This window comes from Panthera leo, chromosome F2 (assembly GCF_018350215.1).
Source record: "Panthera leo isolate Ple1 chromosome F2, P.leo_Ple1_pat1.1, whole genome shotgun sequence".
In the NCBI taxonomy this organism is placed as follows: domain Eukaryota; kingdom Metazoa; phylum Chordata; class Mammalia; order Carnivora; family Felidae; genus Panthera; species Panthera leo.
Window position 1 is genome coordinate 36746424 of NC_056695.1, and position 576716 is coordinate 37323139.

Sequence of the window (576716 nt, forward strand, 5' to 3'; positions counted from 1 at the left end):
GAAATTACACCAAACAGGGCCTACTAGTTTGTCCAGTGGGAAAGATTGATATACAAATGAAAGGGAACAATTAAGTAACTGGAATTAAAATAAAAACTTAAAAAAAAAAGAAAGGGAACAAGACAGGGTTTATACATGAGATGGGTGAGGGAAAGTAAGTATCACGGGATGGTTTGCAGATTTCTGGTTTATAACATTAGATGAGTAGCAGAGACTTTTAAATGAGAAGGAATAGTGAATAGTTTTACATTTCTGAAAGATGCTAAGTAACACAAGAACTGAAGAATTAACATTGATAGCAATTCCACTTCTGGGTATTTATCCATGAATACACAATTGAAAACAGTACTTCAAAAAGATATCTGCATCCCCACATTTATTTCAGCACTACGAACAATAACCAAGATATAGAAGCAACCTAGGCATCATCACTGATGGCTGACTGCCTAAAAAATATATACTAAAATATATATAAACACACACACAATGGAATATTATTCGGCCACAAAAAAGAAGGAAGTCTTGCAATTTGTGACAAGGATAGAGCTTGAGAACATTAGGCTAAGTGAAATAAGTCAGACAGAGAATGACAAAAACTGCATGATCTCATTTTTATGTGGAATCTAAAAACAAAAACTCATAAGAAGTTATCAGAAGTGGAGGGTGTGGGATGAGTAAAATGAAAAGGAGTCAAAAAAATTAACATTGACATTGAATTTTTCCAATTAGAAAGTCATTGGTGACCTTGACTTACACTCTTTTAGTGGACTAATTGGGCCAAAATGCAGAAGTAGTGTGGTCGAAAGCAAAATGGGAGTGGAAATAATGAATAAACTCTCAGAAAGAAGTCTCAAGAATCATACCCTAGGCCACATTTTCTCAAAGTGGACAAACAACATTTCCTCAACGTAGACACTACTGAAAGCAAATATGAGGTTCCTAAGATATTTTTTTTTTTACAAATAAAAGCATTCAGAACACATACACTAACTCTTCTACAACTGTGATGTCTCAATTTAGATATTAACTCTTCTAGAAAACCGGTGCTAAGACCTACAAGACTAAACCTTGCTAAACCTGCAAGACCGTTGGGAACCCCTCTCATGTATTCCTACCACACCCTGTGATTTACAGCAGTTTAATGCATACTATATTTCATTGAAATATCTTATATCTTTTGTCTCCTTCATAAAGACAATAATATTAATGGTTTCATAGTGTTGCTTAAAAAATAACACTTGGCCCATAGGAAGCACCACATAATGTCAGATGCCTGCTATTATCATTTCATCATGATTACTGGCTGAATGTCAACTACCCTGAAGGAGGGATAGTTTTATCCACGTTACCTAGAAGAAGTATGAGTTTTCAATAAATTTTTGTCAGTTGTTGATGAGCGGAGAAGCAAATTTACAAACTATCAATTAATAAATACTATAAAGATAAAGTTTGAAGTTGACTTTTGAGAGTATTTTCTCCTTTCTCAAAAGGAAAACCATTAGTGACATATAGGATTGCAAAGGACAATATTTCTCACTAGAACTATAAAAATCTCTAATGCTCCCAATATCTGTAGAAATTAGGCAAAGGTAGAAGTAGCCATTAAAACATTTAAATTTTTGCCACTAGAACTTACCTTATCATGAGAAAGCTTCTTTCACAGAGTGGAATTTCTAAAACACTTCAAAAAAAAAGTAGGTGGTTTTATGAATATCTTAAGACATAAACCTTCTGAAGAACAATTTAGCAATATTTATCGGAAGACTTAAAAATGCAGCAATTCCTTTCTAGAAACATCCTCAAACAGTAATAAGAACATGAATACATGTTTGTTTTTAAGGATAATTGTAACAACATGATTTGTAATAGTTAAAGACAGTAAACAGGGACACCTGGGTGGCTCAGTCGGTTAAGCATCCAACTTCAGCTCAGGCCGTGATCTCACGGTTCGTGAGGTTAAGCCCCGTGTCAGGGTCTGTGCTGACAGCTCAGAGCCTGGAGCCTGCTTCGGATTCTGTGTCTCCCTCTCTCTCCGCCCCTCCCCCACTTGTGCTCTGTCTCTCTCTCTCAAAAATAAATAAAAAATGTAAAAAAAAAAAAAAATTTAAAGACAGTAAAGAATCTAATGCCAATAATAAGATTAAATAAATTATTCCACATTTGTACTACGAAACACTGAGCAATTATTTAAATTGATATTTTTATGCCATGTTTATTATAATGAAAGATTTTCATGACATGATAGGCTACAAAACAATATGTAAAGAATAATGCCATTTTTGTTTTATCGAGAGTAGCAATAACAATAGGGAAAGACAAAGAGTATTAGTAAAATGGTAAGCCCAAAAGCTGATAATCTTTCTGGAGTACTTCTCTTTGTATTCTAGCCATCATCTGATCCTGTCCTTTCTATTTTTTAAATGTTATCTACACTTACCATTCTCTTCATCATTATTGTGATAATCTTCACTTAGAAATGGCGTTATTTTTCCTGTTTTTGCAGAAAAACTAATAACTGATGTCTCTGTCCCACTGGTACCCTTCTCAAGCCCACACTCCACAGGGAAGGTAAGAGAATGGTCTTTCTTAAATGCCAGTGTGAATAGCGCATGATGTTTTCAAGGCAAAGTCTATACTCTTTGGTGTCACATATTCAACAATTAAAACTATGATCCCGACCTACTTACCTCTGCAACTCATTTCACATGGTTGCTCTGTCCCTTTACCAGGTGAATTCAAACCAAATTGAACTATTGGCATGTTTCCAAAGTTAACCATGGTCACTTCTGTACGACCCAAAGCAAGATGCTTTATCCACCAGAAACAAGTTGTCTCCTTATCTAGTGGCTATTCATCCTTTGTAGATAAAATCATTGCTGTGTAAAATCTAACTGACTATAGGCTGTTTTGCTAATGAAGGCATTCATTTCAATGATAAACCATAGCTCCACATTCAGAAATGGATAAGGGGCATGGAGACTAAAACTTCAAGGGCTCTGCGTGCTTTTCCATGAAGCTAAACAAGAACCAAAATGAATCAAGCAAATAACCCTTTACTGAATGAACTCAACACATTTCTGATCCTTTGGGTAGGCAAAGAGAGTCCTTATTTGAGAAGGATATTGAGAGTCGATTGTTTTGTATAACATCAAATGTTGATTTGCACTTAGAACCGATAGGACTGGCCAGAAATTGGAGAAGGGAGTCTTGAGAGAAAAATGGAGGTGAGCACTATTGCAGAAGGCCAGAACCAATGGAGGAGACTGACCAGTGAGAAACTGCCAGGTCAGAGTGACCATAGTAGAGGTGGTTGTGTTCTACTTATATCCCCTCTGACAAGAAGATGCAGGTGCTCCCACCCCCACCCCCACCTCTGTGAGCATTGGCTGCTAACAGCTCACAGCGGCACCCTTCTTCTGAAAATCGCCTCTTAATTATGGTAGCACCAATACAGAAATGCCTGGGAAGATATACCCTCCTCTCAGAGATAGCCTGCAGCTGACTAGCACAGAGGTACAAAAAGACTGGTCCTTTGTCCTCAGCAAGGACAGTAGTGTAGTACCATTTTGGTTCTAGAGCTCACTATGGGGTCAGTTGAATCCATGTTTTTGCCTAGCTTTTCCCTTTGTCCTATGTCTTCTTTCCCTATGTCCCTTGCTTCTTTCCTGTACAAATTACACTGGAGCCTCTCCCTAATAAATCATTGCCCAGGAAACCTTGTCTCAGGCTCCACTCCTAAGGAACCCAGCCCAAAATAGCGGCCTATGACTTTTCAAGGCTAAGAATGTGAAATACCAAATTTTAAGATGTTTTTATTGCAGAGATGAAAACTCTTCCACTGACCTCATCTTATGAAGATTGTGCTACACACACATACCCATCAAAAGGCACCCTACAAAAATGCCTTCTATAAGTTTTCAGAGGAAATTGAAGATAAATGGCTGAGTTCCACATAGGGTTGGCACAAAACAGAAGGAAGAAAATAGCTACAGTGAAATAGTTCACTGGAGTTAGGAACTCAAAACCAACTAAAAGCACTGGGAATTCATGAAAATTATAGGGAGGGGAAGACTTCACCCAGAAAATGGGAATTGTAGCACATGCATATTGATACTTTCCCCCATATCCCTTAGGCTCACCTCAATTTATCTGCTGCTAGTTCCCAGCATCCTTGCAGCATATGGCTCTTTTAGTCTATCTGAGGGCTTTCTCTAGTACCGCAGAAGCTTGTTCCACCACACACAGGTGAAACCAAGAATTGCAAGGGAGATAAAGTTCCAAGAGGCAATACTCAACCAAAAAGGGGATGGATAAATACCCTGGCCTCCCTGGCCGAATAGGCGCTCCAAGAATCACCAATAGGACTAAGTCTCAGGTGTCCATACTAATTAACTCATTAACACATGCTCTATTGTTTTTTTTTCTCCCCATTCCTGTCTCATTTCTTCCACTCCGTCACTTGTGCTTCTCGGAATTACCTCCCTAATTTATTTAGGAGGTAATAATAAATTACTGTACCCAAATCCTTGTGTCAGTGTTTTGGGAGAAAATAAAATTTAGGTAGAAATCAAGCCAGTTTTATTTAAATGTGTATTTCCTTGAAGAATTAATTTAAATATCACTTCTCTAGGAAGATTTCTATAGCCTGCTCTCTTCAAAACCTGTGCTTCCTTATTACTCCATGAATAAGTCTAATACATTGGAATAATGTGTGTGTTCTCTCAAGGATTGTGAGTTCCTTGAAGTTCGGAACAGTGTTTTATATCCATCTATATCCTCAGTGCCAAAAGCAGTGCCATTAATTTTGATGACTGTTCCAGTTAGAATTATTTCTTCTGTTAATAACAACTTAAGCCATAAAAGGAGTAGGGGGAGGATTTATTGTATTAAATAAGTAAGGAGTCCAGGCGTAGATATTCAGGCTTATTTTCATTCAAGGCTCAACTGACAAATGATGGCACCAAAAGTCATTTTCTTTACTTCTTTGGAGATGCTACGTTGAAGTTGGCTCCATTTTCCACCTGATTTCACAAAGACTGCAACAGCAGTAGTTACTAATCTTCTAAGGTACATATCCAAAGAGAAAAACAAAGACTCTTTATCCTAGCACACCCAGAAGAAACATCATTGCATCTTACTGACACTCAGATCACACGACCATCCCTGGCCAATCACAATAGCCATAGGAATGCCATGTGTTAATTGGCTGAGATCTGTGTCGCTTACTTCATGGTTGAACTAGAGGAAGAGCCCCACATAACGCAAAGGACTGAAAAGGGATTGGAGATATTTCCTGGAGGAAAATCGGAAAGTTGTTAGCAGAAGAGAGGAAAATATATGCTAGAAAGCAAATAATAGATGTTTAACTGCAATAAAATAAAAAATGATGAATGGTATTATATTGCAATACCACAGAATTTCTCTGTGATTTCCGCAATTGTATATCATATTTGTATGTGTGTGTGTGTGCGTGTGTGTGTGTACATATATACATGTATATATATGCATATGTACATATCTATCACTTTACATAATAATATGTATAAAGTGGCAAACTAAAAGAATCATTTTAGTCTGGAAAGTTCTATCTTGCTTGATTAGAGCTTTCTTTGTTTCCTTACTCAGGCTCAGTGCTATCGTCTGCTTGAGTGGATAGGAACATTTGTTTTAATAAAAACTTGCTTAATACTTGGAACTATGACAACATATTTAAATTTATTTCTCGGACAAGACTGGGTGTAACCTCCAGGGAATAGATTTGCCCCATTAACTAGAGCTCTCATCGACTTCAAATATGGAGAGAGTTGATGTTCTGAGAATGAGTGTTAATAGGTGCTGAAAGAATGGGCACAATTTAATGTTTATAACAAATACAGGAGACTATAATGTGAAAATGTGTCCAGGGAAATCCAACACTTCCTCTGCGGTGTGTATTTTACCAGTTAGAGCATTAGAGAAATTAGTATTGTAGTTAAAGTGGAAAATAAAATCTCACCTTAGTTATAGTCCCCATTCTTTAGATTTCAAAATTAAATGAAAAATTCTTATTGGATAAAATAGTATTCAACTACACTATAATCTCATGAGATTCTTGTGGACATGGAGAGAAAATGGCAATTAAAAAAAAAACAAAAACACCGGGGATAATATACATTGGATTTGTTAAAGAAAGACTTACAAAAACAATCCTAAACAATAAAGAAATCCCTTTAAATAGCAAGAGGCCTAGTACAGTTTAGGCCATGTATTATTCTTATATTTTTCATATATATATTCTTTTCAGAAATGTATCCTAAAATACCCAAAAGTGAGAGTAATGAAAGAAAACTTAGCCTGTTTTATGAGTTTCACTCATGTCTCCTTTTTCTTCACCCCATAAGTGCTGGTAAGCCTTCCCACACATTCCTGGAGTGCAAAGCTGGGTCTGGCACTTTCTGATTCCATATGCTTCTATGCACTAAAAATCAGTAAGGATGAAGCTTTATCATCTTCCGCATAAATTAGGGGTGTGATTTGCCAATATGACTGGGCACTAGTCCAGCTGTCTTGAAAAATCAAGAAAAGGAAGTGAAGAAAGTTTTTTTTTTTTTTTTTCTATCTCAACCTGGGAAGGGAAGACACAAGTTCAAACTAAATGGAATCATTTAGTATTTCAGACCCAAAGTACTAAAGTATCTGTGACTTTATGGGAGAAGGAAGAGATCCTTGCTTAAGTTATGGCCACTGCTGGAGATCATTTGATGATATAGTCTATGCCTTGTCAAGGATATTGCCAAATTTTAAACCCAGGTTTCTTGGTCATTGAGCAGAGTAGGGTGCAGAAAGTGAAGGAGGAATGTTCAAGATACAGCATCATTCTCCCTTTGGTTTTTGTATTCCTTAAGCATTATGCCCAAATATATGCATATAAAACTTAGGTAACCTATCACATGAAGAGTCAAATATAGCTGTCATTGAGGACGAAGTCCTAGATATGGAGCACAGGAGAGCTCTAAACCAGGAGAACCCAGAGTTGCGGGCACAGAAAAAAAAAGCTAGTAGATTACTAAATATAAAACTGAGAAAAGCTGTTCTCATCGTCAATATTTTATTCATGGACCTAGGAATCCTAACTTTGGAAGAAACAACACCATATTATACCAGTGAATCAATCACTGACTCCGAGCATATACTATAGCCTACAGGACATAATTCCAGCTAGAAAGTGCTGTCACACAGCTGATTGTTCCAAAAAAAAAGCCATTTAACTCATCTATCAGGTCATCTGTGTTCCAGTGATGGGGAACATGATAAGATCAGTTAATTCCATAGGCATGAACCAATCTCATATTTTACTTCTTGTAAAATGAATTCCCATGTCAAAAGCAATGCTGTGTGAGTTACCTTGACAGTGAATAAAGGCAGTCTAAATATTCATGGATGGTAGATTTTGTAGAAGCATTTTGGGCAGGGGTATAAAGTGTATATTGAAAATATTCCAAAAAGAAAAAAAAAGAAAAAAAAAGAAAAAAAAAAGCACTGAGCTTTCCACAATGGAAGTGATCAAATGTAATCAGTTTTCCATAGGTAACTGATCCTCCTGAGGAATAATGCCATATTGGAGCTAAATGTTGGCCCCTGCTATCGGCAGGTAGGGCACTCAGCAACAGCTCTAACCATATTGGTTTCAGTGAGTAAAAATCCAGTTTGCTGAACCCATAATGATTTTATTAATGCATCTATTGGGCAAGAACAAGGTAATGGGTGAAAGAGGATGACTGACATTCACAGAACAAGTGATCTTAACCACCTGATTATTAAGATTCTCCTTTGTTAAGAGTACTCTTTACTGAGCATTCACTGGGGATACAAATATCTTCATACTCTGTGCCCACATGGAGACATTCATCCATATACCACTTATGCAGACCACCTCAAGACCAGTTTTCCAATCGTGTTCCCTCTAAACCAAACTATTAGTCATTTCAGATAGTGTCAGCATGTCATACAGGAATATATGTAATCCAGGACCAGAAATATTCTTCCTCACTATATTGGTCATAAGGAACCTCCCATTAAATAACCATAAGTGTGGGATGAGAAAAAAATTTAAAAGTGTAGAAGCAATAGACACTATGAGAATCTGTGTCACTTGTAAATGCAACTCGCTTATGCCTTTAGGACTTGCTCAAGCCTGATCTCATATAAACCACTACCACTTAATGGTGGAATAAAGCACCACGTACTCAAATTTATGGCTTAATAAGTCAGACAACACCTGACTTTTCTGATGGTCAGATCGGGTTACATGATAACTTGATAACCCATGACAGTAGTTCAGGCTCTTCTAGGACCCAGTAGCAAGCTAGAAGTTTCTCGAAAATAGAATTGTCATCTGAAAAGGGTGGCATGGCATATTCCAAAATCCTAAATGTTTGCACTGTGATTTACCTATAGGTCCTGATAAAAATTCCGTAAAACTTTTCTGTCTGCCACAGACATTTTAAGTACCATTAGCTCTGCCGGGTCATATGGTCCATGCACCTGAATCTTTCTCTGGCCCCCACTAAAAATTGCAACCTTTCCAGTTATTCAATAGTGAGATCTATGTTATCTATATAATCTAAAGAAGCTCTTGAGATAGAGACATTGAGCTTGTTTTTCCACAGAAGTTGCCAGACACAGCAACCTGTCCTTATCTTGGAATGACACATCTTAACACACCCCAGACCATTTTCCTGAGGTACGCTCCTTTAAAATTTTGTGGAAATACAATTACCCTCTGATACACATGTATCCTGCCAAGATGTCTAGAGCAGTTACTACTTTCTGTTCATCAGGTACAAGCATTGATGTAGTGGAGGAGTAGGATGTTTGATGAAATGCAGAGACAATCAGAGTCCCTACAGACTGGTTACGGCCGAGAGCTGGAAGGTTGCCATAGCCCTGGAAGTAGGATGGGGAAGGTGCATTGCTCGCCATGCCAAATGAAAATACACTGTTTTAGGGGGTCTTTAGTAACAGGTAGGAAGACAAAAACATGCACCAAATCAATAACTGTGTAATAGAGGATGTTTTGATCTGCTCCAGTGAAGAAACCGTATCTTAAACAGCTGCTGCAATTGATTTACCAGATGATTAATTAATTCTCTAACATCTGTCTTCTTCTGCACAGGCCAAATAGGAGAGGTGATTTGGGAATTTATTAGAAATGATCGTTTCTACAATCTTAAGTTTCTTATGGTGGCACTAGTCTTGAAACCCTTCCGAGAATGAGGTGTTGCCATTGGTTTACTATTTTTGTAGCTATAGGTTATTCTAGAGGCTTTCTCAAGTCAAGGAACCAATATAAGTATTCTGGCAATTTTTTAGTATGTCTATTCCAATTAGGCATTCTGTAACTGGGAAACAGCCACACCGTGTATTTGGGGATAACCCTGCATGAGACAAAAACAACCTAAACCTTATTAATATTCTGATCTCCAAAACTCTCCCATCTAATTGATGGGTCACAGTGGCATTTTGTGTCTCTAAGAATTATTAGCAGTTCAGAGCCAGTTTCAAGCAATACCTGAATTGTATGATGACTTTCCCTTTCTTAAGGCACCTGTCACCCTTAAAAAACGGCCAAAGATTCTTTTGGGGAAAGCTAGAGAAAGATATACTGGATGAGTTTATATGCAAACTATCCAGCTAGAGCCACACCTGCTTTATCTGACCTACGTACATCAGGAGGCAGTACTCCTCTGCCTTAATCATCCCAGGCTCAGATACCAGACAACTAGAACTCACCCTTAGAGTTTAGAGCCCACTGAAATTATTCCAGCTAGCCAGTCCTCAACTGTTTACATTGCACTGCTTTGCCTTTCCCACAGAAACCCCAATAAAGGCTCTGGCCTAAACCTATCACTAGCTTCTGCTTCCCAATCAAAACTTGGTGTTCCTCCTGTGGCTCTGTGTGGCAAGCTGCGACTCTTATTTCTGGGGGAACTGTGAGTAACATTAAGCTTTTAATGGCATTGACCTCTTTGCAACTTCACTCAGTCTCCTTCATAAATTAAGAGCTGGGCACAAAATACACTGTAAGTGTGAACTGGCACGGGAGTGGTAAATGATTCTTCATTCTGATGATCCAAGTCAAACTTCTATTCACCGGACATAGAGCTTTTCCATCAATTACAAATCAAGTAAGACTTGAATAATGTGCCCGTATATTGCAGTCTTGGGGATGCCGTGATCAACTAGCTAAAGACGATTGTCTCTGTGGTTGAAATCCTCTTCCTGATTACCTGATTACCACTTCAAATGTGCTACTCATAGTAATTCCACCTATATTGTCTCAGTTAAGTGCTATCACTTGGCCTCTGCCACCTTGACACCCCATCATCCCAGCGGAATTCAGAGATCCTGTTTTAATGGCACCACTTCTTACTGTCATTCTTGGCCTGCAGGGAAAAGCTACTGTAGAGATTTTTAAAGACAACGGTCCTCCTTTCATCAATGTACTTCTCAAAGCCTTCCTAAGAGAAATGTCTTCTAGACATATATAGGTAGGTGAGCCAGTCTTATGAGATAAATATAACCCCTCATTCAAATATCTATAAGCCTTTCCATAGTGTCCTCTATAGGATATCAAAAGAATTCTGGCAACTCAACTTCATTTTAGTCAACTAACCAAGCCCAAAGTTGGAACTACTTACCAGCCACACAAAGTACACTGAATGAGAATCTCTGCTTAGTGAACAAAACTCAATATATTCAAATTGACCCAACATTACATTCTCCCACCCTGATCCAATACCTTTTCAATCCACTTCCATACATATTCCCAGATTTCATTATATATGAATATAAATCGTATAAATTATTTTGGTGCGTATAGCAGTTCTTTTTCATATCATAATTTTCCTCTGATCCCCAGAAGCATGCCAGAATCTGAGTCTTGCCATGGATCTAGAAAGAAGGAAGCAGAAGTGGTGAGGTATCTTTAAGGAGGAGATCAGCATTATCTGGCAAATTAAGTTCCTCAAGCTAGGACAGTTAAGTTCTTCAGTCAAGGGGAGACTAATTTTCCCAGACTTGGGACAAAAGGTGCTTCTACTGGCAGATGAGGCTCAATAAAATGTAAAGATTCAAGTTCCTCTACATCGTCAAAACCAGCCCATGTATCTCCATCCCAATATTCATGGCCCTACTCCTTCCCAGTCAATGCATTAATTCTAATATAAGAAACCCTGAGAGATTAGATTTAATTGTAATTCAGCTACTCTGCACATTAGACTTTGATCGTCAGAAATTTTGTAGGAAATATGGATTTTTCTTAGAGCATTCGTAGAAGCTTTCTAATCCATTACCCAAACTTTGATTTGGGAATTTAAAACCCTGAGCTCATTTTCATTCTCCACGGTTTCTAACACACTTAGAACCAACCAGCCAACCATTATATTTATTTTTATTAGAAGTATTCTATAGCAGCAACTACTTGGTGACTCAAAGCCTTTTTTTCTATAGTCGTTTGATTATAAGTGAAACCACAGGTGATAATTTAGGAAACCATTTTACCACAACATGTCATGGACTGTAGGTGTCCCCTTTGCTATTGGCAGCAAGAACATTAATGTCTTTAAATCTAATAAGACCAGAGAATCAATTATAAATTATCATCTTTGGGGCGCCTGGGTGGTTCAGTCAGTGAAGCGTCCGACTTCGGCTCAGGTCATGATCTTGCAGTTTGTGAGTTCTAGTTCTGCAACGGGCTCTGTGCTGACAGCTCAGAGCCTATAGTCTGCTTCAGATTCTGTGTCTTCCTCTCTCTGCCCCTCCCCTGCTCATGCTCTGTCTCTCAAGAATAAATAAATGTTAAAAAAAATTAAAAAAAAATAATCATCTTTAATGGTCTGTTTTCTCAGAACCAATTCTGATACCAATAATTGTAGTAATCAGTATTCAATCATGAAAGTAGAACACATATGACTCATTTGGAATAAGAGATTTATTATAGGAATAAGATTCTATGCAATTGTTGAAACTGAGGACACAAGTTGCAGGATTAGAGAAAGAGACTTTTGGAAGCACTGATGGGAACAGACAAATTGGAGTTCTCTGAGAAATCCAGATCTGGTATATCCAGCTCCTAAAATGGGACCACAAGGATAGACGGTAGAAGAGAGAATGGAAGCCTTTTGATTTTGTATTTGTTGTCAGTCTGGAATCTCTATTGTTCAGGAATGGCATTTGTAATGGAGTTCTTAATATGTACAAGGGACTTGAGGTCACATTTGCAAAACTGTCATTATTAGTGACAATGAAGACCTCTAGCTCATAATGGCTCCTGCTTCCCTTCCACCTTCCAAATATCACAAAAATTTCTCTTTGGGCCAACTTTAACTTATAACCATATGGAAAAAGGAATTCTGGGAAATATAGTTTCAGCTTAGCCAAGTTGACAGTATAAAAATACCACAGCATATTTTCCATATTTAAATCCTATTAGACTTAAATCATGTGCCATTGGTATTAAATCATGGGCCTGTTGGCTTTTAAGTTACGTGCCAACTCTGACTAAAGAAAAATGGTATGGATTATGAGTTTTTTTGGTTGCAAGCCACAAATATTGGCTCTGGCTAACTTGTGCAAAAAGAGAAAAAAAAAACCTTATTGGAATAATATTACTGGGAAACTCACTATTTTAATGGGAATGCTAGAGAAGATGGTTTGAAATTTAAAAATATTTTTAAAAATAAAAAGAAAGCAGGAAAGCAGCAGGTAACTCTCTACTGCCTCATGTAGCTTTCTTGTCTGAGAGGAATGTACAGTTTTGCTTTTTTTTTTTTTTTTGGCATGGGGATGGGGGTTGTTGCTCTTGATTTTGTTTTCTTGTTTTTTAAATCCCAAATAGCTCTGTTCAAGATTCTAACTCCTTGGAAAGAATGTTTTTGTCTAATTAGGCTTAGATCACATGTTCACTTCTTGGTACTATTGAGAGTATAAGATCTGGCAAAAGTATCCTGCCACAGCCTTCAGGAAGCTCTTCATACTTCATAACTAAATTGTTTTATATAGTTTATGGTTTTACCCACCTTGTGCAAAATGGTGGCAAGGTAACTCCTCATAAGGAAATAGGACTGATGCTAAGAAGGAGGAATAGTTATGGATCAACCAAAAGCTTCTAATGAATACTTCCTAATAAGGGCTTCGAGGCAATGTGCAGAACGAGCAAAAAATTGCATATGATCTATCAGCACTGGCTTTCACAGTTGCAAGAAAGAATACTAATAGCAAGATGGCTGAACATTTTGCCAACAACCCTTGGTTTTGATACAGCCTCTTCAATTCACAAGACAGCTGAAAGAAGGTTATGATTACTGAATGGAGAATGTTCAAACACTTCCTCTGCCAGACTTTGAAGGCCTGTCATAATCTAGATCCAGGTTTATTTTCATTATTTCAATCTTACATTCCACCTGTGGCACATCAGCCCATGGTGGAGAAAGCGATCCTTCAGAGTTGGGCAAAACTGGATTTGAACACCATCTTCACTCTGTGACAGCTGTGTGGACTTTAATGTTTTCTTAAAATTTTTGGCATCCGGTGTCCTCAGCTATCCACTTGATAGTGTCAGTGACAGAATTAAGTGGAAAATCAAGCTAACAAACACAGCGTCAGAGTCAACATGGCGCTTAGTGCACAGGGAACATTCCATATACACTAACTCTTTCTGCCTTTGCTCCCATAGTACCCCTTTCTTAAAAATCTTCTGTTACTTTTACCTAATTGAATCATGCACTCAAAATACAGCTCAAATGTTATCCTTTTCTTGAAATTTTCCAAACAACATAAAGTTTTCAACCTCCATATAGCTTCTTATATGTTGTATAGTATTTATCTATAACTTATAGATAAACACCATATAACTTCACATATAAGTGCAACATTAGGCACTTCATTATCTCTTTATTTTTAAGTTGTTATTAATTAATTATTTTATGCATTATAGCATCTCCATGCTGGGTCATTATAATTATGAATATCCAAAACCTTCTTAACACTCAACATGTGAATGTTTTTCCTATTTGCTATTTACTATTTGCCAGGTTCTAGCTTGGAAATTGGTAGCACAAAAATAAATAAGGCACTATTGGTGCTTACTAGACACTCACAGCCTAATGGGGGAGATGACTAGGCAAATAGTCAAAATCAAGAAATATTCAAGCATCTACAAAAGAAGAAAAAAAAATTACTGTTGGAAAAACTGTAAATAATTTACTATGACTGGAAGGTAGAGTGAGAAAGGGAAACAGTAAGATAAGAGATTAGAGAGGCCAACCAAGGAGCCATCATAAAAGGCCTTCTATATCACCCAAAAGGTTAAGACTTTATCTTAAACTCAGTGAAGAAACACTGAGGAAATTCAGCCAGAAAGAGTTATAATACGTATCCACAAAAACAATAAGAAGAATAACCATAGTAATAGCAGTAACCAAATACTGAGCACCATTTAATGCAAGCACTGTACAAGATAGATAACTTATTTAATTCTCAAGACAATGCTCTGATGTAGGTATTATAGTCCCAATTTACCAATGAGGAAATTGAGGCTTAGAAAGGTTAAACAGCTTGCCCAAAGTTACAGTTAGTAAGTATTGGAACGGGTTATAAATCCATGTCTGTCTCATTCAAGAACCCACAATCTTAACCACAATGTTAAGATTTATGTTTTAGAAAGATCACTTTGGCAGCAGTGTAGAGAACTGATTGAAGGAGGCCAAACCTAGAGGCAAAGACTCCATTTATGACTACTGCACAAATACAGTTTTAAAAGGTTAAAACCCCATTTCCAGAGATAGTAGCACAGATAGAGAGAAAGAGATGAATTTAATAAATGTGAAGGAGATTTCACAGGCAAGAGTTAGTAACTGGCCAGATATGGGGATGAGAAAGAAAAATCAAAGGTAATAACCAAGTAACTGAGTTGATGTTATATCATCAATATACACTGTTTGGGATAGAGAAATTGAAAGATAATGAAATAAGTCTGAGGTGGGGCAAATGCAAGATGGCAAAAGTCAGTGTTGAGATTGTGGCACTTCGAGAAAATTCATATCCAAGTAGGTATCTAGGAAGAGATCTGACAGGCCTCAGGACATAAGTTGTGGACGCAGCCGTGGAGCTAGAAAAAAATGAACTCAAGGAGAATCTATAGAGTAAATAAGATAATGAAATGAAGATATAAAACATTTGAAACATTAATATTTGAATGTATTTTGGGTACAAGATGAAAGTTTAGCAAAAACTGAGAAGGAACTTCCACAGGATTATGAATACAACCAGAATAGTTTTTTAAAGTGGGAGTTGCAAATAATTTGAAAAGTTGTAAATAATGGCGAAAGCCACAGAAAATAACTTTTCAATTCTTCATGGAAGAGTTACAGGTGATTTTATATTATTCTTTATAAGTTACTTAAGTATATTTTTAAAAATACAAATTTTTCAATCGTAGAATGAAGCATTTCTCATAAAAGTTAGCAACAAGATCACTAGTGTTCATGCAAGAGAAGATTCATTGAAGTGCACTGAAGACACAAAGACACATGGCAATTGATGGAGGAAAGGAAGAGAACAAAAGCACAGTTATTTTTTAAACTAAATAGAAAGGAGAAAGAGAGAGACAGGGTAAGAGATGGTCAAGAGTATCTAAAATGTACAAAGAGTGAGTTTTGTGTTTAAGATGAGAAACACTTGAACATACTTATATTGTTAAAGAATAAAAGGCTGGCAGATAGAAAAAACAAAGCTGCATCGCTCTGCTTGCCAGCCAAGAGAGAGCAATCTCACTCAAGAAATGCATTCGAATGAGACTTCCCTAACTGAAAACAGAAGGTAGAAGGGGGAGTCGGTTCTGTATTAGGAGGAATTCTAAGAATGAGGAGAACATTGTCAAGCGTCCCTTGGATTTGGTCATGCTCTGTTATATTTAACGAAAATATGGGCATGATAGAAAGGCTCTATCAAGGTCAGAACCAAGTAGGGACACTCTCCCCCGAGCATGCTTGGAATTGGCAACTTTTCCTTTAACACTATGCTGAGGAGCCAGATTTACTAGATATGAAGAGGTAGAAGACAGCAGAAAAAGAAGCTGACTAACGGAGCCAGGTTCCTGGCCAGAAGCTTTTCAGTGGATTGGACAAGAAGTTGAGAAATTTTCCGTTTGATAGCCTCTATTCTCTCTGTGAAGTAAGAAATTAGACCCTTCATTGGAAGGAAGGAAAATGTAAAGATAATGTCTGATAAGATTAGGATAACAAATACATTCCAGTTTGCCTGGGAATTGCCTGGCTTTTGTACTAAAAATCAATGTCCTCGAACCCTCTAGTCTAGTCTTGGGTAAAGTAGGACACTGGTCATCCCAGATGAGATTGTCATCAGTTATAGTTGTTGAAGAGAATGAAGAAATAATTAGAAGATAAACTAATAATAAATAATGATAAATAATTAGAATCTAACTAAGGCTGGAGATCAATGATTTATAATCATTCCAATGCATTTAGTCCTGTGATTTAGCAATTTCCTGTGCTCAGGTCTGTTTCAATGCATCCCAAATGGTGGAATAGAAAGGCAAATATTTTCAAGAGCTTTAAACACCAAATATCCTTGTTGTTTCTAACTTCTGTACTTCCTGAAGACGAGGTAGGACGAGCTGGGGCACTTAGAGGGAATGAAAGTAGATTCAGAAATTCTGGTGTTCTGTCTTGCCTAAAGGGAAAGGTTCTCATGGGACTCTCTGATGCCATGCTGGCCCTAGAATTTCAATTTATGTTTTCCAAAATGATAAATCACTTATTTCTTCCTCCCATAGGAAGCAAAGCCAGATGAGACCAGTTTTAAAGACTCCAATACTATTGTGTTATTGCCAACGGAGTAGATAAAGAAAGAAAAATAAATCTTCCTCTGTCTTTAAATCAGAAGTAGAGAACAGAAGGACATTTTAGCAGAGAGGCCTAACACTTCAAGATATATGACTGCATCTCTGAGTCAAAACGGCTTGAGGTCATCAGGCATGGTTTTAAAACCTAGCTGTGTGTCTGAACCACCTATGGAGCTTCTTAAACAATTACAGGTGCCCAGGTGTACCTCAGACTTCCTGCAGAATCTCCGGGGGCTAGGCCTTGAAATCAATACTTGCAGCAGGCTTCCTTGGAGTGGTTCTGATAGACCACCAGCATCAGCGTCAAGAGATCTAGGGCAAGATCCAGAACAACATGCAACACTTGAAAGCTGCAATGGGAGCTCTATGAAAGTTTCTGTCCCTAGAGATGGCCCACTCATAAAAGAAAAATAAATTAGAACCATCCTCGAAACGCACTGGAAATAGATTTCTTTCTTCCCTAATCCTTTTTTTTTTTTTTTTTACAATGGGTTTCATTTTCTCATACATAACTGATCAACACTATTTTTAGTTTTGCTCTTTCAGTGGCAAGGAATGGAGACTAATTTAATCTGCCTCAAGAAGATGAGAGTTTATTTTAGGAATATATGTAGACTAGGCCTGGAACTAGACAACACTGAGGAACTAAATCTAAAGCAGCTCTAGGGACCAACTATATAAGATTGCTCTCTAGGGGCAGAGAGACAAAGAGCTATGTGACATAAAATGTACCTCCCTAGAAACAGAGCTTTTGAAACGGGTAGTTTTCATTAGAAGGGGATGTGGGTAGTGGGGTACAGTGTGCATTTCTAGCACAGATATCTATGCTGTTTTTGTAAAATATTTTTTTACAGTAGAAAACTGAATCATGTTTCCATCTATGTCTTTATAAATACTTGAAGACTGTGTTTGTTTTTATTTTTATTTTTTTCCTAAATGTGCGTCAGATTCACTTTATCCCACATGCATCACTCCTGCTGGGACAATGAGAGCTCTTTTTACAAAATCTTTAAAAATTTCCCATTCAAGAGACTATACTTAAGCAAATCAAACTTACTGGAACGTCTGAGGCATATGCCCAGGTAGATTGTAAAGTACTTGAAGTCAGATTCCTCCCCTACTTCCCCTAAACACATAACTATATGACTAGCACAGCCAGACCAGACAACCTCTTAGGATTTTAGAAATGATAAAGGAAAGCCATAGACACTAACCCACCCACTGTAATGGTGAAGGATGACTATAAAACAAGTCTTCTGTCTCCATAATGGCTTCCTACTCCAAATTACCCATAGAATGAAAATTGATTTGAGTAAGACTCCAAACTTATAGGGCTTCAAACTAATCATATAATAATTTTAGATTTGAGGGCAAAGAGATTTTAATAAAATATTATTTGATCCAAATTCTCTGAAATACAACTAAAAACATTGATTTGTTTGCCTTGTTAAATGGCTGAAAAATTACAAGCTCAAGTAATTTTGTACTATCTACAGATTAATATACAGATTAACTTTTTGGCTTATTCTTTAGGCAGTTCCCCTTACATTGTTATTGCTTGAATCTGTTTACTCCCATAGTTCTTTATCCTAATATCCTCTCAGAAAGCCAAAATATTCTGCCAAATTCAACCTAAAGTCATGTCTTCAACAAATTACTATTGGGCCTATGAATGAGGTAATAATGCTGAATATGGTCTGTGCTCTCCAGGTACTAGCTGTTGATTTGTTGGGAAAACAAACACATAAACAGGTAGCTACATTACAATGTGAAATGTACAATGCTGGGTATTGTAACAGCACTGTAGAGGGGACACTTGCCCCAACGTGCAGAGGTCAGAGAAAGCTTCCAGAGGTATGTGACATAGAACTGAATCACAAGACTTTTTTCTGCTCGGTCCCTAACCTGTGTTAACAGCCTTGTGTCTTTATCGCCATCAGCAAATCCTGGTAAATACATCTTGATTCCATAAATTTCTATAAACTACCATTATTTCTTACCTAGACTACTACAATAGCCTCCTGCCTATTTTTCCCAATTGCATTTTTTATTGCTACATATTTTTTTTCCACATGGCATCCAGAGTAATCAATAAAATCATGCTACATGTTTGTTGAATTCTTTCATGACTTCCCATCACATTTCAGATAGTAACCAAATGTCTTCCTGCAGCTGAAAATCTCATAGATTAATTGGGGCCTGCGTGTGTCTTTCCAGTCTTCTTTCCATTTTCCTTCCTCACTACCCTCCAGTCCCACTGACTTTCTTTCAGTCTCTCAAACAAAAGTTCTATATCCCTTCAGGGGATATGCCATTTGCCCTGTTTGAGACACTCTTTCTCCTCTCAGCCTCTTTTTTCCTCAGGCTACTTTTCAATTTTCAGGTCTGAAGGTAAATCCCTCCCCTTCAGAGATTTCTGATTATCTAAAGTAGACTTCCCTTGTATTCTGCCTCCAACCTTTGTTTATATCTTCATAGCACCTATTACCACTTGAAACAGTATATTCATAGCTTGTTTATTACTTGCTGTCTGTCTCCTCACCAGGTTGTAATTTGCTCCATAAAGGCACAGACCAAATCTATTTCATTCACCATTGTACTCCTAGAATATGGCATTAGAACTAGGCATTCATTAAGTTTTTGCTGCATGAGTGAATGAGTAAATTCATGCACTTTTGATTCAGCAAACCTTTGACCACTCACTATTTTTTAGTTGACTTCACTCATGCTCCCACCTCTCTCATGAATACCCTCCACCCAGGCACTGCTTCTGCCGATTGTTGGGGACCAATTCAGAATTCCACTTCCTTCATGAAATCTTCCCTAATTTCGCCAACACCACTCATCACTCTTTTCTATGAACTGTGCATAGGATTTCTGCTTCTTTTGTGCCTGTTTGCATCATAAATTTTTGTGTACTTGTCTATTTCTCTTACTAGATCATAAGTCCATTAAAGCCAGGAACAATGTCTCTGTCACTTTGAATCGACCATAGCACCAGTTTATCTTTACCAGCAGTGACAACTCTGTAATGGTGATAAGTAGGTCAACTAATAAAATAATTTTGGGATAAGTTAAAAAGAGAGACCTTTCTGGAAGTAGAATTTAAAGATGGAACTTAATATGGCTCCAGAATCATTTATTATAGGTCTTAGGTGAGCTTTTGTCACTTCTTATGTTTTGTATTCACTCTTAATATTGGTATCTCGATCACACTGTGTCCTTTTTCAGTGAAGCTGTCAAAACCCATCTGGCTGGTCAGCAAAATGTTGGTGCTGCTGTGACACCTTGTCAACAATGACACTCTCCATACCTGCCATATAAAAAATAAAATAAAATAAAATTAGTGTGTTATACAAAAAGGAGAATCGCGTCAAGAGTAATATGAAGGAGTTGTTACGAAGAAGACTTTCTGTAGTATCTGGGAACAGCCCAAGATAGACAATATTCTATAAATTCCTATGATCAGTTCCACATAATTTGTTTTCGCATAAACACTGAACTCAAACCCAGGTTTCGATAACTAGAGACGCTAAGAGATATTAGCTTTAGCTTTAAAAGAAACCTCAAAAAGGGATTTCAATTAAAGAGTAATATGGTATGTACACATTTTCAATATAATTCATCTACCACCTACCTTACATATTAAAATCCAATTTATACAATTTAGATTTCATGAAATAATAATGCTAGCCACAGTTATTTGTAGCACAATGAACATTGTTGAAAGTCTAAAACATGACAGTGACCTTTATATTAGTCTGTATTACTACCCAGAAAAGGCAATTTTATTTCATAGCCTATTGAATATAGGAGACATTTTCAGATACATCTAGTTTAAGTGGCAAAATTACAGAAAATTACACATACAGTATGATAGCTTTTTTCCTACTCTAAGGAAAGCACCTAAATGCCTTCAAATTCTGTAAAATCATTGCTCTTTTAGAATCAGTGGTTCCAAAATTATCAGACGCTGTCAAATTTTGCAACCATATGTGCTTAGTTTATGGTTAATATATCTTTATTGATGACCATTGATTTAACATAGATTATTAGGACTATTACGCTGGACCTAAGCAAACCTCAGACAATAACATCCAGCATCATTCTGTTGAGACGAGAGGGGAAAAGGACAGTAGGAAGTGAAGGAAAATACGCCCCATGAGATCATCAGCAAGGAATGCCTGGAGGAAGACCAGGCCTTAACCACTGTCAGTTCCTAGACACTTACGGGTCTTTCATCTCTAAATTTATCTAAAGTCTCTAATTTTATTAATGTATACTAGTTACATATGTTCCTTGATGGTTCTCTAGAATTGTGATTTGTATGTTTGACAGATAGCTCATAATTCTAATACTGAGAGTTTGAACAAATCTCCCTATCACTCCTTTTCACTTTTGTGATTGGATGAATGTTGGTCTTCTTTCTCATTCATCAGCATTTGACTTTTCAGACTGGAGTTCAATATTTCTATTCCATCATTTTTCAGAGTTTAGAAATCTCCTTAGTCATTTAAATTGCCCTTCCTGGGAGCTTTCTAGCTGTTTTAGGGTGTTACCATTCTTTTTAACTCTGTCAAAGCCAGGTCATCCCTGCTATTTGAGATCTAAGATTTTAATATCCCAGCATTTAAAGATTTACGCATTTTCTAACAGATGCAGAAATCAATGGGAAATCTCATGAGATCTTGGAAGCTATAAATTAGAAGTAACCCAAGGCTCACACTGTAGATAGCTAGGCAGCTAATATCTACCTGGTGGGCTAGTCTTATCTCAGTGTATCAGAACACCTGTCTATATAAAAAAGTCTTTTCTAACTTGTTGTATACCGTGCTATTTCCCATGTTAAAACTACTCCTTAACATGCTAAATTTACCTATCTAGGGAAGGAAGTATATTAGTACATTGTGATCTGATTTAAAAATAAACTATTCTTCAGTCCTGAGAGATTAGTGTGCCAAACAGGTAAAATTTAATGGAATAAGGGTGTCAAAAAGTGGCTGAGTTTAAAGAAATATATGCAAAAGTAGGCCTGGGTAGGGTTTCTCGGGAGCTAAAGTATAATTATGTGTAAGCATCCAGAAAACAGGTCCTCAGAGATAGGGACCTGAAAAGAGGGGTAAAGGTAATAGTAGCAGATGCAAGTAGGTTTAAAATTAGTCCCAAATAAAACATTGCAGTTATCTTAACTCAAATGGCACAGTCGTATAAGAGACAAATTGAGTCTATAATATAATGCACTAAGTAGCTGCATAAATATAAATAATTACTTTAATCTTGATTGTTAACCCTTACAAACTGATAACACATTAAAAAATACTGGCAAAGTAGATCTTCAGTTAAAAGACATAGAAATTCATTCTCTTTTTAAAGGTCATTCTTTATTTTTTAAAATTTACATCCAAATTAGTTAGCATCTAGTGCAACAATGATTTCAGGAGTAGATTCCTTAATGCCCCTTACCCATTTAGCCCATCCCCCCTCCCACAACCCCTCCAGTAACCCTCAGTTTGTTCTCCATATTTATGAGTCTCTTCTGTTTTGTCCCCCAAATGTCTATCAATGGATGAATGGATAAAGAAAATGTGGTATATATAATGGAGTATCACTCGGCAATCAAAAAGAATGAAATCTTGCCATTTGCAACGACGTGGATGGAACTGGAGGGTGTTGTGCTAAGTGAAATCAGTCAGAGACAGACAAAAATCATAGGACTTCACTCATATGAGGACTTTAAGAGACAAAACAGATGAACATAAGGGAAGGGAAACAAAAATAATATAGGATTCATTCTTAATAAAAAAAAAATTTGTGCAAATAATCAAACTCACTATTAAACAAAGATATACAAATTAAAATAAGAATAGAAGATATTTTTAACCAACAAAATGGCAAGAATTAGAAAACATTATCCTAAAGACAGTAGCAATACACCTGGTAGGAATATAAATCGGCACAAACTTTCTGGGAAATACTTTGACAATACGTATCAAGGTCCTCAATAATACCATAGTGTTTCAGAAATCTCTCCTTTGGAAATAATCAAAGATGCAATAAAGGACATATTACCAGCATTACTTGTAGCAAGAGAAACTAAGAAATAGATCGATATTATTATATAGATGCATAGAAGCATATCCACAGGGTTAGATAAATTAAGGTTGAAATATAAAAGAATATTATATAACTACTAGACATTGTTTTTAAAAATACATAACTATGGGGGGTACCTGGGTGACTCAGTCGGTTAAGCGTCCGACTTTGGCTCAGGTCATGATCTCATGGTTTGTGAGTTCAAGCCCTGAGTTGGGCTCTGTGCTGACAGCTCAGAGCCTGGAGCCTGCTTCACATTCTGTGTCTCCCTCTCTCTCTGCCCCTCCCCCACTCACACTCTGTCTCTCTCTCCTTCAAAACTAAATAAACATTTTTGTAAAAAATGTAATTATGGGGAAAATAGCTGTGAATCTTAAGAAGAAAAGTGTGGAAGAGAACATTAAATCTTATGTGAGATTTTCTCTGAATAATGGAATTGTACTTGATTTTTTACTTTCCCTATACTTTTCTGTATTTTCTACAGAATGATGTACTCCTTACCTATTCTGAGGGAAGGGAGAGTCACATTTGTAAAACAAATGAAACTCCAAAGGAGAACTTCTTAGGTCTTGCTAGTAATAGTAAAATGCTTCCAAGAAAGTAGAATCCAGATAGGAACTGAAGTCTGGACACATTAGGATAGTATCAATGCTAACTTTTCTCCATAGTCTGAAAGTAATTTGAAAGACAAGTGCTTGCATTATTACCTTACAATTTTTAATCTTGAAATTATGGATTCTAAAAGACAGTGTCCCTCTTACAGAACAAAAACTTAAAGACTATTAACCAGAATTGATCGAATATTAAATGCTTTACCTGTATTAATTTTTCTTCACAACCCTATTTCTGCAGATGAAGAAACTGAGTGCCAAAGAGACTAAAGGACACATGGTTGCCAGTAAATAATAAATAACACACAGTTGTCAAGCAACAGAGACAATATTGGAACCCAGGAAGCTAGACATCAGAGCAGATGCTTTTTTTTTTCAATTTTTTTATTTAAATTCATGTTATTTAACATGGGTAGTATATTGGTTACAGGAGTAGAACCCAGTGCAGAATGCATGCTTTATCCATTAAACTATTCCACCTCTCTGATGGTATTGTGCCTCTTAAAGTTTCTAATTGACTAAATCCATTAGTTGCAATGGGCAGTGATTTATTGCTGACCTACTTACTTCTCTGTGACTGTATTCACCAGGGCTACAGCTTATCTGGTTCCAGGCCCCTGAGACAATCATTTGTGCCCATATCATTTGCATGAGAAGTTTACAAGTGAAGGAGTGGGATGGGGGTGGTGTTAAAAGAGTGACCAAAAAAGAATACTTAATTTCATAAAATAGTTTTAGGTTATTGCACCAATCAGTTCTTTCATTGAGTTTGCAGACGTAGAAGGATGATTGGCTTCTGCAAAAGTCCATATAACACACCCAACACGAGATTGCTTTCCCCTTATCACTTGCTCTATGGGCAAGAGTCTAAAATTCAGGGTGTAACTAACATTTTAATGAAACACGTATTCCTTGTGTAGCTTCAATGTTATGGTTGGTTTAAAATTATTAAATTCTGAAACTGTCTGTTTTACTTTGTCTTCCAACTGGACAAAAAACTTTTTCCTATAACTAGGAATCTGCCATTTAATAGCTGTATAAAAATTCAGTTGTCAACAAATTCTCCATCAAAAGCTCTCCTCAACCATCCTATTGCACTTTTAAATAAATCAGAAAAGCATTCTACTTCAAATGAGAAGCAGATTGAATATGCAATAAATTCCTTCTTTTATGACAATTTTCCCTGGAGCTATGTTTATCAATACCACTGAGATGCTGCAAACTTTTGTTGTAAGATCAAAAAATAGAAGAGTTGATACAATGACCATAGAAAGCTTTGTTCTCCTTTGTTTGAACTTAACAGAGAGAATGTTGTCATATTTTAAAATTAAAATAAAGGAGATAGGACAACTGGCTAGTCAATTATTTAAGAAAAAATAATAAACCAAGTCTTTTCCTCAGGCCTTCAAAAAAGAAGAACAAGAAGAAGAAGAAGAAGAAGAAGAAGAAGAAGAAGAAGAAGAAGAAAAGAAGAAGAAAAAGAAAAAAAACAATCATATAAAACTTTAGCTGGATTACAGATATAAATTGAAAAAACAAAACCATAAATAATAGAGAAAACATGGTCACATTATTTTATAATCTGGAGACATGGAAGGCTGTCCCTAAATTCAATATAAACCAGAAGCTATAAAGGAAAAGACTGATATGTTTTATTGCAAACAAATAAAATTTTTTTATCAAAACAAAGTCAAAAACAAAGAAAAATGAGGGAAAATATCTTCCAGACCTGTGAACTACATTGAATTATGTCAATTTTTTAAGACCACTTAACAGTAGAGTGGAAAGAAGCAGGATAGGTGAAAGAGACTTCCACATTTTACCAAATAACCTTCTAAAACAGGATGTTTGCCACAAACATGTATTTTTCTTAAAATTCAAAAGTAAAGAAAGAGTGAAAGAGCTAAAAGAAGAGTGAAGGAAAAGAAAATTTTAAATATACCATATTTTCCGTACATATCAAAATTGCCATAGTCTAATATCTTCCACCATTGAATAACTAAAAGAGGCCACAATGATTTCCAGGTGCAAACACATCTGAATTCAATCAACCAGAATGACATTTTGGTACTCTTGACATTCAGAAGTCATATGCATGTTGCTTTTTAGAATTTTAAACCAAGTACCAACCATTTTTACTCCACCTGCTGGTCAGAGTATATGTCATAAAGATGCATTGGCATAAATTATTGCAATTAGGATTTATATTGATTAAATGAGCTTCTTTCAGTTTGTAAACTATACTTTTCCTTCATGACAATGTGTTTTGTTTTTCACTCTGCTAGAAATTGTTCTCATATCATACTTATCAGAGAAACAACGGGATTCTAAACTTTGTAATCAACATTGAAGAGGGCAACATACCTGCCAAGATCAAATTTCCCAGTGACCTCCAAAATTCATAGTCACAGATCATAGTCCAAGCTTTGTAAACAGTGTGTATCAGCTACAGTCCGTGTCATGAGGAAGAATAAAGAGATCAACTAGGTACAAAACTCTGGTTTTTTTGTTTTAATATTCTTTTCCTTGTCCACTTACTCTTTGTACGTGTCTTGCAAATGCACAGTATCGTGCTTTTTTTTTTTTAATGTCCATTTATTATTTTTGAGGGACAGAGAGAGAAAAAGTGAGAGAGAACACACACCCTCGCGAACAGGGGAGGGGCAGAGAGAGAGGGAGACAGAGGATCAAAGTAGGCTCCTTCCACCCTGACAGCAGGAAGCCCAATGCCAGACCCTAACTCTGGAAACAGGAGATCATGATGTGTCCTAAGCCGAAGTCAGTTGCTTAGCTGACTGAGCCACCCAGGTGCCTCCCCCCACAGTATTGGTTTTAAAAATAGCAAAAGAGGAACACATGGCTTTACAAATTTTTATAGTTCGTGAATTTATATTGACTCTTGCAAAAATACAAAAATCAATTTGTATTTTTGAAGCATAAGTAATGCATTATATTAATTTTTAATTTTTTGTTTACATTTATTTATTTTTGAGAGACAGAGCACTAGTGGGGGAGGGGCAGAGAGTCAGGGAGACAGAATCCGAAGCAGGCTCCAGGCTCTGAGCTGTCCGCACAGAGCCTGATGCTGGGCTTGAACTCACAAACCGTGAGATCATGACCTGAGCTGAAGTCAGATGCTTAACTGACTAAGCCACCCAAGCATCCCTATATTAATTTTTTAAATATGATTCTATGAAACCAATATTATCTTAATCCAGGATTAAATATGGAACAAGATTTATTTCCTCTAGGGTTAATTTTCAACTCTACTAAGAGACATTTCTTATTTTATTTTATTTTGTTTTGTTTTATTTTTTTTAATTTACATCCAAATTAGTTAGCATATAGTACAACAATGATTTCAGAGGTAGATTCTTTAATGTCTCGTACCCATTTAGCCCATTCCCCTCCCACAACCCCTCCAGTAATCCTCTGTTTGTCCTCCATATTTAGGAGTCTCTTATGGTTTGTCTCCCTCCCTGTTTTTATATTATTTTTGGTTCTCTTCCCTTGTGTTCATCTGTTCTGTGTCTTAAAGTCATCATATGAGTGAAGTCATATGCTAGAAACATTTCTTGAACAAGATACATATAAGATGAATTAAGGAAAAAAAGTCAGAAGATTGGTTTAGCCATGTACATGAAACAATCTTAAATGGCTAATTTTAATTTTTTTTTTCAACGTTTTTTATTTATTTTTGGGACAGAGAGAGACAGAGCATGAACGGGGGAGGGGCAGAGAGAGAGGGAGACACAGAATCGGAAACAGGCTCCAGGCTCCGAGCCATCAGCCCAGAGCCTGACGCGGGGCTCGAACTCACGGACCACGAGATCGTGACCTGGCTGAAGTCGGACGCTTAACCGACTGCGCCACCCAGGCGCCCCTTAAATGGCTAATTTTATAACACTGTTGCTGCATCATCAAATTCTGGTTATATTGAAACAAAATTCCAAGCTAAAGGGATTAAGTATTTAAAATGTATTCTAATGATGAGTATCCAGGATCTATAATTCTTTTCTTGAAAGAATGATAAAGATTGTCTTTTGGAAAAGCTCCTTATCACATTTTTTTAGAAACATCTGAATTCAATTTACATCTAAAGAGTAGACCTCTCTATTCAGTAGATCATATTATCAAAACAAATTTTCATCCATTGAAAGATATTGATATATTATTCCCACTAATACCCAAAAGGAAGGTAAAACTCTTCCTTTCCAACAAGAACATTTAGATTAAGAGCTGAAAAAACCCATCCACTAATATGGCAGCTGATCAAATGCATGATTTTTATTGGAATCTTTTCCCCACTCTGTTGGAAAGTGTCTAACATTGTAGCAGATATTTCCTTTGAACTCTTGCCCAGAACTGGATTCCTAATATATATATTAGCAATGTATATACATAGGCACCACTGACTTTCAGTATTTTTGCTCGAAGACTATACAACATGTTGAGAATTTTTTTTCTAAAAAAACTTCTTTACTTACACCAGGATGTGTTGCATCTTACTTGTAAAAGTGTTGACACCATACCAAAGCTACCAACGATGAAAATTCTCTGACCCTGGGGAAAGCAATCAGTCCGATCACATATTTGAACTGAGTAGTTAAACATGCCAAGGCTCTTCTGTCTGTTTATGCTTAGAGCCGCAAATTTAGAATAAGAAACTACCCAGCTTTGATTATTCAATAATAATTTATTAATAGTTGAAAATAATACCGGGAACCTTGGTACAGATGAATAGAACTAATTCCTCTCCTTGAGGAGCTCCTATTATACAATCCACCCTAGTCTCACCTTCCTTAGGTGTCCTGGTGTGGATCCATGAGGGGAAAGAGAGAAAGCTAGTTGGGGGATGCCTTCGTTCCTAGAGTTATCCTCAAATTTGATGTTTCTCTAGATTAATTCACCTCAGTTTTCCAAATTAATGCCTTTCAGTCTAAAAAGAGACATTCACCCTCCTTTCAAATTGTCCACATTAATCCCTTTAACTGAATAATGGCTAACTGTACCTGCAGGATACCCTCTCTAAAACAGAAAACATTTGATTCTCAGACTGAGGTAGGTTTGTGACAAGTACGTGTGAATTTGCTCTGAGAAGTTACTGGTGGTGGTTTTTCAAAGTGCAATCCTAGCAGTGTGTTGAAGGAAAAAAAAATCTTTTTTGTCGATGATTCAGAGGAGTTCTCAAACTACATGTTCCTATATTTTAGGTGAGAAGAAACCCACAATTTATTAATTATCAGGTGCTTATTATGGGTTATTTCACATAATCCTCAAAACAGTCTTATGTGTTGGTGTCTTTAGTCCAATTTTGCAGAAAATAGAAAGTTAAAGAGGCAAATAGCTTGCCTGAGGAATTCTAGGATTCAAACATAGGTCTGTATTGCTAAAAAGTATGTTTTACTGCTATTATATCACAAGGCCTGAACATGAAACAACAGGTATAAATGCATGTATCTTGAAACCATTTCCTTTAAGGTGATAAAGCACAGATAATGAAGACCACTCTGAACAAAAAAACCTCTGAGCTTATTTACTCACCAGACAAAGGACGAGAGTGCACACAGGAGTGAAGAAATTCTTTAAGTTGGTCATTTAAGGAGAACATATCATGGTGGATGAGGAATTCATGGACTCCTTGTTCAGTTAAGTTCATTGTTCAGTTATCCAGAACTCTGGATAAGACAGAATGAGTCCATAAATCTGTGTGCTGTTGGTTAAAAAATTTCTATTGCATGTGGTCAGGAAAAGGTCTTCAATAAGAAAAAAAGTTTCTGCAAATGGAGAACTCAGAGTTTATGGTCATTTACCAGCTTCAGGTGATTATAACCAGTTATGGTGAAAAGTAGTATTCAGGTTTTTGGTTGTTGTTTGTTTGATTTTTAAGGACGTTAAGGATTTTTTTAATATGTCCATGAGGGAATTAGCAAGGTGGCAAATCTGGTTCAAAGGAGAAACACTTGTATTTATAGCCACTAAAAGAAAGAAGGCTAGGATAAAATTGCTAAATTGTGTGCAAAACTGGTTAATGTCCTCTAGGGCAATACTGTGAACTTTATCTTGTAAACTCTTTTACATAAAAAGAAAATACATTTGCATATCTACTAGACAAAATTTATTTGCATCATTGTTTATTGTAGCATTTGCATCATTATGTTTTCTGTGAGTTAACAGCTAAATATATAGAAGGGTAAAACACCCCAATCAACAGTAAACAGTAAGTCAGACAAACCTACATTTTCCTGAAGAATTAGAAAATTCTTAGGTGGACATATAAGATAATGCCTCAGTAAAACATTGAAAAATATGTATTTATCTTTTTGTCTCTTTCCAAATTTGGGTATTTTTTCCTCAATACTCCTCCTTTGTATTAAAAAATGATCACCGATGAATTATTTTGATCACAGAAATGCTGAACGCATATGTTTTTGGCTTGTTGTCTGGATACAAGATTTACAATATTTGTTAACTTGTATAAGCCTCCTTATATTATGGCCAAGAAATGCTGAATTAAATGGTAACTAGCAACTACTAGAATCAGGCAATTATCTTCTATCTGGAGATTTTATAAGGAACCTAGGATGGTTTTCACAATGATCTCCACCATCCAGAGGTGTTTTGTTTTTTTTATTTGTTTGTTTATTTGTTTGTTTGTTTTTTGAGTAACTTAGCCTTTATAAAGCCGAAAACAAACAAACAAGCAAACAAAAACCTAAAGCAGTAGAGGATTACCTTACACCAATGGCAAGATATGGACCGGAAGGTTAAATGAGAAGGTATCAGGTTAGGATTTCAACATATGAATTTTAAGGGGACACAGTATTTAAACCATATCAGACCACCTGTTGAGTCACAAAACAGGTATCAGTACATTTGAAAGGATTAAAATCAAATAGAAGATATTATCTGATAACAAAAGAATTAATTTAGAAATGAAAAATAAATAAGTATTTGGAAATCACACCATACACTTATAAATAACTCATCAATAAAAGAAATCCCAAAGGAAATTAGAAAATATTTTAAACTGAGTGATAATGAAAACATAGCATATCAAAATTTGTGATACACAGTTAAATGAATGTTTACAGGAGTGATTAGGTTTAATATCTTATACAAAGAGTTAAGGTCGAAAATCAGTGACATAAGTTTCTACCTTAAGGAACTAGGAAAAGTAAAGTGAACCTGAGGTAAGCAGAAAAAAACCAAAAAACAGTAAAAATAGGAATGGATGTCGACTAGGTAAAAAACAATCTGAAAGAGATAACTGATAAAGAAAAATTTGTTATTTTAAAGGATTCATAAAAATTGGTAAATCCTGATTAAACTGACCCCAAAAAAAGAGTGATAATTTCCAGTCTCGGGAATAAAAAGAAGCTATCACTACAGATTTGATAGACATTAGAATAATATTGAGACAATACAGTGAACAACTTCATGCCAATAAACTCAACAAAAGAGATAGATGGAAAAATTCCTTTTCCCAAGAAACAACTTGATCAGAATATTGACAAGATAGGAAGTTAGAAAAATATGAGTACTATTCAATCTATTAATGAAATTGAATACATATTTCAAAACATTGCCACAAATGACTGAACTAGTGAATTCTATTAAATATGTACAGTGGAAGAAAACACTAATCAAACAGAAAACTCTTCCCAGAAATAGAGGAGAGTACTATCCACTAAATTTATGTTTAGAATAAAAAAAAAAAACCACTAATTAAACAGAAAACTCTTTCTAGAAGAAGAGAGCACTATCCACCAAGTTTATGAAATCAACATTGCCGTGTGTAAAAAAAAATCAAATAAGGTCATCACAAGGAAAGGAAAATATAGACCAATATCCCTCATGAACATAGGTGCAAAAAATCCTTAACAACATACTAATATATCTCAGAGATACTGCAAGTTTAGTTCTAAACCGCCACAATAGAACAAATATTGCAATAAAGCAAGTCAAATTAACTTTTTGGTTCCCCAGTGCATATAAAAGTTATGTTTACAGTATACTATAGTCTATTAAGCATTCAATAGCATTGTCTAAAAAAAGTGTACATACCTATTAAAAAATATTTTATTGCTAAAAAATGCTGACCATCATATGAGCTTTCAGCAAGTCATAATCTTTTTTGCTGGTGGAGGGTCTTGCCTCCAAGTTGATGGCTGCTGACTGATCAGAGTGCTAGTTGCTGATGGCTAGAGTGGGTGTGGCAATTTCTTTTTATTTTGTTTTTTTTTATTTTTGTCAATTTCTTAAAATAAGACAATAAAGTTTGCCACATAGATTGACTTTTCCTTTCATGAACGATTTCTCTGCAGCCTATCATGCTGTTTGATAGCATTTTACCCACAGTAGAACTTCTTTCAAAATTGGAGTCGATATTCTCAAACCTTGCCACTGCTTTATCAACTAAGCTTATGTAATATTTTAAATCCTTTGTTGTCATTTCAACAATCTTTGTAGCATGTTTACCGGAATAGTTTCCATCTTAAGAAACCACTTTCTTTGCTCATCCATAAGAAGCAACTCCTCATCTGTTCAAGTTTTATCATGAGATTGCAGGAATTCAATCACATCTTCAGGCTCCATTCCTCCTTCTAGCTTTCTTCCTATTTCCACCACATCTGCAGTTACTTCCTCCACTGAAGTGTTAGCCCTTCAAAGTCATCCATGAGGGTTGGAATCAACTTCTTCCAAATTCCTCTCCATGTTGATATTTGGATCTCTCCCCACAAATTACAAGTGTACTTAATGGCATTTAGAATGGTGAATCCTTTCCAGAAGGTTTTCAATTGACTTTGATTAGATCCATCAAAGGAATCACTATCAATGGCAGCTATAGCCTTATGAAAAGTTTGTTTCTTATATAATAAGACTTGAAAGTTGGAGTTACTCCTTGATCCATGGGCTACAAAATAGATGTGTTAGTAGGAGAAAAACAACATTAATCTCATTGCACTTCTCTATCAGAGCTCTCAGGTGGCCATATACAATGTCAATAGGCAGTAATGTTTTGAAAGATTTTTTTTTTCTCAGCAGCAGGTCTCAACAATGGAACTAAAATATTCAGCAAACCATATTGTAAACAGATATGCTGTCATCCAGGATTTGTTGTCCCATTTTTAGAGCACCAGCAGAGTTGATTTAGCATCGCTCTTGAAGGCTCTAGGATTTTTTGAATGGTAAGTGAGTACTGGCTTCAACTTAAAATCACAAGATCCATTAGCCCCTAACAACAGAGTCAGTGTGTCCTTTGAAGTTTTAAAGCCAGGCATTGACTTCTCTCTAATCCTAGATGGCATCTTCTTCCAATGTAAAGCTGTCTCATCTATATTAAGAATCTGTTGTTTAGTGCTAGTGTTGTTGTGTAGTGTTGCTTAATTGAATATTCATTAGCTATTATTATTAACTAAATTTTCTCAATAACTTGCTACAGCTTCTGCATCAGCATTTGCTGTTTCACCTTGTACGTTGATTTTATGGAGATGGCGTCCTTCCTTAAACCTCATGAACCAACCTCTGCTAGCCTCAAACTTCTCTTCCTCACCTCTTGCAGTCTTCAGAGAATTGAAAAGAGTTAGGGTCTTGCTCTAGATTAGGCTTTACTAAGGAAATGTTGCAGCTGGTTTGATCTTTTATCCAGACCACTAATACTTTGTTCATATCAGCAATAAGGCTGTTTTGCTTTTTTATCATTCATGTGTTCACTGGAATAGGACTTTTAATTTCTTTCAAGAACTTTTCCTTTGCATTCACCACTTTGCTATTTATCACAAAAGACCTAGCTTTTGGTTTACCCTGGCTTTTGACATGCCTTCTTCACTAAGCTTAATTTTCTTTAGCTTTTGATTTAAATTGAGAGATGTGTAACTCTTTCCTTCACTTGAAGACTTAAAGGGCACTCGTGGGATTATTAATTGTCCTAATACCATTATTGTTGTATCTCAGAATAGGGAGGCCCAAGGAGAGAAAGAGACGAAGGAATGGCTGGTCAGTAGAACACTCAGACACAACATATATGAATATAAGTTCTCTGTCCTATGTGAGCACAGTTCATGGCTCCCCAAAACAATTAACAATGTAACATCTAAGATTCCTGATTACAGATCACCATAACAAATATAACAATAATGAAAAGTGTTGAATTATTGCAAGAAGTACCAAAATGTGACATACAGACACAAAATGAGCAAATGTTGTTGGAAAAATAGCAGTGGTAGGCTTGCTCAGTGCAAGGTTGCCACAAACATTGAATTTATAATACATAGTATCTGAAAAACACAATAAAGTGCAATACACTAAGGTATGCCTATTATGCATACCAAATCCAGCAATATGTAAAAAAAACATCATGAGCAATTAAGCTTTATCCCAGGAATGCAAGTTTTAACATCTTATAATGAAGGAATATAATTTAGAATATTAAAAATAAAGTAATTAAAAATAATAACAAGAAAAGAAAAAACCAGATGATCACCACACTTTATAAAGCACTTTTAATATTCAATAGTCATAAAAGTGGAAAATCTTAGGAAACTATGAATAGAAGGAAATATTTCAGCTGATAAAAAGGACTATCTATGAAAAATATAGCTAACATAATAATTAATGGTTACAAATAGAAAGCTTTCCCCCAAGATCAATAACAAGACTGCATTATCTACTCCCACTTTGTACTGAATTTCCTAGTCAGCTCAAGAAAGAAATAAGGAGAGAGACAGAGACAGAGAAGAGAGAGAGAGAGAGAGAGAGAGGTAGCAAGAGGGAGAGAGGTTAGAATGAAAGAGAAAAAGTAAAATTTTCAGGGCACCTGGGTAGCTCAGTTGGTTGAGCATCCAACTTTGGCTCTGGCCATGGTCTCATGGGTTTATGAGTTCAAGTCCCACATTGGGCTCACTGCTGTCAATACAGAGCCCTCTTGGAATCCTCTGTCCCTCTCTCTCTGCCCCTCCCCTTCTTGCACTCTCTCTCTCTTAAAAATAAATAAACATTTTTAAAAAAAGAAAAAGTAAAAATTTGTATTTGTCAGTCAACATTAATTACACTCATAAAATGCCTAAGGAATCTATCAAAAAGATACTGGAACTAATAATAGAACATAGCAATGTCACAGGATAAAAGGACAATATTTAAAAAGTAATCACACTTCTATATATTAGTAATAAACAATCATTAAGTGTAATTTCAAAATACAATTTATGATAGTATCAAAACCATTAAATACTTAAGGAATAAATTTTTAAAATATAGAATGTACAAAATAGTGGTAAGAGAAATTTTACAAGACCTAAATAAATGAAAACATATATTGTACTCATCAACTGAAAGACTCAATATTATTAATATGTCCATTATCTACATTTAGATCTATATATTTGAAGTAATCTCAATACAAAAATAAATAAATAGTTCTAAATCTCATGAAACTGCAGAGGACCCAAAATAGTCAAATCAAGGGGTGCCTGGGTGGCTCAGTCGGTTGAGCGTCCGACTTCAGCTCAGGTCATAATCTTGCAGTCCATGAGTTCGAGCCCCGTGTCGGGCTCTGTGATGACAGCTCAGAGCCTGGAGCCTGTTTCAGATTCTGTGTCTCCCTCTTTCTCTCTCCTCCCCCGCTCATGCTCTGTCTCTCTCTTCTCAAAAAATAAATAAACATTAAAAAAAACTTTTAATAAAAAAAATAGTCAAATCAATTTTGAGGAAAAAAAAGAAGGAAAGAAAGAAAGAGAAAGGATGTATGCTACCTAATTCAAGACTTACAATAGTAATTAAATCAGTTTGTATTGGCATAATGATGGGCATGGAGATCAATGAAACAGAACAGAGTTCAGAAAAAGACCCACATGTATATATGTTAAATTGATTTTTAATTAAAGCTATTGAGTAAATTCAATGAAAAAGTATTTTAAATAAATGGTACTAGAACAACTGGATATTCTAACAGGGAAAGACAAAAATTCTTACCTTGCCCTCTGCCACCCACCATACACAAAAGTTTATTCAAAAGGACTCATAAACCTAAACATATAAAACTATCAAACTCCTGGAAGAAAATATGGAAGAAAATCTTAATGACCTTGGATTAGGCAAAGATTTCCCAAGACACAAAAACCACAAAACTTAAGAAAAATAATTGATGAGTTGAACTACAGCAAAACAAATACATTCCTAGCTTTGAAAGATATCAAAATGAAAAGACAAACTGGAAAAAGAGAAAAGATTCATGTATGTATATACGACAAAAGACCGTATCCAGAATATAAAATAATACAGATTGGAGCAAAATTAAATGATAGAGAATAGTAAAATAATAGAAAATATTAACAATGCTAATAATTGTTTTTTAAAGTTTATTTATTTATTTTGAGAAAGAGAGAGAGAGAGAGTAGGGGAAGGGCAGAGAGAAACAGAGAGAGAGAATCCCAAACATGTTGACAGTTCAGGGACCAGTGCAGAGCTTGATCTCATGAACCACAAGATCATGACCTGAGTTGAAATTAAGAGTCAGACGTTTAGCTGACTGAGCCACCCAGGTGCCCCAGGAGTTGGTTTTTCAAACATAGACAAAATTGACAAATATTTAGCTATACTAACTGCCAAGAAAAGAGAGAGGACTCAAATAAATAAAATTGTAAGCAAAAGAAGAGATGTTACAAATGATATCAAACAAGTAAAAAAATCATGAAAAATTATATGCCATCAAGTCAGACAACCTAAAGAAATGGATAAATTCTTAGAAATATACAACCTATCAAGATTGACCCATGAAGAAATAGAAATTCTGAACAGACCAATAATAACTAAGAAGATTGAATCAGGGGGTGCATGGGTGGCTCGGTTGGTTGAACTTCTGACTCTTGATTTCAGCTCAGGTCATGACCCCAGGGTAATGAGACCAAGCCCCATGTCAGGCTTCACACTGAGCATGGATCCTGCTTGATATTTCTCTCTCTCTCTCTCTCTCTCTCTCTCTCCCTCTCTCTCTCTCTCTCTCTTTCTCTCTCCTTCTGTACCTCTCCCCTGATCATGTTCTCTCTCTCTCTCTCTAAAAGAAAAAAATAAAGGGGCGCCTTGGTGGGTCAGTCAGTTAAGCATCCGACTTTGGCTCAGGTCATGATCTCAAGGTTCATGGGTTCGAGACTGACATCGGGCTCTGTGCTGACAGCTCAAAGCCTGGAGTCTGCTTTAGGTTCTGTGTCTCCCTCTCTCTCTGCCCCTCCCCTGCTCACACTGTGTCTCTCTATCTCTCTCTTAAAAATAAAGAAAGAAAAGAAGAAAAAAAATGAAATCAATAATCAAAAATCTCCCAACCAAGAAAAGTCACCACCAGATAGTTTTACTACTAAATTCCACCAAACATTTAAAGAAAACATAACAACAGCTCTTCTCAAACTCTTTCAAAAATTTGAAGAGGAGAGAACATTATGAAACTCATTTTATAAGGCGAACAACTGCCCTGATACCAAAGCCAGATAGGGACACCACAAGAAAAGAAAATTATAGATCAATATCCTTGATAAATATAGATGTAAAACTTTCCAACAAAATATAAGCAAACCAAATTCAACAGCACAATGAAAGGTTCACACACCATGATCAAGTGAGATTCATGTCTGCAATGGAGGATAGATCAACATATCCAAATGAAAAAATGTGATATCCAACATCACAGAATGAAAGATAAAGATCATATAATCATCTCTATAGATGAAGAAAAAACTTTTGACAAAATTCAGCATCCATTCATTGATAAAAACATCCAACAAACTGGATATAGACAGAACATACCTCAACCCTATAAAGACTATATATGGCAAGTCCACAATTAACATTAAATTCAGTGGTGAAAGTCTGAATATTTTTCCTCTAAAATCAGGAGAAAAAAACAACAATGATGCCTACTTTCACCACTGTTATTCAACATAGTACTAAAAGTTCTAGCTAGACAAGGAGGAGAAATAAAAGGCATCCAAATTGGAAAGAAGAAACTAAAACAGTTTGTGTTTGCAAATAAGATGATCTTATATACAAAAAACCCTAAAGACTCCATGAAAAAAAAGCTGTTAGAAATAATAAACAAGAGGTGCCTGAGTGGCTCAGTCAGTTAAGCCTCTGACTTCATCTCAGGTCATAATCTCATAGTTCATGGGTTTGAGCACCATGTTTGGCCCTGTGCTGACAGAGCCTGGAACCTGCTTCAGATTCTGTATCCCTTTCTCTCTCTGCCCCTCCCCTGCTTGTGCTCTGTCTCTCTCTGTCTCTCAAAAATAATTAAATGCTAAAAAAAATAAATAAATAATAAACAAATTCAGTAAAGTTGTGGGATACAAAATCACCATGCAAAAATCAGTTGTTTCTATACACTAATAATAAACTATCTGAAAAATAAAAAAAGAAGAGAATAATCCCATTCACAATAGCATTGAAAAGAATAAAATGCTAGAAATAGATTTAACTAAGGAGGTGAAAGACCTTTACACTGAAAAACTGTAAGACATTGATAGAAGAAATCGAAGAGGACACGGATAAATGGGATGATATTGTGTTCATGGGTCAAGAGAAATAACATTGTTAAAATGTCCATATACCCAAAGCCATCTAGAGATTCAATGCAATATGTATTAAAATTCTAGTGGAATTTTTCACAGAAATAGAATAAACTATACTAAAATTTGTATGGAATCACAAACAACCCAAACAGTCAAAGCAATCATGAGAAAGAAGAACAAAGATAGAGGCCTCACACTTCCTGACTTCAAAACTACACTACAAAAGTATAATGATCAACACAGTATGGCACTAACATCAAAATAGGTATGTAGACGAATAGACCAAAATCGAGAGCCTACATGCATACATGGTCATCTGATATTTGACAAGAGAGTCAACATACTCGATGAAGGAAAAGATAAATCTTCAATAAACGGTGCCGGTAAAATTGGATATTCACATGCAAAACAATGAAACTGCACCCCTATTTTAGACCACTCACAAAAATTAGCTCAAAACGGATTAAAGTCTTGAATGTAATACCTGAAACCATAAAAGTCCTAGAAGAAAACATAAGGAAAAAGCTCCCTAATATTTATCCTGGCAATTTGTTTGTATGACACCAAAGCACAAGCCATAAAATCAAAAATAAACAAGTTGGACTACATCAAACTGAAAACTTCTGCACAACAAAACAATCAACAAAATTAAAAGGCATCCTACAGAATGGGAGGAAATATGTGCGAATTATATATCTAATTAGGGGTTACTATAGAGAGAAATACTTGTAAATCATCTTTCTGGTAAGAGGTTAATACACATGGAACCCATACATCCAGATGGCCAACAGGTACATGAAAAGGTTTCCAACATCACTAATCATTAAGGAAATGTAAATCGAAACCACAAAAAGATATCACCTCACACTTGGGAGAATAGCTATGATAAAAAAGCTAAGAGATAACAATTGCTGGTGAGGATGTGGAGAAAAGGGAGTCCTTGCGCACTGTTGGTGGGAATGTAAATTGGTGCAGCCACTAGGGAAAACAGTATGGAGTTTCCTTAAAAAATTAAAATAGAACTATCATATGATCTAGCAATTCTACTTCTGGGAATATATTTGAAGGAAATAAAATCACTATCTCAAGGAAATGTATGCAGCTCCATGTTCATTGCAGTGTTCTTTTTTTTTTGTTTTGTTTTACAATAGCCAAAACATAGAAACAATCTAAGTATCCATAGGTGAATGGCTTAAGGGATAAAGAAAATGTGATATGGACTATTATTCAGCGATAAGAAAGAAGAAAAATCTGCCATTTGTAACAACATAAACGAATACTGAGGGCCTCATGTCAAGTGACATATGTCAGATATGAAAGAAAAATACTATATTATCTCATGTGGAATCTCAAAAAAAATTTAATTTAGTTTAGTTTAATTTTATTTAATTTAAAAAATAAAATAGTAACTTAACCCTGCTAAAGAGGCTCTATCTCTTTTTCCCTCATCTCATATCTATATATGTCACCAGATTATAAAGTGATTTCAAGATAAAAATATCAATTTAGGGTAAAAAATATCAAGACAAAACAAAAGATCAGCCTGAAAAGCTCTATGAGGTAAGTATATTTATAGTACTTAAAGAGATAAAGGAGGATTAAAAATTCTAACAAGAGAGTTCATTATGTTAAAAAAAGGCATATTTATAAAAAAGCATAACTTATAAAGGGACAAAATATAACATAGAAATAAAAAAATAATCTTTGGAAATGAAACTTTGTATTAAATAGCAGATTAGGGGCGCCTGGGTGGCTCAGTCAGTTAAGCGTCCGACTTCAGCTCAGGTCACGATCTCATGGTCCGTGAGTTCGAGCCCCGCGTCTGGGCCATCAGCCCAGAGCCTGGAGCCTGCTTCCGATTCTGTATCTCCCTCTCTCTCTGCTCCTCCCCCGTTCATGCTCTGTCTCTCTCTGTCTCAAAAATAAATAAACGTTAAAAAAATAAATAAAAAATAAATAAATAGCAGATTAGTCATATCTGAAGAGTAAATTAGTGAGGTAAAAGGGTATGAAAACAAGCAAGAATGCAAAACAGAAAGACAATTTAGAAAATAGGAAAGCGTTGTTAAAATGATGTGAAATATTCATCCAGAAGGAATTCCAAAAATAATATGAAGAATTGAAAAATGGTAAGATTGACTCCATTAATATCCCTAATTGTTTGCCACTCCCTGTACCATATTCTTTACATACGATTTTGCTGTTCCTCCCATAAAGAGGTTGAAAATATCTTCCTACCTTTCAATTCCGAGGTAAGCCATACGGTTTGACTTAGCCAATGGGTTGTTAGCAGATATAACATGAGCAAAGACTTGAGAAGTCCTTACACTTCCTGCTTATCTCCTGAGCTCTGTGAATGCCAAGAGAACATGCATGACCGGCATCCTGGAAGATGAACAATATGACACAGAGCCAAGTTACCAGCCATCCCAACTGAAGACAACCTAGATCAGGTGGCAAAGTGCAGATCCCAAGTATGGGAGTAAACCTAGCCAAGATAAACAAAGATGCCTAGATAATCCACAGCTGATCACATAAGCATGAGCAGCCTGACCAAATCAATCAACCTTAACCCAGATCAGATGAATCCCACAGCCCATCATTTAAATTAACGTTCATCGCTAATCAAAACACAAGTTTTGTCGATGTTTGTTATGCAACATTATTGTTACAACGGAGAATGCCTGTAAGAAGATAACCCATATTAAAAGAACGGTGAGAATTTTCCAGAACTGATGAGAATGCAGCACGTTAAAAAATGTGACATCTTGGTGAATTCAGGAATGGAAACGTTTAGTGGTCTCGATTTAGAGGAAGGATGCCCAAAGATGTCTCAAGAAGTGTGAACAAATTTTTAAAAACAGGACTACTCTTACTTCACTATAATTTAAAATATATTAATATCAGCCATGCAGTTCTTTGAGGTAGGAGAATAATACCATAAAATCAAATTGTCCCAGGTCTGATATGGCAAATGATTGACAGGCACCAACATCTCTACCTTTTCACCACATACTACTTTCCTAGGGCTGCTGTAACAAAGTATCATGAACAATGGACAGCAATTTATTGTCTCACAAATCTGGAGATTAGAAGTGTGAAATCAAGCTGTAGGCAAGCCTGTGCTCCCTCTGCAGTCTGTAGAGGAGAATGAATTTTCCCTTGCCTCTTCCAAGTTCTGGTAGCTTCCCAGCAATCCTTGACTTTCCTTAGCTTGCCAGCTGCACCTCTTCAATCTCTACCTCTGTTATCACATGGGTGTTTTCCCCCTGTGTCTCTTCTCTTCCTAGAAGGACACCAGTCATATTGGATTAGGGTCCACCCTAAACAAATGTGACCTCATTTTGACCAGACTATATTTGAAAAGACCATACTTTCAAGTAAGTTCACATTCACAGAATGAGGCTTTGGATTTCAATGAATCTTTTTGGGTGACACAACTTAAAACATAGCAAACTCTATTTCCAAAGCTCATAAAATGCATCCACGGTTCTTACGTTGCATGTGCATTCTAATGTGCTCAAAGATCATGTGAATATTCTAAGTGTCAATTACATGTACTTGAGAGTAGCGTATGCACGCTATTAGTACATGCTGGTTCTAAATTAAAATTAATGTACTGTCATTCACGACTATTAATCAATGAATATGAAATCATATTCTTTTGACTAAATTAGCTACAAGTATTCAAGATATATGAGATGAAGTATTTTTCAGAATGTGACGGAATTCTTGGGATAAGATTGTGAATAGAGGTGGACTGTAAGGCTTTACATTATTGGATTCTGAAGGATCATAATATTCTTTAAGATGCTTTCCAAAAGAAGAACTTTTTCAACTAAGAATCAACGTTTATTTTTACATTCCAACCAATTTGTGTGCGTAATAATCGAGATTATTATGAATAAGTTTTAATAAAATGTCTAGCAGAATTCCCACTGACTACATTTAATATATGTTAAATATTGCCTTTTCTGTTCTTGGAGTTAAGATATTTTTAATCTTTGTTTTTGTTATAGAGACAGAGTTTTAGATTGAATTCTGGTGGAAATGATTCATTCCTTTTTAGTCTTGATCTCTCATGTAAACTTTTATAATTATTTATATTCAACATACTTGGTGTTTTAAGCGCTCTGTTTTCTTTGGGAAAATAAATTTGTAGGAAGCTCAGAGTTCATATTCTCACTAATGACCACACATTTGTAATTAATCAGAAATAAAATTGTTAAAAATTTTGAAACAGAAATGTACACAAAAACCCAGAAACTTCCTCCATTGTATAAGATAGATGTTTGCTGTGGCAATGCCAATAGACATTCATCTGACAGGCACCAACCTCAACTATTTTAAACATACTTCCTAAAATGTTCCATGATAGTAAAGCTCCTTTCCAATGTGACATTATTAAAACATAGAGTTTAGAGAAATAAACCTCAGCATTTCTTCAAAGCCAATTTCCATGAGGTAGCTATTCCAAAGATATCATCAAGAACTCTGTTCTTAGGAGTGGAAATGCAGATGAACAACACAAACAGATTGGACAAGACTGGCAGATCTTGCTGCCACTCAGAGGTTTTGCTAGCTAAAGATGATTAATTAAATACAGAATTGTCTCGGTAAGCAATATGGTAAACATTAATACCATGGGCATCTAGAGAACATTGTCATTTCTTTAAAATTAGTGTACAATAGTCAATAGTCTCTAAATGGGTGACAAGTAATTAGCAGGATTTTAAGTGAACTGATCTCTATGTACCAGATGATCAGATAATTTGTTAAAGTATTACAGCATTCCAAGTAGGAAACAATAAAAATGAACGATGAACTTAATGCTTTGTGGGTCAAGCCAGGCCAAAGAATGCTTATTGCTAATAATTTCCTAGAGCACCAGAAAGTATTGCTGAATTTGCCACTCTTGAAAGCTAGTCAGCGCTTTGTTTTTGCGCAGCATTGGTTTCCTATTAGAGGCATCAGATAAGAGTTTACATTATGTTGAATGGTTTTGTGGCTGCCTGTGTTCCAAAATTCTATGTAGTTCTCATTCACCTGAATCGTTATTCATAGATTTATTGAAAGGACAGAATAGCTTTAAGAATGTCAAAGAGGAGGGTGATATCAATCTACAAAATAGACATTTTCCCAGGCACGGTTGCATGATATATTTTAATGTGGTTTATCTAATGTTTAGTACCAAGTCTTTTAATCAATGAATACCTATTGAATGCTTGTGATGAGTCAGTTCATTATGCTTGGTGCTGCAGATAAAATACAGAGTAAAATCCAGACACAGTTCCTACCTTTAGTGAACTTAAATTCAGGTGATGACATCATCAAATCTCAGAAAATGTACACGTGTGCAACTCTGAGAAACGCGAAGAAAGAGAGGTACATCGAGCTGAGAGCATGTTTAACAATAGGAGCTAGCTTTATCAGAGAAGACAAGGAAAGCTTCCCTGAAGAAATGATGACTGCACAGAGATTTAAAGGATATTAACCAGGAAACTAAGAAAGGAAGAGCTCCTAGGCAGATAGAATAGAAAAGGTCAGGAGAAAGCAGTTGTGACCAATGAACCAATGTCAGGAAGACCTACCTTCCTGGGGAAGTCTTGGAGGTAAGTCAGACACATGAGGATTGGTTAGCAAATAATAATAAAGGAGGCTCAGTACAATGAACTAAGAGATTCTATTTCATAGGTGACTCACAGATACAATCAAGGCCTCTGTGCCAAAACTAGAGGCATTCTGTACCATCTCACAAAAAGGATACAAAAAAGAATAACATGTTGCTTAGGAATTGAGAAATATTGAAAAATTAGTACATAAAGGCACAGACCTTTAAAAATAAAACAAAAATGTTTAAGTCATAAAAACAATCTAAACAGATGAATACCAGTGATGTTCTAGCTGTGGAAATTCATTATGATCTTCACAAACATGGCAAATCCTTCCACAATTGAGATACAGTCAAACCAGGAATAAACCATTGGATGAGTGGTATTGGATCAATCCATGGAACATAATAGAAAGTTCACAAAGAGATCCTAGTGTTTATAGAATGATCATGAGTGATAAAGTCAATATACATGCTTAAAAATTCCAGATATATTATAGATTAAATTCATGTATTCATATATTAATTCAAGATTTATTAGAGACCTACTGTGGCTTTTGTAGGAAGAAGGAATACAGTGATGAAAAGATTGACTAGGTCTCTGCCTCGTGGAACTCGGGTCCAGTGTGGGACAATAATTTGAGAAACAAGGAAATCTATAAAATCAGGTGCAGAGTTACTACAATAAAATAACCAGAAGAAGCCTTTCTGAGGAGACACCATCTGAGCTGAGTCCTGAATGAAGTGCATGTGAGAGCTCTGTGAGCGACTAGAGAAAACATTTTCACTAGGAAAAAAAGGAAGTACAAAGGTCTGAGGAGGTGTAAGCCTAGCATGATTGCAGATCAAAAGACAAAAGTGGTGGCTGGAGGGAAGAGGGAGCATGATCTGGGGAAAAGTTTGAGAGGAAGACAGGGGCCCAATCATGAGACACCTCCCAAGCAAAAGTTTGGATTTTATGCCAAACGAAAGGGGAAATCACTGGAAGGTTTTGAACTGTATTGTATATGATTTACATTTTGTAGATATAATACTGGAATGTCTATGGAGGACGGGCTTCAGAGATAAGAGTGCAAAGTGGGAGGTCAGTTGGGGGGTTCCAGAAGCAACGTGATAGCCAACCAGCCAAGAAAAGAAATGGTTTCAAAAATGAAGGAGTGATCAACTCTGTCAAATGCTTCTGATGGTTGGGGGGATAAAACTCTGATGGAGTAGGTACAAGAAAGTAAGTGTAAAACAATTAAACAAATATTTTTGGAAGAAATATAAGAAAATATATCCAGACACTACAATGAAAGATTGAAATAGTTCACAATGGAAGAATAAAAAACAAAACCTTTCAAAAGCAAAAGATACCACACATTTAGTCAAAACAAAAATAGATTGCAAAAATATTTTCAATAACATTAATACGTGTAATGTAAAAAGAGTTTTCACAATCAATGAGAAAAGGCAACCAATAGAAAAAAAACGGATAAATGTTATGAATTGGAAATTTATATTTGAGGTAAATCAAACATCTATGAAACAAATGAGAAGATTCTCATTCTTACTGATGGTGAAACAGCAATGAATATACAATGGTATGTTTTTGGTAGGAAACACAATTTTTGAAAATAATCTGATACTGTCTGATAGAATTTAAAATACACTTATCTTTGGCACAGTTATTCCAGATCTAGGAATTTACCCCATAGGGAAAGAATGCACACACACACACCAGGAAACAATCGAATGTGAATACTGATCAAGCGGGAAATAATCGGACCAACTTCAGTTCATATACCCACATAATATCCTACAGACTTTTAAAAAATGTTAGATTGATATCAAGGGACCTGGATTTCTACAATGTATTGCTTGGGGAAAGCAAGATGCAAAGGAGTTTGTATAACATGATTTATATACAACACGATTGTGGTACTGTCACCAAACTATTAATGATACTTCTCTCTGATGAGGTTTCTAGTGATTTTCACTTTTTTTATATTTAAGAGGAAAATTACTAAAACACATTCCAAGTATGATTTGTCACAAAAATTATAAACGCTAGTAGTAATTGACCTTAATTTCTATATTTATCTAATCGTGTATTTAGACAAAACAAGCATTGAATTTCAGATAGGTACCACTTACCATCTAACATTTATATTTAATCCTTTCTTATTTACAACATTCTCATATATGCTATTGAATTCTCACAATCTCTGACTAGCATCATTTCAGATAGAAGAAAAATTAGACTTGGGGAGGGCAAGCATTAAGTGATTTGTAGGGTCCAGATCATTTAATTCGTAAATTAATGCTTTCACATTAATTTCACATGTAAAATTAAACTTACTAGTATGGATTAGAAAGTAAAGTAAAGGCTTGTCATCTCAAGTCTTATCAAGTCTTAGACTTGAACTAAATGATTAGCAAGGCAAAAAAAAAAAAAATCCTCTTCTAGCAGATGCACAGGTAAAGTACCCCCTTGGTAAAGTGTTTTGGTTCAAAACAGTGATCTGTTTTCAGTTGGAACTCTAGTCCTCATATTGCAGTGTGGAGGAACTTTCCCCGAATAGTACTCTTGACCAATCCTTGCCTTTTACTCAGTTGTCCCTGGCAGATCAGGAATGACGTAACTGACTGGGGAGTCCTAGAAAAGAAAACAAACATATAGGTCTGGGCCACTCTGGGCTCTCCCTTGTCAGTGCTTGCTTGAAGAGAGGGAACACTCAAGTCTTAGTCTTGCAGGTAATGGTCCCTTTCTCCATGATGTCTGTCAAAGTTAGTGTAAAATACTGGAAGCCAAAGAATTAAGTCAGGTTCTCTAACCAACTCAGGAACAAAGCTGATGTTTTCTTTTTTCTTGCCCATCTTTTAATTGTATTCAAGTAAGGGGAAGGAAAAACAACAACAGAAAGTATTACAGATTGGTCCCCTTAAACTTGAGTATTTGATTATTTGGGCCAGGAAATTTGCTAATCATATATAAGCCCTGGTATGTGAAGAATAAAGTAACATCTGTGGAGACTGGCTGTTTTTGGCCAGGATGCATGGCTTTAGGCTATGGGCTTATTGCACAAGGCCATAAAAGTTTTCAAACATAGTTGTTTGTAACACACTGTATTACATTTCATAGTTGGTTTATACTTTGTGCATATTGCTTTTATCAGGTACATCTGGGAGAACACCTTCAGTCTTTGGCTTTGTAAGTATGGGCGATACAGGAATTTAATTTTGTTAGGTCAATTTGTCCAAAGGTGAGTAGCTGTTCTAAATAGGCAGGGCTCATGTTAACAGGGTCTTAAACATAGGAGTTCAGATTTCAATATGTATCCTCAGCTGTGGCAAAAAAAAAAAAAAAAAAAAAAAAAAAAAAAAAAATAGGGAAAGAAATTCTTCTAGCATTCAAGACTTTTAGTTATTAAGACACAAGAACATTTTGCTAAGTCTGCAAAGCAGGCCAGATTTTAAACTTCATAGGCAAATGATTTCTGCATATACTACATACACTAACAAGACTCTAGATTTAAATTTTAGTGGCAGCCATGAAAGGCCATGCCAAAAAGCCCATATTGCTGGATTTATATACTGAGCCTCTATCGTCATCACTCTGCCTTTTCCTGGGCCCAGAGTGTAAGAAATGGGATGAGCAAGGATACATCAATCACATTGTCATCCTGATCGTTGAGTGCCTCCTCTACAGTGAAGGCTTCTGGGGGCATCTAAACACATAGAGCCAACTCCTGAAGAAGCATCCACATACCTTTCCTTCACACGATTTGCCTCCAATCTTTCAATCTTGTTTCTCTCATGTTCTGACCAACAACCATCACTTCACCTCTGCCCAAGACTACTGCATGCATATCTTTACATCAGACAACTTACCCCTCCACACAAAGTTATTCAATTGTTCCTTCCACAGCTCTTCCCAATGGAAAGATTTCCCTTTGCCACTGTTCTCTAGGACTAAAAAGGAGGTTTTATTGTGACAGTAGTCTGCTTTTTCAGCTCATGTCAGAATACTGAGCAGACCTATGAAAGGGCTACACCTGAGTTTCTTCCTGCTGTAAGCTGGTCATAGGGAATGCTCATAAATAAATAGCTGTTGGCTGAAAGAGAGGCATTGACAGAGTTAGGTGACACATAGGACTAAGCCACTCGTTTATGCATCTGACACTAGTTCACATATCTGAATCACATACTCTGGATCTAGTCAGGCCCAACTCCAAATGATAAACCATGATGGATTGCTTTTGTGCCCACCTGACCTATGACCATAGTGGATCTGCCAGATCCCAGGTCATGATAGGCAACTCATTTTCACAGTAATTTAATACCCGATGGTCTGGTTCTCAGTTGCTACTGGCTCCCAACAGCATGGCAGAGATTGCTTTTCAACTAGATCACTATTTCTCTTCTGCATAAGGCATGGCCACGCTTTATAACTGACGGTAGGACCCTCTCAACCTCTGGGCTCCTCTCAAAACATCAATCAAAGTCACTGAATAAACGGATCAAAGAAGTATTCCTCAAAAATACAAAGAATGAAACAAACACGTTCATCTAATTTTTTCAGTGGTAAGAAGTACAACGTGAAATAATGTCATTCTCTTCAGAGAATTGTTTTAGTATGGCCCCAGATCGTTGGACCCTTAAAATCTTCACTAATTTTATCCATCTTTGAATCATTGTAGGGGGTGTTCCCCATCCTCTGGCACCCATGCGTTTTACCAAGGCATCGAAGAGAGGAAAATTAGTAGAGAAATTGAAGGGGTTTTTTTCAATATGGTAGCAAATTTAAACTTTTAAACAATTTCTTTATATGCTACCATTTGAACTTTCTGGATAGAGATCTTCTGGATATCCCAGCCTACACTGAGTTAGTAGTTGGGTAACCCTCTTAGCATGCCTTTTTTTTCTTCACATTATCTGGAATATTTACTAAAAGCTATCTAATTCCAAAATCTCTAATGTAAATATATGACTAGATTTCATTTTCGCTAAGGACCATCTGACAACTCATTTTGAGTTTGCTTCAGAATTTTCTCTCAACAGATGAGGAAACTGGAATATTTATCCTCACAGTCTTTTCTCTTACCTACTTAAAGTTTGACTCTTAGGACATTAAATCCCTCACTTACAGGCTGCCCTGTGCATGGGCTGCATAAATTTTTATAGCACTACAGAAAGCTCTAAGGCTGAGAGCACAGGAACACAGGACCTTAGAGTCAGCATATGTGTAAGATGGGACGGACATCAACAATGTCTACTTATCTTATGACTTCCACATTGTTTTTCTTCCAATTAAAAATAAAAGAAAATTCTATTTACACATAATTTGCCCAGTTATACCCATAATTGCACTAGGCTCAGTAGGCATCTGTTTGTCCATATCTTTTCCCCAGAATTGGTATCTCCTTTTTGATATCAAATTTCCTCACATAGCTCTAAAGGCATTTCGTCATATGCCTGGCAACTACTTTTTAGCATTCCTATCAACTATAGTCTTCTACCCAATGAGACATCATGTCCAACCACTCATAATTTTACTGATATGCTCAGAACCATGTGTCTTTATTCATAGTGCTCCCTAAGTCTGGAATAAAATTGAAATCCTTATCCTCCAACATCCAATTCCATCATGAAATCTGCCTGTACACTACCCCTGTAAGAATTAATTGTTCAGCATCTTCTCGTTAAGACATAATTCAATTTGCTTGCCTCTATTGAGGAGGCAAGTTTTTAGAAAATAACTTGTTTTTAGAAAACAAAATAGTCATTTTATTCTATTGTATATATTATGTCTGCCTCTCCACCAATTGGGTCGTTAGGTCCCTTTTTACATTTCCCCTCTCTGCGATATCTAGCGTGGTATACTGCAGATGAGAAGTACTCAACAAAGCATATATAAATATGTATTGAATGAATGAAAGGCAAATCATGTTTTCAATGGGGAAGTGAATAGAGCTGAGAGCTGTTGCCATTTGTCCTGCTGCAGGCACTCTTGGGTCTTTGTCTCTGTCATCAGATAGAGGGCAAGAGAATGAACAACAGTGATATGAGGAAAAGAAATGATGGCAATTGTCACAGGGGGTGCCACTAGTTTGCAAAAGCTAGTTTGTACTCAAATGCCAGAAGAAGCCATTGGGCCTGTTTAGGTTACGATATTTTCAACTTGCTAGCCCTATGGTTCTCATCATGCAAGACAGACTGACATCTTTTAGTAATCAGAGAGAATTGGTTTACTGAGGGACCAAATTTCCTAATCACGTGGTGAAAATTTGTCCAAATCTTTGTTTATAAAAGATGTCAAAAAGAATCAAACAGGAGGATAATAACAACCAAGTGGGGAAGCAGAAGACTACTTTGCAAGCTGAAAACTACAAAGGAAAGTGTGGTGGTAGTTTTCACCAGTTTCCCGTTTTCTCTTACTCAGTTAAAAACAAAAAAACTCAAAGAATCTAGGAACTGTATATTATATTTGAGGTACACAAAACATTTTGAAACACAAGAACTCATTAATTAACAGAAAAATTGAATTTCATCAATTTTTTTGAAATTCAATTTACTATAAACAATTAAATATGAAAATGCTCAGTACAAGGTAAGTGCTCAAAATATGTTAGTGTTTAGTTTTCTTTTTTTAAGTTTAGAAATATATTTAATCTAGTTAATAATATTGAGTTAGCAAAAGACTAGCTCTGTTAATATTTCCACTACTATGTAGATATAGATAGTTAAACACAGATCTAGATCCTCCATTCAGAATTCGCATATTTAGTGTAGGTAAAGTCATGACAGCAAACATTTACATCACAATTATCAGTTTGTTACATGTAATATCCAGCTTCCTTAGGGAACTAAAAGAAGCTAAGTCCATTATCCAAAATGTTACATCAGAAAAGAATCCAAGAGATACCACTAGATTTGAAAGAGTATATGTAGGCATCTTATTGTGGTAATATTGACAAGACTACAAAAAAAGGGACATAAAATACCCAGGTTCCAACCCATTTACATATATATATATATATATATATATATACACACACACACACATACACGTATATATATATATATATATACGTATATATATATACGTATATATATATATATACATACACACACATTATTTTAATTCTAGAATGGTCTCTTACACATGGAATTCACAGGTACCACAGAAACCACAGTTCATGAATTTCCAACGTTTCCCTAAGGGAGGTCATTTATTCATTTCTAAGAATCCCAACAAATTTTTTGACAAAAAGGAGAGGAGAGAGGAAAATATTTCTAATTATAGCAAATTAAGCTTGGAATCTGACATAGCAAAAATGACACAAAATGTTTACTCCAAATAACTTAAGTAGCTGTTTTTATCGGTTTTCTTCTTTCAAATGGAAATATAAAAGTAGGAAAAATATAGAAAATGGTCCATGATAGATTAAATCAAATGATCATCCTTGTTCTCTAACATTAAATGATTTACTGAGATCTGAAATTACCATTATGACTGAGATTTATGTAGGGAAGTCATTAGGCTTTAGGCTTATTTACTCAGTATTACAAAATTACTCTGTAGGTAAATTCTCATGATTCCACATATCTGCACAGTAAATCTCCCACATTTGATTAAGAAGCAAGTGTACAGAGCATAATTTGCCCAAGGGTCCTTCAGAGATGGACCTGCAATTAGAAACCAGTTCTCAGTATCACCTACCAGTCCCTAGCTCCTTCCACTCATCAAGATGATTCTGAAAAGAAATGGTCTTTATATATCAGAAGCATAGTTCTAAAACTTCAACGATGTTTTGTTTTTTTTAAATAATAAACCTACAAGAATACCTTTTGCATGCTCCTGATAAATAATGAAGACACATGAAGTCTAATTTTTAAAAATGATCATGAATATAGGGCACCTGGGTAGCTCAGTTGGTTAAGCGTCTGACTTCCACTCAGGTCACGATCTCAGATTGTGATTTTGAGCCCTGCAATGGGCTCTGTGCTGACAGCTCAGAGCCTGGAGCCTGCTTCAGATTCTATGTCTCCCTCTCTCTCTCTCTGCCCCTCCCCCATTCGCATTCTGTCTCTCTCTCTCAAAAATAATCATTAAAAATGATCATTAATAAAAATTTTGAAATTAAAACAAACAAAAAAACAAAAACACTTCCAACCAATCTCTTCAATGAATTTTGAGACACTGATTTCAAATTAAATAATTATTTACTCTAATTAACTGTGGGAATAGTAAATTACAATAACAAGACACAAGTGGTGACATTTTTCTTTGTTTCCTTCCCACTTCTACTATTAGTCCTCAGCCACCACCCCCTCACCGCCCCCCCCCACCCCCGTCCATCTTCTATCCTCATGACCACCACGGGCATCTTTTCATAACCTGGCCCTCTTCTTGACATTAACTATCCATAACTGCTCATGTATATTATCTAATAATGCTTCCTATTTAAATTTCACACAGGAGTCTAAAACAAACAAAAGTCATTAAGACCCAAATAAATCGGGGCGCCTGGTCTGACTTCGGCTCAGGTCATGATCTCACCGTCCTGGGTTTGAGCCCCGCGTCGGGCTCTGTGCTGACAGCTCAGAGCCTGGAGCCTGTTTCAGATTCTGTGTCTCCCTCTCTCTGTGACCCTCCCCCGTTCATGCTCTGTCTCTCTCTGTCTCAAAAATAAATACACGTTAAAAAAAAAAAATTAAAAAAAAAAAAAAAAAGACCCAAATAAATCAACCTGAAGTGGTGCCAGTCTAACATAGTGACAGTTTATGAGCATATTTCAGATGTAGGGTTCTATGAAATACCTCTTATTCATAAAAATGATAAGGTTATGTGTGGTATGAAAATGTGGCAGAATAGTCATTCTCACAATTTGTGATTTACCATGTAAAAACTGGTAATGCCTTGCGTTAAGTAAACTCATCCATTTAAATGGTAAATACTTCCTAAGTGTTAGCTATTAGCAATGACATTTGTTCACACCTAAAAGTCCTTCAAGATTCTGTTGGTTTACTTTTATTCTTTATTTGGAATTATAGTAGTGATTCCTGCTTTCTGTAAATATTCAAGGCAAAAAAGAAACATCTAAAGTGAAAAAGACTCTTCACTCCTTTTATCGTGTGGGATAATATCAAATTCATAGATTAGTAAAAGGAAAAAGAAAGAATTGAAATTGACATCTATATTGTGTGGCATCTTTTTATCCAAAAACAAGAAGCATTAAAGTATTTTCCATGCATTCCACACCTCAATGCAGTAGAATTATAAATAATATTTTTACAGACGTCTATACATTCCTTTTAAAAAATGTTCTTGCTTATTTTATGGTTTTTATTTAAGCAGTATATTTTCTTCTATTTCATTTGTTATATTTCCTTTCATTATATTTGCTAGCAGTATATTTTCTTCCATTTTTTTAAACAGTATATTTTCTTCCATTATATTTCCTAACAGATTTTTGTTTGTAAATGGGAAAACTGTGGTTAATTTTTATGTATATATATTATGTTTGTACCTGATCTTGTTTCTTAACTTTCTTATAGTGTGTAAAATGAATTTTAGTCAAACTTCTTGTGTGAATGCATATAATATTATCTCTTAGTAATATGCATGCTAAAGGCTTTGTATTTTTCTCTGAGGACAGATTTAGTCATATAACATAAACTATGATATTCAGTGTTTTCATTATCCTTATTTTCTAGGTATTTCAAATATTCTGTTTTGAATCTTTGTTCAGAAAAAAGTTGAGGGGCGCCTGGGTGGCTCAGTGGGTTAAACATCCAACTTCGGCTCAGGTCATGATCTTGCAGTCCGTGGGTTTGAGCCCCGCATCGGGCTCTGTGCTGACAGCTCAGAGCCTGGAGCCTGCTTCCGATTCTGTGTCTCCCTCTCTCTGACCCTCCCCCGTTCATGCTCTGTCTCTCTCTGTCTCAAAAATAAACATTAAAAAAATATATATGTTAAAAAAAAATGTTGAGAAGTTCATCATTTAGTTCTTTTTCTTCTTAACTTTTAGGTAATTGAAGTTTTAGGTTCCTATTTTTGATGTTTAATTTACTGCTACTTGTTTTAATGTTCATTTATTTTGAGACAGTGCAAGCAAATGCATGAGTGGGGGTGGGGCAGAGAGCGAGAATCCCAGGTAAGCTCCACCCACACTCAGTGCAGAACTTGACATGGGGCATGATCTCAGTAGTGTGAGATCACGACCTGTGCTGAAATCAAGAGTACGATGCCTACTCGTGCCCCGATTTATTTCTACTTCTATTCAATCATGGTCTATACCATTTTTACTACTGAAATTTACTGACATTATTTCGAGGCTTAATATTTGGTCAAATTTTGCAAATGTGGTTTCCAAGAAGTTTGCTCTCTGAATTGAGGATACAAATTTTGGTATGTTTACTAGAGCTACTTTATTTAGTACTCTATATTCTATATTCATAAGTATTTTTGACTACCCTTGCCATATTTTTGTATTTATTCCAAATTTCCTAAAGCTTTTGCTTTATGAATGTTATGCTATGCTGTGGGACATTAAGATTCATGACAGAGCTCTCTTGTGACCCCTCTTTACCCTGCTGAATATATTTTGTCTTGAAGTCAACCTTGTCTGATGTTTGTCTTTGTGTTCATCTGGTGTATTTTTGGCTTTCGTTTTCATTCAACCTTTACCTTACCTGACTTCCTGACTTTATTCACTTTACCACACTCTATCCTGCTTTATTCTTTTGAGCTCTAATTTCAATTAAACTATAGATCCATGAGGCTTGGTACAATATCTTTTTTTCACCACTGTGTCACCTCACAATTAACATAGTATCTGCTGCTTACTAATCACTGTTCAAGACTTTGGAGGCACTTTGTTTAGATGTAGCTCTGAATAAGCATACAGTTGAATTCCTTTTAATCCTATCTTAGAATCTTTCGAACTGATGAACATCCTCTTTTTTATTGATTGATATGATAGATATGTTTGATCAATATTTTGACACCTAATTTTATGTTGTTTTTCCTGTCTTTAACTGGCTCTTCATTTTCTAGCTTTTACTCACTGGTTTCTATTTTCTTGGAAAGTGTAAAGGAGAATTTTCCTTCTATTAGTTAATTTACAGCCTATATTAAATATTTCAGGGGCAATTTCTATGACTTTTAATAACATTTTGGTATCTATTTGTTGATTTATTAGTATTTGAAAGTAAATACCATGAAAGATAATGAAACTCATGCATTTGTATTTCTATTCACCTTTTATTCTTCTGCTTATTGTAACTCACATATATATTTTACATTTTCAGAGTACATTAATTTTATAATATATTCTAAATATGTCACATCCACAGTTGCTTACTTCTGTATTTAAATTGATTGATTCAATATAAGTATTCAATATATGACTACTTATCTTTTCACATTACTACACCTGATTTCTTGAGCTTTTTATGTTTCCCCCAAAATTTTTACTTGGAAAAATTTTAAACTTTTGGACAGATAAAATAATATACCAATAAATAGCCATATACTCTTTACTTAGATTCACAATTATGTCCCCACAATGATTTTAGTTATATATACTTCTTTTGTTAGCTATTTATTTCCATTATTTATTTATTTATCATTTATTTATTTTAAGGGTTTTTTTTGTTTGTTTTGTTTTTGCTTTTGATCTTTTTTGAGACAGAGAGAGAGCAGGGGAGGAGCAGAGAAAGAGAGAGACAGAAGATATGAAGCAGGCTCCATGCTGAGAGCAGAGAGCAGACACAAGGCTCAAACTCACCAATTGTGAGATCATGACCTGAGCCAAAGACAGACACTTAACCAATTGAGCCACCCAGACACCCCTATTTATTATTTATTTATTTATTTATTTATGACACAGTGATACTTAATCCTAAATAGTGTATCTCCTAAGAATAAAGAATCTCCAACATAGTTACAATGCTGTTATTCATAATATTTAATATCCAGTCCATATTCTAATTTCTTTAATTGCTTCAAAATAGACTTGATAGTTTCACCGTTGTTGTTCTAGGATACAATCCAGGATCATTATGTCCCTTAGTTCTCTTTTATTCTAAAGCAGAAACACAACTTGTTTTAGGAACATTGACTTTTTAAAGATTCATGCCAGTTTTAGGCAAAATATTCCAGGTTCTGAACATATCCAATTATTTCTTCTGAATATCATTTAAATTGTTCTCTTAATGGATATTAAGGAATGCATTTGTTGTGATGAGCACTGGGTATTATACGTAAGTAATGAATCACTAAATTCTATACCCAAAACCAATTTTGCCATATATGTTAACTAACTAGAATTTTAACTAAAAACTTGAAATCTGGGGCATCTAGGTGGCTCAGTCGGTTAAGCATCCTAATTCAGCTCAAATCATGAACTCACAGTTTGTGAGTTTGAGCCCCACATCAGGCTCTGTGCTGACACCTCAGAGCCTGGAGCCTGCTTCACATTTTGTGTCTCCTTCTCTCTGTGTTCCTCCCACACTCTCACTCTGTCTCTCTCTCTCTCAAAAATAAAGATTAAAAACAATTTTTTTAACTTGAAATCAAAATAAATAAATTGCTCTCCTATCCTCTGTATTCCAATAATTTATTTCTACAGAGTTGATTTGATTCAGATTAAAAATTTTTGATAAGAATATTTTATAAGTGATGTTTTGTTTTATATTACATCACATTAAGAAGCACATGATGTTACATTGCCCCATTATTTTCATCACTTGATAAGGTGAATTTAATCAAATAACTAAAGTTTTTTTCTTTTTCTAATAATTCATAGGGTCTTATGCATTTGAGAATGTGTCTGTTGCCATTTTATATGTGTATGTTTTAATTATAGGATATAAATATTTAAGTCATATCTTTTTTAATTCAGACTTTTGTGGACGTTGGTCTACTATTTTCTGGTTTTGTGACATTTCTGTGATTAGGTGGATGCTAGTCTGATTTTTGTCTCTAAAGGCAATCTGCTTTTAGTGCTTAGAGAAAATAGTAATGAATAATCAGAATTTAACTTGGTGTTTAGCAACTATTATGAATTTTTCTTGTGATTGCTGCCACTTTTGCTCTCCCTTTGAGTGTGAAGTTTTGGGGAAGGTTTTTTTTTCTTTCACATCGTTTAATACTATCTCTGTTTCATTTGCTATTTCTCTTATATAGTACTATTTTTTTTTTATTTGAATAGAGTTGAACTACAATGTTACATCAGTTTTAGTTGTCCAACATTGTGATTCAACTTTTTTATACATTATGCTATGTTCACCACAGATGTAACTACCCTGTGTCACCATACAACACTGTTACAATTTCACTGACTGTATTTTCTATGCCATGCTTTTGAGTCCAGGGACTTCTTCATTCCATAACTCAAAGCCCATATCTCCCACTATCCTTCTGGAATACTACTGAGTATATTACATAGTCTTCATCATTCATAGTAATCATTTTCTTATTGCTGGGAGGCAATTCTCCATGGATCTCTCATATTTCTGCATGTATTATAAGCAGAGTTATTAAGTTTCTTTTCGTTCCAGACTATTTTCAAGAATACTTACGTAGCAGAAAATGTTGGAAGATAAAGACAGTCTCCCTGCAGAAGAGAAGACAGATTTCGTTGATATCTAGTCCAATAAGGGTACTATTTCCTTCTGGAGCAAAGGTCAGGCAGATTTGGTTACTGCCTATTTTAAAAGATTAGGATTAGTTAAATTCAGCATTCCTCAAACGTGATGTAACCCAAAGCATTTGCAATATCCAACTGAGCTAATCTCAGGACTATGGGTTAAGGTCACACAAAAACAAAGTTTGTACTACTTACAAGGCTGTAAGTAGTTAAGTCGTTTGTCTCTGAACCAAAAATCTTGTGCTTTCTGCCAGCATCCACAAAAATATGATGGGCCAATTAACTTGCAAGAAGGGTAATATCTTGGACTTTTCATAGTTTTTGACTCATCCATCACTTTTATCTTTTTTTTCTCTTCCTCATGTTTTAAATAATTTTTATAACAGTTTTCTAAGACCCATTGTTTTTTAATCAGGTTACATAATCTCTGAGTTTCATTTTTCTTATCTGTAGGAGGACAATAATAATAATTTTGCTTCATAGTGTTATTATGAAGATTAACTTAGTTATGTGTCACTGAGAACAGTCATTGTTACATTGTAAGTATCCCAGAAATAATTACTGATTATTTTATGATATTCTCATTCGTATTTTCTACTTAAAACTTCATATCTAATAGTTTCATTTTTCTCTTCCATTTTTTTTTATTCTCAAGCAGTTTACTTTTCTTATCTGAATATGTCTTATTACTTGGTAATCTTATATCTGGTTTTGGAGTTATATGTGTTTTTCAATTTTGAATTATGTAGATGTTGTTGACTAACATTTCTTTGTGATGCTCAGGACTAGATATCCTGATATGTAGTCAGAAGTAGAGAGAGTATTCAAAGCAAAGAAGAAATGCTGAAGGTTTTATGGGGGAAAAAAAAAAGAATAAATGAAGATAACTGTATAAAGCATTCTTATAGGAGAGAAATGGAAAATAATGATGAAAAATATTATATTTGAGTTGACTGTGAGATGCCTTCAATCTAAAATGACAAATTTAACTTTAGGGGGAAAAAAAGTAACAATAAATAAATAAATAAATAAATAAACAAATAAAATGAAAAATTTAAACTTTGTCCTGTTAGCAATGGACATACTATGTGGGGTTTTTAAATGTTTATTGCAGAAACAATTAACTAATTAACATGGCATTAATGTATATTAGAACTTCCCAACCAGGATATAGCAGCATACTCTCGCCTTCAAGGCTTGTGTTTCGAAATAACTTTTCCAATCAGCCCTCAGAATGGATGGAACTTTCTGAGCCAGTTGCTGCCAAATGAGCAGCCTCCTCTGTTTATCTCAGGATGCTTTACAAATTTATTATTTTCTATATAAGCCAGGAAGTAAAAATAATTGGGAAGCACAGGTTTGAAGGATGGTCGGGGAAGGGATAGACTAAAGATAGGGGAAACAATGAATAAATAATAAAGAAATAATAAAGATGGGGGAAATAATACATAAATTAATATTTATGTGAATGATGATAAAGGGACAAACTGGTCACAGGCCTTCAGAATGAAGAGAAAAAAGCTAATTCTGAAAATGGATCAAAGTTGAGCTGAATTGAACTTGGTGATTGAATAAAAGAAAAGACGGAAAGCAGATTAAAATTGTACCATGGATTTCCTTCCTGGGTGATCAGTTGGATGATAATACCTACCAGCACGTCAGGTATTAGAACCAAGAATCCAAGAAGAATGATTAATCTAACTATGAGACATGCAAATAAAATAAAAGACGTGGCACTGTAAGGACTTGGAATGAAGAAAATCACAAAGATGGACACGAATATCTGCTATGTGTACATATTCCTTAGGTGAAAACAGGACTCTCTAAAGATATGTAAACCTAACAGCAATGACCAGATGGTCCTGTTCAAATGCAAGTTACCAATCTAAACCAAGTGAAGTACCAATGCAATTTGAAAGCGATTTATTAGCAATGCAAATGTCAAGCTAACTCTGATTTTCCCAAAAGCAGGATAAACAAAATAAATGAGCCATTAGGCGGCACAGGTGAGACACTCAGGCTTCAAGGACCCTGCTTTGATTGCTTTGAAAGGCAGAGAAAGGCAGCATAACAAGTTTCCACTTGAACAGAGTGTGTTTATTCAGCTTGATGCAAGTCAGAGGAAATAGCCCTAATAGTTTTGAATTGCTATAAAAGGTTGCATGCACTTGTCAAATTTATGCGTTTAGGCCATAAAAGCAAAAGAGTCTTACAGAGGCATTTTCTTAATTAAGCAATTTATGTATAAATTCACGGATAGAGAAGAAATGCAAGCTTCACATACATCACAGCATGTGCCCCAAATGACCTCTCTTCCATTTTTCAAGCATAAGATTTCCTTTTCAGTTTTCAACACTAGCTCAAAGATTTCTGCCTCAAGAGAAGCATCTCCTGAACACCTCTGCCCATCACTTCTGCCAGCTAATGACTTCTAGCAACTTGTACATACTTCAGTTGGAACAGTATTTTCTTTCATAATTATTTTTCTATCCCTCTCTCCCCCTATTCTGTGAGTCTGTGTTCTTGTTTTCAAAGGCAAACATTGTACACGATTTGTGTCATCAAACCTTCCACAGAGAGATTCTGTGTCTACTCACAACCAGAATCAAAATAGAAAAAAGATGATCCTTAATTCTTTAAAGTTCACTGAATTTTTATTGAGCTCATAATGGCTCTTATAAATTTGATAATAGAGTGCAGGATAAGTATGTTAAAGGAAAATTGTCCATAATGGATAAAATCATGACTCTCAAAAATATATAGTAAATACATATTAATTATTTTATTTAACTAATTATTAACAATGGAATCAGGTAGATACTACAACTGATTCAAAGCAAGTATACGGGGTAAAATTCCCCAGTAAAGAAATGTTGAAATGAATTTACAAATGGATGCAAAACTACCTTTTTCCCGTGGGAGGAGACAGGAGGAAAGTCAATTGAACCTCCACCAGACAGAATTTATTTGCATGTCTAAGAACAAGAATTATTTTGCATTGCTATCAGTTATCTACTATTTTCAGTGTTGTAAAATAGCTCAAAGGCAATGAAAGGCTCGGCTCACATAACTTAGAAAGTGTGCTCTAATCTAAACAATGCATAGTTTTCCACTAGAGACATTAGTCATCTTTTTTGCTTATTCTAAATTTCCTTACAATTAGAAGTATCATCTTAAAGATGGAGTGAGGAATCACATGTTCTTAGATTAGAGGATCAATCTTTGATCAAAAATTGGTTTCCTCAGTTTGTAAGAAAATATGCCTAACCTCCTCACAACACATTGAGTTCTATCATTAGCCTTTCCTTAACAACAACAACAACAACAAAATAGCATTAATTGAGAGCAGACTATTTTTCAGGGAGTGTGATGAATACTTTGCCTACAGAAGTCCTTCAATTCTTGTGTCAACCTGATGAAGTAAGAATGTTATTATTCTTATTTTATAGAAGAGGAAACTGAACATTAGCAAAGGCTCTACATTGCATAACCAGCATGTACCAGTCCTGAGTTCTAAGCAGAAAGCTCTAGATCTCTACTGTCCATTGTGGCATCTCATTGCCACATTGAACTATTGAAATTGAAATGTGGTTGGTCTGAACTAAGATGTGCTATAGATCTGAAACACACACTGGAATTTTAAGACTTAGTATCCAAAAAAGTTTTGAAAGATAATAGTTTGGCCATGTACAAGAAGAAATGTTTTCCCTCTACTTCTCTAGCTTTGATGGCTAACAACAAGCAGATTAATAGAAGAAAAGTATGGAAATTTATTAATTTTTAATATTACATGCCAAGAGGCAACAGGAAAAGAAAAAGTGACGACTCCAAAATGTGATGGGATTTGAGAGGTTCTATACCCTCTTAACAGGAAAAAAGGGAGGGGATGTAGGCAACTTAGGAGAGAGTCAATAATTTTTAGAAAAGGTGAATGAACTCTTACAGGAATAAATGGAAAACATAATAGCTGTGACAAGTTTGTGTGGGTGTGGTATCCAAATCCAGTTTCCTCCTCTGTGATAAGACCCAATCCTCCCAAGTTGAGATTTTTGCCAACTGAATTCCTTTTGGAGGACCTGTCTTTAGCAAACTTTTACCTGAATATGTTGTTTTTCAAATGTTGTCTTCTCACAGATACCATATGTTTTCACTCTTATGTGGATCCTGAGAAACTTAACAGAAACCCATGGGGGAGGGGAAGGAAAAAAAAAAAAAAAGAGGTTAGAGTGGGAGAGAGCCAAAGCATAAGAGACTCTTAAAAACTGAGAACAAACTGAGGGTTGATGGGGGGTGGGAGGGAGGGGAGGGTGGGTGATGGGTATTGAGGAGGGCACCTTTTGGGATGAGCACTGGGTGTTGTATGGAAACCAACTTGACAATAAATTTCATATATTGGGAAAAAAAAATGTTGTCTTCTCAGAATAATCAATAAAGCACAGCAGCATAGTTTAGGGTGGCATGTCCTGAAATTTTTCAGATAGATTGGATTAAATAAAGTATATTATTAACGTTACCACCTATTTCTTTTCATATTTTTTTAAGTTTATTTTTTTAGTTTTAGAGAGACAGAGACAGCAGAAGTGGGGGAGGGACAGAGAGAGAAAGAGAGAGAGAATTCCAAGCAGGCTCCACACCACCAGCACAGAGGCCTATGTGGGGCTCAAACTCAAGAAACTGTGAGATCATGACCTGAGCAGAAGCCAAGAGCTAGACACTCAACCAACTGAGTCACCCAAGTGCCCCATAATTTCATCTTTTTAAATACAGCTACTAGAAATTATATAATCACCTATGTAGCTCACATTATATCTTTATTGGACAGCACAATTCTAAAATCTGCATTCTTAGTAGCAGACTTGAACAACAGAGTTTTGTCAGCCTTAAATATAAAATAGTTTACTAGCAAAATGAATTTATTCAGGTAAACAGAGGAATTGCAGTTCAGGACATGCAAGCTATGATGAACCATAGGCAAGTCAGAAGAGAAAAGGAAAAGTTCAGCTTTGTTAGAAAGGAGGAAGTTGGGTGGGTTATTTTAAACAAAAGTTCATTGGAGAAAACAAGAGTTTCAGGTTGTGGCAGTTTTTTATTAACTACAACTGGTGGTTAGTGCATTGTTGCTGAGACAGGGAGGGATCTTTCTAAATGAAAAATGTATTCTCATATCAAAATAATTCTTATCTTCCTTCTTCCTGCTGGTTATGCAAGCTGCAACTGGTACTGTGGTACGTGCATGAAAGCTCACCTTGCAGGGTTTTCCAACTCCATTTTTTTTAAATTTTTTTTTTAACGTTTATTTATTTTTGAGACAGAGAGAGACAGAGCGTGAACAGGGGAGGGGCAGAGAGAGAGGGAGACACAGAATCTGAAACAAACTCCAGGCTCTGAGCTGTCAGCACAGAGCCCGATGCAGGGCTCGAACTCACAGACCGTGAGATCATGACCTGAGCCAAAGTCGGATGCTTAACTGACCGAGCCACCCAGGCGCCCCTCCAACTCCATTTTAAATGAAGTTTACTTTATGTATTTTCACAGTTGACAACAAAAATCATATAAGTTCCCTTTTTTGAGCAATTAGATGGGTTCTGGTTCAAGATGGCAATGTAAGAAGGTCCTGAACTTACATCCTCCCATGGACATAACAAAATCAATAGCTACATATGGAACAAATTCTTCTGGGGGGGGAAAAAAAAAACAAACACCTGACCTCAATCAGAGCAGAAAAATAGAAAAAGAAAAAAGAAAAGGAAAAAAGTGAAGATTGCTTAAGCGACTTATAGTACAACATTAATCAGACCAACATTTATACTTTCGGTGTCCCAGAAGGAAAAGAGAAAGAAAAAAAGACAGAAAAATTATTTGAAATAATGGAAGGTGGAAACCCATTTAACCTGGGGAATAAAACAGTCATCCACATTCAGGAAGTCCAGAATTCCAAATATAAACTAAAAATACCCATACCAAGACACCGTATAATTAAAATATCAAAATTTAAATACAAGGAGAGATCCTTAAAAGGAGCAAGAGAAAAAAAAAACCTTGTAACATACAAGGAAACCTCCTTAAGACAATCAGCAGATTTCACAGCAGAAACTTTGCAGGCCGGAAAGGAGTGACATAATACATTCAAAATCCTGAAAGAAAAAGCCTTCCAACCAAGAACACTCTATCCACCAAATACTCTATCAATAAGATTTGAAGGAGAAATAAAGACATTTGTGAACAAGCAAAAGCTAAAAAAGTTCATCAACTATAAACTGACCTTGTAAGAAATGTTAAAAGAACTTCTCTAAGCTGAAAACAAAATGGTGCTAATTAGGGGCAAGAAGACATATGAACGTATAAATCTCATCGGCAATGGTAAATATATATTAAAGATAGAGGATTGATCACTTGTAAAGGCAATATAAAGGTTAAAAGATAAGGCAGTAAAAAATAACTGTAACTACAATAGTTAAGAAACATGCAAGATAAAAAAATGTAAAATATGACACCAAAAACGTAAAATATGGTGGTGAGGGAAGAGTAAAAATGTAGCACTTTAGAATGCATTCAAACTTAAGTTGTTATGAACTTAAAATAGATTTATAAATAGACGCTGGTATAAGTGGTATAAATAAGCCTTATGGTAAGTACAAAGCAAAAATGCGTAACAGATATAATAAAGATAAAGAGAAAAGAATATAAGCATATCACTAGTGAAGGTCATCAAACCATAAAGAAAGAGAGCAGGAGAAGAAAGGAACAGAGAGGAAGTGTAAAACACCCTGATATCAATTAACAAAATGGCAATAAGAATATACCTATCAGTAATACTTTAAATGTAAATGCATTAAATTCCCTAATCAAAAGACATAGAGTGGTTGATAAAAACAAGACCCATCCATGTGCTGCCTGTAAGAGACTTACTTTAAATGGAAGGATACACACAGACTAAAAGTGAAAGGGTGGAAAAAGATATCCAATGCAAATGAAAATATAAAGAAAGCTGGAGTAGCTATACTTATATCAGACAAAGTAGTCTTTAAAACAAAGATTGTAGGGGCGCCTGGGTGGCTCAGTCGGTTAAGCGTCCGGCTTCGGCTCAGGTCATGATCTCGTGGTCTGTGGGTTCGAGCCCCGCGTCAGGCTCTGTGCTGACAGCTCAGAGCCTGGAGCCTGTTTCAGATTCTATGTCTCCCTCTTCCTCTGGCCCTCCCCTGCTCATGCTCTCTCTCTCTCTGTCTCAAAAATAAATAAATGTTAAAAAAATTTTTTTTAAATAAATAAATAAAACAAAGATTGTAATAAGAGACAGAGAGGGTTATTATATAATGATAAAGGGATCAATCCATCAAGAAGATATAATATTTATAAATACTTATGCACCTAACATATAGGCACCTAAATGTGTAAAGCAAATATTAACAGATCTAAATGGAGAAATTGACAATAATACAATAATGTGGAGAAATAATACAATAATAGTAAGGGATTTTAATACCCTATTTATATCAATAGACAGATCATCCAAACAGAAAATCAATAAGGATATATCAGCCTTAAATGACACATTAGACCATATGGGTTAAACAGATATATACAGAACCTTTGTCCAAAAGCAGCAGAATATACATTTTTCTCAAGTTTGCACGGAACATTCTTTAAGATAGATCACATGTTAGGTCAAGAAACAAATCTTAATAAATTTAAGAAGCTTAAAATCACATCAAGCATCTTTTCCAACCTTAATGGTATAAAACTAGAAATCAATTACAAGGAAAAAAATGGGGATTCCACAAATATACGGATATTAAACAACATGCTACTGGACAACTAAGTCAAAGAAGAAATTAAAAGAAAAATTTTAAAAATACCTTGAGAAAAATGGTAATGAAATACAATATATCAAAACTTATGGGATGCTGAAAAAAGCAGTTCTAAGATGGATACTTTTATTGATAAATGTCTATATCAAGAAACAAACAAGAAAATCTCAAATAAACAAATTAACTTTATACACAAAGAAAAAAAACTAAGCCCAAAGTTAATGGAAAGAAGGAAGTAAATGAAATAAAGACTAAAAGAACTACAGAAAAGATCAATGAAACTAAGAGTCACCACTTTAAAATGATAAAATTGAGAAACATTTAGCAAGACATGCCAAGAAAGAGGGACAACTCAAACAAATAAAATCAGAAATGAAAGATGCAACATTACAAACATTACCACAGAAATACAAAGCATCATAAGAGACTTCTATGAAGAAGTATACACCAATAAATTTGATAACCTCAAAGAAATGGATAATTTCCTAAAAACATATAAACTACCAAGACTGAATCATCCAGAAATAGAAAATATGAGCAGAAATATTCTACAAGTAAGGATATTAAATCAGTAATCAAAAACCTCTTAACAAAGAAAATTCCAGGACCAGATGGCTTCACTATTGAATTCTACCAAGCATTAAAAATAAATACCAATACTCCTCAAACTCTGCCCAAAAATAGAAGGAACACTTCCTAACTCATACCAGCATTACTCTGATACCAAAACCAAACAAGGAAATCACAAGATGAATACTGATAAATAACCCTGATGAACATAAATGCAAAAATTCTCAACAAAATATTAACAAACTGAATTAAATAATTCATTAAAAGGATCATATAGTATGATAAAGTGGAATTTATTTCAGGTTCAACATCCACAAATCAATCAACATGATATACAACATCAATAAAATGAAGAATAAAAATTATATGATCAAATCAACAAATTTGGCATAAGCACTTGACAAAGCTCAAAACCTATTTATGATAAAAACTTTCAACAAAATGGGTACAGAAAGAGTGTAACTCACATCATACACGCCATGTATGACAAGCTCATAGCTAACATTATACTCAATGTTAAAAGCTGAAAGCTTTCTTCTAAGATCAGGAATAAGACAAAGATATCTACTCTTGCCACTTTAGTTCCACATAGCATTGGAAGTCCTAGCCAGAACTATTACACACACAAACACAAACACACACACACACACACACACACACACACACACACAAATACAAGGCATTCATATTGGAAAGGAAAAGGTACCTCTATCACTATTTGAAGATGACATAATATTAAATATAGAAAACCTTGAAAACCTAACCAAAAAACTACTACAACTAATAAAGAAATTCAGAAAATTGCAGGATACAAAATCAACATGCAAAAATGAGTTACATTTCTTTACACTAATAATAAACTATGAGAAAAATTAAGAAAATAATCCCATTTACAACTGTATAACAAAGAATAAAATATATAGAAATAACTTTAATCAAGGAGGTGAAAAACCTATGCACTGAAAATCATTAATAAAAAAACTGAAGAAGACACAAATAAATAGAAAGATATTCTATACTCATGGATTAAAGAATTAATATTTTCAAAATGTCCATACTGCCTAAAGCAATCTATAGATTCAATACAAGCCCTTTCAAAATTCCAGTGACATTTTCCACAAAAATAGAACAAACCACCCTAAAATTTGCATGAAACCACAAAAGATTCCGAAAAGCCCAAGCAATCTTTAAAAAGAACAAAGATCTCTGATTCTCTACTATATTACAAAACTATATTAATCAAAACAGTATGACAATAGCACAAAAACAGATACAGAGATCAATCGAACAGAACAGAAAGCCTAGAAATTAACCCATGTATATATCATAAATTAATTTGCAACAAAGGAGCCAAGAATATACAATAGGAAAAAGACAGTCTCTTCAATCAATGGTGCTGGGAAAAGTGGACAGCCACACACAAAAGAATGAAACTTAACCAGTATCTTACATCGTACACAAAAATTAACTCAAAATAGATTAGACTTGAACATAAGAACTGAAATCATAAAACTCCTAGAAAACATAGTAAGTTTCTTGACATCAGTCTTAACAATGATTTTCATCAACAGCAAAGGCAACAAAAGCAAAAATAAACAACCACATCAAACTAAAAAATTGCACAGCAAAAGAAACACTCAACAAAATGAAAAGGCAACCTACATGTTTAGAGAAAATATTTGCAACTCGTATATCTGACAAAGGGTTACTATCTAAAATATATAAAGAACTCATACAACTGAATAGAAAAAAAAATTCAATTAAAAAAACAGGCAAAGTATCTGAATAAACATTTTTCCAAAGAAGATATACAGATGGTCAACAGGTACATGGAAAAGTGTACAACATTGCTAATCATCAGAGAAATGCAAATCAAAACCACGACGAGATATTACCTCATACATCTTAGAATGGCTAGTATCAAAAAGAGAAGTAACAAGAACTGAAAAGGATATAGAGAGAAGGGAATCCATGTGCATTGTTGGTGGGAATGCAAATTGGTGCAGCCACTATAGCAAACAGAATGGAGGTTCCTCAAAAATTTTTAAATGTAACTACCACATGATCGAGCAATTCCATTTCTGGATATTTATTCAAAGAATACAAAAAGACAAATTTGGAAATATATATATGCACCCCCATGTTCATTATAGCATTATTTACATAGCCAAGATATGGGGTGGCAGGTGTGTGGGGGGGAAACCTGTGTTCATCAATTGATGAATGGATAAAGCAAATGTAGTATATATTTACAATGGAATATTATTCAGCCCTAAATAGAAACCTTGCCATTTGCAACAACATGGATGGATCTTAAAGGCTTTATGCTAGGTGAAATAAGTCAGAGAGAGAAAAACAAATACTGTATGACCTCACTTATATGTAAAATCTAAAACAAGAAGCTCATAGACACAGAAAACAAATTGACAGATTGTTGGTTCCCAAATGTGGGAGATAAAGAGATGGGTGAAATGGGTGAAGAGAGTCAAAAAGTTTAAACTTCCAGTAATAAAATAAATAAGTCATGGGAATGTAATATACAGGAGGGTGACTAAAGTTAATAATACTATATGAAATGTTGGAAATTTGCTAAGAGAGTAAGTCTTAAAATCTCATCCTACACACACAATTTTTTTATAACTATGTATGATGACAGATGCTAACTGTGGTAATCATTTCAAAATACATACAAATAGCAAATCATTTTGTGGGGCGCCTGGGTGGCTCAGTCGGTTAAGCATCCGACTTCGTCTTAGGTCATGATCTCACAGTTCGTGGGTTCGAGCGCTGCATCAGTCTCTGTGATGACAGCTCAGACCCTGGACCCTGCTTCAGATTCTGTGTCTCCCTCTCTCTATGCCCCTTCCCCACTCATTCTCTCTCTCTCTCTCTCTCTCTGTCTCTCAAAAATGAATAAATGTTAAAAAAATTTTTTTAATTAAAAAAAATCATTTTGTTACCACCTAAAACTAATATAATGTTATATATCAATTATACCTTAATAAAAAAAAGTTCATTTATAAGCTTTTATTCCACTTACATCAATTTAATTCACTTGTTCTTAGAATTGTGTTTGAATGTAAATTTATTAAACAAGTTTATTAAGCAAAAATAGCCATTAAAATTTATTTTTTTTATAAATCAGGCAAGTTTTAAAATATTATAGAAGCAAAGAACCTAAAAAGTTAAACATATGGCTTTTCTCTTTTGCTTTTTTTTTTTTTTACTGCTTGGTATAATATACATTAAGCAATTTATTTTTTATTGTTCATCTCAGTTTATTCTTAGTTTCAATTTACAATTTTATTATCTTAAACATCTAGTAGAGATAATATAATCTTATTCAACTAGTAAATCTAACTAGAATAAATGTATGCTCATGTTACACTGAATGTTGATAACTCAGAAGACATATCCATTTTTATTAAGCCAACAATATTAAACTAATCTTACTTCTCAGAGATTTACCCACATCACTTGTGAATGTAAAAAAAAAATTGGGTTGGTTTCTATATTTCTAGGAATTTTAGAAATTAATTTAAATAAGTGGCTGTTTATCTCTAATCCAAAGTGAATAGAACCCCTTTAAAAGATTTTATAAAGTAATTTTTAAATTCTCTCTGGAGATAGAAAAATATTATATATACTTAACATATATGCATACATACACACATGCATTAACATATAAACAGATACAAACATGGGTGCCTGGGTGGCTCAGTCAGTTAAGCTCAGCGGGTTAAGCATCAGACTCTCGATCAAGAGTCAGTAAGGCATAGTAATATAAAAATCACTGATTTATCTCTACTTTATCTTGTTATCCAAATGGTGTCTCTGTCAGAAACGTGATGAGTTTACCTATTAAGTAAGGTATAAGTTCTTTTACCAATATTTGTGAAGACTTTTATGACTTTCTTTTGCCCTGATATATAATCTTTCAATGACGCCATAGACTACCTTTTAGGCTGAGGACACAACCAGTGACTGTCTGGATGTCTCCGAAGCCATCTGAGTGGATAAAATATTCAGTCTATTTCCAACCAAACTTTTGGCCTCAAAAATTTACTTCCCTTAAGAGTTCTTTAAGAGACCCTAATGGGGGGCCAGGACCTAAAATTCAAATGACAGAGGGGCTGGAACAGGAAGCGAAACATTCCAGCAGGGTACAAAAAGGGATGGAGGTAAGGGGTTTGAAGGCCATATTAAAGGGTTCAGGGGAACTGGAGGGAAGATCAAAGGCAGCAGTAAAAGGAAAAAGAAGGAATAGAGGTGATAAGAAGAAAGAGGTTTTAAAGGAGCCAGTTTGTGGTGATGACCTTGTTTCTGAAAGAGGTTACTTAAGTTCCAAATTATCTTTAGTAAAACCGTACCAGCAAGAAAGGAAGCAGAAAAAATTAGTTGCATATATAGTCGGTGGGGTCAAAAAGGAGATTCTCAGACGACTGAGAGGCTCCCATGTTCTTAACTAACGGTACCTTTATACTTACGAACAAAGAAACTTGGGATTTTTAACACAGCTTCTGTTCCTTGCTGTGGAACAGAGTCTCTTATAAACAGACGCCTAAGATTCTAAAGCAAATATTATAGACAGTTTCTTGCCTGAAACTCTAACCCAGCCTTTTACAAACAGAGAAACCTAGAAAGCTAACTCAGGCTCCATTCACCTGGGACTCAAACCCAGCTTCTAGAGTATACTCAGTATCTTAGGAACCAAAATTGTCCTTACCAGTTTCAATAGACATTTGTCCACAGCTATGGTTTAGGAGTTGGACCCACCAGTGGATCCCTAATTAATCAATCAAGAATGAAGACAGAGCCTTCAAACGTGCCCACTTAAGGTCCCGAGTGAATGATCCAGGAGTCCAATGATGAATGTGATCCTATCTGAATCATAGCACCAGAACTTCCAAAGACAAAAACAGAGGTAGACAGTTATGAGGTAAAAACAGATTTTACTGAAGAATAGTATGGAAGGGGAAAAGAAACCCCATAAGAGAACCAAGCTCAATTCTGAATACAGAAAGGGTAAGTGGGAATTTATGGCCAAGGAGCAGGGTTGGAGGCCAGTGGATGAAAAATTACCAAAGAGGAAAAGTTAGAGGTAAGGAGGATTCTGGAAGAACTGACCCTAACAGGATCAGGATTGCTGAAGACAGGCCAGGGTGATCAGACATCAATCAGCTGGGATATGGTGTAGGATGAGGAACCTGATCAGACATTGAGAGTGATCAAATAGCAGACAGCAATGGAGGGAGGGGGTCCTTGCTAGGCTGACTTAGCAGGGTTCTTGCTAGAACTGGATTTTATAAGGAAGTGCACAGATGAGCCTAGAAGTTTCTGGAGCCTGAGTGAAGTTTGTTCAAGCAAAGCATCTTGGTCAATGATATGATTAAAATGTTTATTCCTCAAAATATCTGTTACCATTATATTAGCCACATGTGATTAGCAGAAAATTTTCTGCTTAAATTATAAAATGTTTTAATAATTTCCCTCTCATACAAGAATAGACAATTTCACATTTACTCACCCTGAAATAGCAAGAGCATTATTAACACCAACGTGGGTAGCATGGGGTTTGACATATATTGTAGCAGGGAATAAAGTGTGTACCTGGGTAAGAAGGCCTGACTTCAAGTCCCAGCTCCATACTAACTAACAAGTAACTGCCTGAACTATGATTTCCTCGTCTATAAGAAGGAAAACATTTAACTTTGAGGTCTTTTTAGCCAAAAGAATTAATTAGTTCTGTAATCATTCTGGACCTTCACCTGTTACCTTCTGTAGCAAGACTTAGAACAGCTGTTCTCAAACTCGAGCATTAGCAGAATTACCTGGATGGTTGATAAGCTTCCTGTCACAGGGCCCCACCTCCAGAGTTCCTGATTCAGTAGATCTGGGGCAGAGCTAAGAATTTACATTGCTAATAGGTCCCTGGGGATGTTGGGGACCATACTTGGAGAACCAGTGTAATATGGCAACATCACAGAGCCGTTCATGTGCGGTGGTACCCCAGGGGCTTCAGGACAGAGTGAACTAAATCCTATTCAAGAGGTTAACTGAAAGTTAGGGATTTCTTAAAGCTTTTTATGGAGAGTGATTCTTTTCTATATGTTCCCATCCAGGAAGGAGAGAATTTAGACCAATAATGCCATGAACGATTATGTTTCCTGCTGGCATTTTGCCTTTCTTTTAAAGAATTATGCGTTCTAAATGGAAGTGTCAGATCAGGTTCTGAATTTTTTTATTGACTTGGTTTGAAACTCTATTGCACTTCACATGGGTGGTGGGCAAAGTCTCCATTTACACTATTACGAAACAGACACACCTAAACCCATGTTTCTATTAATGAGCTGATGTACAATATGTTACTTTCAAAGAAAGGTCAATGATAAAAGGAATAAATTTCCCCCCTTATTTGCTATTTAAAATTTTTATTTATTTTTATATTATCACAAAGTCTGCTTTGTGCCTTTCAGGGTAAAGTCAGCTTGTTCTAATTACATTTATAAAATAAAAGCTTCCTCTGTTCCCCTAATGTTTCAACTTTTATTGCTTCGCATCTGGCTATTTTTAGGGCCTAATATGCAACTTCATGGTTCTTTGAGAACACCAACTGACTGTGCAAATACGCACTGAAGCTGTGGGAATGTAGGTTGCCTTGTCCAGACAATGCTGACAGAAGCACTGTGCATAGGAGATGGCAAATACGATTTTTAAAATCATAACAATGGCAAATGCATTTACCTAGCTGGGAAAATAATGTGGATTGTTTTTGTTGTGGTTCTTTGTTAGGCTTCGTTTTCATAAGTTTATAGCTATTACTAAACGTGCTGTGGGCAAAAAATCTGCCTCAGTTTCTTTAAAAAAAAAAATTCAACCTAAAATTATCTATTAAAAATTTTGTATTTTTAGGTTAATTTCCTCTTAGGGACTCCAGTTAAACCTGATCTTTGTGAGAAATGAAATTAGGAGATATTCAGATCCTTTTTTTTCTTTTTTACCCATAAGTTATAAAGTGATTGTGATTATCCTTAAACTCACTTATTTGGAATTATCGGGAAAATGACAAAGTCAATTACCCAGATGGCATAATGTAGTTAAAGTACCCAATTGACAATGGATTTTGTTTTGTTCCTATTCTTTTTCTGAAGTTTGGTTTATGTGGATATATCTATGTCTCTGGTATGATTGATAGTTCAGCCATTTTAATACTTATTTTTAGGCTTTAGAGCTTTCATGATTATTGTCCCCTATCCTCGTCATTAATAATAGCCATCTGCACTTCTTTTCCTTTAATGAGTGGAGTGATTTTACTTTATCATCAGTATGTTCTGGGAATAGCACCGTTAATGCTATACTCAGACAAAAAAAGTGCCCGAGGTAATTATGGAACCCATCTGAAATTTCAAAATTAAAATATTTCCCCAAGCTTTGTAATATTCATTTCAGGCATAAGCTCACCACCATTTTTAACTAACAAATATCCAGTAAAGCACTTCTATCAAATCAATTCTTTTTTGAACCTGAAATGAATAAAATCAGTGAAAAAATTAAAGTCGGCTGTTCTAATGAATGGTGTTATTCTAACCAGTGCCCCAATTAGAGCTAAACTTTATTACTTTTTAAAATGTCTCTTACTTTTCCTCTTTTTTAAAAATTTAAAGTAAACCTGAAAGTAAAAAGAAAAACTGAGTCATAGTTGCTAATTAATAATACCTAGTATCAGGACTAATGTCTACACATTTTGGCTATGTCTGCACAGTCCTTTAAAGGTCACAGTTTCTTAAAAATCTGAATTCTCTAAAGGGTATATTTTTGTTCTATAGCACCAAATAATGATTTTGGCTCTGTACTTTCCATTGTCTTAAGTCTTTTCATTTATGTCTCTTAAGATCTATTTCTTTTTTTTTTATGTTTATTTATTTTTAAGAGAGAGAGAGACAGAGTGCAAGTGGTGGGAGGGGCAGACAGAGAGGGAGACACAGAATCAGAAGCAGGCTCCAGGCTCTGAGCTGTCAGCACAGAGCCCAATGTGGGGCTCCACCCCATGAACCATGAGATCATGAAAGCCAAGGTCGGACACTTAACTGACTGAGCCATCCAGGTGCCCCTTAACATCTGTTTCTACTCACAGCAACTCTGACACCAAATGTGTAGAAGTTTCCTTCCACGTCAACCAATTTTCCACCTCTGTGGAAACCAACTGGTTGTCTTACAATTCAATTCAATTCTGACACTACCTGGAGTTAAAGCATACACCACAGGTTAAGGGCTCAGTCCCCACAGGATGGTCCCCCAGTTCGTATGCTACTCATAAATTCTCATCACACTTCTGAGCAACTGCTTATAAACCAAGAATCCCCGTGACCTCCTTCTCAGGTTCCATACCTTGCAGAAAGGCTCACAGAACTCAAGGAAACAGTTTACTTACTATTACCAGTTTATTATAAAGGATACAACTCATGAACAGCCAGAAAGTGACGTACAGGGCAATGGGCCCAGAGCTTTTTCTGCCCTTCCCAGGGGTACCATCCCTTCAGCACCTCCATGTGCTCTCCAACCCAGCAGCTCTCCAAATCCTGTAGTTTAGGTTTCCTATGGAGCTTCCATTACATAGGAATGACTGAGTAAATCATTGGCCATTGGTAATTCCCTCAATCTTCACCCTCTCGCCACTCCCTCGAGGTCAGGTGGGTGGAGATTAAAGCTTTAACACTACTCACATGGTTGGCTGCTCTGCTAACCAGCCTCCGTCCTAAAGGTATCTAGAGGCCCACCAAGAGTCACCTTATTAACAAGAACTAGGTATGATTGAAATAGGCTCCTTATGAATAACAAAGGACACCTCTCTCACCCTATCAGTAAGGAAATTCCAAGGCTTTAGGAGCTCAGAGTCAAGAATTAGGAATGAAGACCAAATACATATTTCTTATTATGTCATACTATCAGTCATCATTAAACTTTACAATTAAGGCATGGATAGGTTACAAATTCCAAATTGCTAGTAGAAGACACCCAAATCTCAGAATTACATTTGAGGAGTAGCATAATGAGCCCTGTAAAGTCAAGTCTGATATGTTCATCCATTCTCTCTCATCAATCAAGAAGTTCTAATGTAACCAACTTGATGTCATATCACACCGTATTATCTCAAAGTTAGTCACATTCAACTAATCAAACATGTTTATTGTTTTTGTTTTTCATTATTATTGCTATGAATATCATCACTATTCCTCTTACTCAAGATGTCACACACAGTCAGTGCACGATGGGTACCAGACAAGAGTCTAGTTTCCATTTGATAATAGGCACTGCAGCCTTAAGTGAGACTCAGAAAAAAGAACTTGGAACAGTGCATCCAGATAATCTAGAAAGCTTTTAAAAATTGGCACTGCGTAATTCTAGTGTCTTATAGACAGAATCTATGCCTCTGATTATGATTAGAACTACAGCTCTTTCGTTACTCATTTTCAATGTTCCTATCTTCCATGATTATTTTCTATGATTCTGCTTTGATAGGTCTGGGATGCGGCCCAGAAATTTATAGCTTTGAAAGCTCATCAGGTGATTCTTCTGTGCAATCAATTTACAAACTCTTTAATCATATAGGTGGAAAGCTTAAAGCCCAGAAAGTGAAGGGACTTACCCTGTTAAGGTGCCTGAAATTTTACCATCACAATTTTCTACCTCAGAACTTTAAGACTTCTCAGTCTTCAATATTTAAATGGAAATATTTTCAAGGAAGTTTGTGTCAACCATATGACAGTAAGATCAAGGACCAAAACCCAGTATATATAATTAGGGAGAGTTGAGATTCCTAGGGAAACAAGGACACTGAGATTACATTCATTTTCACTTACACTATTGCACTGAAGAGTGCCAATGACCCAGGAATTAGGTAGAACAGGGGGTCTTTGCCCTGTTGTACAGGGATAATGGAACTGGAGCTCTGAAAGTTTCAGTGACTTTCCCCAAATTTATACAATGTTATGCCAGAGCTGTGGCCTAAATCCCAAGTCAGGACCCCATACTCCACATTCTCTCTGCCATTTGTTGCCGAGTGATTATCTAATTTCCACTTTTATTTCAGGATGACCCCTGTAGTGGGGAATAGGTGCATAAGGGAAATCATAGTTAAAGATTTTTTTTAAATAGTTCTATCAGTATCATGCACAAATCCTAACATACGATTAGCGATCAAAATTATTTTATATTTATAGTTGTCAAAATAACCCATAAATGTTTTCATCTTGTTACTTCCCACTTATTTTGCCATCTTTCCTTCAATCGAGTTTACTTAAAATTGTAATCCTGTTATTTGACAGCTTCACTTTCCATATCATAGATATGGATACATCAAGATCAATCTTTGTCCCACTGGTGTGTCATAATTTAGAAACGTAACAATAGGCTAAGCATAAGAATAAAGGAGTAAAAAGTTCTTTCTTGTATTTTGTTTTATTTTGTTTTGTTCTTCAGCAGAATATACCAAGATAGAATTTCTTTTTTTTTAATGTTTGTTTATTTTGAGAGAGAGAGAGAGAGAGAGAGAGAGAAAGAGCACGAGTGGGAGAGGGGCAGAGAGTTAGGGAGAGCCAGGATCCTGAGCAGGGTCTGAGCTGTCAGCACAGAGCCCAATGACAAAACGTGACATCATGACCTGAGCAGAAATCATGAATGAGACGCTTAACCGACTGAGCCACCTAGGCGCCCCTGAGGTAGAATTTCTGAAAGAGTTCATAGAACTTCTTAGCCAAAATCCTTAACCTGAAATTCAAGCCCTCCGCAATCTGACCTAGTTATCTTTTTTTTTTTCCCCCAAACTCCTTTCTCATTACTCTTCTCACATCTGCAACATTCCCCTAATGTTATGGAGAATGTGTGCCCCCGCCCACCCAAATTCATATATTCAAGCCCTACCCTTAATGTGATGGTATTAAGAGGTGGAGCTTTGGGAGAAAATTAGGATTAGATGAGGTCATAAGGGTGGGGCCTTCGTGATTTAGGTTAGTATCCTTGTAAGTCAGGAAAGCCTGTCTCCTGTCTCTACTCTCTTCCCTGTGAGGATGCAACCAGAAGTCATTGGTCTGCAACCAGTATAGGGCTCTCACCAGGACCTGACTGTGCTAGGACCCCAATCTTGGATTGCTAGCTTCCAAAACTCAGAAATAAATCTCTGTTATTTATAAAACACCTAGTCTATAGTATTCTGTGATAGCAACCTGAACTAAATCACTTCATCTGAGCAAGCCAGTGTCCCCATGTAGTTCCTGTTCTTTCTTACAAAAGTATTTTTTTGTACATTCTGTTTGCCCTCTCAATTTCTGGGGTAATCATATGCTACCTATTTCCCTTAATGGGAACAATTCTCTTCTTCATATGTGTTACACTTATCATTTCTACTCCAAACGGTAGTTTTTTCTGGTCATTGTCTCTCCTACAGGACAATGCTTTGCCCAGTTGTCAATTATTCCATACACAAATGATTGAATTGATGAATGGATTATTGACCAGATCTTTAAATTTAGGACTTAATTTCAACTGTTTTTATTTTTATTGAGCAACTTAGTACAATTCACATTTTCCATGCCCATTAAAAACAACAATAACAACAAAGCACTGCAAAAAATAAATCTATATGATTCCTAAATACATCATTTTAAGTCTATTTTTTGATGTGATTACTGTAAAAGTCATTGGTACCTACTTACAATTGAAGACTATTAAAAACAAAAAGGAGTAATTCTGTTCTCTCCTTGTATACTTTTGAGTCAATATTCCCAATTCCTTTTTCCCATACTCACATCCAAATTTATAAAGATAGAGTGATCAGGGCACCTGGGTGGCTCAGTCAGTTAAGCATCCGACTTCGGCTCTGGTCATGATCTCACAGTTCGTGAGTTCAAGCCCCGCATCGGGCTCTGTGCTGACAGCTCAGAGCCTGGAGCCTGCTTTGGATTCTGTGTTTCCCGCTCTCTCTGCTCCTGCCCTACTCACACTCTGTCTCTGTCTCTCAAAAAGTGAATAAATGTTTAAAAAAAATTTTTTTTTAAATAGAGTGATCCCTATAAAATAAATAATATTTTATTTAAGATAAGAAACTGCTGCCTTAAGAATTATTGAAATGCAATAATGATTTGTTAGGGTTTCATCTTAAAAGAATCACCCCAATTTAATTAAAAAAGAAATGTTGAAAAAGTAATTACTTATTCTAAATAACGTGAGAGGCATCTGGGTGGCTCAGTAGGTTAGGTGTCTGACTTCGGCTCAGGTCATGATCTCATGGTTTGTGGGTTCAAGCTCCGCATCAGGCTCTGTGCTGACAAACCGGAGCATGGAGCCTGCTTTGGATTCTGTGTACCGCCCCCCGGCCCCTCCCCCACTTGTGCTGTCTCTCTCTGTCTCTCAAAAATAAATGTTAAAAAAAATTTTTTTAAATAAACAAAAAATTAAAAATGTGAGGGGCACCTGGGTGGCTCAGTCGGTTAAGCATCTGACTTCAGCTCAGGTCATGATCTCGTGGTTCATGAGTACAAGTCCCATATCAGGCTCTGTGCTGACAGCTCAGAACCTGGATTCTGTGTCTCCCTCACTCTCTGTCCCTCCCCCGCTCACGCTGAGTCTCTCTCTCTCCCTCTCTCTCTCTCAAAAATAAATAAACATTAAAAAAAAAAGGAATAGAAAAAATGTGAAAGAAATTTCAAAAACTTCAAGCTGTTTGGGAGCATTTTCTCTGTGAGTTTTCTTAAAGTGCAGTTAAGGGAGATAAGTTTTTCTAAACTAAATATGACTTAATAAGTTTATGCTTCTGCTATTTAACAATTAATCTTAAAAGGGAATAAAATTATGAGGTTTATGGGTTTTGCCTAAATATCTTAATTATAGTTTTTCTTTTAACTATACTTCTAAGAAATTCCATGATAAAAGAGAATCTTAATTTTAAATGTAGAATACTAAAATAACAAGGTAATCAGGATATTAGATAATAGGTTGGGTCAAGAAAATGACATTAATTCATTTCTTAGACAAAGTGTTGTGACTTTACTCTTCAGAGTTGGTAAGGAGATTATTGTCCTGTATAGTGAGGATTCTTGCATACTTTTCAGTTAAATTCAGATTAACTGATGGAATGATGTGAGCATCTGGGCATACATTAGAACAAAACTCTTGATGGCTTTGAATGAAACTACAGTTATGTGACAGATTCTTCAGTAATATTAATACATAATGAAGGAAATGCAAACGGGCCTTAAATGCATAAAAAATGCCATTTTGTTTCTACATATTTATTCTAAAGAAATAACCACAAATGTGAACAATGATTTAGCAACTCAGCAATGTTTATAAACTCAGCAATAAACCCTGTTTACCACAGAGAAAAATTAGAAAGGGCCTGTTTCTAAGAAAGTGAAATCTTTAAATTATGGCTTATTTATACAATGGAAGAGTATGAAAAATGATGTAAAACAATGTAGTGGGGTAGAAAACTGTTGATATACTAATTTTATTTTTTAAATTTTATTTTAATGTTTATTCATGTTTGAGACAGAGAGAGAGAGAGAGACCACGAGCAGGGGAGGGGCAGAGAGGGAGGAGACACAGAATCTGAAGCAAACTCCAGGCTCTGAGCTGTCAGCACAGAGCCCAACGCAGAGCTGGAACTCAAGGACTGTGAGATCATGACCTGAGCCTAAGTTGGACTGACGCTTAACCAACTGAGCTACTCAGGGGTCCCGATATACTAATTGTAAAATCAGATCGTAAAATGTAACTTCATGATCAGATTTCAAATTAAATTAAATTAAGTAATACAATAAAAATAAAATAATTCTCTATTTGTTAGGTACGAACCAAACTGCCGTAACAAAGATACCCCAAAACACAATGACTTAAGCAAGATAAAGGCTTATTTTTCACTTATGTAACATCCATATGAACTAGGACATGCAGTCACCTGATCCCCATGAGGATCTTCAGGAATCCGATATTTCTTCAGTCTTGACAATTCATGAACCCTAGGGCACAGATTTTAATTTTTTTCTTTTGAAAATAGGGGTTCACAGATTTGATGAAAGGTTTGAACCCTCACCTCAGAAAAATGTGCATGTGTTTGCCTGTGTGCATGTGTGCGTGCACACACACACACACACACACACACACACACACACTTCTACGCTGTTTCAGGCTGTCTTCAGGAGTTCACAGATCTCTTACTAGTATCTGCATGGCTGAAGCTAGCTTATGAGCGAATTTATTTAATTCACACTGAAGGAAAGCTTGAAGGGCAGCTAGAAAATGTAGTCACTACTTGGGTAGCCATGTGCCCTCTTAAAATCTCAAAAGAGAGTGGTGGTCTATTTCTATAGGGAAACAAGGAAGAGGAGAATGGGTTCTGGGAATATTTAGCTGCCTCTGCCACAAATTGCATAAAAATACTAAATCTACATATCAGATACTAATACTATGTATATCTGGATGATGAAATAATGAGTTATTTTTAAATTTTCTCTTTCATTCATTGTATTCTTTCACATTCACTTTATGATATTGGACATTTCCATACTCTTCTGAATTCCTAAAGACATCCTTTGTAATCTAGTATGTGAAAATAATTGTAAATGATTCATATGTGCTGTTGAAAAGTATGTTTTCAATTTACAGGGTTCATATATATCTCTTACATTAAGTTTGATAATGAGTTCTTCAAATCTTCAGTTCCTATACTAATTTTTGCCTAATGAGAGAAGAATATAAAAATCTTCTAGTATAATTAGGAAACATTTAAATGTTTTCCTTGCAATGAAATAAATATTTGCTTTCTATATTTGAGACTGTGTTGTCTTTGCCCATAAAAGTATCATTTTATACTCCTGGTGAAACATTTCCTTCGTCATGTACTGACACCATTCCTGTTAATGGTTTTGCATTAAATTGTATTTTGTCTGATATTTATATTGGCACACCAGCTTTCTTTTGCTTAGTATTTCTCAGCAAATTTTTTTAATTTCCATATTCTTAACATTTCTGAATTATATTCCTTTATGGATATCTCCTGTGCATTGCATAATTTAATTTTCTCTCTTATGTAATCTAATTTCTGAATAATTTTACTTTTACCATCATTAATTTTTTGTCTTTTATTTACCATTTTTGCTTATATTTTCATCTTTTCTACGATCTGTTGGATTGAGTTTGCTGGGGCTTTTTTAAGTGTTCCAAGCCACCTTTATTTAGAAATTATGCACTCTATTTTTATTCTTTAAGTAGCTAACTTTAAATTTTTAACATGGATACTTAAAAAGATTTAACGTTAATCAATATCTCTATTCTCTTCCTGAATAATTGAAGGGCCAACTCTGATCTCTCATCCTAAACTACTTCTATATTATTGTAGTCTAATGATCAACCTAATATATGGCTGAAGTGAAAAAGGGAGTTTTCCCAGCTCAGTCTGCCATGTTGACATGAGATCTATTTTAGACCTTTTATCCCATAAATTTTTATACCTCCATATAACAAATAAGTAATAATAAATAATAAATAAATATTTTATATTTATAGTTATTTACATTTATTTAATAATTATTAAATTATTTATATTTATATTACTTTATATTTATAATTATTTAAAATAAATAATTTAAATTTTTATACCTCCATATAATAAATAAGTAATAAAAAGATTATTTTACAGGGTATTTCTAGAGAGGAGAGCCAATTAAGTGAAATATGATTCTGGAATTAAAATATATTTTACTGGAATAAAGAGAATATAAGGCAAATGACTAAATATCAAAAACAATATGAAAGTTCAAGTCATTTTTCCTAATTTAAGAAAAAAAAAAGCAACTTACGCAACTGATCAACAGCAAACAAGTTGAAGATACAAAAGTTGAGGATGTTTTTGCTGAGAGATACCGTCAAACTTCTCTTTCAGTTATGATCATTATTCCATCCTTATTTCATGATTTTCTTATAAGAAGTAGAACTTTTAAGCATGATTTGTAGATATCAATGTCTAAAGCTGTAAAACATGAAACATACTGAGCTTCAAAAATGAGGAAGGAATTAGAAACTCTGCACCCCTGTCTCACCTCTGCTGTATTTTCATCTAATATTTTAGGCATAAGTAAAGAGGTGAGTAATAAAGTGGCATTATCTGAGAGGTGCCAAAAGTTCTGCCTATTCCCAAATCTTCCTATTTAGCCTAAAAGTCTCTAAAAAACCACCAAAAGAGTCACCTTCAGGTTTCAATCATTTTGTTTCAAAAAAAAAAAAAAAAGATATATGCACAAGTCCAATATATACATTTGGTTGTATTAATACATAAAATACAACTCACGAATTATGTAAATGTTTTCTACTTATCTTCATTTGGTTTGAATCAATGTATCCCTTTTGTTGTTTTCTAAAATTCCTTATCAAAAACAACAGACCATGGGGTGCCTGGATGGCTCAGTCAGTTAAGCACGTGACTGACTCTTGATCTTGACACAGGTCATGAACTCTCAATTCATGAGATGGAACCCCACATCAGGCTCTGTGCTGACAGCATGGAGCCTGTTTGGGCTCTCTCTGCCCCTCCCCCATTCGTGCTCTGCTCTCTCGCTCTGTCTCTCTCAAAATAAATAAACTTAAAAAAAAAAAAACTCTTAAAAAAACAACAGATCAGCTAGAGTACACTATGATAGAAGTCAAGAATGAGTATACATCTGACAGGTAGGTATATTTATTAAAATCAAGAACCTAAAATACAATCTGTTTCTGGTAGTCTATGAACTGAGGTTACATAAATGGCATTTACCCTTGTTGAGTCTAGAATTCAAAATAAACTTCTAGAGGCGCCTGGGTGGCTCAGTCAATAAAGGTCAAGTGCTCAACTCTTAATTTCAGCTAGGTTATGATCCCAGGGTCCTGGGATGGACTCCTGCATAGGACTCCGTGCTGAGTCTGGAGCCTGCTTCAGACTATTTCTCTCTCTCTCCTTCTGCTCCTCTCCCTTGCTCCTTCTCTCTCTCTTTCAAATAAAAAAAAAAAATAAAAATAAAAAAAAACTAAAACCAAAACAAAATAAACTTCTAGATGTCTCAATGATAATGATGATGATGATAGCAGCACTGAGAGTCCTCCCTGTATAAGTGATTCACATAAACAACCTCTTTATATTTATCACATTCCTATGAGACAGGTAACTATTATAAGGTCATTTCACAGGTGAAGAAACTGAGACTATGAGAGTAATTAACTTGGTCAAGTTCCCATATTAAAATATGGTAGACCATATTTTGGGTCTACCTGCTTATTTAGGTCAGGCTGCTTATTTTCAAAGCTATGCATTTAACCATTAAACTAAGAGTATCTCCTGACTCTGCTATGTTTACACAGCATCTATACCTTCCCTTGTTCCACTCTTAAGAGGCCCCCAAGTGTCCATACCATTTCTTTGCTTTCCCTATGGCAAATCCATATGGCACAGCAAGACCTGCGAGGTACAATTCTCACATACACTGAAACATGGGTACAATGGGGAAACCTGCTTTAATTATTGCCAGCACCCTCTCAGGGACATTATTCAGTGAAAGGTAATGTTGAAATAAAAGTTGTCCCCAGGTATGAAACAGCCAATTTTGTAACAAGTGTAATCATGAACAGTCAGTGACTGTTCTTGGATGTTGTCCAGCACACGCACCATGAGAATGGCAATTCTTTGTCTATTGCTTATTTTAAATAGCAGCCAGTGAGGATTTGGATAGTGACAGGGTGTTTAGTGTTTTCTTCACATGTAGTAAGTAGAAAATGCCAGCACACTTTTTCACGATACCAATTTTATCGTCTTTAAAAGACTGAGATAGCCCTTGCTTATTGTTGAAATCATGTTTGAAAAGAATCTCCAGCACTCTCAGTTTAAAGAAAAAAAATGCCTGTTTGTTTGTTTTTGACTTCTTATGTTAAAAACATATTGCGTGAAAAGATATGATTTCATCATCTTCAGACAGACTGTCTTCTGCCTCTTTCCCAAGTGTGTTAGCAGAAATCAAAATGAACAATATTTAAAAGTAAAGTTATAAATATTTCTAATGGAGTGAAGAAAAACATCCAGAGAAGAGCTGCTTTCTAGAACTACAGTGACCTAGATTTAGGACCCACTGGGTTCTTAAACTCTGTTCCCACTGTTATATTTACCTTGACCGTCTATTAGTCTTTTAGTACAGTGATTACATAGCATATTTCCGAATAAAAGACCCATGTATACAAATAGTTGGATTTCTTTTACTTTCATAACCTATATTACACAGATGTTCAAAGAAAATTCTATCTTTAACTTCTCTTCAGAAAATGTTTTTACTTCTCTCCAGAAAATGTTTTTAAGGATTCAAAATAAAAGTAATGCCTCACTTGTAATCTTATATTGGAGACTGATGACACTATATCATCTTTTCTCTTATGGATAAAGGACAGGGTTTTTTCTCCTTTTAGCATTTAACAACGAACAAAGGCATAAAATAGCAATGGAGTGTTATAACTCTTTCACACAGCATTTTACTCTCATAATACATTTGTTAGATTGGTAAAGATTAAACAAATTTTTTTGTAAGCCTCATTTTAAGAAGGTGGCATTATCACATAAAATGCTTCAGTAAAATAGTGTCCTGTAGTTCAATGACTGTCATAATATTACAGAACCTTGTTAAAAAGTAGAGATAACCAGAAAGTATTTGCTAAGGGGAAAAGGTAACTGTCCAATTAAATAGTTGCTTTCATAGAAACAGAAACTTAAATAGTCAATCCGTCTCTTCTAATAAACTTCTTCCAGTCTTAGCAAAAAAGAGTTTGTTTGGTCAAGTTTTCTTCCTGTATTTGGAGAAATTAGAATATGTTCTGAGATTATGCTATAAAATATGGTGAAGAAAATAAGAGAATAAGTAAAACATCAACCAAAGTATAGCACATGACCTTGGGGTGCCTGGGTGGCTCAGTCGGTTAAGTGTATGACTTAGGCTCAGGTCACAATCTTGCAGTTCGTGGGTTGGAGCCCTGTGTCAGGCTCTGTGGGGACAGTGCAGAGCCTGCTTGGGCTTCTCTCTCTCTCTCTCTCTCTCTCGCTCGCTCCCTCTATGTCCCTCTCTCCTGCTCCTCCTGTGTATTGTCTGTCTTAAAAATAAATAAATGAGGGGCGCCTGGGTGGCGCAGTCGGTTAAGCGTCCGACTTCAGCCAGGTCACGATCTCGCGGTCCGTGAGTTCGAGCCCCGCGTCAGGCTCTGGGCTGATGGCTCGGAGCCTGGAGCCTGTTTCCGATTCTGTGTCTCCCTCTCTCTCTGCCCCTCCCCCGTTCATGCTCTGTCTCTCTCTGTCCCAAAAATGAAATAAAAAAAAAAAAAAAAAAAAAAAAAAAAAAATAAATAAATGAACTTAAAAAAATAAAAATAAAAAAATGAAGCCCAGCACATGATCTTAATCCAACATATCCATAGCCCTCTGCACACACAAGCATACCCCCTACTGCCCCACAATTGAATATGAATCTAAAACTCAACTAACAAATACATGCATGTCTCTGGGAGTGGACCTTTGGTAAATCATTATAAAAAAGCAAAGAAAGTAAATAAAATGTTAATTGTTAGTGATAACTCACAATTGTAACCAATGAAGGAATAAAATACCTGACACACTGATGACTACAAAAATCATGCACATGTATGGGAAACAGAGTTCAATGACTAGCGAGTATATTAGTGACTCATGATGCTGTGTACCTAGATTGTAGAAAGATGCAATGACTTTGAAATGATGCGAAATAATCAGCCTGCAACCCTTGTGATGTCTGTTTCTTTGCAAAAAATGTGTGAGAGTTCAGAAAAGTGTATTGATGTCCATTTAGCTCACCAATGACGCAATCCAGATGGTTACTAGGCAGTAAAATTATCTTCCCAAGAGACAGTTGCACAGATTGTCTTATCTGCTTCTGCAGTCTGAGTTATCTGTTCTCAAAAGTTCTCGAAGTATATTCTGGTTGAGAGGAAAGTTGCCAGCCTTTAAGGTAAAATCTGATGGAATAGTTCACGGGAGAAGATTTTTAAAGGACATTCATTCACTTAACATACACAAGAAATTGCATGTTTTCAGGAAATAGCAGTTGAATGCAAAATGTTAGGGAATCTTCAGAAGATATTGCATATAAGAAATGGCAGTGCTGACCCTTTAGGAATGTGTCTTCTTCTGTATTGTATGAAATGAAGTGTCTACTTTGCCATTCTTCAGTAATTTGATCATGAGACTGTATTGTAATACCCATGGAGATGAAACCTGAAGCTTACGTTTTTACTCTTGGCAATGACTCAGACACTAGAACTGAGAACGTTCTGACAAGATTTCCGAATGATGCCAAGCAATATCTCTATGTGACAGACCTCGATATAAATATATTTTTCTTTTAAATCACTCACAGACTTTTTAATTTAATTTTATATTTAGAAAAAGTAAGAAAGTCACCTCCTGAATGTTTAGTGGCAGAGTAGAAACAAGTGGTCGAGGTTCTGATCTTTCATAGGAAAAGAGTGCACAGCTTTGGAGTCAAAGTTAGGGTCTAATCACAGCTCTGTCATTTACCACGCATGTGATACTAGGCAAGTCTGTCAACTTTATTGAACTTGTTTTCTTATCAATGAAGTGGTAATAATACATGACTTATAGGACTGTTGTGAGGGTTCAATTAAATCACAGATATGTAGGGGCGCCTGGGTGGCTCAGTCGGTTAAGCTTCCGACTTTAGCTCAGGTCACGATCTCGCGGTGTGCGAGTTCGAGCCCCGCGTCGGGCTCTGGGCTGATGGCTCAGAGCCTGGAGCCTGTTTCCGATTCTGTGTCTCCCTCGCTCTCTGCCCCTCCCCCGTTCATGCTGTGCCTCTCTCTGTCTCAAAAATAAATAAACGTTAAAAAAAATTTTAATAAAAAAAATCACAGATATGTGATATGCATGGTATACTGTCTTGTACAAACTCCTCAGATGCATTCATAGTATAGAAAGAAAGTCTAATTGTCTTCAGTACAAATATAAGGTTATACCAAGACTATACCTGAAGTCCAACCAGATATAAAGGGAAAAATTGAGTATCAGGATTGCTCTTGTAAGGCTTGCTTGATGACAAATTATTGGTTTGACTTTGTGCCTTCATTGAACCGATTTTGACTGAGAAATCAACCAAAACAGTTCCTGAGAGCTATATATATTTTTTTAATTAATGTTTATTTACTTTGAGAGAGAGAGTGAGTGGAGGAGAGGCAGAGGGAGAGAAAGAGAGAGGATCCCAAACAAGCTCATGCTGCCAGCAAAGAGCCCAACGTTGGGCTTGAACTCAGGAACCGTTCAGATCAAGATCTGAGCCAAAACCAAGAGTCAGAGGCTTAACCAACTGAGCGGCCGAGAACTGTGTTAACACAGATTTCAGTTTTCTCTTTTCTAGGTTCATCTAATATACAAAGGTAAATAAGACCAAAACCCAATATGTATATTGAATGCTTAAAGTTTCTATTAGTTGTAGTATTTATTCAATGAGTAGTCAGAGACAAGGGCTACTCAGCAGATGCCAACAAGATAACTACCTTGTCTTTTCCAAATTGCACTATTATATTTTAGAGCCTCATCAAAGCCACATGGTCAGTGTTAAAAATTCCAACCATGGCAGGAAGTTAAGGAACAGGCTAGTTAAAAAGGTAGTTCTTACAGGAATAACACTCATTTGAAATTACACTCTAGTTTAAAAAATAAACTCTAAAATGCAGTACAAAACCTCACTATGATGGGCAAATTTTTGTGAGCCTGGAAGAATTTTTGAACACATGCTTTAAAAAAATGATTATGGTCACATCAGTTTAAATTAGACTGAGAAATAGAATACTCAGCTTTGTTCTTAGGAGGAGGCAGTCAGGCAAGAGAAGTACATTTTAGTTAAATGTCATATTCAGACAATACAATTAAAGTATCTGAAAATGAATAAACATCTTCTTGAGTTTCAGAAGAATTGGGCATAAAAACTTTTGCAGGATCCTGTTGCTAACTAAGATATCAGATTTCAAAATATGCATATTAAAATTAAATGGTTCTTTCAAAACAGTGAAAATAAAAAACCATTTGTATACAATCGAGACAGGTAATGATGCAAAAAATTGCTCCATAAATCAATCAGCTCTCTATACTTGTTTCATTAAAGGATAATATACTGGGATATCATTTCAGCAACATTGCCAAAGCTTTCCAGAATTTGATTTCAATCCAAAACTTTTAGCAGAACTCAGCACTTTAGAAACAAAGCAACAAAGGGAAAAGGAAAATCCAGTGCACGTGTACATTTCCATGATATTTAGTGTGTAACAGCATAGTTGCAGCATAGTGGTCAACCAGTCCCCCTAAAATACTAAAGAAACTTGAAGGCAAGCTGAAGGGTTCTGTTCAATCCTCCCATAACAATATTGTAAAGGCCTTAATATTTGTAAACAATCCATTAGTTTCATGTGCATTTATAGTTATGTAACTGCATCTTTCCACAAATTTTTGAAAGTCTGGAAGTAGACTGTGGGGGTTGGAGAGAGGCAATGTATTACTCAATCATCAAATACTTAACAATATGCCCAACAAACCATGAGGCTATTTGAGTGAAACAACTACATCCTTGTCTGTTGTTGCTTCTAATCAATTATCAGGATTCACTGACAAGATACATACACTTCATCGTGTTACTTTTTCAAAGAGTCACCTACATATACTGAATTTAACATACACAATGATGTAAAAACTTAAAGAACTAACAAATGTATCTGAAAAAATAAAGCCTCAAGAACAGTTGAGTGTCAGTATAGCATAAGCAAACACTCGGAATTAGAGAATACTTAAAATCTCAGATCTATCACTTACTAGAAATCAAGTTGAATCTCTGTATTTCTTCTGTTTCATCTATAAAATAAAGGGCATAACATTGAAATGGAATGTCCCTATGCCTTTATTTTAGGGTATGATCATTTCCCTAGAAAATTTAAGGTAATTAATGAAAATATTCAAAACTAATAAGAACCCAAGAAAAGCAACAACAACAAAATAAATGATTTTCCAATATTCCAGCATGACCTTTGAGAAAAATATAATTAAAAAATATTATGCCATTAAAAATTTTTTAATAAAATAAAAAAATACTATGCTGCAAATATTGAGTATCTAGGAATAAAGCCTATTAGAATTGTATAGGACAAAAATGAAATACATCATCAAAAATTTACTGAACAATATGAATATGAAAGGAGACTAGAAAAAATGGAAAGACCATGTCCCCGATGAAAAAAATTCAGTACTTCCTAAATTAAGTTTACAAAGTCAAGAATTTTAACAAAAACTCCAACGGAGTGTTTTGCATCTTGACAAGTTGATTTTAAGGCTCATGGGCAGAAAGAAAATGCAGAAGGAAACTGACCAAGACCACCTTAATTTCCCCTCAGCTTAGGCACGTTCCTTCCTGATTTGAAGACTTCCCCTCACTTAGATCATTTACTTTAGAAAATTTGAATTTTCTAAATTCAATTACTCTGCCATTCTGAGATATAAACAATTATGAATTGAATTAATTATGAATTCTTACTCTGCCATTCTGAGATATAAACAATTTCCTCCAAGCCTCTTGCCAGTTTCACATCCCAGGAATGTATTTGTCAAGAACCTGGAAACCATCCTTTTGAAACATAATCATCAAGTAAGGCAGTACCCTTTTATCCCAGTCTCTGAGGGGAGATAGAGCCGAATTTCCACTAAGCACCTAACAGCAGATACAGGTGGTCTGGTCACATTGACCAACCTCCCCCTCATATCCTGGAATACTTTTCTACCAGCTCACCCCAGCACTTAAAGGTGCTCCCATCTTTTGTGTCAGCACAATGGAGTTCAATCTCTCTCTCCCATTGCAACAGGTATGCCAGTCTCCTAATGGGGTCAAAACTTGGAATCCCCTGGAGAGGTTTTTAAACCACAGACTGCTGGGTCCTACCTTTGGTTTCTGAATCAGTAGGTCTAGCAGGGGCCAAGAATTTGCCTTTTTAAACTTGTTCCCAGATGCCACTGATGCTGCTATTTTGAAAACCAGATTTTGAGAAACGATTACCTAATTTTCACAACGCCACTGTGTTTATACAGTGGATCCTATTGTGTGTCAGATGAAATGTATTTTATAAATTATTGTAATGAGAAGGTACCATGGCTGCTTCCATGTTATTACCGCATGGCCAGGCAGACATTGGCAATCTTGGTGTTGCATTTCCAAAAATATCCGTGATCTTGGATTATTTTCTATTATGCTCTATATTAGTTTCTTAGGGCTGACAACCTAAAATACCATGAACTAAGTGGCTTAAAACAACAGATTTTTTTTCTCTCACATTTCTGAAGGCCAGGAGTACAAAATCAAGTTATTGGCAAATTTGATTCCTTCTGGAGACTGTGAGGGTGAATCCGTTTCATGTGTCTCTCTTAGTTTCTTGTGGCTTCCAGAAATATTTAGGGTTCCCTGGTTTGCAGATCAAACATCGCTCAAATTTCTGATAGCCTCTGCCATCATGTAGATGTTCTCTCTGTGTATTAACTAATCAAATCTGCAAAGACTTTGTTTCCAAGTTCTGAAGCTCTGGGTGGACGTGAATTTGAGGGGACACTATGCAATTCAGTACATGCTCTCACCTGGAGTTTCTTAACTGCTTTGTCGTCCATGATGGCAAGTGACAAAATATGGTCTCTGTTATTTTTTAGCCTTCAGAGTGGCTGGGAGCAGTGCAGGGCAGACGGAGTCCACATCCTCGGGCACTATATCAAACCTCAACTGAGTATTCCGTGTGCCATACAAACATGGTCATTTTCTATGTATGCCACGATAGGAAAAAGATTGGAAAGCGCTATAGCCAACTGAGCTAAATAAATACAAAGAAATGAAGGTAATAATGTTATACTCCTCTTTCACCACAATCAAATCAAATTATGCCAAGTCCTCCTAGGAAGTAAGAAATCCTGTAGGAAAGAATATTAGTCCTCTTGTACTCCCTTCGTGGAGAAAATTAAATGGTCCTACTCCAAAATGGTCTCATTGGAGTTTTATACTCCTTAACAACTTTGAGGTTCCATTATGTTATATTTCAATAACTGGCAATCTTACAGGAAACATTTTTTAAACTACTACTATGTGTCTGACTAAGGATGCAAAGATACTATATCAGCTGAAGGAGCTTAAAAATTCAGTGGGAGATGCAATTCAAAAGAGATAATTACAAAACAGTCTGTTAAATTCAGATACTGAGATCTACAAAAGGAGCTGCACCTTATAAAATGTGTCCACACAGATCTCATTTATTTCCCCAATGCCCTGTGAGATACACAGAGGAATTATTAAGCCCGCCTTAGAGATGAGGAAATTGAGACTCAGAGAGGTTAGGGAATCTATCCAGGGTCATATAGCTAAAGCAGGAACCCAGGTTTTAGCTCCTCCTCCATTGCTGTTCCACTAACACCACTTTATCCATCTCGCACAGAGGATTTAGGAAACCACAGCAGGGTTCTTTCCTTCTCTGTACAGACAGGGAGGGGAGGAGGGTAACCTCACCAGTGCAGAGAATCTTGCGCGCTGTTACCAAGGCTAAGCTTAAAAGCCATAAATTTATGACAGACATAAATATATAAAGAGCTAAGTTTCTAAGAACAGTAACTTGTCGACCTAGCAAGAATATAGTCCTCTTTTGCAGACGACTGACTCGAAAGTCATCCGAAGAAACCCTGTCTTATTACTGAGTACTCTCCATGGTCTTTTATTCGTCAGGTTCAGAAACAAAATGTTACCACTTCAGGAGTCCGCAGACAAGCCTTTTTGGAGCACCAGAGCCCCAGTCAAGATCGTAGTCCCAAGGTCCTCTGAGGGCAAGTGGTGAAGCCAGGCCACACAGGACTAAAGAAAAGACAGGGTCAACCACAGCACTGCAACACTTTCAGTCTCATTTCTCCTCAAAACTGGCTGCAGTTGTGTCAAATTCCCAGATAGTTCGCACACTTTCCATCCTCACACTCATGCAGAAACAAAAGCAAAAACAGAAACGCTTCTTTTAAATACGTTCCCTATGCAAGCAGAGCTCCTTCCCCACTAGTCCACAACCCCAAACAACTCTGCATTCAAAGTTTCCAAGGAGCAAATGAAGATTTCCCCGAGAGCTATAACTGCTAGACCTACAAAAGAGGTGTGTGTGCGTGTGTGTGTGTGTGTGTGCGCGCGTGTGTGTGTGTGTGTGTGTGTGTGTGTGTGTGTGTGTGTATGTCTGCCTTCCTAAACTCAAACCAGACATGGGAGATGAAGACAACATAAGGGAGATGTTTTCACTGCTATTAATAACATTTTCACTCTTTAATGTCAATAATGTATGATTTGATGCTTATATAAAAAATTCAAATAAAAACAGATACCTCAGGAATAAATCCAGAGCGTCGCTGTTCTGCATGCCCACAATCCCAAGTTCTCTCCCTGTCCAGTGGCCAGGCTTTGTGTTCAGCCTTTTGTTCAATTCCTATTGTATACATTTGCATACATATGTGTGTACTTATACATATGTATCTTTGGGGTTTTCTTTTTCATGAATAAATCATCTTTACAAGTTGCTCTGCAACTTGTGGTTTTCAATTTAACAATGTCTCCACAATTTTACTTGTGTCAGGGCATAGGGAGCAATCTCATTCTTTTGTAAAGACGGCTTGTTATTCCAGAGTATAAATGACTCATAATGTGTTTACTCACCGTGTTTACCCTGCAGTGCCACTGCAAAGTTTTTCCATGAAAATCCCACCATCTCTGGTGGACATCATTCCCGTTCTCTGCCTCGTGACTGGCCTTTAAATATATTACACACCAGTGCTTGATATTTGGAAAGCATCCCAGTAAAACAAGATGGAAGTTTATATTTCTTATTTTCAGTTTTGTATAGAGCTACAAATTTATAGACATGAAGTCTGTGACACCTGAAAAATCAGCCAATAGAAAATCCATATGTTTTAATACAATTGATTCCTATTTTCCATTAGAGTTGCATATATAGAGAAAAACCAATATAATGATCTCTTCTTGAAACAGCACTCATAAATTACCATTGATGGAAAGAGTTTTATTGCTAAAAAGATTACAGAGTATGTAATTTTAAACATTATAAACAATGCATTCTCCCTAGTGTTTAAGTTTTCACATTTTATAAAGTTCTTAAGCACTCCCTCAGAGCCAAAACAGTCTGATCGGGGATTTCTTTGAGAAATTGTTTCAGGATTATTTTTGTTTTCAAGCATCTGTCTTCAGAGGGAAATGGCCCTCCAGCCCCAGGAAACAGTCACCTCTTGAAATTACTATGCAAAATTCACTAAATAGGGATAAATTAATGATTCACAACCAAAACCCTAGATCACTCTCTTTCCAATCCACAGTTTACTTCTAAAATCTCATCCAGGGGCACCTCAGTAGCTCATTTGGTTAAGCGTCTGACTTCAACTCAGGGAGTTGGAGCCCTGGGTTGTCAGGCTCTGGGCCCACAGCTCAGAGCCTGGAGCCTGCTTTGGATTCTGTGTCTCCCTCTCTCTGCCCCTCCCCTGCTTGTGCTCTGGCGCTCTCTCTCTCTCTCTCTCTCTCAAAAATAAACATTACCAATTTTTTTAAATAATAAAAAAATAAATATCATCTAAACCAAAGAAAGGTAGTCCTCTTGCATTGAAGAAATCTTCAAAATTGTATCAGAAAAACAGGCTTTTTGAGATGAGAGAGGGGGTTGGTTGAGGATGTACTGCTTAACACTTAGGAAACAGAAACAATAGACCACAGGATCAGATGAACTGATCTGTCACTGGCCAGGAATAAATGGCCTTATCGCTCCACAGGGAATGAAAAAGTCACTGGAGATGGATCTTGTTTCACTGGCCCTACTCTAACTTTGCTAAGGATGATGCTGAAATAATAAATCTATACTTAAACTTTTGTTGCAGTCATATTAATGAGAATCTTAATACTCCTCTGTTGTCATCTTTCCAAGAAAGGCATGATCAAAACTGAAAAAAAAAAATGAATGTATACTATCTCCCTCCCTTCTTTCTTTCTTTTTAAATTTTTTTTTAAATTTTTATTTCTATTTTTGAGAGAGAGAGAGGCAGAGTGTGAGCAGAGGAGGGGCGGAGAAAGACAGACAGAATCTTAAGCAGGCTCCAGGCTCTGAGCTATCAGCACAGAACCTGACGCAGGGCTCGAACCCAGGAACCATAAGATTATGACCTAAGCCAGAGTCGGATGCTTAACCGACTGAGCCGCCCAGACACCCCTCCCCCTCTTCTTTCATTCCTTCCTCCCTTCCTCTCTCCATCCCTCCTTCCCTTCCCTTCTTTTCTTCCATCTTTCTATCCCTTCTGCCAGCCTTTCTTTTTCTCACCCTTGTTGGGCAGGGTTTCTCAACCTCAACACTACTGACATTTGAGGCCAGATCACGCTCTCCTGTGGGGTAATACCCTGTGCATCACAGGAAGTTTAGCAGCCACCCTGACCTCTACCCACTAGGCTCCAGCAGTACCCCCTCAGTTTGGACAACAGACATGTCTCCACATATGGTCAAATATACCAGGCAAAATCATCCCCTTTGGAAATCACTGTTGTAGTGTTTGTTAATTATGACATTTACTGCTGCAAATTCTTAACCCAACCTACTCTATCCACACACGTTGTCAGCCTAGGAACTGATGTTACTTCCCCCCATGCCAGGTAGTGTCACCTCACGCACTATTCTCAACATCCTGCTCACCCCAGGAACAGCAACATAACAGAACTATTACAGTAAAAGTAATTATCAGCTTCTGTTCTAAGTGCTTTAACATGTTTTAACATAATCCCTGTGTGATTCAGTTTCCTCACCTGTAAAAAGGAAATAGTAATAGTAATTACCTGCAGGATCCTGTAAGAACCAAACAAATTAATGTATGGAAAGCATTTAGTTGGGTCTGGCATTTAGTAAATGCTGCCTTAAGCATTAACGATCCTTACCTTTATTGTTATTGTTACCATCTTGCCAATTCAGTCTCACTACTGCCCTGGCAAATGGGGGAACTGGGATGTAAACACGAATCTACTAAACCCCCAAGCCTGGGCTCCTAAGCATTGACGCTGCCTTAAAAAGAGAAGCACTAAAAATAACGTACGAAGAGGTATATTTGTAATTTGTACTTTTCTAGGATCAAGATTTTAGGAGGCAAAGAAAAACAAGAGAAAGTAATTTTATGCTTTACTTTAACCCAGTGTATCAAAAGTATCATAATTTCAACATGCAGTCAATATAAAACATCAATGAAATAATTTACATATGTATTTTTGGTACCCAGTCCTCAAAATCCGGTGCTTACAGCTCATCTCAGTCTGAACTAGACACCTTGCAAGTGCTCAACAGCCGTATGTGGCAGGACTGTTATATTGGACGTACAGGGTCAGACTCAGGACAGATCAAGGAAACTATACATGTGAAGAGCCCCCTCCGCATCATGTGCCAGTCATGTGGTTGAATGTCTTGACATCCTCACTCAATGGGATCCTCTTTAGTGAAGTGCCTATAGCTCGCTAGCCATTGTATAGCACACACAATTGGAAGCGCTTGATGCTTATTGAACAGAAGCATGAATGCAAAAATGAATAAATGCATGAATTTAGGACAGAATGACATAACATAAAAACCAAATAGCAGGCTGCATATATATTTTTTTAACCTTAGAAAGCAGGCAAGTTGGGAAATTCAAAACCTCTATTGTAAGACTCATTTGGCTGCTGAGAGAAAAGTGTCAGAACTATAACAGATGCATCACTCAAGTCTCCTGCTGTCAATCTGATAAAATCCTGAATTTTTTCACATTAAAAATGCACATTAAATTTTTTTATGTATTCACATCCCGCCTGTAGAATTACATGATTGTATAAAATTCATTTTAAACTCTCTTGAGGATAGAATGTAAGTAAAATCTCTTCAAAAAATTTTACAGAAATACCACACAAGAATGGACGGTTGATAGGAATGCCAAAGTCTGAATTGTGGCTAAATAACAAAAGTAGGAACCTCAGGTAACATGCTTTTCAAAAGTGAGTAAATATTCTCAGTCATTTGAGCTATTTTGTTGAACACGATTCCTTATTCACTTTTTTCTTAAAATATGGAGCCCAAGCCAGGCATAATATTCCAGATCATTGAACAAGCACAGGATACAACGGAATTATTAACTCTTTTAATACATTTTGCAATTATAAATCTGTTCCCCATACTAAATTTTAAAACCTCTGCTAACTCACTTCTATGGGTCATTTTCTTTTTTTTTCCCAATATATGAAGTTTATTGTCAAATTGGTTTCCATACAACATCCAGTGCTCATCCCAAAAGGTGCCCTCCTCAATACCCATCACCCACCCTCCCCTCCCTCCCACCCCCCATCAACCCTCAGTTTGTTCTCAGTTTTTAAGAGTCTCTTATGCTTTGGTTCTCTGCCACTCTAACCTCTTTTTTTTTTCCTTCCCCTCCCCCATGGGTTTCTGTTAAGTTTCTCAGGATCTACATAAGAGTGAAACCATATGGTATCTGTCTTTCTCTATATGGCTTATTTCACTTAGCATCACACTCTCCAGTTCCATCCATGTTGCTACAAAGGGCCATATTTCATTCTTTCTCATTGCCACATAGTACTCCATTGTGTATATAAACCACAATTTCTTTATCCATTCATCAGTTGATGGACATTTAGGCTCTTTCCATCATTTGGCTATTGTTGAGAGTGCTGCTATAAACACTGGAGTACAAGTGTATGGGTCATTTTCATATACAGGCCCACAAATCAAACATTGCCCAACCTCTGCATAAACATATGTAAACGGAAATGCATACTACATAGATACATAGATGTAACACTAAATTTTAACAGTGTCACATGAGCTCCTATAACATGTAATCTTCTTCGATTTCAGTCATAGTTCCAGATTTTTAGGTCAAAATTCATTTTACTCTGATGTCTACCACATTAACTAACTTTTCTAGCTTTCTGGCAATCACAGATATGATCAGCACACCCATATCTTCATTCAAATATTTATGAAAATATTAAACAAGGCAAAATTGAGGAGGAAGTGCTGTGGGGTGGCACTAGGTGCAATAGTTCTCACATTTTGTGTGCAAAAGAATCACCCTGGGGAGCTTCTTTAAAATGCAGACATCTGGGCCTCTCCTTCAGTAATTCTGATTCAGTGGGTCTGGAGTAGGGCCTAGGAATATAAATTTTTAAAAAGCACCTGTGGAAATAAAGGAAGAACACCAAATGAGAGCAAGCAAAGGCTATTTATTCCGAGCTTGCTCTAGCAAGGGAGTTAGTCCCATCTCTTGCATGTGGCAGACAGGCAGCGAAGCAGAAAGCCTTTATTGGGGCGGGGGGGGGGGGGGGGGGGGGGGAGGGGGGGGGCGGGGATAGGAACGAAGGCTTCAGGTGCTATGGGCTGAATTTTTGTGTCTCCCTCCCAAATTCAAATGTTGAAATCCCGACTCCCAGTGTCATGATACTAGGAGGTAGGTCCTTTGGGAGGTAATTAGATCATGAGGATGGAGTGCTTATAAAAGAGACCCCAAAAGCTTTCTCACCCCTTCTGCCATGTGAAAACAGCAAGAAGGCTGCCTATGAACGGGCTCTCACCAGACACCAAGCTGTCAGAACCTTGATCCCAGCCTCCAAGATTGTGAGAAATAAATGCTTATTGCTTAAACCACCCTTTGTTATAGCAGCCCCAACACCTGAGAAATCAGATATGACCAGATTGAAGGCTGTCGGCATGGGAAAGCTGCAGGCAGGCAAAGGAGAAGGGGGCCATTCCATGTGACTTGTTAGAAGAACGTATTTGGCGTTCTCCCACTAACCCTAAATTGGAAACAGGGGTAAAAATGAGGACACTTGCGGTTATTAATCAAGTCCTGACACCTTGGGGCCAATTGTTATAGGGGTTATTTTTTGGCTTCCTGGGCTGTTAGATACAGATAATAATCTGACTTCCTGCACTAGTTACTCTTCCCAGTAGGTTGGCTTATTAAACTGGTTGCTACAATTTATAGGTCAGAGTTCTATTCTTATATATAGTGTGATCATTGTCTCTGATGCTCCAAGAAATTCTGATGCAGGAGGTTCTCACACACGGCATGCCAGATGTTTAAAGAGCTTATCTTTATCTCCCTGTTTGACTCTGGTTAAACCAGGCTCTCCACCAGTTGACATTTCCCCAACTGGCCCCAGTCCATACGGATATTAAGATAAAATGACCAGTTGGAATAATAACCACTTCTTTGTGTAGCCCTTCACAATTTACTATTTTTTACATTCTTCTTCACATTTAGTCTTCATATCACCTTCATTTATAAGGGGCATGATTTTATATTTCAAACTAGTGGAGCATGCGTTCTCAAATATTGCTAGCAACAATGAGAAATGGCCCAGTCACTTTGGTTGGCTTCCAGTTGGGAAAACTGTTTCAAAGTTTCTTATGAAGTTAATATTCATCGACCATATGACCTAGTAATGCTACTACTGGATATATACCCTACTACAATGAAAACTTATACTCATGCAAAAATCTGTATGTGAATATTTACAATAGCTTTATTCATTAACGCCCAAAACCAGAAACAACTCACATGTCTTTTAAAATGGGTGACTGGATAAATAAACTGTGTCACACCCAAGCAATGGAATACTACTCAGCATCGAAAAGAAATAAGCTATCGATTCAAGAAACAACATGGAAGAACCTTAAATGCATTTGCAAAATGAAAGGCTACATAGGGTCTGTTTCCATTTATATGACATTCTAGAAAAGGCAGAACTGTAAAGATGGAAAACATCAATGGCTTCTAGTGGCTTAGGAAGTATGAGGGAAAAGTAAATTACAAACAGGAAGCATAAGGAAATTTTGAAGATGGTAGAACTGCCCTTTAGGGAACAGTCATAGTGGATACATGACTCCATACATTGGTCAACCTTCATGGAACTGCATTGCACAAAGAGTAAATTTTACTCTTTGCCAATTTTAAAAACTCAGCCAAGATATTAGAGAAATCTAAAATAGAATGCAGCCTGTGACAAAAGAATTTAATTGTATGAATAATAGAAGTACACAGAAGGGAGTGGGTAAGAAAGGAGCTGACCTAAGTTTGCAAAACAGTGACTTGACTAAACACTATAAAGCTAAAGATAAAAGAACTATATACAAACACAGTACTCTAGGTGGTAAATTTGTTTCTCAGTGGGGTATGAGTTAGTAGTTCTGACACCACTACATATATATAGATATATATAGATATATATAGATATATATAGATATATCTATATATATGTGTGTGTGTGTGTGCGTGCATGCGATGACTCAAACAGATATGCAAATAAATTACAAATAATGGAAAAAATTCCTGGAGGCCCTACTCTTGAAAAAAAAGGCAAGGTTTATAACATAGATAAAATATAAAATTGTTTGGGTCCAGGACATGGTAAAAAAAATGTTTGTAGCATGAAATTTGAGTCCTAGAGAATAACACATTAATACAAGGGAACTGGGCATTTCTAAACATGATACAGAAAATACAGCCTGTATTTCTTTCTGCTTTTGGTTTAGAGCTTATCTATAGCAAGAGTGGTCAATGATAAGATAAAAAATATAATAAACCGTTGCAAGTATTTCAAAATAGTAGCAATAAGTAAAATCATCAATCAAAAAAATTGAAGGCTTTAAACCACCATGTAACATGATCCTATTACTACCTGTTATTGAAGTCAGCATAGTGATTACAAGAGATAACAAAATATATAAGTGCCAGATGATCAATGGTGATGGCTTTCCAAAGATTGTGTTTTGTGAAATGAAAATAAAAAACTGCTAACCTATGATCAGAATCAGTTTGCTCCTATGCTTTTCAATGGTATTGGAGTACATCAAATGAAGAATGCTGTATGGTAGGATCATTTTAAACATATCATAGGTGAGGAAGACCACTCCCCTCATTTAACCTCAGGTTTCAGAGATGGGATCTGCTTTCCATGACATTTATTTACGATGTACACTCTCTGGGGTACTGAGCACATTCACTGAATTTTGTGAGCCATCTAGTCCATTTTGAGTCACTCTGACGCTCATTCAATGACAAGATTGAAGCATGTTTCACCATTCCATGAGAATTTTGCTGTGTAAATACTATGGTCTTCATCAGAAAGGCAAAGAGTTCAGTAAGTAAAGCAGAAAACCTTAAGCGCAACTACCGTGAAATCGGAATTTTGAGTATCAGTCTTGCCACTTCCTTGTTGTAGACAAAGCTCTTACTCCGGGCCTGTTTCTTTGGCTGCCAGATCCTGATATTGATCCCGCCCCCGTTCTTTCCACGGCCTGTCAGGAGGTCCAAATGAGATTGTGCAAGCATCAGTGCTTTGTAACCTCATTACATTCATACATAGGAGAGTTGCCATGATGACCATAACTATTAACAAGAAAATTCTTGACATGAATGAAAATTGAAGAAAAACTCTTTATAATGACAGAAACATTACATAATGAGTGATTTTTACATTGATCAAATGATGTCGTTCTGAAAATCACCAATATGACCATTAAAATGTTCTTCCAATTATAGAATGTTCAATGATAAAGAAAAATACAAGAAAATTATAATGTAGTAACTCAAACAATTTATGAGTATCAAAAATTATGGGGGCGCCTGGGTGGCTCAGTCAGTTAAGAGTCCAACTCTTGATATAGATAGGCTCAGGTCATGATCGTAGGGTCGTGGGTTCAAGTCCCACGTTGAGCTCTGTGCAGAGTGTTGAGCCTGCTTAAAATTCTCTCTTTCCCTCTCTCTCTTCCCCTTTCCCCCCTCAAAAAAATTATGATTTCTTTATTTTGGAAATGGAAGTCATGATACTCCCCTTCTTTCCTTGCTTGACTTAACTAAGAAATAAATAAAGCATGCAAATTCATTCACACAAAGACATTGGAAATTTTCCTCCTGGGTGTACCTCTGTGATAAAAGGTTGTGAAAGCTGAATATAAAAGGAAAGAGTTATTGATGGTAGAATCCTGTCATCAGGGAAAGATTGACCTCTTTTCAATCACAGGAGATGGCAATTATCTGTTCTTACATAAAGCTAGATCTACTTTTGTCAAGTTAATGAAAGTAAATAAAACAAGGATTCTTTTGTTAATCCTGGAGATCAGATGATATAAAGAGAAAACCCTAGAAAGAAGATCAAGAGGCCTATTTCTAATCTCAGTTCTCCCCTGTTACTAGCTACACTGAACTTCAGATTTTTTCACCAATGTAGTAACATTACCCCACCTACTCCAAAGGGCGAGTGCAGAGAGAGACAGAAAATAAGAAAAAAAAAAAAATGTCAAATGAAACAAATGTGAGAGTGCTAAACAGTGGAGGTTATCAAGAGTGAGATTACAGTTTTCCATTTGGGAACTAATCGTACCACTCAGTAAACTCAGTGCTTAAAGTAAGAGTCTGCCCATAATCGAAAGATCAAAGTCTTAAAGACTAAATTCTTGGGAGTGGTGACGAATTTAACTTCTATCATTTCTTAAAAACATCAGTTCCTTTTTCGCAGGAGCACTGTGTCCCACCAGAGAGGCCGTTGTCCTTACCCAGGGGTCCACCTCTGCTCCTTAGTCTCAGCCTGACTGAGAAGAGGTGGAAATAAATTTGTGGAACTTTCTCTGTCAGCACCCTCTCAAGAAATTGAATGTTACGTCCATTGCCCTGGGACACTGTGGCAACTACCTGTACACTTTTCCATAGGTCCACTGCTGAAACAGGACTTAGAGACTTTATAGAGCCATGATCACTCTCAGCCTCAGTTTCCTCACCTGAAAAACGATATTATGCTAGATTATATCTTTGGTCCCTTTCTGCCCTAAAATTTCATGCTCATGTTCCGAATTGACAAGAAAGGAACCATGCTTACTTGGCTCCCAGTGGGAAACACTCCTGTCCCTGCAGAACACGGAGCCACTGTGCAAAGAGGCTTCTGAGTCTCCCAGGAGTGGACCCAGGATTTACGGGGCCTGAAAGTCATACATCTGGGGTGGGGGATTCTGCAAGCAGAAGAATACAATATTTTGAATATAAAATTAAATAAAGAAGACCTGTTTATTTACAATGAGAAAAGGAATTACAACAAAATTATAAATTTTAAAATGCTGACAAATAAACCGCAAAATCAAGACAGCATGTTTTTCTTAATTAACTGCTGATATACCTCATAGGACTTTTTCCTAGTTTTTCAGCTGTGTGCTCTTTCCTTCTTTGTATGATAGTGGTATTTACAATTCTTACATAAAGAGAATAAAATGATAATTTTGTTTTTCCTCTATCGTGGGCAATCCAAAGTTGTTTTTTATTATCGATGCTTAAGATGCATCAAACATGTGACTGCACACACACGTGTACTGTTTACACTACTGCTACCAGTGTGTGCCTGCAAATGCAAGGCTCCTGAGAACTTCTGTATGTCTCATTACTGTGAATGCTACAACATTTCTGTTGTGGTGAGGCACTGATAAGAACCAAATTCTCCACTTACAGCTTTGCCCACTGATGAATAAGTATTTCTGGAAGCTATTCTTGAATTAGCATAGCTAGCAATAACTTCACTATACATGAAAGTGGCTCCAAATCACATAAATACATAGCACCGACCCAAATTAAGTGTATCCTTAATTCAACTTTTCATTAATGAGTTCCAATGCCTATGGTCATTCCAACACCATGTGACAGGAGGAGTCATTTGTAGGGAAAGTAGCATTGGGAAGATGCAGAGGACCTCACAAATTATACCTGGAATGTCTAAATTTTGAAACTTTACAAGGAAAAAAAAATGTCCTCTCAGGGCTTTGGAAAGCACAAGATGAGAGCTGCTGAAGGTTATATGTCATTATATTTTCATGGAAAATCTTCCTCTGTCTCTCTCCAGGTGGCCTCAGCCTGCCCCTGTCAGCAGCAGCCTCGGTTGGAAGGAGGGAGACTCAGATTATTATCCAAAAGAGGACACCTGGGAAAGTCAAGAGAAGGAGCAAATTCTAGAGTATTTGGAATAGTTCCTAAAGATAAGATGGATGTAGTTTGAAAATAGTTACTGCCTCCATCTTGCATGAAGGACGGTAGGAAACTAGACAGCTGCTTTCCTAGGTATAAGAAGAGGAAATGACCAAGACTGGGTTAAAACTGGATTCTGCCAAAGGGGCCAGAGCATTTGTGTGCACCAGAGGCTGCACCAGAGGCTGCCAAATGTGAGATGGGGTAAGAGTGTTGGGAGCCACGACTGGTTAGTGATATCTGTAGGGCACTGAATTCCAAGGTGGTACCATTTTTTTATAATTTTTTTTAATATTTAATTATTTTTGAGAGGGAGAAAGGCAGAGTGCGAGCGGGGGAGGGGCATAGAGAGAAGGAGACACAGAATCTGAAGCAGACTTCAGGCTCTGAGTTGTCAGCACAGAGCTCGACGTGGGGCTCAAACCCACAAACCGTGAGATCATGACCTGAGCCGAAGTTGGACGCTTAACCAAGTGAGCCACCCAGGCGCCCCAAAGGTGGTACCATTTAATCCAGATATTCAACACCCCCGGCTGGATATGTCAATCCAAAGCAGAGAACATGAGCAAAATGATTGGAGATAGTATATAGAGATTCAAACTACATTCAAACTACTACTAGTATGTAGAGATTCATACTACACGTTATGAATATATACATGTACACACATACACACACACACACACACACACACACACACACACACACATAAAACTGTAGGCACGTAAGAACAAGTAGAGAATATAGCTCAGGTGGAAAACACTATGTCCAAGTCAGATACATGTGGGGAGAAACTAAAAAATACCATAATCAATGAAGGAGAGGCTTCCCTCCTTCCCTCTCTCCTGGTTTTCAGCAACTCAATGGTATGAGCAGGTAAAAGCAGGTAGTCACGTTCTGTTACGTAAGCCTAAGAAGGGTTATTTGCAACTCATAACCACAGCACTGCTAGAAGAATCTGGAAATTTTTCTGGTTTGCCTAGATAAAAAAAGATAAAACATGATCTCTGCCTTCCCAGTGTATATGTTTACATGGAAAACTATATTAGGTCACAGAACCTGACTTGGAGATTTGCTTGCAGCAATCTTACGGGGAGCGCTCTCAGGAACAGTACCAGTAATGAAATGAGAGTAGCAGAATTGGGCAGAGAGAAGTCAAACCATAGTGCAGTTTCAACAGAGCTGTTCAGGCTATTCCCCAGAATACGCTAGAGTGAGAATAAGTTTTCATAGTTGCCTTGAAGTGAGGACATGAGGTCTTTGTACCCCTCCAGTGGGCCAGTCATTGGATGGAGGTTTCCCTGGGGAGGGGTGTCACCTTGGGTGAAGCAGCTCCCTTCAGGTCCAGGGTGGTCCCCAGAGGGAGGCTCAGCTGTGAGTTCTTTGCAGCCAGCACTCCCCATAGCTAGTAGTATGAATGTCATCATCCTGAACAAGCAATCTGTCCAGCACATCAAAATGTACACTCCAGACGAAGTATGAAAAGAAACGAAAATAAGCTCGAAAACAGTAGTGTAAGATCTGGAATTTAGTCCTGGTTGATGAGTCAATTGCAAAATGAGTGGCGTGGACAGCAGAGAGCGAGCATCTTTCTGATCATTCTCCTCTGTTTGAGTATCTTCTCTGAGCTGAGATTACATGTCTCTCACAACTTATGTTAAAATGTAATGAGTGCCTTGAAAATTGTGAGGCATGGAGCTAAGACACCAATGACCACTGGGAGAAGAGAATAAAGATAGGTGTGCTGGGGTGGACCGTGCTGTGAGTGTTCTCATTGGAAAATCACAATGGAGGACCACAGTGTACAGGAGGGCATTTCAAGGGCAACAGCTACCCTCGAAAAAGACGGCAAACTGCAAGCCCTAGGGAGAGGGAGAGAGCTTTTTAAGTCGAATTTGCTATTTCTTCCTATTTTACTAGCCCCTGCTGCTCATGTCCTGTTTTGAATATTCTATTTCTGTTTAACTGCATTCTGTAATTCTGTCCCCCGACAGCAGCTGCTCGGCACTTGGCAAACTCTGTGGGCAATTCAAGGATTTGTTTACCTTTGCTCGGAAGCTCCATGACACTTGTTCTTACATTCCGATACAGGCAACAGAAGGAGAATAAATGCATAACATAGAGAACCAACTACCGTTACCTCAAAAATAGGCTGGCTCGATGTGTGTTTTCCCTTAACTGCAATTAAATATTTTTTATAATAGTGAATGCCAAATAAGTGCAATGGTCCAAGAGAAAATAGAGAAAACAAATGCTAACAGCCGCCATGTGGCAATCCCAGTTGTATTTGGATATAATCATTAACTTTGATTCTCAAGAATTTACAGGGAAAAATAATGTTATTCTCTCACATTACTCAGGAACCTTGCAAATGAACTCTCTGTCAAGTGATTTCAAGATTTGCACTTGAAAAATGTGGAAAAGGATTAGGAAGTTAGCAGGTTGGGATTGAGGGATATCTTTTGTTTTTCAAAACATACCTAGCCTGAGCTTTTAAAGAAAAGTGGCTAGCGCAGGATAGAAACCTTACAGTCAATAATCCATGGTTTTATAAGGATGGCATTTCCTTGGAGACCATGATTTTGAACGATATTATTTTTATTTTATGTACGTTAGCTGAATTCTTGAATCAATTTTCAATTTCCAGACACAGAGAACCACTTATTTAGAGTACTAAAACTTCTTTTCTCTTCTTCCTACCATAGTATCTTTTTATTTTTACAGACCCAACTAGATCTGCTAAGGCCCTGAATTCATACATACCTGTGGCTCGCTGTTTGACTTTACTGATCTTCATGAAATAAGGATCGCTTTCCACACTGTTTGCATTGGGTTTTTGTTGTTGTTGCTGTTGTTCCTGATTAAAAAAAAAAATATGACGAGCAGTACCTTAAGTGTTTCTTTCAATTTACTTTTATTATTCTGTTAAGTATTCCCTTCCTAGAGAGCCAGACGGACATTTTCAAAAGATTTTATCCACATGACCCAAAATTAGGTGATTTTGTTCAGTCTGGGAAATCCTGATTATACTATGGGTCATTTTATATTTCACTCCACTTGACATTTTTTTTGGGGGGGGGACGGAGCGCCTTTCTCTCAGAGTAGATGACAATGGCCACTCTGGTCCCATTAGGACTTTAAGCAGAGCGTATACACGGGCGCCTGGGTGGCTCAGTTGGTTAAGCGTCCAACTTCGGCTCAGGTCACGATCTCACAGTCCATGAGTTCGAGCCCCGCGTCGGGCTCTCTGCTGACAGCTCAGAGCCTGGAGCCTGTTTCCGATTCTGTGTCTCCCTCTCTCTCTGACCCTCCCCTGTTCATGCTCTGTCTCTCTGTGTCTCAAAAATAAATAAACATTAAAAAAAAAAAAAAGAGTGTATACACATAACAGTTACCCTAAGATTAAATAGGCACTTGTAATATAAAATTCCTCTGTCAATTATAACTTCCCCTTGTGGTTTGTGAATTATTTTATATGTTTGAAGTATGTCCCTATACCAAAGTCAGGCCTTACAAGTTCTTCCCACTTCCTCTTAAGTATGGAAATTAATCATTTGGGACTATAATTAAACATAAGATTCACAAGAAAGGAAATCTAGCACAGAGAGTTTCCTACAGACATGTTAGATAACACTTAATGGAGCATTTTATACCCTGTTAGGACTTTATGCCATGTAGTCTGTGTATAAAGTGGTTATTGAAATGGTTTTAATATTTTAAAAATTATATAATTCCTCATCTAAATAACAAAGTTGGGAGTGACACTATAAAACAGGCCATAGGCAAGTAATGTATGATACTTGTTACTCTTAGTCATTACATTAATATTAATAATACTTATAAGGAATTAAACTATTAATTTTTCATAAGACCTAAAAAAAGTCATATTATTGCAATAATTCAATCACAGAAAACACAAAGGGTGCAGGATTCCAGCTGAATGCAAATAGAATTTAAATATGTATGTTTCAGTTTAACCACATCAGTATTTGCTGTAGATGTGGCTTAGTTTTTATTCTAGCTACGTAAAAGAATTCAACCAACTTTCTTCTTTGCATACAAAGGAAATATTTTTTGCAATATGGTTTTCTGCTTACCTGAGCTACAGAAATTTCTCCTACCCTGGCCTTTCATCCATCTTTTGAAACATATTGGAGCCTGTCCTGAAGTGAATATCATTCTTATAGAACCAAGATTCTTGCTAACTGAGAAAAGACAACTTTTTTGTGCTTACTCTCACACAATCTGGAGCGTTTGTCATTAGAGAGAGCTGCTAGCCTTACCATAGACACCCCAGTCATACCCTCTTTCTTGTAGGGATTATAGTTGTGTTTGACGTAGCTTTTTCTGCCTGGAAGCAAATATAACTGAGTTATCATACCCCTAATTGTGAAAGGGAGGATTGAAACAGCAACACCAGAAGTCAGTTGATCTCAAAGGTAATTCTTCTCACTCGCCTCTGGATAACGCTGGGTGGTATTCACTCACTATTTCTTTGGTCTGTTTAAGTCATCTCCATGCTCCATTTACACATTCTCAGTGTAGGGTCTGCCTCCAGGAGTGTTGGGACATGCCAAGTGCCTACCTCCTAAGTCAGTAAAGAATTTCCTGACTATATTAGTCAGAACGGGCTAGGCTGAGCTCTGGTAAGAAATTAACCCTGAAATTTCAATGGCTGAACAATACAAAGATCTCACGAAGTCTGATGGCCTCCTGCAGTGACTCAGCGATCCAGCTATGTCTATCTCGTGGTTCTGCTTTCTCAACAATTGCAGAAGAAGGTGTCACCTAAAGATCATACAGTTGCTCATCCGTGTTGTGGCCCAGAAGTGACACAGGCGCTCGCACCCTCAACCTATTGGCCAGAACTAGTTGTACAGTGTTTCATCTGCAGCCAGGGTAGGTGGGCCAGGGTGGTTGAATTCTTGTTGTACTCACCTTTTTCCCAGTATAAAAGAAATTGTGGGGACATTTACACAGATCAATCTCTTCTGATCCTTTAAAAGAAGAGAGGACCAGGAATATAGGCCTTTCTTGAACTGATTCTTTAGTTTTGATATTTATGAAACAAGCGTAGCCATTAGCTTAATAAAATCTGAAACTTCAATTAGATATAAAATATTTTATAGGTCATTTTTAAAATACTTTTACATTTTACTTTTAAATTTACTTTTAAATTCCACTTAGAAATGCAAAGACTAATATTAGTGGAGAGACACTGATGTTGCAATGCCTCTTTAAATTTTTTAAAAATTTTTTAAATTTATTTATTTATTTGAGAAGGGTGTAGAGAGAGAGTATGAGCAGGGAGAGGGCATAGGGAGAGAGACAGAGAGAGAATCTCGAGCAGGCTCCACACTCAATGCAGAACCTGACACAGGGCTTGATCCCATGATCCTGGGATTATGACCTAAGACAAAATTGAGTCAGACGCTCAACCGACTGAGCCACCCAGGCACTCCTGAAACTTTTTCCTAGAGCCCTGGCTTCTCATCTTTGCACTGGTAACATGACTTTATCATTATTGATGATTAGTTTACCAGTTATTAACTTATTATTAATGTCTATGTTGTATCCACCCAGTCAAGCTGCGAATCAAGAAGGCCTCCTGCTCCTTTGTCTCATCCTTCATATGCAAGTAATCATCAAATTCTGTCAATTCTACCTCTTCAATATCCCTCACATCCATTCATTTCCTGGCTTTTCCATTGTCACAATATCTAATTTCACATTCCTACCATCTCTCCCCTGCATTTCTGTGAAAACCTCATAACTGGTTTTCCCGAATCTCATATTGTACACCTCCAATCCGCTTTCTGCCATTCACCTAGATTCTATAAATAAAGCATTGTATGTGTTTGTGTATTCAAATGTGGTCATATCATTGTTATCACTCACTAGATGAAGTCAAACACCCAGCCTTGCCATAGCAAGACATGATATGTCGTGCTGACCACTCCGGATTTATCACCACCAACCTCACCCGCTGCAGCTACTGAGATCAACTTGTTTTTTCTCTGGAACGCTCTTCTCTCATTATTGGAGAGTCACATGCATCTCCATATGACCTTATGGCTCCCAGTTCTGACATTTCTTTTTATTCTCCAGGACTTGATTTAGCAGTAATCTCTAAACATGGGTGAGGTTTTCTTCCTTCAAGCTTTCATGCCATGTGCTAGCCCCATCATAGCTCTTGTTGCACAAGATGGTAATTTTTCCCTTGATGCGGGTCTCTCCAACTATATTGGAATTGTTCAAATTAGAGTCCAAAGAGCACCTTTATCTGAATCATGTACAGAGCTTGTTAAAATTATAGATCCTAAGATGCCACTCTAGATCTACTGAAACAGAATGCATGGTATGAGGTCCAGGGCTCCATAATTAATTACCCAGATTATTCTGAGGCCTACCAGTGTTGAAGAACCATTACTGCAGGCTATAGGTCCTTTCGGAGACAGACTGCTTTGGTCATTTTCTCCACGTGCGTCTCTTTATGGCTAGCACAGTGCCTGGCATGGTAGGCAAGCAAGGATTTAATGCTAGAATTTAATATTAGTTGTATTCAAATGACCTGATGTTTTCATATTTATCACTAAACTCTTTTACTAAGTGTTTCTAATTTAATCATTGTTTTCTTTATGTTTCTATTGAAGTTTTATTTCTAATATTATTTAACATGTGTGAAATTTTAAAATAAGTTCTGATTTTTTTTCTTCCTAGAATTATTTTATATTTTCCTTAGCACAAAAAGGTGACTTCTAAACATATTTAGAATTTCCTTTCAAAAAGCTCCAATAAAGTTTCACTAAATGGGCTTCATAGGTAACCTGTCTCCAGATGGTTCAGCTATTCCTATGTGTATCTCTAAGATTCATTTATTGGATGAATATTAAAAAGCTCTTACCACATGTCAAGCACAGTGTTAGACACTGAGTATACATTGGTAAATGAGAGACATAGCCCTGCCCTTACAGAGCTTGCTTGTATTATTATTGGGATACAAGCAAACAAATACATGTGTTGATGGAGAAGTCATGTGTATGTTGGTGCAATACAAAATGTTAAGTTCTGGGAAAGAAATAAGTAGGGTGTTACACGGGGATAATGAGATGATGAGTGTGGGGACTTATTTAATGTCCAGTCCAGGCTTCTCTGGGGAAACAGGCAAAGCTAAAGGGTGAGTGGAATCATCTATGAGAGATGAATGCTCCAACACAGAAGGAACAGCAAATGCAGAGCCCCTAGGGCAGGAACTTGGGTGGTCAGGAGCCTGGAGGAAGCCTGAAATGTCTGGCTTAAATCAACAATAATTGCTGATGAGTTCTATGGGGAAAAGTGGGGCAAGGTGGAATTAGGGAGAAAGGAAGGCAAGTTCTGTCTTTAATATTTATGGCATCATTTACTGCTAGCAGAAAGCCTAGGAGAGAAACAAATTGGGAGTGGAGGAGGCCACAAGAGTTTGGTTTAGGAGATGCTAAGCTTCAGATGCCTCTGAGGCATGTAAGTAGAGATCTCAAGTAGGTAGTTGATTAATTCATATAATATTTAAACCACAGAGGAGGCTGACAATGGTATTAACTTTAGGAGCACTTCCATTTTCTTTATTATTATTTTCTTAGCTATCTGTGACCACTCTCACAATTCATGTAGAGATAACCTCTAACTTTACCTTTCTACCCTGCTGTGTCGTTCTGCTCTGAAGAAACTCAGAAGACAGAACAAATTTATTTAAATTCTAAAGTAATTTCATATTTGAACTGGAGTAAAATTATCATCTATATTTAACCCCAAGACATGTCTGTGAACAAAGTATGAATAAAAGAAATTGGCCTTAGAATTCAAGAAAATATATGCATTTATTCTCACTTTATTGTTGAATAATCCTAATGTCTCTTCTTGCTGTTTTACAGACTCTGAATTGACTATAAATTTGCAATGATAGCTGTTTTACATAGGAGAGAATAAATTAGTCACTGAGCTCAAAAAGCATTTACTGAGCAAAATCTTGATGGCAATAGATAATTTCTACTAAGGGGTTACCAAGGTATAGACACCACTGTTTTTACATATAATTTTTAGTTTGAATCTCATAAACAGTCCAAGAAGCAAGTACTATCATAGTCCCTATTTTACAAGTCAAACCGAGGCTATACAGCAATTACATATCTTTCCTTAAATCTCAGGAAGTAGCAGAGAGAGGACTCAATATCGTTCACCTGACACCAAAAGTTCTATTAAGAAATTTTCTATTAAAAACTATGAACCATATGAAAGAATATAGTGCATTTAAATGATTTATAATTCAGTCAAAGGAGGAGAAAGTGAGACAAGGGATGCAATTCGTTGAGTGACTACACCCACTCTGTCATGTCTAAGGCACAGAAGAAACCTTTCTTCCTGGTGAAACCACCTTCCTTTTCCCCTCTGCTCCACATACAAGCATATAAGTAGGGAGCTGTATTGAGCGGCCTCTAGAGCCCTATGGAGGCCATAGTTTACAGAGTTGAGGCTGGAATCCCAGGTGAGGCTGATTTCTAATCCCAGGCTGGACACAGATGGAAGAACCAAAGCAGACTGCTTTGGTGTCAAGAAATTGATGCCTATGAAACTTAGGGAAATGGAGTGTTCCATGTGTATGTGCTCAAGCCTCACTCATTCAGAGTCTTTGTTGGCATTTAGGAGTAAATTTCAGTTGATATGTGTTATTTTTACCTTGACTTCCTTCCTTCCTTTCATATATAAACATTATATATATATATATATATATATATATATATATATATATATATATATAGAGAGAGAGAGAGAGAGAGAGAGAGAGAGAGAGAAACCACGAATGGGGGAGAGGGGCAAAGGGAAAGAGAATCTTGAACAGGCTCCATGCTTGGAGTGGAGCCCTATGCAGGTCTCAATTTCACGATGCTGGGATTATGATCTGAGTCAAAATTAAGAGTTCAAACACTCAACCAACTGAGCCACTCAAGTTCCTTATTCTTCATTATCCTTAATACTTTTGATGTGTTAGGACTTTGAATACAGTTTATCCTTTTCTTCACAGAGATTATTTACTTTGAAAATATAATTGTGCCTTCTATGATGTGAAGCTCATAATTTGAGACTTCAATAAGCCAGAATTTAAATTTGCCAACTCTGCAAGATTCTTATACACTCAAAAACTACCTTCTTCTAAATGAACACTCTGTGCTAGGGGCGATTGTAGGTATTCTGTAGAGTTAAGAAATAGCTTATGGTTTAAACCCTGGCCTACTAAGCGCATAATTTTGAGCAAGTCACTCAACTTTTCTTTCTTTCTTTCTTTTTTCATCCAACCTTTCTGGGCCTCAGTTACCATAGATATAAAAGGAAAGTGATGGGGCACCTGAGCGGGACTCAGTTGGTTAAGCATCCTACTCTTGACTTCAACACAGGTCACAATCTCGCAGTCTGTGGGATCGAGCTCCACATCAGGCTCTGCGCTGATAACATGGAGCCTGCTTGGGATTCTCTCTCCTTCTCGCTCTCCCTTTCCCCTGCTTCTCTCTCACTCAAAATAAATAAATAAATAAATAAATAAATAAATAAATAAATAAAATAGATCAACTTTAAAATGAAAGTGATAATAAGATCATGGTAAGGTTCGAATGATATATACACTGGAATGCTTATACCAGATAATACTGACACACAGTAAGTACTCCAGATGCTAGATCCCGTTGCAATATATCCTTCTGCACTTTTCACAAAACCTTTTACCTGCAATTACTAACCTACTAGATATTCTCCTAATTCCTGGACTATATCCCCTCAATTTTCTCTATGCCACTGAAATACACAACATAATCCATAAAAAGAATATCTATTGTGTCATTTTACTAAGTCTTTGCATCTCATTTCGATGTCTCTCATTTTGATCCATTTTTTTATACATTTTATATTTTATAAAAAGTATCCACCTCTATTTCCCATGGTTTCTAGGTGATTCCAACTCTGCACTGCCAACAGCATTTTCAATATATCCCTTTTTCATTTTATCCTCATGAAAACGCTTCAAGATATGTTTTATTATCCCCATTTTACAAGGAAGGCAAATACATACCCAAGGCTGTGTATTAAAAGAGTCACCACCAGGATTCAGATCAAAACTATGCTGTTCCCCAAGTTACTCAGAAAAAATAAACTAGAAATATTAGTTATGTGTTAATTTAAGGGGTGCTTGCCTTGAGTGCAATGTGATCCTAAAAGAGAAGCCCAGAGAAGGTACAATTCTATATGGAAGGCTTCAATGGGAAAGTGAGGCCTGAGTTTGTCCTGAGGGAGAATTTTGATTAGAAAGCAGATTAACGGCAGCTTTGCCTAAGCAAGTACATAGAGCCTGAAAATAAAAAGTGGCAAATCCAGGATACCATGAAGAATACTTACTTGAACAAAAGTTGACTCTCGTGAAGTAGAAGGAGATATGGATAAGTAAAAAATGGGCCAAGATGCAGAGGGTTATAAAAACTAAGTGAAGAATTTTGAAATTAGTAAAATACAACTTTTCATTTTTGATAATTTTTAACATTTTGCCCCTCTACTAGTACCATGCTTATTCTGCTTGACTTCATTACAATTCTCTTGTATCCCTCAAATTTCAGCTGAAATGTTTTCTCCTCTAGGACGTCTTCTCCAGGGGAAGTGAAGCATCCTCCTCCCATAGATCTAAGCCAGAAGAGTGTAGCACTTCTCCCATTAATACAATGATTTCTCACCTATTTGTGTCCCCCACAGAATTGTGGAAGCACTGGAAGACAGGAAATGTGTTATATGTGTTCTTGGATCCCCAGCATTCCGTCCTAATGTCTAGCACACAGCAGGTATTTAATAGATTGTACTTCCAATGCATTGTGTATTACATGGTTTTGCTGAATCGCTGTAATCATACAAGAGTTTAATCCTGTGACCCTGATTCTCCAGTGTTAGCCTATCAAAATCAACAATGGGAAAAAATACTTCAGTTTAAATAGATTTGACAAACGAGGCAAATGTGATTTCATGCAAATCAAAAGTTATGAGGCAAAAATTTGTGAGCAATTTTTCTAATGAGGCTCATATTCATATGATTCAACAGGAGGTTTTAGAGAATTATTGTTAAACTAAACTGTTCATAACTTTTGGATTTCTTTTTCATAAGCATAGTCTAGAGCAATAATTTTAATTCACCATGGAAAAGTACACATATTTGTAATCTATAAATAAGAAGATTTTATAGCATTACAAGACCACAGTGTCCCGTATCTATTCCTTTTACCCTTTCTTGCTTAGCATACAATGTACCAAGAAAATCTAGCATTCTTTGTGGAGGAAAAAGAAAAAAGAGTAAATTTCCATTGCCTTATTTCTAACTCTGGCCTTAAGCAATGGAAGATTTTGAATGTGGCAAACAATTAAAAGTCTCCATTACATTAAATGAATTGGCCTAAATGAAATTTTATCTATCGTACCTGGTGAAATCATTGCATCGCCCTTCCTGAAGAATGATCCAGTTATTAAGAAGAGATTGAGTGTGGATTCAAGTTAAATTTTATATTAATATTAAAATATATTTCCCTTTAAAATTTTGTACATTTATTAAATCATTTTTATAGGGGAAAAAGAGGATAATTTAATTGATTTCCACCATTGCTCAATGAATACCACCAGCTGCAGGCAAAATCCATTAGAAGAACATCTCTACCAGAATGAAACACAAATCCAATGAACACTTATATGCAACATTTGGAAATTCAGGCTTCAGGCTGATGAAAGTGATTCAAATGACTGCCCCTCATTAAATGTTGAGAGCAAAACAGAGCTGATATGCCACTCTAAATGAGCAACTGTTTCAACTATTATAAAGGGTAGTATAGTGAGTGTCTTACACATTTCTTTTTTTTATAAATGAATTAACCTAAAAGTCAATGGCATAACTCAACTACGAATGCATAAATTACTATATACATAACATATATTCCCAAGTAGAAGACAAATAAAGAGAAGTCATGCTGCTAAAAATAGAACTAATAAATGCCATATTTTTGCTCACAGAATCACTCCCAAGTATAAGCAAATCTAAATTCATTTTTGTTGTATTAAAATGGCATACTATTTGAGAAAAAGATTGCTATTTTTAAATTGTATGCTTATTGCATTGGTGGAAGTTATTCAATACATCTCAAAGAATAACACTTTAATTCATTTTCCATTTTGAACATTTAACCAAAAAATCCTCTGTTATCTTTTAGATCATTTCAGGAATATTGAACTCAATTAGTCTGGGGAAAAAAGATGGATAAAAATTGGTTAGCTCATATATAAAGAGTAGTCAAAGAATCACTTAATGCCAGAGATAGATTATAGCATGGGTTTTTCAAATAATGTATTTTCGTGTCTGTCAACAAACAGAATTAGAAAAGAGAGTTTTTCCTAAAAGAACATGGGGAAGGAATGGAAGAGAAAGATGTAGGAGTGTTTTGACAGCTGTGACCACTAAAGGGAGTGGTAAGATGAATGAGAATGAAGAAAGGAGAGAAACACTCCAAAAAGGAAAAGGATCAAACAGAGTGCTCGGAAAGTTCACCCTTCACCTCCTGGGATTCTCCCACGCTATATATGGGATACAACCATACCATATCAAGGTTTAACAATTCTCTCCATCCTGGGGACTTTGCCCTTCCCATTTTTTACTAATATTCAATAGAGTAGTTCTTACCAGTGACCCCAGGTCTCCTTGCTCTGGCAACACATGCTCCTCTCTTGCCCCTTCCTACCTATGGGCAGTAATGCTCCCTCTGTGGTCAGTCCCTGATACTTCAGTAGAATTGATCATTCATTTAACCCCATCTACACCACAGTGATCTGCTCATTAACTTCTCCTTAGTTAAACCCACCAAGTGTGCCTTCTCTTAACTTTTAGGACCCTTATACAGCCCAGAAACAGTTCTATATTACACATCACATGCTTCTCCCACAGAAGTTCTCGGGCAGTCAGAGAATTGGTTGCTCTGGAAGGGTAGAGCTAGAAACAACAGGTCTATAAACATCATCTCACCTTCTACTGACCAGGATCCACATACCTGAGAAATTTGTCAGAATGATTGCAAGTAGCCCCAACACCTATCATATATGTGATTGACAAAGAAGAGGATATTGCTAATAAAATACAATGGGTTATCAGGGGGTATTTAAAATAAACAAATACAAATATTACTTACAATCTTCACCCCACAAAAATGTTAAAGAAATATTTCCTTTAAGGTCATTCTATGACAGTTCTATGTTTCTTTCTCACAATATTACAAACTATAGAAGTTTTCTTATTTGTTTTTGTTTATGTCTGTCTCCCTCACTTCACAGAAGCTACATGACAGCCCATGTCTGCATCTTTGTTGAGTCTTTCCAGTGTCAGAGCAGAGTACGTGGTACAGAGCAGTAGCCCCAAAAATAATGTTTATGAATGAGTTATTGAAAATAGGTTTTCCTAAATGCTTTTTAGTTTAAAATGTATTTGTTTTTGAAAGAGAGAGAGAGTGAGTGTGTGAGAGGCAGAGAAAGAGGGAGAGAGTAGGGGAGGGGTAGAGAAAGAGGGAGAGAAAGAGAATTCCAGACAGGCTCTGCACTGTCAATGCAGAGTCTGATGTGGAGCTCAATCCCATGAACTGTGAGTTTGTGACCTGAGCTGAAACCAAGCGTCAGAGGATTAACAGACTGGGTCACCCAGGCACCCCTTTTCTAGGTACTTAATAAGCCCTGTAATAAGAGCTCTCATGGAGCTCATAGCCAAGAGGAAAAACAAAAAGTAAACAACTACAATAGGGTGTGATAAATGTGAAGTACCAGGTAATAAATTAAGAAGAGAATTTCTTCTTAATAAATTAAGAAGAGAATCTCCAAAGAAGAGAAGTAACTTGCCTAGTTTCACATAGCTAGCAAGTAGAAAAGTTGAGATTTGAGCCTATATCTGTCATCTATGTCTCTATTCTGTTTTAAGGAAGCTCTGAGTATTCATTCATCAATTTATTCAGTTAATATTTATATAATGTTTGTTTTATACCATACACTGTTTGAGGCACTAGACATATTGCAATAACAAAAGAGAAAAAGCCTCTTCTTTCATTGAGTTGACATTCAAAGTTGCAAAGACAAACAACGAAAACAAATCAATAAGGTATATAATAAAATATCTGAGTCATTGTTTTTGGAAGAAAACTAAAGCAGAGTGAGGGGATAGAAATAGTCAGCAGGTTGCTATTTTAAGCTGAGTGGTCAAGGAAGACCAATCTGAAAGCTGGACAGTTGCATTATAGGGCACATTTGGGCATTTTCCTCCAGGCATTTGTAGCCCTTCCTGGGCACCAGCATGGCTCCCTGTTTCCATAGCAATTACCCTAGTCCTCGTTTTCTCACATTTGGTTCAACTGCAAGAGTTTTCTGATTTGTCTGTCTACCTCTTCTGTCCTCTGCTATCAGATTAATCTTGCTTATGAAACCAAACAGAGGCTACAGTTCAGCCTCCAATCTTATCCAGGCAGCTATGCCTAAGGGCCAACTCAATGCAGTGGCCTGTTTGAGGAAGGGATGTTTGACCAAAGCCTTGACTAAAATGAGAGACCAAGCCATGAGGACATGTGATGGGAAGAGCAATTAAAAGAAAAATTCCCCTAAAACGAGTGCATGTTTGGCCGGTTGCAGGTAGAACAAGAGCAGTGTTGGAGTAAGCAAGAGGAAAGTATGAGGAAAAGAGATTGGAGACATAGCCCTTGTAAGCCTAGTATGGACTTTAAATGTTATCCTAAGTGTAAGGGAAAGCCACTAGAGTAGGAAGGTATTAATTCGCTCTCTTAGCAGGAAAAAGGTTTCACATAAGGATAAGAAGGTAAGATTTGGCCTGAAGATAAGAGAATGAGTTGGAGTTGTCTCATGGCTAGAGTGTCCATGTAGAAGGAATCTGCAAGGTTGGACGGCATGATCAGAAATAAAATTGTTAGACTACCTAATCCTTGCTCCTGGAAAATCTCACAAACCAGCAGCATCAGCATTACCAGAGATGTTGTTAGCAGCGTAGAGTCTCTGGCTTTTCTCCAGATCCACTAAATTATAATTTGCATTTTAAATAAGATTAGGTAAATTATAAGCATGAAAAGGGATGGTGCATAAGAGGGAATAAATAATAAGTGGTCTGGTGTTGCAAGATTCCAGGGATTAGGCAAGAATGGGAATAGAGGCCCAAGGGGCTGGATAGTTAGGTTGGACCCAAGGGGGAGGGCTTTAAGTACCATGATTAAGAGTCTGGAACATTCTGACAAGTGAAAACATTTCCAGATCACCACAACATAATAACTGCCTCACAATGACTGGGTACAACCATCTGTGAAATTCAATACTTAAAAAAAAAATTAGAAAAATTCTTGTATTATTTCAAATAAAATCAAGTGGATTAAAAATATGGATAGAAACGTGTTGTTTTTCTTTAAACAGGGCCACATTAATGTCTAATTCAGATAAAAATTGTTATCTGGTTAAATACGGTTATTCACCCCATGTTAGTTTATATCCATCCCTCAGAAGCCCTGAAATATGCTGAACAAAATGAGAAACAAAATAGCCTTTGTAGATGTACATCAGTGAGTTGTTTATTCTTTTCCTTTCTCATGTTCCAGAGGGCAGGTTAAATTGCAAATGTGTTCTTTCTAGGAATGTAAATGTGATCAATTACAGGGCTTTTCCCCTCTCTGTTTTGGTACACAGGCTGTTCCACTTTCTCTTGCTTCTTCCTAAACATGATAAATAGGAATATTCAGAATTCACCACAACTGGAGAAGGGGTCAAAATAACAGAGAAATTGACAAATCCAAAAAAAATGACTTGAATGTTAATTTTACTGGAATAATGTTTTACAAGATGTTTTTTAGTTTTCATTGCTTCTTTTAATATTTTTCCTTCATTGTTATTTCAGCAAGCTTGAGCTTTAAGAAGCATCAGGATGGACAGATAGGCATAGTAGATGCCCAAGGGCCTGAGAGCTGCCCAGAGGGAAAGTATGAAATGAAGGGCACCGTAAAAACAGGGAGCTTCAGCCAGGCCTCGTAGACTTCAGAGATAGATGACATCAAGAACTTGGCAGAAATTCAGTGTGCAGGGACAGAAGTTCACTAAGGGAACAGAGTCGAAGGCGGAGAGGTAATTGGGAGCCGGATCAGGAAAGGCCTTACATACGTGATGAAGAGGCTGTGTTTACCTTGACCCCTGAGCCATATGTATCTCTTCTTCTACCCCCTCCATCCAAGTCATGATCAATCCTCATCGACAATAGCTTCCTAAATGACTATATCACTTTCATCTTTGCCCTATCCTAAGGCCCCCAATTTAATCCATTCTTCACAGGGTAGATAGAGGGTAAATCTTGTCACTCTCCTGCTAACAGTCCTTCACAGACTTCCCAGTGCACTACAAATGAAGTCTGAATTCCTTAGTACTTGGTCCAAAAATCTACACACTGGGGCTACCACTCTCCTTCTTGCTTATACAGTGGCCTCTGATTCCTCCAATGTGTCAAATTGTTTCCTATTTCAGAGCATTTGCATCAAAAATTCTCTCTGCTGACATGTCATCCTCTATTCCATCCCAAGATTTCTAGCTCCCCTCTGTCAACATAACATCTCCCCAAGAGAGACCTTTCTTGATTGTTCCATTTAAAGTAGCCATGTTCCATTTAAAGAAGCCACAGTCTAAATTTTCTATAATATCACCTTATTTGTTTCCTTCATGTGTTAACCCAATTCACACTCTTTATCTGTTTACCTGCTTGTTATCTTTCTCCCCGTGTTAGTTTTCTGTTGCTGCAGAACAAACTTAGCAACTACAAACAACACACAGTTGTTATCTCACAGTTTCTGTGAGTTAGTAGTCCAGGCAGGCTTAGCTCCATCCTCTGCTAGGCTGCAATTAAGCATGTCAGCCAGGACTGGGGTTACATCTGGAGGCTTGATTCGGTTTCACTTCTAAGTTCACTTATGCTGTTGGCAGAATTCATTTCCTTGTGACTGTAAGACTGAATGAAAGTCGCAACTTCTTGCTGTCGCCTAGAGATGATTCCTTGCCATGTGAGCCTCCTAACATGGCCCCTTCCATCTTCAAATTCAGCAAGGGAGGAAGTCTCTAAAATAAGTCTGCTAGCAATATGGAGTTTTTCATAACATGATCACAGCATAACCATCCTATCACCTTTTCATATTCCATTGGCTAGAAGCAAGTCACAGGTCCTACTTACACTCAAGTGGAGGTAATTATAAAAGGATGTGAACACCAGGAGGTGGGAATAATGGGTGCCATCTTCAAGTCTGTCTTCCATAGTCTGTCCTTTGGCCCCCAATGATTTATATCCATTCCACATGCAAAATACATTCATCTCCCTACCAAGGTTCCTATTATAGCATCCTATCATGGCATCCTAACATAATGTCAGTTCAAAGGCCAACATCTCCTCATCTAAATCAGGTCCAAGTGAGGATGACAATCCTAGGTATAATTCATGAAGTGCAGCTTCTGAGACACTATTTCTGTCCACCTATGGATCTGTGAAACTAAAAGGCAAGTTACTCCAATACTGCCTCCAACTGCCTCCAATACTGTCTCCAATACTCTCCAGTTAGAATCTTTATTCTGTGAATGTGGAGATTAAGCCAATCTTATTCTCTGCTGTATCTTCGAATGAGCTCTATACCTAACTCACTATAGATGTTTAATAAATACTGCTTAATAATGAATATATAATAGAAATCTCAGCAAGCACACAGATCCTGGTCCTGAGGTTTGATAAGAACCCAGACCCAGAGAATGAAGCTTGAATCTGAGAGTAAATTAGAACTAGAACTAGAGAGAGGGAGAGAGGAAGAGAGAAAGACAGACAGATAACAGGACTGGAATACATGATCAGAACAAGACCAGTAACAAAGTGGATGCCACTGAACCAGGTTCTTATGTTATTTCATTAATCCATTTAATAAGCATTTATATGGCTCTACTACAATGCTAAAAATGGTGGTATCAGAGATACGATAGAAAACAAGATACAGTCCCTGCCTTGAAATAATTTACCGTCTAGTGGGAGAGACTCGATACAAAATGATAAATGTTGAAATAAATAAACAGAAAGTTAATGAAATACATGGGAAGAATAACTACTTTTTCATGGAGGGATATCAGAGAATCATCTGAGGGGTAAATGACCTCTAAATGTAGTCTTGAAGGTTACATAAGAGTTACGTAACAGCTAACTCAACAATTGCTCCCTGGATTATGCAGGAAAGGGGGAAAAAATGATGTCCCAGGAAGAAAAGAAGAATGCATGTTAAAATCCCAGCAGTGAAAGAGAGTGTGGCACATTCAGGAAACTAAAAGAAGGGCTCTATAGTAAAATGAGGAAAAGTATCAAAAGGTAAGGCTAGGCATTTGATAAAAGGGGACCAGATCATGACATGAAATTTGTACTTTATTTTGACCACAGTGGAGAGACATTATAGTGTTTCAAATAAGAAGATTAAAAAAATCCAACTTATGCTTTAGAAAGCACTCTGAGTTCAGTGTAGATAACCAACTGGAATGGGAAAGACATAAAGACAGCGACTAGCTCGGAGAAAGCTGTTGCTGGAATGTAAGTATGACATGAAGGAGGCTGGAATGGTAGAGTCAAAAAACACAGAGGAAACAGGTGAGCCACACTGGGGGAGTAGATGGATAGAAGAAGTTAGCAATCATTTGCATGCTGAGGAGGGGAGTGAAACAGTAAGGATATGAGGATGAGTTCTAGGTACCTGTCTTTGAAAAGTGGGTAGAGAGTGATACCATTTGCTGAGGTAGCCAATAAAGCAAGAGAAGAGGTTGGGTGCTGGATAGGATGGGGCTAAGTCAAGCTGGAATATTTTAGTTTTGAGTTGTCTCTGGGAATTCCAAGTGGAGAGGACTGGAAGGCAGTTGGATATACCTGGCTCTAGAGCTCAAGAGAAAGACCTCATCCAAGCTTTCTGACATCCTTCTTCCTATCTCTCCAGGTGAGGGAAAAGATTAGCCACAAAGTCTAGGTACTAAGGAATGACTGTAATGGAAAAATGAGACATGCACGCTGCCTGTTACGTAATTCAGAGGGACTTAGAGACAAGAAATCCAGCAAATAGTTTCCTAAATATTTCTCCACATTATAGTAGGTAGCTCATCAGTTTAAGACTTCTACTCAAACATGGAAAATTGTGTTTATCTCTGCTCTCAATGGAAATAATATTAAAATATAAATACTGTTTTTAAAAAAAAAGTATAAATCTTAATGACAAAGAGAAAATGAGCAGGAATGAAAGTGAAAAAATGTCAACAAACGTTAACATGCAGAAAGGAAATAGTGGGGTGGCAGCTAACCTAGTGGGTAAAAGGAAATTGAAACCTAGGCCTTTACAGCTGGAGCCAATACTAAAAAGCAGGTTTTCCCCTACAGATTACTGGAGATTTGGAACTTGAGACACTAGGCATATTGACTGGCCATAGTGAGGGATGGAGCTGGAAATTAGTTGAAAAAAATCTGTATATGGAATAATCAGACATCCTTCTTCCTATTCCCTCAACCTCGTCCTGCACAGCCAAGTTAATGGCTCTTTGTAACTTTTCCAGAAAACCAGATGTTTAGTCTCTGAGAAACTGATCCTTAGGGACTCTGGAATGGAGGGACCAAGAACAATAGAATATGATAGTGCTGAAGTGAAAAAGGAGGATGAAGTGAAAACATACATTTCCAAATAGTAATTTCTTATAAACTTTCCAGCATTATTTCATTTTGAAGTAACACAGAGGTAATAATTCAATAAAAATTTAAATTTGCCTAATAAGAGACTACCAAATCATTCAGGAATCCTTCCTCTGGTAATGTTTTGTTTTACTTTTATTTATTTATTTGCTTATTTTTGAGAGAGAGAGAGAGAGAGAGAGAGAGAGACCAAGCACATGAGTATGAGCAGGGGAGGGCTGAGAGAGAAGGGGAGAGAGAATCCCAAGCAGGCTCCATGCCCACTGCAAGCCTGGAAGGGCTCAATCTCACTACCATGAGATCATGTCCTGAGCTGAAACCAAGAGTCAGATGCTTAACCGAATGAGCCACCCAGGTGCCCCAAGGTAATGTTTTACTTATTTATTTTTTTATGAAGGAAGAAATAGGCAAAACTATTCAGATCTTGAGACACCAACACACCTTAGGACAATGTTCTTCACTTTGCTTGTGATGTAAGGGAAAGAAAACAGGACATCAACTTTGGAATCAACATCTCTACAACGTGGTCTCCTGCCTGATTCTTCTAGGACTAGGAGTATCGGAAATAACAAAAATATCAGCAGAGACTTGAGTCCCTGGAAAATTTGAATGGATCTTCTCAAGTTCCTCATCCCTCCAGTAGAGGATTCTTCCAGTGAAAGGATGTGGGCAGTTCCTTAAATCTGAAGATGTTGGAAGATTAGTACAGAAGAAGAACCCAATCCTGCTCTTCCATAAGGGCTCCAATTATCTGCCCTCAGCTGTTAGAGTCCCTGCTGCATCACCTCTCCTGGGTTCCCTCCTGTAAGACATGGGGAGTGCTCCTGCATTGCCTAGTGATTCCAAAGCCTGCCATACCCCTATTTTCCCAACACTAACTGAGAGACTTGAAGTATGAGAAACACCTCTTTGTCTTTACCCTACTAGCTGGAATCTCTGGGTGGAACCTACTAACCTATCCAAATCCAATTGTTTCACCCCATTGTTTCTCCTCTCCTAACCCAAATCAGCAACACTGCAACAGTGAAATTCTTCTCTAGTATCATGAGACAGAGTTGAACATCTGCTGCTGGTTCTGTGACCCTGAACTATTCAACCACTATTCTTATACCTTCCTGCTCGACTTCAGAGACTTGAAAGAAAACCCTCATTTTTCATAATGGAGAATTCTAACTCCTGTCCTTGGATGAAGTCTTCTTTTCTTTTTGTTTAAATGCTTTTTTTTTGTTTGTCTTCTTTTTAATCACTTCCCAATTGTTTCTTCATCTCTCCACTTAGATTTTTCTATGGTCCCATTGTTTTCCTTTACCTCAACTGATCCTAGTGACAGTTCATTTTAGCTTCTTCCTTCTTCCTAATCACATGCTTCTGAAATTATATGTTCATGAAAACACACACACACACACACACACACACACACACGCAGAAGTGCTCATTCCCGGATGGCAGTTTCACTGTTACCATAGAGACATATCAGTTTCCTATCAAGTGAGGGAGATGAATCATGACTCATGAATATTTATTTCATTTTATATTTGATTATTCCATTTTTAACATCTGCAGCAAAAATGGATATTTTGTTTTCAATATCTTTTCAGTTCAACTTTTTTCTTTTAAAGATAGCACTTTATTCCCACTCAAAAAAAAAAATGCAGTGAAACTGTCTAATGCTATTTGGGCCATTATCATATGAGTTAGTTTCTAAATAAGTTGATAAAGGTTTAATGTGTATAAATTTTGATGTACCACAGAGTATTGTTTTACATTGTATATTTGTTAACCAATATGCTCACCTGCAGAATTATACAGTATTATTAAGGGCTCTTCTAATTAATCACAAGTGTGTGTGCCTGTTGCTTACATAATGTAATTCCTGTGACTTATGTTGATGAAGAATCTTAGAAAATATCACTAAATCAGAGTATCTGAGTAACATTCACCCAGTCTTGAGGGGATTCAGTTTATACATTCCTTTGCATTTCTGGATCATTTTTCAGTTTTCCAAGCACTTTCACATATGTGACAGGATATGAGCATTCAACCTGATTTATTATAGAAACGACTGTTTTGCTCATCTTTCTTTTCTTCCATGCACTTACTTCTCCACACTTCCTAAGAGTGTTTGAAGTTTGAGATTTCCTTGACTTCAAAGAAACGAGACTAGTTTTTTGTTTGATACTAATTCTAAGTCTGAGTTTAATGGACCATCAAAGTCTTTATGAAAGCAAATGAAAATAGGGGGTGTTGGTCAGGAGCAGGATTCATGTGATAAAATAGAGAGTCTAGTGAAGGAATTAGAGAGGAGGAACAGGTTACTTTGATGATCAGATGGGACTCTGGGAACCTGAGGAGAAAGAAATGCCTTGGCTCAAGGAAAAACAGTGAATGGACTCAGCTAAGGACCACAGTAAAGGTACTATTGAAGTGTAGACAGATTTATCAACAACTGACCATCAGGAAGGATAACTTTATAAGATACTTAGAACATCTCCAAACCCATATCCCAGAACATCCATAAACCCAAAGAGGGGTCCCTAGGACAAGTGGAAGAATGGTAGTGTGGAAATCCGTGGTCAGTACTTTGAGGGCTAACCTCAATAAGCTGCAGTCTTGTGTGCTGGGATGGATGTCCTAGGTTTGAAACACTGTGTTGATTATTTATTATCTCACCAAGCTTCACAAGAGTACAGTTAACTGGGTTGTGCAGGACTTTGATACCCACCTTTCTATAGATGAAGATAAAGTCACATGACAACATGGTTAGGAGCACAGACTTGGAGGTCAAGGAGATTTAGATTCTGAGTCTGACTTTTCCTCAGGAGCTGTGTGTCGAACACATCACATCTTATTTCTATAAGCCTCTCTTTCCCCATCTGAAATAAAATGAATAAATAGGAAAAGCAACTTTATAGGGTTTTTGGCATGATTAAGTGAGCCCATGAAAGTAAAGGTAACCCCGAGGCTGGATCACAATATGACCCAGTAAGTATGAACTATTACTACCATTAGGTAAAACACAAAGAGATCAAGTCATTTGCCCAAGGTACGATAGCTGGGTGATAACAGCATCAAGGATCCTTCCATTAACCCCTATTGTTTTTCAGCCATCAACAGAATATCTGGAAACCGGAAGCATCTCCTGGGAGCTGGAAGTTTCTCCTGGAAACTGGAAGCATCACTGGGGAGCATCCCCTAGGCTCCACCAACCTAACTGATGATAACTAGAGGGGACACTGGATTTCTTTCTTTTCTCACTCAGTCCCAATCAAGCAAGCAGACTTCTCAGTCATTTCTCCTGCTTCTAATCTGTCTTTCATCCGATAGATAGAGTAATGCCTACAAGAACTATAATTTCTTACCCTGGAAGTCAAGGCCCTTTGCTATCTGCCCATAAACATGTTCATCAGAAATTTAGTTAATAATGATGTCACCAGTGCAACAGGACTCCACTAGTCTCTGTACCTTGAGTTCTGCAGATTCATTTCTGCCTCCATGCCTTTACCTACATCATCTTCTCATGGCTAGGGTCATGTGTCTTTGTTTGCCTGAGACAGTCCCATTTTTTCCTGTTGTCCCCATGTAATTATTAATAGCACCCCTTAAACTCTTAAGAATGTCCTGCATTGGAAAATACATTACATATTCTCTCTATTATGGCCTCTTCAACATGAAAGCCCCTATTTGCTGTTCTCCTTCAACTGGATTCTGCCACTTCTGTATAAGTGAACTCAACTCTACTTCTGCATGGACTTCTCCTGACTATTCTTTATATAATTTTTTCACACTTAAATTTACTTATTGAAGATACATATTGGCTTGAATAACTGAAAAATCTAGGGAGTATAATTTTTTTTCAGGCATAGCCTAATCAACAGTTCCCAATAACTTTGCCAGAAGTTGGTCTTTGTCTCTTGGTTTTGCACTACTCTGAGTTGGCATCATTTGTGGGTCTCATGTGCTTGTCAACCAGTTAAAGTTTTGTCAAAAATAGAATGCATCTGTTTTTCAATAGTTCAAACAAAAGTCCTAGTCCTTTTGGATCACTTATTTTTCTTGAATAAATCATTATTATGTGATTTTTTTTTAATTGGCCAGGTTTGACATATATACCTAGCCCTGGAGAAAGGGGATTAAGGCGACACCTTCAGAAACACATAGACTCAGAACAAAGAAGAATTTGGTCCCCTAGAATAAAGTTTAGATGTTTATATCAAAATATAAAAACAGTAGAGAATTCTGGATTGCTGGTAGCAATGAAAACTTCATCATAATTTTTGGACCTGCTGGGACTCCAAAGCAAATAGATAGCAATATCAAAAACCCTTGGATGAGATAGTTACAAGAAAACCTAGTGACGAGATATCCCTTGTTGAAATACAAGTAGATGGAGACAAGCCATCAAAAGCCATAAGTCTAGCATATTAGTCTTGTACGAGGAACTCAAGGATAAACACAAGGATGTCTGAATGATGTGAGAACCGGAGAACCATAAAATAACCAATAGCTTTGGAATGCAACAAAGCATAATTTGAGAACAAAAGAAACTGAAAAGCTTTTCCCATTCTAGTAATGGCTTAGTGCAAGCAAAGTCTGAAGAAACTGATATAGTATAGCATATGTGAACCAGGCTTTCTTTTGTGGTAGGTCTAGTGGAGAAACTGCTAGGGGTAAAATCAGAAGTATAGGGGAGTCACAGTCTCATATAGCTTAATCTCAGAAATACTGCCCCAATACTTTTTCTATATTCTATTCATTGGAAGTAAGTCATTACTCCAGCTTCAAGGGATGGGGATTACAGAAGAGTGTGAATACTTAGACGTGGGTACCATGTCTGGGAGCCATTTTATTAACTGTTAACTACAGAATTCATTCTAAAATGTGACCAGAAAGATTTCATAAATGAACTCAGCATCATGTATGTCTTGTAACATGGATAGGTGTTCATCAGGCAGACTAATATTCAAAGGGCAATCTAGACAGAGACTACAGATAGCATAGGCAGAGATAAAACTCTTGAAAACATCTCTTCCCTTCTGGAAAAACCAGAACTACAGAGTAGAGAAACCAAGGAGTTTCTGAAATATGAGGCTGGAGATGTAGGGTGGTGTCAAACTATAGAAGGCCTGATGTATCACATTCTAAGTCTTATGCTTGGATGCAGTGAATTGCCAGTAGTTTCATGAAATTGATTAGCATCGTCAAGTGTATTTTCAGGATGGCCAACTTAACTCATTTTTCTAGCTTTGCTGCTTCCTTTTCCTATTTGCAAGAACATTTCCAAGAACATGGCCATACTGGAAGCACGTTTGGGTCAGGTTTGGGTCACACCTCCCCTCCAAGTTTGACATATTCCATGTTAAACCAGTCTGTTGTAAAAAAAGACAGATTCCCTAATTATAATGGCAAGGTCAAATGTGTTTACCTTTCATCAATAAGGAACTATTTCAGACTCAAATCATGAAATGACAACTAGTATCCATTGCATGATTCTTATATGATTCTTCAGAGTAAAATAATACTTGTAAAATATCATTTGCTATAAATAAAGATATTTCTACAATGATTTTTCAAAGGAACAGAAAATAAATCAGAGGAAAAGATTTTTTAGGACCACCGGCTATCTGAGAACAACAGATTGAGAATCCATGATATGTGCCATGTGCTTGGCACAATTGTGAAAGATAGAAACTCTCAATAGCAATTTACAGAGGAATCTCACTCGTAACATTCGCTTTATGTCAAGAATCTAAGCCTATGATAATACAGTTTAATATCTGACATTAATATTTTCTTCCCCAATACTCCCATAGCATTGTGCTTGTGACGGTGTTAAAACACTTATTACAGTCTACCTTATTAGAGTTGTTAATTAATATGCCTGCCTCTCCCACTAGATAATGAGCATTGGAGTAAAGAGATCTTATCTTATTTGACTTTGTATTTCTGTCTAAGCTCTATGCTTAATACAGAGAAGGCTCTCAGTGAATGGTGAGAACTTAGAGTGAATTTAAATAGAGACTCTTAAAATATAGATTATAAGAAGGTAATCCAAGGAGAATTGCTCTTGTTACCAATATGCTACCACATAATGAAACATTAGTTTTCAAACTTCAGTCAGCCAAACCACCTAAGAGAACAGAAGTAAAAATACTCAGTGATTATACATTTTGATGGTGAGGAAATTATCTTCAACAAATTCATTAATTATTCACTAACTTTATGTATTGATAAACTTAAATGCCCTATATCTGGCAGTGATGGAGCATCTATCCTTATATTAAAAATATAAGAATCAGGGGCACCCGGATGGCTCAGTTGGTGAAGCGTCCAACTCTTGAGGTTATGATCTCAAGGCTCGTGGGATCGAGCCCTGCATCAGGCTCTGCGCTGACGTCACGGAGTCTCCTTGGGATTCTCTCTCTCCCTTCTCTCTCTACCCCTTCCCTGCTCTCCTCTCTGTCTCTCTCAAAATAAATAAATAAACTTTAAAATTAAAAAAAAAGAATATAAGAATCACATTTCTGACTACAAATGAGTATTAATTAACACCTATTATTTGCTGAACACTATGCTACGTAATTATGATAAATTCTGATACCAACTACGCAGAGTTAGGCCTAACTTTATAGGTTGAGGGGACAGTCTTACACAATACTACCTTTGCTTCAGACACTAGCACAAGTTCAGAGCTCCCCAGATGGCAACAGAGATCCTCAGAGGTCTGACCAGATGGTTACAAATTCAGGTGTTTCCACTACACTCTCAGGTTCACTAATCTGCTAGAATAACTCATTGAACTGAGGAGAGCACTATGTTTAAAATTACAGTTTCACTGCAGTGAAAGGATAAAAACCAGAATCAGCCAAAGGGAGAGAAGCACAGGGAAAAGTCTGAATCCTAAATGCAAAGCTTCCATTGTCTTCTCTCCTTAGAGTCAGTACACATCACCCTCCAGGCACATCATTGTATGATAACACCAAAAGCACTATACTGTACAATAGAAAAAACAGAGAAGAAAAAACAGAGAAGGTGGTATTATTCTATACATAAGAAAATCCAAGTTTGGAGAATTTAGACAACTTTTCCAAGGCCATGTAGCTAATGAGTGGCAAAGCTGGGATTTGAAGTGATGTCTTCCTTTTTCCACCTCCTCTCACAAAATTGGCCTTATCTTCAACTGATTGTGCCTCAAGTTCAATATTTATTAATAACATTGTAACAATTTTCCAGTTCCTATATTACAGTGACATGATCATATTTTCAAGGGAAAAAAGTATTTTATATGCAAGATATATAGCATGCTCAGTAATTATCTTCAAAGTCAGAGGAGGCAAAGAAATGTTAAAGACAGAAGAAGACTTGGGTTCTAATTCTTGCCAGTTTCTAAATCTGTGACTTTAGTTAAAGCACTTATAATCTCTGGGCATCTGTTTATATCTATGAATGTTCTCCTATATCCCAAGATTATTATGAAATTCACATAATAGTCATTTTTAAAGCAGTGGTCACTTTTTTCTAATCCTTTATGTTCATTTATTTTTCTGTGACACTTAACACCTTGTAATATTTCATATGATTCAACAATATATGTTCAATAATTAAACCAGACTGCAAACTCTACAAATGGCAGAGAAGCAGTTTTTCAATGATATATCCCAAATTTATTGATTAGGTTATGGTGAGTAATAGAAACCCAAGTTTCTGAACACTTAAGGACACAGTAGAAACACTGCATAGACAGAACTTTCAGATCAATCATCCCACTAGGGAAAACTAGAAATACTAGAAAGAAAGAAAAAGAACTTTTAATAAATGCATTGTCATAAGGAAGATAAGAAAATACCAAAAAAAAATACTGGACCAAGAATCAAAAGACAAGTAAGATCAAAGATGTCACAGATTTTAGGCTCTGTACCCTCAAGGGCATCAGCTGATTGTAGAAGGTGCTGCAGAGTGGCAGGGAAACTGTGGACTACTTTTAACAAACTTGCGGTGCTACAGGCCAAGAATCACCAGGAGGGAGCAGGGAGAAGGCTGCTGGATCTCTGTAGCTTTGGACTGGATCCTCTGAGGCTACCCTTAGACCGTGGGTAAACTGCGAATAGACAGGTTCTTATAGGAATTGCAGCTCTCTGAATCCTGTCAATCCTGGAGATTTTTAAAGTAGAACGGGGATAGTTAGTGTCCCTGAGGCACTTAGTAAATGCAAACATAAATACTCTCTGGATGAAGATAACATTTACAAACAATTTTGCAAATACAATATTTATTATATAATCAAACATAACCAAATACCCAAGGGAACAAAATTGCATGAATGAAAATCAGCGGAAACAGGCAGTAGAAAGAGAAGAACAAAGACTACAACTATTGGATTCTCAGGAATAGAGGTAGAAAAAAAAAAAAAGAAGGTAGAGAATAGAAAGGGGAGGGCAGAGAGAAAAACAGTAATATAGCCTAAAATACATGTAACCGGAGTCCCAGAAAGAAAGGAGGGGGAAAAAAAGTGAAAAACAGTAGTACGTACTTGAAATAGAACATTCAAAAAAGTTCCTATAAATCCCAAGATCAAAGAAGTCCTATAAATCCCAAGCAGAATGAATGAAAAGAAATCTCCACTTAATTACATAAAAGTATAAATGCTGAAAATATAAGTTAAAAGATCTTAAAAGTAGCTAGGGTTGGGGAAAGAGGGTGATAAAGATATTACCCTCAAAGGAATAATAGTGAAACTTTCAATAAAAACAATAGAATCCAGAAGGCAATTGAATGATATTTATAAGTGAAAATGGCCAAAAATGCCTTCTCAACCTAGAAATCTATATCCATCAAAAATATTCTTCAGAATGAAAGTGAAATAAAGGCATATGAAGAAAAAACTGAGAAAATATTTCTCTAGTAAACCTGTATCAATAGAAATGTATTATACTAATGATGAAATGTTACAAACTTCCTGAGATCAAGAATATACAAAAATGCCTGATCTGACCACCTCCAACAAAGATTAGAAATGAAGGAAATACATCAATACTATTTGTCAATCATATGATTAAATGCAAACAAAATCCAAAAGATTCTATAAAATTATTAAAATTAATAAGCAAAGATACCAAGATTTCTAGATACAAGGTCAACAATATCAATTACATTCCTATATACCAGTAAAAAATAGTTAGAAAATAAACTTTTTTAAAAGAACCATTACCAATAGCATCAAAATTATCAAATACCTAGAAATCTAACAAAAATTTCAAAAGATGGGGCACCCGAGTGGCTCAGTAATTTAAGCATCCTACTTTGGCTCAGGTCATGATCTCGCGGTTCATGAGTTCCAGTCCCACGTCGGGCTCTGTGACAGCTCAGAACCTGGAGCCTGCTTCAGATACTGGGTCTCCCTCTTTCTCTGTCCATCCCTCACTTGTGTGCATGCTCTCTCTCTCTCTCTCTCTCTCTCTCAAAAATAAAAAAAAAAATAAACATTTAAAAAATGCAAAAGACTTCTATATAGAAGATTCTAAAATAATAATGGGATATTTAGGGATCCTTTAATTTTAAAGAAGGCCTAAATATATCAAACAATATACTATGTTTGTGAATTTTAAAACTCACAAAGATGTCAAATACCCCCAAATGTGTCAATAGATTTCATGAAATTCCAATCAGAATCTCAGTGTGTGTGCGTGTGCATAAAATAAGAACTATCATGACAATCTTAGAAAGAAGAACAAGGAGAGAAGATTTGTCTTACCAAATATCAGAAATTTTATTATAATCCTTTAATAAGATAATGTAATATGAGAATAAGAACAGACCAATAAGATCTGTTTGATCTGACCCCCCTATCTCAAACTGACCCCCCTATCTCAAACTGACCCCCCTATCTCAGGACATTTGGTTTACAATAAAGGTGATACTTCAGAGCAGTGGAAAAAATCTTTTCACTGTATGATGCTAGGACAAGGGGCTATCAGTACCCAATATAAATGAAACTTTACATCTACCTCACACTGATAACAATTTTTTTTTTAAAAATCAATTCCAGGTAGGTTGTAGGTTTATATATGAAAGAAAGAACAATAAAATTTATAGAAGGTAATATAGGAGAATGTCTTCATAATTTTGGGTAAGAAAACGCTTCTTAACCAGAATATAAAAGCATAGCCAGAAAGAGAAGGATGAATAATTTGGACTACATCAAGAGACACTACTAAAAAAGTAAAAAGACAAACTACTGAGTAGAAGAAAATTATTTCAGTACATACGTAACTTATAAAGGTTTGTATTAGAATATATGAAAAAACCTACACATTAATAAGAAAAAAAAGAGAACTCAATTTAAATATTAACCATCATTAATTACTTATTAACCATCAAAAATTAGCTCAACATTTTTAAAAGAGGATATCCAAATGGTCAGTCCAAATGGTCAGTAAGCATATGATAATGCCTTTAATATCATTAGTCACAGAGAAATACAAGTTAAAACCACAGAGAGATAATATGCTATACATGCACCAGAATGGCTAAAATTGAAAAATTGAAATACTAAGTATAGATCAAGATGGGGAACTTTAGAAAAACTCTCACATTGGTGGGATTATAAATTTGTACAAACACTTTGAAAAACAGTTCAGAATTTTCTTCTGCTAAGGGTCAAGTTACACATATCCCATGATTCAATAATTCCAGTCCTAAGTATACACCCAACAAAAATGACAACACATAAGCATCAGGAGATAGGCTCTGAGAATATTTATAGCAGCATTGTTTGTGATAGTCAAAAAGCTGCAAACAATTCAAACATCCATAAACATTAGAATGGATAAACAATGCTATACACATACAAAAAACTTACAACAATGCATATAAACTGCAAAAACACACACAACATGGATGAATCTCACATATGATTGAAAAAAGATGCAGACACAAACTCTAACTACTGTAGTAATCCATTTACATAAGTTTAAAACAAACAGGCAAAGCTAAAGTATGGATGAGAAGATTATAAAGAGCTGCTTGGAAAACAATTGTTATTAAAGTCAGGATAGTACACGCTTTGGAGAGAAGGGAGAGACTAGTGATCACAGGGGTACAACATGTGTTTCTGTGTCTTGGCATTGTTCTTTCCTTGCTTTGGCAATAGTTAGATGATGTTTTGTGATAAATCTTTGATCCATACTTTTTTTAATGTTTTTATTAATTTTTGAGAGAGACAGAGCACAAGCGGGGGAGGGGCAGAGAGAGAGGGAGACAAAGAATCAGAAGCAGGATCCAGGCTCTGAGCTGTCAGCACAGAGCCCCATGCAGAGCTCGAACTCATGAAGGGTGAGATCATGTCTTGAGCTGAAGTCAGATGCATAACCGACTGAGCCAGCCAGGTGCCCCAGATCCATACATTTTTTATTTTTCCCTTTTCTATATCTATAATTTCCCCATAAAGGAAGGTTTATAAAAATATGAAGAGAAGGGATACTTGCCAACTTCACAGTGGTAACTCCCTCTTTTAAGGGGGCGGGGCAAATAGCACAAGCAAGGGTGTATGAAGAAGATTCAAGTATATCTGTAACATTTTATTTCTTAAGAGGCATCTGAAGAAATAATGTCAAAATGTGAGCAGGTCAAGTCTCTTAAGTCTAGTAGATATGGTTCTCTGACCATTTATGTAGGTTTGAAATACTGGAAAATATTTGTTTTTAAAAGAATTTCACTACTTTTCACTCCATTTTGTCAACTGCAAAAGGGCAATTTTAGACCCATCTAACGGATCAGTTCAATGCATAGTGAGTTTGAAATAAATAATTACTCATTAACTGGTTTGTGATTTATTGCAATTGTTTTCCAATTGAGAAGACAAAATATTCTTTTTTTAATTTTTTTAACATTTATTTATTTTTGAGAGACAGAGAGAGGCAGAGGATGAGCAGGGGAAGGGGGAGAGAGAGAGAGATACAGAATCTGAAGCAGGCTCCAGGCTCTGAGCTGTTTGTAGCACAGAGCCCCGACGCGGCGCTAGAACTCACCAACTGTGAGACCACGACCTGAGCTGAAGTCGGAAGCTCAACCGACTGAGCCACCCAGGCACCCCGAGAAGACAAAATATTCTTAATTAGCCCTGTATCTATCCAACACTAGTGGCCTTACTTCTCCTCCCAAATAGGATCCACCCAAGCTGGCCTTGGCACTTTGTTGTTTTCTCTGTCCAAGTTGTTTCTCCTTAGGTTTTTGCAGGGCTGAGGATTTTTTTTTTTTTTAACGTTTATTTATTTTTGAGACAGAGAGAGACAGAGCGTGAACAGGGGAGGGGCAGAGAGAGAGGGAGACACAGAATCTGAATCAGGCTCCAGGCTCTGAGCTGTCAGCACAGAGCCTGATGCGGGGCTTGAACTCACGGATGGTGAGATCATGACCTGAGCTGAAGTCCGCCGCTTAACCGACCAAGCCACCCAGGCGCCCCAGGGCTGGGGATCTTTGATCAATCAGGTTTGAGTTTAAAGCTTCTTCTTTACAGCGACTTTTCTTTCTTTCTTTCTTTCTTTCTTTCTTTCTTTCTTTCTTTCTTTTTTTAGTGTGGTAGCCATCATTCTCTGATTGAATAGTCAATCATTATCATATCCCCTTTTTACTTTCTTTGGACATTAGTCACTGAAGTTAAATTTCTATTATTTTTTCACTGGTTTATTCCCTTATTCCCTTCATTAATCCACAAAGCCTAAGAGGTAGAATATTTGTTCATATCATTCACCATTGTGAGTGGCACGTAGAGTAACGCCTAACAAATAGTAGCATTAAATAAATAACTAGTTGGGGCGCCTGGGTGGCGCAGTCAGTTAAGCGTCTGACTTCAGCCAGGTCACGATCTCGCGGTCTGTGAGTTCGAGCCCCGCGTCAGGCTCTGGGCTGATGGCTCGGAGCCTGGAGCCTGTTTCCGATTCTGTGTCTCCCTCTCTCTCTGCCCCTCCCCCGTTCATGCTCTGTCTCTCTCTGTCCCAAAAATAAATAAAAAACGTTGAAAAAAAAATTAAAAAAAAAAAATAAATAAAATAAAATAAAATAAATAAATAAATAACTAGTTGTTGGATAAATGACTTGATTAAGGTAATCAGAATTTTGTTTATGCATATCATTTTATTGTCTATTTATCTACAGTTGATCCTTGAACAACATGGAGGTTAGGGGTGCCAACCCTCTGCAAAGTCAAAACTCCACGCATACTTTTGACTCCCTCAAAACTTAACTACTATGTTGACCAGAAGCCTTACTGATGTCAAATGACATCAAATAGTCAATGAACACATATTTTGTATGTTATATGTAATATATACTATAATCTTATAATCAAGTAAGTTAGAGAAAGAAAATGTTATTAAGAAAAGTCACAAGGAAGAGGGGTGCCTGGTGGCTCAGCCAGTTGAGCTTCCAATTTCGGTTTAGGTCATGATCACACAGCTCATGAGTTTGAGCCCCACGTCAGACTCTGTGCTGACTGCTCAGAGCCTGGAGCCTGCTTTGAATTCTGTGTCTCCCTCTTTCTCTGCCCTTCCCCTGCTCATGCTCTGTCTCTCTCTCAAAAATAAATAAACATTAAAAAAAATCACAAAGAAGAGAAAATACATTTATAATACCATACTATATTTATTTTTAAAAATCCACATATATTGGGGTGCCTAGGTGGCTCAGTCAATAAGCATGCAACTTCAGCTCAGGTCATGATCTCACGGTTTGTGAGTTTGAGCCCTGCATCAGGCTCTGTGCTGACAGCTCAGAGCCTGGATCCTGCTTCAGATTCTGTGTCTCCCTCTCTCTCTGCTCCTCCCCGCTTACACTCTGTGTCTCTCTCAAAAATAAATAAACATTAAAAAAAAATTTTTTTTAAATCCACATATAAGTGGACCCATGTAGTTCAAGCCTGTGTTGTTCAAGAGTCAACTGTATCTATCTATCTATCTATCTATCTATCTATCTATCATCCAACCATTCATCCATCCATCCATCCATCCATCCACATACAGACATACATACATATAATTGAGGAATTAAAGATGAACTTGGGAAATTTGGGAAATTTCTCAGGATAAATGAAATTTACTAACACAGTGCATGCTGCAAACTACTGTCATTTTATATTAACTACAAGCTAAAATTACATTGACTCACATTTCAGATAAGGTTTAAGAGAAACTTTTAAATGCTTTTTAGACTCAGGAAAGAAACAGTTAAAAATAGTACCATTTGGTACCTAGCTAATACATTCTTTGTACTCAAAAAGATAATGCCATCTATTGGGCAGAAAACATGAATAGACACTTCTCTAAAGAAGACATCCGGATGGCCAACAGGCACATGAAAAGATGTTCAACGTCGCTCCTTATCAGGGAAATACAAATCAAAACCACACTCAGATATCACCTCACGCCAGTCAGAGTGGCCAAAATGAACAAATCAGGAGACTATAGATGCTGGAGAGGATGTGAAGAAACGGGAACCCTCTTGCACTGTTGGTGGGAATGCAAATTGGTGCAGCCGCTCTGGAAAGCAGTGTGGAGGTTCCTCAAAAAATTAAAAATAGACCTACCCTATGACCCAGCAATAGCACTGCTAGGAATTTACCCAAGGGATACAGGAGTACTGGTGCATAGGGGCACTTGTACCCCAATGTTTATAGCAGCACTCTCAACAATAGCCAAATTATGGAAAGAGCCTAAATGTCCATCAACTGATGAATGGATAAAGAAATTGTGGTTTATATACACAATGGAATACTACGTGGCAATGAGAAAGAATGAAATATGGCCTTTTGTAGCAACGTGGATGGAAATGGAGAGTGTGATGCTAAGTGAAATAAGCCATACAGAGAAAGACAGATACCATATGTTTTCACTCTTATGTGGATCCTGAGAAACTTAACAGAAACCCATGGGGGAGGGGAAGAAAAAAAAAAAAAAAAAAGAGGTTAGAGTGGGAGAGAGCCAAAGCATAAGAGACTGTTAAAAACTGAGAACAAACTGAGGGTTGATGGGGGGTGGGAGGGAGGGGAGGGTGGGTGATGGGTATTGAGGAGGGCACCTTTTGGGATGAGCACTGGGTGTTGTATGGAAACCAATTTGACAATAAACTTCATATATTGAAAAAAAAAAAAAAAAGATAATGCCATCTATTAAAACCAGATTACAAAACATTGCAGAGGAAAACAGAACTTTAGATGGTCAAAGAAAGAAAACACATTTCCTACTGGAGTAAAGTCCTTACAAGTTATTTAAAAAAAAGTGTTATTGGTGGAAATTTTGAGAAAAAAAATCTATTTTACAAAACATCCACCAAGATTGATCATGAAGCAAAAATTTGTTTTGTAATAGTTGTAAATTCTGCATGCTAAAATTGTAGAATTTAGAATAACTCAATAACAAATCTGACTTTATTTTCTTAGACTATTGTAAGAAAATTACCTCAGTGATGAAGAGTTCATTTGTAAGAATCAGAAAGTTTCTAGGAAGGGAATGCCATTTTACATATTACAAAGCCTATATTTCATCTCTAAGATGACCAGAAAATTGCTGTTTTAAAATAAGGAAGCTACCTAGGCCATTACAGTATCTAACTGAACCAATAATAGTGATAAAATTAGTAAATTAATTGTTGGTTGATAGGCTAAGTTAAATTCAAAATAGCAATTAGCAATAACCAGGAAACATTTGTCTTGCTTAAATCACATATTTTTAAATATAATGAAGAAATCACTAAGTAAAAAAAGCTATAAAATTATAAACATAAAATTCACATAAAATTAATGTATATATAAATGTAAAAACACTATAAAGGGTGTATATAAAATCTTAGCATGGTGCCATAAAATACAAAAAAATAGATGTTTAAAGGGAAAAAAAATTACAAGGAAGATATATAACTGAGATAGTAAACCACAAGGATATCTTGAAAAAAATAAACATTTTATAAAATGACGAATAATTATCTTTTTAAAATTTTGTGGTCATTTTTTAAAGAATCGCTTTCTAGAGGCAGAAATACATGCTTTCCTTTTTCTTTTTGTTTTTCTTTGTGAACCTACAGTTCCTATTGTTAGATTTTTTTTTAAGTTACTTCTTTCAGGGGGTGAAAGCAGGGACCCCTCTGTTATTATTTAAGGAGGTCCTTTCGTATTTGGAGGAAGAAACTAGTTGTTTTCAACTAACAACTGTGATATCAGTTAATATAATGTGATAATAACCAATGTGCCCCAATTGTTTTCATTCAAATTAAAAGCTTGTGCAAAAGTGATTAGCTGACTAATTGTATTTGGTTACAAGTCAGGCCTCATTTTATTCATTTTATTTATTCACTGCATATAGTGGACCCACTTAGGTGCTGAGTGATAAGAATAATAAAATAAATAAGACAAGGTCCCTCCTTTCAAAGGAACCAAAATCTACTGGTAGAGTTTGACTTATGAGTAGATAATTATCATACAATGCAGAAAAATGAAAACTAGTAGAAATACCTTCAAAACAAAATGAAACAAAAAAGTTCCTTGGATTTCACTTAATTTTCCGATTACTGTCATGTGTCTTTGGACATTTCCCTATCCCAAAATCTCCTAAATGTTGTCTAAACTTTCTGCCAATTCTTCACCTCCCACTTGGTCCAGAACTCTAATTGCAGCTACCTCTTGCACCCATGTGACTCACATGTCTCCAATCCAATGGGCTTGGTTTCAGCTCTCATCTCACCGCCCTTCAGCAGTATTTCATACCTGGACTTACTCACAGACTTTAATCATTGTTTCCCCAGGTTTTTCTGGCTTTACCCTGTAGATCATTTCTTCTAACTCCTCTGTATTCTCATTCTCTGTCCTTTCTGTAAACGCCTTCTCCTCTCCAATCATTATATGTGGGTGTTCCTCGGGACTTTCCCTTAGCCTGGCTTCCTTTAAACTCCACTCTCTTCCTGAGTGATCTCATCCACTACCATGGCATCAATAGCATTAATATTCTAACCACTTTCAAATTTGTATCAACAGCCCAGACCTCAGTTCTGAGAGTTAGATACATTTGTGCAACTTACTTCTAAACACCTCAAAGTTTCTTCCATGGGATATCCATAACTGAAATCACAATGTTTCCTCCAGGAAAATTGTGTCTCCTTCCTTATTTTCTCTTCATAACATTGCACAACATCCATCCAGTTGCTAATGAAAGACACCTGATAGCCACCCTTATTGCTCTCCCTACACTCCCAACAACTCATATCAAGTCCATCACCAAGTTCTATCTGTTCCAGAATCAAAATATCTACTAAGGTAATTTATTTTTCTGCATCACCACTGCCACCACTTTAGTCCAAGCATCCATGATTTCTTTCTTGGACTTCATTAATAACTTTAAACTTATCTCCATACCACAAACTCTTCAATAAATTCCTCTCACTGCATTCAGGGTAATCATTTTTAAAACAGTTCTACCTATATTACTTTGGTGCTGAAACCCCATCAGTGTCTTTCTGTGGCTGCGGAGATACGAAAAGGAACTGGGTTTAGAGATACTTCTGAAGCACAATAAATAGGATTTGACATACGGAATGGAGAAGAGAGAGGAGTCTAAGATGTTTCCCAATTTAGCTTGAGATATGGGGGAATAATATTTTAAAAGATCAAGTTTATAGGGCAAAGAAGAGAATATGGTTTTAATACCAGACCTACCAAACTTAAGAGAACCTATAGGAAATTCAGGTGGGTATCAATATCCATGGAGAAGGTGGCAGCTAGACACAGATTGAGTTGTGGAAGCCATAGACATGAATCCAACAGTCAGGAAATGTTTGTGCAGTAAGAAATAAGAACTAAGAATAAAATCTTGAGGAAAACTAACATTTCAGGGGAAAGGGTGACAGAGGATGAAAAGTAAGTAAAGGAGACAGAATAAGGGGGGAAAGGAAACAGGAAAATTATTTAAGTATTCAAATAAGGAAATAATGTATGTTGCATCTTATACACTGAGCTCAGTTCTAAATTGTGTCTTTTGGAAAAAAAATGAAATGTGGCAGAAAAATGCCTAGTAATTTGGTGTGATCATTCCTTTACTGATTGAACTTTGTGTTCTGAGACCTCAGGTGAACAAGGTTGAGTTAATGTTGCTTCTTATTTTATTATACAATACCATTGACCCAGATAAGGCCCTGTCTTAATTACTTATTTTATCACTTTTTAGCCTCCATACCCACCATTCTAGTAGATAGCCATTCTATTGTGTATAATGCATATCTTTCTCTTCTTTGTGTTCTTATAAAACAATCTTTGATTAATGGGAAAATATTTTTAATTAAATAAGTGATATTCCATGATACATTTGGTTCTGATCCTTCCTTTTCACAAGCTTGGTATTAGATCCACTCATTGCTATGTGTACTGCTAATTCACTACTCCTATTTGCTGCACGGTAACTCATGAGGTACAACCACCACATTTTAACCTCTCTACATTCACTATGATGGACACTCAGATTGCTTCCAATTACTAACAACAACAGCAATGCTGCAATAACATTTCCATTTACATATGTCTCTTTGTGGACTTATTAAATAATTTATTCAGGTTATATATCCATGAGTAGATTGATCAAAAAAAATTTTTTGATTGGTCATTTTGATTGGTCAGAATGCACGCATATACTTAATTTGGGTTACTATTGCCATCTTGGTCTCTGAATGGTGGCTGCCCCAGTTCACACTACCTCCAACGGGACATAAGAGTTCTTGTATCCTCACATATTGATCAAGAGTTGGCACATCAACCTTTGTTAATTACTGCCAGGATAATAGGTGAAGAGTTATATTTTACTTCAATTTGCATTTCTGACCATTCATGATTTGGGGCGTCTCTTCAGATATTAATTTTTTTAGTTTCCTTTTGTATAAATTGCCCATTCATATCTTGTATCCATTTTTTTCTATCTTTTTTTCTTATTGATTTGAGTGCCTTGGATATTCTCGATATTAGTGCCTTGTCAGTTTTAGACTGTGCGTGGTCTTCCATATCATCATACATCTGATATATCTGCCCATGACATCTCTATTTAGTTTCCTAGAGTTGCTATAACAAAGCACCACAAACTAGATGACTTAAAACAACAGAAATTTATTCTCTCACAGTTTTTAGGTTTAGAAGTCTGAACTCAAGGTGCAATCAAGGTCTGAAAGTTCTAAGGGAAGACTTCTTTTCCTCTTCCAGTTCCTGGTGGCACCTGATGTGCCTTGGTTTGTGGCAGCGTCACTCCAACCTCTGCCTTCATCTTCACGTGGTATTCCTGCCTCTGTGTGTGTCTATGCACCTGTGTGCTCACATGGTTCCTTAATCTATTTAGGCTGAATAAACAGCAGACGCCTATTTCTCACAGTTCTAGAAAAGGCAAGTTCGAGATCAGGGTGTCAGATGACTTCTCCTCTCATGTGTCAAACTTCTCACGGAAACCTCATATGGTAGAAATGGCCAACTATCTTTCTGGAGATTCTTTTATCAAAGTATTAATGCCATTAATGAGGCTCTCCTCATGACCTAAGCACCTCCCAGAGGCCCCGCCTCCTAATTCCATAACACATAATTCCACACACACATTTCAACATGTCAAATTTTCAGGGATAAAAACATTCAAACCGTAGCATATTCAGACATAGCACAGGAATACAAACACTCAGACCATAACATATGGAACCAGTTATTGGATTTAGGGCCCATCTTAATCCAGCATGATGTCCTCATGACTCAACAAATTACTTCTGCTAAGACTATATTTCCAAATAAGTCACATTCTGTGGTCCTGGGTGGACATGAATTTTGGAGGGACACTATTCAACACCATACAATACCTTTCTTTAAATAAATTTTAAAAATGTTTTAAGATTTTATTTTTACAATCTCTACACACAACATGGAGCTTGAACTTACAACCTGGAGATCAAAAGTTGCATGCTCTACTGACTGAGCCAGCCAGGTCCCCCAAATAAATGAAATTTTTGTCTAATGTTCAGCATAGCAATTTAGTTAATAATACTGCACTATATACTTGAGAGTTGCTCAAAGAGTAGATGTTAAATATTCTTACCACAAAAAAGAAATGGTAATTATGTGAGGTGATAGAGACATTAACTAACACTACTGTGGTAATCATTTCATGGTATACAAGTATATCAAATCAACTTGTATAAACTTATACAATGTTATGTGTCAATTCTTTTTTCAAATAAATGTGTGGAAAAATAAAAAATATTGGTATTGAAATATAGATAAAATTTTTTATAGAATAACATTGTTCTTCTGAGGGAGGACTTCAAACAAAATATTCATTAGATAAGATAGTTAAAGCAAGATTTTATATATACCTGTGAGAGAAATACAACTATTGACTGACTTCCCAGAACTTATCTGGGATTCATGTAGCTTGAGAGAAACTAACTGTACCTTTAGCTTGACCTTGATTAAGTTTATTCCCATGGTCACAGTAATTGATTTAGGCCTAGACACATGACTCAACGGAGAGAGAGATTTGCTGAGGATGTCTGGGAAAGAGACTTCTTTACTGTTCTAAAAGAACTCCCAGAAGAGATTCTGTCTTCTAGTTAGAAGTGACCAAGGGGACTTGAAGCCTGTGGAGCTGCTTTCTACCATGGAGGAAGTTAGCCTAAGGATGAAACTAATGACAAAGTCGGAAAAGATCCTGAGAAACTGTAGATAAACTGAAATTGTTTCCTAAGCTTTGGACTTTCAGTTATGTGGTGTAAGTTTTTCTAAGTGAATAAGCAGGCTTAGAGTTCTACTATTCTCCAGCTTTATGGCATTAGACAAGTTATTTAATTTCTCTAAGCTTCCCTTTCCTCAACTGTAAAATGAGATATCCATAGTATCTAATTCCTAGAGTTTTGTGAAAATTAAATAAGACAATTGATGTAAGTTACTTGGTCCAGAATTAACCATTTATAAGTGTGAGGTAATTGTGAAATACTATGTTATTATCATCCTGATTTTTGTTCCTATCACTGACATTGTTATTATCAGATTAAGTAGCAAACCTAGGATGAACTCTCATACCTTCTGTCTTGCTTTATGCTTCTTCTTAAGCAAAGTAAAACCAAATTATTTGTTGGTCCTATAACCACTGCATTAATGTCTCCAGTATACTAGTTCATAGTTATTTATTTATTTTGCAGAGAATCCTATCAGATGCAATGCACTAGGCTAAGCACCATAGACACAGCTGTGAACACAAAGATGATTTCTAATTGTCAAGGAATTTATAGGAGGCTAGGAAAACTGGACTAAGATACCATCCACTGCTGATGAGTCAGCTATCCATGAACAAGGCATTTTTTACTAGATAATCAAGTGAATCAGGATTTCCATATTCAGAAACCATTGTTATAAAGCAATTAGTTTGGAAACTACAAGAACAAGAACAACAAAAACAAAACAAAGGAAAACAATTCTAGAAATTCTAGCCGTCTAAAGCAATTGTGTCTTGAGGAGATGATGAAAGATATCTATCATAGATCGGAAGTATGGGGCAGGGTCAAAAAAAAAAATGTCCTTTCCATCTGAATTCATTCCAATTCTCTTGAATAATAGGTCTCTTTATGATTGTTATTAAGAAACTGTTGCAAAAAGGCCTTCATAACCTTAACTTATTAATATTGCTCAACATAAAAAAAAGCATTCCACCTAAAAATGGAAATCCAAAAAATATAAGCACAACTTTTTCTTACCAACCTTGGTAAATGAGGCATATCGTAGCAGAATTCTAAAACAGGTTGATTATTTTCATGACTTAAAGGTAAAGCCCATTGTTTACTGCTCATGCATGTATTTTCCCAGGCAGACAGTGGAAGTATTTTATCACAGAGGATAAACATATCAGAGGTGTAATGCTAGGGGGAAAGCTGTTCAAAAACATGTGGGGGGAAAAGTAAGCTGAGATAGAAATATTTTCTTTCTTTATGAGAAGATAGCAAGGAATAAAACAAGCAGGCAAACGAAGGAAGAAAAAAGGGAAAGTAAAACACAACTACATACCCTGAGGAGCAAGAGACAGAAAATCTATGTAGCCAATAAATAACTCTCTTGTCAGAGAATCTATACGCTGTCCAAAGAGGCCCATTCGGGAAGTGCCGGCAAAGATAGGGAAGGCTCAATCACACCAGTTATTGAAAAGGAGAAGGCAAAAAGAAACCAATAAAAGAGACAGGAAGCATGCACCTGACTCTTCTGTGAAAATGATTACAAATTGAATCTACTGGTTTCTATGTTTCCAGGGAGTTTTTTATTTTCTGGGCTTGAGATAGGTGAAAAAGGAAGGGCCTTTCCCTTTCCTCCTAGAATTCTAACTCCCTTTCACTGTGAACAGAAATCACACCAAAATACCTCTCAGAGCCACCATCCAACCACCTTCATTTCTGTCCAGTCTTGTGTTTTTCCTTTCCTGACCTATTTCTCCCTGTTGAGAAAGATTGGAAAGAAAATTGGAAGAGAAGAAGTACTGAGATGGGAAACAGAGAAGACTGTATCAGAAGAGAGATGTGGAGAGGCAAGAGTGGGGTGCATGTCTTCCACACTGTGCCCCACCCAGCCTCTAACTCCCCATCACAGAAGTTACCACATTTGGTTTACTTGTCCGTGTTCCCTCTAAAGGCAAAGATCATTCTGTGCAGTTGTCCACTTTCTCCTAAGTCTTGAGTAGGGGAATATCCATTATTTTACAGCAGGAACTTTTTTAATTGTAATTTTAAATCCTACTTAAGAGCCAAGTATCCCAGATGATCTGTGTTAATTGACTATGGCAGAGCTCAGATCCAGTGGAAAGAGTCTCAAGCCAAGTAAAACCTTGTCCTCTCATCTAACTATCCAGTGCTCCAGCATCTGAGAGCCAGGTAATCACTAGGTCATGTCTTATCCAGGGCCTACTGAGTTACATTAAATTCATGGTTGATGTAAAATCATCATTGATGTCACATAGGAGCCAGGCCCTGAAAACTTAACAACAAAGTAGAATGAACCAGGCAGTATTGTATATTCAAATTATCTAATGGTTCAACTTAAGGGCTAAATTCTGCAAAACAAATAATTGATGGATATGAATGCATATGGTAAATTCAAGTGCAAGTGCATTGTACATAGAAAATGAGTGCATCCTAAGGGAAGAAGGCAGAAGTTATTGGATATGACTTGGATTCAAAAGATAATTACCATGTAAGGAGATGAGTCATTTGGGGGTGGTTTTGGGGGGGAGTCTTTTCTGCTTTTTTTTTATACTGTAAGGTGTTTAAAAGAAAGCTTCTGGATGTTGTTTGTAATACTAGAGGATTAAAAAAAGAAACAAGAGTAAGTTTTTTGTTGTCGTTGCTTTTTTATTTTAGAGAGAGGGAGAGAGTGCCCACGAGCAGGAGGAGGAGGGGCAGAGGGAGAGAGAGAATAATCTTAAGCAGGCTCCATGCTCAGTGCAGAGCTGGAAATGGGGCTCAATCCCACGACCCTGGGATCATGAACTGCACCACAATCAAGAGTCAGACACTTAACTGAGCAACTCAGGCACCCAACGAATAGCTTTAATTAAGTAAATTACATTCATGTTTCTTATAGAATATTAACCTTCTTAAGGTATTGGTAGAAATTATGAATCTGAATACATGTAAATATTTTAAATCAGTAGGAGATAAGGTATTGTTCATAGATTATTTAATTATCTCTTTAAAATCTAACCTCTTTCAAATTAAAAATTTTTAATTTAATCTCCTTAAAATTTCCCCTATTCTTAAAATATTCTAATTTATTTGAAAACTTTATCATCTAAAGTATAATATTTATTCAATTCTGGATAAAAATGGAATTTATATTAAGGTATTTTTTATTATACCAGAAACTCATATTCATAAAAGAAATTGAAGAGAAGGCAGATAACGAAAAGAAATTTTAATCACCTATAATCTTACCACTCAGAAAGACATTATTAATACTTTGAAATATATACTCTAGTCTCTATTTTAGAGAGACTATTTGTGCACATTTTATTAAAAAGTAAATCTTAGAGGTGCCTGGGTAGCTCAGTCAGTTAAGCATCCAACTTCAGTTAAGGTCATGATCTTGTGATTCGTGAGTTCAAGCCCTGCGTCAGGCTCTGTACTGACAGCATAGAGCCTAGAGCCCATTTTGAGTTCTGTGTCTCCCTCTGTCTTTGCCCTCCCCTGCTCATGCCTTCATTCTCTTTCTCTCTCTTTCTCTCTCAAATAAATAAACATTTAAAAAAAATTTTTAAAGGAAATCTTATTATATATCTGCCTCTTGCCTATTTCCTTTAACAATTTATCATAAGTTTCAAAAGACATATACTTAAGACCAGGAAAATTTTTAGAATTTTATCTTAGAACTTATCTATACAAAGTTCACTTTCAAATTTAATGTATTACTTATTGGATTTTTTAAGTGGTTCTATTTTTCTCCTTTTCACTTTACTCCATGATACGTGAATATGAGGAGCCAAATAATTTTTAACAGTTATGAAGTCAAAAGGAATCTGAGAATCCTCTTACAATGGAACCAGGTGTGGTGCAGAGTCTGTACCAACCACAAGCACCAAATCAAAAGATAGTCCCAGATGACAGAGATCACTATACATGAGTTCATGTTCTGGCTTTGTTAGGGAACATCGTTGTCCTCTTGGGAAAGCCACTCAGCACTTCAAGATGTACAGATGAGATATTAAATGTTAAATGACCTCTGAAACTGCCATGAGTCTACTCAGAAGGCAGGTATAGGATATTCCAGAAATGGGAATACTGATAAGTTTAAATATGCAGAGATGATGCTGTCATCCTCAAATTCCATTGGCCTTGGTCTGAAGACTGTTTCCATTCTATAGGTTTCTAGAAGGTTTGAGTCTATAATGAAATCTATGCACAAAATGGCAAACAATTTTGGGCAATGTTCTAAAACCTACTCTTTAAAAAAGAAAGAAAGGAAAGAAAAGGAAAGAAAGAAAAGAAAAGGAAAGAAAAGAAAAGAAGAGAAAAAGAAAAAAGCTCCTTTGGAGAATCTATTTTGTTCACTAAAATAAAACCAATAAAAAAATAAAACCAACCTATTTCCATATAAATGACTTTTCCTTTTTAAATATATCTGTCACACTGTAAATAGAAGCCATTTTATAAATATAAGCAAACACCAGTGATATATACCCATATTTTTAGCTTTTAATGAGAAGTACAAACACAAATTGCTCAAAAATGACATGTGAGGGACACCTGGGTGGCTCAATTGGTTAAGCATCCAACCCTTGATTTTGGCTCAGGTTGTGATCTTGGGGTCATGAGATCGAGTCCCATGTCAGGCTCCATGCTGAGCATGGATGCTGCTTGGGATTTCCGCTCTCTCTGCCCCTCCCCTGACCACTCTCTCTCTCTCTCTCTCAAAATAAATAAATAAACATTTAAAAAAAATACATGTAAATAATCATCACAAGTTATCACCAAAAAATTACAAACATTCACTTCACTGCCTGGAATCTGACTAAACAGGTTTTTGCTATATAGTGTATCAGTAGATGCTAAAAAAACACAAAAAATATTTTATTTTGCATCAATTATAAATTGATGATCTCAGCTAGCTATCAGCACTGTCCAATAAAACATTCAGTAACGATGGAAATATTCAATATCGAAGGTGTCCAATATGGCAGCCCCTATTAAAACGTGGCTAATGCAAATGAGGAATTGATTTTTTTTATTTTAATGAATTTTAATTAATTTAATTTTGAGTAGCCATATGCCCATATATGGCTAATGGCTACCATACTGGACAGCAAGATATAGACCATATTTGGGACAGAAAATTTAGTTAAGTTCTATATCTCTAAAGTTAAATTTTTAAAAAATATTTAATGAACATTGATGATATTTTCCTTCTGCAAGACAACATAAAATAATTCAGCAAACTTTACAATTTAAATTATTTGAAAAAATCTCCATAAAGAAAAATTATTAAAATAATAATTAGGTTTAGCCCTAGCAAAGCAGATCTTCATAAATCATACATTAAAAATAGAAATATGTAAAATTCTACCTTTATTCTAAAGCTCTTTTTAAAAACAGTGAAATCATGGTTTATCTGAAGAAATGTTAGTAACTTAAAGTATATTTTTTTACAGCTTCAGAGCATTTAATTAAGTATAAGTTACTTTCCTCCCCACCCCCCAAGTGTTAGTATCTAAATATTAACATAAAGTATGAGAAATGTTCAGGCAAGGTAATGGGGTTATTAACGCCTCTTATTCATAATAGCATATATTACTTAAATAAGTGGAATTAAGTGTATAACTTGAGTTAAAATAACAATTAAGAGATATAATTAGCATTTAAACTTTTTTAAAGTTAAAATTCCATGAGTTTAAAGCAATTATAAACCATATTTTTCATATATCTTTTAAAAGTACGGTTAATTAAAATATTTCTTGACTCTCGAGTTTTTAACTCACATAAAATATATGTGTTGATGTGCATAAGGAAGTGTACAATGTACCTCACCACACAGAGCAAGATGGAAAAATATCAAAATCTCCAAGAAAATAAACCATGGAAATTAGTGTGTATTTAACAGTGAATTAATTAGAGGAAAACTAACAGTGTTTTGCTCTCATTCTCCCAGCTCACCTCCATGGGCATCTTAGAAAGAGAAAGCCAGTATTCAAAGGGCCCTCTGAAACGAGAAAAGGGAGGTGGTTTGGATGGGTGAAGAATAGGAGATGGGATTTGGAGCACACCACAGAAGCTAGAAACATAGTGGAGGTGGTTTTTCCTGGTACTAGGGTTAAGTGAAAACCTTTGGAGATTTTAAGAACTGAAAAGATTTAAATGGCCCTACCCACCTATCCATGTTATTCAAAATAAAACAACATGGTAGAACACAAACTTTACAAGTCTACTGAGATTGTATTTCTTAATTGCAAAACCCTAAATAAGTTCACCAAGGTTAGACTTATGCTCATATTTTTGTGCTCCTGTTTTGACAGATCCCTAAAGGAAACGTTCCGATGCCTTATACCTGATGACTTACTTAGACCTGGAAACACATGCAAATACCAGCTCCCAGAAAAGGATGTCCAAAATGCAATTGTACCTCTGATAGAATAATCTATGATTATTTGGTGCCAAGATTTGGTGCCAATCACAAAATTATGTGGTGATGGAAGATATAAATATTAAAAAAGAAAGGTCCTAGCGCCCAAGCTTGGCACAGAATGCTGTCCATTTTCAAGATTTCAAGAAGGCTTGAAAGTCCATCAGAGGTAAACTAGACACCAGCTCACAACCCCAGTTATTTCTATCTACCTAAGACCCAGTGATTCTTAATTTGAGTCAGGGAGAGTGAAGGGAGTCCCAACAATTATTATGATTCAATCTCCTGCTAAGACAAGGAATGGGAGAGAAGCTTAAAAGAAAGATGCACTTGATTTAGGGAAGTAAAGGAATATATTTCTTAAATCCAGAAGTTGGAGGATCCTACTTCCTGATCTGACATTGAGGCTTACTCTGTCTTCTATAAGAATGTCATCACATTAGTCTTAGAGCAAGTCTTTCAATGAAGATATTGATCAATGTATTTGGGACAGGACTATAGACAAGTAGTATGACTCTTATGCTTATTTGGTAATAAATGCCTAAATGTGTAACAAAAATTAATCTGAGATTACTTCTCAGATTAAACTGAGATTACTGAGATGATCATGTAATGTAAAGTTTCAGGGTGTAAATGCATACCCTACTTTGGCATATAAACAATAGATACTAGGATATTCACCAAAATGAGCCTCAAATTCACTGAATGAAGAAATTGGCTTGGGTGGCTTGCAACATATTATCTTACCTATAATTTTAATGTTTATTAGTATATTGCACTTACTTTTATTTTGAAAAGAAACAAGAGGAAATGCATGGAAGTCAGTAAAGCAATAGACACTTGCCATCCCATCTTTCTAAATATTTATTTCATGGGGGAAAAAACAAAAATAAAAATAATTCAAATCAATTTGAACACTATTACAGAAAACTTAGGGAAGTGAACCATCAAAGTCCACTGTAATAGAGGGAAGACTGGCCACCCTACTGAGGTGTTATTGGCTAGTCTTAAATATTTTAAGAGAAAGGATAGAAAGAGTGTGCTTTAATGTTTAATGGCTAAATGCTTGTCAGATACAGTAAGAGAGAACAAGAAGAAGTGAAGATAATCATGCTAAAAATCCCAAAGATAAGTAGTTGGGAAAATGATAATTCTTCTTTTTGATCCCTCATCAGCTGACTCATTGCCTAGGGGAGTTTTGTAATGTTGATCTCCTGAGAGACAGCCACCCACTGAGAATATATAAATTAGTAATGAGCAAAGAATCAGCAGATGGAAAGAAATCACAGAAAAGGAAGTAAGGACTTTCACTGCACAAATTACAAAACATAGGGGAAGATATTTTCCCAAGAGAAAGCAAAAGTTGGATTGGCTTGGTTAATCAGAATTTACACTCGAGGAATGGATATTGTTATACTAACAAAAAATGAAATTAGAATACTTAGTGTCATTCCTGATAATATTGGGTCACACTTAAGGCATCCTAGAGGTCTGGTTAAATTAAGGAAAGCCTCATGGCTTTGCTATGTGTTTGCAGCCTAGTAATAGTTGCTCTGTAGTCAAAATATCCACCTTAATGGCAAAGAAATAAGCATTCTAGAAACAAAAGACATATTTAATTGGTTGGCCATGACTGAGTTTATCAAGAGATACAAAACTCCATCAGAATTACTAAAAGTACTAAAAGGACCTCACTAATTAATACATTATGGAATAAAAATATGCTATCACAATCACTGTACACCCTACAATTGGTAGAAGTATGTTCATAGATAACTAGCTTCACTTGAGCCATTCACCAACTAGGTAGACTTTAGCCATTAGCAATAAACTAACTAGAGGAGAGTTGTAGAGAATTATGAGAGAGTGAAAGGTCCCAAAGGATAAAGTTGATGGGCAGTAAAATGAAGCATTTTTGGAATATAATCATGAAACCAACCCTAAACTCCAAAATTAACCCACCAGGGGAAAACAAGTGGGAAACAGTTTTGAAATATAGTTCCCCAACACAAAATAAATAAAGCTGAAGCTGGCTTGAAAAAACCCTACCTGAGAATCCCACAGCTCCTTAACACAGAGGTGACAAAGTATTCTAAAATACATATCCCAGATAAAATCTCTTAAGACACACACATATAGGAACTTGAGTAATCAATTTATCAAATGAAATTAATATCTAAAGCATGTTCGTATCAAATAGGTAACTTAAAAATATTTTAAACTACTAATTCCTATTCCAGCCATGACAGGACATTTAGCATTGGGCTTATTCTTTCACCTTAAACAATTATACATACATGAATCAACCATTTAAAATAATCAAGCAACAGTCATCTCAGGTCTGTGATCCTTGGGAGAAAGGGCACATATACATGAGTTCCAAACTGCAGCATAGAAAAGTAGCCTGAACAAAAAAGCAGTGTTCTTGCTGGGTATGGGAAATAAAGATCAGAGCTAAGGGCTGCTGAGACAATGGAAACTTTCAGGATAAGATACTAGAGAAGAGTATGCCATACAGAGAAGTATCTCCAGACATCTGCAGGGATGTCCATTTGAGTCTTTGGATCAATACTCACCTGCATACGTTCAAGACCACAAGACTGCAAGACTACATGAGGCTTGGTGGAGAATTGTTACTACGACAGTAAGGTGAATGAAGGAAAGACTCAGTGATCACCTAATATTGAGAGACACTGAAGTTTTTATTAACTATAATAATATTATTTAGTAAGTGGCTTCACCAAACTCAATGTACATGCAGTTGAGACCCCAGAAAGACAATACATTAAAAGTAGAATTTGTTTTGGTTGCAGGTTAAAGACTCCTGTAAACCTTTCCAAACAGGCTCAACAAGATAAAATTTATCAGACAGGAAATTGCTGCCAGAAAAAAACTCAACACTCTGATAAAGATAAAAAAAAAAGTAGGTTCTCACCAACGGAGTATTCACAATGTCCAGAATAAAACCAAAATTACTAGGCAATCAAAGAAACGGTAATATGACATATAATCAACAGAAAATGTCTATGAAAAAACAACTAAAAATGAATAAATACTGAAATTAACAAATACTATGGCATTAGAAATATATTAAAGGATTTAAAGGAAAATATAGACTTAATAAATAAATGAATAGAAAATCTCAGGAAATAAAAATTTATGAAAAACCCAATGAAAATTCTGTATTTGAAAATTCCAATACCTTAAATGAAAAAAAAATATTACTGGATCTACTTAATAACAGTTTGGACACTACAGAAGAAGAAACAGACTACCAGAACCTATCCATACACACAAATACAGAGAAAGAGACAGAGAGACAGAGAGAAAAGACTGGAAAGTAAAATAGAGTCTCACTTAAAAAAAAAAAACTCATTGACATCTGGGACAATATCAAGGAGGATAGCATACATATATATAATTGTGGTCTCAAAAACAGATGTGAGAAAATGGAGAAAAAACATTTGAAGAACTAATCTTTGAAAATTTTCCAAGTTTAATGAAAACTGTGTAAATGCACAAACCCAAGAAGCTCAATAAAACACAAGCAAAATAAACACAAATAGAACCACACAAAGGTCTATCACAATCACATTGCTGAAAACCAGTGATGAGGAAAGAAGCTTAAAAACAGCCAAAGAGAGGAAAAATTATAGTACATAGAGAGGAAAAATGATGAGTTACCTTTTCCTTCTCATCTGAAACAGGACATAATAAGTCAATGGAATGACAAATTTAAAGTGCTGAAAGAAAATAAATGTCAACATAGATGTCTATATCTAGCAAAAATATTTTTCAAAAATTAAGGTAAAATAAAGACTTTTTCAGACAAACAAAAATAGAGTGAATTTGTTCCCAGCAGACCTGCACGTCAAGAAATGCTAAGGGAAATTCTTTAGGTAGAAGGAAAATAACACCAAATGAAAAATCAGATCTATACAAAAAAACAAAAAGCACTAGAAATTCTAACTATGTAGGTAAATACAAAACTTTTTTTATTTATAAACTTTCTTAATTGATAGTTCATTGTTTAGATCAAAGCTAATAACAGTGTGTTTGGGGAGTTATGGCATTGTAGAAGTAAAATATATGGCAGCAATAGCAAAATGAATATTAAAAAAAAATCGGAAATTGTGGCAGCATAATTATAAAAATGTAGTTTTCATTCTCTAATCCCCAAAAGGATTGTGAAAATGATGAGCTATCACCCCATGATTAGCTTCTGTTATAGGGCAAATGATATTTTTAAGTGTAATTAAGGTTACTAACCATTCACCTTAAATAAAAAGATTAACTGTGTGGGCCAATGTTAATTACACAAGCCCTTTAAAAGTAGACAGTTTTCTCAAATTTTCGCAGAAGAGGAAGTCAAAGACATTTGAACACAAGAAGTATTAGGTTTACCGTTGCTGGCTACAGAATGGTAGTGGTCAGATGGGAAGGAATGTGGAAGGTCTTGGAAAATGAAAAGTGACCCTCGGAGGACAGCAAGTAAGAAAACAGGGACCACATTGGCACAATAGCACAGGACTGATTTTTGCCAGAAACCTAAATGAGCTTCACAGCCAATCCTTTCCCAAAACTTCCAGATAAAAGCTCATCCAGGCCAATTCCTTGATTTCAGCTCTGTGATAACTTAGCATAGACCCCAGGCAAACTCCCTTGGACTTCTGACCTACAGAACTGTGTGCTAATGAATACGTGTTATTTTAAGCCATTAAGTCCATGGTAATTTGTTAAGCAGTAATTGAAAACCAGTAGAGTATGCTTTGTAAAGTTCTTTTATCATACAGAAAATGATGCAAGATTATTCAAAGATAACATTATTTGTTTTAAGTTAAATGTGCATCTTGTGAGCCCCACAACAATCACACACACATGCACAAAACAGATATAGTTCAGAATCTAATACTTGGGATAAAATAAAATACTATCTTCTATGAATTCAAAAGAATATTTTGAGCATTCTTGGATGGGAGCAATCACTGTGTATCACTCGTTTTAGGGCAAAGGACAGCGCCTGGCATATAGTGGGCAGTCTTTAAACATCTATGGAATGAATGAATAAATGAATGCATAAATGAATATTCAAGTCCATGAGTTAAGTAACAAAGATCCACCGGTGTGGTTCTAGAACCAAAAATACCTGAATGAAGGCATCTTTTTGCCTATGAGCAATATGAAGAATAATCAGAAGGGAAATCACCACTTGAACAGAGAAACCAGTGAAGGCTTAGGCTTTCATTATTTATACCCAACCTGGTTCTAAAATGGATTTAAATTCCTTGACAACAGTTAAAAGACTGCACCAATAATAAAGATAGAAAATCAAGTACATTAAATATAAATGTTGAAGGATCCATTATAAATAAATGGAAACATACAAACACTCCCTGCTTTTAGAGACAGGACATATAGGTTCTGGGCTTAACACTGTTCATACTGGTTTTTTGTCATCATGCTACACACAGTGGGAAAAACGTCTGTATACTTGCAAAAGTTGCAAATCTAATTATAATATGCAAGGTCAAATAGCAACCCAGAAATAGAAACTGAGATTTGAAGAAAGTGCTTATATCTCCAACTAGTGCATAGTGCATGAGGTGAAGCAGCTTTTTAGCAGAATCAGCTAGAGGTTTATAAACTCCACATTGCTCATGTCCTACACGTGTAAGCAAACTTTCCACACAACATAATCTCTAATAAATGGTAAAGTGAAGGGTGAAGGCAAAGGAACAGAGGTATCGTAAGTGCCTGTTTTGGATAGGAGAGGACCTCTCTAAAGACCTTATCAAAGAGTAGCACGTATATTCTGTTCCCTTTGGGAGAATTCCTGGCACAGGGATACAGTTTGCAAGAATGTAGACTAATATACTTGGGGTCTTGGCAGTGCTCTGGTTTATTCTGGATGCTACTGCCTGCGATGTTTCAATTACTCTGTAATCCAAATCCTAGACCTGCACTTTCACATAATTGTGAAAACGGTTGTGGCTGTTCATATGTCCACATATTTCAGATAAGAATCTAAACTGTCTCAAGTTAACATTATTAAAGCATGCAGTCTTTCCCTTCCCCCCCATTTCACATAAGTGTACCTTTCCACAGACCTACTGGAAAATGCAAGGTATGCGTGGCTCTCTGCATTTATGCAAGCTTGGTCTACCTCTGAACTAATGAATCTAGATCACTAATTAACAGCCAGGTGCAGGGTGTTTTACTAAAAAACAAAGTGACTTGATTAAATGCAAGCTTTTGAACCACATACAATAGAAGTGCATCTTCTTTAAATTAGTGGTTCTAAAGCACCTTTCTCTGAGGATATCCTACTGGGGAAATGAGCACAATCTTTAACCAGACCTTACATAATTCACACTAATTAAACAAGTAGTTCATGGGTTTGAACCCATGACATCGAGTTAGAAATTATGTAATTTAAAAGCTGCATTCACTTCTTCTTGTAACTAGAAACAAAGGAGAGGCTACTTAGCAGTCAGTAGACACAAACTGATATTTGTGGTCCCTTTAATATTTAACTAGTGGCTTCACTTTTTAAGAGGTTACTTACCAAATATGAAAAAAGGAAATAAATTTAGAGATACCACCAAACTTCATTTGGCTGGAAACATAAGGCTTCTATAGTACACCTGAAACTAATATAATGCTGTACGTTAACTAAACTCGAATTAAAATAAAAACTTTAAAAAAAGAATCATGGGGCACCTGGGTGGCTCAGTCGGTTAAGCGTTGGACTTCGGCTCAGGTCACGATCTCACGGTCCGTGGGTTCGAGCCCCGCGTCAGGCTCTGGGCTGACGGCTCAGAGCCTGGAGCCTGCTTCTGATTCTGTGTCTCCCTCTCTCTCTGACCCTCCCCCGTTCATGCTCTGTCTCTCTCTGTCTCAAAAATAAGTAAACGTTAAAAAAAAAATTAAAAATAAATAAATAAATAAATAATCATATAGTAACTAATATACACAGTAAGTTAATCCTCAGTTATGTGCTAAGTATTGTGTAATATACCAAGGATACAAAGATGAAAAAGACGTGATTCCTTCTCTCCCAAGTTAGTCTAAAGAGACAGAACAATGAACAATCAGTAAGTTCAGGAACTGCGTTAGTTGCTCCAAGACGTGGCAGTGATCAATGATTTCATAAAGTATAAAACACATGAGCTGGAGCCTGAAATATAATTTAAATTACCTACTTTACAGGCAAAGGAAACTCAGTGAGCAAAGGCAGAATGATGTGAAAATGAGTCCGGTCTGGAAAAGCAGAAAGGATTGGGTAAGTACGGAGAGAAAGAGAAAAACTGCCTGTTGAGGAGGTTGACTCAGTGAATAGACAGAATATAGAAGACCTTGCTAAGGACTTGAGACATTTTCCTGAGGGCAAATGGGAAATCATGGAAGAGTTTTAGACAGTTAAACTAACATGACCAGAATTAAGTCTTAGAACACCATCACAGGAGTGTGGAGGCAGGACTGAGGAGTGAGAGACTATAGGACCAAAAAATGAAACGAAATTAAAAGGCCAATTAAAAGATTTATTACTATAGGTTGGATAAGAGCTGATAGGGGCCTAAAAATAAATGTATAGCTGTGAAGACAAAAGGGGAAACTTAAATTATGTTCCATAAATAACATTTCTAAGATTTTTATACTTACTGCGATTAAATTGCAAATTCCTAAATGCATGGTTTCTATCACATAATCATTAAAAAGACATTATTAACACAAATGGGCTTCACATTAAATAACAATTATATTTATGTATAATGCTTTGGGATGAGATTATTAAATATTTAAGAGTATTAAATTTGATAACTTTCTCACAAACATTTGTTTTTCCCTTATTAGCGAATTCCAACTCTAGTGGAACATTCAAACTCATACTACCCATCTTTGAGTCACTGAACTGATACAACATTTGCTACCACGCTAGTGAACAAAGGAAATAGTAAAGTAGTATCTACACAGTGGATAGTAAGAGGCTACTCACTACTTCCCTGTTCAGTATTCATGCTGGGGGGCTCACGCTGATATGGTTTACGCTTACCAAGGCGCTTCTCATACATCATTTAATTGAATCATCCTAACAACCCTCAGAAGTAGACAATGTTACAGGTTTGTTTTTTTTTTTTTTAATTTTTTTTAACGTTTATTTATTCTTGAGACAGAGAGCCTGATGCGGGGCTCAAACTCACGGACTGTGAGATCATGACCTGAGCTGAAGTCGGAGGCTTAACCGACCAAGCCACCCAGGCGCCCCAACAATGTTACAGGTTTTTTTTTAAATGTTTCTTTATTTTGAGAAAGACAGAGCAAGAGCACACGTGAGCAGGGGAGGGGCAGAAAGAGAGGGAGAGACAGAATCCCAAGCAGGCTTGGCTCTGTCAGCACAGAGCCTGTCACAGGGCTCCATCTCACCAACCACGAGATCACGACCTGAGTCGAAATCAAGAGTAGGATGCTTCACCAACTGAGCCACCCAGCCACTCCAATATTACGGTTTTGTTTTTTTTTAATGGACGCTCAGAAATTATGTAACTTCCTCAAAGTCACACAGCTAATAAGTACTGGGACTCAACCCCAGATCACGTTATTGCAGTAAAGACAGCCAACTCTCACTGAGTTCTCATTGGATGTTAAACATTGTATTAAGTACCTTAGTGATAATATGTTATTACCCACGAAACCCCTCTGAGGTAAATGCTAACACACTTATTCCCACTTTATGAATAAAGGGAAAGAAAAGAAAGGAGTTTGTATAAATTGCCTCTGCTCACCAAACCAGCAATCAGCAACACCAGGTTCCAAACCCAGGCCCTTGAACTAAAGGGGCCACACCCTTCACCACTAAGCTGGCCCAACCACAACCACCTGCATTTGCTCCTATCTAAAGAAAAGCGATTACTCAGTAAACTAAACCCAGACATAATGTTGAATTATCCCCCCAGATCTGTAGCTAAACTGTAGGTTCATATATTCCTTTCTCAATACTTATAAACTAACACACTCCAAGCATTATCTGTAAGGCTTTTCTGGAAGGCTACCATAGCTTGACTTTTTTCCAGAAAAGAAAATCTGACAGTCATTAAAATGAGCTACTCTAAGCTTCTCTTGCTCCTGACTAGTTAATACATAAAATAACTTACAGTCTATACTCAGTAGTTTCCACAACAATCGTTTTACACATATCAGGTAATTGTGATCTTATGCTGACTACTTTCTGCAAAGAGGTTGAAACTAAAACATAGGTGCTTATCAGAATCAAACACTTAACACACTGAAGTGGAATGTGACAAGGTTTTCAAAACACAGATATTAATGGTTTTCTCTAAGAAATGTTCAACTTACCAGGGCATCAAAACTCATAAAGAATATTACCTCCAAAGCCTAACAGTTTAGTAACTTCTCTCTCTTTAATTGTAAGATTTTGTAAAATGCCTAGAGGCAGGAGGAACACAGAGCGTGTCCTATTTCCCTGCTTTCCTGCATCCTTCTTTTCCTATGGCTAGAGCAATAAGCAAGTTTCTTCTCATTTTGTATATCTCTATTTATACATTTATCTCAAGACAGTTATACAAATGCCAGAAATGTCACAGATAGATGTAGGGACGGAACAAGGGCCTTGTGAATGTGAGAGAATTATAAATAACTCTGCCTGCTTGGACCCTATTGTGGAATGGAAGAAGGTCCTCCAGATGGAGCCCCTCTCAAGTGGGTACTGACTTTGGCTGATACTTCTGCTTTTGTGCAACCTCTGCAAATCATTAATCTTTTGCCAACAGTTCTATGGACAGAGGGAACCATGGCCATCGCTTCCTAAAAAAAGATGAGCAATCTGGAGAATGAAAGAAAAGAGTGAGGAATAATGAATTCCTTGGAGGATGTTCTGCCACCATGTTCTAAAGGCAAACTCCAACTCTTTCCGGTTTGTTGTGTCTTCTATGAAGAACAGATATTTCTTTGGATCAGAACATCAGATAATGCACATGAAGACCTGGGCACAGGGCAAATCCTCAATACAGGGTAGGAAGAGGAGGAAGAAGAAAAATAAGATAGAATTATTGCTATACTTTTTTTAGATTCTAGTAGGAAGAGGAGAAAAGGATTTTGGATGCTCATTTCTGATTGAGCATGCTATATAAGACTAACATAATGCTTTTCCATGTGAAAACGTAAGAATTCAAGTTTGTCACTTTTCAAGATGCAAAAGATAATGGAAGAACTACACACTGACATCGAGACATCTTATTTTAAGTCAGATAAACTGCTAAGTTTTTCAAATCATAAATATTACAAAGTTAAAATAAAAATTCAAGAGTAGGGCACCTGGGTGGCTCAGTGGGTTAAGTGTCCAACTTTGGCTCAGACCATGATCTCACAGTTCATGAGTTTGAGCCCTGCGTTGGGCTCTGTGCTGACAGCTCAGAGCCTGGAACCTGCTTCAGATTCTATGTCTGTCTCTCTGTTCCTCCTCCACTCTCTGCCCCTTTCTCCACCAGAAAAACGCAGATTTTTAAAGAATACCAAAAGAGCATAGAAAGAGGAAAATACTTCATTTAAATCTCACTAGTGGCATGACGAAAAGAAAATATATGAAAGTGAAGATTTATTTCTTATAAAATAGGGTGAGAAACCCAAGAGTTGTATGGAAAACTTGGCTGAATTATGAAAGAAATGTTTTAAAAAGAGAAAGTAGGTAGCTCTTGGTGATTTAGTGAAACGTCCTCAAAATCCAAGGTTACAGGAAGGATGGAAGACTAATCAAAAAGGATTATTGTGAAAAACAATGGCAAGTGTGTTAAATGATGAGTTTTCAGAAGATGCTTCACCCTGGAAATTTAACATCCTTTAAAGCTTCTCTTTCTGACTCACTGGTCGTAGTTTTTAATAAAGTCTGGGAGAAAGGGTAGATGAGTAATGTTATGAGTCAGAGGTTATTTTTAAGAAAGGTGATATTAGATTTTAAAATCTTGGCGACCTTTAACATTTTATAATGCCTGCTTTTCTAAATTATTCTGAGAAAGTTACCAAGGTTTACAGAAAAGTTGGCTGCTTCATATCCAGTGTGAACTATTAAGAAGCAAAATTTGGCAAAAGGTTCGGTTGTCTTAAGAGCAGTGGCAAAGCACTAAAACGCTTAATGCTACTTGGGTATTATTTTACTAAGTTTAGTTCATAAAACTAATTTTCTCAGTGAAAGAGTTGCTTCTTAAAAGTGCTGCAGACTTTTGGCACGTGCTATCAACCATATTAAATGGTAACTTCCAGACCTTTTTCTCTAAGATTTAGGTCAGGTGCTTTGCTTTAGATAAATCAAGATTTTGTTTCATAATAGCTTTGACAATTGTGATTACATATATATATATATAATATTTATATTTATATATATGCAAATGAGATACCAGTCTAAGCTTAGCAGTAAATTCTTTTTTTGTTAATAATAGATATTGATCATGTCACTTGGGAGAGAGTTCAGTTGTTACGATTTTATATTTTTAATATCTTCCTGTCAAAATCTGACAGATTTTTAAAAGTTTGTAATGATAGCTTAATACAACGGGCTAAACCTGGGATGCTCGCGTATAGATTTTAGCTGTTTGAGACTTCAGGTTGCTCCCTTATGGTGGAATCTGGTCAATTAAAGCTCATTTATCTAATGGTAAATTGTTCTCCTTACTATATACCTAATGGAAGTTCTTGACCAAATTGAAATCACTTCCAATCTTCATCCTTCATTTTATATGATTCCCGACAAGATGGAACTTTAAGAAACAGATTTGCAGTTTATATCCTTATAGACATTCATACACAGAGCTGCCCACAAATATAACCACACACAGAACATATCTATTTGCAAAAGAGACACTGTTGATTTGAAAAATGACAGAGGAATGCTGCCCAAGACCAAGAAAAACTGTGTTAGAATTTCATATCAATTCAGGTCTTAAAAATGATAAAGTTAATTCCAAAATAAAATTTGGTGAGTTGCAAAGCAAACTGTGTATCACTATATTTTTAATTCCATGAAAACTTTAAGAAATAATTTCTTTGTTTTATAACACACCATCTGTTAACTCAATGAAAGCAAAGTTTTAGAAATATTGTAAACTTGCTTTAGAATTTATTTTTTGAAGCAAATGAGAGAAAATTAATTTTGTTACATTTTCCACTCCGAATCTAGCTTTCTTACACCCCAGTGCAAATCCTTCCAAACTTTTCTACATGGGACATATCAAAAGTAATCAGTTTCTTGATTACTGTTGTGCATGGATGCACACCATCCATGCAAAAGCAACAAAGACTGTGAACTGAGAAAGTCTCCTTGTCGTAGAAACCCTGGCACAGTTAGAATCTTGAGTCGGTAAAGAAGTGGCAATCAATGTGACATAACTTGCGGGGGGGGGGGGGGGCACAAGGGCTTCTCAAAAATACACATTCCAATGTCAGACATTCATTCATCTTAATATAATTTCTTGAGATTGGGAAGGATCTTCCATTCTCTTTGCAAGAGAATCCATTAAAATTAAAATACATTTGAAAGGAAAAGAACTGATATTTATAGTTGGCATAATATATGCACTATTAGATGTGCTTTACATAAATTGCTTTAGTTGTTATACAGTTAAGCCTATGCCTTAATTACTAGCTAACTTATGCATAAGGTTTAACAGCAAAGCTCCTGATGAACTAGCTCCAGAGAGTATTCACTGGGGCAGCGGCGGGGTGGAGGGGGGGGGCAGAAAAATCTAAGAAGGAAAAAAGGGTTCAACCCCAGCACTTAGACTAAACTTAGGCCTGTAATTCTTACCACAGGCAGAGGAGAATGATGGTGACTTTATGATAAATATACCACTTCTTCATTTATGAGTTCATTCCTTTATCACAAAATACTCTGCTATGACATGTGAAAAATATACAAGCGTATCAAACAACCAGGGAGAGGAATACAGAGGATATTTGGAAGGTACAAAATCTGATACCTTTCCATAAGCAATAAACTTTTCCTCGACAGGATTACTTGGCAGGGAGGGAGAGGGTGGGCAGTGCACAAATGTTATTTTGAAATAATGAATAAGATTTCTCTAAGCTTTCAAATACACGGTATTTGTAATTAACCTAAATGTTTCCTAGTAAATGATCTCCCTTAAAAGGCCTTGGAAATTAATGTTCATCAACATAGCAAAGCACTAGCTCAGATAATATGGCAACCATTCTACTTGTACGTGAAAAAGCTATTTCTCCAGTTCTTAAAACTGTAGCTTCTCTTCCATCAGGGAGTGTCCTCTGAAGGCCGGTCACATTGTTCATTTGCTTGGCCATGCTTTTGTGAAAATGCTCAGATGAACTTTCATCCTGTCGAAAATATAAAGTCTCTGATTCCGAATCCCAAGTAATATGTAATGTACCAATCCGGATATGAAATTTCATTCTGCATTGTATATAATTTAGCTTTGCATTTAGAAGGTATTATCTATTACGTCATTCATTATCCTGGATATAAAGCCCCACGTGAGAAATTTACTTTAGAATCTTAAACTGAAGGGAAAGTCTCCCCAAAAGAACTGAAATATCTCCTCTTTTCCAATAATGGAGGTCATTTCTCTTTTTGCTCCATTTGCCAGGAACCTCAGAAGCAAATCTGAAGTGCAATCACAAAAAGATCACTCTAACCTGATAGTCACACTTCTCAGTTTCTAGTTTTCTATCAGCTTAATTTTCTGTATCAATCTCTACTTTGTGGGCCAAGGAAGAAGCATAAATGTATTTTATTAATTAAAATAAAGAATAATATACTATACATACCACCAAAGTCATAAAGTTTCAAAATATGTAATAATTGCCCATCACTCTTGAAATAAATGATTAATATATTAACTTATTTGTCAAGCCATATTAAGCGGACTTAAACACCCCATTTTTAAATTAAAGTATAATTGACATACAATATCCTATTAGTTTTCAGGTGTATGTAATAGTGATTTAATATTTTTATACATTGTGAAATAATCCCCATGATAGGTCTAGTTACCATAAATCACCTTACAAAGTTACTACAATATTACTGACTATATTTCCTCTGATGTACATAACATTCCTATGACTGATTTATTTTGTAACTGGAACTTTGTACCTCTTAATCACCTTCACTGTGGTGCCTGCCGCCTCAACCCCTCCCTGCTCTGGTAACCAACAGTTTGTTTCTTGTACCTATGAATCTGTTTCCATTTTGTTGGTTTGCTTTGTTTTTTAGATTCCACATGTAAGTGAAATCATATGGTATTTGTCTGACTTATTATACTTAGCATAATACTCTCTGGGTCCATCCATGTTGTTGCAAATGGCAAGATTTCATTCTTTTTCGTGGTGGAGTAATATTACACTGTGTGTATGTACCACGTCTTCTTTATCCATTCATCTGCCAATAGACACGTTGCTTCCATATCTTGATTATTGTCAATAATGCTGCAATAAATATTGGGGTGCATATATCTCTTTGGAATGGTATTTTTGTTTTCTTTGGATAAATAGCCAGAAGTGGAATTGCTGTATTTTATGCTAGTTCTATTTCTAATTTTTTGATGAATGTCCATACTGTTTTCCACAGCGACTGTACCAATTTATTTTCACAGCAGCAGTGCATGAGAGGGTTCCCTTGCCTCCACATCCTTGTCACCACTTGTTATTTTTGTCTTTTTGAGAATAGCTAATCTGACAGGTCGGAGGTAATATCTCATTGTGATTTTGATTTGCATTTCCCTAATAATTATGATGTTGAACCCCTTGTCATGTGTCTATTGGCATCTGTATGCCTTCTTTGGAGAAATATCTATTCAGGTCCTCTGCCCATTTAAACACTTCATTTTATTTATATTTAAGTTTATTTAAGTAGAAACCTGAGGATGTGAAAGAGAGTCTCATTCAATCTTAATTTCACTGTTAATGTTTTACCATCATTTTAGACTTTAGAAAATATCTGATCTGCTCCACTAGTAATGTAGAAAGCCAGTATCATTATTATAAATCACTATGCTAGGCGATTTTGTATTAGGGAGGAAAAAAGAGCTTAAACAGAGAAAAAGAATAATTCCATTAACAAACAAAAAACTGCACGAGAGTGAAAAAGCTGACCCGTGTACCTTTCTGAAAAAATTGGAAGCACTAGACACAAGTTCGTATTTCTTAGATATAAAAGTTCATTAATTATGCCCAATAAGGGCTTTTTTAAGGAATAAGCAATAAGTGTAGCAGTAAACTGAATAGTATCTCTATTAACGTAAGATATTTATATTTTTGCTTTGTCTTTCCTTCATTATGAATTACAACAATATAATAATAATGCAGGAAATAATAAATGCAAACAGATTGAATCAGCTATTCTAATGATATGATACTTGCTTTTTAGGGAAAATACGTATGGTTGCAATTTTTGCTGCTAGAATAGTGAAAAGAAAATAGATTGGCAGAAACTAAATAACTTACATGTTCACTTTAGTCACCCTGCCCCCCTCTTTAAACCAAGCTTTCTGAAAAGAAGACATAAAAGAGAAGTGAAGGAAGTGATCTGAGGAAATATAGCCTCCTTTACATTTTATCATTGACACTCAGCTGTAACAATCACTTAACAACTTGGCTTTTCCTTGCAGCTACTTACTTAGGAACACGGCCTCCTGTGTATTGTTAGTCATCTTAGAGCCACTCCTAAGTGGCTCTCCTAAAAGCTCTTGCATTTATCCACTGTCTATTCAAAAATGTTGAAGATAGGGGCACCTGTGGTTTAGTCGGTTAAACGTCCAACTCCAGCTCAGGTCATGATCTCACACAGTTCGTGAGTTCAAGCCCCACGTTGGGCCCTGTGCTGACAGCTCGGAGACTAGAGCCTGCTTTGGATTCTTTGTCTCCCTCTCTCTCTGCCCCTTCCCCGCACTCAATCTCTCTCTAAAAAATAAAAATAAATAAACATTAATTTTTTTTTAAATATTGAAGACAAGCTCTCCAAGAGATCAAGACGACCCTGACCAGATTATATCTTTGTCTAGCTTCATTGTCAAGTTTAGGCCATTTTTGAGCTTTCCTGATGTCCTTTACTCTGGCCACTTAACTCTGACCTTGCTTGGGTTCATGCTTCATGGGTCTCTTCTGCCTCCTGGTGAATGGGAGTGGCTTATTACTCTATACCTCTTCTCAATAAGCATCAATAACAATAATGACTAATATTTATGGGGCATAAGTACTTTACATGCATATTCAGTCAACAAAATTAATTGTTTACTATGTCCCAAACTATACTCTCTGCTAAACACTGAAAAAAATTGATTTAATCCAGAAAAAAATCTGTTTCCAATAATTAAGGAATATGTGAATACAAACAGATAGAGACACTCTGAAAGAAAGGGTCAATTTTTAAAAAGAATCCATCAAAAGATTTCACCTAACTAGAGAAATAAGAAGATTTAGCCAAGGAAGTGATGCCCAAGCTGAAACATGAAAAATTAGGAGAATTCATTAGGTACTGAGGACAGAAGACACTGCAGATGGGCAAACAGTATAAGCAGAGAGCCTATTATGACAGATTTAGAGGAAATGGTAGAAGCAGAATGGCATGGATCATTTGAAAAACTAAAGAAAATGGGAATAGCAGGAATAGAGAAGGCTGAATCTAAAAAGACAGGTGATTTGAAGGGGCACATGCACCCCAATGTTTGTAGCAGCACTATCAATAATAGCCAAAGTATGGAAAGAGCCCAAATGTCCATCAATGGATGAATGGCTAAAGAAGATGTGGTATATATATATACAATGGAGTATTACTCAGCAATCAAAAAAGAATGAAATCTTGCCATTTGCAACTACATGGATGGAACTACAGGGTATTATGCTAAGCGAAATTAGTCAGGGAAAGACAAATATCATATGACTTCACTCATATGAGGACTTTAAGATACAAAACAGATGAACATAAGGAAAAGGAAGCAAAAATAATATAAAAACAGGGAGGGGGACAAAACATAAGAGACTTAAATATGGAGAACAAACACAGAGGGTTTTTGGAGGGGTTGTGGGAGGGGGCATGGGCTCAATGGGTAAGGGGCATTAGGAAATCTACTCCTGAGGGGCGCCTGGGTGGCTCAGTCGGTTGAGTGTCCAACTTCAGCTCAGGTCATGATCTCATGGTCTGTGAGTTCAAGCCCCACATTGGGTCTGTACTGACAGCTCAGAGCCTGGAGGCAGCTTTGGATTCTGTGTCACCCTCTCTCTCTGCCCCTTCCCCACTCACTGTCTGTCTCTCTCTATCTCTCTCTCTTTAAAAATGAATAAATGTTTAAAAAGAAAGGAAATCTACTCCTGAAAATCATTGTTGCACTATATGCTAATTTGGATGTAAATTTAAAAAATTAATTAAATTAAATGGTAAAAAATATTAACTATGCAAACCTATCAATATATCACAAAATATAAATAAATAAGTAAATAAATACATAAATAAATAAAGACAGATGAGTACTTAATGAAGGAAGGCCTGGTGGGTGATGTTAAGGATTTATCCTTAGAGTAGCAAAACCACTGCAAGTTTCGGGGCACCTGGGTGGCTCAGTTGGTTAAATGTACAACTTTGGCTCAGGTCATGATCTCATAGTTTGTGAGTTCAAGCCCCACGTCAGGCTCTGGGCTGACAGCTCGGAGACTGGAGCCTGTTTCAGAGTCTATGTCTCCGTCTCTCTCTCTCTCTCTCTCTCTGCCCCTACCCCGCTCATGCTCTGTCCCTTTCTCTCTCAAAAATAAATAAACATTAAAAAATAAATTAAAAAAATAAAACCACTGCAAGTTTTTAAGTAACAGTGATACAATTATATTTGAACTTTGAAATGATAACCCTCCCAGGATTACAGCTGCAGGCTTGGATTGGAGGTACACAAAGACGGATAAAGAGAGAACAATTAGTATGCTGCAATAATCCAGGCAGGAGATGGTGGTATTTTAACCTAATAATAGCTCATTTTAACAGATTTCATGTGCCAGACATATCTCATTTAATCCTAACATCAACCCTATGTATTAGAGACTATAATGATCTTTACAGACATGAAAAGTGAACTTTAGAGTTGACTTGCCAAAATCACATAGATAGTATGCAAGATGAGTAGGACTTAAGCCCAGGCGGTGAGCAATCTAGCAATAAAACTCATGCTTATATCTGGTGTTCTACATAGATGCCAAGAAATGATAGCAGTACAGTTGAAAAGAAGTGCACAGATTTAAGAGATACCTAGAAATTGAAGCCCCAAGATACCATGATGGACAGTTATGGAGAGTGAGGGGGTGACACTGGGTAAAATAAAAAGGAGATACCAAAGATGAAATCCAGAAATCTGATTTACACAGGTGGATGGATGATGGGGCCATTCACTGAAATAGAGAACACCGAAAGTGGACCAGATTAATTTGCCGGACACTAAAGTGGTAAGAACGGATTTGAATTAGTTCTATTACAATAGGGAAAAGAGTCCAACATAAACTCAGCTCCACTTCAATTTCTACAGAGGTGACTAAGAGTTTCAAGGGGAGAATAAGGGAAAAGGGAGCCAGGTAAGTGATGGCACAGTATAGTTAGGGAAGTGAATAAGTACAAAAGTGGGAGGGGGATGTGAAATAATAAGAAATATAGATATCAGTCTCGGCCCCCAGTTTCTGACAAAGGTCCCCTGAAACTCTTGTAAATTTCTAAGTGATAAGAGCATAGGAGCATCTTTTATTCTAATGAGGTGACTCTGAGTGGGCTCCTGAATGAAGGCTGGTCACCAGCAAGATCAAGCCATAATTAGAAGCTTGGAATTTTCAGCCCTAGCCCCCTCACCCCCCTCCATAGAGAGGGGAAAGGGACTAGAAATAGAATTAATAATTAATCATGTCTACATGAGGAAGCCTCCATTAAAATCCCAATTGTATGGGATTTGCAGAATTTCCAGGTTGCTAAACAGATGCGTGATCCAGGAGAATGATATAACCCAATTCTATGGAACAGAAGCTCCTGTGCTCACATCCCAGACATCTGGCTGTATCTTTTTGTATTTGTCTGTATCTTTTATCATATCGTTTAACAAAACAGTAAACATAAGTGTTTCCCTGAGCTCTGTGAGTGGCTCTAACACATAATTGAATCTGAAGGGAAGGAGGTCATGGGGAACCTCCAATTTATAGCCAAGTCAGACAGAAGCTGTGGATAACCCAGGGACCTACTACTTTTGATTGGAATCTGAAATGAGGAGCAGTCTTGTGGGACTGATCCCTTAACCTGTGGGATCCAATGCTATCTGTAGGTAGATAGTGTCAGAATTGAGTTAAATTTTAAGATACCCAGCTGATGTTACAGACAATTGCTTGACGTAGGAAAACCCACACATATTTGGTGATCAGAAATGTCAGAAGTGTTGTGAGTGTGATAGTATAGGAGAAACATGGGAGAAAGACAGGTTTTTTCATAAAACAAAGGATCGGTCCATGTGAAACCCATCTGGGTTTGTTAGCTGGCACTAATCAGAGTTAGTCCCACCCCCCAACACTCCCCCCCCCCCCCGCCCACCACCAACAAAGTCTGAGAAAAGGGACCCTATCTTCAGGTATTGGCTGGAACAAACAGTAAATTCCTTTCACAGCCTTGACTTTTCTCAAGAATGCACTTTAAGGGGGTATAGGGTCATTCTACGGATAAGACCTTGAACTATTAGAAACCATGTTAGTGTTTTGTTCACTTCTTTTTGGACCAAGGTTGAAGCCTAGTGGAGAAGAAGGCTCAGAGAAGCCTGGCTAGAGATTAATCAAGGAGAGAATCTTTGTCAGGAGTGTTGAGAGGACTATGAGTTGAATACTGAAAATGTTGAATATGAGGACATTGTGAGACACCCAAATAGAAATACCAAATAGGGGGTTTAATAGTCTGGAGAACAGCAGAAGATCTTGTCTGGAGATGTAAATCTGTAAACTATCAGCATATGGAAGACAATGAGTCACATTATACCTGAACTTACTAGGATGCATTATTTTTCCCATGCTTATGAAACTCACTCTATGGGCCCATTCTTTCACATTCCTATGAGAAAGACTCAGGCAGATCCCATAGCTTTTCTGTCAGAAATGAATAATAAAATGTTACTTACAAGTTTTAAGAAACAAATCCAATATAATCTTCAAAACGCCAAAATCTCTAACCCAGGCCTGCCAGAGCAAAGGATATGGCTGATTTTTTTTTCCTCAGCCCATTTCCTCTCTGTCTAGTGACTGTTGTTTTGATTTCTCCTAGTGAGAACCCAGAGGATTAGTGAGAAAAGAGCACACAGTTGAAGTAGCTGACATAGTTGGAATGTGACATCTGTACCTGCAATGGAAATCCATATGTCTTATTGATTACTCAATAACTCCACTTAAAAGTCTAGTAGACATTTCACACTTAATGTCTAATATCAAAGTTGATTTACCCCCACCCACAAAACCTGATCTTCCCAGAGTCTTCCCATATAAGCAAATGGCAACTCTTTTCTGTCAGTTGTCTGGACCCAATATCTTAGAGCCCTCCTTTTCTCTCCCAATCCATTTCAAACCATTAGCATATCCTGTCACTGTCTTTAAAATACAACTAAATCTCATTATTTACAGTAGTTATGTTCCATAAAGTCGCTGCAAGCATCAAATTAGCCAACACTAAATCATTGCTCCTAGGGGAATTACAGGATTATGTTCCTGCGTGCATTTTGGTCACGTTTTCATCAACCAATCATCAACCATTTTCATCAATCAATATATAACCTTGCTTTATGTGTGTTTCTGTTTAAATATGTATTTAATATATATCATTGATTCATTAACATAGACCTTAACATTAATATAGTTCCAGCAGCACTATAAGTCATGCCTGAACAAACCTTACCTAACACATGTATTTTCTCTATAAGGCACATCACAGCCTTCTCCTGCTTAGAAACACTAGGCAGGACTTCAGCACTATGCTTGGGATGATTTTTAAACAGCAAAATCACCAACAAAGGCACAAAATGCAAAAGATGTGGCACTAAATATACCATGAAAAGGACACTTGTTTATGAGAAGGCATAGTGTCATCTTATTGGGACTCAGCTGGTAACATGCACACCAGGCAACTCAAGTCAAATCTGTGCCTATGCATGTCTGTGAATGACCACAAAATAAAGCACTCTGAGTATTGATTTGGGGGGTTACTAATCAATCTTTGTCAGAAGGCAAAATTGCAAACTTAGAATCTGTGAAAAATGAACATTAATTATATACCCAAAATCTGACCGCTTCTCACAACCATCACCACCACCACCCCTGCCCATACCACCATTATCTCTTCATTTGCACTAAACTCCTCACCTGCCTCGCAGGACCTACCCTTTCTCCCAACAGTCTAGCATCCACATGCCTTTTAAAACTCAAATCAAGATCATGTCACCCTGTGCCCCAAACCTTCTCGTACCTTCCAATCTCTTCAGACATGAAATCCAAAGTCCTAGTCATTGCTACCCAAGGTGCTGAATAATCTTAGTCCCTTCAATTTTAGTGGCCTCATCCCTCATTACGTTCTCACCTCCCTGAACTGCATTCTGGATGAGCATGTTCCCACTTGGGAGCCTTTAAATAAAGGCTTGTTTTCTACTTGTGAGGCTTTTTCTATGACTAGCCTTCTAACTTCTTTGAGATTTCTGTTCAAATATCTCCTTATCAGAAATAGGGTTTCCTCAGCTACCCCTATAATAGTACCTCCATTACTTTCTATTTCCCATACCCGCTTTATTTTTCTTGAGTGTACTTACTGCCACCTGACATATATATATTTTTATTCTTGTTCTCTTCTCTTTTTTCGCTGCTGTCTTCCCAGCACCTGGAACATCTTGTACAATATAAGTACACAATAAATATTTATCAAAGGAATGAAGAGTCACTGACTTTCTCACATGGGACACCTTTAGAGATTCTGTTGTAATCTATCTCCTGGTTGGGACTGCCACTCTTCTTCTGTCTTCCGAACCTTGTGCTTAAGCCTCTGATTGGCAGAATCTAGCTGGCACCCTACTGGCGAGGGAGAAAGTAGTTTCCAGGCTTTGTCCTGCTATAGTACAAGCAACATTTAGAATGTCATAAATGGAACTGAGAATCAGTAACCATACCAGGTAGATTCTACTCTTTGGATATTCAATGTTCACTCCCAGTCTTTGGCCCATTGTTACCTTCCAAACAATAATAATATCACAGATGCACTTCCAACTAACATAAATACAACTATTCCTGTACTAACAAAGGCACACTCAACTTTTCTCCCAAAAAAGGAAGATAAAAAGTCCCATGAATTATTGTATTGATGTCTGAATAATGTTCATTTATTTTTTAGCTCAGGAACAATCCCTCTTTCATAAATGATTTGTAATGTAAGTAATGAATAAAATGTGAATCACAACCACTACAAACAACATGAAACAGTAGGGAAAGGGGGAAGAGAAAAACAATATATTCAAGTATATACACAGCAAAGCAGGGATAAAGATATATGCATAGTTATTATAGCCCTTGATTCTGAAACTGGTCACAAAGGCATAATCAGTCAACTTCACTCTACTACATGCCGTTTGCCTTTGTCCTCATCCAGCACCTAAACCAGTGATTGGAAGACAGTTCTCCATGGATCTCTTAAGTTTCTGCTTATCTTGTAAGCAGAACTGTCATTTCAAGGACAGTTGCATAGCAACTAGTCTTTGAAGGACAACATAATATCTTCTTTCCAAGCGAAGAGTAAGTTTATTTATTCTCCAGGATAATAAAGAAAGTGTCTCCCACTGGGGCCAAGGTCAGGCAGGCTTACCATCCATTATAAAGGACTGAGTTTCCCAAGCTCAGAGTTCTTCTCTATGATGCCACCCATGTATGTATATAACATTTTACAAGTGATCACTAAGGGTAATAGTTGGAGGAACTAATCCTACTTGCACCACTTTGTTCCAGGACCTAGCTTAAAGAAAAATTCACATGCATTTGTTGTAGCTCAGAGTATATATAATATCATGTAGAACATGACCTCAGCTTCATAAAGTGCTTTGATCTAACCAGCACTCTGATTAAGCCTTTAATAGATACATTTCACCATTTTGTCTTCAGTAGATTATTCCACCATTTTATTAGGCCAGCTGTTTCTGGATGATGGAATACATGGAAATAATAATGAATCCATAGGCATGAGCCTCTTCATCACTTCGTTTGCTGTTCTTTAGTCAGCAGCAATATTGTATGGAAAAGCAAGGTGGTGAACAAAACATTAGATGATGATGATGATGATGATGATGGTAAAATTTGTGTATGGGAAAGACAAATCCATATCTAAAGTAAATGTCTATGGCCACCAGGGAGTAGTATCATATGGAAGGCTCAGTATTGCTCTTTGCTGTTGGCAGGCTGATCACTCAATAGTGGTGGCAGTAAGATTAGGTTTGGTGACAGAGAGTCTACATTGCTGAGTACTTGCATAGCCTACATCCCTGACCTGTGGCCATTTTTTACAGACAATTATTGAATAAGCACGGGGTTGGCCAGAGAGAAAAGCTAAATGATGTCTATAAACTGTCTCTTCTTATCCATCTGACTATTGACTGCCCTCTGTACAGTAAATCCCTATGATCACAAGACACAAAATCCATACTCTGTGGCCATTGTGAAGGGGTTCATCCTCACGTACTTCTTCCCTGGCTTCTCTAGTCAATAATTCTTCAATTGTATTCCTTTGAAGACCCTGATCATTTGGCCAAAATTTTAGTTACTAGGAATGACATAATATATATCTATACCTCAGGCCATCTTTTCCTCTGGCTGAAGTGAAAATTCAGATGAATGTTTGAACTTCTGCCTTCTAGGAGAATTTTCTTTACACATTGTCTTTTAAGGTCATCTTGAATGGGGCTAGAATATAGCATTATTCACACCAATAATGTCATAGGTTTGAAGGAAAAGTGGTGATGCCATAAGACACAGTGTCACTTGGGTCTGAGCCACATGTTCAAGCAACTTAACTTATATCTTAGCTTTTGCTGAAGTTCAGTGTCATTGATGATACAATGCAGCTGTGTAGGCCTGAACATATGACTCAATAGATTAGATAATATCCATTTCACAATTAGATAATATCCAGGTGCTCCAAACCTCTGGCAGCCTTCACTACCATTCTCTTACCTGAGGTTCCCTACCTGTACTCCTATCTATCACAGGTATTTCAAGTACTAGTGGATCTGTTATGCCATAAGGCCCAAGTGGTAGATGCATGTATTTCCTTCACTGGCTGCTGAGCCTTCTTTTGCTTTGGGCACAAATCAAAGCTGGAAGCCTTACTGGTTACGAGAAATAGACTGGAGCAGCATTTTCAAATATATTCCAATGTATTATATGTTGACCTATATCCAAAGATTCTAAGTGCTTAATTCTAAGACTTTTTCTAATCTCTTCTATGCCAGAAGTACTGTATATTCTCATCAGAGCAATCTAGATAAATCTTTGGCTGTAGGAGGCACTACTGCTTTACCTCCTGTGAAAGTAAAGAGCTTGAAATCTTATTTTCAATCTTTTGAGAAATTACAGAATACTACTAAAATTTCAAGCAGAATACACACAGGATAAAATGGTATAGTTTACTTCCTGTTTCTCTCTGAGGCATTCTAAGATTAATTTGTATTGAAGATGACAACTGAGTCATCTGTTTGCTGTCCTTAAATTAGAAATGACAAGAAATCTTGGGTACCTTAGAGCATCAGTAAGTTGAGTGTCCAACTTTTTTTTTAAATTAAAAAAAAAAAAATTTAACACTTATTTATTTTGAGAGAGAAAGACAGAGGTGAGAGGGGGAGGGGCAGAGAGAGAGGGAGACACAGAATCTGAAGCAGGCTCCAGGCTCTGAGCTGTCAGCACAGAGTCTGATGTGGGACTTGAACTCATGAACCATGAGATCATGACCTGAGCCAAAGTCGGACATGTAATTGACTGAGCCACCCAGGTTCCCCTTGAGTGTTCAACTTTTTATCTCAGCTCAGGTCTTGATCCCAGGGTTGTGAGTCCAGGATCTGCGATGGGCTCCACCCTACAAGGAGAAGAGAAGAGAAGAGAAGAGAACAAGGGAGAGGGGAGGGGAGGGGAGGGCGAGGGGAGGGGAAAAGGGAGGGGAGGGGAGGGGGGAGGGAAGTGGAAGGGACAAGGGAGAGGAGAGGGGAGGGGAGGGGAGGAGAAGGGAAGTGAAGGGGAGGGAGGGGAGGGGAGGGGAGGGATGGGAAGGGAAGGGAAGGGAGAAAAGAAAGAAAGGAAAAGAAAAGAAAAGAAAAGAAAAGAAAAGAAAAGAAAAGAAGTCCTAATGCAGAAACCGTTTTGAGATAATCACATCTTGATTATAAGTACTTAAGTTTTCATATGCCTGTAGGATTCATCAAAGGTTCCAGAGAATACTTCAATGCCTGAAGTTTATTATTCTGGAACTAACATGATTCTGGGATAACTGGTTCAAGATGATTAATGAGCCAATTAATGAGCCAATTAAGTAATACCATGGCACTATAACTTTTATTCCACCAGGAAAATTCATTTGAATTCTCCTATATAACATCCTCATCTTGGAAATTCATACTTAATGTCCTTCCTGAAGAAAGCTGAAGACTATCCATACTACATAGTCTTAGGTTGTTAAATAAATCATTGAATTCATTCCTTAGCTCTTGCCTTTGACTCAAAAAAGACAATAGGTCATCATCACTAGGTAAAATATCCAAAAACAAATCATCCTATAATTACACCAGTGATATGGAATGAGGCATTGGTGATGTCCAGTGGTTTTCAGGAAAATGTCAACAATTAGAAGAAGCTTTCTGAGAAGTGACACTGAAATACGACATCTTCCTCTGTATATCAGAAAATTGAGGTCTTTTTTTTTTTTAAGGATATCTGCAGGCAGTGGTTATTTTCATCCTAACCTATTACCTACTGATTACGTAGTAATGAATACTGATCAGCTTAGTAAGCAGAGAAAGAATTTTCTAAATTAAATCACTCTGACTAGCTGAATCATATTTTGGGTGGGACATCAATCACAATTTGACCTTCTCCAACAGTGCTGTTTATAGACTATAGCCAACTCTCAAATAAGCATGTAAAATAACTCATTCTTAAATTGTCTCATATCAGTGAAGTATGAGCAATGTGTTTCTGCAGAGAGGGTAAATTTTAAAGAACTAATGATGGATTATTGAGTTATAGTATCTATCTTTACAAATGAGAAAGATAACTCACAAATGTCTTTGCCATGAAGATAAATGCTGTGGTAGCTCATTTCATATAGATTATTGAACCTAATATTCCATTCCATTCTTCATTCTTTAAAATTCATTTCCATTGAAAAATATTCCATTTATGCACCAAGACAACAATAACCATTATACACAAGAGGAAAGCACATTAATGAAGCACATCTAAATTGGAAAGAAAAATACACTGAAGCCACTCCAAATGCTTTGCCTTCCTATATATGAAACTGGCATGACTTAAATTAACAAAGAAGTCAGTCATCACGGAGCTAATGTTCTCATCCCTACAACATTGAAAGTAATGAAATTATATTTGTAAGCACTTGTTTTCCTCATGAATTTCCATAGGTTTATTTCAAATAGATTAAGTGGTCTAAAACATAAAGCATAGTTTTTGGCTACTACATTGAAAAGAACATAAGAAAGAAGAAATTTCTGAGTAGCTTCCACAACCAACGTTGTATACAATAAGATTTTGAAGTCAGAATTATTTTGCAATGTGTTTTAAAGTAGTTACTACAAATAAACATTAATTCAAAAGAGGTACTCCTCCAAACAGTGCACTCCGTTCAGCTTTCGATAAGGGTCTCATATTCATTATTATCTGCTTTTTTGTATGAATCTAATGTCTGAGAGAAAGTCATCATCATTTTTAGTGTCTAAGTTGTTAAGATAAAACATTTTAAGATAAAAAGATATATCTTAGAACAATATCCTAAGACTTCATTCCATTATTTATAACATGAAACCACTATATCTTAAGAAAGTCTCATCAAAGTTCCTTAAGATCTTAAGAGTATTTGGTAACTCAGTCCTCCTGGGGAGAGCACCTAAGACGAGCTTCCTCATACTTAAACACACCCTCCAGTCTATAAAATATAATGTTATAGCAATGTTCCAAATGTGTCAGAAACTGAAATAGGCCCCCAAATTTATGTTTAATCAGAAATCATATTACAGTAGGTAGCCAATTGAAGCATTACATAAATGTAATAGCAAGTGAGATATGTTCCCAAAATGCCCTCACTCAAATCCAAGAAATAGTATAACTTGGTCGAATAGAAAGATTCCTGGATTACATTATCCCACTTGTAAGTGCTTTAAAATCTTTCTAAAATGTATTGGTAAACAACTGTCTCACCTCAATAAGTTCACTTTCCTAACAAAATGGATAATTAAGGTCCTGTAACATCTACAGAATATGATTATATATATATATATATATATATATATATATATATATATATATATACATATACATATCAGTTCTTGCTAAAAAATAATTGTAGATGCAGATACAGAGTTAAAGACTGAACCAAATGCCTACTACACAGCAAATGTTGAAAGTCTTTTAAAAATAATTTCACCGATCTGAATGTATTTTTTCTTCTACTTGCCTACCTCCAAAAATAAATGCATTAGATTGAGGAGTTGGGGAAGGGACTCTGTGATTGAACAATTCCTCTATGAAAGCCATAGTACCTGGAGTGTTACATTATTTCACTTTATCTTCATGAGAACCCTTAGTGACAGGAATCATTGTTCCAACTTTACAAAAATGGAAAGGAAGGTTTAGAAAATTTAGTTAACTTGCCCAGGTCCACAGGCAATAAATGGGAGAAGCAGTTCTGTTTCCCAGACTTGTTATTTCTAGTACATCATGTTGCTTCAAAATCTAGCTAGCTGGATGCTAGTTATCAGAAAGTTTTCAGAAATATGAAAATATTATTTGCAACTGAACATCTGTAGGTTGTTTCAATAATTTCATTCATTTTCAAATATCATTTATTGAGTGACTCCTACTAACTAACTTTGGATCAGGTACCATGCTAGGCACAATTAACAGTGGGTAATCTCTGCTCTATGGAATTTATAATTTAGATTGAGTGAAAAATAGAAAAGTAGAAAGACAAAATAATCACATACTATAAGAACGGCTGGCAAGCAAACAGAAAAGTAGACAAAATAGAAAATAACAATGGGACACCTATATTTTACAGAGTGGTCAGGAATTAGCCAGGGAGTAAGGGTTCCCCAACAATACTGGATACCAGCAACATAGGCTGATGGGAAAAGTAAGGGACAGTTGAGACTCAAATAGGCAAAATAAAAAACAGATGAGCAACCCACTTGCTATTCAAGACAGTGAGAAGGGAAATCTTTATACCTGGAGTAAGAAAAATCCAGAAAAAAATTTGTCTTAAGGGAAATTGAAAGAGATGAGGATCTAAAACCCCAAAAAGAGACATGCTCGAGATTAAGCAGAGTCATTACATGGGTTGCTGTCAAGGTATAACTTTAATCCTAAAGAGAAACTGAGTTCAAGTGCAGTAACCATGCAAAAACTATAGAGGTTGGATCCAATGTGGGCAGTCAGAAAAAGAAGGGGTACATAGCTCAATATACACAAGATTCTAGGATTGGCTGTTAGTGAAATAGCCTTAGGAGAGGGAGGGCATGTCAGAACTCTGTAATTAAGACCAAGTTGGTCTATGTCTGATTGAAAATATAAAACTTTTTAGGAGGCAGCCGAGGCCACTCATGTAACCAGGCTCCACTCTCAGAGTTAGATTTGGTTAGTCCAGAGTGGGGCCCCAGCAATAGCAGTTTTTCAATAAACTTCTTACTTTGAGATAATAGAAGATCTACAAGCCATTGTAAGAGACAGGATCCTGTGTACATTTTACTCAGGTTCCCTCAATAAGAATATGTTGCAAAACAAAAGCACAATATTATGACCAGGGCGCTAAGGTTGATGCAGTCAACCTTACAGAACATTGCCAACGCCTCAAGATACAAAATTTTCCCATCATGTCGCCCATTTATAGCCACACGCACTTCCCTTTCACTCTCACCTCATCCTTAATCCTCCACAACTCAGGTATTCGTAATTTGGAACTTTTTTCATTTCACAGTGTTACATAAAAAGAATCCTAAATACGCCACTGGTAGGGGTTTGCAATTGTTCACTCAGCATAATTCTCCAGCAATTCTTTTAAGTTGATGCTTGTATCAGTAATTTGCTCTTTTTTATTGCTGAACCGTATTCCATGGTATAGATATACCACAGTTTATTTAACCATGCATCCATGAAAGGATACCTGGGTTGTTTCCTGATTTGGGGTATCATGAATAGAATTGCTATAACCATTTATGTGCAAGTTGTTATGTGAACTTGGGATAAATGCTCGAGGGTACAACTGCCGGGTCCAGGGCAGTGACATGTTTAATTTTTTAAGGAACTGCCAAACTATTTTCCACAGTGACTGCACCATCTCGCATTCCCTCCAGCAGTGCGTTTCTCCACAACCTGTCCAGCATTTGGGGAGTAGGGAGACAATACCCACTGATACTTACTCGTATGCTACACATACATTCCAGGGGAGGGTTTCTTAACGCTAAGAAATCTATTTTCATTTGTCATCACTGAAATCTGCACATGCAGTCACGTTAATTTTACTGCTTTAGAATAATCTAATAAAATTAGAATAATAAATAAGCCAAATGTGGTTTACAATTTACTATCAGCAATCTGTCATTCCTTAATCATCCTGCCATTTTGTAGAAATGAATAGTTTGAAAAAATACATTAAGCCTGTCACTTTTTTCTACCTTAGGACTTCTTATGAGGCCTAAAGCAACAAACAAACCTCTTAAGTACATGACATATATCAGTGTCATGTCTAAATCTGGCACAAAGATTTTAAGGTCGTAAAGGGTAGAAGCCAGAAAAAAAAGATTATTGTTTAAAAGCGGCAAAGTTTCTATCTCATCAGGGAAAATACTTCTGTTTTCCTTTGAGAAACACTTTCTTCATCCTGAGAAAACCACCTAATAGGCTCCCAAGTTTCTCAGAGTAAAAAGCAAGTACCTGCCCATTTGTTCAGAGGAACAAGTAAAACAGCCAATCTGAAAGCAGATGTTTCACACAGGGAATCTGAGTGTTCTGTCTGACCATATAAATTGTATCGAGTGGAAGTTCTAACCCTTGAACCTGCAGCTTTTGTTGCTTTTAGTGGGAAGAGTGAGAACGTTTCTGAATGGATTGAGTGAACAGAAGAATATCTTTCTCTCTGCACCTTGGAATACTGAAGTATTTCCAGGATGGGAGAGGAAAAAGTGGGGGCTGGGAAGTGTGGGGATTTCTGTACTGGTCGTTGAGGTCTGACAACAGCAGAAGGCGATCTGTTTAGGAAATGCTTGTAAGTGAACGTAAAGCTAACAGAAAAATTTCAAAAGTTAGCTATGGTCACAGCTTCTTAATGGAGAATTAAGGAAAGCTCCTGTTTCAAGACTGTGCACACGGTGACGTGTCTGAGTGGCTCAGCCAGTTAAGGAGCCAACTCTTGATTTCAGCTCAGGTAACCACCTCAGGCTTCAGGAGTTCCAGTCCTGCTTTGGGCTCTGTGCTGAGCGTGGGATGGAGCCTGCTTAAGATTTTCTCTCTCTCCCTCTGTCCCCCACCCCCACCCCCTCTCTCCAAAAAATGAAAATAAACAAAACAAATAAGATTGTGAGCAAGGTAAAGAAGAGGAACTGCCCCTTCGTGCTTGGTAGCAGTCATGAGCCAGGAGGCATCACTTATGTGGTCAGGCATAGCAGCTCACTGAAGACGCCGAATTTGCCTCTCAGCACATGGAACGCAGTGTATGGGAAACCTCTCAGAGAGAACTAAGGGACAAAATGAGGAGTGCCAAATTCCCGGCTACTCCTGGAGGTCCACTCTGAGGTTACCTGCACTTGTAACGAGCTCTCAGATGATTTCAGTGCAATCTGCATTGGAGCCCCATTTCACTGGAGGTCAAAAGGCTGTGGTTCTGATGCTTCAGGCTGCTAAGAATCTCCTACGTGCTTGCTAAAAGGTAAGTCCCAGGGTTCCAGTCCAGAGGGCGTGGAGTCCCGTTTTAATTAGCTCTCAGATAATGCTGATGCAAGCTGTCCAAGACAACACTTTAAGAAACACCACCCAGGGGCGTCTGGGTGGCTCAGTGGGTTAAGCGTCCAACTTCGGCTCAGGTCAAGATCTCACGGTTGGTGGGTTGGAGCCCCGCGTGGAGCTCTGTGCTGACAGCTCAGAGCCTGAAGCCTGCTTCAGATTCTGTGTCTCCTTCTCTCTCTCTGCCCCTCCCCTGCTCACACTGTCTCTGAAAGAAAGAAAGAAAGAAAGAAAGAAAGAAAGAAAGAAAGAAAGAAAGAAAGAAAGAAAGAAAGAAAGAAACATCGCCTAAAAAGTTAAAGCACTTTTATCAGGTATGTGACACCTCCATAAAAAGAAAAAAGCAAAGTAGTTTTTACATAAAGTAAGACAATACATTTTAGCTCTTTAATTTACATCTTTCAAGAGCTATTAGAGCATTGAGGACCCTGGGCCTCATTTTGGAATAATTATCTTTGGTGTGGGCTCTAGAAGCAATGAGCTTAACAAATTCTTCTTAAATATCAATAAATCATGTTATTGTTTTATATTTTAAAATCAACAATTTTATTTCATTCATTTAAAAATGTGTGTTGAATGTCTACTATGCATGAGAAATAAGGCATTATATAAAACACAAAGTTAATTTACATGAACGAACTTGTTTCAGGTACTTTACCATCCGTGGGCTTTTAGAATGGGTGAATTACACATATCTATTGGATATTCTAATATAGGAAGAATGTTTATCTGATTCCACAGAGTTCAGAAATAAATATTTTCTTGGAGCCCTTGTCGGGCTCTGTGCTGACAGCTCAGAGCCTGGAACCTGCTTCAGATTCTGTGTCTCTCTCTCTCTCTGCCCCTCCCCCACTCATTCTCTCTCTCTTTCTCTCTCTCCATCTGTCTTTCTCTTTCAAAAACAAATAAACATTAAAAAAAATTTTAAAGAAAGATTTTCTTAAGTAATAATTATGCACATAATTTCTTCTCTTGTCTACTGCAATTGAATTTTAAGTTCTTTATACATTTCTATAAATCTTTCCTATTTGTTATTTTATTGACTGCCTAATTACTTTCAGATTTTATAATTTGTAGTTTATATTGGATTTTTTTATTCAATAACATTGCATAATGCTCAAAAGTTATGCAGTTTATTGTCATTTTTATTTACTTAGCCAAAAAAATTTTAAGGAGGAAAAAAAACACACTTGTTAGATGGGGATATTTGATTCTCTGTTATAATATATGAAAGTTCTGAGTAATAAGAGCTAGTTTTCAAAACTTAATTCCAAAATGTCAACACATAGGGAGAATTTTAGAGGCTTTCAGTCCATCTCTTATTACAGCAGTACCAGAATTTCAAGGAACAATTAGCTTTTCATCTTAGAGTTCACAATTACAATCAATATTATAAAAACATTTCTGAAATATGCTTCTTTGTTTTGACTTCAAGTAAGATATTTATTTATGAGCTTTTATAGGATTTGGTAAGTTCTCAACTGTTAATACTGGATTAACATTTAAAAGGAACATTTAAATTTTTTAAATAGTTCACAAAATTGTTTAATATATGCTCTAAGGATTTATTTCTTTTCACTTTAATTTCTCTATAAACTGCAAAATTCCGTCTACATTATGACAGTAATTACTGATCAGATTATAGGAGTCATGTTGAATTGCAAGGGAAAGGGGTCACAATTAAAGCTAAAATTTAATATATGAACAGTCATGGGGGCGCCTGGGTGGCTCAGTCGGTTAAGCGTCCGACTTCAGCTCAGGTCACCATCTCGCTGTCCTTGAGTTCGAGCCCCGCCTCGGGCTCTGGGCTGATGGCCCAGAGCCTGGAGCCTGCTTCCGGTTCTGTGTCTCCCTCTCTCTCTGCCCCTCCCCCGTTCATGCTCTGTCTCTCTCTGTCTCAAAAATAAATAAATGTTAAAAAAAAAATTTTTAAAAAAATATATGAACAGTCATGGCAGAGCTACAGAAAAAGATAAGGTAAGTCATTCAGTCAAACTGTTGCTGAAGGAGAGAAAAGGTAATAAAAGAGCACAGAGTTTAGGGCATGAGAAGTAACCTGTTAGCAAAATGGTTAAGAGTCATGTTGATACAAACTTCCAGGAAGCTTTTCCAAGAATCATTGATCTTTCCAAGCATCTTCACCTGTTATACCACTAAAAGTGTTATCAGAAATTCTTAGCTTTATTTTTGGAGTTCTCTAAATTTTGTGTTTGCTTTGATTTCATCAGACTCAATGAAATATAAGAAAAAATGGGTACGTGTAATTTATAAGCAACAGTTTATTATGATTTCATCTCTTTATTATATTAAAAGTCTGACAGTGATGCTCTACATTCAATGCCTGGCGCATCATTGTTTCTAAAACTTTAGTAGAAACCCAACAGTTCTACAAAATTCTAAATACAAGTCAAAACATTAACTATGTAAGAGTGTTGTGTTTCATGTTTTGTGTCATTTCTCTCAAATGTTCTTGCTGGATTTTGGTTTCACTCAGGCAGTAAAAACTACGGTGATGAGTCAAAACAGAAATAAAATCACATGGTAAATGATAGATAAAACCCATACCACATGGGTTCAAAATATAAAACTATGAAAATATGGGCTGTCTGAGTAGAGAAAAAATCATGTTCAAAAAACTTAGAAGTTCTTTTTCGAAGTGCTTGAGGTCAAGTATAATTCAATATAACAAAGATCTTTGTATCTCAATACTCTTAGTAAAATGCATTCTCCTCCTCAAAAGATAAACTACGGGATGAATAAATAAGACACAAGTTATTGTCTTTAGGTCGTAGATCAGTCACACAGGTCTCATCTTCATTTCTGCCTAAAAACAGTAGTGTCATCAGCCCTCTTTTTTACACCTTCCACAACATTTCCCCCCTGACATTTCCATGTCCTAACTCTTCTGGACCCTCCCTCTCTATTTCACTGCCTTCAGCACGAGACAGACATTGCTAGTGTTAGGGCTAGTGCCAGCAACAGATTGACCCTCTATTCTCCCCTTCTTTTCTAACATTGTTTTATATGGGAGGTACATGTGCGAGGTTCAAAGTGCCTACTTCTTGTCTCTGTGGCTGGTGGGGAATGTCTGACTCAGTTCTGGCCAATGAGCTATTAAGCTGAAGTCAGTTGAGTGGGTCTTACAAAAACTGTTGTTTAGATCAAGCGCTGAAACCACTTTTTGCCTTTCATTCTCTCCCTTATCTTCTTAACATGGAACTCGAATGTAGGGCCAGTGCCTAGAGGTAGAATGGCCATCTTTCGAACATAAGAACCAAAGCCTCACGCCAAGGATTGCAGAGAAAGAAGTAAATGGGGCCCAGAAAGTTGATGGTTGCTTTAAACAGCTATAAGAGTTCTGGACTGCCTGCCTCTGGACTTCATGCCACATCAGAAAAATAAAACTGCTATTTGCTTTAATCACTATACACAGGTTTCTTTCATGTGGAATCAAATGTAACACTAACCAATACAACCAAATAAATGATTCCTCTTCTCACACTAACGTGTTTGTAAATATTTACACTGATTTTTTTTATCTTATATCAATAAACATTTTTAAAAAGAAGGAAAAAACAAACATACAGCCAAAAAAGTTAAATATACACAAATTGTTCAAGGATTTTGTTTTGTTGATTTTGTTGTTTGTTGGTTTTTATTTTGGGTTTTTTTTTTGTCCTTGGCCAAACAATGTTTAATATTACATGCAATAAAAACAAATCTTGGTTATGATGCTTTTTAAAAAATAGTTGCTAATTCTTTGACACTTTTCCCCCAAAGGTAGGATCTATGTCCCTTTCCTTTAGAATAGGAGTAGACTTGCTTATAACCAACAAAATTCAGCAAAAATGACTGTGTGTGATTTCCAAAGTTATATCAGCAAGGGCAATGCAGCCTCAACATCATGTGCCTGGACATTTATATTTAGATCCCTGAACCACTCTCTAAGATATCCAACTGCTCTAAGGACACCATAGTATCTCCAAGGATACCAATGGAGAGGTGTTCTTTTAGAGGCCTAATCTTCAAATTCTTCCAGTTTCTAAGCCAAATGTAGGAATTAGTAGGACTTCAGCCCCAACAATGATTGAGTCCTTCTTGGCCTCTGAGTCTTTTCAGTAGAAACCAGACATCATGGAACAGAGACGTGTTCATTTTCGAAACTATTCTCGTACAGACCTGTCCAAACTACTGACCTACAGAATTTGTTAGCAAAATAAAATAGTTGCTTTATGCTTTAAGTTTTGGGGTTATTTGTTCTGTGACAATAGCGGCCACAACACTGGAGAAAGCTGTTCCCCCACATTTAGGCATATGTAAAAAGAGAAGTTTTTCAAAATGGACACAATGATACATGATAATGACAGAAACGATATCCAAGAGGATTGCAGTGATCATGCAAGCAATATTTTACATTTATATTGTGCTTTTGAGACAATGGCATTCAAGACCCATTACAAACTTAACTCCCTAACAACAAGATGCATAGAAACTTGTCTTGGTGTACTGAAATTCACAAGAAAGAGAGTGAATTCAAACAATCAGAAATAAAAATCTAAAATTATCATATAACACTGAACTTTCAAAACTCATTCAAACTTTTAGTTTGGTAAACAGTACTCTTTTCCAGGGTACCTGATGCTTATATTCCTCTTATCTCCTCCCAATATAAAAACAGCAGCAGCATTATAACCATGATCACCTTTATCTCAATCCCTCAACACAAGTGCTGGTCCAGATGATGAAATGCCATAGATTTCTATATACTGTAATCCATTTCTTTCATTTTCCATATTTAATGACATTTTATTTCATTTTTTCCCTTTTCATATTGTAAACTTAGCAAAGGCAAAGCCAACGTTATGAAAACTTGATCTATCACTAATATTCTTACACTTAGCTAGACTATAGTGACCCATATTGAAAATATAATTTTATTGTTTGAACCAGTTTCATTCTTCTTATTGAAAGGTTAAGGCATCCTGTCTAAAAATCTTATTCTCTGAAAGATTTTCCTTTGCATTTTATTTTTATAACAACAGCAGCATGTCTACAAGATGCTTGCAAATGACTTTGTGTATTTTGGTCTATAATTATTTTTCTCTTCTTCATAGTCTGTCCAAAGAGGCATGCAGATATAGATGGGGTGATGAAAACAAAATGTCATGGAAACCAGACTCACTGACAGTCAGCCAAGAGTTTCCCTTTAAATACTTCTCCGGAAACAGTGTTGAAAATTATGAACTTTTTCTTAAGTCCTGACATTGTCTTCCTCAAAAGAATCCACTTAGGTCTTTCCAAGTGTTTTGTTTACTGTCATATAGACAGACAGTCTATATCCTTCCTGAGGCCTAAATTGCTCAGATTACTGTCAGAAATCACTCAATCTAGTACTTTGTTTGGATATACCTGTCCTAGTGACTCTAACCTCCACAAGCTTTGTACTAAAAAATAGAAATGGGATTCTCTGCTTTGTGCTAACCGTTAAAAGGTATGAATTTCTAAAATCTGAATACAGGATTTTAAAGTTATTAGGTAATAGTAACAAAATTAGAAGAAAATCTGGCAAACTTATTTATGTTAGCTACAAGTATGGTAGGGCTTCGTGGGCTTTGTTTTGTTTTCAGGTTTCTACCATAGCAGTTTATAGGTTTGTGAAGCCACACAAATAGGGCCAGGCTCCATGTGTTAGATCATCGTTTGAGGTTTCAGATTTCATATTAATGGTACAGGTTTAACCATATCTGTTTATTTCTTAATACACTTCAATAATTGGTTAGTCCCTACCTACACTGTACTTTCTTATGCATTTTAAAGCTTTCTAACATCTTTGAGTTTGTCTTCTCCATATACCAGGAGGGACTTCTGAAATATTTCTTCAAAGAAAATTTATTTTTCACAAACATAATTTATGTGGAACTGATTCTATTTGAGTTAAATGGGATTTTTATCCCATGGTTTATATCTAAATTGATATCCAAAATATCAAATGTCTTGTGCTTTGCAATGTTATTGTTGGCTTTCCATTAAGTTCATCTGTTGGCATGACTCTTGAATGTAGAAAACATAACAAAGTATATTGTTATATTTCATGAGTTGATATTTTCAGAAAGTAAATGCTAAGTAATTAGGGAGTGGACACACATTTGGAAGATTGTTCAATTTTCTAACAGATTTGTTTTAACAGTTGTGGTAGTCAGGACTCTTGAGATCCGAGTGCTATGTAATGGAAACATGTGTTTATTAAGTTTCTGTTGAGTGTCTTCCAGTGCTTTATAAGGAAAGGTGTGCTGCTTTAATTGAGACAGTGCCTAAAACAACACAATAACATTCTCTTACAATAAATGCCTTGACTGCCAAATATAATTAAAGAATTTACAGATTCTGCCAAGAAAATCTAATCAGAAACCTAACACTAGCAAGTGCATGCATTATTAGAAAAGTAAAATGGTGGTCACTACTAAAGCCTGGATTTGTAAACTTTTTCAGGTATTCTACTCAAGTTCTTAATTCACTCACCCCCATTTACCAGGGGTGGTAAATTCCACATTTTTATTCATGCAACTTGTTCCTATATATTGTAAAGCTAGTTGCATTGAATTATAGTCTATATGTATATAGTATGTGTTTGTTCCAATAAGATCTGAAGTTATGAAGGGCAGGGACAATTCTTTTTTCATCCCTGTATTCATCAACTAACAGAGTGTCTGAAAAGGAGAAGGCACAAATATATGGAAATGGAATGGAATGGGGTGAGGTGGATTAAAATCTGACACTGAGAGGCATGATAAGGTAGCCTGTATGGAAATGTATTATGTCATGACCATTGGTGTCCCCAAGACACATGCTAGAAAGAGTTTCTTAATACTTCACCTCCACCAAAAATTACAAAAAATAGGTACGTTGAGGGATAATTGAAAACACTATTGTTTCTAGCACCATTTTGTATTGTTTGAACATTTAAATTTTGCAAATATAATCAGCAATGTGAAAAGGACAACATTGACTACTTTCCAGAGTAGCACTACTTGCTTCCACACTGTTATTCAGAGATGTGTTTTTATTTTTTTTTAATTTTTTTTAATGTTTATTTATTTTTGAGACTGAGAGAGACAGAGCACGAATGGGGGAGGGGCAGAGAGAGAGAGAGACACAGAATCGGAAGCAGGCTCCAGGCTCCGAGCCATCAGCCCAGAGCCCGACGCGGGGCTCGAACTCACGGACCGTGAGATTGTGACCTGAGCTGAAGTCGGACGCTTAACCGACTGAGCCACCCAGGCGCCCCAGAGATTTGTTTTTAAAGATGTATTGTGGATAAGCTTGATTATCATAGTGAAAATAATGTATATGTGGAGTTAATCGGCTTAAAAATTTGCTTTCTGAGTAAACTAAATTAGGTATCTGCAATTGTTACAGTAAAGGCCTGCCAATGAGATTCTGTCAATGGACATTTCAGAACTTGAAAGCATACCCCAAATACAAATGCAGGCCATGACATAAAGTCAATGGGATCCTACCCACGGGTCAGCAGAATTTAGAAAATATAGGTTTCAGGTGAACTCAGACCTACGTGTCCCTCCCAGGCTGCCGAGAGAGGCACAAGTGCTCTGCCGACACATTCAAGGATGTGGCTGAAATTTTACCAGTTATTATGTTATTCAATTCATTCCATTAAAATGAAATCTAGGCAGGGGCGCCTGGGTGGCTCAGTCGGTTGGGCATCTGACTTCAGCTCAGGTCATGATCTTGTGGTCCATGGGTTTGAGCCCCACATCGGGCTCTGTGCTGACAGTTCAGAGCCTGGAGCCTGCTTCAGATTCTGTGTCTCCTTCTCTCTCTGCCCCTCCCCCACTTGTGTTCTATCTCTCTCTCTCAAAAATAAGTAAGCATTAAAAAAATTAACAAATAAAATGAAACATAGGCAATGTGACAACAGTTCATGTTACCTAATATTAATTTTTGACAAGAAAACAGTTAATGGATGAGCGTTTCCAGACTTCTTTTCTTGCTTATTCAACTAGAAGGGAAAAAAAAAAAGATTTCTGGACTGACCCATTTGATCACTTTTTTTCTCTACCCCTTTTCTCCTGAGATCCACTCTCTCTGGCTTCGATTGCAAAACTGGATAGAAGCAAGGAGGGGCAGAAGGAGACTAGATTTAAGAGTTCGGGGTGGGGGGGAATTTCTCAGAGAATGTGGGATGTGAGGCATGGCAGCTTTCGTACACAAGGGAAATAAGGAGAAAAGAATGGCTTTTCTTTTTTAGTGTTACTACCATCTGCTTGCTCTTTCTCACCCCGGCCCTTTCACACTTTTTGAAAATCAAGTGCAGAACTCCAAGTTTAGAGGACGTTGGAGCCCACCTTTCAAGGATTACATGGCATAACAATAAAGCCCCGAGGGTTTACATATTCAGGATTCGGCAAGATTCATCAGGATACAGCACAAACTGCCAGACTTCAGAAGAGGCAGCGTTACATAATGAAAAGAAACCCATGATATAGGGTCAGGAAGACTTAAGTTTGATACCTGGCCCTCCTACATACCACTAAATAATACTGAGCGTGTTGCTCTCCTCCTCTGGTAATTATACTGAGCAGGCAGGCCTGTAGACATGTACCTACTCTGGTGCTTGCTGTAAATACATGTTCATTCTAACTGTGAAGCATCAACTATCAATAAAAATACCCTCCTACTATTTTCTCACTGAATCTTTTGTCAAGTACTGAAAACAACGTGTTCTTCAGGAGTATCATTAATACTACACTGCAAAGCACTTGCAGCTTATAAAGCACTTTTCACAAATCTTTTCCTATAACCCCTACCACAGCTCTGTTAGGTAGGCTACGGTACTAATAACCCTAACATATGGACAAACTGAGGCACAAAGGAGTAAAGGAGTTTGTACAAAGCCAGCCAGCCAGCAAATGATAGAATTAAGGCCTGAATCCAGATCATCTGGACCTAATTTCCATGCTATTTCAGCTGTATCTCCATTGTTGCAAGAAGGCTACATCATGCAAAATGCAATAAAGATGAAGCAAAGTTCCTCGATCTCCAGCATGGGAATCCGCATCTAATATATTCATATCAATGAAGAACTCCACTTAATTGTTGACACAGTCACTGTCGTATTCCCTAGGCAGAAAGGTAATGTCATTCCATCTGTACAGAGAAAATAAGCAACTTCACAGGACAGGAGTTTTTACTTGAAGGAAGTAAGTATCAGTGACTTCATTACTACCTCTGTGCCTAACCCAAGCCCCTCTACCTCTTCTCTGCCTGGATCAATCATTTCATCCAGGAAGCTTTTCCTCATTCTTAGCCACACTCCAAACTGAGTTAGAGGACCCTTCTCTGTCTCCTCACAGCATTTTTTTTTGGGGGGACACCTCCCTCATAGGCTTTAGATGTACCAGAATGAAAGCCCAACGATGATATTTTGGGTCTTCTGCACTATTCTGTTCCTATCATTAGAATAGTACCAGGCATTTAAAAAAAAAAAAAAAAGGCGTTCAATGAGTATATGTACAATAAATGAATGGTGCCTTTCAGTACTTTCGAATCATTCAGTGTCTAGGTCATGAGCGTACATGTGCCTTGAGAATAGAGGTTCTCCCGTATCTGTACACTCAAGATGTACAGATGCCTGGGATTGATTCTGGCACACACAAACATTTCATATGGATTTGCTAAATAATATGTACTCAGCACCAGATACTAAGTCCTTCAAGGCTATTCAGTCATATTTCTGGTCATACTCTAGGAAGACGGTGCTATTATCCTGCTCATTTCACAAATGAGGAAACCCAGGCACAGAACACCTTTAAGTAATTGCGTAAAGTCGCACAGCCCGGAAGTGACAGGGCCAGAACTACGATCTCAGAGTTCTGGCTTCGGAGTCCATGATCTTAACCACCACACTCTATTAAATAAATAGAATGAACTAACCAACAAAATAAAGATACTACAATGATACATTCAGTAAGAGAGGACTGTAGTTATGCCATAAACACAGATGAGGATATGATTAACTTGGCTTGGGGATGGTGGAAGCCTTCATGTGACAGCTAACATTTGGGTTCATCATTGAAGGATGAAGTTCACCAGGAAGCAAAAGTAAGTATTTAGTGCTATGCTACACATCATGTATTACAAACAACATATTATCTATTTGAAATCTAGAGCTTTAACCGTGTTTTTCTTCAGCATCGATACTAACTTCACTCACCATTTTTTAGTTCCTTGGGCATTTCTACCATGAAGCATACCTCACATTTTTTTCTATTTTCTTTGATCAAGACAATCTTTTGGGACATGCAGGCCTATATCTTTATGAAGTAGATGATTTTTGCTGATGCTCATGAAATGAACTGGAACAGAGCTGAAAAATATGAAGCGATTTTTCTTCTCCATTGCATAAGATTTGCTTTGGCTTTCAACTCAGAGGAGCTTGACAGCGAAAACTGATCACTCCAAGAACCACCAATCTATCTTACAAGGTTCACGTCTGGTTTTGCCAAACTTCCGTTTGAGACCACATCCAGACCTCGACCGAGTCCGGAGAAGGGAATAACAGGGAAGGGGTGATAGGAAATGTGGCCTCACTTGTCCAGAGAGTGTGACAGGAAAATGGGAGTCATAGGGCTGATGTGGAGATGAGCTAATGCCACCATGGCAACATGAGGTATCAAGTTCCCCAAAACGATCCTACCGGAGATTAGATAGGCTAGAGCTGATTCTGCCCCGGCATCCTTTTGGCACGTTACGGCAAACAAGGCCAGCTTGCAAGTGCACAGCTGCCAAGCTTGCAAAAGAGCCAAGAAACGAATGTGAAAAACATCTGCGAGCATGTCACTCAAAAAAGACCCCGAGAGAACTTAACTCTAAATGTGCGGAAGTCGGGACTAAGTGGACAAGTACGTTTTGTGGTTTTACCCAGTTTCCGAATTGTGTGAGGAGGAAATAAAGTGCACGGCTTCAGATCTCGGGAACGCTAGTTCCTTTCCGCTCCAGAGGTCACTGTGCTGAATATTTCTGACAAAGAAATTTCAAACCAAATCTCCATGAAACAAAGCTACTACATCTCAGCTTGATCTCCTAAAAGAGACATTTTATCCCTTATTGTACGACAGAGCATCAGTCTATAATCTCTTAGAGTGGAGTAAGATCACACATTTATCCCCTAACTACCTGCAGAAACAGTAAATAAAACACAGGCGCAGGTCGGGCTGACTCACAATTCTGCAAGCACAGGTGAGGGAAAGGAATTACCCGCAGAGCTGCGGAAGACACCCGGGGCTCTGCGAGACGTCATTAGTACAGTTCATTGGGAAGGACAGGAAACAGCCTTGGAAAACTTACAATGTCCAACTAGTTAAAATGATGCAATGCATTGCAAAAACATGAAGTAAACGTCAGCACTCTGTCTTCCCGCTGTTGGATATTACTCTATTTGGTAAAATATGATAATGCTCAAAAAAAAAAAAAAAAAAACAGTTCAATTAAATAAGCAAAGCAGACTCTTCTCAGACTCTCAGGACTTTCAAAAGAAGCCCTGATCAGAGCAAGTTATACCTTTTGGATTCATATATATTTAGCGTCAGACATTGTAGTTTTCATTCCTCAAATGCTCCAGGCCCAAACGGAGCTCCTAAGAACTCACAATAAACTTCTTAAAAGATCAGACACATACGAACTTTGAGTTTTGATTCCACAAGAATATAAATGACGATAGACAGATAGATAGATAGACAGATGGATAGATAAACTCATACAAACAAGTGGCAAATATTACTGAGAACCCAATGGAAAATAAAACAAAACTCCATCACCCTGAAGGAGATACAACATTAAGATTTTTTAAACAGACACATGGCAGGACTCTGGATGAATTTCACACTTTTCAAGTTTTTCATTTTATTGTTCTACATAATATAATTTACTGTCTTAGGTACTGTGGTCAACAGCCTATATGGTATAGACACCTAAACAGAAAAAAACTAAACCAAGAACAAAGTATCAACTTGCTCAGTTCAGGAATTTCACTAATATTCCAGTTACTCAACATGAAATTATTATAATAGAAAATAATATCAGTGTCTTCAGTGAGGTCTATATTTGATATTTAAATGCAATTTTTTGTTCTTTAAAGCATTTTTATCAGTTTATCTTTATTTGTATTTCAATAACCCAAGAATGAAATGTGAATGTCAGGTAAAAAGTTTCCTCGCTATGAACTAAAACTGTTCTAAAAAAATAAAATTTATTTTAGAAATTAAATAACACATATAGCATTACCAATGAAATAAAATATTTAATGGTTCAAAAAAATCTTAATGTGATTTAAGGGAGTTTCAGATTCTATAGTCTAAATTTTTTTAATTTTTTTTATGTTTATTGATTTTTGAGACAGAAACAGAGCATGAGTCGGGGAGGGGCAGAGAAAGAGGGAGACACAGAATCCAAAGCCCGTCCCAGGCTCTGAGCTGTCAGCACAGAGCCCAACGCAGAGCTCGAACCCACCAACCATGAGATCATGACCTGAGCCGAAGTCAGATGCCCAACCACCTGAGCCACCCAGGCACCCCTTGAATTCCATAGTCTAAAAGCTTCACCCAATTGCTAAAATTAAAGGGCTTACCAAACACGTATAGAAGAAATCCGAAATGATTATTATTTTCATTCTTTTTACTTTCCTATAATTTCATAAATATTTAAACTAAAGAAGAATATATAATTTTAGTAAAAGTAATCTGGTACTTCATTCTCCACTCTGAATTCTTTGGGTTCAGATCAGAACTTGCCCTCAAGGAGAAAATAAAATCCAACACATATGATTATATACAAAATCAAAAGTATCACAAGCATATAGAAGGAATGCCAAAATCAGCTCTGGCAGAACACTACTTAGAAGAAGACAGCACTGTGTAATAGGTAGAGGTTGAGGCTGAGAATAAGTAAATTTGGCTTCTCTTTAGATTTTGTGAGTAGCCAGATATGACAACTCAGAAAATGAATTAACATCCCTAAATCTTGGGTTTTTTCTCTGCAGATGGGTATAAAAATATTTGTTCTGTCTACCTAATAGGATTGTTGTCATGTGAACCAAATGAAATAAGTCAAAAGATTTCCAAAATACAGTATTACCCAATTTAAATAAAGAAAAGAACACAGGTGCCAGGGTGGCTCAGTTGGTAAAACGTCTGACTTTGACCTAGGTCATGATCTTGCCCTTCCCGAGTTCAAGTTCCACGTTAGGCTCTGTGCTGACAGCTCAGAGCCTGGAGCCTGTTTCAGATTTGGTCTCTCTCTCTCTCTCTCTCTCTCTCAATCTCTCTCTTTCTCTCTCTCAAAAATAAACATTAAAGAAAATTTTTTTAAAAAAAGAAAAGAACAATAACCTCCCCAACCCACACATACATCCTCCTCCTGAAAACATTACCTGAAGTCTTCAGTGCCAGGCTCATCACCAGTTGACAAGGAAAATATATTGATTTTTTTTTCACATTCACCTACAGAAATCAGGAGCTACACACTCACTTATAAAGTTTATGCATTTATATTCGTGATACATGTTGAAAGCTCTTCACTAATTAGACCAGAATAATTAGAGAATTCAATTCATTCGCAATTCTAGACTGCTGGTTTTTAAAAACTTTGAGATTTTCAGCTCTCTGTACTCAACATTTTTAGTGAAAGAATTTTGCTGATTTACTGTATGCAATCATGACTAAGAGTGAACCTGCTTGTTTTATTATTTTGTTCTCTTCCTCATTCTATGTGCTTATCAGTCACTCTCACACCTCATTACCTGGAAAGATGTGTCTGAGAATACACAACAAAGCATCTCTCAGAGGTGCCTGACTTCAGCAAGCCGCAAGTCACTGTTTTCTCTGTTTCAAATGGAAATCAGTGTCACATTAAGAAGGCTGGACAACACTGTCAGTTGTCATCAGTCTTTCACCGGCAACATTCAAAACCAAATTAGAATTTGTCCTTGCCCGGCTAGTCTTCCTTGTATTTTAGAAAAATTGTTTAAGGGAATGATGCTGAAGTTTGGGACTTGTTTTTCACAGAAATTTTTATTTTAAAACACTGGGTCACAGTAGGCTATGCTTTTGCAGAAGTGGCTGCTAGTAAACTAGGCTAATTGTCACAGTTTTAACCATGCCAAAGACTTTTATTTCTTGAATCCTTAGAACCTTTGATCCCAAATATCATTTGGATAGACTAGAGATCCTTAAAGGCACAAACCATACTTTATTCAACCTTGTATCCCCAATATCTAGCCCAGTGCTTGTCACATAAGCAGGCATTCTTGTATAATCAGAAAAGAGGTCCTTGATATTAATTACTAAGGTGACCTACTTCTAAATCATCAAAGCTTCTGGAATATTCTGCTTACTCAGATTCGAACTAACATATTTCAAGAACTGGGTTCCCCACTGTTAATCAACTCTCACTAAAACTAAATAGCTACTGTGTATTTAATTCCATTTTTTTTAAGTTGGTCTGAATAAGGCTGAAATTTCTAGATAATGTGTATCCTGGGGATGAATATATAAATTGGCTGTATTGTATCATTAGTCTTTGAGAAATTTTGAGAAAATATGGACCTATCTTTAACAGATGGAAATTTCCTGAAGAGGATATCTACATATTTTTCAAGTACCAATGCTCTTTCCTTGGGGGAAAGCCTTCTATTCACATTTAGTTGGTGATTCATTACTTAACTGACATCAGTAACTGCTGGGGTTTTTTTTTTCTTTACTTATTTACAAGAATCTTTTGGCCTCCATCTTGATTTTTTAAATGGTTATTAACTTTAAAAGTGGCTCTTTCATTAATAGAAAATAATGCAGAAGTGGAAAGTGGAAGTGGCCCCTGTTGGCTGGGTAACATGAAATAAAGGGAGTCTGAGGTCATGGCCAGTGTGCGAGATTTTCTGCGATGTAGGAGATACTCAGCATTACCACCACCTCCCCAAATCCGTTTCCTCACACAGTTCCAGGACAGTGTTGTAATAACACGCCCAGTTCCAGTTTTGATGTTTGCCTGGTGACAGCTTTTGAGCCACACCTCTCCCCTTTCCTCTTCCTCCCTACATCTGGGCAAGCTGATAATAAAGCACAATCACACCCTCCTTTGATGCTGGCAGGAAGTGCAAACCATGCAAGCTCCAGCCTGTCTATGTGCAGTAATCATACCAACCCCACTTCCTAACTACAATACGAACCTTCCGGCCTCCTTTCCCTGCTCTCTCCAGCCATTTTTGAACCCCCTTGGTAGCCTCCCCAGAGAGTCTCATGTTGTGAGTAATAAACCTTTTCACACTTTCTTACATGCATGGCTATTATCAGTCTTGATATCTGAACCAAATTTGGGGTGGAGAATCCATCCCATTTTTTCAAGGTGAACCAGAAAGTAGAAAGGGAATGAGATGTCACATGGAGATGGGTGAAAGGAGGATGTATTTTTTCATACATTGTGCATATTTTACAACTTTGTTGAATAATTTGCTGTTGGTTATGCCAACTTTACCAGCCTACCTCAGGTTTTGCAGGTCTTTTTCCTCTTCCAAGGAATCACATGGCTCCCAATTTGTCTCAGCTATCATGCTTTGCATGAGACCTGGCAGGAATGGAGCCCACAGACTTATCTAGAAGAAAAGCCAGCTATGGGTTTATGGAATTTAGCAACAGCGAGCCGCTCCAAAACCTAAAGGTGAAATGTGTTCACTGAAGAATCTCTAGAGATGATTGTCAGAAAGTAAAACCAAGATGAGAACCAACCAACGTATATATTTCTGGCATGCAGTCCCCTTGCGCGTGTTTGCCTGAGTTGTTTGAGCACTGGGTTGCTACTCAAATTGGTTTTAATAGCCATGAAACTCACAAGGAGAGCCTGTCTCTACAAGTCTTTAAAGCTGCTAAACAACTCTTGATGTTTTTAAGTTGTATACCATTTCGCCTAACAGGACTACAGAAATCAACGACTCCCCTCTTACGGTGAATGTTGTACTACTAATTACACTAGTATCACAAACCAATGACTCAAATTTTCATTTGATGTCTTCGCGTAAATATTTCCAGAACGTATCTGCTTATTAGCTTTTCCTGAGACCTCTTCTGACCCTTCTTAACTACATCTCCATCTTCTAATCCAAGGTCAGTGGTTCCTTTTCTCTGAGTGAACGGTGTGTCCAACTCACTCTCGTTTTCTTCCCATTCACTTCCAAGATAAGGAGAAGACACTAGAAATGGCAAGGTATTTTTTATAAGTTTCGAATCTACTGAAAGAGAAGTTATGGGAGAACAGGGCAGAGAAGAAATATTTTGCTTGCTTCAGGCTGAAATCAACTTGTAAGGTACTAGACAAAAATATAAAGTAGACAGCAGTGACCTCATAACTACAAGTTTCCCGCTGAGGTATTAGGTACATCTCTAGCTTTGTCCTTCGCTCTTGAAGATAATGTTGCCATTAGTATTGCCTTCTGATTCCTAGTTGAGCACTATGACCCTCAGTCTGGGACATAGAAACTTCTGAACCAGCAAAGACATGAGTGGTATCATTTAAGCTCCGTCTTGGTGAGGGGAGTAGACAAGATGACAGAAAATAAGCAGAACACTGACAATCAATATTGGTACTCAAATGTTTTAGAAACAATAATATAACACAAATAAATAAGAACGTGCCCCAATCCACACGCAGATTCCTCGCCTGTATGTTCTTTGTTATAGACGCACAAACACAAAGTCATATTCAGTCATATTCGTCCTTTTACTCATGTGCATTTACATGCCACATGTGATAGGCCAAGCAAGATTCAGAAACAGAGCTCCCACAGCTGCTTCGACTGAGGTTTACGAACACACGTGTACATTCAGGCCCACGGCACCCCCACGGACACTCACACAAACATGCCACGACTGTGCCACTGCTGGTATTCAGAATCCCTCAGCCGTATGCAAGGTCCACTCTGTCATAGGCGCTGATCTGCCATGTAAGTGTGTAATGTGACCAATTTTTCCCTGAAGTGTTTTGGCTCTTTTTCACTGATGAACAGTTAAGTTCCCATAGAAAGTTATTTTGACAATCCTATCGATGAAAGATTCACAAGAAAAATTAAAATAAAAACTGAAGCGCACTTCAAATTGCTGAGTGCAAAATATTGAATCATCTTTTACTACCATGAAATTTCCAAGTTACTGTTTAGTCCTCTTGTAGTACTCTTCTAAAAGTTGAATTTTCTGGAGTACTTTTTAGAACAGAGGAGTCATTTGAATGGTAGTATTTTCCCCTCTGCAGAGGATTATGGTCTGCATAAAAGTGCTTTGAAAGCTAGAAATATTTCTACGCTAATTAAAGTATATAAACACTTCAGGCTAAGTGTAGGCATGTGAAGTTGCTATTCAATTTTAGGAACCAAGTACCTTAAAGAAGAAATAAACACTGTGGTATTAAATAGTGTATCATTGAAAAAGCAGGAGAAAAAGGTCAACATGTAATAGAATATATGTTGGGAATTCAGGAAAAGCCCACACTTGCAGAAGTAAAGATCTTCAAGTATAATAACTAAGACTATTGACGCTGTTAGCTATGACATAACAGAGTGTTTATCCAAAGGTCCTTTGTAAGGTTCATTCTAGGTTTTGCTTTGTGTTTAGAAATGGAATTTCATATATGTTAATTATACTATTCCCCTGCTGTTTTTAGCACAAATGCAAATTCATAAGGCTTGATGTCCCTTCAAAGCAATTGAGATTTCAACCTTCAGTTCACCTACTGATGTGTCTGTGTCTCTTGAAGGAGGACGAAATTAACCTCAAAATCCAAGACACAAATATTAATTTCATATGCTATTCAACACCTACATGAGAGTTCATCTGATTATAAATTATATTCAGAAGGCTCCCTCTTGCATATTTTCAGATTAAGTCCCTGTTATAAACATGTCAAAGTTCATGGTTGGTAAAGTGCTACATCTCAGTACAGTGAGTGGACCATAAAACTGCCATTAGACACAAATTGCTTTGCACCAAAAAGTGCAAGAGCTGGGTCTAAAGCAGAGGTCCTACTCAGTCAGCAGCATCTTATAGACATCAAGGGCAAAGAGACCAAGACGTCAGGTAACCGTTACAAAGTCAGGTAGTTTTCCGTTTTGTGATCTACCAAGACAGAACATCCAGTTGGTAATAATTATTTTGTTTTTAACAAATAATAATATTACCTCTTCCAGAATGGCTTACTTATCATCCATTCTCTTCTTTCAGTTAAGAAGATAGAAAGCCAAAGTTTATGTTTCCCAGACTCCCTTGCAAACCTCTGTTTCTCCTGTTTTTACTCAATTGCTTGCAATTGTTTTCACATTTACCACAGCCATCATGTATTATATTTTGTTATCTCAGATTTAAGCTTCCCAAACATATTCTGGGACTCCAGCCTCCTGCACATCAGTACAGACTCTACTTACTTTGAAACTGATGGTTTTGTGTTTATCAGGACAAATGTTACTTAAAGGAAATTATACGGGTGTCAACATGGAATGATCTGGGAGTTACCAGGATCACTCCAAGTGCACAAAGATATGTTTCCCATCCAGATGTTATAGCATCTGACATTTCACTACTAGAGATTCATTCCTTTGAATTGTGTTCCTTACCATCTGTTTTCAGTGTTAGTAACATCACACTAATTCAGACTGAAGAGTCAAAGGGTTTTGTTCCAGCAAGGACTTCATTGCTATAGACGCTTTAGCGAAGATTTTTCTTCATTATTTGTAGCAATACCATCAACCATTTATTGATTGCCTAATGCATACTAAAGTACTAAACATTTCATAGTTCTATTATGTAATCTATACAACAACCCTATAAAACAGGTGTTGTTATGGTCATATTTTATAGATGACAGGAATTTTAGAAGAGTAAAGAGCACTAGCTTTGAGGAGAGAGAGACACGGTAAAAATCTCAAATTCATCCCTTACTAGCAATGTGTCCCTGGAAAATTTACAGCCCCTTCCCCTGTAAAAACAATGGCAATGGTATTTTTCTCCCAAGCTTGCTATAAAGAGTAAATAAATGCCTAGCACTGAGTGGGTCTGAAATACAGAGGCTATATAAAGATACATGAGAAAACAATGATCAGAGGTCAAGAAAGCTGCCCTAGTTACCACTTAACAAGATCACCACAGCCTGGATGACCTCCATTACAATATGGCAGTCTTTGCGGAGAGTATGCATGTCTGTACCTCCAGGTCCTTCTTCCAAAACAATGTGCATAAATATAAAACTGGAAGGCAATAGTCACTTCAGTGATCGCAGCAACAAACGCACTGCAAAATGAACTGGCCTCCCTCAGAATGGGCTGTCCTTTCCTCACCTGGATTGTTAAGGTCAGCTGTGGATTCAACAATGGCAGCCTTCATGTCTCTTCCCTGGTTTCATGTGGTTGGGTCAGCCAGTCAGTCTAGAATAGGCACTGACTCCAGTCTATTAGGAGCTGTGTGAGTCAGTGCCAATGCCAAGGCTGAGTCACGTCAGATAAGTGCTGATGCAGCCTTCAGACACTGGAGATAGCAATTAAAAATGACCTTTGTTGGTGAGTTAAGTACCTCCACACTGCCAGCTCCATACCTTCAAATTAGTAGCAGGAGAGGAGGTACTGTGTGGTTCATGAGGAGAAAATGTAACTGTTGAGAAACATACGGTTATACAGGTGAGGAGAAGAAACAGAGAGAAAAGATTCTTACTCATGCTGTAATTGGTACTAGACACATACCTTCCATTTTGCTTTTCAGTATGTTCAGCTTAGCACTACAGACAGCTGTTTATTTCAAATATGAACTTCTTAAGGGCTCATAAAAAGAGCTCCTTTCTCTCTTATTGACATACTTTTTTCTCATTTAGCCATTTATATTGCCCTTTGTTCTAGTCTATTGTGTCCGGTATTTTGTTAGAATTACTAAAATAACCAAACGTAAATTCTAAGAAAAATATTGTTGTTGTTTTTTTTTCCTACTCGCTCCTATTACCTCCTTTAGGGACACAAGAGAAAGTCTGCCTCTTCATTACCAATTGCAGATTATTTTAGCAAGATCTTTTTCCTTATAACAGTAAGAATATAACTCCCTAATGTTATTCCTTGGGCCTGAACAAGTCTGATAACTCAGCTTCCAAAGTAAAAAAAAGGAAGTAGAAATCATCAACCAGCTTTCTCTTTACTGAACGTTCTGTTTTTTTGAAGAAGAAAACCTTTTCCTTTGGTAGAAAATGCCAGTTGGTTCTGACAAACACTTGTGAAACTTCTGTCTTCTTGAAAATAGCAAATATCTAAAAATTCACAAAAATGTTCACAGATTATAAGAAATTAGTTGGAATAGGTGTGCTCTTAAAGGCCAAGCTTCCTGAGCCCCAGTTCTGCTTTTGCAGCTGTCTTTCCCGCCTCATCGTGTGGAAGTCCTGCCAAAACCTTGTGTTCAACTTGCTTAAAACTGAAATCTCCACCCCACCCTCCAAACTTCCTCTCACAGAAAAGGGCATCCCCAGCTCGCCTTACAGATGTCTGCAGATCCTCCCCCCCACCCCCCAACCACTCACACCCAATTCATCACCAAGTGCCAGCAGCTCTTCCTGTCATTAATGGCTCGTACCTCTGCCTCCTCCCTTCCATCCACACTGCTTGGCCCTCACCGTCCTCAAATGACCTAACACAGGTACCTCGTCAGTGGCCTTCTTGCCTCCTCTAATATCCTTCACACCAATCACAGCAGAGTTTTCCCAGATACAGAATCGTCTGCAGCTGCCTACAGAATGTAGTTGGGGCATAGCCTGGCACCCACTTGCTTCCCAGGTCTCACTCATTCTGACATCCTCACACAGCGGGGCAACACCGGAAAACTCACTGTTGCCCAAACACGCGTCACACTTCCTAAACTCTCCTCCTGTGCTGACAGTGCTCCCATTTTCTGGAAAGCCTAACCCATCCACCTCCACTGCTTAGAGTACCCCCTCCTTCTCCATGTACTTCCTGACTTTTTCAAAGAAATATCACTCTTTCTCTTCTTAGTGCCCAGGTAAACACTGTATTTCTTCACAGCAGCCAGAAGCATCTTTTTTACAAAACAAATCAAATAATATCACCTTCCTGCTTAAATCTTTTGGAGTTTCCACCAAACTCGAAAGAATATATTAGACACTCCTAACCAAATGCACAAGGCCCTGCATTTTCTGGCTCCTGTCTGTATCTCCTGATCACATGCTACTCTGTCATCCTCCTGGCTCTCTGGGTTCTTGCCACCCAGTTTCATTTTTATTCTTCAAGATTCCAAGCTCACCTCCACCTCATCATCTTTGCACTTGCCATGCCTCTGCCTGGATGATTCTTCCCACACATCTTCCCATGACTGACCTCTTCAGGCCCTCAGAAGCACTGTTCATCGACAGTAGCCCATGTCGACTCAGTAGCACAAACCTCTGCATTTTTTTTCCAGCACATTGCTGTCAATAGCTAGACTTATCTTACCTGTATATATTTACTTTGTGTTCATGCCTGTCTCCTTCCAACGAAACGTAAGCCCCTTGAGGACAGATTGCTTATTCTTTTGTTTACCACTGAATCCTCAGCACCTAATACAGAGCCAGACCCATTCAATAATGTTTATTAAAAGAACTAAACGAGGGGCTCCTGGATGGCTCAGTCAGTTGAGTGTCCCACTTTGGCTCAGGTCATGATTTCATTGTTCATGATTTCAAGCCCTGCGTCAAGATCTGTGCTGACAGCTCAGAGCCTGGAGCCTGCTTCGGATTCTGTGTCTCCCTCTCTCTCTGCCCCCTCCTCAGTCACATTCTGTCTTTCTCTCTCTCTCAAAAACAAATAAACATTAAAAAAAATTTTTTTAAGAACTAAATGAAAAACATGGCACTTTATCATGTATTATCTTGTATTTGTCATTATTCATCTTTTTCCCAAGATTCTAACCTTCTTGAGACAAGAAACTACATATTGATTATATTTACATTCCTTCACAGCATCTAGAGAATCTGATTGTTATAATAGGTATTCAATACCATTTTCTTATTGGAATTGAGTTGAGGAACTTTATCCTTCACTGAACTATCCTATTTCCCCAATTGTAAAGAGCTGTGGATCCAAGAAAACTTGGCTCAGCCTCAGCTCTGCCATGTAAAGGCTGTGTGATTATTGTCAAGTTGCTTAACTTCTCTGGATCTCTGATTGCTCATATAGAATCTAGAGATTATAAAAATGCCTCTGCCCAATTCACCAGGTGCTTGTGAGGATGGAATTAAATTACATGTGTGCTTTTGTCTCTGATTAAACTACAAACTGTTCAAGGACAGAAGCCAAAATTGCTACTTCTTTGCCTCTTCTATATAGAATAGCCTTCTACTGCATGCACATAGATCAACCAATAATAGTTCTTTATGGAGCACCTACTGTGACAGACACTGTGTTAGGTACCTTTCATATAACACTTCATTTAATCTAATCCTTAAAACTACCATGTGACATTAAATATTGGTATCTCTATACAGAGAGAAGAAAAATTGATACCTACAGAGATTAAGCAGTTTGCATAAGGCCGTACTTAGTCAATGTCAATGCTGGGATTTGATAGTAAGCCTGTGTGAACAACTAATTACAGGTGCTAATAGTTAGTTAGCATTTTTTTAAACTATCCGAGATCTATTCTTTTCCTGAGAATTCCCCAACTACCTTCATAAATTCATATCTGCTAGAAGCCCAGCAAATCCCTGGAGGCTTTTTTCATTCATTCTGCCCACTCATCATTCTGAAACAGCAGAGGAGCAAGTACATGGCCTGAACTTGGCCATGTTCTCAGGGGCACTGAGCCTTGGTCATGGTGAGAGTGGACGGAGGAACGAAGGGGAGTTCATTCCAAGCATCGACAGTTTCTGTGCAACTGTCCTCCGGTCCCCTACCGTGAACAACTTCTGGGGCTGCTTCTCTTCTGCTTCAAGTCTGGTTCTCCGGTCCTGCCCTTAATATAGAGAGTTCCCTAATAATCCTTTCAACACATTGTCTTGTCCTTAAATTTGCCAGATTCGGCTGCTAGCATACACAGAACCCCAACTGATATGCGCAAAACAAGAATAATGGGAATCATAACGAATTCTCAAAAAAAGTTATAATGAATAAATAACAAGTATGCTAATGAATAAATATCCCTAATCATATGGCAGCATGTGAAGTGTTAGATAATACACTAAGTAGCACATTTAAAAAATCACCAAAAACAAATGCCACAAGATACTGTATGATTAATTGCCAAATTAATAACCCAGTCTATAAATTCTGAAAGAGATCAGAGAAAGAACACAGCAAGCTTGCATGATCCAGGAAGCCTTCATAGTTAAATAAATACTTGATGAATGAAATCTGGATATTATTTCCTAAGGCAAACCTGAGAACACTAATGAATGCAATTCTCTTCTCAGAGACACAAAGAGTGGGTTGTTGAAATGACTCAGCACATAGTCATTTGAACTACCTACCATTCTTCAGAGCTACGAAATTCAACAAAGGCCTGTTACAGGAAAAAGAGTCCTCTGCCATACTGCTCTTAAGGGCTTTCAGGAAACAAACTTTATCAAGCTCCAAACCTACAAGAAGCGACCAGTGTCCCAGCCAGTGAAGTGCTAGAAATACAGAGAAGATTAAAATTCAGACATCCAGATGTGCACCATCTAAGTGAGGAATAGAAACACAGAATATTATGAAAATAATGTGCCGTTGCACATAGAGAACTGCCCAACGATTGAGGAAGTTCTCAAAAGGGCCATTTTCTCCAATGGGGGAGGCAAACAGGAAAGACTTTTAGAAAGAGCTGTCTTGCTGGGTCTTAAAGAGTGGGTAGAACTGACAAAAGAAGAGGCAGGAAAAGAAACAAATTCTAGGAAGAGAAACAAAAATAAGCAAAAACACAGAAATAAGAAGACCAAGTTTCTCACACCAAGTGTGAGGCAGGCATCATCGAGTGGGGAACACGGGCTAGGTCATAGAGGTTCTGGCATGTGATGACACTATACATACAAGAATAGAAAACCCTAATTGACCAGACCTGAGACTCAGGCCTGCACCTTTGGAAGCTGGAGAGGAGTCAATGTCACGCAAGTTACATGCACTGGAGGTGAAATGGAGTGACATCCTGGAGGATTATGGGAAGTTATTTCCAGAAGAGAAAAGAGATGCTTGGTGGGAAATAGCTGATAATACCTATTACTCTATTCTGCTGAAGAAAAGACTAAAAGGGCTTCACTGTAATATACTAGACCAAAGAATTCAAAAATAATTACACTTATTACTTATGAGTCATAATTTAAACTTCACAATGTGTAGGAATCTAAATAAATCTACTAGACTGTAACACCATCAGGGCAAAGACACTGTCTGCTAACCACCATGCTTAGTGCTCAACTAAGTCTGTTTAACAAATAAATGAAAAAAGAGATATAATGCCATATTTCCTGTTCACTATCAATTGTATAAGGTTGATATTTTAATTTCCATTTCATATAGATACATTACTTAAGTAATTAATAACATTTTTGATGAGAAAATACATACTCAGAGGATTACAAATATGTAATCAGTTATTCTTCTTAATATTGAATAAGAATAAATGATTCAAAATCTAGAAGACAGAATGTGGATTGTATTTACAAAAGAACTTCTTGGCTTTTAGCTTTATAATAATTAGAACTACTTGTCCAGAAAGTCCACAAATCTCCTACCACAAAGATGTTTTAGGCAGAGTAAGATACAGATTTAAATGAAAACCGCTTTCCTCAAAGCAAGGAGATGGACACGTTGAGCGTCAACAAATGAGTCTATAATTTCTCTTGTAATGATGCAGTTTCCTAGGGGAGAAAAAGTAGCCAGCTGAATGGGCTGGTTTCTTTTGCTATAGTGACACCTACTGTTATAGACAATACTTCGTTTTTAAGAAAAAAACATTTGGAAAATATATTTAAGCTCTAATAAAAAAAGGCTGTTAATATGAATACTATATTTTAGTGATTTAAATTGTGAGTTATAATATTTATTAAAGCTAAAAGAAAATGTATACAATTTATGTACTTTTGAAATATATATGAAATATTTATCTAATACTGTTAACTTACTGGTTTAATAAAATGGTCATTACCAGCTCTATATACATATATACACATACACATATTCATATTACGTATGTATATGTAAAGGCACTTTAAAGAATAATTCCAGGGGCACCTGGGTGGCTCAGTCGTTGGAGCATCTGACTTCGGCTCAGGTCATGATCTCACTGTCCGTGAGTTCGAGCCCCGCGTCGGGCTCTGTGCTGACAGCTCAGAGCCTGGAGCCTGTTTCAGATTCTATGTCTCCCGCTCTCTGACCCTCCCCCGTTCATTCTCTGTCTCTCTCTCTCTGTCAATAATAAATAAACATTAAAAAAAATTTAAAAAAAGAATAATTCCAATAATTTTAATACTAAGCCTAAAAATCTTTAGACATTTTTGTCAACTTAGTTATAAGCCTATGCCTTTCAAATGGAGTATCAAAATAACAGTGTGTTTAAGGTGTTCAAAATAATCCTACAATGCCCATTTGAATAGTATTAAAGGCAATCTATGTGATCATTTATGTTCACTTCATTTAATAAACACCTAATTCTAAATGTTTTTTTTTTTTTTTCTCTCTCTCTTTTAAGGACTAGAAAGGCCCCAATTGGATACTGGACCCATTTTACAGGATCTAAGAAACTTGCTTTTAAAATCACTTAAGATGTAAGTTGCTTCTCTATTTCCATAGCTTTCTGGAAATGGAATGTTGAAATGTTCCTCACATTGAAAACATCAATATCTTTAAGAACTCCTTGTGTTTTCATTTTGGCGGAATGAATATAATAATCAACTAAAGTTGTCTAGGTTTGGAGTGAGCTAACATTATTAGCTAGACTTTATTGAGTACTTACTCTGTGACCAGGTCATGCTAACAGCTTTATAAGTTTGTAAGTTATTATCTTGCTTAATGCTCACAATAACCTGGAGAGTTCTACATTCTCCATATTGTAAACAAGGAAACTGAAGCAGAGATATCAAGTAATTTCCCCACGGTAGATCATCTAGTAAGTGGCTGTTGAAACTATTAAACACAGGGCAGTCAGAGTCCAGAGTCCAGAGCCCAACCTAGGATCCCCTATATATATTTTGACACATGAAAAATAGCATGCAATTTAAAGGGAAGAAGGGGAAAATTCAGGAAAACTAAAGCCATGTGTAAGGGAAAAGTCCTCAGCACAGCTAGGCTCCCCCTCTGCAAATCTATCTATGCTCTCCTTCTGCAATCTTTGCTCAAATACTCCCAGCAAGATAAAATCAAGTGGGGAAAATACTCGGCATAAAATAATCAATGCCATATGCCTGATCAACTCCATAGCACAATTTTTACTTGCATAAAGACATGCTTTTTGGAAAGCATACACAGTTACAATAGTCAAATAATTCAGAAACAAATAATTCAGAAACAAAGGGTAGGAAGCAAAAAACCAATTTGTCATGATGATCATTGGAGCAATACCACCAAGTGTAAATATCTTCGCATCAGTTAAGAGTGGGACGTAAAGATCAAAAAACTCAAATATTGTTAGAACTAAAATGAAAAAGAGCTTCAGAGTTAGCAATCTTTCCCAGCACCTCAGGAACGAAATATCATAAAAAGAGGCAAGGACACTTCCTGAGATGCCAGGCTTCACAACTATCAAAATTCTTATTCATTTGAAGGAATTTCCCTAATATGCATTTATAGAGATATCAGTGAATACATATGATGATGAGACCTATACAGATATGGATATCTATATCTGAGCTTAGCCTTCCTGCCTGGTCTTCCATAGTATCACAAAACCATAATAACAAGTAGAAAAATCTGTCAATATGCATATTTTGAAGAGAAACTAGGCAGGCATTGAGAAGGACAGAAAGAAATGCAAGAATGCGGGAGCAAATGCAAGCAAGTTGGCAGATACAGTCTACATGTAAAAAGTAATTAACAGTATCAGACGGAAGAATTTCACAATTTAAAAATGGAATTTGGGGAAGGAATGACAACTCCTAACTTGGATTGTTACAGAGTATGTTACAGAGTTACAAAATAGATAAGGAATATGAACTAGATTTTTTTTTATTGGTAGTATTTAGAAAGATGAAGAACAGAAAACATTCTGGACAAGGGGGAAGAGTCAAGTGTAGAACACAAGGTGAAGTCAAGAGTGCTTAATATACGTTCAGCGACAGTGCTTGGATTCATTTGCCTGCATAGTGGGGATCCTAGAAAGGCTGCAAGATTAGTGTCAGAAATGGGAGATTCATAAGTACCATGAAGTGTGCTGAATGGCAAGCTAAAGGATTGGTACTTTACTCTGTTTGGTGATTAGATTTTGAAAGATTTTGATCATAAAGACAGCACTATGCAAACAATATTTTAGGAATAACATCCATAGAAATGTAAAAAGTAGGCTAGGAATAATAGAAAAAGATGGGACCAGCTGAAGTTTGCTGCATTAGGTTCAGGTATGAGATTGTAAGAGTGTGAATTAGACTGGTCGTACCAAAGGCAGTAAGAAAAAACATACATGTGAGTTGCCAAGATTCAATTTAAAGGACCTGGCAAATAGCAAGGATCCTGGTGTTTGACTTTCATGTGGATGCAGGCTACAGAGAGCAAGAAGAAAACAAAATAGAATAATGACTCTGATAGATCAGCTATCCTGCAGCCTCAAGCTTTCAGAACGGCACCCAATCAGGTAGGGGGTAAGTACCTCTAGAAGAGGAAAAGAGAATAACAGCAAAATTGTTAAGAATAGACGAGCTGAAAATTACACAGAATGTGCAGCGATTGGTCAATTTGTTATATAGAATGAAAGGATACTTTCTAAATAGTTCGTAATGACTACAAGAGCCAAGCCATTTTGTGCAAAATCCAAGCCGTCTGGACCAAGCAACAGAAAAAGATATAGGAGAGAAAAGAAATAAGAAAAATAAGCAAGTGGCAAGCAGCCAAGGAGACAAGCAAAAGAAGTGGCAATGGAGAATAGAGGCATTGGAAGTGACAAACAGCTGTCACCTTGACGAAAGAGAAAAATAGGGTTAACAGTGGAGATAGAGGTGTTAGTACAGCTCTGGAGTCTAGCATGAGTACAAAATTAAATGTTCATCATTTACTAACCACTACAAGTGACTGTTTCCAGGAATAAAAATTAAGAACCCTGTAGTCACCACTCCAGTTTCACTTTATGAAGGCAACAGATAGAATGCTAGATATTTGATATCTGGGAAGGAAGGGTAGAGAGAAATTAAGGGAAAATAGAACACAAGCCATATGAATAATCTCCCAAGACCCTTGCTGTCTGTTTTATGGAAATGTTCTTCCCTGGGATCTCCCCATAGCTCACAACTTCCCTTCATTCAGTCAGTGCACAAATGTCCCCTCCCTGTGCTCACTAGCTAAATTAACCACTCAGTGATTAACCAATTAATTACTCTTTAACTCCCCAATATGCTTGGCTTCTTATAGAACCCACTGCTCTCTGATATTGTGCTCTTACTTTTGACTATTTTATTTTCTGCCCAACCTAAGATGTAAGCTCCATATATCATCTTTGTTGCTCATCACTGTGTTCTACAGCTTTGAAAAGCACTTAAATATTTGTTGAATAAATGGATAACCATATCTTCACACTGAGGTCCTAATTCACACAAATGTCAGTTGAAATTCTGACTCTGCCATCTACAGGTTTGCAGTGGGCGTGTGCTTTCTTTCATCTCAGCATATTTTGGAGAGCCTCTCCTTGTAGTTTCAGTCCAACTGGCTCAGGAGTCTAGCCCCACCTTCTAGCTCCAACGGGGCACCTAATATAGGATGAGTTACTTGCAGGACTCAGTCATCCTGGCAACAATGATTAGTTCATGGATTGGCATGGAATCCAAATTAGGTCAATTCAGACTCATCCCCAGGGCATTTTCTGGAGCTATCCAATCCACATATTCTCCAGGATCTCTTATAGGTAGAACATAAGCTTGGAACAACCAGCAATCATTTTTGTTACTGCCTGGGAAGTAGCTGCCAAAAAATAAAAATCCACAAAGAAGGGAAAGCTGAGAGAGTTGAAAAAAAAAAGAGACAAATGTCTGATGACATAGCTTGAACCGTTGAATCCAAAGATGCCTAACATTTAACCTTTTCAACTTTCCAGGAACATAAGACAGTCAAAACTCTTCTTAAAGCTAATTTGAATTCCATTTCTCTCACTCGCAATGCAAAGAGTCCTGACTAGCGAAACTGTGAGAATTTGGGTGAGTCTCATATCAGTTATTTGCCAAGCAGTGATATTAACACCTACTGGATGTTCAGAAAATCAGTAATAGTTTAAATTATAAAAAACAAATAGTAATAACAACAAAGTAGATGCTCGATCAATGGGACAAGAGGCTCATGAATTGTTTATAGAAGACATAGCAGGAGTAACAGCAGCAGAGCTCAGTTAGTAAGACATAATTGCTAGTATTCAAAACAAGCAATGGAAAAACATTTTCATGTCAGATCTGCGCATAAGAAAGAGGACCGATGTGAGCTAAATTTAGCCATCAGCACTAGACAGGTATCTAAAACAAGCATCACACCAGAAGGAAGAAGACAGGTCATAGACAGATATGGACAAGAGGAAAAAAACAAGAAGGTTAAGACTATCCATCAGGTCAGCAAATTAGAGTCACTGGGTTGATGGGAAGTAACAGAGAAGTCAGGTTATAAACGCTAGAGACAAAAAGAAAAAGGTGTTGAGACACAGGTGACTGAGGGACAATCGAGATAATTTTGCAACTATTTGCACTGATCCTCTCACAGGGGGGATTCACTGGGCTGATTTACTGGACCAATGACATGTCTTTGAAACATCAGAAACTTTGATATATTTTACCGAGTTAATTTACCCAATTAATCAATCAAAGCTAGGTATAGACAACCTCTTGAAATATGAATTCCTTTCTTTCTCAAGCTACGGACCAAGGTTTAAGAAGTTAAAAAGTTCTCTGAAAGAGAAAACAACTATTTGTAAATAACTTGAGAAGAGCTAGCCCTGGAACCAGCTAACAAATCCTCACACTGTACAGTCCTCCCCATTATCCGACATCAAAGGGGCAGCTGGTCACACTATTTGTCACCTTTTAATCAACTAAATATTGTTGAGCATTACTGTACCATGCAATGATGTGAGCAACTCTCAGTGAGAAGATGAATGTATTTCCCTATCATGTGTTCAAAGTTAATTAAAAAATAAATATAGATGTATACATGAGCAAATGCAATTAATTTATGGACAAGTCTTTTCTGACGAGTAATTTGGCACTTTGAAGTAAGACACATCAGAGAGAAAGACTCAGACAACGTTAAAGCCAAAGAATTATGGTTCCCCAGTGTATCCAGATTGAAATCAAAACCTCACTCATCTTTTATAATACAGCCCAATGTCCCTTCCTCTAGGAGACCTTTCTGACACCTTCCCTTGGAAGAGCTGATCTCCTTCTCAACCTTATATTGTCCATATGCCTAGTCTGGCATTCTCCACAATGAAGTACTTCCTTGCTTACTTTTGTTTTCCTATCGACCTGCATTACCCCAATCCCACAATTGTGACCTTCTTGAAAACACATTCTTGCAATCCTAGAATCTAATACAAAGCCTGGCACCAGGCAGGTGAGCAATGAGAGAATGGTCACTGAATGAATGAGCACAACCTAATTTGAAGTGTTCCACACTGCTATTCAGATGAATCTATTTTGGCAAACCTTACCATTATTTGGACAGCTGCCAGTGAATCGAGTTTACCTAGATTTGGAAAAGAATGAAAGTGATTTGATTGTTCTAGCATTTGCTCATCTTGAAATTTCTCATAACTTAGAAAATACTATCATCCAGGAGCTTCCAAAGATATTTTCTTCTTGTTACTTACACAGTGAGAGCTAATTCATGGATGAATGAAAAACATTTTTTGTGTTATCATCTTTTCATATGTTTAGTGAAAGTTAATTTCAGAACGAAATGCTTAGCTGAAGATAGCAAAGCTGTTCTACTGCCATAATATTGACGAACTCACCCCGAGGAAGTAGGGTTATTGTCTGTTCATATTTTTAGCATTTTCCTGTTCCCCATTGTTACTTCATTGATTCAACTAATGGACCAGAGTGTTTTTCAAAAGATGAAATGCTATTAAGCAGAATTCTGAGGAAAGTTGATTCATTTGAAGGAATAACAAGAATTCTAAGCTCATTACAATATTAAAGATATTGCAGTTTCTGTCATATTGCTTATACTGGAATTCTAGTCAGAGTCAAATGTTATGGAAAACTTAGGGGGAAGTATGACCTAAGGTCAGTAATGCAGAACTGTTAATAAAGACTAATGAGGGGTTCAGAGCACAGACTAGTGGAGCTGGCGTGCCTGAGCTCGAATCCACCACTTAGAGGTGTGCGACTTGAACAGGTTACTTTATCTCTCTAAATAGATTCATTATTTGTAAAATGAGAAGAACAACAATAACAGCCATGTCCAGATCAAATTCGATAATCCATGTGAAATAGAGCATTCGGTACATTTGTAGCTAATACTGTTATTGTTATTACTCTATGAGCATGAAGCCATTTTAGGCTTGCAGGTTAATCAAGTCATTCTAAAGCATCCTGATGTTCATGTTGAAATGATAAGAGCTATCCCTCCTTCACGTCCGTCAATCCACTCCCGGCTAATAAAGTAGATGTGTGGTTCCCAATTCAGTAAATACTACATAATATAGAATTGAATAATATTAACAGATGAAAGAACACAGGCATATACGTGGAGGAGGAAAAGAAAAAGAACTTTGGGCAGAATGTGAGAGAATCATTTGACAGAAGGGTCTTCAGCTCGGATCAGACATGCTGTGTTGAGCGAGTACTACCTCCGAACCTTTCCCGGGCCCTTAGCTTCTTCCAAGAGTCACGTGTGTGTGTGAGTGTGTGTGAGTGTGGGTGTGAGTGTGTGTGTGTGCATGCACGTGTGCACACACATTTGCATTTGCATTTAATACCTTTATCTTTTTTCATAAAGGAGCCATGAAATGCACTGATATAGGACCCCTAGATAACAGTCGTCAGATTTAGCAAATAAAAACTGGACAGCAAACATAACACTAGATAATTTTGTCGTGGAAGGATACCCAGGTTGGTATACTGGGTGGGAGTGGTACTCACTAAGTATTATGGGTGGCCCTGCCCCAGAACCAGTGGTGAAAGGGAGAGTGAACTTTGTGAAAATACCCGATTAAATGAGGCTTTCCAAGAAGAGGTCAGCAAAAGCGAGGGACAGAAACACTATAACAGCCTCGGTTGAAAACGTGTTGTACAGAGGTTCTCCAACGTTATTTCTTGCTTTGTGGGCCATGGCATATCACAGAACTTTAAGATTTAAGTTCTTGGCACATAATAGGCCTCAAAAAATACATTTTTATTCAATAAGTAGAAGCAAAAATGTCATCAGGTTTTACAATGAATTCTTTTCTCAAAGTAAATGGCAATATACCTTTGTGTTCAATTGGTACTGAAAATTCAGCAGTTCTTAAGGAAAGGACCCTAAAATTCACTTCCTGCTTCCATATGTTCATATGAAGCTTTTAAAAACAATTCCCCTATCTATATCGAAGCTTCTTTGTGCCCCTGCTATTATATGACTAGAATCTTTCAAAACCATTTTCCCCAGCCCTTCAATATTCTAAGTGTCTGTGCAGAAGTCGAACTTATGCATTTGGAGTTGAGATTAAATTCCCCGAATGCTTTTGGCATTGCTCAGTGCTGTCATCCCCCTCACTGCTCACCACCAATGCCACTGGATAAAAGGGGGGCAGGGAGGTAAAAAAAAATATATTGCAGCAACTGAATGATATGTGGGACGTAGAGCTGTAATAGTGACAGAGCTTGACACACAGTCTCACTCGATATGACAGAGCATGTGATGCACCTGGAATTGGGCCCCATGTAGTGACTCACAGTTTCCATTTTCTGAGGTTTATAGAATTCTGTATTATGTTTGACAGCTCTGTTTCACACCAATGGCCCATTCCATAATGCTAACGAGGTACAAAGATGAGAAAATGTCTCTCTCTCTCTCTCTCTCTCTCTCTCTCTCTCTCTCTCTCTCACACACACACACACACACACACACACACACACACACACAAAGAAGCAAAAAGTGTATGCAAGATACAAGCTCATAAAACCTAATTTCCTATGGGAAATTACCATTTTCATATTGTTATGACATTTTCAGGGTCCTGAGACTGCAAAATCCGGCTCTTGCCCACATATATACTAAGAAGCTCATTCAGGGTATATAGATTATGGTGGGGGGCAGGGGGGGGAGTGAGGCAGGGTGCTGCTGAACCTGTCCATCCCCCCCACCCAGTACATTTTCCTACTCCTTGCCATATTCATTGTCACAACACACACCTGCTCTTAAAAACCCAGGAAGGTCACATTCATGGAAGAGATTTTTTTCCCCAGTCTGGTTAAAACACAAGGTGAGGTTCTAGCAACAGTGAGACAGGTAACATTCCACCTGGCCCTGGGCAATATCCATAATGTTGAGGACTTCAATACTCATGCTATTCTGCATATAAAAATGAGAATCTAGCTCACTTTCCAATGGCTTGTCTCTCCCCACTGTGGTTCTTACTTCCTCTCTGGTCCCCCCACCTACCCGAGTTACATTATTTCGGGGATGGTCTCCTGTCATCTCCTAGGTCCTAGAGTGCAGAACGTACCAGCCTCCTAGTACCACGTTGTCTTCCCAGACGGAACATTCCCAAGGACACGTAACAAGGTAACCGGATCAAAATCTCTTAGCCTACTCCACTCTGCCTCTGCCTTCTCTTCCTTTTCCAACTTTCTTCCTGCTGCAGCCAAATCTACGTTGTCTTCCTGGGTCCCCCTGCTTCCCTGGCTTCCCAATTCACAGCTGGTCTCCTTTTTCATGTGCAGCCATTTGTCAGACTGATTAATTATCTGGTAGCTGCTCCTCTGACTGGGCCTCTGGGTCTTGTCTTGTGAGCTGCTCCCAGAGGTAGCCCTGGGGACAGTTTTCTGTCATTTCCTGGGTCTCACCCTCTTGATTCCGGTCCCAGAGCATTGGAGGTAGACACCTGTTCTCAATTCCCTAACAATAACAACTAGTAATTAGAAAGCACTTCATAAGGAGGCAATGTATCATGTTGGACATGGTGCAGGCTTTGAAGTCAATCAAGGGCTTGAGATCCTGACTCGTGCCCTGATTAGCTACATAATCTCGGCAAATTTACTGAACATTTCCAACCCTCAGTTTCTGCACGTGAAAATTGGATTACCAGTGCTGTGCCTATAAGGAGAGCAGTAAAGTGAAGACTCGTAGAGTATGTCGTGGAATTATGCCCTGCAAACTGGATTTTCTGATAAGCAAATACATTTCATTTTATACCTTAACTATCTTTCATCTTCCTTCCTGAACAAATGAAGGGTTTCCAAGTTATGACTGTCCATCCACTCATCCTCCATGCTTTATTTTGCACTCCGATGAACTTCTTTTTTGCAAGGTTGTTGAAGTACACGGGGTTCAACTCCGTGGGAAAATGTACTTTTTGACGTATCATTGCCCAATGGGAATATTTGTGCTCATGAAATGCATTGGCCTCCTGGGTTTCTGTCTCATGCTATTGTTTAAAAATCTACATACAAATGAAAGGTTATTCATTATTAACAGGCAAAGATATTTTATTTAAAAGAGGCAGACTTGGGGTGCCTGGGTGGGTCAGTCGGTTGGGCGTCTGACTTCAGCTCAGGTCACGATCTCAGGGACCATGAGTTCGAGCCCCGCGTCGGGCTCTGGGCTGATGGCTCAGAGCCTGGAGCCTGCTTCTGGTTCTGTGTCTCCCTCTCTCTCTGCCCCTCCCCCGTTCATGCTCTGTCTCTCTGTCTCAAAAATAAATAAACGTTAAAAAAAAATTTTTTAAAGAGGCAGACTGGGTTGTTGCCTATGTGTTTATGTGATCTTCTGAGGTCACCAAATTCTAATACGTTATGGCCACTTGCTCTCTCATACTCTACCCGCATCCCCATCGGTGCCACTAAAGGGGCACAGAGGTAAAGTCATTTGGTACGTCATGCTTCCACAGAAATCCAGGCCAAAAAGTGCATCAACCATAGTATGTAATAATGATACAGTGATTGGTCACAGTGTTCAGCTGCCAAAAAATCACCTGCCTTTAGTCCTTTCAAATGCTTAAGAGAATCCCATGTGTCTGGGCCCGGGCCACTTGTCAACCAGTAACAAATGATACATCAAGAATAGAGACCGTGTGGCCAGCAACCACATACCACAGTCCCTGGTGAGAAGTCATTCCCAGAAACACTTCTTAGAAAGTAAGATTCGGAAAATGGAAGTAATCCAAAATATATTGCCGTTGTTACTTATTGATGTTAATACCTGTAACAACCATATTTGTTGTGCTATAAATGTTTATTTTTCATAAAGGAAATTCCATTAGCATTCTGTCTCAACCATGGGTATTTGAAAGCTTCCTTGATAAAGCTATAAAAATTAGGGCAACAGTAATGACAATGTCTACTACTGAGCACATAACATGTACCAGATACCCTTTAATTTAATCCTACAGCAACTCTGCTAGGTAAGAATTCTTATAACGTCCATTTCTTACCACTAAAAAAACTGTTTCTAATGCATTTTTACTTAGTTTATTTAGTTGCTCTTCTTATAACCTTTTTTCTTATAAATAAGGAATTTGAGACAGAAGATATGTACTTGGTCTTCACAGGTACTGCTAAAACCAAACTCAATTGCAGGTTTTAATTATAGAATACAACTACTGATCAAAACACGAATACCATTTTGGTCATTTAGTTAGCCAATTTATGCTCCATACCCAAACCAAGGGTCAAATCTGAAATACATTCAGCCGTCACATAGATAAAGAAACGAGGTTCTACTGTTAAAATGAGAGGTAGTGGAGGGTCTGTGGCAGAACTGGAGAGTACGGATTCCCTGTGAAGACATTCGCGTTCAACGTTTGTGTAATGTTGCTACATAACTACTTGGAGGGGCAGCCTCAGTACATAGACAATGTGCTTAAGACACTCAATTTCCTGACTGATTTTGAGAAAACATCAGCCATTGGGGGTTGCCTAGGTGGCTCAGTCAGTTAAGTTTCCTACTTTGGCTCAGGTCATGATCTTACCGTTCGTAGGTCCGAGCCCTGCATCCAGCTCTGTGCCGACAGCTCAGAGCCTGGAGCCTGTTTCAGATTCTGTGTCTCCTTCTCTCTCTTCCCCTCCCCTGCTCACACTCTGTCTTCTCTCTCTCTCTCTCTCTCTCTCTCTCTCTCTGTCTCTTTCTCAAAAATAAATAAACATTAAAAGAAAAAAAGAAAACATCAGCCATGGAGTATTTTCAGAACATCCTGTGCTGTGTATAAATACTGGCTGTATGACCACTGGAAATAAAGCAGATAATGAAAACAAAAGAGAGTGAAATGTTAGCTTTCAAGGCAGAGAAAGTGAGAAAAGAATATCAGTATGATTAGAAATGACTGCGATAGTTTAATTAATAGAAAAGTCACTAGTAAGCAACAAAAATGAAGAATAACTTAATGAGGGATAAAGGTTGGTATAATAATAATAATAAACATCCCCTCATTTGAGAACAATTACAATAATATAAGTCGTTCAGCACATTTACCAACTACCAGAAAAGAGCTTCTTGGTGGCAGGGGGTGGAGAGGCCAGGTTGTGAGGAAGGAACTAACATATATGAAGTGCTTGCTATGTGCCATGCTTTTGCTAGGGGTTTCATCCATTCTAAGAATATCATTAAAAAGACAAAAGAGGGGGCGCCTGGGTGGCTCGGTCGGTTGAGCGTCCGACTTCGGCTCAGGTCACCATCTCACGGTCCGTGAGTTGAGCCCCGCGTCGGGCTCTGGGCTGATGGCTCAGAGCCTGGAGCCTGCTTCCGATTCTGTGTCTCCCTCTCTCTCTGCCCCTCCCCCGTTCATGCTCTGTCTCTCTCTGTCTCAAAAATAAATAAATGTTAAAAAAAAAAAAGACAAAAGAATCCTAACAAGCATGTATAAAATCCCGCAGCCAAAATCATTTTTAAAAATTTGTGATAGATACAATTATAATAACAAAAATATCATTAATCCATTTGTTACCTCCTATAATATCAGAGCACATCATTAAAGGAAAATTCAGGAAAACTTGCTACAGAATTTTGGATACAAAAATGTTGTTAATATGTTGTTACAAAAATACTCCATAAACCGGCAGTAGCATGTAATTTATGAAATTAAGAAATAGTTGCCTATTTCACAGCTGCCTTTCAATGTGAAAATATTAAGGCTTCAACTTTTTTCAGGTGTTACCTAATAGCAGACCTGACCAATATCTACATCTTACATATCTATACATAAATGACACATTTTCTTTTTATAACAATAGAAGTCAACAGAGGTCCTGGCATGAGTCCTAAATTCAATGGCTATTGGTATCAGGATCATAAAAAACAAACTAAGTTTGGGGATTTGCCAAACTAAAGAAAATTGTAGGAGGTTTCTTGGATGTTCACCACAACAAAGAGTGAGGGGTATCCAAAACAGATTGCTGGGGAAGGAACCCAGTGTCAGCTGGTAAAAATTTAGATTGTTCATTGTCAAAAGAGAAAGATGGACAAAGTATAAAGAAGAATGTTATTACAGGAAAATAGATCATGAGAAATAATCTTCAAAGAGACGCTCTCTTTTTAATTATTAAATTTTACTAGGCAAAAGAGACTTTACAACAAACCCTAATCTAACAGGTGCAAGGAACTGAACCAGATTTTTTAAAAATTGTCAATACTGTTCTATAATTGTGTATTTCAAAACAATGCTATAAACTTGACTGGCAATTTAATTAGCAACTTGAGGTTAGATGCCAATAGCAAAGTTGTAAATTTTAAAAAAAGCATCCTTACAGAAAGCAAAGCCCTCCTTCCTTCTTTTTCCCACACAGAAATAATATATTTTCATTTGAACTAAATAAATCAAAGCAAGTCAAACATAGTCTTGAATCTCAGCTTTAGCACTTTCAAGCTACATGACTGTAGACCTAAACCCTGTGCATCCCAGATTCCTCTTTAATAAAATGGAGACAGTGACAGTTCTCTTAAGAAGTCCCACAACCTAATAGAAAAAACAAAACTGCCTATCACAATGCCTGTCTGAGAGGCATCAGTCTACAAATCTATGTGTGCATTCATTCATGTAATAGATATTTCTTGAGACCCACTGTGGGTCAGACCATATTCCTGATGCTGGGAATGTAGAGGTGAACAATTCATGCATAATATAATTTCAGGTAATGGTAAGTGCTTGAAAAAATAAAGCAAGGTAATGGAATAAAGAATGGAGTGAAGAGAATGGCAGAGAGCAGAATTAGATGGAATGGTGAGGGAAGGTTTTTCTGAGGAGGTGATATTTGAGATGAGATCTGAATTAGGTAAAGGAGAGAGTCCTGCAAAGTCCAAGGGGAGAAAATTTGGCAGAGGGAAGACCAAAAGTTTAATCTTTTAATTCTGGAATGAATTTGGCAAAAATGAAAGGAAAGTTTGTGTGACAGAAACAGTGAATGAGAGGAGAGCAAATGGAAATGAGACTGTTGGGATAGCCACTGGCCAGGTTACAAAAGATCTGCTAAGGGGTCATATTCTAAGAATGATGTGAAGCCCATTAGATGGCTGTAAGCAGCAAAGTTACAAAGTTTGGGGAGCAGTGCTCCCTGAATCACAATTTTATCAATCGCTAACCCTAACTACCTGGTGCATGTGTTTGAAATCTGTGAACGACGGCCCGAGTTTAGAAACGGCACCATTTACTGACATCGTTGTTCAGTAAATCAGTCATTTGTAAGTGTGTTATACTTACATATACTGCATAAGCTAGATGATTCATTAAATCAGACATTCATACTAAAGAATACCGCCTTTAATGTATGTAAATAATAATCGCCATAAAGTGGAAACAGTACAAACAAAACATCTAAAGAAAGAAAATTTCTGAAATTCATAAGCAGGTAACCATGGTCCTTCATCCCTTCTTTCAACTACTACTATTTCTCTCCTACCTGCTGAGAATCCATTAAATGACTGATGTGAAAAAATTCAAAGGAGATCTGAGACAACACTAACAAAACACATGTACAATAGACTTCCTTAGTTTAAAAAAAATGGCTGTTTGTCCCTTCAAAAATATATCTTTACTACCTGAGGAGAAGCAAAATGAAAGAAAGATGTCATGCTGTATAATGTGGAATTCTTAAATGTTTAAAATAAATGAATTAATCTTGATACACTTGATTTATTTAACTAAAGAAAGAGAACCTTAAGACCTTAATAACATGCATCAATGGGTAGGAAACTAACCACAAATTACCTAATTTGGTGGATTTGAAAGTATGGAAATAAAGGCAGTTTTCAAATCAAAGCTATTATATTAACACATCATCATACAATAAAAACGTGAAAAAGTTGATCTCCTTCCCACCCCAGAATGTACCAGAAACACTTGTCCAAAGCAACACACACTTAGAAGTATTGCCAAAATGTGCCTCCATCATTGCTCATTAGCAAGGAGCTCTTGAATGTCTGAATGGGAATCACAACTCCCGTTGGGAAACCAACAACCTCTGCGGAAGCTGGGTAACAGTCAAGGGATGTAAAAGGTGAAGCTGATAGGGTTTCAGGAAACATTGGTCACTTGGCACTTGGACGGCACCACTTTGCAGCAGCATCACATGCAGATCAGAGTAGAAAACACTTGCCCATTCAGATGTGAGTAAATTCTTCGTGGCTTCATGTGACCCCATTCTCCAACCTACAGGACGGGGCTCTGAATTCGTGTAACTAGTCCTGGAATTTACCTAGCTGCAGATATAACTTTTTGAAAACTATATTCTAGGAAAGTGATGGCAAACTATGCCAATATCTGTATTTCAACAATGTGGGGAAATTAAGGATAAAGACCTTTCAGACCGGGAACTAAAGATCTGGGTCTATAAGGAGGTCAACTTTCTTCATGGCTACCTAATAGCCATGAAGAAACTTGAGGCTGCCGGTTATGTAAGACTGATGGCAGCAGCAGCAGCAGCAGCATAATGGGTAACATTTATTGAACATTCAATTAGCCGTATGCACTGTCCTCAACCCTTCACATGTACTGTCTCACTTAATGATCACAATGCCTCTCTGGAATGGTGTTAAACAAAAGCTTATGGTGGATGGATATGTATTGGTGAAAATGCATCATCCATGCATTGTATGTAATATCCTAGGAAAGTACTAAAATCTATTTGCAACATATCTCATCATTCATTGGAATTAATTATAATGCTGGCTTAATATCACCTATAAGATATATTTTATTATTTATCCATCCCTAGTAGGAGTTTCGCTTTTTAAAAAATCACATGTACATCATTAGAAATGAAGGACTTCATGCACGGTCCATTAATACCCAGTCACACACATGGTGATTAGTTCATTAATCTCAATAAGCTCAGAGTAGAAAAGGCCAAAGATGCCAGCCCCAATCATGTTCTTTTATTCATACATTCACTCATTCATTCAGCAAGTATCATCAGAACTGTACTGTTAAAAATAGGAAGAGCATATCTGACTTTGCTGTTATTATAAGCTTAGTGGGGAAACATAATTACCCACTGATCAAGCATAGCACTTTGAATTACCTTGAAGGTGCTTGGGGGAAAAGTAATCCCTCTGTTAGACAATCAGGCAGTAACATAAATTGCAAAACATAACTGTTATTGGTTAGTAGGTGTTTGGCAAAATAGCATTTTCCTTGGCCAGCTCTAAGCATGTAGTATACAGAGGACAAATAATTAAATTGGTTTTTTTTTTTTTAAATTTTGTACTTAAACATGTGTGAAACACCTGGAGACATTTAAGAACACTTTTTTGAGGGTGGCTTTCCACTCATTTAAAGATAGCGACTCTGAGAATGAATGATACTTTATTAGACCTAACTAAAAATATTCATTCTTTACCACATCCTGGCAGTAGCAGTAGGAACAAGGGATGTTTTATGGGTGAGCGTGGTAGTTGCCCTACATGATACCAGCCTCGAAATGCCCATTTATCGTCTCAGCCCAAATGATTCCTTTAACTATCGTAAAAGTAGCACCTGCTATTATTTGTCCTAAAGTGACCTCCTCCAAGCGTTAAGATTTGCAAAAATCAGTATTCTAAAATGCGGTGTGCTTACTTGTATGCAAAGCACGGATATTTCGTGTGTCAGTTTGTATCCAATTTGGAGTCTATCCCGTGAGTGTATAGACAGCAGTCATATTTCCCCCAAGTCATCACTTTTTTATCAGTCCACATGTGGAAACAACCCTAACCTTGATTGATTTGGCTCTTCCCTGAGAGTTTCTTGTACAGTATTTCTTTTTAAAGTGGCAGCTACTCTACACAAGACTTTCCAAATGCACACAGTTCTGGTTTTTACTTAAGCTAGAGTAATGTTTGAAGAACTTTAGAAAAGCTACAGACAGGGCCTAAATAAATAATTAAGGTTATTTACTACCACGGTAGTAAGTGTTCCCATCCTGTAATTCTAAAATATTCAAAACACAGCGGATCTTTATAAGAAGATAACTCTTCACTATATTGTAAACCCCTGCGGGGTGGGGGGGGGGGGGAAGCCCTCCTTTTTTTTTCACTTTCAGAAAAAAAAAAACAGATTCTCAATACATTTTTATCAAGTTAAATTTGATTAATTACGTTATTTTGAAATATTTCAAAATAAAGAATCCAAAAGGTTCATTTTAACCTAAAATGCCAACTGTATCAGCAGCAAAGTTCCATATCTGACATTTTACTTGATCTCTAAGACCCCCTCATTTTTCAAAAACAAATGGTGGATGAATAAAATTTCTAATAGTTAAGGAACAAGAAAGAAAGGAGGTCAACAGACTGGATATTATACCACAGCATAATCACTGCTGTGACCTCTCCCAATAGTCACCTCTCCCCTTTCATCCTTAGCTGGCTATGAAATTGTCTACTTGTGGCCCATAAAAAGAGCAAGGTAACTGAAAATATGTCAATGGAACTGACCTTTTATAAAGGAAAGACTTCTCACAAAATGGAAAACACAACTCATTTGATGAAATAATTAAGGAAAAACTAATGGAATTTTGGATACAAATGAAAGCTAAGAGATTCTAAAAGTAACACTGGATTAATGAAAACTACTGTGACCTTCTCTCAAAATACATCCATACTACAGAGAAGCAATTAAAAGAGCTCACAAAATGTAGGCTGCATAGCTACTGCCACAGAATGCAAGTCTGAGGAATTTACAGGGTAATAATAAAAATCTCTAATAAGTTGCTGCACTTCAAGTGCAAAGGCAAAAAGACGGTCAATGGGGTTAATCACTAGACTGCAAAGTTTAAAATATTTGCTAAAATGAAAACTAATTAAACACATAAAGCTTTGGTAAAGGCAATCCTGAAAGTACAGGAGCTCGTGTAGAATATAAATTCTGTCTGCCTCACTTCTCCTCCTTTGGAAACTAGGGTACCCACCACAAGGTATGCCAGGGCAGTAAGAAGAACAAGAATGATCTCAGGAAAGACGTGGCAACTCTTCTGTCAGTGATATTATATCGTGATATAGTGTCATGATACCTACGTGATGCTCATATACTGTTCCCTTTTCAATTTGTGATGTGGGGAACAGAAAAACTGCACATTGGTTTATTCAGTCAGTGATGAGAGAAATGATCTTCAACCCCACAAGCTTTACTAACGCATACAAGGGTTATGAGAATATGTTGCTACTCTATATGTCTCATGCAAATAAGAGAATTTGGTGCAGGAGCTCAATGTTTGGACTATTGTGCCTGAATAAATCTGCAGAGAAGAGCTTTCTACCAACTTTTTCTGTGGGTAAGAAAGGATATTTGTCCTCCTTTGTGGATTCAAGTGAAGTGTCTTAATGGGACTCCTGGCAATTCCCATCTCCTTTGGGGGCTATGGTCTAAATGGGATAAAGTTAGGGCAAAAAGTACTAGGCTTGGAAGCTCTAATTCCCACTAGGAATCCTCCTTAGGGTAGAGCAAAGGCCCTCACATAAAATTCCCAATACTCTGCTAAAAACGGGGATAAGTAGAGAGATCTATTGGAGATGGTGCCCAGAGGCTACAAGAATAGCAGGGACTAGGAAAGCAACTCCTGATTTCCAGGAACTCAACTGTCTAAGTGTTGAGCAAAATGTGGAGGGAAGATGATCATTTAGCTAAAACCTAAAAATGAAATGGAAGCAAAGCTATTGCAGCTAAGCAACCTATTCTTTTGAAAATGTAATATTATTTCATTACATTCAGATAATATGCATTCACTATTACAAAATACAGCTTAGCAACAGAAAGAAACATAAAATATGACTAATGTTCTTGTCATCTAGAAATAAGTACTAGTAACAAGTTAAAATATTATACTCTAGGTGTTTTTATACATCTAAAACCCCTTTTGTTTTTGTAAAATGGGATCAGACCATAGATACTATTTTATAACTTCTTTTCCTCCACATGGAACACTTTTCATACCAAGAAATATTCCTTTAAAAGGCTGCATAATATGTCAATTTATGTGTATAGATGAATTTGTTAATTTCAACATTTCCCAAAGTATCTTATGTGAAACCACTAGTTCCACAAGATATAGTTTAAGTGTATTAAGGGGACTATAGCATACTGCATCTCCTAAACATGCAATCATGAAACACTTTTTTTAGAGATCTCTCTGGATTAATGTTCCTGAGAACACATTTTAGGAAACACTCTCTAGAGTGAATTCAAGCACTGATCTGAGTCAATACAAAGAACATCAAGCCCTGTTGCTAGGGAAGGGAACCGTCAAGAGAAGGAAAGATGAGGTTCAGAAGCTCTTGCCTCAGTGTGGAGTAGTAGAGGCCATGATCTATCTCTAACCTGGCCAAAGAAGTCCCTAAAACTCATGGTTCTCCGGAGGAGATAACAGATAAGAACTTGAGGCCAAAGAACTTGCAAGTAAGGAAAAGTAATTTTGTCTAATTTTTCCTCTATTCAAATAATCCTCAGAAGCCCAATGGCAATGTCTTCGGCCACAGTCGGTTGTCAAGTCAGGAGAATAAAGCCCTAACTACCTGTCTTTGGAGAAAGAACCAACAGCTAACTTCTTTCTCAGGTCTCAGAAGGTGGCAGGAAAGAATATGTGACTCAGATTTAGGATCCCAACACTTCTCTCCTTTTTTTTGGAGATGACTATAATGTAGTGTCAACCAACAGAAGACAGCAACAATGTGTATAGGAAAATGGTAGGCCCACAATGGGATCTCAACCCAAAATAACCCTTCTTGTAAGCAAAATCCCACACAGAAGGCAAAGCCCTTGAATTGGAGAGGATTTTGATCTCTGCCTGTAGTTGTGATCTGAAATGAAAAGGAAATGGAATCCATTCTGAAAGCCAGAGCTTCAGAACCATGAAGCTAAGAAGAAAGCTGCAGATCTTGTTGGCAACATTTCATGTGGAGCAAGCAGAAATTGGCCTGGGTAATAATTCAGTTCTGGGACCAGGGAAGGCTGGCCTTGTAGTAGGGAGAGTTTGAGTGTAAAGGCTTTTGGTTTGGTTCACATCAGGCATTTTTCAGATATAGAGATTTCTTACCTTAGCCTTCCCACCCACCCTCCTATGTGTTCTCTGCTGCAGCCAAAGACAAGAGACTAGCATATAGATTTTAGAGAAAACAAATCTTAGACAAAGGTGCGGAAAAAGATATTGATATTCAAGTAGCATAGATTATCCAAGATCCATGAGAAGCAGAAGCTTTGAAAAGGTAAGATTTCAGAGAAGAGTCCATGACAGAAAGGATTTCTGTGGACCCTTGACTAACTTCCACAGTAAAACAATATGAACGTTTGAATCCTAAGAGAACCTTAAAAATATAGATGAAATTCATGGTCATCACAACCATGAGGTGTTATTCTCATCCAAACAAAAGCTGTAAGTTTTCACGTCTTCATTGAATTCAGAATCAGGGTATCAGAAATTTGTGATGAAAGGATGAATAGAAAGCCAAATCTAGTAACTCCACATAAATGATTTAAGCAGAAAAAAGTAATAACTACTAATAGCTAACATGTATTGACTATTTTCTATGTGTGAGGCACTATTGTAATTGCTTTAAGGTGGGAACTATTGTTATTCCCATTTGTAGGTGAGGAAACTGATGCATAGAGAGGTTTAGCAAACTGTTCTCTGTTATACCAGTACCAACCAGTAAATTGGAGGCTCCAACCCAGATTGCCTGGCTCCACAACTGAAAGAAGAGGGACTTTTAAAAGACCTGCACATTGGGAATACCACCTCTACAAGTTTCCACTTTGTCAGAAGATGGAAGTGTTTTGACAGCCTCTCTATGAGAAAAGAGACAGTCTGCACAAGTAGTCCACACTTTCCCCCTCATTCCCAGGTACAGTGGCCATCCTATGAACCATGGTGCTAAGAGGCGGCCATATCTGAAAGCAGAGTGACAAAATGGAAGAAGTTCTCACTTCTTCATGGAGTACTCCTATGGAGGATCTTCCCCTCATACTGGGTCATTTCCTTGTGGTGGCTACCACTAGGGTGACCAACCCATCTTGATTTGTTCAGGACTTTCCCGATTTCAGCACTGAAAGCCCTGGACAGGTCAAGAGGGTTAGTCACCCTAAATCATATAAAGTCATTATGACAAGAGACATCTACATTTTCCTCTCTCTTCCCAAATCAAGATGGGGCTCAAAGAAAAGTAGACAAATCCAGAAAAAGGATGTCTTTAGTGATCTCTTCTAATTCACAGGATAGGACACCAGAACCATCTCAAAGGGGGTCACACAGGAAATAGCCAGCAACAGTAAATGCTGGCTGGGGTCACATAGGTATTCCATAGGTTCAAGTGTCTAAGAACCAGGAAGGCTAAGTTGAAGATCTTACTGCAGTCCAGAAGAATCTAGTCAGATGAATGTTTTCTGGATAACAAACAGGGTTGAAAGTTTTGCATGTAAACCTGCCATTCCAATGTTTACCTGAGAAGGGTATTTAGCCAGTACACAAATGGAGGGTCCAAGGGCAATTCAGTAGTCTGTTTATTTAAAACACAGTAACTAAATTAATTCCTCACCATTTCAAGAATGAGTAATCAGAGGCACCTGGGTGGCTCCATCAGTTAGGTATCCAACTCTTGATTTCCGGTCTGGTCTTGATCTCAGGTTCATGAGATCAAGCCCCACATCAGGCTCCATGATGACAGCATGGGGCCTACTTGGGATTTTTTCTCTCCTCTCTCTTTGCCCTCCCTAGCTTGCACACACACACACACACACACACACACACACTCTCTCTCTCTCTCTCTCTCTCTCTCAAAATAAATAAAAAGACATTTTTTTAGAAAAAGAATGAGTAATCAGAAACCACAGGAAAAACATGCTACAAAACATGGGGAAAATAACATTATACCAAGGATACAGAAATCTGAGGAGGCAACCACACTGGGAATATTTGAAAAGTCACTGAATTATATACTTTACATTGTTAAAATGTAATGTATGCAAATTTTATCTCAATAAAGCTATTTTTAAAAAAGAAATCTTAGGATGCAAATAGATGTGGCCTCTAAAAACCAATGAAAACTTTAAAAAGTAAAAAGACTGACATGTGACGATAATAGAAGGATTTAAAAATGCCAAAAGATATAAGGAGAGAACGAAAACTAATAAACTGGGTGTTCATTTCTTGGAGTCAGAAAACAAACCACTAAGGAATGCTAAGGAAAACGAGATAGTGGGAATAGTAAAGAGAAAAGCCACAATCATTCAATTAGAAAACAAATACAAGAGTCTATAAATAAAGCTAAGCTTCTGATTATTGATGATTTCCTCTGTTACTATATTACACCCAAAAAAGCTAAATCTATTTTCATAAATTTAGATTAGCAATATATTTGTGATGGTCTGATTTAAAGGACTGGCTATGTCACAGAACAGAATTTCATGTGGTGTGTGAGTGGGGTCACAGAAGTACTACAAAAACACGGGCAGGGATTCTTAACAGCAGCAGAAATGACATCCTACAACAAATCTGTGTGACTGCCATTTGAGTCCACATAGTGGACACTAAAAAACAACAGTGGTTCTGGGCACCTGGGTGGCTCAGTCAGTTAAGCATCCGACTTCGGCTCAGGTCATGAACTTGCAGTCTGTGAGTTTGAGCCTGGTGTCGTTGGGCTCTGTGCTGACAGCTGGGAGCCTGGAGCCTGCTTTGGATTCTCTCTCTCTCTCTCTCTCTCTCTCTCTCTCCCTCCCTCCCTCCCTCCCTCCCCTGCTCACACTCTTTCTCTCAAAAATAAATAAATGTTAAAAAAAAAAAAAAACCTACAACAGTGGTTCCAAAATATATAAATCCAAATAGAAAACAATGAGCACCAACCCTCTAGGCAGTAAGCAGTGATCTGCAATTAAGTTGCTTCTCCTGTGGGGAACTCCAAGTAACATGCTCTCCAGTATCAGGAATAACTCACCAGTGCCCCAGACATTAGAACTAAAAAATGTGGTATATAAAAATCTTTGTTTCAAAGCTAGAAATTTTACAGATCTGAATAACTAGAATTATAAAAAATTGTTGTGACACTCACGCTATCTTTTTTAATTAAATTCTATTTAATTCTGGCCTAAATGGGTCTCACACGTAGCATCAGGTAACAAAGTCAGTTGATAAAATAAATTCCAGAGCTGATTATTTTAAAAACAAATAAACATATACAAAACTAAACACAAAGAGGGCCAAAAATAAGAATTAGTAAGAAGATACAACAAAGAAATGTGAAAGAGTTATATCATTTTTAAAGCACAAGGTATGGATGTGAATTTAATAATTTTAAAGATCTAGAACTTTAGCAGGAATCAGAATCACTTACAGAACTTATTAAAACCAAGATTTCTGACTCAGTAGGTCTAGGGTGGTACACAAAACAGGCTCATTTCTAACAAGTTCCCAGGTGACTGAGATGCTACTGGTCCGGAAACTATAATCACTGATTTTTGTAAAGTAGAGATATTCCTGGAAAAATATGAATAACTGAATGACTCAGGAAGTTGAAAACCTGAAAAATCAAAAAGTTATTGAGAAATTACTTTTTTAAATGGCACTTAAGCTAGAGAATTTGCCTGTTGTGTTCTTTAAAATTATTAAGGAACATGATCCCCTTGTCAGAGCAACCATTTCTGTGCATCAGAAAATATGGAAATCTATCCAATTCATTTGGGAGTTAGTATAACTCTGAAAACCAAACCTGAAAAGGCACAAAAAGAAGAAAAAAGCAGTTGTTTTACCATTATGTCATTGTGGAACCTCATTCACATGAAATCCTACATGGGAGGCCAATTCATAAAGCCAGTAAAAGCAGAAATGCTTTCTATAAAGAGACTGCTCAGCCCTAACACAGTGGCCACATAGAGGTCACTGTTTTAGTCTAAACACGAATGTAATATAAACTTCAAAATCCTAAGTAAAATAATTGTAAGCTGATAAATAAAACAAACAACCAGATAAGTATTATCCCATAAATGCAGGCATGCTTTAATAATAGGAAAATCTATCAATATAAATCAAATTAATTACTTCAGTAAGAAAAAATGGTTAAAACAACTATTTCCATTAAAAGTGCTTTTATAAGCTAGAAGTAGAACAGAACCTATTAATGATGATTAAGAATATCAAGTTCAGGGGCCCCTGAGTGGTTCAGCTGGTTAAGCATCAAACCTTGGTTCAGATCATGATCTCGTGGTTTGTGAGTTCAAGTCCCGCATGAGGTTCTGCACTAACAGTGCAGAGACTTCTTGGGACTCTCTCTCTCTGCCTCTCCCCTCACTTGTCTTCTCTCTCTCTCTCAAAATAAGTAAATAAACTTAAAACAAAAAAGAATATCAAGTTCAAACCAACACCAACATCCATTATAGAGATGCTATGGATATTTGACTACTTTTTCAAGACCTTAAGACTCTTATAAGACTTCCAAACTTGCATAAAAAACTGTTCTGGGGCACTGGGGTGGCTCAGCCAGTTGAGCATCTGACTCTTGATTTCGGCTCAGGTCATGATCCCAGGGTCATGGGATCCAGCCCGCATCAGACTCTGTGCCGAGCATGGGGCCTGCCTAAGATATTTTCTCTCTCTCTCTCTCTCTCTCTCTCTCTCTCTCTCCTTCTGCCCCTCTCCCCCTTTCATGCTCTCTAAAATAAAAAAAGAAAAGAAACTGTTCTAGACTGGAAACTCTAGTTTTACAGGTTGGGGGGCCCTCACTGGAATTTGCAAAGTTTGTAAGACCTCTCATCACATGAAACCAAACTTGTTTCTCGTTGTGTCTAATAAGCATTGTGATATTCTATGCAGTGTATCCCAAAGCTGAATGGCCACATACAATATTCTTTTTGATGAACAACTTATGGAGCACTTTGGGTAAATCCTATGATTTTTTTTAAGTAGACAGGTGGCAGATACAATTTTCGCATTTTATCCCAAAGACTGATTGCCTCTGTAGGAGCTCTCTGTGGCAGCCCTATAATCTAGCAGCACCGGCAAAGCTGTGGGTAGCAACAGAGAGCAGTGAAATACCCTGAAGGTTGTGTTTTCATATTACTTCTTGGGATGCTGTACATGTTGTCATATTTGAAATATTTTGGCATTTTCTTGACATTCCAGATACTGACTAAAAGCTTTGCAGACATCTGGGAAGTTCTGTCTCTATCTTCTTGAAAAGATTTCCAAGTAATTCTTTGGGACCTGTCTTATACTTCATGTGACGTTATTTTTAAGTAAATATGATGTGCATATCATTTCATTTTGACAGCTCTGAGAAGCTGTGAGGTATACTATGGAAGTAATGCAAACAATTGCATATCTACTAAGAATTATTTTCCAAACAATAACAAAGATTAAACGATGCATATGTTGGTCCATAACCATTTGTCAGCTCTGTAGGGAAGTAGCACTCCTAAATTTTTCTAGCGCACACACACGTAAGATGAAAATTACTTCCCAGATGTTTTGCCCGTCCTCCTGACCCTGGACAGAAATTACCCATTGTGTCTACCCAGGGTATCCAGTACACTTTGCGTTCTCTTCTCATAAGTTATACATTATTGTCTACTTCAATCATGCCTCCTGATACTCTATTCCCTCTTCTAATTTTTATCATGGAAAAGAAATACCTTAATATTAAACTTCCTCCTTAGTGAAATTGGAATGCAGTAAATAATTTCTAATTCCCTTTTGGAATCTAAACAGATTTTCCCCACCATATTTGTTGACCATTCCAGACACTTTCACACTGTAGCTCAATCATTTTCTCCTTTTTCCCTTCTTTTTTTTTTTTTTTTTTCTTGTCAGGGTTATATTAAGGCAAATTTCCCAATATGTAAATCTCTCCTTGAAAGATTTGAAAGAAAGTAGAAGACTTAGGAAAGAAGTAACATTTAGTAATGAAAAAAAAATGGCACCACATTAGTCTAAAATGTCTAGCTCATTTTCCAAGCATGACTACTAAGAAGTATATTAACCACTAGAGAAATCTTTTATTTATGTGTTAAATATTTCTTTGTATGTCTACAATGGCCTAATATATAAACGGTTTTGGTTTGTTTGTTTTTTTTTACAGGGGAGGGGGTGTTTGTTTTTGTTTCAGAAAATGTATTCAGGCAAAAATCAATTATATTAATTATCTCAATAGTCTTAGAATGAAGCTAATCATTCTCTCTTAGTATCTTAGGATAAAGAGCAAATAACTTCAGACAAAAAGGACTGACTAACCAAGCAACAGTGTGCTTAGTAATGTGAAAGATACAAATAAAATAGAAAATGTATTACCTGCTCCCAAAAAGCTTACCATCTACCTGAAAAGGGAATACTTAGAAGACTTAGAAAGCAGACACAATATGAGGACAAAGTTCTGAGGCCATAATTCATGTGGATTTGCCACAGAACAGTATCCTATTTTAAGATAAAGCAAATTTAGGTAGAAGCTTTACTTTTTACATTGACTTCCCAAAGGATATACTAAAGAATTAGTAGGTTCCATTTTCAGACTACCTCAGAAGGGCAAATGTAGCCCTAGACTGGACTTAGAACATCTTCCCTTTCTCCAGAGACGTGGCATATAGCCATATAGGTTGTGCACTGCACAACTCCAAAATGTAGCACTTACATGAAGTTTGATGCAAAGAGTGACCTGAGGGATCATGCAATGGGCCATTCTTAACTCTACTGTCAAACATATCAGAATTCATGCTCCGCACATCTATCGCCTCTTATCTTCTGCTATCTTGACGAAGAACACAAAGTTTTTTAAAAATCTTGATTTAAATTTCCCTTGTGCCCTTCTTTTCCTGTGGCCTGTTGTCTGGCTCTGTTTTATGTCACCACTATCCACATGCACACACACACACACACACATATATGTACTTCATTTTATACTGAGTCAGGGAATATGTCTCTTTATCACACCTGCCCTTGGATTTCATTATGATACTGCTTTCATACATTTTTAAGTAAATTTTTGTCCGTAGGTTCTCTCTCTAAGACTGACTCCATTTTTGTTGATTCATCTATTCAGCTAAAATGTATTGAGTATTTACTTAATATTTACTACTATCATCTATTGAGTGGGTATGTTTACATATATATATATGTGCATTTTCATAAATATGTGCGTGCCGCACATAATTCTGCGGCAGACATTTGGCCGCCTCCCCCGAACGGTACCTCTTCATTCTTCTTCCTTTCTATTAGAATCAAGCTTCGGTTCAGAAGGAAGCCCTGGCCTTTAGTCTAGATGACAGGTTCTGAACAATGAGATAGAAGAGGAAGTCTGATGGGGGAAGGAAGGCCTCTGGGGAATACTTTCCTCTCTCATATTGGGCCAGGCATGGAGGGAGTTTCTTGCCTCTGACATGATGCCTGGAGCTGCTGAAGCTACCTTGCCATCATAAAAACAAAACCACGTAAATCACTGAGACATTGATTCAGAGCCACACACTAAGCCACAAAACCCATGTCAGAAACCCCACTTTCCTAATATGTAAGGGAGAAAGAAAGTCCTGTTACTTAACACATGACTGGTAAAGCAGTTTCTTAAAGCCTAAAAGTATTCCTAACTGATACAGCTTTTCTCTGGGTGAAATAAAATCTCACATTTGTTAAACAATTTCAGGTTCCAGCGAGCATGAGGAAGAGGACTTTGGAAGACTACGGACTTCCCCTGGGGCGTGATGTCACAGCGCATAAGTACTGTGTCTTTTAGGACTTCTTTAAGGTCATTTATCTTACTACTGCATCTGCCTGTTCTCTGCATTTATCTAGTGAGCCCAGGTTTTAAACAGTCTAGCATGGAGAACTCTCAGAAAAAATGGCAACTCTCTGCAAACAACAATGTGAAAAAGACAAAGTGACAAAGCAAAGTTCTGCAAACAGTGAGTACTGGCCACATACTCAAGATCACCATTATCTGTCTGTGCACAGCTCATATGGGGAGAACTACCCATTGTTTTTCACTCTCTTCAGTCGCATCTGAACAGGAGCGGCTGATCACAAGGAACAGCATCGTTCCCAAGCACAAAGAACTCACACGGTGCTCATTCTGAAATGTTCAAAAAACAAGGTGAATGCATATCGGAGAATTTACTGAATACTGGCTTCTAAGCCAGATGATGTGCAGCTCCTCCCAGAGCTGCGTTCCAGCTTGCTGCTATTTTAAACAAAAATTTAAATGTGGATAAAATATGTCACAGCAGAAGCTGTAAAGCTGTAATAAATCACTCAGAAAGCACAATTCATAAAAATTTGCTTACATGAGCATTATGTTAGTAATTTAGCTGTGGATCTTCTTGACAGGTAGACACTCCTGGGTGCATGATTCTAAGAAGAAAAATAAAGACTTACTCTGGTACTAACCAAGTGTGCTCAGAATTTAACAGAACAGCAAGATGCACGGGCAGCACAGTTACCACAAGGGAACCAACTACAATGATGCCTATTAAGATAAATTATCTGAATCGTGAGCCATGAGAACAATGGCTCTCATTGAACAGACTCTACCATGTCTTAGCACAAATTAGTAGAAAAAAATTCTTGCTGCCTATACAGTGTATACTTTATCTATGCAAAACTCTAAGATCGTGAAATAAGAGTCTGAAAAAGCATAAACTCAAGACCTGGTTCTTCTATTTACTGTTGTATGTCATTGTGAGACTGGGTTCACCACTCTGAGCTTCCATTTCCTCATTTGATATCCTGCAGCGTTTAATCATAATTTGTAATTATCTATCTGTGCTTTTGTCCATCTTCCTCAGTAGAGTATAAGCTGCAAAGAGAAGGATGATGCCTATCCCGGGTCTTTACAGTATCCTTATTGCCTAGCATAGCGCCCGGCCTATTACTCATACTCAATAAATATACTGAATAATTAAATAAAACTTGGTGCACCTGGGTGGCTCAGTTGGTTAAGCATCTGACTTTGGCTCAGGTCACGATCTTGCGGTTTGTGGGTTCGAGCCCCGCATCCTGCTCTGTGCTGATGGCTCAGAGCCTGGAGCCTGCTTCGGGTTCTGTGTCTCCCCCTCTCTCTGCCCCTCCCATGCTCATGCTGTGTCTCTCTGTCTCTCGATAGTGAATAAACGTTAAAAAAAATGTTTTTAATAAGTAAATAAATAAAACCTTATAAGTACAACCAAATTCATTCAATTGTTCTAAGAACTACATGAAATACTGTGCTTCCAGCTGTTTTGTAAACTTTCAAGTTACCCCGAACTTACAGAAGGTAAGGCTATGCTACACATAACTAGTACTGCTGAATCACTTAAACTCTTGATGCCACAGATGGACCTTCTAGAATGGAGATAGCCTAACTCATCCTGATAGGAGAAGAAAATAAAATAATGTGTGGTGGACTGAATAACGTCCCCCAAAGTCTCAATCTCTGGAATCTGTAAATTTAAACTTATATGACAAAAGCGACTTTACAGATGTTATCAAGTTAAGAATCTTGAAATAGAGAACTTATCCTAATTACCTGGGTGGGCTCAATGTAATCACAAAGGTCCTTCTAAGAGGGACATAAGAAGACTCAGACTTAGCAGAGAAGGTGACATGATGATAGAAGCAGAGGCTGGAGTGACATACTTTGAAGAGAGAGGAAGGGGTCATAAGCCAAAGAACAGAGGCAGCCACTGGAAACCTAAAAAAGACAAGGAACTGGATTCTCCCACTCAGAGCCTCCAGAAGGAACCAGCCTTGTAACCCCTTGACTTTATCCTAGTGAAACTAATTTTGGACTTCTGGCCTTCAGAACTGTAAGACAGTAAATCTGTATCATTTCAAGTCACTAAGTTCTAGTAAGTTATTTAAAAGAGAAATAAGAAACTAACAGAAGTATGTTACATTGGTTTTAGTTGTGAATCAGTACATAAGAATAAGGATCAGTATAATGGGATCCTTGCGTTCAAAGGAGCAGTGCACCAGCCACTAAGTGATATAATTTTAAAAGAATTAACTGCTTAGGCCTTTGATGTTGTTAGAAGATTACTGCTAGGATAGTTATTAACCCCCACCTCTCTGACAAAGACATTTTGGAATTATAATTAAGGCCTCCATATGTTGTAGTATGTGTTTTTTGTACATGGCCTCATTTAATTCTTGCAACATCCCTATGTGGTTGGTATCACTGTCCCCATTTTATGTAAAGGAAAACTGTAGTTCAGAGGGATCAAGTAACTTGCCCAAGGTGAAACACATGTCTAGCTGGAGACCAGTTATTTTGGTGGCAACTTGGCTTTGGAATCAGAAGCACTTCTATAGATCAAGCTGAGTGCAGTAAGGAAAAATTGCTTCCTCCTGCTTCCTGCTATATCATTGGTTGCCTAGGGACTTTTCACACACTCTCTCTCTATAGTACCTATACAGAACAATAGAACAAAATGAAATTGGACTTCTGCCTAGAATTGCAGAGTCTCACTCTAAAAATGTCAAAGATTGCAGATTTCTCTATCGGCATTAACTTCCCAGACATTTAATTAGATAGAGAGCCCTTATTCTGTTCCATAGATAAGCTTTAAAGCAGGAATAAAATTACCAGCAAGTAGATTCTTTTTTTTTTTTTTTTTTCACTTTACTACGGATAGTCTGGGTTGGACATTTGAAATATTTTATCCTTTTCTTGGTCTCTCCCCTTTTGTACATATGGAAATATGGAGCTAACTTGCAGCTGATCTGTGACATCTCTATGCTTATCTCCAGGCACCCCTGCCAGCAGAGATCTGATAAGGGTGACCAAGATAGGGCTGAAATATACTAGCTGGTAATTTGTAATGTGCTCTTTAAATTATGAACGTCCCTTGGAAGCACCCTGTACCAGTTTGCCTACTGGTCTATTGAAAATTTACAGATCGATATTGTACACGTCGCTCATCTGCTTACACAACCTCATTTGGGCTATGTGGCCTGTGGGATATGAAAGATCCCTCAGTAAACTTAAGTCTTGGCTTCACAGATCTTGGTGGACTGTGATCCAGAGACTGTGTGTGTCCTGAAAGAGGACCCTGAAAGTTGCACCTGAGTGTCTCAAATCTCCCTGATCTTCGCCTGTGCCATCTTTCTCCTTTTACAGTTTTGTGTCCTTTGTCTTTTTTAAAAGTTTATGAAAGTATACGTGGTGGAGTCTTGTGAGTCCTTGCAACTACATGACCCTATGTAATTGCTGCAGTATATATTCTGGTCCACTATAACAGAGCCCAGAAAACCAATGGATTTTGTCACTTTTAAGAAAGTGAGAGTGAACAGTATATTTCAAGTGCCCAGGGTTTAAAATCTGCCACCCGGTTCTAGGACTTCAAGGGCATTTTCCTTTAACTTATTGGTTCTTTCTCAAACATTTAGTGTGGACTCACTATGTGCAAACACATATCAACAATCCACGGGTACGTGAACTCACCCCTTGTCTCTACAAATCTCTTCTCTAAACAAAACACACACACCATTTAAAGTCCAGTGTCATTTGATTAACCTCAAGAACATTTGAATCCAACCCCAGAAACAAACGGTAGACTATATCTAACCTCGTGAGTTTTATTCTATGCCCCAGAAGTAGATCTATTAAGTTTAGAAACTTCAAGCTCTCGGGGTGCCTGGGTGGCTCAGTTGGTTAAACGTCTGACTTCAGCTCAGGTCACGATCTCACACTCTGTGAGTTCGAGCTCTGCATCAGGCCCTGTGCTGACAGCTCAGAGTCTGGAGCCCGCTTCAGATTCTGTGTCTGCCCCTCCCCTGCTTATGCTCTATCTGTCTCAAAATAAAATTTTAGGAATTTCAAGCTCTCTCCTTTTATATTCAGTGTCTAAACATTTTTTAATGTATATGATTGTTCAATGAGAGCCAAGCCTCATTATTTCCTATGAATTATATTCTCTGAAAATGTGTTTCCTTTCAACTAAATTAAACAGCAGTAGCTAATTAGTAACATCCTAAGATGAGGACCAAATTTTGCTCACATGCGAACAGTAACTTTCTATCTTACCGATCTTTAAAATGTGAATACTACCAATATTTGGGGCACCAAGTAATAACACATCCTGTCACCAAGGATAATTTTGTTGACTTAGTGGCGTGGTGAAACAAACTATCAGGGCAGTGGATCCTGTAGGCTGCTCTCAGTCAGGATACAGATATTTCTATTTACTGGGGCCGATCCATACATCTGTTCTCTTCTCGCCCTTCACATCATGCTCTTTTGTTGTCAGGTCATTGCACACGTTTTTTTCTCTACCTAGAATGCATGTCCTTTCCCTTTATCCCCCTTGTCATCCTTCCAAATTACTTGGCCAACATCTTCTTATACTTTAGATCTCAGTATAAGTATGTTTCCTCCAGAATGTCTTCTTGACTCCTTAGACAAGATTAAAGGCCTCTGTCCGATACATTCCAATAGCTCCCTCCACTTCCCCTTTCATTCTATTATCACTTTCTTGTAATTAGCTGTGTAATCCTCTGACATCACCTCATAAATTGTAAGCCCCATCAAGTTCACACTGTTGAAGATTAACACCTAGGATAATGCTGGAAACATGGCCTTAAATATGTTGACTCATAATCTCTCCAAGGTTTCCCCTTCCTCTATTCATGGGGGTTATATTCACTTATCAGTGTGAGCCTGTTTTAGTAGCAGTGCTATGGAAAACATGAAGCTATCAGATTGCACACATGTGCATTTATATGCATAGGTGCTATTAGAAAGGCAATCCAAAGAACTTTCTCTTTTGACAAGTCATAGTGTGTGAGCCCGGCCAAAACTGTAAAGTCTGAAGACCCTCTAGCCCCCAACTTTTATCACTCACTATCCCCAAACCAGTGCTGACATACCTTCATTTTACTCCTCAGCAAAGCATTTCCTTCTGTTCGGTGTCCATCCCCCCCAAAAAAACAAGTGTATCATCATTTCCATGCTACAAAACCTGAATTATTTATATATTAGTAACTCAATTGGTCACACATATTTGGACTCATTTGATTATTTTGTTTGGAGATTTAAAAAATAATTTCTCAAGGGAGCTCACCCTTTATCATAAAACCACACAAGGTCAAAATCTGGCCCATGAAGATAATACTTCATAATGACAACTACTTTAGGCTGCTTTAGTAATAGTTAGCTTTGACTGAGTGCTCACTATATGCCAGGTTCTACCGTAAACATTCCATAGGAATTTTCTCATTTAATCCCCATAACAAACCTATGAGATAGGTACAATTTCTGTCCTCACTTTAAATATTAGAAAATTGAGATGCAAGAAGAATTAAGGAATTCAGCTAAGATCACCCCATTGACTAAGATCACCCCATTAGTAGAGTGCAGATCTGGGGCTCAAACCAAGGCAATCCAACCCACAGTCAGTTTGTTTACCATTAATACTTCTCAAAAATAAGAAAAGTCAAAGTTTAGAACTTCTGCCTAACCAAATTAGTTTTATCGGTTTTACTATAAGTTTTACCTCTGGTGGTTGGTTATCTTATGAAAATATATAAATTTTTATGATTTTCCATGGCATATTTCCCTATAAGAATATGTTTCAACCACAAACAATTCATGACACAGTTGGCAACACTTTGTCTAGAACTACAGCTCTCACTTACATATGAATTTATTAGTATAAGCATGATGCCACAAACACTAAAACTGAATCATCGCTTGGATCCTTTTTAAAAAAAAAAAAGCTTTATGGAATTTTTAAGAGAGTACACGTTTCTACTGCAGCAACATTTGTTCACCTATGAATGTCTGAAAGTGTTTAATGAGTAATTTAACCAAGACAAATTTTTCCACGTTTTTAACAGATGTAGTAAATAGTAAGTGAAACCTGTGCATCATGCCAAATACTTTTTATATTATGAAATAGAATTAGCAACTCCACATAGAAAATGTGTAATATGGTGAGTCACGTAAAGAATGTATGAATCTTAACTGTGAAAGGGAATGGGTGAAATAGGTGATGGGGATTGAAGAGTAGATGATGAGCACTGAGTAATGTATGGAATTATTGAATCACTATGCTGTACACCTGAAACTAATATAACACTGTATGTTAACTATACTGGAATTAAAATTAAAAAATGTAATAAAAAAAAGAATGTATGAACCTTAAATGTTCAGCCACAAAACTCATTTTGCTTGTCTTACATATTGCCATGAATGTCCTCTGCAGTCAGTTGAGGAGAGCCCCAGGAAGAGGGACTCTTCAAAAATATGAACCATATGCCCCCATGAGAGAGGCAGCATTCAGCTGCCTGCCATACAAAAGCTCTCGATGGCCAGTAGATGACAGCTAGGGAAACAAAGGCACTAACAGAGGGGGACAGAAATCCTAGACAATTAAGAAAGGGATATTTGTCCTTTCCCTTTTATTAACCCAACACCAGCAGAGTCAGGCCTTGAAAAAGGGAGGGGAAGAAGTATCCCAGAATCAGACCCTTTACCATACACACACACACACACACACACACACACACACACACACACATATGCAACTTCACCTGGATATCACCTAATTATCCTTTAGGACTCAGCTCAGCTCTCTTATCACTCTCTAGAAAACTACCTGTCCTGACCCCATCCCACTCCCAATACACCTCCCAGCCCCCTCACACCTTCCTCCTTAAACTCCATGATAGGTGTCCTTCTCCAAGTCTCCCAGAGCATGCCTCTAGGGTAACACTCAGCAGCACCCTCTACACTAAATGCTGTCCTTTTCTCTTACCTCCATCCCCCTTTAGACTAAAAATTCTTGGGGAGCAGAGACCATATCTTCATATTTACAATCTCTGATGCCTATTATGGTGCCTGGAATTTAGTAGATGCTTACTTATTGAATGAATGAATGAATGATGACTGTTAAAGCAAGTGTAGTTTAGGACATTTTTATCCTGAGGTTTATCATCCTCTACATAAGCATCATGGCAATCTCCCTGCAATTTATGCCAGGGTCCCTTCTCTTTTTATTCTCTCTGCAAGCAATCTTGTCCATCCCCCCATGGCTTCAATTGTGACATTCATGAATCTGCATGTGTGTGAATTCTAAATCTGTATTACTATTTTTCATCCGAACTCCCAATGGACATTTTCAACTGTACTGAACATTGCCACTTGGATGATAATTCTAAAATCCCTCATTACCTCTCTCTCAACTTCTCCCTCCCCCTCCCTTCAGCTGAGATCATCATTCATCTGTGACTTCATGTTAGAGACCTTGACCCTCTTGTCTCCCTCTGGCACCATTCTTGTCTAGTCAGGCACCAACTCTTGTCAGTTTCACCTTTTAAATCTTCCTAACTTTCTTCAGCTCAGCCATAACTCCTTCCGTTCAGACCCTCAGTCTCTTACATGAACTATGCTGAAAGCTTCTGAGATAATTCTCCTAACTTTAATTAAACCATCTTGTATTCCATGGAAAATCCTATAGACTCCACCAAAAGTCTGCTGGAACTGATACATGAATTCAGCAAAGTTGCAGGATACAAAATCAATGTACAGAAATCAGTTGCATTCTTATACACTAATAATGACGCAACAGAAAGACAAATAAAGAAACTGATCCCATTCACAATTGCACCAAGAAGCATAAAATACCTAGGAATAAATCTAACCAAAGATGTAAAAGATCTGTATGCTGAAAACTATAGAAAGCTTATGAAGGAAATTGAAGAAGATATAAAGAAATGGAAAGACATTCCCTGCTCATGGATTGGAAGAATAAATATTGTCAAAATGTCAACACTGCCCAAAGCTATCTACACATTCGATGCAATCCCAATCAAAATGGCACCAGCATTCTTCTCGAAACTAGAACAAGCAATCCTAAAATTCATATGGAACCACAAAAGGCCCCGAATAGCCAAAGTAATTTTGAAGAAGAAGACCAAAGCAGGAGGCATCACAATCCCAGACTTTAGTCTCTACTACAAAGCTGTAATCAGCAAGACAGCATGGTATTGGCACAAAAACAGACACATAAGCCAATGGATTAGAATAGAAACCCCAGAACTAGACCCACAAACGTATGGCCAACTAATCCTTGACAAAGCAGGAAAGAACATCCAATGGAAGAAAGACAGTCTCTTTAACAAATAGTGCTGGGAGAATTGGACAGCAACATGCAGAAGGTTGAAACTAGACCACTTTCTCACACCATTCACAAAAATAAACTCAAAATGGATAAAGGACCTGAATGTGAGACAGGAAACCATCAAAACCCTAGAGGAGAAAGCAGGAAAAGACCTCTCTGACCTCGGCCATAGCAATTTCTTACTTGACACATCCCCAAAGGCAAGGGAATTAAAAGCAAAATTGAACTACTGGGACCTTATGAAGATAAAAAGCTTCTGCACAGCAAAGAAAACAACCAACAAAACTAAAAGGCAACCAACGGAATGGGAAGAGATATTTGCAAATGACATATCGGACAAAGGGCTAGTATCCAAAATCTATAAAGAGCTCACCAAACTCCACACCGAAAAACAAATAACCCAGTGAAGAAATGGACAGAAAACATGAATAGACACTTCTCTAAAGAAGACATCCGGATGGCCAACAGGCACATGAAAAGATGCTCAACGTCGCTCCTCATCAGGGAAATACAAATCAAATCCACACTCAGATATCACCTCACGCCAGTCAGAGTGGCCAAAATGAACAAATCAGGAGACTATAGATGCTAGAGAGGATATGGAGAAATGGGAACCCTCTTGCACTGTTGGTGGGAATGCAAATTGGTGCAGCCACTCTGGAAAACAGTGTGGAGGTTCCTCAAAAAATTAAAAATAGACCTACCCTATGACCCAGCAATAGCACTGCTAGGAATTTACCCAAGAGATACAGGAGTACTGATGCATAGGGGCACTTGTACCCCAATGTTTATAGCAGCACTCTCAACAATAGCCAAATGATGGAAAGAGCCTAAATGTCCATCAACTGATGAATGGATAAAGAAATTGTGGTTTATATACACAATGGAGTACTACGTGGCAATGAGAAAGAATGAAATATGGCCCTTTGTAACAACGTGGATGGAACTGGAGAGTGTGATGCTAAGTGAAATAAGCCATACAGAGAAAGACAGATACCATATGTTTTCACTCTTATGTGGATCCTGAGAAACTTAACAGAAACCCATGGGGGAGGGGAAGGAAAAAAAAAAGAAGTTAGAGTGGGAGAGAGCCAAAGCATAAGAGACTGTTAAAAACTGAGAACAAACTGAGGTTTGATGGGGGGTGGGAGGGAGGGGAGGGTGGGTGATGGGTATTGAGGAGGGCACCTTTTGGGATGAGCACTGGATGTTGTATGGAAACCAATCTGACAATAAATTTCATATATTAAAATAATTTAACAAAAATAAATAAATAAACCATCTTGTAATTCCTTTTCATCACAGGGACACATCCCTGTTTGAGTAAGTCAAATCTCATTCTAACATTGTGGATACAATGGTGAGTCAGACAAAGCCTCTCCCTCTGTGTTAGCTGAAGTAAAAACTAAGCTTTTTGGAATCATATACCAGCCCCTTGATCTGACAACCATCCATCTTCTAGCCCTAGCTCCTCCCATCCTGCTCACATCCTATGCTTCTCACTTATGCATGCAAGCATTTTATTCTTTCTCAAAATATTTTCCCTTGGGACATGCTGTTTCCTTTGCCTGAGATTTTCATGTATAACCAGCCCGTTCCACGACCTGATAAATGTCTGCTCATTCTTCCAGATAGAATTCAGATGTCATCTCTTTGGTGAAGCTTTTCTCATCGGCCATCGTTTCTTTTCCACGTGGTCATGGCACTCTATACCTGCCTCTAGTCAGGTTGGTCATGCTGTACTACACACATGTTCATATCTGTCTTAGCCTATTTGATAGTGAACTCTTCCAGAGGAGACTTCTTTATCTTTACATCTGAGCAGAATCCAGCACCCTGTTTGTTATACAACAGACCATAATACTTATATGTGGTGTTGAACAAATAACCAGAAGAGTAAAGCAAGTACATATTCTATCTTTCTTAATCCTAACTCAGAAATAAGAATAAACATTCAGAAACAAGAAATCAGAAACATTGGGTCTCTTGATTCTTTAGCTTGAAATTTCTGTAGTTTTTACCTTAAGTGAATGGCACAACTTAATTTTAACAATTTAATGTTTTTTAAAGGCTTAAGTCTCTTTAAGAAACAGACTCTTTTTTAATGTTTATTTTATTTATTTTGAAAGAGAGAGCATGAGTAGGGGGAGGGACAAAGAGAGGGAGAAAAAGAATCCCAAGTAGGCTCTGTGCTGATGGCCCATGAAGGGCTCAAACTCAGGAACCACAAGATCATGACCTGAGCTAAAGTCAAGAGTCAGATGCTTAACCGACGAAGCCACCTAGGCGCCCCACGAAACAGACTCTTTTTTAAATTTTTTTTAAGTTTATTTATTTATTTTGAGAGAGAGAAACAGAGACAGAGAGAGCGTGCACAAGCTGGGGAGGGGCAGAGAGAAGGAAAGACAGAATCCCAAGCAGGCTCCATGCTGCCAGCATAGAGCCTGATGCAGGGCTCGAACTCACAAACTGTGAGACAATGACCTGAGCCAAGATCAAGAGTCAGACGTTTAACCAAATATGCCACCCAGGCACCCCAAAATGGAGTCTTAACTATAGAGAACAACGGATGGTTACCAGAGGGGAGGTGAGGGGGAGGTGGGTGAAATAGGTGATGGGGATTAAGGAGTGCATTTGTTGTGATGAGCACTGAATGTTGTATGAAAGTGTGGAATTCCTATATTATACACCTGAAAGTAATATAACACTGTATATTAACTAACTGGAATATAAATAAAAACTTTGAAAAGCTAAAATAAAAAGGCTCATTTTACCAACTGAATAAGTAAATGTACATTTCTTTATATAGTGCACCATAAAGCAACAAATTGAAAATGAAAGACCAGAAGTATCTTTCAAAATGGTGAAGGCCAGTATAATGACATATGTACTGCCTTACTTTACCCCTCCTCTGCCCTAGCAAGCTGGAAGCAGTCGGACATGGCATTTTTCTTCTCTGAGACTCAGATTCATCATCTGTAAACTGACCAGAACAGACCCCGGCCTCTTCCAGTCTGATAATCAATGACACTGTAATACTCCATAGAATTGCCAGAAATGCCACCAATGCATAAAAATGAATACAAAAGCTACAGACCAGAGGAACTCACAAAGGGGCATCCTCGACTAAAGCAAACATGACTTCACAGAAGCAAGAAGACTAAGGTACGGTAATTTGAATTATGCCAAGGGATTCTGGCTGAAATGCCAACAAATACATGCAATTATTTTAAGTGTGCACAGGAGAAAAGAGACAAAATGAGATTGCTGAAGCTTTAAAACGTCTTAAGGAATGTGAATCTCACAGGGCTCAATCAAATGACACAGAAAGGCAAAAGCATTTAATGGCTTAGAGGCAAGGGTTTAAAAGGGCCTACTTATATCATGACATCTCCTCATTCCTTTTCAATTTGATAAAATAGATAATCACAAAATGTTCCAGTTATGTATAGTCTCCAGACTTGCTTAAAGTAATGCATTTTTTTTTTTTTTTTTTTTGGAGCCGAAGCCTGGCTCTTTTTCTTCACTAATATCTATGAAAGTAGTGAGGGAGAGAAGAAAATCAGAGGTAGAGTACCACCTATGAACCTATCAATTACCAATCTGAGGAATTAGTTGCACATCTAAATATTTCTAGGCCAGATGTTCTTAGCCACAGAGGTACATCATTTTGTTTGAGTTTCCCCCCTTCATCTCCCAAATGTCATGCTCTGTGCCCCCCACAGCTGCTGTATTTTGCCACTCTGTTGGTTTCTAAGCTGCTCTGCATGTGACTGGCTGTGATATGAGAAGAGGGAGAACAGATAAAAGATGAAGAGAGCGTCAGAGCAGAGCAAAACAGCTGCCAGAGGAAGGATGTGTCACTGCAAGGTACGTAAAAGCAGACACTGGAGACAGAAAATTTTTGGAAGGGACTTCTGCGAAAATGAAGATTAGAAACACGTGGAAGGTCAACAGACAGGGGAATTGGGCACAAATCTGCAAATCCATTTTCACAAGTTCTGTGTTCTGCTCATCCTTTTAAAGAAAGGTAATTTCATTCCACTTTAGTCAGAAGGGAATGATTACTTAAAAGCATCAAAGCCATGTCAAGGAACAGTTTGCTCTATTTTTTTTTTAACGTTTATTTATTTTTGAGACAGAGAGAGAGCATGAACGGGGGAGGGTCACAGAGAGACGGAGACACAGAATCTGAAACAGGCTCCAGGCTCTGAGCTGTCAGCACAGAGCCGGACGCGGGGCTCGAACCCACGGACCGTGATATCATGACTTGAGCCGAAGTCGGACGCTTAACCGACTGAGCCACCCAGGCGCCCCAGTTTGCTCTATTTTAAAGGACTCCTTTTTTTCAGCCTTAGAGACATAAAATCAACAAATTACAATATATTTAAATAATACAATTAAAGATTTGATATACTTTTATACGTTGGAAAAGAATTCCCAGCATTGAGTTGACTAACACATTCATCACCCATTTTGCTTTGCCTTTTTTGTTTGTTTGGGGTTTTTTTGTTCGGGGTTTTTATTTTTGTTACTGAGTTGTATGAGTTCCATATGTTTTAGGCTTTAATCCATTATTGGATGGTTTGTGAATATTTTCTCCCATTCTGTGGGCTACCTTTTCATTTTGTTAATTGTTTCCTCTGCAGAGCAGAAGATTTTAAGTTTGATGTAACCCCTCCTGTTCATTTTGCTTTTGTTGCCTTTTAGTGTCAAATCCAAAAAAAAAAAAAAAATTATTTCCAAGATCAATGTCAAGAAACTTACTCCCTATGATTGCTTATAGGAGTTTACAGTTTCAGGTCATATGTTCAGTCTCTGATCCATTTTGAATTGAATGTTTTGTATGGTGTAACATGGGGGTTTATTTTCATTCTTTTCTTTGTAAATATCCACTTCTGCCAACATTTATTGAAGAGATTGCCCTTTCCCCATTGTATTATTTTTGGCTGCTTTGTAAAAAATTTATTTTATGCCTGAGTTTATTTATCAGTCCTCTGTTTTGTTCCATTGATCAATGTGTCTGTTTTATGCCAGTACCACACTGTTTTGATTATTATAACTCCGTGATATAATTTGAAATCAGAGCGTGATGCCTCCAACTTTGTTCTTCTTTCTCAATATTGCTTCAGGTTCTTTTGTGATGCCATAAGAATTTCAGGATTGCTTTTAAATTTCTGTTTAAAATGTCATTGGAATTTCATAGAGGTTACATCAAAACTACATCTTTTTATATTGTCTATACATTAAAAAATTATTGTAATAACTGCTATTTTTAATGCTTCATTTCTTTTCATCTTTATACTGGTGTTATAAGTGATTTACCAACCATTATTACAATAGGAGAATATTCTGAATTTAACTATATATTTACTTTTACCTATGAATTTCATATTTTCATATGTTTTCAATGTTATTAATTAATACCCTTTCATTTAAGCTTAAGAAATGTTCTATAAAATTTCTTATAAGACTGGTCTACTTGTGATGAGCTCCTTCAGATTTTGTTTGTCTGGAAAACTATCTCCCCTAATTCTGCCAGATGGAATGTTCTTGGTTGGCAATTTTTTTTCAGCACTGTGAATATATCATCTCACTCCTTTCTGGCCTGCAAAATTTCTGCTGAAATATCCACTGATAGTCTTGTAAGGGGTTCCTTTGTATGTAACAAGTTTTTCTCTTACTGCTTTGAAATTTTCCTCCTTGTCTTTAATTTTTGACAGTGTAATTATAATGTGTCTCAGTGTGGGTCTCCTTAGTTCATCATATTTGGTAATCTTCAGGTTTCTTGGATCTGGATATCTGTTTCTTTCTCCAGGTTAGGGGAATTTTCAGCCATCATTCCTTTGACTAAGATTTCTGCCCCTTTTCTCTTTTTTTCCTTTCTGCAACCCCTATAATGTGTATATTGTTCTGTTTAATGATGTCTTCCCTTATGTCCCTTAAGCTAACTTCACACTTGTCCTTTCTTATTTTCTCCTCTTCTTAAAAAATTTCATGCCCTATCTTCAAGTTCATTGATCTCTTCTTTCATGTGATCTAGTCTGCTATTGAATGCTTTTATTGAATTTTTCAGTGCAGTTACTATATTGTTCAATTCCATGATTCTTCTTTGGTAATTTTAAAATATTTTATCTCTTGTTGAAAATTTCAGTTTGTTCATGCACTGCTTTCCTAACCTGGATGAGCATCTTTAGGACCATTAAATTTAACTTTTTACTGGGTAAATAACTTACCTTGAATTCTTGAAGATCAATTTCTAGAGATTTATCTTGATTTCGACCCTATTTCCCTGTTTCTTAATTTTCCTTGACTCTCTGTGTTGCTTTCTGCACATTAGATTAACCAGTCTTGAAAGAGTGATAGAGTGGTCTCATGTAGGAAATGAACCTAGTTAGCCCCAGCTCTTGGTTGCCACTTAAACTTCTGTGATTGTCTAAGTCACAACTTTGTTCTTAGTGGTTGCCAGTGGTTGATGATATGCAAAGACCCATCAGGGTCTCAAAGGATACGATCATAGTCAGGGCCCTAGGTGCAGACTGATTAAAAACCAGACACCCAAGCAGCACCTGGAAAAGTATGTAGTTAAGCCTACTGGGAGAAAGAAACTGGAAGACGGGCATTTGTGCCTGTACTGAGCCTGAGGATATATAACCACAGGGGATGCTCCTGCGTTTGTTTAAAAAGTGTTTCTTTGCTACAATTTTGTGGGACTCATGAATGCAAGCCCAGTTGGCTATCAGAGCCAGGCAATCTGGGGCTTATCCCTTCTTTGGCAACTGCAAAATAAGGGGTGGCACTAGATGTGTACAAGCTCCTGTCAGAGAGATGCTGGTGACCTGATTTTCACTTTGGAATAAGGCAAAAAGAGAAGGTGGGGAAAACAGCCACTAGCTCCTCTGAGTTCAGTGGAGGATCACAGGTAGATGTGAGTTAGAAGACAGACCCTCAGTCATCAGCCTATAGAGTATGTAATCAAACCCCTTCCAGGGAAAGATGGAGGTGCACATTTTTGCCTGATCCCCCTGTACTGAGCCCCAGGGTAGGCGGGGGGGGGGGGGGGGGGGGGAGGGCTAGGGAGGGGCAGTAGCTGTGGCAAGTGCTCATGCAACCATTAAGAACTGCTTCTTTGTTATCGTCCTGTGGATCTTGGAAATTCAAGCCCCATTGGCTTTCAGAATTGGGGATTTGTGGGGGTTGGCCTTAAAAATTGGAGTGCTAGATGAGTGGCTCAAACCTGTCACTCTTCAGGCATAAACTGGCACCTTGGGGGTTCCACACCTATTGTATGTCTCTGTGCTGGGGGTGATGTTTATGATTAGAGTGTGTCTCAGTCTCCCATTTTGATGTGTATATTTTCTCTTTCACCCAATGTGTAGGAGTCACGCAACTATTTCCTGGATTTCTCTCAAAAGGAATCACTCCTTATGTAGCTGCACATTTGGTGTGTCTGTGAAAGGAAGGAAGGTCATGAGCCTTCTAGGTCACTATCTTGTTCCTTCATAAAGGAAATTTTTAATGTCTTTAATAAAATATATAAAGTTCAATTAATAAAATTAAGCTAAATCAAGAACCAAAATAGTGTATAAATAATGTGCTTTACTTGGTTAAAAGGGCTTTAAAAAGTATTTGGCCCCCTCTGCTTCCTTTGGGACTTTATGCAGGCAAAATTCTTATTCTTAAAAGGTAGCAATACAGAATAAAATGAAAATAGTTGATTGAGATGATGAAGTTATTCATACCTAATATTTTCAGAGCAAATAAGAATAATATTAACAATATAAGCAAAATTTTAAGAGGATGGACACTTTCAGAAAACAAACCTATCTAACCGAATTCTGCCCCTTTTTCTCATTCAACTCCTTCTATGTGTTTTTGAAATATATAATATTGATTTTTTAAAGGTCTTCAGAGACCACTTTATCCAAAATAAATATCAACTTCCTGTAACATATTTGAGATAATGGTTCAAGCAATAGAAGATAATATGTATATTTTCAATATATACATTTACCCTGTTTACTACTACATATATTTGCCCGCTCTATATATTAACCCCACTTGGTTAGAATCTCATTTCCCAAGCATATCTAGTATGTAGTATGCCTGTGTGGGCCATCGTGTCCATGGGGTCTCTGGAGGACCACCTTGTACTTTCTCTTAACCTCAGTCATGAGCCTATTATTTAAGTTCATGGGAACCCTCATTCTATTGTCTCTCTGCTCGACACCCTAGTCCTCAACTAGAGATTAGAATCTTACCTGGAGTTGCCTCTCGCTTGCCTAGCATCCTGATGGCTGCATCCTGCTTCTGTGTCCAAGGTGTTTGCCATGAATAAATCATGAATAATCCTGCCAGACTTTATACCAGAACCTCACCCTGCCAAATACTGCTGCACAGCACCTCCTACCCAATGAGCTCCCTGGCTACATTGACAGTTTCACGGATGTTGGCCTATACTCTCTGGTCTTATACTCTTTTTTTTAATTTTTTTAATGTTTGTTTATTTCTCAAAGAGAGAGACAGACAGAGTGTGAGCAGGGGAGGGGCAAAGAGAAGGAGACACAGAATCCGAAGCAGGCTCCAGGCTCTGAGCTATCAGCAGAGTCCGACATGGGGCTCAAACTCACAAACTGTGAGATCGTGACCTGAGGTGAAGTCAGATGCTTAACCAACTGAACCATCAAGCTGTCCCATTGTTGTCTTATACTCTTATAACCAAGTAAATTTCTGAGATTTATCCAATCTTAGCTCTGTCCCTACCTTGACCACTGAAAGCTTCCTCTTATCCAAGATTATCCCCAATAGGAGAGACTTGTACTTTAATTAAAAATTAAACTTATGCTTTCAATGGCCCCTGTCCCACGCTGTTACTCATCTTTCTTCTGGATTCATGATTTCAATTTTCCTCTGAATGAAAGGGAGCTCGTTTATAAAAATGTGCACAAGCATCTCTAGGTGATGGTTGTACAGAGGAAAAGAAGCATTCTGAATCCTGATCCAAATGTTCTTGAGACAATTGGACAGTGAGTTCACTGGGACAATCTCAAGGCCATCCAAGGAACCACTCTAGCCTCTCCCGTGTAAGTGATCCCCAGGTAGAGCAGCTTGCCCAGCCCAGCCCACTAGGGCAATTTATTCATACAGCTGGACTTAGGCTGCACAATCACCTCTCTCTTAAAACTACTGGTTGCTGCCAGTACCTGCTAATGTGACAGACCAGTTCAACCTGTGTTCATACCTAAACTAACCCAACCAACAGAGACTCACTTTCTCTACCGCTTCAAGGTTCAGATGAAGCACTCATCATGGGGCATGTAATCTGACTTTTCTCATGGCTGCTCACAGGGGTTGGCTAGCACAATCCATAAGGGCAGAGTAGTTAAATGCCCTGAAGAAAATACATTAATCAATGAGACACAGGAGATGACAAGGAGATCTAAGATAAATTCATTCCCCTTCTTCTTTTTTCAATTCCAATGGACTTTTCTAAGACACAGTGATTCTAGATAACCTCTCTGGAAATGTCCTATAAGTACACAACTGCCAGTGTTATATATAATGCTTCTAAAGCCTTGCGAATACTGTAAGGAAAGGGTTTTTTTTAATTGTCTTATCTATGTATCTGAGCTCTTAAAACTTTCTTATAGCTAAAACATTAGAACTTATCTGTAGGATTACAGAGAGATAATCCTGCCTTAAGTAGTGTGAAACAAAAACAAACAAAACCAGACAACTGATAATACACTTGATATTAAAATCTATTTTTTTCCCCATTTCTTTCTCTTTTCTCTTGCTGCCCATGCTAGGCCTTTATTTTATGAGCTCCTGTTTCTTGCATTTAGTAAAAAATAATTCAATTCTAAACAGTGAATTTAGACAGCATTTTTTCTTAGATTAAAAGTCATATACTTTTTTTTTAAATCTGCTTATTCATGAAAATATATTGGAAACCATTCTGCTGAGCTTCTATTTTCTCTGATGTTTTCGGTCAGTATTCTTTCATCATAAAACAGAAAACTTAGCAAAATTAACTAACATTTAAAAATTTACTGATGCATATTTAAAGCCAATAAACTGCTTTGTTAATAACAAACAATAACAACAACATGAGATGTAATCAGCTCAGGAACACACTGCCTTGTATTTGCTCTCCTTTCTCCACTGCCTCACTTCCCTTCATTCTTGCTGTCCTGGGATTGCAGGCCCAAATAAAGCATGTGTAAATTTGTTCTCCTATCTTCTTTCTAGGGAACTTGGACTAAGACATAGCATATTCATATCAGTTAATAATCCTGACTCTTGCCTCACCTCCAGAGAAGAGCAGAGTCATATACGGAGGCTGGAGAGGTCTTAGTACTTTTTAGCTTGTGGTTAGAAATCTCTCTGGTAGGGATGGGCAGTTCATTATTACCTCTCCACCATCTGCCTGTCTCTCCCTCTTTCTTTCTCTCTTCCTATCTGCCTTACCCCCCTCTTGGTTCTCTCTCCCTCTCTTTCCCCCCTTTCTCTTTCTCCTGCCCTTCCTTCCTCCCTCCCTCTTTCTCCTGTCCACCCCCTTCATGTTCTCTCTCCCAATCCAAGAAAGGATCTTAATAGAGTCAGATAAGAGGTGACATGAAGAAACTTTTTGAATTTAACCAATGCATGTGAATGACTGGGGTAAAGAGCTAAATAGGGAATAAGAGGAAATAAAAATATTTTCATTGACATCTAACAAAGAAAATTTAAATTTAAATTCTGGGCGATTTTCAATGAAATTCATTTCAATATTCCTATTAGTTTCAAAAGTGTGGAGAGCATAACTTTGAGGAAAATTTTCCCAAAAAACTGTTCTAAATATGTGTGAGATCTGCCCTAAATTTTGGCATTTGATTTTAAAGCACAAAGTGTTCTTGTGAAGAAGATAAGAAAATAGACCATGACCTTCTTAATAAATGTACTATATATTTTTTAATTCTAGGTTATTCTTTTCCCAGAAATTTAAACTCTCCCTTATCTCTTAATTCAGTATTCATCATGGGCTTAGAAATCCCGTTGACTAATACAAAGAGTGAACTGGGCTTCACATTTATAAGTGGACTGCTTGGTAAATTTATTCTCCTGGGTTTAAAATAACCACTAAGTAGAAAATTGTACCAGCACTATCAATGCAACAGAAGTAGGCTGATAAATTAGGAATGGAGGAGAAGAATTAATTGCTATTGGACATGAAAGGAGAATTTTAGTTCATAAACATTTGTGCTGTAATCTCCTCTAAACTTTAATTAAACTCTCTTGAGGTTTATAATCTTAAAATACATTTATTTTAAATTTACCCACTTGCCAGAAAGATTTATTCAAGCTGTCAGTGTTCTACTTTAAAGCATTTCATTTTGAAGTGACTGATTCCAATCATCATCCCTCTGATGCGGTAAAGTCTTTTAAAGCCGACTCAGGAAACTTCTGCTTTATAGAAGAAAGAAATAAGAAAAGAAAAGAAAAGAAAAGAGGAGAGGAGAGGAGAGGAGAGGAGAGGAGAGGAGAGGAGAGGAGAGGAGAAGAGAAGAGAAGAGAAGAGAAGAGAAGAGAAGAGAAGAGAAGGAAAGAAAAGAAAGAGGGAGGGAGGGATGGAAGAAAAGGAAGGAAGGAAGGAAGGAAGGAAGGAAGGAAGGAAGGAAGGAAGGAAGACTCTTCAACTACAGGTGTGAGTGTAAATTGGTACAACCATTTGTATAACAATTAAGCACTGTTTGGGAAAGTTGAATGTGCACATGCTCTACAATCCAGTAAGTCCACTCCTAAAAGGCACAGAACAACTCTTATGCATGTGCAACTGGTGACCTTAACAGGAAACTTCACAGCATCATTGTTCATGGTAACAAAAAAATGGAAAAACTCAAAAATCCATGAAGAATACACAACTTGGAATATATTCAAATCAAGAATATCATATATAGAAAAATGTGTGCCTATATATGATATATATAGATATATACATGTATCAGTGCAAATAACTATAGCCATACATAAATATCTAAGGATGTTAAAAAATTATAATATTGAATGAAAAAAAGGATCGCATTTATAAAATTCAAAAAAGAGACAACATAAATAAATCTACCTGGTAAAAGAGTAAAGAACCATAAAGTAATGATTAGCAAAAAATTTAGGAGAGAGATAAGTTCTATAATAGGAGGGAAAGGAAAATTTTCAAAGAGAAGCACTTAGGGGACTTATAAGTCACTAGGTAAGTACCATTTCTTAACCTGGTGGTGGATATGTGAATATTTATTTTATTATCATTATCAAATTGTGTCTATGTGTATTCCCTTACATTTGCATATATATTCTGGAAAAAAAGTTTTAATTATAATGAAAGGTATTGTTAGCAAAATGATGGTATAGGAATTTCTAATTCACACCCCTCCCAGAACTATCAGTTTGAATAACTATCCATGAAGAAAAATACCTTCACAAAAGCTAGTTTCCAAGTGACAGATTACAGCACTTGGGCAAAGCACAGAAATAAGAAAAAAATGTATTGAGGAGGTTAGGAAAGATAGATTCATACTACCCCATCACTTTTCCCCCAACCCAGGCAGCCCAGCACAGAGAGAGACACTTTCCCCATAGGAGAAGGACCCACCCAACACCAGACAAACTCCTGTGGTTCTAGACGGCCCCTACCAGACTCCTGTGAACCAGATACACAGCTCACACCAGCACCTGCTGGATTCCAAGCCATGACCTTAGGCTCCCAGAGACTTCCACAAATCCAAGCTCTGGGCACATCCCAGAGTTGGCAGATCCCATGTACCCAAATGGCATTTGTGGCTCCAGGCTCCTAATCAGCCCTTGTAACCCCAGACTGCAGGCAGGTACCTGAGATCCCAAGCTCCCAACTGTGCCCAGCTCCTGGCCTACTACCATGGACTCACACTTTCTCTCCACCCCAGTACCAAGCCAACCCCTAATGACTTTAGGTCCAGACTATCTTCTGTGGATCCAAGCTTCCAGCCTGCCCCAGCACCAGGCCAGCCCACGCAGCCCCAGCCTCAAGGCCAGCTCTCATGACTCAGTCTCCAGGCCCACCCAAGCACCAGACTGGCCCCTATAGATTCAATCTCCATGTGAGGCCCCAGGTTACGAGCCCATATCTATGACCCCAGGCTATAGGCTTACCCTAGTACCAAGCCAATTTCCATGGTCTCAGACTCTAGTCCAGATCCTCTAGAACCAGGCTCTCAGTCTGTCTGAGTATGAGTTTGGCCCCCATAAACCTAGATGTCGAGCCCACACCAGCAGTCCCCAGCACTTGGTTGACCTCTGTGGACCAGGATCCAGGTCCACCTATGCAGACCCAGGTCCCAGGTGCCTAAAACTAACACAATTCCAATGACTGGCCCTCAAGAAATAAAGATGTATGAACTGTCTGAAAAAGAATTCAGAATAATATTTTTGAAGAAATCCAATGAACTAAAAGGGAACAAGTAGACAACTAATTGAAATCAGGGAAACAATGCATGAACTAAAGGAGAAGCTTAGCAGAAAAATAGATACCATGAGAAAAAACAAACCTAGAATTGAAGAAAATAATGACTGAAGTGAACAATTCAATAGAGAGCTTCAATATCAGACTCAGTCAAGCAAGGAAAGAGTCAACTTTAAGACAGGTCATTTGAAGTCATCCAGTCAGAGGATCATAAAGGAAAAAGAATGAAAAAGTGTGAAGAACTCCTACATGAATTATGGAATACCAAGAGATATAACCTCTGCATTATTGGAGCCCAAGAAGAAAGAAATAAAGGGAAAAAAAGAATCTTTAAAGTAATAAAAGAGAACTCTCCAAATCTGGGGAGATAACTGGATATCTGACTTTATGAAGCTAATAGGCCACACTAAAATTTCAACCCAAAATAATCTTCACCCATACACATTATGATAAAACCATCTAAAATCAAAGACAATAAGAGAATTTTAAAAGCAGAAAGAGAGAGGCACCTGGGTGGCTCAATCAGTTAAGCAACCAACTCTAGATTTTGACTCAGGTCATGATCTTATGAGTCAAGAGTTTAAGGCCCACATCAGCCTCTATGCTGACAGGGCAGAGCCTACTTGGGATTCTCTCTCTCCCCCTCTCTTTATGCCCCCTCCCACTCATGTGCTCTATCAAAATAAATTAAAAAAAAATAAAAATAAGCATTAAAAATTTTAAAAAGAAACAAAGAAAAAAATAGTCACATAGAAGGAAACCCCGATAAGGCTATCAGATTTCTCAGTAGAAACCTTGCAGACCAGAAAGCTGGCATGATATATTCAAAGTGCTGAAAGAATAATACTGCCAATCAAGAATATTTACCCAGCAAAGTTGTCTTTCAGAAATGAAGAAGAGATAAAGACTCTCCCAAACAAAACTGAGGGAGGTCACCATTACTATACATATCCCTTATAAGAAATGCTAAAAAAGAGTTTTAAAGCTAAAATAAAACTAATTAATAACATAAAAACATATGAAAATATCAAACAAACTAGTACAGGGAATTATATAGTCAAAGTTAGAATACTCTAATACTATATTAAGGTGGTGCGTTAATATCTTAACACCAGTATAAAAGTTAAAAGACAAAAATTTGAAAATAACTATGGCTACAATAACTTGTTAAAAATATACAATATAAAAACAGGTGAATTATAATATCAAAAACAAAATTATGGGGAGAGAGGAGTAAAAGGAAAGAATTATCATATACAAAGTTAAGTTGATAATCAGCTTAAAATAGACGTGTGTGTGTGTGTATGTGTGTGTATAATGTTTTATGTAAGTATTATGGTAAGTACAAAGTGAACCTAGAGTAGACACAAAAGATAAACAGAAGGGAATCAAAGAATACTACTATGGAAAATCATCAATTCACACAGAAAGATGGCAAAAGAAGAAAGGTACAAGGGAACTACAAAAGAAAAACAAAAACACAATTAGTAAGATGGCATTAGTAAGTCCTTACCTATCAATAATTACTTCAAATGTAAATGGATTAAATACTCCAATCAAAATACATGCATACAGTAATTAATAGATTACAAAGTAAGATTCAACTATATGCTGCCTATAAGAGACTCGCTTCAGTTTTAAAGATATAAATAGGCTCAAATTAAAGTAATGGAAAAAGATATTCCATGTAAATGGAAACAAAAAGAAGCAGAGATAGCTATTCTTATATTAGACAAATTAAACTTTAACCAAAAAACTGTAACAGTAGAGAGAAGGTCATTATATAAGATAAAGGGGCCAATTAATCAAAATACACAATAATTGTAGAAATCTATGTACCCAGGGGTGCCTGGGTGTCTCAGTCGGTTAAGTGACCGACTTTGGCTCAGGTCATGATCTCACAGTTCATGGGTTCAAGCCCTGCATCAGGCTCTGTGCTGACAGCTCAGAGGCTGGAGCCTGCTTCAGATTCTGTGACTCTCTCTCTCTCTCTCTCTCTGCCTTTCCCCCACTCACTCTCTGTCTCTCTCTGTCTCTCAAAAAATAAACAAATGTAAAAAAAAAAGAATCAATTACAAGAAAATGAAATGGGTGTACTCTTACATAGGAACTCTTTGTGTATACTTAAATTGTGTACTTGATGCTACTACAAAATGAATGTTAACTATAGATTCATTTGTAAAAATTAAAACACCTAACTCTTCATTAATAAAAAAATTGATAAATCATGAAACAAGTTCATACTATTGAATATAATAAAGTCATAGAAAGAATGATACAAATTTCTATTAGTGTTTCTAAAACTATGATCCAATGATCATCTTGATCAGAATCACCAGAGTTTTTGGTTAACAGATTACTGAGCCACACGCCAGACCTACTGAATCCATGGGACTTAGAATTTTAATTAGAACCTCAGCTCATTCTTATTTATGAAAGCTTGAAAATAGCTACTATATATTCCAAGAGGGACAGCTCCCTAAATAAAATTGTTAGAAGAAAAAGCAAGATATGGAATAATATATGGAACATAAGCCTGCGTTTATAAAGACAAAACTGTAGAGTTGTGTGTATATTTGTGTGTACTTGTGTGTGTAGCTGTGCATATGCTTGTGTATATTAATATGTGTATGCATGAATATAAACAAGTGATATGAAAACGTCCAGAAAGCAATATAGCAAACGTTAATAAGTCAGTACAGAGCCTGATGTGGGGCTCGAACCCACAAACCGTGAGACCATGACCTGAGCTGAAGTCAGATGCTCAACCGACTGAGCCACCCAGGCACCCCTCATTTGATAACTTTAAAAGAAGAAAAGCACGCGACTCAAATATAATTGCAGACCAATGAGAAATGTAGAAGATTAGTGTCTTGCCATGAAGGATAGGACAAACTCCAAAGCAAATAATACCAACTTTTTACCAAATGCATATTAAGCTTTTCTGGTCATCAAAGAGCACCACTCAGATCTCCTATTATTGTCCATTTTTGACCCATGGTACCAACAAACTGTGCTCTGAATCCTCCACTGCACGGCCACCATGAACACCATACCTCCCACAGGCTGTTCCCAGCTAAAGAATCAGTGCCTCCAGGGTCCTAAAGCAGACCCATTTCCATGAAATATGATTTACACAGCCACTTGGGCTTGAAAAGTGACCATAAACCGTGCCAAAACTTTCTCAGGACTTCATTGCCGTCTAGGACTCTTCTTACTGAAACTTCCTGTCATCAGCCCTTTATAGGGATTAGACCTGCGGTGTGGTCTGAGAGCTCTCCCACCTCCACTGACTCTTTCCCCAACTTCCATCACAGGGATTTTAGCCCAATAAATAACTTGCAGTCCTAATCTTTCTTTGGTATCTGGTTCTTAGAGAACCCAAATTAACAAACTATCTGAGTCAAAAGCCTGAACTCTTAATAAGCACATTGTACTACCTGCCAAGTAAAATCTGTAACTTTACAGAGTATTTCCCTACTTTTTAACAGATTATCAGCCTGTCAAATGAACAAACATTTTCCAACACTGTCCCCAGACAAACCCATTACCTCCTCTAGGATGAGGTAATGAACACCACCACTTGACTTTCCAACACCCTGAGTGAAGATTTGCCCAGAACCTCAAGAAGACCAGCCCAATTGACCCTTTCTTCATTCCTTCATTCATTCAGTCAAAATGTATTGAGTACTTACTATATGAGAATTACAGTCCCAGGCCCTGAGTAGGAGGTGCAGACTAGGTCTCTGCTCAAATGTAATTTATAATCTGGAGGAGAAAAAACAGACGTAAAAAATAAACACAAACATATCATTAAAAATTACAAAAAGTAGGGGCACTTGGGTGGCTCAGTCAATTGAGCGTCTGACTTCGGCTCAGGTCATGATTTTGCAGTCTGTGAGTTCAAGCCCCACATTGGGCTTGCTGCTGTCAGCACAGAGCCCACTTCAGATCTTCTCTTTTCCTCTCTTTGCCCCTCTCCCATTTGTACTCTCCCCAAAATTAACAAATATTAAAAAATAATTATAAAAGCCCTATGAAGGAGAAGAAACAGAGTCTCAGGAGAGTATAAAAGAAGCAATTTTAAGATCAGAAGGTGAAAGGCTTTCTAGAGACTATGATGTATAAGCTGAGACAAAGGACGAAAATGAGCCTGTTACATGAAGTTTGGGAAAGCAGTTCCAGCAGAGGGAAAGCCCAGGAAGGCCTGCAATGAAGAGCTTTGTGATGGAGACAACACAGGTGAGAGGCTTGAAAATAGTTACCTGTGGTTAGAGAGGTAAGCAAAGGTCAGATTGTTCAGGGCCTTGGGTGCCATGGTAAGGATTTAAGATTTTATGACGTCACTGAAAGGTGTTAAACAGGAGCTGAGGAGGGGGAATAATAAAAAAAGGCTAAGAAGAATATGGTCCCATTTCAATTCTTAAAAGACGACCTTGTCAGGCTTTTAGAAACTGGCTTAGCAGAGCACACAGCAACAAGAGAAATGAGGTGAGCCGCCAAAAGTGGGTACAAAGGTAAAGGTGGAAGGGGTCAAGCAAGAGCAGCATATAATGCATAAAAAAATTGTGCAAATTGTCCCACATGTGAGACGTCCCAAGAGATCCAGCATTTGGATACTTGCCATGCATTCAGAAGACGTTAACAACCACTAGTGGAAATAGAGAGCAGTAACCATCCAAGAGAAGACCGCAGCCACAGTTAGTTAAGTAAGGAGAACATTTTTCTTTCCCTCTCTTTCCTTACCACTCGAACGCACTGAGTGCTAGGGCACTAGAGCCTAAAATAGGTAGGAAAAAAGGCATATAGCAGTGGCTCCCAGAATCAGCATCGCCTGGGATCTTATTGAAAATTATTCTCAAATCCTTCCACAGACCTACTGAATCAGAAACTCTGGAGTTAGGGCTCATTGATTTGTGTTTTTAACTAGCACCCCAGGTGATTCTGCTGCATGCTAACGTTTGAGAACCACCACCGTAGAGCTGGGCCGAACACAGAAATCTTAAACTGTACTGGAATGAGCTTTTAATAACTGTAAGTGATCTGAAAGTTATGGGATCTGCCTGAGATGTTATTAAATGATAGGAAAGGGAGATTGGAAAGAATACATTTGAAAGTAGTGGCTTGAGAAAAATGAAACTATTCTAATTTTATCCCAATGATTGATTGAAAGTTACATATTTCTTCTTTTAGGTGCATTGACAAGAATTGCATTTAGGATTTTATATTTGCAAATACCTATTACTTGAACAAGAGTGGAATGATATTTTGTTTTTAATATGAAATCTGATCATAAGCTAGGCAAATGTCTTCCCACCAAAATTGTGTACTCAAAACAGCATGGTCTTCCAAAATGAGAAAGCAGAGGTTACCTAATACTACCCAATTCAGTTCCTCTTCACAACACCCTACACAACATCAAACAGATTTCCTTAAAATAATATAAGCAGTTTACTCTGAAGAGATATGGATTGGTGTGAGAGCATCTGGTCAATTGTTTACATATGCTATTTCTCTACTTCTGAATTTACTGCTTTAATTGCATCTGCTAATAGTTATTGAGTGCCCAGTATATTCCAGATGCTGCCAGGTGAGAAAATGCCTTAGGTAAATTTGCTTCTAGAATTGTCAACTGAATGTAGTTTCCTTACATTTGTCAAAATGTTTTATCCGTAGTAAATCATGAAGACCTACAAGTCATGAACTGTATACATTTATCCTTTGCATATCAAAGCCAGCAGATGTAAAAACAAAACAAGAAAAACAGTCTCCTTGATAAAAATTACAGAAATTATTTAAACAATTACCAAAAAATCTTCTTAGCAATTATTTCCGATATACCTACTATGCATATTTTCTGAGCACAGAGGAGGAAAGACGCTGTCCCATGGCCACTCTGTAACTCTGCCTCAACACTGTTGAACCGGTGACTGCTGTCTTTGTGTGTTTCAGGTAATATTAACAGTGTTCTCTTTATAAAGATACCAGGGGCACCTGGGTGGCTCAGTTGGTTGAGCGTCTGACTTTGGCTCAGGTCATGATCTCATGGTTGATGAGTTCAAGCCCCGCGTCGGGCTCTGTGCTGACACCTCAGAGCCTGGAGCCTGCTTCAGATTCTGTGTCTCCCTCTTTCTCTGCCTCTCCCCACTCATGCTCTGTCTCTCTCTGTCTCAAAAGTAAATAAACATTAAAAAATTTAAAAAAAAGAATTAAAAGATACCAAATGCCACACTAAGCACCTCACTCATAATCTTCACAACAAATCTTCCAGGTGGGAATGATTATACCCACTTCACAAATGGAAAAACCAGAGTTCAGAAAGATTAGTAAACCACCAAGGTCATACCAAACGGTGTATCTAAGACTATCTTATTTCAGAGACCAGGCTCGTAAAGACTACAGGTTACTATCTGAAACATCCTTTTGAATGCACAATTTAGAGGAATGAGGGGTCATAGGCTACCATTATGCCTAAGAGGGTCCACATTATCCCTATCATGAGGGAGAATCAGTGCCATTTAAAGAAGCTACTGAGGGGGGAGCATGGGTGGCTCAGTCAGTTGAGTGACCGACTCTTGATACTGTGTTATGTCGTGACCTCAGTCATGAGATCAAGCCCCAAATCAGGCTCCACACTCAGTGCAGAGTCTGCTTGGGATTCTCTCCCTCTTTCTCTGTTCCTCTCCAACTCACATGTGCGTGAACTCACTCGCTCTTTGAAAATAAATAAACATTTGAAAACATTTAAAGAGCTACTGAGGGTGAGCAGGGAAGTGGCAACTAGCAGAGAGTGAAAGCACCACATTTCTTCACTTAGCCACATAAACCTGCAAAGACATCTCCCACTGATGGTTTATGATTGCCCAGCCTCTAGCCTGAGGATGGCTGAAAAAGATAAATGACTTATCTTGCTCCCAGGGGCTACTACCACTCTTTTGGTTAGATCAGCTTTTTGCAAAGGTAATTTTTGAAAAATACAGGACTCACAAAATATACCAACAGGGGGGAAAACCAATTCCTAGGTGATCTTAGCAGGTTTAGCAAAGCCACAGAGGCACAGAAATAGGAGAGAATGGGAAAAAACATACTGAAGTCTTAAAAATGCATATAACAGAAACAAACAAGCAAAACCAGTATTTAGGTTTTGTAACCTAAATTCTTAGGAAGATGGATGAATAACAGTGCACTAAAAATAACCCAAATAAGAATCGCAAAACACATCTGCATGATTCCAAGTTCCTGGAGCTACAAAAAAAAACAAATGTAATTGGATTGTGTTAAGAAAGCTCTTTCACTTAAATTTACTTTTCAAACAGATGTGTTGCTTCAGATGTGAAGCTATCCTATCCAACCTTCACTCTGCTTCAGCGCCAGCTCCTAGTAAGAGTCAAAGGGATTTGGTTCCATCTGTATGTCACAACAGTGACATCCAGTGGCTAGTTCACTGAAGTGCATTTTCACGGAAAAATTATACAACCTCCTTTATAAAAGTGATGAAAATTTTGACACTCAATGTTTTCAGATGCATCTCTAGTATGCACCTTCATAAGGTATGAAAGGGTAGAGTGAAGAATTGTTCTCTTTAAGCACTTACATTCTGTGTTCATGATGAACACTTGTATGAAACTAGAGAAACTCACTACATAAACTGAGTCTGGAAATAAGGCCATATCTGGAAGGCATCTTTTAAGTCATCTTTTAAGTAAAAACATAGAATTCCTAATAACTCACTTTTATACTACCATTTATTAAGGCAGAGGGAAATGTTTGACTAATCATTTCTTTTTTTAGGGTTTTTTTTTTCCTTCAACCCACAGTTTCTACTATATGTGGTTCTGAACTCTAGATTCTACACAGTAGCATAGTGTTTTTCTTTAAGATGAAAAAATAGGGGCACCTGGGTGGCTCAGTCGGTTAAGCGGCCGACTTCGGCTCAGGTCGTGATCTCACGGTCCGTGAGTTCCAGCCCCGCGTCGGGCTCTGTGCTGACAGCTCAGAGCCTGGAGCCTGTTTCAGATTCTGTGTCTCCCTCTCTCTCTGCCCCTCCCCTGTTCATGCTCTGTCTCTCTCTGTCTCAAAAATAAATAAGCATTAAAAAAAAATTAAGATGAAAAAATAGAAACATTTAGCAAAGTGTTTCAGTTAAAGAATTAGTACAGTTTTCTGGAGAAGACACAATCCCAGAATACAGCGGCACAATGGAAGAATCTACTGTGTGGTTTCTTGCATTGTGCATATTTTTTTAGTTGGCAGGTGTACAGATTCAGGAAGAGATTTGACTACACAATGTGTTTTGTGTTTTCATTATTTATTTTGTTTTGTTTTTGTTTTGTTTACTGTGTGAAGAGCTAAAGTTCAGACCTGCAAGAAAGAACCAAGCTTATGTGTCGGCCAAACTGCAATGTGTGTGTGTGTGTGTGTGTATGTGTGTGTGTGTGTGTGTGTGTGTGTGTGTGTGTGTGTGTGTGATGTTGTAGAAGGCCATATCACTATCCTGGCCCATTTCTGAAGCATTAGTATAGAAGAAACACTAATCAGATAAGTGTGGTCCCAGTAAAGTGTGTCTCATCTCAGTCATAAGTACATGTAACATAATCATCACTAATGGCATCTTTCCAATGCTAATTAAATCAAGACCTTGCAGAACATCTGATACTGTGAGAAGGGGATGAATAAAGGGAAACTACAAACACACACACACACACACACATATCTTGGATGAATGTATACTCCCAATGTTATCTGCCTCTGTGTTCTCTGGCCTTCCGATCACCCCTTTTTGTTTAGAAGTTGGCGCAAACCTCCCATGCCACATAGGTGAGGAAATATGCTGTCCCTCATCTCCCTTCCCCCTACTCATACTCCAAATGATCCTGTAGGGCTTACGTTTATCTTACTCACCTCCTGTTATCATATCCCTGTCTCTGCTGAATTCTCTCTGTGTCTGCTTCACTCTCAGTGAATTCTCAGCTCTGCTTCACTCTCAATCCAGCTAGACTGAAAAGTAAGCGGCTTAAAAGCAGGAACCCTTTCGAAAAGTCCTGCTCCTTTTCCTATATCAGGACTGGGTGCAGGGTAGTCACAATATCCTCTCATTTTTTTATTCAAGCAAGTCAGCAATGCTTTCATCCGTTCTCTCCTTCCAGACCCTGCCCCTAAGCCCCATCTTGTCATGTCCAAGGGACATAATTATGTCACCAGAATATTCTACCACTTGTATATGATGTGCTTAAAACACATCTGGATAGAGTGGACTGATCTACCAGAAACTAAGCCTGACCTCTTCAACACAAGAAGCCAAAACACCCTCTGTGTAGTTAGGAAAAGAAAGTGACCCTGGGGCAGATCTGAAGCACCCATTTCTGAAAACAAGCCACCTCATCTCTGCACAACAATCCGAGATCTCAGCATAGGTCAGACCAGGCTTGAGACCCAGGGGGTCCTTGGGAGGGAAGCAGTGGTGTGCCGGTCAAGTATAACAAGAGGCTCTCTGAGCTTGAAGGCAGATGTTGGCTTTTTCATTTCTATTAATGAGTAAGATGAATAGAGATGAATGGTGGAACTTAACTCGTTTGATGATGATGGGAGCAACTACTTTGCTAACAAAGAGAATAGTTTTCAAACACTAAAAAATGATTTTGTGTGCTTGTCTCAAGGCAAAGAGGATAGACACAACCTACTTTTCAGTTTAATCCACATTATTAACATTTTCTCCATCATTTAAGTGTAGACCAAAGGTCAGCAAATTGCAGCCTGCAGGTGAAACCCAGCCTGCCAGGCATTTTTGTGGACAAAGTTTTATTGGAATTTAGCCATGCTCCTTGTTCAAGTATTGCTCATGACTGCTCGTAAGCTACAGTGGCAGCATCAGGCAGTTGGGACAAAAGCCATATGGTCTGCAAAGCCTAAAATATTTACTATGTGTCTCTTTACAGAAAAAGTTGGCCAACCCATTCCTTACTCTCTCCCTTTCTGGCGCCCTCTTTCCTTGATCTTAGGTATCAGCATCCTCCTCTGGCTGATCAAAGACCCTGCTGCTCCCAGTGACAACCGACCCCTTCCATTGCTTCTCTGACCTCCTTTTCACCCATGCAATGTTCATTTTCATCTATTTTAACTAAAAGTTGAGGAATGGGTTATATAATTTTTTTTTTAATTTTTTTTTAACGTTTATTTATTTTTGAGACAGAGAGAGACACAGCATGAACGGGGTAGGGGCAGAGAGAGAGGGAGACACAGAATCGGAAGCAGGCTCCAGGCTCTGAGCCATCAGCCCAGAGCCCGACGCGGGGCTCGAACTCTCAGACCGCGAGATCGTGACCTGAGCTGAAGTCGGACGCTTAACCGACTGAGCCACCCAGGCGCCCCATATATAATTATTTTATAATAAGTTTTGACTGTGTATTAGATGCAATCCTACTTTTAAAAAAGGAGCTTGTAGCTTGTTAAAGAAATCTTACTGAAATAACACCTGAAGAACATCAATATGTTCACAGCACCACCAAACAATGTGCCTGCCTTCTCAGCTTCTATCACAGACTCTCCAAGGAACAATAATGGAGTAGACAGCAAGCCAGAGCCATCTACACCTCTGGGACCTAGTTCTGAAAGGCAGTCACTTTTTATCAATTCTCTGTGAAAAGAGTGAGACTAGGTCTGGCCTTAAGTGCTATTTTAAAATTGTTTTTAATGTTTATTTATTTTTGAGGGAGAGAGAGTCAGGGTGACAAGCGGTGGCAAGGGGAGAGGGAGACACAGAATCCCAAGCAGGCTCCAGGCTCTGAGCTGTCAGCACAGAGCCCGATGTGGGGCTCGAACTCACAAACTGAGATCATGACCTGAGCCGAAGTCGGACGCTCAACCGACTGAGCCACCCAGGCTCCCCCTTAAGTGCTATTTTAAATTAAATTTGGTTCCTGTATCTTTTTTTTTTAACTTTTTTAAGTTTATTTTTGAGAGACAGAGGGTGAGTGGCAGGGAGGGGCAGAAAGAGAGAGAGAGACACAGAATCTGAGGCAGGCTCCAGGTTCTGAGCTGTCAGCACAGAGCCTAATGCGGGGCTCAAACTCATGAACCACAACATTATGACCTGAGCTGAAGTTGGCCGCTTAACCAACTGAGCCACCCAGGCACCCCATCTTTACTCCCTTTTCTAAGGTTTTCTCCTACCTCTCTCATTTCTGGGTAAAGATTCTATAGGAATATTCAGATGTTATACCTTTTTTTTTTTTTTTTTTTTTTTTTTTTTTTTGAGAGAAAGAGAGAGAGAGAGCAAGGGGAAGAAGAAGGGAGAGAATCTTAAGCAGGCTCCCCGTGGATCCCATGGCAAGGCTCAATCTCACGATAGTGAGATCATGTATGACCTGAGTAGAAATCAAGAATTGGACTCAACCTACTGAGCCACCCAGGCACCCTAGATATTATGCCCTTTGTGTTTATATTTTATATGAAGCAAAATTATCAAACCTTTGATAAATGTCTTTCTCTCAAATTTCCATAACTTGATAGCTGCATTTAGAAGTGTAAGTTATATGTCTGCTTTTTCTTATAATTATTTGCATTTTTAAAAGGACCTTGTTTATTTTATATCATTTAAAAAATATAAATAACAGGGGCGCCTGGGTGGCTTGGTCGGTTAAGCGTCCAACTTCGGCTCAGGTCATGATCTCACGGTCGGTGAGTTCGAGCCCCGCGTCGGGCTCTGTGCTGACAGCTCAGAGCCTGAAGCCTGTTTCGGATTCTGTGTCTCCCTCTCTCTCTGCTCCTGCCCTGTTAATGCTCTGTCTCTCTCTGTCTCAAAAAAATAAATAAACGTTAAAAAAATTTTTTTTTAAATATATATAAATAACAAAAAGAAAATTGAAAACCTACCAGTCAGAGATAGTCATCACGAAATGTGAGGGGTATGCCTATAGTCTTCTCTCTACACAGACACACACATGCATACCCATCATTATTTACTATTTTAGACACTGCTGTTTTCACTGAGCTTTTATATAGCGAAGATCTTTCAATATCACTGAACACTCTTCTACAACATCATTTGTATTGGCTATTTAGTGTTTCAATGTATAGCTAGACAATGATGAATTTTCGAAAATAGTTTTATACACAGTATTTCATGTTTAAAAATATTTTAAACACTGCAACAAATGCCTTAGGAACCTATCCAGTAACTATTTCCTTGAGGAAAACCCTTTCTGAGTCAAGGATTAGATCTCTTTTGATACCAATTGACTTTTGATATAGATTATTAAATTGCCTTTCCAAAATATGGTATTGTGATAATAGTAATGATCCCTGAAGTGGAATTATGGGTGGTTTAAATTTCCTTTTTTATTACTTATCAATTTTTCCATATTTTCCATAATGAACTAATTGAGATACCCAGGAGCAACTCTCATAATAGACAGACACATAGGTACATAAACAGATATACCAAATTGTGTATTTATAGGTATAAGATGGTTTTTAGTTATAAAATATAAAACAAGTTTTAAATGTAAAGTGCCTCTTTCGTGGTATTCAGCCATTTAAAAGCAAATGGTCTATGTTGTATATATGCTTAAAAGTGTTAGAATAGAACAGAATCTGTGTCTTTAATGTGTCCATTAGTATCTCTCTCTAAAACATAAATGAGATCATTTTCCTTTCTACCAATAAATACAAGAGTATGTTTAATGAGTATACTCTCAAGTGTTTCATGACTTATTTCATTACCAGGAGTAACAACCTACTTCTGCCATCTTCCTAATGACAATTTTCATTATAGAGATAAGGAAAGGCATTACATTTAGAAACTCAGCATCTCAGGTATAACTCCTAGATGAATATTTCCATCAGTTCCTCTTATTTTCCTGTTCAACATTAATCAGCTCTTTCCCTGTAAATATGCTATGTTTCATTTAGAGATAATGTTTAAAGTTAATCAACTGCCTACATTGTTGTTTCACTTTCAGGAACCATTTAGGTATGCATTAGGGAAACACAAATATTAAAGCTGTAAATGTGTTTCTTAATGAATTTACAGTAACATTTCATTAATTTAAAGCCCTTTCATACAAAGAAGTGCAGCAATAGAAAAACCTCTTCATTCTATTAAAGTAATCTGTGAAAGTGATTGTGCCCAGAAGGAGGTTTTCCGAGCACAGTTTGAGGAGGAAGGTAAGGAAGATCACCTTGAGTGGGCTTCAGATATTTCATTGCAGTTCCTCAACCTACACGGAATGGTTCCAGTTTGCCAGTTCTCAGCAAATATCCAGACCTTTCCTTTCACAGATAATTCAAAGCAGCATAATTGAATTTCCTACTTACTGGTAGTTTCTGTCCTCAACCTGCCTTTAAACCTGTCTAACCGTTCCTATTTATCAAGTCAGTGTGGTTTGGATGTGACACAATGGACCTCAGAATGATTCTTCAAGGAGTTCTTACAGTAGGAAACTGAAATTCTTAAGAATGGGTTGTAAAGGATCAGCATGCTCCCTGCATTATTCATGCAACAAATATTTGCCAAATCATTACCGAGTGCTAGGCACCAGGCTAAGTAATGCTCCCCCTGTTCCTTGTAGATTGTATTTCCTATATTACTTTGTTTGTTCCAACATTACTATGATCTTTTAAATGTCCATTTGAATCATCCTTTGAACAAGCTGGCTTCTGAGTTCCTTAATTTGGTTTTTCTAAAGCAGATCCTAAAATAAGGACTTGGCTGTAGGTAATTTTTTAGAGAGGTGATTCCCAGAAGTAACAGTGAGGGAGCAAGAAGGGGTGTATGCTACTGTATTAGTTACCAGAATACACAAGAGCTACTCAATCCTTCTGAGGAACCATGTTAAACTGAACTGCCTTCCAAAGAAGGGAAGCTGGGGCTCCATCAACTCCTGATCCCAACTGGTTTAGATTTGTCGCCAGAAGTATACACTCCTCCACAATTCCAGACTACCCTTCCCTGCACTTAGAGAGCTCTCAAAGGAAACCCCTGAGGCAGAAAAGCAGAGGCGAGATAGGTGCTCAAGGCAGGAAGGCAAAAACAAACAGGAACCGTTTGCCACAACTGCTGATGAAATCCAAGCTAGACCAAGGGGATGTGACCCAGGGCATGAAAATGTCACTGCAACTTCTTCTTTTTCAGTAACCTTGTTCTCTACCCATTTCAGATAGTCACTTGCATAGTCAACCCCTGGCCTTGTAGTTACCTCTTCCCGACTTGCACTTTTAAAAAATCCCTTCCCCAATCATGGCTTTTGTCTTTCAAACTTACTATCTCTAGTACTCTTGTTTAAATAATTCTTACTCCCTTTTACATCCTACAGTCCATTAATCCTACCACCTTTCTACTGGCCACCACCCTCCTTGTGTCCTCACTTCTTTTCACAGTCTAAATACACCGCCCATCTTTATAATCATTCCCTTGTACGTATTCTCAACTCTTTTGCCTCTCTTCCACCTTCTCATTCTCTTGTAGCAAAACTCTAATCCTGGGTAAGTTCATCTCTCCATCTACTTTGTGCCTGCATCCTGTAGCTGGATGAATCCAGAGAAAACCTGACTGTTCTCATTTGAAAGGGATAGTCGTTCTGCAGAAGTAGCCCTCTTGATGCTGCCCAACAATCAAACCCTATTTCCCTGGTTCCTTCACACATGCATCCTAGATGGTTGTTTCATTTCTCACTTCTATTCTCACTTCAGTCCTCCAAGTTCCTCTTTATCTTCATTTGCAGTTCATAATCTTGCTTCCTGTACCTCTGAGAAAATAGAAGTAGAAAACAGAAGTAACTTGTTTTGAATTCCCATAAGCTCCATCGCCACATCTATCCATCTCATCGTACATGTGTCCATACACTCTGAATTATTCTATTAATACAAACTGTCTGTACCCCTATCCAAGGCCAATGCTTCAACGCATTCACTAGATCCCATCAACTTTCTCTTGCTCAAGGATATTGCTACTAGAAACATTCCCTCTTTTTCCTATATCATAGATGTTTCTCTCTCTGATGAATCCTTCCCACAAGCATAAAAACATGTTAAGATTGCACCATCTTAAGTTATCATCACCACCATCATCATCATCATCATCATCATCATCATCATCATCTTCATTACCTTACTACTTCATTACCTATACTTAGTACCTCATTACCTACACTCCATTACACTCCTTTACTTTACAGCAAAAAGTAAAAAATTAGTTTACAGCAAAACTAATTTGGAGTTGCCTCTTCATCATCTCTGACTATGCCCATTCTTTTTTTGAACCAAACCAATGCAGTCCCAGTCAATATTCTCTTGTTCAAGGCAAAATATGAATTGCCTTCATATTTGACTGCTATATTCAATAAGAAACAGTCATTCCTCATATTTTTTGACACATCAACAGCATTTGACACAGATGATCATTCACTTCTTTGTGAAATCCCTTTATCATTTGGCTTCCAAGACATTTCGAATACTCCATTTTCCTTACTGGCTACTCCTTCTGAGTCATTTTTGCTACTTCCTACCCATCTTCCTGGTTTCTAAACATTGCAGTACCACAGTGCTCAATCTTTGAGCTTCATATATATCATCCATTTTCATAGCCTTAAATTCCATCTATATACACATGAGTTACACATGTGTCTCTAACCCAGACCTCTCTTAAAAAATTTTTAATTAGCTATTTTGAGGTATAACCTACACTCAATAAAATTATACAATTTATGAGTTTTGACAAATGAATACAGTCACATAACCACCACCAAAAGCAAGATGTGGAACATTTCTTTCATCCAGAATGTTCTCTCCTGCTCTTTTGCAGTAAAAACCTCCCCCCACACCCTGCCTCAGCTTCTGGCAACCACCAGTCTGCTTCCTGTCTTTAGAGTTTTATCTTTTCTAGAACTTCATATCAAGGGAATTATCCATTATGTGATATTTTGAGAATGGCCTTTCACTTAACAAAAAATTTTTGACACCCATTCCCATTATTACATGAATCATTGGTTCTTTCCTGTTTACTGCTATGTAGAATTCCTTGCATGCATACACAACAATCTGTTTATTCATTCCCACTTGAGGGAAATTTGAGTTCAAATAAAGCTACCAAAAATTGGCACATGTGGATATTTCATTGTGATTTTATTTTGCATTTCTTTCATAACCAATAATGTTGAACATCATACATAAGCTATCATACATATGATATCATACATATCATACATACATATGTACATTTAGCATTCATACAACTTATTTGTGGAAGTGTCTACAAATCTGTCACCCATTTTTGTTGTCATATATTTATCTTATTATTATTAAGTTGTAAGAGTTCTATTATGGACGCAAGTTCTTCATCAGATCTACGTTTTGCCAATATTTTCTTTCCATCTGTACCTTGCCTTTTCCTCTTCTTAACAGAGTATGTTGAAGCGCAAAAATTTTACATTTCAATTCATTCTTATTTTACCACCTTTTTTAAAAAAAATGTATGGTTTATACATTTTGTATCCTAAAATGTATTTGCCTAAACTAAGGTTATAAAGATATTTGCCTATGTTTTCTTCTATAAGTCATATGGTTTTAGCTCATATTTAGGTGTATAATCCACTTAAAGTTAATTTTTTAGAGAATGTGTGCTAAGGGTCAAGGTTCATGTGGTTATCCAGTTGTTCCAACACCACTTATGGCAACAACTATCCTTTCCCCATTGAATTAACTTGAAAACTTTGTTGAAAGTAAATTGGCTACACATGTATGTATCTATTTTGGGATTGTCTTTTTATTTCCACTTTCCTATATGTCTATTCTCATGCCAATACCATGGTATTTGATTACTGCAAAACTTTAGAGTAAGACTAGAAATCAGATAATATATACGTTCTCAAATTTTGTTCTTTTTCAAAAATTGTTTTGGCTACTTTAGCACTTTTAATTTGCCTATAGATTCTTGAGTCAATTTATAAATTTTTACCAAATAATAAAAGGTGCTAGGATTGGACAGATTACATTGAATCTATAGATAATGTAGGGACACTTGACATTTTAACAATAATTAGTCTTTCAATCTGTGAATCTGGAATATGTCCCCATCTTTGAGATTTTCTTTACTTTCTTTCAATAAATTTTATATTTTTAAGTGTATAATTCTTGCACATATTTTATAAAACTTAAATATTTCATATTTTAAAACTATTGAATACTTTAATGCCATTAAAATGTATTATTATATTAAATTCAAATCCCAATTGTTGGTTGCGAATATATAGAAATACAATTAATTTATTGAATATTGACTTTGTATCCTGCTACTTTGCTATTTATATATTAGTTCCAGTAGCTTCTTTTTCTCCCCAGTATCTTCTTTGTAGATTCGCTAATTATTGTTTTCAATGTAGATGATCATGTCATATGCAAATAAAAGCAGCTTCCTTTCCAATTTGTGTGTCTTTTGCTGCTTTTTCTTATAATATTGCACTAGCTAGAAATCACAATGAAAATAGAAAAGAAATGGTGAGAGTGGGCATCCTTGCCTTGTTGCCAGTCTTCAGGAGAAAGTATACAGTATGATACTAGATGTAAGGATTTTGTAGATGCCCTTTATCAGATTGAAGAAGTCCTCTTCTATTTCCAGTTTGTAGAGTTTTTATCATGACTGGGTGTTGAATTTTGAGGAAAAAAATGCTTTTACTGCATCGATTGAGGTGGTTATGAATTTTATCTTCTTTATTTTCTGTTAATTGGTGAATTATATTTATTTTTGAATGTTAAACTAAAACTGGATTCCTGAGATGAACTTTCATTGGTCACAATGTATTATCCTGGGGCACCTGGGCAGCTCAGTTGAGTGTCCAACTTCAGCTCAGGTCATGATCTCATGGTTTGTGGGTTCAAGACCTGCATCAGGCTCTGTGCTGACAGCTCAGAGCTGGAGCCTGCTTCAGATTCTGTATCTCCCTCTTTCTCTGCCCCTCCCCTACTTGCATTCTCTCTCTCTCTCTCTCTTTCTCAAAAAAAATGAATGAAAAATTTTTAAAATGTATTTCCCTACGCAAATTACAGCCACAATGAAGTATTACCTCATGCCTGTTGAAATGGCCAATATCAAAAAGACAAAAGATAAATTCTGGCATAGATGTGGAGAAAAGGTAATCCTTGTGCACTGTTGGTAGGATTATAAATTGGTACAGCCCCTAAGGAAAACCATGTGGAGGATCCTTAAAAAATTAAAAATAGAACTACCATTGATTCAGCAATTCCACCTCTGGGAATCTATCCAAATAACGAAAACACTAACTTGAAAACATATCTGAACTTCCACGTTCATAGCAGCATTATTTACAATAGCTGAGGCATGGTTACCAGAGGCAGGGAGTGGAGGGAAAAGCAATCGAAGGAAAGTAGTCAAAAGGATTAAGCTTCTAGATATAAGATAAATAAGTAGTAGGGATGTCCAACATGAGCATTATCATGAATACTATTGTATGATATTTAGGAAACTTGTTAAGAGAGTAAATCCTAAGACTTCTTATCACAAGGAGGAATTTCTTCCCCTTTATTATTTTCTTCTTTCTTTTTTTTATATTGTACCTATATAAAGGTGAAGGTATATGGATATAAAGGTACCTATATCTATTGTGAAGATAGATGTTAGCTGAACCTATTGTGGTAATAATTTCATAATATATGTACATCAAACCATCATGTTGTGTGCCTTGAACTTATACAATGATGTATGTAAGTTATTTCTCAGCAAAAGTGGGACAAAAGATGTATTATCTTTTTTTATATATGGTGGACTATATTTGCTAAAGTTTCACTTAAAGAACTTTTCACTGATGCTCTTGAGTTTACAGTATGTTACTCTAACTACAGTTGAGTTAATCAGCTTCCAAGATGTTCTCCAATGATCTCTGTATTCTAATGTTCAAGCCCTAATATAGTCTACTCCCACACTGAGTAGAGATGACCTGTGTAAACAATAAAACTGACAGTGTGTGATTTCTTAAGCTAGGTAAAAAAGATATTGCAGCTCCCAACTTTTTTTTTCTTTTTTTTTTTTTTAATCACTCATTGAGGAAGCCAGCTGCCGCCCTGAGGACACTCAATATCCCTAAGGAGAGTTCACACAGAAAGTAACTGAGGACTCTGGCCAAGACCCAGCACCAACTTTCCAGTCACATGAGTGGGCCATCTTGGAAGCAAATTCTCCATTCCCAGTAAAGTGTTCAGATGACAGAAACCCCTTTTAATCTTAACTGCAGCCTCATGAGATATCTTGAGTCAGAGCCAACCAGCTAAGCCCATCCTAAAGCACAAAACTATGTGAGATAACAAATGTTCACAGCTGTTTTAAGTTGCTAAACTTGGGATAATTTGTTATTCAGGAATAGGTAACTAATACAACGATCTACCTTCAAATGATAAGTCATTTCATGCACATTATGAGGAACTTTCAACCCAATATTTCTATTTCATCATCCTGTCCTTTGAGCTATTTTATCATATACTTTATTTCTACATATGTTTTAAACCCAAAAATACATTATTTCTCTTTCACTTTAAGCAGTCCATTATCTTTTTAAAAGACTTAAAAACTCAGAACATAAAGCATTTTATATTTACCATATACTTACCATTTCTAGTACTTTCCATTCCTTAATAAAGATCCAAATTTCCATCGGGTATTTTTCTTCTGCCTGAATAAGTTCCTTCAGCATTTCTTACAATACAGATCTGTTGACACTAATTTTGTTCACATATGTTTGTCTGAAAAGTGTTTATTTCACTTGCCTTTGTGAAAAATCAGAAAGCTGGCTGTAGAATTCTAGATTGACTTTTTTTCTTTTAATACTGAGGATTGCCGGGTGCCTGGGTGGCTCAGTCGGTTAAGGGTCCAACTTCAGTTCAGGTCATGATCTCACAGTCTGTGGGTTTGAGCCCCATGTCGGGCTCTGTGCTGATAGCTCCGAGCCTGGAGCCTGCTTCTGTTTCTGTTTCTCCTTCTTTCTCTGCCCTTCCCCCACTCACATTCAGTTTCTCTCTCAGAAATAAACATTAAAAAAAAAAATTTTTTTTAAATACTGAGGATTGTCTTCTGTGTTGCATAGTTTCTGACAAAAAGTTCCTGATGTGAATATGTCTTTTTTATTCTGGCTACTATTAGGATCTTCTCTTTATCATTGCTTCCTAAAATTTGATTATAACGTGCCTTGGTGTGGTTTTCTTTATAATTTTCCTCCTTGGAATTTGTTGAGTTTCTTGGATCTGTGCACTCAGAGTTTTCATCAGCTTTGGAAAAAATTTGGCCATTTTCCTTTAAATATTTTCTACCCTCTCCCTACCTTGCTTCTAGGATTTCAATTCTAAATATGCATCATCTCCTGACATTGTACCTCAGGTCATTCATGCTCTGTTCACTTTTCTTTCAACCCTTTTCCTCTCTGTACGTCATTTCTATAGTTTCTATTGGTCTGTTCTTTTCTTTTGCAGTTTCTACTCAGTTTATCTAGCCCATTTATTCTTCCTTTTGGGTATCTATTTTTTTTTATCTCCTGATGTTTGATTTGGGTCTTTTTTATATTATCCGTTTCTCTTTTCATCACATTCTGCTTCTCCCTACTCTTGTGCTAATATGAAGTAAATTTATAATAACCAATTTTAGTTATTCTATCACCTCTGTAATTTCTAGTTGTATTTATTGACATTTTTCTTGTGATTATAGGTCATGTTTCTGCCTTTGTGAATTTCTAGTAATTTTTACTGAACAGTGGACATTGAGACCTTACATAAATAGGTGCCATATTTTGTTGGGTTCCTTTTAATAGTGTTGGGCTTTCTTCTGGCACACAGTTAAGTAGCTTTGAATCAGTCTGACTCTTTTGAGGCTTATTTTTAAACTTCGTGAGGGAGACTCAGAACATCCTTTAGCCTAGTGCTAATTTAGCCTCACTACTCCTTAACTACTAAGGTACCCTTCTGAGGATTCTCTCCAATGCCCCACACAACACAAGGTCTTTCCTCTCTGACTGGTGAAAATGATCCCACTGAAAATCATCCCAGTCTCATGTGAGCTTTAGGAATTATTTGGCTTATTGTTTTGCAGTGGTCCTTCCCCCTGCCTGGGGTAGTTGCCTCTCTCACATGCATTTATCAGTACTCAGACTAAGGTCAAGAGGCCTCTGAAAATTTCTGAATCAATCTTTCTCTCTCCCTCTTCCTCTCTCTTTGTCTCACTGTTTCTCTTCCTCCCTCCCCCCACCAAAAAAGATTCTAACCACCTTAGCCTCTCTGAACTCCTATCTCTATTTCCTCCATTCCGTGAGACCAACAGGCTTTGTTTGAGTTTTCCCTCCCCCCACTGAAAACTGAAAACTGCTTCCAGATGGCAAGCCAAAATAGGGCAATAAGGTTCACCTTGTTTGTTTTTCCTTCTCTCAGGATCCCCAGTGCCTGTTATCCAATGTTTTGAAAACATCATTTTCCAACTTTCTAGTTCTTAAAGGTAGGAGAATAATTCAGTCCTTGTTAATCTATCATGGCCAGAAGAAGTAGTTTTCTCCTGAAGACTTTATTTAAATATCAAACCACTGGTTGGACACCTCTATTTGTAAATCTAATAGGTATATCAAATTTAACATGTACAAAGTTTAACTCTGATCTCCTGTGCATGCCCCACATCATGTCCCTCTTTCAATATTCCCTGTCTTCAAAAATATATCCAGATTCTTATCCTACCACAACCATCTGATTTCACTCTAGTTTGCCATCACTCTTTGCCTAAATTATTATACTAGTACCTGCATGAAGCAGGCTTTACTGCATAAAAAATATCCTTCCAAATCTCAGTGGCTTCCAACATAATTTACTTCTTGCTCATAAATCTACAAGTCTGCTGTGACTTTCCTGTGCTTGGCTGAGCTTTGCTGGGTCATCTTGTCTTGGCTCTAGGCTGCTGGTCAAGTTCCTATCTGCTCCATGTCTCTCATTCTGGTGCCCAGGCTAAAGGAACACCTGCTACTTGGGCTACACTTTTGACAAAGCACAACAGGGCTGAAGAAAACCAGCTGTGTCTTTTAAAGCCTCATCTCTAGATTGGCATACGGTAACTTTTCACTCACATTTCATTGGCTAAATCAAGTTCAATGAGCAAATCCAGTTTTAGTGGGTGGGTAAAATTTACTCTACCTAATGTAGAGGATAGGAATGTGAATATTTGTTGAATTGGTCTACGGCAGCCTCTTAGTTGGTCTTCCTGTTCTTTCTCGGGCTGTTTTCAGTCTGTTCTTAACATAAGATTCAGAGTGATCTTTTTAAAACATTCCAGGTCCCTTCTTTCCTAAAAACCCATCAATAGCTACACATTTCAGAGTCCACACAATGGCCTATAATGTCTTGATCAGTCGAGCACCCAGTCACCTTCTGATTTCATTTTCTACCATTGCCTCCTCACTTTCTCAGTCCCTGTAACATAGGCCTCCTTGCTAACCTGGAATACTGGCATATTCCTTTCTCACATCATCTCACACCTGTTAGGATGGTCATCATCAAAACAACAAGAGATAATAAATGGTGCTAAGAATGTGAAGAAAAGGGAAGCCTTCTACACTGTCGGTGGAAATGTAAATTGGCACAGACATTATGGAAAACAGTAGGGAGGTTCCTCGTAAAATTAAAAATTGAACTGCCACATGATCCAGCAATTCCTCTTCTGGATGTTTATCTGAAGAAAACAAAAACACTGATTCAAAAAAATACCTGCACCTTTATGTTCATAGTGGCATTATTTATAATAGCCAAGACATGGGAAAAACCTGTGTCCATCCATAGATGAATGGATAAAGAAGTAGTGATGTGTGTGTGTGTGTGTGTGTGTAAAAATATTATTCAGCCACAAGAAACAAGGAAATCCTGCCACTTGTAACAACATGGATGAAGCTTGAAGGCATTATGGGGGTTTTTTTTGACTTTTTTTTTAATAAATTTTTGTTTAACGTTTATTTATTTTTGAGACAGAGAATGAACAGGGGAGGGGCAGAGAGAGAGGGAGACAAAGAATCGGAAGCAGGCTCCAGGCTCCAAGCCATCAGCCCAGAGCCCGACGCAGGGCTCGAACTCACGGACTGGACCGTGAGGTCGTGATCTGAGTCGAAGTCGGACGCTTAACCGACTGAGCCACCCAGGCGCCCCTAAAGGCATTATGTTAGTGAAGTTAAGTCAGGCAGAGAAAGAAAAATACTGTATTATCTCCATTGGAGAAAGGGGAGGGTCAAGGTACAAACTCCCAGTTAAAGGACAAATACTAGGGATGTAATTAATATACAATATGATGTAATTAATATACAATGTATTAATATACAATTGCTGAATGATATACAGGAAAGTTTTAAGACAGTAAATCCTAAGAACTCTCATTACAAGAAAATTTTTTTCTTTTATTTTTTCCTCTCTCTATTGTATCTATATGAGATGATGGGTGCTAACTAAACTATTACTACAATTATTTCACAATATATGTAGATTGAGCCATCATGCTATATACCTTAAATTTATATAGTGATGTACCTCAATTATTTCTCAATAAAACTGGAAAGATGATTTGCCTCTCAGAGCCTTTGCGCTTATATTGCCCTCTATCTAAAACATTATTCCCCCAGATGTCTCACATGCCTCTCATCTTTACTCAAATATAACCCTCTTGGTGAGCCTTCCCGGAATGCCTTATTTATCATTTCAAAGCATTCAATGCTCCCTAGCCATCATTTCTGCATTATTTTTCTCCATAGGACTTATTATACTTTACGTTGTTTATTACCTGTCTCTGCCCACTAAAATGTGAACTCCAGGAAGGTAGGTCATTTTTATATGTTTTATTCATTTCTGTATCCTCTGGAATAGTGCCTTATACATAATAGGCACTCAATAAATATGGGATGAATTAACAGTAAGCTAGCATGAGTAACAATGTTCTATTATTATAAATTGTCTTAATAGGGAGAACCAGTCATTCTACCAGGAAAAGTTTGATGTTCAATCTGCATCTATCCTTTGAATTCAGAGACCACATCTAGACTGATGAAGGAGTTCAGGAATCCCAGGGTAGCATTTTAAAAAATAACAACAACAACAAAACTTTAAGGAGTTTTTAATTATAAAGAATATCTTTGAGGAGCTTATTGCAAATTTAAAACTTGTACAAACAGGAATTATACAATCTAGGAACCTCTAGAAAAAGTACACATTAGGGCATTTGATGATTTAGAGGAGGTCAACCCCTATTCATTTTGGGTATATATATATATATATTCAATATATATGATAATTCAATATATATGATAAACTGACTTTTCATCAATTTTAATATGCCTCTCTCCTATGCATATGGAATATAAAAGATGCATATTAAAATTGAAGAAAACTCAGTTTTATGGTCTCTGAAGGGAGTCTATAGAAAGTAAACTTTGAGGACCAATGAAATAAGGTATACAAAAAATGCTTTGCAAAGTTTAAAGGAAATTAAGTTTTAAAAATGCAAAATACAGTTTTTCATGTTTATTACGATACAAAAAGTAAGTCAGGGCGTTGGGTTTACCATGGCACCTGTGCTGTCAGGACAGTAAAAGTTTCGATGCCCACCAAGAGGACACATAGACTACTTTGGCCACTGCCGTAGAGGGCACTGATAGGAATGGAGGCATGGAGAAGGGAAAGGAAGAGAAGGGAGCTAAGGTACATAGTTAATTAGGGATAGAAAAATGCTGCATGTCTCTAAGCTAGTGCTCCTCCAACTTTAGTGGGCAAAGGAACCACCAGTTCTTGCTACAAACCCAGATTCCCCCTCCAGTGACACCAGTCATGTTGAGTATGGGCTGGGGTCCAGCAAACTGCATTGAACAGGCACCACAGGCAGTTGTGGTGGTGAGGCGGGGGTATCAGGCTTCAGAAAGCACTGCTTTCAGGCTCAATTCACCCTCTCCCGTGCTCCTGTTTCCCACCTTCATTTTAGATGTGTTCTTAATAATGGCCAGAAGGTGGCATGCATAACACCTAACTCCAGAAATGTAGAACCAAATATTCTCACAAGAATTGAAGAGTTACGTCATCCAGAATACACGCCTCTGTTCCCAATGGAGACAACACAAGAAGACAAATGTTTACAAATAGGAGCAGCAGAAAGGCAGTACTTTACTGACAATTATTATCTCCACTTGACCACTAACACCACATGAGATAACACACATTCTGAGAATCTTTTTCATTTTGAAATTGTAGCGTGTAACTCTTGGAGCACCTGGGTGTCTCAGTCAGTTAAGCATCCAACTCTGGGATTTCAGCTCAGGTCATGATATCACAGTTCTTGAGACTGAGCCCCGCATAGGGCTCCATACTGACAGCACAGAGCCTGCTTGGGGTTTCTCTCTCTCTCCTCTCTCTCCTCTCTCTCTCTCTCTCTCTCTGCTTCTCCCCTGCTTGTGCTCTCTCTCTCTCTCTCTCAAAATAAATAAATAAACATTTTTTTTTTAATAAATTGTCGTGTGTAAAAGTATTGGCTTACAGATTATTCTGGATTTTTTAAAAAGATGCCTGTTGTTTGATTGGTTGCTTGCTTTCAGCCTAAATGTCTGTCAACTGACAAATGGATAAAGAAAATGTGGTTTATACACACAATGGCATACTAGTTGGCAATGAGAAAGAATGAAATCATGCCATTTGCAGCAACGTGGATGGAACTGGAAGATATGCTGAGTGAAATAAGTCAGTCAGAGAAAGACAGATATCCTATGTTTTCATTCATACGTGGATCTTGAGGAACCCAAGAGAAGACGATGGGGGAAGGGAAGGGGAAAAAAAAAAGTTGCAAAGAGAAGGAGGGAGGCAAACCATAAGAGACTCTTAAGTACAGAAAACAGTCTGAGGGTTGATGGAGGGGTGAGGCAGAGGGAAAAATGGGTGATGGGCATTGAGGAGGGCACTTGTTGGAATGAGCACTGGGTATTGTATGCAAGCGATGAACCACAGGAATCTATCCCCAAAAACCAAGAGCACACTTTACACACTGTATGTTGGCCAATTTGACAATAAATTATATTAAATATATATGTATAAATATAATGTATAAATTATATATGTACATATATGTATAGATGTATATGTATACATATATGTATAGATGTATAAATTGTATATGTATACATATATGTATATATGTGTATATACATATATATAAATTCAATATGTTAAAAAATAAAATTTAAAAAATTTCTTAATTTTAAAAAATTTAAAAAAATTAAAATAAAGGAGCTAGATTTGCTAACAACTATATAAGGCTAAAAAATAAATAAATAAATAAATAAATCCTAAATAAATAAATAAATAAATAATAACATAAAATACTGTAACCTACTCAGTTTTCCCTTTGAAAATGGCAGTAATAAACTCTCAAGGCATTTTATTTCAGCAGTTCCCATAATGTAATCTTTACTAGGCTCCTCCCTTCGTAGCAGATAAGCCTCCCAGTTCAAAGCTGTGAAGAAGTGGTTTTTCAATCATCAGAGAACTTCCTCCTAAGTCTGCCAAAGACAGAAGGGACAGCATCCTGAGAAGACCAAAATAAAGAGACCATCCCAAATTGTTCTCTTCTTCCCCGTAGTCTCTGGGGATTGGGGTGGTGAGGTGGGGGTGTGGGGTGATAATGGGTTCTGTGTGTTCTAAAGAGCAAGGCACATACCAGCAGTTACTTGTATCTCATTATATTGTAATTCTCTGTTGTTAGCCCTGAACCTCTGGTAAACATTGTTGGGGGCAACAGAGCGGGCTCAGCTAGCTGTGGTATATTCCCAAAGGGGTGAGTGTCTTTAGCTAGGCCTGGGTGCCAAAGGTGGCAGGCGGCAACATCTTCCCTGAGGGCAAGGGTGGTGCTGGCAATGATGATTAGTGAGATCGTCAAGAGACAGAGGATTTAAGGCCTGGACACCTGGTCCCATAGTCCCTTCCCCCACAGTTGATTGTTTAAATCAGGTGAAAGGTTATTTTGTGTGGAACAACAAAAAAAAAAAAATTATTCTTTAACTAGGTGTCCAAATATTCCAACTTTTGACACAAGCTGCTTTGTAAACGCTGATTGCAGTGACTTTCTTCATAATACATAATTAAAATAAGATGCATCAAAATCTTTTCCTTTTCTTTACAATCCCAAATATGGGCTTTCTTTTGAGAGGAAAACTCTATTTTCCTTGTGGAAAATTAAGGAGTTCCTGTAAGAAATTGGAATGACATACCAGAAGGGATATCCTTAAAGGGGGATTAAAGAGGAAGTTCTTCACAAACCTAGACTGCAAGATGGATTATAATGTAGCCAGTGTTACAATTGCAGTCATACATCAAAGACTAAATGTATATTCTTTAGCTTGTCAAAACTGAGCGGAAGTAGAGCCAGGGACACAATGGAAGCCAAATGAAACTTGCCAGCATGACTGACTGGTTTGCTTACTTGGAGCCCATTGAAATGTAGACTAAAAATACTTTCTCTTTCCTTCCCAGACTCCTTCCTTCCCCAAAACCCTCCTTCCAATTCTGCCTTCATTTTGTCACTTTCTACTCTTGCTCCTGTCCAATTGTGCCACCTCACCTCTTTGAAACTTACATTTTTGTCTTTAATTTCTTATTCCAACTCATTTCTTGTATGTCTTTCATGCTTTTCCTTTATCCTGATACCCTCTCTTCACTAAGTTTTTTTTCCTACTTCCATAAAGATTACTCTAAAGCTGTCTAAAACAATAAAGTAAATATTGTCTTACTTATTGTTGATGTTTTGTGGAAATTACATATGTATCTTTACAAGGACAAGATCTTTATTTGTTTGTGGTAAAATGCATCCAGTGCTATATGCACTAGGTACTCATTGAGAAGATCAGGGAGAGCAATTTTACTTAGACCACATTATCTCCTGAGACCCTTCAAATATTCTATCTTGTGCCACTATACCTATGGTGCATATGGGTTAACAGCATTGGCAGTACCTGGGAGCTTCTTAGATCTGCAGGGTTTCAAGCCCCACCCATTCTTGTTGAATCAGAAGATTCCCAGGTGATTCACATATGCAATAAGGTTCGAGAAGCACTATGTTAGAGAACATACAGAAACCTTCGAGGCTTCTTTTCTGCCAGATGATTGTAAATGTCCAGAATTTCATAATTAAATCCTACTAGCTTAGTATAACAGAGCACAGAACTAAAGGCTATCTTGGTGGCTTCAAAGACTTAATGTCATATAATATACATGACATTACAATCCAAGACGATGACTCAGACACAAAGGAGAGTAAAACATGTTAAATGCTTAGTACTATTGCAGTAGGGGATCATGAATAATCAGATGTTGTTCTCAATAAAAGGTACCCGTTTTATAGCCCTGTACAAGTGTGCATAAACAACATACATATTTCCCTAGTCTTTATTTGGATGTCTGACTAGTTAGAGAAGTTAGACATGTATAACCAGCTTAGTCATAACAATCATGTTCAGAAAACAGTCTCTAGACTTCCACCTAATTCCTCCTCTACGAAAGACCTCCCGTGAGCTGGTAGGAGTCCAAATTCTTGTGGTGCCTTTGTGAATCACTTTGCTTGATTCATATATGTATCTTCATGTAATGGCTTTTAATAATAAGGGATATTTGGAGATGAAAAGATTAGAGTAACCGAGCCCATTCCGTTGGTAGGTTGCCATTTTTTATAAGGATTTACTTTACTGGTATACCATGTTTTCATTACTGGTTTTTTTGTATTCTTTTTGGCTTAGATTCTGAGTCCTGTATTCATGAAAAATCAAATGAAGTCCTTCAGCTATGATGCTTTGTAATTAGGAAGCACAGTGTGAATGCTTGTTATCATTCTCCAGTCACACACCTGCCTAGTGGGTAAAGGGTAGAATTCAGTCCATAATTTGGTGATCCAGGCTTTATTGTCAAGTAAGTTGACTGAAAGATTATAGTTTTGATTGACTAGAAAACTACTCTGCTCTTTTTGAAATAACTATTCAAAAAATTATTCAAAAATTATGGGAAACACATAGGGTGTTAAAAATGCAGAATTTGCATCAACCTTTAAGAAATTTTGTAAATGGGGGACCTGGGGGCTGAGTCAGTTAAGTGGCTGACATCAGCCCAGGTCATGATCTCACAGTTCATGGATGCAAGCCCACATTGGGCTCCCTGCTGACAGCTCAGAGACTGGAGCCTGCTTCAGATTCTGTGTCTTCCTCTTTCTCTGCCCCTATCCCTCTCATGCTCTGTCTCTCAAAAACAAACAAAAGTTGGGGCGCCTGGGTGGCTCAGTCAGTTAAGCGTCCGACTTCAGCTCAGGTCACGATCTCGCGGTCCGTGGGTTCGAGCCCCACATCGGGCTCTGGGCTGATGGCTCGGAGCCTGGAGCCTGCTTCCGATTCTGTGCCTCCCTCTCTCTCTGCCCCTCCCCCATTCATGCTCTGTCTCTGTCTCAAAAATAAATAAAGGCTAAAAAAAAAAAGTTTTAAAAAACAAACAAAAGTTAAAAAAAAATTTTTTTTAAAGAAAAAATTTCATAAAGAACCAATGGCACCTGGGTGGCTCGTTCGGTTAAGCATCTGACTCTTGATTTTGGCTCAGGTCATAATCTCAGGGTTCATGAGATTGAGCCCCATGTCAGGATCTGTGGTGACAGCACAGGCCCCTCTTGGGATTCTCTCTCTGCCCCTCCCCTAATTGCACACCCATGCGTGCGCTCTCTCTCTCTCTCTCTCTCTCTCAAAATAAATAAATAAACATTTTTTTTTTTTTTTAAAGAAATGTTGTGGGGCACCTGAGTGGCTCAGTCGGTTAAGCGTCTGGCTTCGGCTCAGGTCATGATCTCACGGTTTGTGAGTTTGAGCCCTGCGTTGGGCTCTGTGCTGACAGCTCAGAGCCTGGAGCCTGCTTCATATTCTGTGTCTCCCTCTCTCTCTGCCCCTCCCCCACTCATGCTCTGTCTCTGTGTCTCTCAAAAATAAATAAACATTAAAAAATTTTTTCTAAGAAAAATAGAAATTTTGTAAAGAAACAGAAGTATGATTCTCTTTACAAGGAAACATAGGAGCTTCCTTACTCACTAATAATTTGACCCTCTGTGATAGGCATTGGAGAGAGGACCTGTAAGGGGTAAGCCAGCACCAAAATTCCAATATATAACTCCTTTCAAATCCAGAGAGGGAAAGAATTGAGGCAACATCTTTTTACCATCGTTCTGTCTTTGAGAGTGAGAAAAGCAATTACAGAACATGAGGTATTAGAGACATGACATGAGGCCTTCTTGGAGAGGTTTAAGACATCTCTACCTCAAAAGAAGAACAATCTAATTCAGGAGATGCCAGGACACCATTCCAAGAAATAAGGACTCTCAATCAGTGCACATTGCAGGAGAGAGAGCTAAAAGGTTCTCAGCAGCCCCACCAAAAGCAGTTTTCCTGCAGGCACAGACCATAAAGGCATGAACTTTAAGGATATTAGTGTTTATTAATCTTGCTATTTCTGGTATCTTATTTGGCAAATAACGCATACTTAACGAATAAGGAAAAGACTCAAGACATTAAGACCTAAGATCACAGTAGATGCAAGTAAATTAAAAAGTTAAAAATTTTTAAAAGATGAAAGTGAAAGAAAATAGTACTGCTTTACAACAAAATAGCAGATGTATTTAGTAAGGATACCTAAAGGGTACACACAATCATTTGTTTTATCTTGTCCTACTTTATTCTTCCATGTTTATGCCTAGCAAATATTTTAAACAGTTAAATACACATACTATGTATGTTTCATGTTCAGAGAAAAATATATTGATATTGATTGGGTAATTACTGATATTAACGTAAAATGCTACCAATGGCTATCTTGTAGGAGGTAGAAGGATTGATACTTTGAGAATTGGGGAGGGCTTTGGTTTATTCACATCTGTTGAATTTGTATGTACAAATATGACTTTTTATTGGAAGGAAACCTCCACTCCCTAGCTTCATGTATTTAAGTAAATACACTATACTACAATTCCTTGCATCTCTCCCTCTCTGGCAGGCTCCTTCCTAAGTATTATCAGATAGGTGAATTAGAACAAGACAGTGAGACAGTTCTCGGGCCCTTTCTCAATCTTTTCAGAGCTGGTCTGTCAACCAGAAGCATGTATTTCTTTATTGTCTCTGCTGCCTGTGGCACCCTGCTTTACACCCATTCCCCCACAAACAGAAGAAAAAAACATATGGGAGAGCAAGGATTTTGCCTGTTTTATTCACCACTGTGTCTCCAGCATCTAGAACACCATCAGCACTCACAGAGTGCACACTAAATAAATACTTTTTTGACTAGGTCAGCAAATTCCTCTACTCTTTACTATGCGGTGAATTGCCTGCCCTGTGAGAGAGGCTGGCAACTGTCCAGCAGTGCTGAAGACGAGCCCACTCACCGAATTCAGAGATGAACTTGAAAAGTCTGCTACGGCTGCACCAAGCCTTGTGTTTGTGTTCGATCCCTTGCTGCTTAGCGGGACAGTTGCCATGTGATACCTACCTGCTGACCACTGAGCTCAACTCTTACTTGACTCCAAGTTCAAGAGGAGAGGAAAGATATTGTTTGGTAGGTATACTCAAATCACAATACTTTTATCATGAAAACTTTTGCTTTGAAAAGCTATATAGCTTTTGCTTTGAAAAGCTATTAGGGAGCTATATTACTTTTTAAAAGCAATGTCAACTACACTGTGTGCTTCTACAACTCTCTAACATGCATGAGTAAAGAGCCTGTGTCCAATAAGCAAATATACACGTCACTAAATGCACTGTGGAAAGGGGGCCCATGAGGAATGAGAGCTCCACCCCTTCTCGCTTACCCCTCCAGGCTCTCAGAGTATCCGTGGTCCAATAAAACATCCTGACCCTGAGACGGCAGGTGTGAAAGGATACTGGGTTAACGGAAAGGAACACTAAGCTCCACCTAAAAGGCCAACATACTTTTTTGCTTTTTCTGTGTTCTCACAAAGCCAATGACTCTCCAGCATATTTCAGAGGATCAGAGACCTCCACATGTATCTTTGTAAGGCCACTTGCCCAATCTGGAACTACCCACTAAGGACCAATGGGGCAGAGTTGAGCTTCTCTAGGCTTTTTACAAATGCCTCCTAGACTGGGTTGCAGAAGTCTGGGGTCAGCTGCTGTAAATACATGCTTACCAATTAATAACCAGCTCTACACAATGCCTTGCAAAACTACAGCTGCTAAGTGGCCACACATACACATATTTATTTGTTTAGGCCACTGCTGACCTCGAAGATTGTTCATACACTTAAAAAGACAGAGAGGGTAGGGCACAAACACTTTTGAGGATGTTTTGGAAGTTTCTTACAAAACTAAACATACTCTTACCATATGATCCAGCAATCGAGCTCCTTGATATTTACCCAAAGGAGCTGAAACGTTTTATCTACACAAAAATCTGCACATGGATTCTTATAGCAGTTTTACTCACAATTTCCAACATTTGAAAGCAATCAAGATGTTCTTCAGTAGGTGAATGGATAAAAAAACAAAAAACAAAAACAAAAAACTGCGGTATATCCAGGCAATAGAATATTATTCAGCTAAAAGGAAATGAACTATAAAGCCATGAAAAGACATGGAGGAAACTGTAATTCATATTATTAAGTAAAAGAAGGTAATCTAAAATTACATATTATAGGATTCCAACTGTATTATTTCTGGAAAAGGTAAAACTATGGAGACAGTAAAAGATCAGTGGTTACCATGGTGGGGATCATGGGTGGGAGTAAGAAGAACAGATGACTTTTTTGTAATGTTTATTTATATTTGAGAGAGAGAGAGAGAGTGCTCAAGCAGGGGAGGGACAGAGAGAGAGAGAGAGAGAGAGAGAGAGAGAGAGAGAGAGAGAGAGAGATGGAGACAGAAACTGAAACAGGCTCCAGGTTCCAAGCTGTCAGCACAGAGCCCGATGTGGGGCTCGAATTCATGAGCCACATAGCACAGAGCAGCGAAACTATTTAGAGCAGTGAAACTATTCTGCAGGATACCATAAACAGTGGATATATGCCATAATATATTTGTCCAAACCTATAGAATGTACACCACCAAGAATGAACTTCAATATGGATTCTGCGTGATTATGTACATTTATCAGTTGTAATGAATGTACCACTCTGGTGAGGGATACTGATAATGGGTGAGATTATGCATGTGTTGGGGCAGAGATATATGGGAAATCTCTGTACCTTTCCCTTAATTTTGCTATGAACCTGCAATTGCTCTAAAAATTAAGTCAAGAAATGAAGGAAGGAAGGAAGAAATGAAGGAAGGAAGGAAGGAAGGAAGGAAGGAAGGAAGGAAGGAAGGAAGGTCGGTCATATTCTTCAAGAAAATAATAAGTGAAAGAGAGGTACATTCCTGTCAGGGAATTATTGGCACTATTTTCCCTTCTACTTAGTGTTCTAAGGCAGCAGGGCCATATATTGCAAAAAACATTCAAACCAACAGAAATGTCAAGACGAGAGAACGGATGTGCTGAAATAGGGCAGGGGTGCTAAATATACCTCCTTCCTTTCCCTGCTGGTTCAAGACACTTCTGTCTTCTTGCCAGATCTTAGCACGCAGGTTGGATTCATACCCTTCCCAAATCTTAAAGCCTAGAAATACATCTTCCAACAAAATCTTAACTCGCGACAAAATAACTACAGTCAAGCAAGTTGGAAGTGGCATAGAATGCATTTCAAGTTGGATATTGGCTGAACATTAAAATCAATAGTTTAAAGGCCCAGAATAATTTTTATCAGTTAAGACTTGGCTATAACTTGAGAGTCATTCATTAACTTATTAAATTCTTAACATTTCAGAGACTATAAAAGCAATACAGCCTGGCTATATATTTCAATTAACATTCAGAGCACTTACCACCACATAGGGTCAAAACATTTTTAAGAGATTGATAAAATGCCTGTGTTGCCTGCTAGAGCAGAGGAGGAAACAAAGCAAGGGGGGAAAAAAGACAAAAACAAAACTGCAAAACAAAACCAGAACTCCAATCACTTGCTATGCTTCTAGATAACAGACCTCCCTCAAGATTCTTGTAGAATTCTTAGTTGATCTGAGTCCCTTGATACATGGTGCCCCTACAGAAAAGGTTTAAGTGAGACATCTGTTCATTCTATATATGCCACTGAATGCCTTCCACATATTCTCTCTTGAGACTCAGAGAACAAGTCACAGAGTCTCCCTCAGGGACAAGACTGCCAACTAGGCCAACTTCCTGAGGAGACGTTTATTTTTAACTTGATGGAAACATTGTAAAGGGAGACTTATTTTGTTGTTTTTTATTTGTTTGTTTTGAGGAGACACCTAAGATAGCAAGAAATTGCCTTAGAATTCAAAGTCAAGGCTAGACTTTGTCAGATAGAACAGGAATCTGCCCAGTTCTCTGCTTACTGGCTGTCTAGCATGGGGAAGTAAGATTAACTCAACACTATTTAGTAAGGCATTGTTCTACGTGTTTTGCTTGGATTAACCCACCTAACCCTCAAAAAGATCTCATGAGATGGGACCCTATAAGATGAAGTAACAGAAAGAATAAGTAACATGCTTAAGATCAGGATCACAGAGGTGACAAAATAAAGAGTGGAGATTAAACCCAGGTAGCCCTGTGGCTAGAGACTATACTCTCAACCACTTCATTGGTGGTTTTTAAAATTTTTAAATATAGCCTACTACAAGAAATATTTTTACTATAACCCACAGAAAGTAAGAAATATGTTCTATAATACAAGCCAGTACTTGCACATACATATGTGTGTATTAGATATATAAATATATATATAACCATTCTTTTATGAAAACCATTTTCATATTTTATGAAACCATTCTTACTCTTACTTCATGTGATGCATTGATATTTTCTACTGTATTTTATTTTTTAGAGCTGCTGATCACTCACCACCAAACCAATTTCAGGATCCACTGCATGTCATAACCTGAAGTTTGAAAAACAAGGCACTACCTTTTTTTTTTTACCACCATATGTGTGCAGAACATTTAGCACAAGGCCTAGTACATACTGTATGCTCGACACATGGTAGTAATTTTTATTTAACTTGTAAGCTAGCTGTAATCCTAGGAGGCAGAGACACTGAGGGGAAAACCATGACTGGGCTTCAGTGAGTATCTATCCTTGGCAGTGAGATAGGGAATTTCCCCAGTATTTTTAACTTGCTCTGTAATGGAAGTCCACATTGGCAAGAGAGCTGACTGGTGGCCAACCCTGGGTTTCCTCTTCTCCACTAGAAAGGGTAATTTACATTTTGCTATGCCTTTCTGCTGGAACCCGCAGTAAACCTAAGTCACTGATCTATGTTTACATCCAGCACTATTCTGGACGCTAGGGGCTGCACAAAATTGGTCTTCGTAAAGGAGTCTAGCTGAGAAGATGCATTCACTTCCTACTGATGCTTTATAAATTACCACGTAGTGGCTGAAAGCAACACAATTTGATAACCTTCCAGTTCTAGAGGTCAGAAATCTGAACTGGGTCTCACCCTGCTGAAAACAAGGTGTTGACAGGGCTATTCGTCTCTGGAGTCTCTAGGGGAGAATCTATTTCCATACATTTTCTAGCTCCTTTTTAGAGGCTATTTATATTCCTTGGCTCCTAGCCCCTGGCCCCCTACACCACCTTAAAGCCTGCAATAGCAGGCTGAAACTTCACATCAAACCACTCTGACTTTGACAATGGCTTGTTATCTCATCTCCTTCTCTGAGTCTTCTGCCTTCTTCTACCTTTTAAGGACCCTACCGATTGATTACATTGGATCCACCTAAATAATCCAGAATAATCTCTCTATTGCCATGCAAGGTAAATTTCAGAGGTTCTGGAGATTAGGATGTGGACATTTGGAGGAGTAGGAGGGGCAACTACTGCCTCACTTGGGAGACAAACTACCTACAGCAAGATATAACAACAACATAATGACACATAATGTTTATTGAGCATTTACTAGGCATTGTGCTGAGTGATTGACTTGTCTTGGCTCATTTCCTTGTAGAGAAACCTGAGACTCCAGGAGATAATGCAAATTGACTCAATTCGTACAGGTAATGTCAAACTCTGACTGACTTCAAACACCATGCTATTAACCCCTTCCCTACATATAACTAAATATTAAATATGTATATGTTTAGTGGTTAGCAACCTCTCCCCATCATGAACTCTTTTTACTCTTTTCCCCCCCAGGGACCTTATTTTGGAAGATTTTGTATATTAAATGTTTTCTTCATTAATCAAAGACAATTGATGTTACTTGTAACATCTGATAGCTCTGAGCTAATCTCTTTGCCTCTTTTTGGATTCATATAGTTCCAGACAAAATAATGCAACACAGTATTTGTTTAATATGTTTTGGCATCATTTTGGAATACTGAAGATGGGAACTCAAATAACCCTCTTTGTAGATGCCTAGGAGTTCAGAGAAGAAGGAAATCAATGGGGATGAAGAGCTGCCAGAAGAAATGGGGTCTGACTTAAGTCTCCAAGAAGCAGAAATTTCACAGACAGAGAATGGAGAATATGAATGATACCTAGGAAATGGGGAAAAGTCCATGTAAAGATGAGATGTAGGCAGCTTGTTAGGGCGAACTGGAAAAAGAGACTAAAGGAGAATGTATAAAGCACCGATGCTTTGAAAGACATGTAAATAAGGAAAAATTTAACCAGGCAGGAAAATGCAGAGGCTGAAAAGCTTCTGAGCAGTAGCAATTCCTGGGCTTAGAGAGGTTAATCGGTTAGAACAAAGAACAAGAAAGAAGGAATTAAGAAACTGGCAATTGTATTTTAATTTACCTTTCAGGAGGGATATTGGATGGCTGGAAGGCATGGAAGGGGGTGGGGACTAAGTTTTCATATATCCCCTTTTGATTCTTCTAAATTTGTATATAATACACAAGTATTAGCTAGCAAAACACACACACATACATGTACACACACATACAGTATGTGTATAATCTATATCTGAAATGTATTGATATGGGTATATAAGAGCATCTTTACAGACTCAAAGTGCCATACAGTAAAACCAGGCTTCTACTCTCAGTACACTAAAGAGCTCAGGATAAACCACTTGTCATTCTGCCCCTCCCCGCCCCTGAGTAAAACTACTTCAGCAATTTTCTCATTGGCTTAACAAATTGCTCCTTTTTTGTTTTTGTTTTTGTTCTTGTTTTTTAGGGGTTTTTTTGTTTGTTTACCAACCTCATTCTAAGCACCAACTCAAGGTTGGGCTAGTGCCCAGGTATTTTGCATTACTTTTACATGTTTGCCCAACATGCATGAGAACCTACTTCAGAACTGACTCAGAAATCTCACAGGATCATGTCATTTACCCCCACGATCCATGATCAGTAATAGAGTCATAAGGTCTACACATTCTGACCTGCCTCAAAGATAGTGCCTGCCAGCTGGCCTCATGCTCACACCTTAGGCTCCACTTCATCAACAGTGGATTGGCATCAATACTTGTCTATTAAATTACTATGCAATTTAGGGGTACCTGGATGGCTCGCTCAGTCGGTTAAGGGTCCTAGTTCAGCTCAGGTCATGATCTCACGGCTTGTGGGTTTGAGCCCCACATCAGGCTCTGTGCTGACAGCTGAGAGCCTGGAGCCTGCTTTGGATTGTGTCTCTGAAAGGGCGGGCCTACGCAGGCCGACTCCATCTTGTTCTGTGTCCTTCACCTTGACCACACCTCCTCCCCTTGAGTAACCCCCCCCCCTCACCTGCCTAACAGGACTCGGACCCTTCCCCAGCCAATCGGCTGAGGCCATAGCCATTACCTCACCAACTGCCCCTAGGCCCCAATAAAACCTTTGTCCTTTTGAAACTCGCTCTCTCTCCCCGGTATCTCACCGCTGCGTCGGTGCAGGTAGGGGATTGAGCTCGAGCTAGCTCGAATAAAGGCTCTTTTGCTTTTACATCGGACTCGGCTCCCTGGCGGTATTTGGGGATCACGAATTCTGGGCATAACATCTCCCTCCCTCTCTGCCCCTTCCCTGCTCGCGCTCTTGTCTCTATCTCTCTCAAAAATAAAAATAAACATTAAATAACTAAATTACTATGCAATTGAAAGGAATTTTTTTATCGCATAGATCAACAGGTACCCTACTGTGATCTTGTTTTAAAGAGCTAATGAAATAACTCCACCACTGTTTTTGTGGGAAGATATCGAACCTTTGCACTTTATGAATAACCCATGCTTTCTTGGAGTATTGGAAGGCTCAATAGTCAAAGCAAGCACCCTATGATGCTGAGGCAGCCAACCTGCCGCATTAGTGCTACAAGCAGTAATGAAGGCATCTGAAGGCTTTGGAACACTTTAAATGTTTGGGGACTTAGGCAAAGAGTTGCATTAGAAAACAATTCCTTAATCAGGTTGTGACTTACCTGCACTCAAAGCCATTGTATTAATCTCTTGCTAAGAGCTTAGATATTACACAGGAGATTGTATAAACAAAAGACTTACAGCAGGCATAGGAGAGGTAATAAACCAAAATTGACTGGCACAGCTAGATCCCAAAGCCAGTTGGGTTACCCTCTGCACATTTTACCAACTTCCATCTGTAAGAGTACATGCTTTATTGTGTGAATGAAAGTGTTACATCAATTACCTAATCCCCCTGCCTTATGTTAGTCAGTGCAGAAACCTTTATTGAGGTCCCCACAGAAGAGAAATTTTAGAAACTATGTTAACAGGAAAAGACACAAGGGTGAATAATTGCTAAGGCTCTAAGAACTGTTGTCTCTTCTCTTGGAACTCCTTGGAGGCCGGAAATACTGTGTTTTTCTATATGTGCCTAGCACAGCGCTTGCCTTCAAATGACACTAAACTAGAATAAAGAAAATCTTAAAGCAGAGGCATGATTCAAAACTAAAGTAAATGTGTCACAATTCAGGAAGCACTTCCACATCTCTTACCTCATTCACTCCTCTCCTAACCCTTATGAATGAGGACAGCAAGTTCAGTAAGGACAGGCAATGTGGATACTAAAATAGAGACTGAGCTTGAAATTGAGCACAATACTATTAACATGTTTTTATATGTGTGATTAAGGTCACACACACATTATACGGAATTAGAGCCCGTGACCATCCACCCATATATATAGATATTACAAACTCATATTATGGAACTCAACTCTTAAAACATTTTATTGTCCCAGAGTATAGTAGAGTACCGACTTGACTCACTATGGTTTTTGCTCCCTTGCATCCTGCAGGCCTATGAGTGGTCCTGAAAGGCATGGTTTTCACTCTTGAACTTTGTAGTCCTCTCTTAATGTACAAAAAGTTTCTGGGAACAGCTTTTCTCCTATCTATAATACCAAAAAATGGTTCCTTCCTTTGAACTGCACCTTCAGATCACCTCTTGACATGTTTTCCCAATCATTTATACTCCACAAAATAATAGTGATTCAATTTGTCATTCATTACCTATCTAGCAACCTCCATGTTTTAGCTTGAATATTACTGAATTTCCTGAAGTATTTCTTTTTTTTTTAAGTTTTTAAATGTTTATTTATTTTTGAGAGAGAGAGACAGAGACAGAGAATGAGCAGGGGAGGGGCAGAGAAAGAGGGAGACACAGAATCCCAAGCAGGCTCCAGGCCTAAATCTGCTGGGAGGAATAAGCTTAAGTCAATATCTAATTATGCTTAAAGTAAAGTATCTTCCATCCAATGTTTTCAGCTGTACATGGTTTATTTTTTAATAGTTAATAAAATTTTAATTTTCTAAGTAGTTGACAGAAAATACTACTGCACTGGATACAGTCTAGAGTTTAGATAATTATTGGAATACTGGCTGCAAAGATTTTTTTTAAATCTGGTACTTTTTTCATAACTTTACCTCTGCCAACTACAAGGATTTTTAAATGTGAACTTATAACTTTGAATAGACAAAAGCCTGAAATGAGCACATCAGATAATTCTGCATGCTTTTAACCAAAGAATTGCAGCCTTTGACTGGCTATAACAACATCTTTCCACAGCTTAAAGTGATAGTAGGTGAGTTATTATCACGTTCATTCATTGTCCTAAGCACTGGTAAACAAAACAGACATGGCCCTTGTCTTCACAGAGCTCACATTTGAAACAAGAGCACGACCATATACTATACTTGTGGTGAGCACAGAATAATGTATAAAGAAGTGGAATCACTATGTTGTACATCCAAAACTAATGTAACATGGTGTGTCAACTATACGCAAATAAAAAAAAATTATTTTAAAAAAGAGCATGGCTACATAGGTTTCAAATCACTTTTCAATTTTTCACAAACCAGGCTTAATAGTCATCTTACAAAGTTGCTAATTCCCACTTAAACTAAAACTGGCTAGGTTCTAAACGCTTCATTTTGAAAAGGGAAACAAATATTTATTGGATACGACCTTATACACATAATCCTGATTTGATTCTTATAACACCTTTAAGAAAGGTTCATTGAAATCACATGTTGCCAGAGAGGTCCTGCACACTGGTCAATGAGGAAGAAGAATTTTAACTCAAAGCCATCGGATTCCAAAAGCCCTTCTTTTTCCTGCTAAAATGAATCAGTTAATGTCAATTATATCCCAAGTCAGAGTTGTTATTATAACGAGAAAGATTTTTTTTAATTTTTTTAACTTTTAATGTTTATTTATTTTTGAGACAGACAGAGACAGAATGTGAGTGAGTTGGGGCAGAGAGAGGGAGCCACAGAATCTGAAGCAGGCTCCAGGCTCCGAGCTGTCAGCCTCGGAGCTGAACTCACGAGCTACGAGATCATGACCTGAGCCGAAGTCAGATGCTCAACCGACTGAGTCACCCAGGCGCCCCGAGAAAGATTTTTAAAGGATAAAAATGGTGACCATAAAGACTTCAGTCATCAGCTTTGTAGGAAACGATGTAGGGAGCCTATTTATCTCTTGGTGTCCCTTATCATACACCAAAGATCCATTCACATCATCGACAATCAATAAATGTTGGATTAAATTGTTAATACGTAAAAAGAAGCAAATTATACTCAATAGAATTGGTTCCATAAATTTTACGTTATTCCTAACAGTAAGCTATTATTAAAGAGATACACCGACATCTTTATAATTGTTAGACTGAACTGTTTTAAAAGATATTCTTGCTCACATATAAAATAACTCTTCATATAATAGTGTGTTGAGCTTTACCAAATCATTCACACTCCATCTCTCAGTAGTCTAGTACCACTTTGTGAGAGCAGTTGAATAGATTCAGGATACAGCAATATAATTTTCTTGATTCAGATCCAGGCTGTGCCACTTAAGTAATTAACATCTCTGTACCTCAGTTTCCACATCTTTAAAATGAGAATAACAACGGCATCTAATGCTCACAATGCTGTATTAAATGAGTTATTATATATAAATTATTTGGAAAAGTTCCTGACACATAGCAAACATTAAATAAGTGTTCTGTTACGGCTATTGTTCTTGTTTTAGAAATTTGGCACCTGATGTCTACATCCCCATAATCCACAAAGGACTTGAAAGATGAGATTGTGGGGATCATGGCCAAAGTCTCTTCTTCAGGACTTCTGGGCTCTAAAATAGCACCAACACCATAGACAAGACACTAGAGAAGTCACAGGAGTCAGCTCTCTGACTGAAATGCAGATAGTGAGGACTGCTGGCTGGATATAACTGCTGTATGAACTTATCAAGGTTCTCTGGCCAAAGACCACCACGACCACATCTGCAGTTCTAGGAAGTTGGGTATATTGACTCACTGCAAGGAGAAAGAAATGTGTATCATGGGGAACCATAGGACATCTCAGTAAAAAGATGTTAGAAAAAAACATTATAGAATTTGGCCTTGTGTTAGGTGATTTGTTGGGGTAGGGGGGTGGGGTATTCAGGAAAACAGTCATCTTCCCCACCTTGGATGCTGTCTGCAAGTGGGGGCTATTGTCTGATTGAGTATCTCAATAATTCTTATCCATGAGAGGAATGAAGTTGAGCTAAAGTAATTAGTAAAAAAAGCAGTGGTCACTCATTATTAACCAGGAAAAGAGGATGTTTACTCTCTTTTGTGGTTTGGACGATGTTCTTATGTCTGTTTAGACATAATCATGAAGTGGTCCTATGTTGGTCTTGCTCCACTGAGTCACAAAGCAGTGTTGTCTGAGGTTGATCTTTAGTGAAAGTGCTTATACTCAACACGAGAACTTTACAGGTTCACTGTGAGTGCCAGGCCAGCTCCCAGTAATAGGGGCTGCCTTTCTCTTTCTCAAAAGAGAGGAGAATGTTTTGCTTGAAGGGCAGGGCTGGCCAGGAAAAGAACAACTATTACTGTTATTATTTACACGTATTGACAGGTTTGTAGTTTATAAAGTCCTTTTATATTCATTGTATAACTTGAGCCTCTCAGAACAATCCTGGGAGATAAGTAGAACCCGGGCCCCCATGCTGCACAACTCCAGGGGGCCCATTCATAATATATTCCATTGACTGGTACCTCTCCAATGTGAAGTGTCCCCTAGAGTTGTGTAATATGAATACATCTGCCCTATTCCTTTTTGCAATTATGAAGACTGAGTCAGAGAAACTTCTTGAGTGTTCTCTATTTCCCAATAAACCCTAGAGTTCTCTCTGGCAACCTGTTCAGCTGCTGTTATTAGATCCTTGATTCAGTCATAGTTTCCATTTCCTCACAATTTCTTCAGCCTGCTCTGTTACAACCTAGACTACACTGGCTACTAAATAAGAAAAGTTCTGCCTTCTGCCCTCTTCCTCTACAACTTTGTGCCTGCCTAAAACAGGATGCTAGAAAGTTTACTGAACTTACAACCAACCTCTTTCACAGTCACTTCCTAGAGGGGGAAAAAAAAAGTGTGTGTGTGTGTTGCCTAAAGAGTTAATATATCATAGTATACGTTGCTTACAATATCAGAATGGCAGATGGAAAACATGATTTTGAGTTCTGAAGAAATTTTAAAAAGCAGAATATCCTGTTAAATTCAGGGGCTGAAATTTTTGAATGCAAACTGAACTGCTAAAAACATATCTTTCCACAGTTCTGAAAACCAGACAAGGAAAATGTCAAAGGAAAATGGAATTTCCCATGAAATGTCCATTTATAGTGAATTTTTGTCCAGCATTGTATTTCTGCAGCTGGGAATTTCCCTCTTGCTATTAAAGTTCTCTCCTGAGACATCATATAAAGTGAAACTGAAAATAGAATACTCTACTGACATATCAAGCAGTTCTCGGAAAGACTACGGGCTCTGATTCAGATTTGTTGAGGAAATCCTGTCACAGTAACTCGCAAGCCCTGTGACTCTGGGCAGTTCATCTAACCTCTCTTTCATTAAGTTACCATGCATGCTTCTCTCCTCTATGACCTGAGAGTACCCTGGACTTCCCTATGAGAACATTTATCACACCCTATGTTCAGGTTTCTGTCCCACTTAGAACACTAGAAGCATCTAGAGGGTAGGGACCATATGTACTTTTTTACCCTTGTACTTCCAGGACCTAACGTTATGGCACATAAAATATTTGTAAAATGTATTTGTTGCCTTAGGGGAAATGAACTGGAGACCTGGAGAATCAGGAAGGTTTACTTTTCTTTTACATACCTCTTTATAAATTTTGAATATTTTACCATACCGACTTGGTACAAGTATTTATTTTTAATGAAAAATAATATTTACATGAAAAGAAAAAAGGGAGAAAATGTTTCTTGCCAACAAATCGTTGGTAAAGGAATAGTAGCCAGTCAGTACTGTTCAGTTGCCTTTCTTGTTTAAGCATGGGATCAAAGTTGGTGATTTTAGGCAAATTATTTCCTCTATATTCTTCTACATAATAAACCATATGTATAATTTGAGGACTAAAATGTAAATTTACGTGGATGTAATTTTTATTTTATTATGAAAAAGTGACAGACCAGCCAGTTCTATCTTAAATCCAGAACATTCCAGTTTGAGGTTAGGTGCAGGAGGACAGTGAGGGGAAAGATGAATTGCACCTTTTGCCTAGTGCTCCAGTCAGCTAATCAGAGCCTTGAAAATATAGTATGACTTTTCCTTCTTTGCCACGGTTCCTTGTGTGTTTGGCTTCTATCAGGACACCTTACGGAACAAGATAGCTGAGGCATGATATAGCTACTCTTGAGTCTCTTTTCCAAATATTATGAAATAGCACCAAAATCCCTAACTCCACCCACTAGCAATTTGCACTTTTTAGTAACCAATTTTCCCTGCATGGAATACTTCCAAAGATTTCCATCGCTGATCATCTTACTCTGAATGACCACAATAAACCCTTTAGTCTTTCTAAAGGGCTTCTGTTTCTTTAGCCATACATATAAGATCATGCTGATGTCAAAAGATTTGAGTCAGAATTTATACACTAATTGAATATTTTCTGCCAAGTCATGCTTTATATTTTCACTTTTAAAAACATAACGATAAAATAAAATGAAGTCTTAACAACATGATCTGTTTCAGTGAGCAAATAAAACAAGCAATTTTCCCAGGCTATAATCTAAAATGTAAAAGATACTTTCTGTATAGCATGATCTAGAGGTTTGTGGGTTTGAGCCCTGCATTGGACTCTGAGCTGGTAGTGCAGAGCCTGCTCTGGATTTTTCTCTCTCTCCATCTCTGCCCCTTCTCCACTTCCACACTCTCTCCTCCCCTCTCTTAAAATAAATAAACTTAAAATAAGATATTTTCTATATAGTAATTTATCTGGTTAATTAATAAAGAGAGGTCTCTAGTAGTCACCTCTAGATTCTGAACTTGTTTTGTTCTGGTCTACGTTTTTGTTGAATTAAAAACACAGAAGGGGGGGCGCCTGGGTGACTCAGTCGGTTAAGCGTCCGACTTCAGCTCAGGTCACGATCTCAGGGTCCGTGAGTTCGAGCCCCGCGTCGGGCTCTGGGCTGATGGCTCAGAGCCTGGAGCCTGCTTCTGATTCTGTGCCTCCCTCTCTCTCTGCCCCTCCCCCATTCATGCTCTGTCTCTCTCTGTCTCATAAATAAATAAATAAATAAATAAATAAATAAATAAATAAACGTTAAAAAAAATAAAAAATAAATAAAAACACAGAAGGGAATGAACATAGCATCTACTGAAGATATGCCATATACTAACCATTTTGTATACATTATCATACTTCATATTTAAAAAATTTGTTACAGCAATAATTTCACAAAGGGAGAGAATAAGGCTTAAAGAATTTAAACAGGCTACCCAAAGTTACACAGTTCATAAATAAAGAAGCAGAGAACTGAGTCAGATATGTATAATTCCAAACATCACGTTTCCTGGAAAAGATTGCCAATATGGCAAAGTACACATTTAAGAGAATCATGGAAGAGTAGAAGAACTGACCTACAAAGATATGATAAAATATGATTAAATTCAAAAATTGAACATGGGTCTACAAATGAGCTATTACTATACACTTATTAGATAGCCAAAATAAAAAAAATAGAGAAAATACAAAATTCTGGTAAGGATGAAGAAAAATGGAGTCTCTCCTATAGCGCTGGTGTGAATGTTAAATGGCATAGTCACTTGAAAAGGAGTGTGGCAGTTTCTTTAAAAAAACTCAGAAATAAAAATGTATATCCAAACAAGAACCAGTACGTAATTATTCATAGCAGCTTTATTTGTAATAGCTAAAACCTGGAAAAGTGAAAATGTCCTTCAATAGGTGAATGGTTAAAGAACTTTGGTATACCTGTACCATGGAATACTGTTCAGCAATAAAAAATAATCAACTACTGATACAAGAAAAAGTTGGATGGATCTCAAGGGCATTATGCTTAGTGAACAAAGCCAGTCTCAAAATATCACATACATATCAATAACATAACATTTGTGAAATGACAAAATTATATATATGGAAAGCAGATTAGTGGTTACCAGGCTTTAAGGATGGAAGTGTACGGGGAAAGGGAGGTGGGGGGTGGGGGTGGGGGAGGGAGATCTTGTGGTAATGGAATAGTTCTGTATTTTGACTGAGGTGGTGGTACAGGAATCCATGCATGTGATAAAATGACACAGAGCAACATACACACATTGGATGAATGTTAAATTTCTGGGTTTGATATTACATTGTAATTATGTAAGATGTAATCATTGGGGGAAACTGGGTGAAGGATACTGGGGCCACTCTGTATCATCTTTGCCACTCCCTATGGATCTATTTTTATCCCAAATCAAAAAAAAAAGTCTTTAAAAATTGTACCTGTTAGTGTCCTGGGGCTGCCATAACAAAGGACCATAAACTTGGTGGCCCAGACCACAGAAATGTTGTCTCACAGTTCTGGAGGCTAGAAGTCAATATGTTAACAGAGCTGGTTCCTTCTGAGGACTATGAGAAAGAATTTGTTCCAAGACTGTCTTCCTTTGGCATTCCTTGGCTTATATATAGCTTTCTTCCTGGGTCTTCACAATATCTTCACTTTATATATGTCTGTCTGTGTCAAAATTTCCCTGCTTATAAGGGGTCATATTGGATTAGAGCCCATCCTAATGACCTCATCTTAACTGATCAGCTGCAAAGATACTATTTCCAAGTATGGTTACATTCACAGCTACTGGGGGCTAAGACTTCTACATCTTTTGGGGGAATACAATTCAACCCCTAACTCTGTGGTTAAAAGAATCAACTGCACAAATGCAGGAGAGAAAACCTGGCCTAAAGGCAGTTTATATCAAAAAGCAAGCAAAGAAACAAGTTAACAAACAAAACTCTCCAGTTTTAGTTGACCACAGGTCCAACCTAAATTAATAGTTTAATAAGACTGCTTTTAAAAAATAAATATTGTTTTTCATTGGACTAATAGATTCAGATCAGACAGGCATAGCCACATGCCCCTCTCACCTATGAAACTTCATATGAAATTTTCTAATCTATATGGATTTTGGAGAATACTGATGAAGTGAAGGAGGTTCATAGGAAAACCACCATGAGTCTGAAAACCAAACTGAGGTAAATGAGATACATTAAGATGCCAAAAACTAAAGATGACAAAACTGTTTTCCAAGTATTCATTTTTTTTAAATCCCTCATATCACCTTAAAAAGTGGTATCCCTTGGGGTGCCTGGGTAGCTCAGTCAGTTAAACCACCAACTTCAGCCCAGGTCATGATCTCATGGTTCTTGAGTTCAAGTTCTGCATCGGGCTCCTTGCTGACAGCTCAGAGCATGGAGCCTGCTTAGGATTCTGTGTCTCCCTCTCTCTCTGCCCCTCCCCAGCCCACGCTCTGTTCCCTCTCTCTCTCTCTCTCTCTCTCAAAAATGAAAACAAACAACAAAAAACATTAAAAAAAAAAAGTGGCATCCCATTTGTGTTTGTTTAATGAATGACAAAACTCAAATTGTCTAGGTAGAAGAATTAGGGTTATTCAATACAGCATAAGCAGCTAATATGAAGACCAGAACTTCGTAAAACTCAATGTTAGAGAATTTTAATAATAGAAACTTACAACTAACGAAAACATCTTGTTCAAAATGTAGTTTATTCCCTACTGCCAGGAAACGCTCAAAAGAAGCCAGACAACTCTTTCCTAGGTGTTGTTTAGAAAGGAGATTGTACTAGTTCAGTGTCTTCCAACTTTTTTCTTTTTTTAAACTTTTCAGCACTTTCACAGAAAGTCATGTTAACTTAACTTTTTAGGAATTTCTAAAAACCATTTCACTTTTCTCTGACTGCTAAATGATAAAGATGCAAGTTTAGATTGAAAAAAGTTTGAGAAAACTATTATCTATATTAACTATACTTATAGGTTGACTTTAATGTTCTTTATTAATAATTCTAGTGTGAGAAATGCTTACTTTTTTCCAATTGAGATGAAAATTTTGTTTAACTTAGCTTAATTACCAGAAAAAGCATCATCTTCAACAATTTTAAAATTACATGTTCAATTTTAGGACTGAGCACAATTAGAATGCTAAATGAGAAACATGATTATGCTCATTAACTGCAAAAACGTGTATTTTTCTGACTTCATAATTACAGACTCCATGTCATTACAGAGTTTATCAGGTTTGTTTTTGAGATTTTTGGGGGGGAAGATATACTAAACGTGCCCTAAATGTCAGATTTCCCATGCAAAACTTACTAGGTGCTTTCAGACTGAAAAAAATAGAAAAAAATTATATATGAGATGTTTGAAATTCTTGGATTTAAGTGGTTTATTTTTCAATTTTCCATCTTTTTTCTAATTAAAGAGATATTAGGGATTTAAACTGCTATTTCCTAAAATAGCACTTGCAGTATGAATAACCTTAATTCTCAGTTAATGGCAAAACAATTCTTAATGTGATTTTACAGAATTTTGAACAGATGAATTCAACAGACAGATGTGATACTTGTCTTCTCATCTAATTTGCGTAATTTTTTTTCACTTAGTTGATGTAATTCAGCATCAGTATTCTTTAAGTTTTCTGTCTTTAGCCAATTAATTATGGAAATTAATTTAACAATATATATGACTAAGAATACATTTTTAAACCGCATGATGGTGAACACTATCATGAAAGCTAAAGGTGTGTGGTCATGACAAATAAATTGAACCCAAATATTTAGAAGTTTTGCAAGAAAAAGAATCTTAGCATTTAAGATTAAGCACTGAACTCCAGCAATCAACAGGCCAACATTGTAGCATCTATCTCAAAAGAAAATGAAAGCAACTGCGTGGAGGAACAGCACTCTTATTGTTTGTAGGAAAAAAATTGGTACAACCTCAGTGAAGAGAAATTCAACAGAAACCAAAATTACACATAGGCTTAACTCTTTGGTCCAGCAATTCAGCTTCTAGGAATTACATATGTAGATATTTATGAATGATATTTGTGAAGATTATTTATTGCAGCATTATTTGTAATAGCAAATATGTGGGAACAATCTGAGTATTTGTGAAGATTATTTATTGCAGCATTATTTGGAATAGCAAATATGTGGAAACAATCTGAGTATCCACCAATGGGGAATAAATTATGGTATAGACACTAACCATTAAAAACAAAGGATAAGGAAACATCTTATGTGTTTGCATGGAAAGATATCCAAGATAAATTGTTAAGTAAAAAACAAGCAAGGTGAACATAGTGTGAAACTAATTACATAAAGTGAGAGACATAATACATATCCACATATATAGTTATTTTATGTTGAAACCTATTAACTTTTTGTTGAAGGATAACGATATACAAAAAAGTGCATGTTCAGTGTAACCCCAAAGAATGTTCATAAAGTGAACACACCCATGTAACTGGCACCTAGAGTCCACGTCCTAGATCCAGAAACAGAACACTACAACCAACCCAGAAGCCTCATTATGCCCCTTCTAGTCACTACCCTTCTCCCTACGAGAGTAGGAGTAGTGATCAGTATCCTGATTTCTAAAAGCACAGATTAGTTTTATTTTTATACTTAACAGAAATGGACTCATACAATCTATTTTGTTTTTTTCATCCAACATTGTATTTGTGTGATTAACTTGTATATCGTTCAATCTCATTGCTGTTTAGTGTTCCACTGCATAAATATGCCGCAATTTATTTACCAATCTACTGTTTATGCGTATTTAGGTAATTTCCAGTGTGCGCTGTTATAGATAGCAATTCTATGAACACTAGCATTTGTGTGTCCACATAACTAGAAGAGGAACCGCTGAGTCATAGAATCTGCACAGCTGCAATTTTAACAGAAACTGCTCTACAGTTTGCAAAACTGGTTGTACCACTGACACTCGCACTAGCAGTATACGAGTTCCAACTGCTATAAATCTCCACCCACATTTGGTATATTCTATCTTTTTGATTTTAGCTAGTATTTGTATAGCGGTATCACACTGCGGTTTTAACTTATAGTTCCCTGATGACTAACAGTGTTGAAAGTGCCTCGACTCCTTCATTTGCTATTTGCTATTAAGATACTCTCTTTTGTGAGCTGTCTGGGTCTTCTGTCCAGTTTTCCATGGGATTATGTTTTATACTGTTAAATGTTGAACCACATGATTACTTTTTAAAATTTTTTTTAATGTTTATTTATTTTTGAGACAGAGGGAGACAGAGTGCGAGTGGGGGAGGGGCAGAGAGAGAGGGAGACAGAGTCCAAAGCAGGCTCCAGGCTCTGAGCTGTCAGCACAGAGCCCGACGCAGGGCTCGAACCCACGAACCTTGAGATCATGACCCGAGCCAAAGTCGGACGCTTAACCAACAGGCACATTCCAGGCGCCCCTATGTTACCTACTTTTTAAGCAATGTAACTAAAATATAAATTTTATAGTGTTCTATGCTTCATACTCTCCCCTTCTTGGACATTTGTAAACTACTAGCATTGCAAAAGCTCTGAAGTCTTATTCTTTTCACCATCACTGAACAGTCTGTAGAAATGTTTTTGTATAATTTTTATTTCTCAACAAATTGCTGCCTTTTCACTTGGAGTTTTGTAAGTTCTTTTTCCAATTTTATCACATATTTCATTTATCAAACATCTATAATATAATTTCCCCAAAACTCAAAATTAGATAATCTGTAAGTTCAATTTTTTTAACTAGAGTCTTTCTCTTGGAGTATGTCATCTCCCGCTCCAACAAAAAATGATTGCTAATTCTGCCATATCCTGGGCTTACCTTCCTTTTCTCTTGATCCTCTTTTCCAGATCCCATGTCTTTCTCTTTGATTTAGTCCCATGTTTTGTTGGAGCACATCCTCCAGTAGCTTTCTTTATTAAAAAAAAAAAAAAAAAAAAAAGTCGATGGAAGGAAAGGAAACATTTGTATCCTTGTATATGTGGAAACATTTTTTTATTCTGCCTTTATACTTGATAGTTCGGCTGACTATAGAATTGTAGGTTGGAAGTTACTGTCTTTCAGACTTTGAAGAAATTTCACTTCACTGTGTTTTAACATTAGTGTTACTGCTGAAAAATTTAATGTCATTCTAATCCCCATCACTTTATTCTTGTTTCTTCTTTTTGAAAACCTATAGAATCTTCTATTTATTCTCAGGGTTTTGACCTTGTTAATAACGTGCTTACATGTAGGCTTTTTTTTTTTTTTTCATTCACTGTGGGTACTTGGTGGCCCTTTCCATTTGGAGACCCCTGTCCTTTGATCCTGCCAAAATTTCTCGAATTATTATTTTGATCATGTCTTCCCTTCCTATTTTGTGTTCTCTTTTTCTGGAATTCTTAGTTTGTTAACTGACTGGAAAAAAATGAATGAATGAATGAATGAATGAATGAACGGGAAAAGGTTTCTGAGCACTTTTTGTAGAAAAAAGCACAAAGCATCAGACCATATCTTTAAAGCTAAGCATTTTATTTTAAATGACCGAAATTTTAAAACACGGTGTTTTCAGGGCATGTGGGTGCCTCAGTCTGTTAAGCATCGGACTCTTGTTGATTTCAGCTCAGGTCATGATTTCAAGGTGGTGAGATAGAGTGCCCGGTCCAGGGAGCCTGCTTAGGGTTCTGTCTCTCTCTCCCCCTCTCCCTCTGTCCCTTTCCAGCCTGACCTCTCTCAAGAATCAAAAACAAACAAACAAAAAACAACAACAAAAACACCGTGTTTCATTACAACTTCCCAGTATTGTAGTAACATTGCTACTCTCATCTCAGGCAACACAAAAATACAGGAAACACTGGTTCTCTACAGGCAGAAATCCCCTATCAAGTCAGGTATTCCTTATTACTGTGGCCTTAGAATTCATTAAAAATGACTAGTATGGGACGCCTGGGTGGCTCAGTCGGTTGAATGTCCCACTTCGGCTCAGGTCATCATCTCGGGGTCCATGAGTTCGAGCCCCGCATAGGGAGGGCCCTGTGCTGACAGCTCAGAGCCTGGAGCCTGCTTCGGATTCTAGGTCTCCTTCTCTCTCTGCCCCTCCCCCACTCATGCTCTGTCTCTGTCAAAAATAAATTAAAAAAAATAAAAATAAAAAAAATGACTAATATGGGGCCACCTAGGGGCCTCAGTCCGTACAGCATGGGGACTCTTGATTTCTGCTCAGGTCATGATCCCAGGGTCATGCGATTAGGTCCTGAGTGGGCTTCGTGCTGAGGGAGGAGCCTGCTTAGGATTCTCTCTTTCTCTCTCCTCCCCCTCTCCCCCTCCCACCTTCCCCTACTTGCTCTCTCTCCAGAAAAATAAAAATAATAATAAAAATAAAGAAGTAAAATGCCTAGTATGGACTTGGTATTGTATATAATATTTGCACTCACACTCTACAAGAGCGTCATCCCAGTAGAAAAGGTGTTTCGTTCTAAGGTAAAAAAAGAAAAGATTTCTGGTTGCTTTGGGTTGACATTCAACGTTAATTGCGTTCCTCCCAGATGTGTGAGAAGGAAATTTTTGCAGTCTTACCTGGAATCAGAGGGATTGACTCTTCTCCGTTATTTTTCACCCTCTATGTAGTTATGGACAGCAAAAGAGAGAAAAGTAGGTCCCTGGCGGAAGAGCACGCAACAGGAGCTCAGCCCGCGATTTGTTGACCGAGTTCAACCGTGACAAGCTCTCTCACCCACCTGTCCCTCCTGACGCACCTGGAAGCAACACTGGAAGCGAGGGTAGGCAGGTGCATTTACACCCCCACGGGGTTCTCCCCACTCACTGAGGGGCGCCGGGCGGTCACCGCCACGCCTCCTCCCCACCCAAAGCGTTTCCTGTGCAGGCGCGGGGCGAGGAACCCAGGGCCCTCCGACCCACACCCTGCCGCCTGGGGGTGAGAAGAAAAGCTCGTAGAAACGAGATAGAAGGGGCCAGATGGCCGAGGCTAGATCCTCTCCTTGCATTCTTTTGGCTTCTGTAATCTCGTTTGCCTCCTGTGTCCACCACCTGGCCGGAGCACCGGTGATAAGGCTCCCTCCCCTTTTTCTCGGGTCTCTCAACCCCCTACCATCCCAGCCATAAAAGGAGGCCGATGCCAAGGTTCGGGGGCTCAGCCTTTGGAGGTGACTCCGCTGGGAGGGCACACCAGTGGCCAACACACAGTTTTTTGTTGTTGTTGTTGTTGTTGTTTTTCTGATTCCCCGAGTGCGCCTGGCTTGTTTGTCTCTTCCCGGCACCGAGTATTTGCTGCAACATATGGGGTCGGGCCACTCCCCCAAGACGCCATCTCAGAGGAGATTCCTCCCCGGTTTGAGAGCCCACAGACCCACCGGATGGCAGGCTACTAAAAGGAACTTTTTGCCCTCAGAGAAAACTTTTCCAAACCTGGGAGCTGGGGGAAAAGAAGACAAATAGCCTCTCCGGCTCCCTTCCCCACCCCAACCCCCCGCCCGCGCCCCTGCGGGTGTCGCCCAGAGCGGCTGGGATCCCGGGGCCCGGGGTGGGGAGGGGGGAGCGCCCTCACCCCGCCTCAGTGTCCGCCGCTGACGTCGCCCGAGAAGTTCGGGGAGGGAGGAGCTCGGACCGCCGGGGCTCGGGCGGCTGGCGCGCCTAGGAGGGCCAGGTGGGGCGAGGAAGCTCCTCCTCGACGCGTCGCCGCAGCCCAACTTGACCCCGGCCCCCGGGAAAGTCCGCTCGGGCTCCAAAGAGCAGCGGCTGGCGTGGGCCGCGCGGGCGATGGGCTGCCTCGTGACCTAGTCCCCGGCGGCTGGCAGGGCCCGGCCGCTCCAGCTCGGGCACGGGGGGCGGGTCCCGGCGCCCGAGCGCGGCCGAGGAGCCCCGGAAGCCTCCGAAGCGGCGGGCACACCCAGAGCCGGCCGGCGGCCCGAGCGCCCGCGCCGCGCGCGACCATGAGCCGGGAGGCCATCTGCAGCGCCCTGCCCACCATTCCCTACCACAAGCTCGCCGACCTGCGCTACCTGAGCCGCGGCGCGTCGGGCACCGTGTCGTCCGCCCGCCACGCAGACTGGCGCGTCCAGGTGGCCGTGAAGCACCTGCACATCCACACCCCGGTGCTCGACAGGTAGGGCGCCCGCGCGCAGCCCCGAACCCCGGGCTCTGGAGCCCACACGGCGGTGACACTTGGGGTCGGCCCCACCCCTTCGTCGCCTCTGGGCAGTCCTTCGAGGCTTGGGGCCCCGCGTGGTGGGGAGAACTGTGCTGTGTGGAGGAGCTGCAGCCGTCGCATTCCTCTGCTGCTCACCTCTTCCCTCCACCGCCCTCTCCTTCCCTCTTACTCTGGGCTTCGTTCCTCCCCACACCAAAGTCTGTTCGGCGTGGGTTTGCTCTTGTTCTTGTTTTGTTTGCGGTTTACTACGTGTGGTCGTGAAAGTTTAGGTACCAAACTCGACTTGGCTTAGTTTCTCTTCTGACTCCGGCAGGGAGGCCTGTCCCCAGGGGGTGTGGATTATTTGGCTAACAGCAAACCGAATCAGAAGACTATTACATGGCCAGAAATTTTGAATGCCTCTCACATCCTGGAACCATTTACATGCACTGTCTAGGTTTCAGAGGGGAAGGCTAGCATTAGTTTCTATTAACAGGAAAACATTTCAACCCTATACCATTGACCTGTGAGCGAAGGGACTGGTCAGTAGGGTCTAGTCGTTAGTCTTGTGTACTTTCCCTTCCAGTAGGGATATAACTGAGTCCCGCATTCAGTGAGTTAACATCCATGATTGCAACATTCGCCTCACCTCCCGTGTATCTAATGTCAGAATTCATCATGCTAGATGCCTGATTGGTCCGAGGTTGTTAGTATCCAGTGTCAGATAAATTCCTCAGTTTCAGCTCTGCCAAAGTTACTGTACTTTCATCTGCCTGTGGCTTTTCTTTGCTGTGTTGCTATCAGGCTTGGATGGGCCACTCTCACAGTAGATTCGAGACTGTTCCCGCCTTTTGTATATCCTAAACCAGGTCTAGTGATTAATAAGATGTGGTGTCTGTTTCACCGGGGCCTGAGTTCTGTGGGGCAAGTGCTGGGCACACGTGGGTACGTACATGTAGTGGACTTTGAAGAGTGGTTGTTGGTTACAAGGGGTGAATGGAGTTTAGAATCAGCCATGTAGATTACGGATATCTGGCCCTAGTGGACCCTTGTGGTATTTTAAAGCAAAGTGATGTGATCTTCCCATCTTGGATGCAGCTGCTCAGGATTTTCGTTTATCCAAGTTTTGTGCTATTTGAGAGCAAAGGAATGAAGAGGGGGGTTCCCTTTCTATTCTTTTTAACAATTTTCATAACCTAAAATTCTTCAGTAGGAAATTCTGTTGTCAAAGAAGCCATAAGGACCAGTTAAACCCTCTGGCATTACTGCATCACGTTCTTTCTCACACTTGTTGCCTATGATGTTAACATTAGCAGTATTTATGTAATCTGAGCATAGGGCTGGGCTATGCAGTTGACTCACAGGGTGTCCATTTCCTCACTTACAAAGTGGGAATAATAAATACATGTACATCTCGAGCTCTTGTGTGGAAAACGTTTGCATTGTTCTCTGAGACCACCTGGAAGAAAAAAGTTTATTTGCAGTTACGTGTTCTCATTTTAATGATCGGTGGTGAGTCATTCTCCCAAGCCTGACTTCTGCTCAATGAGTGGGCCTTCCCCAACAATCTCCTAACTCCGTATGTGTAGATGAGTCTGATTGGTTGTTCAAACATCCTGTGTGGATGACATAACTGTTTTGTGATTCAAATTTTGATCTGGGTAATATTGGTGATGTACCTATAAAAGCTGTATTTTTATTTTACATTTTTGTTTTTTTTTTTAATAAAAACCTACTTTTGACCTTTTTTCTGTTTTGCCACTCACTCAATCTTCCTGAAATCTGACTTCAAAAACTTGATTCTTTCTTTTCTCTGATCAAACACCAGAATGGAAAGAACACAGGCTTTGGAGTCCTACAATTGTGATTCAAATCTGATTTCAACTCTGCCACTTAATGTTGGCCTATTAGAAAATTATTTATCTGAGCCTCAGTGCCCTCATATGTAAGGTGGTGATATAAAACCAGGTTTAGAGGGTTGGTCTTTAGATGATAGTCCATAAACAGTGGCTGACACATAATAGGATGACAGTAGAAGGAAGAATGCCTGATACTCTTAATGGGAGAATGAACAAGTGTATTAAGTATCACTGAGACTTCCCCAGCATGCTCGTGCTCCTTCGCGTGCATGTTCTCTCTCTCTCTCTCTCTCTCTCTCTCGTTTTTTTTTTTTTTTCAATGTATCCAAAAATCTTTAAGTCCATCCTCTGTCTCCCTGTAAGAGTGCTGAACAATATGTTGTTTTTGTTGATCTACATCTCTTGAGGCAAACACAGAACTGTTTAACTTTAGGGAAGATAAGTTTAATTAGGATAAGCTTCATAAACTGATATAACTGGTTGCCTTACCGTTGGGGTCTTAAGAAGGGGGCTGAAGGAGTTGGGGGCTGAAGAACAGGGAGAAGTAAAAAAGTTTTTTACTTTATGATAACTTGTAACTCTTGAATTTTAAAATATGTAAGTATATTACCAAAGTTTTGCTTTATTTTGCTTTTTGTTTTTAAAGCAAGCCTTGTAGTCTGGTCTGGAATGTCTGTTGTTTTCTTATTTCAACAGCCATTCATCCAGGGCTTGGGTGGTTTAAGCACTAACTAATCATCATTGCTTACTTAATAAGCTTCTCCTGGAGATGTTTTTATTATTGCTGCTACAAACATACATCCATCCAGGGTAAAAACGGTGATATCTCCAATTCCTTTGCCTTTTTTTTCTTTCTTCTTCTTTTTTTTTTTTTTTTTTTTTTTAATATATCCACCTTAGTCAGTCACCACAACCTGGGCATTCTATTCAGCTAGTGTTTTTCTTCCCATTTTCACTGTGATCTGTATAGTTTCAGACTCTCACTGCTGCACATCTTCATTAGTATTATAATAATCTAATATTATAGAATAGTAGAATATTCTGCCCCTTTGTGCTGATCCTATATCTTTTTGCCAATTTAATCATCCTAAAAGTTTGTTCTGATGATGCCATTACCCTGCTCGAAAACCTGCAGTCATGATTTGGTGACTACCAAATAAAGTGTAAACACCCTCACCTGGCTTTAGGCTCTGAGATGAGGCTGTAGCCTACCCTATTCACCTTCATTCCTTTTACATGCTCTGTTACATATCCTGATTCATATGAAACAATTTGCCATTTTCCAAACACAATCTTCACTGCAACTCCCTTGAGTACGTTTGATACATATCTATTACATATCTACCAGGTGCCAGGCCCTGTTTCAGGTCCTGGGGACACACAGGTGAAAAAAAAAAAGTCCCTCCCCTCTTGGAGACCACATCCATCTTGACTGCCCATTTACCAGTAGTCGATAGTCTATCCATCCTTAAAGTACAGTTGAAATCCCTCTCTAAAGACTGACAACTCCTCTAGCCCTCAGTTTACTCTTTTTCCGAGTTTCCTATAGTTATTTATTTGCTTCTTATTTGTTTTTGGCAGCACTTACCACATTCTACTTTATATGTCAAGTATGTATTCTCTTTTATATGCTTTCCTTTTTTTAAGTTTGAGGAATAATTGACAAATGTAATTATATATATTTAAAGTATACAACATGATTTGATGAACATATACATAACATATACATATTACCAAGATCAAGATAATTAACATATCCAAAGAAGACCTACACATGGCCAATAGGTATATATGAAAAGGTATTCAACATCACTAATCATCAGGGAAATGCAAACCAAAACCACAATGAGTATTTGTTTCTCTTAAAAGATTTCTGGGCAGCTTGAGGACACAGACCATGTTTATCTTTATATTCTCCATAATGCTGAGCATAGTCCTTTATTCATAATAAATGTTCAATACTTATTTATTTGTTTTGTGAATGAATAGGCAAACCAACCTGAGATCCAGAGTTACCCAGGGATCTGTTACAAGCATTTACTTGTTCTAAGTGTTCTTTTCCTGAATTCCATTGTATAATTTCTAAGTATTTTTGACCTTTATGCAACTATTATCATCTAGTCATTTAAATCTACATCTAGTCATTTAAATTATATTGTTTGAATATCTGGAAAAAATTTACATGGTATGCAACCATAAAATTTAACATAGTACTGTAATACAACATAAACTTTAATTCAAACAGCAATCATGCTAATATAGACATTATAAACTTACTAAAATATTGTGTCCTTTCCCTTTCCTAGGAAAGTATAATAATAATAACCTGTGTATAGCACATTTTTTCTATCACTGGCTTAGAGAAGTTATTCTGATTTGTAAACAGACCTGTGAAATATATAGGACAGGTGTTATCCCTTCTTTAAATATAAAGAAAGGGACAGAGAAGTTGCATAATTTACATGAGGTCAATTAATGAAAAAAATCTAGGCTTAATTAATACTATAGATATGATTATTGTGTATTTTTCATTACCATGAAATAATTATGCATTTTCTTTCTTTAGTGAAAGAAATGATGTTTTAAGAGAAGCTGAAATTTTACACAAAGCTAGATTTAGTTACATCCTTCCAATTTTGGGAATTTGCAATGAGCCTGAATTTTTGGGAATAGTTACGGAATACATGCCAAATGGATCATTAAATGAACTCCTACATAGGGTAAGTATTGTGTATTTTCAGTAGCTATAATTCTGTTATTCAAGTGATCTAGTGTTTTGGCTTTACATATGATCAGATTATTTAGAGATATATAGATGAATCAAAGTAAGAATAATGGAAAACAATTACAGTAGTAAAGTTACACAATTTAAGTCTTCTTTTGTTTTGTTAAAAATACCATAGAGTCAGGTCATGCATTCTATGGGACCTAGATTATTTTGCTTAGGTTACTGAGTTTGAGGTTTAAACTGAATTCCAGTATCCACATGTGTATATACAGAGAAAGGAGTAGGAGAGAGAAGAGATAAACCCTGCACACTATATAATACCCTGTTAGGTAAGCCAGATTTTATTTTATGTTAAAAACAATTTAAGATTCAGATTAAGTATTAATAATACCAGCCCATTAAGTTCTGAATAGGCCAAATAAATCTGTCTCTGAGTACCAAATATATTAGTTTTTCCAATAATAGACAATGGCACGTGCCATTTACCTTTCTATCAAGGTACCAGTTACTCAGGCTTTGATTGCAAATCCCATCAGTGAGCCAACTAGACGGGCAAATCCTACCAGTAAGCAAATTTGGATCCTTAATCTCAAACTATGTGTATTCATCTATTATTGTTTGCTTGATCTTATATTATTAATATTATCTGCGTGAAGCCTGCTTAACATTGTCTCTCTCTCCCTCTGGCCCTCTCCCCCACTGGCACCCCCCCTCTCTCTCTAAGGGGAAAAAAATACACATATATATACATGTATATACATATGTATGTACATATATGTATGTATATGTGCGTATATGTGTGTATATATATATTCTGATATTTTCTTCCCACACCCCAGTACCCATTAGATACTCTGGTACCCAAATTTGGAACCCATTAGAAATTATAGAGCCTCCTTCAGTGGACTGCCAACTCCTAGAAGGAATCAGAACATATAGAGTGAGTGCTCTTCTATTTCCATCTCCATGATCAAAACCCTCCATATGATACCATTCTGCACAGAGGCCTCGTTACTCCTTTGAACTACATAATTTTCAGAAAAAAATGACCTTTTATAGATTAAAAGATTCAGTTACTCACCAAGATGGGGGTCTGTGTATACCAAAGGAAGTAATGTTTTATGTCTCTTTTGGTTTCCTGTGTTGTACCATTAGGGTGGGATTTACCTTGAAAGTATTCTTCCCGCAACCTCAAAAAAGATTGTTGAAAAAAATCAAAGTGCAATGTAAAACCGAGTATTTTGAGACTGTCAATGAGTGGATTAACATGTGATGTCTAATCAATGAGCTATAAGCTTACCCATTTGTAGAAAAAATTCTCAAGAACAGATTTGAGCTTTTAGTAAAAGCATACTTGTTCGTGTCATTTAAAATGTATTCAGTAGCTTGGTGCCTGATGATTCATTGTCAGATCTTCCCAAATTACCAAATTTTTCTGAGTTTATTCATTTTCCTTGGAAGCTACCCTAACTTTTATGTTCTAAAGTTCAGATTAATATCACTTGTAAGTACAAGGAAATATAAAAGATTCTATTTTAAATATGTCTGTATTATATATGCTTAGAAATGGAGATGATCTTTGTCTCTTTCACAAAAGCAAAATGTCCAAAGGCTAATTTTTCGTTAGAATACAAAAATTATGTAAGAAGCATGAGATATTAATGTATAGTAAATATAATATGGTCCTAATTTTAGTTGATGTAATGATAATTATAGTAAAGTATGATTTCATAACAATAGGAAAGTTAATATATAAATTTTGTATTAGTAGTTTGTTAGGTACTAGAAGCAAATTTTTTTTGTGTGTGTTTGTGTGGGTACATGTAGGTTACTTGATGTAAACCATAGAATGAAGAGATAGGTGTGGGTATATGTGTTCAGGTATTACACAGAAAAAAATTGAAACTGTGTTAAATGAAGAAAGAAGAGCCTATACCAAGTAGTTATATTACTGACATAAACCAAAAGGAAATATCAGTATTATAAAGCCATTTTCTCTAAAAACTGAGGGAAATAAGATATAAGAATATTAAATAATAATTGATAGCATGATACAATGAAATAAAAATAAGTATATGTTTTGACCTGAGTTTATGCTGTATTTCCACACGGAATATTTAATTTTCTAAGTGGAAATGTAATGAATGTGGTCACTTATTTTGGTTTTATTTTCATATATATGAAGAAAATGGAATATCCTGTTGTTGCTTGGCCACTGAGATTTCGCATTCTGCATGAAATTGCACTGGGTGTAAATTACCTGCACAATATGAATCCTCCTCTACTTCATCATGACTTGAAGACTCAAAATATCTTATTGGATAATGAATTTCATGTTAAGGTAATTTGGAAAAAAGTTTATCTGCATCCTTGAGTTTAATAGTGTTGAAGACTTTTTAGGATTTTTTTCACCCTACCTAGCCGATTTAATATCTCACTTTTCCATAGCCCGCAATTCTTTTCTTCAGTGCCCCTTCTTCCTGTTGCAGTGGCTTAGTTCTTTCTAGACTCCAGAGGTGATAGAATTGTGGTACGAAATACAAAGTCATTATGTCCTTAATTGAAATTGTCATGTAAACCTTTTTTTTTCTTTTGATTTTGAAGTTCTTACAGATTCATGTATGTAGTTCTATGTCACTTTATCACATGTGTGACCGCCATAACAATCAAGATACAGCACTGTTCTGTCACCACAAAGCTATCATTCCTGCTACCCCTTTATATTCATACTCACCCTCTTCTACTATCCCTAACCACGGACAACCACTAATCTGTCTTCCATCTCTATGATTTTGTCATTTTGAGAATGCTGTATAAATGCAATCATGCAGTATTTGGCTTTGTTTACTTAGCATAACACATTTGAGATCCATCCAAGTTGTTGCTTATATCAGTAATTGGTTCTTTTTTATTGATGAATGGTATTTCATAGTAGGGGTATACCAAAGTTGTTCAACCATTTACCTATTGAAAGATACTTGCATTGTTTCCAGTCATTGGAAATTACAATAAAACTCCTATGAACAATCCTGTGCAACTTTTTGAATGAACATAAGTTTTCATTCTTCTAGATAAATGCCCAAGAGTGCGACGGCTGGGGGGTTTGTTTAGTTTTTTAGGAAACTACCAAACTGTTTTCCAGAATGACCATACATCCTACCAGCAATGTATGATTGACTCAGGTTTTCCACATTCTCACCAGCATTTGGTATTGTCACAGTTTTTTATTTTAGCATTGTAATAGGTATACCGTGATAACTTATCATAGTTTTAATTTGCACTTTTCTGATGGTTAGTGATATTGAACACTTTCTCATTTGCTTATTTGCTCTCTCTATATCCTTTTCAGTGAACTGTCTCTTCATGTCTTAAGCTGTTTTCTATTTGAATTTTTTGGCTTTTTACTATTGGGTTTTGAGAGTTCTTTAGATTTTTTAGAGAGAAGTCCTTCATCAGATATGTAGTGTGAAAATATTTTCTCCCAGTTGATGGTTTGTTCTTTTCATCTTTTGAAAAGGGTCTTTCTCAAAGGAAGTTTTAATTTTGATGAAGTCCAGTTTATCAATTTTTCCCCTTTATGACAATGCTTTTCTGTCATATCTAAGTAGCCTTCATCAAGCCATAGGTATTGAAGGTTTTTTTCTATGTTACCTTCTAAAAGTTTTAGAGTTCTATGCTTTATATTTAAATCTAGGATCTAGTTTGAATTTTTTGTATAAAGCATGAGATTTAGGTGCCTAAAGGCACCACATGTAGTGATTCCATAGTTTACATCTAACTGATGACACCAAATAAAAAGTAGTTGCTAAGTAGCTAATACTAAAAGTAACTTGCTTTGTTTTTATGTTATTTTGCTATACCTCTTACAATAATATATATAATTGAAGATCATTGTAAATATCAAAAATGTTCAAAGAAAAAAGTAACAGGGAAGTTGGAACCATAGAAAATTAATACAAAAAGTGTGAGAAAAGTTAAAGGAAAAACTAAACCTCTGTTAAATGCACTTCCTCTCCCTAGAATAAAATGGGAGCGGAAAGGAAACAGAAGCTAGGTGCTGCCTCAGTACTACTAAAAAAAAAAAAGAAACTAATCTGTCACAACAGTTATAAAACCATGCGGGTAGAAGTGCTTTAATGGTCAGCTAGTCCCCTGAATCCTCACTGCGATAGTCCCTTGTCTCCCAAGGCAAATATCCTATAACAGGGAGTCTTAATATCCATCCTTAAATGACTGTGACATTTTCTTATATGATCTATCAAAACACCTTCCGTTTGTTTCCGTCCATTGGTCCTGGTTTTACTCTTTGTGATAACCTGAGTAAGTCCAATTCTACTTCTGCGTGACAGCCCTTTCAATGTTTGAAGATGACTTTAATCCCCCTGCCACTCACATACACTTGTGTTTTGTTCTCCTTTCTAAACACCCTTAGTTCTTTCAACCAATTTCCTTATTACATGGATTTTAATCACAGGTGCTGTCTAGATGCTTCTGTGGGTAAATCTCAATTTTTATCCTCACAAAGAAAATACTCCTGATGTGACCTGATGAATGTACTTTTCGATGGAAGTGTCATTTCCCAGGTCCCTAAATAGCATTAACAACAAGTCCTGAGAGGTTCTTTTTTTTTTTTTTTTTCAGGTATTGTTGCTTAAGCCATATCACATACTTTGCAGAATACTTTTGAACATCATCACATTTTGTCTTGTTAGATTTGATTGATTACTTCAGCCTCTTAAGATCTATTTCAGTTTTACTTTTCTAGTCCAGGCGTTTTAATTTTATTTCCCAGATTGGTGTCACCCTCAGATTTAATTAGCTAGTTTTTGTGTCTTTAATGATTATGTATTAACCAGTATACAACCCAGATCAGAGCTGCACAACATGCTGCTAGGACTCACGCTCTAGGTCACTATCAATCTTTAATTAGTACTTTTGGAGAATAATCATTAATTTTGTTTGGAATACTTCTAAGAGAGCTGTAATACAGCCCATATTTCTCCATTTTGTACTTAAGAATATTATCAGAGTCCTTAGTGGACTGCTTTCCCAGGTATCCTCCTGGCTTATTCCCTTACCTTCTTCACAGTGGCTTTCCCTGACAACTCACCCAATTTCTCTATGTCTTTGTACCTTGATTTATGCTCCTTCATATTATTTTCACCACCTGTCATAATATTTTTGTTAATGTATTTATTGACTGTCTCCCCCAATTAGAATAGAAACTCCAGTAAGACTGAAATTTAGTCTATTTTATTAACTGCCACCTGCTCAGTACATGCCATATTGAAGTATTAACTACGTATTTGTTGAATAAACAAACGAATGAATTCTAGATCTGCTCTGTATACCAGATAGGCCTGATAACTTAATAGTCAAACATGTTACTTTGAATAACAAAGTGTTTTGTAATATACAACTGTTTTAACATTTATGCTTTGACAGTCGTACTACTGTCAAAAAAGGAAATGAAATTGGTCATTGTTTTATTCAGTAAATGTTTATGGAGCAACAGTAGTATGGCAAGCATTGTGCCAAGCACTTGGGATATATCAGATTAGATTTGAAATTGACCACCAGTCAATATAATTTGTTTTTCATGACTTCTTGCTGGATCTTCCATTAATTACTCATAACATACCCCTTTTATTAAATTTTCTAAATTTTTTTAAACAAGGAGTAAGCACAGTCTCTACCAGTATGTAGATTTGCAAAATCAACATTTTCTTTCCTTTTTATTTTTTTAATTTTTTTTTAAATTTTATTTTTTATTTTTTAAAATTTATATCCAAATTAGTTAGCATATAGTGAAACAATGATTTCAGGAGTAGATTCCTTAATGCCCCTTACCCATTTAACCCATCCCGCATCCCACAACCCCTCCAACAACCCTCACTTTATTCTCCATATTTATGAGTCTCTTCTGTTTTGTCCCCCTCCCTGTTTTTATATTATTTTTGTTTCCCCTCCCGTGTGTTCATCTGTTTTGTCTCTTAAAGTCCTCCTATGAGTGAAGTCCTAAGATTTTTGTCTTTCTCTTACTAATTTCACTTAGCCTAATACCTTCCAGTTCCATCCACGGCGTTGCAAATGGCAAGATTTCATTCTTTTTGATTGCTGAGTATTTCTTTCCTTTTTAAAAGTCAGAATGACATTTAGTTTTCTCATATACTATCCATTCTGTCCCACAAAGAGCACTAATAGCACCATGGAGGTATTTGCAAGTACCGTAAAACCTTGGTTTGTGAGTAACTTGTCCTGCGAGTGTTCCACAAGATGAGCTAACATTTCTAATAAATTTTAACTTGATAAACGAACAGTGTCTTGCAATGTGATTAATACATTACATTGAACGTTGCATGATCACAGCTTAGCCAATGGTTCTTGAAATTTGCTTTGATATACAAGTGCTTTGGGTTATAAGTATGTTTCCAGAATGAATTATGCTTGCGAACCAAAGTTTTGCTATTCTCAATAACCTGAAATATATATATAATAATCTGAGATTTGCCCTTCTTGACCTTTTCAACATCCTTGAACTTGAGTTTCTTCATCTCAGTCTGGAAACTAAATAGAGAAAACAGAAGCAAAGTACTAGGTAATGATTCCTACTTTCTTCTTTTCACTGATCAATAGGGTATCCTTTCTTGGTCTTTCTTTGATATGAATAGAATTTAAAATAGTTTGACTTTGTTTAGTTTGTAATTTTTATTAATTTTAGTACATAGAGAGCTGTGACCTTTCTAATACTATTCTTATAAATTAGTAGCATTCTTTTACATGTATCCTGTATGTCTCTATTTTTTACTTTATAAATGTCCCTTAAAAGTCACAGTTCGGGGGTGCCTCGGTGTGTCAGTTGGTTGAGCATCCGACCCTTGGTTTTGGCCAGGTCACAATCCCAGGGTGGTGGGATCAAGTCCCACATCAAGCTTTGTGCTGAGAGTGGAGCCTGCTTGATATTCTGTCTCTTTCCCTCACTCCCTCCCTCTCTCTCTGCCCCTCTCCACCGCTGGCTCACTCTCATGCTCGCTCGCTCGCTCTCTCTATCCCTCTCCCTCTCAAATAAAAAAAAAAAATTCAAAGTTCATCACTGACTCATAAAAAAGTAAGTTATTTAACCTACCTATCATCTTGGAAAGGCATTTAAATGAAGTATGTATCTTTAAAAATACTCAATAAAATTAAATGGATGTTTACACCTTGCTACCATTTTCTGAAGTAAGTTTTTTCACTGGAATGCTGGCCAGAAGCATAATAGCTGAAAGAAAAATATTTACTACTGATTTAGATCAACTGAGACTTTTCTACTTTAAAAAGAGTACATTAAATTTGGTTATCTGTCAGGTGTTCATTAGTGTACCATATATACAAATGAACCAGTGATAGGCTTCTTTGAAATGAAAATATTTATATGTACCATACTTGCTTTCTCTGCTCTTCTGTCAGTCTTATGTAGAAAACAGAATACTTCAGGATTAATCTTCAAAACATTTTGCTGATGATGATTTTATAGTTTTATAGATATGAATAGTATATGTAAATGAAAGTAGCTATTCTAGTAGGGTGGTAGGATTGTGGATGATTTTTATAGTAGTGTGTTTTAATTTCCTCTAATTTTTAAAATAATCTTCTTATTTAAAAAGAAAGCCTTTAGCTTTAAAATGCATGTTAAAATCTTGCATAGTATGGGAAAGTTCTTATTCTCTGTCTTCATGGCTGAATGATTGATTCAAGACCTTCAAGAAATCATTCCTTCCCTCACATTGTTCACTTTTTTCCTGTTGAAGATCCAGATTTATTGCATCATGCCTTTTGTAATGGTATTGTTTGTAATAGAGAAAGGGGAGAAGTATAGCTCCATGTGAAAACCAAACTAAATCAGCTCAGAGAGAGAATTCTGATTTAGGTTTTTAGGTCAGGTTTGAAAAGAGGAAGATGAAAATCTTAGGTGAAAAAGCACATGAGGAGGCAAGCTCAGGAATACATTTTCTCTAATGCTGTGTTCAAACCAACATTTAACCCAGGAGTTTGCAAATTATGGTTCAGGTATAAGGTGAGACAACATCTCAGATTTTTTTTTTTTAGAATTTTTCACTTGTGGCACAAAAATAAACTCTACTTATAGTAATGCTTATTACTCTAGCAAATGTGCAACTGGAGTGCTGTTTTTGCTCTTAGAAGGTAGGTGGGAAGAGCAGATTGTATTGAATAAGAGCAACCTATATACAAAACACTAATATTAACACATACGGATCACTTATTGTGTGCCAGATATTGTTCTGAGGGCTTTGCTTAGAATAAGGCATTTAATTTTCTCAAACCAGTGATATGGTGTTGTTGTCCCCACTGCACATATGTGCAGATGGGTCATCTGAGGCAGAGAAATTTAAAAACTTGCTCGAGTTCACACATAGTTAATTAAGTGGTAGTATTGGAATCTAAATCTAAATAACCTAGGCTCCAGAACCCGTGTTCTTAGCCACATGGTATATTGCCTTTCACGGTCAATCCAGCGTAGCTCTTCATGTAATGGCACCATATTTTCTCTGGGTCTTTTCTACTTTTTTTTTTTCCTTAGACTTACCCTTTTACTTTAATAATGTACGGAAAAATTCATATAGTCTACCCCCTCCCTTTTTAGAGTGGAGCCATAATTTTTTTTTTAATAATGAATTTAAACACTGAACAAATTGTTTCTTCTATTAAAACTAGTAAAAATGGAAGAGTTAAGTAATTGAAACACAAATGATGTGCTGGATAGAGCTCATTTCCCTCTGTTGATCCTAAATTATGCAGTGTGAAGGTCTAAGTAATTCAAATTAAATGTTTTTAGAGTCCTATACCCTTTTGTCCATAAAATACTATTTCTGTTATTTTGTCTTCCATTTAAAAAAAATTTTTTTTAACGTTTATTCATCTTTGAGAGACAGAGACAGAGCATGAGCGGGGAAGGGGCAGAGAGAGGGAGACACAGAATCCGAAGCAGGATTCAGGCTCTGAGCTGTCAGCACAGAGCCCGACGTGTGGGGCTCGAACTCACAAACTGAGATCATGACCTGAGCTGAAGTCGGATGCTCGACCTACTGAGCCACCTAGGTGCCCCTTTTGTCTTCCATTTTTAAAAAAAAATAAGGAACCTTTTAAATAGAGAGTTATAAGGTGTTGTAGAATATCTGCATAAAATTTACAAGTGAAGCAAAACTTTAAAGGATATATCAAAAGCACAGAATGTCACCCATAATTCTTCAAGCAGTCCTTGTCATGGACATAAATATGCTTTATATGTAAATAGACTCTTGCCAACAGATGTGATTCTTTTAGCAGTAAGCATAAATCATATAATAATGACCTATACTATATCGAAATTTTACTTCACAATTGAAGCTTACTATTTTTAGGGCATTATAAATAAGAACATATAAATCTGAGTTGCAAACAATACCCAGTTGCAATCATATTAGATACCAGTAGTTTAGCAGTTCTTTGGGGTGTGGGTGAATTTTGAAAGCACATGCTATAAAACTACTTGTCTTAAAAAGTAGTGTTTGGTGTATATGCTCATTCAGAATTTAAGGCACAAAATATTCCTGCTTAATTTTTCAAAACTCATTCTCCATTTTAAAATCTGTGATATTATGCTGAACTTCAAGTCAGTATCTATTGCTTCTAGAGTTATTGGGCTCAGCACTCTAGAATTAATAAAGAAACTGATAGAATATATAGAAATAAAATATTAATATAGAACATTTCCTCTAGTCTCATATCTAAATACAATGAATATAGACAAAGAGAGTCAATTCTTGTTTTTTTAAAGGAAAAAATTTTAAATTCAGTTATTTACTCTTTTCCCTTACAGATTGCAGATTTTGGTTTATCAAAATGGCGTATGATGTCCCTCTCACAATCACGAAGTAGTAAATCTTCACCAGAAGGAGGGACAATTATCTATATGCCACCTGAGAACTATGAACCTGGACAAAAATCAAGGGCCAGTGTCAAGCATGATATATATAGGTATAATTTGTTACTTTTGCTCAGAGTTAACTTTGTATAAAAATAAGATTAACTAGAATTTCAAAGCTACATTTTAAAATGTGATTTTTACTCTTCTCTCATAAGTGTGGCAAAAATAGAGACCACAGTGATTAATATTTTTCAAATAAAAGATTCCTTCCTTGAAGCTACTTTTACATCCTTGAAAAAAATTTAAGGCACATTTTTTGTCCTGTCAATTTATAATATAGTACTCAAAGGTTTTTTTTTTTTTTGTTTGTTTGTTTTTTTTTTAATCATATCTGACATTGATGGAGGAGGGAAGGAAACAGTGTGGCCAACACTTAACACTACAAAAGGAGATAGTATTTAGACCAAAAAAAGTCAATAGAGTAGGGCTACATAAAACCATCTTTTTTATTGCTGTTTATTTTGTGTGAATAATAGAATCATGTAATTAGAGGTCTTTAAAGAATCATCCACAACAAATTATCCTTTAACTTCAAATTTTTATTATAGTAATTTGCTAATTTTTCAAATTGGATTAATTCCCTTTCAAAGAAACCTGTATATAAATATTCCTGGTCTTGGTTGTATATGGTAGTTCTTTATACAGTATTTCACTACCTTGTCCCTTTCAAAAATGATCTCTCCGTAGTCAGCTTTTAAAATCAGTGCTATTTTAGTTTATTATGCATAGTTAGTTTATAATGTACTGTATGTATATTTTTATCTTTAACAGCTATGCAGTTATCACATGGGAAGTCTTATCCAGAAAACAGCCTTTTGAAGGTAAGTGTACTTTTTTTATTTTTTATTTTTTTAAATTTTTTTTTAACATTTATTTATTTTTGTGACAGAGAGAGACCGAGCATGAACGGGGGAGGGTCAGAGAGAGGGAGACACAGAATCTGAAACAGGCTCCAGGCTCTGAGCTGTCAGCACAGAGCCCAACGTGGGGCTCGAACTCACGGACCGCGAGATCATGACCTGAGCCGAAGTCAGCCGCTTAACTGACTGAGCCACCCAGGCGCCCCTGTACTTTTTTTAAATCTTTAAAAAAAAATTTTTTTTTTAATGTTTGTTTTTGAGAGAGAGAGAGACAGGGAGACAGGGTGTGAGTGGGGAAGGGGCAGAGAGAAGGAGACACAGAACTCGAAGCAGGCTCCAGGCTTTGAGCTGTCAGCCCAGAGCCTAACATGGGGCTTGAACTCACAAACTGCAAGATCATGACCTGAGCCAAAGTCAGATGCTTAACCGACTGAGCTACCCAGGTTCCCCTCACTTCCTTGTTCTAGATGACATCATGTTGCTAGGCCACATTCAGAACTATCTAAATAAAGCCCATCTTATTTTGAATCTGCCTACCATTCATTTTGTGGAAACATACTATAAAAGCATAATAGTTTATCAATTCTGAATCCACTGTATATTGGAAACTATACTGGATTAAGGGTCAGAAAAAGGTAGATTATAATTCTTGTTCTGATAGTAATTAGCTGTGTGATCACGCCACTAAATCTCGAGTCCTCTTTATTTTTCATTTGCAAAATGAAATTTTTGAATATTTATTTTTGATTCAGTCCAGTTCTAAAATTCTTTATTTGAAAATTTAATTCATGCTTCTTCTGTAATAACCAGCAATCATTAAAGAATAATTTCAAAGTTTTCTGATAATATTGTCCATTTCTTTATTCTGATTCTTCCATTCTGTTCGTAAGGGTCGGTTTGATGTGTAACAACCTCAGAATCTCAGTAGCTTACTAAATAAACGTATATTTCTCATTCACATATGATGTGAGTGGCCATCCTTAGCTATACTAGGTTCTCCTCAGTTCTACTTGTGCTCTGCTGTATTCACGTTCCATTGGCCAAATCAGATACATGACCAAGCTTAAAATTAATGAGCTGAGGTGAAGCTATAAACTCCACCACAGGAGGCAGACAAATCTCAATGACTGGAATATATATTTGTACATATATACTTCTTTAACAGAAAGGGGCGGGGGGGTAATGCATTATTCCCAACAGTTTAAGTTTCCCTCATATTTAAGTAATCTATTAGATCATAATATATTTCTAATAAATGAAATATATTTGTTTTGACAGAAGTCACCAATCCTTTGCAGATCATGTATAGTGTGTCACAAGGACATCGACCTGACACTAATGAAGAAAATTTACCATTGGATATACCTCATCGAGCACTCATGATCTCTCTAATAGAAAGTGGATGGGCACAAAATCCAGATGAAAGACCATCTTTCCTAAGTGAGTGTACAGTTTTAATTTGGACATTTGGAATTAGAAAAATAGTGACTATACTATGAATAAAATATTCCTTGAAAAATTACACAAGTTAGATGGCAAACTTACAGGTTTTGTTTTTTTTTTTAATTCACGTGCTGTTTTTATTTTATGAGATGAGATTAGAGAGATAAGGAGAAGCTGTTGGGCTACCACCAAAAGGTTATAAATCTATTCCAAGTACAATAGAATAGCATTAATATGTGCATTGTATGGAAATGACATGATCTAATTTAAGTTTTGAAGAGAGCACTCTTGTTGCTGTGTGGAAAATTGACTGAAGAAGGGCAGGAGTGGATGCAAAGAGACCAGCTAAGAGACTGTCAAGAGTTTACTAATTAAGGTGGTAATCCTAGATAGAAAAATTAGATAGAATTATGATTTATTTCAGAGGTAGAATGGATCATCATCTAAATGTAAACATAGAAAATTTTTATGACCTTATGGTGAGCAAAGAACTCTCTGTATGACATCAAAAACAAGATACATGAAAAAAAGGATAATTGGACTTGGAAAAAATTGAAAATTTTTGCACTTCAAGAGATGTGATTAAGATAAAGTGAAAAATAAGCCACAGACTAGGACTATAAAAGCAATGAAATATATTTTTTACTCGCAATTTGTGTTCACTGCTTATCATTACTATATTTAAAAAATCAAAAGTTGCTTGTAATGGATTCACATTTATTTCCCAGAGCTATCTGGGAGGGTCTATATCTCCCTTGTCCCCAGTGCCACTTCCAAATACTCATTTCTTTTCCATTCTCTAGAACTTATACCTCCTATGAAGATCATACCATTAGGCAATACTTACTTTTCTGTAGACTTCCTGGCTTTTCTTTATTGTTCTTTGAAGACTTTGACTTTTGGCTTAATGATTTCTCTACCCTGCATTGATCAGTACTTAAAGGAGCCCTCTGCAGATCACAGAGCTGTCTCTCTGTGTTACCTCTCCCCTCTCTGGTACTGTCCTCTGAACTCTATCTGCCTTGGTCTACCCAGACTCTCAGCCCCCTCTCCTCAATTAACTTTCCACTCAGTTGAGAAGTGAGGTCCCACCTTACTTCCCCTATAAGCTGCAGCTGGGAACTCTCTCTAGGCAGCAAGCCTGGGCAGTCCTAGGGCTCACCTTATTTGTTTCCCACCTCAGAGATCTCTGTCCTTTGTTGCCCAGTATCTAGTGTATTGAAAACCACTGTTTCGTGTATTTTGTTTGGTTTTTTTTGGTCATTTTAGGCAGGATGGTAAATCCTACCCTATTGCTCCAGAAGTGGAAGTTATTGGTTTCTATTTAAATTAGTGGCCAAAACTACACACTAAACACTACTTAGCAATTCTATTATGCTTCTCAAATACATCTCTAGTATTCCATTCTCAGAGATCAACTGTTCTTAAGGTGTGGTACAAGGACCCCTGGGGTGGTTGGTTCCTGAGACTTTCACAAGGATTCACAAAATCAAAACTGTTTTCAGAATAAGAAATACTAAGATATTAATTTCCCTTTTTATTCTCATTCTCTCATGAGTACACGGTGGATTTTTTCAGAGGCTAAATCAGTTATGATGGTTTCACTGCTCCGGCAATTAATGGAATGTGTTCTCATACACTCCGATGTTTTAAAATTTTCTCAGTTATAATTTCTAATATAGTAAGTATCAATAGATATGACCCACATATACAAAAACTGGGATACTCAATAATTTTAAAGAGTCCTGAGACCTAAAAGTTTGAGATTTGCTGTCTTAATCAGTGATTATATTGTATTACTGTCGGAGACACACAAGTCCCATTTTTTTATGTTTCCAAAGGGAAGATGAAATTCCATTTCAATCCCCAAAAAAGCAAAGTATAGGGAGAATATTTTCTAGCTTCTATGTGTCCCTCAGCAGTCTTCCTCAGACTTTATCTTATTTGTTAATTTTGGAGAAAAACTGAGCATGCTTACCTGGTCCCTTCTCAGTTTTTTTCCTTCTTTTAGAAGTCAGCCTATCTAAAGGATATATACATTTTCTGCTCCCCCATGTGGAAGTAGATGTAGACTCTGGCTGAGTAAAGCTGTGAATTCTTTCCAAGCCCTTTGGCTACAGATCTAAAGTTAATTTCTCTATTAATCTTTATTGGTCATAAAGGTGATACTTTAATCATCATTTATCATTTTTTTGTGTGGCTTTTCTTGGTAGATTCTGAGCTTAGGAAAAGAAGACAGGGTTAATACCTTAGCCTCCCTTCTTTAAAAAAAATTTTTTTTTTTTATTTTAGAGAGAGAGAGAGTGCAAGTGGAGAGAGGGACGAGGGAGAGAGAATCTTAAACAGGCTCCACAGTCAGCATGGAGCCCTATGCAGGGTTCCATCCCACGACCCTGGGATCACGACCTGAGCTGAATCAAGAGTGGGACGCTCAATCAACTGAGCTAAGCAGGTGCCCCATAGCATCCCTTCTTAAACCTCCTTCGTCCCATGCTCCATCTTCCCTTTAACAGATCACCTGTTCTCACACTGCACTAAGAAATAGAAACCGTAAGAGAGTACTACCTCACAGTTCCACTACCATATCCACAAACTTGGTTGTCCTTGTATCCATCTTTCCTGCCTTATCTCTTTTCCATTGGAAAAAAGTGTCCATATATATACTTAACACAAATGTAAACGTATCACTTGTGCTCTGGATGCAATTCCCAAGCCCTCTTCAGCTTCTCGTCCTCATATTCTGTCTCTGTTCTTGAGTGTCCATCTCAGCCTATCTAGTGGGTCATTCAGCTGTCATACAGATATATTCCATTATTATCTCCTATCTTTATACAGGAAAAAAAATCTTAACCCCATATCATCTTTCAGTGTCACCTCATTTTTCTGCCCCCATTGAAATCTAAACACCTTGTAGGAATTACCCGTACTTGTTTTCCCTGCTTCTTTCCGTCTAATTCAGTTTTTGACAAACTTACATCAGTCTTCTGTTTTCATATCTCCACGAAAGCTACACTGTTGGAGTTACCAAGGATGGTAATGTTAGAAAATCCTGCTTATCTTACTTGGCTTCTCACCAGATTAGACATTCCCTCCTTGAAACTTTCTTTCTGGTTGCTTCAAGACAGAAGAAGCTACACTCTCAGCATCCTCTCTTTCTCAATCTTTTTCACTTCCTCTACTCAATTTCTAACTGTTGGAATGCTTCAGAGCTCTAACATGGATCCTTTACTACCTATTTACTATCTATACTCTCCCGTTACATCATCCGTTAGTGATGCTCAGTTTTATATCCGGAGCCCTGGCCTCTCCCTTTGGCAACAAGTTTATATGTTGTTGTTGTTGCTGTTGTTGTTGTTGTTGCAGTAGTAGTAGTGGTAGTGATTATGATTGTTTCTATTTCTTGGCTATTATGAATAATGCTGCTGTGGCTGCTCATATGCAAGTCTTTGTGTGAACATGTTTTCATTTCTCTTATATTGGTACCTATGAGTTGAGTTGCTGAGTTGCATGGTAAATTTATCTTTCATTTTTCAGAAACTCCCAAATGTTTTCCAAAACGGTTGCATCATGTTATATTCCCATTTTTGAATTGGTTTATTTGCCTTATTATTGTCAGAGCTCTTTATATATTCTGAGTATAAGTCTTAGCCAGATCCATGATATGCAAAAAATATTCTCCCAGTCTGGGGCTTGTCTTTTCATTTTTCTTAATAGCAGCTTTTTGAAGTGCAAAAGTTTTCAGTTTTTTTGAAGTGCATTTAAAATTCTTTATGGACCCTGTTTTTAATGTCATATCTAAAAATTATTTACCTAACCAAAGGTCATGAAGATTTTCTCCTGTATTTACATTTAAGTGCACGATACGGTTCAAGTTAATTCTATGTATGGCATGAGGTAAGAGTCTAAATTATTTATCTTTTTTCATGTGAATATCCTGCTGTCCTAGCACCACTTGTTGAAAAGATGATCCTTTTCCCATTGAATTGCCTCAGCAACTTGGTCAAAAAGCAATTGACCGTAACTATAAAGGTTTATTTTTAGACTCTCAAGTGTATTCCATGATCTATATTTCTATCTATATGCATATGTAAAGGCTCTTAACAGAGTTGAGTGTCATCAGTTTGGGGAAAAATTGACCTAGGGCCTTATCAGGTAAATATTAGCATTTATATTTTTCAATTTAATGATTAGATCTGAACTCAAATAATTTTTTTTTTCTCATGTAGAATGTTTAATAGAACTTGAACCAGTTCTGAGGACATTTGAAGAGATAACTTTTCTTGAAGCTGTTATTCAACTAAAGAAAACAAAGGTAAATTGCTAAATGAAATAATGGAAATTGAACTTTAAATAATCATATATAACTCATGGAGATTTTCAGCTTAAATTCCGTTTTTATGTATCTACTTTTCACAAATACAGGCTACAGTATTAGGGCGATAGAGTTTACCAGAGACTATGAATACTGTTTTCTCTGTCACCAAAGAGCTTTTCCATTTCATTCAAATGGCCAATTCTAGATTTCAGAGACATTTCTAGAACTCCCATATATCAAATGTAAATTTAAGACGTGTAATGAATACCAGTTATGTACAATGAATGCCCTAAGTCACTAGAGTTTTTTTAACCTATATTTCTTCCCTACTGTTGTAATATATACAGAGTAAAGAAGTCTGGGTTCTTTCACTTCTTTTTATTCAATGTTCTTGGGCTTTTTTTAGATTTATAAAAAGTTAAGCTATAGAATTGTATTAATTGAGACTAAAATGTGTATTTTTTATTGCTTTGTTTTGGTTTGTTTTCCCACTCAAACACTCCATGTTACATAAATCAAAGTAACCGTTGCTAAGAATTACTTAGAACAATTGTCTTATTGACTCATTCTGGCTTTTGTAGATCAGAACAATTGAAGAGCCCTATTACTGAAACGTTTTCTTAATATTATAGATTTGAGGGATGTCTGGGTGGCTCCAAGAGTTGGTTGAGTATCCAACTCTTGATTTCATCTCAGGTCATGATCTCATGGCTCATGGGTTCGAGCCCCACATTGGGCTCTGTGCTAATGCGTGGAGCCTGCTTAAGATTCTCTGTCTCTCTCTCTCTCTCTCTCTCTCTCAAAAATAAATAAACATTTTTTAAAATTTATCAAAATGTATTAAAAAGTAACCATACAGTACTTTAGGGACAAAGTAAGCATAGATGAGCTCAGCAAGTGCTGAGTTTCATTAAATTGCATTTGAGATATAATAATAAAAATAATCAGCTATTAACCAAAGTCTTAAGTTGTGAACAAGCATAGTCTACAATTTATGTATCACTACATGACCTTGATTGCTTCTTGCAATTTGCTGTATCTTTGACATAACCTTGATTTAAAAGGGAAATGTGTGAAGAAAACGACTACCTTTAACCAAACTGAAAATTGAAGATAGCAGTATTAGTGCCTCTTTTTAAGGCACTAAAGAACTGTGTTTTAATTCTTTTGATAGCTTTTCACTGACCTTCCTACTTCTCAGTAGGTACAATCTTTTTTAGCACATTCCAGTGTCTCCACTTCTTAGTAGCTACAGACTTCTGTAATGCTTATTTTTGCTTTATCTTTTCAGTTCTCTTTGTCTCCTTCCAGCTTTTTCTTCTTCTGCCAAGCAAAGGTGAATAGAGGAATTGGTTCTCTTGGTTGTAAAGTGGAAGAGAACCGTATCAGTTTTTTTTTTTTTCTTGTCCCCAAACTACTTAAATACTATGACCTATATTCAAAATGGTTAATTTTGGGATGTGGCTCAGTCAGTTAAGTGTCCAACTCTTGGTTTCAGCTCAGGTCTGGATCTCTGTTTGTGAGTTTGAGCCCTACGTCCAACTCTGCATGGTAGCGTGGAGCCTGCTTGGGATATATTCATTCATATTCTCTCTCTCCCTCTCTCTCTCCCTCTCTCTCTCCCTCTCTCTCTCCCTCTCTCTCTCCCTCTCTCTCTCCCTCTCTCTCTCCCTCTCTCTCTCTCCCTCTCTCTCTCCCTCTCTCTCTCCCTCTCTCTCTCCCTCTCTCTCTCCCTCTCTCTCTCCCTCTCTCTCTCCCTCTCTCTCTCCCTCTCTCTCTCCCTCTCTCTCTCCCTCTCTCTCTCCCTCTCTCTCTCCCTCTCTCTCTCTCTCCCTCTCTCTCTCCCTCTCTCCCCCGCCCCCACTCACACTGTCTCTTTCTCTAAATAAATAAATTTTTAAAAATTAAATAAACCTTAAATTTTAGAAGAAATTTTGTTTTTTTAAATAAAATAGTTTAAAGTACATATTTTCAAATACCTGTATACCCTTTGATGATAGCATTGCTAAATTACTAAAACAGCATTACTTTCTTTGGTGTTTTTAAATAGCTATGTTGTTTTCACTCAAAATTTTTTTAAAAAGAAATTCTGTATCAATTCTGTGAAACTAGTAGGGAAAGAATATCATTTCTATTTGATGGATGAGGTAACTGAGGTATAGAAAAGTTACATAATACCCTACGCAGCTGGTTAATGGCAGGGCCAACAATAGAATACAAATTTAATAAGATTTTTCATCAAGAAACTTCTGAAAACAAAGACCACCAGTTAAGGTGACTCGTTTGAGGTTCCTTCATTTTTTTCATTTCTTTGAACCAGGTCCCGTAATTTATGTTTTCACAGATAGCCTTTCTTATAAATTAAATAATAACAACCGAACCAAAAGGAGTTTCTCCTTAATATTCCATTTCATTTCCTTCTAGGGATTGATTTACTAGTTCATAAATAACTTGAATTATCATAACTGGTTAGTTATGAAAAATAATGTTACTAATTCAAGGATATTGCATTATCAAAAATGTTTCAGTAAGTTTAAAATCACAGAAAAGCCTTGTATAACAGAGACAGACCCAAAGAATAACTCTAAAGGTTCACGTAAAAATGTATTTAACAAATGTTCATTGGACTACTTTGTGCAAAGTGCTATGGTAGGTAGATTATATATACAGATGAATAGTTGCTTTTCTTCTAAAATTCCTTACCTGGTAATGGAGAAGACCGTAATAAGTATGAATAATGGAGGGCTGGGAGCAGTTGGCATTATGTTGGTTTGGAGAAAAAAAAGCATACTGATAGGTTTGTTTTTTAAATCACTCACTAGTGATGGCAGTTAATCCAAGATTGCTTTATAGCGATGGGAATAAATCACTAAATGAGTTTAATAGAGAGGTATAGCATGTATGTAACCCATCTGCTTAATAGCTAGTAGCATTTATTGAAGGCTAACTAAGTAATCTTAGGGCTTTTTTGTTTATAATCCTCCTTACAGTATTCCTGAAAAATAGGTATTCTTATCTCCAGTTTGCAGATAAGTAAACTGAGATTAAGTCTCACACCTAAAATCCAATGGTTAGGTATCCTGAGATTCTAAACCAGACCTGATTGGCTACGTAGCCCCATCATTCCATTAGTACCCTCTGCATCCTTTACTTACTCCAGCCCTCAGTTTCTTATCTGTAAAATAATACTGTACTTACAAGCACAGTGCTTAAAATATAGTAAATGCTTAAGAATTATGGATAGATACATACACATACATAAATTGAAATTTATTAAGTACCTAGTTTGTATCACTTTATATTCATTACCTCACTTAATCTCTAAAACGATCCTGCATGTAGGTATTAGTCAATCTTTAAAGATAAATGTGCTCAAGGTAACCAATTAATATAAGGCAGGATTCAGTTTGTTTCTCTATAAAGTTATTGCTCCTATACTACACTGTCTCTACATTTAGATCATATATCCTCAAATGATGTAACTTTACTTTCCATTTGTTTTGTATAAACATAAATTATGTTAAGTAGATTGTATTTTATTCATAAAGCTTCCTAATCACTTCCAACTAAAGTACATGTATGCATTCATTCCAGTTACAGAGTACTTTGAGCACTATTCACTTATGCGACAAGAAGGAAATGGTGTCATCTCTGAACATACCTGTAACTCATGAGCCACAAGAGGTAAAATTATGTCGATAAACTCAAAATTTGAGAAGAATATGAAAAATCATTAAGTCTTGGGGTGCCTGGGTGGCTCATTCGGTTAAGCCTCTGACTTTGGCTCAGGTCATGATCTCACGGTTCATGGGTTCGAGCCCTGCGTTGGGCTCTGTGCTGACAGCTCAGAGCCTGGAGCCTGCTTCACATTCTGTATCTCCCTTTCCCTCTGCCCCTCCCATGCTCACACTCTTATCTCTCTCTCTCTCAAAAATAAACCTTTAAAAAAAATTTAAATTAAAAAACAAGTCATCAGTCTTAATTCCTTCCTTAATATGTGGGAAGCTAAAGCTAGGGAGAGTTTAGGATTTATTAGGTAGCCCATGGCAATCTCCGGTTTGAAATCCAGTGCTCCTAATTCTCATGCCATGTTCATCTCATTGAATCATACATAGTCCTTGCTTTTCTGTTTGCCATTAACTTTCATCCTGTCATTGTTTCATACAATGAGCAGTATTCCTGTGTGGTATATAGACAAATCATTGATTATAGTTTTACCATTATATTTATCCAAATGTAAACTATCCAATGTACACCCTTATCCTTACCTCCTACGGTGATTACTGGAAGGAAAATGCCATTTGCATGACCATCTAAATGGAAAGATTTCTTCAGTAGCATTCATTCATATTTCAAGTTAATAATTTCTCCTAAGAATATGTAAAGCTTATTTTATATATGTGTTTCTTTAATTTTGTAAGGTATAAATTGTAATAGTTTTGTTCTTTTTTATAGTAAACCAAAAGCAACAACTGTTTAGAAATTAAAACCGTATAACTTTTAAAATGATTTTCTATTAATCTAAATCATTTATCCTCTGTTTACTTTAGGAATCGTGTGGATCCTCTCAGCTCCATAAAACTAGTGGTTCTACTGGAGCCTCAAAGTCCCTGTCAGCGTCTCAAGACAGTGATTTTTTACCTAGTATGTAAGCTTTTCAATCAGTATTGCTGGCAAAGTTTCCTTTTTTTTTTTTTTTTTTTTTTTTAAGATCGTATCATTGGTAAGCAGTCATGGTTTATATGGAACATGTCTTTCATTTGCAGTCGTGACTCATTTTTTTTTAAGTGTCAGAATCTAAAGATATGAAAATAGTACTGGGATGTTCTACAAATACATTAAAATATTGAAGGCATTGTGTTAGACTCTAAAAAACATATCTTCTAAGGGAAGAGTAATATTTCTAAATAACCATAGTAAAGAGATAGAAAGTGATTTGGATGTAGAGCTGTGGTAATACACTGGAAAAGTAACAGTTTTTACAAAGTATTTCACAACAACCTTGTGAGGGAGATATTCCTCATTTTACAGATTTTTAAGATCAAGACTTCCTGGATCACATAGTTAGTAGCTGGCAAACCCAAGACTCGAAGCCAGGTCTTTTGATAAATATTTTCATGTCACTCCACTACACCATGTTGTCATCATGAAGAAATTGTTTCTGACTGAAGGTTGGACCTATAGTTATAAAGATGGGCCTTCCAGGCAAAAGGAACAACATAGAGGCACAGAAGCAAGAAAACACAAAGAACAGTGAGTAGTTGGGTTTAGCTGGTGAAGAGGATATGAATTAATAAAGATAAAAGATCAGTAGGGTAGAGTCATACCATCACAATTTCTAACACTAGGCTAAACTATTTGGGCTTTTTCTCTTGGGTGGGAAGCAACTATTGCAAATTTTTGAGCAAGGGTGTGACTTGATAAAAAAACTTTTTGCTCTAGGAAGACTCATCCTGTCTAGAATATGTGGAATATTTTGGAAGGAAAAGGAGAATGGAAGTGGGGAAACCAATCAGTTAGACTTTTGGCCTGTTACTGCAGTACACGAGAGATTATGAGACCTCAGAGTGGAAGAAGGAAGAAATAGTGAAAGGGATGTTATGGAGAGCACACTGAGGGGCTTTATAGCTCTTCACTTGTGGGAAGAAAGAATTTATAGATCTCCACTTGTAGGAAGGAAGACAAAAGAACTGAACAAGTTATCAAGCCTGGTGACTGGGAGAACATTGGTGCTATTAACAGAAATAGTTGAAACGGATTTTAGAGTTAGATGTGTAATTTTTTAGTGTTTTGTTTTTAATTTGAGGTGCTTAGCAGCACACATGAGGGTGATGTCCAGTGGGCTGTTGAAAATTTAAGGCTCAATGAAGACAGAAAATTTAATTACATAGATTTGGGAAGAGAGGTGACAGTTGAGGCCCTGAGATTGAACAGGATCACCAGAGAAGGGTGTAGAAAAACACACATCATAAATAGATTTAGAGGACACATTTAACGTGCTGAAGGAGAAAGAAGACACAGAAGAAGAAATGTGGGATTATGTGAAGAAGTAAAATTCCATAATTTATAATTTACATAAACACAAAAGTATGGTAAAAAACTTTCATAAACCCTTTTTGTTCTAAAATGTATTTACTTGTGGATTAGATTTATGAACCAGCTTTAATTCCAATGAAAATGTAAAGACATTGAATACTATACTCCGTATGATCCAGATGTTGATATTTTAGCTAATAAGAATAGCTAAGGACTATTCCGCCCCTAACGAAGATACTGTGTTTTGTAGGAAAAACTCAAGACTTCTCTACGCTGTATCACTATCCAGTAAATCACAGTTGTGATAGTCACATTTCTGTAGCTCAAAAGGTGACCTGTTGTGATCACAGGACCGCCCCATGCTCTTTAGCGGTAATAAATCCACTCTCAGCTGAGGGAAATTCAGGTAAGTATACAACACTTTGTAAATGATGCCGTTTACTTCACAGCTATATGTTCAGTAGATTTGCCATACAGGAAGTTTTGTCTTTATTTCTTCAACATGATAAATATGTACCTTCTTAAGAAAGAAAGCACTTCCAATCCTGGAAGCTGTGAGTGCCGACATGTAATAATAGGCCCACATGGTATTCCATGAACACCTATCTAGTGAGGGACTGCCAGGAGGAGGTGTGACTTAATATGTTACTAAAGGTAGAGTTATTTTTGTTTTTTTAAAAATATGCAGGTATCTTTTATATTAAATATATAGATAGTTATAGAAATATAGATATCTGCAACAGAGTGGGGCTTGCTCCTATGGATCTATAGCATATAAAAAGGCTTTTTCTGGGAAGGGAACTGAAGGGAAAAGAAGAGAGAACCCAAATATCTGTATGTTTCCTGAAAATTAACAGCATCCCCCAAAGTACTTGTATTTCATATTAGCCTAATCACAGTAAAATTGGGTTTTATTCCTTACTGTTTCTTTTTTCATCCAATTTTTTTCATAGCTGTCTATCTGTCCTCAACTCATTTGTCATCCCTTGCTCTCCTACAGAGCGATTACAGCCTGGCGTAGCCCAACAGTGGATCCAGAGCAAAAGGGAAGACATTGTGAGCCAGATGACAGAAGCCTGCCTTAACCAGTCGCTGGATGCTCTTCTGTCCAGGGACTTGATCATGAAGGAGGACTATGAACTCATTAGTACCAAACCTACAAGAACCTCAAGGGTCAGACAGTTACTGGACACCACTGACATTCAAGGAGAAGAATTTGCCAGAGTTATAGTACAAAAGTTGAAAGATAACAAGCAAATGGGTCTTCAGCCTTACCCGGAAATACTTGTGGTTTCTCTATCACAATCTTTAAATTTATGTCAAAATAAAAGCTTGTAAGTGACTCTCTTTCAAGAAGAAGAGTTATTCTATGAGAGTATTTTATATTTCTGTTGCCTTTATCATATTGTTTTTACAAAATCCACATGAGTATTAGAAGCTTTAATGGAGTTTCTTCCTCAGGTAAATATTAGTCTTCTCCTGTGACATTACAGTTTTTTGGTTTTTTTTAATTAATATAGTAGAAAGTTTGCATTTTGCTAGATAGTTCAGTTTGTCTCTTTGGTTAATTGAAATTAGTTTTCAAATATAATGTCATTCTTGTACATAACAATGTCTTACGGTATCATGCATTTCTCATGGAAGCCATTTTCATATTCACTTTCTTTTGGATTATTTATTACTTGTCTCAGATACAGTTTGGCTTTTTGAAATGTAACCTTTAAATTAGAGATAGTGCAGCATTTCTCATGCGTAGTCCCAGGTTCAAATCCTCTCCAAAAAAGTTGTTCATTAAACTTTATTATCCAGATTACATTTTTAAATCTTATTCATTGGAATCTCTTTAAAAAAATATTTCGAAGGTAAAATACAAAATATATGAAGAAAAAATGTATCTTTCAACATGTTGCCACCCTCATTTCTAACCACAACCAGCAACCAAGGTAACCAAAGTTAACATAATGTGTATCCTTCTTTACCCTTCTTCCTACTCCTATGTAAAGTATATGCTCATTTGGGAAAGGGTCTTTCATTAGTATTATCATTTTAATACATTATACGGCACTAATTTTTGCACTTAATAGTACCTCATGTGTAGCCTTCCAGATCATACATAAATCTAACTCATCCTTTTTAATTGCTGCATAATATCAAGGCTGCATCTTTATCTTATTAATCTGTTCACCAGATTTAGCCAAAACAATAAAGATAGAGCATGAGTTATTTTTATGTTTAACAGCTTATGTCACTAAATGAAAACTTACAAGGAATAATCTCTCTTCTGAAAATGTTTATTACCAACGTCAGCAAAAAGTGTGATGCAGGATAAATTCAAAAGTACAGACTTTCAAGAGGTATCAGACCCACAGTATTATAAAAAAGAATAAGAGTCAAAATGATCAGAAGGTCCTCATAGGGCTATGTGCCATCAATGAGCCCACTTCAGATCCTCTGTCCGTCCCCCCCTCTCTCTCTCTGCCCCTCCCTTCCTCCCTCTCTTTCCCTGTTAACATCTTTTTTAAATGACCAGAAGGTATTGGGGCAATTAAATATTTTATTAAGATTATACAATGAGTGTTGTAATCTCCATTTGGAGCTTGACACTAACTGGTGGTGCCTCATTACTGCATCTCTGAGAAATACGGAAATTACTAGGGAAAGATGGAAACCAATTAAGTATATGAGTTATCTATTCTACCTCCTATTTTTAAATGTTAGGATAAGGATTTAATTTGGGAAATAAGTTGAGCAAATGAGATTGTTTTAGGTAGTACATAGATACAGCACCAAATAACATTTGAGTCATATGGTACAGAAGTTCTTTCAGTTCTTCCTTGAGCCTTCTAATTAAGTAAAGGACAATGTCACAGTTGTGCTGTCATGTCTTAATCCACCTTGTTAAGAAAAAGAATAGGCTTCAGGCTCAGAACTTCAGAAACAGTATTTAGCAAGAATTTTACAGTTTTTTTAAAAATTGTATTTTATTTGAAAATGATCCACATATCACAAGTGGTACTAATTGTGTATGTATAATATATAAAGTTTCATTTTATAATCAAGACAATCCAAAATACTGAATTATAGGTAGAATGTGAGTGTACCAGCTATCATTGAAGTGTAGTAGAAGGATGATAGTAAGATTCAGTCACTTAAGGAAGGGCCCTAATAATCTATAATTATCTCTTTTTTAACTAGATAGTACTAGATAATCTGAAAGTGGCATTCCTTGCAGTGTATTTTTTTTTTGTACTTTGGTTTTTGTTTTTTTTTTAATGTTTGTTTATTTTTGAGAGAGACATTCCTTTGTACTTTTTTTTAATTTAATTTTTTTATTTTTTAAAGTTTACATCCAAATTAGCATATAGTGCAACAATGATTTCAGGAGTAGATTCCTTAATGCCCCTTACCCATTTAGCCCGTCCCCCCTCCCACAGCCCCTCCAGCAACCCTCAGTTTATTCTCCACGTTTATGAGTCTCTTCTGTTTTGTCCCCTTCCCTGTTTTTATATTATTTTTGTTTCCCTTATGTTCATCTGTTTTAAAACAGTCTTACCCACAAATGTAGTCCACAGAACAGCTGCATTCACATCACCTGGAACTTGTGAGAAAGGCAAATTCACGGCCCTTATCTCAGACCTGGACTAATCTCAGGTAGTAAGGTTCAGAAATCTATGTCAATAAACCATCCAGACCATTATGTGTGTGCTAAAGTTCAAGACCCTTTGTTTTTAGGAAACAAAATAGAACTATGCATAAAATAATTCCCCTTTAGTTCACAGATCAGTTTTCCTTGTGTCTGCCACACTTGTCTTCAGGAGGTATAGTCTCAGAACTGAGGTGTGATTAGGAAATTTAACTTTTGGTTTTTTTTACATCCACTTGAATTCCCAAAACAATATTAGACATGTTTTGCATGTTGGAAAGATTGCTTAAATATGATAATCAGATCAGTTGATTGAATCTATCACTCAGCTCTTTAAAGAAGTACTTTAGAAGGGATCAGACACTTGAATTACGACAGCAGAAGAGCAGAGCTGATGTGGGGAAAGACAAGAAGCAAGACTGGATGCGTTGAAAGTTACACTAGAGAAACTGGCATCACGGTGAAAAGACCGGGGAGTGGCAGCGGAGGTACCCAGCAGTGGCAGCTGGTTTTTATCTCCCTTCTGTCGGTAATCCTCTGTTCACCCTCCCCCACCCCAACTCAATTTCCTAATTTATGATGAAAAACTATGACCAATTGGGAGAACAGGAGAATCAGTAATCTTGCGTGTGTAGCCATCCTCAAAACCTCTCACTGGTTTCAGAAATGTGTTTTTTCTCTATACTCTCATCTCTCAAGCCCAGTTCCCAAACAACCTCCTGCTTTTCCTCCCCTTCCCTGGACTTTTTTTTTTTTTGTTTTTTCAAAGTCACACACCCAGATTTCTTTTAGAAACAAAATTCTTTGATCTGTCCCTTCTCACCCTTTTCCTGGAAAATTATGCTGCCTTTAATCTTGTTACCAATTTCACTCTTAATCTTTTAAAATTTGATGTCCTAGGATTAATGAATGTCTAGGTTGAAAGGAACAATTATGCAAGGTTATGCCTCAAATTCCTCAAATACTTTAGATAGATAAGTATCTCATGATCAGAAACTTGTATTGATGAGGGGGGGAAACATTTACCTATTCAGGCAATATGCTTCATCTCCAGACAGGTCACTTCTTTCCTACAGTGATTTAAAAATCTATTTCCCTATTGTTTATATCTATTGGTCATGGTTCCAAACATTGGGATAGTATATAGAGTACATCTATTCCCTTACCCATATGGCAACTCTTTATATATTTCCAGGTAACTTCTGTTCCTGATGGCTTTTTTTGTACTTTAAAATAATCCCTTCCTTCAATGGCTATTTAAGAGCTATGATCTGTATTTCTTTTAACATATGGTACCCACAACTGCATCTGTTACTTCTAATCCATTTAGGTCTTACCAGCACAGTTGGGATATCTCCTCCCTTGTAATTAATGTATTAAAAGCCCATTTTTTAACACTCACATGATGCTGATTTGATATTTAACTATGAGCTAAAAATCCTCTGTCTTTTGTAACTATGCTGTTTTGCCACCTTCTTTTCTGTACTCAAAGTTGAGTTGGGTTTGGGGCCCATATATAAGGCTATGCCTTTATCCCTCTTCATTTTTCTAAATTCATTCCTAGTTCCACCCACTCAGTATAGTTTTGGTTCCTAAATCTGGAATCTCCCAGCTTGTCATCCACAAATTTGACAAAGTTGCTGTTTGTAATTTCCTCCAAGTTACTAATTAAAATGTTGAATGGTACTGGGCCAAGGAAGAGTCTGCAGAATGCCACAGGCTTCCTCCCTTAACTTGACAGAGCTCAACTAATCATCACTATTTAGGTACAACTATGCACCTACTCACTAATGAATATAATGGAAATATTCTTAAAGTGTTACATATTATCATAAAAGACTATGTAATCTACACGTTTAACCAAAATAATATCTATTTCCAGGTCAGTTTTTAGAGCATATTTTTTCATCTAAAATGTGTGTTTCAATGTAAGCATACTTTTGTTGGGTGTTTGGGGGATAAGTACATTAAATATTAAAAAGGAACTTGTCTCCTGTCCTTACATAGAAACAATATGGTATTGTTCAGGCTCTGCTTATGAAATCTAGGTGCAAGGCACTGTGCCCACCAAAATCTCATGATTTAAGTAGACCAGCTGTATAAAGAATCCCCAAATTCAACATCTGAAGAAAATAAAAACCAAAGACTAACGAGAAGACAACCTTAAAATAGGTATAAGTAATACCCCTAGAGAGATTTGAGTGGGAATATCTTTAAAAGTAGAAGTTGCTACGACGTAGACACAAAATAAAATCTAGAAAAATTTCAAGCTATAATCTTCAAAATAGTAACCCAGCAACTGTTTCTTCTTGAAAAACGTCCCACTTCTCACTCCCACTTCTCATTCCTAGGGAGTTTGTTGTGGTAGAAAACGGAGAGCTCTGAGAGATTTCCCCTAGGGAAGAGGAGGAGTCTGCCAGGTGAAGATGAGAGTGAGTGAGGCCAGTGTTATTGGAGGTGGTGACTGAGGACAAGGGAGCTGTGAGCTGAAGCCAAAATAGTAGGCAGAGGCCAGAATCACACAGGACTTTGGGGAAGAGTTTGGGTGTCATGATATGTGTAATGGAAGCCACTAGATAAATTCAAGCAGAGAAATGATATGATGTCTTGTGGTTGATATGTTTGAAGATTACTAAAGATGACTGGAGAGGGGCTAGAGTAGGGAGAGCCATTTAAGAGACTGTTCAGTAGATGATGCCTTGACTACAGTGGATAGAAATGGCCTGATTTCAAAATTGAACTGCTGGAATTTAATACATTTTTTTAAATTACTGTAAAGAAATGCCCTGTCATTCAATGCCAGACTTCACCTTTCTGAAATAGAAATGTATCATGTCACACCTGTTTAATCTTCAAGGGTCCCCCAAACATCCACAGGAGAGAGGCCAATCTCCTGATGGCAAGAAACCATTTAAGTTATCAGCTATGTAGCTTTTCAGGCTCTGCTTCTAGCATCACCCTCTCTATGCCCTAAACTTCAGCTACACCAGACTACTTTTTTGTTTGCATTTTTGTTTTGTCATTGCCTTGCGTGTGCTGTGAACTTTACCTGGAATACCACTTACTCTTCCTCTCATGCACCCCATGGACACTGAGTCATCATTCCCAACCATAAGGACACTCTCATAAAATCCCAGACAGGTTAGTTCCTGCTTCCTTCATGAGCTCATTGCAGCCCAAGTGATTTTTTCATTGAGTTCTGACTTTTTGCAGCAGACTGAGAGCCCTGAGGGCAAGGACTAGGCTTTGTTATTTGTGTTCCTAGAACTATGCCTCCTGAGTTCTTTAACTGCTTTTCAAAATGAATAAATGGGTGGATCATGCTGAAAATTGACTCATAGTGTATTCCCTCAGTGACACCATTTCAAAACTTTCTCCTGGATATCCTTCAACCATTCTTTACGTTATTATGGTTTGAGTCAAAAGTTGTTTTTGTCATTCTCTTGTGTCATCTCATGAATAGCATCATTTTTTTTTTTCTTTTCACCAACCCACAGGAATGTTCCAGCACAAAATGGCTGGTCATTTTCCTTTGTGCTGTGGTAAACATGTCACACTCAGTAATGGAGAACCAGCAGAAGGCAAGCAAGACAAGGACCAGGAAGAAAAAGTCCAAATTAAGCATAATATTGTACTAACTGGCATCTGTCTCATAGTGGGATATATGAGGCTCGGGCACACTTGTATCACCCACAGAGGTTCTTAGGCTTTTCCTGAATGTTTGAGCTATTACTAGACTTTTTTCACTGTTTGGGGCTTCATATTATGGAAAGCGCCACCCAGTAGTCAAGGACAAGCTATGCATACATCTTGGAAGCATTTTGTGGATTTACTGTCTTCATCTGACTTTCGTCATCTTTACTCATTGAGCCAATAGGATAGACAGCCCATAAAGACAATCACATTTATGAAATTTGTTATCACACCTCTTTGGACAAATTGTGAGTCGCTTATGAGGAAGGGAAATGGATCGTGACTGCCTGCATATGTAAGTATATTACTTTTCCCTTCAGACTCATAAAATCTTATTCTAATCAGGGAGACTTCGTAGGCTATTTTAAAGCCCTGCCAACCTAATACTTCAAATTTAGCTGACGACTAGTCTATTTGTGGAAAATAGTCATTTGTATTTCTGATAATACTAGATTTTTTAACTTGGGGCCTTCATCTCCCTGAAAGTTACATTCATTTATTTCATATTGATTTTACAAATGTTATGAAAAATAACTGGTAACTCCAGGTTCATCACCCACTAACAGTTCATGAACCTGGACTGATAGTTTAATTCTGTTCCCTTCTATTCAGTTATGAACCTTCTACACATTAGAAACTGTGGGGACATAGAAATAGGGTCTTCCACAATTAGCATATATATCCTAGTGAGAGCATAAGACACATAAAAAACAGCATAAGCAAAAATGACATTCCATCAGAAAAGTATAAACAAGTGCTGTAAAATTTCAAAAGTGAGGGAGCTCATATTTGCACTGGGGGTCAGGAGAAGTTTCTTAAAGAAGGTCACTATCAAGATAGACTTTGCAACACTGGATTTTGGCAAACACAAGGGCGTGTACAGTAGACGATGCCATCTGTAGAAAAGAGCCAAGCAAAGGTCTGAGGACAGGCAAACAAGAGAGGTCTTCTGTGGGAATGTCCTCCCTAAGGGGTGCAACAGGTGAACTCCACTTTTCCCACATATGCAGAAAAGAAGCCTGGTGAGATGCAGGGAGGCGCTGCGACCAAGTTCTACTTCAGGATCATTTTCCGAACTCATCAAGCCACTCTCACCATGGGTTGTAGATAGATAGGAAAATAAAAGTAGATAAAGTTTGAAAACTACCGTGTAAACGGAAAGTGTAGGATTTTTGTTTTTTTAAACAATGGACTTTTATCCTGTGGAGAGTCCTTCCTGAACCCTGATTCTTGTGAGGGCCCATGCCTCAGATGTGAGCAGCACGTTGTATTTCACTCACTACACTCATTCTTTCTACAGGAACCATAGCATTTACTAACTGCATGAATGTGAAGTAGGAAAGCTGAGTGAAGGATATCTTCATGTACGCGAAGATCTTGATGTCCATCTTAATTATATCGATGAATGGCTATTTTGTTTTTAAAGGTAAGACCAAAAGCTGGGCATATGTAATTAAATAAACAAACAAAAAACACCTATGAAGTAGTTAAACGAATACAAACTACTGTATTACATGAAATTAACCTACAATATAGTTCTCAGAGACTAAGCTAGACTGTTGAGGAGGCTCCAGGTTACGTTATGCAGTTTCACATGTAGCCACTATGAAATGTTCCAGCCCTGAGAAAAGTAAATTTATCTAGCTTTTCAGTTCTCGATAGCTTTTCATCATAATTGTCTCATTTAATCATCAAAGCCAACCTGTGTTACCTGATGGCCATTTTAGGAAATCCAAATATTGTTTATTCACAAAAGACATCTTAATAGTTTTGTTTTTCTTTTTTTAATTTTGACTACAGGGTCTGAATTTGGGATAGGCAAAATCAAAAATATTGTTAAGAAGACCAAATGTAAGTCATAAATACTTAAGAATAGGAAATATTCACAGGCAACATTGTCAAAATACACAGCAACAAACAACAATGGTTATTAGAAACAATATTTTTAGAAATAATTTTTTTAAAGTAAGGAATCTTTGACAACATGATTTGAGAGAATGTCAAAAAGCGCTAACAGTTGTGTGGGATCAAAAGGAATTTTTACTATTTCAGGCATAAAATAACTTAGTCATTTTACAGAAAAGAAAAAAAAGACCCAAGTTCTGATTGTAATCCTTTATCCTTTTGTTCATTCATATAAAAATTTGCAGTAAAAGATTTAACAATGCACTTTTATATGTTTGTATTTAGCTATATTCAGGTATATAAATATATGAATATTTATATTCATTGATTTCATTGATTATATTGATACATATAAATCTTTAAAATATTAACTTATTAATATATCAAATAAAATAATGTATATATCTTTTCCTATGTATATAAGTATGTATTTTTCAAAATGGTAATTATATGTATGCCATAATAAAGTTACCATTTTGAAAAACTATAATAATTTTCTTAATAAGAAAACATAAATCTATATTTTAAAGCAACCTAGGAGTAAATAAGGTGAGTTTTGTTCCCATTTTATGGATCAGGAAGTGAGACTTGGGAAGACGAAGTGATTTCCCAAGGTTACCCAGGGAAGACACTCATGAAACCTCTCATTTGACAAATGCTGACTCTGGCCCGGGCATAGTGCTAAGCTTTAGCTAATCAAAGATCAATAGGCACATCCCTGTCCTTGAGGAGCCACATCCCATCTTGAGTGCAAGTCTTCAAAATCTTAGATATGTAGGAAAATTTTTAAAATGCTATAACAGACTATGGAAAAGGTACTCTAATATCAAGTCAGGAAACTTAGATTCCAATTTAACTCTAGCAGCACAGAGCCACTTGAGAAAAGTACTGAAATATACCAGCTTGCAATTTTCAGAGCCATTAAACGAGTGGCTCTCAGGTGAAATTCCTAAGGTCCTGCCAGTACCAAAAATTCAATGAACATTAAGAATTGCTACTTACAGGTCTAAAGTCAACATTCACATCATTGTGTGATGAATATAACTTTTCTTATGAGCTTGCTATTTTTGTAAAGTACCTACTTTTTAAAAACCTTCTGGTAATAGCATTGGTTTTATTTACTACTAATGTACTTGTAAGCCATGCATATTAGTGCCATCCAAAGAAGCTCCAATACCTCAAAGTAAGTCAAAACCTTCACAAAATTATTTTTCAACAAGCATATATTTGAATGCTTAGAGAGGAAAAAAATGAAAAAGAAGCATTCTTGCCTTTAAAGAGATCAGACTCGGGATAAAAGCAGAAAACCAAAACCAGAGCAATTATCCAAAATGTACAAAGCATGGAGCCTGATGCAGGGCTTGATCTCACAGCCCTGAGATCATGACCTGAGCCAAAATCAAGGTTGGAGGCTCAACTGACTGAGCCACTGAGGTGCCCCTCAACATACTTTTTAAAGGATATGACTGCGTTCATATATGTAGCACTGTATTGGACATAGCACACTATAGCAGAGAGTGAACTTTATTATTTTATTCACGTAGGTATATATGTGTGTATTTTATTATGTTTGTGTGTAAGACCCCTGATACAGAGCTCACAAGGCTAAAATCTAGGTGTAGGCAAAGCTGCATTCCTTTTTAGACTCTAGGAGTGAATCCATTTCCTGGCTCATATAGGTTATTGCCAGAATTCTGTTCCTTGCAGTTGTAAGTCTGAGGTCCCCATTTTATGCCATTGTCTTCTGAGAGTTGTTCCCAGCTTCTAAGGGCTGCCTACACTTCTTGGCTCATGGTCCACTTCCATGTTCAAAGCCAACAAGGACAAGGAGAACCTCTCTGTAAATTTCAGCCTCTCCTGCCCCTCTTCCAAATGATACAAGGTGATCTCATCAAGTCTGACTGGCACCCTTAATTCCATCTGTAACCTTAATTTCCTTTTGCCACCTATGCAGCATATTCACAGGCATGACACTGGGTTTAGACTGAGGGGGACAAAATCTTTCTTCCACACTGTTAATGCCTCAGCATATCTTCCTTTGTCACCTAGCAAAAGTTTAAGGGAAGATATTTTCTCTGATGGGAAGCTATAAATATGCTTGTAGGAAAGAGAATATAATTGACGTTTTTAAAACAGATCATACCAGATTATTTATTTCAGGATGACAGTTTCTTAATGAATTAAAGAGAAAGTGAGAGAAAAGATGTCTTGGAGAAAGTGCTCTAAACTGTGAGGAGAGTCATCACCTTTGCCCACAGGAAAATCTTCCATTTGGATGCAATGCTTATATTCTTGGGTTCTTTTCAAATGTTCAAACAGTAAAATGTCCTTTTCTTTTTCTTCTTTGGACTCTACCAGTGTCCGTTTCTGTATCCATGCCCGTTGTGACCGTCCTTTATTTGCTGACCAATGTGGCTTACAATGTCATCTTACATATGCCTTCTTTCCCGAAGCTGTTGCTATGGTAAGTTTGAAATGATCCACTGCTCCTTGCCTCCATTGAGAATTTTTTCATAAGAGGAAAATATGGGCAATTTGTACCTCTCTGTGTTAGATTGGTTGTTGGAAAAAAATGAGGAAAATAATAACATGGGAGCACTGTGAGAATTAAATGAGCTAATACATGCATGTCTTACCACAAAGTGTGGCACAGGAATAAAGGTTCACTGTCTTCTATTCTTGTTGTTGCACTAACTCCAGATCAGGATGAGACACCCATTAATGTCACAATTATCCACTAAGGACCACATTATGCATACCAGGCAGCATCAGGAGGGGTGGTTCTGTTTCCCTGTGGAAACTTAGAATGGACCCACAAAAACAGGCATAGGATTTCCTCATCAAATCTGCTTACAGCCAAGGTAGTCACCAGAGTTGAAATGAATTTTCCAGCCATGTTTACATTACTGTATTGGTGACCTGTGTGGTTTTCAAAGGGCCTGAGTTAAATCATCTACTTTCCTGCCCAAAGACTAAGACTGCATTTATAACAAATTCATATGAGGCGATTGGTTGATAAGACTTGTGTGAGGAATTGATTGTGTCCACAATATCCTAATATACAGTCTTGTTTAGCTATTTTTCTTTTCTAACCTTTTATTTCCACCTTTGGAAAAACTCCAGATTATATACCCCTAGATCTGATTCCCAAACTGCCACATTTTTATAAATAGATATTCTAATTTCCTATGAAATCAAGAAAAAAAGAAGGAAGAAAAATATTGGGAGGCTTCACATGAGAGTAGTGTTGGCCTAGTATGAACTTATAATTCAGTGTTAGTTAGTTGAGGGGAACTCAACCTAGAGACATAGTTGCAAACATGTGTGATATAGGTATTATTTATCTTTTACATTTTAATTGACTGACTTACAGTTCATTGATACTTCTCGACACAAACCATAGGGATCATCAGTCTCTTAATTAGTATTGAGTCCATTTCATTCCAAATTTCTGTATCCTGAGGTTAGTGCTAAAAATAAACCAGATTCCCAATATTGAGTTTTCTTTTCACTAATAACTTTCTTTTCTTATTCCCTCCCTGCCCCCAGACATTTGGTAATAAGGTCCAAAGCCATGTTCAGGGACTAATTCCTATTACAGTGGCCATTGCTTGTGTCAGTGAACTGAACTCAATCAGTCATTACAGCATCCAGGTAAGAAAATCAAATGTGCTGTAGGTTATTTGTGTTTTCAAAGCTCAGCTAAGGGAAATCAATCACTGCTTATGTTTAATGTCACTAATGAACAACAGCCAAGCATTTTGATCACCTCTTGGTCTTGCTTTTACCATCAACCTATTTCAGGGACTTCAAATGCTAAACTAGAGATTCTGTTTGGTCATGTTTGTCTTTTTCACCAGTCAGTGCATAAATGCAGCCCATTTTAAATAGACTCTAAAAAAGAGTCAATCTTTTCCGGGATGTGGGAAAGCAGGGTTTGCATGAAAACTGTTTAGTAACATCACATACTGCAAATAGTTGTTTGTCAGGGATAATTGCAAAGCAAAGTACAAATGTGGAAATGTGCTGAGTGCATGAATCCAAAGGGAGAAGAGCCAACTGATGAACACAGCAAAACAGGCTGTGAAAAATCAATGCTAATACACACCCGCTCACCTAGTGTACTTAAAATCAGATCCCTCGGTTGGCCACCTTAGCCCTACAGCTGGCTAGCATCATGATGGGCCATCAGAAAACTGCTCAACAAAGCAATTGTAAAGAGAGGAGAGATTACAGTATAGGTGTGCTGGAAGGAGATTTGGGGAAGATGTTTCTAGTTTGGGATGGGGTGTAGTAAAGATGGAGCAGTTCCCACCTATTTTTATTGAAATGATAATAACAAATCAGTTTTGCTAATCTTGTTTCATTTGTGTTAACAAACCTGCGAAATTGTTGCTAAAGATAGTATCATTATGAGTTGAGTAAACCAGCTCATTCAACGTGACCTAACGGATTTATCCAAGGTCATATCAGTAAACAGCAGAGCTGGGGACTCACATCTTCTGACTCCAGTCCCTACGGCTTTTCCACCTCACCATGCCTCCCCTTGCTATTAATGGCTGAGTTCTGCTTCCATCCAGTGAAAGACAGGATTTGGCTCCCATTTTCATTTTCTCTCGGTTGTGTTATTTAGTGGTTGCACAAAACCTCAGTGGCAGCACTTAGTCCTATCTGCTCTTTTCTCATCCTTTTCCTTACTCGTAATAAGCAACTAAACAAAATGAGAAGTACAAGGGGATTTCCAGTTCTACTATCTGGTTCCTGTGTGGCCTTTGATTTTTCTGGAGTAATCAGAAAAAAAAAAAGTACCTCATTATGTGTGCCATCTGAATTTCTTTCTTTTTCTTGCCCTAAATATTTACAATAGAAATGCCAATTGCTATGTTTGCAGAGCATCTAACTGATGGCAGCCAAAGCCTCTCATTCTTCACACCCAGTTTTCAGGCTCCTTTATGTGGGCCCAAAGGAAGGGCACCTTCCCTTTGGTTTAAGCATGATCCCTGTGGAATGATTCACACTGGTCCCTGCTCTTCTCTCCAAAGTAAGTGAATCCAATGTACATCTTACAGAAACTGTTATTATCAAGAATTCCTCACTTGTCCCACTCATTTTCTATATACATTTACTGGAGAATATTCAGCTCTCCGCCCAGCTATAAAATAAGGAATGCAAGGGCCTATGTCTTGCTGAGTCCCGAGGGAGAACAGCATCTTAAAGCGTCTTATTCTATGAGGGAACTAAGACCCTGGGCCAAAGACTGAGCAGGGGTAAACAAGATGTAGATTCTAAAGATAGGAAGGCTCCCAGGAAGAGTAAGTAATGCTTTCGCTGAGTTGTCATGCATTGGAAATTTCCCTGTAGTCAGGGAAACAGGAAAAAAAGGGATAGTCAAAAAAGAGAGATTCTATTGGAGAAGATATTGAACATAAAACGGATAATTTGTACTTAGTTGTTCAGTGTTTCCTATGTGCTAGATAGTAGATGTCATCGCCAGATGGGTAAGTGATTGACCTGGGACAAGACATACAGCAGCCAGATGATCTTTTAGCACATCATTCCATTCTCCTATTCGAGAACCTCCAAAGGGAGGTTCTCCTTACAAACAAAGTAAAAATCCAAATTCCTTAGCGTGACCCACAGTGCCCAATATGATCAGCCCTGAGAATTTCTTCAAGCTCATCTCCTGCCACATCGACTACACTCCAGTCCCTCTGGCTTTCTTTCTATTTTACAGGACAAACCTTTGCTTCTCCTGGGCATTTGCATTTATTGTTTCCTGGCCCCCTTATCCCTCAGCTTTCAGGTCTTAGTTCAAAGGCTTTGAGAAGTCTTTCATTAGCACTCTAAGATAGAAGCCATCTATCCCCAACCCACCACATGACTATCTTTGTCCAATCTCCCTATCTTACATATAACCTCATAGTACTGATTAAACCGAAAATGACTATTTGCTTTGTATTATCTGCTTTCTCCAACAATACTGTAAGCTCTGTGGAAACAAAGATCTTAATCTGTCTCTTAGACACTGCTCTGTTCTCAGTATCTAGAGAACTTGGCAATCATCTGTTGGATAAAGGAATGAATCACTGTCACGAGGATGAGTAAGCTGATGAGTGTTCATAATCAGGAGAAATGAGATTATTTTAAAGAGATTTCCTGGGTAGGGTTTTCTAGAGTAGAAAACTTAAAGGCTGAGTTGATAAGACATAAATAATAATCCATGAGGAACTATGTTATAAAAGGTTCTTAAGAAAGGATCTTAATATAGCAAGCATTACTATATTCATTGTGAATATATTCATTGTGAAATCCTGGAAATATAAACCAATGAACTCAAATATCATCCATATAACACTAGAAATACATTCATTACGTTGGTAGAGCATGGTAGCCATGATGAATCTTCTGGTGGAAGACATCTTTCAACTCTCATCATTCCTTCTGCTACTGGTTCTATGCCAGGCTCTCCATTATAGTATTAATGAATGTAAGGAAAACACAGTCTGAAAGACCAAGGCCAATCAGAATGAGCAACATATACACTATCTGGAAATGTCTTACTACATTTCTTGATAATTTTTTAACTAGTATAACGCATTATTTATATAGTTTATTTTTAAATTTTTTATTATTTATTTATTTTTTTAACGTTTATTTACTTTTGAGAAGCAAAGAGAGGCCATCAACAGGGTAGGGGCAGAGAGAGACGGACACAGAATCTGAAGTAGGCTCCAAGCTCTGAGCTGTCAGCACAGAACCCTATGCAGGCCTGGAACCCAAAAACCATGAGATCATGACCTGAGCCGAGGTCAGATGCTTAACCGGCTGAGTCACCCAGGTGCCCTATTTCTTGTTAAAATTTTTAAATAAAATAACTTATGAGAAGCATAGACAACTTTTTTTTTCTAATATATGAAATTTATTGTCAAATTCATAGACAACTTTTGAAGACACCGTTCTTTACTCAACATGGATATAGCTAGGAATTTATTCTAAAGATAAAATTTAACAGAAATAAAAGCATATGTGTGACAATGTCAACTATATCTTTATTTGCAAGAGCAAAAACAAACCAGAGAAAATATCGATCAACTTGGTGGGGAATTATATGAATAATAAAAATAATAGCCATATAAATGATAGAAATACTTACATGACAAAATATTTAAGTGAAAATAACATAATATAAGATAGCATTAGTAGTATGATATGTTGGGTCAAACACAGATTTTTGAATATGACATCCATATTTATACATCCAAATTACAGGTAGTTACTTATGACCCATATGACTTGGGTATCTCCATTAACCTTACTAAGCTACTGTTTTCTCATTTATAAACTAAGAAATACCAGGCCACCTGGGTGTCTCAGCGGGTTAAGTGTCTGACTTCAGCTCAGGTCATGATCTCATAGTTCATGGGTTCGAGCTCCATGTTGGGCTCTGTGCTGACAGCTCAGAACCTGAATCCTGCTTCAGAATCTGTGTCTCCCTCTCTCTCTCCCTTCCCCTGCTCATGCTCTAACTCTGTCTCTCAAAAATGAATAAATGTTTAAAAAAATTTTTTTTAATAAATAAATAAATAAACTAAGAAATACCAATAGAGCAATTCTATTTCACAGGGACAATTTTTTGTTAACTAAAATTCATTTATAAAAATTTTATTGAAATGCCTCATTAAAAATATTCATGTGAAAGCCATGGACTCTGAAAAATTGTGAAATATACATTACATTGTAGACTTAACTTTTATATCTCAACACCAAAATAATTAACAGAACCTGCGACTGTGTTATGGGGTGCTTTGCAAGCCTAACTATTCAAACTTCCTGATGAATAATACATAAAAATTAAGAACTAAGACTAAGCAATATGAAATAAAGTACTAATAACAGAGCAAAGTTATAGCTTTCATTTGTTTTCTTGAACTGTTTTCTCATTTACTGTCATAAGCCATTTTTTCTTCAGAAGAGCGTATAATGAAACCTCATTCAGGTATAAGTAAGAGATGTTGAACTGTTAATAGAGATGAAAGAAGGAGATAATAAATCACAAAGAAGAGGAAAAGAAAGCAAAAAGAGTGAAAGAACATTGCTAAAGAGCACAGATGCAATGGGTTGGAGCAGTAAATCTGGGTATAATTTTCACAGATGGCTGTGATTCCCAACAATGGTATAGGATATCTATGAACAGCATTTAATTTTACTTGGTAGTTTCATTTCAATTCAGCAATTCTAAATCTATAAAATTTACAAAAGTTGAGATAATATGGCGTGCTATGTCTGGCTCATGATTTACACTGAAGGCTGTGACACAAAATATATCACCGCACTTACACTGTCCCTGCGTTTTAGGGGTAAGGCTCTGGCAATATCATATTTAACCACAAAAACTAGCTAGCTTATTGGTTTCTATAACATTAGCAGCACTTGACGAATATTATAAATACTAGCAGCCGTTTTTATCACCTCTTTTGTAAGTTTATTGGGAGATTTATACTCTTACCTAAAGATGTTTTTGTTTATAATTGGTATTACGAATTTGAAATATTGCAGTAATACATCCCAAACTATTTCAATCCAGATAAGAGGTTAATATGCTTTTTAAATGTAAGGCACAGATGAAATGATTTTAGCTTCCCATTGTCTTCATGCTTTTTATGACCAAATGAAGTTTGGGCTAAAGATTTCAGTATTAGGGGGTTACCATAGGCAGTCAAGAGTCATGTATTCACATGACTCAGTTTTCCTGGGTTTAGGGTCATCTTAAATGTCACTCCAGTTCTGAATTTGTCACGGTGTTAGCAAAACTAAAATACCTCTTGACCCACTGCTTTTGTTTCTACCATGAGGTGAAATAGAACAGGGGAGACAATATGGAAGCAGTTGTAGGCACTCTACATGGGGAAAATAGAGCTGGTGCAGCAGAGCAAGTGCTCAAGAGAATAAACCAACTGGTAGTTCCTAATTTACGTACTCATTTATTTTTGTTTCCTTTTATCCTAGCTAAGACTCTTCTTTCCTGTAGTGTATTGCTTGTGTACCCTCTCTATGAGATAGAGTCAACTCCTCAATTGGAATTGCAATGTATCTGGAATTCCTGCATATTTCTTAAGAGTATATTTATCAGCAAAGATGACCTTCAAATTTACAAAGACTATGGTAAGAAAACAAACTCAACTTTGTTTCCATTGCACTCTGTGACTTGCAATGCCAACCATGTAAATGGAATAAAAGCTTGTATGTGTAAAATGCAAGGACTTCCCTCTTTCACTCCACTCCAAAACACACTCACACCTACGTATCTGTGAGCATTCAGCAGTGTCTGGCACAAGCCAGGCACTTAAAAAATATTACTCTCCCCTTCCTTTGTATAGAACTGTATACATCACCAAAAATTGGCTTAGCGAATTAATGGCTAAAGCAAAAAGCAGGGAGATAACTCAACTGTTAGAAATGTGAGCTTTGGTATCAAAACTGGTTTTGAATTCTGATTTCACCGTGTAGCAGTTCTCTGTCCTTAAGAAAACTACTCAAACTCCGATTCTCAGTTTCTTCAAACACAAAGTAAGGATAATACCACTAGGCCACAGGATGGTTGTTAAAAGTAATAAGCTATTGCATACAAAGCACTTAACACAGTACCTAGCACATAGTATTTTCTCAATTATAAAAACAAAACATTTTAAATTAAAAAAAATAGTGCATACTTACTAATCATTACAGAAATGGAAAACAGAATGCCAATGACACATTAGGATGGCCACTATATTAAAAAAAATAGAAAATAACAAGTTTTGGCAAATATGTAGAACCTAGTAGGGAAGGTTCTCAAAAAACTAAATGTTAGAATTGCCATATGATCCAGCAATCACACCTGCGGGTATATATCTAAAAGAACTTAAAGCAGGATCCCCAAAAAATATTTATACACCCATGTTCATTGCAGCATTATTCACAATAGCCAAGAGGTGGAAGGAGCCAAATGTCCAGTGATAGGTGAATAAAGAAAATGTAGTAAATATAAATAATCAAATACTATTCAGCCTTTAGAAATTAGGAAATTCTATTACATGCCACAACATGGATGAACCTTGAGGACACCACGCTAAGTGAAATAAGCCAGTCACAAATATGAGATGTCTAGGATGGTCAAAATTATGGAAGCAGAAAGTAGGAGGGTAGTTGCCAGGGACTGGGGTGGAAGGAGAGTAAAATGAGGAGTTATTCAATGGATATAGGGTGTCAGCTTTGGGAGAGAAGACCTCTAGAGATCTGTTACAATGTAAATATAGTAAAGGTACTATACACTTGAGAATGGTTAAGAATTTTACATCATGTATTTTTGCAATTAATTGTTTTAAAAAATAGGATCCCTAAAAAAAAGAGCATGTCTGTAAGGATGTGCTTTCCAGTGCTTCTCCAGTGCCAGAATAGAAAAATGGGAAGGAGAAAGGAGAAACATAGTTGAAGAAAGAAAAGAATGACTTTCAGTACTATATATATGTTTGTGGCGTTCCTTCAGATTAGAGGGAGAGGAAAGGATATGTAACACTAGAAAAGGCTGATCGGAAGCAGCCTTTTCCCCTCAGTTTTGGGAATACTCAAAAGAGGACAGTGGAAATAACCCATCGTGAGTAAGCAAGTGTCTGTCAGTGTATTTGTATAAATGCTTTGCCTCAGAATTGGAAATGAGAAGTGTTGTGAGGAAGGACACACAACTTTGAAAAGGAGGGAAGGAAGCAAGCATTGCAGAAAAAGCCTGTAGTGTGGTGTAAGGATGATGAGTGTGACTCTTCTTTCCACCACTTGCTTCTCCTCCCTGGGAATGACCTTATTCATTACTAGAAATGGGGATGATCATGTTTTCCTAAGAAGTATTGTGAGAATTAACTCAGGATATTGTGCCTGAAACATTCTTTTTTTTTTTCTTTCTTTTTTTTTTTTATCCCATGAAACAATATACATTTTGCTTGTGTTTATTACAGGTAATCAAACCCTGGTTAACAACCAGAACAGGGAGGGGCACCTGGGTGGCTTAGTAGGTTAAGCATCCTGTTTCATCTCAGGTCAGTTAAGCATCGGACTTCGGCTCAGGTCATGATCTCACGGTTGGTAGGTTTGAGCCCTGTGTTTGGCTCTGTGCTGACAGCTTAGAGCCTTGAACCTGCTTCGGATTCTTTGTCTTCCTCTTCTCTCTGTCCCTCCCCCCACTCTCACTCTGTCTGTCTGTCTGTCTCTCTGTTTCTCTCTCAAAAATAAATAAACATTAACAAACAGAACAGGGAAAAGCAATAAGTAATTCCACAGGCTTATTCACAGGGCTAATCATTTATTATTTTTATATCTCCTATTAGTCGTGTTTATAGATGTCAATACTGATTCAGTAGGGGCGTGTGGGATAATTCTTATATTCAAACTGAAAATGTGACAGCTGGCTCCTGTGCATTGCAAGCTCTTATTAAAACAAGGATGCATACCTAATTTTAAGACTATACACTAATGATCTTAGGAAGTTCATTAACAGAAAATTACTAAGTAGCATTACAATCATAAAGTAAACAAGTTAACGAAAGTAAAGCTCTACACTAAAGTAGTTATCGCTTATTTAGAAGCTCAGTTTCATGTCACAGTGCGCGGGGTATTTTTGCCAATGTTGCCTGAATATAAACAATAATAACATTGTTCCATGGTTTCCACTTCACTGATCTACTCTTGATTTGTATCAACCGTGAACCTTTCCACATAGGTACCTCTTTGAACTTGCTCTCAACATATCCTGTTTCTGTGCAAACAGTAGGAAGAGAAAAACTTGCATGTGTATGTGAGAAGAAAGGGAAAGATGAAGAAATAAAAGGCTATCAGGAAAAGTAGAAATTTCTATGAAAATCTCCAGCACATTTTTTAAAAAACATTCTAAACAATCTTCCTGAAACATCCAACCTGAGTGTTAGCTGTTATGCAACAAATACTTTAAGATGAGGAATTTCAGGGGCACCTGGGTGGCTCAGTCAGTTGTGCATCCGACTTCAGCTTAGGTCATGATCTCATGGTTCATGGGTTCAAGCCCCAGGTCAGGCTCTGTGCTGACAGCTCAGAGCCTGGAGCCTGCTTCGGATTCTATGCCTCCCTCTCTCTTGGCCCTCCCCTGCTCGCACTCTGTCTCTCTCTCTCTCAAAAGTAAATAAACTTTAAGAAAAAGATGAGGAACTTGAACATTTAAACAGAAACAAATGACATATGCTTTGTCACATTTCCTTACTTCTCTAAGTAAACCGAGAGTATGTCATCGTCTTCAGTTAGGTTCAACATCCAAGGTGTTCTGGTTTAGAGGAATGAGCACTAGAATTAGAGTCTGAATTCTAGGCCTATCTTTGTCCAGTGATGTGACCATGGGCACTTTAACCTTAATTCACTGGCTTTACTCTTCAAAGTTGCCTAAAATTTCTACCATTAAAGATTAGGAAATACTGCATTTTACAAGAATTCATAAGTCTGAATTTATCCTCTAGAAATAAAAAAAAAAGCCTGCTTTGGACTCTCATATGAAGACATCATATGAGATGATGCCTTGGCTTGTCCAAGTGGATCAGGAAGACAGAGAAAGCCCCACTGGGAGGTGTGGAAACAAAGAACAGATACAGTCGTTTGAGGCTGAGTGTCTCTATGAAAGGAGAAATATGGTGGGTTATCCTGTGTCCTTATGCTCACCTCTTTTACTCCAGGCCATGGCTGACTGAGATCTGGAAGTGACATAGACTAAAGAGAGGTTGTTAAACGACGGCAGGAGAACAGTTGCTCAAAGGTGTCACCAGGAAGCAAGGAGAGAGACATTTCCCTGGTACTTTTCAGTGATGTTCAGGAGTGAGGATTATATCTGAGATTACATTAGAAAAAGAGAAGGTCGGGAGGAGCCAAGATGGTGGAACAGCATGGAATTGTATTTTTTGCATCTTGCATCCATGAAATACAGCCAGATCAACACTAAACCTTCCTGCTCACCTAGAAAACTGATCTGAGGATTAACACGGCAATCTGCACAACATGAACCAAAGAACTCAGCAGGTACATGGCATGGAGAGGTGAACTGGGGGAAAGAGAAGCCCTGCAGGGCAGGGAGCTGTTTTTGCTTGTGGACAGAGGATGGAGGGGGGAGTTGGGGGTGGAGAATACAGGAAAAACACCCCCCCCCAAAAGCAGCTGGAGAGAAAGTGGTAAAGCAGAAACAGGCACAGGGACTGAACTAAAAAGGGAGAAAGGAGAGGGTTTAAATTCCATTAAGACACTATAAACGGGGGAGCACAGAGTCTGAAACAGCGCAGCTCAAACCTGGTGGTGCTCTGGTGAGAAGGGCGAATCCTCAGGAGCAAAGTGAAGTCCGGAGGTCTTTGGGCCACACGGGGAGAGCCAGTTCCCCTGCTGGGAGGACACCTGGTAGAGGCTGTGTGGCTCTCCCACAGGCAAAGGCCCCAGTGGACCCGGGAAAACAACCACATTCGCTGGTGCTGGAACAAGGTCCTAAAGGGTGAAACCTAGTGCCAGATGTGTGTTGTGATTTTCCATAATCCCTGAAACACTGCTGCTACATGATCACTTGAACTTTTTCTGGGGTTGACTGGAACCCAGCCGCAGTCTCTGGGCATCGGCAGCAGCACAGTCCTGCGAACATTCCTGGGTACAGCCAGCACCCAGGCATTGCTCGGTGAGACCCTCCGGCAGAGGGGCAGAACAGGTCAAAGCCACAGTCCCTCAGAAGTAAGGGGTCGGGAAAAACAGCCGCATCTGAGATAAAACTCAGGAGGGAGATGCTGCCTGGGGCTGGATCACAGACAGTGTGAAAGCAGGAAGTGGATGGAAGCCAGAGACAAAGGACAGGTGCGTGATTGCTAATTGGGGAAAACAGAGCTCTGATACTAGAGACTGGGTAGCTGGGTGACACCATTTTCACCACTCCCATGCATGCGCATATGCACATACGAGCGCCACAACAATCCACCCCATTAAGCTAAGCAGTGCCATCTAGTGGAGAATGGAGCCATTACACTAAGCCCCGCCCAACTGGACCAACTTCGCTCTTCAGGAACACAAGTCTCTGCCTGCTGAGTTTACGGACTATAAAGTACTTCATAGTTTGACTTCTAGGGGAAAACAAAGTAATTTCAATCATATTTCAGTCTGTTCGCTGGTCCATCTATTCAATTTTCTTTTTTTTTTCTCTTTTCCGTTTTTCTTGAATACAGAAAGAAAGTATTTATTTTTATTTTCAACTTTTATTAAAATATTTTAAAAATTTCTTTCAACTATATTTTTTTACTTTTTTGTAAATTTTTCAAATTCTATTTGACTTCCATAATTTCATTTTATTCTATTTCAGTGTACTCGTACTCATTTTTTCAAATTTTCAAATGGTTTCCTTTTTTTCCCCCCTGTTTTCTCTAATCTATCAAGCCCCTTTCAACACCCAGACCAAAACACACCTAAGACCTAACATCATTTATTTGATCTGTGTGTGTATGTTTTTTAAAATTTTTTAATTTTAATTTTTTTAATTTTAATTGTTTTAAATTTTTTTACCTCATTAATTCCTTTTCTTCCTTCAAAATGACAAAACGAAGGAGTTCACCTCGAAAGAAAGAGTAGGAAGAAACAACAGCCAGGGACTTAACCAACACAGATACAAGTAAGATGTCTGAACCAGATTTAGAATCACGATAATAGAACACTAGCTGGAGTCAGAAACAGATTAGAATCCCTCTCTGGGGGCGCCTGGGTGGCGCAGTCGGTTAAGCGTCCGACTTCAGCCAGGTCACGATCTCACGGTCCGTGAGTTCGAGCCCCGCGTCAGGCTCTGGGCTGATGGCTCGGAGCCTGGAGCCTGTTTCCGATTCTGTGTCTCCCTCTCTCTCTGCCCCTCCCCCGTTCATGCTCTGTCTCTCTCTGTCCCAAAAATAAATAAAAAACGTTGAAAAAAAAAAATTAAAAAAAAAAAAAAAAAAAAAGAATCCCTCTCTGTAGAGAAAAAAGAAGTAAAAGCTAGGCCGGATGAAATTTAAAAAATGCTATAACTGAGCTGCAATTTCGAATGGATGCCACAGTGGCAAAGATGGATGAGACACAGCAGCAAATCAGTGATATAGAGGACAAACTTATGGAGAAAAATGAAGCAGAAAAAAAGAGGGAGACTAAGGCAAAAGAGTACAATTTAAGAATTAGAGAAATCAGTGATTCATTAAAAAGGAACAACATCAGATTCATAGGGGTCCCAGAAGATGAAGAGAGAGCAAAAGGGGTAGAAGTGTTACATGAACAAATCATAGCAGAAAACTTTCCTAACCTGGGGAAAGACACAGACATCAAAATCCAGGAAGTAGAGAGGACTCCCATAAAAATTCAACAGAAACCGACCATCAACAAGGCATATCACAAAATACTCAGGCAAGGAGAGAATCATGAAAGCAGCAAGGGAAAAAAAGTCCTTAACCTACAAGGGAAGACAGATCAGGTTTCAGCAGATCTATCCACAGAAACTTGACAGGCCAGAAAGGAGTGGCAGGATATATTCAATGTGCTGAATTAGAAAAATACGCAGACAAGAATTCTTTATCCAGCAAGGCTGTCATTCAAAATAGAAGGAGAGATTAAAAGTTTCCCAAACAAACAAAAATTAAAGGAGTTCATAACCACTAAGCCAGCTCTGTAAGAAATTTTAAGGGGGACGCTCTGAGGGGAGAAAAGAATACATACATACATACATACATACATACATACATACATACATACGTACATACATAAGTACCAAAAGCAACAAAGACTAGAAAGGACCAGAGAACACCACCAGAAACTCCAACTCTACAAGCAACATAATGGCAATAAATTTATATCTTTCAGTACTCACTCTAAATGTCAATGGACTAAATGCTCCTATCAAAAGACAAAGGGTAACAGAATGGGTAAGAAAACAAGATCCATCTATATGCTGTTTACAAGAGACCCACTTTAGACCTAAAGACACCTTCAGGTTGAAAGTAAGAGGATGGAGAACCATCTATCATGCTAATTGTCGACAAAAGAAAGCTGGAGTAGCCATACTTACATCGGACAATCTAGACTTTAAAATAAAGACTGTAACAATGGATGAAGAAGGGCATTATGTCATAATTAAGGGGTTTATCCACCAAGAAGACCTAACAATTGTAAACATTTATGCTCCAAATGTGGAGCAAAAAAATATATAAATCAATGAATCACAAACATAAAAAAACTCATTGATAATAATACCATAATAGTAGGGACTTCCACACCCCCACTTACAACAATGGACAGATCATCTAATCAGAAAATCAACAAGGAAACAGTGGCTTTGAATGACATGCTGGACCAGATGGACTTCACAGATATATTCAGAACATTTCAACCTAAAGCAGCGGAATATATGTTCTTCTTCAGTGCGCATGAAACATTCTCCAGAATAGACCACATACTGGGACACAAATCAGCCCTCAACAAGTACAAAAAGATCGAGATCAGACCGTACATATTTTCAGACCACAACGGTATGAAACTTGAAATCAACCACATGAAAAAATTTAGAAAGGTAACAAATACTTGGAGACTAAAGAACATCCTACTAAAGAATGAATGGGCTAACCAAGAAGCTAAAGAGGAAATTAAAAAGTACACGGACGCCAATGAAAATGAAAACACCACAGCCCAAAACCTCTGGGACACAGCAAAGGCGGTCATCAGAGGGAAGTATATAGGAATCCAGGCCTTCCTAAAGAAGGAAGAAAGGTCTGAGATACACAACCTAACCTTACACCTCAAAGAGCTGGAAAAAGAGCATCAAATAAAACCCAAAACCAGCAGAAAACAGGAAATAATAAAGATTAGAGCAGAAATTAATGCTATCGAAACCAAAAAACAAAAACAAACAAACAAACAAAAAAAAACAGGAGAACAGATCAATGAAACCAGAAGCTGGTTCTTTGAAACAATTAACAAAATAGATAAACCACTAGTCAGTTTGATCAAAAAGAAAAAGGAAAGGACCCAAATAAATAAAATCAAGAGTGAAGAGGAGAGATCACAACCAACACAGCAGAAATAAAAACAATAATAGAATATTATGAGCAATTTTACACCAATAAAATGGGTATTCTGGAAGAAATGGACAAATTCCCAGAAATATATAAACTACCAAAACTGAAACAGGAAGAAATAGAAATTTTTAACAGACTCATAACCAGTAAAAAATTGAATTAGTAATCAAAAATGTCCCAAAAATCAAGAGTCCAGGGCCAGATGGCTCTCCACGGGAATTCTACCAAACATTTAAGAAGAGTTAGCACCTATTCTCTTGAAGCTATTCCAAAAAATAGAAATGGAAGGAAAACTTCCAAACTCTTTCTATGAAGCCAGCATTACCATGAGTCCAAAACCAGACAAAGACCCCACTAAAAAGGAGAAATATAGACAATTTCTCTGATGAACATGGATGCAAAAATCCTCAACAAGACATTAGCCAACCGGATCCAACAATACATTAAAAAAATTATTCATCACAACCAAGTGGCATTTATACCTGGGATGCAGGGCTGGTTCAATATCTACAAAAAAATCAATATGATTCATCACATCAATAAAAGAAAGGACAAGAACCACATGATCCTCTCAATAGATGTAGAGAAAGCATTTGACAAAATATAGCATCCTTTCTTGATAAAAACCCTCAAGAAAGTAGGGATAGAAGGATCATACCTCCAGATCATAAAAGCCATATATGAAAGACCCAATGCTAATATCATTCTCAATGGGGAAAAACTGAGAGCTTTCTCCCTAAGGTCATAAACAAGACAGGGATGTCCACTTTTGCCACTGTTATTCAACATAGCTTGGAGGTCTTAGCCTCAGCAAACAGACAACACAAAGAAATAAAAGGCATCCAAATCGGCCAGGAGGAGGTCAGACTTTCACTCTTTGCAGATAACATGATACTCTATATAGAATACCCAAAAGATTCCACCAAAAAACTGCTAGAACTTACTCATGAATTCAGCAAAGTTGCAGGATATAAAATCAATGCACAGAAATCGGTTGCATTCCTATACACCAACAATGAAGCAACAGAAAGAGAAATCAAGGAATTGATCCAATTTACAATTTAACCAAAACCCATAAAACACCTAGGAATAAATCTAACCAAAAAGGTGAAAAATCTATACACTGAAAACTATAGAAAGCTTATGAAAGAAATTGAAGAAGACAAAAAAAATGGAAAAATATTCCATGCTTCCTGATTGGAAGAACAAATATTGTTAAAATGTCAATACTACCCAAAGCAATATACATATTCAATGCAATCCCTATCAAAATAACACCAACATTCTTCACAGAGCTAGAACAAACAATCCTAAAATTTGTATGGAACCATAAAAGACCCCGAATAGCCAAAGCAATCTTGAAAAAGAAAACCATAGCAGGAGGCATCACAATCCCGAACTTCAAGCTTTATTACAAAGTTGTTATCATCAAGACAGTATGGTACTGGCACAGAAACAGACATTCAGATCAGTGGAAGTGAATAGAGAACCCAGAAATGGACCCACAAACATATAGCCAACTAATCTTTGACAAAGCAGGAAAGAATATCCAGTGGAATAAAGACACTCTTTTCAGCAAGTGGTGGTGGGAAAACTGGACAGCAACATGCAGAAAAATGAACTTGGACCACTTTCTTACACCATACACAAAAATAAACTCAAAATGGATGAAAGACCTAAATGTAAGACAGGAAACCATCAGAATCCTCGAGGAGAAAGCAGGCAAAACCTCTTTGATCTTGGCCACAGCAACTTCTTACTTAAGACATCTCCAGAGGCAAGGGAAACAAAAGCAAAAATGAACTACTGGGACCTCATCAGAATAAAAAGCTTCTGCACAGCGAAGGAAACAACATCAGCAAAACTAAAAGGCAACTGAGAGAATGAGAGAAGATATTTGCAAATGACATATCTGATAAAGGGTTAGTGTCCAAAATCTATAAAGAAATTATCAAACTCAACACCCAGAAAAACCCAAATAATCCAGGGAAGAAATGGGCAAAAGACATGAATAAACACTTCTCCAAACAAGACATCCAGATGGTTAGCCAACACATGAAAAAAATGCTCAACATCACTCATCATCAGGGAAATATAAATCAAAACCACAATGAGATACTACCTCACACCTGTCAGAATGGCTAACATTAACAACTCAGGCAACAACAGATGTTGGCAAGGATACGGAGAAAGAGGATCACTTTTGCATTGTTGGCGGGCATGCAAGCTGGTGCAGCCACTCTGGAAAACAGTACAGAGGGTCCTCAAAAAATTAAAAATAGAACTACCCTACAACCCGGTAACTGCACTACTAGGTATTTATCCAAGGGATACAGGAGTGTTGTTTCAAAGGCACACATGCACCCCAATGTTTATAGCAGCACTATTAACAATAGCCAAAGTATGGAAAGAGCCCAAATGTCCATCGATGGATGAATGGATAAAGAAGATGTGGTGTATATATATATATACACAATGGAGTATTACTCAGCAATCAAAAAGAATGAAATCTTGCCATTTGCAACTACAAGGATGGAACTAGAGGATATTATACTAAGCGAATTTAGTCAGAGAAAGACAAATATCATATGACTTCACTCATATGAGGACTTTAAGACACAGAACAGATGAACACAAAGGAAGGGAAGCAAAAATAATATAAAAACAGGGAGGGGAACAAGACATAAGAGACTCTTAAATATGAAGAAAAAACAGAGGGTTACTGGAGAGGTTGTGGGAAGGGGGATGGGCTAAATGGGTAAGGGGCATTAAGGAATCTCCCCCTGAAATCTTTGTGCACTATATGCTAACTTGGATGTAAATTTTAAAAATTAAATTAAATTAAAAAGAAAAAAAAGGTCAAATATGGAAGCATGGAAAACATAAAAATTATGTTTTTATTCAAGTAACACGTGCACATTGTGGAAAAGTCAAAAGGTGTAGATAATCACAAAATAAGCTCGCTACCAATAAGCACAAAAATAAGTACTGTTGACATTTTCCTGCATATCATTCTAGGCTTCTTACGTATAATCTATACATAAATATATGCCTGTTAAAAATAGGCAGAATCAAAAGTGCCATCAAATTTTAGGGTTAGTATAAATTGCATTCTGTTGACAAGAGGTTTTTTTTCACCATGTACAGAAGTGCCCTTTAAATTTGGGAACTTCTGTATCACTCAGATGTGTACTTTAGCAGTTGTAAAAAGTATCAGATTCTACTCTCTGTGGGCTGCCTGTGCTAGACAAGGCTTAAATTGTGATTTTAAAAAATTTTTATTTTAATCTATTTTATTTTGAGAGAGACAGAGAGAGAGAGAGAGAGAGAGAGCACACAAGCAGGGGAGGGGCAAATAGAGAGAGAGAGAAAGAGAGAGGGAGAATTCCAAGCAGGCTTCATGCTATCAGCACAGATCCCGATGCAGGCCTCAATCCCATGACTGTGAGATCATGACCTGAGTTGAAATCAAGAGTTGGATGCTTAACTGACTGAGTCACCCAAGCACCCCTTAAATTATGATTTTTAAAATCAAGGTTATGTAATTTCTTGTAAATCATTGTGAAAGGGTCAAGAACTCAGGATAGCCATTCCTCTAATTTCCATTTAAAATCTATTATTTTCATGTTAGTAGAATTATTAAGTTGTTACCAAGCAAAACTATATTTAAAACAAAATTTTAAACTATGTATAGGTATATATTCATATGCACCTATGTATTTAACATATTTAATCCTGGTTAAAAATAAAAGTTTATTTGTATTTAATCCTGGTTAGAGATAAAACTTTAAAATGCTGTGAGTTTTTTCTTAGGTGTAATTGACATCTAACATTATACTAGTTCAGGTATACAGCACAATGATTCAATATTTGTATACACTGAAATAATAATGAGAAGGATGTATAAATGCTCTCAAAAAAATGGGCTCCCTGTCTTGGCACAAATGTTCTCTTTTCTATAAGGCTTTACCCATCTTTTTAAATTTTACCAGACCTCCTCTCTTTGCCAAAATAGTAATCTCCTTTACCCTCTTCCCTGCTGTTTCTCCACAGCAAATACCACTGGACAGCATACAACATAATTACTTCCTTGTGTTCACTGCCTCCCTCTCCTCACTGCAGAGTAAGTCTCTTTCAGTTTTGTTCATTGATGTGTCTCAAGTACCTAGAACAGTGTGTGGCCCGTAATAAATACTCAAAAATATTTGCTGAATTAATGGAAGTGGGAAAGGAAAGGATGTACTACCAGGGATTGATGCAGGTTTTGTGAGACCTCACACTTGTAAAATTGGGGAGGGTTCTCTTTAAGAAAAAAAATGTTTTAATATCTTATTTCTGCAAATTTTACAAAAACATATTATGACTATGTGAACACATCTGTAGCCTGTAAACTTAACTTGAAAGTTAAGTTTATTAGTTCCGTGGTAATAAAAACTAGAATTTTGAGGATTACCCATTTCATGCTTTAGATATTGATAGATTTAGATTTAGAGATTTTTGTCAAAGGATAGTAACAATATTGCTCTGTGAAAGAAACAAGTTACAAATGGGGTGTATATTATGACACCATTTGGTACAAAATGAATGGAAGAATATAGAAAGTATATCTGTGGGTGATGGGATTACAGGTGTGATTTCTTCCATTTGCTTGTCTATATTTTCTAAATTAAATAAATGAATATGGATTACTTTCATCATGAGGGAAAAAGTTATTATTTTTCATTATAAAAGCAGATTCAATGATAATTAGAAGGGTGTGTTCTAATTCCTTTTAAAGTATTGATGTAGGGTTCCCTAAATTATTTATGCTACTTCTCCTCTTCCTGATGAAAACATAACATACCTTTTTTAAAGAACTGGTCAAGATCTGAGAACGCTTCTTGGCCATAGCTATAACCACTACCTGCCCAACCCCACCCCCCAACTGACACACATCTTTGTTCCTGTCCCCCATCCCCACAATCACTCTAAAAAGTTAAGCACACTAGCTAAGTGGCCCATGAAAGGTACACAATAAAATTCATTTCCAATGAAATTTAAAGAGTTAATATATATATGGATATTAGAACTGCCCTTTATATCAATAACAACATGGACATACAGACTTGGCAGGGAGATAATGGTCTACTCTTTGCACACATTCAGGTAGTTCTTAGCATTTCCAATGAGAGTTCCTAATTTTATCTACAAATGGTTATTATTATTCTGAATTGTATTAACTAATTTGATGTAGCCAAAAATGTTTTTGAATGCAATTAGAAATAGGTTTAAGCAGATTTTATTTTTAATTTATTTTTTCAAGTTCATTTATTTATTTTGAGAGAGATGTGAGTGGGGGAGTGGCAGAGAGAGAGGAAGAGAGAGAATCTCAAGCAGGCTCCATACTCAGCATAGAACCCATCAAGGGACTCATCCCAAGACGCTAGGATCATGACCTGAGCGGAATTCAAGAGTTAGTCGCTTAACTGACTGAGCCCCCCAGGTGCCCTATTTTTACCGGATTTTAAATGGATTAGTAAAAGCACTAGGACATTTCTGCCATTTGTTAAGAAGCCAGTTTTATTTTCAAATTGTGAGGAGCTATCTCAGCACATTTTTAACCTACCACGCTTCTGGTTCCTTTTCTTTTCTTTCCAATTCCAACTTTCATTGGGAATAACCTAAAAGTAAACTGTTTTGCACATGGCAAAAATAATGTTCTGAGTTAAGTTCCATAAAAAAAAAACAAACAAAAAACACCATTTTGGATGCTGCAAGCTTTTGCCTTTTCAAAAGGATTCAAGTTCTAATGGACAAAAGGGAGTAGAACTAGCAAAGGAGGCTGAGAAGGACTAGAAAGGTAAGAGGAAACTCAAGAGAACATTGGACTAATTAATCCAAGGCAAGGGTTTCAAAGAGAGGAAGAAGGGGTTATAAAACAGAGCCAGGGAAAGAGAGTACTTACTGCATATTCCCAACACCTTCCTCTGTGCCTAAAAATAGCCAGTTCCTACCTGGCTAGTAACTTCCTCCTTCCTTTCAAAGAATTGTTATGAGAGGCACCGGGGTGGCCCAGTCTGACTTGGCTCAGGTCATGTTCTCAGGGCTTTTGAGTTTGAGCCCCGCATTGGGCTCTGTGCTGACAGCTCAGAGCCTGGAGCTGCTTAGGATTCTGTGTCTCCCTCTTGCTCTCTGCCCCTGCCCCACTCGTGCTCTTTCTCTCACTCTCTCCAAAATAAATAAACATTAAAAAACAAACAAAGAATTCTTATGAGAATAGCGAAGAAACTGAAGTACAAAACGCAAACATGAAGGAGCTTTGCAATCAGTAAAATGCTGTGTACATGACTAGTCAGGTGAATAGTCTGCTGGTCTAGGTGATTCAGACATGTCCCCTTTATGGGAAAGAGCTATTGCAACACAGGTCAGAGGTGATGGATGGAATCTAGTGCCTCAGCAGGGGAGCTGTTACATAGGAGATATTCGACCAGCAAGGTCTTCAGAATTTGCTGTTCATGCCGCCTGTATTTCATCACCAACGGTTCACTATTTATTCTCTGATCTTTAGTTTCTCTTCTATCTTAATGCCCCTGAGCTACTAACATTGTGCATGGAGTTCTTTCAAACACTCAGACTTTAAAAGGACAGGTACATGGGGCCCCTGGGTGTCGGTTGGGCAGCCGACTTTGCCTCAGGTCATGATCTCGCAGTCCTGTCCGTGAGTTTGAGCCCTGCGTCGGGCTCTGTGCTGACAGCTCAGAGCCTGGAGCCTGCTTTGGATTCTGTTTCTCCCCACCTCCCCCCACTCATCCTCTGTCTCACTCTCTCAAAAATAAATAAATGTTAAAAAAAAATTAAAAAAAAAAAAAAAGGACAGGTACAAAAAACAGTAGTGGTATAAAATCCAAAGCAACTTTAGAGTTGTGGTCAGCCCTCTATGAATAATGACAGGAATGCTGAAGCTTTAAATGAGGTTAGACTTGAGGGAAAAAAAAAGGAAAAAGGCCAGAGATAATAAAGACAAAAGGGGTTCCTTATCCTTATTGATGAGGTCCTGTTTAACACTTAAAAAAAAAAAAGTAGAATACATAACTTCCATCTGACTTTCTTCTTTCCTATCAAGAAAAAGATAATCAATGAAAAGTTCCCAACACTTGAAAAGATAAACCAAACACACTTAACAAGGAGCTGAAGTCCATTTGATAGGTGAAGAATGATACGATCATTTAGCTATTTTCAGTGTTCAAGTGAAATACTTTCCGGAGCACTAAAAGGAGTGAGTTGTCAGTGTCGGCAAAGGACTACCGTCAGTAATCTTTGAAAATTGCAAAGAATGGTTGAGATGCAAGAGAACCAGATACAGAGATGCCCTAATTTAAGAACAGAGAAAAAAATGCTCTCTTCTTAGAGAGAATTGCCCCATATGCGGGGCAAGGTTGCTGTGATCCCTGTTAGAACTTTCTAACCCTAGGTTATCACAGAAGGTGGGGGGGGGGGGGGGGCAGTGATGGCTTCCCACCAAAGCTGGCTGACTAAACACACACATTTACCTCTCTTCCCAAATCCCAAAGGAATGTCAGAAGAGTAGCATTAAAGCAAAATAAATCTAAATAAGTTTTAGAAAATTCAGAAGGGGGTTACTAATAGTCAACCTGAACAGTGAGAAATTTCTGGAATATATAGATGCTGAAATGAAACAGAGCTAGTAACCCACAAATCCAGACCATGAAAGAAAACTTTAAAAATACGAGTTTTCCCTTAAAGACCTGAATGTGAGACCTGAAATCATAAAAAATCCTAAAAGAGAGCACAAGCAGTAATTTCTGACATTGACCATAGCAACATTTTTCTAGACATGTCTCCAGGGGCAAGGGAACTAAAAGCAAAAATGAATTATTGGGACTACATCAAAATAAAAACTTCTGCACAGCGAAGGAAACAATCAACAAAACTAAAAGGCAACCTACTAAATGAAAGAAGATATTTACAAATGATATATCTGATAAAGGGTTAGTATCCAAAATCTATAAAGAGCTCAAAACCCAAATATGTATATAATTCAAACCCAAAAAACAAGTAATTCGATTAAAAAATGGGCAGAAGACATGAACAAACCTTCAAAGAGATATATAGGTGACCAAAAGACACATGAAAAGATGCTCAATATCACTCACTATCAGGGAAATGCATATCAAAACTGCAATGTGATATCACCTCACACCTGTCAGAATGGCTAAAATCAAAAACAGAAGAAAACAAGTGTTGGCAAGGATATAGAGAAAAAGGAACACTCATGCACTCTTGGTGGGAATGCAAATTGGTGCAGTCACTGTGGAACACTCTGGAGGTTCCTCAAAAAGTTAAAAATAGAACTACCCTAAGATCCAGTAATCACACTGCTCAGTTATTTACTCAAAAAATACAAAAACACCAGTTCAGAGGGAGACATGCACGCCTATGTTTATTGCAACATTATTTACAATAGCCAGAACACGGAAGCAGCCCAAGTGTCTGTCAATAGATGAATGGATACAGAGGAAGTGGTACATATATACAACAGAATACTATTTGTCAGTGAATAAGATTGAAATCTTGCCATTTGCAAAAACATGGATGGAGCTGGAGAGCATAATGCTAAGCAAAATAAGTCAGTCAGAATAAGATACATATTATATGATTTTACTCTATGTGGAATTTAAGAAACAAAACAAATGAGCAAAAGGGAAAAAAAAAGGGGAGAAAGTCAAAGAAACAGACTCTTAACTCTAGAGAACAAATGGATGGATACCAGAGTGGGGTGGGTCGGGTGACATGGTGATGGGGCTAGAAAAGCACACTTACCATGATGGGCACTGAGTAATTTATAGAATTGTTGAGTCATTATTTTGTACATCCGAAACTAATATGACACCATATGTTAACTATACTGGAAATAAAATTAAAACCTTAATTTAAAAATTACAAGTTTTCCCAGCAGAATTCTGCAAAGGCCTTGCCATCAAAATCAGAAGTCGGCTGGAGGAAGTGAGCCGTGGCCAGGCGGGAAGCTAACTTGTGAAGCCAAGCCGGTCCCTGTGCTGTCTAACGCTGATGCTGACACATGGCCCAGGCTGCATACGGTCACTTTTCAAGTAAGATTCTCTCAAAAAAGGATCTCACGTTCTCTCTGGTGCAGAGAATTAGGACCTTGTCACAGGCAAAGGAGAGCCGCATGTCTTCAACATAGACCATACTCACATCTTAAAGGAAAGCCCACCACCACTGGAGTCAGAGCTGATTTAATCTAAACGTGAGCTTCTAGGGATGCCTAGGTGGCTCAGTTGAGAGCCTGACTTCAGCTTGGGTCATGATCTCACTGTGGGTTTGTGGGTTCGAGCCACCGTGCTTGGAGCTTGCTTAGGATTCTGTGTCTCCTTCTCTCTTTGCCCCTCCCCTGCTCATGCACTCGCTCTTTCTCTCTCTCTCTCAAAAATAAACATTAAAAATAAATTAAAACAAAACAAATAAACTTGAGCTTCTAGCCAAGCAAACAAGAATTCTTACTGTCTCCAGCCACCAATAATGTTCAAATTAAGATCTCACTTACAAATATGGCCAAACAACCAAGAATAATCAAACAACAAAGAAGCTGGCAAGGAAAGCACTGAACCCAATAAGCAGAAATAACCCCTGAGAAAACACAATATAGGCCAGAGAATAAAATGCTAAAATAGTCATGTTTGGTATTTTCAGAAAGATTCTAGAGAGTTCTGAGTCTATAATAAAAGGAAGTACAGAGAGTTACTAAACATTTAGGAAGGTGCTTAAGATTATTCAAACATTCAAAATAAGAAAATGAGGAGAAAAGAGGAAGCAGCGATCACTCTGAGGCAGCATGACCTTATGAACACAAGTGCTGGCTCAATTTCTTCATTTCCTTCTTTGCGAAGTCATCAGACTGGTAGATCGGGGAATGCCAGGGGCATGGGGTGTCTGTCTGGAATCTAGCAGGCCATTAAATTGTTTCATGATAGGGGCGCATGGGTGGTTCAGTCGGCTGAGCGTCCGACTTCAGCTCAGGTCATGATCTCTCGGTCTGTGAGTTCGAGCCCCACGTCGGGCTCTGTGCTGACAGCTCAGAGCCTGGAGCCTGCCTCCGATTCTCTGTCTCCCTCTCTCTCTGCCCCTCCCCCACTCATGCTCTGTCTCTCTCTCTCTCTCTCTCTGTCAAAAATAAATAAACATTAAAAAAGATTAAATTGTTTCATGATACAATACCCTGACAACAAATTATGTCCTACCAGTGACTGATAAAACAAGCTGATAGAACTTTATAACACCTATTTTTTTTTAATTTTTTTTATGTTTATTTATTTTTGAGAGAGAGAGAGACAGAACACAAGCGAGGGAGGGGCAGAGAGAGAGGAAGACAGATTCCAAAGCAGGCTCCAGGCTCTGAGCTGTCAGCACAGGCCCAACACAGGGCTCAAACCCACAAACCGTGAGATCATGACCTGAGCCGAAGTCAGACACTTAACCGACCAAGCCACCCAGGTACCGCTCACCTATTTTTAAATCTCTCATTGATCTGTATTTTTCTCCAGATAGTAAACTTCTTAAGATAAGAAACCATTTCTCTTGGGGCACCTGGGTGGCTCAGTCAGGTGCCAACTTCAACTCAGGTCATGATCTCACATTTCATGGTTCAAGCCCCATGTCAGGCTCTGTGCTGACAGCTGGGAGCCTGGAGCCTGCTTTGGATTCTGTGTCTCCCTCTCTCTCTGCCTCTCCCTGCTCACCTTCTGTCTCTCTCTCTCTCTCAAAAATAAATAAACATTAAAAAAAAAAGAAACCATTTTTCTTTATTACGTTCAGCCTATCTCCATTGTCGAAGAGATATTTAGCAAATGACAGATTCTCAATAAATGTTTATTGATTGATAATTAAATTTAATATTAATTATCACAAAGCCTCAGCTTAAAAGTATGTATGAGGAGAAAGGGGAAGAGCTAGTTTCTCCGATCATTTGGAAACAAAGTAGGGCTTTTAGCTGATTGCTTACTTAATGTTGTCACCATTGTGGCATGGCTGACAAGAGAAGCATAAATAAAAGGCTATAGTAATGAACAAATAGTGAGGAACAGAAGAGTTGTGGCAGATTGTAGTTTGCAAAGATGACCACAACAATATCTCTCACCCTACATGTATTTACAATGTGACTTTGACTTTTGACACTCCACCCATTGAATGCTACGGATTATGTTCCCTCCCCTTGAATCTTAGCGTGTTCTTTACTATGGCAGAAATGCCACCATAGTATTCTGAGCTTAGTCTTAAAAGACAATATAGCTTCTGGGGGCACCTGGATGGCTCAGTTGGTCGAACGTCCAACTTTGGCTCCGGTCACGATCTCATGGTCCATGAGTTCGAGCCTCACGTCAGGCTCTGTGCTGACAGCTTGAAGCCTGAAACCTGCTTCAGATTCTGTCTCTCTCTGCCTCTCCCTGCTTGTGTTCTGTCTCCTCTCTCAAAAATAAACATTTAAAAAAATTTAAAGACAATACAGCTTCTGCTTTGTTCTCTTGGGACATTTGCTCATAAAACCCAAGAGCTGGACAGCTCCAGCTGAGGTCTGAACTGCCAGACATGAGTGAATAAGCTTTCAGATGATTCTAGCCTTAGGCATCAAGTAATTTCAGCCTTCCTATCTTCCCAGCTGAGGTCTCATACATTGTAAAGAAGAGAAAAGCCATCTGTTTAAGAAAAACTCAATTTTCCTCCTTTTGTGTAGGGTAAACCCCAGTTATTTCTTATGATGTTTCTTTTCTGTATCTCTCTTCAAAGACAGAGAATGCTTCTCTTCTGGGTCACCAAATACATGTAGGTTTTTCCTCACGCCAAGCAATTATCTGTGACTGGATGTGTTCACCAACCTGGAAGGTCCCTGAACATCCCACTATTGGGATTTTATGGAGGTTTCCTCATGTAGGCATGATCAATTATAAATTCCATTTTTAGACCCTTTCCCTTCTTGGAAGGTGGGGGATAGGGCTGAAAATTCCAAGCTTTTAATAATGGCTTGGACTTTCTTGTGACCAGCCCCTATTCAGGAGCCCACCCAGAACCACCTCATTAGAGCAAGAGATGCTACTTATGTTCTTATCACTTAGGGATTTACAACATTTTAGAAGTTCTGTCAGGGACTGGGGCAAAGACAACCATAAGAATAAGAGATACTCCTAGTATTGTTATTACAAAAGAAATTATAAGGGCTTTAGGAGCTGTGTGTGTGTGTGTGTGTGTGTGTGTGTGTGTGTGTGTGTGTATAGGTGTCCTCATTGTTCCGTTCTTAGTTCCCTTGGTTTTAACTTCTGATGATGTCCAGAATTCTATCTTCAGCTCTGGTCTCTATCTTGAGCTCCAGACTTATATATTTGAATAGTTACCTGCTCTCTTCAATTGGACATCCCATAGGCACCCCAAACTGCTAGTGACTGATGCTAATACCTACACATCCAATCCAGAACCAGCAACCTAGAAATCAGTTGGAGATTTCTCTCTCGCTCCTCACCTCCCACCACTGAACAACCCCTGCCTCCACAGCCAGAGAGGCCACTGAGCCTGCCTCCTGTTATCTGAATCAATCCCTTTTTCTCCAATTCATCACCATTCCCTGGTTCATGTCATCATCACTGCCTTCTTGGGTTCCTTGATCTTCCTTCCTGCCACCACATGACCTCAAATTTATACTAGGCGATGCTGTTATGTTGTTTCATAATATACAAATATGATTATGTTACCATCTTGCTGCAAATCCTTCACTTCCGAATAAAGCCAAAGATTCTTGTCATTGCCATATAAATGGTGGGGAGGTACAGAACAACATACACAGTATGATGTCACTTCTATATCTCTATCCTTGTACTCATATGTTTATATACATAGAGAAAGATACTGGATGTTCAGTGAAATGTCATAGTTGTAATCTCAGAGTGAGAGAGAGTAGTGCAGGTGGTTTTTAGTTTCTTCTTTGTACTTTTATGAATTGTTATCATATATATATATATATATATATATATACATATAAGAATCCTTTTCAAAAAATAAACACATCTCACTTTTACAGAAACAATAAAATGTTTAAAATATTAAATAAAGAGACTCTTCATTATCTGGCCTTCACTTATTCAGCTTTCTCATTTCTCTTCTCTCTTCTAGTCCTTCCCTTGGCCCCTGCTTCATACTATGTTGATTCCTTCTGTTCACTCAGCAAACCATGGTCTTTCAAGCATTCATACATCCGATTTCCTCTGCCCAGAGGCACTTTCCTCCCTCTTTGCCTGTCTGATATCTACTCATTTATCAGGCTCAGGTCAGATATTGACTCTTACAGGAGGCTTTTCCTAACCAATGCCTTCACCAAGCTCCTGTGTTGACTTCTACTAACACTTACCACACTGCCTCGTATTATCTTTGGCCTCCATCTTTGTAATGAGTGAATCCAACCCCTGGTATCCACAGATCCCTTACGAGGATGACACAATGAAATTGTTCCATACAATGTTTCCCAAGGAAATCAGTGAAGCACTGTTTAGGGAGATAAGAGCTGAAGGGCGAAGGTTTTGGTATTGCACTCGCTGGGTTCAAATTTCCAGTTTTGCCATTTGCCAGCTATGGAAGTCTAGACAAGTTACTTAACTTGCACCTTAACTGTACCTTAGTCGCCATATCTATAAAGTGAAAATAATGCTAACCACATCATTGGGTTGTGAAGATTAAGTAATGTCAAGTGTAAAAAAGTTTCACGTAGGGTAAGAATTTAATAATAATAATAATAATAATAATAATTATTATTATTATTAATATTATTTGCTCTTCCCCTTTGACCTATAATCTCCCTGAGAGCAAGGCTGTGTTCTTTATAACTGTATCTCCGGAATCTTGAATGTAATAGGTGTTTCATGGTTTGACAAATAGCTATATGAGCTCATATATTCTTGAATGTTCTGAGAAATGTTTTCCCTTTATTTAATAATTACTTCATGACTATTTTCTCCCTGGAATCAATCCTCCCCTAAGAGCAGCACGACAGAGTCTGCAATACTGGAAAACCCTCATATCTTTCCAGAGCTTGTACGATGCCCAGATAACCACACCCGGCTTTGAGAACGGCTGATTGTGCATTTCCCTGTCTTTCCTCCAGAAGGTCCTTTGCTTCCACCGTTTCTGATGTGTGTTATATTTTTCTGAATTTGAACATGTCTCTCTTCCTTCCTATGTCTTTCCTCCTCTGCCCATACTCTGCATCTTTGATGAGAGATGTTGAATAATAGCAAAAAAGAGTCACACAGGAAGGTGTGGAGACATCCAATCCAGCCTTGGGTTTCTGAGATAAGACCTGCCTTAGATCATTCAAAGGGAATCAGTGATTCACATAGAGTCCCAATGAAAGGATTCCATTCAGGGACCCATTGGGACCTTCAGAAGTTAAATATGCTTCTCCAGTTCTCAATCCTGGTCACTTAAAGCCCATTTGAAAAATAATTTTATTGAATTTGTAGGAAAGATGAAATGAGATGATAGATGTGGAAGCTCTTTTGAAAAGTTAAAATGCGAGACACTGGGGCAGTTAAGTGTCAGACTTTGGTTCAAGTCACAATCACGGTTTGTGAGTTTGAGCCCACCTCAGGCTCTCTGCTGTCAGCTCGAAGCCTGCTTTGGATCCTCTGTCCCACTCTCTCTCTGCCCCTCTCTTGCTCACGTTCTCTAAGTAAACATAAGGAAAAAAAAATTTAAGTTAAAATGCATAGATGATCATGTGAAATTCTGAGGATAAATTATCCTGTTTGTGTCTTCAGGTAATCAAACTTGGCAATTTTAACCAATATTAATTTGAAATGCCAAATGTTTCTAAATTAAACACAAGAAAATCTACAAATAAGTTTTTTTGTGTGTCATATTCTTAGAAGTATCAGGGCCTATTAATTTTGACAAAATCAGAAACTTGGGAAATATTTTGATGGTAACCAGGCAACCTCTGGTGAGTAGTAAGCTTGGCATCCTTTCCCACAATAGGAGTCACCATGAAAGTGAGAGAGCTGGATTCTTTCCGCTCTCCACTCAGAGGCAAGTCTGTAAGTGTGGTCTTCCTGAGACACCCCAATATCACACAAGTGCATCACAATATTTTCAAGTTAGCTGCTGAGAGATGCATATAGTGTACTTTATACTCCAGAGTAACTTTCCTGAGCTAATGTCTACTGAGGAAACGGTGTTTTAGCTAATCTGTAAGGATAGTGACAGAGAAGATTGAGGTACAGGCCAGTCCAGAAGGAAGAAAGGAAGGAAGGAAGGAAGGAAGGAGAGAGGGAGGGAAGAAAGAAGGAAGGGTTAAAGAAGAGATAAGGGTATGTCTGAGGACAGTGAATAAACCAGTTTGGCAGCAGTAAAGAATCTGTATTCAAAATAGTGGAGTGTTCTTGGGGCACCTGGCTGGCTCAGTCGGTTGAGGGTCAAACTTCAGCTCGGGTTGTGATCTCACGGTTCGTGGGTTCGAGCCCCACATCAGGCTCTCTGCTGTCTGTATACAGCCGGCTTTGGATCCTCTGACCCTCTCTCACTCTGCCCCTCCCCTACCCGTTCTCTCCTTCTCTCTTTGTATCTCTGTCTCAAACATAAACAAACATTAAAAAAAAGAGTGGAGTGTTTGTTTATAAAAGGGAGTCTCGGAAAGATGGTTGAGAGATTTTAGCCACGTGCAAAAGAATTTAGACTCCATGGAGTCAATAGGATCAGGTAGGAAAAAAATTCGGTTTTTGTCTTGTTACTGAGGACACTCTCACAAACCTCTTTCTTGAAACAGAAAAAGTACTGTTTGGGAAAGCCTGCTGCTGAGAGACCTATGTAAAATAACCAGCTCAGGAATTGGCCTCTGCCTTCTTCATCAGACAGCGTATCACCTTGCTGGGGTTTTGTTACATGCGAGGGGCTTATTTAGTCTTGCGAAGTAGGTACTGTTATTATTTATCTTCATTTTTCAGACAAAGTGTACCAACTCGCCCCAGATCATGCAGCCAGCAAGGGTCACAGCCAGGACATGAACCCAGCAGTGTGACTCTGGATCCCTAGCTCCTGTCACTGCTGACTCTTCCTTCAGGCCTCGTAAGTAGGGCAAGATGGGGCTTTTCAAATGTCATTCTGGTGCTAAGATGGGGGAAGATAGGAGGGGAACAGCAAGTGTCCAATAGATGTTTCTGTTCTAGTAACTATTTTAGGTTGCAATTTTCTTATATTGAATCATGAACACAAGATTTGAGAATAGATGATACGTAAGATGAGTGGTTTGGGTGTAGAAAATCAAAACTCACAACCAGTACCATGTTGGCCTCTTTGGACTTTTGAAAACACATTAAAAAGGGGCGCCTGGGTGGCTCAGTAGGTTAAGCATTTGACTTCGGCTCGGGTCATGATCTCACAGCTGGTGGGTTTGAGCCCAGTGTAGGGCTCTGTGCTTCAGATCCTCTATCCCCCTCCCTCTCTGCCCCTGCAAGGCTTGTGCTCTTTCTCTCTCTCAAAAATGAAAAGGGGCGCCTGGGTGGCTCAGTTGGTTGAGTGTCCGACTTCAGCTCAGGTCATGATCTCGCGGTCCGTGAGTTCAAGCCCCGCATAGGGCCCTGTGCTGACAGCTCAGAGCCTGGAGCCTGCTTCAGGTTCTGTGTCTCCCTCTCTCTCTGCCCCTCCCCCACTCATGCTCTGTCTCTCTCACTCTCAAAAAATGAATAAATGTTAAAAAAAATTTTTGAAAAAAAAATGAATGAACATTAAAAAAAAAATTTTTTTAACACATTCAAAAGGCATAAATAAGCAAATAGTCTCTCCTTTGCTGTCCTGCCCCTGCTCCCTTCGGTATATTCAATAAACTTTTATCTCCTTTGTTCTGCCTTGGGTGAATTCTTTCACCACCCATGCCACTGGCCTCCACCCAATCCGGTTGCCCCACATTTGGTGGCCCGTACATGGAGGCTTTGCCAGCCTGGGGCTCTTCTCAGGTTCTCTGGGATTTTCTCGGGACTTTCCCTCAGTGCACCGACTCTAGTAGTCCTTGGGGAACTGATGACCTCTAGGGGAGGTTACTCCTTGGTGAGGACCTTAAGCCCCAAAAGGAGCCAGTAGGACCCTTCTTGCCCCAAATGGTGAGGGATTTCCCCTCTTGCCCTTCAAAGGGATCCTTCTCTCCCTCTCCTTTCTCTTCTCAGCCCTTTGGTGGTTTAGCTAGTACTCCTCAGACAACTGAAGGTCTCTGGCCAGGATGACTCCTTCATGTGATCTAAAGGTCCGAAGGCCAACAGGTTGGATTGCCTGCACCTGTGAAGGGAAGGACCCCTTTTCTCTCCACTCCCACTCTGTCTATGGATCACCTGGGGCAAATCTGCACATGCCACAGGCTCACTTGGGACCCTTTCCTAATGCTAGCTGACTCTCAGCTACCTCGATTCTTTCAGGCCCCTCCTTTTCCTTTGTTCCTGTGCATCCAGCTGCCATCTTGATCTGCAGGCAAAACATGTTCCTATGTGTCTGAGTGAATCCAACAATTCCATATCCGAATGGTGGTTCAACAAGGATCCCAGCCCATACCATCAGATGGTCCCCTCACCCCTAAATCCCACAGACCTGGCCACCAAGGAATTTCACTCAAGATGCCTATCATCACATTAATACAATATCATGCTCTGGTCTAAAACTGCACAAACCCCCTGATGGACTGACCAGTTTAGGTAGGAACAGGGTGCCCCCTCCCTTTCCAGCATGAAGCAGTTACAGAAGATGATTAGACAGATTTACCTCTGTCTAAATGCCAAAGACTTGTCATTATTGATATGTGTGTGGGGGGCGGGGAGATGTAGAGACCGCTTTTAGGCAACAGGCCTGAGCAATGCAAACGCGAGTAAGGTAAAAGCACCCACAGCCACCATAGCCACCACAGCCACCACCACCGGCCTGAATACAAACAGGCTCATTAGGCAGCCCTCCTCAAAATAACCATGGGCCCTAAATGACCAATGGGCTACTTACCACCAGGCACAGCTACCAAAAAGGGAAATTCCGTGTGTTCTCATACCTCCTCACTTCCCCCTTAACTGTAGCCCCTCTTCACCACTGCATCTGGGCAGACAGTTTCTCCTTTGCTGTCCTGCTCACTGCTCCCTTGCAGTGTTTTCAATCAATTATATATCTTTTTAAAGAAAAGGCATGAACATAGCCCTAATGGTTCATCAATAAAACATGCTTACAGGATCTCTGTTTTTCCTATAGTGGTAGCAGTTATTCCCTCCATATCCAGGGAGTAACCCACATCTTACTCTCAACATGCAAATGAAGGAGACCCCTATTTGTTGGACATCAAGGAGAGTATATTGAAATAGAACTGGTGTGTGTGTGTGTGTGTGTTTGTGTGTGTGTGTGTGTTGTTGTTGTTGTTGTTGTTGTTGATGTTGTTGCAGGGAGAAGGGGTGTCTTATACGAACACAGTATTCTGGAATATTCTCTTATTTACCCTATGCTATAATCACACAAAACGTTTTTAGTTGTAATTTCCATTTTTAGTGATGTTTTCAAATTATAGTTTATTAAATGTTTCTTCACAAAATTCTGACTCAAGAAATAACGTTGCATGGGAGCACCGGGGGGGCTCAGTTGGTTACACATCTGACTCTTGATTTCAAATCAGGTCAGGATCTCACTGTTCCTGAGATCCAGCCCCGCATTAGGCTCTGTGCTGACAGTGTGGAGCCTGCTTGGGATTCTCTCTTTCGCTCCCATTCTCTCTGCCCCTCTCCTGCTCGCACACACTATCTCTCCCTCAAAATAAGTAAATAAACATTTAAAAAAGGCAATATGTTGTATAAAATTAAGCAGAATGGAAAGTAACTAAATTTAATGGAATTAAAAATAATTGACTCATACTGTGAAATATGTACAATATCCAAGTTCTTAAATGCCGGCTGTATCGTGACACTAGAGGGAGCTCGGCATTTAATTTGTATTCTGAGTCCAGCACCCTAGCAGTCACATCACGAGGCAGCTTGCATCCTGTTGGGCTGTGTGTAAAAGGGCTTCCAAACAAACCAATGTCGTTATTTTTCCTAGTAAAGAAAAGTGATTGAAAGTATTAGCTCTCCTGCTTTTCATGGTATTTGGAGCAAGGAGAAATGCCTGTGTCTCTGTGGCACCACTGTCAAAATAACACATACACTTCTTTGAATGCCCCCTCTGAAGTGACTCATGCTCTTTGCAACCATCCAAAAAGGAATGGATGAGTGAAGACTGGAACACAATGCATGAAGTGTGCTGCAGCCTACTGTCTCAGGACGAGGGTCTAGAATGGTCAGTAACAAGATGTGAGCCTCCATGAAGCTCCACCTTGAAATCCCCAGTATTATAATGTATCAACTGCTCATAAATACACCTCTTGTGATAGATGCATTTTTTAAAAAACAAGGGAGACCTCAATTTTGTCACCACTGTTCATGGCCAAAGCCACTGAACTTTGGACTCAAGCTGTTTAAAAAAAAAAAGAGATTAGATGAGACTTTTAGAAGACAGTAAACATTCACCAAGTCCTGCAGCTGAGGGCTTTTGAACAAAAATAAAAGATAATTCTGGGTCTCAGAGAAATAATTGGATGAGACTCGTAAAAAAGAATGAAAAGGATAAAGGGGCACCTGGGTGGCTCAGTCGCTTAAGTGTCAGACTTCGGCTCAGGTCATGATTTCACGGTGTGTGAGTTTGAGTCTCACATCAGGCTCCAGACTAGTGGTGTAGGGCCTGCTTTGGATTTTCTCTCTCCCCCCGCCCCTCTCTGCCCCCTCCCCACCTGCTCCCTCGCTTTCTCTCTCTCTCAAAATAAATACATAAACTTAAAAACAAAAAAACGAAAAGTATATTAACATCACATGTCTTTTTTCACAAGCCTGATTTGTAATGAGGAATTAAAACATAATGAAAACAAGGGTTCCAGTGTCCCTTTCTGCTTTCCAAGCGGGAGCCAGTAAATAAGAGCCTTAAGTTTCTCAGGACATGGTTATTTGCATGTCCTGGGGGAAAAGCTAAAGTTCATAAAGTCACAGACCCTTCAGTTTGGAAGGAACTCAGAAGCCATTGTCTATCTCTTACCCACACGGGAAACGTCCTGCGGCCTCTAGTCTGCGCGGTGCTCAGGTGCACGGAGGAGATTCCCACCGCCTGCTAAGGCAGCTTCGTCTCCTATCGGATAGCTCCAATTCTGCAAAAGAATCTATCTTCAGAACTTCATCTTTCTGCTATATAACATTGTACTTTTAGTCTCATTCTGCCCTTTGGCTGAAAGTCAAAAGTCTTTTTTCTTGGTTCTCAGGAAAGGCATTGTGGACATTTTGTCCTTCCTCCTTTCCCAGTCCCACCCCCTCCCCCAACCAAAGCTTCTCATAGCCAGCCAAGAGAGCACCCGCTCTTTTGCAACACTTTTAATTAAAATACACTTTTCTCATTCTTCCCTTGGGATAAAACTTTGTAGAGAAATTAGAAAATTCAGACTTCCCAAACAAAGAAAAATGACATTACTGCTCATAATTTATTTTTCTATGTCATTGTATACCTCTTTGTTAAATATGTTTGCAAAAATAGAGGATCATCCGTTTTGTTCAAAAACGTTTTGTTTTTATGTAACCAACCAATAAGTCATCTATAGCAACATTTTTAAAGTTGAATAGTACTCCACTGTGTTCTTGTAGCATATTTATTTAAATAATCCACTATTATTGGATATTGAGGCAGTCTTGCATTTTGGCTATTAGAAAACCCACTAAAAATTCTTGCAGATGCATTTGTGGCAAGACACTTGTGTTATTTTCTTATGTTTGAGTTTCTTAGTATTTTGGAAGTTAGGATCTTTTCATCTTTTTACTTTTTTTTTTTTTTTTTAACGTTTATTTATTTTTGAGACAGAGAGAGACAGAGCATGAACAGGGGAGGGGCAGAGAGAGAGGGAGAAACAGAATCCGAAACAGGCTCCAGGCTCTGAGCTGTCAGCACAGAGCCCGACTCGGGGCTCGAACTCACGGACCGTGAGATCATGACCTGAGCCGAAGTCGGACGCTTAACCCACCGAGCCACCCAGGCGCCCCTCTTTTCATCTTTTTAAAAGGGACTTGTTTCAAAAGTAAAATATGTTTACTTCCTCAATAACTTCTTATGAAACATTGTCCAAGTCTATCATCACCTTTGCCAATCTTAAAATTGAGAAATTTACATTAAATTTAAATTAAAATTTTAAAAAATTGAGAAATTTATTTCTGTCTGAACACTTTTTCTCAAAAGCCGTCCCCTTCCCCCAACATCATTTTTCTAAGTTTTCTGAGCCCCCGGTCTAGGTTAGGTCTCTGTTATAATGTCTCATTGTACTTTTTACTTGTCCTTCCTAGTACTTTTCATGATTGTAATTACATGGTTCACTGTATGATGGTTTGTTTAACTCTGTTGGCCTGTTAAAAGCACAAGGACAGAAATCCAGTCTGCTATTTCCGCACAGTGTCTCCAGTGACTCACACAGTACCTAGCAAAAACAGGTCCTCGAAACCCTTCTTGAATAAATGGAGTCACAAATTTTCAGTGACTGGGTTAACAAAGTTCACCATCTCAGGTAGACAAGAAATGTGATTTAATATTCTGTCTTCTGAGTCCTTACTCTACAGGGCTGGCAGAAGACTTAACCCCGGTCATATTGACAGGTTTCTACATCTTGCCCACCTCACACCCTACTGATCCATAGACACTGGGTCCACACAGGGCAAAGGAATTGAGAGAGGAACTGCTTGTTGGTCCACATGTTACCTGTCCACTGTTCTTTCTGCATGGCCTCGCTAGGTCTAAGGCTCTTTCCAGCTTATGTGACATGTCTGGGACATGTGAACCTTCTCAGAAGGCTGCCTGCACAACGGTCTGCACCCCCAAATCAATTTCTCAAACAAAATGTGTATAAGGATCACTTGAGGGCTGTTGTTAAAATGCAGATCCCAATCCCCAAAATCCCAGCAGGTCTGGGGTGGAGCATAGGAATCTGTCCTTTTTAACAAGAGCCACCCACCCAAAGTGACATATCACCTTGGTAGATCACAAGTTGAGACACATTAATAAAGGATTTTTTAAAAACTACTTGTAGATAGGGGTGCCTGGGTGGCTCAGTCGGCTGAGCGTCTGACTTCAGCTCAGGTCATGATCTCACAGTCTGTGAGTTCAAGCCCCTTTGCTGACAGCTCAGAGCCTGCAGCCTGTTTCAGATTCTGTGTCTCCCTCTGTTGGGGGTATAGCTCAGGGGTAGAGCATTTGACTGCAGATTCTGTGTCTCCCTCTCTCTCTGACCTCCCCCATTCATGCTCTGTCTCTCTCTGTCACAAAAATAAATAAATGTTAAAAAAAAATACTTGTAGATATATCATTTCATCCCCTCAGTTATATTTTAAAGTAAGGAGGACTCGTATTGTCTTCATCTTATAGATCAGGAAACTGAGTGTTTAAAACATGACAGGGGCACCCCAGATCTTTTCTACAGGCTGGCCCTTTAACTATCAGAGAGATTGAGTTTATTTTATACAGAAAACACATAGATGTTTATGCACTAAACTGTATATACCTTGAGGACAGCAAGTCTTATCCATTTTCCTATTTCTAGTACTTAGCAAAGCACAATAAATATTTAATGAAAGAACTAATTTTTGAATATCTAATATTTCAAACAAAGCATCCTTTGAAACATTTTTAGTTTTTCTCAATCAACAAAAGTTCCAGAAAAAAAAAAAACAACACAAAAACAAAAAACCCTTCAAGCTACAGTTTTCACAAAATATAAACCTTTCTTTGTTTCTTAATAGCTGAGTTAAAAGTAACTTTCTCACAGTTGGGGAAAGATCGTGAGGTCACACACTGCCACCTGGAATGGAATGGCCACTTGTTGCTTGTTCATGGAAATGATGAGGCCAACAATCCTTTGTTTCTGGTATAATCAGACTCTGAATTTCGTCCAGGCCTCTAGGTCCAGGCTGCCCATGCTGGCTGCCTCGCTTCCAGATAACCGACCTCGCTTCTGCTGACTCATAAAGACAACTCCCAGAGTCACACAGGGCCCCTATTCAGATGGAACCAGTTTCTTAACCTTTTTGTGTGTGTGTGTGTGTGTGTGGGAAGGGGAGACATAAAACCCTTTGAAATAAAAGGGACTCCTTTGAATCTTGCAAACAGTGTCAATGGACACCTTAAACAAGATTTTTGAACCATTTTGCAAAACCAAATATTTTCTGATTACTCATAAAATATTTTCTGCTGGAAATAATTTGCGTAAGGGTATGGCTCTAAGTGGTTTATCTAGTAAACTGAGAGACAGCAAAGTGATTTTGATGCTTATTATGACCCCCAACATAGTTTATTCAGCAGCAGCTTGTTCAAGGCTATTTTTTTCATTCTACAGTGGAATGTTTGGGGAAAGCTTGTATTTCCCTCAAAGGTAAACACAGAAATCATATGGAAGGAAATTTGGTCTGGAAGTTTGTATAGTGACAGTACTTAATGCGATGAAAACTGCTCAATATAATTCTGTTTTCACTGACAGCGGAGCTTGGCAATATATCACAAATTAAAACTTGAGGTGTAATGTGTAAAATGTTAATTATCAAGGGGTTACAGTCTCTTCTCACACATTTAAAGGTAACAATACATATCAAAGTATGAAATAAGAAGAGCCTCTCTCCAGCTACTCCTAGAGTCAAGACGATGCCCTGACCAGTGTTTTTGACTTTACAGTATCTGCAACTACAAATAGCATAGACTGTCCGCAAGCACTTTCTTGGCAAAACCAGTTTGGAAACTTTTATCTTACCGGTAAGACATGTTTCTCTTTTGTAATACAGCACCCTGTGATGATTCACAAGGACAGGAAGAATTGTGCCCTGTATGAAATTTCTAGGTCAGAGGTGGAATAACATAGGAATATCAACTAATGAGACTATAAAGATAAGATGTTTTACCAAGCTGTTGTTGAGTCCGATGGTAGTGATCCAACAAAAGGACTGCTGTTTTCTCTGATAAATATTTTCATTTTATCCATTTTACAATCAGGGAAACCAAGTTTTGGGGAATTTAAATAACTTCCCCTAACCAGCAGTGAGAAAACAAAGTCTGCCATATGACTCCATATCCCAATACCACACTAACCCCAACACGCTTTCTTTAACTGAAACGTATGTGAAAAATACTATGGTTTAGCTAATTCGGGTACTCTGGGAAGCAACATTAGTGTGAGTAATACAGAGTGAGAATAAAAGACAAATTTTCTTAAGCTTTGGAATAAGTTTCTATACCTATGTCTGGACATGGGTGTTGTTAATATTCTGAGATTTGATAAAACGGTCTTGTTCTCCAAAGCCAGGATAGATAATTTGCTATCTTGATTTTGAAACAAACATCATACCTCCTTCCCTTTCAACGACTTTTGGATTGGAATTCCAGAAAATGTAGTTACAGGGATAAAAGAACAGATTTAGAGGCACGTGAGTGGCTCAGTAGCTAAGCGTCCAACTCTTGATTTCAGCTCAGGTCATGATCTCACAGTCGTGAGATTGTGCCCTGTGTGGGGTTCTGCACTGAGTGTGGAGCCTATTTGGGATTCTCTCTCTCCCTCTCTCTTTCTCCGCCCCTTGCCTGCTAATGCTCTTTCTCTCTCTCTCAAAATAAGTATATATTAAAAAAAAAAAAAAAAAAGATTTAAAACCAGGATTATCTGAAATACCTGGTCGCTTTTTTTGTAACATATAACTTAGGGGTATAAACAGGAAAGGTGATCATGTTAACAGGTGATCAGATTAAAACTGACTATTAAAACTGCCCAGATGAAAGTACCATAGGAGAGTTAAAGGCATGATTTATTTGGTATAAGTCTGTATTGTTCATGCATTCCTGACTAGAGGACGAGGCAGGTGATATTTCAGCAACAACATACCTTGCTATTTCGAGATCACCGAGGAGACAGAAAAATGCTTGCAACTAAAACGCAGCTGAACTAATTAATTTGCAATGGTGCTTTCACACTGAAATGTTATATCCTGAGTTTCTAAAAGAATTACTTTGTTGTCAGCTAAAGATTTTGGAAAGGAACACACATATTAAACATTCTGATAAATATTTTCCTTTACAGGGTTTTTAAATCACTAAAATGCCTGCAGCTGTGGTAACAAGGAAAGTCTAAACAGCAAGAACTGTTTTATGTAATATGGGGTTGTGATTTTCATTAAATAATAATAAAACATTAAATAATATTAAACCAACTATAAAAGTAGTGTATATTTTTGGAAAATTTAAAAAGAAATTTTAGGGGCACCCGGATGGCTTAGTCAGTTAAGCATCCAACTTCAGCTCAGGTCATAATCTCGCAGTTCGTGAGTTCAATCTCCATGTCAGGGTCTGTGCTGACAGCTCAGAGCCTGGAGCCTGCTTCAGATTCTGTGTCTCCTTCTCTCTCTGCCCCATCCCCCACTTGCACTCTGTCTGTCTCTGTCTCTCAAAAATAAATAAACATTAAAAAAATTCTTTTAAAGATGTTTAAAAAAAGAAATTTTAAAAAGAAAATTTTAAAGTTCAATATACTGAAAAGTAAACAGCAAAGACAAATCTCAAACCATCTAAGAATAGAAATAATGATAATACTTTTTAAAGTTTTTATTTGAATACTAACGTTTTAATGTATTTTCTTCCTATCATTTTTCTAAACATTTTTATAAACATTTGGGGCATTTTAAAAACATATGTAATTGAAATGCACTCTGCGTGAATTTATCATATCTTATTTAACTATCACTTTGTAGTCAGAGAATATTTTAATTTTTATGATTATAAATAACATTGTTGTGAACATCATTTTTCTTTTTTTTTAAACATTTTTAACATTTATTTGTTTTTGAGAGAGAGAGAGTGATTGGGGGAGGAGCAGAGAGAGGGAGACAGAGAATGTGAAGTAGGCTCTGCACTCAGAGTGCAGATGTGGGGCTCGAACTCACGAACCATGAGATCATGACCTGAGCTGAAATCAAGAGTTGGACGCTTAACCAACTGAGCCACCCAGGTGCCCTGTGAACATCTTTGAATACAGACTTTTCTGCATTTATTGTTATTTATGCGAGATAGAGTCCTAGCAAAAGAATTGTTGTTAGCAATTGGATCAAAAGATATAATTAGTTAATTTCACTTAATATATAATCAAATATAACTTTGTTCACCATTGCAAATAATATTTTATTGGCTCTATGACGCATTTTAATATCTCTGAAATCAGAAGGCAACATAAAATCCACGGTGTCAACATCATGGTTTTCCAAGCCCGGACCTGGCTGTCATTTCCTGTGTATGTGTGAATGTAGTAGTTATACCTGGTGGCGACAGCTGGAGCCCTGTGACCCTCCCCAACTCAGTCAACAAACCTGGTTGAGACCATCTGAAGAAGAAATGAGCCCTGGTTATTCTCCAAACACTTTCTCTTGACACCCTCTCCCGGGTGAGGAAAGCACATGTCTCAAAACTTAGAAAACAGTTTTTAGCCCCTTCGAGCTCACTTTGAAGGAAGGTCATTAACATCTCACCCTTGATAGCACAGAGGACAAAATTATGCAGAAAAACATGTACACAAACAACTCCAAGTGCAAGAGTGACACAGAAGAGTTGAATTCTAAATTTAAAGAAATTGGCTTATATTTTTCTTTTCTATACATGACCTACAATTATAAATAATACAATTTCGTGCCTAAAAACATCTAAACTCGTTAAGTATAAAATCAATGTTATACATGAAAGAAATCATTGGATCATTGTGTATGGCAGGCTTTATTTCTTTCCTTGTGATAAAACAAAGTTGTATCTTAAGATACATCTTCACTGTACCAGGACACTTGAATTGCCAAATTAGTTTTCATAGGTGTTATATCAATTTACAAGCCAGCAGTTTATTATGGTGGGAAAATAGCTTAAAAGTTTTAAGTTCTATTAAATATAGAATACATTAGAATATAATTAGAGTAATGCAGCATATAAAAAAATTATGAAAGGCTACTTAAAAGATAAATTTTCACACATTTTTCACCTTGTGTGAAACAATAAATAATTGGTGATGATAATGCACTTATTGCTGTAGCAGCAATTTTAAAATATAATATTATTAAGGTAATATTAAACATTAAATGTTTAAATGTGAAACTATTCTTCTTTTCAGAAAAAAAAATTAAAGGAAAACTTACAACAGATTTACCTTCAACTCCTTCACAACTAATATATGTTAGTTTTCCTAAAATGTGTCTCTTTATTTTATTTTTTAAAATTTTTAATGTTTATATTTGAGAGAGAGAGAGAGAGAGAGAGAGATTGCATGACCAGGGGAGGGGCAGAGAAAGACAGAGACGGAATCTAAAGCAGGCTCCAGGCTCTGAGCTATCAGCACAGAGCCCGACGCAGGACTCAAACCCACAAACCGTGATTTCATGACCTGAGCTGAAGTCGGATGCTCAACCGACTGAGCCACCCAGGCGCCCCTTAAAACTGTGTATCTTTAAGTGTCAGAACAATAAGAGTTGGGTTCAAATCAAGATGAAACAGTATCTGGAAGTTCAGGAGACCAAGATAATAAAAATGCACAACAAAATAATTTCCCTTATTGAGCATCTACAGAACCAGGCCAACTACATGCACCACAGCAAATAGGAATTTCATGCAGTAGGTATTATTATCCCTAGTAAACAGAGAAAGAAACTGAGCCTCAGGCCAGGTGTTTAGTGTGACTGGTGGTCAGTGACAGTGAGAACTATTTTGAAGCCCATGATTTGTACCATTGTTTTCTCAATATATAATAAAGTATTAAGTCTTCTCTAAAGCCAAGCAAAGTTCCAATCACTGCCTTCATAGGCATAAGATCTAAACAAAATATTTGCAACATGCAAGACACATGATTTATATCCTTTATAAACAAATTACTCCCATAGACAATGTAATTAAAAAAAAAAAAAAAAAAAAAAAAGATAGTTACAGATAGGACCAATGCAGGGCAAGAACTTTCTCCATTATCCTCTTAGCATCGCAAGCTGGGCCTAAGAATTTTATTGGTATAAGACAGATTAACAGGAGAAAAGGATACAAATTCATGTAATTTTTTTGTGTGTATATGGGAGCCTTCACAAGGGATTGAAGACCCAGAGAAATAACCAGAGCAAGGAGTTTTGATATCCCTTAGACAAAGCAACAACATACCTGTAAAGAATTGACAAGACAAAGGAATGTAGGGTAGGGATAGTAAATGGTGAGGAATTAACCAGGAAGATAAGGATTCATTTAACAAGGTTTGTTTGTACAGATTTCTTGGCTCCAGATTCCCCATCTATGATAAAAAGAATGTCTTCCTTCCTTCTGGTAAAGGGAGGGTACTTTTCACATGGGAGTTTTATCTCCTGCTTTCAGGGGGGAAAAGGCGGGTCAGAGCATCCTTCTTGTACCTCCTGTTTCTAAGATGTCTTGAATTTAAAATATTCAGTATGCCAAAGTGGCAAATTCTGGGGTGAGAGATTCTGTTCTCCTTTACCAGGCAAGTCTAGGAACATAAATGCAAATGTCTAATAAACATAGTTTAAAATACTTAACCTTACTAATAAATGGGGATGTGAAAATTAAGGTAAGATATCAATTTTCCTTATCAGGCAAAAATTCAAAATATCACAGTGGAGAAAAGGATACTCTCATATACTATTTTTAGGAGTGTAAAATAGTACCTATCAAAAAAAAAGTCAAAATACACATATCTTTTGCCTCAGTAAGTGCATTTCTTATTATCCCTTAAGCAGAAACATTCACATAAAATGGGCAAGGATATCTGTTCAAGACTATTCTTAGTAGCATTTTTGAAATTATTAAGAATTAGAATAAATTTATTATTTTTTATTTTTTTAATGTTTATTTATTTTTGAGAGAGAGAGAGAAAGACAGAGTGTGAGCAAGTGAGGGGCAGAGAAGGAGAGAAAGATATAGAATCCGAAGCAGGCTCCAGGCTCTGAGAGCCTGACACAGGGCTCGAACCCACAAGCTGAGAGATTATGACCTGAGCTGAAGTAGGACACTCAACTGACAGAGCCACCCAGGCGCCCCAAGAATTAGAATAAATTTAAAGTTAATCAGTGGAGGACCGGTTTAAAAAGCTGTGGTACATTCTTTCACTAGAATAAAATTCAGACTTAAAATAATGAAGCAAGTGTATAAGCAGTTGAAAGGTACACGTGATATGTCACTGAATAAAAAAGCAAGTTTCAGAATAATATGTTAGTCATGATACAATTTGGTTAAAAATAGATATGTATATCTTCATTTGCATAAAGAAAGGTGTAATAGGATAAAAATTGAAAAAAATGGTTACATCTAAGGAAAGAGGGCTGTAGGAAAAAGTAGATAAGGAAGAAACATTACATTTTGTAAGATTTGATAATTTTTCATTACTTCCAACTTTTTAAATGAAAATATGTTGTAAGTCAAAAGACAGAAACATTTTAAGAAGTGAGAGCAACACATTCCTCAAGCAGTGTTGCCTGGATAGACTTGAGAAAATCTCAAAGGGAAAGTCAAACTCAAGCAGAGCTGGAAACCACTCAGTCCAATTGTTTCTCGAATTGCTTCCAACCCTAAAAACTGAAAAGTGCAACATTTTGTTTGCTTGATTTGTTTTTCATTTGAATTATTAAAGCGCAATTTACGGGGCACCTGGGTGGCTCAGTTGGTTAAGTGTCCCACTTTGGCTCAGGTCATGATCTCACGGTTCCTGAGTTCAAGCCCCGCATCGGGCTCTGTGCTGACAGTTCAGAGCCTAGAGCTTGCTTCAGACTCTCTCTCTCTCTGCCCCTCCCCTGCTCACCCTCTGTCTCTGTTTGTCTGTCTCTCTCTCTCAAAAATAAATAAAATTAAAAATATATATATAAAAAAAATAAGACTGCTAAAGGGGAGATTGTTCATCTGTATTAAAAAAATAATAAAACAAAACAAAAAAACACTTTTCATTATAGAAATTTCCAAACACACCCCAAAATAAAATGATATAATGAATCCTCATTATCCAGCTTCAACAATTACTAATATTTTGCCAATTTTATTTCATTTATTCCCCCCGATTCTTTTTTTTTTTTTTTGGCTAGCATATGATGGCAAATCTCAGACATCATATTATCTTATCAAAATCATACATATATATAGTGGATAACGGTAGATAGTATGACAGCTCTTTTTTATTTTTTAATTTAATTTTTTTAAGTAGGTTCCACACCCAGCATGGAGCCCAACATGGGGCCCAAACCCGCCAACAACTCTGAGATCAAGACCTGAGCTGATATCAAGACATCGACACTTAACTGACTGAGCTACCCAGGTGCCCCTGACAGCTCTATTTTTAAATGTCAATATTTACAAAATACCAGAAAGTCTTATATTTTCTTATTCTGAGATATTTCAACATATCTGAAATTGGATAAAAAAATAAATTGGACATTTATTTCTTTCCCCTTTTAAATGAATTCGCTCTAAAAAAAAAAAACCAATACCTTTTTTTTTTATGTTTATTTTTGAGAGAGAAGGAGAGCACAAGTGGGAGAGGGGCAAAGAGAGGGGGACACAGGATCTGAAGCAGGTTTGGCACTGAGAGTAGATAGCCTGATGCAGGGCTCAAACTCACAAATCTCAAGATCATGACCTGAGCTGAAGTCAGATGCTTAACCAACTGAGCCACTCAGGCACCCCTAAAACCCAGTAACTTTTAAAATATGTATTTTATTTTGGACATAGCATAGATTATAGCTAGAGAAAAATATAATATTTTGCCTTATGGCATCATTATAGGTCTGTTTTCCCTTCAATTCCAACATGCAAAAATTCTGTAGCTTTTTTATAATTGTGGTGTGAACTCATTAGACAGCAAACCTGCCTAAAAAGATGTGAGGTTATTTATAGTCCTTATTCATTTCACTTAGTGTGAATATTTATTTTGTTGTGAACATATTAATGTGTTTGATTATAGGGTGATTCCTCAGACCCTGGTAAGATTATTATGTGCATGATGAAAGGCATATGTTTAAAAAAGAGTTGAAAACACATATGAACCCAAGTGTTTCATATAAGGGATGGGTATTTTATTTTATTTAGCTGCAGAAAACTTACATTCTGTATTTTTAATCCACTTATTACATTACTGACTGCATCTCATGGTCTCTCTGCACAACATATTCATATGGCTGAGGCCCATAGAAGCAGAGAAAACTATGTTTATAATTAAAAATACCGAGACCTTTAAATAGAACTCAGCTAACACATGACAAGTTTTTTCCTTTAGAATTAAACTTGTTTTTTTCCAGAATAGAATCAAATGCTAAAAGCTTGCATGTATTATTAGAGCCATTTATGTTACTTCCCAAACTCACCCTGATTTCATATCATTACACTCCCCAAGGTCCACAGTCCCTGCCCCAAATAGAATAAATGGGATGGTTATAGATAAGTAAACAATGAAGTATATTTTGTCTTTTAGGAAAAAAAAAAAAAAAGGACCAGTTCTACAGGAATTTTCCAAAATAGAAACAGTATGTCTTCCTCACATTTTGACTTTTGACCTTTGGAAGTGTTTTATTTTTACAATTTGAAAAAAAGCCTCCATTGTCCAGTGTAATCTCAGTCCACAAGAACCAACACTATAGTGAACATCAAAAATAGTCACAGCAGTGGGGCACCTGGGTGGCTCAGTTGGTTAAGCGTCGGGCTTTGGCTCAGGTCAAGATCTCACGGTACGTGAGTTTGAGTCCCGCGTCGGGCTCTGTGCTGACAGCTCAGAGCCTGGATACAGTGTAGGATTCTGTGTCTGTGTCTCCCTCTCCCTATGCCCCTCCCCCACTCACACTCCGTGTCTCTGTTTCTCTCAAAAAATAAACATTAAATTTTTTTAAAAAAATATAGTCCCAGCAGTAAGCGTGTGAATCATAGAAGAATCATTTGAAATTTGTTTACGAATTAGTATAACACTAAAAATAACAAAAATTAAAGAATAATTGTTTATGCCAAAATATCGGACTTAGGCTTTTTCTTCAATGTTCAAAGATCAACTCCTTAATAAGGCCTTATTATCCAAATAATCCAAATTATCCAATAATCCAAAGATCAGGCCTTGATAAGAATTATACACATTAATAGAGTTTTGTTTATGAAACTACCTAAAAAATAGGTAAGCTCTTCATCAGAATGTTAATCAAAAGTTTTCAATTCTAAGATCAATTTAAACTATAAGTCTTTAAGGTTTTATCTTTTCCTTTGGCTGGCAGGGGGTCTGGTCATTATTTATGACAATTAATTTCCTCTCTCAGAATTGTTACAATAACTGAAAAGGCGTTTGATCAGAAAGAAAGAAAGATCATCTTCCTCTCTTTTTTGTCTAGTCTAATATTCTGGTGTAAACATGTATTCTTTAATTTTTGAACAATTTTTAAGTGAGTCTTCTGTGATTCACGTGCTTACTGCTGTGATTTTGCTTTTGCTTGGGTGAGTTACCCACAGTCAAGAGCAGAAGTTGTATCTATCCTGCTTCTAGTTCTCCTTCCCAGTGTACCTCCCCCCCCCCCCATTTCCTCATAACTGAATCATCTTTCCCCATCATTGGGCTCCAACCTGTGGCACAGCAGAACATAGTAAGGGCAGGGTCCACGGCAGTCCGAGGCGCCAGGACAGATGCAGTAGCAGCCAGCCACCTATCTGAAAAGAACCAGGAGATGGAGACTACAGCATAGGGATATAGTCAATAATATTGTAATAATGCTGTACAGTGACGGGTGGTAGGGACACATAACGTGGTGAGCATTTTGTAATGTATATACTTGTCAAGCCATGTTGTATACCTGACACTAATATTGTATGTCAGCTATACTTCAATTAAAACAAAAATTAAAAGTAAATAAAATAAGACCGGGAAAAGAAGAACATGAACAGCAGTAAGCCAACCAGCGGAAGTATAACCACGCTCTGCGTGACTGCTGCGGCACCGCGGGTCACCTCACTTGCGATTCACCTTCAGTAGATGAAAGCTGTAAGGGGTATCGAGCCCAGGTCCCACCTCCCCAGTGTCATCTGGAAACAGACACTCTGAGGCCAGCTGTGTGGAGTCAGATCAGGAGTTCCATGGGAGTAAAAGGAACTACCATACAATGTTATCTTTAAGGGGAGATCTCACAACTGCTAGAGCTTTGTGCTTAAAACAATGAAAAACAATACCTTATAGTGTTATTTACACATTCGCATGTGCTATATCATTTTTCACTCTCAAACAACTAGGGTGGGTAAATCAAGGAAAGGAAAACAGAGAAATTGAGAAATGCAATGATGTATTCAAGCATTCACGTCCAGATGGGCATAGATCTGATATTCTCAGAGAACAGTCGTTGACGGTGTGGGTTGGAGATCCAGGCTTGGAAGGCTGGAATCCTGACTTCAACATATCTGAGCTGTGTGGTCTCGTGTAAATGATTTAACCTCCCCATGTTGTCCGCGGGGATTTTCACAGGGCTGTGTTCTGGAATAGCTGTCAGGCTCTGTAGGTGTTCACTCTTATTCACCTCCCATGTAGTAGCATTTTCTAATCTCTTGATATGTTCTTAAGTAAAAGGAAAAGTCAACATTTTTGCTTCTGGTTGATATTGCTTATCTGAACTTTGAACCAATAGCCAGTGACATTCTAAACTAGGGGAATAACCTGGGAGAAACAGCTGTCCTAGAAAGGCATTACATGTAGAGGGTTAAAAAGTAATGACTCACCAGTGATAACCTGTCAGAAGCCCAAACCCACCTTCTCTCAGAATGTAGATGAGCAGCCTGGGAACTTGGAGCTGTTCAGGCCTTGCTTGCCTCTAAGCAGTTATCAACCTGCCCTTCTTTAACTACCTTTTACACTCCTCCCCATTGCCTAGATGTAACTCAAGAATTAGGTCTTCCTCTGCTTCATTTATGTGTAATGACTAACAGGCAAACATTCCTCGTTATAATGTAATCAGAAATAAAATATATTTTGTAGTGAAAAAATTTCCTTGGTATTTTTATGAGGTTTAAATGGATTGATACGTAAAATGTTCTTAGAAGTGCCTGACAAATACTCTGTATTAGTTATGATGTTTCCCTCTTCCTTAATTCTCACCCATTGACCCTTAGGATCATGTCAGTCACACATTCTGCATTTGCTTTCACCAAATTAACACAATATCTAAAGGGCCACAGTCCAAAGATGTGGCTCCATTGGTCTCACTTCCACATTATCCCAAGCCTCATTACATTCATCTGAGGGGGGTGCCTGGGTGGCTCAGTTGGTTAAGTGACTGACTCCGCATTTCCACTCAGGTCACAATCTCTGAGTTCATGGGTTCGAGCCCCACGTGCTCCGTTGGCAATGCGGAGCCTGCTTGGAATTCTCTTTCACTCCCTCTCTGTCTGCCCCTCCCCTGCTCTTTCATGCTCGCTCTCTCTCTCTCAATAAATAAATAAATAAATAAATAAATAAATAAATAAACAAACGTTCTTAAAAAGTTTACCTGAGGAAGAAGTCTTGGAGAGAATCTTAGCTCTGCACTCTCTGGGCCTTGGATGTGGGACATTGGAATTATTTGGAAGTGGCTATAGGTTCGCGGTATGAACCCAGAGTTTGTCCTAATGGTAGAGAGCTCGTCCAATTTCTGTGAGGAATGAAGGAGACAGCTGTGGGCTGTGGGAACGAGGGTTGTGAGCCTCTTCCTCACCCTCAGTTCCCAGCCCACCAAGCGCTCTGCGCCCCTATTACCAGCTACGTCTCTAACTTTTCATTAAGATTGTAATGTTGCTGACCTAGCCTAGCTAGCCAGTAAGCTCTGTCTTATTTACATAGTTACGAGGTTGGTTTTTCCTAAAATATAAGGGACATATGATTCTTAAGTTATTTTCCTTTACAATTTTATCCAGCTGGTGTTTCTGAGTCTACATTTTCAGATCAAATTAGTTTTTCTTAAAATATCCTCTGTAGAAAGTACAACATTGCATCTTCAGCTTCTTTCATTCAAGATTGTTTGATTCCAGATAAAGACCTTGTTTTTCTGGTAAAGAATTACTTACCTTGAAAGAACTTCCCTCTTAAAGCAGTGACCAGTCTGATGCCTAATACAATCTGTGAGCATGCGGCATCCATTGGAATACAGCATGGTTTGCTTTCCACTCTTTCTTTGGAAGAACTCCCTGTCAGCCCATGGTCATATTTGGCAAGGAGGAAGAGAACTGTGATAGCTGGGGCCACAGTGACCTAGCTGTCTGCAGACAACTGGATTTGATACAAAAAGACATCAACAATCTGAGCCAACCCAAACTTACATTGCACTGGGGGATAAACACACACACGTACATACACACACAAAGGTTCAGAATGGAATTTGCCTGGTTTAGATGATTAAGTAAGTCCCATGTTTTATGCCCAAATATTCAACAAGAGGGAATACTGTTAAATATGTTAGGTATAAAATATAGGGTATACTATTAGGAAACTATTAAAATATTATCTTCAAAAACTATTTAATGAAAGCAGGATTTTAAAAGTATGTGTGTATGTATATATATATATATATATATATATATATATATATATATATATAATGAATTTATATGAATATATGTATGTATATTACAGAATGGAATGTGCAAATATATTAACAGTGGTTACATTTAGTGGTATGATTCTTATAATTCTCATTCTTCTCTTTATAGAAATGTATACACTTTTCTTAACTTTATGTAATAATCAGGTATTATTTCTAAAGTAGAAATTCAAATATATATTCTTAAAGGAAGGAGGTTTTTAATTTTAACATGTTTGAAAAGTATTTAGATATAAGTGCTTTTAAAGCACCCAGATATTTGATAAACCCCAAAACGCCTATTCCTAATAACATTAGTTTTTTAAAAATTACTAAATTGCATGTATCTGAAATATCCCATTTTCCCTTTAATATCTGTCCAGTCTTTGGGTATAATAAAAATTTATACTTTTATAAATTTATTCATTGTATAAATATATCATTCATTTAGCTTAAACATTTATTTGTTGCTTGATTACTGATTTACTCAGATATAGCTATCAGCCTAAGTAAGTACTTTAAGTAAAATACCAGTGACCTTGGAAATCTTCTCTCCCAGGAATCTCAAAACGTGAGCTCTGTGTTTACAACTTAAATCCATGCCTTATCTTTAACAAGGATCAACTTTAGCTCAGCATTCCTCAAAGTGACTAATGTTGAATCCTACTTGCTTTTCACTAATAATGTTTTGCAGGAGGTGGTAGAAATTAAATGAACAGCTTTCACAATTAGAGTACTTAAAATATCTCACTACCTCTTATTTTATACTGTGTCCCTGCTTCCCCGGGTACTGACTCTGGCACTTTGCCAAAGGACCAGAAAAAGCATAGAGTGATTGACAATAACGAAGATACAGAGGCTTAGAATTGGAAAGAACATTAGACACCAGATGGTTGAAGTTCTGTCCAACAGATTCCTTTGCACAACATGCTGAAGGCTGGTTGTCCAGCCTCTGCCTGAATAACACCTCAGGAAGCAGGAGGCTTCGTTCTTCCTGAGGCAGCACATTGAATGCTGACCAGTGCTAATTTCTACACCTATGTTTATTTTTATCACTACTGCTTCTGCTACTGCTCTTACTACTGCTAATTCCATTGCATTTGCACAGACCTTTCACATGTATTATCTCATATCACCTTTACAAAAATCCTTTGAAGTAGAGATATGACAAATTATTATCCCCATGTTATACATTAGGAGAAAGAATTTTGAGAGTTTAGGTAACTTGTCTAGATCACATCGTTAGCAAATGCCAGCCCACAGCTGAGTTAAAAACCCATCTTTTCCTTCTACATGAATCATTTTGCTCTTTGTTGGAAAGTTTTCCTGTTCTGAGCCAAAATTTTCTTCCTTGTAATTCTCCCCTACATTAATACAAATCACCCTCCCCACCACTAAGAACTCCATTAATGTTTCAAATCCAACTCCTTCAACTTTGATATAGACTATTAGAAGGAAATTAATGAACCAAATTCCCCCAGAGGTTAAGAAGAGACAGGCAACATACTACGATGTGTCTGTTTGGATTGGTATCTAGTTCAGCTACGAGAGAGAGAGAAATTCAAAATAACTGGCTTAACTTCCCTTCCATGAAATGTGGAGCAAAGTCATCAAGGGTTGATAGTATGACTTCACAAACTATTGCACATCTTTATTGCCCCAGGGAAAACCAAGAGGAATGAATTGAGTAGAACCTTATATAGAGAAACTCTATATAAAGAACCTGTACTCAGAATCTAAATAAGCAGATAAAAAGATGCTCAACAGTGTTAATCATTCATGAAAAGCCAATTACAACCAAAATGAGATGCTCCTTTCCATACTGCCAGAATATCTAAAATTAAAATGACTGACAATACCAAGTGTTGTTGAGGATATTAAGCAACTGAAACTGTCATGCATTGCTGATGAGGATGGAAAGTAATACAGCCTCTTTGGGAAACAGTTCTGCATTTTCTTCTAAAGGTAAGGATATGCTACCATTTGACTCAGCTATCCCACTCCTGGGTATTCCCCAGAATGAAACGAAAACACATCTACACGGATGTTTACAGCAGTTTTATTTTTAAATTCTTGTCCATGATAACCCCAAATGGGAAATAACTCCAATTATCCATCAACTGATAAATAGTTGTGTAGTTTATATAATGGAATACCATACATGGAATACCACTCAGTAATTTTTTTTTTTTTGAAAAAAGGACATTCCAGGGAAAGAATAAAGCTGACACAAAGGCTCAAGACAAGAACTATCTTGGAGTATTGCCATAACTGCTAGGATTTGGATGTCACTGGAAAGTTAAGTGGAAGGAGTTAACCAGCAGTTAAAATAGACCTCATACCCTGCATTCTCTGCAAAGGCTTAAGGTTGATATTTTTGGTGAAGGGATAATTTCTGCAATTTGTTTTGGTCAGGATATGGAAAACAGGCAGGTATTGAGATCAAATAAATAGAAAAGAAAATGTTTATTCAACAGAACATGAACTGACTTATTGTCAAGGAATCCTAACCTGTGTAGGTAGGCTAGGGAGTCAAAGACAGGGAAGAGAGCAGTGGCACCCAGTGGAATTTTCTGGAGTGTGTGGTTTAAATATGGAGGATAGGTGAGATCCACAAGTATATTTCTATGTCATTTCTGTGTGGTTGCGTTAAATGTATAGTTTCTCTTTCAATGTTCAGGTTAACATGGTTAACACATTATGAAAATCGGAGAAGTGGTAACTATATCAACACTATCAGAAATACGATACTTTTTCAAGTAACCAAAAGTAACCAAAAGTAACTTTTTCAAGTAACCTCTATCTATAGAGGAAAAAAAGAACATAATATTTTCTTCTGTCAAGAGAGTAAATAAAGCTTTAACTCTATTTTATTTCAGGTTTTGGCTCTAAAATATACCTTTAGAAGATGAAGCCAAGAAGTGTAACACATCGGTGAATTGCATAGGGTTTGGGGCATTCCTCAACATAAGAAAGTAAAAAGCTTTGTTGAACAAAACCCACCAGGATGGGTTGATGGTAGGAGAGCCCCAGATAGAAATACAAAGCAGGAAGAAAACCTGGGTTATGGTCACTAGGGAAAAGTTGGAACTGAACTAGTGGAGGAGGTAGAAAAGGCAGTTGCCAGAGTTGCAATAAAGCCAAGTTGTCGTAATGGAGGCTTGTTGCCAACTGCTTTCTTTGCACCAGGTTTCTCCTTGCCTGAGTGCTCTGCCTGGGCCTGTAAGTCTTCAGAGGGTAACCAATGATCATGTTGGAAGGAAGGGATGGATGTCTGTTCATGTCTGAAGGCGTGAATAACAAAGAAGGGACTGAAGAAGAGTGTAATGAATCCGCTCCAGTAGCCTCTTCTCTGGGAGCTCGTGGCCCACTTGGCCTCATTTGATTTGTAGCTGTGCCATGAATATCGAAACTCAGTACACGTGTGGACTCTGCCTGATGGGTTCAGCTCACCTACCTTGTGACTCAGTTCTGGTAACTAGATTTTTGTTGTAGGCCAAAAACCTACTGCCCATTTTGACTTAATGCAGATTGAAAAACAGGCCTGCTTTGTTCACATGTGTCAGTGTTGTTTTCTGTTAGTTTTCTCGGTCTTCGGTCTATTCAGAACTTTCTTGGCTTTTGCTAGTCCCGCTCTCATAGAATGGTGTCCTGACTCTAAGCAATGAGCAATTAGGTGTGAATTCTACTGCCAAAGAAGTTTTTCTGGCTGTAATTACATGTCAAATAGCAATAAAGTATTATTAAGCATTGGGCACATCAGTAGTAAATTCAAGTTTAAAGTACCAGTTTGATTCTCTGAAAGAAATAAAATAACTATTTTACGTTACCCTAGGAATGATGAACATCCAGAAACCATACAGTACTAGACAAAATTCAGTCAATATTTCAAGGGGAAAATTATTTACTACCTTTGTACCTAGGATACAAGTAAATGTGAGTATAATAATAGGGAAATCGTTAATAAACTCAAGTGGAACTCACAAGGAGCAGGAAGACTTGCATATATTAAAGATATTCATAACCATAGGTCAGCGTATTCAGAATGAGTTGATATTGGAAGGACCTCTTCCTCCTAACACGAACACATGGATCACCCCAAACAATGGAAATTGTGTATGTACTATCAAGCTAGAAATTGACAGGAAATTCTCCAGATTGTAGAAATAAAGAAATGGAAAACATGGGGCAGTGATTAGAGAGTAGGAGCAGAAGCCAAAATAGCTTACACTTCAGAGTAACACATGTACTGGTTTGATAAGGATAGGCTTGCTTTGCACCTGCTGCTTCAGAGTAGTTAGAACAATGTCCCCTTCCAATTTTCTAAGTGCCCTGATCTGGATGCTAAGTCATAAGGTCCTCCCAGCTAATGGACATGTTGAAACCAGATATGATGCTTGAGAGCAGGGTGCTGGGATTCTGAGAAACATAATGAAATATGTCCTAGCCAAAAGACTTACCTATAAACTTCCTGCCTATGAGCAGGAGTCATAAGGAGCTGATCTTTTCATGAAATGGAAAAACTTCAGCCACTGATCCTGCTTAGGAAATTGCAAGGAAATGGGGCGCCTGGGCAGCTTGGTCATTTAAGCGTCCGACTTCGGCTCAGGTCATGATCTCGCACTTTGTGAGTTTGAGCCCTGCATCGGCTTCTGGGCTGACATGTCAGAGCCTGGAGCCTGCTTTAGATTCTGTGTCTCCCTCTCTGCTCCTCCCCCACTCGCACTCTATCTCCCTCTCTCAAAAATAAATAAACATTAGAAACATTTTTTTAAAAAAAAGAAACTGCAAGGAAGCTGGGTGGAAAAGAAGTCACCCACAGGAACCTATCTCAGCCTGTGGGTAGCTCGAGTCAAACTTCATTCTCTCTGCTTGGCTCGAATGATCCTCAGCTGAGATATTTCCATTAAAACTGGTCTAGATTTGGCCCAGTCTAAGCAGAAGCAAATGTGCAACTAGGCTGTGGTATCTACATCCTGAGACCCCAGCATAAGCTCCCAAGCTGGCTCCTGCTGGAGATGAATTTATAGCTAGAGATCATATTCTTCTTGAGGAAATCAATCACTGGAGAAGGTGCTAGCAGACACAACAAATAGAAGAATTTGCACACCAAGGACTAGAAAAAAGGTCACAATCTAGTCTGAAAGATACTTTGACGTGTTTATAAAGAAGGAAAGAATATAAATCACAATGAAAGAACAAGACAGTACGTTAAATAAGAGCAGACAGATTTGTAAATAAGCCAAACAGAATCTTTCTGCAAATAAAATATATATTCATAAGAAAAACAGTACTGAGTAGATAGATTTCAAATTTCTTTATTTAATTAATTTCTGTAATGCTCCGGTATCTTTTGTTAACTCTGGAGATCAAACCTTGCAAATGCAGTATTTTTAAACAGGAAAGAAAATTGATCCTCCCACCCTCCCTGGAACTGCATGTGGAAGCTAGATTTGTTTTACATGCTTCTACAGAAATTGATTCCAAATTCTGATTCTGGGCTCCGGGTGCCGCATTAAATTTCTAGCATACTTTGCTTGAGTCTTTATTGACTTCTATTATTGTTCCTAAAAATAAAACACAAATAAGCACAGTCCTTGGCCACCTTCCAAAAGCACAACCCTATCAAACATTCTAGTTATAGAAATGGAACAGGCAATTAGTCGATAAAAGAATAATTTAACTATGTTATGACTGGTACATACTCTAAAACAAAACTTAAGAAATAACTATATGTTCACATTTATGGGCAAAGCAATTATTTCTGGGATTTATAATAACCTGTTTTAAGATTGAGAGCAAGGACAAATACATAGTTATTTTAGTAATGCTATCTGATGATATCCCTGTTACATAAATAAAGGGTATTTGTCTTATTTTAAAATAATTTTTAAGTCGTAAGTGCTTTAAAATGCCAGGCTTGCAATTCCTCCTCTTTTATCACTGAAACATATCAAGAAGAGATTATATAATGTTGGCTATTCAACTTTTCTTTCCAAGTAATCTATCTTGATGTATTTCACTTTACAGCTCTTTCTTTCAAATCTATAGGGCATAAATGCAAAATAGCATTGGATGTTCAAAAGGAGTGAGAATCTTCAACCAAGTCACTGTTAATTGTTAAGTAACTCGAAAGAGTCTAAGATCCACACATGCAAAAGAACTGCTATATCATATAACTACACATACAAGAGTCATACGTACATAAGACTCTCTTATTAACCGAGAAGGCCAAATAGTCTCAGAAAATGAGAGAATAAAGTTAGGAGCAAAATAACAAAAATCCATTTTAAAGTAAAAAAGCAATGTCAGTGCCCTTATGAAATTATCCTATTGGGGGCATAAATTGAAACGCTAAAGCCTCTGGAGAGAAATGTCAGAAATGGGTCCCTTTCCAAAAATAACTTTGCCAAGCTCTTAGAATTTCCTCTAACTTAATGAGCAAACAATCACTGAAGATGATGAGTAGGTAGAGAGGATATCTATAATTATATTTATTCTAATCCTTTTTTATGGATAAAACTGATTAAGGGGAGGTAAATATACTTTGCAAGATGTTGATTGGATAAGTTTATATCAACAAAATATCAATATTTAAATCAAGTAAATAACTGATCTATTAAAAAAACTACAACAATCTATTTTCCTGCAGTCAATATTCTTCATAACCTTACTAATAAGTCTCAGCTACTATCATCATCCAGATCGAATCTCCTTCTGGCACTAAAATGACTCTTAGTGGAAACAAAGTCTGAAACTACTATATCGATGTAAATTAATGAATTGAGTTAATTAAATTGCCCAGATTTAATATTATTCTGAGATATTAAAAAGCCTCATTCAATGAAGGAAATTAAGTTTTTACTGTATTCTTATAAATCTGAGAGACTGAATATGCAAACAGACGATGATCAAACCATATATAAAAATAGAACTTTGGGGGTGCCTGGGTGGCTCAGTCAAATAAACTTCTGACTTTGCTCAGGTCATGATCTCACAGTTTGTGAGTTTGAGTCTGGAGCCTGCTTCAGATTCTGTATCTCCCTCTCTCTCTGCCCCTCTCCCGCTTGTTCTCTCTCGCTCTCACTCTCTCTCTCCCTCTCCCAAAAATAAATAAACATTTCAAAAAGATAGAACTTTGACCCACAACCTGCAGCAACTTGCTCCGGGAATCCAGCCCCCTATCGATAATTAATAGCCCAGGAAGCCAGCCTGTTTTGTCATACTTACAGGGAGCTAGATTGCTATCTTTCGTGACAATCCAGGAAGTTATGGAAAGTTACAAAATAACTTCTGTAATAATTGGCTCCAAATGTCCGGGACTTGCTAAATAACTGCAAGCTCCCCTATTTTTTGTTCTTGCTTCTGACTTAGTAGCAAGCATAGAAAGCCAAATATGTACCCCTAACCAGTCACATGGATGTCTGGCTTCTAGGTAGCCTGCCTAGAAGTTCCCCTTGCCATCGGTCTCCAACCAGAGGGGCCTGTCTGAAAACTCCCCTCTTTTCCACTGAAAGCCTTCCCACTCATCTGCCTGCCTTTGAGTTTCTTCCAAAATACAAATGACGGTGGCCAACTCTTCTCTACAGAAAGCTCAGAATAAATAGCCTTTGCTTTTCTCATCTGATTAGTCTTCATTTATTTCCACAAACCCATGCAACAGAAAGTATTGCTAAGATTAATATTTCATAAAAAGTTAATAACTAACAATTATTGAGGCCTTCTCAAGAACCATGTACCATATTAAATGTTTTGCATGGGTTATCTATTTTCACAGTAAATATAATGACTTCTGAAATTGGCACCATTACTATATTCATTTTACAGAAAAAGGGACCTGAGGCTGAAAGGTGTTTAATAACTTGTTTGATACATAGGTAATGAGTAGCTAAGCAAGGATTAAAATAAGGACAATCCAATTCTACGGAAGATAACTGTTAACCAACCACTCTACAGTTATATATAAATTTTATATAAATTCATCTTGTAATATGGCAATAGGTGCATATTTTAACTGCTTTTATAAGAAAATGGAAGACAACACAAACTTTACATTGTGTTTCAGTCTCACAAGTGGTAATAAAATATTTTATGATGGAAGAGGAAGAAAACTTGGAATTTCATTTATACCAATCTCCTTTTGTAGATTATGTAAGTGAGGCTAAGAGAGGTGAAGGTAACTTGCCCAATAGAATATACCTAGTTAACGGCCAAGACTAAAGCCCAGGTTTTCTGACTCCCAGCCCAGATATCCAGCATGCTCCACTGGGAGACAGAACATTTGTGGATAGATTTACAACTCCACAAAGACTTTACGTAACAGCGTAAGGCTAGCACGTTCCAAACACATCTTATTATAACATGGCTGAACACATATCTTTTATAGAGATAATGAGCTAAATGATATTTAAGAGCCCACTGAAGCCCAGCAAATATTTATTGAGTGCTAACTATGTGATAGGTACTGTTCTAGACACTCAAGTTTCATTCGTGAAAATGGAAAAGACCCTATCTTATTGGTTCACATTTGAGGGGGAGGGAACAAACATTAGACACTCGATCCATTTAGCAGGAGTATTATATATTAGAAGGTAATAAGTGCTATGATAAAAAGAAGAGTAAGGTGAGATTGAGAGTACCGACTTGGGACAAGGAGAGCAGGTTATAATTTTAAACGAGGTGTTCAGAGTCAGCCTTATTGAGAAGGCGATATTTGAGTAGACTTCGAGGAGGTGAGGGAGTTACACGTGTGATATGGTAGGAAGAGTGTTCTAGCAAGAGCGAAGGAACAGTCCATGCAAAATCCTAAGGAGAGATTGCTTTGGTATGTTTGGAAAGAACAGCATGGCGGGGGGGGGGGGGGGGGGGGGGGGGGCAGCGAGGGGGGGGGCGGGGAGACACTGAGAATAAAAGGTCAGATTAGAACTGTAAACTGCTATGTGTGTGTAGGGGGCTTTTGACCAATAAGTTAACTTTATTAATGAAATATAAGCCATTCATTTTCTATTTACACTATAACGATGTATTATGGGATCAAAGAAGTGAGTGTAGTTCTCCCTCAGACTCACTATAGCATGAATATCAGGATGAAAAGTGGTTTGAGGCTCTAATTTGTTTTGTCAGTTCGACCAGTTATGCAAACACTGTTGTGAATTGCATGTTAATGACTTGAATCAGGTGCCTGGAGTCCCTTGGCCAAGGACTTTTCATTTCATCAGTAGTACTTCATACTACCTGGGCATTGTTTTTTAAATGCTTCCAGGTGATTCTTTTTACTTTTTATTTTTCCGCTTCCAGGTGATTCTAATATGCAGCCATGCTTGAGAAGTGCTACTCTGGTATATGTGAAAAAGAGAAGGCTTTTCTTACTCTTGCTCCCAGGTAGTCTGCCCAATACCTCATCATGTTTGCTCCATGCTCATGTCAGTTTGGGACTCCAAAACCACAGATCGCCTCCACAGAAATTGTGGGACCTCTCCCAGTCCCCAAACTGGTAGAGAAAGGTAAGACAGGCTTATTTGTCCTCTGCTGTCCCATCCCCAGGTTCCCCACAGCACCAACAAATAAGACTGGATGTGGGGGTCAGATGACTGAAAAGTTTATGGTAGAACATGACAAGGTAAGAGGAAGGGTTTTAAAGAGAGGGGAGGAACAACATGGTTGGAATCAATTGCCTAATAATTTTTTTAAGAATAAGGCTAATGTTCTATTTTAAACTTTGGCATTGTTGTGATAGAAAATATACGGTGTCTCCAAATCTTCTGTTTCATTTGTGTGCCTGGCACATTTTTGGTACACAATACATATCTGTTATATGAATGAATGGATCAGGTCAGGTGGGTTGAACACAAAGCAATGAGCCCCAAACCCATCCTTGCCCAATTCCCCCAATCTTTTTTTTTTAATTTTTTTTTACATTTATTTATTTATTTTTAAGAGACAGAGCACAAGCGGGGGATGGGCAGAGAGAGGAGGAGACACAGAATCCGAAGCAGGCTCCAGGCTCTGAGCTGTCAGCACAGAGCCCGATGCGGGGCTCGAACTCACAAACCGTGAGATCATGACCTGAGTCGAAGTCAGACGCTCAACCAACTGAGCCACCCAGGCGCCCCCCAATTCCCCCAATCTTGTTCCCCAGAGGCAATCACATTTACCTCATTGGTACCCTCTTCTCTCTAAATATTATTACCTATAATAATTATTTATTAAAATAATATTTATTAATAATATTATTAATTAGCAGCTTATGCTGCTCATTCTGAATTTACCAGTTTAGATTTTGCATGCTCACTTCCTGCCCGGAGAGGTAAGAATTTAGTAAATTAACCACCTCAGATTTTCCCTACCTGCAACTCCTAATAAATTATATGGCTATCATTAGCTTTCCCATGAATTACATTTATGATGTTAAATAATTATTGTATTTTATTTTCAAGTTTATTTATTTATCTTGAGATGGAGAGAAAGAGCGAGTCAGGGAGGGGGAGAGAGGGAGAGAAGAGAATCCCAGGCAGGCTCTGTGCTGTCAGCACAGAGCCCATGAACCATGGCATCATGACCTGAGTCGAAGTCTGAAGCTTAACTGACTGAGCTGCCCAGGTGCCCCAATAATAATTTTAAAAAGATATTTCTTGTTTCAATTATAAGCAGTATCTCTTTACTTTGTCAAATAAGAATATTGTATTCCATACTTTTCACCTCTCTTGGTCTCTTTACATTGTCATGATTAACATTTAAAATACATTTTATAACCATTGTTTTGAGATTCTTGCTTCGTCTACAGGTGAAGTGTAAATCTGAATACCCGTAAACAATGTTTACATCTACATTAGCATTGTCCACTTATCCACTGCCCTGGTGAGTTGCATTCCATGACTAGACTATACCTGTTTTTTGTATACTTTTGGTCATACACCCGCTTGACTTCTAATTGCCTTTTTACTTTTATCTCAAATTGTCTGCTTTCATGGCATCATTGGAACAGGTTCTTCCAACATTTCCAGGATACTGTCACATCTAAGGACTCTTTTCTTTCTGTAGGCAGTTCTCTTGCAGCCCTGAGGTCTTCCTTCAATTTGGATGGGGGGCTCTCAGGCCTGCTGCACAGTTGTCATCGTGGGACTTGCCTTCATTGCTTTTGTGAATTAGTTCTATTGTTCGTACATCCAACCTGCTCCAATTTCTTGGATAATTCCCTTGTTTTGCCAGCCCACATTCTCAAGAAGCATCCTTAAAAAAAAGAGTATTTGGGAGAGAAAGCTTTCTTGGTTTATGTTTACCTTTTTTTTTCATTCTGCCCCCATATTGTATTGATAGTTTGGCTTGGTTTGGAATTCCAAGTTCACAATCATTTTCCTATGGAACTTTCAGGCTTGTTCATCCCAACATCCAGTTCTGTTGATGGAAAGCTAGCCTATTGCTAGCCTGATTCTCATTCCTTTATGGAGGATCTGTATTTGCGCTCTGGAAGCTTTTAAGATCTTTTTATTCTTGCTATCCTTAAATTTTAAGATATGCCTCCATGCAGACTTTTTCCTTTTCAGGACTTAATAGGTCTTACACATTGCAGATTCATGTCTCCCTTTCGTTCTGAACATTTTTTTCTTGTAAGTTTCATCTAACCATCCTCTCTGCTCTCACTCTCTGGATCTTCTGATGTTGAAACCTTGATTAATTCTGTATGACTTACCTTTTAGGTCATGCTTTCTGTCTCTGGCTACCGCTCTCTATTCTCTACTTTTCTCCTTTTCTTCAATCTTGGAGAAATGCAAATAGAGTCTATTCAGTTGACCTTACAGGCAATGACTGACAAATGAGTTGTAACTCATGTTAATGCCTTCCATTTAAAGGCTTATCCAACGTCAGCCCCGCTGGTTTACTGGATGAGTGTTAACTTATGATGCTGTGTGTTTATCCCTACTACAAACCAATATCTGTCCTCAGTGCTGTGGTATATAACCGCGAACAGAAAAACTAAGTTCCTTTGTGGTAGAGGGAGACAGACAACAGGTAAAGTGTTGCAATGTCAGGTATAGTTCTGGAATCAGCAGCTGTAGGCAAAGCAGCCAATTTGGCAGACAACATCTTGGTCACAGACAGGAGGCAGCTCCCTTGATGGCTTACCTTTCATTGTGACTTCAGGTATTTTTCTCAGAGTTGTACCTATGTTTCTTTAGTCTACTTATGATTCTGTAACATGTTAATATCCTGTAAGAAATTCGTTTTTTTTTTTCCTTAGAGTGAATTCTAGGAGTTCTGTCCCCTGCAACAGAACCTGACTGCTACAATATTTACAAAAATAAATTGCATTTTTAGCAAGCAGCCTTTTTGGTATTTTTCCCTCTGTCCTAAGTTCAAACTGCAGGAACAAACTTCAACTTAAGTATCCAGCACCAGCTTCTGTCTCCAGTCTTCTGTAGAGTCAGGAAAACCCTCCTACGATTTGCCATCGAAATAGAGAAGTGAATTAATAAGAATTGCAAACTAACAGCTAAACAGAGGTGTTCACTGTACCAAAAAGTACTGAAGGCTTGAGGATAAGAAATCTGAAAAGTGTCTGAGCTTCCCAGAGCTTCAATAAAGGAAGAAGTGTTTTTTTCTAGAATGTTTTCTAAAATGCATTAAAACTGAGTATCGGGGCACCAGGGTGGCTCAGTCAGTTGAGTGGCCGATTGTGGCTCAGGTCATGATGTCACAGTCTGGGAGTTCGAACCCTGCATCGGGCTGTTTGTCAGCATAGAGCCCACTTTGGATCCTTTGTCTCCCTCTCTCTCTGCCCCTCCCCTGCTCACACTTTCTCTCTTAAAAATAAATAAAACGTTAAAAAAAAAAACCCGAGCATTACACTGCCAAACTACTGCATGAGATGGTCCATTGACAGATATACCTAATTTATGAAATGCAATGGTTTATTTTGAATAGTTTACATTAATTTTTTTTTTTGTTTGCTTCTAGAAAATGCAAAAGCATACTGTCTTAGTGAGCCTGGGCTGCCTTAACAAAATGCCAGAGACTGAGTGACTTAAACAACAGACATTTATTTTCTCACAGTTCTGGAAACTGGGGAGTCTGGAATCAAGGTGCCTGCCAGTGCGGTTCCTAATGAGAACTCTTCCCGGCTTACCACCCTCTGCTGTCAGAAAAAGGGAGCTCCTCTTTTTATAAGGTACCAGCCTTTCTGGATTAGAGTCCCACACTTATGACCTCATATAGCCTTAATTAACTCTTCACAGGCCCTAATATCACAAATAGTCACACTAGAGGGTTAGGGCTTCAACATATGAGTTTGGCAAGAGGCACAATTCAATCCATACTTTCTGGATTTCTGCTTTAGAAAATGTAAAAATAATTTACACTATTATTATGGGTAACAAGGAAAACTAACATTTATTCAGCGACTAACATGAGCCAGGCACTGTGGTGAGTGCTTTATAAGTATTTTCTTATTTCATCCTTATAACCAATGAAATTAAGTTCATAACAGATTAAGAATCAAAGCCCAGAGATGCTAAGTAACTTGTCCACGATCAACAACAGAAGACTCCAACAGACAGTCCTTTTAGCCACTGTTTTATAATTAAATGTATGAAATACTGGTACACTATATACCAGTAAGAAGAGTCGTTCAGGAAGGATTCTACCACCACATAACACTAGGAACCCACTGGGTACCATGGAGTGACAAGGTTACTGGTGTGGTATAGACTCCACCCTCAACCTGCTAGTGTGGACACTGAAAGGTTGGCTGAGGTGCTGCCCTGCAGGTGAGGGAGCGTTGGATTACATACTAATTTACATTCTCCCCAGCTGTATCTGAGTCTGTTGCCCCACAACGTCACCTGCAATTTATATCTATTTTTTTAATACAAAACCTGGGCTTTCCATTTAAATAAGACCTCACCTACAGTTCAGAATAAAAATACAAACACTCTGACATGCCCCATTTGCCGTAAGAAAAATCCTCTGTGTAGTCATTGTGACAGGATTTCATCACAAGCCGTTATCAAGTGCAAACCACGATAGCAAGTTCACAAGGTTTAAATACAAACCAGAGTCAGCCTAAAATCTGAGGTGCCCGCTCGGCTCTTTGATCTGAAATACTACAAGAAAACTCCTAAAAACAAAGCCATAAGGGAAAAATTACGGAAAATAATTATAAACATTCTTGTAGTTTTAAATATTTCAATTCTCTGGGTTGGCATAAATTTTAGGCATCTAGGCCCTTTAAAAGGATAATGTTATGAATATTAACAGAAAAGTAACTTCATGCTTCACTCTTCGAAACATTAAAACGAACTGGACGTGTCAAATTTCCAGTAACTTAAAAAGAAAAATTTTTTATAGTCCTGGAGGCAGGCTGAGTCCTACAACTTTCTCTTAAGCTTCACAAAATCTAAAATACCTAAGTGTAAGTTCGTTCAATGACAACATTCAGCAACACTTGTGAACTTAAAAAAAAACACAACTATTTAAAGACAAATGATGTATCCCACATTTTAATCGCAGAAATACTTGGGCTTTTTTTTTTTTTTTTTTTGAAGTAGAGCTAGAGACACGTGTGTGTAACAGTACATGCAATTAACCACTTCTAGGAGTTTTTCCCGCCTATATTTTTTGACAACATCGAATAGGGACAGGCGGTACTTTTCTAACTCTTCTTGCATCACCTTCACCTGGAGGGACTCACGATACACCTTCCTGCCATTTCCCTCTCCCGGAAACGGGCTCAGAGTGTCTTGGGCGGGGCTAAGCACTGGTATTTTTAACCAGCGATGCAGGTGATTCTCACACTCTTGCAGACGGGTGAGCCGGTCGAGGCTCTCCCGTTCCAGAAGCCAGACTTGCACAGTCAGAACAGCGGGGGTTGGAACCCGGGCACCTGTGGTTCAGGGTATTTTCAGCCCCACTCTCCACCCCTGGCGATGGTGATGGAGGAACGGGAGCCAGAAGCGCGCAGAAGCTCCCAGCCTTAGTGAGGAAAGGCGCTAAGGTGGGTGTCCTGGGTGGGAAGGTCGGCCTTTCCGGGCCTCCTGGGTGGGAGTCCCGCGCGGACCTCCTGGGGGCGAGCCCGCCTGGCTCGGGCCGCGGAAGCCGCGCTGTACGGCGGCTGTCTGTCCCCCGAGCCGTTCCGCTGCCCGGGTTAGCAGCTCTCTGGTCCCCTCACCACCACCCCCTCTCCCTCCCTCCCTCTCCCCCCGCCTCCCCACGCGCATCCGCCGAGCCCTGCCAATCCCTCCCGGCGCGGAGAGGGCGCACGCGGAGGGCCGCGGGGCGCAGGCCGAGGCCCGGCCCCCGCCCGCCGCCGCAGCCGTCCCGCTTGGCGCGCGGCCCTCGGTCCCCGGCCCGCGCAGCCGCCGCTCGCTCAGGCCCGGCCCCTCGCCCCGGCCGCGGCTCCGCCAATCGCCGGCCTCGCCCGCCGCCGCCGCACCTGCGAGGAGGAGCCCGCGCGCCTCCGCCGCAGCCGTCGCTGCGTCCCCGCCCCGCCCCCACCACGGCGCCCCCAGATCATCCGCCGCCGGCGTCTGGCTCCCCTCGGGCGAGGAGCGGAAGCCGCTATCCCGAGGCGGAGTTCGGGGCGCCGGAGCCCGGCCGGCTGCTCAGCCGCAGCTTCCGGGCAGCGCCGGCGACGCGCGGGGCGCTGGCGCCCCGCGGACCCCGCGACCCCGGGCGAGTGGGCGGGCGCCCCGGACGGGCAGCCCAGCCGGCGCAGGCGGCGGTGGCGGCGGCCGCGGTGGTCGCGCTCAGACGCCCCGTGCGCCGCGCTCCATGCCGGTGTGGTGCTGCCGCTGCTCTCTGGCCGGTCATTTCAGGTGACTTCTCTGCCAGGGAGGGGAGGGGACGGGAGCGGGCGGAGCGCTTCCCGGCCTGGATGCTGCGACCGAGATGGGCTGAGGCCGGGCGGGGTCGGGACGGGTCCGGGATGGGGGGCGAGCGCCTGGTCTGCAGCGGCCTCCCGCCTCGGCCGCAGCTGCCTCCTGGTTCCTGCCTGGTCGGGGTTCCCGCCTCGGCCGCCTGTGCTTGGGGGCTCCGGGGGACTGTCCTCTGTTGTCCCCTTTTCCTTTCGCTGGACTGTGCCAGTCATGGGACTTCGAAACCGGCTAGGCCCGGAGTGAGTCGGTTACCGCGACCTGAGACTTCTAAGTGGTGCAAAGTTTTAAGGAAGTATTGGCGAAGGTTCCTCCCTACCCCACCTTTACTATATATGTATACATATATACCTATACCTATATCTATGTGTTTATTTTAAATGCGATAAGTTACGGTGTTGAAGGGAGGTAGGGAACTCTTAACTGGAATGATCTAGTAGATGCTAACTTTGTTCTAAGATGTTTGTCCTTGTGAGCCATATATTGTGGAAATTTGAAATAGGTGGCCATTCCAGACTCACATTATGGCAAAGTTTGTAGGGATGATCAGGTTAATGCATTTTAAAATAAAAGTGAGTATATTATGTGTTCTAGATCTAGCACACTTGGCCAGTGCTTAAGTCAGTTGTGGAAAGACCAAAGACGCTTGGAACTGGTTTTAACCCTGTGGTGAAGAAATGTTAGACTTAGCAAAGAGTAGTAAAGCACCTTACTTTGGCGTCTATGAATGTGCTAGAATAATGCAGTATAAATTTTTTCTAGTAAAATATGAAACTCAGATCAAGGGTTTTTTTGTTTTTTTACGTTTATTGTGGGGGGAGGGGGAGAACGAGCAGGGGAGGGGCAGAAAGGGAGAGGGAGACACAGAATCTGAAGCAGGCTCCCGGCTCAGCCCTGTTGGCACAGGGCCTGATGTGGGGCTGGAACTCACAAGCTGTGACATCATGACCTGAGCCGAAGTTGGACATTTAACTGACTGAGCCACCCAGGCATCTCTCAGATCAAGAGTTTTAAAATTGGAGTTCATGGGTAGAACTCACATGGTCATGAACTTGTATGTAAAGAAAGGTACAACTGATACATTGGCTAAAAACTTCAATCAAAATTTCATGTCCTTCAACTATGAATATAAGCAACAAGCAGCATAGTATTTGTGACCTTGTCACCAATAGAATGCACATTTTCACTTCATAGTGGTAGATTTCTAGGAACACTGTATACTTATTTCCTCAAAATTACAGTACTTACACATCACTAAACTTGTTTTTTAATACAATAGAGAAGTGCAAATGTGTCACAAACTTTTTGTAACTGTATTTTAATGTAATTGGTTTCCTTGTAAATTCTATGTATCTCTTATGTGTTTAATATATTATTCAAAGAAGAGGTTCAGAGGCTTCACCAAATTGTAAATGAGTGTAAGGCACAGGGAAGGTTCAGGACTCCTTTAATAGAGAGCAACAGTCCAGGATTGCCCAGCCTCTCAGTCAATGAGTTCTGTAGGGATTTCTAAGTTCTGGCTATTTAAAAAACATTGTTTTATTTAATAAACTGCTGAATTTTGGGTTCTAGGCAAATTAGTTTGTTGACTGCTTGACAGACATTGTTTTGACAGTATCAGATCCACTTTGGAGAGTTTCGAAAACCCGTTCCTCTAGTGAAAACTTGTTAAACTGAAGCCCCTGAGAAGTTAAACATGCCTTGCAGAAAAGTACTGTCCAAAAGTCTTTTGACCGCTTTTGGTACAGTTGAACTCTAAAGACACAGGTTGGGATTTGTATCCATTTAACCCTAGGTTGTGGATACCATACGCTTACCTCTTTGTACAGAAATTTGGAGGATTTGTCTTTCCCAAAAACAAAGTACTTGATATGTTTTGATTTTGAGGGTTAAAGGAAAGAAAGACTTGCTAGCCAAAAGGTGAAAATTATGATTAGTAAATAATATACCCATTGTAAAAACAAAACAAAACTGTATTGTATCTCATTTAAAAAAATAAAACATCTAAGATGGCTTCTTTAGGAAGGTGTTATAATTTACTCATGCTATTTTTTTTTTTGAGTGATTTTATTAGGAACCTACGTTTTAAACAGGTGATAACTTCTGTATTTTGGATCTTACACAATATCTGAAAGGAACAGGTATTCTGAGAACTGTCCACTGACTTCTCAACCATCTAACTGTTCCATGCTTACCATTTTGGAAGATGAACAGTGTGGTGAACATTTGTAACTTTAGAGCCTTTTTTTCCCATATAGTAGTATAAATTTGGTAACAGTTTAGGATAATGTTTCCAAAGACTGTAAACACTCTGGTAATATTGCTAGATGTGAGAAAAGTCTTTTCGCTACCCAAATTTTATGCCTGTGCCATCCTCTTAAATTTGTTTTGAGACTGGACTGTAATATTTCAAAAATAAAAGATGGAAGGTCTCCAAGATCATATTTATCAAATAGTCTTTTTTTATTTGTATTGAGGACTAAGAGCATGGGGGTGGGGGACAGAGAGAAAGCAGGGGAGGGGCAGAGAGAGAAGGAGAGAGAGAATTCCAAGCAGGCTTTGTACTGCCAGCACAGAGCCAGATGCGGGGCTTGAACTTAACAATCGTGAGATCATGACCTGATTCTTAACCAACTGAGCCACCCAGGGGCCCCTCAAATAATTTTTTAACTTGATACCTAATAGTAGGACAACTATTTTTGCATGTGTGTAAAATGTTTTTACACTATATTCTATATTGTAATTTTGTATTTTCTAATTTAGTGTTCCAAATGAAGGAAAAGGAGATTTTTTTATTAGAAAAAATACTTGTTTTAAATACAACATTCATCAAATTGGATATCTCAGGTAGAAACTGAAAATGTTGATAGACCTGTGATACACTATGCATATATTATAAAACTAAATTGTAGCTGAATTTTTTTAGCAAGAATACTTACCAGTAGGCCTTTGTTTTATCATTGCTTTATCTAAAACCAGTGAACCATACTTTTGGTTTTTGTTTCTCTTAATTCAGTTTTTTCTCTCTGTTAATCTGTATCAATCAAATACCATGCAAGTTTATTGCAAATAGTTTATGCCAGTAGTATAGATAATACACATATACATACAGTTTATACTAATGACCAGTAGGAAATCAGAACAAATTACTTACACTGTACACAGGATTTAGATAAGCTAGAATGCTGGCTCTCGTTCATGTATTAGAGTATTGGAACAGACCGGTTAAATTGTTTGAGGTCCACACACAAAACCTATTAGACCTAATAAATTAATTAAGCAACATTGGAGAATACAAGATCAACATACAAAAATCAGTCATTTTTCTATACTCCCTAGTGATGAACAGTCTGACAATGAAATTAAGAAAAAATTCCATTTACACTAGCATCAAAAAGAATGAAATACTTACGAATAAGTTGTAAGACTTGAATAGTGAAAACTACATGACATCATTGAGAAGAACTATAAAGGAATCCCATATTCATGGATTGAAAAGCTTAGTATTCTTAATTAAGATGGCAGTATTCCTCAAACTGGTCTATAAATTTAGTGCAACCCTATCAAAATCCTGGCTGCCTTTTTTTTTTTTTCCAGAAAGATAAGCAGATACTAAAATTCATAGGGAATTACAAGAAACTCAGAAGAGCCAAGACAACTTGAAGAAAGTTGGAGAATTACTGCTTCCTAATTTCAGAACTTAATATAGAGAAACAGTAAGCAAGACAGTATGGTGTTTGCATAAAGATATAGATCAGTGGAATAGAATTAAGAGTTCAGAAATCCATACATTTATGGTTGGTTGGTTGGTTTTCCATGGGATCACAAGATGAAGGGGAAATTCCAGTCTCCTCAACAGATGGTTTCAGGACAAATGGATATCCACAAGCAAAAGATGTCTTACCTGACACCTCATGTGTATAAAAATTTAATTCAGAATGGATGAAAGACCTAAACATAAGAACTAGAAATCTAAAACTTACAGAAAATAGTAGTCCGTCTTGGTGATCTTGAATTAGGCACACAGTGGTTCCTTGGACACCAAAAGCACAGCAGCAAAAGAAGAAGTAAATTGGACTTGATCAGAAATTGAAACTTCTGTGATTCATAAGAAAACAAAGAAAGTGAAAGACCATCCACAGAATGGGAGAATATACTTGCAAATCATCTATTTGAAAAGAGACATGTGCTCTACACATGTAAAGGATTTTTAAAGTTGAACTGTAGGGGTGCCTGGGTGCTCAGTCGGTTAAGCATCTGCCTTCGGCTCAGGTCTTGATCTTCTGGCCCATGAGTTCAAGCCCTGCATCGGACTCTGTGCTGACAGCGTGGAGCCTACTTGGGATTGTCTCTCTCCTTTCTCTGCCCCTACCCTGCTTGTGCTGTCTCTCAAAATAAATAAGCTTTAAAGCAATTTAAAAAAAGAAAAATCTCAATAACAAAAAGCCCAGTTTGAAAGCGGGCAAAAAATGGAAGATTTCTACAAAGAAGGTGATACAAATGGCCAATAAGTAAATTGAAAAGATGCTTAACATTATTAGTCACTAGGGAATGCGTTAGGGAAATGCAAGTCAAAACTGCAACGAGATGTCTCTTCACACCAATGAGGATAGCTAAAAAAAAAAAAAAAAAAAAAAAGTGTCGGTGAGCGTGTGGAAAAGCTGGAACCCTCTTACATTGCTGGTGTGGTTGTAAAATGATACAGCCACTTTAGGAAACAGTTTGGCAGTTCCTTAAAATGTTACAGAGTTTATGATCTAGCCATTGCATGTACTCCTAAGAGAAATGAAAACATTTGTCCACACAAAAATTTATATGTGAATGTTCACAGCATTATTTGCATAGCCAAAAAGTGGAAACAACTCAAATGTTTATTAACTAGTGAATGGACAAAATATATTCTATCCATACAGTGGAATGTTACTTAGATGTGAAAAGGGGTGGAGTACCAACACATCCTACACCGTGGGTGAACCTTGAAAACATGCTAAGTGGAAGAAGCCAGACACAAAAGGCTACATAATGTATGAGAGGTTCCATTTGTATGAACTTTCCACAATAGGCAAATCCAACAAGACAGAAAGTAGATTAATGGTTGCCAGTAGCTAGGGGGAGGGAAGAATGGGGACTGAGTTTTAATGGGTGCAGTAGTTTACTACTAACTAGTTTACTATTATTAACTCGGTTTATCACTTTTAGGGTGATGAAATTCTAGAATTAGTGATTGCAAAAATTTGTCTAGATTGGTGATTGCAAAAATTTGTGATTATACTAATAACCCTGAATTGTACACTTTAAAGTTTATTTAGAGAGAGAGAGCAAGAGAGGGGCAGAGGGAGAGGGAGAGAGAATTCCAAGGAGGCTCTTTGCTATCAGCACAGAGCCCAACATGGGGCTTGATCTCCTGAACTGGGAGATCGTGACCTGAGCAGAAATCGAGAGTTGGACGCTGACATGACTGGGCCACCAGGCGCCCTTGAATTGTACTCTTTAAAAGGAAATGTTGAAGGTTTGAAGGAGACCTCTCCTTAACAAAAAGAGTGATTATCTTTTTTTTTTATTTCCCAGATTATATATATGGGAACAACGTTTGAGATAGGGAAATCTGGAAGAGACTGAAGGTGAGGTGTTCATCTTCAGACAAAGAATTGTGGCCTTTACAGCCTCCACAATGATATTAATCAGGCCCGGGTATCCAAAAGGACTTTGGTCAGAAGCATCCGAAGTGAGCTAGGGAACCTGCCCTTGGCACGCTTTTTGGAGAAATATCAGAAACAGGCATGAATATAATGCACTGATGTTGAGTTCTGTTAACAAGAAGTGGAAGCAGGCCAGACAGCTAGTATACCTGGATCTGATCAGAGAAGTAGTTGGAATGATCTGAAAGGGTAATTTGAATATAAGACACTTCTTCCAGGAGCAGTCTTCACTTTGAGGAAGAGGGTATCTATTCTGGCCCAAAGAGCCACGTATCCTTAGGGGAGTCCAGATATTTGGGGTGGAGGTTATACCTTCAGGAAGGCTGTCGGTGTATTCTGGAGAAGCCCACTCTATCCTGGTGCAGACTGGGACCTTGGGAGGCTATAGGGAAGCAGGAATTTTGGTTTTTGCCTCATCCTCTCCATTTATCGTTGTCCTCCAGGATCTGTGAGGCCTATGAAATAACTGACCCATCTCATGTTTATCATTTTGGAAATGGTAATAAGCGTACTCACCCATAGTTGGTGCTCAGTTTAATATTTCCAGATAGTGGCCTTTTACGGACTATATGAAGATGAAAAATAATTTGGGGATTCTATTCTGAAATAATCACTAGTATGATGCAAAACATTTACTGTGTTTGGAGGATATTCCATTTATTGCAAGAGCGTGTCAGAATGTTGAAATTAGTTTCAGGATGCCTGGGTGGCTCCATCAGTTGAGTGTCCGACTTCAGCTCAGGTCATCATCTCATGATTCAGGAGTTCAAGCCCCACGTCGGGCTCTGTGCTGACAGCTCAGAGCCTGGAGCCTGCTTCGGATTCTGTCTCCCTCTCTCTCTGCCCCTCCTCCCACTCATGCTCTGTCTCTCTCTCTCAAAAATAAATATTAAAAAAAATTTTTTAATTAGTTTCTAGGGAGGTAACTGGGGAATAAGGTAGATTAGAAATGAGCATTAATACCTTTCTGTATTTTGGGGTGCCTGGGTGGCTCAGTTGGTTGAATGTCCAACCTCAGCTCAGGTCATGATCTCACGGTTCCATGTTAAGCTCTGACAGCTCAGAGCCAGGACCCTGCTTCAGATTGTCTCCCTCTCTCTGCCCCTCCTCTACTTGCACACATGTTCTCTCTCTCTCTCTCTCTCTCTCTCTCTCTCTCTCTCTCGCTTTCTTTCTCTCTGACTCTCAGAAATAAACATTAAAAAAAAAAGTGAGCTCTTTCTATATTTTTTTTAAATTGTTTTTTAACGTTTTATTTATTTTGGAGACAGGGAGAGACAGAGCATGAACAGGGGAGGGTCAGAGAGAGGGAGACACAGAATCCGAAACAGGCTCCAGGCTCTGAGCTATCAGCACAGAGCCCGACGTGGGGCTCGAACTCACAGACCGTGAGATCATGACCTGAGCCGAAGTCGGCTGCTTAACCGACTGAGCCACCCAGGCGCCCCTCTATATTTCAATATTTAAGAATTAATAAGATGTATAAACCTGTCTTTTACCAAAATGCAGTTTATAATGTATAAAAACAGTAACTTTTCCTTAAAATATTTTATGTGACTTCCCAATATACCACCTCTAGTGCACTTGTCTTTTTATTAACTAGAAAAAAGTAAGAGAGAAGCTGGCCATTCCTAGGAAATCCCAGAGAATTATAAAAATCCCCAATACAGTGCTGTCTCTTCTGTCTTTGAAGATGGCGTCTTATTTAGAACTTGTCTAGGACTTGGCCTGCTGGTAACGGAGACCTTAGCGGCCATTTAGGATTTCTGACTTTAACAATGGTACAGGTTGACATGCAAGCTAATCTACTAATTTGAAAGCATTCCTTTCAGAAAGGACTTCCTTTTCTCCTTTTATGGGACTTGAATATTTTATGGCTAAATCTGAAGAAAGACTTTTATAAAGGCTATATTGACTATATCTCTTGTTTTGTTTTTGTTCCGTGTTTGTGTGTTTGTTTTTAAAGAAACTATAGTGACACTGAAACCGAAGGAGAGATTTTTAATTCCTTAGTGCAATATTTTGGTGATAATTTGGGGCAAAAAGTTAAAGCTATGCCATTAGTTGAAGAAACTTCTTTACTGGAAGATTCATCAGTGACTTTGCCTGTGGTAGTAATAGGTAAGTTACTAAATTTTGTCTCTTAAAATTATGGTCCTTACTGCTACTCTCTACTCATAGTTACATGGCACAAGTTCTTTGGATTGTCCTGAAAAATACTCTTAGGTTTTTTGATATGTTTAACCAATAACCAAATCTTTGGAGAGAGTAATGGGTTTATCTGATACTAGATTCTGTGTTAGAATGTAACAGTCTTTTGTTGAAAGACTGATATCACTGTATTATGTTATAATACAATCAACTGAGTTAATTTTGATAGCGTAACGGCAATGATGATAACCAGTATTATTAGAGCTCTATACAGAGCATTCTGTGTGCATTGTTGGATTATGCCTTACAACCTTAGAGCCCTCTGTTGTAGGGTGGATACAGTCAGGGCAACTCAGAAGTTGAGTAACTTATGCAAGTAGTAACCAGTTCTCAGTAATGAACGTTACAGTATTCTGCAGTAATGTTTATAATGACCTTAACCAATAGCTAGTGTTCTATATCCTTTGTACCACCTCAACAGATAGTCATATAAGATACTAAAAATTAAGCTATTAATAAGATCTAATTACTTCAAAACTACAGAAATCTTTATGGTAAAGTTTAACTGCATGTGTTTAACTACCTGTCACGTATATCTTGCATCTAATATTCAGACTTACCTGGTCAGACAAGTACTACAAGTACTGCTGCAGGAAAGCATTATGGGGCATAACGTACCTTGATGTCCCATAGTTTCTTTAGTTTCTTTAGTTTCTTTGATAGCCCCTTTCCAAAGTTAACAGGAAGGGGAGAAAAGTCCTGTCCTCTGACTGGCATATGGGGGATGCGGGGAAGGAAGGAAGGAAGGAAAGGAGGAAAGCAAGATTGTTCTATCCTAGGTTTCTCTCTCGGGGAGATGGGAGAGATGACGGTGTCTTTAGTGGCTTGCATCCAGGGTATCTTAGAGACCATACCTCATGTTCCATTTTCTCACTTTCATCCAATCCTGAGCCCAGGATTTTCCTTCGCAAATGTATCGGCATGAGTAAAGAAACCCTATTTTTGTTTCAGCTGGGCTGTGGGAGCATCAGAAAAGGAAAAAGTACCGTGATCTGTGCCTGTCCACCTCACTCCCCCCAATACCATCTACTCGTGTTTTGCCTCAGCTAGCCAATGAGTAGCTTAACCTAACACTGTAGGACTGTTCCCTCCGCCGGAGCACAGAGCAAGAGCTCGTTTCCTTAACATACGGGTTTTCTGTTGCTGTCAAATTCCCACAAACGCTAGTGGCTTTAAATGATGTAAATTTATTATCTTCCTGTTCTGTAGGTCAGAAGTCCAACACTGGTTTCACTGGGCTAAAATCAGGATGTCTGCAGAACCACATTCCTTTCTGGAGTCTCTAGGGTAGAATGTTTCCTTGCCTTTTCCAGTCTCTAGAGGTTACTCTAATTTCTTGGCTCCTGGACCTCTTCTCCATCATCTAAGCCAGCAGTGTTGGTTCTCTCTTCATCTTCCATCATCACCTTTCCCCCCTCACCAGAGCTGGGAGAGAGTCTCTGTTTTTAAGGACCTGTATAATTAGATGGGGCCCACCTTTGTGAACCAGGATATTCTCCCCATCTCAAGATCCTTCATTTAGTCACATCTGCAAAGTTACCTTTTGCTGTATAAGGTAACAATCTCAGGTTCTTGGGGTTAGGATGGAGACATCTTTGGGAGTGAGGAAGCATTCTACCTACATATTTATTTCTCTCTGAACTGCCTGTGTGCATTTATTGCCAATGTCTGTTGAGTGTTTTTTCTGTTTGATTTAAGGAACTTCGCTCTTTGCCTCAGATCCTAATTCCCGCTATTTTGCGTTTATTTAATATTTATTTTAATTAATAGATTTTATTTTTTAGAGCAGTTTAGGTCTACATGAAAATTGAGTACAAAGTACAGAGAGTTCTTTTATATTCCCCTTCTGCTACCTCCAGTTTCTCCTATTATCAGTATCTTTTTATTGGTGTGGTGTATTTGTTATCACTGATGAAACTGTTTATATAGGTTACTATTAACTAAAATCTGTAGTTTACATTAGGGTTCCCTCTTTATGTTGTACAGTTCTGTAGGTTTGCTGAGTGTATAATGTCACGTAATCTCATGTATCCACAGTTATAGTATCTTACAGAATAGTTTCACTGCCCTAAAAGTCTTCTGTGGTCCACCTGTTTGTCTTTTTCCTCAACCCCCGACCCCTGGTAACCACTGATCTTTTACTCTGTGTGTTGTTTTGATTTATCTAGAATATCATATCCATGGAATTACACAGTATGGAGCCTTTTCAGACTGGCATCTCTCACTTAACAGTATACATGAAAGTTTCCTCCAGGTCTTTTTTGTGGCCGGATAGCTCATTTCTTTTTTGTCACTGAATACGATTCCATTGTATGGATGCTTCAGTTTACTTATGCACTTATTGAAGGACATCTTGGTTGCTGCCTGTTTTTTACAATTATGAGTAAAGCTGCTGTAAACATGGATGTGCAGGTTTTTGCACAGCCATTAGGTTTTCAGCTCGCTTGGGTAAATACCTAAGTGCTCATTGGATCATATCATAAGACTATGTTTAGCTTTTTAAGAAACTGTCAAACTGTCTTCCCAAGTGGCTGTATCATTTTGCATTCCTAACAACTGTGAATGAGAGTTCCCATTTCTTTAAGTCCTTGTCAGCATTTGGTATGGTCTATGTTTGGGATTTTAGCCATTCTGATAGGTGGGTAGTGGTACCTCATTGTTTTAATTTGCAGTGCTGTGATCATACGTGATGAGTGTTTTTTCATATGCTTATTTGTCATCTGTTTATCTTTGATGTCAAAGATAATTTGTTCAGATCTTTTGTGTACTTTTTAATGGATTGGGTTATTTACTTTCTTAAGGTTGAGACTCAGTAGTTCTTGGAACAAGTTAGAAACAAGTACATTATCAAACAAGTTTTGCAAATATATTCTCCCAGTCTGTGACTTATCTTTTCATTCCCTTAAGAATGTCTTTTCCAGAGTTGAAATTTTAAATTTTAATGAAGTCCTGTTTATCAGTTTTTTCTTTCATGGATCCTGCTTTTGATGTTATATTTAAAAACTTACTACCAAACCCAGGGTCACCTAGATTTTTCCTGTTTTGTCTTCTAATTTTATGCTTTATTTATATTTAGGCCTCTGATCTATTTTGAGTTAATTTTGGTAAACGATGATATAAGGTTACTATCTAGATTCAGATTTTTGCATGTGGATGTTCAGTTGTTATGGTACCATTTGTTGAAAAGACTATCCTTTCTCCATTGGATTGCCTTTGTTCCTTTGTCAAAAATAAGTTGACTATATTTGCGAGGATCTAACTCTGCTCTGTCCTTTTCCATTGATTTGCTCCTCTTTCAAAATTTCCAGTTTTGTTGACCATAGTTTTATGGTAAGACTTGAGTTTGGATGGTGTTGGTCTTGACTTTCTTCTTCAATATTGTGTTTGCTATTCTGGGTCTTTCACCTTTCCATTTAAACTTTAAAGTTTTTTATTATTTTTAATGTTTATTTTCGAAAGAGACACAGAGTGCGAGCAGGGGAGGGGCAGAGAGAGGGAGACACAGAATCCAAAGGAGGCTCTAGGCTTTGAGCCGTCAGCACAGATCCTGAAGTGGGGCTTGAACTCATGAACTGTGAAATCATGAGCTGAGCTGAAGTCAGATGCTCAACTGACTGAGCCACCCAGGCGCTCCTCCATGTAAACTTTAGAATTAGTTTGTCAATATTCACAAAGTAACTTTCTGGGATTTTTATTTGGATTGCATTGAATCTGTAGATCAAGTTGAGAAGAGCTAACATCTTAAAAGTATTGAATCTTCTTATTCGTGAACATCTATTTAGATCATCTTCAGGCTCTTTCATCAGAGTTTTGTGGTTTTCCTTGTATGCATCTTCTATATATATACTTACCTTAAATATATATAGATTTATACCCAAGTATTTGTGCATGTGCGTGCATGCGCGCACACATGCACAAATTAAATGGTGTTGTGTACTTATTCTAAAATGCCACTTGTTTATTGCTGGTATATAAGAAAGAAATGACTTTTGTGTATTAACCTTGTATCTTGCAATCTTGATGTTCTAGGAGTTTTTTGGTCAGTTCTTTGGGATTTTCTACATAGATAATCAAGGCATTTGTGAACAAAGACAATTCTATTTCTTTCCAGTCTGTCTTTCCTTTTCTTATTACATTAACTAAGACCTCTGTCATGGTGTGTGTTGAGTAGGAATGATGAGAAGAAATATCCTTGTCTTGTTCTTGATCTTAGAGGGAAGGCATCTAGTTTTTCACCATTGAGTATGCTGTTAGCTGTAGATTTACTGTACTCTTTATGAAGTTGGAGAAGTATCCTCCTTCTGAGTTTGCTGAGGTTTTTTTATTTTTATTATGAATAGATGTTGGATATTATTAAATGCTTTTTCTGTATCTTTTATTTGTATTGATATTATCATATGATACTACTTCCTTAGTTTTGTCTCTTTGATTTGATTAAAGGAAATTAACTCTGCCTCAGGTCTTAACTTCTAGTATTTCTTGTTTGATTTTCATTTTTATAAGTCACATGGTTTCATTTCTTTTCTGTCTTTTGAGTTTTGTGTCCTACTTAAAGGCTTCAGCATTATAAGTAGAAGAATTAGCCTATATTGTCTAATACTCTTATGAGTTTACTTTTCATATTTACATCTTGGAGTTTATTTTATTTGGGGCAAAACATTAGAGATGGAAGAGGATTTCCTTCCTGATAGCTGGCAGTTAGCATAGTTGGATTAAATTTTTGGTAGTTGGAGATAATAGAGAAGTGGAAACCCGGACTAAAGGAACTACAGAAATGGATGCAGTTCACCAGGGTTCAACAAAAAATCCAGTTTAGTTTTAGTTTAAGCAAATAAAAATATAGGAAGATGGTATTAGGAGATCAGTCTGGTCTGATTGAGACCAGAATATGGTGAGCACTGGATAGCTAAAAGCAAGCAGTGAAGGCCTTCCAAATGGAGGGGGGCAGCATGATGAGGATTGTGTGTTATCAAAATTCATCTGAATGTAGAATGTGAAAGGATTTTGGAATAGAAGTGTGCTCAAGTCTCTTGAGGAGAATCAAGAGACTTTTATCTTCTGAGATTATAAGAATTGACACTAACAAAGACAGCTGAATGGATATAGTGATTAAATAGATTTGGAATCAGAACCTGATTAATTTAGGAGTTTGTTAGCACCAGACTTTGAGAGGGGTTGATATTTAAAGGAAAGGGCACCTGAATGAAGGAACTCATGAATATGCTTTTGAACACATGATGCACCTGTCTCCACCTTTTTTTTTGTTTGTTTGTTTTTTGGTAATAGGAAATGGACCCTCAGGAATCTGCCTTTCTTACATGTTATCGGGCTACAGACCATATTTATCATCAGAAGCAATACATCCAAATGCAATCTTACATAGTAAATTAGAAGAAGGAAGACATCTTTCCATTGTTGATCAGGTATTTATTTCTTACATGTTAGTGCTTTTGCCTTTTTTTTAATACTCAAGGTTAGTTTTGTACTTTTATAAGCATTGTATTTTTTGTTTATTAAAAAAGTTCTTTTTTAATGTTTATCTTTGAGAGAGACAGAGACAGAGTACGAGGAGGGAAGGGGCAGAGAGAGAGGGAGACACAGAAAATGAAGCAGGCTCCAGGCTCTGAGCTATCAGCACAGAGCCCAACACTGGGCTCAAACTCCCAAACTGTGAGATCATGACCTGAGCCAAAGTCGGATGCTTAGCCAACTGAGCCACCCAGGTGCCCATAAGTATTGTATTAACTTAATTGAAAATTCTTTCTTCTAGACAACATTTTCTAGCATTTTTATTTTCGATTTGTAAATATAGTCTGCCAAGTTACTTCTGTTTATTTTCCTTTGATTAAAGCAGAATTTCCCAAATTATTTCCTGGTGGGAGTTTTAGTAGGTGCCCTATGTTCAAATAAGTTTGGGAAGTGCTGCTTTTTGTTACTGGAATGTTACAGTAAATTTTCAGTAAAAGGATCTGATTAGCTTTGTTTGAAATCCTGTCTTCTATTCATTTGACCAAAGCATCTATGAAGATCTCAAGGTGTGTTTTGGAGCAACACTCTCTAGGAAGTGCTGGATTTGAGTAATGGCTTTCATTCACTGTTAAAATAGCTGGGGTGTTTTAGTTTTAGTTTTCTGGTTTTTCCTTCAAACTCTGTCTGCCTTTTTTCTTTTTTAAAAAATTCATCCAGGACTTACAATACCTGTCTGAGGGCCTTGAGGGCCGATCGTCCAATCCAGTGGCAGTCCTTTTTGACACACTTCTTCATCCAGATGCTGACTTTGGGTACGATTATCCATCCGTTTTGCATTGGAAATTAGAACAACATCATTACATCCCTCACCTAGTTCTCGGTAAAGGTCCACCTGGTGGAGCTTGGCATGTGAGTATGTTTTGCTTAGCATTTTAGTCCGTGTGAGTTATTATATGTCATCTTGAGAAGGCTGTTTGAATTCTGAAATATTACAACATGAAGTACAGTGTTTACCACGTTTGTATCTGAGAGTTTTAATGCTGTTCAATACAATATGGGTTACGAGAAGGTAAGCCAAATTTGATTACTGATAGTCTTAGCATAGACTTCTCTATACTGTTTTACAAGAATTCAGTAGAAAATACTACAGCAGTGGTTTGCACAGTAAAAAGTTTTAAATTCATTTTAGACTTTACAAAATCTCACACAGCGTCTCATCCCAGTGAAGTTGTATTATTGGGCTGCTATAATGATATAACATAGACTGAGTGGCTTAAGCAACAGATAGGGTTTTCCATTACCTCAAGTTTTACTGTCACCTTCAATAACTACATATGTGACACAGAAGCAACACCCTAAGCTCTTAGTCTCTTATCTCTTCATTCTTAACGATCTCTTCCATTCCTCCTTAGACACAAACTCCTGGGGTTCCACTGTAACTCCTCAGTGAAAATCTAAATTCTCAAATATCTTTGTGACCACACCTCTTGATGCTTCCAGCTCCATTACCCAGTTCATACTGTACCCAGTTTTCAGAGCATTTGAAACTCTGGTCTTAACCTCCTTACCTACCCCAGCTTAGGTTCTATAGTCCCTTGATTTTAGCCATTCTCCTTAATTCCCTTGCCTCATTGTCCTTCTGCTACACAGGCTTGGCAGTAAAAGCAATTCATGTAACTGTCAATTTTATCTTTTCCTATACTTGTGCTATTAAATATTGCCAGAAAAAAAGTTGTACAACTGTGAAAAGTATCCTCCAACCTCATTTGGGTCCTGAACACTGTTTGGTAATCCTTTGATATTTACTTATTAAATGTTCTTCTCAAACTTCTATTGCTTTTTTAACTTTCCTATTTAGAAATATTCTTAATTCCTATGTGATGGATTCTATTTTCTAATTTTGTACTCACACCTACAAACTTATCTCCATTCATGCTGCTTCCTTGTTTCTTTTCCCTGTTAGAGTGGAAATGGTATCATTTCTATCTGAGGCTTATGTTCCGACTGTATCCTGTATCCCTGTCTTCTCCAGAGACGTTGTATCTTGAGTTTCTCTGCTGGCTTCTGTTCATCAGTATATGAATATACTAAAATTATTATCCTTTATTGAAAAGTTTTTAGGGGCGCCTGAGTGGCTTAGTTAAGGATCCGACTTTGGCTCAGGTCATGATCTCACAGTTCATGAGTTCAAGTCCTGTTTCAGGCTCTGTGCTGACAGCTCAGAGCCTGGAGCCTGCTTTGGATTCTGTGTCTCCCCCTGTCTGTCTGTCTGTCTGTCTGTCTGTCTGTCTGTCTGTCTCTGCCCTCCCCCCACTCATGTGCTGATTCTCTCTCTCAAAAATAAATAAACATAAAAAAAAAAACAAAGTTTTTATGTGGAGCGCCTGGGTGGCTCAGTTGGTTGAGTGTCTGATTCTTGATTTCTGCTCAGGTCATGATCCCAGGGTCATAGGATTGAGCCCCATGTCAGACTCTGTGCTGAGTGTGTAGCCTGCTTGAGATTCTCTCTCCACCGCCCTCTGCCTCTCTTGCCTGCTTATGGCCCCCACCTCTCTCTCTCTCTCTGTCTCAAAAATAATAATAACGATAATAAAGTTTTTATGTGCCAGCTTATCTGTATCCTTTGCTTTAGAGCCAACTTCTTGAAATAGTTACCTATCCTTTATTTCTCTGCCTTTGCCTCCTATTCCTTAGCTCACTTGACTGTAGCTTCTGTCACTGCCTTTTCTCCTGGAGCTTGTTTTTGAAGGTCAGTAACTTCCTTTTTGCTCAGTCTGAGTCTCAGAATGTATCCCTCCTGACCTCTGCAACATTTGGTAGTGTTGATATCCCTCTTAGATTCTCTGAACCTTTCATCTCCTCGTTTTTCTTCCTGTTTCGTCACTCTTTTTCAGTTACCTTATGTACTGTTCTGTAAACTCTGTCCCAGGCCAAGGTCATCTCTTTATATTCTTCATTCTCCCTGGCTTTCCTCATATAACTCCACTGTCTTGCACTGAGTGATTCCTGAATCAAGAACCCTAGCCCAGATTGTTTTCTCTTGTATATTCACCTCGTTACCTTCCCCTGATTATTCCTTGGTGTTCTCAAACTCAACATGCCTAAATAGTCATTTTTATTATCAGGTTTCTTAAATTCCTTATGGAATAGCACTGTAATGTAGTTACTCAAGCAAGAAACCTTTCTTGATTATTCTTTCCTCAACTCCCACTCCAAATCAATTATCCTATCTTTTCCATATTTTTCATAAACATATGGTAAGTCCGTCTACCCTACTTTTCCCCATTGTAATTATAATTTTGCTCTATTGGCCATCGTCATCTTTGACCCATATTATTGGAAAGGCTTCCTACTTTGGCTGGGGGGGGGTCCAGGTTCACCATCAGACTCTAGATTCACTAGGATTGACAGGATTCCTTAAAGGTCTTGTGCTCATGGTTATAGTTTATTATAGTGAAAGGATACAGATTAGAATCCTTAAAGGGGAAAAGTTCATAGGATGAAGTCCAGGAGAAAACAAGCTCCAGTTTCTAAATGTTCATTTTTACTGGAGTTTTACTGGGGATGCACTTAATTCTCCCAACAATGATTGGTGACAACGTATGCAAAGAGTTGCCAATCAGGGATGCAGGGATGTTCACCCACACCTTGGTGTCCACGATTTTCTGGGAGCCAGTCATGTAGAAAAGCAGTGGCCACATGACTGATCTCAGTAACTGATTGCCTTGCCTCTCAGAGCAAACATTGGTGTTTACCATAAATCTTGTTGTTAGGATAAACTACAGTTATACTGGTACAGCATGGCCCAAGTCCTCTGGCCTACAAAAAAAAATCACTCATTATGTAGAATAGTCAAAGCACTCAGTGTTGCTTTCATAGGAGGCAGCCAAAAGCCAGTCCTAAAGACAGACCTGAGTAATGTGTACAGTTCAAGCAGCCCAAACCTGTTAATACTTTCCTGCATAAGGCTGACCTTCTTTTAATTCCTTGAAGGCACTCCTGTTCTTTCTCTTTATAAACTGTCACATGATGTCTTTATCCAATCTAGAATATTCTCCCTTCCTTTTTAAAAGATATTTAAAAAAAATTTTTTTTTTAATGTTTATTTGAGAAAGAGACCGAGTGTGAGCAGGGGCGGGCAGAGCGAGAGAGAGAGAGAGAGAGAGAGAGAGAGAGAGAGAGAGACACAATCTGAAACAGGCTCCAGGCTCTGAGCTGCCAGCACAGAGCCTGATCCGGGGCTCAAACCCACAGACCGCAAGATCATGACTTGAGCTGAAGTTGGCTGCCTAACTGACTGAGCCACCCAGGCGAGCCCCTAAAAGATATTTATTTTTGAGAGAGAGTGAGAGTGGGCATGAGTGGGGGAGGGGCAGAGAGAGAGGGACAGGAAGAATTCCAAGCAGCCTCCGTGTACTCTCAGTGTAGAGCCTAATGTGGGGCTCAGTCCAGGAACTGTGAGATCATGACTGAGCCGAAATCAAGTGGGATGCTCAGTGGACTGAGCCACCCAGGAACATCCTCCTCCCTTTTTAATATTACACTCCTCACAGCCCATTTGTGTCCTTTAAGAAACAAGCTTCTGTTTCTTCTCTTTCTATATGCTCCTGTCAGGTTTGCATCTCTTAATATACCAAGTGTCCCTGACAGCAGGCATTCATGGCATTTAGATCACATAAGGGAAAACAAGGCAGATAATGAGAAAAGAGATCAGGGACTAGGGCTCTCAATTAACCGGAAGAACTGGTACAGGGGGAATAAAGTTGAGATTATTGACAGAAAGTGGACTCTTAGTGCCCTAAGGGTTTTGAGTTCCAGATAAGACAATTATGGCTCCAGATAATTTCTGTATACAATAAATTCTTGTTTCCCTTCTGATGTTTTCCGTCTTCTTGGTTGTGATCATAGTATCAGGCCCAGCCTGCCTCAGAGCGGTGACCACTTGCTGCCTTCTCTCCTGGTGGTGACCTCTACACACTGTCATAGATAATGGGCTTCACATGGCCCAGCATATAGTAAGTGCCTGGAAATGTTAGTAATAATAAGTACCATTCCCAGTACCGGATTGTTCAGAAAACAGGACAAGAAAAGTTAAGAAAAAGCCATAGCCTAAAAGAAATGGTTGAGAGAGATCATTGGGGTCATTGGGACAGGCGCTGTTGGCCCTTGGGCTTGTTGCTTTGAAGTGAGCAAAGCAGACGGAAGTGGGACAAGGGAGCTTGAAGGGCTCACTTCCTTAAAGGCAGCATTAGCCTCAGCTGTGAGTCTGTTCTTAATCAGGTAACCACTGCTTATTTCCTTAGTTTTAGAGAGGCTGCTGTATCCAAGCCAGCTTGGACTTCACAATTATAATTGATGGAGGGGGGAAGGCTGTTTCACTGCCCAGTTTTTAGAAATCTGTTAGGGGCGCCTGGGTGCTACGTCAGTTAGGCATCTGACTCTTGGTTTTGGCTGAGGTCATAATCTCGTGGTTTGTGGGTTTGAGCCCCACATCGGGCTTTGTGCTGACAGAATGGAGCCTGCTTGGGATTCTGCCTCTGTTCCACTCGTTCTCTGCCTGTCTCTCAATACATAAATAAATAAATAAATAAAATGAAGAAAAATCTGTTAAAATGGGTAGACATCTAAAGTGTTAGAAATTAACTTTTTTCCTCTTGTTTAAAAAGTGAAATTACAGGGGCGCCTGGGTGGCGCAGTCGGTTGAGCGTCCGACTTCAGCCAGGTCACAATCTCGCGGTCCGTGAGTTTGAGCCCCGCGTCAGGCTCTGGGCTGATGGCTCGGAGCCTGGAGCCTGTTTCCGATTCTGTGTCTCCCTCTCTCTCTGCCCCTCCCCCATTCATGCTCTGTCTCTCTCTCTCTGTCCCAAAAATAAATAAAAAACGTTGAAAAAAAAAATTTAAAAAAGTGAAATTACAGATTTCCTCTAACATATTCTGTATCTGAATTATATTATTTTATAGGCCGAAGCTGTCAACATTGTATAGGCATCTGGCAATATGATAAACTTGTTTTATAAACGTATAACTTTATGAAAGAAGGAATATAAATACTACAGAATGATAAAAGTATTTTTAATTTACACAACTACTTCTTTCAGCTCTCCTTATCCACATTCTTAATGATAGTGAATGAAGATGGCTTTGGTTTTTTTACAAATCCATGTTACTGCTTAAATGTGTTTGTGCACTTTTTATTCAAATAGAATATGGAAGGTTCCATGTTGACAATCAGCTTTGGAAATTGGATGGAGCTACCTGGACTTAAATTTAAAGACTGGGTATCCAGCAAACGAAGGTAAATATCGAGCTGTTAGAATCCTTTGATGTACAGTGGGAAAGTCCATTGGCAGTTTCCAAAATATTTGTGATCCTGTCTTGGAATAGTATAAATTCATGTGTCTTTCAAATAAAACCTCTTCATAGCCAGTCATCATGAGCTAGTTTCCATTTAGAGACTAAGCACACACAGGTAAAGGCTTGTCTACAGATTGGGTTTCTTTGACTTCTGTTAGTTATGGATTTATCCCACTCTCCTGTTAAACCACTCTGTTTAGTTTCTCATCGACCCACAAATCCTTTCTACGCTTATTATCAGTGGATATACACGTTTGTGTATGGATAGCTCACGTATACGTACTTACAGTGTTTGGCTTTCAGAGTAGATGAGTGTGTGTGCTTAATAATTCAGAATGATGGAATAAGCCAGAATCTGTGATGTGATTGGCTACACTGTTGGCTACTATAGAGGTAAATATTTAATAAGAAATATGAAAATAGAAGGAACTGAGAAGAAATCTCTCCTTGGAATAATATAATTTTATTTGGGAGGAAAAAACCCAAAATTTAAGAAGAGAAATAATATGAAAAACCTTATATTCAAGGATAGTAGTATTAAATTAGATAATATAGAGAAACCTAATTTGCTCACAGAAACAAAGTAAAGCAGGAAGTTACTTAACCTTTGCAGGGTTGTAAACATTGAGTGCTTGACTTTTTGTTAGATAGAAACCATATTAATCCATGGAAATTATCCTTAATTTGAGAAGATTTAAGGAGAACAAATTCAGACCAGCATGGGCCATAGAGATTAAACCTTTCAAATATTCCTGTTGGGATTTTTTTTTAAGTTTTATTTGTTTAATCTCAGCATTCAACATGGGGCTCAAACTCACGACCCGAAGATCAAGAGTCACACATTCTGACTGAACCAGCCCTGCTTTTGGGTTTTTTTTTTTTAAAGGAGTTTTATATTGGTTTGAAACGAAAAGTAGCAAAATCAAGCAAGTTGTACAATTTGATTTTCATAAGCAAGCAAGTGAAATTGCTCAACATTCTTCCTTTTGTGATAGGGGTAAAAAAGGGAAGCCTTGGGGCACCTGGGTGACTCAGTTAAGCGTCCAACTTCTGCTCAGGTCAAGATCTCAAGGTTTGTGAGTTTGTCCGCCGTCAGCGCAGAGCCTGCTTTGGATGCTCTGCCTCCCTCTCTCTGCCCCTCCCCCACTTGCACACACTTTCTCTCTTCATCTCTCAGAAATAAAAACATTAAAAAACTGGGGGGGGGGGGGAAGCTTTATGAGTATATGCCAAAAGTATTCATTCTTTTACATTGGGCACATTGTATATCGAAGCAATATGTGAAGAATCTTGTAATTAAATACTGGCTTTGGGTCTGCTGTCCCGCACCTTTTCCTGCCCCTCCCCCACGCACGTGCCTGCACACCCACTTACATGTGCTAGCTCTCAAAAAAAAAAAAAAAAAAAAAACTTTTATGAACTTCTAGTTACAATTTGTAATGAATTATGTGAAATGATTTGGTATGTTTTTACTGCTACTTATTCTCTAACTGGGGCCCAGTGAGGGTTACTAATGCCTATTGCTTTAACGTTCAAGTGGAAAATGAATATGCTGTTTTTGAATAAAAGTACATAAGTGTATTTATAGACCTCTGTTAATAGGAAAACACAGAATTGTTTTATCTACTTAGATATAAGATGATTTTATTCAGAAGACCGATAAGAATTCTTTTCAGTCATTAGGAGAAAATAGCAACTTAGAAAAAATCATGTCAGAATCCTATTATCTTTAAGAATCATGTATTGTAGTTAGACCTGCAGTGTAATATCAATGTTATAATCTAAGTCATTCTATTATAGTGTGTAGACTGAATAGTATATAGACTGGATTATTTATAGTTGTGAGATAGATTGTAGTCTGAATTTCCACATTTTAATTCATTTAAAAAATTCATTGGTAAAGGTGGCTAATCTGAACAGATTCTATGCAAAGCCCTGGGGAAACATGCATTAAAATACAGTCTCTACCCTGGGGGGACTGACTGATAAAACTAATTCTTTAGTTAAAAATGTTTAACTTTGTTAAAGAAGGCTTTCTCTGTTAAAGGCTAATTTATACTTAAGATAGGCAAAATTAAAAAGATCTATATCATAGCTTACTAGATGGAAAAGGAATAATCATGGAAACTATCAAAGTACTATCTTCATAGCATATTTTTCCTTTTTTAGGAACCTAAAAGGGGATCGTGTTATGCCAGAGGAAATAGCTCGTTACTATAAACATTATGTAAAGGTCATGGGTCTGCAGAAGAATTTCAGAGAGAATACTTATATCACCTCTGTATCAAGACTCTACAGAGATCAAGGTGAGGGTGATGGACAAGACAGAAATATTTCAACGCAGCATTTACAGATAGAGAAGTCAAAACTTATCAAGAGAAATTGGGAGATCAGAGGTTATCAGCGAGTAGCGGATGGTTCCCACGTTCCCTTCTGTCTCTTTGCTGAGAACGTAGCTCTGGCAACTGGAACGCTGGATTCTCCTGCCCATCTGGAAATTGAAGGAGAAGATCTTCCTTTTGTGTTCCATTCAATGCCTGAATTTGGAGCTGCTATAGGCAAAGGAAAGTTGCGTGGCAAAGCGGACCCAGTGTTAATTGTGGGTTCCGGGCTTACTGCAGCTGACGCAGTACTGTGTGCGTACAACAATAATATTCCTGTGATTCATGCATTTCGCAGACGAGTAACTGATCCAAGCTTAATTTTCAAACAGCTTCCCAAAAAGCTTTATCCAGAATACCATAAAGTCTATCATATGATGTGTACTCAGTCATATTCTGTAGACTCCACTCTTCTTTCTGCTTATACCAGTTTTCCTGAGCACCATGTGCTTTCCTTTAAGCCGGACATGAAATGCATTCTTCAAAGCATCTCTGGATTGAAGAAAATATTTAAGCTGTCTGCAGCAGTAGTACTGATAGGTTCTCATCCCAGTCTGTCTTTTCTGAAGGAGCAAGGGTGTTACCTGGGCCACAACTCAAGCCAGCCCATCACATGTAAGACTAATCCTGTGGAAATAGATGCATATACCTACGAATGTGTTAAAGAAGCCAACCTTTTTGCATTGGGTCCTTTGGTTGGAGACAATTTTGTTCGATTTTTAAAGGGAGGGGCATTGGGTGTTACACGCTGTTTAGCTACGAGGCAGAAGAAAAAACATTTATTTGTGGAAAGAGGAGGAGGAGATGGGATAGCTTAAAGTGAGTTTACAAGTAATTTATATGGACAGTTTACCATTAAAGGTTTTTTAATAGTGGTTTTGCAGTGTACTGGCTTGAAGTTTCTGGACTTGAATGAACTGAAGAGAGCCTCAAGCTATCTGTAGTAACTATTTTTTACAGTTACAAGAACTTGGCATCCTGATTTATATAGTATCAAAGGTATCACTGTCAGACCAATAGAAACACTGCCAATTTGGTATACTTTAAGCGCTTAACAAAAACGTTCTTTTCTTCCAAGACTTATTTTTGGTGATCGTTTGTGGTTATGTTTGATTCCAAAATCTGACAGCCTTGAATAATGGATAAAACCATACAGTCCCATTAAACCAGAAATTGTCTTCACTGTATATTCGAGCAGCAAGGTGACCTAAGGGTGGTCTAAAGACGAACATTAGCTTCATTTGTAGCTTGGTAGAAGTGTGGACTTTCAGGCCCCACAACAGATTACTGAAATCAGAAACCGCATCTAATGAGATCCTCAATCTGTATGCTCATTTAAGTTTGAGGCATATTGGTGTAAAAGAACTATAACTTAGGTATGGTGGGGTGGGCAGAGTAGGAAGCATTTATAACTCAGGTTTAATTTATTTTGAAGGATCAATTCTATAAATCTAATTTATTACCAAATATGGTATTTTAAAAATATTTTTATTGTAAACTTGGTAAGTACTTCATATTCTTAGCTTCTAATAATTTAAAGAGTCCAATAATGTTGGCATACACTTAAACATTCAGAAACCTGCCAAAATATTTTTGGAGATTTATTCTCTCTTTAACATAACAATCTAACTTGCAATTCAATAAATTGTGAAAACTACTTATCCCTGTGTCAATTTTGAGTTACTTTGTCATTAAAACTAACATATTTGGGCAAAAATACTTACAGTATTGTACTATTATTTGGGTATTCCTAGAATTATTTAAGGTTAAAACCTTTCTTTTCCATTCTCACATTTATTTAGATGTGCTTAATGTCTGTATTTTCACACAAGTCCCCAGAATTTGTTAGGCAAAAAACGTCTGTCTTCTGAATTTCTTAGTTAACCTTTTTGTAGTGGGTTTATTGAATAGCTATTCCCTTTTCCTTAGTATAAAAAAAGGACTAAAATGTCCGTATTTTTCTGTTCAGTTGCAATGTTACGTGCTTACCAGGATCATAATTCACGTTAAAATATATTTCATAATCTACTTCTCCAAGGAGCTGTTTCAGATGAATTCTTACACTCTTCTATGTCCCATAATTCTAAATCTTTTCCTTATCACTGTCAACCAGCTATTTGGGGTAGAGGAAAACACTAAATTTTAATTGATAGTTATAATGTCTCCTTCACCCCTTAGGAGTCTAGCTCTGGAAAGAATGTTTAAAAAGCAGAATCACTTGGGCACCTGGGTGGCTCAGTTGGTTAAGTGTCCGACTTCAGCTCAGGTCACAATCTCATGGTTTGTGAGTTTGAGCCCGTGTTGGGCTCTGTGTTGACGGCTCAGAGCCTGCTTTGGATTCTGTGTTATCCTTTTTGCCCCTCACCTGCTTGTGTGCTCTCTCAAAAACATTAAAAAAAAAAAAAAATCACTTTGGGGTTTGAAAACAAGATTTAGGCATGGCTCTTAGTGGTTTTAGGCAGTCTTGAGTATGTGAACTTAGTTCAGAACCTTTTAGTTTTGAAAATCCAAATATTTAAAAACAAGTGGTCAACAGGCAGTAGTAAAAACTTCCAAATTAAACCTATTAAATGAGAGCAAGTCCCAGCCTGACAATCACTGAGGCACCCGGAATGAAAATTAGACTGAAAGGTCATTTAAAAATTTAACTTGGTTACAAGCTTTATTGCATAAAGCCATTTTGATCAGATCATACAGACTTTTAAACTACATTGTATACATTCCTGGGAGAACAAAGGGGCCATGATCCCTAAGCCTAACCTGAAAAGAGTACATGGAATAAGGACTGACCAGACATTATGTTGCTTCTGAATGTCCCTGCCTTCACCCCAGTGTACTCAAGAAAAATGGTGGATGTGGGGAAGTAGCAGGGCAAAATAACTAAAAATAGCCGTCAAATTTAAATTTAAAAATAAAAGGACAGCTTCCCGTTTCAACGATGGAGTAATGGGAGTATGGAGGAATGATTACCCTTCACTGTAATCAACTATTACACCAAAAACACAAACTGATGTTTTCACACAATGGACAACAGCCCAGGACTGATTTTTAGAACAGAAGAGGTGAGTTATACAATTACCCAGACTGCCCGAGGGCATTTTCCAAATGGACGCTGGAAGTGGTGTCTCTAGATGGAAGAAAACATTACAGTTTAGGGTTCCTTGCTGCAATCTGATGAGGTTACTGGAGAGGAGGGAGGTGCACACAGAAGCAACTCCAGAAATCCGGATTATTCTCTTAAATGTGTCTCAATGATAAACAGTACAAGGTGACGGCCCAAAAGGCCTGGCAGAGAAGAGCAACATCAGCTGAAACTGAAGAGACCTGGATGCACGCAGTTCTGTGAGACACTGGAGTTCTGTACAGAGTAACAAGACCTTGCTGATCCCCCAGGCATTCAACAGATGCCTCAAAAAAAGGCCAGGCTTTGGGAATAGTTACTCAAGTCCAAGTTAGCCTAAAACTAAAGACAACAGGATCAACTCGATCTGCCAATAAGTTAACTGCCTGCCAGCACAAAACTGACACTCTTTAAAGGAAGACAACAAATGCAGATTCTCAGCAACATCAAACACACAACAAAAAATTATTGGGTATGAGGACAAACAAGAAAATATGGCTAAGGAGAAAAATATAAATATAAATTATATATATTATATGTATTATATGTATTATATATATGATTACATTCAGAATTGTAAAGGAAAAGGTTAACAATGAACAGGTAGTGAATCTCAGAAAAAAAAAAATGAACACTGTATAGCTGAAAGATACATTCTGAAATGAAAAACTGATTAGATGACCATAAAAATATACAAGAAGAAAAGATGAACTTGAGGGCAGATTAGAAACTCCAAAATGAAAGCACAGAGGTAAAAGGATTTAAGAAACCGACAGACCTAATAACACAGGATAAATAACAAGGGGCCTAACATGTACAGCTGGAATGCAGAAGGAGAAGAGAGACTAGGGCAGAAAAATACATGTGGAGTAATGAAAAATGTCCACAGATCCAAGAAACTCAAACCGCAAACAAGACAAAGGAAATCTCACCTATGCATATCACTATCAAACTGCTGGAAAACAGAGTGGAAATTTTAAAAGCAGACAGGAAAAGACTCATTAACAATTACAACAAACAACTGACCAGAAAAAACGTACTGAAGACAGTGGAGCAGTGTCTTTATAGTGCGTAAGTAAAAACCTGTGGAGCTTTATCTACATAAAATTCTATATCCTTTAAATTTTATGAAAGCTTAGAAAATTTGACTTCAGAAGACCTGCACTACACAAAATATTAAGTGAAGTTCTTCACATTGGAGGCACATGAGATCTGATGAAACATGTATCTTCATGAAGGATAAAAGAGTGCCAGAAATAATTTAGGCCCCAGAAAAATAATTTTTATTTATTTAAAATCCAATTAACTGTTTGTTGAATGTCATAGTGTATAACCAGAAACAATATAAAGCAAATTTAAGATTTAGGACATGGATTAGTAAAATATAATTACACCATAAATAATGGGATAGGTGGAAGTACATATTTAAAACACACATTATACAGGCATAAATGGTATGTTAAATTAAAATTTTTTCAAGGTTTACTTTTCAGAGACAGAGCATGAGTGGGGGAGGGGCAGAGAGAGAGGGAGACACAGAATCTGAAGCAGGCTCCAGGCTCTGAGCGGTCAGCACAGAGCCCAACGCGGGGCCCGAACTCATGGACCATGAGATCATGACCTGAGCTGATGTCAGACACTTAACCAGCTGAGCCACCCAGGCGCCCCATAAATGGTATGTTATTTAAGGTAGGCAGAAATAAGTGTATAACCTTACAACTGTAAGAATCAGTACAGAATTAGACACACCCTAATGCTCTTGTCTCAAGTCTCTCCCTGAAAGAAGCCTATTTGCGTATTATAAAAAGCTGTAGCCTAAGGGTCAGGCTTCTAATTTATCTTGCACCTAGGGAGAGACTGCCATCCTGCTTAGAGACTAGGGAAGCCAGCAGACACCATGCCTGCATTCTCCCTGTAGCCCAACCCAAATCACTAACCTCACTAGAAGGAGCTCGTGTTCAAGGGTCACACAGGATTGTAGCTAAGAAGAAACAATTCTTAACTAGCTACTCCTCTCTACGTTCAGCACAAAAAAAGACAAACATCCAGCTCACAGGTCCATGAAAGCCAGCCACTTGAATACTTTAAAATACTTCTGAGGGTCCAGCTTCTAAACAGCCTGCATCCAGATGCTAAGATTCTCCTCTTTAGGACACTTACAGAACTTGGCACACCCTCAACTATGTTATCTAATACACAGAAATCAACACAGAGTCCAGGAAAATGAAGAAATATAGAAATATGTTCCACATAGAATAACAAGATAAAAATTCAGAAGCAGACCTTGGAGATTAGTAATTTATCTGATAAAGAGTTAAGATAATGGTCACAGAGATGCTGACCGAGTCAGAACAATATGTGCAAAAAATGATTATTTCAACAAAGAAAAAAACATATCACAGGGCTGAAGAAGACAAAACTGAACTGAAAAATTCAACAGAGGGGTTCAAAAGAGACTAGAATAAACAGAAGAAAAAGTGAACTTAAAGATAGGACAGGGAATTAATCGAATTAGAGGGGAAAAAAAAAAGAATGAAAAAGGATGTAGACAACTTATGGGACTCATGGGACCAAGATCTGCATTATAGAGATCTCAGAAGAAGAGCTAAGGAGACAGAAAGCTTATTCAAAGAAAAAAATATCTGAAAATATCCCTAACCTGAGGAAAGAAACTGGCATCCAGATCTAGGAAAACCAAAAAGTTCTTTAAAAAAAAAAAAATGTCATTTAGAGAAAGAGCATGAGCAGGGGAGGGACAGAGAAAGGGGGAGACACAGAATCCCAAGCAGGTTCTGTGCTGTCAATGCAGAGCCTGTTACGGGGTTCGATCTCGTAATTGTGAGATCATGACCTGAGCTGAAACCAAGACTTGGATGCTTAACTGACTGAGCTACCCAGGCACCCCAAAAAGTTCTAATTAGAAGAAGCTCAAAACACCCACAAGAACACATTAAATAACTGAAGAGTCAAAAGTTGAAGTAAGAATCATAGGATGCCAGGATGGCTCAGTTGGTTGAGTGCCTGACTTTTGACTTCAGCTCAGGTCATGATCCCAGGGTTGTGGGATTGAGCCCCTGTGTCAGGCTCTGCGCTGAGCATGGGGCCTGCTTAAGACTCTCTCTCTCAAAAAAAAAAAAAAAAAAAAAAAGACAATCTTAAAAGCAGAATGACAAAAGTCATTTGTTACTTACAAGGCAACCCCCTACAAGATTATGAGAATTATTCATCAGAAATATGACAGGCCAGAAGGGAGTAGAAAGACAGATTTAAACTGCTAAAAGAAAAAAAAAAAAAGTGCCAATCAGGAATAGCCTACCCAGCAAAGTTGTCCTTCAGAATTGATGGAGAGATGGAGTTTTCCAGATACAAAAACTGAAGTTTATGGTCACTCAACTAGCTTTACAAGAAATGTTAAAGGGACTTCTTCAATCTGAAAAGAAAGAATGGTAATTAGTAACAGAAAATAAAAATCTCACTGGTAAAGGTAAATACATAAATTGAAAATAATGTTGTAATGGTGATAGGTAAATCACTTATAAATCTAGCACGAATGTTTAAAGACAAAAGCAGGGATGCCTGGGTGGCTCAGTTGGTTAAACATCTGAAACTTGATTTCAGCTCAGGTCATGATCTCACCATTCTTGAGTTCAAGCCCCTTGTTGGGCTCTGCCCTGAAAGCATGGAGCCTGCTTGGAATTCTCTCTCTCTCCTCCCTCTCTCTCTGCCCCTCCCCTGCTCTCTAAATAAACATTTAAAAAAAGATGAAGGATTTTGTAAAAAAAAAAAAAAAAAAAAAAGTAAAAAAATAGGTACAATTTGTTAATAGTTACACAAGGTAAAAATATGTAAATTGTGACATCAGAAACAGCATAGAGGAAGAGTAAAAATGCAGTTTTAGTATGCATTCAACTTTAAGTTTTTATCAGTTTTAAATATACTGTGTGTCTATAAGGTATTTTATTTAAGCCTCATGGTTTACACAAAGCCAAGAATCTACATTAGATGTGAAAAAGATAAAAGGAAAGGAATCTAAATATACCACTACAGAAAATTATCAAACCACAAAGGAAGAGAGCAAGAAGAAAGGAATAAAGGAAATATAAAACAATTTACAGAAATTAGCCAGGTAACAGCCAAATGACAATAAGTTCACACGTATCCATAATTACTTTAAATGTACATGGTCTAAATCCTTCAATGAAAAGACATAGAGTGGCTCAATAGATTAAAACAAAAGAAAACAAACAAGACCCAACTACATGCTGCTTATAAGAGACTCCTGTCAACTTTAGGGACACACACACTCTGAACATGAAGGGACAGGAAAAGCTATTCCATGCCGATGGAAACAAACAAAAAAAGCAGTAGCTATACTTAGATAAAATAGAGTTATATCCCAAGCATAAAAAAGCAAAAGATCATTATATAGTATTAATGATCAATCCAATAATAACACATAACAGATGTAAATACTTATGCACCCAACATAGAAGTAGGATATATATAGGCTATAAATATATCCTATAATATATAGGATACATTTAATAGACTTGAAGGAAGAAATGGAAAGCAATACAGTAACACTAGGGGCCTTCAATGTAATGGATAGATTTGACAGAAAATCAATCACAGAATATGGAGCTGAGGTGATGCATGAGATTAGATGAATTTAAACAGACATTTACAGAACATTCCATCCAACAGCAGCAGAATATATATTCTTCTCAAGCACACATGAATATTCTACAGGGTAGATCATATATGTTAGACCACAAAGCAAGTCTTAAAATTTTTAAGATTGAAATTCTTGTATCAAGCGTCTTTTCTTATCACAATGTGAAACTAACATTCAATTACAAGAAGAAAATTGGAAAACTCACAAATAGGTGGAGATAAGGCAGCACACTACTGAACAACCAATGGATCAAAGAAGATATCAAGAGAAATGAAAGTACCTTGAGACAAATTAAAGCATAAAGAAAGCATACCAAAACTTATGGGATGCATTCTAAGAAGGAAGTTCATTATCAGTAACTGCCTGCACCAAGAAACAATAAAGATCTCAAACAACCTAAATTTATACCTCAAGGAACCAAAAAAATAAGCCTAAAGTTAGTAGAAGGAAGGAAACAAAGATCAGAGCAGAAATAAATGAGACAAAAATACAAAAGATCAATGAAACTAAGGTTTTTTTTTAAGGATTAACAAAACTTTAGCTAGACTTAAAAAAAAAGACACAAAAAAGTTACATTAGAAATCAAAGAGAAGACATTCCAACTGATACCATGTAAATATAAAGGATCATAACAGAATATAATAATGATAGGCCAAAAAACTGTAGAATTTAGCAAGAGTGGGTAAAATTCCAGGACTATACAATCTAAATATGCAATCATAAAGAAACAAAATATCTGAATAGATTAAGTATTACTAAGGAGATTGAATCAGTAATCAAACATCTCCCCAAAAAGAAAAGCCCAGGACCAGGTGGTTTTACTGGTGAATTCTAGAGAACATTTAGAGGAATTAAAACTAATCCTTCTCAAACTCTTCCAAAACACAAGAGCGGAAAAAACACTCATTTTTGAGGCTAGCATTATTCTGATGGCAAAAGCAGAAAATTACACTACAAGAAAATACAATTACAGGCCAGTATCTCTGATGAACATAGATGCAAAAGTCTTCAATAAAATATTAGCAAACCAAATTCAACAATACATTAAAAAGATCATACACCATGACCAGGGATGCAAGGATGGTTCAACATTGGCAAATAACTCAATGTGATACTTACCTTTAAGAAAATGAAGAATATGAGAAAAAAAAAAAAAAAAAGAAGAAAATGAAGAATACAAACCAGTCATCTGAATAGATGCAGAAAAACTATTTGACAAAATTCAATATTCATTCATAATAAAAACTCAACAAAGTAGGTATAGAGGGAACATACCTCCACATAATAAAGCCATTCATGACAAGCCCACAGCTAACATCACACTCACTGGTGAAAAGCTGAAAGTTTTCCCTCTAAGATCAGGAGCAAGACAAGGGTGTTCACTCTCACTATCCTATTCAACATACTATTAGAAGTGCTAGTTAGAGCAATCAGGCAAGAAAAAGAAATGAAAGGTTTCAGAATTGGGAAGAAGTAAAATGGTCTCTATATGCAGAAACATGATTTTATTTAAAAATACTCAAGACTCAACAAAAAAATTGTTGTATCAGTGAATTCAGTAAAATTACAGGATACAAAACAAAATTAACTTACAAAATCAGTAGCATTTCTATACAGTTAACACCAAATTTTCTGAAAAAATAAGTAGATCCCATTTGAAATGGCACCAAAAACAAAATACTTAGGAACATTAACTAAGGAACATTAACTTAGGAACATTAACTAACATTATCTACTCTTAAAACTACAAAATACTGATGACAGAAACTGAAGATACAAATAGAAATGTATCCTTTGTGGAGTGAAGAATTAGTATTGTTAAAAGTGTCAATACTACTAAAAGGCATCTAAAGATTCAGTGCAATTCCTATTAAAATTCCAATGGTATCTTTAGGATACCATTGTAGGATTATTGTAGTAGAAAAAGCACTCCTACAATTTATATGGAACCACAAAAGACCCCAAATAGCCTCCCCCCAAAAAAATCCTAAGAAGAACAAAACGTTAGGCAACACATTCCCTTATTTCAAGCTAGATTATAAAACTATAATCAGTACAACAGTATGGTACTGATATAAAAATAAATACATCAAGACAAATATAGAATCAAGATCCCCAAAATAAACCTTATATGGCCAACTAGTATTTGCCAAGGGAGCCAAAAACAGTCAATTGAGAGGGGTCTCTTCAATAAAGAGACTGTTATAATTGTTATAATTGGATATTCACATGTCAAAGAAGAAAGCTTGGACCCATACTAAAACTCTGAACAGCCAAAGCAGTCTTGAGAGGGAACAAAGCTGGAGGCATACTTCCTGATCTCAAAGTATATTACAAAGCTATATTAATCAAAATTATTTGCTATTGGCATAAAAAGACACGTGGATCAATCAAAAATGATAGACCAGAAATAAATGCATTTATGCTCAATTTTTGATGAAGGATCCATGAATATACAACAGGGAAAAGATAGTCTCTTCATAAATGATTATAGGAAAACTGAACAGCCACATGCCGAAGAATGAAACTGAACTATCTCGCTCCATACACAAAAATCAACTAAAAATGGATTAAAGACTTAAATGTAAGACCTGAAACCATGAAAACTCCTAGAAGAAAACATAGGAGTTAATAAGCTTCTTTGTATTAATCATGACAATGATAAGTAAAATTAATTACATCAACCTAAAAAGCTTCATCAAAAGCAGCCATCAACCAAACAAAAAGGCAACTTAAGGAATGGGAGAAAATATATGCAAGTCATATATCTGATAAGGGGTTAATATCCTATATAAAGAATTCCAACTCAACAGCAAAAAACAATCCAATCTAAAAAACAAGCAGAGGAGCTGAATAGACCTTTTTTCAAAGAATATATACAAATGGCCAACAAGTACATGAAAAGGTGGTCAACATCAATAATCTTCCATGAGGATCTAGCAATAGTACATTTATTCTTTTTATTTTGATGGGGGGGGGGGGGCAGCAGGAAACAGGCAGAGAGGGAGAAAGAATTCTAAGCAGGCTCTGCACCAGTAGTACTGAGCCCAATACAGAGCTTGAACCCACGAACCATGAGATCATGACCTGAACCAAAACCAAGAGTTAGACACTTAACCGACTGAGCCACCCAGGCACCCCAAGGCTATTACAATTCTAATGTACAAGGTTGTCTTTATACACAATTTGAAAAAAGGCATTTTTTTCTGTCTCCCTTTAACATGGAAGACAATCTTATCACTTACCCTTTGCAGATAGGAAAACTAGGACTCTAAGAAGCTCAAAACAGAGGTACACCCAGCTCAGTAAGATCACCAGGTAAGTCTTCCCATTATACAAGCTTGAAGAAGTCTTCCATATTGTCTTTTCTAGTACTAGAATGATATGTGGTGACATCTTCATCACGGAAATCCATTTCATTTGGGTCACTTCAGCTCAAGGAATGCTATGGTATAGTGGGGGGGGGGGGGGGGGGGGGGGAAGTATGCTCTGATACGTGTATGATCTTCCAATCTATTCAGCAAGGTGCAGAACAGTGTATATATTATGCTATCATTTTTGTAGGAAATTACTGAAAATAATATGCATAAAAATTTTAATAGGAAATCTCCAGAAAGACTCATAAGAAAGAAGGATCATAGTTTTTTTTTGTTTTTTTTTTTTGAGGGGAACCAAGTAGCTAGACCAGTCGTAGAAGGGAGACTTTAATTTCTTATCCTTTTATAGTTTTAGCATTTTGAATTGTGACTATGTTAAGTATTCAATAAGTAAACAACCACGTTTAAAAATGAAAAAATTACCATAAGACATGAGATGACAAAGACTGGAAACTGAATAATACTGTCACACACAAAAGAAATGGGAATTCTGTGCATTTTATTCAACAAATCTAGGGCCTAAAACATTTGTAATTTAAATCTCTTCTATGTACTTTACGTATATATCCTAGAGGAAAAGGACATAAATGCTTGATGGAAATGTTTTCCTGTGACTTCTTCATAAAATCCTCAGTTATCTTCTCCTCCTTACATTAGGATTGTATCTGCAAAGAAAAAAATAAAGTTAAAGGATTAGATAAATGATGGCATTTCTTTCACTTTTAAAGTTAAAGAGCTTTCAAAATATAGTTACACTCTGGCAAACAATGAGCATGCCAATTTTATCCTTAGGATCATACATTAAGCACTGATATTTTTACTTTCTTTTATCCTTTTGATGTTGGTTGGATGAATATTTGGTAAAAATAAAACATCATCAACAATAACAAAAAGTCCTGTAAAAGCATTAAAATAATTAATGAAAACAGTTTAAAACTAAATATGTTTCCACCTTTCCCAGTATGCCTTCAGACTCCTCCAACTCCCAACTAAAGTATAACATCTGCATAAGAGAGTATAATGAGCCAAAAGTAAGACTTATTTATAAAATTTTCTCCTACAGTATTTCAACAAATTTAGCTGGCAACCATATATTCTCCTTTAACTACTTAAAAATCAGCACCATATGTCACCATTTTCACCAATGATATATACTGTTAATAATAAAATTAAAGAATCAAATTGGCTGCAAAACAAACTCTGAGACAGTACTTCTCGGTTCTGCCTTTAAGTAAATTTGGGAAAATGTTATTCTCCCCTAGCCAGTATCTACCTAGCAGTAGGAAAAGTAATTTTATTTTATAGTATTTGTGAGTATTTGAGAGCTAATTATTATAAGGTTTCCGGCCTGCAGGAATGCTGAAAATGTGTTAAGTCAGAATTAAATTATAATCATCCATTATAAAGCCTCTAAACCTCCCACAAAAACCTGATTTGAAACTCTAATCCAGCCTCTTGTTTTTATGCTTGTGCCAACTAAAACTAAACAAATGCTCTGGTATTTTGTCTTAACTCAAAAACCCATTCATTCATAATTCTACTCAGAGCTGAAAATCTCACAAATGTATCCAGCCAAATTCACCCAGTGCGGGACCCTTCTTTTGCATGAATGCCCCCATACAAATTTTAAATATCATGTGATACAGGTTCAACTGAATCAACCCCAAACCTCAAAGACATATCTAGCAAACCTAATTAAGAGGTGCTCAAAGTAAAAATACATACATTAAAAACAAAACATTATTTAGGTGAAGGGACTAAACGTCTATTTCTAAAGTCAGAAGAAATGAAAATTTAATCTCTGAGTAAAATGGTATTTTATATACATCTCAAAGATTCAAGAGAAAACAAATTAAACTTTACCTAAAGAGATCATCAGCAAGTGACTCTTCTTTTGCATGTTGATTTTGTACCTGTCAAAATTGACACAATATCAAACATCTGTTTAACGACAAATGTATGGTTCATCAACTGCTATACACTGGGTAGTCACAGTTATCTTTGAGATTTCAATATCCATAAGGTCACCAGGTTTACGAGTTCTTGCCTCTACCAGTATCTCCCCCATTCACCAGATCCTCTCCATTTTCACTTCCTGCCAAAAATTCTGCAAATGTTCTCTAAACAGCATTCTCCAGTTAATCCCTTCCCAAAGGCAACCGACATAAGTATATATTGCTAGCTTATTGAGTTTTTAAATATTTTTTTCCAACAAAACGCTTTAAATAAATTGTTTTGCGGTCACAGGACTACTGAAGGGGCTGAGATGGCAAAATCTACCCCCATCTTCAACCAGAGCAGCCTCCAGCTGCAATGGTTTTCTTCCCCAAGGTCCCAAGTCAGACTCTGAGGCTGATGCTTAGTTACTTCACTGACAAAAAAGTATTTTCAACACAAACTTGCCAAACTCCTAATGAACCGCTGAGAGGTAGGAACAGAAAAACTCTGTGCTGGGTCCCTCTTTCTAAAGTGTAGCTATGATCCTACCATGTGCCATTCAAAACCCTTCAGTGACTTCTTCCACCTACCAAAGGAAACACAAACTCTTGAGTTTGACCCCTAAAATGGGAAAAGACCTTCATAATCTGGCTCCATTCTACATTCTCAGTCATTTCTTACCTCCCTCTTCATAAACCCTGTATGTCTGTTAAAACTCAATCACAAAACAACCAACCAACCAGACTCACCTCCCAACAAATATCTCATCCCTCTCTGCTTTTGTTCATATTTTTCTCTCTGCCCAGAAGATTACCTCTTTTCTTTCCCTCTTCCCATATCTGACAATCTTTCAGTGTGCATTCATTCAATAATAATTTAGGGCCTACTATGTGCCCAGGAACATGTTCACCTCTTTACCAATGATTATCCAATCCTCTTCATTTAAAAATAACGTCTGCTATGAAGAACCCCCATAAAACTTCAGCTCTACAACTCAGATTTGTCGTATCAATTTCCACCCTGTATCATATCTTCCCTAAAAGACCAGAAGTTCCTTGAATGTACATACTGTTTATTTTTATGTTAATAACTTACATTTGTGTATTTCCAGACACTATCTTAAAAGTCTTTATAAAAAAATCTCATTTAATCTTCATATAACTTCATTACTACTATTAGACTATTATCCTAGTTTTAACCAATAAGGGAACAAAGAGTTAGGTTAAGTAACTTAAGGTTGTCGTATGAAGAACAGGATTTGACCAGGTCTTCGTAAGTAAGAAGAGCACCACCAAGTCTTAACAGGCTATTACAGAGCTTCTGAATCTGTGGAAAGGGCCTAGATGAAGGACTTGCAGGGATTCTTCCAGAATGGTTTTCTATTCATACAGGGAAATATCAAAACGAAATTACATCTTTCCACATTTTCTAATAGGTATAGCAGCACATAATTGGGAAGATAATGATTTTTATCAAGGAGCTGTCAAAAAAGTGGATAGTATCATTATCATAATTATCCTTAAAGGCTTCCCGGCAGGGATGCTAATTTTAAAGTTATAATAAAGAACAATTGTAAAGAAAAATCAGCTTTATTTTATGTGTCTTAGTAGAAACATTAAGTAAAATAGTATTAAGAAATAGAAATCCTCATATTACTGACATTTTTTTAAAGGTTTGGGAGAATGACATCTCCAGTCTTTCAAAATTCCAATCAGGTTGGATAATGTCTCAAAGAATTATTATGTTTAATGCACAGAATGAAAATATCCTAAACTGAAGAACACTTCAGGAACAGATTCAGTGATTAGGAAAAAAAAGACTGGTCTACAGCAGAAGCACCAAAGGAAGAACTGACAAAGAATGAAAGAAAGGCAAAAGATACTTAAGAACAGTGGCTGGGACCAGCCTGGGGAAGTATGATGTCAAAGCAGTAACATACTTCTATACAGACAGTGTAGTTGCACAACAAAGTCAACTCTATTATCTTAAAGAGTGAATCCAACCTAGTTCACCTAAAATTGTTCTAGCAAAGAGAGATTTGGTGGAATAAATCTGGAACACAGACTCTACTAATTCTAATCAAATAAACAAAAGACCGAAAAAAGTCAGCAGCTACACTGTCATTCTCTCAACCCTCCCCGTCCAAGAACAAGTAAAACCTTACAGCCATAATAATCAAGGAGCCACAGGCTTGAAAAAAGTGGCCTGCAAAGAACCAAAAGATTGATGCAGATGTTTCTAACACTGCCCCAGCACATGAAACAATGCCACAGAACTAAAACCAACCTGAGAATGCTTACCAATACTCCAATTTTGGGAAAAAGCAGCCTGAGCAGGCAAAAGAAAACACCGCTGGTGGGCTGCTGGGAAGGGACAAATGGCACGGGGAAGTGAGTGGTACTAACACTGACCAGGCACAGGCTCCACACATCCCTGACAAATTAGGTAAACAACCTAAAATGGCAGGTGATTGTCTTCTGGGAGAAGATACACTCCCTGGTACACATTTAATTCCAACCCCAGGAAAGCGATGCACAGGTCCAGCTGAGCCTTTCCTTTCCTGGATTCAAAGTCTCCAGGCAACAGAAACCAGATGCGACATGCACTGCAGCCCCAAGCACACTGCCACACTGACGGTACAGAGGCACGAGGGTCATTCCGTTCTCCACCAGAAAGCTAAGAGCTCGGGTAGGAGTAATTTCAACTACATTCACTTTTTGCCTCACAAACTGTCTTTAGATTGTAATCCCTGCATAAAATAGCACAGGATGCTTCGCAAAGCAAACAGTATCTGGACAGGGTATTTCACTCCAAACAGCTGCCAAGATCATAGAAAACCACAAACTGCTCCACATACCAAAGGGGAAACAAAGGACAGCAACTGGAAGAGAACATGCAAAATAAATGAAGAACTTAGTCTGCAAGAAATAACAATCCAAGGATCAAAAAATAAAGTTAATAAGAACATGAAAGCAATAAAAGGAGAACCAAAAAGTGAGATGACAAAACACAATGACAATGAGAAGGGAACAAATGCTAAAACACTGAGACCTATTAATAACACCATTTCAGAATCAAATAAATTAGAAATAGCTAACACTGACTCTTTCCATGGTTATAAATGCTTTATAAATCGCATCTTACTTAATCCTCACAAAAAATTCTGTGAAACGGAGGTACTATTATTATTCCCATTCTACACAGGAAGAAACACAAGCATAAAGTAATCAAGTAATCCACTCAGGATCATACAGCTGACAAAGAATAACATAGACACAACTGAAATTTGAATTTTTGACACAGTGAAAGAGCTTAAGAAAACCACAGGGAGTGCGGAAGAAATGGGTATAGAGAGTAAAGGTGATCTAATAAAAGGATGGTTACGTCTTAAATATACAGAACCCAGCAAATAGAAAAATGCTTTCAAAGATGTAACAGAAGAGTTCCTTGAAATAAAAAGAAATGCATCTGCAGATCAAAATAACATACTGTATTTCAGGGAAAACAAATGGAGAACTGGGCAACACCAAGGCACATTCTCACTGCTTCTGACTTGCAAGTGCAAATCACCTTTAAAAGGGAGGTAAGAAAGGACTGTCAGAAGATGGGCGGGGGCGGGGGCGGGGAGAATGGAGGAAGTACAATCTCCTCACTGTTGACAGCAGGGAGCCAAAAACCATCTAAAATCAAATAGGCAGTTTGAAACAAATACTGATTCTAATCTGATAGTGGTTTTTTTTTTTCGTATCTATCACCCCTTGGTCTTAGACGCATCTCAGAAAACAAAATATCTTGAGAAGAAACATTTGCACAAATTCAGCAATGCTTTCAGCTTTACTTTCTTCTATCGATCCTCCCCTTCTCTTGCACGCTGTCCCAGCTATTACTCCTCCTCAATAAAGAGACATCTGGAATAGTTTACTGAATTTACATGGGTTATTTCTGGACTTCAGGATTGTAACCTCATCATTCTTTTGGGCAGTACCATAATTCTTTGAAATGCACATTTTAAATAGTAAGGCCATTTATTCTTTCAAAAAAGAAAGGAGGAAAGATGTCATTTTCATTCTTCCATTTTTTGACACTACATATCCTGAGTGACCTTAAACAACCTCCATTTTGTGGTGACCTTTGTAACAATTTTTTAATTAAAAAGCATTTTTAAAAACAAATTGCTAAAGACATTAAACCCACAATGAAGAAGAATAAAAACCCTGAGAAGTTAACAACACAGCCAGCTTTTGCTCTCCTCTGTGGGTATCCACAAACCATAAAAAAACTGGGCTCTGCCTTTGATGTCTGCATGGGTGATGAGTGATATGAAAGAAAATCAAAGATGAGGAATCTAAGAAAAGACTCCAGCATTTAAGGGAGAAAGAGGAATAAAGTCTACAACACAAAAGAAGGTAAGAGAGAAACTTGTCTGCCCTGACCCTAGCACAGGGTGAAGGAAAGAAAAAAACTATCAAGTTTATAATGACAAGCTGGCCTTCACTCAGGTTTCTGAGTACTTTAGGTGATCCTAGGAATTAACTACCTAGGTAATCCAAGAAAATCACCAGCTGAGGCTAAAGTGGTTTCCTAGTAGTAGAACAAGACTGGCAGACACAACATATCTTTTCTGGAGGATTAGAACTCAAGGAATTCCCACAGATCAAACTACAAGGAAAATGAGTGGTTCACATAAAAAGATCACAAAATATGTACTTGGAAACAAGGCTCCATAGGAGATGATTAGCACAAACATAAATAGCAACAAGCATTTTAGGCACAGAAAACAAAAGAAGAGCTTACAAATATCAGCAGGGAACAAGAAGATTTAGAAATGAATGAAACAGACATCCAAAATTGAAAAAATACAATAGGCTAAGTGAAAACTTAATAAATGGGTGGGAATACCAACTAGACAGAGTGGAAGGGAAAAGTACCAAACTGGAAGACAATGTGGAGAAGTTACCAAGAAATAAATTTCAGAGAGGAAAAAAAAAAAAAAAAGATAAAATATATATAAAATAAGATAAAGAAAGGGATATAAAATTGTAGAGTTCAGGGAAGAGTTATTACCCTCACCCCTCAATTACCAAGTGGCCCTACTTCAAATAGCCTGCTGAGACAACTTATCTGGAGCCCACCTTTGGGTTCCAGGAGCACTGGACAATCAGGCAATACAAAGACTAAGAAGAAAACATTCTAACCCTAGAGGAGGCCTTTGATTATCTCTCAATTCAATAGTCCTATGTTTCTGAAATCTTAACTTCCATGCAGTAACTTCCTCTATAGCAGAAGTTGTCCACTTTACTTAATTTTATTAAATTCTCCAGTTAAAAAAAAAGTCAGGGGTTGAAAGAATTATGAATCAGGTAGATGGTCTTTTTACATAATATCCACTAGGACTCAAAACACCTAGGAAGAAAGTAAAAAAAAGAGAAGCACAGGGGACCCTGAGGGGGCTCAGTCGGTTGAGCGTCTGTCTGACTCTCTATTTCAGCTCAGGTCATGATCTCACCGTTCGTGAGATCGAGCCCCATGGGACTCAGCAATGACAGCATAGAGCCTGCTTGGCATTCTTTCTCTCCCTCTCTCTCTGCCCCTCTCCCACCCCCATGCACACGTGCTCTCTTAGAAAATTTGAAAGAAAAGAGAAGCTTATTTTTTTAATCTTTCCTGTGAGTTCTCATTATAGCAGTATATAAATATATACAGCTGTTATGTGTAAACAGTGAGTTCTTGAAAATCACATTCTAACATGGAGAGCTGTAAAGCAGTTTATATTTTCCCAAAAGAGCAATGTCATAACTGAGATTTGGTTTCCTGAGACTTAGGCAACATATTAGTTGTAGATATGATTGAAGACATGCCATAAGGCAAGTATGCGAAATTATAAAACTTTAAAGCAATTTCAAGTATCAAAATTATGCTGCTGATCCTAGTTTAGGGTTTTGAACATGAATTGATTATATTAAGTACCCTACTGTAAAGTGATAGGAAGACACACTCTGACATAATATGTGCTTGATCAGAAATCTGTATGTTTGAACATATAAATAAAAATGAAATGAAAAATGATTGGGATTTGCTTTAAAATATTCCAGAAAGAAAAAGACTCCAGAAAGAAAAAAAAGTTGAGAAAGGCAACAGATGAAGCAAGATGTGCAAATCCTGATATCTGTTGAACCTGTGTTTGAGGTTTGTTTCATTCCTCTCTTTGTGTATGTTTGAAAACTTTTCATAATTAAAAGTTTAAGAATATGAACTAAATGTAAATAATTACTACTTAATAATCAACAAACATTATTTAATGATTTCTCTTACCTTCTTAAAACTTAGACTCTGGGGAAAAATGAGATGGATCAGTAACAACTGCCCATGGGAGGAGGCATTAAGGCAAGGTTCTCACAGCAAACAGTTGTCAATAGTATAACTGGCTTGAGATTCCCCCACTTCACCATCGAGATGGTATGTTCATGTATCATTGAACCAAAGTGTGAAAGTGTAACTAGAGAGAATGAAGTTGGACTCTAACCTTACACCCCTTATGAAAATTAACTCAAAATCAAAGATCTAAATATAAGGGCTAAACTATAATACTCTTAGAAGAAAAAAGGGAAAAACATCCTGACATTTGATTTGGGAACGATTTCTTGGATATAATACCAAAAGCACAGGTAAGCAACAACAAAACTGATAAACTGAACTACATCAAAATTTAAAATTTCTGTGCATCAAAATACAAAATCAACAGAGTGAAAAGGCAACCCAGAGAAAGGGAAAATACCTGCAAATCATATATGTGATAATAGGGACTAATATCCAAAATATACAAAGAACACCCATAATTCAAAAACAACAAAAGATAAACAATCTGATAATCAGAAGAGATTTTTGAATACATATTTCTCCAAACAAGATACACAAATGGCTAATAAGCATATGAGAAGATGCTCAACATCATTAATCATTAGGAAAGTGCAAATCAAAACCACATTGAGATTCACACCAGTTAAATGTGCATTATCAAAAAAAAAAACTAAATGAAGTGCTAGAGAGGATGTGGAGAAACTGGAACCCTTGCACATATTAGTGGGAATGCAAAATGGTGAAGTTGCTATGGAAAAATTATGGCAATTCCTTAAAAAATTAATATACAAGAAAAAAGAGATACAATATAAAAACAGGAACAAGGTAATACTAAAATAAGGACTGAGAAATTCTCAGAACTGCTAAAAGATAATTCCAGATTTGGAAAGCCCAGTTCATTCACATACTATATAACTGATATTACTTGTAATATCCCCCGTATGACTGTACAACCATCTTTTAACAGTTATCTTTTAGTATTCTTTTATTTTTTGCTGGTTAAATCTCTTTTCTCCCCTTTACATTAGGATGTAAACTTAACTCATTTGTCTGGGTCCCATCTTTTTTAACTAATAAATCTAAAAGTCTCTAAAGAAGCATTATGTAAAGATACAAATTAACCTTAATGCTCTGTAACTCAGGAATTTTCCTTAATGAATGACCTTAGGCCAATTATCTTAAGTTTGGTTTTACGAAGGATGTGCTCTAAAGAAACCACAAGGGACCAGAATGTAAACCAAGCAAGTTACTAGGCCTCACTTCCTACTAACCTCCATTTCCTGCTTTAACCACTCTTCTAATTCTGTATTCTTCCGAGCATGATGAGCTATTAGATCTGATCCTCCAATGATGTGTGGAAGTTTTCCTGCTCCAGGAAATATGACCTGTTAAAAAAAGTAAAAGTAGTAAGATTAGGGGCAACTGTGTGGCTCAGTCAGTTAAGCGTCCAACTCTTGATTTTGGCTCGGATCATGATCTCACAGCTATGAGACTGAGCCCTGAGTCGAGCTCAGTGTGGAGCTTCGAGCCTCTTGGGATTCTCTATCTCTCCCTTGCTCTTTGCCTCTCCCCCATTCACCCCCCTTCAAAATAAACTTCAAAAAATTTTTTTAATAAAATAAAATTTTTCCAGACTGCTTTCCAGAAGTTTGTACTACTTTATAGCTCTTGGCCATCCTTGGGCCAACAGGCATTGCTTTATCTTTGGTAACTTCATTAATAAAAAAATATGTATCAGGGGTGCCTGGGTGGCTCAGTCGGTTAAGTGTTTGACTCTGTGATTTTAGCTCAGGTCATGATGTCACAGTTTGTGGGTCTGAGCCCTGCGTCGGCTCTGCATTAATGGCACGGAGCCTGCTTGGGATTCTTTCTCTCTACCCCTTCCACGTTTGCGTGCTCTCTCTTAAAATAAATAAATAAACTTAAAAAAAAAAAAAAGGTATGTCTTTTGAATTTTGATTCAACAATGAGACTTGGTAACATGACACTGAACATGAAATAACCATGCGGTTAAGAATAAATAACCCTGTGGTATTCATGTGCTACACCTGTGGGATGGAAAAGAATTAAGTGGGTGCTATCTAACGGGAGGTATTTCCATCTTCCACTCTAAGTGGAAGAGAGGGGAGTTCAGAACCTTTTACACATTGTCATAGTAGGCAAAAAAATTAACAAATGTTAATAGTAGCTCACATTAGAGAGAAAAAGCTACAAAATACCTCATAGCCACAGCAAGAATCAAACAGATCATATTCTAGTGAAAGGCAGTCTTCCACAGAAACCACTTTTGAAAAAATTAACTGTATTCTGACTAATTGCTTAAGCAAAAGGTAGTAGTAAGTAGTAGGTATGGAACAAGAAGCAAATATCCCAGCAACAGACAACAAAATACAGACTGGATCGGAAATATCCTTTTAGTCATATTGACAAACTAAATACCTTATCAGTTCCTTAAAAAGAAGAAACTCTGGGCTGATGGTAACACTCAGGTACATATTTATATTTTTTGTATATACACATAACAGTAAAATGCCTACTTTTCATTATTTAATGTGCTCAGTTATTTTAAACAGATCTATTATCTTCATAAAGTCCTGAGTTAAGGACTTTCAGGTAGCCAGAGATCATTATTATAAGTAGAAGAACCCTTTCAATATAGCCCAAAGCCTGCCCCTTAAGGTGGAGAAGACCAGGTAAACAGCACCCTTTAAAGAATTCAGTCTCAATGAAATTTGTTTCCATGTATTCTTTATATACTCAACATATATTTATTCACATATTCATTAACTGTCAGTTTATGTTCTTACTAGAATAATTTTAACTGTTTTAAGCAGAAGAAATAGTATCAGTTTTCAACATGAACTGCTTTTACTATTTAGCATCAACAGTATTTCTAAAAACATTTCAAACGCTGCCCTCTGGTGATACTGTAGTTAAAGGAATACCGTACCTTTTTGAATTTCTTGAAATTCTTTAATTGACCATAATCACTATTTACACAGGATGTATTTCTGGAGGTAAAGTTACTAACCACCAGTGATCTAAATTCAGTCAGTAACACCTTCCTTGGAAACATATCACCACCACCCTGAAGCTCATCTTTGATCTTAAACGGGGTTACGATGGATACATAAGCAGAAAAGATAAGGAAAAAAAAAATTACTTGTTTGGGCATCTACAGTAAAAGTTCAAATACCTGAGAAAAAAACAAAACAAAACAGTAAAAAAGGTTTATTTCTGGCACCCAAACTCTGTATTTGGAAATCAAATCATAACTACTTCAAAACCAGAATATTACTTACTCAAATACTCTATACACTCATCTATGACAGAAGACTAAAACTATCTAGCATTTTTAATTTAGTAGCTTATTCCAATGAATATCATCTCAATACTTCATATTCTATATATTTTCTCAGCAAGGAATGTTTTGTCTACTTCTTATCATAAAAACCATGAACTAACATTAGTGTAACAATCTGTTCTACAAGTTCTCATCTATTATATTTAACCTTCCTTGGATTTTCAGTAACATTATTTTTCACATCTCCAAAAATCATTAGTTCTGGACACACTCATTACTCATTAACTGAAAGCCATTTTTTAATTGCAAATTGACAGTATTAAATCAGCCTGAAGATTCCTTCCTGTTACTGGATGAGATTCTTTAGGTCATTTTCTATTAACCAACTAGTTACATATCAACATTGTCAGAGCAACTCAAGGCTGACCATCTAAGTTTTTTACTCTTTTACTGCCTATTCAAATGGAAGTTGCTAACAGGACTAATAAAGACAGGGAGAGAAAGAAAAAAAGTGGAAAGTCAAAAGACAAGGTTCATCTATTAGTGACAGAATGTAATCAGGAACTCTAATAAATTAACAATGACTTAATACTTTTGTAAATGTGTTTTAGCATTTAGAAATAATTCACATCCATTCCTCTATCTGATATAAATGATCACCCTGTTGGAAAAGTGCTGACCTGATTTTATAAAGACCTGAGGTCCATAAATGTGAAAGTGACTTGTTCAGGATCACACATTTATGCAGAAGGCAGGGAATTATACTCAGGCTTTTTTCTATCCTCTTTTTGCTATATCATGATTATAATATGATCAAATTATTCCTAGAGTAAGCGTAACTATGAAATAGATCAAAATTACACAAAGGGAAATAATGAATCCTAAGAACGTAAACTAATAGTAATTGATCAGATGTTGGTCATGAAGTCAAATCTTTATAAAAATTAAAGAAAAATTTCCTTACAGATAGTTCTTCTTTAGTTGACCACAGTGTATCTTTCTTGAACTCACATTTCTTTCCAATTTCATTTTCTTGCTAAAGAAATAAAAAATACTGTTCATAGAAATTATAAAATGGCAACTTTAAAAATATTCATGTTCTTGACCCAGTTATTTGATTTTCAAGTATCTTTCCTAGAAAAGCTGAGATGAGAATAGAAATCTATGTAAAAAAAGACACTGCAGTAGGAATTACAAGAGCAAAGAGGACACAATCGAAGTTCATACCAGTTATTTTACAATGAGAAGTGACCATAGTATAAATGAAAAAATGGCTATGAAATTACATTAACAGTTGATTCTAAGTTTGCAGAATAAGAATAAATAAAATACAATATTATCGATGGTTATCTACAGATGGTAGGTAGGATTATCAACAAATTGTTATGTTTTGATTTTCTATATTTCTACATAGCTATGTACTACTTTTATACTCTAAAATAAAAACATTTTTAAAGGATTCTATCTAAATTTACACTTAGTATTTAATTTTAAATTGCCCTTAATCCAGGAAAAAGGAAATAGGGTTACGTTAATTACACAAGATATATGTCTGCAATAAAGTGCAAACTGCCTTGTAGTTTCCTTCACATCCAATATCCAGACCAGGTTCCAGACAAGAGCATATTACATAGATGGCTTTCTGACGCTGTCAGTAAAAACTATAATCTCTTGGGTACACTAGGGGAGCATACGATTTTACATCAAATTTTCAATGATTCAATATTAAATTCAGAAAAACTGTAATAAAAAGTTGGAAAGAAAGGACAGAAAAACAAATGTACATTACTTTGTTTTTGCTTAGGGACTAAAAAGAATTAATACTTTTATCAACAGTAAGGTTAAAAATTTATACTAAGCCTACCATGTGCCCTTTCACTACTTTCATATACATCACCCACTGCAAGTTAATCACAATCAGAACATTTTACACCCCCGCCCTTTCTCCCTTATACTGCCCCACTCCTTCAAACTTGCTCACCCTCTTGAGCAGTTATTTCCCGTCCCAGAGAATCATGTTACAACCCACCCAAGCACTCAAACTCTAAACTTGGGAATTACCCTATACTCTTTTCTTCTCTCTCCATTTCTCATGCTGAGTCAATCACCAAGTCTTGGAGATTCTTTTTTCTTTTTTTTAATTTATTTATTTATTTTGAAAAGGAAACAGAGTACAAGTTGGGGAGGGACAGACAGAGAGAGAGAGGAGAGAGAGAATCCCAAGTAGGCACTGCACCATCAGTAAAGAGCCCAACACGGGTCTCACACCCACAAACATGAGATCATGACCTGAGCCAAAATCAAGAGTTGGATGCGTAACCGACTGAGCCACCCAGGCGTCCCTGGAGATTCTACCTTTTAAAGGCCTATCAAACTTATCCTCTCAGACAGCCTTTCATGTTAGCATGCCCGATGCCTGGAGTAACTGGATAAATGAATGTCCTTCTAAGAAAGCTGATAAAAGGAATTGCCAAAAGAGCAGAGTAGCCCTACGTTTTCGTCCCAGTTCAAAACCTAGCTAAGCAACCTTGCCAAGTTACTTAATACCTTACTGTCAATTTCCTAATCAGTTCAATGTGTATAGTACTGCTTCACTGCAGAATTGCTATAAACAGAATGATGATATCCAGTAAGTGGTAGGTATTACTGCTAGGTTTTGGAAGATACTGTAGTTAAGAGAAGTGGAAACCTTAATTTAGAACAGGAGGGTAGAATGAGGTGAAGAAAAGATGCTCTGCACTCAGTGGGTGCTATTAAGAAGAGGAAATGTTAAGAAGGATGAGTCATGTTTGCATTTTGTGAGACTACGAAACTGTAAGGCCACAACACAGGCACAGCTGTCATATATGTAAGGATAAACTTCTAGCAGGAATATCTAGTCAAAAGTTTTCTATTTCAGCTTATAAAAAGTATTATAAATGTGCTAGAACCTATATTTAAATCCCAAAATAGAAAGAGTGGTTCTATCATCAACAGATTTTAGAAATCTAAGGAATCCAATGTCAAAGAGAAGTTTCACATTTTTGCCTTAAAATTGCATTAAGTTTTTTAAATGAAAGGATTAAGAATTTTTTTCCTGATAATCACTTCCACAGCTAAAAAAATTAAGTGCAATTCCTTTATTCCATGAACATCTCATCTACAAGGACTTTCCAACAACAAATTCTTAAAACAATAAAAGTGAAAAAATTAAAAATAATCTCCCATTGTTTAAGGTTGATGAACTGCATCAATGTCAACTTCCTGGTTGTGATATTGTACTGTAATTATACAAGATGTTACAATTAGGGGAAACAGGATGAAAGGTATACTGGATCTCTCTATATAATTTCTTACAACTGCATGTGAATCAACAATTATCTCAAAATAAGAAGTTGTCAAAAATTACCTTACACTGAAAGCAAAATAACAGGCTCTTACTAAATATGTACAGTGTTAGAATACAGTGACTGAACTTTTAATGTACCCAAAAGTATATCACAATCAAATCACTATTTACTCTCCAGAAGATTTCTGTAATTTTATTTAGAATGTTATGAATTCTAAAGTAGTAAAGTAAGGACAGAGGAAATTATGCTACAGAACCACAGAACAAAATAAAGTAACTGTATGCCCTAGTATCAATATACAGCACGTAAAGCTCAGCTATTAAATGAAAGGTCTTTTCAGATACACAAAAGACTGTTTACTAAATCCCGTATCACTGGTGTATAATGATCACTTCCTGTCTCTCCCACTCTAGGATCAAATGCCCAACCCTGAGTGACCATGAACCCTGGGAGAATGTGCAGTCAATGCAGAGTATTTCAGAATATTAACAGCCATACAGGAGGGCCAAAGAGTTCTGCTATTAAAACCATAACCATTTTCACACAGAGCTGTAGCCACTGTGAACAGTGGACCAATCTGGGATAGAAGAAAAAAAAAAGGCTATTAAAAAAATGAAAGCATGTAATAGCACAAGACTAGAGAAAGAAAATAAGAACATACCAGAAAAAACTAAAAATGAATACAGGAGGAAAGATACACTGCAAGGGAAATGCATTTCCACGGTGTAATGAAAATAATATAAATAGAGTCTAACTTTCTAAAGATTAAATGCTTATAGTATTAAGTAGTCTGAACACAAATTTTGGAATAGCCTGGAGCTAAAATAACATTGTAAATTCATAATACAAATAAACATACCTTTATAAAGAGATATAAATTTATTAAATGTAGTTAGGAAATCATCCCTTGGACTTCACCAATACCACATGAAACCAACGTGAAGTTCCACTCTAGTGGAAATTGCTAAGCAAGTAACTTACAGAATACATAAACCACTTGGTTCAAGTAACCTCTTCTGTAAAGTGACAGCTAATCTTTGATAATAAAGAACCTCCCTTTCTCTGAAGTTCTCAATTTGGCTAAACGGGATCTCACGGTCTATTCTTTCTTCCTTACTTATCTAATGCTAAATATGTTAGGGACAGCAATGTGTCAAGCTTAAAACATTTCCCATACTCTCTTGTAGACTAAAGGTGAGGGATAGGGAGTCATGCAGACCATTACTAAATTCTGGCTAATAACCAAAGTTATAAAGTGAGGTTTCTGAAAGAGCTCCTTAGAATGTGAGGAGGAACTTAGGTGGAGAGGCCTTTTTACCCTGTCCCCTTCTCCACCTTGTTCTTCCTCCCTGGAAAGTTGACATGATGGCTAGAGGTGCCACCTAGTAGAGAGAAAAAGAGACACCTAAGAAATTAATACCACGGAACTTCCAAGCAGCTTTGGTTACCTACTTCTGGGCTTATTTTATTATTTTTAAAAATTTACATCCAAGTTAGTTAGCATATAGTGCAACAATGATTTCAGGAGTAGATTCCTTAATGTCCCTTACCCATTTAGCCCAACCCCCTTGCCACAACCTCTCCAGTAACCCTCAGTTTGTTCTTCATATTTAAGAATCTCTTATGTTTTGTCCCCCTGGGCTTCTTTTATAGGAACAAAAGAACCCTATCTTATTTAAGCCACTGATTTTAGAATTTTTAAAGACAGCAAAAGGAATTCTGAACTCAAAATGAGGGAGCATTTTCTGGGAAGAAAACTGGATGTATCAGAATCTTTGGGGATTTTGGTCTGAGTATCCATATTTTTAAAAAAGCTCACCAGCTGGGGTGCCTAAGTGGCTCAGTTGGTTAAGCGTCTGACTCTTGATTTTGGCTCAGGTCATGATCTCGTGGTTTGGGAGTTCCAGCCCTGAGTTGGGCTCTACTCTGCACTGATGGCATGGAGCCTGCTTGGGATTCTCTTTCTCTCTCTTTCTGTCCCCCTGCCCCTCACCACTCTCTCTGCCCCTCCCCTGCTCACATGCACCCTATTTCTCTAAAAATAAAGTTCAAAAAAAAAAAAAAGCTCACCAGCTGATTCTGATGCATCTGGTCCACAGAAAGGCATTTAAGATTCACTCAAAATAAACAAATAATGAGGATTTTCTCTCATAGGAAGATGCCAATATATAGGCTAAACAGGACACCTACTTTGTTTTCTCAACAGTAGTTATAGATTTACAGTGCTTGATACACACTAGGTTAACAAATACTTATTAAATCATTACACCTTCCAACCACTTAATCTTTATCCTTTTACTCAGTTCTGTCCTTATGCAGTAGCCATTTACAGGAGGGGAGTGACCACAACCATGAACAAGAGTAGAGCTAATCAACCTAAATGAAAGATCAGAATATTATATTTTTACTTCATAAGGTCCATGCTCTCACCTAATGACCTAACTATTCTACGGAAGCAGGCAACTTAGGTATAAAATACAAAATAATCTGAAGACTTTTCTTAGATCAAAGTGCTAAGACAAGTTATTGACATTCATGAAAATAGGATATTAAAGACCAAAATGAAAATAAAAATTCCTACTGATGTTATACCTGATTTATCTAACAATTTATTTCATAGTTTGTTTTACTAACTTTCTTCATTTTTGTATGTCTGCTTGCTCTATTAAGGCATCTCCTATACTTACCATCAGTGCCAAAGGTCTCATATGATAGTATAGTAATAATACAGCCTGGAACTATATTAATCATGAACAACAGTTTGTTGTCATTTATTATATACTGTCAAAGAAACACTATTTTTAATATTTACCTTATCCACTAACAAATCCTTACACTTAATACTGGGTGCTGAACACATGAACTTTTTCAAGGAAACAGTGGATGCTTCTACTGTCTTAAATTTCTTTTTAATCTTCTAAGTTTCTGTCTGTGATACTTCTCATTAAAAAAGGTTACTTACAGATATTCTGTTACTTTCTGGTATTGCTTCATCATAATTAAAAGTGCCATTTGTTTCTATATCCAATCTTGGCCTTTTCCTAATATTGACATCTTCCTCTTGTTTTTGAACTTTCACTCCAATTTCTAACTCTGATTTTGTGTTGAGTAACTCTTCCAATATTTCATCTTCAATGGCTAAATCATCAATTTCTTTTCTTTTTTCTGATCTTAGTTTGTCTGTAGAAAGAGATTCATTGGCAGAACTTCTCACAGTGGATTTTAAATCTGTATCTGTAAGTAAGTTATCTGGTTTCTTTTCCAGAAGCTCACTCTGAGATAGAGACTGTTCCTTATTTTTCCATACTGAGGGTGGAGCAGGTTGTGTCTGTTCTAACAGAGAACAAGACATTTCTATTCTTGCTGATTTGGGTGAAAAAATTTCTTGATTTTCTTCATCTCTTTCCCTTAGATTTAAAAAAGGAGAAAAGAAAACAAAACAGAAAATGAACGCAGCTAATATCTGGCAATATTCACTTCCCCCCATTTAATGCACAATATTCTTGATTTTATTAATATTACTGGGAATAAAAAAAAAAAGGACATCTGAAAAAAGTACATAATTCATATAGACTACTGCTTTCATAGGACTGCCAACCCAACAGCTAAAACAATAGGGAGAAGTCTATCTTCTCTGCTAAGGCAGCAGTAGCTAATAAATCAATGGAGAGGAAAAGGTAGGAAGATATAAAAATACAGAAGATTTGTTGCCGGGAAACAACGGCTTACTTTATAATGTAGGGAACTTGCAGGCAGGGAAAAATTACCTTGGAAATAAAACCTGATGGGTTAATGAGAGCTAATTCAAGGTAATAAGAGTAGCTCTATCCACAATACAGTACAGACTATACACTGCAAGTAATATGTGAATACATGGGGCGCCTGGGTGGCTCAGTTGGTCAAGCGTCCGACTTGGGCTCAGGTCATGATCTCACAGTTCATGGGTCGAGCCCTGCATTGAACTCTGTGCTGACAGCTTGGATCCTGAAGCCTGCTTTGGATTCTGTGTCTCCCTCTCTCTGCCCCTCCCCAACTTAGTGCTCTCTGTCTCTCAAAAATAAACATTAAAATTTTTTTAAAAAAGTGACTATAAGAGTTTTCTATACAATACTGTTTAAGTACTGAATAGTTTATTCATTTATATACTGTACTTCTAACATCCACAGGGAACATAAAAATGTGGATCTCTGCTTCCCAAAAGTTTACTGAATTCATGCTAATTTGGAATAATCAAGGTGATATTTTAATAACACAAATATAGTATCAGGGTACTGGACAGATTTATCAAGAGGTTTCTGCAATAATTTAAGTAGTCAGAGTTTAAATCAGAGAGCTGGCAATACAAACAGATGAAAAAGGAGGAATTTAGGAAGCAATGAAAATAAGAATTACAATGCTGTTTTGGGGGGGTAGAATAGAGAGTCAAAGATTTTGACAAAGTGAACTACTAATAGAAAAAATACATAATCGATGACAGAGGAGGAAAGATTTAGGTGAATTATTTGGGAAAACAGCAGAAAATTCCTGTGGGAAAGCAGAAGTGAGGTTTAAAGGTTAAGTTAAGGCCAAATATATTGGTCATCTGTAATAAAGTCATGAAACTCATACAACACATAAAAAGCAGTAGTATGAAAATGAAAGAAGTCCTCAAAGGGGGCAGAGAAGCAAAACAACCAGAAGCTACTACTACTTCCGAGAAGACACTGTAAGGAGAATAAAGATTCAAGAGTTGAGTATACCAAAGGCCACTAGAGCTAGCAACTGTGTCAATGGTTACTTTTCAAGGACATCATGTCAAGATGAAATATTGCTGGTTAAGAATTATTTCATACAGCAATGGGAGCAGTAACAGTAATATCTTTTTTTGAGAAGTTTAATAGTGATTGTGAAAGACAAAAGGCATTTGCTAGAGGAAAGAACCAAGTCAAGGGAAGGTTTCAAAAAATAAAAGGGACAGATAGCTTTTGAAAAGAGAAGGACCTAGAATAATTAAAGGCACTGGAAACTGAGAAACTAACTGAGAGCATGGTCTTAGAGGAGGTAAGAGAAGTTGAAAGAATGAGGTGTGGGAAAGCTCTTTTTCAAAAGAAGCGTGGTAAAATGAAATGACAGGTAAGCTAAGCTATCTAGGAAAAAAGAATCTATCTACAATGACCTTAGTGAAGGAGGAGATTTGGACATTTCTGAAAGGGCATGAGGTCAAAGAGTCAGTTTTCCACAGAAGCATTTTCAAGCAGAACACAGACTAAATGCCATTCTATAATCATATAACAGATATTAATATTTTTCAGAGACACAGAGGCATTATTTTAAAATATACCGTTTTTTGGTAGACGGCTGAAAGTAGTTTTTGATGGAGTTGGTCTGCTGCTGAGAAGCCCGATCTCTACTTTTATTTACACCTGAGAATTTATTTGGTGAAAGCTGATAGGTTGGGATTTTCATCCTAACCAGAGTATTTGATACTGTATTATTATCATTAGAGCTTATTTTGTGGGGTTCCTTCGCAGCGGATATTTCTTGTGAAGACATTCTGAATTTCTGTTCCACTCTGGAGATTTTGATTTCTTTAGGTCTTTCACTCAAATCCATGCTGTAGCAAAAGAAAAGAATGCAAGGTAAACAAGTGGATTTACAGCAATTTTTATCTAGAAACAAAGTCCTCTAAATAGTACTAATGTGATACAGCTTCAGAACATAATTATCTTTAGACAATAATTAAATGAATATATTTCACTACCTCAAGAAAGTCACTCCTTTTTCATCAAACCTCCCTAAAGACAAATGATAACTTTCTCTTCTTCATTCCTTACAGCACACAATGTCCAGCATACTCTATTATAAAAAACTACCATACACACATGAGTATCACCCTAGTATTCTATTAAAAATTAAACTAGGTGATAACCTAGGTAATTACTACTTTAAAATTTCAGAATTATTTTCATGCAAAAAAATTAATTAAAAAAAGGAAAATCAGAAAAAGAACAATCTCCTACAATTTCAGAATCATCTATAAGGAGATATTTAGATCCCCTTTAGAACTAAATTAGATAAATTTAGATTCACATGAACTGATACGGCTATATTCTACCCAGATGGCAAGAATATAGATGAACTAATAATGGTTATATTCCATCCAGATGGTAGTCCCTAGAATAGAACTCTATTCTCTACCAGAAAAATATTGAAAACACACACATGGTTCTACAATGTATGGTTAAACATATACTGCCTTTAATACTCTTATTTCACACACACACAAATATTCTTATTTCACAAAAAACAACTAAAGTGGTCATACAGATGACTTTCAAAACATTAATAGTTTCTCTTTAAAAAGTTACATCTAGGCTGGGGCACCTGGGTGGCTCAGTCAGTTAAGTGTCCGACTTCGGCTCAGGTCATGATCTCACGGTTCATGGGTTCAAGCCCTGCGCTGGGCTCTGTCCTGACAGCCTGGAGCCTGCTTCGGATTCTGTCCCTCTCTCTCTCTCTGCTCCTCCCCTGCTCATGCTCTGTCTCTCAAGAATGAATAAACGTTTAAAAAAAAAAAAAAAAAAAAAGCAAGTTACATATGGGGCGCCTGGGTGGCTCAGTCGGTTAAGCATCCAACTTCGGCCCAGGTCATGACCTCATGGTTCATGGATTCTAGCCCCATGTGGGGCTCTGTGCTGACAGCTCAGAGCCTGGAGCCAATTTCAGATTCTGTGTCTCCCTCTCTGCCCCTCCCATGCTTGCGCTCTCTCTCTCAAAACTAAACAAACATTAAAAAAAATTTCTAAAGTTATATCTGACCTCAATATAACAAAAGGATATATTAAAGTTTTAAATATGATCCAATATAGTGATATCACAAATATCTTTCAATATGAATAGTTTATTATGGATTATTTAAAATATACTATCTTAAATGAAAAATACCGAAGAATATATATAAGTTGCCCTTGCTCAAAAAAAAACCCCAAAGAACAAAAAAGGTCTCTTCAAATAGAGAACTACTAGAAAACTGTCTTTACGAACAAATATTAATTGTTTAGATAGCCAGGTAGAAACATAGAAAGGATCTCCAAGGGGCGGCTGGGTGGCTCAGTCGGTTAAGTGTCCGACTTCAGCCTAGGTCATGATCTTGCTGTTCCCGAGTTCGAGCCCCACATCGGGCTCTGTGCTGACAGCTCAGAGCCTGGAGCCTGTTTCAGATTCTGCATCTCCTTCTCTCTCTCTGCCCCTTCCCCACTCACACTCTGTCTCTCTCAAAAACAAACATAAAAAAAAAAAAAAAAAGTATCTCCAAAGTTGTAATATTCAGATAAAGGCAACATTATACAGTACACATTTATTTCAAAGTTATTTCACCAGTCAGAAAAAAAGTACATAATTCTTTTTGGTCTTCCATGTACATTTCTAAGAAACAACAAAAAAACTTTGTAAGACAGTGGTTAGCAATCTATGGCTTACGGACCAAATCTGGCCTCCCACTTATTTTTGTAAATTAAATTTTATTGGAACACAACCACACACATTCATTTACATGTTGTCCAAGGCTGTTTTCATGCTACAATGGCAAAGCTAAATAGATGTGACAGAGATCAATGACCCACAAAGCCAAAAATATTTACTCTCTGGTCCTTTATAGAAAGTTCACCAATCTTGCCCTAAAACATGACATCCCATTCTCCCATACTTTATCTCCTAAGAACTAATCTGCTAATGGCACTGACTTTACTTCTTAAATATACTATTAACTCACTGATAGAATTGTCTGTTAACAATGAAGCTTTACCATGTATCTGCTTGCTCTGATTCCGTATCAGCTACATATGTTGTAGTATTCACTGGGGCACTTAGCATTAGTTTTTCATTGACAGACAAGCCTTGGGAAAAGCTTGGCCCTGGAGTCATCTTCAATGCTGTAAATCACACAAGCAAAAGGAAGAATCATAACTGCTAGACACAAGATGAACATTTTGTCACTTAAAATGGTTAGACTGTTCCATGCCGAGGGAAGTAAGTTGGTAACATAGAACAGTTATCTTCAGTCAGTGGAGCCAACAAATACTTAACGAAATAGCCTAAAAGCAACCTGTTGGCATTTGTAATGGGCTTATCTGCATCAAATCATTTTAAAGCTACACCAAATCCTTCATGAAGTATTATAATCTTAAATAAAAATAAAACCAACAAATTATAATTCAAATTATGCTTTAAGTCAGTAGGCCAAAAAATTGCATTTCTTCCCCACAGAAAGAATATCGACCCTACTTGGTCTACACAAATCAAAATTAAAGTGAGTTTCACTTTCTGAAGGAATACTATCTGAAAAAAAAGACATAAATAGTTTTAGGCACAAATTTTGTGGTCACTCCAGAAAACCATAATGATTACTTCATCTTTTCATTAATTAGAACAACTTAATTCAAGTGCCACTCTTCCAGCATACTTTTCTGAACCTCCCACACTGAATTAGGTAGCCTTCATTTCAGCTCCCATACCACCCTTTACATCACACTGTTAACTTTTTGCACACTTACCATCAGCTACACGGCCTGCATTAAATTATTTAACCTCTCTATGCCTTAGTTTCCTCATTCATTAAATCTGGATCATTTTGTTTTGAGGCACAATGAATTGATACATGGAGAGCACTTAAAAAAATGCGTGGAAACAGTAAGTACTATGCAAGTACTGTATTGTATTAGCTGTTATCATCACTTTATATTACGCTTGTTTACTTGTTACTTTCCATTAGACTTGGAATCTCGAGAGTAGGAACTGGCTGTTGTTCATATCTAAATCTTTGGTACCTGAGCAATGTTTCAGACACGGTGCATATAAATAAGTTAATGGAATTAAATTATTAACAGAAAATTTTAAAAAGTTGACATCTACTAAGTAAGTTAAATTATCACTTGTTAGGTCCTCATGACATAGGATGTGCTAAATAAATGTTTATTGCTGATTCCAAATTCAGGTATATAAATGACTTGTCACTTTCCTTATATGACCTCCTTAGAAGCTCATTGGCATCTCCTTAAACACACATATCCTTAGAATACATGTCAGCGTGCACTTCAGTTTGTAAAAAATAATAATTACAAATACTTACATTATTACCAAAAGAAACTGTAAGTAGAATGTAAAGATCCCAAATAAGTGATGTTTGTCAAAAAAAGATTTACAATGTTCTCCTTGCTAAAAATACTATATAGGAAGGAATCTGATTGGCTCACCTCTTTATTCCAAGTGATTAGATTATAGGTATATTACAAATATTCAATAAATATCTGAATTAATAAATGAAAAAATATGGAAGGAAGAAAGTAAGGAGGGGAGAAAGGGAAAGATACATGATTTTGTCTATTCCCCCACAACGGGTTATGGTGTAAAATTGTTTATAAGTCAGATGTCTAGGACTTGGAATCTATATAGACCCACCTATGTGTATTTGCAAGAAGTAATACTACTGATTGTAATGTTGATTTTTACTCCTTATGACCCTGTTTCTATATGAAATGATACAATAGAAAAGGTACTAGTCTAAGTGTTCAAAACACCCAAACTTTAGGATTGGGCTGAACATGAAGTATTTACGGAACCTTATCTTTTCTCAGCCTTGAGAGCTCTCTTACCTTTTGAAAGTAAGACAGATTAGATGATCTCTAAGGCCCTTTTGGCCATAACACATTTCCAACAGTGGATGATAAAACTTTGTTGCTCCACACTGGCAAAGATAATCCTGTGTACCAACAATTTAGTTCAATTAAGGAAATATTCATACCTGGTACAAACAAGTACTATGCGTGGTGCTGTCAGGGAATCCAAAATTAGTAACAGATAATTAATCTAGTGGCTGAAAGAGGCATGGAAACTGGTTACATTTCAAAGTAAGAAGAAACGCTAACTGGAATGCAAAAAAGTTACGGTACAGAAGACACAATAATTCTGATTTGGAGAGTTATGGGAGACACAACAACTTAGAAAAACTTCATGAAGTAGGTAAGCATTTGTGGAATGAATCAAATTTTGAAGAGCAGTATTGACATTCTAGAACAGGGACCATGATGAGCAAGATCAAGGAGTGTGGAAACTATAAATAATATGACACATATATACTGTAGGGAGATGTATTTTTAAAAAGATGAGGATGGGAGAAAGGCTTTATCAGCTAAACTGCTGAGGGCTCAGAACTCTTGATGAAGGGCTCAGGGTTTTACTTCATAAATAATGAGCCAGTAAGAGGTTTTAAGAAAAGGTAAGCTGATTCTATTGGCAAAGTGAAATGTTAACTGTAGAGAGGACTATGGAGACAGGACCATCATTGGTGCAATTACAACAGCCCTCAGGAAAATCAGACAACAGAAGGTTCAAATGGGGCACTGGCTGTTGAGAAGGAATGGCAGCAGACCTCGTGAGTAGAAGTTACAGAGAGAAAATTTCAGGTCTTGTTTTAGCTTTCTCTTTATGCTTGGCCTTACATGAACTTGTCCCATGTGTTTGTTTATTAACTGAATCTTGACCTTTAGAATATAAAGTTCACAAGAACAGGTATCTTGTTTTACTTTATTCACCACTGTATCCTCAGCACTTAGAAACAGTGCCCAGTACACGGCAGCTACAAATATTTATCAAATAAATAAACGGATAGAGGAGTGTTAAAAGATGGTGAAAATGGTCATCCCTGACAAGTACAGAGTAATATGCATACAGTCTATCATCAAGTTATGAATAAAGATGTTATAGAATCAAGAAAATAATGCTTTAATTACCTGTATTTGGCTGGCCGTGAGGATCACAGTAATTCTCTGTAGTCATGAAAATGACTGCCAATCCAATTTCTGCTTCAGGAATAGGTCTAAGACCCTGCCTGTGAAAATAAAACAGATTAAATATGATAGTATACTGAAACTAACAACTCTTATTAAAGTGGTATCAAGTTGAATCTTTTTATTCCTTCCTTAAAGAGGTATCACAATTTTACAGTATGGAGAAAATTTCAAATACACTGAGTACTGGCCTACTAAATTGGGGCAATGCTACACTGGGCAAGCCCACCACCTTTTAGTAACTCGGTTATTTCATCTGGAAATAAAGACCTAGAATAAAGGATATAGAGACTTCCAGTTCTGAAATTCTGTAATTTTTAGAATTAAAAACAAAACAAAAACAAATAAAAAACAGTAATGCCCCAATGAAGCAATAAATTATTCTTTAATTTTTAACATTTATTTATTTTTGAGAGAGACAGAGAGAGAGACAGAGCACAAAGAGGAGAGGAAGACAAGAATCCGAAGCAGGCTCCAGGCTCTGTCAGCATAGAGCCCGATGCGGGGCTTGAACTCACAAACTGCAAGATCATGACCTGAGCCGAAGTTGGTCACTCAACTGACTGAGCCACCCGGGAGCCCCTAAAAGAAATTTTTATAAGCAAACCTAATACTAGGATCCAAAGATAAACTTGAGAGACAGAAGACAGTAGACAGGGAAGGAGAGAGAAAACTACAAAGAACTATCATAAGCTGAATGTATACATGTTTTATAATTTAAAGTTTAGTAAATAAAATCATTTTACCAAATTTACATGTATTAAGCAAACTTATTAAAGAATCATACAGTGAAAGGTACGTACCTTCTGTTTTCTGTGAATGAAACAATAACTACCATATAGAAACTCTACCTCAGACTTTAAGAACTATAAAACTCCTTTAAATGCTTATTGTAAAGATGTTTTAAGTGGTTGTAGTTTAAAAAGTCTTTTTCTAAATTTTTTTTTTTCAACGTTTTATTTATTTTTGGGACAGAGAGAGACAGAGCATGAACGGGGGAGGGACAGAGAGAGAGGGAGACACAGAATAGGAAACAGGCTCCAGGCTCTGAGCCATCAGCCCAGAGCCCGACGCGGGGCTCGAACTCACGGACCGTGAGATCGTGACCTGGCTGAAGTCGGACGCTTAACCGACTGCGCCACCCAGGCGCCCCTAAAAAGTCTTTTTCAAATGCTAAACATTTTGTTTACGTCCTAGGTTTATGTAAATAAAATTCAACCGTATGTGCAATTATGACAATACCATATTAAAATATATTTTTAAAGCAGAATAGGGGCGTCTGGGTGGCTCAGTCAGTTAAGAATCTGACTCTTGATTTCGGCTCAGGTCATGAGGTCATGGTTCGTGAGACTGAGTTCTGTGCTGGGCTCTGTGCTGACAGTGTGGAGCCTGCTTAGGAGTCTCTCTCTGCCCCTCCTCTGTGTGCACACGCTCTCTTTCTCAAAATAATAAAACCATTTTTTGAAAACAAAAAAATTTTATGGGGCTCCTGGGTGGCTCAGTTAGTTGGGCGCCCGACTTCGGCTCAGGTCTGATCTCACCGTTTGTGAGTTTGAGCCCCGCATCGGGCTCTGTGCTGACAGCTCAGAGCCTGGAGCCTGCTTCGGATTCTGTGTCTCCTGCTCTCTCTGACCCTTCCCAGACTCATACTCTGAGTCTCTCTCCCTCAAAAATAAAAAAACATTCAAAAAATATTTTAAAAATATTTAAAAAATAAAGTATTATAATCAAGTGATCACATATCTATTTATAATTCAGGTAATTCAAAATTGATATTTTATTACCCTTTTTTGAAACTGTAAATTATGTAAATTAGTTATAAAGTTTAGCTCCATAAAATAAAAACATTTTTTTTTAATTTTTTTTTTAACGTTTTATTATTTATTTTTGAGACAGAGAGAGACAGAGCATGAACAGGGGAGGGGCAGAGAGAGAGGGAGACACAGAATTGGAAGCAGGCCCCAGGCTCTGAACCATCAGCCCAGAGCCCGACGCGGGGCTTGAACTCACAGACCGCGAGATCGTGACCTGAGCTGAAGTCGGATGCTTAACCGACTGAGCCACCCAGGCGCCCCAAAACATTTTTAACATATAATTAAAAATGCTATACAGATACTACGTCATCCTAAATGGGGAAACACAATCCTTTTAAAGTCAATAGTGAGATAAATGTGGCTACTAACACTAATTCAACACTACTCTAGAGGTTCCAGTAGGTATGAACAGAGAAAGATAGAAAAGGAGAGAAGTATCAGAGGTATAAGGCTCTAAAAAAAAGGACAAAAACTTTACTTACAGATGAGGATTTCTACAAAAAAAAAAAAAAAAAGGACCACAAATACATTAGAAATAAAGGGGAGGCTAACAAAGGTAACAGGATATGAGTAATATCTAAATGTCTACTGAATTTATATTAGAAAACGTAATTAGAAATAACATATTTATGTTCTACTTCCCAGACATATAATATCTACCAAAAAATATGTAGTACTGAGGAATAAATCTAATAAAAGGTACTCATGATGTCTATAGGGAAATTATAAAAATTGTTAATTCTCCCCAAATTGATTTGTAAATTCAATGGCATTCCTAATCAAAATCCCAGCAAGGTTTTTGAAGATGACTCAAAATGTATATGGAAAAATACAGAGCAAAGAATGGACAGGACGATTCTAAAGAAGAGCAGAAAGATTTACCATAGTAGATTATGAGGACTTAATGGATGTTATAGTAATTAAAACAATGTAGTAAATGTGGTGTTGGTACAAGAACAGACATACTGACCAATGGAATAAAGCCAAAAGCATCCCTATGCATGTATGGAACTTTGGTATAAAACAGAATCAATTCCAGATACATTAAAAATAAATTTCAAAAACAAAATATTAAAACACTAGCAACAAATTAGTAAAAAGCATAGGCGAATATCTTTTTAATCTAAGAACAGAAAGATTTCTTAAGTTTTTTTTTTTTTTTTTTTTTTTAACATTTATTTATTTTTGAGAGACAGAGAGAGGCAGAGCACAAGTGGGGAAGGGACAGAGAGAGAGGAAGACACAGAATCCGAAGCAGGCTCCAGGCTGTCAGCACAGAACCTGATGCGGGGCTCGAACTCAAAAACTGTGACATCATGACCTGAGGTGAAGTCAGACGCTTAACTGACTGAGCTACCCAGGCACCCCTAGAAAGATTTCTTAAAATACAAAAAGCACTAAGAAAGAAAAGGTTATTTAATGTTAATTTTTAGTATATTAAAATTAAGGGCTTTCATGTATCACCAGTAAAACGCTAATGACAAAGTGGTAAAAGATTTTGCAATACATACAAGTGAAAAAAGGAATAATATTGAGAAATATATAGAACTTATACAAATAAAAAAGGAGAGCATACAAATATGCAATTACCACATGATCCAGGAATTGCACTCTTGGGCATTTATCCCAAAGAAATAAAAACTTATATTCAAAAGAAACTTGTACATGTATGGTTATAGAGGTTTCATTTTTGACAAAAACTGGAAAAATGCAGATATCCTTCAATAGGAGAATGACTCAACAAACCGTAGTATATACATATATTTATACTTAACACTAATGAGCAAGAAGAAAGGATGAATGACTGATACGCATAACTTAGGTGAATCTCCAAGGAATTATGCTAAATAAGAAACCCAGTCCTAAGGAGTATATGCTATAGGATTTCATTTATACATTCTTTTAAAAGACAAAATTTTAGAAGTGGAGAATAAGTTAGTGGTTTGCCCAGATTTGGGAACATGGAGTGGGAAGTGAGGACGGAGAGAGGAAGGGAGGGAGGGAAGTGGGTGTGGCTACAAAAGAACAACAGGAGGGATCCCTGTGGTGATGGAACTGTTCTGTGTCTTGACTAAGGTGGTGAATATATGAACCTACAAATGTGATAAAATTGTATAGAACTAAAACACATTCATACACACACACAACTGAAAAATCCATATTTAAAAAAATATAACAATTACACCACTAGAAAATGAGGTCAAACACATGAACAGCTATTTCAGAACAGGAAAGACAGATGTCCAATAAACATCAGAAAGAAATGTTTCTCACTGGTGATGAGAAAAATAGAAATCAAAATCATAAGACATGAATATACATCCATTCAGTTAACAAAAATGGTAAGTCTAAAAATATCAAGTGTTGAAAACAATGTGCATCTACTTGATCTTTTATATACTGTGGGTGGAAGTATAAAGCGGAAAAGAGTTTGATACCACCTCCGGAGGTTGAGTGTTCACATAACCCATGACCCAGCAGTCCTAACTCTAAGAATATTCTCCAAAGAAAATCTTGCATTAAGGACAACCAGGAAATATAAAAAATGATCTTAATAGCAATGTTTACAATAATAAAACCAGAAATAAGGTATTTTTCAATGTGGAATAAATGAATGAACTGTGGTCTATTCACACAATGAAACATATTTTACCATCAAAACAAATTACAGCAACATGCAACAAAATGGATGAATTCTTATTAGCAATGTATCAAGTGAAAAAAATCCCCAAAGATTACATGCAGTATGAGGACCAGGTTATCAAGTTAAATCAACTAAAACATACATACACATATTTTAGGAATATATTAAAAAACAATAAATCTGTATATAAAATGATAAGCAAAGGATTCAGGAAGATAGTTATCCCACGTAGGGGGGACAGTGGGCTAGGAGTATCCTATTTTAGAGGTAGGTTATTTTCAAGTACCTAGCTTGTATTTTGCAGAGCAGATTCTCAAATATTTATATAATTTAAGGGGCGCCTGGGTGGTGCAGTAGGTTAAGCATCCGACTTCAGCCAGGTCACGATCTCGCGGTCCGTGAGTTCGAGCCCCGCGTCAGGCTCTGGGCTGATGGCTCGGAGCCTGGAGCCTGTTTCCTATTCTGTGTCTCCCTCTCTCTCTGCCCCTCCCCCGTTCATGCTCTGTCTCTCTCTGTCCCAAAAATAAATAAAAAACGTTGAAAAAAAAAAAATTTAAAATACTACTGGGGTGCCTGGGTGGTTCAGTCAGTTAAGTTTCTTGACTTCAGCTCAGGTCATAATCTCGCGGTTTGTGGGTTTGAGCCCTGTGTCGGGCTCTGTACTGACCACTCAGAGCCTGGAGCCTGATTTGGATTCTGTGTCTTCTACTCTCTCTCAAAAATAAACATTAAAAAATAAAAAAATAAATAACTACTTAACTAGTGAACAAAATTAAGGTGTATTAGTTATGATTCCATGATGACAGTGTATCATGAACCAAGGATTATGACTCATCCAATTTTGTGCAAAGCTGTGCAACAGGTGAAGAGAGGAAAAGGCAAAGAGGAGGAAAGGATAAAGAGAAGATAACTAAATTAGTAACAGGAAGAGTTCCCAAATTTGAGCTAAGATACTGGGAATATACCTTAGCAAGGACAAAAATCATTTCCCTTAGACTTTGAAATTTTCTTCACAAGGTATTTAATTTTAACCACTGATGTCCAATACCCACTTTTTACAACTAATCAATATAACTATGGCAGTAGCCAATCCCAGTGTTGCCTTGTTGTCTGAAATTCAGTTAATAGCTGGCTTTACTGGCCACCTGCCTGATCTAACAGCACGTTCAATGACTATCAGTGGCTTAGACTAAGTGGACACATGTTACCTTAAGTGTCGGTCTTTCTCAAATTATAAAACTGCCTTCCCTCCAAAACCAAATTGTAATGGGGCCAAATGTCACCATATGATGAAGGCACCAGCCTCTGATCAACTTTGTACTCTAGCTACTTTCTTACCTCGGGGTCACGGTACATGCTGAAAAGCAGTGAGATGTAATGGTGAAGAGCATGGACTCTGTATCCAGGCTGCCTGGGTTCACATCCCGGCTTTTGCTCACTCCCTGTGTTCTACCCCTTTTGTCTTATCTATACAATGGGTACCATAACAGTAAATAATACACAGAGTTGTGTGAGGATTAAATGTCTTTATATACGTTAAAACTCTTAGGACAGGATCTGCTATACAGTATTCTGTAAGCATAGCTTTCACTACTGCTGTTTTGCCTGGCTTTCAAAGACTGGTCATAGGTAAAGTATTGTCTAAAAGAGGCCTTCTCTTCTTTATGCTATTCAAAATAAACTTCTTCCCCTTGCCTTGTTATTCCACTTCCTTTATACACATTTGTAATTATCTGGTTACTCGTCTTAATCTGTCTTTCCCTCTAGACAGTAAGCTCCAATGGTGGCAGGGACCACAGCCACCTTGTTTACCACTATATTCCCAGTGCCTAAAACATATGAGAACAATAGTAAATTCTGGATGTAGTAGCAAGATATCACCGTTTTTATACAAGTATTTTCTTTTTGTAGCAGTTACTACATCTCCATTAAATAAAATATTTATGGGACAGATGACTGAAATATTAACTTTTGTTTCAGCAAACATATAAATAAAAGCAATCTCCATGGTTAGAAGGACTATTGGGACAGGAAAAATGAGTATTGTAGGGAATAGCTATGGACTTTTTAGATATATTAAATACCCTACGTCGTAACTACTTTTTGGTAGGTGAATAGAAATTTGGTCAGCAGATTGCCAAGCCTGACATTTTTACAATACTTTTAAGCTTCAACAATGCTAAGATCATTAATATCAATAAAAAGTTTACGAAAAAAACCCTTTGTTTATCTCTTTCGCACCCTCTCTCCCCACTACAAATCCTATTATTGAATATATAGCATTTTTTCTTGCTTTTGCATGGTAGCCTATATGACAGGACTTAAGATTTTTATATGCACTGACCAAAGAACAAATACATTTCAGTTCTAGGCAGTTTCAGGAAAAAAACTTACATTTGTGTTATAAAGATATTCTATTTCTAGCATACTAAGTTACAATAAATTTTCAGTTATAGATAAAATTGCTTTTTTTTTTAAATAAAGAATCATTCTGTACCTTTGGAGCATATCCATAATTGAGTGAATCCATGTTTTCTGAGAGTCAGGAATTAGAGTTTGTGAATTTGTTACTCCTACATCAACAACACAAATTCCAGGAGCTGAAAAGAAACTGTCTTCTTCTTCATTTTCTTCTGTTATCAACCTAGCATCTCCTCCTCCAAAAATAACTGCTGAACTTAACTTTTTATGCTAAAAATGGAAACAAAAAGTAATGAAATAGCCCCAATTTGTTGAGTACATTCTTTTTTTAAATTTATTTTAATTCTAGTATAGTGAACAGTGTTATATCAGTTTCAGGTGTACAACATAGTGATCCACACATCGCCCAGTGCTCATCATGACAAGTGTACTCCTTAGTCCTCTATCACCTATTTCACCCCCACCTCCTCCCCTCTAGTGACCATCAGTTTGTGCTCTACAGTTAAGAATCTGTTCCTTGGTTTGTCTTTTTCATTTGCTCATTTGTTTTGTTTCTTAAACTTCACATATGAATGAAATGATATTGTATTTGTCTTTCTCTGACTTATTTTGCTTAGCATTATACTCTAGACCCATCCATGTTGTTGCAAATGGCAAGATTTCATTCTTTGTTTTACAGCTTAGTAATGTGTATGTACACATACACACACATATGTAGGTATGTGTACATGTATGTACACACATCTTCTTTATCCATTCATCTCTATTAGGGAAGTAACATAAAAGTACAATTGATTCTATTTTTTGAGAAGACAATCTGAGCTTCTACTCAGAAAATCCCTAGTTCACCAGGTATCTCTTCAGCTGTGGAACGGTTACGCTGTTTGCACTTCTTTATCATAATTCACAGTGCTCTGTGGGTTTGCCTGCATTTTTGCACCTACAACTTAAACTCCTTGAATGCCCATTTTGGCACACATAAGACATTCAACAGCTGTTTACTAACTGACCAAGTAAGGACTTAAATCAGTTTTCTGTCCCCACTCCCCCACTTATATATTAACATAGTCTTAATTATCCAATTAACATATGTCAAGAAATACCATAATCATATACATCAGCAATGGGAAAGTTCTGGTGTCTGGGCAGTTTATTTCACTTTGCGCTTCTATACAAAATCTCAAAAAAAAACATTTACTACTGTTAACGTCATTAATTTATCCTAGTTTATAACATCTTCTTTAGGAAAATTTAGCCCATTACCTGTTTGGCATTTAGAAATACAAATGTTTTCCCTTTGAAGATTTGCTTTCTCTCCTGTCGTCCTGACAGATCAATGTTTTTATTTCCAATAACTGGTTCATCAATAGGTGGGTAAAAGCTGTAAAAAAAAAACATTTTAAAGAATATTCTAATTATATACTATTCTGTATGTGTACTGTTAAATTTGTAAGCAGAGTAGCTATCTAGACACTAGAAAGGCTTAATTTCCATAACACCATGAAAAAACATTTTTTTTTTTTTTAAGTTTTATCTGGGACAAAAAGGCAAAAAGCATCTAGAAAAATTGTGACACATGCCACATAAAATAGCAGAACTGTTCTCTATTTTCTGAAATAATATAATCCAAGGGTAGACAATCATAAAATACAATTTAATAAACATGAATCAAACAAGTTATGTGAATTACAAAAGGTTGAAAAAGACAATGTCCATAAAGATCAAATTCTACTGGCATCTCGGGTTTCCTGGGAACCAATGTGTGTTAATGTTCACATCTAATTCTGTGAACTACTATTGTGTTTTATTATAAGTCCATTGGAGAAGCTCAGGAAATTTTAAAACTTATTTTTGTCAGTTTAAATAAAACTTCCAAAGTGAGATTAAAAAACACAATCTTTTAGCTCTTTAACATAATGCTGTAAGAACACCTTAATCATCCATGAAAATAGGGGAAAAGAAGAAAATACAGAAGCAAAATCAACAGATAATTCTTAAGCCTTCCACAGTTCCAACTTTCTACATAATCAAATTTTTGCTACAACAATTCATAACGGACCAGCCTTTCAACTTATCCACTTTCAAGTAAAAATTAATTACTAATATTCATGAATAAGAAGACTCAATATTGTCAAGATATTAGTTCTTCCCGACTTGATCTATAGATTAAACATAATCCCAATAAAATTTCCAGCAAGTTACTTTGTGGATACTCACAAACTGATTCTAAAATTTACATGGAGAGGCAAAAGATCCAGAAGGCCCAGCACAATATTAAGGAAGAACAAAGTACGAATACTACCCAAATTCATGATTTATTATAAAATTACAGTAATCAAGACAGTCTGGTATAATGAAAAAATAGACAAAAGAGACTAGAGAGCCCAGAAACAAACTCACATAAATATACTCAACCGATCTTTGACAAAGGAACAAAGACAATACAGGAGTTCAGTCTTTCCTTTTTTTTTTTTTTTAAAGGTTTTTTTTTTTTTTTTTTCTTTAAGAGAGAGAGGGAGAGAGAATGAGCATGGGAGGGGCAGAGAGAGAGGGAGACACGGAATCTGAAGCAGGCTCCAGGCTCTGAGCTGTCAGCACAGAGCCCGATGCGGAGCTTGAACTCATGAACCCTCAAGATCATGACCTGAGCTGAAGTTGGATGCTTAACTGACAGAGCCACTTAGGAGTCCCGAGATCAGTGTTTTCAACAATGATGATCTGGACATTCACATGCAAAAAACAAACAAACAAACAAAAAAAAAACCCAAAAAAACCAAAAAACAAAAAAACAAACCTAGACTCAGGCCCTGCAGTCTTCACAAAAATTAACTCAAAATGAATCATAGACCATAAAAATAAAACTCCTAGAAGATAACATAGGAGAAAATACAGATGGCCTTGGTTATGGCAATGACTTTTTAGATACAACATCAAACATGATCTATGAATGAAATATCTGGTAAGCTAGACTTCATTAAAATTTAAATTTTCTGCTCTGTGAAAGGCGATGTCAAGAAAATGGATGACAAACCAGCGACTGGGAGAAAATATTTGCATTAAGACATATTTGATAAAGGAATGTTATACAATATATACAAAGAACTCTCAAAAGCTCAACAGTAAGAAAACAACCTGATTAACAAATGGGCCAAAATCTTAACAGCTACCTCACCAAAGAAATACAGATAGCAAATAATCATGAGATGCTCAACATCATGTTATCAGGGAAATGCAAATCAGAACAACGAGATACTGCTACACACATAAGAGAATGGCCAAAATCCAGAACACAGACACCACCAGAAGCTCGTGAGAACATGGCATGACAGGAACTTTAATTCATTGCTGGTGGGAATGTAAGATGGCAAAGTCACTTTGAAAGACAGTTTGGTACTTTCTGACAAAAACTAAACCCATCCTTACTGTACAATGCAGCAATCACACTCCCTCGTATTTATCCAAAAGAGCTGAAAACTTATGCCCATACAAAAACCCACACATGGATGTCAACAGCAGCTTTATTCCTTGTTTTTAAGTTCACTTATTTTGAGAGAGCGCGCGAGAGCGCACAAGTTGGGTAGGGGCAGAGAACAGAGAGAGAATCCCAAGCAGGCTCTGCACTGTCAGCACAGATCCCAATGTGGAGCTTAAACTTACAAACCATGAGATTGTGACCTGAGCCGAAACCAGGAGTTGGACGCTTAACCAAATGAGCCACCCAGGTGCCCCGACAGCAGCTACATTCTTAATTGCCATAACTTGGAAGCAACCAAGATGTGCTTCAGTAGGTGAATGGATGAATAACTGTAGTACATTCAAACAATGGAGTATTATTCAGCACTAAACAGAAATGAGCAATCTAGCTATGAAAAGACATGGTCAAACTTTCAATGCATATTACTAAGTGAAAAAAGCCATTCTAAAAAGGCTACGTACTGTATCATTCCAACTATATATGACATTCTGTAAAAGGCAGAGATAGTAAAAGATCAGTGGTAGCTGGAAGCTGGGGGAGTGGGAACAATGAGGGTTTTCAGGGCAATGTAAATACTACAGTAATATAATGATGAATATGTATCATTACACATTTATCAAAACCCACCACATGTACAACACCAAGAGTAAACCCTAACGTAAACTATGAACTTTGGGTGATTATGATGTGTCAATGTAGGCTTGTCAACTTTAACACGTGCCACTTTGATGGAGAATACCCTTAATGGGGCAGGCAATTCATGTGTAGAAATGAGAGGTACATGGGAAACCTCTGTACCTTCCTCTCAATTTTGCTATGAACCTAAAACTGTTCTAAATAAAAATAAAACCTTAAATAAAAATAATTTACTAACACAGCATGGTGATGATGAGGAGACAATGCAGGACAGGGGAAATTCACAACCTGGACAATTAGTCACTAAAAAATCAAGAATTAACCATCTGCAGAGAGCAAACAGTCAATGTAGGAAAAATATTTTGGTCATGAGGATCACCATCCCACATTAAAAAAAATTTTTTTTGAATGTTTATTTTTGAGAGAGTATGAGCAGAGGAAGGGCAGAGAGAGGGAGACAGAATCACGAGCAGGCTCCAGGGTCTAAGCTGACAGCACAGAGCCCAATACAGGGCTCATACTCACAAACTGTGAGATTATGACTTGGGCTGAGTCGGATGCTTAACTGCTGAACCACCCAGGTGCCCCTCACCATCCCACATTTTAGAACTAATTTCTTTACATATTTTTTCTTCCCTTAGAGTCTTCCTTGGCCACATACATATTTCACAAAGTCAGCTAAGTCATGATTAAACAATTTTTTAAAAATTCTGATAACTGATTGAAACCACAAATGTACATGTTTCAACCTGCTACAACAGATGTTCTAAAATTATGATTCCTAGAACTTGCAATCTCAAATGAGCTATCTGCGGGGAACAGCTGACTTAGCCAACAGGATGAAATGCAACCCACTGCATTACTCTGATTTTTCTAGATAAGTGACTTTAAAATTCTATTTACTTTTTTTTTTTTTAACGTTTATTTATTTTTGAGACAGAGAGAGACAGAGTATGAATGGGAGAGGGTCAGAGAGAGGGAGACACAGAATCTGAAACAGGCTCCAGGCTCTGAGCTGTCAGCACAGAGCCCGACGCAGGGCTTGAACTCATGGATCGCGAGATCATGACCTGAGCCGAAGTCGGCTGCTTAACCAACTGAGCCACCCAGGCGCCCCTTTACTTACTTTTAAAGTTACACAGAGAATAGTGAAAACAATTGTAAGTGTTAAATTTTTCTTTTTCTTTTTTTTTTTTAAAAAAAGGGCATTAAGCCCAACACGCTTGAAATCAGACCCTGAGATTAAGACCTGAGCTGAGACCAAGAGTCAGAAGCTTAACCGACTGAGCCCCAGGCGCCCCTAAGATAAATTTTTAATATGCCTTTTATCCTCTCCTTTTTAACAAGAATTCTTCCATATTTCACTCTTCTTTCAGCGTGAAAGGCAATTAACACTTCACTTACACACAAGGGCTAGTTTATGAAATTAGCGTACACAGTAATGTTAACTGGAGGATGGAGCCACACCCAGGCAAAAATGGTACGCACGTTCAACACATACACATGACTAAAGAGATGTGAGAGTCTTACTGCTTTCCAATGACATAAAATGATTTTTAAATTATCTACATACACCATTGTGTTATTCATACTTTCTTAATTCTGCCACAAATAGTGGTTTATTGTACCCAAAGATCAGTTAACTGTAGTTTAGTTCAATAAAGAGTGAACATTTGTTGGAGCACCTGGGTGGCTCAGTCTGTTAAGTATCCAACTCTTGGTTTTGGCTCAGGTCATGATCTCACGGTTATGAGTTCGAGCCTCCTGTGGGGTTCTGCGCTGACAGGGTGGAGCCTGCTTGGGATTCTTTCTCTCCCTCTCTCACTGCCCCTCCTCTGCTCACGCTCTATCTCTCTCAAAAATAAACATTAAACGAACAAAAAAGAAGCGAACATTTGTTAAACCTTGAGCCAGGCTCCTAAAGACGGGAGCGTGATACACCCTTTGTTTTCCTTGATGGCACTACCAGAGTCCTAACTTTAATGTGTGTCATTTTTCAATATCTGGCTCTTCTACCAAGTGCCATAAAGACAAACTGTAATGCTTTTTGGCTCATCACTATATCCTCAGGTCTATCTTGCTTAATTCATGGTAGGCATTCAGAAATATTTGTTAATAAATAAACTGATACTACAAAATATAAATTAAAAACTCATCTAATAAATTAAAAGTATAAACATCCCTCAATTTCCTCAATATATAAATTTGACCATTAAAACTCTGGGACTGGACAAAAACATAAAAGACTCTTAAATATGGAGAACAAACTGAGGGTTGCTGGAGGGGTTGTGGGAGGGGGAATGGGCTAAATGGGTAAGGGGCACTAAGGAATCTTCTCCTGAAATCATTGTTGCACTATATGCTAACTAACTTGGATGTCAATTTAAAAATAAAATTTAAAAAAGTAATAAAATAAAAATAAAATTAAATTAAATTAAATTAAATTTCTGGAACTGAAGGGGTGCCTGGGTGACTTGGTCAGTTGGGTATCTGACTATGGCCCAGTTCATGGTCTCATGGTTTGTAGGTTCAAACCCTGTGTCGGGCTCTGTGTTGATGGCAGAGACTGCTTTGGATTCTGCGTCCCTCCCATCTCTGCCCCTCCCTCACCTGTACTCTCTCTCTCAAAAATAAATGTTAATAAAAAACTAAAAAATTCTGGTACTGAAAAAATGTATTTTAGTTTTCTTTTAAAAACACTGGTAAATTAGAGCCACTCAGTAAGACTGATCTTAAAAAAAATACATCACTGTATTGTGAAGAATCTAACCAAATGTTGGAGTCATGTACAATACATATATATATGTATGCATATGATATATAGAAACAATTGATAATATAGTGATAAATAATACATATGTTCTGAACTTTACATACCTAGACAAGTCTTTTTCTCTTTAATAGTGTATGGATGAGAACAAGAAAGGAAACTAATAATAAATGTGAGAAAACTTGGGGTGGCTGTGTGGCTCAGTCCGTTAAGCGTCGGCTTCAGTTCAGGTCATGATCTCAGTTCGTGAGTTCGAGCCCCGCAACGGGCTCTGTGCTGACTGCTCAGAGGCTGGAGCCTGCTTCGGTTCTGTGTCTCCCTCTTGCTCTCTGCCCCTCTCCCACTCGCACTGTCTCTGTCCCTCAAAAATAAATAAACACTAAAAAAATTGAAAGAAACATAAAGTGAGAAATCACTACTAAAAATCAGTATTTCTGAAGCAATACATTCTAGAAGTTTTAAAGCGTTTCTGAGACTACAGTGATATGATAGCTAGTAAAAAGTTTGGAAAAGAGTAAATTAACTTGGGAGAGATCAAGGTCTCTGAATACTAGGTTACCACAAATATAATCTAATCTCCATTTTCTATAATGAAAAAATTAAAACAATTTGGCCCACTTCTATAGAAGCTTCAAGAGCTACAAATAGTTATGTTTTATTATATAGTAACTACTACATATAATTCACAAATTCTATAAAGTATTAATCTAGAAATCCTGACTTTCCCTATGTACATTTTATGACTTTTTAAATTCTTTACATCATCTTCAATAAATTTCATCTAACTCAAAGCACATCATCTTCATTTTTGTCTCAAGATTATCCAAATACAGAATTTTTCTCAATTCACATACAATTCTGGCCAAAGATACTGTATCTCAAGCCACAATGTTCATTTGCCCAACATCTGGATGGCTCTTTATTTCATTAGTCCCATAGGCATATGTTCATGATTTGTATAAGAACTTACTATTCAGCTTTCTTTTGGTGATCTTTAAAAGGCTTGAATTACACTGACATACACAACTTGTAAATGTGAGGTTTTATCGCCAGTAAAAAATTTCTGCTATATGTTAAATTTCTTTGCCTTGAATTTTGATTGATTATATACAGTCAACTCCATAAACTTCCTAAACTAAGACTGTTTCAGACTAACATGTTTCTTGGGTCTGATACTTGATTACAAGCCAACAGCCTGTTCCTGTTTCTTGGGTGTGGGCAGAAGACACAAGACTGCTAGGTCAGAGACAAAGTGAGCAGCAAGCCTCAGCGTATTTGTAGCATATCTCCTCTCAGACCAGTCCTGTGGGTACAGTATAAAAGGCACAAACAGTAGATTGCGTTACAGGAGAGAGGAACACTGAACTTAAGAATCCACTGAGTTTCACAGCAAGCTCTAAGGAGACCTGTTCTTTGTGCCTGGAGGGACATTACTTCTTCCCTCAAGGCTTCTCACTGCAAACCATGAGAAATGGTCTGGGTATAGAGGGTGGTCAGGGCCTTGTATTCTTGGCACATTCAGCAAGTTGCATATGAATGCATATACTAATTTTCTCCCAACAGTGTTTTCCCAAACACAATGCTTGTTATTTGAAATATAGTAACTGAGAGGGCACTCCACAATATGAGAGACTAAAAATTAAAACAAAAGGTAACTCCTTCTCTTTTCTAAGGGGTCATTTCTTAACATTCACAAAATATACAATATTTTAATGAGCTTCCTTTAATAAAGTATAAATAATCAAAAGTCAGTACTTTTAAATGGAGTCTTCTAAAAATGACTTCATCAGCATTGGTATTTTGATGACAATACAGGCAAGTAAGATCTCACAAATCATGTCAGGTACATGAAGCTTAAACTCTGTCTTACCCTGAGTAAGTAACAGTGCCAAGATGAAGACATAACCGCACTAAATAGAATTGTACTTTTTGTTAGGTTAAAAATATACTTCTTATTCAATTTTTTTTCAAAGTTTATTTATTTAGAAAGAGAGAGGAAAGGAGGGAGGGAGGAAGTGGGGCAGGGACAAAGAGAGGGAGAGAAAGAGAATCCCAAAGCAAGCTCTGTGCTGTCAGTGCAGAGCCCAATGTAGGTCTCAAACTCACAAACCATGAGATCATGACCTGAGCCAAGACGGAAAGTCAGATGCTTAACCAAATGAGCCACTCAGATACCCCAAAACTATACTCTTATTTTAAATCCAGTGATAATGATGTTTCAGAACTAAGAGGTAGTTACATTTTATTAAAGAGCCACCACAATTTCATAAACCTTTTGTAACCCATCCTATTTAATATTTAAATTTAATCCTTTTTCTATTTGATAGTTGAGTATATAGTCAAATAAGACTTCAACAAGGATATCAGAATGGATCCCAATAGGTACACAAATCTAGTAAGGCAAAAAACTACATATTTTAAAACAATATTAAAATTTGATCAGTTGCCATTATCAAACATGGCTAATGTAAATGCTTTTCATGGTTAACAATGAATTAGAAATTACTGAATAACCTTATAGCTGAGAAGTTTTATTATAATCATCTAAGTTAATACAGTCACAAATTAAAGCCAGAAAAACTTATGACGAACCTAAATTCAAAAACAGATCCAGGTTAAACACACCTAAGTGAGTCTGAACAATAAGTAGAAATCAATGACTAAACCTAAAAACTTCAAGACCATAAAACACGTATTATCAGTAGTAGAAACCTATCAGACCCCTCCAATCCCAAGTAATACAGAATTAATAATTGTTTATTATCTGTAGCAAAGATCATTACTTATAGGATTTATTGGGTTCCCCAGGGAGGATCACAATAGGCTTCAGGAAAAAATGTGATTCTGTTGAAATACTTTGCAAGTTGGTAGTATGTAAGTGAAGTTTCTAGAGGAAAGACTAGTGTTTTGTTGCTCTCAGAGGGGTCTAGGATTCAAAAAAGGTTTTAGAATCATCTATTTTAATACCTAAGGACCTCTTTCTAGAGTCCAAAAACAATACATTATCAGTTAACCTCAATATAAAAGAAACCTTCCAAGGGAAAAATAAAAACAAGGAGAAATGTCTTTCAGTTACTTTTAAAAGCAGATACATAAAAAAAATAAAGCAGACACATATTATCAGGTATAAATAGTCCCTAAAACACACACACACACACACACACACACACACACACACACACAAAACCTGTGTTGGGCAAAATAGTTTATGTAACGATATTTTACAAATACTAATACAATTCTTAACTTGCATAACATTTCAGAATTTTAAAGCCTCAAATACTCAAAGTTATCCTATAGAGATTCAGATGAGTTTATAAAGTATACCTATTATGTCTAAACGCTATAATCTAGAGACATATATTTTAACCAAGCATGTTCATGTGCTAGGTTGACTAAAAACACCTACTCATTTTTACAGTCACCAGCAATTCAACCATGCAATCTGAAAATAAAAATCCAAACATCTTTCCTCCTCAACTGTAGCTTTATATTACTTCAAAGCATCAGAAATACAATATATACGGTAGATAGATCCTTTAGTTGGGTGGTTCACAAATTTAGCAGTTATCTAAAATCATCATCACCAGCAGCATCATCATCATAAAAGTTACTACGGATCCTACCAGATATTATTGCAATTAGGAACATTTCTTTTAACAAGCACCTATCGTGGTGCCAGGCAACATCCTCAGACTCTGTATACTCTATTACTTAAAATAATACCACTCCTAAATACTTAAATACAGGACAAATATTAACCTCATTTTTCAAAGGAGATAACTGATGCTCAGAAGAAATAAGCTCATTACCAAGGCCACAGTGCTATTAATAGTCTAGCCCAGGACTATGTGACTCCACAGAATGACATTGCTGCACCACACAGTTCCAGGGGTCCTGCATGCATGATGCCAAGCACTGGAACATGTGGCCTCTGGACTGTACCTCTGTGCCATTTGCTGTCCTTCAACTATTTTGTTTAAATACTGGCATATATGGGAATGCAAGCTGGTGCAGCCACTCTGGAAAACAGCATGGAGGTTCTTCAAAAAACTAAAAATAGAACTATCCTACGACCCAGCAACTGCACTACTAGGTATTTATCCAAGGGATACAGGTGTGCTGTTTCGAAGGGACACATGCACCCCCATGTTTATAGGAGCACTCTCAACAAGAGCCAAAGTATGGAAAGAGCCCAAATGTCCATTGATGGATGAATGCATAAAGAAGATGTGGTATATATATACAATGGACTATTACTCGGCAATCAAAAAGAATGACATCTTGCCATTTGCAACTACGTGGATGGAACTGGAGAGTATTACGCTAAGTGAAATTAGAGAAAGACAAAACTCATATGAATTCACTCATATGAGGACTTTAAGGGACAAAACAGATTAACATAAAGGAAACAAAAATAATATAAAAACAGGGAGGGGGGCAAAGCATAAGAGACTCATAAATACGGAGAACAGAGGGTTACTGGAGGGGGTGTGGGAGGAGGAGATGGGCTAAATGGGTAAGGGGCATTAAGGAATCTACTCCTGAAATCATTGTTGCACTATAGGCTAACTAATTTGGATGTAAATTAAAAAAAAATTAAATTAAAAAATAAAATACTGGCATATATGTCACATTTGTTTCACTCACTGAGATTGAAGACAACAAACCGTTATTTACATACTAACAAAAAAAACTTTGTAAAATTGAACGCTATATCCTGAAACAGTCTTCAAGAGTTTTTATGTTTTACATTTATGTTTTATAATTTATGTTAAGACTACATAAAATCAGTGCTATCACATTCTGTACATATTACATTTAAAATGCACAATACAGGAATTTCCAGGTTGGTGAACACATGAAGGTACAGGGAGGGTGGTGCACCTGGAGAGGGCGTGCAAGCTCCTTGCCCTTTCCCCATACTTTGCCCTGTGCATGTCTTCATCTGGGTGTTGGTTAGCATCCTTTATCATACCCTTTAATAAACTAGTATAAGTTAAAAATATATACATAGGATATACCTTTCAATTTGTGGCGGCTGTTTATTGGTCTTAACTGCTTTAAGAAATTCAGTAAAATATTCTGGCTTTACAATCGGACGTCCACAAATGAGTGCACATATTGTCTGAAAAGAAGAAAACATATGTGAATACATATACCCATGTTCTAGCTTTTCTTTTTTTTTTTTTTCAGAAACTACAAAGGGGCTGTTCTATTATGTTTTCCCTTTCATCTCTCTAAATTTATAAAGGAGCCACAATCTATAAAATTCAAATCAATATTTGGCCACTAACTTAGTTTTAGTAATACAAATCTCTGTAGAATGATTTGATTTTAAGAAGCCACCAATTACAATATTAATTTAAAAACTGCTTTGGGGAGGGGGTGCCTGGGTGGCTCAGTTGGTTAAGCATCCAACTTCGGCCCAGGTCATGATCTCATGGTTTTTGAGTTTGGGCCCTGCATCAGGCTCTGTGCTGACAGCTCAGAGCCAGGAGCCTGCTTCGGATTCTCTGTCTCCCTTCTCTCTGCCCGTCCCCTGCTTGCGCTCTGTCTTTCTCCCTCTCAAAAAATAAACATTAAAAAAAATTTAAAAAAAAAACCTTCTTTAGGGAAGGCAGAACATAAGACATAAATCAATTTTAAAATGTATTCCAATTTAAAAGACATTAAAATATTAAAAAGTAGATCATAGGACTAAGTCTATCAGGTACCCTAGAGATAAACATGAGTTTTAAGACCTTTTCTGCCTAAAAAAATGCCTTTTGAACAGATTGTAACTATGGATTCAAGTATTTTTGAGAAAGTAAATAAAAGAGTAACAGTTTGGGGAGGGATAAAAGCTCAAAATATACAGAGATCAGGGAGGGTGGGGGTGGAGAAACCGCAAATAGCAAGTGAACTATCAACATCAAATATATCAAAACCTGAAAAAGATTAGAAAATACCACTGAATATAAAAATCAAGATTCATCATAACTTTAGGAAATAAAACAACTGAAAAATTTCTAAATATGTTTCTAATAACAAGAGGTAGTACTTAAATATGAGCAAGCAGCTTAGGGTGTCTCTCAAGAATGAAATCTGAACACACCAACCTCAAATGTGAGTGAAATAACTGACTTCTGGCAGGAAGCAGTGATGTGCAACTCAACACTGGACTGAGTAAGCTCTGATACATGTGATCCTGGGCAAAGGATTTAATTGGTCACGCCTTAGTTTCTTCTTCAGGAAATAAAAATTGAACTGAATGTTCCTTAAGTTTCCTTTGGGTTCTGACATTTAATGATTTTAAAAATATAAGATAACTTGTACTTTTGGATAATTTACCCCAAAAAGAATACAACAACTAGGTTTTCTTTTTTGGCACATGACTGATCAAAAGTATCTGAAAAAGGACTGCTCTACAAGTCAATGATGGTGTATATCCAGTGACTCTCTAATAACCGCTGCCATTAGTATCCCACTCACTGGAATAGTGTGTACTCTGGTGAATGAATGCTAGTTCCAGGTCTGTCACAGACTCAGTAAATCTCTCTCAAGACCTTCCAACTGCCTTTGCTCTTATTTCATAACCACCAAGTGAAAGCATGACTACCTAAGTTTCACTTCTCAGGTACCTTAATACCTTCAAGGGAAGTCCACACATAAATACGTGGTCACTATAAAGGTGCATCCTTACGGTAAGCTAATAAATGGACATTTTGATTTACTAGCATAAATTGGTTAATCACTCTGAATTTATAAATCTATTTCATAAACTTGCAAATATGGAATGATCCTTGATCAGAGATAACCCCACCAACATAAAAGTTTAACCCGAGGTTCAATGTAAGCAGCAAGTCTTTCTCTATGATACCTGTTTAGCTAAAATACTTATATTCTAATTACATTAAATATTAATGGATTTTTGCATCTAATAAAGGAATCTAAATATTTTTTGCTTTTCACTATAGATACTAACCTAAAACAATCTCACATTATCTATAGTCAACCTGTTTAAAAGGAGACAAATCACCTCCCAATGTCATTCTTCAATTAGCTTTGGATACGACCAAATCTGATGAAGATGCAAAATCTGAAAACACACCAAAATATATCACTGCTTTAATGAAGAGTTGGCACCTTCTAATGGTGTGTACCTACATACATGTCTCTAGATTGTGAAGATAATATTAACTGGTAAGAACTTAGAAAGTCTGTGATTAGGGCATTATAGAAAATAGAAACTAAGTAAGAGAGCATGAGACCATGAGATGAGCTGGAGGAAGACAATCTGATAGAAGAGACCAGAGATGCTAACTTCGGAGACTGGCAGTTGACTTCCATCACTTTGCTTTTAGACTGAAGATATCAACTATAAACTTATTGGTGAAAAGTATACCATAAGTCATTTTTAAAATGCTAAATCAAAACCTGAAATATAATTTTATGTGCTTTTGCTTGTCTCAAATAATAAGAGTTACCTCAAATAATAAGAGTAACTTTTCAAGTTACCTGAAAAGTCATTCTAGCCTATATGGTATACAAACGCACGGATTAACATATATAAATCCACAACGAACAGCCCTGATAATTGTAAAGTAAATGGCTTGTGTATAGTGGGAGAGTAAGCTTAAATTCAAGAACTTATTTTAACATAATAACAAGGCATTCAACCTACTTTAATGGTAACTTTGACTGATATCATGACAAGATGAGTACATTCTTCTGTCCAATTGTTTACAGTAAGTCCTCCAAGTTGCAATATAGCTTGATTTAAAGCAGTTTTCCCAGAAGCATCTAAACAAGAAGAGCATGCAACCAAAGCCTCATATTCTACTCTGTAAATGAGAATAAGTTACATACAGTTGTATTATCATAGCTCCAGAGAGGGCAACTTATAGTACTGTAAACTTTAAGCTCATGTCACATTCTGTTATTTTAACTTTTACGTGTTATTAAACTTCCTAATTTATTAAATTATCACTTCCTAAGTCTTAAGTTGCACTTAGGAAAAACAATGATCAAAGTTAACATTATGCTTTCATTGATGTGGAATCAAACAAACGTAGCTCCCATTAAGGTCCTCAGAGACCAATCACACTCTTATTCACCCTTGGCACTACCTATGATTGGCAAAGAGCACTAACCACACACGATGCAAAGTTCACTAACATGCTAAGAAGGAACTAAATTAGACGGTTTTCAATTTATTATCTATAAATAACGTGTCCTTTAAAATTTGAGTAGTGCAAAGCAAAGCCATCCATTTTTAGTATCAATTAAAAAAATCCTTACCTGAATTTACTTTCAAACACTCCAAAAGTAACTCTGTCCCCGGTCTTCAAAGCTTGGGAAAAGCCATTCTGCATTTTTTCCTCATTAACAAAGGTACCATACTTAGAATTATCTTTTATTGTCAATATAGGAGTTTCATCTGTTTGACTCTGGGGGAAAAAAAAAAATCAATACCTAATTTAAAGTCTTTTACCACTCAGTAAATACAATTCTCAGGGGGGAAAGGTTTCAAAATAAAAAGCTGGTAACTTTTGAATAGGTAATTGATAGATGGCTAACTTCCTAACACATTAGGCAATAGTTATTGTTTTGGTTACCTGCATAGAGTCATCACTCAGCTAGAAATTAATGGCAAATATCTTAATTCCAGGATCACCCCTCTTAGAACATGCATTTTTGTAAGTCAGTGGAGATTTTTCTGACCCCTGAATTTCACACATTTGACAATTCCTTGTTTTTGTATAGTCTGTTTCACAGCTTCGTTCCTAAGGGTTGTTTTTTTTTTTTTTACATTATCAAAATAACATAGTAAAAAATGGTCCAATGAGAAAAGGGTAGAGTCTCTAACCTGCAGTAACAATTTTATTTTCCCTTTAGGAATTTTAACAATAATCTTCTATACCTAAAAGAATACAGACACAAAACCTAAATATTACTGAACAGATCCAGCATTTGATAGTCTTTGCTCAAGATAATGGCTTTTCTTCTTATTATCACCAGCATTATGAGCGCATATATATATATGTATATATTTATATGTGTTACTTTCAACACCCAGAGTTGTAATTAAAACAACTAACCAACCAAAACAAACTGAAAGCCATTCAAAGGAGCTATGGGACATAAGCAACAGCTGTTTTTCCTAATAAAACAAACCAATTCCCACTGTGAAAACCTACATTATATGGGAAATGCCTATCTTCACATGGCTTACAAACTCTTTAAATAAAACAGGAGTTCTGACTTTGGCTCAGATCTCGTGGTTTGTGAGTTTGAGCCCCATGGACCCTGGAGCCTGCTTCAGATTCTGGGTCTCCTTTCTCTGTCCCTCCCCGACTAGTTCTCATTCTGGCTCTTTCAAAAATAAACATTTAAAAAAAAAAAAAAAATTTTTTTTTTAAATGTTTATTTATTTTTGAGAGAGAGAGAAAGACAGAGCATGAATGGGGGAGGAGCAGAGAGAGAGACAGAGAGGGAGACACAGAATCCGAAGCAGGCTCCAGGCTCTGAGCTGTCAGCACAGAGTCCGATGCGGGGCTTGAACTCATGGACCGTGAGATCATGACCTGAGCCGAAGTCGGGTGCTTAACCGACTGAGCCACCCAGGCGCCCCCTCCCCCCAAAAATTTTCAATAAAGCAGGAGTGTGACAGTCTGTCACTGCTTCACTGCCAGGCTTGGCACATTGATGGACACACAGTAAACACGTAATGTTCATCAAGTAAGTATAAATGTGTTCTACTTCCTTTGACTTTCTAAATTACTACAACAGAGTAAAACATGGGAACAGAAACTTCAAATATCAAACTAAACGAGTATCATTTGTACGACTACCAAAATGTTAAGTATTTAACATTTAAAGAACACCTTTATGAAATTAAAAATCCTACAAACTCTCTCACATACCCACCAAAGTAATCCTGTAATTTCAACTCCCTTACTATATAAACTAGTGAAATAAAATTAGTAACATACCGGCATGGTTACTGAAAAGTTAGCAGTTAACACAGCATGATTTCGACTGATTGACTGATCACCTTCAATTAGAATGCCACAGTTTTTCCTTCCAACAACGTATTCAACACCAGTCAACAGTCTGAATGGTTCTATTAAAAAAAAAAAAAAAAAAAAGTAAATGTATAGACACACATCCAGATACACATATATATGCAGGCAAATACTTCAATATTCTTATTTTACTATTTAAATGTTAATAATCAACTTTATATAAATCAAACTTGGGTTTTCTGGTAAAGTCTCACTGAAGAATGCAAAAGATTAGATAAATGGAAAACTCTAGAATTTTGTAAAGAGAAAACAATATTAAGCAGTGTCAATGCTTGCCCAAATTAACTTACACATTTCATACATTACCCAACAAAAATCACAATACTACGTCTGGAACCTGATAAATAGATTCAAAAATCCACTGGGAAATAAATGTAAAAAACTGTCAAGAAAAATATGAATATTACAGAACCTCCCCTACCAGATGGTAAGCTATGTCATAAAGCTATAGTAATTAAAATGTATGGTATCAGGAAGAAACAACATAGATCAATGCAAAATTCAGCCCTGGTTTAAGTGTGTATTTGGGGGGAATTTTGTTTTTACGTTAAAGATAGCATTTCAAACAAGCGGGAAAATGTTATTAGTTTTGTTTTGTTTTGTTAATGTTGCAATCACAAATTATGGGTTGCAAAAGCATTTTGTTGGAAGCTAAGTAGAGTTTTTGTATGCGAACCCAGGAGTCCATCACCGGAGTGGTAGGGTAATTAAGGCAGATAAACTCGCCTAAAAGTCAAGAATGCTGGCCATTGATGATAGAGGCATTTTTGTACTGCTACCTACCTTGGCTACAGGAACTCTGAGAGCCAGCCACAGGGCACGGCTGTTCTTGGAAAGCAACTGAATCGTACTCGCCCACCAACAGCTTACGTTCTACCTCAGCACGGCTCCAAGTCCACGGTGATGCCTTCATCTTTAGTCTTTATAGTACTTACTTTCCTAACCATTCGTTTTGGCCTTCTTCACACACTGTCAGTAAACTGAGGTAGGTCTTTGGCCCATCATAATGTTGCCTAAGGGCGACACCTAATCATAGGCTACAGCCGCTCAACAAGGACTCGGACACACCAGGCAACCAATTAACGGGACATAACCACCTGCCATGGCTGAAAATACACGGCAGAAAAAAACATCTACTTTCTCAGTTCTGATGACAAAAAGGGCCCTAAAACAAAACTGAAATTACGCTTTCCTGTGGTTGCCACTTACCCGAGTCATGGCCGGTTTTTCGCAAGATTGAACAATGCGCTCGAGACAAAGTCATCTGTTGCCATCACGCGGTCTAGCCTGCGTTAACTTCATTCCCGTGTTTCGCCAAAAGCTCGAAACACTAGAGGACGCAACAAGTGGCCGGCCAAGGCTCAATTCGGCAGGGCCTGCAAGCCGGGTCACAGCCCGTCCCAACCCCCGACCACTAGGCGGTAGGCCGGGTGAGGGATGCCGCCGCCCCTGACAGGTCCTGAGCCCAACGCCCCCTCCACCGAGCACGCAAAAGCCGCGTTCAAAAGCACCGCGCCGCCCGGGAAGACACCGCGGTCCCCACACCCCGCTTCCGCAGCCTCCCGGGGCGGGAACGAAGGCGGCGCCGGAAGGCGGGGAGAAGGCCAAGAAGAACCGGAAGCATTGCTCCTCGGGGCCCCTCTCCCCACGGCAACTGCTCCCGGGAAAACAGTCCCGGGGGAATCGCTCTTCCGCCCTTACCTCGGGCCGGGCCCGCCACGGGGACCAGCTTCCACATGGGTCCGGGTCTTCTGGGGGGGATGGACGACGTGCTGAAGCGTAACAGCAGCTGACCGACGTGCGCGGCCACAGCTCCCGCAATCGGCGTGGACTCCTGGACGTGCGCGCTCCCGGGAGCCGGTCCGCCTAGGAAGAGGAGGGATAACCAGGAGTGCGACGTGGGCTGCTCGTCGCCACCTGGTGGTGAAGGGATTGAACAGCGCAATCTGTATCGAAATGTGCTGTATTAGGTTACGAAGTATGGATCCCATTGTAAATAAGATTATCTAACCTTTTGTGATTGTGAATGGAAATAATTTTAAAAATTAGCTACAAAGCAACCTTGACATAGTAACCAATCATGTAATTTCATGCATTTGCGATTTCTTAGATTGCAGTCATTCCTTTGTATGGATCCAAACGATGATGATAATTACAATGAAGATACAGATTTTACCCCGCGTCAACTCATTATTTTTGCTCTTATCCAAGCCTCAATCAACTTCTCCTAACTTCTCTATTTCACAACATTACCCTTCCATCTAATCGGGAGCTAAACACTGGGGAGTCTATGCTTCCTTTTCATTTCTACTTGAACCAAACTGGTCCAAGCTCTTCTCTTAATACTCCAGTAGCCCCCTAATTCTTCACCACCCATCTCCTGCATAAATCCATTCTATATCCTGTACACTACAAAATAAACATCCTAAAGCACGCTTGGGATCATATAATTTCTGGTTTTCTAAAGCATTTGTAATGAGAAGGAAAAAAATGTTACTTTAAGAGGCTGGTTTATCAATCTCCATTATAAACATAGATGCAAAAATCATAAACACAAAATTAGCAAATTTAATCAGGTGGTATATAAAAAGGATACTCATGACTTAGTGGGGGCTTATTCCAGAAGTAGAAGGATGGGTATTTGGGGGAGAGTCCGATATAACTCATCAGAATAACTGGGGGAAAAAAAAAAGAAAATTCATATGATCATCTTGGTAGTTGTGGAAAAAAGAATTTGATAAAATTAAACATTTGCTCATGATAAAGACTCTCAGAAAAATAGGAATAGAGGGAACATCCTTGATCTGATAAAGGGCGTCTATGAAAAACTACAGCTTATGTTATACTTAAATCATTGAATGTTTCCCCCTGATGTAAGCAATGAAACAAGGACATATTTGCTATTACCACTTGTTTTTAACTTGTTATTGGATGCTCCAGCCAATGCAATAAAGGAGAAAAATAAAAGGCATATAGATCAGAAAGGAAGAAATTACACTGTCATTCATAAGACATATGACTATATACAGTTAAAATCTAAAAGAATCTATCAGCAACTTAAATTAATAAGTGAATTTAATAAGGTCACTGGATACAATGACTATATACAAAATTTAATTGTATTCCAGAGAATAAATAGAAAATGACACATAAAATATACAATCATAATAGTACCCAAAGTCATCAAATACCTAGTAATAAATCTATAAAAAGATGTGATACAAAACATAACTGGCTGCAAAACATTGACAGAAATTAAAATAAATACTAAATAAATGCAGCTATATCCATATTTATGGATTACAATGTCATTTCTCCTAAAACTTATCTGTAGATTCAAAGCAATTTCAGTAATGTTCCAGAAGATTGTTTGAAAGGAAATTGATAAGCAGATTCTAAAATACATATGGAGATTCAGAGGCAGAGAATATCGAAGGTAATTTCAAAACAAACAAACAAACAAACAAAAACGGGAGTACTTTCACTGCCAGATATTAAGACCTATTAAAAGGTTATAGTTTTTAAATCAGTGTTCTATTGGCACAAAGATAGAAAATAGGCAAATGGTCGAGAGAGAGAGAGACCTAAAAAAGATGCACACATGAAAGGTAATTTGACTTTTCAAAGGTGATACTGCAGAGCAACGTAGGAAGTTGTTTTTGCAGAGGGAGGGGTTCAATAAAAGAACTTGGGGATATTTATTAACACTACAGAAGAAATGAAGGCTGACCACCTTCCTTACCAACAAAATACAAAAAAAATCAATTCCAGATGGATCATAAGTCTAAATATGAAAGTAAAATAGTAAATATTTTTATAAGAAAACATGACTGAGAAATAGACAAATATTTCTTTTTTTAATTTTTTAAATGTTTTTATTTATTTTTGAGAGGGGGGGAGGGGCAGAGAGAGAGAGGGAGACACAGAATCTAAAGCAGGCTCCAGGCTCTGAGCTGTCAGCACTGAGCCTGATGCGGGCCCTGAACTCACGAGCTGTGACCTGAGCCAAAGTCGGACACTTAAGTGACTGAGCCACCCAGGCACCCCATGGCAGATATTTCTTAAACAGGACACAAAAAAGTATTCTCTGGAACCCATAATTCTTAAATTTTACTGATTTGGTGGATCCCCAACAATTCGTAGGGTTTTTCTTCTTATTCTTGTGGAGTAAACATGTTTCACCAAGGCCTCCAATTTTTATCAATCTAACTCGATTAGCATAATACCATCAATGCGGTAGACCAGTGTTGTGTTTTGTGAGATATCCAAACATTTCAAGTCTCTTAGGACTATATTATGACAGAGGGTAGAAAAGACAACATAGCCCTGGGGGAAGACTATCAATATTTTCTATTATTTTTTCTAAGTGAATGCAAACACCTTCTAATCTTACTTTCTGATAAGGTTGGAAAAGAACACATTCATCATATCAACCACTTCAAGCCAGTTCCCTGAGGTCATGTTGCTCTGTTCTTGTAAAGATACACCACATGCGGTACAGCAGCTCTAATTATAGTTATGACTTGGGAGTTCAATTGCAGTGGTCTATTATTTATTCTCCAGGAGCTGTTGGGTCTCTGGAGGCACATGAATGGTGAATTAAATGGATATGATGGGAACCAAAAGTGGCATTAATATCTACCATTCTCCTGTATTGTTTTTATTTAATATATTGGCTGTGCAATTTCAAAGGCTCCTTGTGGCCTTTCGCACTTTCATAACCCTTATCCCATAGGCCAAGAACCAATGTGGGTGTTATACTAACTACCAAATATGTCCTTTCCAACTATACGTTTAGGAGTGGGGAAACAACCACCACATTGGTCCATGTGCTCAGTGGACCTGTTGTATGCCAGATCTGGGCAAAAATTCCATTCATTACCTCGCTCCTGTATACCTCTACTCTAACTGAAGGCCATAATAATATTCAGGGTTCCTAGGTATCAATAATTGTGCCCAACAGTCTTCAAAATATTTAGGCATTGTCTTTTCTTCAGTGTATGGTTTCCCAAGGGAATGGCCGTAGGTCTCTTTGGAGAAGAATTGCTGGGGGCATGGGTGCATCACTGTATATTCTCACTGTGGTGTTACAGGGTCCTCCCTCTTGGTGTTCCTAGCTCTCCTTCAACCACTAGGATCTGGAATGATAAACTGGTTCAAGTCAAGAAACAGGGGAAGAGACTGAACCTTTTTATAGAGGCTGCCGCTCTCAGCCTTGTGTTCATCCATCCCTGACTTTTCGTTTTCATTGAGTATGCTTTCATTGGCTAGCTTCTGTCTTTCCCCTGAGGGGTGCCATGTTCTATTAATCATCTTCAGAGCTCTCTGTAGGTCAAGACCTCTGGCTTTCACTCCATTATTGCCACGCAGTAAGACAGTTTCACCCTTCTGATGCTGCTACCTGGCCTCTATTATTTCAAGATTCAGTTATCTTTGTTGCTATCTTTGAACCTATTTTGGTAACAGCATCTTTTATCATCAGCCATGAGGTATGGAGGAGAGCCCACCAGTGAGGTTGGTACCCCTCTCACCAGATAATTCCTAGTCACTTTCATAAATGGAGAATTTGAATCAGAACTTTGTCATCTGGTGGAGTTTCCAGCTTTACGTGCATAACTGCTCTAGCATGCCACTTTTCTGAGCATTTTGCTCCCTGCTTCCACCATCTGCCATCACAATTCTATTTCTACTTCTCTCAGCGTGGGCCACCACTTTCTTCAAGCCTCTAAGAGCCATCATGGAACTATGACAGTCGTATTTTCCAGGGTCCTTTCCAGGGCATTCATTTGTCTCTTCCTGGTGAGTGCTCCCAAATCGATAAACTCTCCCTTATCCAAATTTATTTTCCATTTGCCCCTTGTTCAGGATCCTCAGAATATAGTCCCAAAGGTACTCTCCTTGCTCCCACTGACACGTTGATGGCCTTGCAGCTCCTTTTACTGTAAAGTCACATCTTCTCTTATCAGGCCATGTCCTTCCCCAGCTGGGTTACACTATAACTTAGCTCTATTTATTTTCTGATTGCCAGGAGGGGTCACGGGGCAATGTTAAAGTGATAAAGGAAAATTTATCTGTCGCTTGGCAACTGCACAAGACTGATGATCAGAGCTTAGAAATTTTTTTTTAAGTCTTTTTTGTATTTAAAAAAAAAATTTTTTTAACATTTATGCATTTTTGAGACAAGGAGAGAGACAGAGCATGAGTGGGGGAGGGTCAGAGAGAGAGGGAGACACAGAATCTGAAGCAGGCTCCAGGCTCTGTGCTGTCCGCACAGAGCCCAATGCAGGGCTCGAACCCACAGATGGTGAGATCACGACCTGAGCTGAAGTCGGACACTCAACCAACTAAGCAACCCAGGCGCCCCTCTTTTTTGTATTTAAAAAATTTTTAATTCCTTCATTTATTTTTTTATTTTGGTGGGGGCAGGGAGAGAATCTGAGGCAGGCTCCAGCCCCAGCATCAAGACCTACTTGGGGCTCCATCCCATGACCGTGAGCTCATGACCTGAGCTGAAACCAAGAGTCCGATGCTCAACCTACTGAGCCACCCAGGTGCCCCTAGAGCTTAAGAAAAATTTTAAAGGGGGAGACAATGCAAATAGAGTTTAAATTGGTAGCAGATTGGTCTGCTTACTATTCCAGGCCCCCTGCTTGTGTAGCTTGCTGGCATCTACTGTAAGCAAACACTGCTAGACCTTTTAAGTCTTCATGAAAACTTTCCTCTATGTCCTGCCTTAAGTGAAACGTAGCTCTCACCCTAGATCAGTTTTTCTCAACCGGTTCTGGGATAATTGCTCCAAAGCCTCTCCCATATTTACTGACCAGTAGGCTATCCACCATATTTATTGGCCAGGAGGATTACTATTTCCACCTAAACCTACACCTTCACTTTCCATTTTAGTGTATTACTCTTCCCTGCCCTGCAAAATCTCTCCTAGGTCCGAATCATTTTGTGTGAATACACACTCTTTATAAATTCTGTTACTGTTACCTATTGGAGGTATACCCATGTCACTTGTCCATATTCGTTGAGGACATCGCCACCTACAGGAGAGTTTTCTGCTCCATCCCAACTCTCGCCAGTATTTTCAAGTAACTGTTAAGACACAAATGGAAAACTCATTCTACCCATTTCTCCGACTTTCTCAAATCCTAGGACTTTCACCTCTACTCCCCACGCACAACCTCTTCAGGGGCCACCCCTTAGATCATTTCATCACCAGGACCTTCCCCATCTTTAACATGCTACTTTCTGACAAGCTGCCTGGCCTTCTAGGTTTCTTACATGCTCACTCCATTACACCTGCTTTCAGCTTCCTCCAGGTCTCTGGCACTTGGTCCCTCCACTTTACCCAGGTGATCAGACTCCTTTTATCCTCCATCATATCCTGGTAAGGCTGGTTACCAGGATCGTAGCTTGAACTACTTTTACTCACAGCTCTGCTTTCAGTGCTGGGAGCAGCTCTCAGCACTACTTTTATTCTCAGAGTCTCTGTAGCTCACTTGTCTAGGAGCCTTAACTAACCCCAATCATGAGCCAATTATACAACCACCTTCTATACTGAAGCTTCTGGGTTAAATCTGCCTATCTTTGAAAATGTGAAACCAATGAAAATTCACAAGCTCTAATATCAGTTGAATTATAGAACAAGACTCATTAGTTCCACCTCTTGCTTTAAAAAAAAAAAAAAATCCATTCTTGAGGCACCTGGGTGGCTCAGTCGGTCTAGCATCTGACTCTTGATTTCGGCTCAGGTTGTGATCTCATGGTAGTGAGATTGAACCCCAAGTCTGGCTCTGCACTGACAGCATAGAGCCTGCTTGGGATTCTCTCTCTCTCTCTCTCTCTCTCTCTCTCTCTCTCAAAATAAACATTAAAAAAACCTCCATTCTCTGAAACCCTGAACAACTATTCTATACCTTTGCCAGTCTCCTCAGATATGACCATCTCCTGTCCTCCTTCCAAAAATAGTGTTTCACATCTTACAGAGAAAATTTTTATAAGGATTTATTTACCATTTCTGCCGAACTCTGCTTTTATCCCTATCATAAGATAAACTTCTTTTCTTTTCTTTTTTTAAATGTTTATTTATTTTTGAGACAGAGAGAGACCGAGCATGAGCGGGGGAGGGGTAGAGAAAGAGGGAGACACAGAATCCAAAGCAGGCTCCAGGCTCTGAGCTGTCAGCACAGAGCCGGATGTGGGGCTCGAACTCGTCAACTCCAAGATGATGACCTGAGTCATCCTGAGTCGTCCTGAGTTGGACGCTCAACTGACTGAGCCACCCAGGCACCCTGACAAACTTCTTTTCTTTTTTTCTTTTTAAAAAATTTTTATTTATTTTTGAGAGAGAGAGAGAGAGAGAGAGAGAGGATGAGTAGGGGAGGGGCAGACAGAGAGGGAGATGCAGAATCTGAAACATGCTCCAGGCTCTTAGTTGTCAGAGCCTGATGCGGGGCTTGAACTGTGAACTGTGAGTTCATGACCTGAGCTGAAGTTGGACGCTTAACTGACTCAGCCATCCAGATGCCCCTACACTTCTTTTCTTTTAAAATCTATACTTACACTTCATCCTTACCTTCTTATCTCTGGTTTCCAGGTATGATTTGACCCTTCAGCTTGAGATCAATTCTTCCATTTGTGCTCAACTTAAACCTGTCTCTTCTCATTTCTCCCAAGGCTTTGCGTTATCAGTTACCTCCTTCTCCTACGTATTTTCAATTTCTCTCTGTTTCCTTCACCTTATCTTAAAAACATTTAAAAGATCATCTTGCGCATAGATCAATGTAACAGAACAGAAAACCTAGAAATGAACCCACAACTATATGGACAATTAATCTTCAAAAGAGCAGAAGAGAATACCCGATGAAAAAATTCTCTTCAACAAATGGTGCTGGGAGAACTGGACAGCAACGTGCAAAAGAATGAAGCTGGACTACATTCTTACACCATACTCAAAAATAAATTCAAAACAGATGAAAGACTGAAGTGTGACACAGGAAACCATTAAAATCCTAGAGGAGAACACAGGCAGCAACCTCTTTGACCTCAGCCATAGCAACTTCTTACCAGATATGTCTCCTGAGGCAGGAGAAACAAAAGCAAAAATAAACTGCTAGGACTTCATCAAAATAAAAACTTCTGCACAGCAAAAGAAACAATCAACAAAACTAAAAAGCAACCTATGGAATGGGAGATGATATTTGCAAATGACATATCTGAGAAAGGGTTAGTATCCAAAATATATAAAGAGCTTATAAAACTCAACACCCAAAAATCAAATAATCCAGTTAAAAAATGGCAGAAGAATGAATAGAAATTTTTCCAAAGAAGACATACATATGGCAACAGATACATGAAAAGATGCTCAACATCACTCAGCATCAGGGAAATGCAAATCAAAACTACGATAAGATATCACTTCACACCTGTCAGAATGGCTAAAATGGACAACAGAGAAAACAATAGGTGTTGGCGAGGATGTGGAGAAAGGGGACCCTCTTACTTTTGGTGAGAATGCAAACTGGTGCAGCCACCTGGGAAAACAGTATGAAGGGTCCTCAGAAAGTTAAAAATAAAACTACACTAAAACCCAGCAATTGCACTACTAGGTATTTATCCACAGAACACAAAAAAACTGATTCGAAGGGGCACATGTACCTTGATGTTTATAGCAGCATATCAACAATAGCCAAATTATGGAAAGAGCCCAAATGTCCCTTGACTGATGAATGATAAGCAACATGTGGTATATATATATGTGGAATATATGCCACATATATATATATACACACACAACAGAATACATATATATATATGTATATACATACATACAATAGAATTACTCATCCATAACAAAGAATGAAATCTTGCCATTTGCAATGATATGGATGGAGCTAGAGTGTATTATGCTAAGCTGAATAAACCCAAGAGGGCAAATACCATATAATTTCACTCATATGTGGACTTTAAGAAACAAAATAAATGAATACGGGAGGAAAAAGAGAGGTAAATCAAGAAACAGACTCAACTCTAGAGAGCAAACTGATGGTTACCAGAGAGGAGATGGGTAGGGGGATGGGCTAAGTAGGTGATGGGGATTAAGGAAGGCACTTGCTGTGATGAACACTGGGTGATGTATGAAAGTGATGAATCACTAAATTCTACACATGAAACTAATAATAACATAGCTGTATGTTAGCTAACTGGAATTTAAATAAAAACTTGGGGAAAAAAAAGATAAATAAAAAGACAATCTGGGGCACCTGGGTGGCTCTGTCGGTAAAGTGTCCGGCTTCAGCTCAGGTCATGATCTCACAGTTTGTGAGTTCCAACCCTGCGTCGGGCTCTGTGCTGACAGCTCAGAGCCTGGAGCCTGCTTCAGATCCTGTGTCTCCCTCTCACTCTGTTCCTCCCCTGCTTGTGCTGTCTCTCAAAAATAAATAAATGTTAAAAAAAAATTTAAAAAAAAGACAATCTTGTCATCCTCTAAAATTTCATTAACTTGGTCATCAACTTCTAATTTAAGCTAAAGCATAGGTTTAACAGGGCTAGGATTTCATTGTCTCAGGATAACACACAAGTACCAATAAAGGTAGCTTAGTCTCCCTTTACATATAGGTGGGCTTAAATTATATCTACTTTGCAATATTGTTAGTATTAAATGAGATACTACACTATACATCATGGGTATCAAACAAATATTGAGTTCCTTTCCTTCCTTTCTAGTTCCTTAAGGGTAGGGGCTGCATCTAAATCATATTTGGGTCCCTACTATCTAAATCACTTTTGTATATCTAATATTTACCATAGTGATGGATACCTGATGTAACTGTTTATTAAATTGAACTACTCATCGAAACTTTTTTACACTTGTTTCCAATATTTATGTTGAACTGTGAAAGCAGGTGCAGTTTGGGGAAATGAGAAGCATGTGGAAAACCAGTGTTGACCCAAAGTGTACCTTTTTTATTATGAAGATTATCTGAGAGTAAGGAACAAGTGAGTTCTATTTTTATAGCTCGACCCTAGTTTCATTTTGCTAGAATTATTTTACTGCAATAATTCTATTGTATATTTTACTAGAATAAAAAATTTAACTTCTGTGTCTTAATTGTTTTATCTTTATATGGGAGTATACAGTATATATCAAGTTAGTCTGTGAATTATTAGTAGAGTTACCCAAACATCAGTGGATTAGTTGAATTAAATTGGCTGTTTAACTTATATTTATTTATTTATTTATTTATTTATTTATTTATTTATTAATGTTTATTTCTGAGAGAGAGAGAGAGAGACACTGAGCGTGAGTGGGGGAGGGGCAGAGAGAGAGGGAGACACAGAATCCAAAGCAGGCTCCAGGCTCCGAGCTGTCAGCGCAGAACCTGACACAGGGCTTGAAGTCACAGACTATGAGACCATGACCTGAGCCAAAGTTGGACACTTTACCGACTGAGCCACGCAGTCACCCTGTATAATTTATTCTTTTTAATTGGAAGATAAAAGGACGTCAGACCCCCAAATTGCAAAGTGTAAGCCTTGCCTCTATGGCACAAGAACAAATAAGCCTTTGTTTGGGATCATGGGCAAACCTCCCTTCCAGAGGTCATTCAAGAAGCTAATTGAGATTGCTAAGCACTTTGAAAATATGAAGTTTAATATTCACCTAAAATGTGTAAAATTAGATGAGGTACTCAAGCACCAGAGAAGCATAAGAGCTAATATTCTGAAGGAAGAATGTTATCTACCAGGTTTTTAAAAGTCGTAATAGCATTTCACAATGACCTTCTTAGTACCTCACCAGGTGGCCTATAATAACTCTGCCAAATCTAATTTATTTGTAAAATCACAGATTTTTAGAACTACTAAAACTAGAACAGAAGTGATTTTAGAGATAATTTACGCCAACACCCCAGTTTTATGATGAGGAAAATAAAGCTGGTAAAAGTTTACTTGCCAGGTAGCTGAAAGCCAATCTGTAGTGGAGTCAGGACACAAACAAGATGAGCAGATCTTGTGCTTCTCAGTGCAATCTCTTTGAAGATTTTTTCTTAATGTTTTTATTTATTTTTGAAGGAGAGAGAGAGAGCATGGGGGGCGGGGGGGGACAGAGAGGGAGACACAGAATTAAAAGCAGGCTCCAGGCTCTAAGCTGTCAGCACAGAGCCCGATGCAGAGCTCGAACCCACAAAGTGTGAGATCATGACCTGAGCCGAAGTCGGACACTTAACCGACTGAGCCACCCAGGCGCCCCTCAGTGCAATCTCTTTAGATCCCTGCAACAGCAGCCTGGACCAAGTCCTCTGAGCACTCCTGTGCACTAACACTGCAGTAGGTTAATGATGTCAGCCTCCTGTGACCCTTTCAAGTGACCTCAAGAAGAAACGAAAAACAAGAAGAACCAGTAAACCAGATAAGTGGAGGCATGCATGCAATATTTTTTATCAGACATGATAGAAACATAATGAATGTATTAAGATGAGCTGAGGGTCTTCAACATGTCTATGTGGAAATTAATAAACATTGGTTTTTACAACTGATCGAATCATATCTTGTGACGGGCAGACCTTGGGGAACTGCTTACAGATACCACTACCCTTTAACCTTTTAATATATAATGCCCTGGAAACTGACATGCTTTGGAGCAGTTCTTTCAGAGCAATGTGAAATACTGTCCCCTGGACTATCGTCCTCAGTAAGATGATGAATCAAGCATTTACTAACCTATTTTGAGGTCGGCTTTTCTTTTCAGTTCACGCTACCGTTTAACAATCCCCATACTATGCAGCCAGGAGTGAATGCTGGATCGAAAATGGAGGTGGGAGCATTTTCAATTGTTGTTCCTTTTTCTCAGAATCATACTTCAACCTTTAAGGATGTTACTGATCCCATGGCCAGCACCTCCCACCTAAAGTACTCAAGAATTCCCCTTTCAGGTGGGCTTTCTTCCAATTGTTCAGTAGTGAAACAAATCGGTCAAAGGATTTCTCATGCCGTCTCCCAGACAATGCTAAACAACTCTCTGGCCTTTTCTGGAAGACATGTTTTTTTTTTTATTTCCCTGGCAGTGAGGCCTGAGGCCAGTGTAACTATGTGACGTTAGGGCTGGGCACTAAGGGGTTTGAAGTTCATTGCCATTGGGGAAACATAGTTAAAACAGAATCTTCTGGCATACCAGAAACCCTTTCCACAAATATAGAAGGGAAAGGGAACTGTTTTATTATCGAATAAGCATAAGCCAGAATTCCAGACAATCTACTCAAAAGATCGCTGAGAGAAATCTCACCCTTTTATATAGGCAAGCAGATAAAACTCATTCCATAACATGTTCTCCAGATAAACAATGGCTAGTCCTTGAATAAGAGGACTTGACAGCCTCATTTGTCACACATAGCTCATCTTAGGTTCACCTGGCAATTAGAGTAACCATTGTGTTAGCTAATTGCCTTTATCCAGAAGACAAACTCATATCTTTTTTTTAAAGTTTATTTATTTTTGAGAGAGAGCATGAGTGGGGGAGGGGCAGAGAGAGAGGGAGACACAGAATCTGAAGTAGGCTCCAGGCTCTGAGATGTCAACACAGAGCCCAAAGCGGGGCTCAAACTCACCAACTACAAGATGACCTGGGCAGAAGCCTGATGCTTAACTGACTGAGCCACCCAGGTGCCCTGACAAACCCATATCTTTATGACAAGAGATAGTTTTACAGGTTGAACTAGGAAATGGGGTCTATCTTTCTTGATTGTTACATTTCAAAGTGATGGCCCCCTGGCCCTTGAGAGAGATTACTGGGTTGTAAAGGTAGCAGAGTTTTATTTAGCCTTTTAAAAAGGATCTACATACATTTCAGAGGCCACGGAAGAATTTACAATGACAAGTTCTCTAAAGTAAATGCTCCCAAAAAAAGGGGAGTCATTTCCCCTATTTTCAACCGAGAATTGTCTTCATATTAATTCATATTCCCACTTGTTAGATCAAAAAAGATGTGACCACCAGTTGACCCATGAGATGGACCAGGGCACTTCAAAGGCACTTCACCCCTGCTCCTGCCCTTGGAATGTGGGTTCAACTTGTCTTTCCTGCTCCCAGAGGCTGCTCCAAGGACACAGCCTTGAGATGGTGATGTGATGTTGAAAACACCTGCACAGTATGCATGACTGAGCCCGCTTAGGGCCTTTTTATAAGCTTTTAAGATTTGGAGGGTGGGTGCAGGGATCGATTCATCTTGCCGCTCAAGACAAGCCTCATATGTAAGTTCCTTTGCTATTATTAAAATTGCCACCTACCAACATGGAGAGGGCTGTCTCTTTCTTCAGTCTCTCCCCACCTCTGCATAAGGGGGCTGGGTTCCCATTCCACCACTAAAGCTCCCAGGGGGGGTGAGAACATACACCACTTAAATTGCCAAACTGATCGAAACTGATCACCTTCTTCAATCTCTTCCCCAGGGACAGAAGCTGTGAGCCTTGATTTCATCCAAACACAATTTTGTTTACTTATTTTGGACACTTCATGTTAGGTGTCTATAGAACTCTCTAACAAAAATATGAAACAGCAATGATTGCAATTTCTAGACAACACAAGAACAAGGCATTTTGTAGGCTTTTCCTTTTTTTTCTTCTTCCCTGGGGTAGTTTATCTTCTGGATAATAATCTTGTTGAACTTGCTAAATAGTCATAGCCTGTGGTTCCATGAGAAAAATAAAAACACATTATATAGTGATTTCAGGGGTTTCCCTTAACTTTGGGCTACCTACTGCTCAGTCTCTAAGTACATGATGATAATGAGTGTTTACTGTTCTGTATGTATCATGCCCTGTTGCAAGTGCTTTAAATATATTATTTAAACCTGAGTAAAACCTTTTCAAGTTAGCGCTCTTAATATCTGCACTTCACAGATAAGGAAATGAAACGGAAAAAGTTCTTGACTGCCTAAACTTGACATATCTGGTGAGCCATATAGCTCTGCTTGAGCCCCAACAGTCTGACTCCCATGTCTACACCCCACTAGCACAGTGACAATGCACTGGCGGAGAGCTGGCCCCGGGCTGGGCTCAGACTCCATCACTGTTAGTTAAAGCTGGGCAGTTTGCCTAACTGTTCTTTGCCTCAGTTTCCAAATGAGGATAGTAATAGTATAAACCTCACAAATGCTTATGAGGACTAGTAGACATGTAGGGTGCTGAGCACAGTCTGAACACAAAACAATTAAGAAATACTAGCCTTCAGGAGTAATATATCCTCAGGCATCCAGTACCATCCAGTAATGGTACTGCCTTTAGAAGATGGCAACAGCCTCAGTGCTTATTCATTCAACAAATCTGTGTGGAAGGCTCACTATGTACCAAACATTTGCTAGATGTGGGGGATAGAAGGATGTGTAAAAAAAAAAAAAAAGACTCCCCCCACACCCTACTGTATAAAAGAGAGACACAACCACAATTGTATTAAGAGCTGCAAAAGGAAAAACCTGAACTCTATGAAAACGTGTAGCAAGGGCAGAGGTGGCTTTACCAGAAGCTGGTAAAACTTAGGGCCCCTTAAGTGCACAGTCCTTTCATCACACTGGGCCATTTATTTTTCAGTAAAATTTGCAAGAGTAAGATACCACAACATTAGTGGTTAAAATAAGTCTTTTCATTCCTACTTTTATTTGTCTTTGGGCCCTGCTTTCTCCTTCCCTCTCAAGATCATGAGAAGCGCCCCAGGTTTGACACAGGCCTTTGAGGAGACCTCTCTGGTTTTCAGACCACAGTGGTTCTATTTTCCCCTAGCTGACTTGTTCTCTTGAAGCCCAAGCCTCTGCCAAGGTGTACCAAGCTTGATGCCTGAACACTTAAGCTGAGTGCCCAGTGCCTAGCCTGCCTAAGTGTATTTTATAGCTATTCTCTTCTGACTAGTGGTAGAGTGTGGGCCTACCTAAAACATTTGCAACCTCCTTTCCTTCCTATGGATAGCATAGTGGTTATGGTAGGCAGAATTCTAAGAGGTACCCATAATCCCTACTACCCGGTGTAATCTCCTCCCCTTGATTATGGATCAGATCTGTGACTTGGTTCTAGCCAACAGAATATGGCAAAGGTGAAGGGATTTTGCACATATAAGTAAGGTTCTAAATCAGTTGGTTTTTAGTTAATCAAAGATTATAATTATTCTCAGTATGCCACACTTGATCAGGTGGTTATCCTTAAAAGAGGGACTGGGTCCTTCCTGAGATGAGAGATTCTCCTTGCTAGCTAGATGTAATAAGCAGTCACATTGGAGAAGCTCATATAGAAAAGAATTACAAGTGACCTCTAGAAACTGAGGGTGGCCTCCAGCCAATGGCCAGCAAAAGCTGGGGGCCTCAGTCATATGGGCCCAAAGAAATTAATTCTGCCAACAACCTGAATGACCTTGGAGGCAGATTCTTCTCCAATTTAGCCTCCAGATGAAATCTTGGCCTCGTGGACAACTTTATTGCAGTCTTTTGAGAGCCTAAGCATACCTGGATAGTCATAGAGTTTGTCTGGGACTGTCTAGGACCATATCTGGACTTCTGACCCATAGAAACAGTGACATAATAAATATATATCATTTTAAGACCCTAATGTTGTAGTATCTCTGTGGAAACAAGATGGACTCCACCCAAAATTTGGTTTGGGTATCAAGACTGATGATGCCAAACACACACACACACACACACACACACACACACACCACCACCACCACCACCACTACAACCATCACCACCACCACCATCATGAGAATACAAAAAGCTTTATTATTTATGTAGTGAGATTGGTTGGGAGGACAGAGAAGTCCTCCTGAGCTAATCTAAAAATGGTTTGAGAGAGCAAGTATTATGGGCTGAATTGTGTCCCCTTCAAATTCACATTTTGGCGTCCTAACCCCCAGTACCTTAGAATTTGACCAATCGATCAAATCACCCATTTTAGAGATATGGCTTTAAAGAAATAATAAGGTTAAAATGAGGTCATTCTGGTGAGCCCTAATCCATTGAACGACTGGTGTCCTCATAAGAAGGAGACATTTGGTCGTAGAAATGTAAAGAAAGAAGAGCATGTGAAGACAGTGGAAGAAGACACAAGCTATGAGCCAAGGAGAGAGATTTCAGAAGAAACCAACTTCAGTGACATTTTGATATCAGATTTCCAGCCTCCAGAATTGTGAAAAAATGAATTTCTGTTGTTTAAACCACCCAGGCTGTGATGCTTTACTATGGCAGCCCCAGAGAATTAATACGGTAAGGAAAAAAGAGTGGCTTGGGGGTTTTTAGAGTTGTTAGGGGCTGGTTAGGGGTTAGAATGAGGATGCCCACAGATGACAAGGGGCTTGCTGCAGTGCCAAAGGAGGGTGTGTTTGTGCTTTCTTGTCAGCTTGCCCAGCTGACCCAAGACACAAGGGAAGGGGTGGGGGTGAGGCTGAAAACTGAGCATCAACAAGTGAAGTCAGACTTTTGTTACAGTGAAGTTGGTGGTACTTTGTCACAGGAAAAAGAATGTACTGGGAAAGAGCACAGGCTCTAGGTCTGGACAGCTACAATCACGTCCCAGCTCTTCCTCTCCAAGGCTGTGGAGCTTGAGTCAAGTTCCTCAACCACTCCGGTATATGCCTCTGGGACATAAGGGAAAGGATAAAGCAAACCTTACAGGGTCGTGAGAATTAGGTGAGGGTGAGTTGACAATGGGGCATCCCACTGGTAGACCCTGGGGCCTTACCACTTCAAGGTACCATCTACCAACAACTACAGTGTCTGCATTTCTTCTCTTGAGGTCCTTCTCTGAAGCCCCAATGCTAAGCCCACAGGACAAAAGGGCTGGAGAATGAACATCTAACCCCAGTAGCCCTCAGCTGTTTAAAAAGGAGTGGTGTGTAAATACCCCAGCTCCCTCACTTCTAGGTGAGATTTCTCTGAGACGTGTGTTAGTCTTTGGGCTGCTATAACAAAATATCATAGACTGGGTGGCTCATAATCAGCAGAAATTTACTGCTTGCAGCTGCAGAAGTGGGAAGTCTGATGCTAGAATGGTCAGGTTTTGATGAGAGCCTCCTTCTGGGTTGCAAACTGCTGGCTTCTCATTGCACCTTCATATGTTGTAAGGGACGAGCTAGCTCTCTGAGGTCTCTTTTATAAGTGCCCTCATCTAGTCACTTCCCAAAGGCCCCACCTCTTAATACCATCGCCTTGGGGGTTAGGCTTTCAGACTATGAATAGTCCATAGCAGCATGTTTTCTCTGAGTTTCCTCTGTGGCATTGGCTCTAGTTGTCCACAGTGTTAGCTAGCTGGATAACCTTGTATCACTTGCCTCTCTTCTCTACTGGTAATTCCCAAATGAGTAACTTGCACTGGATCCTTGTTCCATAATCTGCTTACAGGGAACCCAAAATGAGACAATGAGTTAATATAGTAAAGGCAATGTCAATACCCTCCAGCCAGAGTCCACTAGGGACACACCTACAGTTGAACTGATAGGATTCATTATTTTGCATCAAGGGAGGACACACACCATGGGAAACCATGGGGTGTCTTAGTAAAAGGGTGTTCGAAAGAATCTATTATAGGATTTGGACTTTTGTTGGATAATTTGGGAGATGTTCTAAGGAAGTGGTGGGTTCACTCTAGGTTGGATGCTGTCAGAAAGCAAGGGCAATTCTAAGAAGGACGATCTCAGTAAGTTTTATCTGGAGTGAGGGGATACTAGAATGAGATAAAAGTTGTACTTGGTAAGGAAACAGTCACTCATTAGAGCCAAGAGACAGGTTGTTAGATGTTTTGTGGGTAACAACCGTGATCTTGTTTTTGTGCATAGACAAAATTATGAAGTCAGCTCACTTTGTCTCACTTTTTGACCTCGGAGCAAACTTGTGCAGTTTGTATTCTGTGAGAGAGTTTATATCCAAAAGGAGATTAGTATGGACTACACGTGAGTGACAGGTCAGGTTCTGAATGCTCAGGCTGCTTTTTGTTTTTTTTTTCTCACTACTTTGTGAATTCTCAATATCACCTACGATCAGTCTGAGCTTGGGGCTTCACATCCATCCTCTTTCAATCTTCACAATAATCCTAAACTAGGTATGAAAATTCACATTTTAGAAATGAAGAAAGAAGTGTGATCTGAGTTCATGCATTGTGTCAAGAGGTACATTATATTAAGATGGAGAATGATGAACTAAAGATATGCCTTTCTTTTAACGTGTGTAATATTCCTTTTGCAAGAAAAGCAAAACGTCCGACCGGCAGAGCCAAGCTGCCTCTCAGCGATAGGGGGCAGTGTGTCCTACAGAAAGTCACAGCTGCCTGGAAGCTGCTGCTTTTGTTAGATTTCAGGTGCTTTGCCCCTGGACAAGGGAGGCTGAGTTTTAAATTATTATTATTATTTTTTAATGTTTAAATATATAGAAACTACACCAAGTGGTGCTCAGTTCTTCGGGCACGAATGACCTCAGTGGTGCCGGCAGGAATAAAGTTGCTTCCTGGAAAGAAAAGCCTCAGTGTCACGACTCTCTGTGTGGGAATCCCGCTACATTACTTGGGGGCTCGTCCGGGATTCGGAGACAGTACATTTGCCGCCTCTTTGGCTGCAGGGATACAAACCTCGGAGTGCCAGGAGAGGTGGGCCTCACCTGGCACCAGCAGACCACTTGATCCACAGGAGAATAGCCCTCTTGGACCACCAGGGCAAGGACCTTGTGTGCACCAACAGAACCTGTGAGGCCCAGGAACCAGCTCAGGGAATGCCGCCTATCAGACTAGTAAGAACCTGGGTTTGTTTTGGCAGACCTGCCCCTAACAGGCAGAAAAGGAGCCTGATCACCTCCCAGAGTGGCCCTAGCAGTTCCACAAGGGATGAGGAATGAAGTTGCAACTCTAAGGCCCTGGGCGCTGGGCAGCAGGTTGGAGTCACTGTATGACTATGTGTGGCAAATTGTCTGTCATTTATTTCCTGGATCAATGGCTATGATAATTAGAGCCAACTGTCTCTGGTTATTCTACCTCAGAATGGGGACTTTAAGGAATATTCCCAAGCAGCTGCCAAAACTCCTTTTGTTTTGAGGAAATTCCTTGTCTTCTCTAGACTGACATGGACTGCCTAATTCCACTAGTGGAAAACAAAATAAAACAAAACAAAACAAAACAAAACAAACCTGGAGTCTGCTCCTCTGTCTGAGCTGACAAGATTTAATACTGGTAATTCTTTCTCTGCCTTTTGCTGGCACCTTGCCTCTTCTGCCTGCCCTTCCCCCCTTCCTGTTTCTGTACTACCTGGGGTACGGCCTAAATAACTGGCTCCTCAATGCCTCAGGCACCATCAGCTCCTCCTGCCACCCTAGAGGTCATGGAGCAGAGACCACCCATTTCAGATTTCCCCACCAATGCTCTAGGTAAAAATTAACCATGGGGAACAAATTGTCTTAAATGGATCCAAGTAAAACATATTCACTGTTTAAGCTAATTTAACTCTGTTGGCTCAAGATAGACAATGTTTTTCAACATTAGAAAAAACTTTTATTCTACCTAGATTTGCTGAAGGTCAAATAAGCTCATGTTACCTCTGTTCCAATTTGTTAGCAAAAAGATGACTTAAAGTAATGGTTAACTTGGTCTGTCTCATAGTTTTCCTGGGTAATTGTTAAGATAGCTTTCAAAGTCTTTGGTAAAATGTTAAAGTTTTTGCTTGCAAGATAAGTTGGGATTAAATTCATTGGATATTTAACAAGAGGCTAAAACACTAATTACTAGACGTAGGTCTGTGCTTTTGACTTGTTGCAGAAAAACCAAGGATATTTGGATCTGTTGAAAAACATGCTTTGGGCTTAATTGATTCATAAGTTTGCCATCTAAGAAATTCTAATGTAACAGTTCACAATTGTTTACTACTTAGTTTTCACGAGAGACTAAAGTTTCTAAGAGTTAAAATGCTGCTAAATATAGTTAAGACTAATAAAAACAAACAAAAAACAAAACACAACTCTACATATAAAAGAGTAGATATATATTTAAAAAAGAGTAAATTTGTCCTAAATGAGACTGGTTGTTTGAAAAAAAAAAAAAAAAAAAAAAAAAGAGACTTACATCAAAATCTAAAAGCAAACGAAAAGTTGTAAAAAGTTTGTAAAAAAAAAAATCTTTAAAAAATTTTATATATTGTCAGGAGGTCTAAGGTTAAACCTTTAAATTATGCTAAATTAGCCACTATTTTACAGACACAAAATAAAATCCTGGTGGCCTTCCTGGAAAGATTAAGGGAGGTTCTTATTAAATATATGGCTATCTCCCCTAACACTCCTGAGGCTGAGACAATTCTAAACGTCAAATTTGTCACTCACTTGGCCCCAGATATTTGAGGAAAACTGCAAAAACTTGCGGTTGGTTAGGAAAGGACCCTGGAGGAGCTCTTATGAGCTGCCAGTTGGGTATATTACAACCAAGATCAAGGGGAGAATAAGAATAATAATTAAAAACAAAAAACAAAAAAACAAAAACCTGAGGCCTTGTTGTGGCCTGACATACTATGTCAGACTAGACTTCTCAAGGTCCTGGAACCAAGTGCCATTTTTATGACCGTTCTGAGCACTAAAATGAAAAAGTCCTCAGAGGGGACAATCAAAATGAAAACCTCATAAGCCATGCCCCTTATGTGGAGACAATCCCTAGAGATCTGAGTGCCCTCAGGGACCTCTATCTGTGAGAGCTCAGATAAGGGACTAACCAGGTCCTGGGGCTCTTCACGGTGGCTCCCCTAAACCAACTGTTTATCAGAAACTCAGAGCCTCAGGTAACTCTAAATATAGAAGGAAAACTGGTTGATTTCCTTCTTAACACCAGAGCTTTTTCTGTCCTCTTTTCCATTCCAGGCCAACTATCCAAAAGCAGCATGACGATTAGAGGCATCTCCAGAAAACTTATAACTAAATTTTTCTCTCAGTCCCTGGGATACATATGGGAAAAACTAATTTTTTTCTCATTCATTCTTGATAATACCAGAGAGCCTTACTCTCTTGCTAGGAAAGGACATTATAACTAAATTAGAGACTATAGTACTGCTAACTCGAGAACGAATAAACAATTGTATGAGTTTTGGAAAATTACTGAATATTATAGGCTGTAGGTACCAGGGTTCAGGAAAATAACTTGCCTGCTATATCAATTATTAAAGGAAACTCAATCCCACCTAGTCTCCCAGAAAAATAAACTGGGGTTATGAGAGATTCCCTGATATACGTTGTTTACAAAGTCAGGGTCTCTCCTAGATTGACAGGTTTGGAAACTGTAGATGCCATTTTAAGATGCCATCTTGTTGGTCAGTAGAATCTTTACTTTGTGTTTTTCTCCTTGTGTCTGCTTTTATGTTGCCTTATGTCTGCCAGTCTTCCTGTAAAACCATACTGTGGGCCACTGGACTGACCCTTGGGTTGACTCTAATTGGTGTACCCCTACACTGTCCCTTATCAGCTTGAAGAAGCCAGAATGGTCATCATCCTGTTCCCCAACAGCAGTTACAGGCCCTATTCCAGGGAGAAAGAAATAGGGAAGGCGTTAACATTAGGCAGGGAGAGATAAGGGACCTCCAGGGAGGCAGACTGCGGCCGCAGGTGGGAGCCTAAAGCAACAGATGGGGTTCTCCCCTTAATAAAAATCCTTTATGGTGCCCCCCCCCATTATCAAGAGCATAAGGGGGGGATCGAAATGAGATAGGCAATCTAACCCTAAGGCAACAGATGCGGGCCCCTTGGTTCTACCCTAACCATCTTACACCACTGGGTCAGGGAGCGATTACCTGTGAGTCTTACCACAGACGCTCACCCCTTTAAACCAGGAGATGCGATATGGCTAAAGGAGTGAAATGTCCAACCCCTAAAACCCCTCTGGAGGGCCCGTTCAGTGTCATTTTGTCCACCCCTACTGCAGTAAAGGTAGCCGAAGTGGGTACCTGGATTCACTACAGCAGAGTGAAGCCAGCATCCTGAAACCTGGAATGCATTCCTAACCCATCAATGCCATGCAAGCTGACCATACGGAAAAAGCAATCCGCAACTCCAGAGGCTCCAAGAGACTACAACCCGGCTTTAGTCGCTCAGGAAGCTGACTATCTGTGCATGGCAGAAGCTTGAGGAATTGACAGTCCGGTGAAACAAAAGACTGTCCTTGTTTTCTGTATCTGTTTCCTTACTGTGATGCAGTCACACCTCGTTTCTCACGATTATTGTGATTCGTGCTCCACTCTTTGCCATAGGACTGGCCGAGGCTGCCCTGGCCGGCTGAAAATGTGGTGAGAGGTTTCTGTTAGCACTCACCTTCCTTTTGTGTATGGGATACTTCGTTGGTACCAACAAGGGGAAACAATGGCCGTAAGAGACTAGAAAGTTAGATCCCCACAAACCTTATAGTAAAACAAAATACCCCAGTACCACTACCGGGGATTGGCTCCCCCAAAGTGCAATTATTGGGAAAAACCGTCTTGCCTGGTGGGGAAAAAGTTCATGGTCATCTTTATTAAAAACTTAACATGCCTAGGCCAACGATTTTATAACTCAACCGCCTGGAAAACCCAATGGTGGGGGACCTCAGATCACCTTGAGCCAGATCCCCACACCCTGTCTAACTTCTTTCATCTCTGAGAGGCCTGGGACAGTGTCAACGAAGCCATCAAATGGCGGGACCCAGGTGGACTATACTAGATATGTGGAAGGACAGCCTATATAGTACTTCCCTCAATCTGGTCAGGGTCGTATGTGCTGGAAACTATTTGTCCAACTTTCTTCCTGCTCCCACTTGCCAGACGGAAACATTTGGGAGTCCAAATGTATGGGGACAGAGAGACTCAAAAAAAAGTAGCATGCCTCACAAATTGGCGATTAAAAAGATGATGAATGGCCTCCCAAGCGTATAATCCAATATTATGGCCTTGCCACCTGGGCAGAGGATGGGTCCTGGTGCTACCACACTCCCACTTACATGCTAAACTGCATAATCAGACTAAAAGCAGTTACAAAAATTATAACCAATAAAACTCAGAGCTCTTAATTTACTAGCCAAGCAGCAAACCCAAATACGCAATGCTACCTATCAAAATCACTTGGCATTAGATTGATTACCTGCTTGCTTCTGAGAGAGGTTTGTAAAAAGTTTAACCTAAACAACAGCTGCCTACAGATAAATAATGAAAAAAATGTCACAGAGGAGATCACAAATCAAACAAAAGAATTGCTCATGTCCCCGTCCGGCCCTGGAACTGTTAAAACCCTAGGGAGTTGTTTTGGAAGATGGTTTTCAACTTTCAGGGTATTCAAAACTCTCATAAGAATTATCCACCCAATTCTGGGAGGTTACTCAATCGTACCTTGCTTGGCTCCACTGGTTGTGCGGTCTGTCTCCAGTCTATACTGGTTCCTGACAACATCCCTCAGGACCTCATAACATGAGACTACTTAATCAGACTGCATGTTTGTGTTACCATATATGGGAGACAAAGGAGTAAAAAATATATATATATAAAAAACTATACCACGTGGCATTCAGGACTCAGTTCTTCCTGTACGAACCCAACTGAGTGGTGCTAGCAGGAATAAAGTTGTTTTCCTGAAACAAAGGCCTCAGTGTCAGGATTCTGTGTGCCAGAATCCTGCTACAAGGTAAATACTACTACTCTGATGACGTATAATTCAGCGCCACACTAACAAGGAATTAGACCTGGGGTCGAGGGGCGCCAGGGTAGCAGCCATGAAGACACGCCCCACCCCGCCCCTACCCCTGCTGGCCCCGCCCCTACCCCGTGGACCCCGTGCCGCCGGCCCCCCACCACCCCCCCATCCCATCCGCCGGCTTGCAGCTTCCCGCTCCCGCCCACCGCGACCCCTGCCAGCCAGGTTCCGACCACTCTGGCTCCGCCCCCTTTCCCTCCTCCTCCCCCTCCTCCCCCTTCTCCCCTCCTCCTCCCCGCTCCCGTCTGCCGCGGCTTGTGCCAGCCCGGCCCCGCCCCGCCCCTCCGGCCCCGCCCCCGCCCCTCCCCCTCCTCCTTCCCGCTCCGGTCCGCCCCATCCCCGCCCCCGCTTCAGCCCGCCCCGGCCCCGCCCCAACACCGCCCGTCCGCCCGTCCTCCTCCCCTCTCCGGTCCGCCCCGCCCCCGTTTGGCCCCACCCCGGCCCCACCCCCTCCCCGCTCCGGCCCTCCCCGCCCCCGCCCCCCTCACCCCGTTCGACCCCGTTCTCCGCTCCCGCCCTCCGGGGGGTCCCTGCACTCTCCTCCTCCCCGCTGGATTCCGCCCCCAGTGCCCGGGGGCCTCCAGTCCCAATCCGGGAGGTCCAAGATGGCGACACTAGGCCGAGTCTTCCTTACTCGGGGCCTAGGTCCTCGGAGGTTAAGACGACGGAACGAAGATCCGGACCCGGCATGCGGGGAGCGAGGACGGGGGGTTCCGGGGCGCGGAGAAACGCGGGAGCAGTGGGAGCCGGGAGGCGGGGTTGGAGTCAAGAAGGGTCAAAGCCACATTTGCTATCTGAGAAAGTGTGTGAGGGTCATGCTGTGATTCGCAAAGTTTTCATGTCCCTAAGAAGTTTCAAAGTTGTGTGGAAATAGGTGGAAAGACTGGAGACATTGCACACGTTGGCCCTTTGCGGAGGGAGAGGGACTTGGTGGGAGGGGGGGTCCAGAGGGGGCATTGGCCTTATAAGAGACCTTGATTTAAGAGGAAGAGCCATTCATGTGTTGTGCAACTTAAACATTAATACAAGCATATTTACATAAAGCTTTTTATGAAAAGAGAGAAACCCCCAGCTATCTAGACTCCACTTCCCAGAGGTAAAGCTGGGAGAGAAGCACCTAAGGCTGGCTTTTACCTATATCTCCACCATGCTTTGGGAAAGACAACTTGTTTGCTGGTTTGTCAACTTATGTATATCCGTTGGACTCATAGTCCAAATAGAAAATGCGAGTGAAGGGGCGCCTGGGTGGCTCAGTCAGTTAAGTCTGACTTGGGCTCAGGTCATGATGTCAAGACTCCTGGGTTCCAGCCCGGCATTGGGCTCCACACTGACAGCAGGGAGCCTGCTTGGGATTCTTTCTCTCTCTCTCTCTCTCTCAAAATAAATAAACAGGCGCGGGGATGGGGGTGGTGGTGGTGAGGAATGCAAGTGAAGACAGAGAGGATAAGGAGAAAGGAAGATGAAAACAAAGCAATAGTGGGGGTGTGTGGGTGCCTCAGTTTGTTGTATCGGACTCTTGGTTTTGGCTCAGATCATGATCTCAGGTTTGTGAGTTTGAGCCATGGTGAGTTCGAGCTTGTCTCAGGCTGTGTACTGGCAGCTGCAAAGCCTGCTTGGGATTCTCTGTCTCCCTCTCTTAGTGTCCCTTCCTGCTCATTCTCTCTCTCAAAATAAATAAATAAACATTAAAAAAAAAAAAAAAAACCAAACAGTAGTATCCAAGACAGCCTCTTCCACAACCAAATTCAAAAATCTTAATAAATTAAACCAAAAAGTTCAATTTCCTTAGCTAGGTTGAAAAACTATTTTGTCAGTTGTGAAAAAAACCCTTTTAAATAAAATAGAATGGGCAGCCATAGTAGTTTTTTAATTTTTATTTATTTGTTTGTTTATTAAACATTAAAAAATATATGTGTATATATATATATATATATATATATATATATATATATATATATTTTTTTTTTTTTTTTTTTTTTTGAAAGAGCGAGCACAAGCGGGGGTGGGGCAGAGACAGAGAGGGAGACATAAAATCTGAAGGGGACTCCAGGCTGTGAGCTGTCAGTACAGAGCCTGATGCGGGGCCTGAACTCTGGAACGGTGAGATCATGACCTGAGTCGAAGTCGGATGCCCAACCGAGGGAGCCACCCAGGAGCCCCTTTAATTTTTTTTTTTTTTAAAGGAGAGACACTAGCTTCAAATGTGAACACAAGGAAATAATAGTATGCTAAATCTCTCAAGTAAGAGAACTTTTCTTTTAAAAAGTGATACTTGTTCAACACCAAAGTTTTGTTGATACTGTTTTCCTTTAAAGGTTTTGGATACAGATCGTTGTAAAAGAAGCTTGTGTTTTCTGGACTCTTCTCAAAGAACTTTCTCTTCCTACAACTCCGTGAGGCAGAAAAGTCCCCAGAGATTTTTTTCCCCCCACAAATCATTAAGCCCGTAGTAATAAGGTCACACAGACTGTATCCCAGCTCTTCTGACACCCTTAGACAATGAACTCATTTAAAAAGTAATCGTAATCTGATAATTTTGAATTTCTTTTGCTTAAGAAAAATAGAAGTTTTGAGGATTGGGGCTCAGGGCCAAGAGAAGCCTGTTTTGGTGTGGTTTGTTTTCTTGGCACAAGCAGGCTTGGGCTTAAATTCCTAGGAGAAGAGACTTTACATCTATGAAGTGGGTTGTTCCAGGGAACATCAGATTTTTGTTAGCAAATACTAGTTGTTACAATTAAAACCTAATTTGAGTAGTTTTGTTACCAAGAACAAAGAGAAAAGTTTCATTTGTTGAGTTCTATTTATGAAGTGTTACATTAAATTGTTCTGTTTAACTAGTAGGCCTAAGTACAAACAATTACTGAGAACTGGCTCTGTGCCTGGCCCTGGGTTGGAAAAATTTTTTTAAAAATGACCTTTGCTCTCATGCTGATTTCAGTTCTACCCTGGAAAACATTCACATATTCAGCTGTTTATCAGGAAATGCTCATTAAGTGCCTATTAAGTGTTAGGCATTCTTTAGAGGTAGTTGGTTGAAAAGCTATGTGTACCATCATTAAGTTTCATGTATATTTTTCAAGCTAAGAGATAATCACGACTGGACATTGAAATCAGTTTTGTGGAACAAGATGAGTTTAAGAAAAATAAATTGAAATAGAATAGGAAATATCAGAATTCATCTCAGATAGTAAGGTTAAGTTTACTTTGTGAAACTTTTTTTTTTTTAATTTTACCATTCTTCCTTTTGTAGATTAATTCTTAGATCTCTAAGATGCACACTGCCAAGCTTCCTTTCTTTTTGTTAAAAAAAATTTTTTTAAGTATATTTGTTAATTTTAGACAGAGAAGAGCCAGTGGGGTAGGGGTGGAGAGAGAGAGAGAGAGAAAGAGAGAATCCCAAGCAGGCTCCACACTACCAGCAAGGAGCCCAATGTGGGGCCCGAACCCACGAACCGTGAGATCATAACCTCAGCCACAATCAAGAGTCAAATGATTGAGACTGAGCCACCCAGGTGTCCCCCTTTCCTTTTGTTTTTATCGAGAGCAATAACTTTAGGATCTTTAGGATCTAACTCTTGCTACTGCCTGAAAGAACTGTGGCACTCATTTCCTCACCTTTTTTAGGTCTTTGCTCAAATTCACCTCAGTGAGATCTCCACCCCTATTCTATGCCTTATTTTTTCCCATAGTATGTATTAGCTTATAATATATTATATATATTATTTAATTTACTTGTCCTCCTCCCTCCAAAAATAATCTCTCAAGGTAGAGTATTGTACTGTTTTTGTTCACTGCTGTGTTACCATTTCCTAGAACAGTGCCTAGGGCATAGGAGATGCTCCATAAAAACTTGCTAAAAATAAGTATATGAGTTAAATCTATACCAGCTCATAACATCATGTTTATCTCTAATATATTTTTTTATATAAAAATTCCCATATCAAAAACCTTTTGAAGAGTCAGGGTTCTATTTTTTGTCCCCCCAAAAGATAGCCGGGATGTGTGGGTGGCTAACTTGGTTAAGCGTCTGACTCTTGATTTTGGCTCAGGTCATGATATCACTGTTGTAAGATGAAACCCCATGTTGGGCTCTGTGCTGGGGTTGGAGCCTGCATAAGATTTTTTTCTCTCTCTCTCCCTCTGCCCCTTCCCTGCTTGTGCACTGGAACTTTCTCTCTCAAAAGAAAGAAGGAAAGAAAAGAAAGAAAACAGAGAGAGAGAAAGAGAGAAAGAAAGAAAGAAAAGAAAAGAAAGAAAAAAGAAAGAAAGAAAGAAAAAAAGAAAGAAAGAAAGAAAGTCAGGTAGTCATGTTAGTTTTGGCTAATGTGATGGGGATCAGTGAGATTACTCAATGAGGGGTTAGCCAGAGTGAAGATCCCAGTTGAAAATATCAAATTGCCGGCTCATTTATCTCCTTGATTTCATCTCCCTTTATTGTGTGGTATTGGTGAAGCATCTGTTTGGTCCACATCTAACTGCCAACAGGTAAGAACTGTAATAAAAATGGGAAGCACACCCTGGAGCACACAGCAGCTACTTTTTCAAGGACTCATGTTCATTGCTATGAGATGTATCATTACTTAAAAATGTAATTTCTGTCTTGCTACTGGCAACAACTACATAATTCAGCCTAGCCACTGCAGCTAGGAGTCCAGCTAACTTTCTTTTATATTTGCTCAGCCTTACCTTCAAGTTGCTGTGGCAACGAGATCTGTGTTCTGCAGTTGCTTAGAAGAGCCTCTGTGCAGTGCTCTGCTTTCAGTTAAGGAGGAGAGGTACTCAAGCAATCCACACACGCACAGAGCTCGAGAGTAGCATGGCCTGTGGCAAGCCATGGGTATGGGTAGAGTTTGGGTTCTTCAATTCTTTTATGGTTTGTAGGGTTGGTTTTAGATTAGTGGGTGGGACAATTCTTCATTCTGCAGGACTGTTTGTACAGGAGCATCAAGTAGAGCTTCCTGCCCAGCCTCCTCTTGTATTTCCAGATGTTTCCGGCTAAGAGCCATGTCCACTGTGCTTAAGTGGCAGTGGTCTGGACATTGAAAATAATGCAGGCAAGGCACAGATACGTGCCTTCTAGCAACTGGACAGAATAGACTGGGAAGTAGATAGTGGAGGTTTAACTGTCTGCACAGACTATTGAGTTGTGTTGGGAATGCAGAATTATGCATTTTTCAAAGTCATCCTTTGAAAAATAAGATTGTCAGGTCTTTACCAAGCTGACATCTTAATGTGACAGTCAAGGCCCAGTCTGCAGAGCTCTTTTCCTGTGAATTTGGGTCAGGATCAATTTGTTTTTAAAAAAATATTCATGTTGACGTAAATCAGCAGTACCTCATGTTGTACTTAGAAAATCCCCCCCCCCAAAAAAAAAAAAATTAGGGTGATGTTTCATTGTCTTTATAACTCACACTTCAGTGTGGAATATACAGTACACTTTATCAAAAAATTTTTTTTCATGTTTATTTATTTTGAGAGAGGGAGAGAGCATGAGTAAGGGATGGGGCAGACAGAGAGGGAAAGAGAGAGTCCCAAGCAGGCTCCGTGCTGTCAGCGCAGAGCCCGATGCAGGAACTGTGAGATCATGACCTGAGACGAAATCGAGAGTCGGACACTTAACTATTTACACTTTAAATAGCACTGATCGTGTGCCAGTGTTCTTCTTACTGACACTTTGTTTTCCTCTATACCCTTTTTATATTGTGTCCTTGCACATATGATCTGATACTGTGTTAACTATTTCTAATCAAAAATTAATTTATGAGCATACCAGACACTCAACAGTACAAAAGGATGCAATGACCGTACAAACAGTCCCTCTCCAAGAGATTGATGCTATGAATAGTTTCTGTGGATCCTTCCAACAATTTTTGTTTATGTATCAACATATATATGGAGATATTTTCATTAAAAGAAACCACACAAATGAGAGCATTTTATATATATTTCCCTACCTTGGATTTTTCCCTTAACACATGATGCCTCACGTTGTTGGTACTCAATAAATTTGTTGAGTGATTGAATAACAACATATTGTTATTAGAATAGAATATATTCTAATAAAAGATACACAGTATTGTGTTATATGGATGTGCCCTAATTAATTGAGCATCCCTTTGGAAATGCAGATAGATTGTTTTTGGTCTTTTTTGATTGCAAACAATGCTTTAGTAAATATGTTTGTTTGGCTCATCTGAGTGCCCTGTATTTCTGAGTCCCTAAGAGTGAATTTTGAGATATGCTTGTCAATTTTTGCAAAAAGCCACCTGATGTTTTTATAGGAATCGCATTGAATCTATAGATCAATTTGGGGAGTACTGCCATCTTAACAAAATTAAGTTTTTCAATCCATGAACACAGGATGTCTTTTTTATTTATTTAGGTCCTCTTTAATTTCTTAATGGTGTATAAAGTTTTTAATTTATAAATCTTGTACTTTTATTAAATTTATTAGTAAGTGTTTTATTCTTTTTGATGTGATTGTAAATAGAATTGTTAAGTTCATTTTGATCTTAGTGCCTTTCTTTGAACATGGCTTCTTCCTCCCACCCAAAAGAGTGAGTTTATCTGTTGGATTAATTCCTAAATGTTGAGTTGCTGGGTCAAAGGATATGTGTAGTTTAGTCAACATTTTGATATGTGTTGCCAAATTGGCCTCCAAAGAAGTTGGCCCAATTCATTTCAACAGATTGTAAGAGTGACTTTAATCAGATATTTTTTAGTATTCCCAATCTTTTGTGAGAAAAATGATACCTTCTTTGTCTAATTACATCACTTGGTTGAAAGTATGGTTGTATATATTTTTTGCATGTGGGCTATCCTTTAAGGTCTTTGCCCAGTTTTTCTATTTGCAAATGATCTGTTCATACTCATGCATCAATAGATTTGGATTAATATTTAACATGGCATAATTTAGAGTCTTTGGAAGTGACTATTTCAACTTCATGAAACACGCGGCAGAGACCTGGGTTGTATCCATAGCTGCATAAGATTCTACTTGTCTTCTCTCATGTACTTTGGATGGCAGCGGACCCTGGCTGATCAGCATTACAGAAAATAAAACAAGCATTTACTGAATGCCCAACTGGTGTTAGAAATCCTGTTATAAAGGGGAGGCTGGCTGGCTCAGTTGGTTAAGTGTCTGACTCTTGGTTTCAGCTCTGGACATGATCTCATGGTTCCTGAGATGGAGCCCTGCATCAAGTAAGGCTCTGCCCTGCTTGGGATTGTCTTTGCCCCTCTCCCCTCACTCTCTCCCTCTCTCTCCCTCTCTCTCTCCCTCTCTCTCTCTCTCTCTCACTGCCCCTCTCCTACTGATGCCCTCCCTTTCTCTCTCTCTCTCTCTCTCAAATAAACTTAAAAAAAATTATTCCTTAAAAAAACAAGACACCCTATTATAGTTATGAATGGAGACTGTTCTGTCTTCCTGGGTGCTCACAGTCTGGTGCGGAAGGCTAAGAAAGACTAAGATCCTGATGGAGGGAGGGATTCATTTGGCCCATTTTTAACAGACACACATGTTTAAAAGTGTCAACAGTTCTTGACACTTTGGCTTGGTTTTGAAGGCTGATTGAGAAAGAAAGTAGCTAGTTTAGGCAAGTGAGAAATCAGCAAAGACCGAGCAAAGACCGGAAGGTGAAAGTTCTTGGTAAGTTTCAGGAATGCTGAGGGCTTGGTGAGCATAGAATAAACCTCTAAGTGGTGAAACTGATAAGTAGGGCTAGGAAGGTAGGTTGAGGCTGTATTGTCCAGCTTGAATGCCAGTAAAGAGTTTAATTTTTCTATTTTCAAGTCTAGAGGACATCTGTACTTTTGAGGTATGCGATTTTAATGTGGGAGCCCTGTCAATTAGTAATGGTGACAATGATAGTGAGATAACTAACCTAAGAGCTATTTAAATATGACCTTTAGCCCACAACTTCTGTGTGAGTGTCTGTTATTACAGGATTTTTACAGATTTGGAACTGGATTTTCTTAATAGTATACCTCGATCATTAAACAATTACTTTTACAGAAAATTGTTTTATATGAAACTTCAGAAACTTTTCTGTGGTACAAACAAGAACAAGAAAAAAGAAAAACCATTTTCCCCTTTTCTATTTTGTATTAGTTTCTTGGGTTTTATCTAGATTAGGAGTCATGCACTCAAATGCCTCAAGTTCTGAGAGGCTCTATAAATGACAGTGATTGCCCACTGAAAAGAGTTTACTTTGCCTGTGTGAGTGAGGATTGGGCAGAGCTTAGGTCTTGTCTCAAGTGGGCATTAACTCGGCCTTATTGGAAGCTGAACCTCAGTGTCAGTAGAACTTCTGATTTTTATCTGAATTCACTCAGTATCTAAATATTGGCTCAAAAGTTTTAAGACATTGGGGGTGCCTGGGTGGCTCAGTTGGTTAAGTGTCCAACTTCAGCTCAGGTCATGATCTCAATGGTTCATGAGTTTGAACCCCATGTAGGGCTGTATGCTGACAGCTCAGAACCTGGAGCCCGCTTTGCTTTGGATTCTGTCTCCCTCTCTCTGCCCCTCCCCCACTCACACTCTATCTCTCTCTCTCTCTCTTAAAAAATAAATGAACTTAAAAATTATTTTAAAACATTGGGCAGGCCTAATAAAACATCTGGCCTAGGATCACCAATCTGCCTTTATTGTAGGTGTTTATTCTATACATTTGAGACTAGCCAAAATACTTAGGTAATTTAAGAATAAATCTCATTGCTATACAGTCCTCATCCTCCAGGGAGAAGACAGTCAAGACTCTTAAAGAATTGCCATTCTGAGGATTAAAAGTACAATCACTTTTCATGAGTTTAGATGGTATTGTTTAGGACCACATGAAGGAGATAGATATTGTTTATATGATGTGGAGGAGTCTTGCATATGGAGGCAGATGATAACTGATTTTCTTTTTCTGGGAGATTGTAGAACTTCTAATTCTAAAAGTGAATTTGTTTGCCAAAATGGAAGATGAGAGAGGGTTGTAAGAATTTTAGGTTTTAAAGATATCCAGAGAACTCAATCTTGATATGCAAGGTATTATTTCTATTTTCAAAAGACAACTGATTTCTAGAAAAAGCACAGAGCAAGATTTGAAAACTTAAAAGTCTATTTTGAATCTACTTTTTATGACTCAAAAAGAAATGGCAAGGGCACCTGGGTGGCTCAGTCGGATAAGCATCCGACTTCGGCTCAGGTCATGATGGCACGGTTTATGAGTTTGAGCCTGGCATCGAGCTCTTTGTGGATAGCTCGGAGCCTGGAGCCTGCTTCAGATTCTGTTTCCCTTTCTCTCTGCCCCTCCCCCCCCCCCCACTCTGTCTCTCAAAAATAAATAAATAGTAAAACAATTTAAAAAAAAAACAAAAAGAAATAGCCAAAATGCTATTTCAGGTTACTCAGAATTCTTTGTAGAAATAGGAGACCGAATACAACAAGATTCTATGAGGTCTGTTCACCTCATGTCTTAATGTTGAAATGAACAAGTTGTTTGTAGACAAATAGATGGCTTGAATTTAATATTCAACAGCATATATGCTATGAATTATTAGAAGGTAATGTGAATTAAAATAGCATATCAATTTCTTCACTTTTGGTTTGGTGGGAAAGATCAGTGTTGATTAGATCAAATAAAATACAACAGGTAAGCCTGTGCTAAGTAGTAACCTAATATGTTATAGACACTTATTAGGAACTGTTAATCAAACTGATTATTTTTACCTGTATATTCTTCTACCATTTGGGAGGTTGAGACAATGTTTTAGGATAAGTAAAAAAAGTTTATGTGCAAATATTTTGCATAATTTATCTTTTGTAAAGCACCACATCGCATTCCCTGTACAAAGCAACACTAAATAAATAAAAATTCATTTTAGAGCCTTTGGAAAATTGGAACACAGTTTTTTCATCATTAGTGAGTAATGACAGACTCCCTAAGCTACTTGTGCAAATTTCCTGTTCTATCATCTTAATGTAATATTCTCGGAGGCGGTGGCAGCCTTAGGTAAAACTGCTATTTATGTAGAGAAAGATTATTGTAGGTTGCTTGGATTATTCTGCTTTGGCAGAGGATACAAAAAGAAAATGCTTTGTCAACCTGAAGCCAAAGGATGTACAATGACCAGCCTGGAGCATAATCAGATTTACAAATTTATCTTCACCAATTATTTTATACATGCTTTCAGATTTTGTCTTTCAGTAACATGTTTTTCCTGATTGTAAAAGCAAGTCATACATATTGAAAAGATAAAAATGCTAAAACCCAACAAAAGGCAAAAATAATCATCCATAATCTCATCACCTAGAGATAGTAATTGTGTAAGGAAGATATGGGTGGACTCTGAAGTCAGACACATCTTGGATTTGAATCAAGTCTTTTCTACTTATTATTTGTCTTTAAAAGTTAGTTACTGGGGCACCTGGGTGGCTCAGTCGGTTGAGCATCCGACTTCGGCTCAGGTCATGATCTCGTGGTCCGTGAGTTTGAGCCCTGCGTCGGGGTCTGTGCTGACAGCTCGGAGCCTGGAGCCTGCTTCGGATTCTTTGTCTCCCTCTCTTTCTGTCCCTCCCCTGCTCATGCTCTGTCTCTCTCTGTCTCAAAAATAAATAAAACATTAAAAAAAATTTAAAAAAAAGTTTTTTACTTGATCTTCCTGTGTTTCACCTTTTTCATCTATAAACTGAGGATAGCGATAGAATTTACCTTATAGGATTGTTGAGAGATAATGCATTTAAAGTCTTTAGTAGACCTTGGCACATGATTAATCGTGAATCTACTACTTACTGTTATTTCATTAGTCTTTTTCCCAAGCATATATTTTTGTTTACAGTTAACATATCGTATACTTCTTTTTTCACGTAACATCTTATCATAAGCATTTTCTTGTGTAATTTCCAGTTGATAAACAGCCTTATCCTAAATCTTTGACCACATTTCCAATTATTTCCTTAGGAAAAATTTCTAGATACCCGAGACCAACTGATAGCAGCTCACTTAGCTTATAGGAATATTCTAGCAGGAAATGATACATTTTGGAGTTGTAGTCTTGCAACCATGACCTGATGGGGAACATCACATGCCTTTTTGGTGTGATCATTAAGCTCTGTAGAGTTCAGTGAGTAGAGAGAGGAAATATACAAGGTAATGATGAGGGAGGGCTTTGGAGCCTATCAGACCACATTTGAATCTTGGTTCTGGGACTTGGGCAATATATTTAAAATATATTTAACATAACTGTCCCCCCCCCCCCCCCCCCCCCACACACACACACACACACACCTCCACAGCACAGTGAGGTTAAAATAATACCTGTTTCATGGGCTGGTGAAGATATCGAGTCTTGACACATGATAAGCACTTAATGAAATTAACTCCTTATTGTTATTATGTTCAACACTTAAAGTTTGTTTTTATAATTAAATGTGAGAAAATGGCAGTGATTTTCACAAGTAATGTGAGAATGTAAGTTGTAAGGCATAAGATAGGGCAATGCAAATGTTTTCAGTGTAAAATGTTTTAATTTTTTCCCTATTTTAAATATAACAAATAATTATCTGTTCTAAATTTATTATCCAGAAGACAACATGGGATGAGATATTTGATTTAATAAACTTATAAGGACTTGTAATAATTTTCTTCAGTGATTCAAAGATGGAATGTGATTTTTATCCAAGTTATTCTTATTGAAAGATGAATATGCTTTATGTCAGTTCTTTTTATATAAATTTAAGCAAAACCCCTGTAAATAATAATGCTAGCATTTATAGAACATTTAGTATATGCTAAACAATGTTCTAGGTATTTTACTTATGTTAATTCATGTAATGCTTACAATGTCTCAAGAGTAAGGTTCTTTTATTGTCTTCATTTATGGAAGAAACTGAGGCACAAAGAGGTTAAATCACTTGCTGAAGTTTATACAACTAAAGAGAAAATATGTCCTATGTGGTCTTTGTCCAAAGCCCATGCTTTTACCCATTCCACTGTGTTACTTAACATTCCAGTGGGGAAAAAAGTAATAATTGGTTAAATACAATATCAGTACGTTTACAGTGAGTTTGTTAATCCAAGAATTTGATTAATAGTGAGTTCAAGAGTAAGTTTTTTGAAATTCATCTATTTTGTGGAAATGCACGTGTGAAAATTTCAATTAATCTTTTTTCCCTTTCAGTTTTTCAGTTATGGAACAAAAATATTGTATCAAAACCTTGAAGCGTTTCAGTCTAAATTCTTCCCGCCCCTTCAAAAACCGATGCTACCACCTAATAGTTTTCAAGGAAAAGTGGCGTTTATTACCGGGGGAGGTACTGGCCTTGGTAAAGGAATGACAGCTCTTCTGTCCAGTCTAGGTGCTCAGTGTGTGATAGCCAGCCGGTAAGTCACGCTCACCAGTTGCCTGGCAAGAGTCTAGTATAAAACATTTCTGTGCCACAGTATTGAAAACACTATATGCCAGAGTTTTTTGATTTTCATCATAATTTTCTGTGAATATCCTTTAGATTATTTAAGTAAATCTCCTTGGAAAAATCAGTTATACTTGTAATGATAGAAATGCAGATGGGATCCTGATTTGCATTGGTTCAGTTTAGGATTTTTCGACTTTACAATGGTGTGAAAGTAATACACAGTCAGTAGAAACTGTGCTTGAAGTTTTGAATTTGGAACCTTTCCCAGGCTAATAATATGTGACGAGATACTCTGATGATGCTGGCAATGAATTGTAGTTCTCAGTCAGCCACTCAGTCATGAGGGTAAATAACCGATACACTTCCGACCATCTTGTGCCCAGATAAACCTTCTGTTTTTCACTTTCAGTACAGTATTCAGTAAGTTTCTGTGAGATATTCAACACTTTATGATAAAACAGGCTTTGCATCAGGTGATTTTGCCTAACTATAGGCTAATGCGTTTAAGGTAGGTTAGGTTAAGCTATGGTGTGCAGTAGGTTAGGTGTATTAAATGCATTTTCAACTTAGGGTGTTTTGAATTTATGGTGGGTTTATTGGGTGTAACCACATCATTAACTTGAGGAAGATCAGTAATGATTGATAATGGATAAGTTAAAAACTACTGTATTGAGGCTGCTTTTTTTTTTTTCAGTGAGAGTGATGATAGTTACTGCTTCAAGGGCTAGTTAGCCTTGTACCTGGGTAATGGATATAATTCTTCCATTTTCTATAAGATGGGTAGATATTTCAAAACATCTCTTGTGATAAATGTGGGAAGGATAAGGCCATGTAGATGGAATTTCTTATTTAGGCCCTGTAACTATGTGACTATTTTTAGGATTCTATGCCTATGTAAGTGTAGAACTTTAAAGACTGGTCAAAAAATCGACACCTTCTTCCTATTTTGAATAGTGCAAAATTTTTAGATAGGCTGAATAATAATCTGAATGACAAGTCACGATGTAATTTACAAAGGGCCAAAGGAATTTCTTTCAGATGTTTCCTTTAATGCAAATTGGCCAGAACATTTTTTTATATTGTAACATTTTTGCAAGTATTAAAATCTTATTTTCTTTGTAACACTACATAATTTATGCTTATGGTTTATTTTTCATGTTTCTTTCGAGAGTATGAAACTAAATGCATATAATGCTTTTATATCCATAAATTTGGTCTAAAATCTACTAACATAAATTTTATACATAACAGATTTCATAGAGTATAATATAAGCTTACATTATATCATAAATGTATTTTCTTTCTAAAGCAGGCTTGGGCAAGGGAACAGAAATTATTGTAATTAAGAAAATTTATTTACTTATTTTTTTTCATGTTTTAAGTTTTTATTTAAATTTTAGTTAACATAGTATAATATTGGTTTCAAGAGTAGAATTTAATGAATCACTAAATATAACTTACATATAACACCATCATATCATAATCACTTACATATAACACCAATGCTCATCACGAGGGCCCTTCTTAATATCCATCACCCAGCTAGCCCATCCCCCTGCCCACCTCCCCTCCAACAACCCTCTATTGGTTCTCTATTATTGTTAAGAGTCTTTTATTTGCCTCCCTCTTTTTTTTCCCCCCATTCTCTGTGTTTATCTGTTTGGGTTTTTAAATTTCACACATGAGTGATATCACGTGGTATTTGTCTTTCTCTGATTCACTTATTTCACTTAGCATAATTTTCTCCAGCTCTATCCACATTGTTGCAGATGGCAAGATTTCATTCTTTTTGATACCTGGGTAATATTCCATTGTCCATTTTGTGTGTGTGTACACACACACACACACACACACACACACACACACACACATATACACACACAGACCGCATCTTCCGTATCCATTCATTAGTCGGTGGACATTTGACATTTGGGCTCTTTCCATAATTTGGCTACTGTTGATAATGCTGCTATAAATGTTAGGGTGCATGTACCCCTTTGAATCAGCATTTTTGTATTAAGGAAATAATTTTAAACTATGAGTAGATATAAAGCAACTAGTTTAAAAGTAAATAATTCAATAACTGAGTATCAAGTATACAAAAATTATACTAAATTAACTTGTGGAAAGTAAATTTATTCAAACTGATTTGTTTATAGATACAGCTTTTGTATTTTGTCAAAAATGCATGTGTTTAAGCTATAGATTCTCTTTGTTTTTATGGAATTCAGTTTATGGAATTAAAAAGAAAAATATAATATGAAGTCATTTCAGAATTCATGCAAAGTACCATATTTTTATTTCTAGAAAGATCGATGTTTTGAAAGATACGGCAGAACAAATTTCTTCTCAGACTGGAAATAAGGTACATTAAAAAGAGTTATTTAATTCAGATTTACAAATAAAACATGCTTAAGTAACTTTTTCATGCGTTTGGTTTAAAAAGTCTGGAAATTGTTGGATTTCTTTTTCTCTGTGTTATTTTTCAGGTTCATGCAGTTCGGTGTGATGTGAGGGATCCTGAAATGGTGCAAAACACTGTGTCAGAACTGATCAAAGTTGCGGGACATCCTGACGTAAGTTCAGTGCTGATGAGGCCAGAACAGGATGTTGATAACACCCACAAGAGTACTAAGGATGCACTCAGGAAATAAAATATGTGACGTGAGCAAGTGCTGTGTTGAGGAGCTATTTTCTTTCTTTCTTTTTTTTTTTTTTTTTAACATTTATTTATTTTTGAGACAGAGAGAGACACAGCATGAACGGGGGAGGGGCAGAGAGAGAGGGAGACACAGAATCAGAAGCAGGCTCCAGGCTCTGAGCCATCAGCCCAGAGCCCGATGCGGGGCTCGAACTCGCGGACCGCAAGATCGTGACCTGAGCTGAAGTCGGACGCTTAACCGACTGAGCCACCCAGGCGCCCCAGAGAAGCTATTTTCTTTCTTAAGGGAAGAGCCAGCTCTGCTCAGAGCAGGGAACAGTTTAGGTGAACTGCTATACCATTTCCTTTCAGAAATACTTAAAAAATGCATTTACAGTCATATAGAACAAACTTGATTTCACTTTATTTAATAAGATTATGAAATAAGAGCAATTATCCAACAATACAATATCTAGTTTAAATGATTCATGCTCTTTGCTTTTCCTAATAACTTTTGATTATCTCCATCAGTAGAGGAGAATAATACAAGTAAAGAAATCAATAAAATACTCCAGCTTTTTCCTTTTAAGACCCGAGTTGTGTATGAGTATTTGGTTGTTGTTTGGTTCACATATGGGAAAGAAGCAATTTCCTCCAGTAGTCTCAGAAAGTGCTCTTCTGAGTTAAAGATATTTTCAGACAGGCCAGTAATATTGAGTCTGCTAATAGAGCTAGGTAGAATCTTTACTGATAGTGAAGAAACATGTTATCAAGCAAGAATTTCATTGGGTAAAGTAAGCCAAAATGTCACCAGAAATTAAAAGGCATTTTGAGATTCCTTGACATACAGTGTAGATAAGTGGTAGACATGCTTAATCTGTATTTGTTTTCTTAATGATAGATTCTACCCTAATTTTGAGACAGGGAATAGGATTCTGAAATGTGGTAAATAACACAGGGGATTTTTACAGGCTCAAAAAAAGTAAAACTGAACCAAATCTTGTGGTTTTATTTCATAGCAGACTATCAATTTTACCTTAATGGTATTTGGATTAATATGTTTTAGAAGTAAAAACTCTGGAGGGAAAATGTTCTTCCTTATCTAAAAATTTCTATAACTTGCCTTATTGCTTTATTAGGTTGTGATAAACAATGCAGCAGGGAATTTTATTTCTCCCACTGAAAGACTCTCTCCTAATGCTTGGAAGACCATAACTGACATAGTTCTAAATGGTACTGCCTATGTGACTCTAGAAATTGGAAAGCAACTAATTAAAGCACAGAAAGGTATGTTTATTAATTCTTCATATATTGATTGAGTCCCTACTGCACACAGGTTCTGTGGTAAGTCCTGGGATATTTACAGAAGTCAGTAAGACATTGTTGGTATCTGTGCAACTCATAGGCTAATGGAGCAGAAAGATACCTAAATAATTACTGTATGTTATGATATGAGCTGTAATAAATATACATTTCATGTATGTTGGAAACCCAGAGATAGGAATGACTAACTCTCCCTAGGATGATTATCAGGTTGAGGAAGAAGACACAATTTCAGCTGAATTTTCCAAGATCCTGATGTGGAGAAGTTGGGATGAAAGGAGGGTGGCAAGTAAATGAAAATGTCCCAGGAAAGAGACCTGATAAACAGACGTTTAGGGATTGATGAGAAATTTGATGTGGTTAGAGATGAGGAGGCAGAATAGTGGGAAATGAGTGGGGATGTGGATTGGGTGTAATTGGGAAAGTTCTCAATATCGAAATAGAAAATTTGATGTTGGCGTACCTGAGGGCTCAGTTAAGTGTCTGACTCTTGGTTTTGGCTCGGGTCATGATCTCATGGTTTTGTGAGTTCGAGGCCCACATTGGGCTCTGCTCTGGCAGCGAGGAGCCTGCTTGGGATCCTCTTGTCTCCCTCTCTCTCTGCCCTTCCCCCACTTGCACTGTCTCTGTCTCTCTCAAAATAAATAAATAAACTTAAAAAAAAAGAATAAAAAAAGAAAATTTGATGTTACTTGTGAAGGAAACGGGATATTATTTTCTTAGGGATATCTCTTGAAGGTGTCTCCTTCAAGTCATGTCTTGGACTTGATTGGAAAGGATACTGACAACAATGTTGGGGGTGGAAAAAATTAGGGAGACCATTCCGAAGGTTTGTCTTTTCTTTTGGTATGTGGCCACATGACATGAGGGATAAATTAGGAGACATTTAGCAGATAAAATCAATAGGCCTTACTGATTACATGAGAGAATTTGTGCTGGGTGAGTAGTTTGGATGATGATGACATCAGTGTGGTTGAGAACACTGGGGAAAATAGATCTGCAGGGAAGTTACTAGAACATTTCTGTTTAGTACTATGAACCAACTCTATTCATGAAATATAAGTAGTAAATATATGTGTAATTTATGTATGTGTGTAACGTGTATACATACTTATATGCCTAGAATCAGAGTATATTTGTTCATTTAATGGACACTTACTGATGACTTTTGTGTAACAGGTCCTGTACTATATGCACAAATGACAGAGGTGGATGAGACTCTGTCCCTGAACAAGGTGGGGAGGGTGAGGTGGGACTTGAAAGGTGTATTTCTTAGGGTAGAGAGCATTCTGAACAAGGAAAAGGGGGAAGAGTCCTTGAGGCTTGTGGGGAGAAGGGAAGGCATGGAGTTGGCCAGGTTCCTTCTGGTTCGGAAGCCTTTGCCTCATTAGATTCCATTTCTTCTGTACAGTGTGGATAATTCTCAAGCCAGCTTGAGAAAAAATGTAGGAACAGACAGAAGGATGCTGGAGAGGTGCTGGCTGTTTTTGTATGTGTACAACTGCCATCTTTTGTCCCTGAGCTCATTGAAACAGAAACTTCAGGTCACTTACTCCAGTTCCATTTGGAGCTTCCAAGTTTTTTTTGTTTGTTTGTTTTTTTTTTTTTTGGTCTTTTTCTTTCTCTGTCCTAGGATCCTTGACCTGTGTGCCTTTTGTCTCTCCTGTCTCTGATTTTTTTCTCCTTATCTCTTACTCATTTCTCTATTTCTTTCTCTGTCTCTGTCAGCTCTTCATTCTTGGTTCCCTATTTCGTTCTTCATCTCGGTCTCTCTCACCTTTGTGTTTCTCTGCTCCATTGTCTCTTTTATTCCTTCCGCTGCCCATCTCTGTGACTCTTGATTTTTGTCTGACTCCCCCTTCTTTTCTCATTATTGTCATTCATTTTAACAGACTATGATCTATTTTTACTCATCACATTGGATTAAAATTCTATGGGCTTCATTAAAAATATATGAGCTAAGACTTTTAAAAGATGGAAGCCAGTTTTTATTCTTCCAAGATTCCTGTCAGTTATTGATGCCATAACCTGACAGAGTTTGAAGGACTTGTACCACTGGGCTGTGGAGTACAGTGCACAGGGCCTATTCTGGTATTGGAGCGACAGTGAGGAACTTAGGTGCTGATGATCTCTGAAGTGTGTCGAAGTGGAAGTCAGTTCAGAAGGCAGGCAGTCTTTGGTAATTTGTGGTCAGAAGTACGTTAGGTGGTCTGGAATCTAGGAAATTAGTTAAGGTTCTATATCCAGGGAACTCAGACTAGAGAAGGGAAGGCAACTGGAAGGCAGACATTGGCTGGCAGGAAGTGGTGATGACGTATGCCCTCGGAGAGAGGATAGCAGATGACTGAGGATCATGAGAGAGGTGACCTTAGCAGAGGCAGAGAAGCTAGAACTAGGACATTATTAAAGTATGCTTCTAAGTAGCATTGAAGCAAAGTTAATAATTATGAACAAATAAAAGATTTAGGAAACTTCTGGGGTGTCCAGGTGGCTCAGTTGGTTGAGCGTCTGACTTCAGCTCAGGTCCTATCTCACGGTTCATGAGTTCGAGCCCCGTGTTGGGCTCTGTGCTGACAGCTCAGAGCCTGGAGCCTGCTTCAGATTCTGTCTCCCTCTCTCTCCTTCCCTCCCCCACTTGTGCTCTGTCTCTGTCTCTCTCTCTCTCTCTCAAAAATAAATAATAAACATTAAAAAAAAAGATTTAGGAAACTCCTAAAGACATTAGCCCAATGTACTCTTATAACCACAAAGGTTGGTAAATACATAGCTGATCCTTATTGGGAAGAATATTGAAAATATTATGCTGAGATCCATTAATCTCTAAGGTATCACGTATCAATGTAAAAATTAGTGAACAGTGTGGAAAAGGATACCTAATTTTATTAAAGAATTGAGAGAACTTGCAATGAAGAGAGACTAAAAAAGACACTAATAGAGGGTTTTATTTAAATGTAGTTGAGGAGACTACCTGTTGGGATGAGCACTGGGTGTTGTATGGAAACCAATTTGACAATAAATTTAATACTAAAAAAACTAAATAAATGTAGTCACAAAGGACATGGATTGGATAAATACTGAATTTTTACATGAAACCCTAGATCACTAGAAACAAGAGATACCTCCTGAAACTCAAAAGAGGTGATTTAAGGACGTGTAAAAAGTATTTTATTGAGGTAACACTAATAATACTTTATACCACTGTGGTACTATTTAATTTACAATGTACTTTTATATATCAGTGTGGAAATAGAATGAAATCAAGACTATTATAAGCTTATTAAAAAAGAATAAATAAATGCAAAACATAACTCAAATGTATTAACTTTAGCTTGTTAAAATTGAGGTAAAATTTGTATATAGTGAGACCCACAGACTTTTTGTGTTCAAATTGAACTTTTAATAAGCTTATGCACTTAGGTAACCATCGCGCCAGGCAAGACATCTAACATTTTTACTGCTCCCAAGGGTTCCCTCTTCCATCTTCCACTTACTCCTCACTATCTTAGTTTTTAATACATTTTTATTTGGTTGTTTGTCTTTTCGTTATTGATTTATAGAAATTCTTTGTTTAATCTGGACTGAGGACTTTGTCAGATATAGTATGTCTTTAGAATATTTTCTCCCAATCTGTCGCTTGTCTTTTCATTTCCTTATCAGTGTCTTTTGATGAGTAGAGGAAACTAAATTTTGATAAGTCCATTGAACTGTTTTGCGAATTGGCTCTAGGAGGTTGCTTTCCCAACAGCAATTTATATGCATTTGTGCCACATTCTGGCCCACACTGGATTGGTTATATTACATTTTAGCCATCCTCTGTAGTTGTCCCTCATTTGTGGTGTTAACTTACATTTCATGACTAATGAAGTTGTGCATCTTTTCCTGCGCTCTTTGCATATATTCTTTGATGAAGTGTCTGTTCTAATCTTTTGTCCGTTTATTTATTAGGTGTTTGTCTTAGTATTGATTGAAAAGTTATTTTACATATTTTGAGTATAAATCTTTTATTAGATACATGCTTCACAAATATTTTTTTCTCAGTCTGTGATCTGTCTTGTTCTTAACAATGTCTTCTGAAGATAAAAGGTTTTTAATTTTGATGTTCAGTTTAATGAAACTTTTCTTTTATGACTCATGCTTTTTGAGTTGTATCTAAGAGATCTTTGCTTCACCCAGGGTCACAATTAATTTCTCCATTGTTTTCTTCTGGAACTTTTATAATTTTCACTGTTACAATTAGGTCATGATCCATTTTGAGTTAATGTTTGCATGTGGTATGAGATAACAATCAGGATTAATTTTTTGCATATATCTGTCCATCCTTTCCTCATTGAAATACTTTGGTACTTTGGTGGGAAATCAGTTGATATAAATGTAGGTCAATTTCCGACCTCTCTATTCTGTTCAGTTGATACATCTATCATTATTTGATTACTTAGCTTTATAATGTATACATATATATATATATATAGATTAGCTTTCTATTAATTTGACATCAGGTATTGTGAGTCCTCCAACTTTATTCTTTTTTCAAAATTGCTTTCACTATTCTATGTCTTTAGCATTTTCATATAAATTTTAGAATTCAATAATTTTTACAAAAGAGTCTCCTGAAATTTTGACCAGGAGTCAAAATTTACAGATTTATACATTATAGATTATAGATTTATAGATTATATTGAGGAGAAGTGATATTTTGACAATATTGTCTTTCAGTCAGTCTGCATGCAGTATCTTTCTATTTGTTTAGGTCTTTAATCTCTGTCAGCAATGTTTTGCTCTTTTCAGTGTGTAGGTCTTATTTCTGCCAAAGAATTTTATATTTTTGGTGTTATGTTAAAGGATATTGTTTTCTAAATTTTATTTTATAATTGTTTGCTTCTAGTATTTAAAAATATGGTGGACTTGTTTTTGTACATCGACCTTTTTTGTGTGAGCTTGCTAAAATTAATTAATAGTTCTTACAGCTTTTTTGGTAGATTCCTTAGGATTTTCTATATTCTTGATAATTTAAAAAAATTTTTTTAATGTTTATTTATTTTTGGGGGGGGAGGGGCAGAGAGAGAGAAGGAGACACAGAATCTGAATCAGGCTCCAGTCTCTGAGCTGTCAGCACAGAGCCCAACGTGGGGCTCGCACCCACAAGCTGTGAGATCATGACCTGAGCTAAAGTCAGACGCTTAACTGACTGAGCCACCCAGGCGCCCCTGTTGATAATTGTTTGTGAAAAAAGTCTATCTTTATACCTTCCTTTCTAATCTGTATTTAGTTTCCTTGCCTTATTTTACCAGCTGGGACCTCCAGTACGATGTTGAATAGCAATGGTGAAAGTAAATGTTTTATCTTGATATCAGGAGGAAATCACTCAGTCATCATTAATTATGAGTTTACCTGTAGGTTTCCCTAAGTGTTCCTTATCAGTTGAGGAAATTTGCTTCTGTATCTAGTTTGCTGATTTTTTTTTTTTTTTAATCATGAATAGGCATTTGTCAAATCTTCTATGTTTATTGACATGCCCAGCTTTAAAAACCTGTTAGTATGGTGAATTCCATTGATTAATTTCTTAATTTTTTTTTTTTTTAAATTTACATTCAAGTTAGTTATCATATAGTGCAACAATGATTTCAGGAGTAGATTCCTTAATGCCCCTTACCCATTTAGCCCATCCCCCCTCCCACAATCCCTCCAGCAACCCTCTGTTTGTTCTCCATATTTAAGAGTCTCATGTTTTGTCCCCCTCCCTGTTTTTTTATTATTTTTGCTTCGCTTCCCTTATGTTCATCTGTTTTGTCTCTTAAAGTCCTCATATGAGTGAAGTCATATGATATTTGTCTTTCTGTGACTAATTTCACTTAGCGTAATACCCTCCAGTTCCATCCGCGTAGTTGCAAATGGCAAGATGTCATTCTTTTTGATTGCCGAGTAATACTCCATTGTATGTATGTATGTGTATGTATGTATATGTATATATATACATATACACACACCACATCTTCTTCATCCATTCATCCATCGATGGACATTTGTGCTCTTTCCATACTTTGGCTATTGTCGATAGTGCTGCTATAAACATTGGGGTGCATGTGCCCCTTTGAAACAGCACACCTGTATCCCTTGGATAAATACCTAGTAGTGCAATTGCTGGGTCATCGGGTAGTTCTATTTTTAACTTTTTGAGGAACCTCCATACTGTTTTCCAGAGTGGCTGCACCAGTTTGCATTCCCAACAGCAGTGCAAAAGAGACCCTCTTTCTCCACATCCTCACCAACATCTGCTGTTGACTGAGTTGTTAATGTTAGCCATTCTGACAGCTGTGAGGTGGTATCTCATTGTGGTTTTGATTTGTATTTCCCTGATGATGAGTGATGTTGAGCATTTTTTCATGTGTCAGTTGGCCATCTGGATGTCTTATCTGGAGAAGTACCTATTCATGTCTTTTGTCCATTTCTTCACTGGATTATTTGTTTTTTAGGTGTTAAGTTGGTAAGTTCTTTATAGATTGTGGATACTAACCCTTTATCAGATATGTGGTTTGCAAATATCTTCTCCCATTCCGTCGGTTACCTTTTAGTTTTGCTGATTGTTTCCTTCACTGTGCAGAAAGAAGCTTTTTATTTTGATGATGTCCCAATAGTTCATTTTTACTTTTGTTTCCCTTGCCTCCGGAGACGTGTTGAGTAAGAAGTTGCTGTGGCCAAGGTCAAAGAGGTTTTTGCCTGCTTTCTCAAGGATTTTGATGGCTTCCTGTCTTACGTTTAGGTCTTTCATCCATTTTGAGTTTATTTTTGTGTATAGTGTAAGAAAGTGGTCCAGGTTCATTTCTCTGCATGTCGCTGTCCATTTTTCCCAGCACCACTTGCTGAAGAGACTGTCTTTATTCCATTGGATATTCTTTCCTGCTTCATCAAAGATTAGTTGGCCATAGGTTTGTGGGTCCATTTCTGGGTTCTCTATTCTGTCCCATTGATCTGAGTGTCTGTTCTTGTGCCAGTACCATGCTGTCGTGATGATTACAGCTTTGTAATACAGCTTGCAGTCCATAATTTTTGAATTTTTAAACCACCATTGCATTCTGAATCTAAGTCCTGCTTGGTTATGATATATTATCCTATTTGTATATCGGTAGATTTGTTTCACTAAAATTTTCTTAAGGCTCACTTTTTCAGCTTCCAGCTATTACTTTTAACTGAGGTTCTTAGAGCTGTAACAGTGCTTTTTCAGTTTAGGGATCAGCCAATTATTTGAGGGCAATTTGTATGCAAATGTTGCTTCCTCTTTTCACCTGCTCTGGCAGTCCTCACCTCTGTTTTTTTGTGAACAGATGATGTGTTGGCTATAGCCCTGCTTTTTGAAATTGATTATCATGTTTAAGCTATGTCCAAAACATGTCTCCTTCATGTACCACTGTCAAAAACATAGTACATGAGTGTTCAAAACAGCGTGATAAATGTCATTTTTGGCTGTTTATCAGAATTTTAAATTACTTGTTTGGGCACCTTGGTGGCTCTGTCAGCTGAGTGTCCGATTTCAGCTCAGGTCCTGATCTCAGGTTCGTGAGTTCGAGCCCATGTTGGGAGCCTGGAGCCTGGAGCCTGCTTCAGGTTCTGTGTTTCCCTCTCTCTCTCTCTGCCCCTCCCCCTCTTGTGTGTGTGCTCTCTTTCTCTCTCTCAAAAATAAATATTTAACGTTAAAAACATTAAAAAATTACTTGACATTGAAGTTAAAATATTGGCCACATACCCATTATTGTCTTTTAAAAATGTGTTTGTCTGGAGGTACCTGAGTGGCTCAGTCAGTTAAGTGTCCAACTTTGGCTCGGGTCATGATCTCACAGCTCATGAGTTCAAGCCCCTTGTTGGGCTCTGTGCTGACAGCTTAGAGCCTGGAGCTTTGGGATTCTGTATTTCCCTCGCTCTCTGCCCCTCCCCTACTCGCACTCTGTCTCTGTCTCTGTCTCTCTTTCTCTCTCAAAAGTAAATAAATTTTAAAAAAAATATTTAAAAAATATTTGTTTGGATTTTATTCAAATAAAACATTTTTTCTTAAATCCTATTATAGGTTAGCCTACTCAGATATTGTACTTGATTTTGGACTAACTTTGGTAATTGAGTCACATGGATTACTTTATACCAAGGAGCTAGAATTCCTTCCACCTAGGACCATTTGAGAATTCTGTAGTCATCACTGCCACTTATGTAATTACTAAATAAAGGTAGAATACCCAACAGGTGTTAGAATATGGAACAAGCAAAAAGCAAAATATTATTTGTAAGAAAATGTTTTAACTTTAGCCGTATTTTCTTCCTCTCTCCCTTCCTTCCCCTTCCTCCTTCCTTCTTGCCTTTCATCTTTCCTTTTTTTGAAACACCAAACATTTATTGTTTATTCTGTATCAGATTTTGTTCTAAATGCTAAACATTTATTAGCTCATTTAATACTTGCAGTGACTGTAAGGTGTGTACTATTTTATTCGCTTATAGTTACAGGTGGCTCAGAATTAGTCTTTTTTATATATGAGGTAGATGTTTTAAATTCTCAATTCTCCATTCCTGTCGCCACGAGTTCCTAACTTACCACTAAGCACGAAAGGTGATGCTTTGTATATGAAACATTTCTGAGACCCACAAAAACAAGAGGAATTGAGGGCATATTTAACAGCTCTTTCGGTTATGTCTGTCAGCTTTACTACTAGAATAAAACCAGATGACCAGTCATTTGGCAAAATCACTGGTATGGAAGCAAGTGTACCTTGTTGCACAAGCAAGGAAGAGTAGACCAGGAGTAGAGTGTGGCCTTCTTATTTTTCAGTAGTATGAGTGCAAGTTAAATGCTGTCTAGATTTTAAAGTATATTAGGACCATATGGGCACATTTCTGTGTATTGTGTCCAGTCCTTCCTTAGAATACTGGGTGCATTTAAAGAATGTTTAAAAGTACGTTTCTACTCATCATTCAGAATTTATTAGGACAGCATCAGTATCATTTTCAAAAATCACTTTTTGCTAGAGTTATCTCACTAGTTTGATGGAACATTTCAAATTCATTTGTTTAAAAATTTTTTAAAAAGTTTATTTTTGAGAGAGAGAGACAGAGAGAGAGGGAGACACAATCTGAAGTAGGCTCCAGGCTCCGAGCTGTCAGCACAGAGCCCGACATGGGGCTTGCACTCGTGAACCGGGAGATCATGACCTGAGCTGAAGTTGGGAGCTTAACCGACTGAGCCATCCAGGCGCCCCTCAAATTCATTTGTTAAAATTTCTTGTAGCAACCATGTACCTTACTTTGGTGTATTATGAAGATAATATAAAGGTAAAGTGATTTGGAAATTTTGAAGGGAATCTTTTTTTCTTTTAGACTATGTAATTGGAAGTTTCTTAGGCAGTTTTAGTAGTGGTTAAGGGTGTAGGCCCTAGAATCACACTGCCTGTTTCCATCCTGCTTACACCACTTAATAGTACTGTGAACTTGGGCAAGTTACTTTTCTGTGCCTCAGTCTTTTCTTCTGTAAATTGGGATAATATAGAACCTCCTTCCTAGGATTGCTGTGGTGGTTAAATGAACTAGTGCTTGTAAAGTGTTAAGAACAGTGCCTGGCCCAGGCTAGTGCTCAGTTAAGTGTTAGCTATTAAAGAAAACGTTTTGTTCCACTAAGATAAGTGTATGTTTACTACCTCAGTTACAAGGGGACCATGAAATGCCTAAAGTTGAGACCAGGACCCATAATTAAAGTAGACTAGGGGCGCCTGGGTGGCTCAGTCGGTTAAGCATCTGACTTTGGCTCAGGTCATGATCTTGTGGTCCGTGAGTTCAAGCCCTGCGTCGGGCTCTGTGCTGACAGTTCAGAGCCTGGAGCCTCCTTCGGATTCTGTGCCTCCCTCTCTCTCTGACCCTCCCCCGTTCATGCTGTCTCTCTCTGTCTCAAAAATAAATAAATGTTAAAAAAAAAAAAATTAAGGTAGACTAGAAAAACCAGAGTCCTGATACTACTTATTGTAATTAAACTTTCAAGTTTCAATCTATGTGAATGATGTGTTTATATTAAATGTTCAAATGAGATAATTCTTTACTTGGTAGATAATATTTTTTTAGAAGAGTTATTCTGTTTTTTTAAGTTATATAATCCTCCTTTGAATAACTTTTAGAGCAATGATGATTTTTAGATTTAAATTTACTCTGAGCTTCTATTGAAAAATGGCTAAGAGATGAGGTCTTCTGTGCCCTAATCAAAAAGGCAGAGCAGTGCAGTATTTTCTCTTTTTGCCATGATTGTCAGGAAAATGAATTGCTGGCAATAATGGAAGAGGAAAGCCACAAACAATAGCTCAATTGTGTGTTTAAGAAGTATAAGGAGTTCAGGGGCGCCTGGGTGGCTCAGTCGGTTAAGCGTCTGACTTCAGCTCAGGTCATGATCTCATGGTGTGTGAGTTCGAGCCCCGCATCGGGCTCTGTGCTGACAGCTCAGAGCCTGGAGCCCGTTTCAGATTCTGTGTCTTCCTCACTCTCTGCCCCTCCCCTGTTCATCCTCTGTCTCTCTCTGTCTCAAAAATAAATAAACATTAAAAAAATTAAAAAAAAAAAGAAGTATAAGGAGTTCAGTGTTACGTATGTATAACATATAATGTCTGGAGAGGCAAGAAAAGAGGGTAAGGGGTTTGGAGTTTACCCTCTGGAGATTGGTAAAGTTTAATTGAAGGATCTTAAGAAGAGATACGTTCCGAGTGGAGATTGAAGCATGATTAATGATTGAGGGGAGAGCCCAGTGAAGAGAAGGGTCGAAGGAGAAAGAAACAAGAACCAAGAACCAATGAAAGGATGGTCTAGTCCCGGGAGCTGTGAATTAGAAACACAGGTGTAGGGTCTTACTCTGGATAATGAAAGAGCTGATGAGCAGTGTTGAGAGCCAGGTGAAATTGCAGATGTATCTTTCCAGTGGCATTCACTTGCAGTTGTAACAGTGTAACAGTCCCTTCTAAGAGTGGAGAAGGCAGTCCTGGTATTGAGGAGTTGAGGATTGAGGTCTTAAGAGAACATGGTAGCTAGGCATTAAGTGGTTAATTCAGTAATTTGTCTACGTGGCAAATAGGCAAGTTAGACCGGGAGTGAATTATAAGCCTGAAGAATATGAGAGGAAAAGCACCCAGAATTTATAATGAGGTCTTAAGGAACACATGTAGTATGAGGGTGTGAGAGTGCTGGAAGGGCAGGATCCAGAGAGTGAGGGAGGCACTGTAGCAATATTTTGGCATGTGATGGCAGAGCTCAGGTTGTGGGAGGGTAGCAGGGAAGCTTGTTGGGGATGAGGAGATCGTAGAGCTGTGAGATTTCTAATCTTGTCCTCCTGGTGTTTGAAATCTACCAAGATGATGACAGAGGTTGAGTTTGAGATGTGGCTACAGATCCTTGTATAGGTTTAAGGCCAGGAGTCAAATTTCAGTGAAATTGGCAGAGTAGCTAGGAAGTCAGTTGAAGTTACAGTTAGTAATTAAAAAGGTGGATATTATCAGTTTCAAAATGGTGCACTTTTTTTTTTGCATGAGGGTAAAAGATTGATAGGTAGCAACGATTAATGAGCAATCTTTAGAATGTTTCTTTATTTTTGAGAGAGAGAGAGAGCGAGAGAGCAGGGGCAGAGAGAGAGGGAGACACAGAATCAAAGCCCGCTCCAGGCTCTGAGCTGTCAGCACAGAGCCCGAGGCGGGGCTTGAACTCATGGACCTCGAGATTATGACCTGAGCCGAAGTCGGATGCTTAACAAACTGAGCCACCCAGGCGCCTCTAACAATCTTTATTTTGACCTTTTAGCACTATTTTTCATTCTTTAAAGTCCTGCTGTATTGTTCCACTGTGCAGCATTAACCCTATTGGAATAGTACAGTTTCCAAATTTTACCTCCTTTTTACACTCATAGAATTAAAAGAAGCACTGTCGTCTCATTGCAGGCAGTGAGTGACCCAGATCTTCTAGGTTGAGAAAATAAAACCTAAAAGGAGAAAGAAGAGGACATCTTTTGTATAAAATGGCTTAATTCCTGTTCTCCCACACCTTAATAAACATTCGTTTAATGTGAATCAGAACTTATAGTACTTTCTTTTTTTTAATTAAAATATTTTTTTAATGTTTATTTATTTTGAGAGAGCGAGCGAGAGTGGGGGAGGGACAGAGAGAGAGGGAGACAGAGGATCTGAAGTGGTCTCTGTGCTGACAGCAGAGAGCCTGATGCAGGTCTTGGACCATGAGCTCATGACCTGAATCGAAGTTGGACACTTGACCGACTGAACCACACAGGCACCCCTGGAGCACTTTCTACTGGAGCATTTGCTTTGTATAAGGGAAAGTAGCTTTTATGATTTTGCTGTAAGAGTGGTGCAGTTAGCCTCTGTTGTCAGTGTAGTGTGATTGTGTACATGAATGTTCGACATCCCTCCTTTTGCACAGAGTGATTTTGGAAGCAAAATAATTTTCACAGCACTAAAAGAGGCTGAGTTTGATATACAAAAGGAGTTACCATGATGACTATCTTCTCATGTCCTCAAAATGGTACTCCTGCCCCCTTCTCCACCCCCGTATTGTCCAGGATGTGTTGAGTTTTGTTGCTACTTTGGAAAATGCAGAGGGGAAGAGAAGCTAGATATTTTTGGAGGAGGAATAAAACTTATCTGAATATTCTTCAAATTATTTTTATTGTAGTCTTTCACACTTATTGTCCTTTAAATTTCTTAAAGCATATGTTGTTTTATAAGATATATATATGTACACTATATATTACACTTGGAGTATTATCTAGTTTAGTGGCTAAAAAAATAGAAAATCAGTGATTTCTTAGCAGCTAAAGATTATTATTTTAAACTTTCATTCATTTAGTCAATTTATTGAGAATGTATTATGTCCCAAGCACTGTTGATTACTGTATGTTTTGTGTGACTTTCTAATACAGCTTTATACCGTCAGTTATTTTCAAAAGACATTTGGAAAACAAAAACTGTAAATATTGACTGATAGATTTACTGTTTCTGACATTCATCATTCCATCTGAAGATTTAGTTTCTATTTAGTATCATTTTCATTTTGCTTGAAGAACTTTTTTCAATATTTCTTTTAGTATGCCTCTGCTGGCATTGAATTCTTCCAGATTTTTTGTCAGAAAATATCACTTTCACTTTAAAAAAATTTTTTTTTAATGTTTATGTTTTGAGAGAGAGAGAGGGAGAGAGACAACATGAATGGGGGAGGAGCAGAGAGAGGGGGAGACACAGAATCTGAAGCAGGCTCCAGGCTCTGAGCTGTCAGCACAGAGCCTGACTCAGGGCTTGAACTCATAGACTGTGAGATCATGACCTGAGCTAACTTTGTTTCTTTTTTTTTTTTTTTTTAATTTTTTTTTTGATGTTTTTATTTATTTTTGAGACAGAGAGAGACAGAGCATGAGCAGGGAAGGGGCAGAGAGAGAGGGAGACACAGAATCTGAAGCAGGCTCCAGGGTCTGAGTTGTTGGCACCGAGCCTGATGCGGGGCTTGAACTCACGAGCTGTGAGATCATCACCTGAGCTGAAGTCGGACGCCCAACCGACTGAGCCACCCAGGTGTCCCACTAACTTTGTTTCTGATGATGTCAGTGAATAGTTTTGTTTTTTGTTTTTTTTTTTGAGAGAGAATGCCAGTATGAGCGGGGAAGAGGCAGAGGGAGAGGGACAGAGAGAATCTTAAGCAGGCTCCACATCCAGCACAGGGGCTTGGTCTCACTGCCATGAGATCATGACCTAAGCCAAAATGAAGAGTTGGATGCATAACTGACTGAGCCACCCAGGTACTACTGTCAGTGAATATTTTTAATATCTGTTCCCTTGTTTATGTTTTTTACTGTTTCCTCTGGTTCTATTAAGATTTTCTCTTTGGGGAACCTGGTTGGCTCAGTAGGTGGAGCATGTGACTCTTGATCTCAGGGTTGTAAGTTCACGCTCCACATTGGGTATGGAGATTACTTAAAAATAAAATCTTAAAGAAAAAAAAGATTTTCTCTTTATCACTGGTTTTGAGTGACTGATATGATATGCCTTGGTATGGTTTTCTTTGTATTCATCTTACCTAGGATTTGTTTAGCTCCCCGGATCGATACAGATTTTACCAAATATGAAAAGTTTTCAGTCTTTATTTCTCCAAGTGACTTTTCTTCCCCTTCCTTCTGGGACACCAATTGTACATATGCTAGCATGCTAGATACTGTTCTACAGCTCACTGAAGCTCTGGTTATTTTTTTCCCTTCCCAACTACTTTCCTTCCACTGTCCTCCATTTTCACTGATTGCTGATGCTATGTCTTCAAGACAGTGGATCTTTTCTTCTACAAATAATCCCATTCATTTAATTTTTCATTTCAGATATTGTATTTTTTTTTTTTTTTTTTGCTTTAGAATTCCTATTTGGTTTATTTTTGTATTTTTATTGATTTTTTTATTATACTCATTTTCCTTGAAATCTTTTAGCATATTTATAATATCATTTTAAAGGTCTTTGTCTGCCAATTCTATCTTTTGTAGCATTTCTGAGACTCTATTAACTGATTTTTCTCCCAGTTATGTTTGTGTCTTTTTTGTGTAGCGATTTTTGACTGCATGCTATGAATGTTATGTTGTTGAATGTGTGTGTGTTTATTAAAATTTTCCTTTGAAATGTGTTGAGTTTTATTTTAGCAAACAGTTCAGTTACTTGTGGATCAGCTTGGTCATTTCGGTATTCATTTTTAACCTTTATTTGCATCCGTGTAGGGTAGTCTTTACTTTTGAGCTAATTTAACACTCCTAGTAAGGCATGGCCTTTCTGAATTCTCCACTGAAAGTCCTGGATGTTCAGTGAGGCTACTTTGAACTCCCTTCTCTCCCAGCCCTATGTGAAGTCTGGGACTTGTTCAGCTTCCAGCTCCCTGGCACTTGTTCTTCACCTGGCCTCGTGAAGTCTCCTCCTAGACACGGACAGCTTGCTGTTTGACCAGACTCAAAGAGACACTGTGCAGATTTCTAGAGTTCTCTATCTGCATACTTCTCTCCTTGGGGGATCTCTCCTCACAAATTCCAGCTTCCTCAGTCTCCCCAAACTCTGATCTCTGTCTCCTCAACTCAGTGAGAATGCCATATTTCACTTGTATTTCTCTTCCTTATCTCACAGTCTATATAGTATATGTGTACAGTGTGTGTGTGTGTGTGTGTGTGTGTGTGTGTGTGTAGTATTGTATGTTTGTGGTATATATTACATTGTAGAGTATATAGTATATGTATTGTACCTTTAGACAAAAATCTGGGGTGGCCTTAGGGCTCACTTCATGTGTTTTTCTTCTCTCAGGGGTCACTGTCTTTCCCTGCCTGCTGCATGGTATCTGAAAATAGTTGTATCATGTAATTGTATGTGTTATGCAGACGTTTACAGGAAGAGGGCAAGTCCATCGTGGCTGGAAGCAGAAGTCCCTGCTAATATAGCTGTGATTCTAATTTATTCTTACTTAAGTGGGTGCTTGGTTAGTGGAAATCCCATCCAGCTGACTATGCAGGGGGTTATATAGGGCCATGCCTCTGAGGTTTGGGGCTCGATATTGACTCACCCGGTATAGAATGTCGAGTAAGCACAGACTAGGCCGCCTTGATGGACAGCAAGATACTAGCAAGATGTAGCAGTTTTAGAGATTACTCTTTCATTAATTTAGGGCTACTGAAGTTTTACAAAATGCTACATTTTTGTTATATCCTCTTGAATCAGATCCCATTCTTATAAACCATGTTTTCCTGACGTGCATAGATTTGGCCATATTGTTAATTACTATATCCTTTTCCAATTTCAGGAGCAGCATTTCTTGCTATTACAACCATCTATGCTGAAAGTGGGTCGGGTTTTGTAGTACCAAGTGCTTCTGCCAAAGCGGGTGTGGAGGCCATGAACAAGTGAGTACTCCTATGTTAATCCCATCACTGAAGATAAACAGTGTACTTTGGTAGTTCATGGAGCTAAATTTCTTCATTCTAGTCTACATCCAGAGAAAAGTAAAACAAAGATTAATTTGGATTTACTTGAAAACATACTTTCTGTTTCTTGGATGAGTCCTATTTATCAAGGTCAGCACTGCCCGATAGAACTTTCTGCGGCAATGGAAGCGTTTTATAACTCGGCACTATCCAACAGCCGCATATGAACCTTTGAATTGTGGCTACAGTGACTAAGAACCTAAATTTTATTTAATTTTAATTACTTTAAAATGAAAATTAAGATTAGATAGCTACATATAGCTAGTGGCTATCATATTAGATAGCACAGGAATACAGCCTTTTTGTTCTCCCATATACCTTTATCTTTAGTCTATTTCTGATCTCTATTAAACACACCTTCATCCTTTTATTGTACCTGCTGTGTGAGATTCATAGGACTAACATAAACCAGTCACCACTGCCAGATCTTGTGGCCTTTTCTCAGCAGCATATGATAGCTCTTTGAATCTGTTCCCCATCAACCTTTGCCACTGTTTTTGTGGAAATGTCAGTTGTCATCATGGCTTACTGTAATAGCCCTCTAATGTGTTTCTCTGCTACCAGTCTTTTCCCTCTTTATTTTTTATGCATATTCCCACCAGAATCATCTCTCTAAAAATACAGGTATGCCTATGATACTCCCTAGCTAAAATCTTAGATCATTTTTCCATGACTCTTTAGAATAAAAGCCAAAACTCATTATGGCATTCTAAATAAACTGGTCCCTGACCTTTGTTTATTCACTGATTAATTGGATAAATATTTATTTTGTGCCTTTTGTGTGCCTGACACTATGCTGGGTACCAGGGATACGATACGATAGTGATAGAATAGTCCTCACCCCCACCTGAGTGTATAGTCTTATGCCATTTTTCTTGTGTCTTAATTTCCATTGAACTGTTCTGTATTTCCTTAAATATGCCATGCATTTTTATCTCTCTGTGCTTGGGCTATGCTGCTGTTGGAATTTGCTGTGATATTTTCCCTACTTTCAAGGCTGTCATCATATCACTTCCTCTGTGATGTTTTCTCTCATTTCTTTAGAACAGAATGAATTATTCTCTACTCTCTGCACCCTTAAAACTTTATTTTAGTCTAGTGAGAAGACTAACACACCAATAAATAAATGCCACCCATTGTTATAGATTCTAAAATGAAGGTAGTGTACCAATGAGGGGCACAGGGAAGGACACGCAAGACTACTTTTTAACATCCTGTCCAAGCTGTCTGACTTCCCCACTAGAATGTGAGTTCTGTGAGGGAGAAGCCTTATTCATCTCCATATACTTATTTCTTGGCAAGGTCTGATGTGTAGCTCTTGCTCCTTGCTGGCTGAACTGCACAATTATTCTCTTTCCCAAGTAGTCTCAAAATTCTTTTTAACGTTTAAATCAGTAACATATATTTATTTGAGATACAAAGACATATTACTATACTTAATAAGTCGAGTCTTAGTGTGAATAGAGATAATTACCTTTTTTTTAAGGTCAGATGGTATTAGAAATAAGGAATTAGAACTTGATTATTTTGGCATCATTTGTACAGTATCACTATTTGTCTTGGGTGCCTGGGTGGCTCAGTCGGTTAAGTGTCCAACTTCTCTTGATTTCGTTAGGCTCAGGTCATGAACTCATTCGGGAGATGGAGCCCCCCATCGGGCTCCGTGCTGAGCATGGAGCCTGCTTAAGATTCTCTCTCTGTCCCTCTCTCTGTGCCCCCCACCCCCATCACGTGTGCGTGCTCTCTCAAAAAATATTTTTGTCTTGTTAGGACCTTTGATCTTGTTAGAAGTTTCAGTTTCATGTCCTTTAAGGTCTATGATTCTGTGCTGCTTGTTCTTTTGTTTTGTTTTGTTTTGTTTTATTACTGCAAAGTGTATTGCATGAAATAGATACTCAGTAAATGTGTACTTCCTCTCCAGCCTGCATTCCCATCAGTTCTTTTCTCATACTTTATGGTACATGGTCCTACTGAGTAAGGCCTTATAAGTCCCCAAATACTGCATGTTGTTTGTGCCTTTGTCCTTCACTCATTCTGGCCCATATGCCTGGGCTATCTTTTGTTTTCCATCCTATGCTCTGGTATCTACCATCCTGTTTTCCTCCCCCTTGCCTCTCACCATAAACTCCTATTCCTTCAAGTGTTAACTCAAATATCACCTCCTCCAGGAAGCCTTCCTTCTCACTCTCAGTAGACTCAAGTACTTCTTCCTTTAAGCAGTCATGGCACACCTTACATAGTTCCCAGAAGAGTAACTACTTTGTGATATAACTGAGCTGGCTTCTTTTGAGAGAATAAGACTGCTCTCTTGAGAGCAGAGACTGCCTTTCTTTGAGGGTAAGCAACACTTATAAAGTGTTAGCAGCTCACAGTAAGTACACGATAAACATCTGTTGATTTAACAACAATAATGGCTAACATATAATGAGTATATTGTGCTTAGCATCTTGTCACACAAAATGAGCTAATGAGGTGGATTTCTTATCATGTTATCAGAATATAAACTAGTTTAATGAGAGTTAGGACTGGAAAAAGTGTATCTGTTGCACCTCTCAGCAGAGATTGGATGGCTTTTCCTCTAGGCATGTTTCCTTAATAGGTTGCTCAGTTTTTCACAGGAAGCCATAAACTCTGCTTGGCTCGGTAATTCTGTTAGGACATGAAGTTACTACTTTCCTAGCAATTTGGAGCAGATGCACTACAAGTACATGCCAAGGGTAGGTATGGTCATGAATTCTGTCAAAAGTATCACTCAGGGAAGCAGTCTTTATGTATGATTTGCCCCAAAGAGATGCAATCCACCCATTCTCTAAAATGCACCCATGGATTAAGACAGATTAACAGACTGTGTTTGGAGCACCTGCCCTCCCACCCCCACCCCAATAGAATGAATTTTGCTGAATTGCTGTTTGTGGGTTTTGTTGTTGTTTTTTTTTAATGTTTATTTATTCATTTTGAGAGACAGAGAGAGCACACATAGGAGGGGCAGAGACAGGCAGAGACAGAATCCTAAGCAGGCTCCATACGCTATCAACCCAGAACCTGTCTCAGGGCTCAGTCTCATGAATGGAACCATGAAATCATGACCTGAGCCAAAATCAAGAGTGAGAGGCTTAACCAACTGAGCCACCCAGGCACCCTCTGATTTGGCCTTTGAATTGATCTTGTTGGGTCATGTTAATTGATTTCTTGTAGTTCCATAAGACTTATCTCTTTGTATCTATTGCAAATATGCAGTATTGTATTATTATATGTAATAATACAATATTACATTACACAATTTTCATTTTAGAAGTCTTCTTGAAAGAAGTGTTTTTCTGATCTTTTTTTTTTTTTTTTTTTTTTTAAATCAGGAACAGTTGTGCTTTTCCTGAGATATTAGCTTGCTTTTTCCTTATGGGCACTGCAAAGTGTGTAACTGATTAGGTTTCATTTTTGCATAGTGTCATGGAAAGAATGGATGCAAATTTGTGACCCACGTATTGTGATTATATGGAATGCCATAGAACATTTAGGTATTAGCTCCATTCTTGGTTCCTTTGTGTTTCCTTATCCTTTTTTTATCTTCGTTCCTTCTTTCCTGCCTTCCTTCTTCTATTTCTTTCCTTCAAATGATTTTATCTTCCTTATTTGGATTATTTATATATTTTTCAATGGTTACCCTAAGTCATTTTTTAAAACTAGATTAAGTATATATAGACACAAATGTACATATGAATATAAATTCCTAAAATGAGACAATAAAAGTTAAGACCTATCAAGTAGGGTTTTAAAACAGATTGCTTCAAGTTTCCATGTTTTCTATTATTGTTATATTTTGTGTCATACCATTTAGTAAGATTTTGTTAGGTTCCTATTTCCTTTTGAGTGCAGTTCAACAATTATATTAAAGCCTCATTAAACATGGATATAGATAGTATTTTATATCTTTGTAATTCATCTCTTACTTAAAAGCACTTGTGATGCTGTAAACATTATAATCCAATGGACTATATATAAGTCAAGCTATTTTGGACTTTGTACATGTAGGACTGAACTCCAGAAGATGTGGGGGAGGGCATGATTCTCTCACTCTTCATGCTAAATTGTGATACTTACTCTAATAATGTATTTTGATATTGGACTTGGTTTGGCAGTGTAAATGGTGGGTGGTAGAGCATAGTGATTATGGAAGGACACTAAAAGGTAAATGTGGTAGGGTCCCCTCCCTAAGGAAAGAAAAGAAAAAAGAAAAAAAAAAAACCTCAAGGCAATCTGTATACGCATGTATACGCATACATGACAACATCCTTCATGACCTTGTAACATGGGACACTTAATCAGACTACATGTTTGTATGTTACCATATGTGGGAGACAAAGAAGTAAAAAATACGTAAAAAACTATGCCACGTGGTGTTCGGGGCTCAGTTCTTCAGAAATGAACCCAACTGAGCGATGCTGGTACAAATAAAGTTGCTTCCTGGAAAGAAAAGCCTTGGCGTCAGGACTCTGTGTGAGAATCCTGCTACATAAATAGTAGATATTAAAACAGAGTGATTAAAGGTACAAATTCTGGAGCTAGACCACTTAAAGTTGATTTACTGGCTGTGTGACCCAGAGCAAGTGATTTAACCTCTCTGTGCCTCAGTTTCCTTGTCTATAATATGGGGAATAATAATAGTACGTACTTCGGGGTTGTAGTCCCTGGCATGTAGTGAGCATGCAGTGAGTCTTGGTTGTTAGCATTTTTAGCATATAGTGTAATATTTCAGAATCTATGTTTTTTAATTTTTAGGTCTCTTGCAGCTGAATGGGGTAGATATGGACTACGATTCAATGTGATTCAACCGGGGCCTATAAAAACGAAAGTAAGGTTTAGTTTGCCTAGTAGCTCATTGTGAATGATTAAGGAATGAAATATTGATAGAAATATTCTGATTGTTGTGTGCAGGACTTGTCAGAGATGTCTGAGCTTGGGGCCCTAGTGGTAGAGAAGAGGGTTTTGCCATTATCCACTATAAGTAAGGAGGTGGACAGGAATACAGCAGCTATATAATTTCTTGATAAGATCTATTTCAGTGTCGTAATCTGGGATCTTTTGTGCCATCAGTTTTGGTATTTTGTCTGATTTGCTTCAGTGATCTGTTATTACCCTATGTTTCTTAATCTTCACCGTATTTTAAGGATTCTTTCTTTGATTGACATCCTTTTTTTTTTAGTTCCTGGAAATGGAAGTATATTTTTATTTTAAGAGATGTTCTAGAAGGTTCTCTGCTCTTGCGATAGGTAGCGTTTTCTTTGCTCACGTCTCTGCCTTTCACTTTCAGACACTCAATTATGCATGCCATTTGACTCCCATGTCTCTGATTACAAATCTTTCTGATGGCGTGCATTTCACCTATAATTAATAATCATTACAGATACTGACTGCAACTTAAAATGATCACTAGTGCTGTTACGGTTGCTGCTCAGAATGTCCACAGGTTCTGTGTTCTCTCACACTGCCCCAGATAACTTCCCTCTCACTTTCTGTTTTCATGTGAAGCAAGAATTTACAACACTAACTGGCATATAGCTCTGAAGGCCTCAGTGAAGTGTGATCACTTGTTCTAGTTGTATCAATAAATACTTTAGAAAATAATGCTAGGGAGCATTTGGATTGTAGGTAGTTCTGGGTATTAAATATCAACGAGGAAATGGCTGTATTAGTTTCCTTAGCAGCTTGAAGGGGGGGGGAAGTGGAAAGGAGAACTACCTGAGTGACTGAAACTTGACTATCTTATTTGACACTTCAATAGTAAAGAGTCTAATACAATTAATGGAAAAATAACTCAAAAGCATGTATTAACACACGTGATTCAGGGCAGCACTGTGCTGAGCGCTATCCGAAGAAAACCCTGGAGTCACAGAGCTTCTTTTTAAGCCCTCACTAACTAGGAAAGATCACCTGCATTTTATTTACTTATTTAACATATATTGAGTGTCTGCTGTATGCAGAGGTGCTGAGAAAATACAAAAACATTTGTGACAGTCCTTGCTGTCAAGGAGCTTACAATGTAGCAATAGAGGTATAGGTCCTTGTGATCAAGGAGCTTGCAGCGTAGCAGTAGAGGTATAAATTGTACACAGATAACACGCATGTAGCTTTAAAGAGTTTAAAAGAAAATTGAAGTCTAGAAACTCTGAAGCAAGCACTGGTAGAGCCAGGTAGCCCGTTGCTACCCTTTGTCTCCACCGGTTGATTTGTGCGCAGGGAGAGCTGGAGGACCCCCCAAGGGGCCTCCTGAGGGCTTGCTCTGTCTCATACCTGTTTTATTGAAGACAGCTGTCACCTCGGCTCCCAGGCATTGATACAGAGAAACCCAGTCTTTTGTGTATTTATTTTTTGATCCGCGCACATACGTACTTCATCTTGGTCTGCACCTTCATATCATTAACAGAAGGCAGACATTGTTTGGCAAATTTAGTTTTTTGGTTTTTTTTTTTTCTTTTAAGACCTACTTGAATTTAGTATTCCTCCCTACTTGTTTTCCTCCTTTCCAATTATTTTGAGAAGAAAGGAGGAGAAAAGGAATTTCCCCTGAAAGGTTTCCTACTTGAGGTACTTTTGTGATTTCTAAATCAAATGACAATATCACTACTATGTCCTGCACACTGGGCTTGTAGGTATTTCCGAGTACTTTCATACACCTTTTCTCCTTGGATGCTTATAACAGTCTTGTGAGGTGGCTAATGACAGGTATCCTTATTTTATGGATGAAGAAAACAAAGGTAAAAAGGTCATATTTTCTGGTAATTTTTTTTATGTCAGTATAAGATAAAATGTCCTGCTTTGAGCTAAAATGAATATGGAAGAATTTGGCAATCTCCTCTGTTGTTTACAAGGCCTAAGGTATGAACAGGCTGCCATAGTAATATTCCATTTCTTACAAACTTGTTTCTTAGATAGGAAAGGAGTGCGTTAACAAAAAACGCGACCTAACTATTTTCTTAATATCTAAGGGTGCCTTTAGCCGTCTTGACCCAACTGGAGAATTTGAGAAAGAAATGATTGACAGAATCCCCTGTGGTCGGCTGGGAACTACAGAAGAACTTGCAAATCTTGCTGCTTTTCTTTGTAGTGACTATGCTTCTTGGATTAATGGGGCAGTAAGCATTGTTTCTCTTAACTTTTGGGGGACGTGGATTTGGGGTGGAAAGGCATGTTGTGGAACCAGTCCTGACAATATTGAATATAAATATGATTTAAAATATTTATTTAGCTGCAAACAATATAAAATGTTAATGTAGATTGTTTAGCCTATGGAATTTTTTCATGGATAAATTAATTTTATTAAATGCAAATTATCTTGGAAGACATGCCTTTAAGATGATTTTTAATATCGGGTAGAATTTGAAGTTGTGGAGATGGGGGGGGAAAAAGGATTCTAAAATGAGTTAATCAGATTAGGTTTAATCATCACTTTTGTCTTCAGAATTTGGGCTTTGATTGAAAGTGCCGAGGAGATGTTCCATCCAATCAAGATGAGAGAATGTCTAATGGTTCAGAACCATTTTAAAAGGCGTTAGTTTCAGAATTTTTGCTTTTTTTTTTTTTCCTTCAGGTCATTAGATTTGATGGTGGAGAGGAAGCATTTATTTCAGGGGAATTCAACAGTCTGAGGAAGGTAATGCCGTTTTGTGAATATAATATAATATTAGCAGCTAAGATACTAAGCTTTAAAAATATGCAAGAACCACATTAACTTGGCTTTCTGTTTGTGTTAGGTCACTAAGGAGCAGTGGGACACAATAGAAGGACTCATCAGGAAGACAAAAGGCTCCTGAGATCACTCTGGCCTTCATCTTGGTTACAGTGGAAATGATACAGTCTATGATCTTTTGAATATTTTCAAGTCTAATAAATTGTTAACGAACAAACACGGACTGGGTGTGTATCGTGCTGGGCCAGCTCTAGGTATACATTTTATATTTAAATATCTGTAAGATGGGAAATTATCCCTTCAAAAGTTTTTTTAAAAATAAAAAAGGCTAGTGAGTAAAGGCTTTGGTGGAGGTAAAATGCTTGGAAATGCAGAGAAGGAAACAGATATTATAACTTGAAAAAGTCAGGAGAATCCTAATGGTCAAAGTAGCATTTGAGTTACATATTAAACCATGCCTATGGGGATGGGGCCTAAAAAAACCAAAGTAGAGGGTATACAGTAGATTTAATGGACTCTGCCTTTTCATTATATTTCCTTTTTTTAAATGTTTATTTGTTTATTTTTGAAAGAGAGAGCGTGCATGCTAGCGGGGAGAGGGGCAGAGAGAGAGCAAGAGAGACAGTCCCAAGCAGGTTCCATGCTCAGCACGGAGCCCCACCTGGGGCTTGATCTCACAACCCTGAGATCATGACCTGAGCTGATATCAAGAGTCGTATGCTTAAGCAACTGAGACACCCAGGCACTCCTCCATTATATTTCCTTTTCACTGGACTTGTGAATTATCTTCTTTAGATAGCTCAATATTAATTCAAAGAAAATTTTACCGGGACCTATTTTATAGCCTGGCATTTTATATGGTACTGAGTATACAACATGAACAATCTACAGCCTTGCCTTCTTGAAATATTATCTAGCAGGATAGAGAGACCTATAAATAATTATTTTTGATGCATTGTGATAATTACTATTCCAGCAGTGTTGAAGTGTGGAAGAGGAAGTAATTCATTCTGACTCTAGCGTTTAGAGAAAGTGACACCTAGGAAATAGTATTCCATCTCAGCTTTAAAAGAAGAGTAGATTTCTCTAGGTAGAGAAGATGAACAAGCTTATAAAATATTTTTGTGTGTAATTTCATTTCATTTCATATTGGGTTTGACTAATTTGTCATCCTGAGGATCAAGTAATAAAGCCATAGTCTCTAGTCTATGTAGCTATAGTTTTGAGCTTATTTTAAAAAAAATGTCTGTTTTGCTGTTACAGGCATCACTCATAAACATGCTCACTGGACTATCCCCATTGCCCAAATTACCAAGAGAGGGGACCAACTTCCATCATACCTCCTCTGAACAGATCTGCAAAGGAATCTAGTGTTCCTGTTTGAATATCTATGTTGTAAGCCCCACACAGACACTCTTACTACGTTCACAGTTAATTGTGCACATAAATTATATTAAATTGTGTACATAAATGGGTAATGTTATAGTTTTGGAATAAGTGGCCTTGACATTCTCAATTATACTGGGCCTTTTAGGATGTCACATGTCTTCATGCTCTTGCAATGCAGGTACCCAGTCTGCATTTTACCTTTAATGCTAACCCTCATTTTCCTCTTGTCTGCCTACATCTTCGTTTTCAAATTATCAGTAGCTCTTATGGTGTAGGAAAAAATAAAAAGGTGCCAGTAGTTATATAAATGAACTTGTATAAGTTTCATCACTTCTTCTTTTCCTCGTTATAAAGTTCAGGATTATAATACCTGTTTGGCGGGGTTCTTATGAGGATCAAGTGAAAGAAAATACTGTAAAATGTAAAATGAATGAATGGTGGGCCCCCCTGTCGTTTGACCTTTTCATTTTTAAGACTTGTTTATCATAGAAAACATGAGAATACAAATGAATAGAAAGCATTAAAAACTAACTTTCTAGGGGCGCCTGAGTGGCTCAGTCGGTTAAGCGTCAGACTTTGGTTCAGGTCGTGATCTCACGGTTTGTGAGTTCGGGCCCCGTGTCGGGCTCTGGGCTGACAGCTCAGAGCCTGGAGTCCGCTTCAGATTATGTGTCTCTCTTTGTCTACCCCTCCACTGCTTGCACTCTGTCTCTCGCATTGTCTCAAAAATAAATAAACATTAAAAAAAAAATTAAAAAAAACCCTAACTTTCTAAAGAAAATACCTGTTAATACTTTGGTATATTTGTTTTTGGTCTTTTGCCTTTTAATTTAATTTTATATTTTATGAAAGTAATTTGTTTATATAATTTGCACAGAAAGAGAACTACCACAGTCCATAGTAAGCTCCTCAGCTTTTAAAACTTTTTTTCCTATAATATACACTCTTTCCCTCCACTAAATCTACCAAGAAAACCATATTTCTAATTTTGCTTAAATTAGTATTCAGTGTTTACATTTTTTATAACTTCATAACTATCGTTTTTTTCCAGTGTTTTTTCAACTTTCCTCTTTTTTTTAATAGTTGAGACTGTATGATAAATCAGGTACTGTTTTTTTAAATAAATCTGATTTTTTTTTGTATTTCATGGTTTATATATATCATACTTGATTCTTTATTCTCAGAATTGGTTATTTTTATTTCCAGTATAATATAGAAAACTATGATGAGCATCTTTGTGCATGAAAAACCTTTCAGAATTTGGAACTTTTTCCTCCTGACAGATTTCTGGAAGTCACATTATTAATCAAAGGTTATGGAGCTTTTAAAGACCCTGGATACACATTTTAAAATTGGTATTCCCAAGATTTGTATGGGTTTAGAGCACCCTGAGCTGTGTGTGATTGTGCCAGTTTCCACAAATACCTGCCAACATGGGGTAGTCTGATTTTCAAACTATTTCCTCATTTCATAAGGATAAAGCTTCTCTTCAAGTATATGTTTATTTGTTAGTGATATTGAATACTTTTCTACACGATTGAATGTCCTGTTTGTGTTTTTTACCTGTTGGTATCTTCACTGGGTATCATAAAAACTTTGTTTTGTCCAAGTTTTTAGACACATTTTTCTTCTATTAATCATCTCTTAGAGTTTGCTTCTTTATTATATTCTATTACAAATGATGAGTGAGGAAGACGAGCTTGCAAGCATGGAAGAGAAGGCCAGAAAAGAGAGATTACGAGGATATCAATTCATTGAAATTTCTTGCCAGGAAAGAAACATTTTCAGGAAGGCTGCAAGACACATTATTGATGAGTAGTCACTGTCTGTAATGACATACCACCTTGGGGCTGTAACCACATCAGTGTTTCATCTTAAGAATTATTAGTTTGTCACTCTACTTAGTACCTTTTCAAAGGGTCCTGCTTCCAACACACTAATGGAAGAGTTAATACTCAGTACATTAAAATAAGGATTGTTGGTGATAATATCACCGATCTTATCATTAATATATGAAAACACCTTCAGGAAACGTGTCACGTATGGAATAACAGTTGTCATATTGTTCTTATGGAAAAAACTAAAGCAGCAAGAATTTAAGTGACTTTGAACAATAGAATTTTAGAGCCGGAAAACCTTAGAAGATACTTCTTAACCCCTTCATTTTATATCTGAGGGAACTGAGAACTCAGGGAAGTTATGATATGCCTAAGGTCACTCCATCAGTCAAGGCCATTTTCTTCCCAATTAGAACATTTCTTGGGATCCTAATTTAAAACCAAGAGGCAATAACAGGGTCTTTATGACCTACAGTTCTATTGCAAAAGCCTTCAAGGGGAAAAAGCTTATAAAATTTTTTGTTGTTGATCAATTTTATTATTTTGTTCATTAAACATAAAACTATTAGGCTTTCGTGAATTCATTCTCAACTTCAATCCCTTTAACTTGAATTTTCTTCTAAAGTCTTCTTTTTTTTAATGTTTGTTTATTTTTGAGAGAGAGGGAGAGAGAGACAGAGCAGGTGAGGGGTAGATAGAGAGGGAGACACAGAATCCGAAGCAGGCTCCAGGCTCTGAGCTGTCAGCACAGAACCATACGCGGGGCTCAAACTCATGAACTGTGAGATCGTGATCTGAGCCGAAGCCAGACGCTTAACCGACTGAGCTACCCGGGCGCCCCTCTTCTAAAGTCTTCTATTTCTCAACTGTGAGGTAAAATAATCCTTGTGTTTGGAGACAGGATAAATGGCACTTAGCATAAAATCAACTAATTCTGGCAGAGGAGATCTTGCCTGCTCTGCCTCACACTCTGCCCTCTACCCAGGCTCTGCCACAGCAGCTTTCCTTCTGTTCCTAGGGGTTCTTCGACCTACAACCTTTGCACTAGCTGCTCCTTTGTTCTAGGAATGTGCTTCTCTAAATCCCTGCTCATGCACCATTAATTTCTTGAAACTTTTTGTTTGATGTATGATTTCTTAAGGTACACAAACCGAATTATCGCAAAATGAATACACGTGTGTCAACACAACCCAGGTGAAAAACAACATCACCAGGAGTCCCGAAGCCTTGCTTGTGTCTCTCATCATGACTTAACCTGCTGTAAAACGGGTCACTCTCTTGACTTCTACCACCATAGCTAAGCTACTTTTGAAGCTTACATAAAGTAGAATCATATGCTATATATTACCCTGTTTCTGGTTTTTATCTGTGTCTCAATTCTTTATGCATTCTCATTGCTACATAACAATGTGGTATGAATACACCACAATTCATATGTTAGTCCTGCTATTGGTGGGCATTGGGGTTTCTAGTTTGGGGTTAGGCCAAATACAATGCGACTGTAAGCATTCTTTTGGTGACAACGCAGACCTTTCTCTGTTAGGTTGATAAAACCTAGCAGTGAAATTGCTGGGATATAAGGCGTGTATACATTTACACTTAGTAGACACTGCCACAGTGCTTTCCAAAATCATCCCAGTTTAACCTCCCACCCGGCAGTAAGAATTTCCACTGTGCCACGCCCTCACCAATACTTAGCATTTAAGATCTCTTTATTTTTTTTTTAAGTGTATTTCTTTATTTTGAGAGACAAAAAGAGTGCGATCGGGGGAGGGGCAGAGAGAGAGAATCCCAAGCAGCCTCCGCAGAGTCAGAGCAGACCCCGACATGGGGCTCGACCTCACAAACCCCAAGATCATGACCTGAACTGGAACCGAGAGCTGGATGCTCAACCGACGGAGCCAGCAAAGCGCCCCTCAGAATCCCTTTAATTTTAACCTTTCTGATAAGTGTGTGGCGGTATCTCATTTGTTTTAATTTGCATTTCTCATTACTAATAAAGTTGATTACTTTTATTTATTTTGGCTGTTTAGAGAGCTTTTTTATTTGTAAAATGCCTGTTCAACTTTCTTACACATTTTTTCTACCGGGTTATGCTTTTAAAATTAATTTTTGGAGTAACGATTATATATCTCTGGATAAGTACCTTTGTCAATTATATGTGCTACAAATTGTTGGAGGAGGTCATCGGGAGGACGTGACCGCTGGTTGACCCGAGAGCTGCACCTGGGCAATCAGAGGGTTCTCATCCCGTTGGAATGTTGGTTCCACGTACCCACTGTTTCCTGGCTGGAGCGGTTTTCAAGCATGAAGCCTCGAGTCAGCAACGTGTTGTTGAAACTACCTGGACTCTCTGTTCGTGCTCTTTCTCCCTCAAAAATGAATAAACGTTAAAAAAAAAAAAAAAAGATTCCAGTGGGTGAGTATGAAGATTTATCCGTTTTATCCGTCCTGGGGTTATTCAAGACAAGCCTCCTGAGTAAGTTCCCTTGTTTATTACTCTGCCACCTATAATTTGGAATCCTGTTTCTTTCTTCAGTCTCTCCCTGCCCTCCGAGTATGGGGAAGAATTTCAGATTTCACCTGGAAAGCTCCCAAGGTTTTGAGCCAACCCAAATATCTTCTCACACTCTGATGTTTGATTTTTTTTACTCTCTTAACAGTGACTTTTTTTTTGAGGGGGGGGGGAATAGAGTTCTTAAGGTTAATAGGGTCCAATTACTCAATGTTTTTTCATAATTGGTTGTTAAGGAATCTTTCCATGCATGAGGGATGGAAGATACTCTAACACATTGTTGTCTGTATACCTTTTGCACTTGGATTGATAATGTACCTGGAATGAATTTTGTTTGTAATCTGAGGTAGGTGTGCATAAGCTACCTTACATCTGCCCTGTCAGATTCCTTTACTCTCTTCTGTTTTCTGCTCCAGGAGGCAGGCCCATCACTTAGAAGGAAGTGTGACTGATTTAGCTGAGCTGTAAGAATTTCTTTCCCTGATAGAGCTCAGGAGTTCAAGTTCACCATGATAGGCCAAGTGCTAGATTCATGACCATTATTCCTATGGGCTTTCTAGGAAGTGACCCCAGATATCAGACTTTTATCGCTGTTGTTTTCCTTTTAAAAAAATCATATGTATTTATTTTTGAGAGAGAGGAAGAGAGAGAGCGTGAGTAGGGGAGGGGCAGAGAGAGAGGGAGACACAGAATCCAAAGCAGGCTCCAGGCTCTGAGCTGTCAGCACAGAGCCTGATGTGGGTCTTGAACTCACAAACAGTGAGATCATGACCTGAGCTGAAGTCCGACGCTTAACCGACTGAGCCACCCAGGCACCCCTTATTTTCTTCTTCAATGCTACAATGGTAAGAGTGCCAAGCCTGCCCTCATTTTGGTATATACTTTGTAATTAACAGCTATTTTCATCTGTCACGAACAGATGAATGTAAGAAATTCTGTATATTCCTATTCCTTTGGAAAAAATCTTTCACAAAGAACTATTTGATTATGTCAGTTGGGCAAAAAACTTCAAATATTTGGATTTTGGGGGATTTCTTTGTTTGTAAATCTTATTGTTGGAGGCTTCTCTTCATAAGACATACAATGATTCACTGAGGCAGGCAGATCTATATTTATTTAGATTTCTTAGGCCATAATAACTTGAGCATCCTACATTTCCACCTGGATTGATTACCAGTTACATGTCCACTGACTTTTTGAGGAAGAAGCAAAAATACAAGCAATGAGTTATTTTCCTCTTTATTCTTAGTCGTTAAATTCAACCTAAGGTCAGTGCTTCCATTTACACACTAGAAGCAAAGCCAATCTAATACATCATTTTGATAAATTTTATTTTTTGACAGATCTATTTTCTGTTCATCTTTGAGGGAAAGAGATACCTCACTTTTATTTTGTCGTGATTTCTATGAATTGAGAAAAGTAGTGCTGAATTTATAGAATTGGGGACATTTAAACTGATCTAGAACCATTAATTCTTTGGTGGTAACTTTGTAAATTTCATAAAGACACATAACTCTTAGCTCTCTGCTTCACAATCAAAGAATCCGAAGTCACCAACCATTACATGTCAGGTATAACCAGTATAGGATATTCTAGCTACAAATATATGAAACTGACTTGGATGTAGGTCAAAAGAACGTTTTAGAATCTCCCTTGCTAAGTATGATAAATGATTACATTAGTATTTCTCTTCAGATGTTATTTTTAACTCATTTGAAACTATTTGCAGATAGAAATAGAACTATTTTGAATGCTGATCTCAATATGAAATATATAGAATTCACAGAATACACAAAATTTTGATGATATAACATTCAACAATCAGGGTGCTATGAATTTAACATTAAAAGTTAATTATGTAGTAAAAAATAGAGTTGTTATAGCTAGAAAAAAATATTTTCAGAGGCAGCAGACACCCTTGGTGGAAATGGACAGTCCTACATGGAAAGAAAATCCAGGAAGTATGCAAAGTAGACACCAGGATACTCGGCATATATAATTTAATCAGAGATCACACAATATGACATAAAAACAGCAGTTGACTAGAATAATTATAATTTGCAACACGTGAAAACAGTTTAGAAAATGGATTAAGGTCACACTCTCTGACAGTAGGCTTGTTGGAAATACAGATGTAGAATCAGACAGATTTATGTTTCATCTGGTGCTACTCTTCCTTGTCATCAAATTAACTTGAACCAATAGCTTGGTATGGATTCAAGCAGTAGACGTGTTGTTGATTAATTAACTAAGTCTTGTCTAGTGAGACTGTTAACCTCATAGAGCCACAAATAACTAACTATTGATTGATATTTTGGTATTTTAGATGCAAAAGCACATTCCTCCTAATAATTGGAAATACAGCTTAAAACTATCTTGTGGGACAGACCTATGATTGTCTGAAGCGGTAACTTGTTAGGTATAATTCTCCTATTCAGTGACACATGTGCATTTACACATCAGAGACTAGAATTTTAGAGATTAATCCTAATGGAATTTTTAGGGAAATCATGTCCAACTATATTTGTGACAGCAAGAATGTGTTCAGTTATTTTTTGTTCCCAGTTGGGTGTATTGGCTGGCCTGAGCCTAAGACGTTCTTTTCCAATCATGTAGTTACAAAAACTGTACATTACAAACAGTGTAGAAACAAGCTGAAAAGAAAGTGCCACACATCCTGGGTAATTAGCTATATGCAGTTAAATTTACAGATACAAAAGAAAATACAGCCTACTCCCTTATAGTGCACAGTTATTTTTTAGATACAATGTATCGCTAGTAAGTGGTCATGGTCATTAACTCTAGTTGTCTCCAGCACAGAGAATGAGAGCAAGATCCGTTCGGTACAGCTTTCCTCCATCTGATAAAGCCATTATGCTCTTCTTGTATGTTGGAATATTATTAATATCCAGGTCCTGTATAGAACATAGATGGCATTGTTATCCAGTTAAATATGGAAGTTAATTAACCACTGTCAAGTGATAAAACATAGGATGAAAACTGCTTGCTACATCAATCCATTAAGAGCTGGATTGAAATCTTACACTAAAGTGAATAATCACAAGGTTGTTTTAAAATATATTTATCACAGTTACACTGATTTAGGCCAGTGCCAAATCAGGTTAAGAATTGAATTCTACTGCTGCTGCTGTATAAATCTTTAAAGTAGACTTCCAAAAATGGATGTGTGGTGGATGGATCCTTATAGTCTGCCTAAAAAGTAAGTGGCATGGTAACAAAATTACCTGTTTATTCTTCTCACACAGATCCTTCAGTAGAGCATCCAGTTCATTTTCATCTATGTACCCATTGCCGTCCTGAGGGAGCAGAAAAAAACCAGTATACAACCAACTGAGCAATAACGGGGGATGTAATAAACAGAAACAATCGAAATCCTCAGAAATCTCACTGGCAGATATTCCAATGTCTTCGTGTCCGACCCTCAAGATGCTTAATTGCTCCCGAGGTCCAAAATACATGTGAATTGCCTCTCATTCAACACCTTACATTTATAAAACGCTTTGAACTTTTCAAAGCACTTTCAGATTTAATATTTCATCTTATGTTAACAATATCACCTCCTGTTGAAGTAATTAAGTGGTCATAAATACGTTCATGTGAATGAGGACCCTGAGGCCTGGGGAGGCTATGTGACTAGCCTGATGTCACAGCAGGTAGTGACAGAGCTATGCTAGAGCCCAAGAGGTCAGATTTGGTCCAGAAGTAGAGAAATTAGAAGAAAATAAAGGACGTCAACTATTGACATTACTAACAAACTTTCCTCACGTGATGATACATGATGTCACCATGTATCACATGGTGGGGAGGATTTTGCTGGATGTTTTCAACTAACTTAATCCTCATTCCACCCTGTAAAGTGGGTATTATTATCTCCTGTTTACAAATGAGGAAACTGAGGTTCAGAGGAATTTGGTGTCTTATTTAAAGCCTCAAAATAGATAAATTACAGCATGGGATTGGAATCAAGATTCGTCTGATTGGGACATACCATAATACATTTCCTGTGACAAGAATGAATTGGCTGAGTAATTTTAATAGCTCCTGTTACTTTTAATATGGACCTTTAGTTTGAGAGATTTGTTTTCACTGAAGTGAGCATTTTCCAAACTCTCCTAAACAATCAAATTATAGATAAAAATGAACTTTTACCTGATCATATAACTCAAAAGCTTTATTGAACTCTTTCCCACACATTTTGACTCCCTGGGTGATAGAGAAGAGAGAAAAGGTTAAAATGCTACTATTGTATTTCATTGTGTTTCCCTTGGCAAATCTCCCACAGTCTAACTTTCCAAGGAAAATAATATTTACAGTAGGGAAAAGAGAAATACCTGAAATTTCAGAAGAAAATTCTCCTGTACTGGTAGTAACCTTTTGAGAGAGAAATATTAATAGATGAGATTTTCCGGACAAGGATCAACTTATTATAATATCCATGTATTTCCTAAACTCACCTGGCCATCTCAGTTAATTCCAGCTTCCCATCATTATTCGAATCAAATAATTTCAGCTGAAAGACAGAATATTATTGTTGTAGCCATTGAAGAATGATTTATTGCAGGAAGGAGAAGAAAATTAAAAGTAAAGCACTGTGAGTTATCAATTACTTATACAGGCAGCAAAATTCTAGAAACTAGCTTTTATTAAGCTTTGAGTAAATTTTTAGTTCTGTAAGTTGGGTCAATTGCCAGAGTATATCAGGACAATGTAGAATAGTCAAACAGAGCAATAGTGATCTTAGCTAGATTCTAGAATACCATCATTTATTTTTCTTGCAAGTATGTGTATGTATCAAGATGTGAGAGAGAATGTGTCTGGCAATATATAGTACACCCTAAAACTCTCCAAAGAATGATATGAGAATAAATATTTGTTTCCTTCTTTTAGAGCATAAACTTACAGACAGAAGCAATAGACTTCTATTGAAGAAGAATGAATAAATTCTTAGAGAATAGAGTTTTTGCATCATTTTCAATTGTTTTATTTACCCTCGGATACTAGCTACCTCCTCATTGCACTTACAGGTACATCATACACCAAGACACGTCCAGATATATAAATACACTCCTACCCTTATTCAGGAAACATTCATGTTTTTAGAAAGTAGCAACTACTGCTGTACTATATTACATGGAAGGATTATAGATGAAATGTGTTAAAATATATAAAGTTTGCACATTACACATGTGAAAAAGCAACACTTTTGTTTTTAAAGAAAGGAATGTTATCAGGGTCATAATGGATATAGGTTTAGTGAAGTCTCTTTAGGGAGAAAAAGAAGAGTCTATGGTTTCAGATGTTCTAACATTCCTTGTAGGAGGCAGATTTTTTTTCAGGGTCCGATACTGACACATTTTACAATCTATTGACCATGAGTCCTAATATTGTCAAACTGTCTACCAAGACATTGGACTTGATCACACAATTTAGTGTCCATAGGGGAATATTTCTCAACATATATATTTAAATTTTAATTAGTTCTTGATTAATTTGCCTCTCAGATTTGAACTGGTTTATGACATTGAATCAGATACGCCAGGCCAATCCAACAGGGGGGAAACTCCCATCTGAGTGGTTTTTAAAAGACTGCTTCAAATTTCCACCTGGAAGGAGTCTTTACTTTAAATAGACATCCCATAAGACTGGCACAAAACAGAAAACTAATAAATGTAGGTTATTGTCCATTTCCAGAAGTTATTCAGATCTGTCCACTGTGACACATTTGTATGCTAATGCTATGACAAGTAGATAGAAAAGGATACTTCCTTGCAATGAAAATTTTTAATCGTTTTGAAATTAAAGATTAGTCTCACTCCATAATCTCACTGTATAGTGAATAAGACAACAGTAAAGTTCTAGTGTTTTTCTTTTCCCTACATCAAAGTAGGATGGGCTGAAAGTAAGCCTCAATTACATCAAATATAATCAAACCTTTTATAAGATGACTTTCCAGGGTAACTAAAAAGTCTAACCCCTTTATCAACCTAATATAACATAATTTTTATAATATACACTTATATTTTATGGGTTTTTATTTTAAAACTGTAAGAATTTACTGTACATTTACAGCACTTAAACCACATATATGTACTGATATGGATAATTTAAAATTTTGCCTGAATTTCAAAAACTAATTAAAATGTTGCCAAAATAGTGGTCCATAGTTTAATCAGTTTGGCAAAGAATTTTCTTCATAGTCTTAATTCTGTGAGTCAAAATGAAGAAACTACCCACTTGAAATTAATGACCTTCATGGGCACTGGATTATTCTACCTAGAACTTCATAAATGTGTTCATTCCTAAATCATTAAGGGCTTATGTGTAAAGCAATTTTCTTGGCTCTATTATCAATATTCTATAAGAGGTCTTGGTTATACTATTTATCATAGCATCAGGGTACATTTGGAATGCCTCACTCAAAGTTTGGTGATATAGTTACACTGGCTTTGTAAGAAAAATGATGTTTTATAGATAAAAATTACCCAGTTCCACAAGAAAAGAAATACTCGTGTTGATTACTTATGTTAAAGCCAAAGATAACAGCTCTCACTCAGCCTCACAAGGTGTAAACATCCTGAAGTATTTCACTTTTCAAGTGAAATGATACCTGTGTGCAAGTGATGCCCATACCATGGTTTATTTCATGTATCCTCCATAGCCTTGGGAATTAACAAGAACATAGTAATATTTCATAGACCCTGGGCTACAGTCTCTCCAAGATCAGTCTTACCATCAGGTCTGTATACTCAGCTAGTTTTGTATCATCAACAGTCTTGTTTGCTTTTTCCAGCAGGTCCTTTAGAAAGTTCTGTTAAGACAAAGAACGCTCAGATAAATGTCATCAGTAACCTACAGTCTGCTTTCATTTCAGGCCGCCCTGAAATGGAACATCCCAAGAATGCAAAGAAGGCCTCTTTTTGAGGGTAGAACTGGGCGAGGAGAAGACCTTAGAAGGGACATTATTCTACACGGTTCACGTGGCATTCCAATGATGCCGCTGCCTTTGACAGGTATATCTGCCTTATGTGTTATAGTCTGTGTTGCACTGCTTTTGTGACTTCAGTTAAATGAGTATCTGGGTTGTGCACTGTGTAGGAATCTGAGTACAAGCTTGTACACCAACCAGCCCAATGGATGCATTTCTACATAATGTTATCTTCACAAAGGCGCGTATGACTTTTCTAAGAAACACAAGGGCCCCTCTCTATGCCTTTGTAACATGAGTGAAAATTCTTAGTGAGCCAGATGGAGAACTACCTCTAATTTCTAGTGGATTTTCTTTCCTTGCAAGCTGTATTTTCACATCAGCTTTTGACCACTAGGAAGCTTGTTTCACTGAAGGGCCAGTCAGTTAACTTTTAGGCTTGATGCTGTCCCAAGCACCTTGGAGAGAATGCTTCAGCTGGTTGTTCAGACTAAAACAGCTGGCCACAGATGATATTATCTAATCCTTGAAGGATATATGAATCATATTAAAATAGAGATTATTGTGGGAAGGATGAAAAAAGATGATTATTAATTTGACAGTTGGAGTTTAGGAGTGAGTTTACTTAAAAAAAAAAAAAGAAATAAAAAGCTTTATGAAAGCCACATAAAAGTGTTAGCACTCAGGCATATGATAATCATTTTGTTTAGTGCTGTTCATTTGCAACTTCTTTATTATTTTCAGAAAATGAATTAAAGCAGTTATGGAAAACTGAGCAAATACTATGCTTGGATATTATTGAAGGATTGGGTATCTTTGGTTCTGTAGTGGTTTTTCTGTTTCCCAAATGTACCTGTTCTGCTGGGCTGATTTAACTTCATTCTTTCTGAGAAAGGAGACCTTTTTCTTTGTTTGATTAAATTTATTTTCATTTCAAGCATTGCACTTCAAAGCCAAAGTGAAGCATGGAAAATTCAAAGTTATCTATTGGGGGTGAATTTTATTTTTGAGCCTTATGAGCCTTTTGTCAGAGATTAATTGGGTTAAAAAGCCTCATCAGAGACTAAAATGGTGGTCACAAAAATAGCCTGGGAGAAACCTCGGGACGCTGAGATTCAAAGTCGTGTCTGAGAGCAAGTGATGTTTTACTCTATTATGGATCTTAAAATTAGCTTTCTTGAAAGATCCATTAAAAAAGAATGCCAACTTATCTTTAAAATTCCCCAGAGAGGAGGACTTCTATTTAGAATCTCTTTCTGAGAATAAAATGTAGAACAAAGAAGGTCAGTATTGGAAATGAGCTAAGGTTTTCATTATGAACTTGAAAACGATTATTTTTTTGGTCCTGTAGAATAAAAACACAAGTTTAACTGTCACCTTGTGAGCTCTAGGTTGTTGTGTTGCAAGTTTGTGTAAAAGACCTTGTTTTCACATTTAAAATGTTTATATTTCCAAGAAGCTGCTGTTGAATGTGTTTTAGCAATTTTACAGTGGTACAAACATCCTAGTTCCATCTCTAAAACTGTATGTGAATGGGGCCTCTGGATGGCTCAGTCAGTTAAGCGTCTCTTGATTTTGGCTCAGGCCATGGTCTCACGGTTTGTGAGTTCAAGCCCCATGTCAGGCTCTGTGCTGTCCTTGTGGAACCTGCTTGGAATTCTCTCTCTCTGCCCCTCCTCCCATCTCAGAATAAACAAAAATAAAAAACTTAAAAAAAAAACTGTATGTGACTTAAACCGTGTTAAACCATGATGAGGAAATGGTATTTGATATTC

At 37.6% G+C, this 576716-nt stretch overlaps 5 protein-coding genes and 3 long non-coding RNA genes across 18 annotated transcripts in view; 5 read left to right on the forward strand and 3 right to left on the reverse strand.

The window, feature by feature from the left end:
• Positions 1-19997: 19997 nt before the first annotated feature.
• LOC122211173 lies at positions 19998-259313 on the reverse strand. Of its 3 annotated transcripts, XR_006198538.1 has the most exons (8): positions 259246-259313; positions 125495-125645; positions 105732-105825; positions 85680-85840; positions 81649-81818; positions 40404-40550; positions 29152-29285; positions 19998-20216 (listed from the first exon to the last, which is right to left on the reverse strand). It is a non-coding gene; the product is annotated as an uncharacterized LOC122211173 (long non-coding RNA). The 3 variants fall into 3 exon arrangements; XR_006198539.1 differs by lacking the exon at positions 85680-85840; XR_006198540.1 differs by lacking the exon at positions 40404-40550.
• Positions 259314-309253: 49940 nt separating this feature from the next.
• RIPK2 (receptor interacting serine/threonine kinase 2) lies at positions 309254-338565 on the forward strand. The gene is made up of 11 exons (XM_042924311.1): positions 309254-309518; positions 313968-314121; positions 316315-316470; positions 323989-324146; positions 324868-324917; positions 326235-326396; positions 330626-330711; positions 334309-334398; positions 335265-335358; positions 337001-337156; positions 337751-338565. Exons 1-11 carry the CDS (start codon positions 309346-309348, stop codon positions 338086-338088), a joined length of 1617 nt encoding a protein of 538 aa, XP_042780245.1. The 5' UTR covers positions 309254-309345; the 3' UTR covers positions 338089-338565.
• A 4106-nt stretch (positions 338566-342671) lies between these two features.
• On the forward strand, positions 342672-352521 carry LOC122211172. The gene is made up of 5 exons (XR_006198537.1): positions 342672-344381; positions 345387-345512; positions 348350-348455; positions 349541-349645; positions 350859-352521. It is a non-coding gene; the product is annotated as an uncharacterized LOC122211172 (long non-coding RNA).
• Positions 352522-367142: 14621 nt separating this feature from the next.
• LOC122210914 lies at positions 367143-379207 on the forward strand. The gene is made up of 3 exons (XR_006198371.1): positions 367143-367213; positions 372047-372200; positions 379089-379207. It is a non-coding gene; the product is annotated as an uncharacterized LOC122210914 (long non-coding RNA).
• A 32639-nt stretch (positions 379208-411846) lies between these two features.
• OSGIN2 (oxidative stress induced growth inhibitor family member 2) lies at positions 411847-438668 on the forward strand. Of its 5 annotated transcripts, none has more exons than XM_042923606.1 (6): positions 411847-411927; positions 422294-422448; positions 427825-427961; positions 428725-428916; positions 434211-434302; positions 436531-438667. In XM_042923606.1, exons 2-6 carry the CDS (start codon positions 422382-422384, stop codon positions 437558-437560), a joined length of 1518 nt encoding a protein of 505 aa, XP_042779540.1. In that variant the 5' UTR covers positions 411847-411927; positions 422294-422381; the 3' UTR covers positions 437561-438667. The 5 variants fall into 5 exon arrangements, with proteins under 5 accessions (XP_042779540.1, XP_042779542.1, XP_042779541.1 ...); XM_042923608.1 differs by lacking the exon at positions 411847-411927 and adding an exon at positions 413543-413751; XM_042923607.1 differs by lacking the exon at positions 411847-411927 and adding an exon at positions 414453-414571 and having other exon boundaries at positions 436531-438668.
• Positions 438669-448397: 9729 nt separating this feature from the next.
• On the reverse strand, positions 448398-499321 carry NBN (nibrin). 4 transcript variants are annotated; one of them, XM_042923227.1, is made up of 17 exons: positions 499198-499283; positions 498706-498826; positions 497404-497534; positions 495710-495858; positions 495093-495252; positions 492451-492554; positions 481809-481926; positions 480622-480815; positions 473610-473707; positions 470627-470753; positions 468164-468436; positions 465806-466250; positions 460479-460550; positions 459161-459316; positions 457482-457595; positions 449779-449828; positions 448398-448580 (listed from the first exon to the last, which is right to left on the reverse strand). In XM_042923227.1, exons 2-17 carry the CDS (start codon positions 498758-498760, stop codon positions 448550-448552), a joined length of 2277 nt encoding a protein of 758 aa, XP_042779161.1. In that variant the 5' UTR covers positions 498761-498826; positions 499198-499283; the 3' UTR covers positions 448398-448549. The 4 variants fall into 4 exon arrangements, with proteins under 4 accessions (XP_042779161.1, XP_042779162.1, XP_042779160.1 ...); XM_042923228.1 differs by lacking the exon at positions 498706-498826 and having other exon boundaries at positions 499198-499321; XM_042923226.1 differs by lacking the exon at positions 499198-499283 and having other exon boundaries at positions 498706-499170.
• Positions 499322-522677: 23356 nt separating this feature from the next.
• On the forward strand, positions 522678-562470 carry DECR1 (2,4-dienoyl-CoA reductase 1). The gene is made up of 10 exons (XM_042924057.1): positions 522678-522858; positions 534368-534570; positions 536910-536967; positions 537092-537178; positions 538383-538530; positions 554389-554488; positions 559346-559418; positions 561553-561699; positions 562155-562217; positions 562318-562470. Exons 1-10 carry the CDS (start codon positions 522808-522810, stop codon positions 562375-562377), a joined length of 990 nt encoding a protein of 329 aa, XP_042779991.1. The 5' UTR covers positions 522678-522807; the 3' UTR covers positions 562378-562470.
• An 8326-nt stretch (positions 562471-570796) lies between these two features.
• The window catches only part of CALB1 (calbindin 1), a 21189-nt gene continuing 15269 nt past the window's right edge, over positions 570797-576716 (reverse strand). For both annotated transcript variants that reach the window (XM_042924065.1, XM_042924064.1), the window contains 6 exons: positions 574747-574824; positions 572471-572526; positions 572348-572387; positions 572166-572219; positions 571241-571312; positions 570797-570910 (listed from right to left, as the gene is read on the reverse strand). In XM_042924065.1, coding sequence (XP_042779999.1) covers positions 570797-570910; positions 571241-571312; positions 572166-572219; positions 572348-572387; positions 572471-572526; positions 574747-574824 — 414 coding nt within the window. The remainder of the gene's footprint in view (positions 570911-571240; positions 571313-572165; positions 572220-572347; positions 572388-572470; positions 572527-574746; positions 574825-576716) is intronic.

Excerpts from the sequence above, each read along its gene's own strand:
- DECR1 (XM_042924057.1), top strand. The coding sequence starts at position 522,808 with ATGGCGACACTAGGCCGAGTCTTCCTTACTCGGGGCCTAGGTCCTCGG. Across the intron at positions 537,179-538,382 it reads AAGTTGCGGGACATCCTGAC|GTTGTGATAAACAATGCAGC; the intron begins GTAAGTTCAGTG and ends TTGCTTTATTAG. Across the intron at positions 559,419-561,552 it reads CGGGGCCTATAAAAACGAAA|GGTGCCTTTAGCCGTCTTGA; the intron begins GTAAGGTTTAGT and ends TTAATATCTAAG.
- OSGIN2 (XM_042923607.1), top strand. The coding sequence starts at position 414,528 with ATGCCGGTGTGGTGCTGCCGCTGCTCTCTGGCCGGTCATTTCAG. Across the intron at positions 414,572-422,293 it reads TCTCTGGCCGGTCATTTCAG|AAACTATAGTGACACTGAAA; the intron begins GTGACTTCTCTG and ends TTGTTTTTAAAG. Across the intron at positions 422,449-427,824 it reads TTTGCCTGTGGTAGTAATAG|GAAATGGACCCTCAGGAATC; the intron begins GTAAGTTACTAA and ends TTTTGGTAATAG.
- RIPK2 (XM_042924311.1), top strand. The coding sequence starts at position 309,346 with ATGAGCCGGGAGGCCATCTGCAGCGCCCTGCCCACCATTCCCTACCAC. Across the intron at positions 324,147-324,867 it reads GTCAAGCATGATATATATAG|CTATGCAGTTATCACATGGG; the intron begins GTATAATTTGTT and ends TATCTTTAACAG. Across the intron at positions 330,712-334,308 it reads TTCAACTAAAGAAAACAAAG|TTACAGAGTACTTTGAGCAC; the intron begins GTAAATTGCTAA and ends CATTCATTCCAG.
- NBN (XM_042923225.1), bottom strand. The coding sequence starts at position 498,409 with ATGAAGGCATCACCGTGGACTTGGAGCCGTGCTGAGGTAGAACGTAAG. Across the intron at positions 495,253-495,709 it reads GTGTTTGAAAGTAAATTCAG|AGTAGAATATGAGGCTTTGG; the intron begins GTAAGGATTTTT and ends TCTCATTTACAG. Across the intron at positions 473,708-480,621 it reads ATTATGGATATGCTCCAAAG|GCAGGGTCTTAGACCTATTC; the intron begins GTACAGAATGAT and ends TTATTTTCACAG.